Source organism: Mobula birostris, chromosome 11 (genome assembly GCF_030028105.1).
Source record: "Mobula birostris isolate sMobBir1 chromosome 11, sMobBir1.hap1, whole genome shotgun sequence".
Taxonomy (NCBI): Eukaryota; Metazoa; Chordata; class Chondrichthyes; order Myliobatiformes; family Myliobatidae; genus Mobula; species Mobula birostris.
The window spans coordinates 98,137,899-98,602,827 of NC_092380.1; the positions used below are offsets into that span (position 1 = coordinate 98,137,899).

General features: G+C 41.6%; 4 protein-coding genes across 10 annotated transcripts in view; all 4 read right to left on the reverse strand.

Annotated features, from left to right (window-relative positions):
- The window catches only part of LOC140205268 (protein kinase C-binding protein NELL1-like), a 1,028,119-nt gene extending 997,333 nt beyond the window's left edge, over window positions 1-30,786 (reverse strand). For 3 of the 5 annotated variants that reach the window (XM_072272737.1, XM_072272738.1, XM_072272742.1), the window contains exons 1-4: window positions 30,529-30,786; window positions 29,225-29,353; window positions 26,146-26,296; window positions 2,258-2,428 (exon numbers count right to left, since the gene is read on the reverse strand). In XM_072272737.1, the coding sequence (XP_072128838.1) occupies window positions 2,258-2,428; window positions 26,146-26,296; window positions 29,225-29,353; window positions 30,529-30,586 (509 nt within the window). In that variant the 5' untranslated portion in view covers window positions 30,587-30,786. The remainder of the gene's footprint in view (window positions 1-2,257; window positions 2,429-26,145; window positions 26,297-29,224; window positions 29,354-30,528) is intronic. The other 2 variants (XM_072272741.1, XM_072272739.1) reach the window with 2 other exon arrangements.
- A 1,638-nt stretch (window positions 30,787-32,424) lies between these two features.
- On the reverse strand, window positions 32,425-101,333 carry slc6a5 (solute carrier family 6 member 5). Its single transcript, XM_072272743.1, has 17 exons — window positions 101,104-101,333; window positions 98,922-99,116; window positions 97,576-98,067; window positions 97,047-97,179; window positions 79,414-79,545; window positions 79,148-79,321; window positions 69,696-69,837; window positions 66,689-66,821; window positions 66,463-66,597; window positions 54,997-55,100; window positions 54,749-54,873; window positions 53,594-53,706; window positions 50,140-50,271; window positions 44,375-44,474; window positions 37,237-37,337; window positions 33,257-33,424; window positions 32,425-33,151 (listed from the first exon to the last, which is right to left on the reverse strand). The coding sequence occupies exons 2-17, from the start codon at window positions 98,922-98,924 to the stop codon at window positions 32,996-32,998; spliced, it is 2,343 nt and encodes a 780-aa protein (XP_072128844.1). The 5' UTR covers window positions 98,925-99,116; window positions 101,104-101,333; the 3' UTR covers window positions 32,425-32,995.
- Window positions 101,334-121,231: 19,898 nt separating this feature from the next.
- prmt3 (protein arginine methyltransferase 3) lies at window positions 121,232-407,480 on the reverse strand. 3 transcript variants are annotated; one of them, XM_072272744.1, is made up of 16 exons: window positions 407,346-407,472; window positions 402,438-402,561; window positions 389,511-389,593; window positions 389,317-389,366; window positions 385,223-385,325; window positions 381,144-381,315; window positions 378,144-378,288; window positions 363,283-363,348; window positions 337,682-337,803; window positions 332,086-332,185; window positions 252,172-252,250; window positions 238,734-238,921; window positions 229,789-229,875; window positions 160,851-160,901; window positions 158,974-159,061; window positions 121,232-121,518 (listed from the first exon to the last, which is right to left on the reverse strand). In XM_072272744.1, exons 1-16 carry the CDS (start codon window positions 407,359-407,361, stop codon window positions 121,409-121,411), a joined length of 1,584 nt encoding a protein of 527 aa, XP_072128845.1. In that variant the 5' UTR covers window positions 407,362-407,472; the 3' UTR covers window positions 121,232-121,408. The 3 variants fall into 3 exon arrangements, with proteins under 3 accessions (XP_072128845.1, XP_072128846.1, XP_072128847.1); XM_072272746.1 differs by lacking the exon at window positions 121,232-121,518 and adding an exon at window positions 168,759-168,861 and having other exon boundaries at window positions 407,346-407,480; XM_072272745.1 differs by lacking the exon at window positions 363,283-363,348 and having other exon boundaries at window positions 407,346-407,473.
- Window positions 407,481-414,048: 6,568 nt separating this feature from the next.
- Window positions 414,049-447,434, reverse strand: htatip2 (HIV-1 Tat interactive protein 2). Its single transcript, XM_072273180.1, has 6 exons — window positions 447,291-447,434; window positions 443,930-444,119; window positions 439,928-440,035; window positions 433,638-433,775; window positions 420,585-420,646; window positions 414,049-415,442 (listed from the first exon to the last, which is right to left on the reverse strand). The coding sequence occupies exons 1-6, from the start codon at window positions 447,422-447,424 to the stop codon at window positions 415,217-415,219; spliced, it is 858 nt and encodes a 285-aa protein (XP_072129281.1). The 5' UTR covers window positions 447,425-447,434; the 3' UTR covers window positions 414,049-415,216.
- Window positions 447,435-464,929: the final 17,495 nt, after the last annotated feature.

Below are 464,929 nucleotides of genomic sequence, written 5' to 3' on the forward strand. Positions count from 1 at the left end.
AAATAAATCGTCTTTGTCAATTTTTTTTTCTCTGAGAAAGGGGAGTGTGAGGAGATCCTGAAGTACCCCTATTAACTGTGCTTTTGGAGAGAGGGCGAGGGCGAGGGGATGAAGACTAACTGTTGGACTGTCACTTTAAGAACTGGTTAGCTTTTGGATGTCTGCTGAATTGGAGAGAGATGGCACCGAGCAGCTTGAAAGTTGTTATGGTGACCAAAGGCAGGTTGTTGACACTTTCTTCAAGGATTTTAGCCTGCTTGCATTTCTTTCACACAGAGAGGAAGGAGGGATTATTTAAATGACAAGTGGTACTCAGTACGGTGAGATAAAATAGGAGGTCAGATGATACAGACTTCAGACACGTTTGGACACTGAATGAGCATTGTTGTGCCCGCAGAAAAAGTGGGTTTTGGAGGATCCATCAGGCGGATCGATCCATCACTCTTGCAGTGGGAAGAGGAAAAGGGTTGACTGGTGGGGAGTTGTCCATGTGTCTACCCTCGCCTGGGGTATAGCTCCACCACAGAAAACCGGTCCCCTTTGTTAAAGTCACAGTCGGTGACTTTTAAAGGGTTTCGAAGGACAATGAGAAGGTTGACAGCGTCAGCTCAACTGAAGACTCAAAACTCTCCCCCTCTCTCTCTCTATCACTACTCAATACCACAAACTGAACTGAACTTTACTCATCATCGTAAGACTGTATCTTTTTACCCCTAAACTGAAAGCTTGGTTTTTCATACATATGTATTCCACACTTACTTATATATAATCATTGCTAACCTGTTTGATTTATCTACATTTATATTACTGTATTGCGTAGTTACTAATAAATATTATTAGTTTATAGCAACACTGGACTCCAAAGTGTTTTCCATCTCTGCCAGTTCTTTATTCCCGTCACGGGGTTCGTGACAAAGTCATATGACAAGCTTGCCTTTATAAGCCAATGAATGAGTTCAAGAGTTAGCAAGTTCTGTTGCAGCTTTATAAAATTCCAGATAGGCAGCATCTAGAGTATTGTATTCAAATCTGTTTCCCCCATCCAGACACCTTCCACTCTCTGAGGAAAACAAACCTTGCATAGAACATAGAACAATACAACACAGGATCCCCATGATGTTATGTGAAACTAGTTAAGGTAATGACATCTAATTAACCCAATCCCTTCCATCTGCACATTGCCTAGGTTCCTACGTTCTTTGCATAATCATGTGCCTATCTGAGAACTAAACACTGACCCTGAGATTCCTTATTTCATATTTAATAATACAATTCAGTTATCATTATAAGAAGGATGTAGAAGCTTTTGAAAGGCGCAGCTGAGTTTTGCCAGGATGCTGCCTGCACTAGAAGGCATGTGCTATGAGGGGGTTGGACAAACTCGGGTTGATTTCTCTGGAGTGGTGGAGACTGAGAGGAGGCCTGGTAGAGGTTTGCAATATTATAAGGGACAGAGAGTAAATAGCCAGCATCTTTTTCTAGCATATAGGTTCAAAGGAGGTGTGCAGGGCAATTTATTTTCACACAGAGAATAATGGGTGCCTGGAATATATTTCCAGGGTTGATGATAGAGGCTGATAGGACAGGTGTTTAAGAGGCTCTTGGATGGGTGCATGAAATACAGAGAATGGACAATGCGCTTGTGTAGGTAGAAGGGACTAGTTTGGTCAACTTTTAATAGTTTAATAAATCTGGCACAACATTGTGTTCCCTTGCTAGACTCTTCCATATTCCATGTTCTGAATTGCTGCCCATATTAGTTGCTTCAGGAAATTATTGGTTGCCCATAACTACAAATGATGGGTTTGTGTGCAAACCCTTTAAGTGAACATACATGTTGTCTAAAACAAAGCAAACTAAAAAGCACAAGCTTGGAGATTCATTCTTAGTGGGTACCTCTAATGAGTCTGTTGGGTTGTGTGAGAAAGTTCTATCCAGCCTCTGATTTCATTAATTTCTTGGTAACTCTTTTGAGCTCAAGGGCAATTCATTTTCATATTTCTTAATGTTTTCACTTCTCTTCCTTCACCTATTATTAATTTCAATACCTATCATTGATTCAATTAATCAGCCTTCTTGTATCAATGGTGAATTATTTTCTCAAAGTCACATGGTTTGAAACTCAAGATAATTAAAGATTAAACTCAAGTAACATAATTCTGGACAGAATGCAGACCGCAGGTTTGGGTATCAAGAGTTCCTTGCACTGTGCAAATTATGTACCCCCATACTGTAATTGTCATATTCTAAGTCTTACCTATTGCAATCCACGTGGAGTAAGAGATGAGAAGCACTAATTGAGAGTGCAATTCGGTGCCACTGTCCATCAGCCAGTCGATATGGTAATACTTCTGTGCGAGGTTTACCATTGAAACAGTAATGATATCTTATCTCATCCCTTTGACCGCTGCTCTCCAATTCAAAATACCTGCATTTAGTACAAGCAACAAGGAGAAGGTATTTAGCAGCAACATTCAGCATTAGCAGAATTTTAATAAATGCATTATATCTGTGATGCTTTAATATTAATAATGTTTATTTGCTTAGTGATACAGCAACAAGTAGGCCCTTCCAGTCCTTTGAACCATGCCACCCTAGCAACCCCAATTTTACCCTAACCTAATCATAGGATAACTTATCTGCTCAGTACGTCTTTGGACTGAGGGAGGAAACCAGAGCCGTTATATTTCGAGACTCAGAGACTCTTTACAGAATGATGCCAGAATTGAACTCTGAACTCCGGAACACCCTCAGCTTTAATAGCGGAGCACTAACCACTGCGCTATCATTTATACATAATACTAGGTTCACTTTCTTCTACTTGTAAATGCTACTAGTTTCTCACGAAAACAGCACTGGCATTCTTGTTCTGAAACTAACTTCAGGCAACTCCTCTGATCTTTCTTTCCCTACAGCAAATAAAACCACTCAACCAATCTGCAAGTCCTTTCAACCAGACCGAGTGTCATTTTACAGCTCAGCCACCATGTTATCCTTAAGAAGCAGAAAAGATACCTCATTAAAACTTAGTGTCATTTTTTAAAATATACAACAGAAGTACATATTGAATTCCCCAATAAAACTTCAGTTTTATTTTTGTTGGTTTTGAAAGGGACCCAACTTGTGTATTCTCAAGTTTAAAAGAACTCTAACAACGGGAATAAACAGAATCAAGTTATTCGAATCAGGCTGCAAATGAAGACCGGAATCAGAATCAGGTTTATTATCACCGGCAAGTGATGTGAAATTTGTTAACTTAGCAGCAGCAGTTCAATGCAATACATAATCCAGCAGAGAGAAAAAAATATATATATATATATAAAATAAAACATAATAAACAAACAAGTAAATCAATTACATATATTGAATAATTTTTTTAAATGTGTAAAAACAGAAATACTGTATATTTAAAAGGACCATAATTAGGCCAATCAACCTATTGAGTCTGCTTCCCCCATTCAATCATCCCTTTTAACCCCATTCTTTTGCTTTCTCCCCATAACCTTTTCCATCCTTACTAATCAAGCACCTATTAACCTCCACTTTGAATATACCTAATAACTTGTCAGGCAAGATTACCCTTAAGAAAAGCATGCTGACCTTGGCCTAAATCGTCATGTCACAGAAGAACTGAAAATATGATGAACATGTACTTCCAGCATGAAAGTGAAGTCTAGTGTAATTAGTACTATACTTAACTAGTAAACTAGATGCCTTCATCTGCTCTAGCCAAATATGGTAAAGTTAATGAATTCCTATTATTTGATGGGTATTAATCTTTACCATCTCCAATCCACAGCCATTGTCTTCAGCCCTTCTTAAAAAATTCAATCCATCATCACTGACTGCATCAATCTCCGAGACAAAACCAGATTGCCTGCAACCTCTGTGTCATATTTGTCCTCAAGCTGCTAACTACATTTGCATAAGAATACTTATTGCCACCTATGAAACATTGTCCCACTGACACAATCAGTCGTGCCTTTGGTATAGATGGTGAACTATGACTAATCAACTTCCTTGATCATTTCATGAGGTAATTAACCATTACTGTATTGCTGTGGATCTGGTTTTCTTCAAGTTATTTACTATTTATTTAGAGATACAGTACAGAACAGGCCCTTCTGACCCAATGAGCCACACAGCCCAACAATCCACCAATTTAACACTAGCCTAATCACAGGACAATTTACAATAACCAGTTAACCTACTAACCAGCAGAGCACTTTCAGGAAAGGGCATTTGTAAGGGCATGCTTAATAACAATGTTTTTGTTTTATGGTCACCTACTGTATACTGATTCAAGTCTATAATTTCCAAATGTATGCAACTAATAATTAAATATCCGACGATGGGATTTGAACTTGTGTCACTGAATCATTATTTGCCCTGTATTAATGGAGCAAAAAATTAATTATGCATTATATACCTGTCCCTATATTAACTGGAAATGCCTTCCTGTCTTTCTTCACTATCTCCTATTCCAGTCAGAAGATCTCAGGCCCATTTTCTTCATTTTTTGCAATCATTGTGTATTTTGCTTGACATTCTGTCATGCTCTTACTTTATTGCAAACTCATTTCCTCTGGATTATTGTCCAAATGTATTCTTTTGTGTTTGAACTCTGCAGCCTTGCTCCAAGAACAGTGATGATAAGATCAGCTTTGCCAGCAGTGATGCTAACTGGACCAGTATCTCGCCACATGGCAAAGCTCACTGGAGAGAAAATTTAAGTCAGACAGAGAAGAAAAGCTAAACCTAAAAGCTATGCAAGAAAAAGAAACGATTAAACTTTTACACACAGAACGCAGGAAGTAATTTAAAATTTACAGTCAAAAATGAAAGCAAACTCAATAATTTAAAAGGGAAAAGTAGGGCAAAGATAATATGAAGCGCAAACTGAAAATAAAATATATATATCTACTGAGTCATGTGTTCCTGTGAAATGCAGTATTGGGAATTTTACAACTTGGCTCTCACTACAAGTGACTACTGATGCAGCCTATAGTCAAAGCAATAATATAGCAAACACACAAACTGTACAATTTATACAGAGATGCCCATTTAGAACTCAGTATGTTACAGCAAATGTAATGCCAACTGTAACTCACAATTCCACACTAGATATGAATTTGTAAACACACACAATTTGTCTTATTTGTTTATGTAGGCTTTCCCACAGAGACCACTTGAGTAGCTGCAGAACATAGGAACTATCCGGCAGATTTTAGATGATTCGTGAATAATTCTGACTGGAGTTCATTTACATATAAAGAAAAAAAATCTTGCACTTTATCTGCCTCATAACAGCATAACATGATTCATGCTGAAATTTTGTGCCGCACTTTTATCATGTTAATTCAATCACTGTCAATTAACGAACACTGACAAGTCCCAACAATGTTTAAACTATGAGAAATTAGGTTACTATTTAATTGAATGTACAAAAAACAATAAATTGAGAAGGATTGTAAAAGTAACTGATTAACAACTGCTGGTGAGTGAAACCATTCAGAATTAATATGGAAAATAAGTGAGGGTTTTTATTGTGTTAATTTTTCAAAACAAAATTGTTATGTTGTAATAAAATAATAATACATTTATCTACTTAGTGCTGCATTCACGTTTGTGATGACTCCGAAAGTGTTTTCTGTAGGAAGTCTGACACTTGTCTAAAAAGCTGCTCTTAATTAGGTTTTTCATGTTATCTCCAAAGCAGACCTGGCAGTAACCAGCTACAGCATTCACCAGTATGTATCAATTCTACGTGAAGCAATACTCGGATAACCATTTCCCTCTTAGCCTAATGAACAAGGGGTTATTTTACATGAGGAGAAAGGTATTATCAACCTGCAGTCAACATGATTTATTCACTTTCTGGGAATCAATCAATAAATACCTACTTTGCTGTCTCATCAAAACAGAAGAAAATAGAAGTGCAAAACATAGCACCTCAAGCCTCGTATTCAATGTGTTGATAGTGACTCTGCCCCAGACTTCAGCCTCTCTTCTATGCCAGTTCCCTAGAGCCCTCAAATCCACCAGTCGAGGATCAGCTGCTTGGCAATGGCTGGAATTTGATGAGTGATTGAGGTTGAGGTCTTCAAGTTCCACGGAGTGGACATCACCAATAATCTTTCCTGATTTAACCATGAAGATGAGACAGCCGAGAAAACTCACCAACACCTCTACTCCCTCAGGAGGCTAAAGATATTTGACACATCCCCATCGACCCCCATTGGTTTTATTGATGCACCGGCAGAAGGATCCTATCTAGAGGCACCACAGCTCAGTATGACAACTGCTTTACCAATGTTCACAAGAAACTACAGAGTGTTCTGGACACAACTCAGCACATCATGGAAACTAGCCTCCCCTAGTTCTCAATGCATCAGTAAAGCAGCAAGCTTAATCAAAGATCTCATCCCCAGGCTTTCTTTCTTCTCCTCTCCCAATGGGCAGAAGATACAAAAGCCTGAAAGCACATACCACCAGGCTCAAGAACAGCTTCTCCTCTGCTGTTACAAGGCTATTGATTTGCTCGCTAGTACATTAGGAAGGATTCTTGACCTCATAATTGCCTCGTTATGATTTTACACCTTATTGTCTGTCTGCACTGCACTTTCTCTGTAGCTGTTGCACTTTATTCTGCAACATGTTACTGACTTACCTTTTGCTACAATCCATTACTGTTTTACCATACACTATATCAATGCACTCAGTAATAAATTGATCAGTATGAACAGTCTGCAAGACCAGCCTTTCACTGTACCTCAGTGCATATGACAGTAATAAACTAACTCCAATTCCCAAGTCCCAACAGCAGACTCACTAATAAATGGTTTGCATTCTTCCAAGGCCACTGAATTCCAGATTTTTGTGACAACCTTGATTCAGCCATATGCATGATATGAAGTCCAGAGGTGTGAAAATTACTGCCCTTGCCTTTGACACCAAAGTAGCAATTAATAGAGCACAAGGAAAATGCATCAAACTGAAATTAGCGGGAATCAGAGGGGAATCTCCAGGTACTGGGAGTCTTGTGAAGATGGCAGCCGTTGCTGTCTGTTGGAAGTCAATAATCTCTACTTTAGGACATCTCTGCAGGAGCATCCTCAATCCAACTGCTTTACCCTTCCCTCAATCCAAGGTCCAAATGCAGCTGTTCATGATAATTGTCATTGGCAAATCAAAGTTCAAAATAAACTTATTATCATGAAAGGCTACACACAAAGAGAGATAGGTTAATAGGCAGACAGACAATATTGAAAACATGAACTGTCGAGTTCTTTCTTGAAAGGGAGTTCATAGGTTGCCAATTTTAAAAAAACCCTTTTGATACATATTTTCGTTATTGTTTCCCAACTCTTATTATCTATGCCCTGGGACCAATGACTAAACACAAAGAGACAGTTTCTTCTACAGAAGATTTTTACCTATGTAACACACTGTAAGGTTTCACTGTTAATGTAATGGCCCCTCTGCAATGTTTCACTGCTAATGTAATGGTATATCTGTAGCAGCAATGTTTGGGTTACGACTAGAGATAACAGGGCTTTGGCATGTATGTTATCCCATGGAAAAGATGTTGTTCATTCTTGTGAAGAGAGATTTTCGCGGTCTTTTGTCAGCGAGAGAAGGAGGAGGAAGACGCGTGTGGAGAGAGCTGGTAGACCACCAGACAGAGTGGACTGGAAGCGAGGGACCGAAGTTCGGTGACACTCAGACGAGGTCGATGGTTGATGCATAGCCATAGCAGTGAGCTCCAATGTGAATTTTTGACTTTTTCCATAAAATGGGCCCTTTCACTTTTTATTTTCTTTACTAACCCTATATCCAGATTAAGATTTATAAAGTTCAATCATTTATTTGCATATGGTGTACTGTTGGACATTTTGCAATGTGGATTTGTAACCAGACAACACATCACGCAGCATCCACACAAACGAGATTTCTCAGGTTGGCGGGGCCAGAAGTTGTCTTCTCCCAGACGAACACGTGCTGGCCGAGCCTGAGGGTCACACCTATTAAAATTTCAAAGCTTTTATCAGACACATACTGGGATAACAAGATATAATTTATTGACTGGCTTAGAGAAATAGACATGAAAGATCTCAAGCCACCATTGATGGCAAGGCAGCCTGCATGATTGTCATCCCATCGATAGAATAACACCTATTATCTCCATCCCACAATATGGGGATTTCTAGCTGAAGGAACAGTCAAATTGTACAATCTCCATCCACAAGGGAAAAGTAAATCCATGAAAAATACCATCACCTCCAAGTTCTTCCTCAGAGCATATAGTGCTCCCATATGCCATTATTACTTTGCTATCTTTTGATCAAAATCCTCCAGTACCCAACTATCAGAATAATATGAATTGCTGTTCCATTTCAAGGAAGATGTCTATCATTATCTACTCAAGGATAACGAGTCCTGCCAATGATACAAAATAACTTAGAGAATGGTGACACAGAACATAAACATATTTCAGAATTTATTCCAGTTTTGCTGAATGCAGAAGAGTAGAGAAGAATAAACTACAAGATTATAAATTCATCTTTAGATTGGTGACAATAAGCACTCTCTACCGTGAAGGTGATTTAATTGAATTGTAGAAGCAAACAAACAAGGGTTATTTTACCAAACATCATCCACCTGAAGATGAATTTCATTCTACTGTGTAAATTATCTCCTTACCACATGGATTAAAATAATTCAGAAACAGACCAGCACATTCCCGATGTCTACAGTACATTAAAATCCACTCTATGAAGATCTTCCTCTATTATGAACTGGGATGGCTCAAAACTAAGATTTTAAAGTTCAACATTCAAAGTGAAATTTATAATCCTCACATACAACCCTGAGATCCTTTTTCCTGTAGACGTAGTCAGCAAGATTTAACTCAATCTTGATTTTTATTTTATTGAGCTACAACATGGAAGGGGCCCTTCTGGCCCCTCAAGCCACGTTGCCCAGCAACAACCCCACTCCCCTCCCCCCCACCCCCGATTTAATCCTAGCTTAATCACAGGGCAATTTCCAGTTACCAATTTACTTACCACCACCACTCACCTTCTAACCTTTTTTGCTATCTCCACGTTTCCCTCATCCATCCACCAATCGTTTACTTGTTCTTAAGGCCAGAAGACAGAGGGGCAGAATTCGGATATTCAGCCATCAAGTCTGCTCCGCTATTCCAACATTACTAATTTATTATCCATCTTAATCCTATTGCCCTGCCTTCCTCCCATAAGTTTTGGCATCCTGCCTAATCAAAAACCTATCAAACTCCACTTTAAGTACAGTCAATGGCTTGGCCTCCACAGCTGCCTGTGGCAATGAGTTCCGCAGATTCACCACACTCTAGCTAAGGAAATTCTTTCTCATCTCTGTTCTAAAGGGATGTTCTTGTAGTCTAAGGTTCTGCCCTCTGTACTATCCTGTAAACATCAAAATGAATTTAATTGGTTAGGTCACTAAGTTATAGAAAATACAGCATACTAAAGCACGCCATTTGGCCTGCTGTGTCTGTATTGGTCAAAAAAGATCTAGCTCAAATCCCATTTCCAGCTACAAAGCTGTTGCCTGAAAAGCCAAGAGCTTTCAAGAACACACACAGAATGACAGATGAACTCAACAGATCAGACAGCATCCATGGGGTGGAATAAACCCACTGAATCAACTACTGCTGTTTGGTTCATTTTAGCTGCTGGACTCAGTTGGTCAGTTATTCCAGTATTTTGTGTGTGTTACTCAAGATTCTCAGAATCTGCAGAATCTCTCATGCCTTCAAGTACATGGCTCCACCCTCTGGCTAATGAAATTCCTCCTCATCTCTGCTGTAAAGGGACATACATGTATTCTGAGCACTCTTGCCTTCTCGTTCCTCCCCTTCCCCTTGCCTCTTTATACTGGCTATCTCCTCCTCCATCATTCTGTTGAGAACCTGAACAGAAACATCAACAGTCCATTTCCCCCTAAAGATGCTGCATGACACATTGAGTTCCTCCAGCATTTGTATGTTGTTTCAGATACCATTTGCAGCCTTCTGTGTCTTCAATGTTGTTCAGTGACCACTTATAAAACCCAACTGATCTTCATCTCAGCCCCTTCCTACCTCCATTTGTGACACTTCACATGCTCTTGATCTTTTCAATGATTTCAAGTTCCCTGACTCTGAGCATCTTATTTTCACTATGGATGTCCAGTCTCTATACACCTCCTTCCCCCATCAGGAAAGCCTCGAAGCTCTCCATTTCTTTCTGGACACTAATCCAACCAAATCTCCTCCACTGCCACTCTCCTCCATCTAACAGAACTGGTCCTCACTCTCAATAATTTCTCCTTCAGCTCCTCCCACTTCGTTCAAACAAAAGGTGTAGCCATTGTCACTCCCATGGGTCCCAGCTACGCCTATCTGTTTGTCAGCTACGTCTGTCTGTTTGTCAGCTACGTGGAACATTCTGTGTTCCAAGCCTACACTGGTATCTCTCCCAAAGTTTTCCTATGCTACATCAATTACTGCATTGGTGCTGCTTCCTGTACCCAGGCGGAGCTCATTGATGTCATCAGCTTTGCCTCCAACCTCCACCATGCCCTCACATTTACCTGGACCATTTCCAACACCTCTCTCCCCTTTCTCAATCTCTCTTTCTATCTCTGGAGACAGCTTATCTCCTGATATCTTTTATAAACCCACTGATTCTCTCTGCTACCTGGACTGTACCTCTCCCCACTCTATTACTTGTAAAACTGCCAACCCCTTCTCACAAGGCTTTTCAGTCCAGAACTAAGGAGATGTCCTCCTTCTTCAAAGAAAGGGGATTCCCTTCCTCCACCATCAACACTGCCCTCACCCGTATCCCTTCTATTTCTCATATGTCCGCCCTAACCCCATCCTCCCACCACACCACCAGGGATAAGGTTACCCTTGTCCTCACCCAACACCCCAGCAGCCTCTGTGTCCAGCACATAATTCTCTGTAACTTCCACCATCTCCAATGGGATCCCAAACCTAAGCACATCTTCCCCTCTCCTCCTCTGCACTTTTGCAGGGATCACTCATTCCTCCCCATTGATCTCCCTCCTGGTACTTATCCTTGCAAGTGGACTACACCTACCCCTACATCTCCCTCACTACCATTCAGGGCCTCCACCAGTCCTTCCAGGTGAGGCGACACACTTCAGCTGTGAGGCTTTTGGGGTTACCTACTGTATCCGGAGCTTCTGGTGTGGCCTCCTGCTTCGCTGAGCACCTATGCTCCATCAACAAGAAAAAGCAGGATTTCCCGGTGGCCACCTATTTTAAATCTACTCCCATTCCAATACGTCAGTCTATGGCCTACTCACCCGTCGTGATGAGGCCACACTCAGCTTAGAGGAGCAACACCTTATATTCCATCTGATATATGATCCAGCCTCCAACCTGATAGCATGAACATCAATTTCTTGAATTTCTGGGAACTGGCTCCTGCCCTCTCCTTCACCATTCTCATGTCCCCCTCTCACCCTACTTCCTTACCTACCCATCACCTCCCTCTGATGCTCCTCCCACTTCTTCCATGGCCTTCAGTCCTCTCCTATCAGATCCCACCCCCTTCTACAGCCCATTATCTCTTTCACCAATTGACTTCCCAGCTCTCTACTTCACCACTCCCAGTTTCACCTCTCACCTGCTATCTTGTACCTCTTCCTCCTTCTTCCTCTGATTTCTCATCTTTTTTCTCCAGTCCTAATGAAAGTCCTCGGCCCGAAACATTGACTGTTTACTCTTTTCCACAGATGCTGCCAGGCCTGCCAATTTCCTCTACATCTTGTGTGTGTGTGTTGCTTGGATTTGCAGCATCTGCAGATTTTCTCTTGTTTGTGATCTTCATTTTATTTAAGACAGTAGAATATTTATCCCATCAAGTATTCAAGTGGATCCAGAACTCAACATTCATAGTTCACAGACATATTGTTCTAAGAAGCAGCTCAAAACTCCCCTCATCAAGAAATGTACACAAATAGATAGAGAGTAAAGTCAAACTCAAAGCTTAGGAGAGGCCAATGGCGCCTAACGGCAATTCCTTTGCTTGCTTCTTTGGAAACTGCTCTATTCCTATCCTTAATATCTCTATTTTTCCCCTTCAGGGTTCTTTTGAAGACCCTGATCTGGAGTTACACCCTGACTTTGGTTCTTTGCGGGAATGGGACCCGCTCTCGGGGTTTCACGGCTGGCCGTTATTCAATATGCCAAGTAGGCAGCCTAAGAGATCAGCTCGCTTTCAGAGTTCTGGGATCTCGTGGCTCTGGAGACGGGCGGACCGAAGGTCAGTGCCTCTGCAGGAATCTGGGTGTGGCGGGAGACAGAAGATCGAAAGTAGCCAGCTGGCTGCGTGCCAGGAGACCCGAGATCTTTAGGCACAGAGCTCGGAAAAAGCGACACAGCGGACTTTTAACATCCTAAATCAGTGAGTTGTTTGTTATGTCTCCCCTCTCGCTGTGAAACAGAGACACCTCTTTCTCCCTTATTCAGGAGAGAGAGAGCCTGTGGTATGTCGAATACCAGGTGAACGAGTAGCCTTTGTGGTACAAATCTGTGTCTGCGCCGATGCTTTGCTGCACGCTTGAATGCTCGGTGGTGGGTGCCAATGGTTTTTTGCTGGTGGGGGAGGGGGGACTGTTGCTTTGCTGCTGCTTACGCGTGGGGGGGGAGCTGGGGGGACTTTGGGGTTCTTACATTTAACTGTCATTCATTTTTGGGGGCACTCCTCTATTTTCGTGGATGGTTGTGAAGAAAAAATATTTCAGGATGTATATTGTATACATTTCTCTGACATTAAATGTACCTTTGAAACCTGTGAAGTAATGAGTTAGGAATGGATGAAGCAGGTAGATAGAAACTACTTCAGCCAACCGTGGAGCCAAGTACTGCAACCATGTTCTTAAAATTCAAGTCAAGTTTTTCAGGAGTGTAACTATGAAATTTTTCCATCTGTAGAAGATTGTAAAACCTTAAAACTTTTACAGCTCATAGCAACTCATTCAGTATCAATTGTTATTGTGAACTTTTTGTCAACAGATTGTTAACCAAAAAGGTAACAAAATATTAACCAAAAGGAATATTGTATGTGGTGAAAATAGGTTCAAAGTACTTATCAAAGTACTTGTATATTAGCATACGGCGGGAGGAGAGAGAGAGCAGTGCGCCTGTGCGTGCGCAACCCTCCGGTGAAAAGTGATATCATATCTGTTAAATAGGGGCCGTGGACAATTCTGATTTGATGGAGACAGACGTGAAAGCACAAAGGAACATCTGGAAAAATTTCTGAAATGCTCGTTCGCTGCTGTCGTTACAGCACAGTCGGGAATCGGAGGGAAGGCCTCAAAATCCCCGGCCTTGCCTGCTGTTGGTGACCGAGATGGAGGTCGAATCGTTCGGATAGAGATGGCGCTCAGTACTCGGTGTCGGAGAGCTGATCAGAGCTCAAAGTTTTCGGACGACTCAGAGTCGGACCGTGATCAGGTATGGCAGGGAGAGTTTTTCTTCCTTCTTCCGTCTGTGTGAGATGTGGGACATTTGAGAGACTTTGAACTTTTACTGTGCTCATGGACTTCTTCATCAAGTTATGGTATTGTTGCACTGTTGTAACTATATGTTATAATTATGTGGTTTTGCTAGTTTTTTTCAGTCTTGGTCTGTCCTGTGTTTTGTGATATCACACCGGAGGAAATATTGTATCATTTCTTAATGCATGCATTACTAAATGACAATAAAAGAGGACTGCGTGTCTTCATAATCTAATCAAATAAATGATATACTACCCTGAGATTTTATTTTTGCAAACAGTCACAGGAAAATAAAGAAATACAACTGAAATTATCAAAACCATAAACAATGACTGACAAACAATTAATGTGTATAAGACGACAAATTGTGCAAATAAAGAAATAATACAGAGAACGTGAGTTGTAAAGCAAATCTATACTGGAAATCCCAGACCTATTTTTAAAAATTTAGTTCAAGGGCAATAGCCTTGGATATAATGGCCATTAAGACAATCTGGTGGGCAATTACATTATATTGAATGAACTAACCAAATGCAGCCTTTAAGATCTAAGCAATTGATGATCCCTGTAGGCTGAGGATTGCATGCTCCACTAATCAGACAGAGTTTTTGTACATTGACTAAAGAATAGAATTCTCAAGCCACAGAAAATGGCTGATGAGAGAGTGAGGCCATGGGTGCTTAGGACTTCCTCTCCTTTCTTTTCTACCACTTTCCAGTCTTCAAAGTCAGACAGATCTCATTGGAATGGCATAAATCTTTCCTCACAATGTGATGCTCTGTGGTTTTGACTTGGTCTGTTATCTTGATGTAGGTGCTTTAAAGTTCACCTTGATGGCGCTTCTAACAGATGTGCTGAATTGCTTGAATGGATAAGGAACCAAGGGGCTTATTCTGTCTCCTGCTCCAAAGCAGAGATAACCGGCATAACTTGATGCGTGATATTCATCTCATCCTTTTCATTGGGAAAATCAATTCTTTTCTTTCAATCTGACAAATTATTATCTGGAATTTTTACCTCTGATAAAGAGTAAAGGGTTTAGAGGCTTCTTATTTATTCCTGCCTCCTTGGCAGTATGTGCAGACAAGGTACACATAAAGAAGTGTCAAGTTTGGCAAGGCATAATCCTTCCAACATCTGTAACTGTACACGAGTTAGTCATAATTAGAAGATAATTTATTGATGTAATTAAAAATCTAGCATCTGGCACACATCCCATGAGTCAAAAGTTCAAGCATGCTGATGAATTTTGAATATCAAATTTAATAAACATTAATATTCTCCGTGACTTTAAAAGTAAACCTTCCCATGCAAAATTTTCATTCTCAGAACCAGCAAGCAACCATATCAAATGTCTTATATTTCCTCTCAAGCTCGATCAGCAGCAATATTCTTTCACATCAGACCATACCTCACACTCGAAACTTCCCACAGAATGTTAAAATTAAAAATTCTGCAAAAATATGAATTTACACTTTCCACACCATAAATGCAGTTAATTAATCAGTGTGCATTTGCTAGTACACAGAGAGCATTGCTATGAATCATCTATTTAATCTACACAATTCGACAATCATCTAGATATTCCACTCTCTCTATTCTTCTGAACAATGGATCACTGACAGCTCTGGGGAGTTTTCTTGGTAGTTTCCTCTGTGGGAACCAATTGCCAATCAGCATTCTATAAACACTTCCAAGTATTTTCAAAACTTCCAGAACTTTCAGAACTGCCTTAAATGATAGCAAGCGCTGGAGCGTCTATGAAAGCACCTTCAAGGCGCCGAAGGCCTCCAGCATATCATAATGAACAGATGTGCTTGATCCCATCAGAAGCACGCACCAGCTCCAGTTGATAAACAGCAGCTATATGGAGATCTACACAAGTTACATGAATACTTCCTATGGGATGTGGGTATCTCTGGCAAAGAGCAACACTTCATTGACCTTCCCTAATTGCTCCATGAACCAAATTGGCCATTTCAGAAGATAGGTTTGGGGGTATTTATGGGTTTAACAGGACAAGAATGCCATATTTCCCTCCCTGAAGGATATTAGCGAACAAAGCAGCACTTTTCCAATGACCTTATAACTTCACTACCCTTATTCCAAATTTATTAATCTATTTGTATTAAAGACAACATTTATTAGGATTTAAACTTCAAACCAATTAGTCAGGTCTCTGGCAACTATTCTACTATTACATCCAAATGCACAGCCTATTGTCAGCCAGCTAGGATTTCTGACTCTATTGTATTGGCTATCTGTAGTCAAGCCCTGTAACATGCTGATTCTCATTGTTAATATACAGGAAAATGATTCAGTTACTCCTTTCCTCCTCTTTCATCCTGCAGCCCATTTCAGTAGTTATCCATCCCATTCTCTGGACTTGTACTTCATTTTCTATGCATGTCCCCTGCTCTATAGCCACCATGCCTGCTGTTTTACTTTCCCTTTTGTTATTTATCCTTGAATTGTCTATGGACAATGCTTGTACCTTGAAAATTTTACTGCTTATCTGTGTAATGAATATAATGCATACCACATCCAGAGAATCAAATTCATTTCAATTCAGAAATCTAATTAAGTCATCAGATGCCTTCTGTACAAGCAACACTTTCTTTCTTTTCTGCTATAGCCTCTACCTTTCAAGATTTCCAATTAATTTTCTATGGATAAATTTGCAGAACATACTGAGTGATGCTATTAATTGAACCTTTCATTACACTGAGTTATATAGCATGGTAGCAGGCTCCTCGGCCAGTCAAGTCTGCACAGACCATTTAGCACACATTCACACTGTTCCCATTTTTAATTCTTCCCACACTCCCATCAACTGCCCTGCAGATTTTACCACAAATGGACACACAAGGGATAATTTACAGCAGCCAATCTACATGTCTTTGGGATGCTGGAAAAAACCGGAGCGCTGGAGGAAACACACACAGCCACAAGGAGAATGTACAGACAGTATGTACCAGAAAGGATTAAACCCAGGCGGAGGGAGCCGTGAGGCAGCAACACTGCCAGCTCTGCCAGTATGCCATTCTCCATGTCAAATGGAGGTTAAGATTCAGATAAAGCAACAAAATCAAAACTCTTAAAGAACAGAAGGTAGTTCTGAGATTCAAATTAATATTCTCTCCTATGAGAATAGCCCATCCTTTTGTCTTCGTGTGCTCAGCATAAATTAATGCAAGGAACATCACCATGTGGGCAATAACCAGCAATATTCTCAGTTATACTGATGAATGTTTTACAGGGAAAGCTGACAGAAGGACATGAACATTCTCTTCCTTTTACCACAGTCTGAGGAGTTCATACATTCTTCCCATGACTGTGTGCATTTCCACTGAATACTCCGGTTTCCTCTCACAGACCAAAGACATACTGGTTGGTAGGTTAATTGGTCATTGTAAATTTCCCCATGATTAAGCTGACGGGTTGCTGGGCAGTGTGCTGTATTTCAATCAATCGATCAATAAATAAATATAATTCAGTCAGCTTGGCCTCAAGATTAAAACACATGTCCAGAGTTTCATTATGTTTCTCGTCTAACAGAAAATATCTGAAAAAAGTTGGATTAAGGTCAGATTTAATTACATCTATGATTGCTAATTTACTGCTGTCTCAGATAAAGAGAACTGGCTGTCACAATGGTAGGATTTACTGCATGATGTTCCAGAATTTAGAAGTTTCAAAAGGGATAAGGAACAAGGTAAAAGATGGGGGTGTGGGAAGTAAAAGTGTGAGGTGTACCAGTTGCTAATCAGGGATAATATCACAGCTACAGAAAGTGAGAACATTGTTGGTGAGCATTTCAAAGATGGTGACCTCAACTCCTTGACTTTTAGCATCATCACAAACAGGGATAAAAGCAGATGGAATGGGAGAGTATTTAACTGGGAGAGGGCTATTACAATAGTATTAGGCAGGAGCTTGGGAGTGTACATTGGGAACAGATGAGAAGGCTGTTGCAGTTCATAACTTGATATAGACAGGATGCAGAACTGGGTGAAAAAGTGAGATATAGAGTTAAATCCAGAAAAGTGTGAAGTGATTTTTCTTTTGAAGATCAAACTTCAAGGCAGAGTACAGGGCTAATGACACGATTCTTAACAGTGTGGAGGATCACAAGGACATTGGGGTTCACATCCATAGCCTCCTCAAAGTTGCTGCACAAGTTGATAAGGTGGCATGAGAAGGCATATGGTGTATTTGCCTTAACTAGCCAGGGGATTGAGTTCAAGGGGCTCTTATAAAACTCTCGTTAGACCATACTTGGAGTGCTGTTTTTGGTTCTGGTTGCCTTTTTTTAAAAAAAGGATTTCTTAGCTTTAGAAAGGGTGCAGAGGCGATTTATCAGGAGTTGCCTGGCTCAGAGAACATGCCTTATAAGAAAAGGTTGAGCAAGCTACAGCTTTTCTCACATAATGGTTGCAGGATTGTGGATAATGTCGTAGTTTACAAGGGTGTGAGGGGTGACTTGACAAAGGTGTATTAGATTATGAGAGGCATAGATAGGACAGACAACAACTTTTTCCCTGGATGACCATGGCTAATACCAGAGGACATCCAATTAAGGTGAGTGAAGGAAGATTTAGGGGAGAGGTCAGACATGTTCTTTTTAATACAAATACGGAGTCGTTGGTGTCTGGAATGCTCTACTTGGGGTGATGGTCAAGACTGATATATTGGAGGCATTTAAAGGGCTCAAAAAGGCACAGGGATGAAAGAAGTGGAAGGTTATGGGCTGTGTAGGAGGAAATGTTTAGATTTATCCTGAAATGGGTTTATATTGGTCAGCACAACATTATGGACCGAAGAGCCTCTACTATTATGTATCCTATCAATTAATTTTAATAATTTGTGGTTGCTGCACTTAAATATTTTTAATCTACCTACTTATAGGCCGAAAGAGTCTCTCTGGGAAACACAAACAGCAATATCAAATGAATGTAGTATTAGATAACTGCCAAGCAAAATTTTCTAGCTGCTCAGGTTAGTACAGTTGGAAATCAAAGCTCCAAACGCAAAGTGAGTGTGGATATAGTCTGCAAAATTGATGCAGTAGTTATTTAACAAACAGATTATTACTTTTATTGAAGAATGGAGGACACCTTTCAAAAAGATTCAGTTCAAATTGCAAGAGATAGTGATACCAAGTTAATTACATAATTATTTATTGCACGCTACAGACCCAGCACAGAACAGATGATACAAAGAATATTTTCAACATTTACTATCACCAATAAACTCAGGAATAAACAATACAAACTGGAAATTTGTAATAGCTGTCAACAACCTGAAAGAGGTTAGATAGAGAAAGACAAACCGTTTAAATATTCTTGCCCTTCATTTACTGTACTTGCAAGGTTCAATCTCATCTGACGACACTACAAAGAATTCATTTTATTGATACCAACTGTTGTTACTGGTTTTCTACACAAGAGAATCAAGGGAGATGGGAGTTAGTAGAAAGAAACTGGATCTTGAATAAAAGATCAGAATTCATTTAATGAAATGGGAAAATATGAGGGCTGAAGGGCTTTTTCTGTACTACAAGCCCTTACCCCCTAAAGGGCACTGCCTCAGGATACAAGGATGTTCGTTTAGAACAGAGATGAGGATGGATTTATTTATCAAGAGAGTGGTGAATCTGTGGAATTCATTGCCACAGATAGCTGTGAAAGCCAACTTTGAGTATATTTAAGATGTGTTTGATAGGTTCTTGATTAGTAAGGGCATCAAAGGTTATGGGAGAAGGCTGGGGAATGGGATTGAGAGGGATAATATATCAGCCATGATGGGATGGAGGAGCAGACTCAAAGGGCCAAATCATCTCATGCCGCTCCTATGTCTCATGGTCACCTTCTTCAAGTCCAAATGTTTTTGTTACTGAGTCTGATTTTGAGGGGCCAAGGTTCTCCTACATGCTTCCAAAGGAACAAATATGGCTTCTCGACAAAACCCACATCACCTCTTCCTCCTCTGTTTCCTCAGTAAAGCAGCCAGCATTACCAAAGACCTCACCCACCCTAGGCATTCCCTTTTCTCCCCTCTTCCAGCAGGCACAAGATACAAAAGCCTGAAAACTTCCATCAACAGGCTCTAGGATAGATTCTACCCTACTATCATAAGACTATGAATGGTTCCATGGTACAATAAGATGGATTCTTGATCTCACAATCTACCTCATTATGATCTAGCACCTTATTGTTTACCTGCACTGTACTTTCTCTGTAGCTCTTACACTTTATTTTGCATTCTGTTACAACATCGTGTATCTCGGAGTCTCTAAAATGTGTCTAATTAATGTGTCTATCACCACCACCCTGGCAGCATGGTACATGCACCCACCACTCTCTGTGTAAAAAAAAAACTTACTTCCAACATCTTCCCTAATACTTTCCTCCAAACACCATTAAATTATGCCCTTCATATTAGTCATTTCCTTCCTTGGAAAATGTCTCTGGCAGTCCATTTTATTCAGTGAGATACAACGCTTTGAGCCGTGCCACACAGCAATCCCCCATTTAATCTTAGCCTAATCATGGGGCAATTTACAATGACCAATTAACCTACCAACCATTGTCTTTGGACTGTGAGAAGAATCCAGAGCACCCAGAGGAAACTCGCGTGGTCACAGGGAGAACATACAAACTCCTTACAGACCGCAGTGGGAATAGAACCAGGGTTGCTAATACTGTAAAGCAGTGCGCTGACCATTAGGCTACCATGCCACACCCATCTCTGCCTCTTATCAGTTTGTACACCTCTATCAAGACAGCTCTCGTCCTTCGCTGCTCCAAAGAGAAAAGCCCTAGCTCATTCAACCTACCCTCATAAGACACGCTGTCCAATCCAAGCAGCATCCTAGTAAATCCCCTCTGCATCCTCTTGAACGTTTGTATTGTCCTATAGCAACCCTCCATTGTTTTATCTCTTTCTACCTCAATGCACTGTATAATGACTTGAACTGTATGCAAGATTCTTTTCACTGAATCACAGTACGTGACAATAACAAATCAATCTCAATTCCATCTTCCAGAGAGGTTGAAACCCAAGGACTTCACCCATTGTTCATTCTTCACTGACCTTTCTGCCTTACATCAATTTACTAGATTTCTCCTGCACCAACTGTATTGACTTAAGATTTTTATGAATGAAAATCAATGGCTCCACGCTTGTTCTCATTGCAACAAGGGGTGTCAAATAACTGAAAGAGCTAGCTGGATCATTACGAACCTGGGAATACATCAGATTCAACCTGTTATGTTTTGTAACATCAAAACATTAAATTAATGCAAATAAAATGTGGAAAGTCCGAAATACTGATGTAACTTCGTCTTTCACTTTAAGCAAGGTGCACATGTATCATGTGTTGGTGTGATGATATAGTCAATTAATGTATTTTTATATAGAACCCGCAATTATTTAAATGAACAAGATTACTCAAATATTATTGAAATACAAAACACACAACACAACCCCCTGCGAACTCCATGGATCCCATTCATCCCAAGACCTTGAACTCACCTCCCCACCAACAGTCTGAAAAGATCAAAATTCAAAGATGTTTTAAAACAATATACTGGATTTTTTTTTTTTGTTTTGTTTATTGAGATACAGTGCAGAATAAGCCCTTCCGCACTGCCCAGCAAACCCTCAATTTAATCCTAGCCTAAACAAGGGACAATTTACAATGACAATGTAACCTACCAACCAGTATGTCTTTGGATTGTGGGAGGAAACCAGAGAACTCAGAGGAAACCCCTATGGTCACAGAGAGAATTTACAAACTCCTTGCAGGCAACAGTGGGAATTGAACCTGGGTCATTGGTACTGTAAAGCATTGTGCTGACCACTATGTTACCGTGCTGCCCCATTTAAATACAGTATACATTTCTTTAATTATTAAAAATAGAAGCTGAATACTTTATAACTATCTTTATTATCTGTAAATTAAATTGCAATTCAAGGTAGAAGAAAGAATTACAAATAGAAACCCTAGAGCAAAGAACTAACTGTTAATAGGTCAAGCAGCAAAAAAACACCAAACCTGGTCTTTCCTTCTTAATGAAGGTCAGTTGTAGGGGGCTTCACCTGTACACCAGCAAATGCGGATGTAAGGCTAAGAGGCCGGTTAATGCATGCTTCTCAGGCCAACCCAGAGCAGCCTGGCTGGACAGAGATAATTGCAACTCTAAAATGGGAAATCAGATTCAGTAGATCTGACTTCCAGAGTGTTTCCAACTCTCATATGCCTTGCACAGTTGCATCTGAAAAAAGAAAAGCAGATGGGCTGTATGTCCATGCAGTTCGATCTATAATACACAAGGGCAAAATTCAGGAAATGAAAGGAATGGATGATGCAGGTAGCTGGGAAGTACTTTAGCCAACTGAGGAGTCGAGAGCCAGGGGCCATGTTCTTAAAATTCTACTCAGGTTTTTCATGATTATAACGATGCAACACCTCTATCAGCAGAAGGCTGTAAAACCACAGCACTTTTTCTGCAAATAGCAACTGATTTGGAATCAATTGTTAATACAAATTCTTAGTTTAACAGATTATTGTTAACCAAAGGTAACACAATATTAACAAAGGAATACTGTATGTGATGAAAATGGGTTCAAAGTACATGTATTACCAAAGCATGTATATGTTATCATATAATACCTTTAGATTCATTTTGTTGTAGGCATTTACAGAAAAATAAAGGAAAAAAATAAAATTTATGAAACACTTTACATAACAAAAACTGACCAACAACCCATGGGAAAAAGAAGAAAAACAGTGCAAATAATTTAAATTAAAAGAGGGAAATAAATAATACTGAGTTGTAGAGTTTTTGAAAATGCGTCTATAGCTTGTAGAGTCAGTTCAGCATGGAGGTAAGTGAAGTTATCGTCTTCAGTTTAGGAGCCTGATGGATGTAGGGTTATAACTGTTCCTGAACCTGTTGGTGTGGGATCTAAGGTATATGAAGCTCAAACTACTTAGACAAGCTACAAACTACCAACTACCTGCTGCAGGGTTTTGATCGAAACATCAACAATTCCTTTCCCTCACAAATGCTGCTTGAACCACTGACATCCTTAAGCAGACTGATGGCTGCTCCAGATTGCAGCATTTGAAGTCTCTTGTGTCACCAATCAGTAATGTCACTAAATGTGCAAGAAGCCTTCTGCTTTTTCATGTTGTTATAATTTCTGCTTTTCTCCTTTCAGCAAGTATATTCATTGACCATCTTGATTCCACCTGCCCTTTGCATCGTGTCTCTGCACACGTCCAGTCATCCTTCAAATCCAACAATGAAAACTACATCTTCTTGACAAGATTCTCCAAGAATTGGGTCAAGGTCTAAATCTAAACTAATTTCACATTGAATTCTTACAGCCAGGAAATAGTACAATCATGTCTTGCTTGAATCCATTCAGCCACCTCCCTTGGGTTCACTAACTTACATTGCCAACTCCAAACAGCTCAACTGTAAAACTTCCACCCTTATTTTCAAACTCTTCCTTAAATCTGTAACCTCCTCCAGCCCTGCAGTAATCTCTAGACAACTGGAGGGCTTTCTGTGCATCTGTTGTTTAACATTTGTAATTCTTCTATTGGGAAAGTTTAAAGCCTTAGAATTTGTTTCATTAACATTTTCAAATCCCTTTCCTCCACTAAGATGTGTCTTAAAGCCTAAACTTTTGACAACACTTTCGGCCAATTGTCTTAATACATTCTTATATGGCAGAATCAAATTTTCTTTCAGAAGCAGTGCCTTTTCTTGCTTTACTATGATAGGCTAATGTATAAATCAAATTGTGTTATAGTTGTTTTTAAACCTCAGCCCCAAGGATAAAACAGTCCTGAAATAACCTCTGTGTTATACTGTCTCTCCCCAGTAAAATTTACTTCTGCTTCTATTTCTATCTTTCTATTAGCCAATAACTGCAGGCAACAAATTTGAGGAGGGTGTTTCCACAGACCCTGCTCTTTGAGACAGAAGTTGTGAGGTTGAGAAGGGTCACGTACAATGACTGGTGCTACCTCTGCATTTCTCCTCAAATTGTTGCATCAGGAAGATCATGTCCACTTCCTCAAGATGGTTAGAATCCACATTGTAATTCAACCATTGGAAGGAGGCAGTTGAGGAGGACCCTGGCAGTGGCTTTCTCTGTTGTAGAAAATCCTCCAGAATGGTCATAATCAGAGGTTCCTTGTTTGAAGCCAGTAATGATCACAGGGCTACCAAAGTCCTCAGTATGCCCTCCTCTTCCCAGCTATGGCAATTGAACTTGTGAACTTTTGACTAAAAATTTCTTTCTGGCAAGATTTATAAATTTCATCAGGGATACCCTCTGTTATTAGCACTTAGTCAAGAGGCATATGCCTTTGTAGCTTCTTGCTAGTCTGGGTTGGTGGCAAGGATGGATCAGACAGTTTGCTGTTGGGTGGATACATAGAACATTATACAGTACAACAGAGAAACAAGCCTTCAACCCAGATTGTCTATGCCAACCATAATCCCATCCGTAAGCACATGGTCGAAATCCCTCCAACCCCCGCCTGTTCACGTCCCTGTCTAAATACATGACCAAGATAAAGTCACAGTTGAGCACCTTAAAGTGCTCCTGCTAGCAGGGACCACCTCGCTGTCCTTGATTAACACTCTTATCTAGCTTGGGTCTTGGGCCACGGATTATCATCACAGAACCTCTCCATTCTTCAGAGTGCTTCTCTCATTTGAGAATGGGTTTTTCAAACATTTTACACAGTAGTTTATGACAGTGGTTTTGATAATATCTTTGTTTTATATCTAACAATGCCTTCAAAACTAATTTATTTTGTCTCCTTTGTGACTAAAGCAGGTGCTGAGACAAAGTGGGGATGCTACAGTATCCGTGTGTAGATCAGGAGGTTTAACTACATCACTCTTGTTCTTTTGGGAAATTTCAGTCCAAGTAACTCAGCAATATTTTCCATTGAAAGATACAGAAGAGTACAAAATATTCCACGCTCTATCTTAACCTACCCAACAGCAAAATATCAGGATAGAATTGTTCACCATTTTTATGCTCTGTACAATTCTGAACAGGATGTAAAACAGGTAGCTAATCTGAACCCATCAGAATTCAGTTGCAATTGAGGTCAAAATTCCTATCTCAAAATCAATTATCTTTTAGTAACACAATTTTAATCCATGGCATTCAGAACACAGCTATCACTCTCTGGTTGTGTCTAATTTCAACCTCAACAATTGTTAATAATGCATTTTATATGTTTAATTTACTGTGTTGGGTGGGCAATAGCCCCCTAGACCAAGTTTGCATGTTAAGTCCTGCTGAGAGCAAAGAATACCTCATATCCATATTCATAATGATAAGCCCCATAGAAATGCATGGGAAGCCAAAACATGAACAGACCAATGATCAGTCCTGTCAGAGATGATGTGTGGCATTGAACTTTCAAGGCTTGATTCTTTGGGAATACAAAGCAGCTATAACTTATAAATAATACTGAAATGACTTTGCACCTATGTAACGGAGGAACAAGACAGAGGGTCACCAGGCATCTGGGGTTAAAACTGTGCAGGGCTTTTGGTGGAAGAACAACTGAGCTTAGAAATCCTGGTTTATTTTCTGAATATGGATCTAAGTAATAAAATCGTTATTTCCCTCAGGTAAAATTTAGGCATATTTACCCTACACCTATAAAAACACCATTATTTGAACAGTCAAACTTCTACTCTGATGGTAAGAACGTTTTTAATCAATTGTCACCTTACAATTTGTTTGGGACCATATCTTGTAACACTTTAACTTTACTTCATTGCCTATAAGGAACTTCGGAGCAATTACTTTTTTTTAAATAATCTTCTTTTTCTGCATTGACAAGCAATACATTTTTCATCTGAGCTTTTCAGCATGAAGTATCTGGTCATGGATAACAGATTATCCATTGAAACCATACAAACACAAAATGGAACAAAGCCACGCTTTGATGGTTATACATACATAACTATAATTATGGCAAAATTTACAGTTGTCAATGGATAATCACCACAAACTCTTCCACAAGATAATTCTTCCACAAGTGCCCTATTGTTCTATATTTCTATCAGATTCACAGAGAAACAAGTTTTGAATCAATTCAGCAAGGTATGGGATGTTGCAAAAATCTTATTTTTTTAAAATCACTAAAAAATCTTTTGGCAAAGTTTCTAACAGCCTAAAATAAAAATAGAAAATACTGGAAACATTCTGCAGTTAGTATCTACGGAATTAGAAACAGAGTTAATGTGTCAAGTTAATGATTCTTAATCAGGACACCTTCAATCTGAAATATTAACCCTGCTTCACTTTCCACAGGTGCTGACTGATCCATTGAGTGTTTCCAGGACTTTCTGCTTTTATTCCAAATATCTGCAATCAGCCTGCTTCTGGCCAAATTAAAACCACATATGAAACACTTTATTTGACTTTTGAAATTTATGTAAAATGGACTAAGAGTAGACTTGCCTCAAAGATTTACAGTTACTGTACAGTTAAATTTTATGAATTCATCAAATACAGTATACAATACTCTACCTGAGATCAGATTCATGGATAGACAAGATGACCCCAGAGGTTAAAACCTTTTGCTGGATTGTTGCTACAACTGTGAACTCGCTTTTATTTCTAAGCAGTTGAATCATTTTCTCCGTCGTGTGTGGAGGTGCCTCTATATGTCTCTCCACATCTGAGAAAAGCAAGCACAATCAGTCACAACAGAACCCATATGACATAATCTTCCAATACCATTTCCAGTGCTGATTTTCCCAGACACCAATAAGTTCATTTCGTGTTTATTTTACCATCACAGTCTGGGAAGTAGCAACATGTTGATTGTTTACAATACTACATTCACATCTGTGCATTTATGAAAACTCAATGACTTCAAATTCAAATAAAACAGTTCAAAGACTTTTTCAAAAATCCATAAAGCAAGTACATAAATGAAATGAATTGATGAGTTGGCTCTCACAGTTAATCTGGAACATCACAGAACACATACAAAAATGATTATTTATGTCTTTCACTAAATATTCTGTCAGGCAAATAATTCTCCCATGTCGTGTGTGGTTGGCTTGACAGTCTGTTTACTAATAGTTCCACATTGAAAGCTATTTTGGTGAAAGAAACATTTGAATGCAAAAATCTAGAATTCCCTTATTTGTGTTATTTGTGTTTGAACTGTTTGATGCAACTTGCATTCACACACTTAAAAATGGCAAGTCAAGCACCCGTTTGTGACAGGGCGGAGGCAGTGCAAGTGTAACCTAACCCCATTAACTCATTGTGTCATCACTGCAGCCACAAAAAGTCAAACTGTCTTTATAAGAAAAGGTATCTTTTACAGTACATCACCAAGTATGTTTTGCATATCCAGCACCTGACATCAAAGAAAGCAAAAATAGCCTTTCTCTGCTAGTCCCTCATGCTTGCTTGGCTTAGTCTGACATGAAATAATCACAGTGAAAACCAAGGGCATGTGAAAGGTGGCTTGGACATCTATCCGCTCAGTCACATCTGCTAATAATATCTGCAATCTAGATTACTGATAACCCGTTGGGAAAAATTAAATAAGTGATTTATATTTGTCTTCACACTTACTGTGTTAATCTACACCTACTGTTTCAATATAATTAGCTAAGAGGTGATGATTATTGGGTCTCTTTTTATTTTGTTTTTCCTACTCTGGGAGAGATCAGTGAATAAAAGAACATTAAGTTCATGATTTGTGTATTATTTAAATACCTGACTGAAGAAGCTCTCCAATTAGACAATTAGACACCGGAGCAGAATTAGGCCTCTCGGCCAGCTATGTCTACACCACCACTTCATCATGGCTGATTTTTAACCCTCTGGAGCCTATTCTCCTGCCTTCTCCCTGCAACCTTTCACACCCTTACTAAAGCAGAAGCAGCAATGCCTTCTCCGAGGACTGAACCCACGACCTCCAGATTATGGAACTGATGCACTACCCACTGCACTAAAAAGGCACATGGTTAATTATGGGACATTTCTTCCTTCCTCGTCTTGAATTTAAATACTACACAGGTGTACCCCGCAGATTCAAAAAAAATCAGTCCAATTTATTTAATTAAAATTCTACTGGCATAATTAGCAATATAACTGGATTCCAGGACGACAGTTATTGCAAAGAGGTGCAACTTCAAGCATGAAGTAATGCTGAGGTAATGCTGGGGATTTTGGGAGGCATAAGAAAGGAGGTACCGGGATGAGTGAGGATCCAGAGGAGGCCCACAAGAATGGTGTGGGAATAAAAACATTAATGTTTGAGGAGCATTTGATGGTTCTGGGCCTGTACTCACTGGAGTTTAGAATAATGAAGGGGTTTCTCAATTGAAATCTAGGACTATTGAACGGCCTCGATAGGATGCAGGCGGAGAGGGCATTTTCTTTAGTGGACCAGTCGAGAAACAGGGCAGAGTCTCAAAATAGGAGGACATCCTCCAGAACAGAGAAGAGGAGGAATTTCTTTAGCTAGATGGTGGTGAATCTGTGGAATTCATTGCCACAGATGGCTATGGAGGCCAAGTCATTGCGGTGCAGTTAAAACGGAGGCTAATTTTCCTGATAGTACAGTTAGTGTGTGAAGGGTTAGGAGAAGAATGGGGTTGAGAGGGATGATGATTGAATGGCTGAGCAGACTCAACGGGCCGAGTGGCCTCATTCTACTCCTACGCCTGGTGGTCTCAAAAGTGTCCGCGTAAAGGGGGGGGGGGTGGCTCCATCTCACATTTTGGAAGTTCCTCTGCTATTTCACAGCGGCACTGCATTCGGGGCGATCAGAATATCAATGAGATGAGTGACCTGTTGTTCTCTCCGCTCGCAATGTTAACAAGGACTGAGCAGTAAAACGTTAAATCAGCCCGGTGCTGCGGCTGCTATCTACATCTGCACGGATGGGACACCCAAGACAAGCGAGGGGCAGGGTGGGTTCCGAATCTACGTGGCTTCTGTGTAAGGTGCTTTGGTTCAGGGTGTTTAACCCTAGGTGATATGTCACGATACGCGGCTGTCCCGCAGGAAACAACAGGCTATAAATTGGAAAAGACTATATAACAAACACAGAGAGAGGGCTCCCCGCCTACTATTAGCAAAGCAAAATGACTCCCAGTTAATCAGTCCGTGTGTTAAACAAACGCCACACAAAAAAAACGAGACGCCAAGGTTCAACGACCCCGAAAACTTTCTTATTCCCACAGAATGTTTAAATCACACGCACGCTCTTATCCTTTATTCCATCGCACAGCGGTGATTTTTTAAGAAAAAATCTGTCTGCCTTTTGCTCGTTTCAGTGTAACATGACAAAAGTCATGAATAAAATATGACGAATTTGATAGTATTCATTACAGAGGTTTCAACCGTGACCAGTGACGTGCGCTGGGAGCTAATGCTCCCCTACCTCTGCGTTGGTGTCGGGTATACCTGTGTCACATATTAACCTTGTACTGCTATCGCGGTTAGTAAAGGTTTAATTGTACTGAGGGAGGGAAAGGGAGAGGGAGAGATATAAATAGATAGAGAGATCGGTTATATGGATGGTGGTGACAAGGCTAGAAGGTGAAGAAAAAATGATTGGTATCTTTGTCCTATTTACCTTGAAACAAATATGCTTTGCTGTTATTATATAATCCCGGTACCTGAGCAACTCCCGCCGTTGTATTATTAAGATCCATTTCTGTAGTGACATCAATTTGCAAGTCAGGGTCCATTCCAAACCCTAAGACTATAGAGATAAAACAGTCTTAACTAAACGTTTACACCACAGTAAAAGTTGAAAACAGCACTTTAATTTTCCGCTCCCGTTGTTCCCCAAAGTATTAGTTCGTGAGTAAATTCATAGATAAACACCAAGAATGCCCCTCCAGTAAACAAGAGTCAGGTGGAATCGGTCGTTGCTTTTATCAGTGAATTGTTGGTGCCTCTAAGAGGTTGAAGTTTAATCTTTACTCGGTACAAATACACTAATACGTAACATGGTTGTACAATCCCATTAAACCACCCAAAAAAAACCCGGGAACCTCAACCTTTCCAACCGAGCTGAAAAACGGTCTCAAACGGTTCACGGTAACGCTTAATTAGAGCAATAACGCGTCGCCCCTCAGGCATCTAACGCTGGGGCTCGAGTGCCAGCGAGCAAACAGATTTTGCGAAATAGGCTTAATCGCGGAGGCATCTCGGCGAGTTGCCCGCGCACGAATGAATCGTGCCTGTGTAAAACAAGACTGATCCTTTCGGGGGCGGGTTCGGAGACCGAGATACCGCAATAAGTTGATTTTATTTTAGAAAGTTGCTAATTAGACCCAGGTTTCACATTTTTTTTCCGACGAGCGAAACTGACAGACACCTACCACCGGTGAATCTCGACATCATAGACAGTTACTGAACTTTAATTTTACTTATCAGAACCTTTGATGAGCTGACTGAAATTCACATATTAGTGATAACCAGGGAGGTGAAGCGCTGTTACGAGAATAAGCACATGCGCACGGTGCCGCTATCTTTCAAAGCACCCTGCTAAAATTAATAGCTGAGATAACAAGCGTCCCAGGAGGAGAGGGAACCTTGAGAGCCGTTTGTATAAGAAGTCTCCAGCCGGGTTGTTATAAAGGCTTGTTTTCAAACCCACTGAGAGGGGCACCATTAAATCTACAGCCAACTGACCCGTGCGAAGCAATTAACTATGTTAGGGGTGGCAGGGAATGAAATTGCGTTTGGTTTAAAGTCATTGCAACCATGACTGAACGCTTCTGTAGGAATGCATTAAATATCTCCGAAGGCTGCGCGTTAATACGCGTCCCTATCGCCTGTCCCGAAGTCACCTGGAAAGCAGGAACTTGCCCAAGAAGATGTAGTACATGATCCGCCAAATTCTGTGCAGGAAATTAAGTGTCGTCTTACCTGGTTTTGCGGAGAGTATGAAAGCCAAAATCACTGGAATTATATCCATTTGCAGCATGTTGCTTTTTTTTTTGCTTGAACAATAAATTGCTGCTACGACGCGACCCCCTCTACTTTGCTGAAGACCGTGCACAAACTTGCCAATCGGGCTCAGACTGCCGCGAACTGTGCGCTCCGCCAGCCTTGGACGTTTCTCCCAGGACCAGTCCACTCTCGACGGAGAAATGGGGGGTTGCCGAAGTTTGACTCACGCACTGGCATTGTCAAAACAAAAGGCAGATGCCGACCCTCGCGGGCGTCCGTGACACGTTCAGAGTGGGGCCGCACGCGCGGGGGTGGTGTATCGCTGCATACAATGGACTTTGGTCATTTCGCCTTGCAACGTTGCTTCGCCATACGCCAGCCACCCCTTCGATGGATGAAGCGAGAAACTGGCTGCTCGGAGGCAGGATTAGATTTGGGAGGGAAAGGCTGGACAGCCTTCTGCTCGCTCGGGTGGACGGACGTGGCCCGGGACCGCGCTTCCCCGTGTCCCTTCCCACTAAGCATCACCCCAAGTACATTGAATAGGTGTCAAGTCGCGATATAATGATAAACGACCGTGGAAGGTATAGTGATTGACAGCACAGCTCTGGGCAGAGAATAAACAAACACGCTGATTCTCTATTGATTCGACAACATGTGACATTTAAAACATTAACATTTATTTCATTTTTCTTAGAGTTACATTATAGGATCATCTCTATTTTGAATATCATATAGGCAAATATATAATGCATTAAATTGTATTTTTACACATAAATACAAAATTTGAGGTAGGGCCTCAAGATTGGTGATCTTTTAAATGAACCATGCACGTTACAATATGCAAAATAACCATCGAGTATAGGTGATGAAACACTCACATTAACTGAGATGCATGTTTATGCGTGTGGGTATCATATATATATGATTACTATGATTGTGATGAGCCGATTTGAGGCACATATCTATATCCATAGGCAGCAGTACCTCATATAGAACGCAGATAAATATACATGGCATTACGTTAAGTAATTAGGAATTAAACCTACTCAGAGGTACTGTAGGTCCACTTAAAGTGCCTGAAGACACCCCGTATATTACATACAAGTGACTTATATATATGGCAAAAGTACAGGTTAATTTTTATACGTTTCATCAAATACAGCTTGTGTATCTGAGATTGGAACCCATCAATAAGGCCAATGGTCAACCTGATGTATTGAAGGACGACGTGTAAACAATTAAAAAATGTACTTCGGCAGTTTTGACAATCTTTCGCTCAGCCAACACAGAAACAAACTGTCTTTGGTACCCACTGCCTCAAGATGGCTTATAGAAGGACAGTAAAAGTGAGAGGGGAAAATAATATTGCAATTAACTTTAAGGTGCTCATATGACTCTCCCTATATAAAAGGCAAATATCAAGATGCAGTGGCTAGATTGATCGTAAGTAATGTTTCCACAGCAAACACTAGTGAAAATAACTACATTATATATATATATAAATGAGCTTCGATGGGCTTCAAGACAACAATGGAAATTAATGAAATCACTTATATGAGGAAAAAGAGTTATATCTCAAGAGAAACAAAAATGTAACAGAAACACTACCTGAGACCCTTTTAACACGAAAACACACGGACAGACAGGATTATTGACTCAAAAAAAATCCCCGAAAGTCAACTACTGTAAATTTAAGACTAAACTTTTTTTAGAAAGTTTTCTTTAGTTAATCTACGCTATATTCACCATCTCTATATTTTCATAAGATATTTAAAGGGACGTGACATCACTAATACACACTAATGAACACTGCTCATCTGTTAAAAGCATGAATACCTAGTGGTTACATTATAGAATGTACAATCTGGCCAATTATTGATGCCAACCTAGTGCTGGCGTGGCAGAGGCTACAGGGTTTTATTATAACCCCGACATCAGTTGAAAAAAATCAGGACAGCGAGACTGTACAATGCATAAGTTTTGCACTCGTCGAGTATTGGGGTATATAAATAGAATTGTACAATTATTTTTTATTTCATTTTTTAGCTGCAGATCAAGTAAAAGATAACTAGGACTACAGAGAGGCACAAATCACAGGACACATTTTGGAGAGAAAGCGGGTGTCAGTGGGCTGGCGTGAAGGAGAGCGAATGAGGGGTGTGGCCATCCGCGATGAACTCCCGATTAGAACTATATGGCATGAGTAAGAGGAGAGGGGGTGGAAGCATTAAGAAAACTAGCCAACACAGAGGAAAAGACAAAAAAGGTTCAAACGTCGACAAATGGATTGACTATATGAGGGAAGATGGGAACTGGAAAACAGGACAATAACGGACTTTAGGTGTCGTTGAGTTGCGATGGGAAGGGGCGTTCGATTGCATTAAAAGAAACTTCAGCAAATACGCTAAGCTAACATATTTACGCGGAGAGATCGGTAAAACTAGAATTGAGATCCTAATTCCATGTCTTTCGGGGGTAGCTTGAGTCCAAGAGAAGAGGTCCCCAGAGGGTCTATCATATTCTTGTAGCGCTCTCCACGGTGCTGAGTTAAAAAGGGGCCCCAGTCAGGTTGAGGACTGCACACCAGCTTAAGTCTCTGAAAAATACAAAACACGTATTCAGGACGGAAATTGAATATTCACGTAATGACCATTATAAGAAATGTAATTGAATATCCAATCTGCCGGTCCAATCAACGAACCTCTATAAAGCTGCCGGGGGCCAAGTGCATCTTAATCACAAACATGATAGGGATCCATATGACAGAAGAAGCCAACATTAACCATCCCAGCACCATCGACCAGGCCGGGTATTTGTAGTTTTCATACGTCATGGGTTCCCACTGATAAAAGCTAAAGCAGAGGATGAACTGGAAAAGGAAATAAAATATGTAAACGTTTTCTACATCGGCAAAACAAAACACACAGGTTACTGTAGCATTTGGTACTTACCATAAAACAAAGCAGCCATTCTCAGGTGTCTGGGAGACACCTAACTTACTTTCTTTCTTTCTTTCTCTCTCTCTCTCTCTCTCTCTCTCTCTCTCTCCCTCCCTCCCTCCCTCCCCCCAATATCCTCCAACCTCACAAAGAATGGGTTTACTCTGTTCCACCCTGTCTCTCAAAACAATATCAATTATACTACAGAAGAAAAAACAATAAATCGCTGTTCATAGATTTAAGAACATTCCTTAACCTATGCATCCATAAGAGAATAACAAGAGAATATGAAATGCCTATTTATGTTTCTCGAGTGGAACCAATAGCATTATTTCATATACATGTATTCACTCATTGCCTGCTCAGTTGGCATCAATAAAGGATATTTTTCATTGAAGATAATACTGTTTAAAATTTCAGATTTCCCCAATGCTCTTAATGGCCAATGAAACGTGTGAGCTGTGGTTATTTATAAATACTGTACAGCAGTCACTTTTTGCAGAACAAGATCCCACAAAGGGAATTGCTATCAATAGGCCCATTTCTTTTGTAATGCAATCTACTTTATGTCATGCCATGATATTTATTTCTATTTGACGAGGTAGATGTGGTCTCAGCTTTGAATCTTGTTTGATGAAGATTGCGTCTCTGACAGTGAAGCACTATACTGGCATGTCAGAGCACAGCATGCGCTCAAAATTCTGAAGTACAATCTCACTTTATATTGGGTTTTTTTTGTAAGCAATTTCTTTGACGGCTTTGGATAGCTTGTTCTTTGATGAGAATGCACAGTGTAACATCATGAAGATCATTTCAGATTAATGGTCAGTGTAATATGTTCACATTCAGATGTATCATCATTCAATCATACACTTCATTTAGGATGAGAGGGGTCTTTGAAGGATGGGAGCAAAGGGTCTTTCCATTGAAAACAAAAGTTACATGATGTAAATTATATTAAGTAACAGCTGGCTGGACTATGTTTCCTGGATGTGCTATGATCATTGCTTTTGTTATATTTTGGACACATTGGTTTTGCTTCAATAATTCTTGATATCGTTGAGAACCTTTTTTTGATGATATTGTTACCTTAAGATTACATATGTTAAGGTTCATTTATCACAATGTAGCCCTAGAGCTTTTGAATTCTCTTATCTCTATCTCTTTCTCTTCCTTTGGAACATCATTTAAGATGTATCTCATTGGTACATTTTGAGTGGTGGGTTGGAGATAAATCTGTACCAAAGAAGCTGTGAGGTGCTCCTTCCCTCCACCAGCCTGCAGGTCACCCTTGGACAAGGTGTACAACCTGCTTAGACCCCTCCCCCTCAAATCAGGGTCATGTGATGCCATAGGAGCAGGTGGTGGATGATCGTAGGACCAGCAAGTGCGTATCACAAGTCCTGGTTATGTGACCAGTGACACCAGCCAATCTCTGAAGAGTAATGATAATGACTGGGGGTCACCCATCTTGAAAAGACACTGCCCAGAAGCAGGCAATGGCAAACCACTTCCATAGAAAAAATTGCCAAGAATAACCATGGTCATGGATGAGACCATGATCGCTCAAGTCATACAGTACAGTGCATAATGATGATGATGACCTCATTGGTCAGTTATTTAGTCAACTGTCCTAATGTTCCCTTCTTCATCTCTTTGTCAATAATTCTTTGTAAATGCTTAGAGACATTTATCTATGTTTGTAGCAATATACTAATGTAGATTCTCTTGATGGAAAGAAGGGCCAGATTGAGATGACCTGGTCTAGATCTTGCATTTGCCTCTTACAGAAATTATACATCTTTTTTGTAGCCACATAATTCCCAGTGTCCTAGAGGCTCTGCTGTCATGCATGCCCAATCAGGCAGAAAAGCTTGCAAGCAAAATTTGGACTCCAGGCAACAGAACTTGAGATCCTGGCCCCTGACTCTCTTCAATGCTTTAGGCAGCTTTTGCTGCTAAGGGTTTTTCCAACTCTGTCAATATGTCTAATGATCCTAGATATTCTGAGAATTTTGAAATATATTTCTGTCAATTTAAAAATTCAAACTATTTTACTAAAATGTAAAAATTAATATATTAGAGTCATAAAACACTATAACACAGAAACAGGCCCTTCAGCCCACCTAGGCCATGTCAGACTATTATTCTGCTTAGTCCCATTGATGTGCAGCTGGAGCATAGCTCTCTATATCCCTCCAATCCATGGACCTATTCACGTGTCTCTTAAATATTGAAATCGAACTCACATCCATCACTTTCACTGGAAGCTCATTCCACACTCTCATCACCCTCTGAGAAAAGAGGTTCTCCCTCATGGTCCCCTTAAACATTTCACATTTCACCCTTAACTCGTGGCTTGTAGTTTTCGTCTCACCCAAGCTCAGTGGAAAAAGTCTGCTGGCTTTTATCCTGTCTATACCCCTCATAATCTTGTACACCTATTGATCTGTAAATAGATTAATGTTAATTATATTAAAAGAAAAAAGCACAAACCGTTTAGCTTCCAATACCTTTAAATGAAGGTCACTTACCCCATTGAAATGAATGGGATTGAGCTGGATAAACCAACAGGGAATAAGTTGCTACATCCCAGTGCAGTGCACAGGCATGTGATTCCGGACCAGCCGACACAAAGCCAGCAGTTCCCTACAGAAACACTGACTAGCCATCAATATAATTCAGCCTAATATATCCCCTTTTAAGAGAAAATGAAGCATGATGATAGAACAGCTAATGGGAATTGAATCAGAGTATATAAGACGAAAGACCCAAAGGCATAGAAGAAGAATTGGGTCGTTCAGCCCATCAAGTCTTTTCCGCCATTCCATCACGGCTGATTTATTATCCCTTTCAATGCCATTCTCCTGCCTTCTCCCTGTAGCCTTTTGACACCCCTACTAATCAAGAACCTATCAACATCTGCTTAAAATAATATACTGATGGCTTGGCCTCCACAGCTATCTGTGGCAATGCATTCCACAGATTCACCACCCTCTGGCTAAAGAAATTCCTTCTCATCTCTGTTCTGAAGGGATGTTCTTCTACTTGGAGGCTGATCTAGCTTCCACCACTATAGGAAACATCCTCTCCATATCCACTGTATCAAGGCATTTCAATATTCAATAGATATCAATGAGATCCTTCATCATTCTTCTAATCTCCAGTGAGTATAGACACAAAGCCATCAACCACTCCTCATACATTAACCCTTTCATTCCCAGAATCATTTTCATGAACCTCCTCTGGATCTTCTCCAATGCCTGCCCATCCTTCCTTAAATATGGAGCCCAAACCTGCTGACTATACAGGCTCAGAAAGCAGAGGGTCATCTATTGGTGCTATTTGCATTCTGTTATTCCACGACTCTTAAGAATTGAACAATAAAACTAATTTTCCCAGCATCAAACAAGTTGTTGCTAACAGCATTTGCAAGCTTGAGTGGAACTGTGACATTGATACTTAAAGCTCTCCACCATTGGGGTTTCCACTTATTATGTCTGACCCTGCTAATAACTAGTAAGGATTAACTACTGTGATGGATGAAAAAATTATCATACAACTACATGGCTGGTAGAAAGAATAGCGGATGAGCATCAATCATCCTTGTGTAGCAATTAATATGTTTCAATTTATTGGAAACTTCTATAGAGCAAAGAGTTTAATGAAGTATGAATTATCTCTGAATGTACTCATATGGGATAACTAAACTTACTGGACTACTTAAAGTTAAGGTACGTACTGTAAGAATAGTAGGAGTGAAAAATGCCCAGCAAATCCTCCAGAAGTAGCTAGGCTGGAATCCAATCATCATCTCAATGTCTTCACAAAATCGTTTCAATCCTATTAGCACACAAAACACAACATTAACTGATGTCCTTTGCAGGAGAAATGAGATGAGAATAATTTTCAGTCATTACATTTCTCTATACTTCCACCTCTTTTGATTTTCTTGCTGGGCAGGGAACAACATAAAATTACTCAAAAAAACAATAATGCACCGGCAGAGAAATTCCAACATAAATGCATTAACACTGAATAGCTATGCAGATTGCTTAGATTTTCACCTTTCAAATGGGATATACATTTCTGTGTAACTGCATTTAAATCAGAGCCCAGTAAAGAATTTGGTTTTTGGGTGAGGACAGGCTCTAAGAAGCAGTGTCAAGTTGCATATGCTGTGGATAATTTTAACCTGGGTAAAAACAACTCATAAAGCTCTAAAAGCTATACCTTAAACTGTAAGACATAGAAGCAAAATTAGACCATACTGTCCATTGAATCTGCTCCCCATTCCATCAGAGCTGATTTATTTTTCCTCTCAACTCCATTCACCTGCCTGTTCCCCATGCCTTTAGATACCATTTCTAATAAAGAACTTCGCTGTAAATATACACATTGACTTGGCCGAAACAGCCATATATGGCAATGAATTCCTCAGATTCACTATACTCTCCCCATCTCTGTTCAAAGTTCAAAATTTCAAGGTTCAAATTAAACATATTATTGAATTACATGTACGTCATTATATACAACTCTGAGATTCATTTTCTTGCAAGAATACTCAATAACCAAAATAGAATCTATGACAGTCAACACCAATGGGAAGGCAGTTAGTTTGCAAAAGATAACAAACTGTGCAATCATAAAAAGAATGAGAAAAAGAGAAAGAAAGAAATAAATAAACACACACACACACAATAAATATCGAGAAAATAAGATGAAGAGTCCTTGAAAGTGAGTCCACAGATTGTGGGAACGTTCTAGTGACGAGGCAAGTGAAGTTGAGTGAAGTTACCCCTTGTGGTTCAAGAGCCCGATGGTTGAGGGGTAAAAACTGTTCCTGAACCTGGTGGTGTGATCCCTAAGGCTCCTGCACCTTCTTCCTAATGACAACACTGAGAAAAGAGCATGGTGATGGGGTCCCGGATGATGGATGTTGCTTTCCTGTGACAATGCACCATGTAGATCTGCTCGGTGGTGGGGACGCTTTTACCAGTGGTGAACTGGGCTGTATCCCTTACTTTTTGAAGCATTTTCCATTCAAGAGCTTTGGTGTTTCCATACCAAGCTGTAATGCAGCCCGTCAGCATACTCTCCACCACACATCAACATAAGTTTGTCAACATTCTAGACGTCATGCTGAACCTTTTGCAAACTTCTCAGGAGGTAGAAGCACTGCCAGGCTTTCCTCATTATTACACTTCCGTGTTGGGCCCAGCACAAGCCCTTTGAAATGATAACACTGAGCAAATTAAAGTGTCAATCCCTCTCCACCTCTAATCCCCTGATGAGATCTGGCTCATGCACCTCCAGTTTCCTCCTCCTCTTGTAGGCAATTATTAGCTCCTTGGTTTTGCAGACGTTCAGTAAGAGGTTGTTGTTGTGGCACCTCTCAGACAGATTTTCAATCTTCCTCCTACATGCTTATATATTTTAAATGGATGTCCTTGTATTCTGAGGCTGTGCTCTCTGGTCCTTGACTGCCCCACTATTGGAAACATCCTCTCCATATCCACTTTATCTAAATAAAGGAATTTATTCTCTCCGAATGATTATTGATCGCAGTGGACCAATAATGTATATTTTTTATTTATATTAATTAAATATTTCACGGATTGTCAAATTTCTAGAGATTTCTAAAGATGACCTGCTGACTTCCTCCAGCATTTTGTGTATTTTACTCTAGATTTCGAGCATCTACACAATCATTTGTGTTTTCATTCTGAAAATTTACTTTTTATCCCCCCAACAGCAACAAAGCCCATCACTGTGTAACGTTATCAACATGTATTCCCCTTCTTAATGACTCTATCGGCAGGTACGTGCTGTACAAGTAGAACATACGCCTGCTTTGCCTTTATGTAATTGACTGTATTTGATTCAAAACTAGGGAAAAGCCCAAAAGCCCATGAGTGATATCTTACTGGATTTATTTCATGAATCTTGGGGGGAGGGGGCAAATGTCCATAATCTCCACTCAGTGTCCACCTTATTTGGTACAGGGGTGGAAAGTGGTATGTTCTTCTGCTGCTATACACCAACCACTTCCTAGTTCGACATGTTGTGCATTCAGAGATGTTCTTCTACTCACCACCGTTGTAACACTTGGTTATTTGAACTACTGCTACCTTCCTGTCAGCTTGAACCAGTACGGCCATTCTCTTCTGACCTCCCTCTTTATCAAGGTGTTTTTGACCTGTCTCCTTAACAACAACTGAGCCTCTTGACCATGTCCGCATGCTTATATGCATTGAGTTGCTGCCACGTGATTGGCTGATTAGATATTTGCATGAAGATGCAGGTGTACAGCTGTAGCTAATAAAGTGGCCACTAAGTAACTGTGAATTCTTTCTCGGGGGAGATATGAACTGACCAGTGAATTAATCACAATTGATTGAACATCTGTTTAAATGTGTGAAAAGCAAGGGTCCTGCGTTTTCATGCACCTGACTGCTGGCCAGTCTGTACTTTGCAAATGTAACTTCAGCTTCTTGATTCAAGGCTGCAAATACGATTACTTTCCATTTCATCTTTCAGAAGCTTTGTCTGGATTTAAGCCTAAAGCTGTGCAATTTTCATTGCTTTTTTCCTCTAAGTCCAATTTTTTGATGCTCTGAGATGTAAATGCCTTATTCCTGGGACATTGCATTTAGCAAAAATACTCCACATTGTGAGTACAGTATCCTGTACATAAATTAACTTTTACTTTTACTACAGTGAAATACCAGTAACTGGCTCACTAAATATAAATCTTATGCACGTAATATAGATGTGGTTATTGCAGATTGTAAATGCCTACTTAAATATCTAAGGTGTGCTTGTAAAAGTCATCTTATTACAGTTCCACTATATTAGCTCATTTCTGCACGTTTTCTTTCCAGTGTATGGATATTTGCAGAAAGGTCGCCACCATGTGGTAGGCAGAGGAATAACCTGCTGATTTAAAATTTTGAACAGCTATTTTCTGCATAGGTGAGAGTGGTGCAGACTGTTGCTGGGAGACGGAGCCCATAGCCAGGTGGCAGAAAGAACTAGGCTAGGCTCCCGATGCCACAATTTTAATTAGCCCTAGAGGGGTTGGGTCTAATTTAAATGTCAAAGTAAATGGCCTGATAATGTCATGAAGATATGCTCACCACTTTAACGAACACCAATAAATGGCTGCATAGTCAGAAAAAAAGCACAGATGCTTACCACAAGAATTAACGTTCAGGACAGTGACCTTTCATCAATGACCTGAAACTTCAATTCTGTTGCAGCTGCTTGACCCGCTGAGTATTTACAGAGTTTTGTTTATATTTCAGATTCTCAGTTTCTGCAGTTCTGCATGTCAGACCTTATTTTTAATATTTTGAAGTGTTCTGTAAAGCAGCAGGATTGGGGTGTTCTTCCTAACTTGCACAAGAATCCCTTGGAGTATATCTAACTTGTCTACGACAGGTCTTCAAGCTGAAACATTATTTGATTCTCTTTCCTCAGATGCTGCCTGGCCAACTCAGTGTTTCCAGTATTTCCTGTTTTTTTATTTCTGATTTCCAGAATCTGCATTTTTTAAAAAAATTTTAAGAACAGAAAAAAATTGAACAGTAAAGCACATTAGCGTTCTTTCAGCCCACAATGTTGTGTTGACTTTGTAACTTACTCTAACCCTTCTCTCCTACATTGTCCTCCATATTTTCCATTATCCATATGCCCACCTAAGGCTTTATTAAATGTCCCTAATGTATCTGCCACTCTGTGTAAAAAAAATTACCTCTGACATCCCTCCCCACCTATACTTTCCTCCAATCACCTGAAGATTATCCCTCCTTATATTAAGCATTTCCACTTTGGGAAGAAGTCTTTGCTGATAACTCGATTTGTGCCTCTTATCATACTGTACCCCTCTATCTCATCCTCCTTCACTCCAGAAAGAAAAGCCCTACCTCGCTCAGCCTATCCTCATAAGACATGCTCTCTAATCCAAGAAGCATCCTGATAAACCTCCTCTCCTCTCTCGTTTTGAAAGAGGATTTTCTTCGATTTATCAGATATCCCTAAACATCATTCCCTTTCCTTAGCAACATTGCCAGAGACCATTTCTGTGGGCCGGGATTATTATTTCCTCGCTAAATTTAACCTCTCTGCTAGCGAGCTCTGGCTCCTACTGTGACTGCATAATCATTTGGGACAGCTCTGGGAAGAATACAGCTTCATATATACCAGTGAGGGGCCTCACAAGCAAATGGGATGATGCCAGTTCTGTACTAAGGTGAAACTGAATAACATAGTAAAAGAGGAAGTGTCAAGTGATTGACACCTTCGAAAATGGATCAGTTGGCAGGCCTCGTCATGAAAATGTCATTAGACATTAAAAGAAACAAGGAATAAAACGGCAGAGGATTCAATTGCAATTTTTCTGTCTCCGCTGGTAACAGAAGTGGTGGCAGAGGATGGGAGGACAGCTGATGATGTACCATTGTATAACATGGGAGGAAAGGATGAACCAAGAAGCTACAAGATAGATAGTGTGGACAGAGAGGATCTGTTTCCCAGGGTTGAAATGGAGAGGGAGAGAGGGAGAGAGGGAGAGAGGCAGGGAGAGAGAGAGAGAGAGAGAGAGAGAGAGAGAGAGAGAGAGAGAGAGAGAGACAGACAGACGGGGGGGGTAGATTCAAGGGGGAATGTGAGGGTTAAGTTTTTTTACTCAGAGAGTCATGGACATCTGGGATATGCTGCCTGGTATGGTGGCAGAGGTAAATACATTAAAGGTTTTTAAGAGATGTTTAAATAGACACATTGATGTACCGAAGATGGAGGGATATAGACATGGTGTAGGTAGACGGGATAATGTTTGGGTGTTTTTGATTCGCTTTTTAGCCGGTTCAGCACAACATTGTGGGCCGAGTGGCCTGTCCCTGCGCTGTACTGTTCTATGTTCTAAGTTCTAAGACAGTTCGAGGTGGGAAAATTATTAGAACCCACTCTAAAGGAGGGGAGAACTTTTCTATCTGACTGCCACTGTCTATTCAGGGACAAATAAGTGCAAGCTGAGCCTCATACCAGCTTGACTGAATCGGCGGCACAGAAGCGTATTTCAGATAGCCATGACTGATTTATGATCACTCTCAACCCCATTCTCCTGCCTTCTACCCATACCCTTTAACACCCTTCCTAATCAAGAACCTATCAGCCTCCATTTTAAATACACCCAATGACCTGGCCTCCACAGCCATCAAGTTCCACCAATTCGCCACACTCTAGCTAAAGAATGTTCCCCTCATCTCCATTCTAAAGGGATGTCCTACTATTCTGAGGCTGTCTCCTCTGGTCATAAACTCCCCCACAATTGGAAACATCCTCCCCCTGTCCACTCTGTAATATAAGAAATAAGTTTGTGGGTGGTACAAAATTTGACCCTGTGGCTGACAGTGGGGAGGCAGAAGTTAAATATAGGTGGTCTCATCATTTGGGTTAAGAGTGGTAAATGGAATTTAATCCAGGGAAGCGTGTGGAAACACAATCGAGAAGGTGCCATTGTGCAATTGAACACACAGAAAATGGGAGGATATTGAGGAGCACTGAGGAATAAAGGGTTCTCAGACTCTCAGATCTCCTTAAAGAGAGCAGATCAGGCTGGTAAGTTGGCTAAAAAAGCAAATGGGATGATTTTCTTTATTGACAGAAGCTTAGCGTACAAGAACAAAGAGGTAATGCTCGAACTCTCAACACTAGAGCAAGCTTGCAAACTATATACAGTTCTGGAACACAGATCGAAGTTGCTGGTGAACGCAGCAGGCCAGGCAGCATCTCTAGGAAGAGGTACAGCCGACGTTTCGGGCCGAGATGGTGCCTGGCCTGCTGCGTTCACCAGCAACTTTGATGTGCGTTGCTTGAATTTCCAGCACTGCAGAATTCCTCGTGTTACAGTTCTGGACACAGCTTTACAGAAAGGATGTAATTTTCCTGGTGAAGTTGTAGCCATGAGAAAAGAGTGAATAGACTGCAATTGCTTCCCTTGCAACAGAGGAATCAAAGAGGACACACAAACAAGGCGTATAAATTTGTGTTGGGGCTATTGTTCAAGTAACAATCTCACAAATTAATTTCACCATTCTTCACTTACCGCCTCACAACAGGAACTGAAGGACGAGAAAATCTATTTTGCTGATGTTTTAACGGTTGAGTTCGCTTTGCTGTTCTCTACACTCTGCTATTAGATCTTCTGCGTGCACCTTTCATCTTAAATTTTAATGCTTCGTATTACAATGTGATGCTTCAATACTGCACTCAAGTATCAGTCTAGACTAAAAGCTAAATTGAGATGTGTGTCCATGAGTTTCCAATTCGGGATGTGGCAGTCAGTTCCAGTCAACATTCACAAAATCATTTCAACTACTGTGCAGAGGATAAAGAAAACAGTACAATAATTCACCACAAATGTTACATTATGCACATCATGGTTCCTGCAATCAGCTGTCAAATGTCAAAACTGTTTTGTCTAAGTCAGAGGATTATGTGGAAGTGTGTGGGCTCATTTATTTTAATTATCATGTTAAACAGAAAGTCAGATATTATCTGGAGCAATGTGTCGTTATCTGGTTTTTTAACATAGATTTTTTTCTCCACAATATGATCAAAAAAGTTATCAGAGTAACTAATTACCGAGCATGAGGAATGACGCTTATGCTGGGAAAAGGAAAGACTCAGCAAAGTGCTGCACTGACTCATATTGCATCATGTTATAGAATTATGCTCATTCGTTCAGTTCTCCTTGTCTCAACAGATTTATACAAACATTGATATGGATAGCACTAAATATTGATCCCAAATTATTAATAGCTTTTCAGGGACATTAGTAACTGCAGAGAACAACTGATTAAACAGAGTGGTCTTACCATATATATATGAAACTCCAACTAGTTCAAATATTGCAATAATGACAAGCGAGTAGGAAGCTGCGTAGGTGTCCACCAACTGCAACATGTAGATTCCACTCTAGAAACACAAAATAGAACAGAATTATGAGTACTCCCTCAGAAAGGTCCGACTCCCGAATAATATGAGGAAAATTGTTATTTATTTAGAGATACAGCACGGTAACAGGCCCTTCTGTCCAACAAATCCATGCTGCCCAATTACACCCCCGTGACCAATTAACCTACTAACCCGTATGTCTGTGGGATGTGGGGGAAACCAGAGCACCTAGAGGATACCAACAGAGTCACAGGGAGAATGTATGAACCCCTTGTAGACAATGGTGGAATTGAACCCAGGTTGTTGGCACTATAATAACATGGTGCTAACCACCATGCTACATAGCTGTCCCTCATATGTGGTGACTCTGCAAACCAATTTTTTTTCTGTGTGTAAGTCTGACACAAGAAACTGCAGATCCTGGAATCTAGAGCACTACACAAAGTGCTAGAGGACTTCAAGTTGTCAGGCAGCATCTATGGAGGGCAATGGACAGTCAATGTTTCAGCTTGAGACCCTTCATCCGGACCGAAAGAAAGCGGGGAGACGGCCAGTATAAGAAGTTGGAGGAAGGAGTAGAACAAGAGCTGGGAAGTCAGGGCTGAGGGATGAGGAGATGAAGAAATTTAGACTTCTTCCCTCGTGTGATAAAACACCAGCATTTGTGGGGTGGACAGGAAAGCAATATGAAACCAATCTGTTCTTTTCATACTCAACCTTCTTCACAGACCAATAATTCCACTGACACTGACAATTTGTTGTTAGTCCACTAAAGAAAATCTTGTCTATAAATTGGATTTTACTCACTTCTGATGCTCTAAGCATGAGCTGATTATAGTGTTAATGCCTAAGCGCAAAAGGTTTGATGAAATTTGGTAAAATAGAAAACCTTTAAAAGCATCACAGTGGAATTTTCCACAAAGAATTGTGACGGGTGGGACTGTTCAATCGGGAATTGCATATGCAGTACTCTACAAACGTTTTAGGCAAATATATATAGCTAAGATTTTTGCACAGTACTGTAGTAATTTTGTGTATTGTACTGTACTCGTGGCACACACAAAAAAAAAACAAATTTCATGACATATCAAACCTGATGATAAATCTGATTCTGATATGGCTCTCTATTGTGGACTGAGAGTGGGAAGGGGGCAGGGAGAGGGGAATCATGGTTGGGAAAAGTAGAAGGGAGAGGGAAGGGAGCAGAAAGCACCAGAGAGACATTCTGTAATGATCAATAAACCATTTGTTTGGAATCAAATAACTTTACTTGGTGTCTCAGAGCTGGGTGTGCCTGCACCTGCAGCACCTCCAGCCCCTGGCACTCTTTCTCTGCCACCCTTCCCATGATGCACCACTCTCAACATTCCCAACATCCTTTGCTCCCGCCAGATTTACAGACTCACTCTGAGCTCCATGTTAACATTTACAGTACTGTGCAAAAGACTTTGGCACCCTAGCTACATGTATGTGCCTAAGATTTTTGCACAGCACTGTAGCAGAGGTCTAAAAAGAGGAGAAGAGAAGCTGAGGCTTGCTGCTGAAGAAAAGCGCACTTGTCGGAAAAACAGCACCAAGACAACACTGGAGGACAGCGCCTTCAAGTGCAGTCGCTACAGCCGAGACTGTCACTCCCATGTGGGCCTCTACAGCCACAACAGACGCTGCTCTAACACAGACTGAGGCAAGACTTTCCAGGTGCAGATCCATGGTCTCGCAAGACTAACAGATGCCACCACCAACCACCAGTAGAACGTAGAGCTATTGCGTGACTGCTGAACTGAGTGCTGAAGTGATTTGAAGAGCTCTTTCTGTGGCAGCTATGACAGCACAGTGGCAGAAAGGAGTGCCAATGAAGGAAGCAAAAACATGGGTGAAGGGGTTATGGTGCTTTCTTGGTGTTTGCATCTCGAACCCATTTAAGAGTCTGGTCCACTTTACTCACATGCTATGGATGGCCCTAAGTCACTGTGTTGGCATTGACGAAGGTGCAGAGGAGGTTTACGAGGATAATCCCAGGAATAAAAGGGTTAACACATGAGGAGCATTTGATTGCTGTGGACCTGTGCTCAATGGAATTCAGAAGAATGAGGGGTGTTACACTGAGTGAATGTGGAGAGGATGTTTCCAATAGAGGTAGAGTCTAGAAATAGTGAGCACAGATCCAGAATAGAAAGAAATCCTTCTAGAAGAGAGCTGAAGAGGAATTTCTTTAGCCTGAGGATGGTGAAGCTGTGGAATTCATTGCCACAGATGGCTATGGAGGCCAGTCTTGGGGTATATTGATGGAGACAGCCATGAGAAGCACAGAGGTAAATCTGGAGAAACTTCTGAAATGCCTGCTTCACTGCCGCTGCTACTGTGTGATCGAGAATCTCCGGACGGGAAGGCCCCAAATCCTCGGCTTTGCCTGTTGCCTGTTGCCGGGGCCGGGGTCAAAGCGCCCAGCAGAGATGCTGCTTGGTGCTCGGTGTCGGAGAGCTGGTCGGAGGCTCGAAGCTTTCAGACGGACTCGGAGTCGGACTGTGGTCGGATGCTTCCAGGGTGCTGCATCGGCAAGTTTGCAGCGCTGGAAGCTCATGGCAGGGAGGGTTTTCTTCCTTCAACCGTATGCGTGAGATGATGGGACTTTAGAGAGACTTTGAGACTTTTTACCATGCCCATGGTCTGTTCTTCTATCAAATTACGGTATTGCTTTGCACTGTTGTAACTATATGTTATGTGGTTTTTGTCAGTTTTTTTAGCCTTGGTTTGTCTTGTGTTTCTGTGATATCATTCTGGCGGAACAAATTGTATCATTTCTTAATGCATGCATTACTAAGTGACAATAAAAGAGGACTGCGTGTCCTCATAATCTAATCTAATTTAATATTTAAAGCAGAGGTTCAGAGGTTCTTGATTAGTAAGGACATGAAAGGTTACAGGGAGAAGGCAGAAAAAGGGGTTGAGAGGGAAAATAAATCATCCATAATCGAATGGTAGAGCAGACCCATCGGGCTGAATAGCCTGAATGTGCTCCAATGTCTTGTGGTTTTATGGTACAGAATGAACGAGGGATAACAAGCTTTGTCTGCAGCTCACAACTGCGTTGAACAATAAAGCCTGTGATCAATGGAGACGCCAGTGTGATTCATTTTGCACAGTGATGACCATCGGAAAATGAGGTTGGAAGATAATGCAGAACATCAACGTGATAGTGAAGATTGTTTAATACTTCATTTCAGATCCCTGATGAATACACTCTTAGTTTCTCTGTCAGTGAACAGTGAAAATTGCAGCCCAACCCAAAAGGGATTATTTTAATTTGGCTCAAGAGGTTCTGCAAATCCTAAGTAACACACACAAACACTGAAGGAACTCAGCAGGTCAGGCAGCATTCATGGAGAATGTGTAAAGAGTTCGTGTTTCAGTCCGAGATCCTTCAGCAGAGTGTCTCGGCCCAGAACATTGACTCTTTATTCCTCTCCATAGACGCTGCCTGGCCTGCTGAGTTCCTCCAGCGTTTATGTGTGTTACTCTGGTTTAATTTGGCATCATGCTTGGCACAGACATTGTGGGTCACAGCCTATTCCTACGCCATACAGTTCCATGTCCTTCTGTCAATGGAGCAAACGTGTGCTCGGTAATCCTTGACATCGTTCATAGGGACATCATAGAGATGCCAGGCAAACATCAACTGTTCTGAGGTGATTTGCAGATATAAAAAGAATTCAAGTAAATAGTAAAAAGAACATAAAATGAAACGTCTATTTCAAAGTGTTTCTGATGTGTCATATTTTAGTATCATTGCTCAAATGGAATAGTGCTGTGAAACGTGTTGAAGAAAATACATGTTTTACTCTGTACTAAAATTGTGTGATATCAAAGCAAAACATCAAAAAATAATGCTAAACGCAAAGACCGTGCTGAACCAGAATTATGTTTCAAGCCTGATGTGGATTGGGGGACCACTTCGTCGAGCACCTTTGCTCCACCTGCCACAACAGGCAGGATTTCCCAGTGACCACCCAATTAAGTTCGACTTCCCATTCCAACATGTCGGTCCATGGCCTCCCTCCGGTGGGGGGAGCAACACCTCATATTCAGTCCTAGTAACCTCCAACCTGACAGAATGAGCATTGATTTCTCTAGATTCCAGTTACTTCTCCCCATCCCCTTTCTCTCTTTTCCATTCCCTATTCTGGCTCCCTTCTTATCCCTGCTTTTCTCTTCATCTGCTCATCACCTCGCTCTGGTGCCCCTTCACCTTCATTTTCTTCCATGGTCCACTATCCTCTCCTATCAGATTCATTCATCTCCAGCCCTTTACCTTTTCCACCTATCACTTCCCAGCTTCTTACTTCATCCCTCCCCTTCTCCATCTGCCTGGCTTCACCTATCACATTCTAGCTTGTCCTCCTTCTCCGACCTCACCTTCTCATTCTGGCATCTTCCTTTGCAGTCCCGATGAAGGCTCTCAGCCCCTAATATCAACTGTTTATTCATCTCCATAGATGCTGCCCGACGTGCTGAACTTCTCCAATACTTTGTGTGTGTGTTGCTCTGGATTTCCAGCAACTGCAGACTCTCTTGTGTTTACAATTGAACAGAAAGTGTTTGCTCTTTATCTTGGTGCCAAAGCAAGGACATGCCAAAACATGTTTTGGGGACCATGGTAGAGTAGCAGTTAGCACTATGCTATTGCAGTTCAGGGTGTCAGAGTTCAATTCCGACGTCATCTGTAAGGAGCCTGTACGTCCTCCACATGGAAAGCATGGGCCTTTTCTGGCTGCTCTTATTTCCCCCACAGTCCAGAGACATACTGGTTAGTAGGTTAATTGGTCATTGTAAATTAAGCGAGGGTTAAATAGGTGGATTGCTGGGCAATGCGGCTCATCGAGCCAGACGGGCCTGTCTGCACTATATCTCTAAATACGTAAATACTTTCACAAGTAAGATACTGCTCTGTGTAACTATGCCAACCATTGGCTGTCCTAGCTCATCTCCGTCCCTGCAGGCCAAGGGTTATGGTGTACAGGACTCTAATGTGATTGGTTAAGAGCAATGGACCTATCACACTAAAGTTTAGTGGGCTGGACGGTTATGGGGACCATCATGCGAACTGTTCAGAAATAGTTCTCAGCGTACCGTACCTGTTGAAATGAAACAGAGTATCTGAAGCCAGCACCAAGGGTCAAATCGACACTCAAAGTGCTGCAGCAACTCAAGAGGGTCAGGCAAAATCTATGAGAGAAATGGACAGCCAACGTTTCTCTCACAGTTGCTTCCTGACCTGCCGGGCTCCTTCAGCACCTTGTGTTTTACTCCAGATTCCGGCATCTGCAGTCACTTATGACTTATCTAGATTCTCCTTAATGGGCACAGTCATGGAACACATCTCTAAACTGGAAAACAATAAGGGAGGACATGCACATTGTAATGATGGATCAGTGTTACTGTGGTGACACCACAGAACAGATGTGTTTCATGCCCCTGCAACAATTGGTACCTTCCTTTAATACCAGCTTCACTACTGCCTTTATACAGTACAACTGAGGGAGATGATTGACTTTACTTCATCACCCTTTCCTTCCCTCATCTTACAAAATGGTTTTACTTCTGCGCTCAATAGCAACTGATGGAGGAATTGCTAACTGCCAGGCATTAGTGTAAATGTTATTTGTTTAAATTGGGAACGGTATCTTACCTGAGTTACCATAGGGATGCCCATGAAGAAGAAAACCACACAACAGACTAAGGTAAACAACGGTTTCTTGGGCCGGAGATATCCAGGGAATTCATCCACAACTGAAGTCACAATGGTCTCAATTGTTGCAAACTTAGATTTAATCAGAAAACACATGTAAATTATACACATGAAGAAATAATGGCAACAGAGGTCATCACTTTACAACAATGACCTTTTCTGATATTCAGTCTTGGAATTATTCAAATATGTCAGTACTACTACTACTGACTACATATTTTAAACAATGCTCATTAAAATCATTACATTGTAAGTTAAGTCCTTAGAAGTGATCGATTCATCATTAGCACAATGTGATGCTCTCATTACCTTTGTTTCTCCATCTGCAAATTTCAGCTGCATTGATTTCAATTGAAATAAATTTCAAAGGCTGGATGCAACATTGGCACCACTACTTAACAGGGCATGTTTATTGTTTGAAGTAGAAGTGGATAATAATGTGAAGCAGCCAATTTTCATTCATATTTATGTCACAATGAAAACTTATTCTTGGCTTTTTGACATCTGAATTCCTACAGAGCTATTTGCCTACGCTTCTGAACTAATTCAATGGCCACAAAAGGGCTTAGGTCATGTTCTAGAAACCCATAACTTCTCTCTCCTCTTGTCCTTAACATATGCTGTTCAAATTCTACTTTTGTGGGAAGGATAAGGCAGGGAAACGGAACATGAAAGTTCAAGAAGGAAGCATTTGAACAGACCAGGCAGCCAGATCAGACGGATCCTCAAAAGGAAACTCCTCCTGCCTTGAAATTTATTCTTGGTTTGGAAAATAAAAGCAACCAAATTTTGGATTTTTTTTTCTGATGATGATAACTTTAGAACAGCAGCTTGGTATTATGTCTCTTGTGCTCCAAAACAAGATATGTCTCCTATTGTGCCTAGTATCCACACAAGGAGATATTACTGATTAATGGCAGCATGCTGACAAACAAGCTACTGAGCGTTTCTGGGGTAATAACATTTAAGATGCTTTTAGAGAGGTACCTGAATATGCAGGGAATAGAGAGAGATATGAGTCATATGCAGGAAGAATGGATTAGCTTAATTTGCAATTATGCTTAGCAAAGATGTTGTGGGCCAAATAGTTTGCTCCAGTGTTCTACTCTCTTATGTTCTACGAATTGTACATCTGTTGTTATTATTTGGTTCTTCTTTCCAAAGCCTTTACATGACTGTAAAAATTATAGGGGATGGGGGAACGTGGACAATTTTAACCAACACAGCAGTCTAAGGCGGGAGGAGGAAATAGCAGCGCACCACGCGCACGCAGCCCTCCGATAAATATGATATCATATCCGTTAAATAGGGGCCGTGGGCAATTCTGATTTGATGGAGACAGACGTGAAAGCACAGAGGAACATCTGGAGAAATTTCTGAAATGCAGGTTCGCTGCCGCTGTTACTGGGCGATCGAGAATCTTCCGAGGGAAGGCCCCAAAATCCCTGGCTTTCACTGCTGCTGGCGACCGAGACTGAGGTCGAATCGTTCAGATAGAGATGGTGCTCGGTACTCGGTGTCGGAGAGCTGATCAGAGGCTCGACGTTTTCGGATGACTCAGAGTCGGACGGTGGTCGGGCATGGCAGGGAGAGTTTTCTTCCTTCTCCCGTCTGCGTGAGATGTGGGACATTTGAGAGACTTTGAACTTTTTACTGTGCCATGGACTGTTCTTCATCAAGCTATGGTATTGTTGCACTGTTGTAAATATATGTTATAATTATGTGGTTTTGTTAGTTTTTTCAGCCTTGGTTTATCCTGTGTTTTGTGATATCACACCGGAGGAAATATTGTATCATTTCTTAATGCATGCATTACTAAATGACAATAAAAGAGGACTGCCTGTCTTCATAATCTAAGTGGTTTTGAGTTGGAAGCACATTTTACATCCTGTCCATCTAATCACATCATTGACTTTAGTAAGAATTTAAAATTGGATTATCAGCTTGAAATTGCTTCAATTTCTGTTTGTTGTGGGTGTAGGAAGGGCATCAAATTTTCCTTTTCTGTCTCCGACACAATTTTGCCTCTGGCTTTGCAACAAGCCACTGGTCACAGTATTCCTGTGGAACACCATTTCTTTTGATTGGATGTCAGCTTCTGTCTGATTATGCTTCCATGAGGTCATATGCATCATTACATATATTAGCATAATATGAGTTATGGAACTAAAAGTTTCATTTCGTTGAAATGTATTTATAAAATAATTACCCCTTTCCTCTAGCGACTAATAGAACATTGATTTCTCCAACTTTTGGTTATTTCTGGCCCCTCCCCTTATTCTCCTTTTCCATTCCCTATTCTAGTGCCCTCCTCCCTTTTTCTTCATCTCAGCTGCCTATCAACTCCCGTTGGTGCCCCTCCTTCCCTTTCTCCTCTCTTATCAGTTTCCCTCTTCTCCAACCCTTTACCTTTTCTACCCATCACCTCCCAGCTTCTCACTTCATTCCCTCCCCCACCCACCTACCTACCCCCACACCTGCCTTCACCTATCACCTTCCAGCTTGTACCCCTTCCTCTTCCCCCAACCTTTTTACTCAGGCTTCTTCCCACTTCCTTTCCAGTTCTGATGTGATGAAGGGTCTCGGCTCTTCGCTCCTCTCCTGACCCGCTCGGTTCTTCCAGCATTTTGGGTGTGTTGCTCTGGATATCCATCAGCTGCTGATTCTCTTGTGTGACTGTGATCTTTTCTCACTGCGTTATATATAATTTCTGTATTGTGTTAATTACCTACACTGATTACATTATGCTATTTGTTTCAGTTCCACATTATTACAACCTGCAAAGCAATAGATCAGAAGAGTGGACCTTCATCTCTGTGAATGTACTTAGATACAGCTCTGAGGACTGATTTTGAATTGGTAAATTTACTGTTCCTGCACTTGCAGCAGGGTGCTATGTTTGAAAGGAGTTTAGGTCAGAGAATCTCCATTTCATATTCCCTTCAAGCAAGGCTCCTTGCTGAGACTGTGGCACAGGTGAATTTATGTTAAAGTCTATTATGTGCAAACATCCTCAAATCAAAATAGCTTGAACAATCATAGTGACAATGTGCCGAGAACTCCGTGTTCATTGGAAATTTCATTAAAAAGGCTACAAAATTAATGTCACCAAAATAGAAACACAAGAATATGCTACAGGGTTAACGTGCCCTTCATTGTGATTCATGAAAGCATATAAAATAGGGATCACTTCAAAACTTGGAAATTAATCATGAAAGTAGAATAATTATGATAATAACCTGTCTAAGTGGTGCTTAGAGAGGAGGGTGGTGGTGAAATTCGTATGTCTAATGTTGTTTCCACCGAATGTCAGACCCTAATCACAGAAAGCATAAAGCAACAATTCATGCAGTAACTAAGTAAATGGAATTACTGTAAGTGTTTCATGATTTACCATTGTGTCCAGTCCAAGCGTTAGGAGCATCAGAAAGAAAATTATAGCCCAGAATGGAGATAAAGGAAGCCTCGTTAAAGCCTCTGGATACACCACAAATGCAATACCTGGACCTGCAACGCACAAAGAATTGCATGTATAAAACAAAACGAGTGTTTAACTACACTTTCTTGCACTGATCTTACAAGAAAGATCTTGCACTCATGGCAGCCCCACCATCTCCTATTGTGATGCGTCTCTGGGCTTTGTTACATTTCTGTTCTTGAGTCCTTAGATCCTGGAAAGAAGATCTTAAGTTTCCAACCAGTCCACACTTAAAGGAGTTGATTTATTCAACAAAAGCCATTATCTGATCCAGCAAATTAGAATTGAAAGAGGAGTGAATTCTGTTTAAACATTTTCTGAGCAGTCAGTGGGAGCACAGGTCGCTGCAGGCTGCCCCCTTGTGGCATCTTGTCGACAGTGCCAAATCTTGTCCAAAGATTTCTCAAAGATGGTAAATACTTTCATGGTAGAATCTTTCCGTGACTGTCGTGCGCGTGCGCGCGCGCATCACACAAACACACACACACACACACACACACACACACACACACACACACACACACACACAGAGAAAATCTTTCTGTGAAAATTGTTGCTGGTGCATTTCCACTATCAATTCAACCCACTGTTTCCAATTATACCTCTCCCCTCCCTCTATAAACCATAATTTTGGCTTGAGGTTCCCAACAGTGATACTTGAACACTGGTGTCTTCAATGTTTTGACGATGATATGTGTAGATTATGGTGTATAGAGATGAAATAGCAAACTGTGTTAGTGTCTTGCATTGAATGAAGTACTTTGACTTGATATTATTTTGTGGATGTGTGTATATGTGTGTGTGTGCTGTTTGTGTACATGCCTGTGTGCTCATGTGTAGCCAGAGTGGATATTGCGTAAATTGAGATGAGATTCAACTACAATGTCCGTATGTTGCCATAATCATTGGCAAGAACCTCAGACCAACGATGTCATCAGTCTGGAGTTTGACTCCATTCCTGTTGGACTTTTACGTCACCAGTCAAATGAATATCTTGGGGAAATAGCAGATACTAATGCACTAAAAATATGGAGCTTAGCAAGTAATTCCAGTGTTTCTGTTTAACATTACCTTCATCTGCAACTTCGGTGATGGGTACTTTAAGTTCTTTTGCCATGAATCCAATGACGGAGAAGATAACGAAGCCTGCAAAGACACTTGTGGCACTGTTGGCGCATGTCACCAGCAGAGTGTCCCTGGAGGGGGCAGAGGCAAGCAGTGTAAAAGGAAAGGCATCAGTCACAGGCAGAATCACAATCCACACCACCCATATCCCCAGCCCTAAAGCAAGGAAAGATGACCATGGTCCTCTCGCATACCTGTATATGTTGTTATGGAATTTATTATATGAAGAGAGCGTTATCAATCCTCCCCATGCAGCAGAGAGTGAGAAGAAAATCTGAGTAGCAGCATCCTTCCACACCTTTTGAGCAGAAAGAGAAGAAATATGACTTTAAAAAAGGAAGGCAACTTTCATTTTAACAACAACCAGCCACATTCAGATAACCTCTTTCAATTGTCGAAACGTTCCCAGGTGTTTGACTGAGTACCAGAGGAGACAACTTGACAACAAGCTCCATTGGCAGGTTTTAGGTTATTTCAGATCAGCTGCAGACTTCCTTCAACACGATCTTATTTTCTGCCATTTCCCTCAAAAGCACTGTACCTTTCACAGGGGACATTATAACCACCCAGAATGAAGAATTAGCAGCTTGCAGTCTGAACATCAGTCCAAAATGGTGAATTCAACATCAAATCAATCACAGAAAGCAAAATAAATATAGGAAAAGAAATTGAGAGGAATAAATAACAAAATATAAACTATTTTCCTTAATAACTTCAATAGGAAACACTAAGGTTTGGTGCCAGAAAAGGTTGCTTGGCAACAACAAAGAAACTAGAATATCTATAAAGGCTGCTATAGAATAGACAAACACAACCTTCTTCTGGCAAGATCACAAAAATCAGTCAGTACAGAGGCAACAAACACAAAAAGCCAGAGAAACTCAGAAGGTCAGGCAGCAACTATGGAGGGAACAAATAGTCAACTTACTTATCTTAACATTTAATTAGAGTTGCTTATTGTGGAATGAATGGCATGATTACTTCTGTCTACCATGCAGACACTCACAGAAGGTCTGCTTATCACCTGAGGCCAGCATTAGGACACAAGATGCTCTCTGCGTAATCACCCTGGACAGCAAAGAATCATCACTCACACAATGGAAAGGAAGTCTTCTGGGTGGTGAATCTGTGGAATTTGTTGTCATAGGTGGCTGTGAAGGCCAAGTCAGTGGGTATATTTAAGGTGGAGGTTGACAGGTTCTTGATTAGTAAGGTTATAGGGAGAAGGCAGGAGAATAGGACTGAGAGGGGAAATAAATCGGCCATGATCGAATGGCATAGTGGACTCAATTCTGCTCCTAGGTCGTATGTTCTCATGGACATTTCGGGCTGAGATCCTTCATCAGCTATATTCCCCTTCACAAATGCTGCTGAGTTTCTTTAGCTTTTTGTGTGTGTTGCCCAAGATGTTCAGCATCTGCAGTATCTCCTGAGGGTCACTACAGGAATGTTACACTATTAGATATACTTTACTGGCAAAGCACTCAATATCTTGCACTCTTCAGAGTGACAAGCACCTTGGACACCAACTTCCTGATGTCTGCATTTTATTACATGTGTGGTTAGTGTACGCTCTTGATACTGTTGACATCATCGTTATTTTCACCACACATCTGTCCCAATTGGATAGGTTGGACAGTTTAAAAGAGCATCTAGTTAGTCAAGAGATGGAGAGATGGATAAATTTCTGTCACGATTTTGAAACTGAGGAGCCTGGCTGTTAAAAGGACAGCAGGATGAACAAAAATAGGAAATTAAATTACTCTCCATACAGTAGTGTATTTGGATATAAATTATTAATAAGCATTTTATTACAGCATTTACATTCACGGCCAGTTTATTAGATACACCTGTACACCTTCTCATGAATGCAAATATCTAATCAGCCAGTCATATTGCAGCAACTCAATGCATAAAAACATGCAGACATGGTCAAGAGGTTCAGTTGTTGTTCAGACCGAACATCGGAATGGTAGAAGAAATGTGACCTAAGTGACTTTGCCTGTGGTATAATTGTTGGTGCCAGATGGGGTAGTTTGAGTATCTTAGAAACTGCTGATCAGCTAGGACTTTCACACACAGCAGTCTCTAGAGTTTACAAAGGATGACAAATAAAGAAAAAAACATCCACTGAGTGCAGCTCTGTGCATGAACACACCTAGATAATGAGAGAGATCAAAAGAAAATGATTAGACTGGGAGTTGACAGGAAGGCAAGAGCAACTCCAGTCACCACACGTTACAACAGTGGTGTGCAGAAGAGCATTGCTGAATGCACAACATGTCAAACTTTGAAGTGGATGGACTACGGGAGCAGAAGACCACAAATGTACACTCAGTGGCCATTTTATTAGGTACAATAAAATAGCTATTGAGTGTATTTCACCATTGGAAGCAGGAATTGTAGAGTATAAAAGAAATTTTTTGGAAATATTTACATCATTGTCCTTTTAACCAATGAAATGAAAATCAACATGCATCTTAAAATACTAGCTAGTCTGTAACTATCAACAAATTTATTGAGCAGTGGATCAGATTGACTCTGTGACAATTGTGGAACGTCAGGAGGAGGAAGCGATGGTAAGAGATTGCTTAGCTGTAATCGTGAGAGCAATCAATTAATATTTTAGGCTGCTTTACAGGAAGAATAGTTGGTTAACTCTTCGAATCGATCAGAAATTTCTAAAGTGGAGAAGGGTGCTTCACTGGGGGAATATGGAATCATTGACATCTTCTTCAGGATTTCAATTGTTAAGTGTGTTCTTCCTTAATCTGGATATTTCTGCCTACTCCATGGAGCTATGATGACAAATGTCACCATTTCTGGCACTATAACAACCATAATATCCAGCCTTCTATGCTTCATGTACAAACACAACCTGATTCTTTTAAGTAATAAACACAAGGGATTCTGCAGATGCTAGAAATCTTGAATAACACACAGAAAATGGTGCAGGAACTGAGTAGGTCAAATGTCGACTGTTTATTTCAACTCCATAGACGCTAGCTGACCTGTTGAGTTCCTCTAGCACTTTGTGTCTGATTTCTTCAAATTATATTTACTAGTTTCTCACAATGACCTATTTCTCTATTCTTCCTATCAAAACAAATTACCTCCCACATCTCCATATTACACCACCTCCCTCATTCACTTAACTATTTTAACTTTTCTTCTGAGTCAGAAGATCAGAACTGAATCAAGTGTACTATGATGGTCTTATACAATGTGAAATCTGTTTTGCAGCAGCAGTACAGTGCAAAGATATAAAATTATGAAACATTACAAATTAAATAAATAGTGCATAAACAGAAAAGAACGATGCCCCATTCTGGAGGAATCTATACAAAAAATCCAGGCTGATGCTCCAATACAGCACCAGAAGGTCACTGCACAAGTCAGTGATGCTAACTTCTGGACGAGACATGGCACCAATATCCCTTCTGCTCTCACAGATGGACAGAACAATCTCAGCAAAGGGCTACAGGTATCAGGAGTCTTAATGGTAGTGTCTTTCTGACTCAGTCAAATCACTTTAACAGAATATCAGGCCATTGCCACTTTTCTGTTCTGTGGTATCTTGTTGGTTGCTCTGTTTTCTGTATCATCACAGTGAGCATTTTGTTTTAAAAACCATCATTGCCTGTATAATGTTCCAAAGCTGTGAAATGTACTACATAAAGTCTTCATTTATTCCAAATGTTACAACACACACTGTAAACTTGAAATTATTTGTTGCATTGTTTTACATTTCTAATGAACTGTTCTTTCTGGTCAAATGCCCACTAATGCTCAATAGTAGGGAGAAGCACTGATTAGTAGGAGTCCTTTCTAAATGGAAACAGATGTTATAAGACTCAAATATCATTTATTCATGAAACATTCTATGAATGTTCTTTCATTTCCATGGTTCTATTTTCTCAAGGAGGTTCCAATTATTTCAATCATTCATTCTGAAAAAGAAAAAAATTTGATTTATGGAACAGAATCTATTAGAGTGAAAATGAAAGAAGGAAATTGAATTTAATTCATGAATGCAATTTACTGGGCTCAGCAACTGCTAGGCTGCTTTAGGCTGCCCTCATGTGGTAACTTACTCAAAGTTGTACTTTCATTTGAATGTCAGCACTAGCACATTGTAACCACGGTGGGGTAGCAGTTAGCGTAAAGCTATTACAGCTCAGAGAATCGGAATATTAATTTCAGCGACATCTGTAAGCAAGTTGTACATCTTCCCTGTGACTACATGGGTTTCCTCCAGGGTGCTTTGGTTTCTTTCCACAGTTCAAAGACAAACCAGTTGGTCGGTTATTCGGTCATTGTAAATTATCTTGTGATTAGGCTAGTGTTATATAGGTAGGTTGCTAAGTGGTACAGTTCATTAGGCCAGACGGGCCCCTTCCTTATTGTATCTCTAAATAAAATAAATATAATTTTAAAAATTTGGTCCCAAGTTAAAAAGGGAAGAAAAGGAAACCTCATTGTGAAGGGAGCTGCCCATTTAAAATGGTTCCTCCTCAGATTAACCTGTACCATCAATGCTGTTGCATAATCTTGCCGTCAATGTCATTGAGAATCATCCAATCAAAGCATCAATAACACCATAAGATATAGGAGAAGAAATAGGCCATTCGGCCCATCAAGTCTGCTCCACTTTCAATCATGTGCTGATCCAATTCTTCCAGTCATCCCCAGTCCCCTGTTTTCACCCCATACCTTTTAATGCCCTGGCTAATCAAGAATCTATCTATCTCTGCCTTAAATACACCCAATGACTTTGCCTTCGCGGCTGCTCATAGCAACAAATTCCACAGATTTACCAACCTCTGACCAAAGTAACTTCTCTGCATCTCCATTCGAAATGGACATCCTTCAATCCTGAAGTCCTGCCATCTTGTCCTAGACTCCCCTACCATGGGAAATAACTTTGCCATATCTAATCCGTTCAGGCCTTTAAACATTCAGAATGTTTCTATGAGATCCCCAGTCATTCTCCTGAACTCCAGGGAACAGAGCCCAAGAGCTGCTAAACATTCCTCATATGGTAACCCTTTCATTCCTGGAATCATTCTCGTGAATCTTCTCTGCACCCTCTCCAATGTCAGTATATTCCTTCTAAAATAAGGAGCCCAAAACTGCACACAATACTCCAAGTGTGGTCTCACGAGTGCCTTACTGAGCCTCAACATCACATCCCTGCTCTTATATTCTATACTTCTAGAAATGAATGCCAACATTGCATTCATTTTCTTCACCACCGACTCAACCTGGAGGGTAACCTTTAGGCTATCTTGCACAAGGACTCCCAAGTCCCTTTGCATCTCTGCATTTTGAATTCTCTTCCCATCTAAATAATAGTCTGTCCATTTATTTCTTCCACCAAAGTGCATGACCATACACTTTCCAACATTGTATTTCATTTGCCACTTCTTTGCTCATTCCCTTAAACTATCTAAGTCTCCCTGCAGGCTCTCTGTTTCCTCAACACTACCCGTTACTCCACCTATCTTTGTATCATTGGCACATTTAGCCACAAATCCATTAAACCCACAGTCCAAATCATTGACATACATCGTAAAAAGCAGCGGTCCCAACACCGACCCCTGTGGAACTCCACTGGTAACCGGCAGCCAGCCAGAATACGATCCCTTTATTCCCACTCTCTGTTTTCTGCCGAACAGTCATGCTGGTAACTCCCCTGTAATTCCATGGGCTTTTATCTTGCTTAGCAGCCTCAAGTGTGGCACCTTGTCAAAGCTTTTCTGAAAATCCAAGCACACCACATCTACTGCATCTCCTTTGTCTACTTGTAATTTCCTCAAAAAATTGCAGTAGGTTAGTCAGGCAGGATTTTCCTTTCAGGAATCCATGCTGGCTTTGGCTGATCTTGTCATGTGCCTCCAGGTATTCCGTAATCTCATCCCTAACAATCGATTCCAACAACTTCCCAACCACTGATGTCAGGCTAATGGGTCTATAGTTTCCTTTCTGTTGCCTCCCACCCTTCTTAAATAACAGAGTAACATTTGCAATTTTCCAGTCATCCGGTACAATGCCAGAATCTATCGATTCTTGAAAGATCATCGTTAATGCCTCCGCAATCTCTCCAGCTACTTTCATCAGAACCTGAGGGTGCATTCGATCAGGTCCAGGAGATTTATCCACCCTCAGACCATTAAGCTTCCTGAGCACCTTCTCAGTCGTAATTTTCACTGCATATACTTCACTTCTCTGACACTCTTGAATATCCGGTATACTGCAGATGACTTCCACTGTGAAGACTGATGCAAAATTCACATTCAGTTCCTCTGCTATCTCATTGTCTCTCATAATATCTCCAGCGTCTTTTTCTACTGGTCCTATATCTACCCTCAACTCTCTTTTACACTTTATATACTTAAAACAGCTTTTAGTATCTTCTTTGATTTTAGTCACCAGCTTCTTTTCATAATTTATCTTTTCTTTCCTAATGACCTTCTTAGTTTCCTTCTGCAAGTTTTTAAAAGCTTCCCACTAACTTTGGCTTCCTTGTATGCCCTCTCTTTTGCTTTTACTTTGGCTCTGACTTCACTTGTCAGCCCTGGTAGTATCCTTCTTCCATTCAAAAATTTCTTCTTATTTGGAATATATTCCCTCATTTTTTGCAGAAACTCCAGCCATTTCTGCTCTACTGTCCTTCCTACTAGTGCCCCTTTCCAGTCAACCTTGGCCAGTTTTCTTCTCATGCCATTGTAATTCCCTTTATTCCTCTGAAATATTGACACATTGGAATTTATTTTCTCCTTCACAAATTTCAAAGTGAACTCGATCATATTGTGATCACTGTTCTCTAAGGGTTCTTTAACCTTAAGCTCTCTTATCACCTCTGAATCATTGCACAACATCCAATCCAACACAGCCGATCCCCTAGTGGGCTCAACAACAAGCTGTTCTAAAAAGCCATTCCTTAGACATTCTACAAATTCTCTCTCTTAAGGTCCAGTACTGACCTGGTTTTCCCAATCCACTTTCATGTTAAAATTCCCAATGATTATCATGACATTGCCCTTCTGACATGCCTTTTATACCTCCTGCTGTAATTTGTAATCCACATCCCAGCTGCTGTTTGGAGGCCTGTATACAACTGCCATTAGGGTCCTTTTACCCTTGCCATTTCTTAACTCAACCCATAGAGACTCTACACCTTCCAATCCTATGCCATCCCTTTCTAATGATTTAATATTATTTCTTATACACAGGGCCACACCACCCCCTCTGCCTACTAAACTATCTTTCCAATACACTGTATATCCTTGGACGTTCAGCTCCCAATGACAGCCATCCTTTAGCCAAGTTTCAGAGATGGCCACAACGTCATTCTTGCCAATCTGTAGCTGAATTTTAAGATCATCCATTTTATTTCTTATGCTGCGTGCATTCAAATACAACACTTTCTGTCCAGTATTTGTTGATTTTTGTTTTAACTGCACCACAACTCTATTACCCTGTAACTCACCCCACTGGCTGTGATTAAGCCTCATCTCCCGCCTATCTTTTCTACCATCTCTGCTGCACACTAACTTTGATCTATTTCTGTTTTCCCCCTCCTCAGCCCTATCACTCCAGCTCCCATCCCCCTGCCAAATTAGTTTAAACCCTCCCTAACAGCTCTATTAAACCTGCCTGCTAGGATATTGGACCACTTCGGGTTCAGGTATAACCCGTCCTTTTAGTATAGGTCGTACCTCCCCCGGAAGATGCTCCAATGATCCAGGAACCCAAATCCCTGTCCCCTACACCAGTCTCTCAGCCATCAAGATGAAGAAATTTTGGCATAAAGATACATTAGAAACATGGAATAATATGAAAAGTGTAAGAAAATTGAGTGAAATATGGGGAATTGCAACATAGAAACAAATAGTTTAAGTAGGGCGAGAAAGTAGGATGCAGAGGCATTTAGCTATTCTAGTGTATGGCTGCAGTGATGATTGGCTTCATAGCTGTGGATCACTTTTGTGACTTCCATTCTTAATATTATTTGTTTCCTTTTATTGTTTGCACAATTTGTTTTTTTTTCTGTACATTACATTGGGTGTTTGACAGTCATTTATTTATGGGTTCCATTGGGTTTCTTTGTTTTGTGGCTGCCTGTAAGGAGACGAATCTCAAGGTTGTATTGAGTATACATACTTTGAACTTTGATCTCCAAAAGGATAACATGCACCTACAGCAACTAGGAAAGCGGAGAGAATGTTAGAGAAAGTGAATGCAAAATTCAGGAGTTCTGCTTCAGTTATGTAGGATGTTAGTGAGACATCAGCTGGAGGACTGGGTTCAATATCATCCTCTTTATTTAAAGAGGGATATAATTACATTGCAAGCAGTTGAGATCAAGTTTAACAGAAGATTGACTTATGAGGAAAGGTTGAACAGTCTGGGCTTGTATCTGCTGATATAACTGAAACATTCAATGTCCTGGGGTGTCTTGACAGAGTGGACGTAGAAAGGGTGTTTTCTCTTTTGGGAGAATCTAAATCTACTGATTGCCATTTTAAACAGGATGAGATGAGGAAAAGCTGTTTTTCAAAGGCTTTTCAAAGTCATCATAATTCTCTTCCTCAAAGTGAGTCTTAAACTATGTTTGAAGTAAAGGTAGAATGTAATTGATAAGCAAAGAATGCCAGATAAGACCAAAATGTGATGTTGAAGTTACAGCGAAATCAGTCATAATCTTATTAAATCAACTGCTCCAACCAAGACCGTAAAAAGTTGCAAGGAGTTGTGACTGTCGCAAAAAAAAAGTCTCCTCCATTGACTTCATCCACACTTTCCACTGTATCAGGAAAGCAGCCAACATAACCAAGGGTCCCTTCCCTCCTTGGCCATTTGCTCACCTCCGCTCTGCCATAGTGCATAAGACACAAAAGTTCGAGAGTACGTAGCATCAGGTTCAAGGAGGGCTTCTACCCTGTTGTTATAAGGTACTTGAATCGACTTCTTCGACATAAGGATGGACTCTTGATCTCTCAGTCTACCTCATCATGATCGTTAGCTTGATTTGTCCAGCTGCACAGCAGTTTCTCTGTAACACTATATCCTGCATTCTTTTATCTCCTTGGTACCACCTCGATATACAGTACTGTGCAAAGGTTTACACAGCGAGGGAGCCTACGAAGTTTGCATAGTGCTGTAGTAATTTTATGTATTGCACTGCACTGTTGCCACAAAAAAACAAATCCAATGACAAATCAGAATTAGAATCAGGTTTAATATCATCGCCACATGCCGTGAAATGTGTTAATTTAGCGGCAGCAGTACAATGCAATACATGATAAATATAGAAAAAATAAATAAATTACAGTAAGTATATACGTATATTAAATAGATTTAAAAATTGTGGTGCAAAAACAGAAAAAAAAAATGAAAAGTGAGGTGGCGTTCATGGCTTCAAAATCCATTTAGAAATTGGATGGAAGAGAGGAAGAAGATGTTCCCGAATCACTGAGTGTGTGCCTTCAGGCTCCTGTACCTCCGTCCTGATGCTAATAATTAGAAGAGGGCATATCCTGGGTGAAGGGAGTCCTTAATAATGGATGCCACCTTTCTGAGGCATCGCTCCTTGGAGAGGCCTTGGATACTATGAAGGCCAGTACCCATGATGGAGCTGACTAATTTTACAACTTTCTGTAATTTCTTTCGATCCTGTGCAGTACCCTCCCTCCCCTGCATACCAGAGGAGTGATGCAGCCTGTCAGAATGCTCTCCATGGTACATCTGTAGAAGTTTTTAAATGTTCAGGAAACAATCCAAATCTCCTCAAATGCCTTTTGAAATATAGCCCCTGTCTTGCTTTCTTCATAGCTGTATCAATATGTTGGAAGCAGGTTAGATCCTCAGTGACAGTAAGCTAGATTCTGATATGGGCCTCTGCTGTGGACTGAGAGTGGGAAGGGGACAGGGAGAGGGGAATCATGTTTGGATAAAGGGGGAAAGGAGATGGGAGGGAGCTGAAAGCACCAGACAGACAGTCCATAATGCATAAACCAATGAACCATTTGTTGGTGTAACGGGTTTCTTCTTTTATGTTACTGCAAAGGCTAACAAAATGGCTTCTTTGTTATTATAATTAAAGTGGCTTTTCTGTAATAATAACTGCTGAGAAAGTTCTCTTTCTAGCAGCTTGTTTGGATTACAAAGAGAATTGTATTCATTTGTTAACCAATTGGGATAGATGTTATTCTTTCTTGCGTGTCTGTAAGCTATTGTTCGCAGGCTTTGGCACAGAAGGCGCGATGGGGACGGAGAGGGGAGACGCGATGCTGTAAGCTGGCTGACGGGACAGACCCCGAGTGGGAGTCCGAAGCCCAGGGTCTTCGGCAAGGAGAGGAGACGAAGACAGACTCGTGTGGAGCGTCTGGTCGACCACCATGGTTGGTCCCAGGTGGGTCGAGGGGGTCGGAGGGGATCGAATGGTGGAAAGAAGACTCCGTTAATTGAGCTCCAACTGTTGTGCACGAAGTGGTTGAACTTTGATAAGTTTGGCGCCTTTTATTTTCCTTTTATATTTTATCTCTATAAATTACATAGTTCCAGTAAGATCTATAAGGTGTAATCATTTAATCCCATATGGTGTATTGTCTGTTATTTGGCGGTGCGGGGTACAGCATCCACACAAACTTGATTACCCAGTTTGGCGGGGCTGAAGGCTGCTCCCCCTAGACGAAAGCGAGTTGAGTGAGCCTGAAGTTTACCAGGGGGCTACATTGGGAATCAAATTACCTTGCTTGATGTCTCAGGGCTAGATGTATTGTAATGTATGGAATGGTCTGTGTGGATGGTGTGCAAACCAAAGCTTTTTACTGTACCTTGGTACAAGTGACAATAACAACCCAAATAACAATTAAGTGGCAGAGCAGGTTTGAAGAGTCAAGTGTCTTTCGGCTGCCCCAAGTTTTTATGTTCATACATACCATGAGTATGAAGAGACTGTATCATTTGTAGTAAGAGTTCAAGGAGGGAAATACATTAAAGGATTGGGAACTAGAGGAAGTCCTTGCAAAAGTAAAGTTTTAGAAGTAGCCCAATGGAGTTTCTCAAGATGATAAGAAATGAGTGAATTGGTCCCGGACTTGAGATCTGCAAAATCTCTTGCCTCTGATATCTCTGTAGACACTGCCTGACCTGCTGAGTTCCTCCAGCATTTTCTGTGTGTTACACTGGATTTCCAGCATTTACAGAAGCTTTTGTGTCCCTTGTGTCTCCAAATCCTTTTCATTATGTGGAAAGCAGAGCTATGCACAGTAGAGTATGTGCTTCCAACCAGGTTTGATAGGTTTAGTATAACTTCCCTGCTTTTCAAATATATCTGGTGTTTGTGTTCCATACATTAAATAGAATTATTATTGACTGATGTCACTGTTTTAAATCTTAGTGGACAAATTAAGATACTTATTTTCTAAGAGTATGAGCATCTTTATTATTATTTTTATTATTCTGATCAATTTAAAATCATGCACTACTCAAGAGGGTCAATATACACAGAACAAACAAACAAAGATGTTGGTCTGAATTTGTTCCCATAATCACCTCTAAGAATTAAATGTTAGTTAAAGCATGTATTGCTATCTTCCATGTGCTATACAACTCACCAATAGCTATTGAATCGTCTTAATTAACTTGCCTACCTTGGCATCCTTCAGCTTATCCCAGTTAGGTGTAATGAAGTACCAGATCCCATCTCCGGCTCCAGGCAGAGTAATTCCACGGAGCAGGAGGATGACAAGGACAACGTAAGGGAAGGTGGCTGTGAAGTAGACAACCTGTAGATAGAAGGCAGAAAATGCAATAAAGCATTGCCAATCATTTCTTGAAAATCACAAGATCGGTACATGAAAGAATGCCGTAACCCACCTTTCCCGATGATTTTATGCCTTTTGCCAGGGATAAATAAACAATTATCCAGGCCAATAACAGAGTCATTGCTAATTCCCACCGTATCTTCCCAGGATGTTCAATCCCCGCAGAAATTTGTAACACAAAGTACCTGTTGGAAACAGTAGCAATCATGAAAGCATTGCAGAGTTTGGAGAAGAGAATCTACACTCAGTTGCCTATTAAGTACAATAGTGGAACCCAGAGTGGCTTCTGCTGCCTCAGCTCATCCACTTCAAGGTTTGAAGGGTTGTACATTCAGAGATGCTCTGATGCACACCATTGTTGTAACACAATAACATTAGAGTTACTGTCACCTTCCTGTCAACCTGAACCAATCTCCTCTGACCTCTCTCATTTCACCCACAGAACTGCCCTCAGTGGACGTTTTTTTGTTTTTCCTACTATTCTCTGTGAATTCTAGAAGAGACAGTTGTGCGTGAAGACCCCAGGAGATCAGCAGTTTCTGAGGTATGCAAACCACTTCATCTGGTACCAGCCATTATTCCACCGTCAAAGTCACTTGGGTCACATTTCTTCCCTATTCTGATGTTTGGACTAAACAATGACTGAGCCTCTTGACCATGTCTGCATGTTTTTATGTTTTGAGCTCCTGCCACACAATTGGCTGATTAGATTTTTGCATTAACGAGCAGGTGTACAGGCATACCTAGTAAAGTGGCCACTGAGCGTATCTACCTATGCTCACTCTTGGTAAGAGTAGAAAATGGGAGAATACAAACCAGAATCCTATTTTGCTTCACACCCATTTGTTTTTATTTATATTGAATGGAAAATAAAACGATGAAGTTGTCAAATAAGTTGCCAACTATCACCATCTCCATCTCCAAAGGGACCCTACCACTAAACGTACCTTTACCTCCCATTCATTCCTTCCCACTACTCTCCCTCCTGACATTTACCCCTGCCAGCGGCCTAAGTGCTACCCCTGTCCATACGCCTCCTTTCAGGGCCCCAAACAGTCCTTCCAGGTGAGGTAACAGTTCACCTGCGAATCTGCTGGGTTTGTCTATTGTGTCTGGCGCTCCTTAGGTGGCCTTCACTACATTGGTGAAACTCATCATAAATTCCGGGAACGATTCGTCGAGCAACTCCACACCATCTGCCACAATGATTCCCATTCCCAAATCAGCATGTCAATCCTTGGCCTCTTCTTGTACCAAGAAGAGGCTACCCTCAGAGTGGAGGAACAACATCTTATATTCCATCTGGGTACCTCCAACCTGATGGTATGAATATCAATTTTTTCTTTGGGTGCTGCTCCTGCCCCTCCCCCTTTCCCTCTATTTCCCACTCTGACTTCTTACTTCTTCTAACCTATCAATTACTAGCCCCTGGAACCCCTCCTCCTTCCCTTTTTTTTCATATTGCCAATTCTCCTCTCCTGTCAGATTCTTTCTTCTCCAGCCTTTGACCGTTCCCACCCACCTGGTTCACTCATCACTTTCCAGCTCACCTCTTTCCCCTCCCCTACTTTTTAATTCAGGCATCCTTCTCAGTTCTGAAGAAGGGTCTTGGCCCGAAATGTCAACAATTTATTCTTTTCTATAAATGCTGCCCAACCTAATGAGTTCCTCCAGCTTTTTTTGTGTTAGTTGCTTTAGATTTCCAACATCCACAGATTTTCTCGTGTTTGCAACTACCATCCACTATGCAAAATCATGCAAAGTCAGGATCAATTCTCTATAATTTTTACTTTGCCGATGAAGTTAAGATTTGATAGTGTTACTTTACAGTTCTAAATATAACTGCTTAGTTTTCTGAATATCCTGGTCTGCATTGATTTAAAGTAATTACACATATAATTGACTAATTGAGAATCAATTTGCTAGCAGGGTGCTCACAGGTTAAGAGCTCAGAGAGGAAATCAAATCCTTTTAAGATTTTCATTATTGCTTTCATTATTTGTTGTGAGAAGCTCTGTGGTTGCAAACAATAAATTCACCATGCTATCATTATTTTGTGGAGGAATGTTTCATTTCAAACAATTTAGACTTTTTGAGAAGAGAGAAAAAACGTTTCAGATTGATGAAAGCTTATTTGCAGACTCCAGGGAGATGTGGGAGACTTGGAACAATACCTACAAGACGCTGCAGGAACTCAGCAGGTCAGGCAGCACCTCTGGAGGGAAATAAATAGTCAAACAGAGGAACAACGCCTCATTTTCTGTCTTGGGCTCGAAACTGACAGCATACAGAACAGTTTTTCTAACTTCTGGTAAACACTCCCCTCTGTTTCCCCCCCCCCCATACACTTTTGATCTCCTATATTCCTCTGGGCCCTTTTCTTACACCTCCCTGACCTCATGACCTGCACATCACCCATTCCTTCCTCCCTCTTGTACCATAACTTCTTTCCTTTATTCTGTGGTCTACCGTCCTCCCCTATGAGAATCTATTTTGGTCAGCCCTTTGCCTCTTCCACTTTCCCACACTATTCCCGATTCAATTCCCTCTCTCATCTGGATCCACCTATTACCTGCCAGCTTGTGCTCCTCCCTCTCCCACACTCCGCACTCTTTTACTCTGCCTTCTGTCCTCTTTCTTTCCAATCCTGACGAAGGCTCTTAGCCTGAAACGTCGATCATTCATTTTCCTCCGTAGATCCCACTTGCCCTGCTGAGTTCTTCCAACACTATATGTGTGTGTGTGTGTGTGTGTGTGTGTGTGTGTGTGTGTGTGTGTATGTGTGTGTGTCTGTGTGTGTCTTGCCATTTTACTGTTTACTCTTCACCGTTCACTTTTCCCTTTTAAGTTCTTGTGCTACACCTCATTCTTTTAGCAGCATTTTCTTCACCATATGGGTATATTTTCAGATTGCTGCACTATATAGACTTGTGGTAGTGACTTAAATGAAAAGTCCTTCAGTTTTTCTCTCTCATAGTCTTGCCTTCATCTCTTAATCCTGATTATATTTTTGTAATTTCAATGCTAACAACCCTTTCTGTATTAAATTTCCCACTTACTTGAAGTATTCTTCACTCCCACTGACAAAGGTTTTGTTTATGGGTCTGCTGTAGTTCACCATGGTGAGGTTGGGAAAAGCAGAAATGCAAAATGATGTATTTTTAATCTGCACACTGTTGGTATCTTCAATCATACAAGAATCTGTAGGGACAAGAAAATCTTATTAATACATTATTATTTTTACTTCTGCTACTGAATCTCTGAACTATTGACAAACGTTTGGTTTATTCTTTCAAGCCTTCAATGTCATGATAGTGAAGGCACAAAATACTTGTAATAACTTACTATTCAAAGAACTTCCTTTACCTCAGGACACTGAAAAATAATTTATTATACCAGCTCACTACAGGGATCCTCTGTGAACTTCCTCACATCTGCAATTTTGCAAAGGAGAACTGGCTCATTCCCTTTTTTTCATTAAACATATGAGTTTGAAAGATCAAGAATACTGAATGGAATAAAAAAAAAATCCAGTGGATCATGTAAACATCCGGAGGTATCTGCAGGTTAGATGTTCTAACACTGGATATTATTCTGGGTATCTTCTTGAATACCAAGATCCATGGATAGGAAATTCACTGAATGAAATTGTTTATTCTCCTATTTATGCCTTCTGCTGGACATTCATATCAAGGAAGAGCTTAGAGTTATAATGCTTTCTAAACAAAACAACTTTACTATTCCTGATACTGATTGTATTGTGCTGTTAATATTATCCATGCTGTTCACTGTTTTAATTGTCTTGATCATTGAGAGTGTGCCCCTAAATGCTCTCAGTTATATTATCATGCAAACATATTGTTGATAATTGCCCTACATACACTTTTCCAACTTTAACTTCCTATCCAAGGGAAAGTTTTGGAAGTTAGCTGGAGCACCACTTTTTGAAAGCCATACTTAGAAGAAAGAAACATTTCTTCCTTTGTTCACACTTCTCCCACCTAAATCTTGCTACCAATTACGCAATCAGGGTTATATGCCTCATTGCCATACATGTAGCTTTCTTCATATATTACATTCCAAGGAATACTGCAGAAGGCTTCCTCTTACATTGCAATACTCAATGTGGATTGGTGCTAAGAAAGTGTCAATCTGGCAAGCAAGATAAATCTGAAGTAACCACAGATTAGTCACGTTCATGTCATGCATTGTTCCTTTATGGCTCTTTGGATGGGAGGCTAGTGTTCACACTTGATAATGAGCAAACCCAGTCTACAGCAATGTATTGTAACACACTGGTGACAAGAGTAATTGGAAACCCTCTTTCCTAAATTCTTCCAAAACTTACTGTATTTGAAGTTCATTAAATAAGTGATGAGAAAACTCTGAGGCGTGGAATGAGGGCTTCTGGATGCATCACCTCAAGGCCACACGTGTAAATATGTTCCCAGGGTTAAATACCTACCTTTAAGCTGCTCAGAAATCAGCATTTGCTGCTGAGGTTCCAAAGAATGGAGTAATGTTTCTGCTGGCATGCTGTGGGGAGGAAAATGGTGGCGATGCACTCATGCGTTTTACTGTGGACTTTGTTGATGACTGTGCTGTGCCGGAACAGTTCCTGGAATCAGCTTTTCAACCATCGTCTGAAGCCTGAAGTATCAATACATCTTCTTGTGAGGAACAGGGGACGAATTGGAGTAGGTTGAGTTCATCCCTAGTAATGTAAGGTGGAATGCATTTAAATATCTATGGCTGGCCCAGCAAACCAACACTTGGGTCAGGCAGATTATTGCACTATATAGAAAGGTGATTGACTAATTAGTCCAATTCATTGGTGTGCTAAACCTTAATAGTGACTGGACATTCTTTTACATTTAGGAGCATAACCTTGTAAACCAATGTCCTAACAGGGTGTGAGGCAGTAGTAGTTTGTGGTGGTTAAGAGGGTGTAAGTTTAGCCAGCTAAAGTCCAGCACCATCCTGTCAATTCCTGAACTATCCTAAACTTTACAATAGCCAATTTATGCAGGATTTTTTCAGGCTTGGATAAGGCATCTCAAAGGACTTAAAATGTCAAAGCCACAAGAAAGAAATCTGAATTGATTTTTTTTTTCAGTTTGATTTGTAAACTCTCAAATTTGGAGAAGGCTTTCCATTTATGTCAACATGGTTGACTAAAATGCACAATGCTGTCTACATTATGAGATGCTTAGAATATGCAATGTATTACAATGTGTTGTATTTCATCTATACAGTCAAACCATTCTGATGCATTTCATGCACAGCTGTAATCACTCATGACAAAATCCACAGCACTGTGTGCTTTTCCCATATAGCAGACGAGCAAAGGAGGCTAACAGGGAATATGATTAAGAGGAATGAAATTATGAGAGTATAGATAGGGGTAGACTGCAGGTAATTTTTTCATGTATTAGAGGTCGATGAAACGAGAGGACATTGATTTAGGATAAGGGGTAAGAAATATAGAGGGGGTCTGAGGAGGAGTTTTTTCGCCCAGAGAACAGTGAGTAAAGTTCAGGATAGTTTAGGACTTGTGGAAAGAGTAGTGGACGCAATGCCATCGAATGTCTCGGAACAATATGCTGGAAGATGAGATTAATAGGGATGGGTGTCCTCTAGTCAGTGTGGATGTGGGAAGCCAAGTGATCTGTTTCCATGTTGTACGATTCCCTTACACTATGACAATGATATAAAATGATGTACCACTGTGGTCATGTATTATGTCACACGGTGTTGCAGGTGCCTGTAACATTGCAGAATGAAATCTGTTGTAAAACCTGTAAAATTGAATGATGCATACGTACCATATACTGTGCAATGATAATGTAGAATAGACTTTGCTGTTCATTATGTAATTATCATGCAGAAGTATATAACATATTCTGTTAAATACATGTAATAGGATGGAGTATATGATGCAACTTTTTTGTGCACAATATGGAGCAAATACCACATTGCAGATTGTTGTAATTACCACACATCAATATCACACTGCATATTGTTGTCAGTATCACACCTCAACACGCTTATGGATGATTTCTCATAGTGCAAATCCACAATGTGTTATACAGTACCCACCACATAACTATGTGGACTGTACTATATGGAGCAACATCTACATATGATTCAACACCAGGTGATATGTATTATGTCACATAATGTGGTGTACACAGTGTAAAAACATATTTACACTGTATATCACAGTGTGGTATCATGAGGTATATAACGCAACACAATGGGATAAATATCTGGTAAAACAGTATGTTAGGCATTGTGCCACACTGTGCGGCAAATATTGAATTGTTATGTTCTGTGCATAATTCTTTTTTTCCCCCAAACACAAGAAAATATGCAGACACTGCAAATTCAAAGCAATACACGAAAATGCTGGAGGAACTCGGCAGTCCAGTCCTGATGAAGGGTCTTGGCCCAAAATGTCGTCTGTTCGCTCTTTTCCATAAATGCTGCCTGGCCTGCTGAGTTCCTCCAGCGTTTTGTCTGTGCTTCTTTTTCTTCACCAGTTTTCTTTCTTTTGACGTAAGTTCGACTGTGCATAATAAACTCCAGCAATGTATTGCCTGAAAGCTTAATACAGTCATAATGAACTTGCTTCTATATGTTTTGATAGATATATTTGCCCATTTAAGCTTATATTTGGAGAGAGGAAATTGATAATAGCCTGCAATTGGATTGAAAAATAACGCTACTATATTAATTCCTCAGTTTAGAACTAGGAAAAATAATCTCAGGAAGTTTTATAATTTGAAATTTTAAAAATATGATTCCTTTCAAAGTGCAGTATCAGTACATGCATATTGTTTTACAATCTGTAAGAAAAAATTGTAATCTGGATGTCAATTTAACATTCCCAATAGAATGTGAAAATGATTTCCATGCTGTGTAAGTATAAAGATTGTTCACTTGAAGGTAGCCTTGCTTTTCTATAACATCTTCCATGACCACGGGACATCCCAAAAGCATTTCATACATAATGTGCATTAAAATGTCATCATTGTTACAATGCAGGATATCTGGCAGCCATTATGCACACAGCAAGAACCCACAGAAAAGAAACAACAATATAATCTCTATTAGTGACAAAAGTGTTGGTTCAAATGTCAGGGAGAACTCACAAGCTTTTCTTTGGGAGTCCATCTATCTGAGAGGGTAGATGGATCCTGTGGTAGACACAGCAGCATTCTCTCAGCAAAGGGAAATGTCAGGCTTGATTTTGTGCTCGTCTTTGGCATGAGATTTCAATCAACAGTATAACCATGAGCCACAACTATCAAGTCTTGTATTAACAACATTAAATTGTGGTGCAGCCTTTTTCAAATCAGAAGTGCAATCATGAAAAAAGGGATTTTGTGCAGTTGAATGTGTTAGTATGTAAAAAGACAAGGCAGAGCGTGATACATGCATCGAACATATATGTATTATACAAAGCATTGCATTTCTTTATAATCAAATATGCTTTAAAATCAATACCAAAGGCATTATGCATTACCTTTGAACTTCAAGCATGTTTTGGAGATGGGTGAAAAACTTGGAATGCATTACTGTCTGCTGTTATCTCCCAGCTGTTATCTTTAACCCACATTAGATTTATATTACACTGTGATTTTCCAAAGTTAGCAGCCTTCATTTTCCTACGGTTTAAGATTTTGTTTCTGTGAATAAATTAATGAGATGCATCATTAAGATTTCAGTAAGGCTAGGACAAACTACAGGAAGTAAATGAAGTCTTTTATGGAACATGTATGTAATTAATTACAGTGACATCCAGTGCAAGAGTAAATGTTCCCCAATCAATTTGGCATAGGTCAGAAGGAGGGTCAATTTCCCAGGATAGTTCTCAAACGATGCACTTTAATTCAATTTTATAAAGTCACCCCCTGCTGAATCAGTGGGAAAATTCCACCTCTCATTTCTGCTGTTTCCAGCTTTCAGCAAAATTGTATCATATTCGGGTCAGAATTTGTGCTACAGATCCAAAATCAAGAGGAGATAAGCTTGCTTAAAGTAGCTTTACTCCAAATCTCACATCCCTGCAGCAATAGAAGATACTCATCTTGGCAGTCTTGGCTAGATTCAAATTCACATCCCAAAGGTGAAGCAATTTCATTCTAACTTACTTTATCTAGAGAAGCACTTAGAATTAATGCAGTTATTCATTCACTTTCATAAGCAAAATATAACTTTGACAGAGTGTTAAATCTGTGACCCACACTTCCTCCAAGCACTGCCTCCCTGCTGGGAGTATGTGAATTTACCCCAAGAATTGATGACAACTTTGACATGCAAGCTTTGTGGAAATCATTACTGCAAAGACTGATGCAATGTCTATCTTCTACATTGCTGACACTTTGAGAATCAAGTACACTAACCCCAACACAAGCTACAATTCTAAACATGCCAAAAGCACAGATTGTTATAGAATGGAGACAGAGGCAAGGTAGTTCAGTGTCCAAATGTTGCCTTAAACCAGAAAGATAATGTTTATACATTTGTTTTAAAAAAATGTAAAATAAGCTTACATTTCTTATTATGTCCTTTATAATGCAAATTGCAGCTTAGTCTTGTTGGTTTTGATTAGTCAGGGTGTCAAAGGTCACAGGGCGAAGGCAGGAGAATGGGGTTGAGACAGATAATAAATCAGCTATGTTTGAATGGCTGAGCAGAGTCAATGGGCCAAATGGCCAAATTCTGCACCTGTGTCTTATGGTTGTTCTTGATATAACTGGATATATTTTAAATAATTTATACCCTTCAATGGCATCATTACTCTAAGTTTGTTATGAATTAATGTACAGTATAGTTGGTTAAATGTAAGCACCACGCTGAATTCTTGTCTGAAGCTCAAAGCTTTTTTCAATCTAAAATTGCTTGAATCCTAGGCTGCTTGGTTATTCACCAATGTTCAGATGGAAACTAATTTGATTATCTGGAATCTCATTGAATTTATTTGCTTAATTGTTTCTTCAGAGACATTAGATGTTGGTCCAATGATACTAGAACCTTAATGGTACATCTCAGTTATATTGTAAATACCCTGGAGCCATTTCAACAAATGTAGATTTTCAACAAAAGGTCTGATTTTATGCTAAAGATTTCTATTTGCTTATGGCTTTATGGGAGAACACGTATGCATAAACTTACTGGTCTATAGCTAGGAACGATGAGGAAGAATTAATTCAACCCTGCTCCCAATCACTGTGTAGGTCATTGTGAGAAGACCCAACAGAAATGACACGTCTCTCTTTGGTGAAAGACTGTTTCACAGTCATTCGTACTGAACTACCTTTGGGTCATTGTGACTAGAACAAGACTAGTATTGTTTTATGAAAAAAAATATAAGCCACGATCTTAATATCAGGTTGTGATGCAGGGAACCTTAATCCAAGAAGGAAAAAAGATAATTATCCTTATAAAAATGTCTTAAAACGTTAAGTGGAAAATATTCAAAAGTGGACATTACATATCTGAAGTATTAACATTGAGAGGGGTTATTCTTTGGCCCTTTACCCTCAATCTTGTGCAAACACTGCAAGACTGTATCCGTTATTACTTACATTATAATCACAAGACAATAACAATCACTGAGCACTATAGAGAAATATGAAACATTCGACATTCGAAGCATTCTTTAAAGTGATCTGGTGTGACCACAGTTTTTTGACATGTCTGGATTAAGTATCTGTCCATTTATAGCCAATAGTTCCAAAAGTGGAGCAGCCAATTTCTGACTGAAACTGAGACATAAAACATGCACCACATCTCTGTCATATGGGATGGTCTCCTTTATTAACCAAGCCATAGAATATAAGAGCAGGGAGATAATGCTGGCACTGTAAATAACACTAGTTAAACTACAACGGGAATAGTGCTTACATTATCCATCTCAATGTTACAGGAAAGATGTGATTGTACTGGAGGGAGTACAAAAAAGGTCTGTGAAAATATCTGGAATAGAAAATCGGAACAATGAGGAAAGACTGAAAAGGCTAGAGTTGCTTCCTTTGGAATAGATTGGAGACTTAATTAGTTTGTATAAAACCTTGAGGAGTCAGGATAGGAAGGAAGCACCTACTTTCCTTTCCAGGGCGATCAAAACTTGGGGAGTAGAGGTGTTGGGACAGAAGATGGGATAGGGGGAGAAGTGTGGTTGCAGATTTAAAGTACTTTGTAAGTGGATGGAAACTCCAACATGGACGGCCGCAAGCCCGGCGGCGAAAGGAGGAGGGCTAGACATGGAGCCAGCAACCCCATCCCATAAACAAAAACCCAGAGCTACAGAAATCTCTGAAGATCTCATCCCTGGGAGAGGAAAGATCTTCACCTGGAAGATGTATGAAGATGTGTGATGAAAGCCTCATGTCCATGGAAGCTACAAAGCTGATCAACCTTCTAAGAGGGCTGGACAAAGAAGACCTGGTGACACGACCCTGAAGCTGACACCAAGAAGATGGGCAAAACGCAGGAACAGCTTGAAAGACAAGCCCCAGACAGAGGACTCTGGTGAGCTCCCGTTGGCAGCCTATGCCCCAGTAGGGGTGATAGACATAAGTAAAACGTGTAAGTGGATGGAGCAGTACATGAGGACACTTATTTTCATCCAGAGGATGGTAAGGATCTTGAACTCACTGGCTGAAATGATGGAGGAAGCATAAACATTCTCCATGTTTAAATAGTACTTGGATGTGTACTTGAGAACACAAGAGATCCTGCAGATGCTGGGAATCTTGAGTAAACACACACACAAAGTGCTGGAATAACTCAACAGGTCAGGCTGAGTTCAGCAGCTGAACTGAACCAATCAGCAGCAGCTGATTCATTCGATCCTGATGAAGTGTCTCAGCGTGAAACATTGAATATTTATTCTCCTTCAAAGATGCTGACTGACCTGTTAAGTTCCTCCAGCGTTTTGTGTGTGTACTTGAAGACTCTTGGCCTGTTGGGCAACAGCTTGGCAGCTAGAAATGGAATTGGGCTAGTTCGTTTCTGACCAATACAGACACATCAGGCCAAATGGCCTGATTTAGTGTGCTATGCTCTCTACAATTTAATGATCTAACCAAGTGACACAGAATCTGCAGCCTCCCTTGCCTGTCGTCACCAATTAAATTCATTCTAATGTTTTTGAGATGATACAGAGGGCAGAGCATCAGAATAGAAGGATATCCATTTAGAACAGAGATGAAGAGGAAATTTTTTTTGGGCAGAGGGTGGTGAATCTGTGGAATTCATTGCCACAGATGACTGTGGAGGCCAAGTCATTGGGTATACTTAAAGTAGAATTTGATAGGTTCTTGATTAGTAAGGGTGTCAAAGGTTACAGGGAGAAGGCAGAAGAATGGGATTGAGACGTATAACAAATCAGTCATGATGGAATAGTACAGCAGACTCGATGGGCCGAATGTCCTAATTCTGTTCCTAAGTCTTAACATAATTTTGTTGATATAAATTAAAATTTCTGGGAAGTATCAGATTTTGAAGTTAATTTTTGAAGGTGAATATTTTTAATGTCATCTAATACTTTGCTCTCTTCAGCTGGTGTCAGCTTCAATACAAATAGAAGAGTGTCAAGGGGAAGTGGAGAAGATTAGGTTTATTAGGACTAGGAATCGCCTGCCAGAATAATAGCAGAATTACAAACTACAATAGCTTCCAAAAGTGATTTGAATCAATATTTGGAATGAAAACTGCTCAGAAGATTATGGGGAAGGTCAGTTCAGTGGACAACTCTTTCAAGTAACTAGTAAGGAGTAGATGCCAAATAATACCCGGTTCGATTCCCACCACTGCCTACAAGGAGTTCATATGATCTCCCTGTGACAGTGTTAGTTTCCTCTGGGTGCTCCAGTTTCTTCCCACAGTCCAAAGACATAGGGGTGTGTAGGTTAATTGGTCACATGCGTGTAATTGGGCAACGTGCGCTAGAAGGGCCTGTTACTGTACTGCATCTCTAAAAATCTATCTCCATGCTGTAAAATTCTATGATTCTGCAAAGCTACAGTCTAACATCTCATCATTTATATAATTAGTAAATAATTAATGAACACCCAATGATTCACTCATAAATTACATCATCTGATGGTCACTGTAATAATTTGATTAAACTGAACCTCTTATTAGGTTACATGGACCTACTCAAATGAAGGCAACTATGTATTAAAATGACACTCAATTCAAATTACCATAACAGCAGAAGTAAAATGACTAGCAGTAACCTCTTTCCCAATTCCCACTAGCCAACAAAGATGGATGAAGGTTAAAAATGAATAAAAGCAAATAAGGCTCGTGATGTTGGAAGATGCTGTGATCCCTGCTGGAATTTGAGAGGACTGGTTGTCGTTTTAAGGCAAGTTATTTTCACAAGTATCCACGTCGACCCCTGTAAAACTAGTGCGTGTCTTTGTAATATGTTAAAACCTCCTCCAATGGGTCGGAAGATTGGATCTGTCCAAAGAATAGGTTCTGCAGTGGTTACCCAATAGCAGCTTGTTCTTGTCTCTACAATTTTCAGTGTTCCAACTGTTTTCACAAGATGCCCAGGGAAGTACAGGAATACATGATGCAAAAAGGTAGAAAAGGGTGTAACATATTATGATGTTGTAGTACACTGCAATCAGAACCGAGATGATCAACATAGCGATTCCACATCCTGCAGACAGAATGAAAAACAAAACAATGTCATGTTTATTTTTAGACAAAAGAACTTGTTATCAGAAAGTGACTCTGGATGTGAATATTTACCTTGCAAAGCAGGAATAGCCTTCCACACAGATATTGGTCCCTGACTGGCAAATTGGCCAAGTGCTGTTTCAAGGAGGAAAATGGGGACTCCAGCAAATGCCAGCATCATCAGGTAAGGGATCAAAAATGCACCTGAAGGAAAAATCAGTGAACAAAGGCAAGATTCAATATTTATTGATCTAATTGAAGAAATTAAGATGACTTTAAAAAGAGCTTAGATGAGTTAGGGTACAACTTATATTTAGTTTACAGTTATAAAATTCAGAAGTTAATCAGAAATCTCAAGCTGATGCCAGTATAAAATAAAGTGTGCTAGAGAAACAATCTGTGGCAGGCAGAAGATTTTATATACAGTGTGTAATGCTAAGGCCAGACAACAGGGGACGCCAGAGACTCTGAAATCAAAACTGATGGCGCTGAAAATCACAATATCAAGTTTACAACAAAAAGCACATCATTTCAATTATTATGAACAAACTGTCCACTAGAATTTGGTGTAAGTTGATAATCTCAATATTGAATCAATAAAAATTAAATACAGCTCCCAGACTCAGTGTATAATAACATTCTCAAACCCTCCTTAAGATACTGGAAGATAACTGGTAAATGATACTACCAGAGCATTTTACAGTATTACTAAAAATCATGCAGAAGGCAATTAGTCACATACCACAATCCTTAAAGGGTTCCAACAAAATTACATATATTACATGTCATTTCCCTTTGATAATGAAAGAAAACAAATAATTGTCCATTTTGTATGCCTGTGAATTATGGAAAACAGACCCATCAGCCCACTGATTCCCATTTTAACACTAATTGTACCTTAATCCATTTTATTCTACCAAAATTTCTATCACCTCACCCCGCATCACCAGATTCTCCCACTAATTTACATACTAGGGCCAATGAACAGTAATAAATTAACCTACCAACCTGCTCGTTTGCTTGTAAGTGCAAACATGGCAGTGCCTCCACTTCCATACATCTATAGAAGTTTGTGAATACTCAGCTTGACATCTAGAACTTGACAAACTTCAATAGATGTGTGGTGGAGAGTATATTGACTGGCGGCATCACAGCCTGCTATAGATATACCAATGCCTTTGAACTGAAAACCCTACAAAAAGTAGAGGATACGGCCCTGTCCATAATGGGTAAACGACCGAGCACATCTACATGGAGCGCTGTCGCGAGAAAGCAGCAAGGACCCTCACCACCTAGGCCATGCTCTCTTCCCGCTACTGCCATCAGGTAGAAGGTACAGGAGCCTCAGGACACACGCTACCAGGTTCAGGAACAGTTATTACGCCTCAACCATCAGGGTCTTGAACCAGTGGAGTTAACTTCATTCAACTTCAGTTATCCCATCACCGAGCTATTCCCACAACCTATGGACTCACTTTCAAGGGCTCTTCATCTCATTTTCTCAATATTTATTGCTTAATTATTTATCTTTTTTTTGTATTTGCACAGTTTGTTGTCTTTTGCACATTGGTTGTTTATCCATCCTGTTGGGTGCAGTCTTTCATTGATTCTGTTGTGTTTCTTGGATTTACTGTGTATGCCTGCAAAGAAATGAATCTCAAGGTTGTATATGGTGACATATATGTACTTTGATACTAAATTTACTTTAAACTTTTTGCACTTCGAACTTTTGGTGTGGGATATGGGAGGTAACTGGAGTGCCCCGAGGAAGACCACGTGATCACTGAGAGACACAGATTGTACAAACTCCATACAGCCAGTGCCTGAGGTTCAGGATTGAAACCAGTTACTAGAATTGTGAGACAGCAGCTCTACAAGCTGCACATCCTCTGAATCCAATCCCAAGAGGATGCTGTTCTACCAACAACAGTTGCTGGGCTATCATGTACCTCCATTTTTTTTTCCAACCAGTTTCCAAAAGCAAACCTTTTTGGTGTGATTGCTGCTAGCCTCCAGACTGGGATGACTTGCTCTCCCATAACCGTATATGATCTGGGACATACTGTGTGTTGAATTCAAGGCTGACATTGGTCTTTACATAGCTTTCATCTCCACTATGTCTCTAAATATTACTAAGAGGCAGGTCATTGGCATCTTTTTTAAAACAACGTACTAAGATACTGTGGAAAATTATGTCTGGTGATGAAACTACATCTGCTGGAAAAACTCAGCAGGTTAGGCAGCATCGCAGGAGGAAAATAAACTGTTGACCTTTTGGACCGAGATGTTCCTCAAGATTTCCAGCATCTAGAGAATCCCTTGTGTCTCTGGTGATTGTACTGTCTGTCTTTTGAGATCCTCAGAAAGTTGCCAGCTCTGTCTCTATGATCAGGGTCTCAAAAATACTATAAGTCATTTAAATGCATGAATTTGAAAATCAAACTATTTTCTGTCACTAGATTAATTTTCCCACTTTGATGTAGCAGACCAAGGACTGTCTAGGACGATGAGAATGAGTCTTCCTTTGGTTGCTTCCTTTCTAGAGATCAGCACATAGTGTGATCCATGGTCATTAGATAATCTGCAAGAAAATACGTCTACTGGCCAGGGATGAAGTGAAGGTTCAATCTCAGAGCTAAAAGGTGAATGTCTTTAGCTCCAGGATTGAACCTCCACTTCATACAGTTTGGTACATCTATCAAAGGATATTCCTCTGGCTCTCAAGGAGCATTTGGGGTGTCCCGGTCGCTGGAAATATGAAGATAATTATTTCCAAGCCAAGAAGTTACAGCACGATAAACTACAGGAACATCCTTCGATGGATGTATCAAGCTGTTTCCTCTCATAGAGTCACGGAGTCATACAACACACAAACAGGCCCTTTGGCCCAACTCATCCATGCTAACCATGGTGTCTATCCGAGCTAGTCTCAAATACCTGCATTTAACTCATATACCTCAAGGCCTTTTCTATCCATGCATGTATCCAAAAGTCTGTTAAGCATTATAATTTTACCTGCCTCTGCAGCTTTCTCTGGCAATTCTTTCCATATACCCACCATACACTGTGTGAAAAAGTTGCCCCTCAGATCCCTTTTAACTATTTTCCCCTTTCCCCTTAAATATATGCCCCCTGGTTTTATAGTTCTCTAACCTGGGAAAGAGGTCATGACCATCCACCTAGCCTATGCCCCTCATGATCATATAGACCTCTAAAAGGTCACTGTTCAGCCTCCAATGCTTCAAGAAAAAAAAGACCCAGCCTATCTCACCTCTCCCTATAACTGCAGCTGTCCAGGCTGGTAATGTTCTTGTGAATCTTCTCTGCATCTTCCCCAGCTTAATGTAATCAGTTCTACAGCTAGTCAACCAGAACTGCACAAAATATTAGTGTGGTCTCACCATTGATTTTGATGGCTCTAGGGCTGTACTCACTGGTGTTTAAAAGAATGAGGTAGGGTCTCACTGAAAACCCTAGACAGAGTGGATGTGGAGAGAATGTTTTCAATAGAGGGCAGTTCTGGTACAATGGGGCACAGCCTCAGAATACAAGGACATCCCTTTAGAACAGAGATGAGGAGAAATTTCTTCAGCCACGTGGTGGTGAATCTGTGGAATTCATTACCATAAATGGCTGTGGAAGCCAAGTCATTGGATACATTTAAAGTAAAGGTTGATAAGTTCTTGATTAGTAAAGGTGTGAAAGGTTATGGGCATTAGTACGTATGTCAAAGGTTATGGGAAGAAGGTGGGTGAAGGGGATTGAGAGGGAAAATAAATCAGCCATGGTGGAATTGTGAAGTAGACTCAATAGGCCAAATGGCTTAATTTTATTCCTCTGCCCCATGGTTGAATGGTACAGTTACAAAGAGATATCTCAACTCCTGTATTCAATACCCTGATGCAGGCTAGGACTAAATAGTGTTTTGCCTTCTGTTCTGAAAATGACACGTGCGTAATCATCTGCAAGTTATCTGGCTGATGTAATTGTATGTACTGAAGCAATTTTCATGATTGCAGGATCCTCATCAGTCTCATTAGCTGTACTGGACCATTTCCAGATCTCCCTGGGCTTACTATGATGAAATCCACATCATAGCGCGCAATCATTTGGTTCACTACTTTCAGATTTCTATTGTAGGTTTACCACACTAACCCCATGTGTTTTAACCACCTCTCTTTAATTGGCTAACTTCATTCAGGAGGGCATTGCATATTGCTTCTGAATCAAGTCGATACCCTACTGCACATCACATTGGCATTTTTTTCCACAAATTGATCTCATTTGACTTGAGATACATTTTGTTCCCTGGACTTGATGAAATGATACTTGTTGTGAACTCTGTTGAGCTCTTTTCATCCACTCCATGAACACTTAACGTCCTCTTCATTGGGCACTGTTTGTGGTAAATGATTTTCTTGTCTACACCGTGCACATATTTTTCCTTCAAAGAGTATTTCTTTGTCAGCCGCATGTTGTTGTCCATCATAATGCAACACTGCAACCATCTCTTCTGCTGTTTCTGTCAGACTACACAGCATGCTGCTGGTCATCCAATGTTTCTAGCCTAACTTTGGATAGTTCCATAGCTTTGCCTCATTGCATACACTTTATTGGAGAAGATTCTGTTCACCCAATATCCACTCCCTCATATTGGACACTTCTGTTCTGGGGGAAAGTGTTCTATTATCCATCTATAGCCCTCGGTTAGGTCCTCACTCAGCCTTCTCCACACCAAGGGACACAGACACAGCCACAACCAGGAGTTAGCAGAGAGAAGGAAGTTGATCATATACTACACACCTTATAAGGGTACCATCCAGTAACTGAACTATTTTGGCTTCAGTCCATTTGAAGCCATCAATGTAACCCAGGACAATTATGATCAGTGAACCCAATAGACTCACTTAAATTAAAGAGTTCATATAAAATTTTAAAAATATATATTAACTATGAAGTATAGTAACATAAAAAAGTGATAAAGCACCAAACAGAAAAGATTCTTTTAACTTCCATAGAAGGCACAATAATCACTTTGACGTTTAACTTCCTAAAGAAATCAATGCATGAAGTAAAACCCAAAGTTTCCATGTCACTACACATTCTAACTTCCTTTGTACAACATGTCCAACTTCCCACACCATCCCTAGGTATTCCAGAACCTTTAATTATTTTCTGAAAATTTTATCATATTTCCCTCAGTGGAAGTAATTCTGGCTTTGACCATTCATAAAAGTCAAGTTGGATTAATTCAGCTACCACCTACAACTTCTACTTCAGTTGATGCTAAAAATTAACAGAGGTGTACATCAATTAACTGAATCACTATCACCAATTTAATAATTTCACCCAAACTCAAATAATACTACTTTTATCTAAAATGAACAATTTAAAGTCCAAATGTTACATAATAAGCAATTACTGTATAAAAGCAGCAATGACACATCTAAAGCTCCAGACTTATACTTAAAATCATTTGCTTAACACAGTAAAATCACAACGTAGTTAGAGAGGTTAAATTCATACACAACAGTTACACAAATTAACATTAATTAAAAAATGTAGAATGTGTAACATGTTGCCAATTTCAGTTCATTTTAAAATGGCATTGTGGTGAAATGTCAGTCCCAAGTCCAATTAGCATTCTATTCAACAGACATTGTGCCACTATTACAGAAACTATCTGTTCACTCCAAATGTATTTAATTTCTTCTAAATAAATGACCTAGCTGCCATTATGGAATTCAAGCGAAGTCTGGATTACTAGTCCTGTAACATAACCACTCAGCAACCATGTGCAACAGCTTCCAGTAGCTTGATTTCCAAGTAACTTTGATTAAGTGTAGCTATAAAGATATCGACAGTTGTTGCCGTAACTTGAACAGTAAAGCATCTATCTTTTTTCAAATAAAACCAATGCAATTTTTGATCCATGTCACCACTACGCTATATAAAAGCAGGCAGGTGCAGTCAGCTACAGAGTAACAAGCATAATGAAACTATAGTAAAGTGACAGGTAACTTTCTCAGAGTACCATTGCAGAAGTATTATCTGGGAGATATTAATTATATTGCGACAAGTATATTGCACAGAAGTCAGTGACAGGTGCATCTGCTTATCCATACTTCAAAAAAAAATTACAGATAAGTTACTAACATGGTTAGAGCATTAGCTGATTGGTTGGAGGCAGTAAATGGGAATAAAAGGATCCTTTTCTGGTTGGCTGCCAGTGACTAGTGGTGTTCCGTAGGGGTCGGTGTTGGGACCACTTCTTTTTATGCTGTATATAAATGATTTAGATGATGGAATAGATGGCTTTGTTGCCTAGTTTGCAGATGATACAAAGATTGGTCAAAAGGCAGGTAGTGTTGAGGAAACAGGTAGCATGCAGAAGGACTTAGAGAGAGATTGGGAGAATGGGCAAGAAAGTGGCAAATGAAATACAATGTTGGAAAATGCACAGTCATGCACTTTGGTAGTAGAAATAAATGTGCAGACTATTTTCTAAACGGGGAGAAAATCCAAAAATCTGAGATGCAAAGAGACTTAATTTAAGAGGTTAATTTGCAGGTTGAGCCAGTGGTGAGGAAGGCAAATGCCATGTTAGCATTCAAGAGGTCTAGAATACAAGAGCAAAGATGCGATGCTGAGGCTTTATAAGGCTCTGGAGCTCTGGTGAAGCCTCACCTTGAGTATTGTGAACAGTTTTGGGCCCCTCAAGTTAGAAAAAGTTGTGCTGGCATTAGAGAGGGTCCAGGGTAGGTTCACAAGGATGATTCCAGGAATCAAAGGGTTATCATATGAGGAACGTTTGATGGTTCTGGGTCTGGTGCACTGGAATTCAGAAGGATGAATGTGGATCTCATTGAAACCTTTTGAATGTTGAAAGACCTGGATAGAACTGAAGTGGTAAGGATGTTTCCCCATGATGGGAGAGTCTAGTACAAGAGGGCACAGACTCAGGATAGAGGGGCGCCTTTCATAACAGAGATGCGAAGAAATTTCTTTAGCCAGAGGGTGGTGAATTTGTGGAATTTGTTGCCAGATGCAGCTGTGGAGGCCAGGTCATTGGGTGTATTTAAGGCAGAAATTGATAGGTTCTGGATTGGACACGGCATCAAAGGTTACGGGGAGAAGGTCGGGAACTGGGGTTGAGGAGGAGAAGAAAAAAGGATCAGCCATGATTGAATGGCAGAGCAGAGTCGATGGGCCAGAGGGCCTAATTCTGCTCCTACATCTTATGGTCTTTTATCGTCTTAAAATGCACAAAATCTACAGCCCAATCAGCTCATTTATTTTGAGAACAAAATGGGAGAGAATTGTTTTTCCCTGAGCAATACAAGAATACTGCATTTTGTATTATGTCTTGACAGGAATCCTACAGGTTTTCAGGGACTAAGATTCAGGAAAATCCATAACCAGCTTTTCAGGGCAGAGGTAATAAATTGAGTGTTTATAATATTTTTCATGGCTTGTTCAAAGTTCAAAGTAACATTGTTATCAAATTACCCGCTGTTTATGTCACCATATACAACACAGAGATTCATTTTTTTTTGTGCATACTCAGTAAATCCAAGAAGCATTATAGAATCAATGAAAGACCATACCAACAGGGGGACAAGTGATCAATATGCAAAAGACACAACCAGCGCAAATAAATACGAAAGAAGAAATAGTAATAATAAATAAATAAATAAATAAATAAATAAGCAGTAAATATCAAGAATGTGCGATGAAGAGTCCTTGAATGTGAGCCCGCAGGTTATGAGAATAGTTCACTGATGGGGCAAGTGAAGTTGAGTGAAGTTATATAAAAGCAGGCAGATGCAGTCAACTACAGAGTAACAAGCATAATGAAACTGTAGTAAAGTAATAGGTAACCTGGGTTAAGAGCCTGATGGTTGAGCGGAAGTAGCTGTTCCTGAACCTAGTGGTGTGTGTCCTTAAGTAACATACTTTTAAGTTGGTAGATTCCAGACTGGTTGTGGCATCAAGGGATATGGTGAGAAGGCAAGAGTATGGGATTGAATGAGATCTGGGATCAGCCATGATGAAATGGTGGAGTAGACTCAATGGGCTGAATGGCCTAATTCTGCTCCTATGTCTCATGGTCTTATTGGTCTAAGAACTATAGATTTTACGATCTTCTGAAGGACTCAGCAGACTTAACTCTCAAGCAAGCAGATATGGTACCTTTAAGCAAATAAAAGTTCGTAGTCGTGACTGGAAGCAAGGCGGCGGTGGGGGGGGGGGTGGGATTTCAAGACAGACTGAAACACAGAGACCTCCTCTACCCAGCATCTTGTTAGCAAATGTGCAGACGCTGGAGAACAAAATTGAGGACCTGAGGGCAAGATTGCTGTATTGGAAAGAAATTAGAGATTGTTGTTCTATGTGTAATCAAGACATGGCTTACGTCCAGCATGCCAGATACAGTAATCATATCCAAAGCCTTCTCAATTCACAGAATGGACTGAACTACTGATTCAGGAAAGGCAAAAGGAGGAGGTGTGTATTTCATGATAAATTCTCAGTGGTGCTCCAATGTGGTAGTTTTGTTGAACTCGTGTTCCACTGACCTTGAAAACCTAATAGTCAAACATTGTCCATTTTATTTACCAAGGGAGTTCTCCTCCATAATCCTGACTCAGTTTACATACCACTTGCGGCTGACTATTATCAAGCACTTTGAGATACTGCATAATGTCATTTCCAGACAAGAAATAGTCCATCCTGACGCATTTCAAATCACAGTTGGTGACTTTGACCAGGCTTGTTTAAAGGAAACCCTACCCAATTACCATCAGCATCTAACCCATTGGCACCAGAGGTCCCCAACATACAAGACCACTGTATACTAAAACAAGGAATGCTTACTGTTCCATGTCCAGACAGCATTTCAGTAATCTGATCACTTGGCTGTCCTTCTCCCACCTGCATACAGGCAGAGGCTACAGAGCAAAGCTCCAGAGTTTAGTAGAACTAAGAGGTGCTGAGGGCCAGGACAGATGCATTCAAGACTAGTCATCAAGGAAATTACAAGACGTCCTGGTACAATCTCCAGAAAGCCACTTCACAGGTGAACTGGCAATTCTGGACTAATCTTGAACCGCAGAAGGATGCTCAACAGTTGTGGCAGGGCTTGAATGCTGTCACCTCTTATGAGGTAAAATTAAATGACAAAGGTGACAACAGGGCATTGCTTCCAGTTGAGCTTAATGGCTTCTATGCTCACTTTGACTGACAAAGCATGGAGGAACCATCATGAACTCCCACAGCCCCAGATGATCCTGTGATTTCTCTGAGGCTGATATACGAGTAACCTTCAGGAGTCTGAACCCATGAAAAGCATCCAGTCTAGATGGGCTACCTGGCCAAGTACAAAAGTCCTGTGCTGATCAACTGACTGGATTGTTTGCTGAGATCTTTAACCTCTGACTTTGGCAGACTGAGGCACCCACTGCCTCAAGGGGTCTTCACATATACCGGTGCCTAAGAAGAACATGGTAAACTGTCTCAATGACTATCATCCAGTAGCACTTACATCCACAGTAATGAAGGGTTTTGAGAGGTTGTTGACGAAACACATCAATTCCTGCCTGAGAAGTGACTTGGATCTGCTCCAATTTACCTACCGGAGTAAAAGATCCAGAGCAGAAGCCATCTCATAGCCTCTTCACTCAACCCCAGAACATCTGGACAGCAAAGATGTATACTTCAGGATACTCTTAAGCAAATATAGCTGGGCATTCAATACCATCATCCTCTCAAAACTAATCAATAAGCTTCAAAACTTTGGCCTCCATATATCCTTGTGCAATTGGATTCTCAATTTCCTCACTGCAGACCCCAGTCAGTTTGGATTAGCAACAAAATCACCTCCACAATCTCCATCAGCACAGGTCGACCACAAGTCTCTTTGCTTAGTCCCATGCTCGGCTCACTTTAAATTTATGAATGTGTGGTTAAACACAGCACCAATACCATATTCAAGTTTGCTAATGACAGTATCGTTGTAGACCAAATCAAAGGTGGTGACAAGTGGGCAGATAGAAGGGAGATTGAAAATCTGGCTGAGGGGTGCCACAAAACAATGTCAGCAAGACCAAGGAGCTGATTATTGACTTCTGGAGGACAAAACTAGAGGTCCATGAGCTAGTCCTCATCGAAGTATCTGAGGTTGAGAGGGTCAGCAACTTTAAATTCCTTGGTTATATCATTTCACTTTTTCAATCCTGGGCTGAGTGTGCAAGTGCAATTATGAAGAATGCACTGCAGCATCTCCACTTCCTTAGGAATTTGCAAAGATTTGGCATGACATCTAAAAGTTTGCCAAACTTCTATAGATTCCCTTGTACAGAAAATCCTACAAAAATTAGTAGATATGGTCCCCTCCATCACTTGTAAACCCCTCCCACCATTGAGTACATCTACATGAAAGTGTTGTCACAGAATCCATCATCAGGAACCCATCCAGGTTATGCTCTCTTCTTGCTGCTGCCATCAGGAAGAAGGTATAGGAGGCTCAGGATTCATACAATCAAGTTTAGGAATGCTTATTTACCCTTCAACCATGAAGCTCTCGAACCAAAGGAGATGACTTCATTCACCTTCACTTGCCCCAACATTGGAACGTTCCCACAACTTATGAACTCATTTTCCAAGGACTCTTCACTTCATGTGCTCAATATTTATTGTTTTCTTATTATTTCTTTTCTCTTTTGCATTTGGGAGGGAGGCAACATCGACTCAGGCTATGAGAGGCCTGCATCGGTCATTTTCATGCCTTACAAGGTGCAGATTGGAAGTCTGTGTGGGGCGCCACTCCTCGCACAGACACTAAAGCAATGTGTGGCTAAGTGCCTTGCTCAAGGACATAAACACGCTGCCACAGCTGAGGCTTGAACTAGCGACCTTCAGATCACTAGACGAACACCTTAACCACTTGGCCACATGCCCAACACGTCCCCTCCCCCCCCTTTTACATTTGCACAGTTTCTTGTCTTTTGCACATTGGTTGAATGCCCAAATTGGTAGGCTGTTTCATTGATTTATTATGGTCATTATTCTATTATGGTTTTTTTGAGTATGCCCATAAGAAAATAAAGTTCAGGGTTATATATGGTGATATTGATGTACTTTGACAATAAGTTTACTTTGAACTTTAATAAGGGCTCCTGATGCAGTTAACATGGCAAAACTATTTTCACCAGCAAATTTGGAACATTAAAGCACAGATTTAAGATAATTTGGAAGATGATATGAAATTGTTGCTATGAACTAAGACCATAAAACATGGCAGCTAATTAAGCTATTTGCTCAATTGAGTCTGATTCACTATTCAATCGTGGCCAGTTTATTATCCCTCTCAGCCATTCTCATTGGAATGTATTAGTTGAAAGAATGGTGGAAAAAAGTTCAAAGGTTTTTTTTAAATATACTGGTTATCGGATATCTGAAGCGAAAAATGCAGTTTCTTTGGGGAAATAATGCGTATCTGAATTAAACAATAATACTTTTATAATAGCCTCATTTGTTCTTGATGAATCCATTAGAAAAATATCACATATCTTCTTTTAAAATATTAACCTGACTCTTGAGCTATTCTGCCTTTTTTGTGCACAGTGGAAAATGTTTGCACTTACTGCCTACAAAGGAAGTCTTTTTGAGCACAGAATTGTCCTTGGATGCAGTATCAATTAAAATTGTCTTTAAATTAAATAATGCTTCTTTAAACGTGCAAAATTTAAAAGTCTCAGGAAGCCTGAGGTATTGAATTAATTTATTAATAATTTACTTATTATGGGCATCACCTAGCAGTTGCCATTCATTTCCAGGTGCCTTTGAATGGAGGGACTTGCCAAACCATTAGTCAGCACGCAGCTGTGAGTCTGGAGGGTGGTTCCGTCACTCCTGAACTTGTAGAGTAGGACTGGGTCCAGGCAAGCATCCAAAGACGAGCCTGTGCAGAATAATCACGCAGCTGTGATTGTCTACACTTGGCCAAACAATGCATAGAGTTCATCCGTCCAGCTCGACTGTGGATTAGGAAGATCCTACATTAAAGTCTCACTCGCATCCAAATAATCTATTGCCATCATTTCCCCCCATAAACGACCGTATGCAATAAAGTGCAACCCTTGGTGTTCTACACCCCCCCCACCCCAAACGAGCAGCAGTTGCTAGTTCGAGCCTCAGCTGTGGCAGCGTGTTTGTGTCCTTTGAGGTCCCATCAGTTGGACATTTACACCGTAAACTCAAGATATTCGGCAGATGCTGGAAATCTGGACTAAAATGAAACATACGAAATGCGGTCAGGAAACACACATGGAAAGAAATAAACAGTTGACAATTCCAGCCGAGATCTTTCATCGGGATATTTACACCGGTTGTTACTTTTGCTATACAGTAGAGAAACTGGCGGGAAATTTATTCCAGGGATTTCTTTTGGGTTATGTCCCACATGAGATTGCGTTGTACATCCCAAACGATTGCCGCCAAGAGCAAATCGAAGGGAAAGGTACCACTATCTCGTAATTTTCACATGATTTTCCAGGAGTAAAAGCTTTAATTAGAATGACCCTTAGGCATTCCAAATTCTAATTGGATTTGGATTATTTGGAGAAAACCCGCAGCGGGTATAAAAAAGAAATTTAACAGATAGCCAAGAGATCAGGATGACGAAAATTGTTGCAACGCCCATAGAAACCAATAAATAAAAATAGCATCCTAAAATTAAGATTTTAAAGGAACGGGAATCGTTGCCACGTGACAAGATTGTCGATGTCAGAGTCATACACACACAGAAGAAAAATTTGAAGGCTCGTGATTTGACTTAACGAATATCATAGCAATACTGCGAATTAATGGAAATGTTTTAAATAGTCCAGTAAACATATTACTGTCTTACATCATAACATTCTGAAATGGCGTAAGGGATAGAACAGAAAATAATGATAAGATTTTGGTCACAAACAAGAGAAAATCTGCAGATGCTGGAAATCCAAGCAACACACACACAAAATGCTGAAGGAACTCAGCAGGCCAGGCAGCATCTATGGAAAAAAAGTACAGTTGACGTTTCGGACCGAAACCCGAACCCAGTCCAGCCGAAGGATTTCGGCCCGAAACGTCGACTGTAATTTTTTTCCATAGATGCTGCCTTGCCTGCTAAGTTCCTACACCATTTTGTGTGTGTTGTAAAAGATTTTGGTGTTTTTTTTTAGAGAAAAAATTTAGTTCTCTGAGATTCTAGTACTGTTTCGCCTAAAGGCCATCGAGTAAGCATTATGTTTGCTTTAACAATACCTGGCCAACTCACTGAATTTGGTTTAGGTATATAAAAGTTAAACACCATGTAAACACTTCTAGACGGGTGCATTCGAAATATAGAAAAGGCAGCCAGATGCAATTTATTTCCCTTGATTTAAAGCCTAATATCGTTCCACATGACTCAATAAATTTGACTTTTTCCCATTTCATGAAATTTCAATATTTACCAGTTTAGGATCAATATCAAGTGTAATATCACTGACATATATCGTGGAATTTGTTGTTTTGCTGCGCCAGTTCAGTGCAATAATAAAATATACTATAAACTACAGCCGAATGGTTGAAGTGACTGAAGCTCAAATCTCAGTACATTCGCTTTTATTGGGCCCTTGAGACTGGTCCAAAGTCTTTCATTTCCCACAGAATCCTCCCTCCTCTCCCCCCCCCCCCCCACCTTTGCTTGTAGTTCCAAATTAACACGTTTGTGCTAAAGTACACTTCTTTTCATCACAATACCTCTCACATTTTGAGGCTTTTTGAAAACGTGTGTTTATCAGCATTTGGTGCTGATTTGCTGCATAGTTTAATCTTCATTAAACTATTAATGGCGTTCTTATCGTGTTATAGACATATAACGGATCCTTCATTTTACCCATTTCCAGACAATTGCATTTTTCTTGTCCCCCCCCCCGTTTTACAGATGTAAAAGTACTTAAGTTCACTTGATATTTGGATTTGATTAAATGCCCCCAATTGCGTCATAAAGGCACCCAAGTAACATCGGATGTCATCCACCGACGCGCGAAATTCTGCACTGGGAATCTCGAGCAACACTCACACAAAGTACGGGAGGAACTCAGCAGGTCAGGCAGCATCTATGGAGGGAAATAAACAGTCGACGTTTCGGTCCGACACCTTTATCAGGCTGGACGAACTTCATCCAGCATTTTGTATGTGTTGCTCGGCCATCATCGAAGTGTGCTTCTGTACTGACGAAGGATATATTTGCAAACACTTCATCTCGATTTCTGCGCACTTTTAAGGGGGAATATTTCAACGTATCAACAGAACTTCAACTATGACCTTAGCGAGGCAATGTGGGGGAAAGTATAGTATCGCAATGTGATTCAGCTGTTAGCGCCTTGTCCCGGCTAGGTTACACTGCGCAAATGCGTTGTGCATTTTGGGAACCTAGCCCTTCTGAAATGAGGTGACTTCTTTGTGAAAAGGAAAACAAGCATCAATGTTGCCATGATGAAACCATACCACAGATCAAGAAAACATATAAAAGTTGATGGATATGATGGGTAAACACAAGAGATGTTGCAGATGTTGGAAATCCAGGGTAATACACACAAAATTCTGGAAGAAGTCAGCAAGTCAAGCAGCAGCTATGGAAAGGAATAAAACGAGTCGATGTTTCTAGGCCCTGATGACGATTCTTGGCCGAAACGCCATCTCTTTATTCCTTTTTACAGAAGCTGCTTGACGTGCTGAGTTCCTCCAGCATTTCCTGTGCGCTAATCTAGATATATTATGTTGTATTGAACCAAAAAGGGTGAATTCCGCAGTATCTCTAGATTCCAACTCCGATATCTAAAAAAATCCAATGCCAACTATTAGCAGCTATTCAGTTATGACAACGAGTCGTTCTCTTCCCCGGTTCTGTATTTATATTTCTATTATACGAAGGTGATACATTCGCTTATCAAGTTACGGGAATTGAACCATTTCTCTTTGTATTTCCATAGTGGTACGCAAACACAAGAAATAAACTTACAATGAACTGTAGGACTTAAGGCAACGATACCTCTCATGGCACTAGATGGAATGATGACCAAAGCACTAACTTTCTAAATACAGTATGTATCACACAGTAAGTACAGCATCCATCACTCTTTTATTTCCAAATAGAAATGTTACCTACAGTAGTATAATTCACTTCCTCATATGTGCGATAATTTATCATCAATCTTTACTGACAATACAACTTTTTTTCGCAAGAGTCATCTGGCACTAATGCCACGTGGGGTCTGTTGCAAATGTTTCGAATCCAGTGCTGGCCGCTGTTATCTTTAAGAACCGAAGCAGAATATCGCACGAAATGCTGATGCAGATGTGACATTGAGCAGGAATGCTGATAACGCTGTTCGTGAGATGAGGATAACATCATACAACCTTCCCTAGAACATTGATTTACAAGTATGCAGATATGGCCGTCATTAAAATCCACAACAGCAACAATAAGCGATGTCAACCTAAACTGCGCATTTTCTTCGAAACTTGATGATAAAAAAAAGCTTCATAATTTAACGGCATCGCTTAATTACAATGTCTGTTATAAATATTAATAGGCGTCTGTTTATTAATCCATTCGCATTTTCGTTCATGATATCTAGACCGATTATTTGGATAGATGGTTTGGGATAGGTGGTTTGGGACAATGCCTTCAGCAACTCCTATTTAAAGATAGACTGCGCAGATTCCAGAAATTCAAATTATCTTTTTGAAAATGCAAGTGCTTTTTTGTAGCACCGTTGAATTCAACATTCTCAAGTGGGTGGTACTGTATCGGAGTAGATCTGGTGCTGGGCAATTCTTACCCACCTAGTCCATGTGTCAAGTTAACACGTCCTTCCATGCGTATTAGTAAAACAAAAACAAAGTAAGAGAATTGGCCCAATTTAGTTTTATTGATCTCAAATTAAACTAAGGCTTATTTTTATCGGCACCAGAAATGCTTCGCCCGCCCCAGGGAAGCATCAATGCTTCTTGAGACTAATCCTATCAGCAACTAAGCAATTCATTATCAAGTATTGTAAAGGTTTGGTTTCGGTGATAAATGTAATATGATCCGAAACATATTACAGTACTGGTCTGGTCAGAGATAGTGCAGGGAAGATTGGCCATTAACTCATGATTAACTCATGGAATGCTTTTCACACAGGAATGCAAAAGGGGGAATCGAATTTACGATGCACCAGTTCGAAAATTCGACGGTTCGATTTGAACTGCCAGTGGATGCCAAAGAAATGCACGTCTGCGTTATGAATATATTATTTGTCGGCACTACCATGAAACAGTTTAAGCTGTTTCAGCTTCATTCAATTGGTTGCAATTTTTAATAACTGGGATCCAAAATGCTGAATTCAATTGAAACTGCAGCACAACACATTTAAAATAATACACGTGTCAAAAGCAAACCTATTGTAAACATGCTAACACGAATTATTCACTAGTGACATCTGCTGTAGTATGTGCCGCATTCAAGTGCATGAATCCTTCCATGTAGCGTAACTCATTCGTTTGTTAGATGCATCTGCATACTCGTCCATGCACGTACTGTATAAGGGTATGCATTGCACGTATGTACAACATAATGCAGGTTAAAATTTGTTGCAATTAAATTGTAACTGAAGATATATCTTTTTTTTTGTAAATGTACATTTTTTGTGCTTCATGCTTAAAGATCTAATACTGTGCCGGGTTACATGCGAATTAGTGTAAACGGAAACACATTCTTCTATTACTATGGGCCTTACGACTATTCACAGAGTATTTAAGTGTTCTCTAACACTTTCTAAACTTTGGGTGTATATAATTTCAAACATTATTTATATTAGATGAAAACGCTTATATTTACATGTTTTGATACTTCCTATTGACTAGTCACCGATATTTTCCGAACAGATTACTTATTATCCCAAATTAATAAACTATCATAAAAATAAACGACGTTGCCATGATTTTCTAGACTATGGACAACCATGTTGTGAAATTACCTTGGACATTGATAAAGCGTGTACCCTTTGGGCTTTTTTTTTAAACATCTGATTGTACGATCTTCACCTAACGTTTTGTGGAGTCAATGTAATCAGTATTAACATGCAGCGGCCTCTCTCGCAGTGCACACGACCACTTGCTCACCTCAGCACTGAGGAGGACTGCCGCAGAATGCAGAGGCAACATCCTCGAGGTTCGCTGATTCCCAATCTGCTCTCCTCCCCTCCATCTTAAAATGTCCCAAATCCTGGCTTTCCTACACAAAATCGCAGGTTTCCTTTCCTGTTTGAAACCAATTCTATTCGAGTGGTTATTGTCAACAACGAAGAGAGATCGAGGGAAAGAACTACTTTGTTTGCTTTAAAAAAGGCTATTGTTTGCTTTTTTTTCTGACTGATGTGTCTGTCTCAGAATCATAGAACCTCCATTTCGTTTATAGCACTGCAAATCATTCTATTCTGTTTTTCACTTTGCTCATAAAAAGCCAAGGATATTTGTAAACATTTTACTCCAGCTGCTGGTGCAATATCCTGACCATCTCCACCCCCACTCCAAGCTCCCTATTCCGATGCTTGTGAACCTGTGCCTTCTCCTGTCTATGAGGTACGACCGATACATGTCGCAGAGTATCGCCTACACTGGGATCTTACCTCCGCCGTTTTGAAATGCGAGGTAGGGAAACCGCCAGACATTGCCCAGTCCTACAGCATAGCCCACCATAGACAGAATAAAGTCCAGTTTATTCGACCAGTTTCCTCTGGCTTTGTTCTCATCTCCATCTTCCTAAAGAAAACAAAATGTAGCTCATTCTGCAAACCTGCAATAATGGCGACTGGTTACAATACGATTTACCATTATTTATCCCAATGTCAGATTCCTTTTTTTTGATGCAGTCTTGATACAAAAGAAATCACGAGATTTTAGATCTATGAGTGTGAATACGCATTTCAAGTGAACTGCATTGAGACAAATTACTTTAAAAACAATTACCCATGAATGAAGTGGAATTAGAGTAGTCTAACCTTCAAGCAACATTTCCTCCGAGTATTCTGTCTACACATTTACAGCCGTAGAAAAGTTTCCCTTTTCAATAATTATGTGGATCTATTTTTCAAACGGAGTTATTATTGTTTCAGTTTAGTTAATTTCACTGCACAATTAAAATCGAGAAACACTTACATTATTGGCATTGCCAGGAAATACAACTGTATTACCATCTGTTCCCAGGACCACCGTACTAGGGCTTTTCGAAACCCAGCTGCTTTTGGCATCGTTTAGCTCCGTTGTGGTTATCGCAGAGCGATTTACCTCCACCTCGGTGATCTTACAATAAGCAGAGCTTGCGTGATCATTGTTGTCAGTTGAAGTATCCTTGTGGGGTAAAATTTCGATAGAATCCAGACGAACGGCGGAGTTGGGTTGTGTGGAGGCATTCATACATATCCCAGTCTTGACGGTCTCAGATTCGTTAGATTTGGCTTCTTTGAGAGCTAAGCCGGTGGGCTGAGGAGCGAATACAGAGGCCTGCTGTCCATCTAAAGGTAGGTGTGGTTCAGTTTCCGGGCTGTTTCTGGGTACCCCAGCACCCTCGATTCTGCTGGGCAGCTCTGGGGTGAAAGTGTCCCCACCGTTGACAATTTGCTTGGTCATGCCTTCCCGGTCTATGCTGTCCTGTGAAATACGAAATTCTAATTAAACCACCGCGCCTGTCAAATGTTTAAAACAATCTTATTTATTCAATTAATAGCAGAACAGGCAGGCAAAGAGTATGCAAGTTTCATATTGGGAGTGATGTGTGGGTATTTTGTCAATTTTTAAATGGCCCATCCGACGCAGCAGCTGAACGATACCCTGTCAAGCACTTCTCCCCATCTGCGGCTCTTGCACAACGCTTTGGCTTTCTGCTCACGGATTGCAGTGTGTCCGACTCTCTCTTCCACAATTATGATACGAATCTTTAATTTAACGCCCCATTTGTTTCCTGTCACTCAGAACCCGCATTGGGTTATTTTCCTAGGACTGCAGTAGGTAGTGATTACCCGATGCTAGGCAATCGCAGTTTTCTTTGCAGTATTGACTATTTGAAAGCAAACATTTTTTTTTGTTGTCTAGGGCCCGTCGATTAAATATATACCAATTTTAAAAATTAGCCCTGCCTGTTCTGAAGTATAAACTGCCTAAGGGCCAAGTGTTATAGTACAAATTTCAAATTAAAGCAAAAAAAAAAGTTTTTAATTCAGACTTCCTATGTATGCCGAGTGTTGCGGGTAAGCCTACGTTACTTTAGGATGTTACCAGATTTTCAATAGTTACAACAACATTTTCGCGTTGTCGCCTACCATTTGTTACTGTATCAGGTTCAGCACCACAGACAGCTCCACCGTTCTTCGGTCAGAAAACTTAGTTCACCCTGACAATTTCAGAAAACTAATTCGAATCCCAACCAGAACTATCCCCTCTCTAAGTCTACATAAATACAAACCGAATCCAGAAATAGATTTAAAAGGAAAAGCAATGTCACTCACCATATTTGCGAAACGGCAGATTTGAGAAGGGGGAAAGCCGTGGGAAATGCCACTTAGAATGATTTTCTCCCAGCTCCGAGCAAGCGCTTTCTATACGTTACTGTGCAGATTGGGTGTGCGTCAGTAAATACCAAGGTGCCCTTCGTCTGACATTTTCTTGATAATAAGTGTTTGATAAATCATTACCCTTGGATTCTGTTTTTAAACACACAACAAAAGACGCAAATGTTAGCGAGCTGTCACTCACGTACGTATATGTCCCAAAGATTGCGCGTATGGAATGACTCACATTACCGAATTAATAAACTGGAGGGGGGGGGGGGTGGGCGAGGAATACAAATTCATTACTCAAAATTAAGCCGTTAACTATTTCATGATGTTAAATTCTGTGCTAAATCGTACTGGCCATGAACAATGCTTTATAACTTTACCGCAAGTATTCAATGAAACAACTTCTTAAGCTATTAAATTCCATGCTAAGTACTATTGGCCACGGACAACGCTTTATAACTTTATACCATATCTTAAATGAAACAACTTCTGAGATTCCACCCTCAATATTAAAACATTTAATGTTGTTAATTGTTTTCCTGTTACTGGGGGGAGGGATTGTATTTAAATCACATATTTCAAGACCTGAAGAAACACTTCACATCTTGCCATTTTCTTATAATCGTGGAAGATTTAAGTTTGTGGGGGAATAATTGATTCAGGAAAGGAACTTTGGGTGCGTCCGATTTACGTCAGCTTTACCGGCCCGTTGACCAATTGCCAAATGTAAAAATAGATCGCTTTACCGCAGCTCTTTAAGAATAAATATAGCTTTATATAGAACACTGCATCCATCCACGCTCCGGCACGGGGTGGAGTTCATGCAATATATAATCAATTTTCTTTAAAAAGGTCTGATGGGATGGGTTGATTTGCTCGTTTTGTCGAGGGTTAGATTTTTTTATAGCGGCCGTACTTTAAAACATAGTCCATGTAATCTTTGACGCAATGCACCCATCCCACTGCCACGCATAGTACGCGTCGTTTTGTATTGAAGTGAGCCAGTCAAAGCAGTTTAGTCCAAACTCTGCTGGCACAAGTTTAATATCGTGAATAAAATATTTAAGTATTCGTGCTCTTCGCTCCTCACGGTGGGGATGTGAAGATGAATTTCTATTATGCGCAGACCTTAACTGGGGAACGTTTGGCGTGTGTGGACAGTACGGGACATTGCAACGACAGAAGTTTGAGGAAGGCTTCGCGATTCTGATCATTATGCTGCAATGAACACAGGGGAAACCTTAGTTTTTAAACATGGAGTTGTAATCATGAGTTAAGAACCAGCCCAGCGGCGCATATTTCCACATCACTACCCCACCTTTCTCCCAACCGCTCGTGAACCACCCCGCCAACATCGCCCCCATTCCCCTCTAGTCAGTCCTTCGCTTCTAAATGGGGCAGAACCGGCCTCTTATCTCCACTCGGTTAGGTCCGATGAGCTCTAGGTTTTGCTCCCGGCCACAGGTCTATCGTAAACGAAATACCCAGAGTCAGTCATTTAAGCGAGTTTAAAAAGAGAAATCCTTTAAATTTCGATATCCATAACACGCTTTAAAGTATCGACAGCTTAAAACGCGGCAAAAGTCTGATGCTATCTGTAAACTGAACTGTTCTTTCCCAACTTTGAGTGGACACCAGCATCACATTAGAATACGTTAAGAGTTGGAACCTGGGTTCTACTTCAGATGTATCTTACATTCCTGGAGCTTAAATTGAAATGTGCGCTCTGATTCCCCGGACTATGTTCCCACTCGCTGCACCCCGCCCTCTCCTAAAACTGCCGGATTGCTGCATTGCGTTCAATCATTAAACCAGCTGCTCCCTGGCCGTATATAATGCCGACATCCTAAAGCGAACAGTCTGCAAGTCCTCCGTGTGCTGTCTCTGATTAACTATTGAGGGCTAAGGCAACAACTTCACACTATACGTGCCAGTAGAGATACTTCAAATAATCTATTACATTCGCCTGTGTTAGTAACGTGTCTAATCGATATACAATTGGATTAATTGAGATCACTTGGATATTTGTCCCAGGAGAGGTGGCCGTTTTAAAAATTAAACTAATTAATCAAAAAACTAAGGCAACAATTAGATGAATGATTACATTATTATTCAGTAAACTTGCACTCACCTATATTTAACTTCAAACTGCGCATGCTTTGTCTGAACCATATCTACATATTCCCACTTCAACAGATTAGTTATCCATCGCCGATATATTTTAACTCTTCTGTTCACCTTACCACTATGGAGCAGAACAAAGTTCAGAACTGTAGTCGTCACCAGTAACGAACAGAAAATGCTGGAAGAACTCAGCAGGTTAGGTAGCATCTATGGAGACGAACAAAGAGCCGACATTCCGGTCCGAGACCAGGAGTTCTGTTGAAGAGTCTCGACACGACACTTCAGCTCTTTATTCCTCCCCATAGATGCTACCTGACCTGCTGAGTCCCCGCAGCATTTTGTGTGTGTTACTCCGAATTTACAGCACCTCTTGTGTTTACACAAGCGTCACTAACTTAGCCGCCTGAGAGCGTATACCGCTTTTAATTACTTTGTTAAAGATGAACTGACTTTGTGCCGTGCTCTTTCAGCAGGTGACCTCACCGTGTATAGAGACCTCAGCGGGCTTTAGCACCAGAGGCTATTGCGTAGGAATCCGGAACAGGTCGCCGATATCTCTGGAAATCTCTGACTGAAGGAAAATGCGCAATCAATCAAATTCAATATCATCTGAACACATTATCGTTAGATTGAAAGACATTTTTGTCGGACAGAAAACGGCTCGGTCGTCATTACCGAGTTAGCAAAACGTATCTAAAAGTAAGCTATCTGTCGCAACAGCGTCAACCTCATGAAACTTTGTTTAACATATCTTTTTTTTAAGAGTTTAAAGCAACATTTCATGTTCAGTTTTGTGTTTAGAAAACGAGAAGATGCCACCGGTAAAACAAAGACTATTTTTGTGTTTACAACATTCAAAAATTTCCTTACTTTTTCGTCATCGATTGGAGTCTGCAAACACCAAGTCAAAATGTTCTCTCTCTCTCTCGCTCTCTCTCTTCCCTCCCCCCTCTCCCTTTCCCCCCCTCTTCCCCCCCCCCATTTATCTCCTTCTCGCTCTCTCTCTCCCTCCTGCCGTCTCCCTTTATATATGTTTGAGGGTAGGGAAGCGCCGCGTTTTTTTTGAAATATCTCAAATCTATAAATGCATTGAAATCAATAATTCTTTATTTAAAACAAGAGATTCTGCAGATGATGGAAATCTAGGGTGACACATTCAAAGTTCTGGAGGAGCTCATGAGTGGTCTCGGCCCGAAACGTCGACTGTTCATTCCTTTCCATAGATGCTGTCTAACCTGCTGATTCTTTTTAAAAGTCCAGAGTTAAAAGCGACATGTTAATTATTTAGCCAAGGTACATTTATCCTATTCCGACTACTGTCACTAAAAAGTTACACGGACTAGCTGGTAATTTAAATACCATTGAAATATTGAAGTGAAACAATGATTAAAATCATTGAATGATAAATACACAGAGAGGATGGCAGCGAAGTGAATGCTATTTATTTCACATTCTTAACAAATACGAGGTTACTCTGCTGTATGTAGATATACTGGCTGTTTCATATCTACTAAAACATTCCAAAGCAAAATAGTTTGAGATTATAGTTCCCATATTGCAATACGCCTAAATGAAACATTACGCATGCGATTATAGGAATTTTATCCGCGGAAACGCAAATTGTGATTCACCATCCGAACGTATTTTGAGGTTACGCGTGTAATTAGATTGGACAATCGCAAAGCTGTTCGGTTTATAAACCTTATAATTATTAGCGAGGTTTTGGGAAGAAACAACGTGTTCAAACAAATCTTATGCAAATGATTAGCGTTTGCACCAGGTTTAGGATTAGATCCTCTCAGTTATTAACAATGTCTTTGCTTAAAGCACTAGTGGCGCGTCTTCGCCTGAGATTCTTCGTAACATAGATTTTCTTAATGGGCCAGTAACCTGCCGTCTACATCTACACTAATGCTATCTTCCTTGACAACGAGTCTTTTATTTATTTAGCTTTTGTATGTATGAGAACTCATGTTCTCTGCAATATTTGTTTTTACTTGTATTCGCATAGTTTGCCTTCTTTTGCATCGTTTGCCTGTAGCTTTTCAATAATTCTATTGCATTTCTTTGTTCTACTGTGAATGCCTGCGAGAAAATGAATCTCAGGGGAGTACTTCAATAATAAATTTATTTACCACTCTGAATTTTGATATCTTAATTTGAACAAAGCTTGTGAAAGAATCCGGTTTCTTCTTGTCTATTTTATATCAATATATACTGAATAAGATTGAAAATGAAATTGAGATTGCCTAAAGGAATGTACAAGTTTGACATGACGCCCATTCAATATAAGTACGTTTTTTTAAACATTAGAATTGTTGTCCTCAGCGCCAACGCTTCGTCGCTTTTAACAACAGTCTTCTGAAAAAAGTGGGCCATATTTACTGCTAGGCGAGTTTTAATGTGGAGGTTCATATCATATGAAAGAGTAGATAACAATGAAGTAAGTAAACGACACGATCTCGTTGTTTATCTAGTTGGGACATTGTATTGGTAAAACAACTTTCCATCGGGGATAAAGTAAACATATCTCCAGGCGGTAAGACTACTGAACTCCCTGCCATCACTCATGAAGCACCAGTATCATTATACTGTTCACTTTTTAACTTGTGTCTTAAGTGCACCTTATTATTTATTAATTTAAATGTGTTGTGTGTATGGGTTATATGTACTGTGTTGCCCGAAGGAACATTGTTTTCTTTGGCGATATACATGTGTACGGTTGCATGACGATAAACTTGAGGTGGAACTTGAAGTATTGCTTTCGACTATGTTGGAAAAAGTTAAATACTTCTAGACACAAAAGTTATCGTTAGCAATTTTCAATGTACTGTCAAACTATAATCAAGTGAAATCAACCCGGACTTAGTTCTGCTTAAACGTCTTGTAATGTTAGTTATTTGCAGCGGAGTTTTACATTCAACATCTGGGTTTACATGTTTCATCTCTCAATTTCCACTGAATTTGATTTGATTCCAAAGTTCGATAATGTTAGAGGAAGCCGCAATTTCGAATTATGACTCCAGCTTCATTTTATCAAGACAATTTGTTTTAAGTCTTTCAAACTTTGCCACGAGAAAGGCTCAAAAACGTCACAACATGGGCACAAGGATCATGTAATTTCCTTTAATCTTTCCCAGAGGTCCAACATTATTGAGAAGGTGGCAAGAAATAAAATTTCCGTGCAAAGGTATAAGACATTAATAGTGTAAAATCTCAGCAGTCATTAATATATTAACATTATATTACTTTAATCAGAGTCCTGGCGGTGAGTGGATGCGACTCCCCTAAACGTGTATCTTTATAGCAATCACTCGAGTTGAGTATGATGTCCTTCTAAAGGTTTGTCTATTGGTGGGTCCTCAGGTGACCATAAAGGCCGATCCGGGATCCACATATTCTGGTACAATGTTGGCAAGAGCAAATGGTAGCTGTGGGTAGTCGCTGGGTCTTTTGGATGTTCTGTCTCGCCTTTCGTGGCTGCCGCTTGTTCTCTGTGGCACAACAGACATCGTTCTTATGCAACACAACTTCCTCTTGAACAAATTTCCTTCAGTGTGGACGTCTTCTCAGGTTTTATATGTGATGTTGAATTTCTTCTAGCTGATTTTGACGTCATCTTTGAAGCGTTTCACGTACCGGACGGGGGCTCGCTGGCCTTCATCTGGTGGTAAATCATCGGTTTGGAGAGACGTGAGTTGGGCATCCGTATGAGATGACCTTTCCATCGGAGTTGACATTGTTTTATCATGGTGGCGATGCTAGTATCTATAACTGTATTGAATAATACATTTGGAGATGGACAGGTGATGTGGGGGTGGTGGGTGAGGGGGTAGAAAAACACCAGCCAATGCAGTTTTACTTCGAAACGCCTTCCCGTCGTGAGCGTTGCATAAACTCTTCAAAACAGTGCAATGGCTTTCAATACCCCAGCCATGTTTCTCAACGGACGTTGTAGGTGTGAGTTCACTTTGCCCTTCGGTCCAATCTTCTTTGGGAAATGTCTTGATTAACGATTCGCCGCATGAAGTACATGCAAGCAGACAGCGAATAAACAGACCTGGTTGCTCTAGTGTGGCCCGTATAGATAACATGTTCCAATATTGCTTCACGCCTAAGTGCATACTCTACACTGTTTTCGATGCCAGGAACAGATGGCGCAAGATGTTACCGTTTAACATAGTAAATAACAAATTATCTTTTAAGAGTGAAAGTGTGCCACATAGACTGCGAGAAACAAATGTGGGAACATTCTGGTTGATAACGGGAGAGTGGAAGTTCATGGACTCCAGTGGCAGGAGGAAGCTGTTTCCAAATCAACGAACATTGTTCATGTGCATTTTACTGTCGCTTTTACCACATGCGTCCATCTGTTGTCAATGAAGTATTACTTCCTACAGCCTCGGGCTCAGAGCGCCAGCTTTGAATTGTACATGTGTCTCAGCAGGAAACGGCCTGCGGGCTATGGGGGGCAGGTTGTATTCTCTGAATCAAGTGCTCCCCTCTTCATCTGCGGTGTGCATGTCTGTTCACGATCCTTTGGGGAGCAGAAACTCCGCAGTATCCGTCCTAGGTCCAAGTTGCACCTGGGTTCGAGTTCTCCGTGAGGGCAGATGCGACGTCTTGTCCTTATCCTACTGGCTCCGGGGAAACCTGAGAACAAGTTGTCAACTCGCCTTGTCTGCTGAATTGGAAAGACTACTGGAGACACCATCATCACCTTTGATCACACTCACAGTGTCCAGATATTGCATGGTGTTAGTCCTGCAGCTCAGCAAGGAATGTCACAACTTCAGAATCAGAGACAAGTTTGTTATCACCGACTTCGATGGTGTGAAATCTGTTGCTCTGCAGTAGTAGAGCTAATAGGACTTGATGTTTCAATCCCTATGGTAAGTTGGCACTCTCGATGTTGGCAGTGGGTTTGGAGTGGTGACAAGGAGGGAGGGTAGGTACATCATCGGGGTCATCAGGTGGGCACCCTCCTTCTTTGATGTTTTGTTGATAAGCCCACAACGTCTCCAGAGGGCTCAACGGTGCTACCTGGCGTCCCAGATACATCCCCCTCAGTTCCATACCCTCCTATCTTCATCTTGCAGCCCAGTTGTTGTCTTTCCTTTTAATCCAAATCCAATTGCTGCTTTCTTCTGCTGCATTTGACAAGGACTTGATTGCTTGTTGGAGGGAGTGACCCCTCACCCCCATCTTCTTCAATAGACTGGTCGTAGATGTAGCAACGAAACCCCTGCATCAGTATAGATTACTATAGATAACAAAACTATGAAAAAAGGAAGAGGGTGCTACTGAATCTTTGAGTATGGGTCTTCAGGCTCCAAAACCTCCTCCCCTGTGGTAGTAATGAGAAGAAGGCTAGATAGTGAGAGTTCGTGCTGATGGATGCCAGTTTCTTGAGGCTGCACCTCTTGAAGATGTCCTCAGTGATGGGGTGGTCTGTGCGTGTGATCGAGCTGGCTGAGTCTAGAACCATTTGCAGCGGCTGGTAATCCTGTGCTTTGGAGACTCCACGCCAGGCTATGATGCAACCAGTCAGAATGCTCTCCATGATGCATGGATAGAAATGTGCAAGAGTCTTTGGTGACATAACACACCTCTTCAAACTGTTAACAATGTTGAGCTGCTGGTGTACACCCTTTGTGATTGCATCAATGTGTTAGGTCCGCTGTGTTTTCCAAACCTCACTGAGTTTTGACAAAAAGGTGGATACAATGCAGTCCTGTTACATAAACTTACTGATTTAATGCCCAATAAATCTGTCTGACTGTTTACAGCTAAGTCACAGTCCAGTGAAGGTTTTGCTGTCTGATGCTGAGAAAGATGTTCTGAGCAGATAATATAACCAGCAAGTCAACCTGTAACAACTGCAACAAAAGGCATAACATGTGCTGAAAACCTATGGAAATAATGTACAACCTGGAAAATCCTGGGTGAATACGGACAGAAAGTGCACTCCTGAAAAATCAGCTTCTCCTCTCTGTGCAGACAGTGACTGACTGAACTATTAAGTGTCAATATCAAATACAAGACAGCATAGGTTGATGGTGAGAAGGAAGAAGGTTTAAAGAAGATTTCTGAGGAAGAAAACTTTTCTTCTCACATTTCTACCTTGTCCCTGTCAGTCCTAGGAAGTGCCTGGAATACGCTGCAGGGAGAGATGGTACAAACAAAAGCAGTGCTTAACTGATATTCAGGTAGACACATGAACTAGCACGGAATAGAGGGAAAGAGCCCACGTGTAAGCAGATTGGACTAGTTTAATGCAGGGTTTCCCAATCTTTTTTAAAGCCATGGACAATACCCTTAAGCCTGTCGGTGGTGCAGTGGCATCCGCACCGGACTTTGGGGCCAGTGGTCCAGGATTCAAACCCGGCCGGCTCCTTGCGGGGGTTGAGAGCATTGAACTAGCAACTCGGCCTCATAAAACAGACAAAATGCTGCAGAAACGGCAAGTTTGTCGCTCGATGCGCCAAAGAAGACGCGCGGAGGAACTCCCACCGAAAGCAAAAAAGCAGACCAACAGCTTTAAATGGTATTAATGGCTGCGGAGCTCAGGCTGGCAATCCCTGGCGAAGGTTTTGTTCCTACGCTGTACTGTACAATATTCTGTATGTTTTACCTTGTTCTGATTGGACATGGAAATGCTTAGAAGATAGGAATGAGCAAAGGGTATTTAAACTGAGGTTCGAAGAGTTTCCCCTCACAGTCCGATGTATCAGATAGGTTAATTGGTCATGGTAAATTGTCCCAAGGTAAAATTCGGGCTGTGGGGTTGCTGGGGCCGTGGTCTACTCCACTCCGTATCGCTAAATAATAATAAAAAAAAACGATTTCAACATTTTTGAATGCCTTGACATCCTTCCCTTGCGAATATCCTAACCACAGGGATTCTTTCCTTATCAATCTCTACAATTAATTGTAAATTGCCTTCTTTTCATTACACTGACCCAGCCTCTGGAGAACTAGCTCAATGATGATAGAAAAATGGAGGGCTACACGGGAGGGAAGGGTTAGATGGATCTTAAGAGTAAGTTAAAAGCTCAGCACAACATCGTGGGCTGAAAGGCCAGTATTGTGCTCCAATGGTCTATATTCCTCTGTACCTGATATTATTTGACAACACCAAAGTGCAGTTCTTAACCATATTAAAGATCTCTATAAATGCGAGGTATTATAGCTGTCATGTCCATCCCTTTACAAACTCTTTTAGGTATATATGTCTATATACCTACGTTTCACTGATTTGTCCAGGAGCTCATTTAAAAAAAATGATGCATCTGTTAAAGGGTTATGCAAGTATTTATGTATACAGAACTCAGTTAATAGTTTCAAAATCATGGAAAATTTATCAAAATATTATGAATAAGAACATGACAACCTTAGATGAAAAATCATTATATTTTAACAACTAAAATTGCCTGTAATTTTGGTTCTCATATTGAAATCATTTTACAATGATTTGCAAACAGTGCTCGATTGAATACTTCCCATTAAAACAGGTGGCACAGAAATCTTAGGTGAAAGATTCATATCATTATTTAGCAATGAAAAACTTTCTTTCTAAAAGGTAAAATGTAATCACCTGCCTCTCGTTATGCCCTTTATTCTTTGATTTTAACTCAATAAATATTGTAAGTTATTTAGTTTCCTTCCACAGAGGAATGAAATTTGGCTTGCCAACTTTTTTGCTTTCATGAAAAGAAGAATATTATATACACTGCTTGTTAAGAATTTTTCATGTTTATTCATTTTCCTGAATGGATGAATGACAAATCAAACATTTTTTAAGTACAAACATTTATGTCATAATTAAATTGAACCTAGTAAAGTCCAACAGGCAGCAATAGGTAGTGGTCTTGTTTGAGAGATAAATACAGAAAAAACAGGAAGCTACTCAAGTATTATGAATACTCACATGGTCCATAAATGTCCTCAAGAGGATATAAACTTACAGAGATCTATTAATGTTCACACCAGCGTGACTTTCTCTTTACAGTTCTCTGAAGTGGCTCCAAAGGCCACTTAATTTTATTCTTCTGCAACCAAGAACGAAAGACAATAATTTTGACTTCTTGCTATCAAAGATGACTTTGAAAATTAACATATTGCAATGTTGACATTGCTACCCCAATATGCAAACACAGGGAGTGAATGTTTATGGTGACAGATTGGCAAGACTGATTTGTCTTGAATATTCATGAGTTTTATGAATGTTGTTGGAGCTACAGCTGAACTTGATCCAGAGCATTACTAGATGTAGAGGGTAAAAAAAGATAAACTTGGATTACTAATTTAGGAATAAAATATTCTCTGTCTTTAAATATAGACCCAACAATTCCTCTCTCATTGGCTATCTCTACATTATGACTGGTTTGACACTAGCACATAGTACACCCTGAGATATTTCTCCTCCTTTCGGAAAGCTTTCCCAATGGTGCACAGTCTTGTTACGACATCATCTCAAGGAGATGATTATAGTATCTATTACTGTCAACTCACTCATATTCCTTTTGAAATATTTTCCTCTGATCATTGATTTCTGGTGCTGGCCTTATTTTTTAAAATTCCACCCTGTATTCATCCAGTCTTGGACTTCTTGCCTTGTTTGAATCTCCGGGCAACTTTAGAAACACTTTGTTTCTTCTTCTTTGATGTTTGGTCACAATTCCTTGTTTCTTCAATATTCACAGAACACAAAGTATGGTGAACAATGAATAACAAATATATTGACTCGAAGCAGCCATCACATTAGATAGTCAGTATAGTAGTGGTTCAATCACTCAAGTTGAGTATGATGTTCTCCTCAGAGGTTGTCTTTTAGTGGGTCCTCAAGAGGCTGTTAAGGCCGATCTGGGATGTTAATGGAGACTGCCTGTCATGACTTTGTCTAATGTGAGGAGACTGATGCACGGGCAGTCACCACACAGTCCTTGACAGTTAAGGGCCAGGGTTGGAGCAGACTTGATGGGCTGAATGGCCGACTTCTGCTCCTTTGTCTTGTGGTCTTATGGTCCAGTGGCATGGAATGGAAGACAACTGGGAACCCTTCATTGCTGAAGCTTTCCTCTGCCTTCACTGTTGCTGTGATATGTCAACATCTTCCACCAGCTCCACCACTGAGGCCTTCTTGGTTGGATCACATTTTGTCTCGAATCTCCTCTTTGATCTTACTGCCATGTGTGACTCTACCAAGAGCTAAGAACCATATGACAAAACTTCAGACTCTGGATCTCAGGAACTCATAAGCCTCTCCACTATGATGAGGAGTAGTGATGATTCAATAGTTATACAGTAAGCATCTACATTGCTTGCTCATACAGCCACTTGCTCACTGATTAATACCCAAGTTAATTGAGTGCAAAATCTGATGCTACATCTTAGCAGTTTATTCATCCTTATTACTTCAGTGATGACTCAGTTAGAAGCCAAGGAGTCATAAGGCTGTTATTTCACGTCCCACTGTGGTATTGATGGAGTGCTATATGCTGAGACATTAAATGAATGACTTCTGAAGTTGCACTATTTTGAAGAGCCTGACAGGTTTCTTGTGTCTCCTGCTGAATATCCATCTCTTACTCATGAACATGTAACTGCGAGCTGGTTGAATTATACCCTAATGATAAGATCACACCTAATTTGGCTGCAAAATGCTTTGGTATACATTAAGTTTTAGCCACTTAACCTCAGCAGGAAATTGCCCAATTTGCACAGGCAGTAGCAAAATATAGAAATGGAGAGTATGTGGAAGATGTGGCAATTATCAGCAAAATGATAGAAAGTTTTGGCAACATTATTCTGAAGAAACATCCACTGCATAAAAAGCACCTCAATTTGCCTGTTTTCTCCGCTACCAGTACCCATTTTAACATTGGATAAGACATGGCTACAAACTTGAATTTCAGATGTAAGACGAGAGAAGTCGGCTCTTGATACCAAAGAGGCAGTCCATACCTAAATTCAGAAGGGCCTCGTCAACATACAGGCGTTGGCTGGTAAGTGGAAAGTAACGTTCAGCTGGTAAGCTGGCCAGTGGTGTAGTGGCATCAGCACTGGTCTTCAAGGCGAATGGTTCAGACTTTGAATCTGGCCGGCTTCTTGCATGCTTTGTGTCTGTGTCAGGTTGAGTGAAAAATATTGTAAAAAAATAGTCAAATCCTACAGAAACTGCAAAAATGCTGCCTGATGTGCCACAAAGTGTGAAAAGAAACAAGAAACAACAATTCAAATGACCACTGATCATTTCCAACTAGAATGGATATTACTGCCTCCTCTTGACAATCACGTCATTCCTTTTGCTAACTTCACGAGTATAAACTCTTTCAGTATAAAACTTTCAACTAGTTTACTTGCACCAGCAATAACTTACTGTGTGTGTATCCTGCAGTCAGTGATTCACTGGAGCTTTTCCACAAACTGCAAGACACAGGTCAACATTATGTTCACTTGCCTGAGCTCATCTAAAATGCTTGATATCATCAAAGGCGAAACAGCATGCTTGACTGGCATTAGTACAAGCGTTCACTAGTACATCCACCAGTACAAGCACTTACTCACTTCACCATTAACACATAATCAGATACTGTAGTGTATACTTGCTACAAATACACTGGGGTTATTCATCAAGGCTTCTTTGAGAGCACAACCCAAAAAAATCACTTCTATTGGTCGATATTCATATTATCAGGGTATGGGTATTTAAAGCCTTTTGGAGCATTAAGGTGTATAAATCTCCAAGGTCAAACCAAGTGCATCCTCAGTCTTTGCAGGAGTCAAGTGAGGAAATTGCGGAGGTCCTTACAGAGGTATTCGCTTCATCATGAGCCAGGTGAAGTTCCTGAAGACTGGAACATAGCTAATATTATTCTGCTGTTTAAAGTGGGCAGCAAAGACGAGTCACTCGGCCTGGTATTAGCAGAGATGTTCTTGGAAGTGTCTCAGCCCAAAACTTTGACTGTTTATTTTTCTTCTATAGATGCTGCCTGATTTGCTGAGTTCCTCTAGCATTTTGTGTGCATTGCTTATGGGTATGAGCTTTGTTGCAAGTGGCATCACAGTTGGACAAGGAGGTGAAAAAAGGTGTATAGCACTCTGGTCTTCGACATTAAGGGCATTGAATATTTCTTTATTTACTTAGACCCGGAACACCGGCGTGCCTCAAGGCTGTGTGCTGAGGCCTCTTCTGTACTCCCTTTTCACCTATGACTGCGTTCCTGTACACGGTTCTAACTCCATAATCAAGTTCGCAGACGACACCACAGTGGCTGGTCTGATCAGAGGGGATGATGAGACGGCCTACAGGGACGAGGTCCAGCACCTGGCTGCGTGGTGTGCTGACAACAATCTGGCTCTTAACACCCAGAAGACCAAAAAAATCATTGTGGACTTCAGGCATGCCAGTAGTCACACTCACGTCCCCATCTACATCAATGGAACTGTAGTGGAGCGTGTATCAAGCTTCAAATTCCTTGGTGTCCACATTTCCGAGGATCTCACCTGGTCCCTGAACTCCTCCATCCTGATCAAAAATGCGCAACAGTGCCTTTATTTCCTGCGGAGCATGAAGAAAGCTCACCTCTGTCCTAGGATACTGACGGACTTTTACCGCTGTACCATTGAGAGCATACTCACCAACTGCATCTCAGTGTGGTATGGAAATTGTCCCATATCGGACCACAAAGCACTCCAGCATGTGGTGAAAACTGCCCAGCGGATTATCGGCACCCAGTTGCCCGCCATTGAGAACATCTACCACAAACGCTGCCTGGGCAGGGCCAAAAGCATTATCAGGGATGCATCTCACTCTAACCATGGACTTTTTACTCTCCTCCCATCTGGTAGGCGCTACAGGAGCCTCCGCTCCTGCACCAGCAGGCACAGGAAGAGCTTCTTCCCTGAGGCTGTGACACTGCTGAACCTCTCATCACAGCGCTAAGCAGTATTGCATCCGTATTGTACTGTCTCAGTACTTTTATATTTGTGTGCTGTAGCACTTTTTTTATTCACAGTTATTTTGTAAATAACACTAATCTTTGTATTTCTGGTCAGATGCTAAATGCATTTCATTGGCTTTGTATCTGTACTCGGCACAATGACAATGAAGTGAATCTAATCTAATCTATTATAACAAGATTTCAGACCCTCCCTGCCCAATGAGCCTGCGCCACCCAAATACACCCATGTAACCAATTAACCACTAGCCCAACTATATTGGAATGTGGGAGGAAACCAGAGCACACAGAGGAAACCCATGCAGTCATGGGACAACATACAAACTCCTTACGGACAGCAGCAGGAAGGGAAGTTGGGTCACTGATGCTGTAATTGCATTGTGCTAATCATGATGCTAGTATAGAGGAAGGAGCTGGGACAGTATGTTGCAGCTGTATAGCTTATTTGTGAGGCCACACCTGCAGTATTGTCTTCAGTTTTGGTCACTCTGTGATAGGGAAAGTGTGGTTAAACTGGAAAGACTTATAAGGATGTTACCAGGACTAGAGGGCCTGATTTATAGGGAGAGATTGGTGGGCTAGACCTTTACTCCTTAAAGAATGAGGATGACCTCACACAAATGTCTAAAATTATCAAAAGCTTCGATAAAGAGGATGGTAGCAGTCTTTTTCACAGAGTAGAAGAGACAAAAAATAGGAGGCATAGATTTAGGGTGAGAGGGGAACCTGAGGAGAACTTTTCCACACGGTAGGTGGTGAGTACTGTATATGGAAAAAGTTGCCGGAGGAAGTGGTTGAGGTAGGCGCAATAGTATAATTTCAGAAGCTAATAAATGCTTGACTTGTGCATATTTGTAACTTTAAAAAAGGGGTGAGGACAAAAGAATTACGTGTTCAAAAGCCAACCAAGTCTATTGTTCCACATTGGTCAGTTGCGCACCTGTGTATGGAATGACAGAAAGCAGTACTTTCGTTGCATATTGCAGAAAAGAAAATCACTGAACTGCAGCACAAGGAGGTAATCATGCACCTTCTCAGGCAGATATATATAGCTAGGGTCCCTAAGACTTTTGCACAGTACTGTATTTGTCAACATGGAGCGAAGAATGTGTTTGTAAATCTGGTGGGGGCAAAGGATGTTGGAAATGGCGAGGGTGGAGTGCTGTGGGAGGGATGTGGGACAGGTGCTGGAGAAGGAGTGCCAAGGGCAGGGGATGGCATGGGTGCAGACACACCTAGCCCTGCGATACCAGGCAAGGTAATTTGATTCCAAACAAATGGTTTATTGACAGTACAGACCCATATCAGATTCAGGTTTATCATTAGGCACATACGTCATGATATGTTTTTTTTTCTCACAGCAGCACAGTGCAGTACATAAAAAGACTACAGTACTGTGTGAAAGTCTTAGGCACCCTAGTTATATATAGGTGCCAAAACATTTTGCACAGTATTGTATGTCATCTACTGCATGGCGTTGATCAAAGTTCTGTTTTACCTCAATTATGATTTCAAGTAAATTATTCACACAAAATCTATTTTTTTCTAAAAAAAAATACAGGGTTGTGCATCTTGATTTACTCATCACCTTTCTAAATAAAGATTACTTTGTCACTGATAGTGGTTCAATAACTTCTTCACCTGTTGACTTCAGATTGACTAATGGTTTCTTGGTTCATTTCTCTTTACATCTGGAATAGAAAATAGAAATATAGAAAACTAAAGCACATTACAGGCCCTTTGGCCTACAATGTTGTGCTGATCATGTAACCTGCTCTAGAGACTGCCTAGAATTTCCCTACCACATAGCCCTCTATTTTTCTAAGCTCCATGTACCCATCAAAGTCTCTTAAAGGACCCTATTATATCCGCCTCTACCACCTTCTCCAGCAGTGCATTCCATGCACCCACCACACTCTGTGTGAAAAACTTACCTTTGACATTATAAAGACAGTATAATGTTAGTAACTCTGTCATCTTCAGCAGGACTGCTATCAACAATAGGGATGGAACACTTATAACTAGGACCTCTACTCTTTCGGTCTTTGCTTCTTTCCGCAACAGTGTGCACAGTTTGTCTGGGCCAGCCAAATGAATCAGAATACACATTTTTTTGGTACTTCTCTTCTTATTGCAATCTTCTCCATAACCTTGTTCTCAAGTTTGGTAGAAAAAAAACAAAGTATAAACAGTATCCCAATGTGAGCAGGTAATATCAGAAACAACTGGAAAAAAGGAAGAAGTCAAAGCAGAAAATTGAAAGGAGGAAAAACAATTGTAAATATGAATTTGTTGCAAACCCCTTATTATCTCTATTTATGTTGTCACAACGTAGGACAAGTTCTACATCTGTGGGGGTAATGTCCTCGCAAGCTGCGTGATTGTAGGATATCTGAGAACAATGTAAATGGGCTGCAGTGGTTATGCATCAATGCTTCCTCACTGCACATGTGCAGTGTTGCTAACCAACCTGGCAGTAAGGTCTGAGATTTCAAGACTTACACCGTAAAAATTCGAGTTAGTTAACATAATAGAATTGTTAAATTCAGTTTGGGATCAATCCCTTAATGCTTAGCATCTGACACAGTGGATTAACAGGGAAGTAGTGTGACAGGTGAGGTTGCAGCAACCATTTTTTGGAATGAGGGTCTGCATAATTATCACGTGACTACCTATCAGTCAATAAAGGTACATTCCTCAGAGGGTCTGCTGAATCTCTCCTCACAGGCTAACTAACTCTAATTTTTACAGTTTCAGTCTTGAAATCTGAGAGGCTTACAATCACTGTCACAATGGCTACAGGGCTAAATTTACAGTGTCTTCAGATATGCAGTACATTGTTCTCCAATTCAGAATTCAGAAATTGTAAACTGTTCATCTTGCTTGCTACTGGTGCAGTATGTGTAGAATCTGTAATCTGCATCACATACTGGGGCAGCCTTTCATCTCCCTTTATGGAAAAGACTAGTTTTTTACTGAATACCGAGAAATACCACGAGTCCAACGTTGGTTAGCAACACTACACACATGCAGTGAGGAAGCATCGATGCATAACCACTGCAGCCCATTTATATTGTTCTCAGACATCCTAGAATCACGCAGCTCGCGAGGACATTATCCCCACTAATGTACTGCTTATTGTACACTGCGACAACATAAAGATAATCAAGCATTTGCAACAAATTCATGTTTACAATGCTTTTTCCTCCTTTCAATATCCCGCATTGACTTCTCCTTTTATCCAGTTCTTTCAGATATTAACTGCTCACACTGGGATACGCTGCAAGGAACAGAGAGTGATACTTAAGTTCCACGAAAATAACTTCCTCATATGCTGATAGTTCATCAGTAGAAAACCATAACAGAGACCAATACATTTCTAACACAGCATACTTCCAGCGTTATCTTCAAGACAGAATTAGGCTTTGAAAGATGGATAATTGCAGTATTTAAGTAGACAGTACACCTGAATTGTATTAAGTACACACAGATCCGTATTAAACATGACCTGCTTAATATTTATTAAGACAGAGGTGATAATGCTGAATATTCAGCATAAAACCAAAATTACATCAGACTTCTGTTCTTATCTTTTCTAAACACATTACTTTCAGCTGATGGCTTCTACTAAGTGACCAGGCCAAGAACATAATCATGCACATAAATTCTTCCCACCATTATACTTGCTCTTAAGGGGAACATGAGAGGTATTTTCTTCACTTGGAGGTTGGTGAGAGTCCGAAACGAACTGCCAGCACAGTTGGTGGATGGAGGTTCGACTTCAACATTTAAGAGAAGCTCATGTGCTGTAGAGTGTTCTACAAATCTGTTTTCTTTTTTACCAATTTCTATTAATTTCAAAAGAATCATAACAAAAACTCGGAATGGCTACTTTGAGAGACTATTACACAGGTCTATTAGGCATCTTTCATGATCTGACAGGTTCACTGCAGGAATTCCCTATGTGACTTTTAGCACTATGATGGAACTTTATTAAAATGCAATGTCTTTTATAATGAAGACACTTAAAAGACTAAATGCAGCTACCATCACTCAAAAAGCTCTTGTGTAATGAGACTGCAGTGGCATTGAATACACAGACATTACAGAGCGCTCCTGCGGTGTGTTTTTCTATTATCATGAATATTTAGTTATGTTCCCATAGCCATGCTTATATTTCAGCTAATAGCAATCCCCAGATTGTATCCAAATATCCTAACTTGTACTTGTGAAAAAGCACAAAGTGGAAATGGAGATAGACATTGTTTTATAGTAACAACTTCAGTTAATACATAGTTTTACTTCACTGTGAGAAATTTGATCAAAATATTTTCTAAAAGCCACATAAGATCTGTGTTTAATGATCCAATGGTCCTTCCTCAATACTGTGACATGGTAACCCATTCTACTGCAGTACAAATGAATGGCATCCTGGGCCACTTCAGAGGGACAAGTGAATGTGTGCTGTGGGTCTACAGTCACATGTAGACCAAGATGGTTAAGGATGTGAGAGGCATCAGTGAATCAATTTTTTTTTTACATTTCAGGCATTTATGTTTATCATCGCAGATGCTATTCTTTCTTTTAAAATTTACTTAATTCAGTAAAATTAAATCTCTCAACCGCTCGGTATAAGATTGGCTTTATTTGTCACACGCAAAATGCAATGTACAGTGAAATGTGTCGTTCTGCATCAATTTCAACTCAGTGAGGATTGTGGGGGGCAGCACGCAAGTGTCGCCACGCTTCCAACGTGCTGACAACTCGCTAACCGTAACTGTACGTCTTTGGAATGCGGGAGGAAACTGGAGCACAGGGAGGAAACGGGTCACAGGCAGAATGTACAAGCTCCTTGCAGACAGTGGCGGGAAACAAACCCCAATCTCTCTGCCAGTGCTGTGAGGCATTGCGCTAGCCACAACGCGACCATGCCGCCCAGTGGGTGAAACTTGAGTATCTTTCCCGACCTTTGGTCTTGGCCGCTGGATTACTTGTTCACTCACACTTGTCCCATCATTGAGATGTTTCCCACAACCGATGATCTCACTTTAAAGACCTGATATCTCATGTCTCATTATTTATACTTTACTGTCACCAAACAATTGATACTAGAGAACGTACAATCATCACAGCGATATTTGATTCTGTGCTTCCCGCTCCCTGGATTACAAATCAATAGTAAATATTAAAAATTTAAATTATAAATCGTAAATAGAAAATAGAAAAATTGGAAGTAAGGAAGTACAAAAAAACCGAGAGGCAGGTCCAGATATTTGGAGGGTATGGCCCAGATCTGGGTCAGGATCCGTTCAGCAGTCTTATCACAGATGGAAAGAAGCTGTTCCCTAATCTGGCCGTACGAGTCTTCAAGCTCCTGAGCCTTCTCCTAGAGGGAAGAGGGACGAAAAGTGTGTTGGCTGGGTGGGTCGTGTCCTTGATTATCCTGGCAGCACTACTCCAACAGTGTGCGGTGTAAAGTGAGTCCAAGGACGGAAGATTGGTTTGTGTGATATGCTGCGCTGTGTTCACGATCTTCTGCAGCTTCTTCTGGTCTTGGACAGGACAACTTCCATACCAGGTGGTGATGCACCCTAGAAGAATGCTTTCTATGGTGCATCTATAAAAATTAGTGAAGGTTTTAGGGGACAGGCCAAATTTCTTTAGTTTTCTCAGGAAGTAAAGGCGCTGGTGGGCCTTCTTGGCAGTGGACTCTGCTTGGTTGGACAAAGTCAGGTCATTTGTGATATTGACCCTGAGGAACTCAAAGCTTTTGACCTGTTCCACTTGCACACCACCAATGTAAATTGGGTCGTGCGGTCCGCTACTCCTTCTGAAGTCAACAACCAATTCTTTCATCTTGCTGACGTTGAGGGATGGGTTATTGTCTTCGCACCATGCCACCAGGTTCTTAATTTCCTCTTTGTACTCAAACTCATCATTACCCGAGATACGGCCTACAATTGTTGTGTCATCAGCAAACTTATATATTGAGTTTGATGGAAACTTGGCTACACAATGATGGGTTTATTGCTATTTATTTATATTTGCATGACACAATATGTTGATCTTTCATTGATCCTGTTATAGTTACTATTCTATATACTTGCTGAATATGCCCACAGTAAAAGGAATCTCAGGGTTGTATATGGTGACATATATGCACTTTGATAATAGATTTACTTTGAACTTGAACTTTAATACCGTGCTATTATTCCCAACAATATGCACATTCTGACAGTGATTCACATATATTTATGTCTGAAGTGTATTTTTGAGAGGTCTGGCAGAGGTTCTTTATGTGGCGATTTGGTTTGGCAGTGAGAAACCTATTTTTCTTTGACACATCTCGAGCATGCACTTTCTTTTACCTCCTATGGAGGCAAATCAGAATCCACAAATCTCCGTTGGTGACTTTGAAAGCAAATGGCCAGCTTTGCACTAGTCCCTGTTTCTTGAAGTTATTACTCCAAGGATAAACAATTAACAGAATAAAAATCATTTAGCTTTACCAACAGTTCCCCTTCAAGAAAAATAAACTTGCATGTAAACATAGTCTTAAATTAATCCCATTTGCTAACAGATGAATGCTCAGTTTGTTAATGCCTCTGTTTACGTAACTGTTTTAAATGAAGGGGCGACTCAGATGTGATGGAGATAAAACAGTGGAAATCACAGCACTATTCAACTTAAAAATAGACTTCACAAGCAAATTAAAAGGCAATATCGTTGCTAAATTGATTAGATACACACAGAAGCATTATTACACTTAAATGGTGCACACTTCCCCTGAAGTAACCTAGGCTATAAATTAGTCTGCATGTTTGAACCCAAAACTGTAAACACTCAGTGTGGCAGGCAGAATCCATGGAAAATGAGTAAATGACTGCAATATGTCCAGAGGGAAGGAGAGGTGTTGTTCCTCAACTTTACATTGGGCTTCATTGTAAGAGCATATGAAGGCACTGACAGATAGGGCAGGCTGGGAGTGGGGTGGGGTAAGTAAAATTCATTCAAAATATTTTCTAATGAGTAAAATGTATTCTTAAAGCTACCTAAATAATACATATTTTTATCCTCAGACTGGCAAGGTCTGGCAGGCAACTGAAAGCTCAGTATCAGACTGAATGCAGCTGCTCTTCTAAGTGGTCATCCTAACCAATTCTGAAAAATATTTTTGACTCGAACTGCAAACCGAAGTCAGAATGACCTTTGACCTAAAACACGAGTTTTTCCTCTTTCCACCGATGCTGCTTGACTTACCGAGTGTTTACAACTTTTTCTGTTTTTGTTCCACATTTCGAGCATCTACAGATCTTTGCTTTTCATAACTCATTTTGGCACTTATATGTCAGTCGTACACCAGCTGGTGGCGTAGTGGCATCAGCGCCGGACTTCGGAGCGAAGGCTCGCAAGTTCGAATCCAGCCGGCTCCCTTGCACGCTTTCCATCCCTGCTGGGTTGAGCATCGAGCTAGCAACTCGGCCTCGTAAAAATAAGAAAGCCTACTAAAAAAAACGCCACCAAGACGGCGTCCCGACGACTCCACTTGGAGTTAAGGGCTTTCTTCTTCTTTCTTCTGTCAGTCGTACTATGATACAGCTTACAAAGGGTTTGAGGTAGAGTGCCATGGTTGCGTAGCGATTAGCACGATGCTCGGGGTGCTCCAGAGATCAGAGTTCAATTCCGGTGCCATCTGTAAGGAGTTTGTACATTCTCCACGTGATCATATGGGTTTCATCTAAGTGCTCCGGTTTCCTCCCACAGTCCAAAGACGTACCACTTAGTAGGTTAGTTGGTCATTGTAAATTGTCCCGTGATTAGGCTAGGGTTAAATAGGTGGGTTGCTGGGCTTGTTGGGCTGGAAGGGGCCGTTCAATGCTGTAGCTCTAACCAACCAACTAAATAAATAAATAAATAAAATATTTAATAAGAATGCTCACTTTATTCCTAATTTGTACAGTCTTACATAGTGGATAGTCTCCTCCAGAAAAAGGCAACAGAGCCATTCATCCAGTAGCCAGTACAAAAAACATTTTCCAAAATCACTCCATTCTTCATTATTGCAAAATACCTCCACATAACATTGAAGAGTTCTGTTATCATTGATAATGTAATCAACAGGACTTATATTATGTTCATATTTATAAAATGGGCCATGACTGACACACAACATTCAAGTTATTCAATAGCTTTATTTGTGAAAAATAAATCAAAGTCATTGAATTTTTAAATTGTACTTCATTTGGATATGACAAATGGACATTCAATTATCATACATGTGGAGAGCTAAATCCGTTGTAACAAAATGAAGAGGTGGAGACAGACTTTGTGGTGCCAGCGAACAAAACTTCACTGAACACTGTACGTTTGCTTTGTATCATTAATAAAGAGTGTTACAATTAATGATCGAGGATCCTTTCGATTCTTGCAGCAGTTAATCTTCCCATGTAAGACATCACCTAGAACCAAAAGAAACATATTATTCTATAGATACAGAAATAATGAGTAGGGAAAACGTCACTGTACATAAACAGATCTAATTATTGGCCCTCAGAGAAAGAAAGGTTTTGAATGGTAGCTATACATATCACAACAGTGCTGATACATGGGAGGCACGTTAGGTTAGCATAATGCTTGACAGTGCCAGTGATCTGGGTTCAATCCCACCGCTGTATGTAAGTAATTTGTACTTTGCCCCTGTGACCATGTGTGTTTCCTCTGGATGCCTGGTTTCCTCCCACATTCCAAACACATAAGGGTTAGTTGCTTAATTGCTCACATGCGTGTCATTGGGTAATGCTGGGTCATTGGACTAGAAGGGCCTGTTCTAATCTGTATCTTTAAAGAGATATACTGTAAACAAATCTGTTGGATCTCCAAAGAGGAATTTCAGCTGCTGAATTCATGCACATCACTCATGGAAATCTAAAGTTCCCTCTGAGTATTGTTGTACAGTGTTTGCTCAGTTGCAGGCTATGCTTAGGCAATCATACCAAGAAACAAAGGAGCAGCATTAGATCACTCACCCCATCGAGTCTATTCTACCATTCCATCATGGCTGATTTATTATCCCTCACAATTCCTTTCTCCTGCCTTCTCCCCGTAACCTTTGATGCCCTTACTAATTAAGTACCTATCAACCTCTGCTTTAAATATACCCAATGACCTGCCCTCCTCAAATGTCTCTGTCAATAAATCCCAAAGATCTACCACACTCTGGCTAAAGAAATTCCTCCTCAGCTCTGTTCTAAATGGGCCTCCTTCTATTCTGAGGCTTTGGTCTCTGGTCCTAGACTCTCCCACTATTGGAAACACATGTTCACTTTATCTAAGCCATTAATGATGCTTTGTTTTGAGACTATTATTTACCCATTCAGCAGATGTCCTGAAAAGTTTGGCCAACACTAGGGTAATCAATGTCTAACAACAATTTTGTCTTTCGAAGTGCTTTAAACCCACGTCATGCGAGAGATGTGGATTAACATCGCTCCCCATGTACCCACTATTTAGACTTTGGTGTCTATGCTCTTCATCTGCACTGACAGTCTCTGACAGTGACAATGTTGGGGTCTTTGTTTCAAACAGTTTCTATACGTCTCCACAGAGTCAGGTAACAACAACAGATTTTTACTAACAATAGAAAATCTGTAGATGCTGGAAATCCGAGCAACACACACAAAATGCTAGAGGAACTCAGCAAGCCAGGCATCATCTATAGCAAAAAGTACAGTTGACATTTTGGGCTGAATAAAATCTAAAAATACAGCATTGAAATACTAAGAACTAATTAAAGTAAGTAAAATACAAGTCTCTTGGTTGCTTATCAGACTGAGAATCCTCATAGAAATTAATGGGGCTTCTGAATGTACACCAGCTCTGAATGGTTCAGGATCAGAGACGATGAATCTGCAGTGTAATGCAGGAGGACCTTAGTGAGACATGGTCCACGGTTATCTATTATCTAATCCACACTCGATTTACAATGGGCTCTTGTGGATCCAACACTGATGGGAAATGGCTCAACCCTGGCAGTTCCCTTGGTACTGGCAACTATAACCAGTGAGATTCAACCCAATAAATATCCTACGTCCACATGACCATAAGACCATAACACATAGAAGCAGAATTAGGCTTTTTGGCCCATTAAGTCTACTCCACCATTCGATCATGGCCGATTGATTTTTCTCTCTAGACACCATTCTACCACGTTCTCTCTGTAAACTTTGGAACCCTTACTAATCAAGCACCTATCAACTTTTGTTTTAAGCGTTCATGATTTATGGGATTGTTTAGTCTCTGTTCACTGCCATATCAGTAGATCTGGATTCATGTCCTATTAAAACATTGGAAATGGAAATATAATCACAGAATCATACAGTGGGAATGAGATCCTTTGGCCAATTGTGGTCCGGGCCAACCAATGGGCATCCATCTGCATTAATCCTATCTTCAGAATCAAATTTATTCTCACTGACATACTTTATGTTGTCAAATCTGTTATTTTGTAATAGCAGTACAGTGTGAGATGCAAACATCACTATAAATAAATAGCATGAAAGGTGAATTGAGAGGTAGTTTTCTTGGAACTTTCAGAAACCTGATGGCAGAGTGGGAAAAAACTATCCCTTTAACTTTGAGTGTTGCCATCAGGTTCTCCCTGCTGGCAGGAACAAGAAGAGGGAATGTCCTAGATTTTGAGGGACCATAACCATGGATACCACCTTCTTGAGGATGTCCTCGATGGTCGGTAGGGTTGTGCCTGTGATGGAGGTAGCTGAGTCTACAACCCTCTGAAGCCTCTTTTGATCCTGTGCATTGGAGCCAGTCTGTGACGCAACCAGTCAGAATGCTCTCCATTGTACACCTGCAGAGTGTTTGGTGACATACCAGATTTTCTCAAACTCCTACTGAAGTAGAAATGCTGGCACGCCTTCTTCACGATTGCATCAATATGTTGGGCCCAGAATAGATCCTCCGCAACGCTAACACCCAGGAACTTGAAGCTGCTCACCCTTTTCACTGCTGGCCCCTCAGTAAGGACTGGTGTGTGTTCTCCCTCCTTCCCCTTCCTGAAATCCACAAATAATTCCCCGCTTTTGCTGACATTGAGACCAGGACTTACCTCTCCACAAAGGCAATTCAAGCACTCATATGGATATTTCTGTCAATTTTTCTTGAGTCTGCTTTCACTACTTTGTTAGGTACTGCTTTCTAGGTATTTAAAACATACACCTTTGGTCTCCACAGACACTGCCTGACCTACTGAGTTCTTCCAGCATTGTTTATTTTTCCACATACGACTCTGTGGATGAAAAGGTTTCCCTCAGATCTCCTTGAAATCTATTACCCACCTCTCTCAAATCTGTGTCCCCTAGTTTTCTCTTCCACTGTATAGGGAAAATTTTCAGTAGTCCATCCTACCTCAATTTCATATACCTCAATCAGGCCCCCTCTTACCCTCCATAACTGAGTCACTTCATCCCAGGCAACATCATGATGAAAAGTCATAGGAAGGCTGTGCTAATTTTTGTGATACTTTCTCTACCTGCCAGAATTTGTAACATCCCAAGATGCCTCTGTTCCACCATTCTTCTCATTGCTCCATTTATAGGGTGTTTCACCTCAGTTTTCACCCTGCTTATAGGCACATCCTCACCAGAATCAGAATTTATCACTGTCTTATGATGTGATATTCGTTGTTTTGCAGCAGTACAATGGTCCCATAACGTTGTTATAGCCAGGGGTGGTAGTGGGGACAAGTTCCCACTACCTACTAAATGCTCCCAATGGCATGTATCTGAAATAGCCTCTGACAACCAAGACCAGCCCCTGGCCTTCACACGTGGCTTAGCCAGTAAGTCTGGCGGAACCATTTCTATTGACACAAAGGCGTGTTGCAGGCACCTTAAAACCAGTCAAGTCAGGCAGATGGGGTTCATCAGCCATGGTTAGCAGCTCACCCAGGAGAAAGGAAACTCTGATCTCAAACCTCCGCTGCCTTGCGGCTATGCTCACTCACTGGGAAGGCTTCGGGAGTAAAGCCCAAGGAAAAATTGGAGCAGGAGTCCTTACAACAGCCCTATGTTGAGTTCAATGCTGACTGTCAACTCCTGTGATGCCGCTGGTGCCAAACTGCTGTCCCTTTGGATTCATCAGCTGCGTGGAGAGGGGGAGCCTGCTGCATGGGCAACAGCTTATTCTCCATATGATAGTGCCCTGGCTTGCGTATCACGTAGACAGCTGGGATGCAACATCCATGGCTAATCTCGACCAACAGAGTGCCTCTCACAGTGCTCAAGTTTCTATTGCCCCATAGAACAGGAGAAGAAAACTGCATTAGAAACTTTGCACCAATGGTATTGTAGATATTTAAAATGAAATGTTATTTATTAAGAGACACAACATGGTAACAGGCCCTTCTGGTCCAATGAACCCATGCCACTTAATTACACCCATGTGAACAATTAACCTACTGACCCCTACATCTTTGGAACGTGAGGGGAAACCAGAGTATCCAGTTGTGGGGAGAATGTGCAAATTCCTTGCACTGAGCAGCGGAATTGAACCCAGGTGGCAGGTGCTGTAATAGTGTTCTGCTAATAGACAATAGACAATAGGTGCAGGAGTAGGCCATTCGGCCATTCGAGCCAGCATCGCCATTCACTGTGATCATGGCTTATCATCCACAATCAGTACCCCGTTCCTGCCTTCTCCCCATATCCCTTGACTCCGCTATCTTTAAGAGCTCTATCTAACTCTTTCTTGAAAGCATCCGGAGAATTGGCCTCCACTGCCTTCTGAGGCAGAGCATTCCACAGATCCACAACTCTCTGGGTGAAAAAAGTTTTTTAACTATGCCAGTTAGTATTGTCAAATTCCACAGTTCTTTGACCATCAGTTTACCTACCAGCAACCACCATTATCAGTCTTAACTAAATACATTATGTAAAATTCCAAGCATGTTGTACCACCTTTCTGTTTTGTGTGAAATTAAAATTCAAGTGCAACTCCTTCAAGTAAATTATATGCACCATTACTGCTTATAAACAGATGGCCATTGGAATCATATGGGGCCAACAAAATAAATATGAGTCTACGGAAATGATTGTTTAATTATCATTGGATAATGAATTACTTTTCTTCTCCTTTTAGAGAGTTTCATTTGGCAGCTTCACTTCCTTTTAAATCCTTGGTTTTATAACAAACAAGAAGAGCAAATTGTTACCAGTAATCACGTGGAGGCATTGACAATTAATGACAGATAATGCAAGAACAAATGTACTGTTTCTGTAATATTTTTTGATACCTATCAACCACTACATCATAAATTACTTTCGCAGCAATGACATTGGTGTCAGTCTCTGCCTTGTGAAGGCATTTCAGATTATATGAGATAAATAAAGTCTGTTACTAAAAAATATATTTTTACTAACATGTACATGCCTATAATTAGAATTGTGACACAAATCTGTCTATCAGTACATTGGAACACTAAGGCACATAAATTTACTTCGGCCCAGCTAATCCATGCTGAACTATTAATCTGCCCAGTCTCATTGACCATAGCCCTCCCATCTATGTACATATACGCAAATGTCTCTTAAATGTTGAAAGTGAACCCACATCCCACATCCACAGGCAGCTCGCTCCACACTTGCCCCAGCCTCTGAGTGAAGTTCCTCCTCAGGTTCCCCTTAAATATTTCATCTTTCACCCTTAACCCATAACCTCTAGTTCTAGTCTCACCGAACCTCAATGGGAAAAAAAACCTGCTTGTATTTACTCTATCTATACTTCTCACAATTTTGTATGCCTCTATCAAATGTCCCCTCATTCTCCTAGGCTCTACGGAATGAAGACCTAACCTGTTCAACATTTCCCTAATATTCAGGTCCTCAAGTCCTGACAACATCCTTGTGAATTTTCTCTGCACTCTTTTAATCTTATTGACACCTTTCCTGTAAGTAGGTGACCAAAACTGTACAAAATACTCCAAATATGGCCTCACCAAAGTCTTATACAACTTTAACATAACATCCCAACTCCTCTACTCAATATCTTTGTTTTCAAGGTCAATGTGCCAAAAGCTTTCTTTACAACTCTATCTACCTGTGACACCACGTTCAACGAATTACAGATCTACATTCCCACTTAGTAGGCCGAATGGTTTAATTCTGCTCTTATGGTCTTACTTCTGTCTCAAATGATGCTGTTTGACCTGCAGAGTCTTTCCTGCCTTTACTTCAAATTTTCAGCATCTACAGTTTTTGTATGTTAGACTATTATTTTGCCAAGATAGTCTTTTGTTGGACAGTCTGGAATAGCCAAGGTGCAAAATGTGCTCGACATCAACAGAGTACTACTAATAGAAACACAATTATCTTGCAGAGGGTCAGTGACTTCAAATTCCTCAGTGTTATCATTTCAGAGGATCTGTCCTGGACCCAGCACGTATGCGCCATTATGAAAAAACCTTGGCAATACTTCTACTTAGAAGTTTGTGAAGATTCCACAGGACATCTAAAACTTGCCCTCCTCACCACTGAGCACACATACACAGAGCGCTGTTGCAAGAAAGCACCATCCATCATCAAATACGCCCTCCACTCAGGATATGCACTTTCTCTCTGCTGCCTTACGGAAGAACGTATGAGAGCCTCTGACCCACACCACCAGATCCAGGAATAGCTTTTACCCCTCAAACATCAGGCTCTTGAACCAGAGGGGATACTCAACTTGATTCATCCATCTCTGAACTGTTCCCATAACCTATGGACTCATTTTCAAGGACTCTTCATCTCATGTTCTCAATATTTATTGATCTTTTAATATTATATTTTTCCTTTTTGTATGTGCACAGTTTGTTGTCTTTGCACATTCATTGTTTGTCCTGTTTGTTTTAAATATATATTTATATTTATTGTAGTTTTCTTTTTAGTATTGTATTCTTTATCTTACTGTGTTTTATTGGTGCTGCATCGGATAAGGAGTTACAATTATTTTGTTCTCCTTTACACTTGTGCTCTGGAAATGACATTAAACAATCTTGAATCTTGAATTCTTCAAAAGTGAATGGGTGCCTTAGAGCAGCTAGTATGACTTCAGAAACAATCCAAGTAACTTATCCATCTGATTCTGGCAACTAAGGCAGCTCAATTCTAGACAACACTTGTATAGAGTGCAGTACATTTTAAATGATGAGGAAATGAGTGTCACCACCTCATTATTCATGGGAATCATCAATAATGCAAATATGGGTTGAACCAAATAGGGAGCAGAGTGCACAGTCTTTTAGTCTAGCTTTGACATTCAAAGATTCAAAGGTTCATTATCAAAGCGTGTATCCATACACAACTTGAAATTTGTATTCTTTATATTTGAAGCCAATATTCTTGAGACTGCAGTTACTGTACTTTCTTGGAACTTGTTTGTTTAATATCAGGGATTAAAGGGCAATTTCCCACCTTTAAAATGGATCCTCTTCCGCTACATCTCCCGCTTTTAGGAGATTGGTTGGTGGGGTGGGGAATGATAAAGGAGACAATCTCCCGCTCTTAGGAGATTGGTTGGTGGGGTGGGAAATGATAAAGGTATTTTTGCATTACAATTTGCACCACAACACCTTGTGAAAGGATAAATAGGGCAGATGGTCTTTTCCAGTGCTTCATTTGCTGATGTTCATGTGAACATTAAATCCTTTGTGATTAGTCTTCAATAGAACCTATGCCTAAATAATCAGTTTAATTGGGCTTGAGGTCTTTAAATCTTTAAATTGATTTATAAGATTTTTCATCAGAGTGGCAGCCGGAAGCTGTACACCGCAAAAAAAATCTCCATTAGAGTCAACATAAAAATCAAATATCAAAAGGAGAGATTTAATGTCGCCTGTGGTGAGAATGGATTATTCTTAAATGACAAAAATTGCCCAGTCCCATTGTTAATTTCTCACAATGCTAATCCCCTTCTCAAAACTTGCACACTTTTTTATTCTCTCGTAGCCAGCTAAATCTAAATTCTTCTTGAGAAGAATACTGTTCATGAGTGATAGCAAGCTTTAATGTCTCAAAATAGAAAAATTCCATACTCAGTTAAATGAACCTGGGTGTCAATTACTTTTGTCTTTACCTTGTAAATTGGCATAGGGTTTTATAGATTTATCACCAAAAGTTTCAATTATACTCTTGCTGTGCTATCACTGTATGTGTGGGCAATACATTGCTTCACTGAGAGATTGTTTCCCACCAGCAATTAGTGTGCAGGCTCACACAATAAAAATATGCACACTTACACACTGGATCAGAATTAGACCATAACTCTTCTCAAGCCTAAGCTACTATTCATAAAGACCACGACTAATCTGATCACTGGACTCCACTTTCTTGCCTATTCTTAGCCTAAGATATATTTAATAAACGGATAGAATTCTGCTTTTGCACCTAGTTTAAATTTAATGAAACAACACACATAAAAGTTGCTGGTGAACGCAGCAGGCCAGGCAGCATCTCTAGGAAGAGGTGCAGTCAACGTTTCAGGCCGAGACCCTTCTGTCCTGATTCGAAGGGTCTCGGCCTGAAACGTCGACTGCACCTCTTCCTAGAGATGCTGCCTGGCCTGCTGCATTCACCAGCAACTTTTGTGTGTGTTGCTTGAATTTCCAGCATCTGCAGAATTCCTGTTGTTTGCATTTTTAAATTTAATGACATACTTTACAAACAGCTGAAAGGGACATCAATGTGCTCGCCCATCTCCGGGTTCATAGCAGAGGCCGTCATGCAAAAGTTAGAAAAGATGGTGTTGCTAATTACAAACTCTAAAATTTGGGTCCGTTATATTGATGATACCTTTGCATTCTAAAATGCAGAGAAATTAAAAGAACTTATAAAATAATCAACAATGCGCTCAATGATATTAAATTCACAATGGAAACAGAAGCGGAAGGGAAACTAGCATTCTTGGGCGTGCTTGTCAGTAGAAACACAGTCGGCACGTTGGAAACTTCCATTTATCATAAGGGGAACACATACAGATCAGATCCTAAACTATCACAGCTCCCACCCAAATGCTGTAGCATTTTGATACTGCAGCACAGCAGACCTAAAGGATAAAGAATAAAAACATCCCTTTAAAGTATACACAAGAAGCAGACACCCACGTAACTTCTTACAAAGATGCCTACGAGGTTGGCAACACACAAACCAAGTAGCGACCAAACAGGTTGGTCTTCCATACATTTCTAATACAGGTTTCCCCCGCCATCCGAAGGTAGAGCGTTCCTATGAAACGGTTCGTAAGCCAGAATGTCGTAAAGCGAAGAAGCAATTACCATTTATTTATATGGGAAAATTTTGTGAGCGTTCGCAGACCCAAAAATAACCTACCAAATCATGCCAAATAACGCATAAAACTTAAAATAACAGTAACATATAGTAAAAGCAGGAATGATATGATAAGTACACAGCTTATATAAAGTAGAAATACTTTTCCACAATCATTGCCTGAACTGTTCTCCGTAGTGAAAATCTCATGCAAGCGCCGTCCGCAAAAACACGCGCAAGCGCTCTCCAGTAACCGTTAAGCTATGAAGCTGCCAAATCATACCAAATAACACGTAAAAATACACAGCCGATATAAAGTAGAAATAATGTATGTACAGTGTAGTATCACTTACCGGAATTAGGAAAGCGCGGAGCACACTGATGGTGGTGTGTTAGACTGAGTCGTCGGAGATCGGGTGGTGCAGTGGCCCCCACCCTCCGGGCAGCAAACCGATACCGATCCGCGAAGCATGCTGGGGTCCAGCGGTAGCCGGGATGCATCCAGCACATCTTTAAGAAAAAAGCCGAAATAAACAAGCTAATTAATTAGGTACCGCCCGGCATGTAAATGTCGGGCCAGATCAGAGACGATTGCCGATTGCATCGCCTCTGATCTGGGCCGACAATTACATGCCGAGCGGCACCTAATTAATTAGCATGTTTATTTCGGCTTTTTTCTTAAAGATGTGCTGTGTGTCTCCCGGCTACCGCTGCATTCTCCGCGAATTGATATCTGTCCGCGGCCTGGGTGTTGGGGTGGTGGGACATGGGGTGTCATCTCGTTGTCTGTTTCCATTAGAGCAGGCAGCTCATCTTCTCCTATGACTGCCCGCCTCGAAGTCGAAGGTCGAGGTTCGTCGTCTGCTGTGGCTGATGTGGAAAGCTTGCTTGACTGCTGAGCCTTGCACATTTTTCTATCATACAGTTCTTTGTAAGCACACAAACCATCCTGCAAATATCCCCTAAACCAACGTACCCTTTCAAAATTAAAGTCGTACTTTATCATTACTCATTCGGTTTCGATTGTTCTCCTTTCCTCTTCCAATTGCATCAGCTCCTCATCTATCAGTTCTTGGTCATGGGATGCCAAAACCTCTGCAACATCATCTTTGTCAGCATCCACAAACCAAACTCACTTTGTCCTTACTTCGTTCACTACGATCAAAACGCTTAATTATGTCTAGTTATACGCTAAGTGTAACACCCTTATGAGCTCTTTCAGGCTTTTCTGATACCTTAGATCTCATCTTGCAAACGGCTGCTCACAGGCACGTGTTTAAGCAATGCCGGTGAGAATGCAGTTCCGAATCCGGGAGAGAGCGGCTGCTCGGGGCGCGTGCTGCCTTTTATCGCGCACTGCTTTTTTTCGCATGCTGCTTTTTTCGTAACAGTGAAAACACCTTCTGTTAGCGAAAACAGGGTACTAATGTAGGTCTTTCCTAACATTGAAGTTTTGTAAAGCGAACGTTTGAAAAGTGGGGGACACCTGGGTATCTTGGAAAAGATGGCCCAACGGCTCCGGGAACATAGAATTCCGATTGCACATAAGTCAACAGTAACATGCAGACCAAAAGAATGAACCAAACTACTGAACAAGACCAATGTGGTCTACAAAATCCATCGTGGGGACTGCAGCAAATATTACGTCGGCCAAACTGGGAGAAAACTATCCACAAGGATTCATGAACTTCAACTGGACATGAATTAACATGACCAACTCTCCCTAGTCTCCACCCATGACGATCGAGAGGGGCACAACTTCAACTGGGCATCAGTGAAAGTCATGGCGCAAAAATGCAGCATGCAAGAGAATTCCTAGATGCATGGTTTTCCACATACAGTTCTGTAAAATGACTTCAATCCTATTTATGAGACAAAATTCCAGACCGCAATGCATGAAGCTCGCCATGCAACCAATCAGCGATGAGATTTCTTCCCTACATCACAATTGCGTGTCCGTAATGATGACCAATCAGCTGATTGATAAGTACTGTATATAAAGGTCAGGCACTCGGAGGACAGACCACAATTAACAGCACACTGATGCTGCTTCCTTGTATGGTGACAAAACCTTTGCATTAAATTGCCAAGATCGGAGAACTCAAGCCAACCATCAACTACCGGAGCTACATACTTTCCAAATTATTTCCAATATACATAATAATTCAGTATCATACAGCACTACAGCACAGAAACAGGCCCTTCAGCCCATCTATTCCATACTGAACTGCTTTCTGCTTAATACCATCAACCCACACCTGGACAATAGCCCTACATACCTCTCCTGTCCATGTATTTATTCAAACTTCTCTTAAATGTTGCCCTTTAACCCTCATCCAACACTTTTGTTGGCAGCTTGTTCCACACTTTCACCACCCTCTGAGTGGAGCTCCCCCTCAGCTTTCCCTTAAAATATTTCCAAAGTTGCGGGGTACAGAACCCTAAAGACTCACAATCTCCTAGAAAACAAATTCCTCTCCCCCTTATTCTCAAATGGATATTATCTGGCCCTGCTTCTTGTTCTAATATCCATCACTGTGCGCATGTGCTGGTCGTGCATGCAGCCTGGTACAGCCGTTCCGATCTATTCTTTTACTTTCTTCTTCTTACTTTTTAATTTACGTTATTTTTGTATTTTTTTTTCTGACGGTAACACGTCGAAGCTGCACCCTCTCTAACATGCTGGTAGAGAGAGTTTTATTTGGGTTTTCTTTAGCGCTGGGAATGGTTACATCCCGACATGCGGGACAGAAGCAAGGTCGCATTCCATGGACCAGCAAATCCCGGCCGGCTTAGCTAACAGAGCAGCGGACACCCCTGCTGAAATCCGGAGGAAAACACACAGAAGATGCAGAGGGGGTTCACAAAGCCGAGGAAAGAGGACTGGGTCGAGACAACAGGGACTCTTGGAGAAGAAGAGTTCGGTGGGTAATACCGTTCCGGCTGACTGGAAGTGCACCGAGAGCGGTAAGTGTAAAGGAGTTTCGTGCTTACTGATCTGGTTAACAATGGATGGTGCAATCCGGGGTATATTACGATTGAGGAACGTGTTTGCGGACTGGATAATGAACTTTTTACTGTTGGACTTCGGCCACATTCCACCGTGATACAACACTTGGCGGCACGGGAGGTTCTTCCTGCCTGTGGCCATCGAACGTGCAGCTCCTCCCATGGAGGGTCAGACACCCTGAGCCAATAGACTGGTCCTGGACTTATTTTCCATCTGGCACAGTTTGCATTTTGTTGTTTGATTGTTGGGGTTTTTTGTATTGCTATATTTACGCTCTATTCTTGGTTGGTGCGGCTGTAACGAAACCAAATTTCCCTCGGGATTAATAAGGTATACCTATCTATCTAAGATCCTCTCACCATTTATCTTGATGGCCCTCAGTGCTTCAAAGTTCAAAGTAAATTTATTATCAAAATACATATATGTTATCATATACTATCTTGAGATTCATTTTCTTGTAGGCATTTACAGGGAAAATATAAGCGAATTTCCAAAAAAACTATACATAAATAGACAAAGACTGACAACCAATGTGCAAAAGGTGACAATCTGTACATAAAATAAATAATACCGAGAACACAAGTTGTGAAGAGTCCCTGAAAGCGAGCCTGTAGGTTGTAGAATCAGTTCAGAGTAGTGATGATTGAAGCTATCCACGCTGTATTAGGAGCCTAATAGTTGTAGGGTAATAACTGTTCACAAACCTGGTGGAGTGGAATGTAGGTTTCTGTTCCTCCTGCCCAATAGTAGTAGTGGCATGGCTTGGATGGTGGGGTTTTTGATAACATATGCTGCTTTCTTGTGGCAGCACTACATTTAAATGTATTCCCTGGCGGGGAGGGCTTTGCCTGTGATACCCACCCCATTCTCAGATTCTTATAGGTTTCAGTAAATTCATCCCATTATTGTAAACTCCATTAAGAACAGGCCAAACTGTTTCATTGAGAAATTCCACATGATACTTGGCAACAAATGGCACCCAGAATATTATTTAAGAGAAAAGGGACCAGGGAAATAAAAACTAAAGGACAACTCTTAGCCAGCAGAAATTGCGACAAAGAGTCCGTTTCAATTGTAACCATAGAGAATGCTTAAAAAAATCAGATTTCACCAAGAAAATTGACAGCTTAAAAAATTAATTGAGTTCTACTGAGGGGATTTGTTAATTGAGGCTACATCAAGATAAAATAAAGCTTGATGGATGCAGATAACATTAAAAAATTACATTTCAAAGCAAACAACAATTAAAAGAAAATTTAAACTGGAACTACCATATGTTGGTCAGGGAATAATTTACATCAGTTATAGTACAATGGAGATGATATGGCACTATGCCATAAATATTTTAGTTGTCTGCTGTACATAGACCATAATAGCACAGTATGGGCCCTTCGACCCATGATGTTGTACCGACCTGAAGAAGAGGGAATGGGAGGGGGAAAGAATTACTGTAAGTTGGAGAAATCATTCTTCATGCCAACAGGTTGGAGGTGATCAAGACAGAATATGAAGTGTTGCTCCTTCAACCTGAGAGTGGCTTCACTGTGGCAAAAGAGGACGCCATGGACCGACATGGCATGAACATCGATTTCTCCAACTTGCGGTGATTTTGCCTTTTCCCCCAACCCTCCGCTTCAACCACCCCACTCTGGCCTCTTAATTTTTCTCCTCACGGGCTATCACCTTTCACTGGTACACCTCCTCCTTCCCTTTCTCCCATGGTTCACTCTCCTCTCCCATCAGATCTCTTCTTCTCCAGTCCTTTACCTTTTCCACCTATCTCCTTCCAGCCTCTCACTTCATTCCCCACACCCACCTGGTTTCACTTATCACCTTCTAGCTTGTCCTCCTCCCACCATCTTATTCTGGCACCTTCCTCCTTCCTTTGCAGCCCTGATAAAGGGTCTCATCCATCATGTCAACTCTTTATTCACCTCCATAGATGCTGCCGGACCTGCTGGATTTCTCCAGCATTTTGTGTGTGTTGTTCTGGATTTCCAGCATCTGCAGAATCTGTTTGTGCTTATAATTTTCAAGATTATGGCTTAAATTAAACTTATTTATTTGTAAATCTAATTACTTAGAAATGCATATTGTTAGAATTAAGATTGCTTTGATGTTTATTTTCTCATGATTATTATACTGAACCACAGCTAATTAATTTGGCTGTCTGTTGTCTGAGATTGCCTTCCTGTGGTGCAAGTTTGATATGCTCCTTCGGCAGCTGCATCTGCTCCTTCCTGCAATTCACATTCCTCATCAAAAAACCCTGCCAGGGTAAACAGCAATATTCAGGTAGCTTCAGTGCAGAACAAAACAGAGTGTACATGTGAGGTCAATGAACGCTTATCAGAATGGAAGTCTTTCTATTGGAAAGTGAATTAAGTTTCTCCCTCCACAGATGCTACCTGACCTTTTGATTATTCACAATATTTTCTTCAAGTATGGTAAAACTTTATGATCCAAATTTCTTTTGAAGCCCTGCCAAGTTAACAATTTTAATCAATTGCCTAAAACAGAACAGTGGTAGTAATTTTCTGCAAAGCAGCCCGGGTTCAATCCCTGCTGCTGCCTGTAAGGAGTTTGGTTGTTCCGGTTTCCTCCCAAACCGTCTCCAAAGACGTACCGGTTGGTATGCGAATTGGACATTGTAAATTGTCCTGTGATTCAGCTAGGATTAAATTGGGGCATTGCTAGAGAGCATGGCTTGATGGTCTGGATGGGCCTATCCTGCATTGTATCTTAATAAACAAATAAATTTATTTCCAGCGAGGAATTACCAAATAGGATTGTAACAAAGAAGTTCATGATTTGGGACCAATCTTTTTTGAAAAGCATGAATTCAAATCCCAGAATCGGAAATTTCAACCGGGAGACCTAAGGGTCACAGATAGACTGAATAGTGGGAAACTTTTCACTATAATGGACATGTCTGAAACCCAAGCCATAGGTTTAAGATGAGAAGTAAGATGGTTAGAGGGGATCTGAAGAAAAAGAAATTTCATCCAAATGCTGATTGTGATTTGGAGCATGACACCTTCATAATATGGCAAAGCAAGTACTCTAAAAACATTTAAAACTTATCTGAATGAGCTCTTGAAACACCAAAGAATAGGAAGTTCACAGTTCAAGGTAAATTTATTATCAAAGTACATATACATGTCACCACGTACAACCCCAAGATTTGTTTGCTTGTGGGCATATTCAAAAAATGCGGTAACAATAACAGACTCACTTAATAAGGCAGACAATCAGTGTACAAAAGACAACACACTATGCAAATACAAAAGAAAACATAAGAACTAATAACAATAAGTAAATAAGTAATAAATATCGAGAACATTAAGATGAAGAGTGCTTGAAAGTGAGTCCATAGGTTGTAGGAACAACACAGTGATGGGGCAAGTGAAGTTATCCCTTCTGGTTCAAGAGCCTAATGGTTGAGGGCAGTAACTGTTCCTGAACCTGGTGGTGTGAGTCTTGAGGCTCCCAAACCTTCTTCCTGATGGCAGCAGCGAGAAGAGAGAATTACCTGGGTGGTGGGGGTCTCTGATGATGGATGCTACTCTCCTGCAACAAGACTTCATGTAGATGTGCTCAACAGTGGGAAGGGATTTTCCTGTGATGGACTGAGCCGTACGCACTGTTTTTCGTAGGATTTTCCAGTCATGGGGAATTGGTATATCCATACCAGGCTGTAATGCAGCCAGTCAATAAGCTCTCTGCCAAACATCTATAGAATTAGAGGCGCTGTATGCTTTCTTTGTAATTACACTTACCCAGGACAGGTCCTCTGAGATGATAACATTAAGTAATTTAAAGTTGCTGACCCTATCCACCTCTGTGCCCCTGATAAGGACTGGCTCAAGGACCTCTGGTCTCCACTCCCTGAAGTCAATAATCAGCTCTTTGGTCTTGCTAACATTGAGTAAGAGGTTGTCATTGTGGCATCACTCAGCCAGATTTTCAATTTCCCTCATATATGCTGATACACTGAGGCTACAGACCAAGAGCTACTAAGTGTGATTTGTGTAGAACAGGGGTTTCCAAAATTTTTTATGCCATAGACTAATACCATTAAGCAAGGGGTCCGTGGTCCCCAGGTGTAGAGGGATATTTGAAGATTGTCAATCAAAAGTTCCTGCATCTGTGCTGAAATTGACAGTCTCTGCCTATGGCAGAAAGTTTGAATGCAATTTCCACAGCATACAGCACTTATACAAAATATGCATTTTGTGTCCAAGTTCAGGTGCAAATTGGTTATGTCCCAGTTTCCTCAAATCTTTTTGTTCCAGATGTTCGCTCAGCTGCATTGTTATTGAACTTTGGGCACAAACATTGAATGTAGTACGTGGCTACAGGACTGGAGAGTGGCAAAAGAATTTCTTGTGAGTTTAACAAATACTGTATAAGAAGGAGTCAGCCATCTGGTTTCCTCTGTTTGCTTCACCATTCGGCAAGATCTACTGTATCTTTTACCTCGGCATTATTTTCTTACGTCAGATGCACATTCCTCAATTTCCCTAACATCAAAAGGTCTCTTAATCAGCCTTGAATATACTTAGCAACTGAGCCTCCTTACTCTTGGTTGGAGAATTCCAAAGATTCAATATTCCCTGGGTGACGACATGTCTTCTCATCTTTGCATTGAATAGCCATCTCTTTGTGTTGAGAATGTAGCCCTGGTTCCAGACATCTTGGTCAGGGGAAACCAGCAAATTCTACCTCTTCAACCCCTGATTTGTACATTTCAATGAGGTCATCTCACAGTCTTCTAAACTCAGGAGGGTATAGGCCATTCTGTGTTTTGTCAGAGGTCAGTGTGAGTCCGAAGTTTGAAGTCCTGTGATCAGAGAGTCTGAAGGTTGAAAATAGAAGTTGGCAAGTCTGGAAGTCAAGGCCCAATGTCTTCAGACTGCTGAATATTGTGTCATACTATGTTGGCACTGGAATGTGTGATGAACCCTGCTTCTAGCTCATCCTTAGGTTGTGTTGCTTGTTAACACAAATAACACATTTCACTGTATGTTTCAATATACATGTGATAAATAAATGAATCTGAATCTGAACAGAAGACCATAAGACACAGGAGCAGAATTAGGCCATTTGGCCCATCATATCTGCTCTACCATTCAATCATGGCTGATCCCTTTTTCCCCTCCTCAGCCCCACTCCCTGGCTTTCTCCACATAACCTTTGATGCCGTAGCCTATCAAGAGCCTATCAATCTCCGCTTTCCCAATGAGCTGGCCTCCACAGCTACCTGTGATAACAAATTCCACAAATTCATCACCCTCTGGCTACGGAAATTTCTCCGCATCTCTGTTTTAAATGGACACCGGTCTATCCTGAGGCTGTGCCCTCTTGACCCAGACTCCCCCACAATGGGAATCCACATCTACTCTATCAGGGCCTTTCAACATTTGAAAGGTTTCAATAAGGTCCCCCCTCATCCTAAATTTCAACAAATACAGGCCGAAAGCTATCAAACGTTCCTCATATGATAACCCTTTCATTCCCGGAATCATCCTTGTGAACCTCCTCTGAACTCTCTCCAAAGCCAGCACAAATTTTCTTAGATGAGGAGCCCAAAATGGTTCACATCACTCAAGCTGAGGCCTCACCAGTGCCTTATAAAGCTTCAGCATCACATCTCTGTTTTTATATTCTGGACCTCTTGAAATGAATGCTAACACTGCATTTGCCTTCCTCACCACTGACTCAACCTACAAGTTAACCTTTAGGGTGTTCTGCACAAGGACTCCAAGTCCCTTTGCATCTCAGATTTTTGGATCTTCTCCGTTTATAAAATAGTCTGCACATTCATTTATTCTACTAAAGTGCATGACAATGCATTTTCCAACATTGTATTCCAAGGTCTTCTTATACAATTAAAGGGTTAGGAATACAGTCATGTTTTGGACAACAGAAGGCCAAAGTCCAAACAATTTACCTTCCATATATGTTTCTCACTGGGATTCTGGAAAAAAGAGCCATACTGTATATCCTATGTCCTACTAGGAACAGGAACAAGGAATCCATCCAGTCCTTTGTAAAGATAAATCTGTTGCTCCTATTGGTAACTTGTTTCATAACAGTATCGTCTTTTTCTCATAAGTTGCATTAGTTTCCTTTATCAGTAATCATTGCACTTGAGCTCATCATTAGAAACACAAGTGATTCTGCAGATGCTGGAAATCCAGAGTAACAGCAGGTCAGGCAACATTTATGGAAAGGAATAAAGAGTCGACATTTCCTTCTTTCAGTCTTCTTCCATTCCCCACTCTGGCTTCCCTGTTACCTCCTCTCTTCTCACCTGCATATCACCTCCCACCATGACCTACCTCTTTCCCTTTCTCTGAGTCCATTCTCCTCTCCCATCGCAGACCTTTGTCTTCAGCACTTTACTTTTTCCTAGCTTCTCATTTGATTCCCCCTCCCCCAGTCATCTGGCTTCACCTGTCACCTTCTAGCTTCTTCCTCTTTCCTTTCCAGTCCTGATGAGGGGTCTCGGCCCAAAACATTGACTGTTTATTCCTTTCCACAGATGCTGCCTGACCTGCTGAATTCCCCCAACATTTTGCATGCATTGCTTTGGATTTTTAGCTTCGGCAGAATTTCTCATGTTAATAATGATCAAAGCAACACACACAAAATGCTGGAGGAACTCAGCTGGTCAGGCTGCATTCATGGGATGGAATAAAGAGTTGACGTTTCGGGCCGAAACCCTTCATCATGGGGTAGTGAAACTGAACCAAACAGCTCATTTGGAGAAATGCACTGTCAGAGATTCGATGTACTGAATAAAGATAAACCTTTTCTAAAGCTAAAGAAAGATAAACTACTTTTCCAAGATTCATGCTTGACAGGGAATGAAGGAATAAGTGGACACTTTTGTAATATCAGAATTGCCGTGGCTGGTTTCCAAATAGTACTGACTTACAAAATAAACTAAAACAAAACAGAGCAATAATGACAGCAACATGTTTTTGCAGAAATATGAAGTATAAATGCACTGGAGAAAACTGTCCTCTTCATTTCATTGCATCATATTATCTCTCCATTTGGCTTATTGAGTCTATGCTGGCTCTCAGCAATCACATCAATCCTATTCCCACAGAGAGTTCCCAATTACCTTTTTTCTCTTACATGTCCAAGGAAAAACTGAGAACACATGGAGAATGTGCAAACACCACACAGACAGCACAAGCGGTCAGAATTGAACCTGCATCGATGAAGCGGTGAGGCAGCAATACTTTCCGCAGTACCAGCACTTCCTGCTTCACCACTGTGCTGTTTCCGCCTTTCCTTTTTGAATAAGGCCTTTGAATCTAGAGAAATATTACCAGTGCAATCCAGGCTCCCCGTCGCCCTTCCTCTGAAATCAGGTCAGCACTGTTGACCTGGAACACTCCTATAGTACCACGGTACTCACCTTAGCAACTTACTTCTACAATGAATGACATTATTATTGTGCTTTATTCAACAATATTGCTGAATAATGTCTGAGCAAGTTACTGTTCTTTTCTCCAAGCTGAGAAGAGGAAAGACCTCAAGTCTGAAACAACATGATTCGGATCCAGAAACAATGGACCAAGGAGAATCTCAAAGTCCTGTATGCTCATCAGATTGACATTATCAGGTGGCACAGAATCAAGATTTCTCTGTACTATATTCTGCAGCATTTATAGCCTGCTCTATTAAAGTAAAGGCATCCATTAGTCTTGCTAGACCATGGATCTGCGCCTGGAAAGTCTTCACTCTCCAGGGCGCAGGCCTGGGCAAGGTTGTATGGAATACCAGCAGTTGCCCACGCTGCAAGTCTCCCCTCTCCACGACACCAATGTTGTCCAAGGGAAGGGCATTAGGACCCATACAGCTTGGCACCAGTGTCGTCGCAGAGCAATGTGTGATTAAGTGCCTTGCTCAAGGACACAACACGTTGCCTCGGGCTGGGGCTCAAACTCATGACTTTCAGGTCGCTAGTCCAATGCCTTAACCACTTGGCCACGTGCCTGCTCTATTACCCCTCCCACAAATAAATAAACAGCAAACACATCCTGTTAGATCATAAACACTAGTTGTAGTTTGATGGACTCTGGATCAATGGTTCGTTGTTGTTTCTGCTGTTGCCTGCATGGAGGGGGTGGAGTCAGAGCTTCTGCTGGCGTGATGGGGGTGGAGGTGGGGGTCGATGCTCGTGCGAAAGAAGTGGGGAAGGTGGGGTGCCAGGACTTTAATGTTTCTATGGTGTTTCTTTGTTTTGTGGATGCCTGTGAAGAGGACGCATTTCAGGTGTGTACTAGATCCATACTCTTGATATTAAATGTACTTTGAAACTTTGAAACACAGAAATTCTGCAGGTGCTGGAAATCCAGAGCACCACACACAAAATGCTGTTGGAACTCAGCATCTATGGAAATGATTAAACAGTTGATATTTCAGGCCAAGCTCCTTCATTAGGACTGTTACATTTCTGTTAAATATTGGACATGAACTAATTAATATTTCATGCCAAAGTTTGGTCTTGGGTCCCTGGATTTGAGTCAATATTTCAGTCCCTACCTCTTCCAGAAAAGCCTGAGCATCATTGAGGCAGCTCATTCCCCTCTGCCATCACATTTCTGAATCGTCCAAGAACCCATGAACACCACCTCACTATTTTGCCCTTCTTTTGCACAACTTTTTAAATACTTCTTTCGACAACTTCTAATAATCTTTTTTAATGTATTGCACTGTATTGCTGCTGCAAAACAACACATTTCATGACATATGTCAGTGATAGTAAACCTGAATCTGATTCTAACTTAAAAACTGTCAATCCACGAAAAATGACATATGAACATCAGTATTAACTCCAGAATTTATTCCAACAGATGGAATCATTCATATGTAATGTTTATTCCGGCTCAGTGAGCACCAAGTAACAGCTTGAGGCACTCTCAACTTTGTTTGGATTCATTTCCATTTTTGCAATAGATTAGCTAACAGGGGCGATGTTCACTGACCAGATGTTTACTTTGGCCACTATCAATATACCTGGAGGTGATATTTGAAAATAGTTAGGCAGCCTGGCTTCAAACGCTGGATCGGAGCCAACACAACAAAGTAGTCCACAGATCATTTCACTACATTAAACACAATTATTAACATTGACCTCCTTAGTATCCAATTTAGATCACAACAATTGAATTTTACACGTAGAAGCCAGATGTATCCTCGTGAAGATTAAAGGAAAGGCAGTAATTAAAATAGTCTTCAAACGCTTTCTCATGTTTATAATTAAAATAGTCACCTGCTTCTCATAACTGAAAAGTAAAAGAACCCAAGGGCAAAAATAAAGTCTCTGATCCTTTCTGCTGTAGCAATGGTACCTTGGTCACCATTCTCTCCTTTTCCATTCCCCAGTCTTGCTCCTGTATTACCCCTTCTTTTCTCCTCATTTGCCTATCAGCTCCCTCTGGTTTCCCTCCTCCTTCTCTTTCTCCCATGGTCCACTCTCCTCTCCTATCAGATTCCTTCTTCTTCAGCCCTCCATCTTTTTAACCTATCACCTCCCAGCTTCTCACTTCATTCCCCCTCTCCCACCCACCTATCTTCACCTCACCTGGCTTCACCTTTCACCTGCCAGTTTGCACTCCTTCCTTCACCCTCCTATTCTGGCCTTTTGCCCCTTTCTTTCTAGTTCTGATGAAGGGTCTTGTCCCAAAATAGTGATTTTTTATTTGTTTGCACAGACACTGCCTGACCCGTTTGAGTTTCTCCAGAATTTGGTGTGCGCTACAGCAGTGTATGGGGTTGTGTTTCCAGGAAAAATGAATTTTGGAAACAAAGAACAGTTACTACTATGTTGTACTTAGTGCAACAACCCAGGGATGTATCTATATCTGTAAATATTAATAATGATTGTATTGATTACTTTATATTCCAGTATCACTTTAAAAGATAAATATCATTATTTATTACTTGATGTTAAATAGCTTCTTCAATGAAATCAAAGGATGCAATGGACTGATTTTCTGGATTATTATTACAACAAACATGATTGGAGGATATAGCTCATGCTAAGAGAATTTAATAACATGTCACCTATTCTTCCAAGGGCAAACGTGGAAGATGTTCTTACTTCAGAGCTTGTTTTTATTATCAGCTACAACGTTTTAACCATTGCAAATAGAGATTTAAACCTTCAAGACGATTAAATTGTTTAATGATCCCTAACCATCGAATGTTGTTTGCAAAACTCTCCTACCCTATCAGGTCCTCTTAATACCTTGAAAACTTTAATCAAATTATTCCTTAATTTTCCAGATTCTAGAGAATCAGTGTGTACTATCTACAAAATGCACTGCAACAACACACCAAAGTTCCTAAGATAGCACCTTCGAGACCCACGACCACTATCATCTAGAAGGACGAAAACAGCAGATACCTGGGAACACCACTTGGAAACCCCCCTCCGAGTCACTCAACATCCTGACTTGGAAACATATCACAGTACCACAGTTTCTTTGTTGTCGCTGGGTCAAGATCATGGAATTTCCTCCCTAACGGCACTATGTGTGTACCTACACCTCGGGAACTGTAGAGGTTCAAGAAGACAGCTCATCACTGGCTCACAGACTGGCAGGCACTCTGTGAGCCACATGGAGAGGATATTGATGGGCTCACAGAGTGCATCACTGATTACATCAACTTCTGTGTGGACTGCAATGTTCTGACAAGAACTGTCCTTTGTTATTCAAATAACAAGCCATGGGTGACAAAAGATATTAAGGACATCCTGAACGCTAAAAAGAGGGTGTTTAGAGATGGAAATAGGGAGGAGCTGAGGGCAATACGGAGGGACCTGAAAGCCAGGATTAGGGAGGCTAAAGACCGGTACAGGAGCTTGAGTGGAAACTCCAGCAGAACAACATGAGAGAGGTCTGGAGGGGGATGAGGACCATCATTGGGTTCTGGCAAACTAGCAACAGAGGAGCTGAAGGCAGTGTGGACAGGGCCAATGAACTTAACCTGTTCTTTAACAGATTGGACATTGTGGCCCCTGCCCATCCCCCACATGAGCCATCTGTTGTCGGCCCCCAACCAACACATATTCCACTCTCCCCTCCTACCCATCCTCACAGTCCCCCACCCTGCTCTCATGACTCTACCCCTTCCCCACATGAAACCACCACGGTGGGCTTCACAGCTGAACAGGTGAGAAGACAGCTGAAATGTCTCAACCCAAGCAAGGCTGCAGGACCAGATGGTGTCAGTACCAGGGTGCTCAAAGCCTGTGCCCCTTAGCTATGTGGAGTACATCGCCATGTATTCAACCTGAGCCTGAGGCTCCGAAGGACTCCTGTACTGTGGAAGACATCCTGCCTCGTTCCTGTGCCGAAGACGCCGCACCCCAGCGGCCTCAATGACTACAGACCGGAGGCATTGACCTCCCACATCATGAAGACCCTGGAGAGACTTGCTCTGGAGCTGCTCCGGCCTATGGTCAGGCCACACTTAGATCCCCTCCAGTTTGCTTACCAGCCCCGACTAGGAGTTGAGGATGCCATCGTCTTCCTGCTGAACCGTGTCTACGCCCACCTGGACAAGCCAGCGAGCACTGTGAGGGTCATGCTTTTTGACTTCTCCAGTGCGTTCAACACCATCCGCCCTGCTCTGCTGGGGAAGAAGCTGACAGCGATGCAGGTGGATGCTTTCCTGGTGTCATGGATTCTTGATTACCTGACTGGCAGACCACAGTACATGTGCTTGCAACACTGTGTGTCCGACAGAGTGATCAGCAGCACTGGGGCTCCACAGGGGACTGTCTTGTCTCCCTTTCTCTTCACCATTTACACACCGGACTTCAACTACTGCACAGAGTCTTATCATCTTCAGAAGTTTTCGGATGACCCTGCCATAGTTGGATGCATCAGCAAGGGAGATGAGGCTGAGTACAGGGCTACGGTAGCAAACTTTGTCACATGGTGTGAGCAGAATTATCTGCAGCTTAATGTGAAAAAGACTAAGGAGCTGGTGGTAGACCTGAGGAGAGCTAAGGTACCGGTGACCCCTGTTTCCATCCAGGGGGTCAGTGTGGACATGGTGGAGGATTACAAATACCTGGGGATACGAAGTGACAATAAACTGGACTAGTCAAAGAACACAGGCTGTTTACAAGAAGGGTCAGAGCTGTCTCTATTTACTGAGGAGACTGAGGTTCTTTAACATCTGCTGGATGATGCTGAGGATGTTCTATGAGTCTGTGGTGGCCAGTGCTATCATGTTTGCTGTTGTGTGCTGGGGCAGCAGGCTGAGGGTAGCAGACACCAACAGAATCAACAAACTCATTCGTACGGCCAGTAACGTTATGGGGATGGAACTGGACTCTCTCACGGTGGTGTCTGAAAAGAGGATGCTGTCTAAGTTGCATGCCATCTTGGACAATGTCTCCCATCCACTACATAATGTACTGGGTGGGCACAGGAGTACATTCAGCCAGAGACTCATTTCACTGAGATGCAACACAGAGCATCATAGGAAGTCATTCCTGCCCGTGGCCATCAAACTTTACAACTCCTCCCTTGGAGGGTCAGACACCCTGAGCCAATAGGCTGGTCCTGGACTTATTTCCTGGCATAATTTACATATTACTATTTAACTATTTATGGTTTTATTACTATTTATTATTTATGGTGCAACTGCAACGAAAACCAATTTCCCCCGGGATCAATAAAGTATGACTAAGACTATGACTATCACCACCTTCTCAAGGGTAACCAGGGATGGGCAATAAGTGCTGGCTTAGCTGGCGACACCCACATCCCCTAAATTAATTTTAAAAAATCCTAACTCATGCTCTACCCTTGGAGTTCAAGTTTTATTCTTTTGAGTGTTCTCTCCATGGTTTCCAAAACTAATGTATACTTTTCCAAGTTTGCTGCCCAGAATTCCTCACAGTATTTCTGCTGTTACGAAGCTGAGAATATGAAAGGTGTTGCATCACATCTACATCCAGTCTGCTGGATCTGCCGGAGCACTGTGGCACAGAAACAGGCCCTTTGGCCCAAATAGTTCATACTGAACTGTTGTTCTGCCTAGTGCCATCAACCCGCCACCTGGACGACAGACTCCAATATCCCTCCCATCCATGCATTTGTCCAAATTTCTCTTGTCTCCACTTATGCTGGCAGCCCGTTCCACACTTGCGCCATTCTCTGAGCGGAGGAATTCCTCCAAAGTTTCCCTCTAAATATTTCACCTTTCAGTTTTACTCTATGATCTCTAGTTCTAGTTTTGCTGAGTGAAAAATGTTTGCTTGCATTTACCCAATCTACCGCCTACATCTGTTAATTTTCTATACCTCTATCAAATCTCTCCTCATTTTCCTGCACTCCAGGGAATAAGGTCCAAAGCTATTTAACCTTTCCCCATAACTCAGGTCGTTAAAGTCCTGGCAGCATCCTTGTAAATTTTCTCTGCACTCTTTTAATCTTATTGATACCTCTCTGGTAGGTATGTGATCAGAATTGCACACAATACACCAATTTAGGTCTCACTAACATCTTATACAATTTCAGCATAACATCCCAACTCCTGTACTCAGTACCATAGAACCATAGAACATTACAGCACAGAAACAGGCCTTTTGGCCCTTCTTGGCTATGCCGAACCATTTTTCTGCCTAGTCCCACTGACTGGCACCTGACCATATCCTTCCATACACCTCCCATCCATGTACTTGTCCAAGTTTTTCTTAAATGTTAAAAGTGAGCCCGCATTTACCACTTCATCTGGCAGCTCATTCCACACTCCCACCACTCTCTGTGTGAAGAAGCCCCCCCAATGTTCCCTTTAAACTTTTCCCCCTTCACCCTTAACCCATGTCCTCTGGGTTTTTTTTCCTCCCCTAGCCTCAGTGGAAAAAGCCTGCTTGCACTCACTCTATCTATACCCATCATAATTTTATTATACCTCTATCAAATCTCCCCTCATTCTTCTACGCTCCGGGGAATAAAGTCCTAACCTATTCAACCTTTCTCTGTAACTGAGTTTCTCAAGTCCCGGCAGCATCCTTGTAAACCTTCTCTGCACTCTTTCAACCTTATTAATATCCTTGCTGTAATTTGGTGACCAAAACTGTACACAATACTCCAGATTCGGCCTCACCAATGCCTTATACAACCTCACCATAACATTTCAACTCTTATACTCAATACTTTCATTTATGGCCAATGTATCAAAAGTTCTCCTTACGACCCTAACTATCTGTGACACCACTTTGAACGAATTATGGATTTGTATTTTCAGATCACTCTGTCCTACCGCATTCCTCAGTGCCCTACCGTTTACTGCGTAAGGCCTCCCAAAGTGCAACACTTCACACCAGAACTGCACACAACACTCAAATTACTGCTACTCTTGCCTTCAAATTTTGAGGTAAGCTTACAGAATTCTGCAAGTCACTTATGGTGCAGTTAGTGAGACATTATTTTCGTTGATTGGGCACTCTCGGACAGAGTGCACAAGGTTATTATTGTATGCTTACTCTCCCTACCTCCAAGTATGATGAAAAGAAGTGCCTCTCATCTCTTCTGGGAAGACAGCATTGCGTGCAAACACAGCAGCCTCTCGAGGGCCAACCAAAGGTGCTTTTTTTCCTTTGTAAAATTTGTTTTTATGATCCAAGGACAATTCTACCCCAAGAAGATTGGGTACTGCTGGTCTACTCAATCAGTGAACTGCTCGTTGAATACAGCAGCTGGACTGGTGATGGCGGTGGAGCCGACCGAGGTGTCGAAGAGGCTGCTGAGGCTGGGATGGTGGAGAAGGAGCTGGGATATCGAAGGGGCCAGTCGAGGTGCCGAAGGAGCCAGTTGGGATATTGGAGGAGCCCACGATGTGTCGGAGTATCCAGTTTGGGTGTGGGGGAACTGACCTGGCTGCAGACTGTGTTGCTGCCTGCTACTTGGAAGCATCCGAGTTGGTGCAGTACAACCGTGGGAGACTGTCTCGGACATTTCACTTGCAATTGCAAGACTCTGTCGGACAGCGATAATGAGAGTTGCTGCAGGCCTGCTACCTTTGTCTGGTGGAGGGTCAGTCGACATGGAAGTTGTGTAGCCTCAGCTGTAGCAAGATCTAGGCCGCCAGCCTCAGGCTTGCCTGCTGCTGCAGACCAGGTGAGGAATGCGTAAGCTCTACAGTGTGGTTGAGCTCGGCTGGAGTCTGGCCTCTCCCGTCGGTGCTGCCCTGTTGTGTTCGAGTGGTGGAATGACAGGGCGATTGTATATGGCTGCACACTGCTAGGAGACTGTACCATCGATTGCTGGACATTGTCGCTTAGGGTCTTAGGTTAAATATGTTCTTTTTTGAGTGAATATGCTTCTCTACTTGATATTTTGAATTATGTTACTTATTATAGGTTTTCTGTGTTTCTATTATTTTTGAATGCTTTGCACTCGGCTCCAGAGGAACGTCATCTCGTTCAGCTGTCTCTATGTATGGTTTCAATGATAATTGAACTTGATTGATTTGGGTTCTCAAACCGAGCAAGCAAATAGGATTAATGTACATGGACAAAAATGTCGGCTTGGACTTAGAGGACCAAAAGTTTTGTTTCTGTACTATCCTATGGCTTTCCAAGACCAACAGAAGCTAAAATTTCAAACTATCTTGTGCAGTTGTTGGTAGATCTAAAGTTAATTTAATATCTGAATTTGATAGATGGCTGTTTATGAACATTAATCTGAGATTTGGGATAAAGGCGTGTCGACAGCCATGAAATGGCATAACAGCCTGATAAGGCCAAATAGTTCACATTCTGTTCTGAAGTTCCTAAGTGACAGGTGAAAACACAGTGCTCTATAATTGCCTGTGGCCATATCTTCAACCCTCTCCACATTTCTGTTCACTGAGAATAGTTGCCAAAACAACTTGATTTGTGTTAATTCAATGTAATTCCTTCCAAAGGGAGCTGAGTTTCCTCATAAGAGATGGGAACCTAGCAACTGTAAGGGGCAGTGAGTACCCATAATGATTGACATTAACTTGATTTTGCTTGAAACTTAAAGAAGGCTTCTTTCTAAATTAAAGATTAGTTTTATTTGTCACATGTACCATGAAACATACAGTGAAATGCGTTTTTTGCATCATATCAGCAAGGATTGAGCTGAGCAAATGTTGCCATGCTTCCAGTGAAAAATGGCATGCCTAGACTTACCAACTCTTATTGTAACTCTTTAGTATGTAGGAGATTTTATTCTTGAGGGATCATATTACTGAAAGGATAGCAGACACAGCCTCCTTTCTGTTTAGCTCAGATAAGCCAGAAGATTCCAGCAGGACTCTATCTTGGCCATTTTCCAATCTCAGTAATCAAAGTAAAAGACCCAGCTTATCAACCAACCCTGAATGTAAAATAAGCATTTGCAGTTGATGACCATAAGTATGCATGCACTGTTAATGTGAATATATTATAGACCACACGTCACAGCGTCAGTGACTGCAGTTCAAACCTGAACTCTGGTGCTGTCTGTGTGGAGTTTGCATGTTCCCTCTGAGACAGCGGGGGTTCACCTGGGTGCTCCAGTCTCCTCCCATATCTCAATGACTATACTGTATGTATTGAGTATCTTCCCATTAAGTCAAGTTGAAAGCTGGAGTCTGTGGACAATAAATTTACTTACAGTACCTCTCCGGTTCTGGTCCTTTAACTGGGAACTTCCTTTTTAACTGTATGCATTCAATGCTTAACCTCATTTTCTGCTTTGACAGATTACGATACCACATCTCTCCACCCCCGCCCCCACATCTTATTTGTCATTTCTAATTTTTCTTTGTAAATTTTGTGAACGGTCCTTTTAATTCTCTACTTATGCCTGTAATTTATAGTAAATTTATAACTGTGCTCTGTACTGTTGCTGCAAAACAAGAAACTTCACAAAATTTAATTCAGTGATAAAAATATGATCCTGAAAGCTACAGTTGTGTGTTCCTCCCATGCGAGTGGAATTAGTTATTGTAAACTAGCACTAATGAAGGTCTGTGCCAGGAAAAAATGGGGGGAGGACTCAGCATCTATAAATTACTGGAAAATAAATTGGGGATGGCTGTGATTGATGGGAGCATTCTGAGAGCCCACACAGACATGACGGACCAAATGGCCTCTTTGATAACATGAAAATAGAAGTATATAAAAACATGACAATATAAAGAACTGTCCGTGAGAAATTGAAAACAGTTTAAGGTCATCGTCATGCTTCACAAATTCTGCATGGCAAATCAAATTAGGTCGGTCAGTCTTTACAGAAAGCTAGCTGTGCTACAAAAGAGCATCTTGTGAGGAACTGTCAGGTAAACATGATCATACCATCGCACAGTTCTCCTCTTATAAAATGGCTCTGGAAGTCTTCATTTGATTTCTGCAACAAACAGATACAAATTCATCGAGTGCTATACAGCCTTTGAAGTGAAGAAATGTTTAGCAGTCCAGGCTGGAATGAGCACATGTATGGGTAATCAGTAATCCCAGATGCCGCAGCCTTGTTCTAGGAATAATCCTGAGCTGAAAGGATTTGCCGCATCAAGTTTGCTGCAGTGAAAAGTCTGTAAGATACGCTTCACATAGACACAGCGGAATCACTCCATCCATGCAGAACTGATGTTGATGTCAAAAGTATCGATTAATCACAAGTCAGCAATTATCAAAATCTTACTAAAAAAATAAGAAATCAAATGGTGCGGCTCCTTTGAGCTGTAGAGGCAAGAGTTTTGAACATTTGTTCATAATGCCTAACGTGTGAAGGGCACACAAGGGCAACTTCCAGAGTTCAAAGGAACAATTTAGAAATAATAAATAAACTGAGAGGTGGGGAGAGGAATGTGTCAAAGATGAAAATGGGGTTAAGGATTAAAGTGCATGCAATTAAAATAGAAGTTCCCACTTTCAGGATCTGCCAGGGTGGCTGACGGATCACTGGAGCTGGAGAGAGAAGTACATTTATCTTCTGCAGAATGCCAGCCTTCAATATGAATTAATGGGACAGCACTGGATTTAAAAAAATCATGGGTAAAGGCTAGAAAGCAACTTCGTCTGCTGCCTGGAACTAGCTGCCTAGTACATTTCCAGAAGGTATCCCGCTAGCTGGATTTAACAGGACCGGCATAATATTGGAGCTGAGAAGAGCAATTTGTCAATGTCATCTTGATCTAACACGACTGATGCTTTTTTTTCGCAGCTCTGGTGCTCCCGGATGCATGAGTGCAGAGTCTTGCTGGGGCTTAGCTGCATCACCCAGTCTTATCGTACACCTTCGGCGATAAGTACTCTGTACTCTATTGCCGCATGCAGATTAACATGGAATTGAAATTCATTATAAAGACAATGGCAGTGTGTTAAATTTATGTAACAGGGCAGCAAACAGCACCTCTCATTCTCCCTGAATGACAAAGGCTGTTGGAGAGTTTTGCACAAAATAGTCCGCATAAGCATCAATGGATGAAAAATAATATTAAACACTACCCTACACATAAATGCATATATATAGCGAGAGAGAGAGAGATAGAGAGACAGAGGGAGAGAGAGAAAGAGAGAGAGACAGAGAGAGACAGACAGACAGAGACAGAGAGAGAGCGACCGACACACACACACACACACACACACACACACACACACACACACACACAGTTGGAGCCTTGCTGCAACCAGTGATTTAACTGATACACTGACTAGACAGAAATGCAATGAAGGATGTAAAATCTCAATTTAATGCCTAACATCACAAGGGATGATTTCCAGTTCAAAGCTGTGCTTTAGAATGGAAAAAATACATTTCCAAAAATGCAGGGACAATTTTTAAATCAACTCTACAGTGAGATCTTGGACAGACCACTTTCAAAGGTAGTCGGAGTATTCTTTAAAAAGAGATTCAACTTAAGTTTTCACTGTAGAATCAAAGGGGCAAAGGAATTGGGGTATTATTTTTAAGGCACTGTGAAGAGTATAAATTTATTATAAAATTGCAGAAATAAATCAGAATCAGAATCAGGTTTATTATCACCGGCATGTGATATGAAATTTGTTAACTTAGCAGCAGCAGTTCAATGCAATACATAATATAGAAGACAAAATAATAATAATAAGTAAATCAATTACAGTATACGTAAATTGAATAGATGAAAGATGTGCAAAAAACAGAAACACTGTATATTACAAAAAGTGAGGTAGTGCCCAAGGGTCCATTTAGGAATTCGATGGCAGAGGGGAAGAAGCTGTTCCTGAATCGCGGAGTATGTGCCTTCAGGCTTCTGTACCTCCTACTTGATGGTAACAGTGAGAAAAGGACATGCCCTGGGTGCTGGAGGTCCTTAATAATGGGCGCTGCCTTTCTGAGACACCGCTCCCTGAAGGTGTCCTGGGTACTTTGTAGGCTAGTACCCAAGATGGAGCAGACTAGATTTACAACCATCTGCAGCTTCTTTTGGTCCTGTGCAGTAGCCCCTCCATACCAGACAGTGATGCAGCCTGTCAGAATGCTCTCCACGGTACATCTATAGAAGTTTTAGAGTGTATTTGTTGACATGCCAAATCCCTTCAAACTCCTAATAAAGTATAGCCACTGTCTTGCCTTCATTGACATGTTAGAACCAGGTTAGATCCTCAGAGATCTTGACACCCAGGAACTTGAAACTGCTCACTCTCTCCACTTCTGATCTCTCTATGACGATTGGTATGTGTTCCTATGTCTTACCCTTCCTGAAATCCACAATCAGCTCTTTTGTCTTAGTGACGTTGAATGCCAGGTTGTTGCTGCGGCACCACTCCACTAGTTGGCATATCTCACTCCTGTACGTCCTCCTGTCACCACCTGAGAGTCTACCAACAATGGCTGTATCATCAACAAGTTTATAGATGGTATTTGAGCTATGCTGAGCCACACAGTCATGTGGATATAGAGTAGAGCAGTGGGCTAAGCACACACCCCTGAAGTGCGCCAGTGCTGATTGCCAGTGAGGAGGGTATGTAATCACCAATCCGCACAGATTGTCATCTTCCAGTTAGCAAATTGAGGATCCAATTGCAGGGAGCAGCTGTACTTTATTAGGAGTTTGAAGAGATTTGGCATGTCAACAAATATACTCTAAAACTTCTATAGTTTTTGTGAAGTCGTGGAGCGCAGTTTGACAGGCTGCATCACTGTCTGGTATGGAGGGGCTACTGCACAGGACCAAAAGAAGCTGCAGAAGGTTGTAAATCTAGCTAGCTCCAAATTGGGTACTAGCCTACAAAGAACCCAGGACATCTTTAGGGAGCAGTGTCTCAGAAAGGCAGCATCCATTATTAAAGACCTACAGCACCCAGGGTATGCCAATTTCTCACTGTTACCATCAGGTAGGAGGTACAGAAGCCTGAAGGCACACACTCAGTGATTCAGAAACAGCTTCTTCCCCTCCATCATCCAATTCCTAAATGGATATTGAATCTTTGGACACTACCTCACTTTTTAAAAAATATACAGTATATCTGTTTTTGCACGTTTTAAAAAATCTAATCAATATACATAATTGATTTACTTGTTTATTTATTATTACTTTTATTTCATTGATTTTTTTTTCTCTGCTAGATTATGTATTGCATTGAACTGCTGCTGTTAAGTTAACAAATTTCACGTCGCATGCCAGTTATAATAAACCTGATTGATTCTGATGTCTCAAAAATAAGAGATTTTTTTTCAGATACTGGTCCTGTCTAAGTAATCATTTATTAATGCTACATACATGGAATTTGCTTGTCATGTTATGAGTTTACTTAAGCCTGCTTTAATTCTGCTGACTGTATTGTGTAATAATGTAGCCAGTTCCACATATCATGTTTACCAATGTTAGGATGATATCCCCTCAATTTATACTTGTATCTTCCTTCAGAATCAAATGAAAAATTATTTACTGGTGTTAGTGTGGCAAGGGAACAGAAAATTCTATCAGCAGAGAAGAACGGGGCAAAGCATTGGCACATGTGATACCTGCTTTACCCTTTTACATAAATACTATAGTAGTGCTAGATAGTTTGTGAACCCTGTAGAATTTTCTCTATTTCTGCATAATCCTCCCGGGAGGGGGGGGGGGGGAGAAGATGGCGGCGCGACGGCAGCGCGCACGGCCACTTCGGTGAATGATATCTGCAATCTGTCAAGTAGGGGACCGTGCACAATTCTGATTTGATGGAGACAGATGTGAGAGCACAGCAGAACATCTGGAAAACTTCTGAAATACCTGCTTCGCTGCCGCTGTTACTGTGTGGTAACCGGAATCTCTGGAGCTGAAGGCCCCGAAATCCTCGGCTTTGCGTGTTTCAGCGGCCGAGGCGAGGTCGAAAGCGCTCGGCAGAGGATGGCGCTCGGGAGGCTGTATCGGAGGGGCTGGTCGGAAGCTCGAAGTTTTCGGACGGGATGGACTCAGTGTCGGCTGGGGTCGGCTGCTTCCAAGGTATCGACAAGTTGACAGTGCCTGGAGGTTTATGGCAGGGAGTTCCTTCTTTTTGCTGCCTGCTATCGGGGAGTCGTTTGACTCGGGACTTTGAGACTTTTTTTTACTGTGCCCATGGTCTGTTCTTTATCAAATTATGGTATTGTTTTGCACTATATGTTATAATTATGTGGTTCAGTCAGTGTTAGTCTTTGGTCTGTCTTGTTTTCTGTGATATCACTCCGGAGAAACATTGTATCATTTCTTAATGCATGTATGCATTTCTATATGACAATAAAAGAGGACTGAGTGTTCTCATACTCTAAATATGGCCTAAAATGTGATCAGATCTTCACGCTAGTCCTAAAACTAGACAAAGAGAACCCATTAAATAAATAACACCAAAACATTATACTGGTTCATTTATTTATTGAGAAAAATGATCCAATATTACAATGTATTTGTTGGAACAAGTATGTGACCCTTTGCTTTCAGTAACGGGTGTGACCCTCTTGTACCACAATAACGTCAACCAAATGTTTCTAGTAACTGTTGATCAGTCCTGCACATCGACTTGGAGGAACTTTAGGCCATTTCTCCTTACAAAACTGCATTAACTGTGGGATGTTGGTGGGCTTCCTTACATGAAATGCTTGCTTCAGGTCCTACCACAGCATTTCTATAGGACTAAAGTCAGGAATTTGACGTGGCCATTCCAAAACAGGATTTTTTTTTTGTTTTAAACCATTCTGTTGTTGATTTACTCTTGTCTTTTGGATCATTGTCTTGTTGCATTATCCAACTTGTATTAAGCTTCAAGTGACGGCCTGCTGTCCTGAGATTGTCTTGATACAATTTTGAATTTGTATCTCTCACCAATTGCAAACAGCAAAGCAGCCCCAAACCATGATGCTCTTTCCACCACGCTTCACAGTTGGGGTGAGGTCTTGGTGTTGGTGTGCAGTGCCCTTTTTCTTCCAAACACAGCAATGTGCATTTTGACCAAAAAGTTCAACTTTTGTCTCATCTGTCCACGGAACATTGTCCCAGAAGCATTGTGGAACATCCAGGTAGTCTTTTGCAAAGTTGAGATGTGCAGCAATTTTTTTTTTTGGAGAACAGTGGCTTCCTCCATGAACGCCATTTTTGTTCAGTGTTTTTGTTATAGTGGATACATGAACAGAGACTTTAGCAAGTTCTAGAAATTTCCACAGGTCTTTTTCTGTTACCCTTGGGTTCTCTTTCACCTTCTTCAATATTGCACGGTGCGCTCTTCGTGTGATCTCTGCAGGATGCCCACTCCTACGGAGAGCAGCAACAATACTGAGTTTCCTGCACTTGTAGACAATTTCTCTTATTGTGGACTGATGAACCCCCAAGTCTTTGGAAATGCTTTTGTAGCCTTCTCCAGCTTTATGCATCTCTACAATTCTTCTTCTAAGATCTTCTGAAAGTTGTTTTGATCGAGGCATGGTGCACATAAACAGATCTTTCTTGAGAAGAGCAGACTCTGTCAGTAACTTAACTTTGTGTGTCTTTTTTATAGGGCAGGGCACCTCTACAACCCCCACCTCCAATCTCATCTCATTGATTGGAACATCAGACTCTAAACAGATTTTGTAGAAAGCATTACCATAGAGGATCACATACTTTTTCCAACATAAACATGTAATATTGGATCATTTTTCTCAATAAATAAATGAACAAGTATAAAGTTTTTTTGTGTTATTTATTTAATTGGGTTCTCTTTATCTAGTTTTAGGACTTATGTGAAGTTCTGACCACATTTTAGGTCATATTTATGCAGAAACAGAGAAAATTCTACAGGATTCACAAACTTTCTAGCACCATTGTACATGTAATGACTTTATTGATTTCAGAAGAAAGCTGCAGAGGGTTGTAAATCTAGTCAGCTCCAACTTGGGTACTAGCCCTCAAAGTACGCAGGACGTCTTCAGGGAGCGGTGTCTCAGAAAGGCAACATCCATTATTAAGGCCCTCCAGCGCCCAGGGCATGCCCTTTTCTCACTGTTACCATCAGGTAGGAGGTACAGAAGCCTGAAGGCACACACTCAGCGATTCAGGAACAGCTTCTTCCCCTCTGCCATCCGATTCCTAAATGGATATTGAAGGCTTGGACACTACCTCACCTTTTTTTAATATACAGTATTCCTGTTTTTGCACGATTTTTAATCTATTTAATATACGTATACCACAATTTATTTATTTATTTTTCCTTCTATATTATGTGTTGCATTGAACTGCTGCTGCTAAGTTAACAAATTTCACGACACATGCTGGTAATAATAAACTTGATTCTGATTCTGATATCAGCACAGCCTTGGCTCCCCTGAAAGGGCTGTCAGAGCAAACAATGAAATATAAATTGCAGATTTGTTTGTTTCTTTTAATACTGAACACAGCTAAATAATTACCTATTTTAAATTATCAATGGATCGGGATGTATGACTAATACATTCTTATGACTGAATTACTGTAGGCATTATTGTAATTTTTCCGAATACAACCACTGACCCATTGCGACGGCACAGGATCGAAATAAGCTGCAGGGACTTGTAAAGTTAGCCAGCTCCATCATGGGCATTAGCCTCTGTATATCCAGGGTATATTCAAGAAGCAATGCCTCAGAAAAGGAGCATCCATTATTAAGGACCCCCATCAGTGAAGCCATATCTTATTCTCATTGCTACCACCAGGGAGGAGGTACAGAAGCCTGAAGGTACACACTCAACAATTCAGGAACAGCTTCTTCCCCTCTGCCATTCGATTCCTAAATGGACTTTGAACTCATGAACACTACCTCACTACTTTTTTATTTCTATTTTTGCACTATTTATTTAATTTAACTATATAGATATATTTACTGTATTTCACAGTTTTCTATTATTATGTATTGCACTGTACTGCTACTGCAAAGACAACAAATTTCACATTTGCCAGTGATATTAAACCTGACCCATTTCAAATAAATCTTTAACAACGGTTTGAATTTCTGATTGCTATCTATTACAAGGCACAACAGGGATCTATCAGAGAAGTGCTGCCTCATATCTATCAGACGTTGAAGATATATCTTGGCGCAAGTCAAATTTTATTTCAATATAAGTGATGGAGCTTCACAAATCTCTCAATTTCAAAGGATTTCTTTTACTTGGATAGTATATCATCCATCTTGGCGAACACAGAATCCCCGAAATGGATGACATTCTATCCAAGTAAAAGATTAACTCCTCAGCAAGAGAAAGGAAAACAAATAGGGAATTGTCATATCTAAGTAATTTATCAGAGGCGATCGAGTTGTAACTGAAAGATTCCTCTATTACAAGTTAAATCCCACTGTATTAATCTTGGCAATGTAATCAGGAGTGTTTAATTTGTGTGTTGTTGCACTTTCAAACCACCGTGCCTAAAACACCATTGAATAAAAGAGCAAAACGATTTGAATCAGAACACGAAGACAATATAAATACACAGAAATTTGATATATAAAAACACACATGGACTGGCAATTATACTTTGCCAGATAGTGGACCCCAATCATTTTCAATTATTTCTGTTTAGTTGATTCTTTACCTTTATTTAAACAGATGGGTCCTGCCTAATATATGATTTTTTTTCCCTCTCTGCTGCTGGCATTTGATGAGGCTCTAAAGAAAAATGACACTTTCCCTTCAGGTTACATTAGTAACTGGAGGGAACATAACACTTTTAACATCTGCAGGTTTCATTTGATGAAATGCAGAGACTTTTTTTTAAGGACAAAACGCTAAGTGGAGGGCAGCTGCTCAGACCCTTCCACTGGCATAGGTCCACGTTAATCTCTGAACGTACCCTGGACATACGAGGCTAATAATTCATTCTGCACTGTTGCCATTATTTTTGTTCCTGTCATTCGTGCAAGCCATCAAAATCGAGGAAGCAAGCGAACCATTAATTTCACATAATAGTGTTGTCTAAAATGAACCCATAATAATTAGCAAAGCATTAAAAATAGTTAATAAGTACAGCTCTATAGTTAGATTTGTGTCACTGCAGCAGGCGTAATCAGCTATCCAAAGCTATGTGCTTTGTGAAAGCCTCATGCCTGCAGGGAGATGCACACTGGACAAATCAGTTACCTTTTTTTACTGAGATGGAATGTTCGAGAAGAAACACAGTTTGTTTCCAGTGAGTTTTGGTGCTTCTTGGACCAGTGGAGAACATGACCTGGAACCCAAAGTACAAAGGTATCTGATGAAAGGCATTATTTCTGAAGAAGCAGCACACTCACCCTTGCGCATAAACAGCACCCAATACAAATAGACATGAAGAATATAATGACCAGATCTGATAAAGATGAACCTTTGTATAAATTCCGAGGGTGTAAAGAAAAGATTAGCTTTATTTGTCACATAGAAACACACAGTGAAATGCATCAGACATAAAAGTTGCTGGTGAACACAGTGGGCCAGGCAGCATCTCTAGGAAAAGGTACAGTCGACTGTACCTCTTCCTAGAGATGCTGCCTTGTCTGCTGCGTTCACCAGCAACTTTTATGTGTGTTGCTTGAAATTCCAGCATTTGCAGATTTCCTTGTGTTTGCGTGAAGTGCATCACTTGAGCCAAATCACATCGGCAAGGATTGTGCTGGGAAGCTCGCAAGTGTCAGCATGCTTCTGATGATAACACAGTATGCCACAGCTCACTAACGGTAATCTTATGTCTTTGGAACATGGGAGGAAACTGGAACACCCGGAGGAAACCCATGCGGTCTTGGGAGGAGAAATATAAGCTCCTGACAGACGGCGGTGGGAAATGAATCCTGATCTAACAGCCGGCATTGTGAAGCGCTGTACTAACTGCTGTGCTTCTGTGCCATGGGATAAATCTGCAATTCCAACTGTGACAATTGCTTGGTTTTATGTAAAAAAGATATAATCTCCATTCATGCCTCAACATCTTAAAACTAAAAAAAAGGAAGAGAAATAGTCAACACAAGAGATTCTACTGATGCTGAAAATCCAGAGCAACACACACAAAAAAGCTGGAAGATCTCAGCAGGTCAGGCAGCATCTTTCTAACTCATAGATAAGATAGAGGCAGGGAATTTGTTTCCACTGGTAGGTGAGGCTAAAACTAGGGGACATTGCCTCAAGGTTCAGGGGAGTAGATTTAGGACAGAGATGAGGAGGAATTGCTTTTCCCAGAGAGTGGCGAATCTATGGGATTCTCTGCCCAATGTAGCAGTGGAGGCCACCTCAGTAAATATACTTAAGACAAGGTTGGATAGATTTTTGCAAAGTAGGGGAATTAAGGGTTATAGGGAAAAGGCAGGTAGGTGGAGATGAGTCCATGGCCAAATCAGCTATGATCTTATTGAACGGCAGGGCAGACCCGACAGGCCAGAAGGCCGACTCTGCTCCTATTTACACAAAATGCTCTGCAGATGCAGGTCCTGACGAAGGATTCCGGCCCGAAACGTTGACTGACCATTTCCACGGATGCCGCCTGACCTGCTGAGTTCCTCCTGTGTGTTGTGAGTGCTGCCCTGCTCCTATTTCTTATGTTCTTATTTAATGAATAAACAGTCGACGTTTCAAGCCGAGACTTCATCAGGACGGGAGCAACATCAGTGAAATCATATATTTCTTTGAATGTCCTGCTTTGTGTTTTGAAGCTAAAGAAGTAAAGGGAAAGATGTGGCGATTTCTTTTCAAAGAAGTAAATTATTAGGCATGAAAATACGTTGCTTGTAAGGAATGGGGAAGCAGATTCAATAGTGACTTTCAATGGAGGATTGAACATATGTACTTGGAATGTTAACACATTCAGGACTATAGAGAAAGAATACAGAAGTGAGGCTAATTCAAAGAGTTGGCATAGGAAAAGTATGCTGAATGGCTCCCTTCTGTGCTATATTATACGCTTTCTGGCAAAACAGCTTTGCAATTAAGTAAGCGAGCGTCCTATTCTGTATATGCACTGTGCAGAGAGCCCTGCTGTTGCAAGTCCTTACCTTACTGTTGCAATTCTTCTCAAATGAAATATCAAAGTAGCCAGCAATTGCCTGAAATAAAAGCACAACATAAAATCAAAACAAAATATACTGTATATATAAATGTGCACAATTCGCTGACTAACATGTCAGCAGATGTGAGACATTTGCGGTTTGTTGTTGCTGCCTTTCACATCAAGACTGATTTTGTTATATTATTCCACAGTTGTGACAAATGTTGTAGTGCAGCGTCTTAAAACACTTGTATGACATTTTTACCAATAGGGTAATAAAAGTAGTAGCTCTATAACTCTACAAAATAACATCTTCACAGAGAAATTCTTAGGTCCAACAGCAACCTATGTTGAAATGGCAGCCGTAGCATAACAAAACCATTGCTAGACTTATCTCAGTAGCATAAGCAAATTTTGACACCAGATGCAAAAAAAGACATTTTATTAAGGTGACCAAAAACTTGCTTGAGAAGATAGTCTCAGAGGACCAGCTTAAGAGATTGAACTGCAGTGAGGTTTTGTGAGGGAATTCTAAAACACAGGAGTTATGTGGCAGTAGCCAAGTCGACCAAATTCAAGATTCAAAGATTCAAAAAACTTTATTGTCATTTTAACCGTACATCAGCTCTGCAGGGCAGAATGAGACAGCGTTTCCCAGGAGCAGTGCAATCATAACATAACAAACGCAACACTAAATAAATAAACATAACAATAAATAGTAAAACACAACAGCCACATGTCAGTTAAAATCAAGTTATATGTGTCCAGTGCAAGTTAAAAGTGTCCAAAGCAGAGTCAGTCGGAGCAACTATTTAGCAGTCTGACTGCCTGTGGGAGGAAGCTGTTTAGTAGCCTTGTGGTTTTAGTCTTGATGCTCCTGTAACGTTTGCCTGATGGCAGAAGAATAAACAGTTCATGGAGAGGGTGTGAGGGGTCTTTAATGATGTACTGTGTCTTCTGGAGGCACCGACTCTGTAAGGGGTCTTGGACAGAAGGTAGGGAGACCCCAATAACCTTCTCTGCTCCCCTAACCACCCTCTGCAAGGTTTTTTTGTCGACAGCTCTGCAGCTGGAGTACCAGGTTGTGATGCAAAAGGTCAGCACGCTCTCAACCACGCCTCTGTAGAATGTAGTGTTACGTACCCCATAACTGGGTTGCCAAACCAGCAGAAATGGACCACTAGTTGGAGTCTGGATTACTAGAAACTAATAAAGTTTTATTAGAGAAATAAGTAACACAGTACTCTAATCATAAGGATATAAATGCAACAGGTTAGCAATGATAAAACACACATGTACACAGAACTAGGGTAATAGGAATCAACCAAACTCTATCGCAGTCTAGGGGTAAAATGTTCAGTGTTAAGTGACGCAGAGTTCAGTTCAGCTTAGTGCAGTTCGCAGTAATCGCTGTTGTGCCGTTGGGGGGGGGGGAATGGAAATTTGATTCAAGCAGACCTTTGATGTTCTTCGCAGTTGGCTTTCGGGCAGACCCTTTTATGTCTTCTACCCACTTTCCGGCGGACCCTTTTATGTCTTCTATCCCGCTGTGGTCACGACTGTGACCCCTCCGTTCTGGATACGACCGTTCTTCCGCGGTGAACCCGTCACCCAGGCAAGGGTGGACACACACACCAGGTTCCCACCGATTGCACCTTTTCACCTTGTGAGTCTATGGTCAGTTCCTGCAAACCGGACTTCCAAACTCCCACCAACTTGTGGGTGCACACCGCTCTTCCAGGGTCTCATTATCTCATGATCTCGTGGTGTGTGCCGTGCCTTAGCGAACCTGTTCTTTTTATCCTCCTGCTGGGGTATCGCCTGTCCATCAAACTTCAAACAGTTCAGGTTCAAAGCAACTGGTCTGTCAATATTTTGAATTGTGTTTCTTTTCCGTTATCTCTCTCTCCTTTCTCATTAACATTTTGAACGTTTCTCCATTGTCTCCCTTATCTCTCTCATTAGCATCAATCGTCTGATAACCTGGTTTGTCGTCACAGTAGTTAAGATGTTAGTGGGGAGTGATGCTTGTTTAAGCTTCCTCAGAAAGTGCAACCTCTGCTGGACCCGTTTCACAATCCCAGTGGTGTTCCTGGACCAGGTGAGATTGTCCGAGATCTGCACCCCAAGGAACTTGATGTTTTCCACTCTCTCCACTGCAGAGCCGCTGATGCTGAGGGATGTGTGCTCAGGCTGAGACCGTCTGAAATCGACGATCATCTCCTTGGTTTTGGTGACATTAAGCATCAAGTTGTTATCACTGCACCAGCTCTCTGGGTGTTTGACCTCCTCCCTGTACATTGTTTCATCATTTTGCTGATAAGCCCCACCACTGTGGTATCATTCAGCAAATTTAATGATCAGGTTCTCCTTGAATCTGGCTGCACAGTCATGTGTTAGCAGTGTAAACAGCAATGGGCTAAGCACACAGCCTTGTGGGAATCCAGTGCTCAGCGTGACGGAGTCAGAGATGTTCCTGCCAACACGGACTGACTGTGGTCTCTCTGTCAAGAAATCCAGAATCCAGCGGCACATGGCAGTGTTAAGGCCAAGCAGCGACAGTTTCTCCACTAGTCTCTGCGGGATGATGGTATTGAACACTGAACTGAAATCAATGTACAGGATTCTGGCATAAGTGATGGCTGAAAGAAAATAGGGACAAACACAAGAGGTCAGAACTGGAGAAATGGTGCTCCAAAAGAGTGTTTGAGCAAGATCTTTGATCAAAGCCACGTTCAAATTCAGATCAACTTATTTATCACATGTACATCGAAATATATAGTGAAGTACATTGTTAACGTTAACAACCAACACACCCAAGGATATGTGAGAGGGCAGCCCACAAGAGTTGCCACACATTCCGGCATCATGAGAACCCTATTCATTGAGATTTAATTAAAGCAATGGCCGATACCCAACCATAACAGTCTATCACTCGTAGAGTAATACAACATGGAACTAGGCCCTTAGGCTTAACTCATCCATGCCAACCAAGATTTTTACCTAAGCTAGTCCAATTTGCCCATGTTTCCCTGCATCCCTCTAAACCAGGAGTTCCCAAACTTTTTTGATGCCAGGAATCCCTACCGTTAACCAAGAGGTCTATACTCCCAGGCTGGAAACCCCTGCTCTAAACCCTTCCTATTTATCCAAACGCCTTTTTAAAAAGTCATTGTTGTACCGGCCTCAACTATTTTCTCTGGCTGATCATTCGATATAATGTATCATTTATTTTAATATCTGAATGACAGAATCATATTTTCGTTCTAAAACAGCAAACTTTTACTTATATGGTGCTGTTAACAACCTTTTGATGACAAAAACTCCTTCGCAGATTGAAGCCCTCTTCAGCTAAAGCCTCTATTACAACTTCAGCAAGCAGTCACTTTGTGTGCAGCTAGACTTGAATAATTAGTCCAAATTATTACTTTGGACCTTATTTCTGATGCAGCAGTCAAGATATTTTCATCCAGTTTTACTGACTTTGCTCATGCTTTCTGGTTTGAAGTTCAGTGAAAAAAAATAAAATCAACTAATTGCAGATGTTGGTAATCAGACGTTCAGAAAATATAGTATGCGCAGTTTAGATCTTGCAAATCATAAACACAAAATTTTTTGCAGATGCTGGAAATCCAGAGTAACGTACACAAGATGCTGGGGAAAGCGAGCAAGTCAGATAACAGCGATGGAGAGGAAACAGCCTATTACCTTTTCTGCCTATCATCTCCCAGCTTCTCATTTCATCGCCTCTCCCCCTCACTCAGGTTCAAATATCACTTTACTTTACTTTATTGTCGCCAAGCAATTTATACTAGAGCGTACAATCATCACAGCGATATTTGATTCTGCACTTTGCGCTCCCTTGAGTACAAATCGATAGTAAATATTAAAAATTTAAATTATAAATCATTTTTTAGATTCAGATTATGAGGACACGCAGTCCTCTTTTTTTCCTCTTTTATTGTCATTTAGTAACACATGCATTAAGAAATGATACAATTTGTTCCTCCAGAATGATATCACAGAAACACAAGACAAACCAAGACTAAAAAGACTGACAAAAACCACATATCTATAACATATAGTTATAACAGTGCAAAGCAATACTGTAATTTGATAGAAGAACAGACCATGGGCACGGTAAAAAAAAATCTCAAAGTCTCTCGAAAGTCCCATCATCTCACGCAGACGGTTGAAGGAAGAAAACTCTCCCTGCCATGAGCTTCCAGCGCCGCAAACTTGCTGATGCAGCATCCTGGAAGCACCCAACCACAGTCCGACTCCAAGTCTGTCCGAAAACTTCAAGCCTCCGACCAGCTCTCCGACACCGAGCACCATCTCTGCCAAGCGCTTCGACCCCAGCCCCGGTAACAGGCAATAGACAAAGCCGAGGATTTGGGGCCTTCCCCTCCGGAGATTCTCGATCGCACAGTAGCAGCAGCAGCGAAGCAGGCATTTCAGAAGTTTCTCCAGATGTTATCCCGTGCTTCTCACGGCTGTCTTCATCAAATCAGGATTGTGCACGGCATGCTACTTCACAAATACGATATCAATTCGGAGCGGCTGCGCTTCTATCATAAATAGAAAATAGAAAAGGGAAAGTAAGGTAGTGCAAAAAAAAACTGAGAGGCAGGTCTGAATATTTGGAGGGTACGGCCCAGATCCAGGTCAGGATCCATTCAGCAGTCTTATCACAGTTGGAAAGAAGCTGTTCCCAAATCTGGCCGTACGAGTCTTCAAGCTCCTGAGCCTTCTCCCAGAGGGAAGAGGGACGAAAAGTGTGTTGTGTCCTTGATTATCCTGGCAGCACTGCTCCGACAACATGTGGTGTAAAGTGAGTCCAAGGATGGAAGATTGGTTTGTGTGATGTGCTGCACCGTGTTCACGATCTTCTGCAGCTTCTTCCAGTCTTGGACAGGACAACTTCCATAGCAGGTTGTGATGCACCCTAGAAGAATGCTCCCATTTTGTACTCCTTCCACTCCTCCACCATCTTATTCTGACTTCTTCCCCCTTCCATTCCAGTCCTGATGAAGAGTTTTGCACCGAAACATTGACTGTTTATTCCCCTCCATAGACGCTGCCCCACCTGCTGTGTTTCTCCAGCATTTTGTGTGTGTTACTCTGGTGTGCCTACCATTTTTACATTTATTGGAGAAACTAGGAATGAGAGTTATCTTTGGCACTTCATGAAACTGGTTGAGAGAGAAAGCAATGAGTATCTGCAGGAAGACTGCCTCCCCTCCAAAGGGTTGAGTGTAACTTTGGGGATTGATGATGTAATGGCTCGATAATGTACTCAAGATGTATATTGGAGATAACTGTGCCAGTTATACTTATAGAATCATAGACCCATACCATAAGGAAACAAGAACTTTGTCCCACAAAATCAGGCATCTAATTATACTCAAACATTAAAAAATCTGCAAATGCGGGAAATCCAAAGCAACACATACAAAATGCCAAAGGGACTCAGCAGGTCAGGCAGCATTTATGGAAATGAGGAAACACTCTATGTTTCATGTGTGTTGCATCCAATTACGCTCATCCTACATTAACCCTTTGCACATTCCCCTTAATTCTCTCCAAATTCCATATCTCACCTACGTTTTAGGGGCAATTTATGAAGGCCAATGAACCTACTGACAGCATGTTTGTGGTATACGTGAGGAAGTACTCAGGGAAAACACATGAGGTGACAGGGAGACGATGTAAACTCCACACTGAAATGACAGACGGTCAAAATCAAATCCGGGTTGCTGGAGCTGAGGGACGATCGCCCTACTAGCTGTGTCACCATGCCAACTTGGATTATGGGTCCAAGGGTGCTTGAAACACCATTTTATTTTGGAAAACAACAAGAATGACTAAGAAGCTACTTATATCCAAAATAGTGCATTGTGGATTTTCTGAGTTACAGTCAACTCTTTGGAGTCCTCTTCTATGCACTCATCACTTTCATTCTGAGCTAGTCCCTTTAAAATCACACAACGATGGCCTCCAAGGGTCATACCCATTCCTTCTACTCTCTCCAGCATGCATGAAAATGATCTTAAAGCCCGAACCAACAGCGGTACCTACAACATGCAAAGTCAGAAAAAGTGGCAGTAAAGGTTTTTAAAGCTGAGCTTAAGCAGGGATCCAAAATACATTATTCAATTTGCTCAAAAAAAATCATTAGATGATGAAAGTGAACTTTTGTCAGTGTGGAGTATGTAGCTAACCACTGCTGTTGCTAATAAGCAGGAAACTAGGCTGTTTATCTGGTTTCCCCACAAAATCACTAGCACAAGAAGGATTCAAGAAAGGTTGTCATTTTATTTTTGGTCTCCAAATTTTCAATTTCTCTGTCGAAAGAAGTTTCATATACAGGTCTACTAAAATTGCAGGACCTGTAAAGAAGCAGACAGGAAAAATCAGTGTCAACACTACCCACTCACCTGCCTTTTCCAAAAGCTCCCTTCTGGAAAGTACAAAAGGGCTATTGAAACAAAAAAAAAACTTTACACCATTTTAAAAGTTTCTTCTCCCAGACAATTAATCTGAGCCACCATTTTTGTAGCCCTCTCCCCACCGACCTATTAAATTTCCTGTACCTAATAAAGTGGCCACTAAGTGCATGTCTGTGGTCTTCTGCTGCTGTAGCCCATCCACTTCAAGGACAACGTGTTGTATGTTCAGTGATGCTCTTCTGCACACCACTGTTGCAACAGGTGGTTATTTGGGTGACTGTTGCCTTCCTGTCAGCTTCAATCAGTCTGGTCATTCTCTTCTGAACTCTCATTAACAAGGTGTTTTCACCCTCAGAACTGCTACTCACTGTGTTTTTTGCACCATTCTCTGTAAACTTTAGAGATTGTTGTGTGTGTGAAAATCCCAGGAGATCAGCAGTTTCTGAGATACTCAAACCACCCCATCTGGCACCAACAATCATTACACAAAGTTACTTAGATCACCTTCCTTCCCCATTCTGCTGTTTGGTCTGAACAACAACTGAACCTCTTGACCATATCTGCATGCTTTTATGCAATGAGTTGCTGCTACATGAATGGCTGATTAGATATTTGCATTAATGAGCAGATGTACAGGTTTATCTAATAAAGTGACCACTGAGTTTAACTCTTTAATTTTATATAATTTTTTATTGTTTATAAATATTGAATGTTATTTTTTGTTGCGTATTGTCCCCTGGCCAACACATCATGGCAAATTCCTAATACATGTAAAGTTGATCCTTGATGAGGTTGTGTCACAGCAGGCAACCTTTGGTCACTTGTCCAAGTGGTCTTGCTTAAAGCACTAGTCAAGGCAGCGAATCCTCAATTTTAACTGCAGGGCGGGCCATGGCCAAGACATCTCCCAAATTGTCCTAATTGTGATCTGAGAGGTGATAATTTCAAGGCCAGCTCTCAAATATTGGTAAACAGTAGAGGGATGGAAGGAATGAGTTATCTCTGGAAGGCAGGGAGTAGAAGCAATGGTCTTTGCCACAAAAGTACTGGTGCTGGTGGCGAGAGTTCCGACAGAGGATAAGTATCTTTTCTAGCAGGCTAACAGACTTCCCATTCCTCCTATCACTCGTTTGAAAATTTCAAAACGGAAATATTAAGAATGAACAATAAAAGATAGTGGGACAGGTGCATAGATTGGAAAGGTTTAGAAGGTCATAGGCCAAACTCTGGCAAATGGGACCAGCTGAATGGGTATCTTGGTTGGCATGAACCAGATGGGCAGAAGGCCCTGTGTCTGGCTATATGACTCTGTGTAACTTTGAAGCCTCTTTTGCCACAACACTGGGAGAGGCAAAGCCATCCTCAGCTAAGCCCAATTTATACTTCTGCGTCAAATGTACGCCATAAGTACCGCGTACCCTACGCCGTAGGGTGACATGCACCTCCCCAAAAAATTAACTCACACGTCGTGGCGACGCAGACCGCTACAACTGTGATTGGTCCGCTTGGTAGCATCGCATTTCCTCCTACGCATTTCCGGTTGCTTTTCTCCACCATGTCTGTACACTGATGTGAAATAAATGGTTGGAGACAATGAACCAAATCACCAAATCTACCTGCCTACATCTGAAAATATTTGAAATGCATTTCCTTGTCCATGTCTCTCACAAAGAAGCTCAACACAGTGGCATAGAAACCCCACCCCCAACTAGCGTTTTGGCAGTGAATTGCAGAGCGACGCAGACACAACGCATGCTCGCTACGGCATAGGGCTACGTAGTAGTATAAACCAGGCCTAAGGCGTAGCCCGTATGCACAAGTATAAATCAGCCTTTAGCCTGATAACATAATCTGAAAGTGATCTATGTGCTTACATAAGGCCTCAGTAACAACTACTGTCCATGCCTTCAGTGTTTGATGGGTGGGGAGGGAGAGAATAAAGATCATCCATTACTTTTCTGATGATTTGTTTAGGTTTCTAACCCCCCACTGTGTCCACATACTCAACTTGAGAACAAAAACAGAAGAGTGGGCCAATTGTCTCCTCTTGGTGGCTCTGCATTCATTTCCTTCCCTGAACCCCATATCCCTTATTACCCTAGACTGACCTCAGCCTCAAATACACTAGATCAATATGCATCTGCACTGCTGAGGTGGGGAATCCAAAAGATGAAGTTTCGGATGATATTTGTTGTAAATGGTTGACTACTTAGTCGTTATGTTTATTTATTTATTGAGATACAGCATGGAATAGGCCTTTCCAGCCTTTCGAACCACGCAGCCCAGCAATCCTCCGATTTAATCCAAGCCTAATTACAGGATAATTTACAATGACTAATTAACCTACCAGCTGGAACATCTTTGGACTGTGGGAGGAAACTGGAAAATCCAGAGGCAACCCTTGCAAACCCAAACTCCATACAGGCAGCATGGTAATTGAACCCGGGTCATCTGTAACGTAAAGCATTGTGCTAGCAACTACACTATGTATGCCTCATGCTAAACTCCCTACCTAGAGGAGATTTACCAGGATGTTGCCTGGATTCGAGAGTATGTCTTATTAGGACATGGAAAAGCTAGGGCTTTTCTCTTTGGGGTGAACGTGAGGTGTCTTGATAGATGCGTATAAGATGATAAGAGACACAGATCAAGTGGACAACTAGAGAATATTTCTCAGGTCAGAAATGGATAATAGGAGCATAATTTTAAGATGATTGGAGGAAAGTATAGGGGAAAGTCAGAGGTACGGTTTCTTTTACACAGAGAGTGCTGGGTGAATGAAACACCCTGCCAGAGGTGGTGGTAGAGGCAGACACATTAGGGACATTTAAGGGACTCTTAGATAGAACATGGATGGTAGAAAAAAATGGAGGGTTATGTTAGATTGATCTCAGAGAAGGTTAAAAGGTTTGCACAACATCGTGGGTCAAAGGTCTGTTCTGTGCTGTAATGTTCTATGTTTAGAGCAAGGGCTTCCAGCCTTTTTATGCTATGGACCAGTACCATTAAGCAATAGGTCTGTGCATCCCAGGTTGGGTGCCCCATTTCAGACATTCAAATGAGCATCTAACATGCACTAGAATTCACAATCGGAAAATGATGGTTATCCCACTGTAGGAGAGAAAACCTACTGTACAGCCTTCTCGGACGGGCAAATATGTGGATGCCTTACGGTCATAGTCACAGAATCATACAGCACAGAACAAGCTCTTCAGCCCACTGTTCATGCTGCCCCTCATTTACACATTAACCCTACATGAATTTTATTTTACTCTCCCCTTACTCCCATTGATTCCCTCAGATTTTTATCACTCACCTGTGCACTAAAGAACGAAGAAAAACAAAAGAACCGAAGAAAAACTAGACACAAATAAAGACTGACAAATATCTAATGTGCAAAAGACACACTGACAAATATATAAAAAAACATAAATAATAATAAATAATAGACAAACAAATAAATAAATAATACCGAGAACATGAGTTGCAGAGTCCCTTGAAAATGAGTGTAGGTTGTGAATCAGTTCTGTGTTGAGGTGAGCGAAGTTTTCCACACAGGTTGATTTTTAATATTTTGATTTGTCAAGGCTACTCTATCATGATAATCACAAGTGATTCGATTGTAACGTCAGCTCTGTATTCCCACCATGCTACAATAAACTTTCCAGTAGGGAATGCCATTCTTCGTTGGCGCTGAATAAATTCTTGTTGATTTTCAACAGACACACGAGTTGTTCATAAAATAGAGGAATACTCACAATTATCACGTTGGAAACATGACAGGAAATTTCCACAAAATCAATGTCTTTCTTTGGTGATATTCCTGAAGGGATAAGTGTTGGCTCGGACACAGGGGAAAGATACTAACCTCCTCTTTTTCAAACTTATGCTAGGATAAGGATAACTTGCCTCAATGACTATTGCCCAGTAGCACTTACATCCACTGTGATAAAGTGTTTTGAGAGGTTGGTGATGAAACACATTGAACTCCTGCCCCAGAGGTGACTTGGATCCGCTCCAATTTGCCTACCAGCACAACCAGCCGATAGCAGATGCCATTTCATTGGCTCTTCATTCAGTCCTGGAACATCTGGACAGCAAGGATGCATACATCAGGATGCTCTTTATTGACCAGAGGTTGGCATTTAATCCCCTCAAAACTTATCAACAAGCTTCAGGACCTTGGCCTCATTATCTCCTTGTACAGTTGGATCCTCAAGTTTCCTCACTTGCAGATCCCAGTCAGTTCTCTTCAACAATCTCCATCCGCACAGGTGCACCACAAGGCCATGTGCTTAGTCTCTGCTCTACTCGCTTTACACTTACTGCTGTGTGGCTAAGCACAGCTCCAATGCCATATTTAAGTTCTCTGACGACGCCAGAGTCATTGGCCAATTCAATAGTGGTGATAGAGCAGCATGTAGGAGGGAGATTGAAAATTTGGCTGAGTGGTACCACAATAACAACCTCTCACATAATGATAACAAGACCCAGGAGCGGATTATTGATTTCAGGAGAAGGAAACCGGAGGTCCATGAGCGAGTCCTCATTTGGGGGAATCAGAGGTAGAGAGGGTCAGCAACTTTAAGTTATCTCAGTGTTTTCAATTCAGAGGACTTGCCCTGGGCCCAGCACATAGGTACAATTACGAAGAAAGCAGCATCCACTATCAGGGACCCCAGGAGTCAGATCATGCTCTCTTCTCGCTGCTGCTATCAGGAAGAAGATATAGGAGCCTCAGTACTCATACCACCTGGATCAGAAACAGTCATTACCCCTCAACCATCAGGCTCTTGAACCACTGGGGATAACCAGTGGACCAGCTGGAAAAATGGGCTGAAAAGTGGCAAATGAAATTTAATGCAGACAAGTGTGAAGTGTTGCATTTTGGCAGGACCAACCAGGGTAGGTCTTACACAGTGAATGGTAGGGCACCGAGGAGCGTGGATACAGGTCCATAATTGATTGAAAATGGTGTCACAGGTTGATGGTGTCATAAAGAAAGCTTTTGGCACTTTGGTCTTCATAAATCAAAGGATTGTGTACAGGAGATGGAACGTTATGTTCAAGTTGTACAAGATATTGGTGAGGCCTAATTTGGAGTATTATGTGTAGTTTTGCTCGCCTACCAGCAGGAAAGATGTAAATAAGGTTGAAAGAGTGCAGAAAAAAATTACAAGGATGTTGTCTTGTCTGGAGGACCTGAATTATAAGATTGAATAGGTTAGGACCTTAGAACGTAGAAGAATGAGAGGAGATTTGATGGGGGTATGTAAGATTATCGGGGGTATAGAAAAGGTAAATGCAAGTAGGCCTTTTTCAGAGAGGTTGGATGGGACTACAACTAGAGGTTAGGGTGCAAGTTAAAAAGTCTAAGGGGAACATGAGAGGAAACTTCTTTGCTCAGGGGGTTGTGAGAGTGTGGAATGAGCTGCCATTGCAAGAGGTGCATGCAAGCTTGATTTCAACATTTAAGTTAAGTTTGGATAGTTACATGGATGGTAGGGGGCATGGAGGGCTATGGTCCCGATGCATGTCGATGGGAGTAGGCAGTTTAAATGGTTCAGCACAGACTAGATGGGCTGAAGGTCCTGTTACTGTGTTATACTTTTCTATGACTCTATAACTTTAATTTCACTTGCCTATCACTAAACTGTTCCCACAACCTATGGTCTCATTTTCAAGGAGTTTTCATCCCATGTTCTCAATATTTACTGCTTATTTATTTATTATCATTATTTCTTTTACTAGTTTGTATATATTTGCACAGTTTGTGGCTTTTGCACGTTGGTTATTTGACTGCCCTGATGGTGCAGCCTTTCACTGATTCTATTATGGTTCTTGAATTTACTGAGTATGCAGCAAGAAAAAGAATCACAGGGTTGTACACGGTGACATACACATGCTTTGATCATATATTTACTTTGAACTTTGAATAATTACATCCGGTTAAGAGCTTTCCAGTCTATACTATATTTATGGATTCCCCTGTTACATGTTACCAATCTTATCTCATTCTCACAATGCAGAGTAGGAGGAATTTGAAGCACTTGAACCAAGTCAAAAAACAATACAGAAAGGGGAAAAGATGGGATTGCATGATAGTCTGTGACACATTCTATAACTACAGGTTTCCCCAGCCATCCGTAGGTAGAGCATTCCTATGAAACGGTTCGTAAGCCAGAATGTCGTAAAGCAAAGAAGCAATTACCACTAATTTATATGGGAAAAATTTGTGAGCGTTCGCAGACCCAAAAATAACCTACCAAATCATACCAAATAACACATAAAACCTAAAATATCAGTAACCTAAAGTAAAAGCAGGAATGATATGATGAATACACAGCCTATATAAAGTAGAAATACTTCTCCACAATCATTGTTGCACTGTTCTCTGTAGCGCAAATCTCACGCAAACGCTCTCGGCAGAAACACTGCACAAGTGCCGTCGGCAAAAACACAGCGCAAGCGCTCTCCAGTAACCTTTAAGCTATGAAACTGCCAAATCATACCAAATAACACGTAAACATACACAGCCGATATAAAGTAGAAATAATGTACGTACAGTGTAGTATCACTTACAGGAATCCGAAGACACTGATGATGGTGTGTTAGGCTGAGTCATCGGAGGTTGGGGTGGTGCAGTGGCCCCCACCCTCCAGGCAGCGAACCGATACTGATCCGTGAAGCATGCAGCGGTACAGCGGCAACTGGGACGCACCCAGTGCATCTTTAAGAAAGAAGCCGAAATAAACAAGCTAATTAATTAGGTGCCACCTGGTACGTAAATGTCGGCCCAGATCAGAGGCGATGCAATCTGCAATCGCCTTTGATCTGGGCCGACATTTACGTGCTGGGTGGCACCTAATTAATTAGATTGTTTATTTCGGCTTTTTTTCTTAAAGATGTGCTGGGTGCATCCCGGCTACCGCTACACTCTCTGCGAATCGGTATCTGTCCGCAGCCCGGGGGTTGGGGTGATGGGACACTGGGGTGTCGTCTGTTTCCATCAGGGCAGGCAGGTCATCTTCTCCTATGACTGCCTGCCTCGATGTCGAAGGTCGAGGTTCGACGTCTGCTGTGGGGGATGGTGGAAGACTTGCTTGACTGCTTAGCCTCGCGTATTTTTCTATCACACAGTTCTTTGTAAGCACTCAAACCATCTTGCAAATATCCCCTAAACCGACGTACCCTTTCAAAATTAAAGTCGTACTTTATCATTGCAGCGAAAACCTCACGCAGTTGCTTCACCTTCAGTTCCTGGACAACTTCACTTTCGGTCCGTTCGCTACTGCATTTGGTTTCAACTGTTATCCTTTCCTCTTCCAATTGCATCAGCTCTTCATCTATCAGTTCTTGGTCATGGGATGCCAAAACCTCTTCAACATCATCTTCGTCAACTTCCAGAAGCCAAACTCACTTTGCCCTTACTTCTTTCACCACGATCAAAACGCTTAATTATGTCTAGTTTCATGCTAAGTGTAACACCCTTACGAGCTCTTTCAGGCCTTTCCGATACCTCAGAACTCATCTTGCTAACGGCTGCTCACAGGCACGTGTTTAAGCAATGCCGGCGAGAATGCCATTCCGAATCTGGGGAAGGAGCGGCTACTCGGGGTGGGGGGGGGCGCGCTGCTTTTTTCATAACAGTGAAAACGCCTTCTGTTAGTGAAAACAGGTAGCTAATGTAGGTCTTTCGTAACAGTGAGGTTTCGTAAAGCGAACGTTCGAAAAGCGGGGGGCAACTGTATTGCAAACTATGTACAACATTGAGATTGGAGGTGACAGAAGTTCTGTCTGCAGTGAAGGTAGGCATCCTTGGTGCAAAACAAAGTTATAGAGATGGAACTAACAAAGCTGGTGATGCATGGATAACAAGAAGCTCACTCTTATAGTCATAGTCATAGTCATACTTTATTGATCCCAGGGGAAAATGGTTTTCATTACAGTTGCACTATAAATAATTAAATAGTAATAAAACCATAAATAATTAAATAGTAATATGTAAATTATGCCAGGAAATAAGTCCAGGACCAGCCTATTGGCTCAGGGTGTCTGACTCTCCAAGGGAGGAGTTGTAAAGTTTGATGGCCACAGGCAAGAGTGACTTCCTATGACGCTCAACAGCACAGCCTTTTGCACAGTTCACTTCAGATTGACTGAGTGCTGAGAGTGGAACTGGCATCACTGCTAGGCACGGGGAGCTTCACGGCAGAAAAATAAAAGCAATAGCTTTAGTCTTCTCTATGTTCAGTTGGACCTCCAAGAGGACCACAACCTTGTCGTAGGTTTTGGAGGTTTGCATGCCTCAAAGACCTGGATAACTATGCTGGCTGGAGTCAGGGCTGGATGATTTGGCTCTTGGTAGGATCACCCATGCCAAAAGTTCAAAGGGTAGAGGACAGACTAAGGATGGTCCACTGGTCCTCCATATTTGGGGGTTCAGCTAAGGGTTTACAACCCTGATTGGTCAAACGAAACTGTTATGGAAACAGCAATGAAGAATCCTTCTACATCTGAGTGTGACAGTTTTCCTGAGTCTCCACTCAGGATATGCATGACTGACAGCAGACTGAGAGGAAGCAACTGACATGATGAAGGAAGCCATGAATGCCGCCAGAGACAGAGGAGCTTCATTGCAACTCTAATTGCCAATGGCGTAATGTTCAGTTGGAGGAGAGCTTGAGTCATTCAACATCGATGAGAATCAGAGTCAGGTTTATTGTCACTGGCATACAGCAAATAGTGAAATTTGTTGCTTTGCAGCAGCAGTACAGTACAATATATAAAAAAACTATAAATCACAGTAAGAAATGTATTAAAAATTAAATTAAACAAGGATTAAACAAGTGTTCTACAAGTCTGTGGTGGCCAGTGCGATCATGTTTGCTGTTGTGTGCTGGGGCAGCAGGCTGAGGTTAGCAGACACCAACAGAATCAACAAACTCATTCGTAAGGCCAGTGATGTTGTGGGGATGGAACTGGACTCTCTGACGGTGGTGTCTGAAAAGAGGATGCTGTCCAAGTTGCATGCCATCTTGGTCAATGTCTCCCATCCACTACATAATGTACTGGGTGGGCACAGGGGTACATTCAGCCAGAGACTCATTCCACCGAGATGCAACACAGAGCGTCATAGGAAGTCATTCCTGCCTGTGGCCATCAAACTTTACAACTCCTCCCTTGGAGGGTCAGACACCCTGAGCCAATAGGCTGGTCCTGGACTTATTTCCTGGCATAATTTACATATTACTATTTAACTATTTATGGTTTTATTACTATTTATTATTTATGGTGCAACTGTAACGAAAACCAATTTCCCCCGGGATCAATAAAGTATGACTATGACTATGACTATTACAAAAATAACGAGGTAATGTTCATGGGTGGGTTCATGACCATTCAGAAATCTGATGGTGGAGGGTAAGAAGCTGTTCCTAAAACGTTCCAGCTCCTGTACTTTCTCTTTGTTGGTAGCTAAGAGAAAAGACCACGCCCTGGATGATAGGAGTCTTTAACAATGGATGCAACATTCATTATTGGATGAGACTGGCAGTAGAAAGTACAGGGGAGACCAAGAGCAATATAAAGGGTGGCTACATGTTTGACAATGTGGCTATAGAAGTGTATGAAGCAGTTGAGGAAGGGGATGGGATAACAGAGAATCTTTAGGACTCTGAAGGTGGCTGAATGGGGCCTGGATGGAAAGACTTTATTACAGATGCAAATACCACCTGCAATAAATTTTTATGAGTGTTTCTAGATCTTGGATTTTTTTTTCGTAAGGGAACCTTAAAAGCTGAAGTATTGCAATTGAAAAATAATCATCACCCCACTGATAACCTTCAGCTGTGTAACTGACATCAGATGAATGCCAGGCATCCTAGAGGTCACCTCTTGATTAATTGAGGGGCCAGATTCAGTGAGGAGGAATGTCAGGATAACAGAGTCCTTGGCTTTCTTTCCATGAGTCAAAGGAATATTCTGCTCATCTTGACTTGAGTCTAAGTTTAAGAATTGGATCTTCAGACCAAATTTTCCTCAATGTATTTCAACAAGCCCAGTTTGCCCATATTCATAAGACTGATGCTCAAGCCAGGAAGGCACATCGGTTGTTAAATTATCCAGCTAAAACAGCAGACAGAAAGATCAAGGTCACAAATTTAAAAGTCAGTTTTGACTTGGTCCTCTAATTTCACCCGGGGCAAGTTGAAAAATCAACTCGATCATCAATCATTTAAAACGTTGCTGTCTTCCTCATCAAAGCAATTGCTAATATTAATTAAGTTATGCAAACAGACGGTCAATAATATGAAGCTATATTTGTCATTATCAGCATCCGCAGGATATGAATAACCAACTTCTGAATACCCGTAAATACAAACAAGCTCTTATAATGTTATTAAATTTAAAAGTGTGTACATTTGTTCCTACAAACAGCAGAACCAGTTTTCTGCCCTCTGCACTCTCTCTTTTCAGTAATTGTTCTTTTTTTTTTCATTCTAATGCCATTCATTATAGTACTGTGGAAATATGCTTACCATTTTGAATGATTTTTGTGTAATTTTTCCAACTTAGAGACAAAATCGACTTATGGACATCTGCAAAAACGCTCGATACCCAGATGTTCTGCATTCGGAAAGCAAGCCTTCTGTGGCGGTGAAGAGAAGGTTTGGGTGAGTCTGTTTTAGACTGCAGCTTAGATGCTTTTGGTTGAAGTGAGCTGATATGATATTTATCCTTTCAAATGAACGTGCAGTTTTTAAGTCAAATATATATATGAAATATGATACTAAAGTGAGAAGAGCAAAAGAGATGAAAATATATCTGGTCCCTGGACATGCCTTACACATAATCTACACTTCATATAATTGATATAAATTAACAGTTGGCTCCAGGACATTTTTCCTTTTAATCATGGCAGAGCCTGTTAATTCACCTCCAGAACAGATAAATGCTAATCAGTGCATATTGACATGGACAAGTCAGATTGAACAAGGTTTGTGCAACACAATTGAACAAAATTATATGACAAGGACTGATGAATTCTAATCGCTCCTGAAAAGCACCAGCTATTATTCTCAGTTTCAGACCTACGGTGATCAATGCAGACTTCCCAATTTTTATCGATGCATAACAGCCTGGTGTGATAACTGAGCAAGTGAGCACAAGGAAGTGCAGAGTCATGGACACACCTTAGCACATCACAGGGAGCAGCTTCCCTTCGAAGGATTGTCCACAGAAGAGAACATCACATCACCTGGTCCCTTAATATCACCTCCCTGAGCAAGAAGGCATAGCAGCACCTCTTCCTACGTTGCTCCACTTCCTAAGGAGAGTGAGGCAAGCAAAGCTCCTCCCGACCATCTTAACTGAATTTTACAGGAGCACCATTGAGAGCATCCTGACAAGTTGCATCTCTACCTGGAATGGGAGCAGTCGAGCACCAGACCATAAGTCCTCACAAAGGACTGTGGGAACAGCCGAGAGGATCAGAGGGGCCTCCCTACCATCCATCATGACACTTATCAAGAGCACTGTGTACGCAGGGCCCTTAGTATTATTAAGGATTCCACCCACCCATCCAACATCCTCTTTGACTTTCTACCATCAGACAGGAGACTACAATGCATAAAAACATGAACAGTCAGGATGGGAAACAGTTTCTTCCCTCAGGCCATGAGGCTTCTAAACTCTCTGCCACATTGCCTTCAAAGTGTCACTGGTTAATCTGTTCCATACCTTACAGAATTTAATTTATGCACTTTAGTTTGTTATTTATGCGTGATTCATCTGTAGATTTTATTCTTACTTTCATAGTTATTGTGTTATGTATGTGTACTACTCTGCTTTACACCCTGTTTTGAAGAAACATTGTTTCATTTCTATAAATATTATATAATTATATAATTATATATGTTATTTTCACACACACACATATACATGTAGACATTCTCTCTTCTCCCATCTCCGAATGGGCAGAAGATTTAAAAAAGCCTGAAAGCACACACCAGCAGGCTCACGTACAGATTCTGTCTCACTGTTATCAGACTCTTGAATGGGCTTCTTATATGATAAGATGGACGCCTGGCCTGACAATCTACCTTGCTTTGATCTTGCACTTTATCGTTTACCTGCACTGCACTTTTTCAGTAGTTTTTTTGCACTTTATTCTGCATTGTTATTGCTTTAATTTATTCTACCTCAATGTGCTGTGTAACGATTTGATCTGTGTAAACAGCATGCAAGAGAGGATTTTCACTGTAGTATCTTGGTACATGTGACAATAATAAACCGATATCAATAGCCTCCTCCTCGATCTTCACTCAGATCATGTCCTCAGGTCATTTGCTGCCTCTGTAGTCTGTCATGTGTAGCTTGCTCATGCCCCAGCAGTCTCCCGGGGTAAGTGTTAAACGAGGAAAAAGTGAGACAAGTGACTGCACTTTCACTTCCACAGCTCCCTGGAGAGCAAGGCGGATAAACTGGAGTTATCTGACCATAGTTATCATTCGATTCTTGTTTCTGGGTAACATAATCAAGGGAACAGTGACTATTAGGGAACTCTGGAAAAGTAACAGCAGCTGAAGGCTGACAAAAAAAAAAATTGGGACTTGATGGGAAGCGTGGCAATTTTGGGGATAATTTAGTCTTTTGTTCCTAATAAATACCTCGTCAAGGCAAACAGGACGGGTCAAGGACAAATAAATTTAAATCTTTAAAAGCCAACAGCTGCACCAGTTACTAAAGACTCTTGTTAATCTTCCAGAAAAATTAAAATAGATGAATTCCCATCTAAGGGAGAGAAAAAACAGGACACCTGCTACCTTCTGCTAGGAACCAACAGGAAATCCATAAAAACTAACAATTTTTGACAAGTGAAAAAAGTTAAGCATCCATACTTTCTGTTGGGATATCGAGATTTAAATAAAGTCAGGCATTTAGCTCATAAATATTCCATTTTCTTTCAAACTGTGAGTCTCTACATTTTAACAAACTTTAGGGAGCTGCATGGTTTCCTGTATATTTGAAATCACAAGAAGTATAGAGTAAATTCAATACAAGAAATTTCAGTTTTAAATGGCTCATTTATCCTAGAACTCTCTGCTGAGCAAATCAAATATCGCAGTAGGGCAAGCAAGTAACATGCTGTCACCTTTCAGGACCACGGAACACACATAATAAATAAAACAAAAGTGTTGCAACAGTTTTACCACATTCTAGAAACGCTATTATTTAAAAAAAACCATCTTTTATATCAAGTGTACAAAAGAAATTTTACAAATGGAAAAAATGCTCTTTTACTTTCTCTCAACAGATTTGTCTTTTTACACAACCAAGTTCAGGGGAGGAGCATCAATCAAAAATGACCTTCCTGCTTGAGGCTATAGAATTATGTTCAGTCCAAAGAAGTAGTGCTCTCCAATTACAATATCCAAGTGCTTCAAAGAACACAAACAAAAGCAAGTAAATTGCATATTATTCAAAGGCTAGAAACAAAGAAGCATTCAAAACTGTCCTGACTACATTGTCTATCAGGGGGAACACTTTGCTGTTCTATCACAAACGCCCTTTGATATATGTGTCGTGACTAGATGTTATTAGACCGGATTGCTCTGGACGTAGTTTAACAGCTACACAGATGGAGGTCTTTCTGCCCATTAGTGCTCTGCTGCCTCCCAAGAGAGGAGACCCATCTGTCCCATTCCCCCTTCCTCAATTTCCTCATGGCCAGGCAGTTATCATCACCCTCTTGCCTATCAACACCCCATAGATTCTGTCTGCCCTTTAACCTAAATGAAGATATAATTTATTTAGTTATTCAGGCCTCTTGAGCAGCCCCACCCAGCAATCCCCTGATTTTAATGAGACAATTTATAATGACCAGTTAACCTACCAATCGGTCCATCTTTGGAATGCTGGAGGAAGCCGAGCACCTGGAGTAAACCCATGCAGTCACGGGGAGAACGTACAAACTCCTTACAGGCAGTGGCGGGAATTGAACCTGGGACACTGGCACTGTAAAGCGTTAGTGCTACAGTGCTACTCAACCAACTACAGCAACCACTGAACCTACCAGCACATTTTTCAGGATGTGGGATGAACCGGAGATGAGGTTTGAATTTGGATACCCTGAGCTGTCAGGCAACGGTACTAACTGCTGCACCACTGGATGGGGAGAATCAGGAGAGCTGACTCTCGACAGAAAGAGGCAGACTACCGAATGGAATGGCCTCCAGGAAGGAAGCAGAAGTAAATTCAATGATTGTCAGAGTCTTTTGAACTGTTTGAAATGTCTCTGATTGGCATTGAAATGTTTTAAAAAAATAACTAATAAAAAATATCGAAAAGATTTCAGAAATACAGAGAAATATTTGGATTCACTTTAAGATATTAACAAGTGATTAAAACATGAAACCTCTAAGAGGACTACAACCTTATCGTAGGGTTTGGAGGCTTGCTTGCCTCAATGACTTGGAGAGGTATGTTGGCTGGAGTCAGGGCTTTTATGTTTTCACTCTTGGTAGGGTCACCCATGCCAAACAGGTCAAAGAGTAGAGACCAGACTAAGAGGGTCCACCAGTTCTCCATGTTTGGTGGTTCAGCTCAGGACTAACAACTATGACCGATCAAAAAAATTGCTACAGAATCAACAAAGAAGAATCCTTCTACATGTAAGACAATAAGATGTAGGAGCAGCAGAGGCCATTTGGCCCATCATATCTGCACTGCCATTTCATCATGGCTGATCCAATTTTCCTCTCAGTTCTAATCTCCTGCCTTCTCCCATTCAATCCTGGAGTCATTTTCGTGAACCTCTTTTGAACCCTCTCCAGTTTCAGCACATCCTTTCTAAGATAAGTGGCCCAAACCTGTTCACAATACTCTGAGTGAGGCCTCATCAGTGCTTTATAAAGTCTCGTCATTACAAATTGCTTTTATATTATAGTCCTTTTGAAATGAATGCTAACACTGCACTTGCCTTCCTCACCACAGACTCAACCTGCAAATTAACCTTTAGGGAATCCTGCACAAGGACTCCCAAGTCTCCTTGCACCCCAGTTTTTTGCATTTTCTCTCCATTTAGAAAACAGTCAACCGTTTCATCTGTTCTACCAAAGAGTATGACCATACACTTTCAATACTGTATTTCATCTTCCAGTTCTTCGTCCATTCTCCTAATCTGTCTAAGTCCTTCTGTAGCCTCTCTACTTCCTCAAAACTACCTGCCACTCTACCCATCTTCATATCATCTGCAAGCTTTGTAACAAAGCCATCAACTCATTGACATATAACAGAGAAAGAATCGGTCTCAACACAGACCTCTGTGGAACACTATTAGTCACTGGTAGTCAGCCAGTAAAGGCTCCCTTTATTCCCACTCTTTGCCTCCTACCAATCAGCCACTGCCTTATCCATGTTAGAATCTTTCCTGTAATACCATGGGCTGGTAGCTTGTTAAGCAGTCTCACGTCTGGCACCTTGTCAAGGGTCTTCTGAAAATCCAAGAAGACAACATCAACTGATTCTCCTTTGTTTATCCTGCTTGCTATTTCTTCAAAGAATTCCAACAGATTTGTCAGGCAAGATTTTCCATTGAGGAAATCATGCTAACTATGGCCTATTTTATCTGTTACCTCCAAATACCCTGAAATCACATCCTTAACAATCAACTCCAATATCTTCCCAACCATTGAGGTCAGACTAACCTGTCTATAGTTTCCTTTCTTCTGTCTCTTTCCCTTCTTGAAGAGTGGAATGACATTTGCAATTTTCCAGTCTTCCTGAACCATTCCAGAATCTAGTGATTCTTGAAAGATCATTACTAATGTCTCAACAATCTCTTCAGCCACCTCTTTCAGAACTCTGGGGAGTAGACCATCTGGTCCAGGTGCCTTATCTACCTTCGGACCTTTCAGTTTCCCTAGAACCTTCTCTCTAGTTATGGCAATTTCACGCACTTCATGCCCCCTGACACCTGGAACTTCCACATTACTGCTGGCGTCTTTCACAATGAAGACTGATACAAAATACTTATTCAGTTTGTCCGCCATTTCCTTGTCCCTCATTACTACCTCTCCAGCATCGTTTTCCAGCAGTCCGATATCTACTCTTGCCTCTCTTTATGTATTTGAAGAAACTGCTGGTATCCTCTTTAATATTTTTGACTAGCTTACGTTCATATTACACCTTTACCTTCTTAATTACTTCTTGGTTGCCATCTGTTGGTTATTAAAAGCTTCCCAATCCTCTGACTTTCCACTAATTTTTGCTCTATTATATGCCTTCTCTGGCTTTTATGTTGGCTTTGACTTGACTTCTCTTATTAGCTACAGTTGTGTAGAATACTTCAGAATATTTCTTGCTCTTTGGAATGTATATATTCTGTGTCTTCTGAATTACTTCCAGAAATTCCAGCCATTGCTTCTCTACCTTCTTTCCTGCCAGTGTTCTTTTCCAATCAATTATGGCCAACTTTTCTCTCATGCCTCTGTAATTTTCTTTGCTCCACTGTAATACTGATACATCCAACCTTACCTTCTCCTTCTCAAATTTCAGGGTGAACTCAATCATATTATGGTACTTTTCCCGTAGGGTTCTTTTACCTTAAGCTCTCTAATCAATTCTGGTTCATTGCACAACACCCAATCCAGAATAGCTGATCCTCTAGTGAGCTCAACCACAAGCTGCTCTAAAAAGCTATCTCATAAACATTCTAGAAATTCCCCGTCCGTAATCCAGCACCAACCTAGTTTTCCCAATCTAACTGCATATTGAAATCCTCCATTACTATTGCAACATTGCCCTTTTATGCATCTTCTATCTCCCGTTGTAATTTGTAGGCCACATCCTTACTACTGTTTGGGCATTTGTATACAACTCCCTTCATGGTCTTCCTATCCTTGCAGTTCCTTAGCTCTATCCACAATGATTCAACAACTTCTGACCCTATATCACCTTTTTCTAATGACTTGATTTCATTTTTTACCAACAGAACAACACCACCCCCTCTGCCTATCTTTCAATACAATGTGTGTAAATGTGAGGTTATCCACTTTGGTGGCAAAAACAGGAAAACAGATTATTATTTGAATGGTGGCCGATTAGGAAAAGGGGAGGTGCAACGAGACCTGGGTGTCATTGTACACCAGTCATTGAAAGTGGGCATGCAGGTACAGCAGGCGGTAAAAAAGGCGAATGGTATGCTGGCATTCATAGCAAGAGGATTCAAGTACAGGAGCAGGGAGGTACTACTGCAGTTGTACAAGGCCTTGGTGAGACCACACCTGGAGTATTGTGTGCAGTTTTGGTCCCCTAATCTGAGGAAAGACATCCTTGCCATAGAAGGAGTACAAAGAAGGTTCACCAGATTGATTCCTGGGATGGCAGGACTTTCATATGATGAAAGACTGGATCGACTAGGCTTATATTCGTTGGAATTTAGAAGATTGAGGGGGGATCTTATTGAAACATATAAAATCCGAAAGGGATTGGACAGGCTAGATGCAGGAAGATTGTTCCCGATGTTGGGGAAGTCCAGAACGAGGGGTCACAGTTCGAGGATAAAGGGGAAGCCTTTTAGGACTGAGATGAGCAAAAACTTCTTCACACAGAGAGTGGCGAATCTGTGGAATTCTCTGCCACAGGAAACAGTTGAGGCCAGTTCATTGGCTATATTTAAGAGGGAGTTAGATATGGCCCTTGTGGCTAAAGGGATCAGGGGGTATGGAGAGAAGGCAGGTACAGGGTTCTGAGTTGGATGACCAGCCATGATCATACTGAATGGCGGTGCAGGCTCAAAGGGCCAAATGGCCTACTCCTGCGCCTATTTTCTATGTTTCTATGCTTGGACATTAAGTTCCCAGCAATAATCTTTCAGCTAAGATTCAGTGAAGCCTACAACATTATATACCTGCCAATTTGCAAATATGCTGCAAGTTCATCTACCTTATTCCCTATACTGTGCATATTCAGATACAGCACCTTCAGTCCTGTATTCACCCTTTTCAATTTTGTTACACCATGCTCAACCTTTTGATTCCTAACTTTGTCTGAGGACTTACCAACATCTGCCTCCACAACTTCTTCACTAACTGTTCTGGCACTCCGGTTCCTATCTCCCTGCAGCTCTAGTTTAGACTCCACCGTGCAGCATCAACAAACCTTCCCACTAGGATATTAGTCCCCCTCCAGTTCAGGTGCAAACCATCCCTTCTACACAGGTCCCACCTTCCCTGGAAGAGAGTCCAATAATCCAAAAATTGTATGCCTTCCCTCCTACACCAACTCCTTAGCTACGTATTCAACTGTATAATCTTCCTAGTTCTAGCCTCACTAGCACATGTCATGGGTAACAATCCTGAGATCACAACCCTGCAGGTCCTGCCCTGTAACTTAGCACCTAACTCCCTGAGCTCCCTATGCAGAACCTCATCACTTGTCCTACCCATGCCATTGGTACCTACAAGGACTACGACTTGTGGCTGTTCACCTTCCCACTTCAGAATGCCGAGATATCCCGGACTCGGGCTCCTGGGAGGCAATATACTAAGCAGGAATCTTGTTCTTGCCCACAGAACCTCCTGTCCATTCCCCTAACTAATAAATCCCCTATCACCACAGCGTACCTCTTCTTCCCTCTTCCCTTCTAAGTCACAGAAGCAGACTCAGTGCCAGAGACCCGAACATTGTGACTTTCCTCTGTTAGGTCATCCCACCCCCGACAGCATCCAAAATGGTATACATGTTGTTGAGGGATATGGTCCACAGGGGTACTCTGCACTGGCTCCTTAACCCCTTTCCCCTTCCTGACTGTCACCCAGTTTCCTGTGACCTGCACCTTGGGTCTAACTACCTCTCTGTATGTCCTATCTATCACCCATTCAGCTTCCTGAATGATCCAGTGTTCATCCAGTTCCAGCCCCAACTCCTTAACGTGGATTGTTAGAAGCTGCAGCTGGATGCACTTCTCGGAATTGCAGTGGTCAGGGATACTGGAGTTCTCCCTGCCTTCCTACATCACACAAAAGGAGCACATCACTATCCTGCCTGCAATCCTTACTGTTCTAGCTGAGCAGATATAAGGAAGAGAAGGAAAAAATTGGAGCTTTTCTTTCCTTGGCTTTCTCTATGAGTGATATCTCGAAGAGCTAAGGCCTTAAGATCACCACACTGACTAAAGTCTACTCAGACGACGGCCACTAACTTCCTTTAATTTGATCTTACTAATCAATCCCAAATGCCAACTGGCCGCTGGCCAAAGCTCTCACTGCTGCGAACCACTCCTGCCTTTTATCCTCGGGCAGTGGACCTGATTGAAGTTTCCTCCTCTCCAAACTTCAGAAGTCCGGATTGGCCGCAGGTCAAAGCTCTATGTGTGTGATGGTATTGAGGACCCTGAACCACACATGGGGCACTATAGAGAAGATGGCCAAGGACACACAGAAAGAGGGGAACTTCATTGCTGCCCTAAATGTCAACAGCGTTATGGGCAGATAATGATGCCGATTGAAAACATTAAAGAATCTTTTTCCACATTACCATTACCCCTGTTAAAATGGATGGATTTATCTCCCTAGCGTAAAGCTACAGATTGTATCCAAACTCTCACTTCGGGGAATCACGGGTCACCAATGATGAGTCTATTGCATGGGTAGTCAGATGTGCCAGCTTCTAACTGCCACCTTTTCCCAGCCTCATGCCTTTCACTGCACATATGGGTAAATTCCTTTGGGATTTTTGTGAAATTTTTTTTGGAAATTTCGGGGAAATTTTCTTTGGGACTACTGAGTATCAGCCAGCTCATTTCATCTTTCTATCTCAAACCAGGGCGGCACAAAACAATTTATTTTCCCATATCATCACTCAGAGCACATATTCTACGCTTGCTCAGCCAACATTATTGACCACCTCTAACTGCTTTTGTACTGAGGGCTTCAATTCAGACAGGGCATTTCAGGGGGGTAGATAAGAGCATACCACATTGTTGTTGATGAGGGCCCAGAACAAGAAAATGGATCTCTGTCCCTGAAGGACATCAGTAAACCTGAAGGATTTTGACTCCAGTGGTTCAGGAGGGCACTGGTTTCAGTGGCAATTTGATCTCTGATACAACCACAGCCAGTCAAACCTGATGCATTCCCATAAAGTTGTAATTCATTTGAAACCCAACTGCACTGTTCTGGCCCAGGCATTAATGGACCAAATGATATATGTAATAATAATAATAATAATAATAATAATAAGTAGGTTTGTTATTGGTTTATTATTGCCAGTCCCTTAAGGTTGCTATTGCCAGGGATGGTAGTGGGACAAGCTCCCACTACCTATTAAATGCTGCCAACGGTGTGCAACTCAAATAGCCTCTGACAACCAAATCCAGCTCCTGGCTGTCACATGTAGCTTAATCACTAAGCTCAGCGGAACTGGTTCTACTGATCGGAGAAGGAGCAAAGGTGGGTTACTGGTGCCTTAAAACCAGTCACTTTGGGCAGATGAGGCTTGTCAGCCGTGGTTGCCAGCTCATCTGGGAGAAGGAAAACTGACCTCAGACCTCCGCTGTCTTGCAGCTATACCCACCCATGGGGAAGGCCTCAGGAGTAAACTCTGAGGAAATATCTGAAGCTGGAGTCCTAAAGAAAGAACTTTGTGGAGTTCAGTGCTGACTGGCAACTCCTGCGACACTGCTGGCACCAAACTGTACCAGTCTCTGCTGTTCCTTTGGGTTCATCAGATGCGTGGCGAGGAGGAGTTTGCCACATAGGCAACAGCTTGCTCTCCATATTGTACCTCCCAGGCTTGCGTATCTAGACAACCAGGACGCAATATCCATGGCCAGCTCTGACCAACTGATGTCTCAGGTTTACTATTGTCACATATACTAAAATACAGTGAAAAGTTTGTCTTGCATACTGTTTACAGATCAAATCATTATACAGTAACTCAGCATAATAATAATGCAGACTGAAATGTACAAACTCGCAAAAAAACACAGGTGAACAATAAAGTGTAAGATCGTAATGAGGTACATTGTAAGGCAAAGTGCCCATCTTATCATACAAGAGGTCCATTCCAACTGGTTGCATCACTATCTGGCATGGAGCAGCCACTGCACAGAATCGGAAGAAGCTGCAGAAAGTTGTAAACTCAGCCAGTCTTGGGTTTAAAAGGAAACTGAATCTTTGGAAAAATCACGTTACAAAAGGAAATATTGAAAAGTTTCCACTCACTGCTGCTTGGGCATGAGAGTGAGGAAGGATATCAGAAAGTCTCGAGTCTTATTAAAAACCACCTGGAAGAACCTCAGAACAAAACTGAACAGCACTTTTCCTCCCTTTCAACACAAGTGTATGACTGGGCGAGCGATCTTTTCTCTGAATCTTCTTCTCAGCCTGAGAACTTGACTTTGAGAAAGGAAGAGAACTTTGTGAGCTGCAGTCTGATCATGCACTTAAGATGAGATTTACTGACCTGCCCCTGGACAAGTTCTGGATTTCTGTGAAAAAAGAGTAACCTGCCATTCAGAGGAAAGCAACAAACATTTTGCTGCAGTTTTCCACTTCTTACATACATGAAAAAGCCTTTTCTTGTTAAACAAGCAGCAAGAACAAGGATAGAAATCATCTCATTCCATTTGAAGGTGAAATCTGTGTGTGCTTATCTCAAGTTCGACCAAAATTGAGTATTTGTGCAGCAAAAAAAAACAAGCAGAGGTTTCACATGCTAGGCCTAAATTTGAACTTGATCATGGCAAATGAAATGTTTCTTCAAAGACTTGTGTAAAATTGTGCTTTAAGCTATATTTTTATTCATATTGCTTTGCCTTATGGTTTTTAGTAACTTTACTGTTCAACATTGTTCAAGGAGATATGTGAGACAAGTTTTTTTTACACTGCCAGTGGTAGGTGCATGGAATTGGTTATAAGGGTAAAGGTGGAAGCACATCTGGTAGAGGTGTTTAAGAGACTGATAGAAAGACACATGAATATGGCAGGAATGCAATGATATGGAGGAATGGGCAGCAATAATCAATGAGAGGGAGTGTGTATAAAGAGCTAACTATCAATCAGGTACACAATCAAGATTTAAAAGGCAGAGCTTTGCAGAAGCTTTTCTGAGTTGGGCAATGACCTATCAACAGCTCCTGAGAGAATGCACTAAGCAACAGGAGCTGCAGTTTGATGACTTTTGACTCATATGGGAGAATGAAGAGGTGATAGGTAGGAGCTGCTGGGAGGAGCCACATTGCAGGAGACAGGTAACTGGGTGACTGTAAGGAGAATGAGGGGAAATGCACAGCTAGTGCGGAGTACACCTGTGGCCGATCCCCTCAATAAAAAGTATACAACTTTAGATACTATTGTGGGGAACAATCTCCCAGGGGAGAGCCAGAGTGACCGGGTCTCCTGCACTGATTCTGGTGCTGTGGCTCAGAAGATCAGAGAGGTGAGGAGGACTGCAGTGTTGATAGCAGATTCCAAGCCAAAGGAACAGAGACGAGGTTCTTTGGGTGTGATAGAGACACCCGGATGACATGTTGCTTCCCTGGTGCCAGGGTCAGGGAAGTCTCGGATCGAGTCCATGGCATCCTCAAGGGTGAAGGTGAGCAGCCAGAAGTCTTGGTGCATATTGGCACCAATTACATAGGTAGAATAGGTCCCGAAGAAACATTTTAGGGAGCTAGGCAGAAAACTGAAAAACAGGGCCTCCAGGGTAGTAATCTCTGGATTGACTGTGCGCAATATACGGAATAAGGTGGACGAACTTGTAGCACAGTTACAGATTGGCATGTATGATGTTGTACATGTCACTGAAACATGGCTGAAAGATTATAGTTGGGAGCTTAATGTCCAAAGATACGTATTGTGTCAAAAGGACAGGCAGTTAGGCGGGGAGTGGGATGGCTCTGTTGGTAGAAAATGAAATCAAATCATTGAAAAGAGCTGACATAGGATCGGAAGGTGTTGAATCATTCTAGGTAGAACTAAGGTACTGCAAGGATGAAAAAACGATGGAGTTATATACAAACCCCCAAACAGTAGTAATAATGTGGTCTAAAAATTACAACAGGAGTGAGAAAATGTATGCCAAAAGGGAAATGTTACAATAGTCATGGGGGATTTCAATATTCAGGGAGATTGGAAAAATCAGGTTGGTACTGGATCCCAAGAGGGGGAATTTCTAGAATGACTACTAGATGCCTTTTTAGAGTAAGCTTGTGGCTGAGCCCATTAGTAGATCAGCTATTCAGGATTTGGTGTTATGTAACGCAGTGGTCCCCAACTACTGGGCCGCAAAGAATGTGCTATCGGGCCACGAGGAAACGATATGATTTGGCGATATGAGTCAGCTGCACCTTTCCTCATTCCCTGTCACGCCCACTGTTGAGCTTGAACGCACGCGAGGTCATTACGCACACGTCATCCATGACAGCGCGGGAAGGAGATCAACTCCTCCAGCTTGCAAATGACGGCGGGCTGAAAAGTATGTTTGACATAACATCTCTGCCGGCATTCTGATCAAAGTCAAGGCTAAATATCCTGAGATAGCTTACGGAAGCACTGAAAACATTGCTTCCATTTCCATTCTGCAATGAATGCAACAAAAACTAAATTGCGGAATAGACTGGACATAAGGAACCCCCTTCGAGTACCACTGTCTCCCATCACCCCTCGATGGGACCATCTTGTTGCAGGGAAACAAGTATTCAACCCAGGGCTCCCACTGATTCAGCGATATTGGTGTGTTGCAATGATTTTATATATTCATAACGGGGAAAATATGTGCTGTGTGTTTAATATCCAAACATTACTTAAAATGTTATGATGCTACTGACTTATAAGTGACTTATATAACCATATAACAATTACAGCACGGAAACAGGCCACCTCTGCCCTTCTAGTCCGTGCCGAATGCTACTCTCACCTAGTCCCACCGACCTGCATTCAGCCGTAACCCTCCATTCCTTTCCTGTCCATATACCTATCCAATTTTTCTTGAAATGATAATATCGAACCTGCCTCTACCACTTCTACTGGAAGTTCGTTCAACACTTACTTCAAGCTCCCCTGTCCTCCCCTGATAATTGACTTATCACTATATTCATGTGAGGAAAATATGTGCTGTGTGTTTAATATTAAATTTGTTAGATAAACCCTTTTAGAAATGAAATTGAGTGTATTAGCGACTTATCACCTATATTCTGGTCGTGATTAACACCCCCCCACACACATAATCGCAAAAAAACGATTTGTAGAAAAAGATCGGCACGTACACGCATGCACATTGGTGCAAGGCTTCATGGTCATTGTAGTCTTTCTCGGGGTAAACACAACGTATTTGACTGCTACTCTTGTCCGTTGGCAACCCTACACCACCCCCCCCGCCCACCCCCCGGGTCAGCCAGTCCACAAGAATATTGTCAATAATAAACGGGTCCACGTTGCTAAAAAGGTTGGGGACCCCTGGTGTAATGAATTGGAATTAATTAGAGAGCTTAAGGTAAAAGAGCCCTCAGGGAAAGGAGTTCATAATATGATTGAATTCACCCTAAAATTTGAGGAGAAGCTAAAGTTAGATGTATCAGTATTACAGGGGAGTAAAGGGAGTTACAAAAGCATGAGAGGAGATGACCAAAGAGAAGAGAGGATATATAATAGAGCAAAAAGTAGAGGAAGTTAGAGGATTGGGAAGCTTTTTAAAACCAACAGAAGGCAACTAAAAGAGGCATTAAGAAGGTAAGGATAGAATACAAAAGTATGCGAGCCAATAATCTTAAAGAGGATACCTAAAACTTCTCCAGTGACATAAAGTGTAAAAGAGAGGCGAGAGTGGATATTGGCAGGAGGCAAAGAGTGGAAGAAAAGGGAGCCTTTTCTGCTTGGCTGCCAGTGACTAGTGGTATTCCATAGGGGTTTGAGTTGAGACTGCTTCTTTTTACATTGTATTTCAATGACTTGGATGGCAGAATTGATGGCTTTACGGCAAAGTTTGTGGACAATATGAAGACAGGTGGAGGGGCAGGTAGTTTTAAGAAAGTAGAGAGGCTACCGTAGGACTTAGACAGAGTAGGAGAATGGACTAAGAAGTGGCAGATGGAATACAGTGTTGGGAAGAGTATTTTGGGAAATGCACTTCAGTAGAAGGAATGAAAGGGTTGTCCATTTTCTGAATGGAGAGGCATAAAGGGACTTGGGAGCCTTTGTGCAGGAATCTCTATACTTTATTTGCAGGTTGATTCAGTGGTGAGGAAGGCAAATGGGACGTTAGAATTCATTTCAAGAGGACTAGAATATAAAAGCAAAGCTATAATGTTGAGGCTTTATAAAGCACTGGTGAGGACTCACTTGGAATATTGTGAACAGGTTTGGGCTCCTTATCTTAGAAACGATGTACTAACACTGGAGTGGGTTCAAAGGAGATTCACAAAAATGATTCCAGGATTAAATGGCTTGTCATATGAAGAGCATTTGATGGCTCTTGGCCTGTCTTCACTAGAATTCAGAAGAATGATGGGTGACCTAATTGAAACCTATCAAATAGTGAAAGGCCTTGATACAGTAGATGTGCAGAGGATGTTTCCTATGTTGGGGGAGTCTGGGACCAAAGAATACAGACTCAGAATAGAAGGACACTGTTTTCAAATGGAGATGAGGAGGAACTTCTTTAGCCAGAGAATGGTGCATCTGTGGAATTCATTGCCACAGGCAGCTATGGAGGCCAAGTCAAAGGCAGAGGTTGATAGATTCTTGATTAGTCAGGGCAGAAAGGGATACAGGGAAAAGGCGGGCGACTGGGCTGAGAGGGGGAAAAACATCAGACATAATGAAAAGGAGGAGCAGAATCAATGGGCCAAATTGTCTAATTCTGCTCCTATGTCTTATGGTCTTATGATAAGGATCACGTACAGAAAGAAGAGATTTTGTTTAACTTAGCATCATGATGGGTACAAACATCATGGGCTGAAGACCCTGTTTCTGTGTTGTACTGCTTTAAGTTCTACAATACACTTCATTTAGCCTTTTCAATCTAGGAAGATTTGCTTTATGAAAATCCAAGTCAAAGTAAAATTTACTATAAAAGTATGTATATGTTATAATATACTATCTTGAGATTCATTTTCTTGTAGACATTTACCGAAAAAATAAAGAAATGCTATTGAATTCATTAAAAAATTATACATAAACAAAGATTGACAAACAATCAATGTGCAAATGATAAAAAAAAAACCTGAGAACATCAGTTGTAGATTACTTGAAAGTGAGGCTATAGAGCATAGGCCAGCTCAGAGTTGGGGTAAGTGAAGTTATCCACACCAGTTCAGGCGCCTGATACTTATAGGTTAATGACTGTCCCTGAACCTGGTAGTAGCAAGAAGAGAGTATGGCTTAGATGAAATGTATTCCAGGAACATACAGTATCTCTTTTGTCAGTTTAGGAATGGCTGTTTATTTATAAACCTAAACTTTAGTGCCTTTGTCCATATCTGATGCACATAGTCAAGACATGGCAAGCTTGGGTCAGTTAGTTGGGGTCAACTTCTCAGGCCAATTAGGTATGGAGGATGATTCCTTGCAGTGTGATATCATCAACAGCTGGCCAAATGAACAGCAATCTTACCAATCAACCATTATTGTTCTTGCAAATACCTATGCTCCATGCGAACTTTCTGCAGCTATAAGCATCAAAAACAGGAAAATTAGAAAAACAAATGTCTGCTCTAAAGTTGACTAAACAAAATCCAAATATCTGATCTCTGGTGGGTGGATAATGTGAGTCGCACCATATGTTTCTTAGGTCTTCAAATTTGTTAATTAGTATTTTTATTTTAAAAGGGGTTTTTGCAAATTTTTGAACCCAACAGACTAAGAGAACGGCAAATTTGGTCAGTTGTAAACTCATTCAGTGTGCTGTACTCAATACAATCTTCAGTTAATTGAAAGACACAGGTAAGCTAGACCTTTTGAATAATTTTTCAATATCCTCTCAATGTTCTCTGCCCTGCTGTTGTATAGAGGATATACTTTGGTCAGAATGGAACACCTTAGGGAAGTTTCTGTCTATTTTCTTCAGTGCATTTCTAAATCTCCATTCACTAGAAATGTAATAAAACTCAAAGTACACCGGCAAAATTAAGTAAGGCAATACAAACCTTGCACTTATTGCAGCAACCAAACAAGTCACAGTTATTGAATCCTAGAATTATATAGCATGGAAACAGGCCCTTCGGCCCAACTTGCCCATTCTGGTCAAGATGTCTATCAAGCTAATCCCAATCTAGCCTCTTAAATATCTATTAAAAACAATGTATTCGCCTCTACAACTTCCTCTACTCATTTCATAAACCTACCACCTTCTGTGTTGAAATAATTGCCCCTCAGATCCCTTTTAAATCTTTACCCTCTCTCCTTAAATCTATGTCCTCTCATTTAAGACACTCCTACCCTGGGAGAAAGATTGTGACCATCCCCCTTATCTATGCCCCTCCTGATTTTATATCTGATCCCTGAGGCGTACTACTGGTAGCAAGCCTCCAGTGATTTGGATAAAAATGTGGATCTTGTATGATGTCATTGGTGGAGTTGCGGACAGCTAAAGGGCTATTAAAGAATACAGTGAAGTACATATCCGTTACAGATATGGGCAAAGAAGTTAGAGATGGAGTTTAATCTGGTCAAGTGTGAGGTGTTTAATCACAAACATGAGAAAACCTGCAGATGCCGTAAATCCAAAGCAACACATACAAAATGTTGGAGCAACTCAGGTGGCCAGGCAGCATCTATGGAAAAGAGTAAGCAGTTGATGCTTTGGGCTGAGAGTAAGGTGTTGAACTCTTGGAAGTCAACTGAAAAGGAAAAGGACGCAGTTAATGGTAGACTACTTAAAAGTACTGAGGTACAGAGAGACCTTGCCAGCCAGATACACTGTTCACTCAACGTGGCTTCATAAGTGGATGAGTTGTAAAGACAGCGTATGGAATGCTTACCTTTTTTTGTGTGGTGTTGAGTTTAAGAGTAGGGAAATCACACTGCAGCTATACAAAACGTTAGTCAGACTGCACTTGGAATATCACATGCAATTCTGGTTGCCCCATAATAGTAAGGAAGTGGAGATTGTGGAGAGGACGCAGAAGGCATTTACCAGGATGCTGCTCTGAGCTATAAGGAAAAGTTGGATAAACTTGGGCTCTCCCAAAGTGCTGAAGATTGAGAGGAGACGTGATACAGATCTTATAATATGAGAGAACAGAGAGTCGGAATCCTTTCCACGGGGTAGAAGTGTCAAAACACCAGAGGATATGCTTTTAAGGTTGGTGGTGGAAGAGGTTCAAAGGCAAACTGAGGGACAGATTGTTATACGCAGGGAGTGTAGGTGCCTGACATAGATTATCAGGGAATGATAGTGATAGCAAGACTTTGGTGGAGTTTGACACTTTTAGATAGACACATGAACATGACGGGAATAGGGAGAACATGGATGACACACAGGAAGAGGACATTACGTATATATTGGCATTAACATCGGCACAACATCAATGACCAAATGACATATCCTGTGCTGTACTGTTCTATGCTTTATTTTGTAAGGAAGCCTCAGTGTTTCCTGGTCTTTCTAATTGTCAGACATGATAAAGGCAAAAAGACCCTGGGAGAGACTGAACTAACTGGTCTACTAATATTACCAATAATTTTAATCATACCTGCTACTGTGGATTATGTGATCCCGAGGGAGAGAAATGCCTGTCAGAATTCACACATTAAACCTTTAAAACATCACATTCTGTTGCAGAAAGAAGACGTACAAGAAAATTGGAAGGAAAGGACTAACTTGTCAATCAAACTCCATCCAGTCAAAACTCATGTCTGGTGCATTATGAGTGATAAATATTCCAATCTCCCTCATTGAGGGTAGTCCTCTTCTGGGAAAAGCAGAGATAACAATTCCAGGGCTAAATCAGATGGTGTTGATAGGCAGGGGGATAGGACAGAAAATGTCCTCTGACTCTCTTAGGACCAGATGCCTGAATGAGTTTGTTGTTACATTTTAAATTTTCTGCAGTGTTTTTCTCTCATTAAACCATTCTACTTTAAATAACAGGCATCACCTGAACATTGTACAATTATTGATGCTTTTCCTTTTGCACTACCTTGATGCTCTTGATGATCTGTATGGATGACGTGCAAAACAAAGTTTATTCCCTGTATCGCAGTGAATGTGACAAAAATAAATCAATTACCGATCTCAGGGTGCTACATTTGCTTCTTTCTTATGTACTGTCTGCTACCAATACAATCAGGCTTTGATAGGCTCTATCCTTCCATTCCAAATAATCCCTGATCATTATTCCTGAATAAATCTGCAAGGCAAAAACAATATTACCCTAGCACAAAAGAAAATGAGCAATTACCATGCAATCATCAAGACAAATGGAACACTACAGACAGCTATCTTTCTTTAGGAGTTTGATGAGATTTGGTAAGTAAGCCAAAGAAAATAGAACATTACAGGCCCTTTAGCCCACAATGTTGTGCCAACCATTTAACTTACTCTAGAGACTGCCTAGAATTTCCCTACCGCATAGCCCCGTATTTTTCTAAGTTCCATATACCTACCTAAGAGGCTCTTAAAAGACCCTAACGTATCCACTTTTACCACCACTGTCGGCAGAGCATTCCACGCACCTACCACTCTCTGTGTGAAAAACTTACCCCTGACGTTCCCTTGGTACCTATTTCCAAGCACCTTAAAACTGTGCCCCCTCATGTTAGCCATTTCAGCCCTGGGAAAAAGCTTCTGGCTATCCACATAATCAATGCCTCTCATCATCTTATACACCTCTATCAGGTCACCTCTCATCCTCCGTCGCTCCAAGGAGAACAGGCCAAGTTCACTCAACCTATTCTCATAAGGTACTCCCTCCAATCTAGGCAACATCCTTGTAAATCTCCTCTGCACGCTCTCTATTGTATCCACATCCTTCCTGTAGTGAGGTGACTAGAACTGAACACAGTTCTCCAAGTGGGGTCTGACCAAGGTCTTATATATATGTGACATTACCTCACAGCTCTTGAACTCAATCCCATGGTTGATGAATGCCAACACACCATACGGCTTCTTAACAACACTGTCAACCTGTGCAACAGCTTGAGTGTCCTATGGACATGGACCCCAAGATCTCTCAGAACCTCCACGCTGCCAAGAGTCTGAGCATTAGTATTATATTCTGTCTTCTAGTTTGATCTACACGTCACACTTATCTGGGTTGAAGTCCATCTGCCACTTCTCAGCCAGTTCTGCATCCTATCAATGTCCCGCTGTAACCTGACAACCCTCCAGACTATCCACAACACCCCAACCTCTGTGTCATCAGCAAACTTACTAACCCACCTTTCTACTTCTTCATCCAGGTCATTTATAAAAATCACAATGAATAGGGGTCCCAGAACTGATCCCTGCAGAACACCACTGATCATAGACCTCCATGCAGAGTATGAACCATCTACAACCACCCTTTGCCTTCGGTGGGCAAGCCAATTCTGGATCCACAAAGCGAGATCTCCTTGGATCCCATGCCTCCTTACTTTCTGAAGGAGCCTTGTATGAGGAAACATATCAAATGGCTTACTGAAATCCATATACACTATATCCACTGCTCTACCTTCATCAATGTGGTTTGTTACATCCTCAAAGAATTCAATCAGGCTCGGAAGGCATGACCTGCCCTTGACAAAGGCATGATGACTATCCTAATATATGTCTCTCCAAATGCTCATAAATCCTGCCTCTCAGGATCTTCTCCAACAACTTGCCCACCACTGAAGTCAGACTCACTGGTCTATAATTTGCTGGGTTATAGCTATTCTCTTTTTTGAACAAGGGAACAACATTTGCAACCTTCTAATCCTCCGGTACTTCTCCAGTCCCCATTGAGGACGCAAAGATCATCACAAGAGGCTCAGCAATCTCCTCCCTCGCTTCCCACAGTAGCCTGGGGTATACCTCATCCAGTCCCCATGACTTTTCTAACTTAATGCTTTTCAAAAGTTCCAGCACATCCTCTTTCTTAATGTCTATATACTCAAGCATTTCAGGCCGCTGTAAGTAATCCCCACAATTGCCAAGGCCTTTTCCCCTGGTGAATACTGAAGCAAAGTATTCATTAAGTACCTCCTCTAACTCCAAGCACACCTTTCTACTATTGCACATCATTGGTCCTATTCTCACATGGCTCATCCTCTTGCTCTTAACATACTTGTAGAATGCCTTGGGGTTTTTCTTAATCCTGCTCACCAAGGCCTTCTCATGGCCCCTTCTGGCTCTCTTAATCCAACGCTTGAGCTCCTTCCTGGCCACCTTGTAATTTTCTAGAGCTCCAGCATTACCTAGTTTCTTGAACCTTTCGTAAGCTTTTCTTTTCTTCTCAACTAGATTTTCTACATACTGTGTACACCATAGTTCTTTTACCCTACCATCCTTTCCCTGCTTCAATAGAACATAGCTATGCAGAACTCCATGCAAATGTTCTCTGAACATTTGCCACATTTCTGCCATGCATTTCCCTGAGAACACCTGCTCCCAATTTATGCTCCCAAGTCCCTGTCGAACAGCATCATATTTCCCCCACCACAATTAAATGTTTTCCCAAATTGTCTGCTCCTAACCCTCTCCAGTGCTATCGTGAAGGAGATAAGAGTTGTGCTCACTACTTCCAAAATGCTCCCCCACCGAAAGATGACACCTGACCAGGTTCATTTCCCAATACCAGATCAAGTACAGCCTCTCCCCTAGTTGGCTTATCAACATATTGCATCATGAAACCTTCCTGAACACACCTAACAAACTTCACCCGATCTAATTCCCTTGCACTAAGGAGATGCCAATCAATATTAGGAAAGTTAAAATCCAGTAGATTTATTGCCCCTTTCCTGTTTCTGACTTCCACCCACATTGACTCAACAGACCATCCCTCCATGACTTCCTCCTTTTCTGCAGTCGTGACACCATCCCTAATTAGCAATGCCACGCCCCCTCCTCTTTTGCCTTCCTCTTTGTTCTTTTTGAAATATCTAAAGCCTGGCACACTCAGCAGCCATTCCTGCTCCTGGGACATCCAAGACTCTTGCAAATTTCTACAGCTGTACCATGGAGAACATTCTAATTGGTTGCATCACCGTCAGGTATAGAGGGGCCCTGCACAGTATCAGAAAAAGCTGCAGATTGTTGCAAATTCATCCAGTTCCATCATGAGCACTGGCCTCCCCAGTATTAAGAAAATCTTCAAAAGGTGATGCCTCAAAAAGGTGGCTTCCATTATTAAGGACTCCCATTACCCAGCACCTGCCCTCTTCTCATTGCTACCATCAAGGAGGGTGTATAGGAGCCTGAGAACACACACTCAACATCGTAAGAACATTTCAAGGTCATTTGATTCCAAACAATTTGCTTATTGCTCATTACAGAATGTCTCTTTGGTGTGTGACGCAGTCCTGAATTACCCCTATGAACTGTGCTTTTGAAAAGAGAGAGAGTGAGTTATTTAACACTGACATGTTGTTTTGAAGAGAGAGAGAAAGAAAGAGAGAGAGATAAAGACTAACTTTTGGACTGTCACTTTAAGGCACGAGGAACTTTTGGATTTCTGCTAAATTGGAGAGAGAGAGCACCGAGCAGCTCATAAGTCGCTATGGTGACCGAGGGTGGCGTTATTTGATGGACAATCGAGGTTATGGTTTTCTCTGGAGGCTGTTATACTTTTCCAAGGACTTTTGCCTGCTTGTACATTTCTTACACAGACAAAGGAAGGAAGAGTTATTCGAATGACAGTTGGTACCCAGTATGGTGAGATAAATAGGTGGTCAGATGATAGACCTCAGGCACATGTTTTTGGACACTGAATGAGCTTTGTTGTGCCCACAGAAAGAGTGGGGTTTTTTTTGGAGGATCGATCAGTGGCTCTTGCAGTGGGAAAAAGGAGTGGCTGGTGGGGAGCCGTCCATGTGTCCACCCTTGCCTGGGTTGATGATTCCACTACAGAAAAATGGTCTTCTTTGTTGTGGTCACAGCCGGTGACTTTTAAAGGATTTCGGAGGATAACGAGAAGATTGACGGCGTCAGCTCACCTGAAGACTCAAATCTTTCCCTCTCTCTCTCTTCATCATTACTCAACTCAATACCACGAACTGAACTGAACATTACTCATTATCGTAAGACTGTCTATTTACCCCTAGACTTGAAGAAGTTTGGTTTTCGTATATATTCCACACTTACTTATATACAATCATTGCTAACCTGTTTTATATATCTGATTTTATATTGCTGTATTGCATAGTTACTAATAAATATTATTAGTTAATAGCAATACTGGACTCCAAAGTGTTTTCCATCTCTGCTGGTTCTTTAACCCGTCACAGGGTACGTGACAGGTGCTTCCCCCGCTCCCTCCCCTCTCCCTTCCGCTTTGCCAATCATGATTCCCTCTCCCTGCCCCTTTCCCAGTCTCAGTCCACAATACAGAACCCATATGAGAATCAAGTATATTATCACTCACATATTTCATGAAATATGCTTTTTTTATGGCAGCTGTACAATGCAGTACATAAAATTACTATATTACTATATAGGCACCCTAGCGATATATATCTGCTTAAGACTTTTGTGCAGTACTGTATATGTATGTATACACGTGTATATTTATTTATTGTTGTAATTTATATATTTTTTTATGTATTACACTGTTCTACTGCCATAAAACAACAAATTTTCTGACATATGCCAGTGATATTAGACCTGATTCTGATTCTGATGATTGAAAAGGGGAATTTCTTCATTTCTCAATATGAAAAATAATCAAGTTATTTCAATGGATTAATTATTGATGTAACATTTGACAAGGTTTTCTTTAGGGAGGGAGCATATTTAAGACCTCATACTCAAGCTCCCTGAGGCACTTGAATCAGTTGCTTATGTGGACATCATATGATGCCTTTTAACGCCCGCTGGTTATGATAGCAGATCGTCAAAGTAATTAATTCACTTCAATCACCACAATGGGAATGATCTTGCTGGAAAAAAATAATTGCGTTAACCAGGCACGTCCTTATTAATGTGCAAATCGGCCAACAAATTCGGAGGATTAACAGATGTGAATCTCTGGAACTTGGTAGTCAATTTAACCTGCACATCGTCAAATGGATAACCTTTCTTAATCATGACATAGTGCTCTAAAGTCTTGGGACGTCTGACTGAAAACAAATATCAAATGGTCCAGGCTGCTTGGAGCAGAACCAAAGTATCCCTGAAGCAATTGAACTGTGTTCCCTTGCAAAGGAGGTTGTCCAATTGCGGAGGGCTGTTCACTTAATTAGCATTTTTAACCTGCACCCTGTCAGACAAAATGCTGGAAGCTGTCAGCTATTCAGCACACGAGGAGCCAAAGCAATGACTTGCGTAGATCTGGTGAAGTAGATGGGTATGCTCATTAATATCGAGAAGGCAGCAAAGGGAGTGACAGCCAGTGCTCAATGCAGTGAAAGCATTAATAATTATCATCATCACTGCCATCATTACCGCAATGTAATTTATCTCTTTTTCTTCCCCCCTCTTTACTCCTATCATGCTTCAACAGTGTGTGTTCGGACTCGATACAATTAGGCAGCTGGTCACAAGAGTGGGGAGATAATGTGCTTTTGATGGAGTTTATCCAAGCGTGGAGATTAAACACTCACGGCCCATGTGGGGGGGGGGGGGGGTTAGACACAATTTTGTGTACAAAACACACTGTGTTTATTGTTAAAATTTTAGTGAATATTCCGTTCAGCTGCTATAAGTTAGATTGCCGGCTTTCTAAAAAGAGTCACACAACAGCAGCGTGGAAAGAGGAAAATGGCTCACTAAAACACAGGGAAGGCCAATCTGGTTTAAGTCTTGACAATTTTAAGGACCGTACTGAAACAATAGGACACACGACGCAAACTGCTCCACACACCAGCTGTATTCCAGAACAATTTAATAGGCAATCATTCTACCTGAAATATTTCATATCTGAACATAGAACAGTATAGAGCTTCAGCCCCTAATGTTGTATTGAACTAATTATTAATAGTCAAACTAACAACTGGTAGTTAAACTAGCAACTAAATGCCTAACTAAATTAATCCATTCTGCCAAAACAATGTCCATATTCCACATCCCCCCAACTCCATCCTCTGCACATTTATGTATCTATCCAAGAACCTCTTAAACACCTCTGATGCATTTGCCTACATTACCATTCCTGACAGTACATTCCAGACGCTTGTCACGCTGAAAAATAACATATCTCACACGGGAACATATCCCCACTCACCTTAAATGCATGCCCTCTAGCATTAGACATTTTGGCTGGGAAAAAGATGACAGCTGTCTTATGCTTTTATGATTGTATAAGCTTTTATCAGGTCTCTTCTCAGCCTTTGCAGATCCAGATAAACAACCCAGGTTTGTCCAACTTCTCTTCAAACCACATGCCCTCTAATCCAAGCACTATCGTGATAAGCCACTTTTGTCCTCTATCCAAAGCCTCTGCATCCTTCCTATGAAGTGGGCAACCAGAATGGAATGCGGTACTCCAAATGTAGCCTAACCAGAGTTTTATAAAGGTGCAGCACAACTTCTTGTCTGTAGAATGCAACATGTGCGAAAGAGTCAATATCTTAAATTGCCAAGATGAGTCAAATTTGTGCACAACAGATCAAGCCCTCTGGCCCGTCAAGTCTACATCATTGATCAAGCACACATCGACATTAATCCCATTATACTTTCCCCATATTCACATAAACTCCCCTCAGATTCTACCACTTATTCCAAGCATTTGGGACATTTTTACAGTCACCAATTACCCAATGACTAGCACATCTTTATGATGTGGGAGGAAACTTGGGCATTTGGAGGAAATCCAAGCAGTCACTTAAGCTATTTTTAAAGCTTAAGATTAGATTTATTTGTCACATGGACATCAAAACATACAGTGAAGTGTATTATTCATGTCAACGACCAACACAGCGTGAGGATTGTGCTAGTGACAGTCCGCAAGTGTTGCCGCACTTCCAATGCCAACATAACATGTCCATAATTTACTAATCCTAACCCGTACATCTTTGTGGGAGGAAACTGAAGCGCTGTCATGTGCGAAGCCAAGCAGAGCTGCAGAACGGATGATGCTAATGAGAGAGATAACGAAAGACAATGGAGAAACATTCAAAATGCTAATAAGAGAGAAGAGAGCGAGATTAACGAGAAAGAGACACAATTCAGATGTTGGCGTCTGCCACAGACCATTTGCTTTGAACCTGAACTGTTTGAAATTTGATGGACAGGTGATGCCCCATCAGGGGGATAAAAATAGCGGGTTTGCTAAGGCACAACACACACGCCACGAGACTCTGGAAAGAGCAGTGTGCCCCACAAGTTGGTGGGAGTTTGGAGGACTGGTTCACGGGAATCAGTCAGAGGCTCACAGGGTGTAAAGGTATGATCGGTGGGAACCTGGTGTGTGTCCGCCCTTGCCTGGGTGCCAGGTTCACCACGAAAGAACGATCGCATCCGGAACGGAGGGGTCACAGTCGGTGACCACAGCAGGATCAGAAGGCATCGAAAGGTTTGCCTGAAACCAACTGCATCTCTCACTCTCTCTATCCAACGGTACAACAACAGTGATTACTTCGAACTGCACTAGACTGAACTGAACTCTGCTTCACCTTAAGACTGATCATTTTACCCCTAGACTGCAATAGAGCTTGGTTGATTCCTATTACCCTATTTCTGTGTATATGTGTATACTATCGTTGCTAACCTGTTACATTTATATCCTTGCGGTTAGTGTACTGTATTACTTATTTCTTTAATAAAACTTTATTAGTTCCTAGAAATCACAGACTCCAATGAGTGTTCCATTTCTGCTGGTTTGACAACCCAGTTACGGGGTACGTAACAGCGCCCAGAGGCAATCCACAGGACCACCCAGAAAATGTAGAAATGCCTTACTGACCGCGGTGAGAAATGAATGCTGATCAGTGATCGCTGGCACTGTAAAGCGTTATGCTAACCACTACCCTACTGTGGATGTTGTGTGTACTTCACACAGTACCAGACAGCAGGACTGAAGCAGGATCACTGGAGCCGTGAAGCAATAAATCTCTTGGTTGCAGCACTGTGCCACTTATCACCTCTTTAACGAAGGTGCCAATCTTTCGTCTTTCTCCTCAAGTCCCAACTCTGACAGAAAGTGGAAAGCTAATCAGCTCCCAAGCAGTTCAGATAAATTGACCTTGGAGACAGAAGAATGTCCTGACACAATTTATTTTCAATTACTCCTCCCTCTTTTTCTTTGGAAAGGGCACAATTAAGTTGCTCACGTCTTAAACTGAAGATGCCCTTCAGATCAGAAATGTCTTGTGAGAAGAACAATCCTTCACTGCATCGCCAGGGTAAATGGACGGATTCACATCTCTTATTCTTCTGAATCCAACTCCCAAGTGAACACAGGACTGGCATGTGGGGGGAGGCAGAGACCTTTGATGACTATAGGACTGTCTAGTCATCAAATATCTCACCATTAAAGGAGTGGATGTCGTCATCGGATTTCGATGGACAACTGAAGAAGAAGATTCCTCTGAATCCAACTCCCAAGTAAACACAGGACTGGCATTTGGGGGGAGGCAGAAATACACTGTCAAGGAAAGGCACTTAGCTAACTAATAGAAACTGAACACAAGGAAATGTGCAGATGCTGGAATTTCAAGCAAAACACATAAAAGTTGCTGGTGAACGCAGCAGGCCAGGCAGCATCTTTTATGTGTTTTGTTTAACAGAAACTGAGCCTGATTTTGGAGTTAATAATAATAATAATAATAATAATAATTTCCCAGAGCACCTCTCTAGTCCATGATAGTTTTGTTTAGCTTTAAACCCATTCTTTAATTTACTGAATTGGACGAAAATTGGATATCAAATCAGAGACAACTAAATGAATCATACCATGACACACCTTCTATATATGGACAATTTGAAATTATTAGCTTCTTCATCAGTAAAGCTAAAGCAATTGACTCAAATAGTAGAACTATTTTCTAAAGACATTCACATGAACTTTGGACTAGATAAGTGCAGGACATTATACATAAAGAAAGGTGCAATAGAGCCAGTAGAATATAAAACAGAGCAGTAGAATACAATACAACCAATGGATGAATATGAAACATATACTGTAAGTATCTGGGATATCAAAAAGTAAAGACAACAGATCACAGTGCAATAAAGAGAAAACTTTCAACAGAACTTACTTCGAGGCTTAAAAAGATCTGCCAAACAGAGCTCAACAGTAAAATTGTACCAAAGGAAATAAACACTTGCACTATATCCACATTAACATATTCTTTTGGCCTAAAATCTTGATCTGAAACTGAACTGGAAAATTTACAAAAAAAATATAAGAACTGAAATGACATATTTTAGAAAACACTATGTGCACTCAAATGTGCTAGATTAACTCCACCTAGGACAGAAGGAAGAAGACTAAAAAAATTTGCACAGCACAGATAAAACTAAGGATATATCTTCATCAATGAAAACAGGAATCAGCACTCCATGCGAGTATATGCAATTCTGATAAGAAGTATACACCACTAAACACAACCCAGAAAAATGAAGAAATTATCACTACAGAAGAAAAAGTTAACCAATAGAAGAGCATGACCCAGCAGATTTTCAATAGGAGTCGTCGTTTGGAGCACTGTGCAGACGCAACACGAGCGTTCCCGTACAGGTCTGACAAAGGGCTTGAAAAAGCAGCAAGTTTTTTGATGGGAGTCACTGATTGGAGTACTGTGCAGACACAACAGGAGTGTTCCGGTGCAGATCCAACAAAGATTTTTGATGGGTAACCCAGTCTGTATAAAAGAGAAGTACCACCTAGTGGTTTTGGCTTAACCAGACTACGGTGAGAACAGGAGGAGGCAAGGAAAGGAGATAAGTTCATTCCATATTTCTTATTTAAGTCATGAGAGAATAGCGGGTATATCTACACAGTCAGTGTTCTGTTCTGGGTGTCTGATGTGGGATTTCCAGGAGACTCCCAGCCTCCCCGATGGCCACATCTGCACCAGGTGCATCAAGATGCGGCTCATTAGAGACCGCGTTAGGGAACTGGAGCTGCAGCTCGATGACCTTCGGCTTGTTAGGGAAAGTGAAAGAGTGATGAGCAGGAGCTCCAGGGATGTAGTCACCCCAATGCTACAGGAGACAGATAAATGGGTGACCTTCAGGTGAGGGAAGGGGGAATGTCAGTAGGAGAGAGCACTTCTGTGGCCCTCCCCCTCAATATTTTGATGTGGGATTAAGATTGCAAAGGGAGCTGGAAGGGTAACGAAACAATTGTAATGGGGGACTTTGTATGCAAGGGGATTGGGGAAAATCAGGTTGGTATCAGATGGCAAGAAGGAGAATTTGTTGAATGCCTATGAGATGGCTTTTTAGAGCAGCTTGTACTTGAGCCTACTCGGGGAAAGGCTATCTTAAATTGGGTGTTGTGTAGTAAACCACATCTTATTAGGGAGCTTAATGTAAATTAACCCTTAAGAGGCAGTGATCATAATATGATTGAATTCGTACTGCAATTTGAGAGGGAGAAGCACAAGTCACACATATCACGATCACAATGGAATATAGGGAATTACAAAGGCATGAGAGAGGAGCTTGCCCTGGTGGATTGGAGGATGATACTGGTAGGGCAGAGCAGAGATGGCAGAAGTTTCTGGGAGTAGTTCACAAGGTGCAGGATAGATATGTCCCACAGAGGAACAAGTTCTCAAACGGCGATGGTTGGCGACCGTGGCTGACAAAGGAAGTTAAGGACTGCATAAAAGCCAAGGAAAAGGCAAATAAGGTAGCAAAAGTGCGTTGGAAATTCGATGATTTTGGGGCTTTTAAAATCAAACAAAAGGCAACTAAAAAAGCTATAAGAATGGAAAAGATGAAATGTGAGTGCAGACTAGCCAATAATATAAAGCAGGATACCAGAAGCTTTTTCAGTGATATAAAGAATAAAAGGGAGGTGAGCGTTGATACTGGACCACTGGAAAATGATGCTGGCGAGGTAGTAATGGGGGACAAAGAAATGGCAGATGAAATTAATGGGTACTTTGCATCAGTCTTTACTGTGGAAGACACTAGCAGTGTGCCAGAGGTCCATGAGTGCCAGGGAGCAGGAGTGAGTGCCATTGCTATTACAAAGGAAAATGCTAGGTAAACTTAAAGGTTTTCAGATGGATAAATGACCTGGGCTAGATGGACTACATCCCAGAGTCCTGAGAGAGGTCGCTGAAGAGATAATGGATGCATTGGTCATGATCTTTCAAGAATCACTTGATTCTGGAAATGGTTCTAGAGGACTGGAAGACTGCACTCTTTAAGAAGGGAGGAAGGCGAAAGAAAGGAAATTATAGACCAGTTAGCCTAGCCTCAGTGGTTGGGAAAGTGTTGGAGTCTATTATTAATGATGTGTTTTTGAGGTACTTGGAGACTAATGATAATGTCATTCAAAGTCAGCATGGTTTCTGTTAAGGGAAATCTTGCCTGAAAAATCTGTTTTTTGAAGAGTTCTTCAAGGAAGTAACAAGCAAGGTGGACAAAGGAGAGTCAGTGGATGGTATTTACTTGGATTTTCAGAAGGCGCCACACATGGGGCTGCTTAGCAAGATAAAATCCTACAGGTTACGGGAAAGAAACTGGCATGGATAGCGGAATGGCTGCCAGTAACTACTGGTGTTCCTCAGGGGTCAGTATTAGGACCACTACTTTTCACTTGTTTAGTCAATGATTTAGATAATGGAATTGATGGCTTTGCGGCAAAGTTTGTAGATGACAAGAAGACAGGTGGAGGGGTAGGTAGTGCTGAGGAAGCAATGCGATTGCAGCAGGACTTAAGACAAATTGGAAGTTTGGGCAAAAAAAGTGGGAGGTGGAATACAATGTTGGGAAATGTACGATAATGCATTTTGGTAAAGGGAACAATAGTGCAGACTATTATCTAAATGGGGAGAAGGTTCAAATATCACAGGTGCAGAGGGACGCTGGAGTTCTCATGCAAGACTCCCATAAGGTTAATTTACAGGTTGAGTCTCTGGTATAGAAGGCAAATACAATGTTGGCATTTATTTCAAATGGGAAAGAATATAAAAGCAAGGAGATAATGCTGAGCTTTTAAAAGACACTAGTCAGGCCACACTTGGAGTATTGTCAACAGTTTTGGCTCCCATATCTCTGAAAGGATGTGTTGTCATTGGACAGAGTCCAGAGGAGGTTCACGAGGATGATTCCAGGAATGAAGAGGTTAACATATGAGAAATGTTTGGCAGCTTTGGGCCTGTACTCACTGGGATCTCGAAGAATGCGTGGGGATCTCATTCAAACCTACCTAATGTTGAAAGGACTAGATAGGGTGTATGTGGAGAGGATGTTTCATCTGGTGGTGATATCTAGAACCAGAGGATACAGCCTCAAAATTGAGGGTCAACCTTTTAGAACAGAGGTGAGGAGGAATTCTTTCAAGCCAGAGAGTAGTGAACCTGTGAAATGCTCTGCCACAGACTGTGGTGGAGGCCAAGTCCATGGGTATATTTAAGGCAGAAGCTGATAATTTCCTGATTGGTCAGGACATCAAAGGATATGGAGATAAGGCAGGTGTATGGGGTTGAGTGGGATTCGGGATCAGCCATGATGGAATGGTGGAGCAGATTCGATGGACTGTATGGCTATTTCTGCTCCTATGTCTTATGGACCTTCCATGGAAGACATCCTGATGATATGAGCAAATTAGATGTCGACAAGGAAGTGTTGAACACCTTGTTCAGAGTTGGAGACCTCCTCCCTGAAATAGAGGGCATCCTTCTGGCAACACAGGAGCAGGTGGTTAACACAAAAAATATCAAAAATACATAATAAAAGACCAATAAATTCAAGATGATAAATGCAGGAAGTGCCTTGAGAAAGCAGAAACAATCCAACACATTACAGGATCCTACAGCAGTTTAACTCAATCTGATTACTTATACAGGCACAATCAAATGACAAACATCATTCACTAAAAGCTTGCTTTAAAATACAACTCATAAAAGACATCATGCCTTACTATAAATGCAAGCCTGATTCAGTTTTAGAATCAGAGTCCCACAAATTATATTTTGATCAATCCATTATTATAGATAGGACAACCCATAATAACCACCCAGATATAATATTACATGATAAAGAAGCAAGAACAACTTACTTAATAGATATAGCCATTCCAAACACACATAGCATACAGAAATCAATAAGTGAAAAACATTAGAAACATGCTGAATTGAAGAAGAAATTGAAAGACTATGGAACATGAACAAGATATACATTGTCCCAGTAGTAATTGGTATCATCCCAAAGACACTACACAACAGCATTAAACAATTAAGCCTACACCATAAAATTTATGTAAATCTCCAGAAAGCCACAATACTAAACACCACTAGAACAGTCCAAACGTTCTTAACAATTGAGAAATGAGTGTGCTTGGCTCTGCCAGTATCTCAGGCTTTACCAGCTTGAGCTGAGAAAAAAATAAATTAAAAAAATAATAACAACAACATCTTCACACAAAATGATGGAGGAACTTAGCAGAACAGGCAGCATCTCTGGAAAAGAGTAAACAGTAGATGTTTCCGGCTAAGACCCTTCATCAAGACTTCAAGACCTGAACGAAGGTATTTGCCCAAGACCTCGACTGTTTACTCTTTTCCAGAGATGCTGCCTGACCTGCTGATTTCCTCCAGCATCTTGTGTGTATGGCTTTGGATTTCCAGCAGCTGCAGAATTTCTCGTGTAAATAATAACAACTTACTTATAGAGCACCTTTCACACAGATGATGTAGTTCAAAGTGCTTTACATTGATTTAAAGTACAAACGTAAAAATTAAAGACAAGATGAAAGGCAAGAAAGGTTAAACACATAGGGTTTGAGCTGGCATTTAAAAGTGTCAACTGAGTCTGCATCCTTTATAGTTTTAGGTGTTGAGTTCCACAGTTTAAGGGAGTAGTTCAAAAAAGCTGACTTGCCAATTTTCTTTTGAGCAACATTGTTTAAATTTAAGAAACAAGCGGAAGAAGATCTGAGAGCTCGAGCAGGATTAAGTCGTTCTGTGATGTACTCTGGTCCCAGACCATTGGGAGCTTTAAAACCAAGTAAAATAATTTAAAAATCAATTCTGAAAGATACAGAAAGCCAATCAGAGTACTAAGGACAGGAGTGATATACTCCCTCATCCTGGTTTTAGTTAAAAGCCTAGCAGCAGTACTTTGAATGAGTTGAAGTTTGTCAACAGATTGCTTTGGAAGGCCAGTAAAAAGTATAGAGCAGTAATCCAGCTTATTCACTATAAAGGCGTGAATTAGTTTTTCAGCATCATATGACAGAAACAGAAATGGGGGAGAGGGAGTGGTTTTTGTGGTCTGAGAGTTTTGTTTCTTTTTTCTTTTCCTTTTTTTGTACCCGGGGGGGGGGTCAGGGGGAGATTATGTCAATTCTCGTGGTCTTTCTGTAATTCATGGCTATCCGGAGAAGACAACTATCAGAGTTGTATTGTACATGCATACTTTGACAATAAAATAAACCTTTGAAGCATTTTACATTTGCAAATATTTTTTAAGTGTAGAAATGCTGTTTTGGTCACTTTTTTTATGTGGGATTTAAAGCTCAAATCTGAATCAAAGGTAACATCCAGGCATAACAACAGGAATTCTCCAGATGCTGATAATTCAAGCAACACACATCAAAGTTGCTGGTGAACGCAGCAGGCCAGGCAGCATCTCTAGGAAGAGTCTGACGAAGGGTCTCGGCCTGAAACGTCGACTGTACCTCTTCCTAGAGATGCTGCCTGGCCTGCTGCGTTCACCAGCAACATTGATGTGTGTTGCCTAACACCCAGGCATATTACTTTTGATTTTACAAAGGCAGCCAAGTTCCTAAGTTGATAGAAAGTTTATCTCTTTTGGGCTTGGCACCAACTAAAAGTACTTCAGTATTATCTTCCTTTAGCTTTAGTAAATTATTGCTTATCTACTTGTTTATTGCAGCCATACCAGATGTCAGAGAAGATAGGGTGTTATCATCAGGCTCAACTGAGATATACAATTGTGTGTCATCTGTGGAAATCAATTTTATGCTCTCCAATGTATAAGGAGAAGAGTAAGGGACTAAGACACCTTCCCCGAGCAACACCAAAAGGTACACTGTATCTCTTACAAAATTGGTCTCCAAGACAGATAAAAAAACATATAAGGGTGTCACCAGAGAGGCTAACCTAGTTCTTAAGGTGATTGAGGAGATATTGCGGTCAATTGTGTCGAAAGCAGCACTTAGGTTTAGGAGAATTAGAACTAAGTCCCTACCATTAGTGCTCAGCCTAAGGTTACTGACAATTTTGGTGGGGGATATCTCCGTGCTGTTGCTTACAATAAAACAGGGTTGAAACTTCTCTAGAATATTGTTCTCATTCAAAAAGTTGTTGAGGTAGTTGAAAATGATTTTCCCAAGGACCTTGCCAAGGAGGAGAGATCTGACATAGGCCTGTAGTTAGTTAGTGCCTCAGTATCAAGGTTTGGCTTTTTAAGCAGGGGTTTGAGAGCCACATTTTGAAGCTTCTGGAAAAACTCCAGTTTCAAGAGAAGTGTTAATAATTTTTCTAACAGATTTGAAAACACTGTTTAAAAAGGCCTTCAAAAGTATGGTAGATAATTGACAATCAATAACTAGTGGGGTGCCAGGAATCTGTGCTGACCAGGAATCTGTGCTGAGGCCTTAACTACATATAGTCATACTTTATTGATCCCAGGGGAAATTGGTTTTCATTACAGTTGCACCATAAATAATAAATAGTAACAGAACCATAAATAGTTAAGTAGTAGTATGTAAATTATGCCAGTAAATTATGAAATAAGTCCAGGACCAGCCTATTGGCTCAGGGTGTCTGACCCTCCAAGGGAAGAATTGTAAAGTTTGATGGCCACAGGCAGGAATGACTTCCTATGACGCTCTGTGTTGCATCTCGGTGGAATGAGTCTCTGGCTGAATGTACTCCTGTGCCCAACCAGTACATTATGTAGTGGATGGGAAACATTGACCAAGATGGCATGCAACTTAGACAGCATCCTCTTTTCAGACACCACCGTGAGAGAGGGACTGATATATTGGGACTGATGAATCATCAGCAAATTCAACTATAAAAAATGGTGGGTTAGCAAGTCTGAACAGGACACAAGATCCTGCAAAGAGGAATAGAGAAGTAAAGTAAATGGACAAAAGTTGACAAATGCAATAGACTGCAGTTTCCCTTCCTCTATTTGCATTAATGTTAGTTTCATTTGGTTATGTATGTATAATTTATGTTAATTTAAGTTCATGTTAATTTATATCTGTCATGTTCATAATGTACTGTGGTATTGCTACAATAAGCTAATTTTCATGGCATTTATTACCCTGGAAATGCACTGTATGCCCATGACAATAAATTTGAACATTATTTTTGCAAAAAGAGTGGTTAAGCAAATTATTATTTACAGTGTCTTTAAAAATATTCACCCCTCTTGAAAGTTTTCATGTTTATTGTTTTACAACATGATTAACAGTGATTTAATTTGGCTGTATTAACACTGATCAACAGAAAAAGTCTCCTTTGTGTCAAAGTGAAAGCAGATCTCTACAAACTAATCTAATTACAAATATAAAACACAAAATAATTGATTGCATAAGTATATTCACCCCCCCCCTTTAAAATGACACACCAAATCATCACTGGTACAGCCAATTGGTTTTAGAAGTCACATAATTAGTTAAATAGAGATCTGATTTTTGAGACCTGTGTGCAGTCAAGGTGTTTCAATTGATTGTAGTAAAAATACACCTGTATCTGGAAGGTCCAACTGCTGGTGAGTCAGTAGGCTGGCAAAAACTACACCATGAAGACAAAAGAACACTCTAAGCATCTCCACAAAAAGGTTATTGAAAAGCACAAGTCAGGAAATATACAAGAAAATTTCCAAGTCACTGAATATCCCTTCGAGTACAGTTAAGTCAATCATTAAGAAACAGAAAAACATGACACAGCTGTAAATCTGCCTAGAGCAGGCAGTCCTCAAAAACTGAACGACCATGCAAGAAGGGGACGAGTGAGGGAGGCCACCAAGAGACCTATGACAACTCTGGAGGAGTTACAAGCTTCACAGGCTGAGATGGGAGAAACTGCACATACAAGAACTGTTGCCTAGGTGCTTCACTAGTTGCAGCTTTATTGGAGAGTGGCAGAGAGAAGGCCACTGTTGAAAAAAACTCACATTTAATCTCAGCTCGAAGGCATGTGGGAGATTCTGAAGTTAGCTGGAGGAAGGTTCTGTGGGCTGATGAAACCAAAATTGAGCACTTTGGCCATCAGACTAAACACTACACATCATCAGAAACACACCATCCCTACCATGAAGCATGGTGGGTGGCTGCATCATGCTGTGGGGATGCTTCAGTGCAGCAGGCCCTGGAAGGCCTGTGAAGGTAGATGATAAATGAACACAGCAAAATACAGGGAAATCCTGGAGGAGAACTTGATGGAATCTGCAAGAGAACTGCAACTTGGGAGAAGATTTGTTTTCAAGCAAGACAATGACCCCATCGCTTCCCTCTGGTGCTCCTCACCCCTTTTCTTTCTTCCATAGCGTTCTGGCCTCTCCTATCAGACTCCTCTTTCACCAATCAACTTCCCAGCTCTTTACTTTATCCCTCCCCCTTCAGGTTTCACCTATCACCTTGAGTTTGTCTCTCCCCTCCACCACCATTTAAATATACTCCTCAGCTTTTTTTTTCTCCAGTCCTGCTGAAGGGTCTCGGTCTGAAACATCAACCGTACTCTTTTCCATAGATGCTGCCTGGCCTGCTGAGTTCCTCCAGCATTTTGTGTGTATTGTTTGTATGTTCTCCCCTGACCACATGGGTTTTCTCCCCCATTCCAAGCCCATATGAGCAAGTAGGTTAATTGGTCAAGGGGGTATAATTGGGAGGCACAGGCTCGTTGGGCCTTAAGGGCTTGTACAGAGCTGTACCTCTATGTAAACAAAAAAAAACACATGCTAATCATCAAAAGCTGGCCATTTTGAATGAAGAAGTTCCTTATTTAAGATGGGCTTTCCCATGGAAAGTCAGGGCATTTGCCTTGGACAATAATAGTAATAAAATATATCAGGAGCAGGTAAATCATGCCATCTTCTACCTTGTGATGCTTGACAATACGTCACAGAATGGTGATGTCAACATAAGGAGAGAATAATGTACCTATCAGTCTGGTTTACTTCCATCACTATCTTGACACCCAAAACCAGTTGCAGAGGGCACTGCAAACTTGGCAAATGACTGGGTACATTCATGAAGAAATACAATTGAAGCTGCTCTTTTGTAAATGTGCAGTGCACGCTGTTTCTACATTTGCAATGCTTATAATGCGTTTGTCAAAAGAGACAGGAACCATTCCACTTCTTAAGTGCTCTATAAGCTTAGGTTTATGTACATCTTGGAGGTAACTAAGAGGAGGTCCTCGCTATAACCTTTTACTCTGGAAAATAATCTGCCTTGCAAATGAAAGTTCACCATTTTCCATATGATCCAGTCATTCAGTTGTTAACTGTGATAGATGAGTTGCTCCAAACTGGCTCAAAAATCATGGCCTACTGAGCAGCAGGAAACCCTTACCTGCTGCTATGGAGGAGACCTGGACTACTTGTTACAGAAATCTTAGGGCACTGTTAAAATACTAATGTTGTCTCTGTGAAGTTCTTCAAGTTCACTGCAAGGTCAGCGTATTCACCCTGGCCAACATCCCCATCAGGGTCACAGAACACTACAGTGGAGAAACAGGCCCTTTAGCCTTCTAGTCTGCGCTGAAATATTATTCTGCCTAGTCCCATTGACCCAGACCTGAAGCATAGCCTTTAAACCCTTCCCATCCCTATACTTATCCAAACTTCACTTAAATGTTGCAATTGTACCAGCATCCACCACTTCTGTTGGCATCTCGTTCCACAATTCCCCATAAGGTTCCCCTTATATATTTCACCTTTTACCCTTCATCTATAACCTCTAGCTCCAGTTTCACACAACCTCAGTGGAAAAAGCTTGCATTTATCCTATCTATGCCCCTCATAATTTTGTATATCTCTATCAAATCTCCTAACCTTTCCCCACAGCCCAGGTCCTCAACTCTGGGCAACATCTTGTAAATTTATAACAGATATTATCAATCTTCTTGATAGTTTTCCTGTAGGTAGAACTGCACACAATAGTCCAAATTTGACCTCACAAATGTCTTATACAACTTCAACGTAACATCCCAACTCCTGTTCTCAGTGCATTAATTTATGAAGACCAATGTGTCAAAAGCTCCCTACCTGTGACATCACTTTCAAGTGATTATGGGTCTGAATTCACTGAGGTCATTACTACACCCAGTCAGTAATGCTGCGCTAGCCACAAAGTTTGAATGCCCAGCAAAAGATTCCCAGAAGAGAAATACAATTGTAATTACCAGGTGGTCGGAGGAAAAGTGCCCAGTGACAACTGGCAACTTCTGGCTCGTGAGTGATCAAAGTCGAGAACTCAGAATGCTGAGAACCTTCAGGCTAAATCTTGGGAACACTAAGCTCTGAAATTTGTTTCCTAGACTCCTAAGCCTTTTTCTCCTCCTTTTTCTCTTTTAAGATTTTCAGGGCAATGTAGAAACATGGAGGGAAATACACAGTTGACGTTCTGGGCCAGGAACCTTCATCGGGATCTGATGAAATGTCTTAGACTTAAATGTCAACAATTTATTTGCCTCCATAGATACTGTCCAACTTGCTGAGTGCCTCTTGCACTCTGCGTTGTTCAGGATTTCCAGCATCTGCAGAGTCCCTTTGTGTTTCTGAGCAGGGAATGATCACTTAATTCACAAAGGCATATCCTACCATTCAACAAGATCACAGATGATTTACAGTTCAAGCTATAAATCTATTCAACACAGTTCCTTGACCTTTTTTTTTTGCTTGACTTCATACATTACTTTCTGTGAAGCCACAAGGAAATTTGTGTGCTTAAAAGCACAATATAAAGGTAAGATATAGCAATTTATTTCTGACAAGATGCAAGGTACTCAGCTCAAGTATTGTGTTCTACTTTTACTTTAAGCTAAAATGTAAAGGCAGCACAACAAAGTCCTTTACCACCAAATATATCCCTTAACATTTTTTCAGAAAGAAGTGTTATTCCTAAAATACATACCGTATTCATTCAGCTAAAGGCACAGTTGTGCTTATGTATTCTAATGTAGTTACAAAATCCATTCTATTGTTGTCAATAGAATGAATCTTAGAGACAGGGTGTGATGTGTTCACTTTTATGTTTTAGTGAAACCATACGGCAACACTCCCTTCCAGCCCAATAAACCCATGCTGCCTAATTACATTCATGTGACCAATTAACTGACTAACCTGTACACCTTTAGAATGCAGGAGAAACCTGAGCAGCCACAGGAAACCTACACAGTTATGGGGAGATTGTACAAATGTTTACAGACAGCAGTGGGAAATGAACCTGGGTTGCTAGCACTGTAATAGTGTTACATTACTGTGTTACCCCATGAAACTATGCAGCCAGCTTAGTGCTATGGAAAGAGAATGGATTTCTGCGCAGTATTCACAAATACTCTGTTCACATCTTGAGTTTAACTTTTACACCCAGATATGATGTTTGCACTGAGGCTGTTTTTGAATGAAACTCGGTTCCTTGAAAATGCCACACACTTTCTCCATGAATTCAGAGTAAATGGATTTTCTCGAGCTTATAGCACATTCAAATAAGCCCAAGGCACACTTTCTTCTGAAAATTCCAAGCTGTTAAGAGGAATTTGATTAATCCAATAAAACAAGTGGGAGGAATGTGAAATAAGGAAAAAAACACAAAAGTTGAACCTGCCTTATTTTAAACTACTTCAAGCCTCAAGGTCACTGTAGTTGGCAAACAAACTTCCAAAACAGGGGCCTTGCTATTTTAAAGACAAAAGATCTCATAAACATTGGTGATGGATTTTATGGGCTTATTTCATCACATCAGAACCAATTGGGGATGATCAATTCCACACTATAAGACAAATCAGATTGAAAAGAAATGGTCCCACAACTTCATCATAATATTTTAAACTCTAGGCAAATAACTAAGAACAAAAGGAATATTGGTAAAGGTTCTTCATGAAATGCACAAATTACGCAGATTAGAATCTCCTAAATAGAATCAGAGAGCACTACGGCCCCTTTAGTCTATGCCGAAATATTATTCTACCCAGTTCTATCAACTTGCACCTGGACCATAGTTCTCAATACCACATACATCCATGCACTTATCCAAACTTCTATTAAGTGTTGCAGTTGAACCCACATTCACTAAGGAAATTCCCCATAAGGTTCACTTTAAATATTTCAACTTTCACCCTGAACATAACCTCCAGTTCTCGTCTCACAGACCCTCAGTGGAAAAAGCTTGTATTTATTATATCTATATCCCTTATAATTTGATGGATTTAAGATGGCGCCGGTAACTGGCGACTCTGCGCGTGCACTTCCAAGCAAACTGCCCTCTACACTATCCTACACCCAAGAAACCCTTCTAAACCTTCAATCTGCTACATCTAGCAAGATCAACAAAACCCTGGCGAAGCTACTGACCCACCTGGAGATCACCGCGCTAGAATTGCTTCTTAAACTCCGGGCCGCACCTGGACCCGACCAGCGAGGCCTGATCCGAGGCCCACCACGTTCCCAGAGACCCACAGTCTGTTACCGTGTTGGAGCGCTTGGAGACACAGCCCATTCCGACCAGCACCTCTCCGGAGCAGACGACCACACAGAAGTGATGTCGGAGACCTCAAGGTGCCCCAGACACTTCCCCGAAGCGACCACCGTAAAGCCCCGTTGGTGGACATCCACAGCTGCCGGAAGTGAGCCTTCCGCTGCCAAGCTCGGAAATCGAGCCCGAGGCTCAGCTGGAGCGGAGGCCTCTGCAACCCTGACTCAGCTCACTGACTTGTTTCAGCCAGGAGCCCGGCCATCCAGGATTAAGTGTCCCCTTCGGGGCCCGACCCAATCGACAGCCCGGGCCCCCAGCAGCTGGAAGTGGCAGCGGAGCCTCCCTCGTCACTCGGCCCGACCTGGAACACCCGACGACACGACCCGCCGATCGATCCCCGCGGGACGTGTCCACCAACCTCAAAGAGCTGACAACAACACACTACATCGATGGAAACCTGGAAAGATACACTATTTACTGAGGAAGCATAGGAAAAGAGCTGGGCTGCTGGTCAGATTGAAGCTGAGAGGCTTCAGGGTCCCTGTGCCCACCATCCTACTAGCTAATGTGCAAGCCATAGAGACCAAGGTGGATGATCTTAAAGGGAGATTCACCTACTGCAGGGAGATGCAGAACTGCTGTGTATTCTGTTTCACTGAGACCTGGCTCTCCCCTGCCACCCCCGACTGTGCCATCCGACCGGAGGGATTTTCGATCCATCGGATGGACCGCACGGCATCTTTGGGCAAGACAAGGGGAGGTGGTGTCTGCCTACTGATCAACACTGCGTGGTGCTCGGACACAGTGGCACTGACAAGCTCCTGCAGCCCGGACCTGGAACACCTGTCAGTGAAGTGTCGTCCCTACTATCTGCCACGGGAATTCACCTCAGTCATACTGACAGCGGTCGACATTCCCCCCAGGCGGACGTGGAGTGTGCTCTGAACATACTGTATGCCAAGATCAGTGAACTTGAGACCAGGTATCCGGAGGCTTTGCTCATTACAGCCGGGGACTTTAACCAGGCCAACCTCAGAAAGGCGCTGCCAAAGTTATACCAACATGTCTCCTGCCTTACTAGAGGCCCGAATATACCTGACCACTGCTACACAGCAGTCAAGGATGCCTACCGTTCCATCCTACGACCTTACTTCGGAAAATTGGACCTTCAGGCTGTACTCCTCCTCCCGGCTTACAAACAGAAACTGAAGCAGAAGGTCACGGTGTCAAAAGTAGTGTCGCGTTGGACGGAGGAAACGGATGACGTTCTCCGTGACTGCTTTGAATCAGTGGACTGGTTAGTATTCAAGGACTCGGCAGCCAACCTCGATGAGTATGCCTCAGCTGTCACGGACTTTATTTGGAAATGCACAGAGGACTGTGTGTCTCGCAAGACGATCCAGGTATTCCCTAACCGGAAACCTTGGATGAATTATGAGGTCAAGTCCTTTTTGAAGGCTAGAGCTGCGGCTTTTAGGTCAGGGGATACCAGTCGCTACACGGAATCCAGGCGTGAACTCCGGAAAGCCATTAAGGGCACCAAGAGGCAATATCGAGCCAAGGTGGAAGGCCATGCTAACCAGAGGGATGTCAGTAAACTATGGCAGGGTCTAAATGAGATCACTGGGCACAAAGAAAAGGCTGGGAATATCAATAACAGTGGCGCTTCTCTTCCTGATGAACTTAACGTGTTCTACGCAAGATTCGAATAGAAGAGGAGCGTCCCACTCCCTCCGGATGAACCGGACCTGGTGGCATTGAGATTCATCGTCACCGAGGAGGACGTTAGAAGGGCCTTCCTGAAGATAAATCCAAGGAAGGCGACAGGCCCAGATGGCATCTCGGGACAGGTTCTCCAGGCCTGTGCAAGCGAGCTAGCTGGAGTGTTTGCTGACATCTTCAACTGCTCCTTGCTTCAGTCTAAGATCCCCTCGTGTTTTAAGAAGGCAACGATAATCCCAGTGCCGAAGAAGAGCAAGGTGGCATGCCTGAATGACTATCAACCTGTAGCTCTGATATCAATCGCTATGAAGTGCTTCGAGCGATTGGTTTGGCACACATCAACCACAGCCTACCGGTCAACCTCGACCCTTTGCAATTCGCCTACTGGAGCAACAGGTCAACAGCAGAAGCCAGCTCTCTGGCCCCACGTTCCTCCTTAGAACACCTGGAGAATAAAGACACATACGTAAGGCTCCTTTTCATTGACTACAGCTCTGCCTTTAATACCATCATTCCAAATAAACTGATTCCTAAGTTCCAGAACCTGGGCCTTAGCACTCAGATCTGCAGCTGGATCTTCAACTTCCTCACAGACAGGACCCAGGCTGTAAAAACAGGGGACAAGCTCTCCTCTACAGTCACTCTGAGCACCGGTGCCCCACAAGGCTGTGTACTCAGCCCCCTGCTGTACTCACTGTACACCCATGATTGTGTAGCCAAGCTTCCATCGAACTCAATATATACGTTTGCTGATGACACAACAATTGTAGGCCGTATCTCGGGTAATGATGAGCTTGAGTACAGAGAGGAAATCAAGAACCTGGCGGCATGGTGCGAAGACAATAACCTATCCCTCAACGTCAGCAAGACAAAGGAATTGGTTGTTGACTTCAGAAGGAGTAGCAGACCGCACGACCCAATTTACATTGGTGGTGTGCAAGTGGAACAGGTCAAAAGCTTTAAGTTCCTTGGGGTCAATATCACAAATGACCTGACTTGGTCCAACCAAGCAGAGTCCACTGCCAAGAAGGCCCACCAGCGCCTTTACTTCCTGAGAAAACTAAAGAAATTTGGCCTGTCCCCTAAAACCCTCACTAATTTTTATAGATGCACCGTAGAAAGCATTCTTCTAGGGTGCATAACAACCTGGTATGGAAGTTGTCCTGTCCAAGACCGGAAGAAGCTGCAGAAGATCGTGAACATGGTGCAGCACATCACACAAACCAATCTTCCATCCTTGGACTCACTTTACACCGCACGCTGTCAGAGCAGTGCTGCCAGGATAATCAAGCATACGACCCACCCAGCTAACACACTTTTCGTCCCTCTTCCCTCCGGGAGAAGGCTCAGGAGCTTGAAGACTCGTACGGCCAGATTTGGGAACAGCTTCTTTCCAACTGTGATAAGACTGCCGAACGGATCCTGACCCGGATCTGGGCCGTACCCTCCAAATATCCGGACCTGCCTCTCGGTTTTTTTTGCACTACCTTACTTTCCATTTTTCTATTTTCTATTTATGATTTATAATTTAAATTTTTAATATTTACTATCGATTTGTAATCCAGGGAGTGGGAAGCGCAGAATCAAATATCGCTGTGATGATTGTACGTTCTAGTATCAATTATTTGGCGACAATAAAGTATAAAGTATTATTTGTATACCTCTATCAAATCTCACCTCATTCTCCATTGCTCCAGGGTATAAAGTTCTAATGTATTCAACATTTCCCTGTAGATCATAGATCAGACAACATCTTGTAAATTTATCCACTGTAAGTTAAACCTGCACCTACCATTTCCACTGGCAGCTCATTCCATACTCTCACCACCCTTTGAGCAAAGAAGATCCCCCTCATATTCCCCTTAAACTGAATCAAGTAAGTCCCAATCCCTGTTCAGGAGATTTGGACAGGTCAATGTGCAGGGCAAACCATTGCTGGTAGAGCTACTGTTCACAGTTTCAGTGAACAGAGATCAGTCATGACGTCTGTAGTTCTCTGGGTGGAATTTGCACATTCTCCTTGTGAGTGCATTGCTTTCCTATGGGTGCTCCAGTTTCATGCAGATTGGTAACACACCACAGCACATTTCCTCTAGGATTGAGATGAGCTGTCGAATCTGCAGCAAATTGATGGGAATGTGGGAAGATAAGATGCAGGGAAAATTGGTGGGAAATGTGATTGCTCTGAAAGTTTGCTTACTGTTGAATGACCATAAAATGGCCACCTTGTATGCCATAAGCAAATATGGTACATGAAATAGACAAAAATTAAATCCTTTCACTGCCGGATAGACATGAATTGGGGGTGATGAATGTGACTTTGATTTCCCTCAGGCTATAAACACTGACTCAAATGTAATTAAGAATTTGAAATGATAGTTAGTGTTTGAAATTTGCTTCAATAACTTTCCAATTTTTGTCAATCTGTGGATTTACATGACAGATTTCATGCTGGTCTAGAACAGTTCAATGAATCAGTGCAGTTGAGTGAACAAACAGGAGACTATCTTCATTAGCGAGTAGGAAATCAAAGCAGGGATAGACTGTACGGCCTCTGGAGTCAAGGAGAGGTTCTGCAATGAATGAGATCATGGCTTTGCTGATTGTGACCTTCACTTTCCTATCTGCTCCCTAGAAACACTGACTGCCCTATATTCCAAAGAATAAGGAGACTAAAGATCAGGTTTATTTGGCACGTATACTTTGAAACATTGAAACATACAGTGAATTGCATCATTTACATCAGATATGCTGGGTGCAGCCCACAAGTGTTGCCATGCTTCTGGCACCAACTTAGCATGCATTACCAACCCTAACCCATAGGTTTTTGAATGTGGAAGGAAAGCAGAGCACTCAGAGCAAACCCACGAGTGAAAGAGAATAAGGTACAAACTCCTTACAGACAGTGGCAGGAATTGAACCCCAATATCCCAATTGCTGGCGCTGCTAAGCACTATGCTAACCACTTTGCTACTATGCTATGTCTCTCTGAATAATCAATGTATTCGAAGAGCCAACCATCAGAGCTTACAGGGTCATGGAATTCCAAAGGTTATGACCATCAAATAGGAAATTCCTCCTCACCTCAAATAGACACAATCCTATTCAGATGAGGCATACCTAATATTAGATCCTCACATCAAGCATGTACCTTGGCCTTCACCTTTAGAATCTAATGTTTCAATAAGCTTACTCCTCATCCTTCTAAACTCAAATGAATATAAAGCCAGCATACTTCATCTGATAGCTTTCTCCATGGAGCTTCTCCTACCCTGATAATATTTGGAGTTTGACTCAAGTTGCCTTGACAGCTTCAGCATAAAGTCGATGTCAATGAGTGAAGTTACTTTGTTCTTCCTGGTCACTGAACCCTGAGTTGTCCCGACTAACAGTTGATCAAGCTGAGCCCAACAGATGACATTTACTTAAAAGAAAAGGAAACAAAGCTTGAAAATGTTACAACTACTTGAGCACTACATGTCAAGAAACATAGCTGGTAATAGAATCTTGGAATGAACAGCAAAATGTTGTAAACTTGGTTTATGTTCATGCAGTGAACACTGAGAAGCATTGCTGCAACAGATCAATAAAGCCTCAAAGACTAAATGAAAGTGGATTAAATGATAAATTCCATCTTCTCACTTACTCATGGATTTCCGAAACACAAATCAAAGATCTCCAGCAGATACAACAATAAACAGAATATTACACTCAGAATTTTTCAGGCAAAAGTCATTCAAGATATCAAGAAGCAGAAACATAAGTAAAGGGGATCAATAATCCCAAAAACCACTGAAATGTATCTATGCTTACAGGATCATCACTGCCTGGTACGGAGGCTCCAATGCACTGGATTGAAAGAGGGTTGCAGACTCCGCCAGCTCCCTCACAGGCACAACCCTCCTCACCATCGAGGACAACTAAAGGAGGTAGTGCCTCAAGAAGGTGGCATCCATCATTAAGGACCATCAAGTTCAAGTTTATTGTCATTCAACTGTATACAGAAACACTGCCAAATGAAACAATGCTCCTCTGGACCAAGGTGTACAACACACTACATTCTGTATACACGCTACATATAAAGTAATATTACCACAAATAAATTGACAGAAATAAAACATAGCATGAGGTGCATTTATGACACAAGTTAAACAAGTAAACAGTGTAACACTGCTGGTGCTTCATATGTAATGTGACCCGTCCTAACGCTATGGTACCTCCTACCTGGTGGTAGTGGGGTCAAAGAGGTTGTGTGATAGATGGGAGAAATCTATGACAATGCTCAGCGCTCCTGAAATATATCTCGGATGGGTGGAAGAGAGACCCTGATGATCCTCTCAGCAATTCTTGCAATCGATTGTAGGGTCTGGTGGTCAGATGCCTTATAATTCCCATATAATGCAGTGATGAAGCTGGTCAGGACACTCTCAATGGTGCTCGTATTAAAATTGATTAGAATGTTGAGGGTCTGGGAGAGGAGGGGGAGAGGGAGGACCCTCACTCACCTCAAACTCCTCAGAAAGAGGAGAGGCCGCTGTGCTTTCTTGACTAAAGCGACCAGATGAAATAGTTCAATATGTGCCGTCCCAGAAACTTGGTGCCTCTGAGAGGACCACAACCTTGCTGCTGGGTTTGGAGGCTTGCATGCCTCAATGACTTGGACAGCTATGTTAGCTGGAGTCAGGAACTTTAAAGTTTTGGCACTTGGTAGGGTCACCTTTGCCTAACAGGTCAAAGGGTAGAGGCCAGACTAAGAGTGGTCCACCAGTCCTCCAGGTTCGGGGGTTCAGCTCAGGGCCAACAACCCTGACTGGTGAAACAAAACAGCAATGAAGAATCCTTCTACATCTGAGTGTGATGGTATTCCTGTCTCCACCTGGAACTTGCATGGCTGACAGTAGTGAAAACTACAAGAAAGCTACTGACATGATGAAGGAAGCTCTGAACACTGCCAAAACACCAGTGGCGTAATGGGCTGTAAGTAAGTAAGTCAGAAACCTGGTGGTCCTCACTCTTTCCACAGAGCCAGGAGCAGTCAGCTTGCACCATCCTAAAGTCCAAAACGTCTCTTTAATCTTGCCCACATTGGGACTCAAGTTGTTTCCTTGCTCCATTCTGCAAGCTGCTCTACCTCCTCCCAGTACTCTGTCTCGTTGTCATTGATGAGGCCAGCCACTGTTGTGTCAGCAGCGAACTTGATGAGTCAGCTTGAGCTGGATTTAGTAGTACAGTCACGCATAAGCAGTGTGAACAGCAGCAGGGTGAGCACACAGCCCGGGGGAGCGCCGATGCTCTGTGTGATGCAGCTAGAGAGCTGTTCCAACACGGACTGACTGTCAAGAAGTCCAAGATCCAGTTACAGACAGAGGTGTTGAGACCCAACGAGGATGGGCTACCTACCAGTTCCTGAGGGTTGGTCGTATTAAACACTGAGTTGAAGTCGATAAACAGCATCCAGGCTCATGAGGCACCACTTTCTAGGTGGGGCAGGACGGAGTAGAGGGCAGAGGGTATGGCACTGTCAGCGATTAGTGAACTGGAAACTGTCCAAGGTAGCAGGAAGTGGGATTTAATGTGGACCATAACCAGCCAATCAAAGCATTTCATAGCAACATAGAAACATAGAAAATAGGTGCAGGAGTAGTCCATTCGGCCCTTTGAGCCTGCACCGCCATTCAGTATGATCATGGCTGATCATCCAACTCAGAACCCTGTATCTGCTTTCTCTCCATACCCCCGATCCTTAGTCACAAGGGCCATATCTAACTGCCTCTTAAACATAGCCAATGAACTGGCCTCAACTGTTTCCTGTGGCAGAGAATTCCACAGATTCACCACTCTCTGTGTGAAGAAGTTTTTCCTCATCTCGGTCCTAAAAGGCTTCCCCTTTATCCTTAAACTGTGACCCCTCGTTCTGGACTTCCCCAACATCGGGAACAATCTTCCTGCATCTAGCCTGTCCAATCCCTTTAGGATTTTATACGTTTCAATAAGATCCTCCCTCAATCTTCTAAATTCCAGCAAGTATGAGCCTAGTTGATCCAGTCTTTCTTCATATAAAAGTCCTGCCATCCCAGGAATCAATCTGGTGAACCTTCTTTGTACTCCCTCTTTGGCAAGAATGTCTTTCCTCAGATTAGGGGACCAAAACTGCACACAATACTCCAGGATTAATAATAATAATAATATAATAATAATATTTCATTATTATTGAGGTCAGTTCCACAGGACTGTAGTCGTTAAGGCAAGTTACTATCACCCTCACGGGCACTGGGCTGATGGTATCTGCCTTGAAGTGTGCAGGGACCATAGACTGTTCAAGAGAGATATTTGTAAACGACTGTGAGAACCTATCGACTGGGCTGCACGGTCTCTCAGCACCTGACCAGGTATGTTATCAGGCCCTGCAGCTTTACATGGGTTGACCCTAGCCAGGATCTTCCTCACTAGTTGTGACCAGACCGAGTGCCCGCTCCTCACCGGCGGGGGGGGGGGGGGGGGGGGGGGAGGGGGGGCCTTTGTCAATGGTACATCATTCCACACATCAAACCATGTTCACTATCATTCTCATTACTATCACTGGGGAGCAGGTACAAGAGCCTGAAGACTCACACTCGGTGATTCAGAAACCGGTTCTTCCTCTTTGCCATCAGATTTCTGAACAGTCCAGGAACATTACCTGTGTTATTCCTTGCTATTCCTTTTTCACACTATTTGATTTTTATTGTAACATTTATAATAATTTTTTATACCTTGCACTGCTGCCTCAAAACTATAAACTTCATGACATTTGTTGGTAATAATAAAGCTGATTCTGATGTGCAATAATGCTTACCCTTTAACACTGAAGGTAATCTTCCTAATTGGCACCTCAGGATATTCTGTTGTCCGTCTACACCTAGAGGCCACTTTATTAGGTACCTGCTGTACCTGATAAAATAGCCTCTGAGGGGATGTTTGTGGCGTTCTGTTGCTGAAGCCCATCCACTTCAAGGCTTGATATGCTGTGCATTCAGAGATGCTCTTCTGCACACCACTGTTGCAATGTGCGGTTATTTGAGTTACTGTCGCTCTTCTGTCAGCTTGAAACAGTCTGGCCATTTCCCTGTCTTCTCCCAGTATCACAGTGTTCCCCCCCGCAGGACTGCTGCTCACAGGATGCTTTATCTGTTTCTTTGTACCATTCTCTGTAAACTCTAGGCTGCTGTGCATGAAAATCCCAGGAGATCAGCAGTTTCTGAGACACTCAAACCACTCCATCTGGTACCAACAATCATTCCACAGTCAAAGTCACTGATCACATTTCTTCCTCATACTGATGTTTGGTCTGAACACTACTGGTTCTCTTGACCATGTCTGCATGCTTTTATGCATTGAGTTACTGCCACATGATTGGCTGATTAGATATTTGCATTAACAAGCAGGTGTACCATACACCTACTAAGTGTATGTTGATGAGATTTCAAAAGATCTCAGGAATTCAGGAATGTTTATAAGCATGAAAACCTTTAGGCTTCTGCTTGGTTATACTTTCCTCCAAGAGGACCACAACCTTGTTATAGGGTTTGGAGGCTTCCAAGTCTCAATGACCCAGAGACCTATACTGGCTAGAGTCAGGGCTTTGTGCTTTGGCTCTGGATACGATCACCCATGCCAAACAGGTCGAAAGGTAGAGGCCAGACTAAGAGTTGTCAATCCGTCCTCCAGGTTCAAGGGTTCAACTCAAGGCTAACAACCCTAACTGGTAAAACAAAATTGTTACAGAAACAGCAATGAAGAATCTTTCAACATCTGAGCACAACAGTATTCCCGAGTCTCCAGCTTGCATGACTGACAGTAGTGAAAACCGAGAGGAAGCTACTGACACAATGAAGGAAGCCCTGAACACCACCAGAGATGGAGGACCTTCATTGCTGCCCTAAACACCAGCAGCGTAACAGGCAGTAAGTAAGTAAATAAATAAGTTGGTTATACATTAACCCAATCATTGGGATTACTTTCTAAAAGCTGTAAATCAACAAGGTTAGAAACCATTTTTTTTCAAAGTCATTTCCTTGTGAGTTGTTCATCTGCAATGTCTTTCTGGTCAGTGATTCACCTGATCCGATAACTGCATTTTTATTTCCTGAGGTGCTGCCTGACCATTTCCATAGCAACATCATGGCAGCGATGACATGATCTAAATTCTCAAATGGCTCCAACTGAAATGATTCGATTTTAATGTATAATTACAGTATACAACCTGAAATTCTGACCCTTCACAGACATCCACGAAAACGGAAGAAAACCCCAAAAGAATGAACGACAGAAAAATGTTAGAACCCCAAAGCCCCTCTTCCCCCTCTCCCCACACAAGCAGCAGCAAAACATCAACCTCCCCCCTCCCCATTTGAGCAAAAAGCGTCAGTGCCCACCACCCACCAAACAACAGCAAAGCCACCAAAGAGAGACCATGATTTGCAGTCAAGAAAAACTACTGTTCACCCAACAGTTCAACATGCCACAGGCTCTCTCTGTCACTAACAAGGGACAGTGATGGCACCCATTTCACAGTAAAAGAGGAGACTAACCAACTGTCATTGTTACAGTTCTGTCTTCATTCTGGAACTAGCTCTAAAGGTTGGACTGAACTGGCCCAAGTGGAAACAGCGATAGAGAAACAACACCTCACACTCTATCTAGGGAGTCTATAATCTGGGGGCATGCACAGTGAATTTTTCAATTTTGGGTATCCTGGTAGAGATACAAGAGACTGCAGGTGCCGGAATCTGGATGAACAGACAATCTTGCTGGAGGAACTCGGATTATCAGGCAACTTGTTACCTCTGTCCCTTTCTCTCTCCATCTGATCTACCCAGGGCCTCCTACACCTCTCACTCCCAAATCACCCAGCTTCTCTCCCTTCTCTCCCAGCTATCTCATATAGCCACAGCAACACATTTCTTCCACGGGATCCCTCGTTTCACTATTCTCATCTGTCCACCCCACCTCCCTTATTTGGTTCCACACCCTATTTTTCTTTTCTACCAGTTTCCATCATCTACAGTCCTTTGTTGACTGCACCTATCACCTCCTGTAGTTTGGAACCTGCAATAATGTACAGAAGTAGTTGAGTTATCTGCAGAATTTACAATAATATGAAGAATTATTATTAAACTGACTCACAACCAGATTTAGCTTGGGTTTGCACACTGGGATATGTAGGAACTTACATTTGTCAGCTTTTAGAGAGGCATGCATGTACATGTTCATAATATCATGTAACAAATGTGTGTGTACTTTTATAAGGACACGTTTTCCTTCTGGAGCCCCATTTACTCCTGGACATAACTCAGTGTGTACAGTTAAAAAGCAATTAATAACTGACTAGTAAACTCCTTTCGGGCTTCAAGCCGGGTGTAGGTGTCGATTATAACCATTATTTTGATGAAAAACTCTGCCATCTTCTTCAGGGATGATGTCTGGGCATGTCTAGTCCATACCACTGGACTAGTCATGACCAGGCATCATCCCTGAAGAAGATGGCGGAGGTTGTCATCGAAACATCAGTTATAATTGATACCTGTACCCAGCTTGAAGCCCAAGTAGTTTATTCGTCATATACTGTACAGTTAGATCCTTTTTCATTTAATAACCGACTTAACCTGACCTTAATTGGTCAAGAAATTTAACTAGCCAATAAACAGACATAAGACTGGGTCAGCATGGTATAGATGGGCTGTTCTCTAGTGCCTTCTCACTCTACGCCTCTAACAAAGTAAATATCTATTTCAATTTAAAATAAAAATCACTATTATTCATCCATATCTTGATATTTTTGGTCAGATTTGTCTTGGTGAAAGTTTAAAACTCACCACACAATCATGATCCTTGGTTATCTCCAGTGAGAATTCAGAGGTGAAATCCAAATCTGAGATTCTAACAATGTTGCAGTCTATCATCTGAAAAAAAAATGAGAAGTTCCAAGAAAACTATTTGTCAGTGCACCAGGAACAAAAAAACAAACAAACCATGCTGTGCTGCAATAAATTAAGTCCTGCATTTCCTATTTTCATACACTGCATAAACTGCATTCTGAAATAGAAAGTTATCACCCAAAAAACTGCTTAAAAAGCACTTCAGCCTGTATTGAACATCCCAATAAGTAATTTTGTCAATCCAGGTTAGTCTTGTGCAATATAAGTAGTGACAACTTGGGTGAAGAAGTAAGGAATTTACACATAACAAATTTTTTCAAAAGTGTTGATTCCTTAGATTTTTATTTGTTTGTGATAGACGGAAGTTGGACACAAAATATAATTCTTGACTACTTGTATCAGATAGAAATTTGAAGATACAAGAAGATACTTCTATTGAATACAATGTGTTTAATTGCATAATGACGCTGGTGCTTTGTGATAGTTCAACTAAGCTAAAAACGTTTTGTTGATGATTTTTGTTTGTACTCAGTGTCTAAGGCTTCTTGCTTAAGTGTTCAACAATAATCAGCCAACATTGACGGATTCCAGTTGCCCTGATACCGTTTACCGTTTCTCCATGACCACAATGTCCTTTCACCATACTCATCACTGACAGCGCCAAGATTTGCAGGGAAAAGGTCTAAATGGTAATGAATCCTTGGTGACATGCTGCACTTCATGGTTTTGTATGCTTGAAGCATGTTGTCAGCCAGCTGCATGTAGTTAGGTGCTTTGCAGCTGCCAAAAAATTTTCAACAATATCCTTGAATGCCTTCTATGCGATTTTCTCCAGTCCCACTAGAACTTCTTCGAAATGCCTGTCATTGATTACCTGCTTGATTTGTGGGCCAACAAAAATGCCTTCCTTAATCTCAGCATCAGTTATTCTGACTTGAATTATGAATTGAAATAACAAATATAGGCAAATCCAAAAATATGTGTGATAGGGAGATTTCATGGCGATTTCCATGATCAGCAGCCCAAAATCCATGAGATACACTCAAAAGTATTCAGGAAACAAAATTTTTGTTACCCAGTGTAACTATATTAAAAAAAAACTCAGTATACCATTTGTGTTCATTATTTAATTCAACTTGGCTATAATATTTTTGTGCCTGTATGTGCATCTCCAATTGGGAATGCTAAATGCTTCATATGGTGATGGCTCTGACTTCTAAGTTATTCGGTGGTTTCACTGGAACTAAACTTTAGAGGTAGAGGAAGTACTGTACATGCTGCCGTATAGCTTAGTCACAGCAAACAGATGTATCAAATAAATTTATGGGTAATGACATCTTAAGAGTCCGAACATTTAATATATTTAATATTTAGATTCCTAAAATTTAGTATATTCAATCTATGCAGTACTATTTTGCTATTGCATGTGTCACACAGAGATTTGCAAAGTACATTTTCCAGAACAGCTGCAATGATAGATATCAACAAAAGCAAATTTTTAATAGGAATCTTTTAACGTCAATAAAGTAACTTTAATATATATGGCATAATTAAACCAATATTATGAAGCATTTCGGCAAACTAACAGCATTAACAGTTTAGGAATGATGTAAATACTTGCAAGAAAGTGAATCTCAAGGTAGTATATGGTGATACATATGTACTTTGATAATAAATTTACTTTAACTTTAAAAGATCTTGAGAGTATGCAGGGGAGATTTAACAGGAATGAGGACTTCAGTTGTAAAATTATGTAGGAGAAGCTGGGGTTCTTCTCCTTGGAGCAAAGGATGTTGAGGAAAGAGGTATATAGGATTATGAAAGGCTTAGATGAGGTTGATAAAAATAACCATTCCAAACAACAGATGGTAAAAACACATGAAGCATAATTTAAAAGTTTGGAAAAATGATCTGGAGGGGGGGTGAAATAAAAATGAAACCTTTTGCTATGGAACTCATTGCCTCCATGGATGATTGAAGGAGAGATACAGAAAAACAGAATTGTAGAAATAATTGAAGGAATTGACTCTCTGATCTCTGAGGAGACAGAGCTGAAGAATGAGACTGACTGGAGAGCTTTACCAGCTGCCAGCTTGGACACAACGGAGAGTCATGCCTTTTGGACCATAATGACAATGTGATGAAAGCCAATAAACTACGATAGTTTCTGCTGTCGGCAAAATTTACCGATGCTAAAAACTCACAACTCATGGTGGCTGCAAGACAAAGACATCACGCGCACTACCAAATGACCAAGTACAAACTCTTAAAATATTGCCTTTGGAACTGAATGTTCCAGGGATTGGTGCAGAACTCTACTGATATTTCTTGTGAAAAACACAAAAGAGAATGAGGTGTTCCGACATAACTAAATGTACAATTCGATTAAGCTTGGAGGGAGAGTGAAATTGGTGGTTTGGTGACATAAATCTTTGTACTTGGCAGGATCAGTTCCTTGATTTAATAAGTAGAGGCAGGTTCTACAAAAGCAAAGAAGTTTTGCTAAACTTTTGGTGAAGATTTTCTGTTAGCTGACCTTAAGCCATGTTATTTATTCCAGTAAAGTCTAAGTCCCACAGGGATGGCGAACCTATGGCTTGTGTGCCCAAGATGACACTGACTAAAACTTTGCTGGCACACAACATACAGTGCCACCCCTCGATTCTGTAAACCAGGGGCTCCCAACCTTTTTTATGCCATGGACCAATATCATTAAGCAAGGGGTCCACGGACCCCCAGATTGGGAACCCTTGCTTTAAACCTCGCCCATAATAAAAAAAGATGCCTAATGACTACCTTTACTGACAAAAGAAGCAGCAATTTTGTTACAAGCTTTTCCTGATCTATTATGAATATGCACAATATTTATTTAGAAATGATATTATATTTAAATTGTCTTTTTAAATGATTAATGTTAATAATTTTTGAGCAGGTTTTCTACAACGGCTCAATTATTTCAATCTGTCTCTACAATATGATCATCAATAGCAAAATAATGATTACATGTAAATAAACAACAGGACTCATTACTTTCCCTTAAAAAAGGTCCATAACCATTTTTACTAATTCAGTGATAATCTCTGCTCAAAATTACCATGGCACTCTAGAGACTTTGTTTTGAAGATTACTGCCAATTTGGGCACACACTCTCAAAAGGTTTCGTCACCCCTGGTCTAGGATAAAATCTCACACTGAGAGGCTACTTTCTAACTCATAAGCAATGCTCTGCACACTACAGTAGGTGCAAGGAAGGTTACCAATTTTGTATTCCAATAATTAGGGAGAGGCAGTGGATATGGTCTCGAGAAGCAGCAAAAAATTCCAGGTACAGCACAACTGACCAAATATCATGAACACGAATACTGCATGAAATGGTAATGGCTAAGTCAAAAAGAAAAAAAAGAAATTAAGGGTCTACCATTCCCAAAATCTATCATAGAACTCCAAAGGCACCAATCTAAAGCTTTCAGAAAAACACATTTAGGTTGGCTGTAGATGATTTAATCTCAAAGGGAAGACATTTCCCAGTCTCTTACATCAGATAGATGGAGTTATTATCTCCCTGTAAATCCTCAAATACCATTGTCCTTCACAGATTAAACTTTATCTTGGAATGCCTCAAATTCGCACCCCCATGACTGTTGGCTACAAGTGCTACATCTGAGAAAGAAGTTTGGACAAAGATGGAAGGTTTTTTTACACCTCACTTCACCCTTTAATATTCAAATTAGTGCCAGCAATAGACTTGCCCAACCCAGACAGTTTCTGAGGACCCAGCCCCAGAGTGGTCTCTGCTTCCTATATCCAGGACCGAGCTACTCTCTCATGCTGAAGCCAGCATCACAGTGATGCAAGGACCTGAACGTAGTGCTGGATAGATCTTAGGATTAGACAGAGGGAGGGAAAGTAGTGTTCTGATCCATCTTCACGTGCAACCTACACATACTCCTCACACTTGTCAAGTTAAATTGGGTGATGAAGGGATGGACCTTTCCTTTTATATCTTGGGGAATCCCAGCCCTGCCACCAGATCCTCTGATGGGATCTTTTATCCCATCATGATGGGAAAATTAACTGGAACCACAAAAGGTGACAACCTGGAATTCTCTGCCTGAAATAGTGACAGGAGCAGCTTCCGTGTTCTTATAACTGGACATACACTACTGTGCAAAAGTTTTAGGCACATGTAAAAAAAAACTGTAAAGCGAAGATGCTTTCAAAAATAATGAAAGTTTCTAAATATTAAAAAACTATAAAGAGAAGTCAACTGTAAAAAAACTAAATCAAATCAATACTTGGTGCAACAATTCTTTGACTTTAAAACTGAATCAATTCTCTTAGGTACACTGTTGTACAGTTCTGTAAGAAAATCAGCTGGTAGGTTATTCCAAGCATCTCGGAGAACTTGCCACAGATCTTCTGCAGACCTTGACTGTCTCACTTGGTTCTGACTTTCTAGGTAATCCCAGACAGCCTTGATGATGTTGAGATCAGGGCTCTGTGGAGGCCATACCATCTGAAACCAAATAAAAACCTAAGGTGCTAAGACATTTGCACAGTACTGTACTGTACACTTATTGACTATATTATTAGGTATTTTCTGTCCAAATAAAGTGGCCATTTAATGTATATTTGTGATCTTCAAATGCCCATCAACTCCAAGGTTCGGAATGTTGTGTTCAGAGATGCTCTTCTGCACACCATGACACCTCTGAGTTATTTGATCTACTGTCGCCTTCCTGTCAGCTGGAACTGGTCTGGCCATCTTCCTCTGACATCTCTCATTAACAAAGCGTATTCACCAACAGAAATGCCACTCATTTCATGTTGTTGGGTTCATCGCACCATTCTCTGTAAACACTAGAGACTGTTGTGCATGAAAATCCCAGGAGATCAGCAGTTTCTGAGAAACTCAAACAACCCCGTCTGGCACGAACTATCATTCCATGGTCAAAGTCACCTAGATCATACTTCTTCCCCCTTCTGATGTTTGGTCAGAAGAACAGCTGAACCTCTTGACCATGTCTCCATGATTTTATGCATTGAATTGCTGCGACATGTTTAGCTGATAAGATATTTGCATTAACAAGCAGGTGTACAGGTGTACCTAATATAGTGACCACTGAGTGTGTAATGCAAAGTTAATAACAAAACAGATCTGAGGAGAAGCAGCCAGGTAGTGGAGCTCTTTGTTTCTTTCAAAGCGCCAGCACCAGCAAGTTGGGTCAAATGGTCTCTTTCTGCACTATATAATTTTGTGCACTGAATTTAATTGCAGCTACCACATGGTTAAAGTCTAAAGGAACACAATCTTATACACAAAGTCAATCTGTACAGTAATCATATTCACACAGCTCCCATCCAAAATACGACAACTAATCTTAGTTGAGATGTATTTTATTTACATATTAAATGAGAATTATGGGTTTTTCTCTTTAATTGCCTTCATTTGATGTTTAACCTAATGAAATTAGATTTCACAGAACTGTGAAACATTCCCTAAAGGCCCTCTGTGCGGATGACTGCCTTTCACAACAATAAGAAAGAGTTCTACATCAATCTCGGCACTATTCAGCGACTTAAACAGCATATACAGAGGTTCTATGCATTGATAAAAATGATTAAACAGAGCAAATGGAAGATAACAATACACATATTTTTTTTATTTTCAGATGCCTTGAAGAGTGTATACTTGCAAGGAATATAAACAACATGCACCTCTGAGCAAGTAAACATGCAGAAGTGCCTCATCTTAATGTCACTGGCTGATACTTCATCCATTATAAAACCACTGTCCATTAAATGTGTACATGCTCTCGAGTGTGAAATAGCATATGTAATAAACCACCCTGAGTCCAATGCCCATATTTCTCCCCCACTCTATTTCCAGCAGTGATTAGTTAGAATCAATCTGGTTTTTATAACCCAGCCGGTCTTTTCAACATGATTCAGTTCTAATAAATATCTGCTTCCTCCTTCAAAAAACTAGGTGATACTTGCATTTGCGAAAATTAGATCCTAATTCCATTCATGAACCTATGCTTGCATGAAAAGCAGCATGCAACTCTCTGCCTCTTTGACCATAAGAACATAAGATATATAAACAGAATTAGGCCATTTGGCCCATCAAGTCTGCTCCACCATTTCACCATTGCTGATCTAATTTTCCTCTCAGACCTAATCTCCTGCTTTCTCATGTCCCTTCATGCCCTGACCAATCAAGAATCTATCAACCCCTGCCTTAAGTATACATAAAGATTGTCCTCCACAGCTGCCAGTGGTAAAGGATTCCAAAATACTCCCCTACTGATCCCTGTGAACGATCCTCCTTCAATTAACATCATCAAAAGTGAAGAGATTACATGCTAATTTCCTATTTACTTTTTAACAATGATAATCCTTTTGGTTTAAGAACATCTAATTTCCTGGCCAATCTCCAGAACATTTTATTCCCTTAGAGTTCAAAACCTATTGGTCTCCGCATGAATGTATTCAACAGCTGAGCACAACTTAACCCTGTGGGGTAGAGAGCAGAGCAAAGTTCTGCTAAGAATAATCTTTATTTATTCAACTTCCTTCAAAGTTGAGTTCAAAGTCAAAGTAACACTTTTAACCTCACAGGAAAGGATGCTGTCAATCCCTGAGTCACACTGCTTTGTTTACATGAAGTGTCATAGTCTAACGGGGCATCTTGTTGCCATGACCTGCTCAGCTTAATCTCACCGTGACAGAGGCAATGGGGAGAAACCAGAGGCATTTCTTTTTTCATCAGAACCCTGTTACAGGAAAAACATTGAGAGGATAGAAAAGATTTACGAGGATGCTGACTGGATCAGAGAGCCTGAGTTATAGCGAGAGGTTGGCTATGCTGGATCTTGGAATGGCCTCATAGAAGTTTATAAAATCATGAAGGGTGTGGATAAGGTGGACGGACATAGTCTTTTCCCCAGGGTTGCAGAGGGCACAGAAACAAGATAAGAGAGGACAGATTTAAAAGAGACCTGATAGCAACAGATTTTGAACCCTAAGAGAGGTAACTTCGTTACACAGAGGATAGTGAGAACCTGGAATGAACTGCCAGAGGAATGGTCGAGGCAGATACAATTGCAACATGGAAAAGACAGTTAGAGGTATATGGAGGCGAGGGGTTTGAAGGGTTATAGGTTGAATGCAGGTAACTGAGACTAGCAGGGAGGATGCTACACTCACAACACGCTGGAGGAACTCAGCAGGTAGGATGCTGTGGTCTGCATGGACCATTTGGGCTGAATGGCCCGTTTCCAGGCTATACTACTCTATGACTCAAAGCAAATGTTATTTAACAGATTTGCAAAATTACGATTTTGGCTTCTGAGAGACCTGAATGGAGCAAGCTTCTATGGAAAATGAAAGCTGAAGAATTACAAATACTGGAAATCAGTAACTTAAAGAAAAACAAAAATAGTCGTAAATACTAATCAAGTCAGGCAGTTCTGAAGTACTGGTTCTGCTTCCATCTCCATAAATGCTGCCTGGCTTCCTGAGCATTTCTGGTTTTAGTTCTGTATAATTCAAAGAAATAGAGGTGATTTTGAAGATCCATACAAGATTAAAGAGGATCTGAGAACAAAAAGGTTCTTTGGAACTTCGGAAGAAATTTACAAAAATTAGAAACCAGTTGGGACTGACATGTAGAGAAATTTCTTTGCCCAAAAAGGTGCAAATCTTTGGGGATTGTCTGCCTCAGAGGGTTATGAATGTGCCGACATCCAAGCTGATATCAATAAATGTTTTAACACCAAAGGAATCAAAGATCACACAGGAGAGGCAGGAGTGGGTCGTGATCTCAAAATACAGAAGATTAGGCTCGGTGAACCATGTGGTCAATGCTTATTTTTTCATCAAATATTATGTTTACAAAAGGAGGCTATTCATCCCATCAGCTCTAGGCTAGTCTCAGGAGAGCAACTTAATTCCCTTTCTTCATATTTCCATTTCTCTGCAACTTACTCTCACTCAAGCAATCTCTTTGATTCCTTCTTCAATTAATCTGCACTCAAGTGATAATTAACAGTGGCTAATTAACCTACTAGCCTGTTTCTACACCCAGAGGAAACCTACATAGTCATGGAGAGATGGTACAAACTCTGCACAGATAGTACCCGACGTCTGGATCGAAACCAAGTACCAGAACTGCGGGCCATGGAAACTGACAGGAGAATCAACAAGAGGAAACAGAATGAAGGTAAGTGTCTACAGAACCAGGAATGGGGATGAGAGAGAGAGAGACTCCACAGTGAATTCTTAAGTTCTGAAATTCATTACCTCATGTGAAAGGTACCTGATTTAATGGTACCTTTCAAAACGATTCTAAGCACAAATAGTCCATGATCCTTTGATATGGTAATTGTACCTAGCGATTCTTTTTCATAAATGGTTTATCATGGAGCATTTTACAGCAAAAACGGAAAATGAATTAATACTATTAGACCATCATTTACCCAATCTATCGTTTTTTTATATATAAATACAGCACTGCAGCATTTCCCAAATGTCTTTTGCTGTAATCTCACTGAATAATGCTGTGGTAAGCATGAATCAATTTCCATTTTTATGCTTCATAGATGTACATGTAGAAAACTGTTTACCCGACAGTATTTTTGTTATCAGCTGTGCTACAACCCACACTGAAAGGTGGCAGATCACCGCACAATGCACAAAGCATGAACCCCAGGCCATTAATGTGAAAGCACAGAATTTCCGCAGGAGGCTGCTCACTCAGCATTAACAATTTTTTCTTTTATTATGCAAGTGCGGCCCAAACTGCATTCATTCCTAGCTTTTCTTGAAAGGTATGGCTGCACGGAGGGCACTTTCACCTTCTCCTGGTCAGTGATACGTACCTTGATAACGCAGCTCTCGGAAATGATGGTGTCAGGGTTAAGCATTTCCACCATAGCTTCTGGGATGACCACTTTCTTCATGCAGGACATCTTAAAGCCGTACACATCATCCCAGAAAGCAACGTGCTCATCGTGTTTTTTCCTGTCTCCCACTGCTACCAGACTGAGGGTGCAGATATCAGGGTACACTGAAAGAAATCATCCAGTTTAAGCACATGGTACTTTGTGTCGTGCTTCTGCACAATCTGAGAGAATCTTCGCTAAAAATAAGAGTAATACATGCACAGATAATACCCTCCGGAAACTCAATCCAAATCCCATGGGTGTTTACACATGAGCATTCCCACATACAGACACTGTGTTATTATTTAGAGTAAATACACAATTATTTCAATGCAGAAGAGCATGATCTGTGCAACTTAAGCACTGGAGGAGCTCTTAGCTGGCATGAAACATACCAATCTAAGCAGCCAGTGGGACTCCATGTCCTTGCATTTCTTTAATTTGGATTTGGTGTTTATCTTCTCATCTGCAGGAACGGCCCTGCACTTCGGCAATCCTCCCGACCATCCCTGCACCCCCCCCCAACACGAATCTTCTCCTGGTATCCATAATCTTCATTCAGAATCCCTGACTTCCTCCATGACAAGCCTGCAAACTGCTTGGCCCTTTTGTACTTCTCGCTTGCTGATCCTTCTCCCCAAGTTCCCCGTTGATACCACCTTCACAGCTGAGCCCTGAAATGCTCCTCACCCTCGCTCTTCTCTCTGGCCACACTCAAACTCCTCCCTCCTCTCTTCACCCTGGCTCACATCCCCTCCTCTCCATGCCCCACATCCTCTCTCCTCCCCTGCTCTCCTCTCCTCCCCACTCCTCTCCCTGATTCACGGCCCTCCTTACATTCACCCCTCCCTGATCCACGCCATCCACTCCCCACACTGCCTCCCACCCCCTCCTCTCTGTGCTCCACACCCCTTCTCTTCCCCAAATCCACTCCCCTCCCTGCCCCACACACCCGTCCATCCCTGCTCCACATCCACCTCCTTCCCTGCCCAACACCTTCTTCTCCTCTCCTCCCAATCACACCACCACCTGTCCTCCCCACCCCACGCCCGCCCTTGTACCTGCACTGCTCCCTGTCTCATACCCAGCATCTGGCCTCCCGAATTCAGACCCGCTCTATTCTCTGCCCTGTACCTACTCTCCTTGTTCGATTCCTGCATCCCTACCCTCCACTCACCCTTTCTCCTCCCCCAACCACCAGATCATTAAACACAGAGATTGTGACAATAAAATGGGAAAACTCCAAATGCTAAACAAAAAATCTTGCATCTCCATTGTGCCCAGCACAGATTCCTGATGATTGAAAATGGATGAAAAATCCATTGCTGTTGTACTGTAACAAATAAATCAGCCAATTTGCTAAGAGCAAACTCTCAGAAATGACTCGATATTTTTTTTGTGTGATGATAACTGAAGGATAAATGAGGCACAGGCCACAGAATATAGCCGTCCTGCTCTCCCTCAAACTAATGCTGTGAGAATAACCGAGACCTTAGAAAACAGCTCATTCAACAATGTACTCTGCCTTCTGAACTGCATACAAGAGTCAGCCTGCATAATTAGCCTAAAATGTGATTGGGTATGTCTAACAAAATGTATCCATACAATATGCAAAAGAAATCTTGCACAAAACAGGCTTGGGTTTGCAATAGGCTCTCTGAAGGTGTACTGCAGTATTTCTTCTGCCAATCAGAAGCAGTTTTTGTTTAAAAAGAGCGGGATATTCAATGGAAATTTATGCTGCTCTTGTATTCCCATTGCGGATCAGTGTAGCATTTAAACTATGGAACATTTCATTCCAAAAACCTGCTTTTTAAATTTGGCCTACTTAAAGGATTACTGAATGCCTGTTGATGTTGATTACATTTTAAGTAATTTGGTATACTTCATTAGATTTTATCGGATATAATGTTTAACTTTACTTACAATTTTTAATTTTGTCTCATATTTTTATGACTGCAGTGATTTATCTTTACAATGTACGTAAAGCACTTTGAGTCTGCATCTTAATGTATAAAAGGTGATATATAAAGATTATTGTTATTATAATAAAAATAGCTGGAGGTTATAATTGAAAATGGTTACGTCCAGAGTTTGAAAGCAGATGAGGCATTAATCATCACCTTCCTGTTTCTGCATCAATGTCCTTTAAACTTTCCAGCACAACTGTATTTGTCAGTTCATTCTTCTCCTATTAGTTCAGTAATTGAATAATTATTATTGCACACAGGTGAAATTAACAAAGTGCTGATTGGACAGGGAGCAAAAGCTCTCTCAGCTGCTTAGAGGACTCACAGAGATGACATCTGTGTCCTTCTCGATTCGCTGCCCAGGGCTACTTCATTTCTCGCTGCAGTTCACATGGCTGGTTGGTAAAATAGGCTGTACTGTACTAAAGGCTCACACACAGCAGAACGCCAAGAACTAAAGAGGGTTAGATTCCTGGGTTAGACCAATGCATCCCTGTTGCAGGGTTATGATCAGCATGGCTACATAACTTTTTAAATTCTTTTCCTGTTTCCTGCACCCTGAGAGATCCAGCAAGGAGGACTTTTGCTGGAATTGTATTCTATTTTTAGCATTTATATGTTCTGGCTTTGATTTAGGAATTAGCACAGATTACAAGCAGATGAAAGTAAAAACACTTCCTATCCAAAGACCTTGGCAAAGCGCATCCTAGTCAAGTAGTGAAATTTAGCATATCCTACATATGCAACTTGCTGAGGGGGCAGCACCTAACATGAACTGCTCAGGACTCAGCACATTCTCATCACCGTTGCAGTTTCCAACAATCAAAAATTGCCTTAGGAAATAAAAATGAAGTAGTGCCCTGTCACAACACAGCTTTCAGCTAAGCTGGCTCATTAATTAGCCAAGCTTTACTAATGTACTTGACTGGGAAAACTTACACACACTCAACTGATATCCCTTAGTCTCCAAACAAATTGTATTTGAAAAAAAATCTGTGGCCGCAGGCAGCTTAATATTGCTGCCTTAAAAATGGACACTTTTCTAAGCAGTCACATACTTATAGCTGACAACGCAGGAAAATGTTGAGGCTAGCCTTAGATCAGCCTCATGGTTGGAGTGAAAATCACAGTGACATCTTCTTTCAATGACATGATAGGAAAATGAACATCCTTTTGTAAAAAATGGTAAATGAGAATAAAAGTATGGCTGTGGAACATCTCGGTTGCTGCATATTTGATCAGCAATTTTATACTTTAAGAATATGTAAATTTGAAAGATAAGAAAGCTCTTTAATGTATGCACTTCATGTGTGAGGTAGTTAAAGGCTGCATCTGAAATTCAGTTAAATTGATCCCATTTAGCACATACCAAAGAGGACCATTTTTATCCTGAGGAAACCATACATGGAAATGTGCTCTTCCATAAATAGTTGGTTTACTTTAAAATTCAAATATAAATAAATTTATTTTTTGTTATAGGGATTTTCAGTTACAGGAAGAAGAAAGCAGAATGGGTTTGGAAAAAAGAAACGGCCATGACTGAATGATCTAATTCAGTTCCCATATATATTCTAGTCTTCTGATCTTATCCACAGGATGTGGTGTCAATGACATTAGCTTGGCATTGACTTGGCTGTGGAGGTGAAGTTAGTGGATATATTTAAAGCAGTGGTCAAAAGTTACAGGGTAAATGCAGGAGAATGGGGTTGAGAGGGAATTCGGCCATGATGGAATGGCAGGACAGATCCGATGGGCCGAATGACTTAATTCTGCTCCTATGCCATATAGTCTTAGAGGCATAATCTAATTTAATTGATTTGGTGCAACATTGTGGGCCGAAGGGCCTGTTCTTGTGCTGTACTGTTCAACATTCTGTAATTTGTTGCCTGTTTCTAACTGCCCCTGAGAAGACCATGTCCCTGAACCAGTGCAGTCCATGTGTTGAAGCTAACCCCTTGGTGTGCACCAGTCCTGAAACGACCAAGTAGATGACAGACTGCCTCTGGGATCAGAATGGGAGCTTGAGAAGTTCTATTCTTCTGGAGATACATTCTATAACCAAGGGTCAGAACTGGGAGTAGGGATTTGCTAGGAAGATCAGATTGGAATTGGAATCGGAATTGGTTTATTATTGTCACATGTACTGAGATACAATGAAAAGCTTGTCTTGCACACTGCTCATACAGATCATATCACTACACAGTGCACTTAGAATAAGGTAGAACAATAACAATGCAAAATAAAGTGTAACAGCTACAAACAAAGTACAGGGAAAGTAAACAAAATGGTGCAAGAACACAGCGAGGTAGACTGTTATAGCACATACTTCACCAGTAAGCCTTTCTGTTATTGAGAAATATAGATGCACCAATGGAAGTTGACTTTTGTGAACTAATTATCATCCCAGAGAAGCCTAAATTAGAAAACATAGGCTTTTAACGGGTGCAGTCTTGCAAATTCAGCAAATATTCGTCACTTAAGTTTTAAAATTATTTACTTTCCATATCCAGATTAGAAACTGGCAGGCGAGCTTGATCTTAGTTTTATTTCTGTATTTAAAAGTAAGCTCAGAATCACGCAAGATAACTATGGGGAAAATTTGTCCTTATTCACTGAGGTTAAATACTGTTCTCACAACTTCCTGTTTCACTGAAGTCAAAGAATTTGAATATGCAGAGGGCAAAACAACCAGTTCTCCGAGGTGCCCTTTTGGAACTTTTCAGCGGGCTGCAAATATCGTGAGAGGTCATTCGTTAGTGAGGCAGCACAAGGTTTGAAGAAAGGTTGGGACCTTTCAAAACTTTTCGGCAAGCTGCAATCATCGCGACCTTTAAGGCACTCGGCAGGGGCCAGTAAAAAGAAGCGACGAGTAAGCAGACCGGACATTGTTGGATCGGCCATTGTTGGAGTGGTCAGTGTTAAGAGTGGCCAGGCTTTGGCTCACCAATCTCAGCCGAGAACAGACACAAGCTAGAAGTTAAGCTCGAGAAGTTAGAGGTATAATAAGCGTTGACAGGATGGGAGTTAAGAAGTGGATTGCTCATCCTGTGAGATGTCAGATTTCAACGTACCTAACAGTCTCCCTCTTGACTATATTTACAGGTTTGTATCCAATTTCAGGCTCTGAATGACAAGGTCAAGTAACTGGAGCTGGAGTGGGTTGTACTCAGGATCATTCAAGAGGCTGAAAACTTCATAAATGAGACTTTTACTGAGGTGGTACAGGCTTCAGATAGTAGTTGGGCAACAACCAGGAGAAGGTGGTCAGGAAGGAGTCAGTGCAGGGATCCTCTGTGGCCATTCCCCTCAGCAACAAGTATACCCCTTTGGATATTGTTGGGAGGGGGTGACCTATTAGAAGCAGGAGCACCCAAGACAGTGGCACTGTGGCCAGTTCTGAGGCTTAGCAAGGAAGAGTAAAGTCAGGCAGAGCAGTAATGATAGGAGAATTGATCGTCAGTGGGACGGACAGGAAATTCTCTGCCCACAAAAGATATGCCAGGATAGTGTGTTGCTTCCAGGTGCTGGAGTCCAGGATGTCTCAGAGGAGCTGCAGAAGATTCTCAAGAGGAAGGGTGAGCAGCCAGAGATCATGGTGCACATTGGCACCAACTATATAGGCAGAAAGGGTGAAGAGGTTCTTCACAGCGAGTACAAGAAGCAAGGGAAGAGGATGAAGAGCAGGACCTCCAGGGTAATAATCTCTGGATTGTTTCTAATACCACACTCTAACCAAGCAAGAACAGGATGACAGTACAGATGAATGAGTGGCTGTGGAAGTGGTGCAGAGGGCAGGGTTTTATTGGATCATTGGGATTTCTTCTGGGGAAGTTATGACCTGTACAAAAAGGACAGGTTACACCTGAACCCAAGAGGGGCAAATACCCTTACTGGCAGGTTTGCTCGAGCTGTTGCGAAGGGTTTAAACTAATTTGGCAAAGGGATGGGAACTGGAGTGATAGGGCTGAAGATGGAGCAGTTGGTGCATTGTGTAGTGAGACTGTGACAAAGGACAGGTAGATAGACAGATGGAAAATTGTAGTCAGTGGGATGAGTTGAAGAACAACATGGGAGCAAAATCGAAAAGAATGCTGAATACAGGGCAGAAGGCATTATAATTGAATGTATGCAGTGCACAGAATAAAATAGACGATCTTGTAACACAGTTAGAGATAGGCAGATATGACATTGTGGGCATCACTGAGTCATGGCTGAAAGAAGATCATAGTTGGGAGCTTAACATCCAAGGATACACATTGTATCGAAAGGACAGGCTGACAGGCAGAGGGATTGGGATGGCTATGTTGGTAAAAAATGAAATCAAATCCTCAAAAAAAGATGGCATAGAATCAGAAAATGTAGAATTCTTGTGAGTAGAGTTAATAAATTGCAAGGGTAAAGATGCTGCTGGGAGTTATATACAGGCCTCCAAAGAGTAGCCAGGATGTTGGATATAAATTACAATGGAAGATAGGAAAGGCATGTAAAAAGGACAATGTTATGATAGTCATACGGTATTTCAATATGCGGGTAAATTAGAAACATCAGGCTGGGGCTGGATCTCAAGAGAAGGAATTTGTAGAATGCCTATAAAGTGACTTTTTAGGGCAGTTTGTGGTTGAGCCCACTTGGAAAAAGGCAACTCTGGTTTGGGTGCTGTGTAATGAACCAGATTTGATGAGGGAACTTAAGGTAAAGGAACCCTTAGGAGACAGAGATCATAATATGACAGAATTCATCCTGCATTTTGAGGGGGAGAAGATAAAGTCAGACGTATCAGTATTACAGTGGAATAAAGGGAATTACAGAGGCATGAGAGAGGAGCTAGCCAAAGTTGACTGGAAGGCAACACTATCAGGGATGACAGCAGAACAGCAATGGCTAGAATTTCTGGGGACAATCGGACGGCACAAGATAGATACATCCCAAAGATGGAAAACAATTCTAAAGGGAGGATGAGGCAACCGTGGCTGACATGGGAAGTCAAAGGTAGCAAAAAAGCAAAAGATAGGCCATAATATGGCAGAAATTAGTGAGAAGTTAGAGGATTGGGAAGCACATAAAGCCAACAGAAGGCAGTTAAAAAAGCCATAAGGAGAGAAAAAATGAACTATGAAGGTAAGCTAGCCAATAATATAAAAGAAGGTAACAGTTTTTTTTTCAGATGTATAAGGAGTAAAAGAGAGGCAAGAGAGGATATCAAAAGGCTGGAGCATGTTGCCAGAGAGGTAGTAATGGGGGGGGGGAGGTCAAAGAAATGGCAGACAAAGTTAGTAAATCAGTCTTTACTATGGAAGACACATAAGCCAGAATTTCGAGTGTGAAGGGGGCAGAAGTGAGTGTAGTTGCTATTACTAAGCAGAAGATGCATAGGAGGTTGAAAGGTCTGAAGTCAACTGTGGCAGATGGTGTACAGCCCAGGGTTCTGAAGGAAGTGGCTGAAGTGATTGTGGAGGCATTGGAAATGATCCTTCAAGAATCACTAGATTCTGGAAGACTGGAAAATTGCAAAAGTCACTTCATTCTTTAAGAAGGGACAGAGGCAGAATAAAGGAAAGTACACAGCTGCCAACCTGATTTCAGAGGTTGAGAAGATGTTGGGAGTCCATTATTAAGGATGAGGTTTTGGGGTACCTGGAAGCAGATGATAAAGTAGGCCAAAGTCAGCATGTTTTCCTTAAGGAGAAATCTTGCCTGACAAATCTGTTGGCATTCTTTGAGGATATAACAGGCAGGATAGACAAAGGAGAGTCAGTGGATGTTGTTGACATGGATTTTCAGAATACCTTTGACAATGTGCCACTCATAGTATTACAGGAAAGATACTAGCATGAGTAGAAAATTGACTGACTGGCAAGGGGCAAAGAGTAGGAATAAAAGGGCCCTATTCTAGTTGGCAGCTGGCGACTAGTGGTGTTCCACAAGAGTTGGTATTGGGAACATCGCTTTTCATGTGAGATGCCAACGAGGATGATGGAATTGATGGCTTTGTTGCCAAGTTTACAGATGACACAAAGATATTTGGAGGACCAAGTAGTGCTGAGAAGTAGAGAGTCCACAGAAAAACTTGAACAGATTCCCTAAAGGTTAATTTGCAGGCTGAGTCTGTGGTAAGGAGGGCAAATGCAATGTTAGCATTCATTTCAAGAAGATTAGAATAGTCTTATAAGAATATAAGAGCAAGGATGTGATGCTGAGGCTTTATAAGGCATTGTTCCGACCGCACTTGAAGAATTTCGAACAGTTTTGGGCCCTTTATCTTAGACACTGGCATTGGAGAGGGTCAGAGAAGGTTCATGAGAATTATTTAGGGAATGAAAGGGTTAACATATGAGGAACAATTGATAGCTCTGGGTCTATACATGCCCAGTTTAGAACAATGAGGGGTGATCTAAATGAAACCTATCAAATATTGAAAGGCCTGGAAAAAGTGGGCATGGATAGGATGTTTCTTATCGTGAGTGAGCCTCGGACCAGAGGGCAGAGCCTCAGAATAGGGGGACACCCATTTAGAACAGACATGAGGAGGAATTTCTTTAGCCAGAGGGTGGTGAATCTGTGGAGTTCATTGCTACAGACAGCTGTAGAGGCCAAGGCATTGAGAATATCTAAAGCGGAGATTGACAGGTTCTTGATTAGTCAGAGCTTCAAAGGTTACAGGGAGAAAGCATGAGGATGTGCCTGTTCCATTTTGTTTGTTTTTTTTGGGCAGGAGGAGGGATTTCGGGGTTGATATGCCTGTTCCATTTTTGTTTATTTTTTTGTGCAGGGAGGAGGGATTTGGGGTTCATGATCGTGCAGCCTTTTCTTTCTTGGTTCATGGCTACCCAGAGAAGAGTTTCAGAGTTGTATATTTTGATAATAAATGAGCCTTTGAAACTTTGAATAGGGTTGACAGGGATAATAAATCAGCCATGATGGTATGGCAGAGCAGACTAATTCTGCTCCCATATCCTACAGCCTTAAGGTCAATGATAGGGTGCAGTTCCCAGTACCAGATCTAAAACATGAAGCAATGTGTGCAGAAAGGTAAATACCTCACTTTCCTCCTTTCTGCAATTGTCTTACATTTGCAATTCAGCCAAGGAATAAAATTAAGTAGTAAAATATAAATCAACCATTAACGGTCTTCAACCATTTATGCTATTATCTCTGTTTCTCTGTCTGTCTGACTTGCTGCGTATTTCCAGCATTTTCTGAGAACAAATTCATTACAATCAGTGGTCACTTCATTAGGTACACGAGTAGAACATGGTGTGGTCTTCTGCTGCTCTAGCCCATCCACTTCAACGTTTGACATGATGTGCATTCAGAGGTGCTCTTCTGCACACCATTATTGTAAAACATGGGTATCTGAGTTACTGCCAACTTCCTGTCAGCTTGAATAGTCTGGCCTTTCTCCTTTGATCTCTCTCATTAGCAAGCAACACACACAAAAGCTGGAGGAACTCAGCAGGCCAGGCAGCATCTATGGAAAAGAGTAAACAGTCGATACTCCAGGCTGAGACCCTTCATCAGGACTGAAAGAAAAAAATGAGGTCAGAGCAAGAAGGTGGCAGGAGGGGAGGAAGAAGTACAAAGTGTAGGTGATAGGTGGAACTGAGAGAGGGGGAGAGGTGAAGTAAGGAGCTGGGAAGTTGATAAGTGAAAAGATAAAGGGCTGTAGAAGAGGGAATTTGATAGGAGAGGACAGAAGACCATGGAAGGAAAGGGGGAAGAACACAAAGGGAGGTGATGGGGATGGGCAGGTGATGGGACATGGGGGAATGGTGATGGGGGGCAATTACCAGCAGTTCAAGAAATCAATGTTCATGCCATCAGGTTGGAGGCTACTCAGACGGAATATAAGGTGTTGCTCCTCCAACCTCAGTGTGGCCTCATTGCAGCAGTAGAGGAAGCAATGGACTGACATGGCGGAAGGCGAATGGGAATGGGAAGCAGAATTGAAATGGATAGCGTCCGGGAGATCTCACTTTTTCCGGCGGACGGAGCGCAGGTGCTCGGCAAAGCGGTCTACTAATCTACGCTGGGTCTCACAGATATACAGGAGGCCACACTGGGAGGACTGGATACAGTAGATGGCCCCAACAGACTCACAGGTGAAATGTCACCTCACCTGGAAGGACTGATTTCCAGCATCTGCAGATTTTCTTGTGTCTCTTATTATCAAGGCGCTTTTGCCCCAAGAGTATGGCACTTGGCCAAGTGGTTAGGGCGTTGGGCTTACGATCTGGAGGTCATGGGTTCACGTCTGGGCCAAGGCAGCGTGCTGTGTCTTTGAGCAAGGCAGTTAACCACACACTGCTCCAGTCCACCCAGCTGAAAATGGGTACCGGCAAATGCTGGGGGTTAACCTCGCGATGGACTGACATCCTATCCAGCGGGGTGGGGGGGGGGGGGGTCGTCTCGTACTCTCAGTCACTTCACACCACAGAAACTGACATAAGCACCGGCCTGATAGGCCACAAGGCTCGGGACAGACTTTAACTTTAACTTTGCCCCAAGAAGTGCCACTCACTAGATTTTTTTTTTGTTTCTCGCATCATTCTTTGTAAACTCTAGAGACTGCTGTGTGTGAAAATCCCAGCAGTTCAGCAGTTTCTGAGATACTTAAACCACCTCGTCTGACATCAACTATCACTCAACAGTCAAAGACACTTACCCATTCTAATGTCTGGTCTGAACAACAACCAAACCTCCTGCATGTTTTTATGCACTGAGCTGCTGCCACATGATTGGCTGATAAGGTGTTTGCGTTAACAGACAAGTGTATACGTGTAGCCAATAAAGCGGTCACTGAGTGTATATTTGAATTCTAAAAGATTATGATTCATGCTATTTCTCCTGACCTAGCTTTAAGGTTAGAAAACTCTCTTTAAGCAAGTTAACCATACAACACTTCTGTGTAAGGAGCAGTTCTAAACCTGAGCGGTTACACAAGGACAAATACAAGCTTGATCTTGTATTTAATTTAGTCATTGAGAGAAATATTGTATCTAGCCTCATCAATCCCTGCTTTGTGTTAAACCCTTGATGTTTCAGGTGTTGCCATTTCTCTCACAAGATGATGCTTGCTGGTTGTTATTTTTTATTCAACGCATGGTTAGATTGAACAGCTTACTAATGAACCTCCTTCCAGAAAAGCAAAAGGCCCTTGCTACAATAACATTATTCAATGTCATTCATTATGTGAATGGCATCAAGTAATGTTATAAGCAACTATTATCCGTTGTTTACAACACAGTTTTCAGCATTCAATATGTCTATTATCATCAACAAGAAACAGATTGGAAAATCAGTCAACCTCATTGCATACTTTAATGCACTAGGTATCAGACATGGCTCAATGGTTGCCTCTGGATCTTAAGTTGCAGAAATCTAGCTTACCTTTCCAAATCAGCACAGAAGGACTGTTGCAAAATCGGAGAAGCAGCCTTTCAAACGGGATTTTAAACCAAAACCCCATTCACTCACCAGATGGGAGCAAGAGGAACCATCATATTCTTTGGAAGAAGAGAAGGCTTGATCGGATCACTGGGCTTGCCAGTGGCTATCCCTCACTGAAAATTACTGCAACATTCTGCCTGGTCAAGTTCACAATACTCCTCTCTATAGAATGAATGCTGCAGAGCATATTATAATGACTGTTCTTCCTGGGCTTTTCATCACCGAAGCATACCAAATTTTACAACATAGTTTACTCAGATCATCAAGTGAATGCTAGCCTTTCGTACAGCAATCTTATCTGTCAACTTCCTCCATTCTTCCCCCTAAAATCCAGTAAACTATTCTCTCTAAAATGCCCAAACATACCCTACTGAAGGCACCATTCCAATCGGTATCAAACTCTAAGTCACAATTGCTCTCAAAGTGAAGAGATTTTGTTCAGACTCATTGTCACCATCAGGAAGAAGATACAGAAGCCTGAAGACACACACTTAGTGATTCAGGAACAGCTTCTTCTCCTCCACCATCTGATTCCTAAATGGACATTGAACCCATGAACACTAATGCACTACTTTAAAATTTTTGCACTGATCATTTTATCCAACTATTATATAGAGAAAAAGTGTGAATTACTTTAAGTGCGTATATATACATATATATCACAATATATATGTGATATATATGTGAATCACAAAGTGGAGGAAAGAGAACCGGGTCGAGACAACAGAGACTTATGGAGAAGAGGAGTTCGGTGGGTAATAAAATGGACGAGTTCATGGTGCTAGCCAGGCGTCAGAGAACATTTCGGGAGTGCAGTGTGATGTGTTTTACTGGAATGGGGCTGCACGAGGGCATTCCTGATCAAAACTTCTCCATGGACGGCTTCCAGACCGTTCCGGCTGACCGGAAGTGCACTGAGAGCAGTAAGTGTAAAGGAGTTGGGTGCTTACTGTTCTGTTAACAACAGATGGTGCAATCTGGGTCATATTACGATCGAGGAATATGTTTGTAGACCGGATATTGAACTTTTTACTGTGGGACTTCGGCCACACTCCACCGAGGTACAACACTGGGCGGCACGGGAGGTCATTCCTGCCTGAGGCTATCGAACGTGCAGCTCCTCCTGTGGAGGGTCAGACACCCTGAGCCAATAGACTGGTCCTGGACTTATTTTCCACCTGGCATAGCTTGCATTTTGTTGTTTGACTGGTTTTGGTTTTTGTATTGCTATATTTACGCTCTATTCTTGGTTGGTTCGGCTGTAACGAAACCCAATTTCCCTCGGGATTAGTAAAGTATATCTATCTATCTATCTATATACACACATATACATATATACACACAATGTAATTCACAGCTTTCTTTCTCTATTATTATGTATTGCATTGTACTGCTGCTGCAAAGACAACAAATTTCACAACATATACCGGTGATATTAAACCTGATTCTGGTTCTGAAGCACTTTGATGACACCATGATCACAGAAAGTCTGTTTCCATCCCTCAATTTTTCAATAGTAGGTGGGGAGTTTTAAGGCGATAATCAGTTCATGCATCGTTGGTAGGGTTATTGCCTTATAACACGAACATCCTATTATACAATGTGGTAATAATCCTCAATGCAGGCCATTAACTCCATAAAAGATAAATGTCCACACTAAAATCTTTTTCATTCTATGAAACTAGGAATATAATCTTTTTTTTTTGCAAGCTATGCAGGGATTTAGAGTAACAAGTGCACACATTCCAAAAGCGACACTCAATATGGCCTCCTCTTCAAAGCTAATGAAGTAAGTGAATGCCTGCGAGCTGCCTGTAATGCTGGCATATTTCATTCCAAGTGGAAAATTTCTCAGTGGTGCATGTCATGTTACCAGAACAGTGCACATAACAGCTTCAGAGAATCGACTGCAACTGGATTTTCTCATAATTTTTCTTCCTCTCCCCCCGGACACAAACCTGCACCGCCTTCCATCAGGTACTTGTCCCGTGCATATATGACTGAGTCCAGCATGGATTCGAACAGCAAAAAATAACCCTGTGTTAAAAAGGAGTGAAAATAGTTAACAAATATGTATAACTAAAAATCACAGCAGTCTATAGGCATAAAACCTTACATCCAAAATGAAAATCCAAATGACAAGAGCACTGCAAAACAGGAACTCCCAGCTACTCATCATGCTCAGTCTCATCAACTTTGCACAGCCCTTCACAAAAGCCGTCAGATAAAATTTGACCCTCGGTCACAGGGTGCAGAGAGTGTGAAATGAAGTGCCAACGGAAGTAGTGGACGCGGGTTCAATTTCAGCATTTAAGAGAAGTCTAGTTAAGTACGTGGATGGGAGGGGTAGGGAGGGCTATGTACAGGTGCAAGTCAACAGAACTAGGCAGATTAATAGTTCAGCACACACTAGATGGACCAATGTGCTCTATGACTCAATGAGAAGATGTGATGACTAATGGCCTGTGGCTCATTCAGAGGTATCTTTTAAGGAAGACAGCAGATGCTGGAATCTGAAGCACCAATCTCCTGGAGGAATTCAACAGTTCAAGCAGCACTTGAAGTGGGGAAAAGAACTGTTGGCATTTTGGGTCGAAACCCTGCATCAAGTTTCAACCACCATCTTTAACAGGATCAGTCAGCGAAGCCTAAGTTCAAAGTTCAAAGTAAATTTATTATCATAGTACATATATGTCAGCGTATACCTCCCTGAGATCCATTTTCTTGCAGGTACTCATAGTAGAACAAGAAAATACAATAGAATCAATGAAAAACTACACGACTGACAAGTAATCAATGTATAAATACAAAAAAGAAGTAAAACTAATAACTAATAAATAATATTGAGGACGAGTTGTAGAGTCCTTGTAAGTGAGTCTATCAGTTGTGTTTAGTGATCAGTTCCGTTTTGTGGTTAGGGGGAGAATGTCAGTGCTCGGGATTTTGTCAGCTGACAAGAAAACTGTTAATTCTGGAGCAATTAAATTCCAGACGCAAAAGTCGGAGGGGTATTTACAGCTCATACAGTATTATCTCAGAGGCCTGGACTAACAATACAGAGAAGCTTGTTCACATCTAGTCACATTATCTAGATGAACTAAGTTCAGTTAAAAACCTCGCCATTAAATGGCTTGTCATAAAATAGATAATCACGAAGTAGCAGATTATCACATGAGCCCATCTGTTTCACTCCTGCACTTCGGCAGAGTAAATCTGCCAACTATACCCTTTGGACCTCATTGTTATTCAGACCCACACGAGTGGTTGACTCAGTTTTACAATTCTCATTAAAAAGCAATACAGTAAAACCAGACAGAAAATCCAGCGTTGAACTAGGCACCAAACAGGGCAAACTTGCTCCCATACCAACCAGTCTTGCAAAGTCCTCCCCACAAACCTCTGCAGATTGGGAGGGTTGTTCCAAAGACTAAACTTGAAAAAGGCCGACACCATTACAAGCACAGAATCAAAACTTAGAGACGATATGCCAGAGCCTTCCAACACGTTCCCTGGATGCAACCAGTTATACTGACAGTACAGATCTACTAAAGGGGAATGCAGATGAGAGACAATAACTCTGGGAGCTCTGGAGCCTATGGTATCAGATCAAGTATGCATTGAAATACCTACCATAACCTACCATTCTCCCTCAGTGCTCCTCCACGTCAAACAACAACTGGAAGGACAGAAAGTATCTCATGCAGAGAATACACTTGGGATATTGGACCAGACGACATCCTGGTGGTGATTCTGATGACTGTCACTCAAAACCAAGGTAACTTAATGGCACACAACATTTGCATCATAATGGTGATCTTCAGGAAGAGAGGGTCTATCTAACTAACCCTGGTAATCGCTTTACCATTGCTGAATTCCCCACTATTGACATCCTAGGGGTTCAACATTGGCCAGAAGCTCAAATGGACAACCATGTCCAGTATTCTGTAAAAGTCATACGGTTTCAGATGGTATGGCCCCCCCACAGAACCCTGATCTCAACATCATCAAGGTTGCAAGACAGCTAAAGCCTGCAGAAGAACTGTAGCAAATTCTCCAAGATACCAACAACGTACCAGCTGATTTTCTAATAAAACTGTGCAATAGTGTAATCAAAAGAATTGATGCAGTTTTAAAGGCAACAGACAGTCACACCACAGATTGATTTGATTTGTTTTTTACTGCTTACTGCTCTTTATAGTAAATTTTTTGATATTTAGAAACTTTCATTTCATTATTTTTGAAAGCATCTTTACTTTGCAGAATGTTTTTACATGTGCCTAAGTCTTTTGCACAGTACTGTAAATACTATAGTCATATGTCAAAGAATGTGCATTCTAGGCAAAATAACTCAACTCCGTCACACCAGAGCTTTTTCATGATCTACAAGGCACAATCGAGAAACATAGAACAAAGAACTATAAAACTCTGGTTAGAGCACACTTGGAGTATGGTGTTCAGTTCTGGTTGCCTCATTATAGGAAGGATGAAGTATGCAGAAGCTTTAGAGAGAGAGAAGAAGGAACTCTTGTACTCCAGGGAGCGCGAAGCGCAGAATCAAATATCGCTGTGATGATTGTACGTTCTAGTATCAATTGTTTGGCGACAATAAAGTATAAAGTATAATTTACTAGGATGTTGCCTGGATTAAAGAGCATGTCTTATGAGTATAGACTGAGCAAGCTAAGGCTATTCTTTTTGGAGTGAAAGAAGATGAGAGGAGACTTAATAGAAATATACACGGAACAGCTAGAATGGACAAGACTCTTTCTGTACCTTTTATCATTTTTTCCCAGGGTGGAAGTGGCTGTTACAAGGGGACATAATTTTCAGATGAATGTAAGAAAGTATAGGGGGGAATGTCAGAGGTAAGTTATTTTTAATACAGAGTGTGGCACAGGTGCATGGACCACGTGGCCAGGGGTAGTGGTTGAGGCAGATACATTTGGAACATTTAAGAGGTTCTTAGGTAGGCACATGTATAAAAGGAAAATAAAGAACTATGTGTGAGGGCAGGATTAGATTGACCTTAGAGTAGCTAAAAAGGTTGGCACTAAATTGGGCGCCAAAAGGTCTGTGCTTTTCTAGGTTTTATAAACTCAAAACCACAGTGTATGAGGTGGAGAGATGTTTCAGCTTCACTGAGGCTAACAAACATACTCTACAACAACAGTGGGAAACAGTATCTGCCCTGTCCTGGATGGAGATGAGCCTGTTGAGTGTCTTTGGAACTTCAATGACTCTGGCAAATGAAGCATATTCCATCACAACTTTCATGTGGTATATAGATGACACATAATTTAGGGTGACAAGAGGCAAGTCACTTCCAGTAGCATCTATCACCTCTGCACTGACCTTCTCTTTCAAGTTAACCAACTGTGGAGAGAGTAAATCTTAAATTTCAATGTTCTAAGTAAATTTTATCATCAGAGTGCTTATGTCACCATACACAAACCTTGAGATTCATTTTCCTGCAGGCATATTCAGCGAGTCAGTAGAATAGTAACTATAACAGCATCAGTGAAAGATCAACCAGAGTGCAGAAGACAACAAACTCTGCAAATCCAAATATAAATAGATAGCAATAAATAACAAGAACATGAAATAACAAGATAAAGAGTCCTTAAAGTGAGATCATTGGTTGTGGGAACATCTTAATGGATGGGCAAGTGAGTGTCATTATCTCTTTTTTTCAAGAGCCTGATGGTTGAGAGGTAGTAACTATTCTTGAACACGATGGTGCAAGTCCTGAGGCTTTTGTACCTTCTACCTGATGGTAGTAGCGAGAAAAGAACATGGCCTGGGTGGTGAGGATCTCTGTTGATTGATGCTGCTTTCCTACAAGTGCATTTCATGTAGATGTGCTCAATTGTTGGGCGAAATGTACTGCGCTGAATCCACTACCTTGAGTAGGATGTTCCGTTCAAAGGCATTGGTGTTTCCATACCTGGCCATGATGCAGCCAGTTAATACATTCTGCACTACACATCTATAGAAGTTGGCCAAAGCTTTAGATGTCATGCCAGCTCTCCACAGACTTTGAAGGAAGAAGAGGCGCTGCCATGTTTTCTTCATAATTGCACTTACATGATGGGTCCAGGATAGGTGCACTGAAATAGTAACACCCGGGAACTTAAAGTAGCTAACCCTCTCCATCTCTGATCCTCCGATGAAGACTGGCTCATTGACCTCTGTGTTCCCACTCCTGAAGTCCACAATCAGTTCCTTGGTCTTGCTGACCAAGAGTGAGAAGTTGTTGTTACTACACCACTCAGCCAAATTTTCAATCACCCTCCTGTGTGCTAATTCTTCACCACCTTTGATTCAGACCACAACAGTGGTATCATCAACAGACTTGAATATGGTACTGGAGTTGTGCTCATACCACACAGTAATAGGTGTATAGCAAGTGGAGCAGGGGTCTAAGCGCACCACCCTGTGGTGCTCCTGTGCTGATGGAGATTGTGGAACTGATATTGTTGCCAATCCGAACTGACTGGGGTCTACAAGTGAGGAAATCCAGGATCCAATTGCACAATAGGTATTGAAGCCAAGATCTTGGATCTTATTGATTAGTTTTGAGGGGATGATCATATTAAAAGCTGAGCTGTAATCAATAAAAGGACATCCTTATCTACACATTTTTGCTGTCCAGATGTTCTAGGGTTGAGTGAAGAGCTAATGAGATAGCATCTGCTCTGGACCTGCTGTTTCGGTAGGCAAATCGGAGCAGGTCGAAGTCGGCTCTCAGGCAGGATCTAATATGTTTCATCACCAGTCTCTCAAAACATTTTATTACTATGGATGTAAGTGCTACTGGGCGATAGTCATTGAGGCAGGTCACCACGCTCTTCGTGGGCATCAATACTATTGAAGCCTACTTGAAGCAGGTGGGTACCACACCCTACTGAAGCAGGAGGTCAAAGATCTCAGTAAACACACCAATCAGTTGGTCAGTACTGGTCTTTAGTACTCAGCCAGGACCCCATCCAGTCTGGATGCTTTCCTTGGATTCATCCTCCTGAAGGTAACCCACACCTCAGCTTCAGATACTGAGATCAAAGCATCGTTTGGAGATGTGGGGGGTTCACGATGGTTCCTCCATGTTCTGACGGTCAATGCAAGCATAGAAGACATTGAGCTCATCTGACAGCAAAGCCTTGCTCTCTCCCATGTCACTTGATTTAACTTTGTAGGAAGTGATTGCATTCAAATTCTCCACAGCTGTCGAGCATCCCTCGTTGATTCCAGTTTGGTCCAGAATCTCTATTTCACCCATGGCGTGGCTTTCCGGAGATCACCCCTGCACCTCTTATAGCTTTCTTGGTCTCCAGACTTGAATGCCTCCCACCTGGCCCCCAGCAAATTTCAGATCTCATCGTTCACCCTGAGCTTCTGACTGGGGAAGATTCTATATGATTTAGTGGGGACACACTCGTCTACAGCTGTTTTAATACAGTCCATTACGTTCATGGTGTATTCATTCAGAACTCTGATGAGTGTTTGAACACAGCCCAGTCTACTGACTCAAAGCAATCCTGTAATTCCCCTGCTGCCCCCAACCACCTCTTAGTTCTACTCATCTCTGGAGCCTTGCCTTTTAGCCCCTGCCTGTACGCAGATAGAAAGAGGACAGCCAAGTAATCCGATTTACCAAAATGCGGTCAGGGCAAGGAATGGTAGGCATTCCTTATCTTAGTTTTGCAGTGGCCAAGTGTGTTGGGAACTCTGGTGCAACAGGTTATCTGCTGGTTATAAATGGGCAGGGTTTTCTTCAAACAAGCCTGGTTGAAATTTCGGATTATAATTTGAAATGCGTTGGGGTGGGCTGTTTCTTGTCTGCAGATGACATCGTGCAGTGTCGTAAATGCTTGCTTTTAGTGGGCCGCTTCTCTTACAGTATCCTCCTTACCATCACTGTGCCATTCCCCTTTCAAGAAGTCAGAAGATGTTACAACCTAGGTAGATATTAATAAAAGATCAAGATATTGATAAGTGATTCTCTGGTTCACTCTGTAATTTAATTCAGTACTCGCAATGACCAGCTCAGAAACTGGAACTCTGTCTAATTTAGGCTTGGTCTGAAGTAGAATTTGCACAAGACAAACAGCCTTAGTTCATGTGCATTGTGGTAACAAATAATACCGATACCATACTGTGCAAAAGTTGTAGGCACATGTATATAGCTAGGGTGCGTAAGACTTTCGCAAAATACTGTAGTAATTTTATGCATTGCACTGCACTGCTGCTGCGATAAATAAATAAATTTCATGACATAAGTGAGTGATGATAAACCTGATTTGCTACGGGTCTCAGTTGTGGACTGAGAGTGGGAAGGGGGCGAGAGGGGAATCATGGTTGGGAAAAGGGGAAGGGAGAGAGGGAGGGAGCAGGAAGCACAAGAGACATTCTGTACTGATTAATAAACCAATTGTTAGGGATCAAATTACCTTGCCTGGTATCTCAGAGCTGGGTGTGTCTGCAACTCTGCCATCCCTGCCCCGGCACTCCTCTGCCACCCCTCCCGCCTGCGCCACCCTCGCCATTTCCAATATCCTTTGCTCCCGCCGGATTACAACCTCACTCTCCACTCCATGTTGACAAATACAGTACTGTGCAAAAGTCTTAGGCACCCTGGCTATAACTAATATCTTATTGGAATGGATCAGATTGGTAACCTTACAATTTCAATAACTTTTTAAAATCAATTTAATCAAATACATCTGAATGTGTAAGCTTTCCCAATGTATTAAAAATGACATACACCTGAATGATCAAGGATTTAAATCTGTTCCTGCTTTCCCAAGATTAACACCTTATCATGTAAACTCTTTTGTTAGCAATATGAAATAACCACTCAAAGTTTATTTTAAGGTGATTCTGCTCTCCTTTTCTGTAAATAATTGGTAATCTGTAAATAATCACTGAATTATGTAAATTGCCCCATTTCATTGGAAATGTGAGGAAAACTTGTTAGGACAATGACAGATAAATGAAGACATAGTCATAGCCATAATCATAGTCATACTTTATTGATCCCGGGGGAAATTGGTTTTCGTTACAGTTGCACCATAAATAATTAAATAGTAACAAAACCATAAATAGTTAAATAGTAATATGTAAATTATGCCAGAAAATAAGTCCAGGACCAGCCTACTGGGTCAGGATGTCTGACCCTCCAAGGGAGGAGTTGTAAAGTTTGATGGCCACAGGCAGGAATGACTTCCTATGATGCTCTGTGTTGCATCTCGGTGGAATAAGTCTCTGGCTGAATGTACTCCTGTGCCCAACCAGTACATTATGTAGTGGATGGGAGACATTGTCCAAGATGGCATGCAACTTGGACAGCATCCTCTTTTCAGACACCACCGTCAGAGAGTCCAGTTCCATCCCCACAACATCACTGGCCTTACGAATGAGTTTGTTGGTTCTGTTGGTGTCTGCTACCCTCAGCCTGCTGCCCTAGCACACAACAGCAAACATGACAGCACTGGCCACCACAAACTCATAGGACATCCTCAGCATCGTCCGGCAGATGTTGAAGGACCTCAGTCTCCTCAGGAAATAGAGATGGCTCTGACCCTTCTTGTAGACAGCCTCAGTGTTCTTTGACCAGTCCAGTTTATTGTCAATTTGTATCCCCAGGTATTTGTAATCCTCCACCATGTCCACACTGACCCCCTGGATGGAAACAGGGGTCACCGGTACTTAGCTCTCCTCAGGTCTGCCACCAGCTCCTTAGTCTTTTTCACATTAAGCTGCAGATAATTCTGCTCACACCATGTGACAAAGTTTCCTACCGTAGCCCTGTACTCAGCTTCATCTCCCTTGCTGATGCATCCAACTATGGCAGAGTCATCAGAAAACTTCTGAAGATGACAAGGCTCTGTGCAGTAGTTGAAGTCCGAGGTGTAAATGGTGGAGAGGAAGGGAGACAAGACAATCCCCTGTGGAGCCCCAGTGCTGCTGATCACTCTGTCGAACACACACTGTTGCAAGCACACGTACTGTGGTCTGCCAGTCAGGTAATCATGGTGTCTTTAGTTATGAGGGTAGTCACATCTCCAGAATCAAATTTCCCATTGACTTATTCTATGACTTTGGCAAAGTTACACAAGGGCAACCCAAATATAAATGTATGAAATACTACATCTATATCTAGCATTTAAACTGCTTATAATAAACATGAGAGATTCTGCAGATGCTGGAAATCCAAAGAAACACACACAAAATGCTGGGGAAACTCAGCAGGTCAGGCTACACCTATGGAAATGAATAAACAGTTGACCCTTAGGGCCAAGACCTTTCTTCAGGACTGGTTACTGGTCCTGAAGAAACTGCTTACTAGTTTTGCCACACTGAGGTTATTTTCCCAAAAAAAGGCATGGTTGTTGACAATCTCAGTACTGAGAGAGATGGGCTTCTTTAAGATATCAAAGGAAATGGGTCAAAGAGGAGTAAGTGGAGTTCAAATGCAGATCTGCCTTAATTTAACAGTATAAAGGGGATGAATGACCCACCTCTGCCGCTATATTTAGTCTGCACACCGATCTGGGACACTTTCTGTGTGAAGGGCATCATAAATACAACTTGCTTCTGCAGGAATGAGCCTTTTGATATTTCTTTTTTAAAAATTATTTATCGAGATACAGCTTGGAATAGGCCATTGAACCCTTCAAGCCATGCCACCTAGCAATCCCCCAGTTTAATGCTAGCCTGATCGCGGGACAATTTACAATGACAAATTAACCAACCATCTGGTATGTCTTTGGACTGTAGGTGGAAATCAGAGCACCCGTAGGAAACCCATGGAGTCATAGGGAAAACATATAGATTCCTTATAGAATCTGTAAAGATCCATGGTTTTGGTGTTACTCCATGAAGACTAACACTCATGCAGTCATGATCATAAAAGAAGTGCATTTATTTTGTTTAAAAAGTTCCAGAGAAAGACTGTGACAAGAAAATAACTTTAAAAAACATAAATGTGCAAATTAAACTGGTTGTTTTCCAATGTAATTTAATCACTAAAGAGATTAAATACTTGCACATGTTGTTTCTACAGTCCCACTCACACCAGGGTCAAAACAAAAGCGATTAACAAACTGCATAACTCAAATAAATTCTGTTTTTTTCTAAACATTGATACAAACTCTTTCATGGAGGTGGTTAAAATTACAAAATAGATACTCAACATGAAAACCGAATAATTCTGGCTCCCCTCCCGCCCTCTTCCTTTCTCCCTCCCTGCCCATCAGCTTCTTCTCGTGCCCCTCCTCCTTCCCTTTCTCCCACAGTCCACTCTCCTCGCCTATCAGATTCCTTCTTCTTCAACCCTTTATTTACTTTTTCCACTGAAACACCTCCCAGCTTCTTACTTCTTACTCCCTCCCCACCCAACCACTGATCTTCCCCTTTGTCTTGCTTCACCTATGACCTTCCAGCTTGTACTCCTTCCTCTCAAACCATCTTCTTATTCTGGCTTTTGCCCCCTTCCTCTCCAGTCCTGATGAAGGGTCTTGGCCCAAAATGTCTGCTGTTTACTCCCCCCCCCCCCCCGGCCCCCGCAGCTGCTGCCTGACCTTCTAAGTTCCTCCAGTATTTTGTGTGTGTGTTGCTCTGGTTTTCCAGTATCTACTTTGCAGTGTTGGCACATGGCCAAGTGGTTAAGGCATCGGTCTGGTGATCTGTAGGTCGCTAGTTCGAGCCTCAGCTGAGGCAGAGTGTGTTGTGTCCTTGAGCAAGGTGCTTAACCACACAATTCTCTGTGACGACACAGGTGCCAAGCTGTATTGGCCCTACTGCCCTTCCCTTGGACAACATCGGTGACATGCAGAGGGGAGACTTGCAGCATGGGCAACTGCCGGTCTTCCAAACAACCTTGCCCAGGCCTGCGCCCTGGAAACCTTCCAAGGCACAAATCCAAGACTAACGGATGCCTATTTTTTTTATCTACTTTGCAATTATTTTGCTATTTGTTGAAGGGATACAAGGCCAGAAATAACAGTCCACTGAACTAAGTGGCTTCCTAGATTACTTCAAAGAGCGTGAGGGTTACGCGTCAAATGGAAAAATGGTGGATCTGGAATCCAATGGAGGCCAAACCAGGTAAGGACAACAGATACTTCTAACTGAAGAACATTAGTGAATTGGATAAGGTTTTATTCCAAGCGGCCAATTTCATTTTCACCACTAGTAATTGGTTTATGTTCAAGACTTATTTACTTTCTTCATTCATTGGGATTTTTTCCTCAGTCCTAATAAAAACAATGAGCAATCAGTTTTCCTTTCCCAGGAGCTTGGCATAGCTTCATTACTTTCTATTGGCTATTATCCTTTGGCTGACCTTTCTCCGCACTGACATTTCTTGTATTAATCCAACCCAACCCTATCTCTTTTATGTTAGTTATGACTGTGATGAGCGCTGTCCTTGGTGCTGAATCGTGTAATTTATAACGGATATCTGAACAATCAGCTCTCTGCACTCATGTGCTGGGCTCATCTGCAGAGTAATTTAGAATGTAATTTCACAGGCCACTGCCTCACCTGTAGGGGTGCCAGCTGGCTAGTGAATTATACCTATCACGTAGCATGTTCTGGGTCTTGGGTGCATTCTGGCTTGTGAAATCAGATCTTGAGAATTTGTCCACACATATTTTTAAAATATCTATGACTAATGTATTCAACCCTTGTGCTCGGATAAAGGCATTTTTAATTTTAACAGTTAGGTTGATAAAGCTATTAATTTTATGCTTCACATCTAGAATGTTACTCATCAAAGGCACAATGAAGAAATACACACAATTTCCCAAAAATTGATTTTTTTGTACCAGTGATAATAAAATAAAATGTGATCTATCCTCTATAAAACCCACTCTTCAACAGCTCTATAAGCCACAGCAGAACAATACACTCAGTGGCTACTTTATTGGATATCTCCTGCACCTAATAAAGTGGGCACTAAGTGTAAGTTAAGTGGCCTTCTGCAGCTATAGTCCACCCACTTCAAGGTTTAATCTGTTGTGCATCCAGCATGCATTTCTGCACACCAGCATTGTAACTAGTGCTTGTTTGAGTTACTGTCGCCTTCCTGTTAGCTTGAACCAATCTGGCCACTCTCCTCTGCTCGCTCTCTTTAACAAGACATTTTTTGCCCACAGAACTGCTGCTCACTGCATGTTTTTTTTTGTTTCTCGCATCATTCTCTGTAAACTCTACAGACTGTTGTGCATGAAAATCCCAGGAAATCAGCAGTTTCTGAGATACTCAAATCACTTAGATCATGTTTCTGCCCCATTCTGATGTTTGATCTGAACCTCCTGACCATGTCTGCATGCTTTTATGCATTGAGTTGCTGCTATATGATTGGCTAATTAGATATTTGCATTAACAAGCAGGGTACGGGTGTACCCAATATAGTGGCCACGAAGTGTATATCATGTTGCATGTTTACTTCCAGTCCTTTATCTTTTGGACCCCAAATAAATGGGGTAAAACATCTTGTCGGGAGCATAAAAAACAAATGGATATAACATAGCTAATTTCAAAGACAGAGATGGAAAGGATAATTTTTTTTCTACTCTCATGAACAGTTTTATCTCTGTGGCATCCACAGAGTATTTCAACTGGAAATGGATGTCAATGTGTATTTAATGCACCATAATACAACACAATATATTTTATCAAATGTCAAAGCAGAACACAGCAGGCAGGGAAAAAAATGACATTCTAATAACACGAAGCTCCAATGCCACATTGTTCAATTTGCAATTAGAAATTCAGCCCTTGTTGAAAAATCACTGTGATTTTTGAGGTGTGATATATGAGCAAAGCAATGGAAGCTGATGAACTGCAGCAAAGGCGTCAAGGCTAATAAGTATGTTGATTGCTTACTGAACATTTCAGAGGCCATATACTTAATCTGTCAATAAATACTTCAATTATATTGGCTCCAGAGTACAAAAGGTGAGTGTGATGCAACAGGAACTAAAATTGAGCTTGCATGCTCTGGATAAGTTAGGAACTGCTGTATTCATTAAAAAATATGTCAAAGGTACAGAAACATAAAATTTGAATTCAATTCAGGGAATGTTTCACTTATGACTTTCTGAAAGTCCTACAGATAAAATATTATTTCTTCTTCAAAAACCACATGCATAAGAAGTGATAATGGATATGGTATTATAGTAGTTACTGGACCAGAAAACAATACTACTGATTTGGAGACATGAGTTCAAATACCACCTTAGTAAGTGGGTTTTTAAAATGGGATAGCAGAAGCCTGAAAGCATGTAGAACCATGCTGAAGTACAGCTGATATCCAACTCTTATCAGACTCCTGAATGGACCTCTTTTGTATGATAAGATGGACTCTTGGCCTCACAATCTACCTTGTTATAATCTTGCACTTTACCATCTACCTGAATTGCACTTTTTCAGAAGCGGTTACGCTTTATTCTGCATTGTTATTGCTATTTCTTATTCTAGCTCAATGCACTGTGTATTGATCTGATCTGTATACATCTGTGTCTATTTTATTAGGTACACCTGCTCATTATGATAAATATCTAACCAGCAAATCACGTGGCAGCAACTCAATGCATAAAAGCATGCAGACTTGGTCAAGAGGTTCAGCTGTTGTTCGGACCAAACTTCAAAATGGGGAAGAAATGTGATCTAAGTGACTTTGAAACATGGAACGATTGTTGCTGCCAGCGGGATGGTTTGAGTATCTCAGAAATTGCTAATATGGGATTTTTGCACACAACAGTCTCTAGAGCAGGGGTTCCCAACCTGGGATCCACGGACTCCTCGATAAATGCTAGATATTCCTGACATAAAAAGGGTTGGGAATCCCTGCTCTAGAGTTTACAGAGAGTGGTGTGAAAAACAAAAAAAACCATCTAGTGAGTGGGAGTTCTGTGGGCAAAACACCTTGTTAATAAGAGGATAATTGCTAGACTGGTTCAAGTTGACAGGAGGTGAGAGTAACTCATAACTACACATTACAACAGTGGAGTGCAAAAGCACATCTCTGAATGGAAAGCACGTCAAACATTGAATGGCAGAAGAGCACAAGCATACACTCAGATGTCAATTTGTTAGGTGCAGGAGGCACCAAATAAAGTGCCCGTTAAGTGTAAAAAGTATGGAAGACAAGCTTTTCACCATATCTTGGTACAGGTGACCATAATAAACCAGTACCAATAAATTAAAAAAAAGTACCAAATTCAGCGGCAGGTTTGCAGTGAAGATTTTTTTAACAGCATTCACGCCAAAGGATAACAGACCACATCTGAACTCAAACTGCTGAAAACAATCTTTTTCTCTCTGGCTACTAAATATTTCCAGTACTTTCACTTTTGCGCACACAAAAGTGAGCCACGTTCTTTGCAGTTCCTAAGAATGCACTTACATCACAGTGTGTGGATTTATTTTCTTTACATAAATCCATACCGATATCAAATCATAAATGTAGTGTCCTGTAGATTGCTCAATCATTTGAGGATAAAAGAATCAGAATCAGGTTTAATATCACCAGCATATATCGTGAAATTTGTTAACTTTGTGGCAGCGGTGCAATCCAAAGCATGAAAAATAGGGAAAAATTGAATTACAGTAAGTATTTATCTTTACATAAATAGTTAAATAAAAATTAGTAGTGCAAAAACAGATGTTTTTTTTTCAGAAGTACTGAATTAGTGTTCATGGGTTCGGGGCCCATTTAGAAATTGGATGGCAGAGGGGAAGAAGCTGTTCCTGAATCTCTGAGTGTGTGCCTTCAGGCTTCTGTACCTCCTTCAGGATAGTAACAGTGAGAAGAAGGCATGTCCTCGGCTGTGGGGGTCCCTAATGATGGATGCCTCCTTTCTGAGGCACCGTTCCTCGAAGATGCCTTGGATACTACAGAGGCTAGTACCTGCGATGGAGCTGACTACCTGCAGCTTACTTCGATCCTGTGCAGTAGCTCTACCAACCACCGCCCCCCCATACCAGACGGTGATGCAGCCAGTCAGAATGCTCTCCACGGTATATTTGTGGAAGTTTTCAAGTGTATTCAACTAGCTGGTATGTCTTGCTCCTGTACACCCTCTCATTACCATCAGAGTTTCTACTAACAATGGTTGTATCATCAGCAAATTTATAGATGGTATTTGAGTTATGCCTAGCCACACAGTCATGGGTTTAGAGAGTTTAGAGTAGTGGGCTAAGCACACATCCCTGTGGTGTGCCAGTGTTGAGAGTCTTAATGGCTCCTGATCGGTACATTTTGAAAATAACAAAACCAAACAAAGATTTTATATATGTTTTTTTTCACCGCAAAAGATATGACCTCAGTTATTATTAGAATCTTAGATCCATATTACTTCCATCTTCCATATTTTAAGTTCATCCTCTGTATTTCTTTCTTATAATTTTTCTTGTTCATTATGGACATTTTCATCAAATTGATTGTTTTGACCAATATGTGTATTTATACATTTTATATGTTTACATAAATAACTTTAAGTTTGTTTTCAGTGCCTTTTGGACGTTTTAAATAAAAATTAGCCAAGTTAATTTTCATTTGTTGTGGTAGGGGTTTTGGTACTTCTTCCCAAAGAAACATTTTATCTTCAAATTCAGATTGTGAGGATTGCTGGCAATGCTGATATTTATTGTCCTCCCCTAAGTGACTCTCCAAAGATAGTTATTAATGGGTCTAGAGCCCCATTATCCAGATTAGAGAAGGATGGCAGTTTCCTGCCACGAAGTCCAGAAGAGAAGCCGGTGGACTTTATTCAGCAGTTCAGCAATTTCATGCATTTGTTGCTGACATTAGTATTTTGATGGAAATTCCAGGTTTATTTATAGCTCTGGAGCACTGCAGCACAGATATAGTCCCTGTGGCACATCTAGTCCTTATTCTGCCTTGTCCCATCAACCTGCACCTGGAAGATATTTCAACATACTCCTCCCATCCATTTACTTATCCAAACTTCTCTTAAATATTGCCAATGAACCTGGTCCACTACTTCTATTTGAACTTCATCAGTTCACGGGACTTCTTTCCAAAATGCTTCAGGCTTGTTTAGATGTTCCTTTGAACCTTTTCAATAGACCTTTTCGGCCACAATGAGCAAAGGTATGTTTGGAGAAAAAAGGGTGCAGAATTTCATGAAAAGAACCCCTCTCCAACTGTTAAGCACGGGGGTGGATTGATCATGCTTTGGGCTTGTGTTGCAGCCAGTGGCATGGCACGGGGAACATTTACTGGTAGAGGGAAGAATGAATTCAATTAAATACCAGCAAATTCTGGAAGCAAACATCACACCGTCTGCAAAAAAGCTGAAGATGAAAAGAGGATGGCTTCTACAACAGGACAATGAACCTAAACACACCTCAAAATCCACAATGGACTACCTCAAGAGGCACAAGCTGAAGGTTTTGCCATGGTCCTCATAGTCCCCTGGCCTAAACATCATCGAGAATCTGTGGATAGACCTCAAAAGAGCAGTGCATGCAAGACGGCCCACTACATAATGTACTGGGTGGGCACAGGAGTACATTCAGCCAGAGACTCATTCCACCGAGATGCAACACAGAGCGTCATAGGAAGTCATTCCTGCCTGTGGCCATCAAACTTTACAACTCCTCCCCTGGAGGGTCAGACACCCTGAGCCAATAGGCTGGTCCTGGACTTATTTCATAATTTACTGGCACAATTTACATATCACCATTTAACTATATATGGTTTTATTACTATTTATTATTTATGGTACAACTGTAACGAAAACCAATTTCCCCCGGGATCAATAAAGTATGACTATGACTATAATCTCACAGAACTAGAAGCCTTTTCAAGGAAGAATGGGCGAAAATCCCCCAAACAAGAATTGAAGGACTCTTAGCTGGCTACAAAAAGCGCTTACAAGCTGCGGTACTTGCCAAACGGGGTGTTACTAAGTACTGACCATGCAGAGTACCCAAACTTTTGCTTCGGGCCCTTTTTCTTTTTTGTTATTTTGAAACTGTTAAAGATGGAAAAAAAAGTTTTCTTGCTTAAAATATTAAAGAAATGTGTCATCTTTAACTTTATGCCTTTTGGAAATCAGTTTATCTTTTACTCGCTTAGCTATTCACAGTAACTGAAATTTTGACCGGGGTGCCCAAACTTTTGCATGCCACTGTATCTTCTGCCTGATGGGAGAGGGTAGAAGAGAGAATGTTTGGGCTGGGGCCTTTGATTATGCTGGTTGCTTTATCGAGTTTGTGAGAAGCACAGACAGAGTCTATATACAGAGGATGGTTCCTGTATGTGCTGAGCTGTGTCCAAACTCTCTGCAGTTTATTTCAGTCATGTACAGAGTTGCCTCCATACCAAATCATTTTAAATAAATAAGAATGCCTCCATATTTCAAGGGTTGGGAATTTTTATAGCTGCACCATAGAAACCATCCTTTCTGAATGCTTCACTACTTGGTATGGTAACCGCTCTGTCCAAGGTTGCAGGAAACTACAGGGAGTTGTGGACACCCACCAGTACATCGTGTAAACCAGCCTCTCCTCCACGGACTCTGTCTACAGTTTCTGCTACCTTTGAAAAACAGCCAACATAATCGAAGATCCCTCCCACCCCAGACATTCTTCCTTCTTACCTCCTCCCATCCAGCAGAAAATACAAAATCCTGAAAACATGTAGCACCAGGCTCAAGAACAGTTTCTACCCCACTGCTATAAAGCTATTTATTGGATGTCCTAGACAATTAAACAAATACTTGACCTCACAATCTACCTCACTATAGCCTTGCACCTCACTGTCTGCCTGGACTGCACTTTCTCTATAACACCTTATTCTGCATTCTGTTGGTGCTTTTTTTCTTGTACTACCTCAATGTAATGATGTGGTGAAATGATCCATATGGATGGCAAAGTTTTTCACTGTATCTCAGCAATAATGAACCAAGAAAAAATATGTCACAATGACACTACAAAGGAGTTCAAAGTTCAAAGTACTTATTTGTCACCATTTACTGCCCTGAGATTCATTTTCTTTGCAGACATTTACAGTCAATACGAAGAGATACAATACAATCAGTGGAAAACTACACACAGCTAATGAGCAAAAGAAGAACTGTGTAAATACAAAAAAATGTCAAAAAATAAAATTAAGAACATGAGTTGTGCCATCCTTGAAAGCTCATAGTTTCCATATTTCCTTATGATGAAGAAGGAGACCATTTCAGCCATCAAGTCTATGGTGGCTCACAGAGCAATTCTATTCCCTGTAGCCTATTTTTCCTTTGTTCCCATCAACACTGTTGCAGATTCTATCACTCATCTGAACACTAGGAGCAACTTACAGTGGCCAATAAATGTCTTTGGGAAATGTGGAGGAAAACTGAACACCCAGAGGAAATCACGAGGTTACAGGCAGAACATGTGAACATAGACAGCACAGACAGCCATGAGTGAATCTGGGTCTCTGTAGCTAAGAAGCAGCAGTCCTACTGTGCCAAATAACTAACTTTAGTTACACCTGACTTTCAAATGACCATGACAGAGACAGCGATAAATTAGATGGAGTGCATTGAAAAAAAAAACTGCTTTCAAAACGTTATAAACACGAGAGATACTGCAGATTCTGGAAATCTGGAATATCATATATTAACTACGGGCCGTGCACAATCTGAACTTGGTGGAGACAGCCGTGAGAAGCACGGAGGAACACCTGGAGTAACTTCTGAAATGCCTGCTTCGCAGCCACTGCTACTGTGTGATCGAGAATCTCCGGAGACGAAGGCCCCAAATCCTCGGCTTTACCGGGACCGGGGTCGAAGCACTCGGCAGAGATGGTGCTCGGTGCTCGGTGTCAGAGAGCTGGTCGGAGGCTCTAAGTTTTCGGACGGACTCGCAGTCGGACTGTGGTCGGATGCTTCCAGTATGCTGCACTGGCAAGTTAGCGGCGCTGGAGGTTTACCATCTGCATGAGATGATGGGACTTCCAAGAGACTTTGAGACTTTTACCGTGCCATGGTCTGATCTTATCAAATTACAGTATTGCTTTGCACTGTTGTAACTATATGTTATAATTATGTGGTTTTTGTTAATTTTTAAGTCGGTTTGTCATGTGTTTCCGTAATATCATTCTGGAAAAACATTGTATAATTTCTTAATGCATGCATTACTAAATGACAATAAAAGAGGACTGCGTGTCCTCATAATCATAATCATAAAATCCAAGCAACACACACAAACTGCTGTAGGAGCTCCACAAGTCAGAGAGCATCAATGGAGGGGAATAAACAGAGAACGTTCTGGGCCAAGACCCAATGAAGTGTCCCGATGAAGGATCTCGGCCTGAAACCTTGACTATTTATTCTCCTCCATAGATGCTGCCTGACCTGTTGAGTTCCTCCAGTATTTTGTTGTGTTGCTTTCAAAATGTTATTTTGTTAAAATTAAAAGCCAGAGTAAATTGACATCAAATTCTACACTTTTTAAACTATCATAAAATAAATGCAAGATAGATTTCAATGATAGTGTGGTATAGTGTATATTTAAAATTATTGTGTTCTTTATCTTATTGTTTCTTTTGTGCTGCATTCGATCTGGAGTAACAATGTTTTATCTGAAGGACATTTACTTAGCTCTGTGCTGAACTGAGGCTGAGGCTACGGCCTATTCCGGCTGCTCTGACTTCTGTGACTGTGGAGTCACTTCCGTTCTGTTTGCTTAATTTTATTGTTTGCACTATTTGTTTTTTTTTGTCTCTGCATTGTGTGTTTGATAGTCTTTTTTATGGGTTCTTTGTTTTGTGGCCCCTTGGTAGGAGATGAATCTCAAGGTTTTATAATGTATATATACACTTTGATAATAAATGTACTTTGAACTCCATTTCGTTCTCCATTAAATTCATGCACTGGAACTTACATTAAATAGTCTTGAATCTTCCCACATTTGCACGTTGTTTTCATTGGAATGTCTGCTCCATTTGTAACAGTGGAGGCAATGATTATCTATCCCATCATTTTCTTAAGATCTCTCAGGGAAACCCACCTCTGCTTAACCGTAAACAACATTGTGTTTTGCAATTCTAAAGCTTAGGGATGTTTCTGTTGGACTGATTAACTGATTAGCACAAGACACACTGACTGACTTAAGTACCACATTCTCAAGGAAAAAGAAAATCAATCAAAGTACAATGGAACATTTACTAGCCGAGACTTCACCATGCACAATAATAAAACAACTCCCAAATAATCAATCAAATTGCATAAACATTTCTCAGAACTAATCATAATTTTGTAAAAGTCTGTTTTGAGCAGTAATGTTTAATACATTAATCCATTAATCAACTTATCAGAGCACTGCAGACAATAAACTAAAGAAAATGGACACCTTCTTATCTCGCTGTGAAGATTTCATAAGGGTCTAATTAATCTTCAGACTTCCTCTCTGCCATTTCTCTTCATACAAATATATTGCTTCTTTCTGGACATCTTTCTGTCTTTTACTTTTTCAGTTTTAGGTGGGAGATGAAGGGAGATTCAAAGTCAGAATGATAGTAGCTGTAGCTGCCTGTGAAAATGTGGTTGCAGGGAAATTGTGGCCCTTTATTAATTCCTCCTAGATTGCCCTCCCAACAGTCACATTTCCTCATGGTTAATATTAGTTCTGCTGACCTTTGAACTTTTCCAAGATCTATTCCCCTTCCTACCATGCATTTATGTTCTTTATTAGACTACCCTCTTATCTTTTTCTAATTTTTTAATTCAATTTTCAACCTTGATTACATAGAATAATATCTATACACCCCCCTCCCCGCCGTTACATACCCCTACCTATAAAAAAAGAAAAAGAAAAGTGGAGACCTTCCAATATCCAAGCAGTCTTTCTTACTACCCTCTTATCTTGATACTGCCAAATTAACCATTGTATCCTCTCCCCAATCCTTCACCCATTCTCAAATGCCACTAGCTTCCATCAAGGATGGGTGCCAAGAGAGCACAGACTACTTCATTTACAAGACATTTTCCTTCCAAATTCCCTTACATGCTTGAACAAACACAGCAAGGAAAGCCAAATGGGATTATCCTGCTCATCATGTCAGTGCTGGCACCATTCATTTCCTTCTGGTAATTCCACTCTCTCTCATCTTTCCCATGTCCCTGCTGTTGTACCACATTCAATGTTCACCCAACTCAATGATCTCTTCCGAATCTGTATTCCACACCTTATTATCAGTGCAACTCAAACAGTAACTACCCATTTTTCAGCCATCCTGCCATCGCCTTAATCTTGCCCTCTGGTTACTAATTTCTCAGCACTAAGATTGATTTCCTGACTTCATTTGACAAATTAACCCTTGCATCCTGGTCTTTGCACAGCTTCACTAGCATCCTTTTTTTCCCTTACATCCTTCACCCACTCTCAATTGGCACTGAAATGAGCTGCCAGAGGAAATGATCTGCTTCTGTACTGTATTACTATATGACTCCATATTGTTTCTATCAAAGAAAATAAATTATTATGAGAGGAAAACTAACTGTTCTCTCTATCTATCTATCTCTATTGAAATCTATTAAATAGTGAAAGGTCGAGATTGAGTGGACGTGGAGAGGATGTTTCCTACAGTGCGGGAGTCTAGGACCACAGGGCACAGCCTCAGAACGCAAGGATGTCCATTAAGATCAGAGATGAGGAGGAATTACTTTACCCAGAAGGCAGTGAATCTATGGAATTCATTGCCACAGACAGCCGTGGAGGCTAAGGCATTGGGTATATTTAAAGCAGTGGTTGAAAGGCTCTTGATTAGTAAGGGTGTCAAAGGTTACGGGAAGAAGGCAGGAGAATGGGGTTGAGAGGGTAATAAATTAGCCATGGTAGATTGGCAGAGCAGACTCGACAGGCCAAATGATCTCTGTCCTCTCTTAAAAATTAGAATCCTCAATTCATGCTATTGAACAATAAGAATTTATTACTTACACATGACACAATATATTCTCTCTTGTCAATGGTCCCATGCTCAGGCTGACTGAGGCAGTATGAAACTTTATGATAGAATGGCCATGTTTGACCCATTACTAAAATTCCTTTTTATAAAGTCATAGAGAACCACAGCACGGATAAAGGCCCTCCTAGTCAATGGCAATGAAGACGACCATCAAAACTCATTTCGTATGTCTACAATGCCTATCTTTGTCTCTATTCTTATTTCACTGTGATGCACAAACTTCATCACTTTCAGGACACTTCCTTTACCAAAATCCCACCCGGGCAGCCTCACAAGAAGGATGGAAGTGGAGAGTCATGCAGAGTGGAATGCTCTGGGTGCCGGTGTGAATAAGATGCCCAGGCGAGGGTAGAGTCCAGCCTCTGCATTGTGTGGAGAAATGCAGCCCATCCTTAGCAGCATGGAGATGGTCCCAGCTCCATTTCAACACTTGCAGTTTGTACTGCAGACAATGCCGGAACCTAACAGTCAATTTGAGACGCCCCTGGTTGGGCCACCTTAGAAAATCATGGAAATCTTTGTGCTGAAGGTGGTCCAATAATGCTGTTGGGTTGAGTCAGAGTCATAGAAATGTGCAATGTACAAACAGGCTCTTAAGTCCATCTTGTCCATTCCACCCAATTACATTAATCCTACAGTAATTTCATTGAAAGCTTGACCATCACAGGTAAAGCCTTCTCCACCATTGAGCGCATCTATACCCATGGCTAGGTAGAGCTCAAATGCCATCTATAAACTTGTTGATGATACAACCATTGTTGGCAGAACCTCAGATGGTGACGAGAGGGCGTACAGGAGCAAAATATACCAGCTAGTTGAGTGGTGCTGCTGCAACAACCTTGCACTCAACATCAGTAAGATCAAAGAGCTAATTGTGGACTTCTGAAAGGGTAAAATGGGGGAACACAAACCAATCTTCATAGAGGGATCAGAAATGGAAAAAGTGAGCAATTTCATGTTCCTGGGTGTCAAGATCTCCTTGGATCTAATCTAGTCCCAATATATTGTTGCAGCTATAAAGAAGGCAAGACATTGGCTATATCTCATTCGGAGTTTGAGGAGTTTTGGTTTGTCACCTAAAACACTTGAAAACATCTACAGATGTACTGTGGGGAGCATTCTGACTGGCTGCATTACCATCCAGTATGGGGGGGGGGGGCGGTTATTGCACAAGATTGAAGTAAGCTGCACAGAGTTACAAAATTAGTCAGCTCCATCAAGGGAACTAGCCTCCATAGTATCCAAGACATCTTCAAGGAGCAATCACAAACAAGAGAACATCTGCAGATGCTGGAAATCTGAGCAACACACACAAAATGGTGAAGGAACTCAGCAGGCCGGGCAGCATCCATGGAAAAAAGTACAGTCAACGTTTCGGGCTGAAACCCTTCAGCAGGACTGGAGAAAAAAAGCTGAGGAGTAGATTTGAAAGGTGGGGGTAGGGGAGCGAGAAACGCCAGGCGATACGTGAAACTTGGAGGGAGAGGGATGAAACAAAGAGCTAGGAAGTTGATTGGTGAAAGAGACAGAAGGTCATGGAAGAAAGAAAAAAGAGGAGATGGGGGGGAAGAGCACCAGAAGGAGGCAATGGGTGGGTAAGGAGATAACATGACAGAGGGACAAGGGGATAGGAAATGGTGGGGGGGGCGGGGAGGCGGCATTACTGGAAGCTCGAGAAATTGATGTTTGGGCCATCAGTCTGGAGGCTACCCAAACAGAATATAAGGTGTTGTTACTCCAACCTAAGTGTGGCCTTATCCCGACAGTGGAGGAGGCCATGGATGGACATATCAGAGTGGTAATGGGAAATAGAATTAAAATGGGTGGCCACTGGGAAATGCCGCTTGTTCAGGCGGACCAAGTGTAGATGCTTGGCAAAGCGGTCTCCCAATCTACGTTGGGTCTAACCGATATATAAGAGGCCACACCGGGAGAACCAAGCACAGTATATGACCCTAACAGACTCATAGGTGAAGTATCGCCTGACCTGGAAGGACTGTTTGTGGCCCTGAATGTTAGTGTGGGGGGAAGGGGTAGAGGCAGGTGTAGTACTTCTTCCGCTTGCAAGGGTAAGTGCCAGGAAGGAGATCAGTAGGAAGGGACGAATGGACAAGGGAGTCACATAGGGAGCGATCTCTGCGGAAAGCAGAAAGCGGGGGGGGAGGCGGAAGGAGGGAGGGAAAGATTTGTTTAGTGGTGGGATCCAGTTGGAGGTGGCGGAAGTTTTGGAGAATTATGTGCTGGGCACGAAGGCTGGTGGGGGGTTAGGTGAGGACAAGAGGAACCCTATCCCCAGTAGTGTGGCGGGAGGTTGGGGTAAGAGCAGACATGCGGGAGGAGAAGATGGCAGTGCGACGCAGCACACGCAGCTCTCTGGTGAAATGATATCGTATCTGTTAAGCAGGGGCCATAGACAATTCTGCTTTGATGAAGACAGACGTGAGAAGCAGAGGAACATCTGGAGAAATTTCTGAAATGCCCGGTTCGCTGCCGTTGTTACTGTGCGATTGAGAATCTCCGGAGGGAAGGCCCCAAAATCCCCAGCTTTGCCTGCTGCTGGCGACTGAGGCTGAGGTCAAAGCGTTCGGACAGAGATGGTGCTTGGTACTCGGTGTCGGAGGGCTGATCGGAGCTCGAAGTTTTCGACGACTCAGAGTCGGACTGCGGTCGGGCATGGCAGGGAGGGTTTTCTTCCTTCTCCCATCTGCATGAGATGTGGGACTTTCGAGGGACTTCGAACTTTTTTACTGTGCCACAGACTGTTCTTCATCAAGTTACGGTATTGCTTGCACTGTTGTAACTATATGTTATAATTATGTGGTTTTTGTTAGTTTTTCAGTCTTGGTCTGTCCTGTGTTTCTGTGATATCACACTGGAGGAATATTGTATCAGTTCTTAATGCATGCATTACTAAATGACAATAAAAGAGGACCGCGTGTCCTCATAATCTAATCTAATCTAATCTATTTCTTTCTTTTTGTACTTGCACAGTTTGTTGTCTTTTGCAAACTGGTGATCACCCAAATTGGTGCCTCTGTCACTGATTCTATTGTGGTTATTATTCTATTATGAATTTATTGAATATGTCCACAAGAAAATTTATGTCAGTGTTGTATATAATGACAAATCTGTACTTTGATAATAAATTTACTTTGAAATTTGAAGCAACACAGATGAAGGGGGAGCATCACTTTTCTAATTAAGGATTGCTGTGCAGTTTGGGGGAACATACACATGGAGGTGTCTCCACAAGTCTGCTGCCTCTGTCCATCTTGATTATGGGTTTGGGAGGTGCTGTTAGAGCAGTCTAGTTAAGAACCTGGAACAAACTGTAGACTCAGTGGTGGTGGATGTAGAACGTAGAGTGCAAGATAGGTTCCCATGAAGATGGCTGTTTTCACTTAGATCAAGTGCTGTTGGAAAAGAAATCATTCAGCTAAGTAGTGAGTATTCCAACATACTCCTCACTTGTGTCTCACAGATGACAAAAACTTTGAGGAACGAAGAATTGCTTGACTCATCTTGGAAATTAGAGTCTACTCGAGAACAATGCTTATATAAACTCTTTGGTGCAGTAACATGCTACAAATTACGCTGTGGCATTTCTGTCCTTTAGTAACACCTTGGAAAGAGACTAAGGGAAGGAAATTCAGCAGGACTATTATGGTGAATGCCTCTGGTCTGACCCGGTAGTGTATTGCAGAAAATCTATGAAGATCTTCATGAAAAATCTAAACTTCCTCAAATGCAATCCTTCTGTCACGTCAATGGAGGATGGGGCCTCTAACTTCTTTACTTCCTCCTCTTGTAATGTTGTCTTACTTTAAAGTTTTTTGCTAGTCTTCCCTAAAAGCCAAGAGGTGCAAGTCTTAACTATTAATAACAAACAATCTCCCAGGTCTTCAAAACTTCCTGCAGTGTTGAGCAATGAAGATACACCAAATCTGCACTCACATGTCAATCATACACCAACGACTGAGGGTTCCATGATCAAGACAGGGGTGGATTGGGTGGTAATGGGAATTCTTCCTGCTCATAGTCATAGTCATAGTCATAGTCATAGTCATACTTTATTGATCCCGGGAGAAATTGGTTTTCGTTACAGTTGCACCATAAATAATTAAATAGTAATAAAACCATAAATAGTTAAATAGTAATGTGTAAATTATGCCAGGAAATAAGTCCAGGACCAGCCTATTGGCTCAGGGTGTCTGACCCTCCAAGGAAGGAGTTGTAAAATTTGATGGCCACAGACAGGAATGACTTCCTATGATGCTCTGTGTTGCATCTCACTGGAATGTGTCTCTGGCTGAATGTACTCCTGTGCCCAACCAGTACGTTATGTAGTGGATGGGAGACATTGTCCAAGGTGGCATGCGACTTGGACAGCATCCTCTTTTCAGACACCACCGTCAGAGAGTCCAGTTCCATCCCCACAACATCACTGGTCTTACGAATGAGTGTTAACTCTGTTGGTGTCTGCTACCCTCAGCCTGCTGCCCCAGCACACAACAGCAAACATGATCGCACTGGCCACCACAGACTCATAGAACATCGTCAGCATCGTCTGGCAGATGTTAAAGGACTTCAGTCTCCTCAGGAAATAGAGACGGCTCTGACTCTTCTTGTAGACAGCCTCAGTGTTCTGCTGCTCAATAGGTTTCCTGTGCATGATTAATTCTTGGCATTAGCAGGGCCACTGACTGAAATTCAGCATGGACTAGATCGACAAAAGGGCCTGTTTCTGTGTTGAGGTGCGTTATCACTCTAAAATCCTACTGAAGGAGGATCAGACTTCACTGCATGTCAACAATGCACCTTTAGCAATCTGCAATAAGTTTTAAGCCCTACTAGAAATATAGACACTTATGATATGGACAAACTGTGGAGGTTTATTTTGTAGTCCACGTTCCTTGGCATTCGTCAATAAATCTGGGGCTAGAGGGACTGTCTGCATGTCTGGGAGGGTGAGAGGAAGGAAAAGGGCTTGTTTTGCTGTTGTTACGTTCTGTTTTGTTGCGCCTGTGTTGTTCTGCCCAGCACGCTCTGTTGGCAACACTTGCGGCCTGCCCCCAGCAGATCACTGGGATGCGCTGGTTGTTAACACAAATGACACAGTTCACTGTGTGCTTGTAAATCTGAATCTGAAACTGAATCTAAAAATTTAACAATAACTTTTATTTACATCAGATATTGTACACTGACAAGTGGACCAACAGATGTCTAGGCCATAGAGAGAGAAGTCGAGTGCAAAGAGAGTAGAATGAAATGAAGTGGAAGTAGAGAGGATGCACTGGAGGCCCGGCTCAGTGATAAGTATGCTCCCGGGCATGGTTAGATACAGGATGAAGGAAGGTTGTAAAGGCAGGACAAGACCAAGGTGGGCTTGGTAGATAAGAGGAGTACAATAAATCACATCACAATGTAGGTCAGCAGGGATGGCAGTGATGCATAAGCTCGACTCTGAGTCTATTTAGGTTAGTGAAAATTCTTATTTAATAGCCTCACTAGAACACTGTTTCCTGCTATGAGGGTCACTGAACTTTATTTAAATAATGCAAGTATGCTATGCAGAGTGCAAAAATAATTATTTATCTCTGTGCAACGGGTGAGAAAGCATTGAATTTTATCTTATCGGCGGGAACAATTGGAACCCAATTATTTCACTGCATGTTGGAAAATGTCACCCGGAGAAAGTGAGAAGTGCAGTCGTATAATCTCTCACAAATTGGCCCAGGTTTTGTGGGGAATTATTGGCATTTACCTGCAACATTGCTTCCCACAGAGCTAGACTCAATGGTCACTTTATTAGCTACCCTGTGGCCACTGAGCGTATGTTCGTGGTCTACTGCTGCTGCAGCCCATCTGTGTTCAACATGTTGAGTGTTCAGAGATGCTCTTCTGCACACTACTGCTGTAACGCATGATTATTCTGAGTTATTGTTGCGTTCCTGTCAGCTTGAATCAGTCTGGCCATTCTCCTCTGACCTCTCTCATTAACAAGGTGCTTTCACCCACAGAACTGCCGCTCACCAGATGTTTTTTTTTGGACATCATTCTCTGAAAACTCGAGAGACTATTGTGCATGAATATCTCAGGAGATCAGCAGTCCCTGAGATATTCAAATCATCCTGCCTTACACGAATAATCATTCCACTGTCAAAGTCACTTGGATCACATTTCTCTCCTATTCCTTTGCTTGGTCTAAATATCAACTGAACTTCTTGATCACAACTGTATGCTTTTATACATTAAGTTGCTGTCACAGAATTGGCTGATAGATATGTGCATTAACTGGCAGCTGTATAGATGTATTTAATATAGTGGCCACTGAGTGTATGATAATTTCACACAAAAACAGAAGTCCTGAAGTTATAATCGATGTTGCACGGCCATATTCCCAAAGATGATCTGATCCTATCTCAGGAAATTCAGTTAAGGAAGCACAAAGTTACATAGAACATAGAATAATACAACACAGTACAGGCCCTTCAGCCCCCAATTTTGTGCCAACCCTCAAACCCTGTCTCCCATATAAGCCCCCACCTTAAATTCCTCCATATACCTGTCTAGTAGTCTCTTAAACTTCACTAGTGTATCTGCCTCCACCACTGACTCAGGCAGTGCATTCCACACACCAACCACTCTCTGAGTAAAAAACCTTCCTCTAATATCCCCCTTGAACTTCCCACCCCTTACCTTATAGCCATGTCCTCTTGTATTGAGCAGTGGTGCCCTGGGGAAGAGGCGCTGGCTATCCACTCTATCTATTCCTCTTATTATCTTGTACACCTCTATCATGTCTCCTCTCCTCTCATCCTCCTTCTCTCCAAACAGTAAAGCCCTAGTTGCAAGCATTGATCTCCCAATCATTCCAGCTAAAAGGAATGGGCATGGGAGATGATTTAAAGAAAAGTGATTAGCTTTATTTGTCACATGTACATTGAAACATACAGTGAAATGTGTCATTTCACATCGAATCAAATCAGCAAGGATTATGCTAAGCAAGTGTCCCAGTGCTTCCAGTGCCAAAGTAGCATGCCCACAGCTAACTAACCCTAACCCATACACATTTGAAATTTGAAAGGAAACCCACATAGTCACAAAGAATACATACAAATGCCTTACAGACAGTGGCAGGAATTGAACCCCAATCTTACAGCCTGCAGTGTAATAGCATTATGCTGACCACTAAGCTACCATGCCGCCCTTGATTGCAGGGCATTAGATAATATAACAATTATTAGTTTCTGTTTAATGTTCTTAAAAGCTTTTAACTATTCCAATTATTTAGTTTTTAATGTTTAATTATTTAAAAAAATAATAATTTTAAAATGTTTTTGATGGACATGGCCATTTCATTGTTCAACAGTTCTCAAGGTTGGGAACCTTGTTAGGTGACTGCTGGACCTTCTGCATTTTTGTGAAATTGCACTGAATGCAAATGATACATTTTTACTTGGAGATCCATGTTTTTGTAATCCCATTCTTTGGACAACAGACAGGAGCAAAAACAAGTGAACCCTCACTGACACTAAATTCAGGGCCACGGCAGGCCACTGCAGAAGAGATTTGCATCTTAAGACTACTGGAACTTGCCAGAAAAGAAGATTTCCTTGTTTCAAGGACTTGAAAGATTTAGCTAATTATGAATTCATATATTTGTATAAATCTCATTAAAGAAATCCAACTATTTTGAATAAGAAATATCCGGCACTATTTCAAGTTCCAGTTTAATTGTTATTCAACCATACATGAAAACACATGAATACAGCCAAACAAAACAGCGTTACTCCAGGGCCAAGGTGCAAAACAATACCAACAGTCACACACAACACAGGGCACATAAGATAGCAGTAAAATACAGTCACACAAAATAAATATAGTCCAAGTTCCCGAGTCCATGTATGTTGCAGCAGTCTGCAGTCGAAAACAATACAGCTTATCTTCTGTCGAGCCAACACTAAGGGCAGCACCAACTCCAGCATGGGCGTCATGCCACACTGCCTCCAGTACTCTGGTGGCGTGCTTGACTCCAACGCCTCCCCCTGGGCAAACAAGCAACACCTCGGCTTGAGGCCTAATCCTCTCTACAACTGAGGCCACACAGCTTCTCTGCCATTTGCCATAAAACCAATGAAATCAACTTGTAGCATTCCACACCACCAATGTCCACCAGGGTCTTGCAATCACAAGGAAAGTGACCAGGTCGGTCACTCGCTGTTAAGGCTGCACACCTCCTTCAGACACCGATGCCCCTCTATCACAGGCAGCAACATGGTCTGCACCAAGTACAGCTCCTTCAGCTTCTCCGCCAACAAGCAACTCAGAAATGGGGTACACCTGAAGTACTTAATATCCAGCAGTGTCTTGTGATCATAAAAAATACATTTAAAAAAGACAATAACACCATTGGTTGACCCCGCTTTGGTTGAAGCTGCTGCATCTGAGCACGGTGCCATCTTACCAGAATATTTAGTCAAAATTGTCTGCAGGCATCAAAGGTCCTTAAAACTTGAAATGCTTACAGGATACAAAACAAGGCATAAATCAATGTAAGTATCTCAGTACAGTGGGTTTATCTCCATTAATTCGATTACTGTATGAGAATTTACAGTGCTTTGTATCACTTCTTGATAAACTAGATGGAGCACATTAAAAGATTTTCCTTTTGGAATCTTATTATCTTTAGTGAATTTAAAATGAGGGTAATGCAGCCTGAATAGCAAAACATCAAGATATCTTCTACACGTGGAACTGCACAAATGTGCATTATCTGTGGTAAAGCTGTTTTTTTAAAAAATATTCAACATTATGAATAATCGAATAGTTTGAAAATGTCACTTAACTGAAGTTTGAGCCTTGACAAGTCTGTATCATAAATGCACAGGTGGGAAGCTTGAAAATTTTAATTATTCGTACCATTAAGAATGTTTAAAGAACATGATATGATTGGTTCCATCTCAACTCAACTGGACTTATTGATGGTTGTATTTGGGACAGTGGTATACTGTATACTGTAGTGCTGGGTCCCTTATTTGTTATATGCAGTACTGTGCAAAAGTCTTAACCACATAGTCAGGGTGTCTAAGGCTTTTGCACAGTACTGTATTTGATAACACAGAGCAGAGAGCAAGCTTGTAAATCTGGCAGGAAAAGTGTGCCAGGGACTGAGGGGTGCTGCAGGTGCGCGCACGCGCGCACACACGCACACACACGCACACACACACACACACACACACACACACACACACACACACACACACACACACACAGCCCTAAAGCACCAGGCAAGATCATATGATTCCAAACATTCGCTTTATTGGTCATTGCAGAATGCCTCTCATATGATTCCAAACATTCGCTTTATTGGTCATTGCAGAATGCCTCTCTGGAGCACTTCCCGTTTTCCCAACCATGATTCCCCTCTCCTTGCCCCTTTCCCACTCTCAGTCCAGAATAGAGACCCATATTAGAATCAGGTTTATCATCATTCACATATGTCATGAAATTAGTGGAGTTTTTTTGAATCAGCAGTACAGTGCAATATGTATTAATTTTCTACAGTACTGTGCAAAAGTCTTAGGCACCCTAGCTATATATTATGTGCCTATGACTTCTGCACAGAACTGTACATTAGTGAATGTGGGATCTATAAATCAGTAAGTGCACAGATGACACAAGGTTTAACGGTGTTATATACAGTAATGAGTGTCGTCTTTGAATACAGGGCAACATTGTTTAGATAGTAAAATGGTCAAAGAAATGGCGGGTGGAATTTATTCCTATGAAACATGAGATGTAATATTTTGAGAGGACTAATAAAGGTGAGAAGATACACAAGATATAGAGGTCCCAACCATTCAGAGGAACAGAGATATCTTGATGTACATGTCCAATGTTTCCTAAAGAAACCAGCACAGGTACACAAAGTGGTTAAGGTAACTTGTAGGATATTGCCTTCATTAGTCAGGATACAGAATATAAGAGTAAGGAGGTTATGGCACCACTATATGAAACAATAGCTGGAGTACTGTGCAGTTCTGGTCACCACACCACAGGAAGAATATGACTGCACTGGAAGGGAGATTCATCAGGGTGATAATTGATATAGAATATTTCACAAAGGAAAAGACGATAGGCTGGATTTGTTTCCTTTGCCATGGAAAAGGTAGAGGGGAGACCTGATTAAAGACCACAAAATTATGAGAGGCATGGATAGGATAGACTTTGTGAAACCTTTCCCCTGAGCAGAATCCAGATGAGAGGCCATAAGTTTAAGGTAAGAGCTTGGAGAGAACTTGAGAAAGAGCATTTTCTCTAAGAGCATGGTTGGAATCTGGAATACACTACACGAGGGGCTGATGGAAGCAAGCGCTCTCACAAGATTTAACTACTATTTAGATGCCATGATGAAATGCCATGCGATGAGTGATGGGAAATGAGATTTGCCCTGTTCAGTACCTGATAGCCTGTCAGGTTGTACTGCTTCCATGCTGTATACAGTCCAAGTCCCACAACACCAGGTTCAGCAACAGGTATTACCCTATGTCTACCAGACTCCTGAAATAGCATGGATAAGTTCATTTACAACTACTCTGAGCTGATTCTATGACCTACAGACTCACTTTCAATGACTTTTTGGAACTCATAGAGTCATAGAACACTACAGCGCAGAAACAGGCCCTTCGGCCCATCTAGTATGTCTCAAAATATTAGTCTGCCTCGTCCCATCGACTTGCACCTGAACCATAGCTCTCCATACCCCGACCATCCATGTACCTATCCAAAATTTTCTTCAATGTTGAAATCGAACCAGCCTTCACCACTTGTGTTGGCAGCTCTTTCCACACTCTCATTGCCCTCAGTGAAGAAGTCCTCTTTCATTTTCCCCTTAAACATTCCACCTTTCACCCTTAACCCATGACCTCTGGTTGCACTCTCAGCTAACCTCAGTGGAAAAAGCCTGCTTGCATTTACCCTATCTAAACCCCTCAAAATTTTGCATATCTCCTAATAGAGATCTCCCCTCGATCGTCTACTTTAAAAGAATTATGGATCTCCATTTCCATATCCCTCTGTTTTACCACACTCCTCAGTGTCCCACCACTCACTGTGTAAGACCTAGCCTGGTTGGTCCTCCCAAAGAGCAACACCTCACACGTCTGCATGAAACTCCACCCGCCATTTCTCAGCTTATTCTTCCAGCTGCAAGATCCTGCTGCAAGCTTCGATAGTCTTCCTCACTGTCCACTACATCTCCAACCTTGGTATCATCGGCAAATTTGCTGATCCAGTTTACCACATTGTCCAGATCTTTGATATAGATAACAAACAACAACAGACCCAGCACCAATCCCTGCGGCACACCACTAGTCACAGGCCTCCAATCAGAGAGGCTCTCAACTACTACCACTTTGTGGCTTCTCCCACGAAGCTAATATCTAATCCAGTTTACTACATCAACTTAAAAGCCAAGCGACCGAACCTTCTTGACCTTGTAGACAATATCCACTGCTTTGCCTTCATCAACTTTCCTGGTAACTTCCTTGCAAAGCTCAATAAGATTGGTTAGACATGACCTACCACATACAAATACAGATGACTATTCCTAATCAGTCCCTGCCTTTCCAAATACTTATACCAATATTCGGTCCTTAGAATATCATCCAATAACCTTCCCACACTACTGATGTCAGGCTCACTGGCCTTTAATTTCCTGGCTTATTCTTAGAGTCTTTCTTGACAAACAGAATAACATTAGCTATCCTCCAGCATTGCACCCATGCCTAAGGATGTTTTAAATATCTCTGCTAGGATGGCTGCAATTTCTGCACTTACCTCCCACAGGCTCTGAGGGAAGACTTTGTCAGGCCCTGTGGGGGGGGGGGGTTATTTACAGTAATTTACCTCAAGACAACAAATTCCACCTCCTCTGTAAACTCTATAGGGTCTACGACCTTGCTGCTGTGTTGCCTCACGTCTATAGACACTGTATCTGTCTCCCTAGTAAATACAGGTGCAAAAAATCCATTCAAGATCTCCGCCATCTCTTTAGGCTTAGGCTCCATGCATAAATTACTATTCTGATCTTCCACAGGACTAATTTTGCCCCTTGCTACCATTTTCCTCTTAATATATCTGCAGAAGTCCTTAGGATTCTCTTTCACCTCGTCTACAATGCAACCTCATGCCTTGTTTTAGCTATCTTGATTTCCTTCTCAAGTGTTCTCTTCTATTTTTTTATACTCTCTAAGTACCTCACTTTTTTTCTGCCTGCCTATACCTGCTATGCACCTCTTTTTGCTTAACCAGGGTCAATATCTCTCAAAAACCAAGGTTCCATAAGACTGTTATCCTTGCCTTTTATTCTGACAAGAACATACAAGCTCTGTACTCACAAAATTTCACTTTTGAAGACCTTCCACTTACCAAGTATTCCTTTGCCAGAAAACAGCCTATCTCAATTTACACTTGCCAGATCCATTCTGATACCATCAAAATTGACCTTTTACCAATTTAGAATTTCAACCTGAGGACCAGACCTATCTTTTCCCATAACTACTCTGAAACTAATGGAATTATTATCATTAGATGAAAAGTGCTCCCCCACACAAACTTCTGTTACCTCTTTCGCATTTCCTAATACAAGATCTAGTATCACACTTTCTCTGGTTGGGGCCTCTATGTACTGATTAAGGAAACTTTCCTGAACTCACTTGACAAACTCTTTTTTATCCAGCCTTTTTACAGTTATGATGTCGAAAGTAAAAACCACCTACTATCACAACCTTGTGTTTCTTGCAACAGTCTGCAATCTCTCTACAAATTTGCTCCTCTAAATCCTGCAGACTGCTGGGTGGCTTATAATATAATTCCATTCATGTGGCCATACCTTTCTTATTTTTCAGTTCTACCCATAAAGCCTCAATAGACGAACTCTCCAATCTGTCCTGTCTAAGCACTGCCATGACATTTTTCCTTACTAGTAATGCCACCCCTCTCCCTTTAATCCCTCCTGCTCTATCATGTTTAAAACAATGGAACCCTGGAACATTGAGCTGCCAGTCCTGCCCCTCCTGCAACCAAGTCTCACTAACGGCTACAATGTCACCATTCCACGGGCTGATCCATGCTCTAAGCTCATCCGCTTTTCTTACAATATTCCTTGCATTTAAATATACACAGCTCAGAACATTAGTCCCACCATGCTCGACCTTTTGATTCTAGACTTTGTATGTAGGCTTAACATCTTTTTTTACAGCCACTCCACCATCTGTTCTGGTGCTCTGATTTCTACCCTCTGCACCTCTGGTTTAAACTAGTGAACCTTCCTGCTAGTATATTAGTCCTCATCCAGTTCAGGTGCAAACTGTCCCTTTTGTACAGGTCCCATCCTTCTGCACCAACTCCTTAGCCACTGTATGATCTTCCTATTTCTGGCCTCACTAGCATATGGAACAGGTAGCAATCCTGAGATCACAACCCTGGAGGTTTTGTCCTTTAACTTAGCACCTAGCTCCCTGAACTCACTTTGCAGGACCTCATTGCCCCTCCTACCTATGTCATTGGTACTGATGCTCTCCGTATTTTCTTTATTTTCAGTTTGTCTTCTTTGGTACACTGGTTGCTCGTCAGCCTTTACTTATGTATAGTTTTTCATAAAATTATATTGCGTTTCCTTTTTTTCCTCTGTAAATATTTGCAAGAAAATGAATCTCAAGGTAGTGTATGGTAATGGGTATGTACTTTGATAATAAATTTATTTTGAACTTTACTTGAGTCTTTTATTAATAACAGTTAACGTACTGAATCAATTGCTCACTTCATTACCTGCTTCACCTATATGCCAGCTTTAAGTGACTTGCAGTATATATAAGGACAACTCATGAACAATAATAGGGAGATCCTATGGATAGTTGGAAGTTTTATCATGATAATATTTTAGAAACATCTGTATTGTATGTATCTAAAAGCCATACAATACTAAGTGGCATCAGAAGAGACCTCAGCAGTGACTTAAGGTACGTTTCGAAATTAGCATTTCTACAAACAGATGCTATGTCTCATGCCTGTCACTGAAATAAACCATTCTTGTTTGAAGACCTCATCCTCATCAGTCCTCATATTACAGATTTATCTGAACATGAACATTATTAGTGACCACAATACAATCCTGAAGACAAAATCCCAGCTTCACACTGAATTAGATCAGTTGAACAATTTGAAATGTCGACTGTCAATTTCTAAGGTGCTACTTGACCCACTGACTCCCTCTAGAGAACTGGTTCCCAATGATATTCCTTAATGATATTGGTCCATGGCAAAAAAAAAGTGGGGAACCCCTGCTGTAGAGTCATAGAACAGTACCTTTGGCCCATCTAGTCTATGCTAAAATCTTATTCTGCTCTAGTAGTTTGTTTTCTGTCCCTTTTCACACCAAGAACACCCTTCACTATATTAAGTGGAACTACAATCATGGGATAAACTCTTAGTAGACCCAGGGTTTCAAGACTAGTCACCCTCATGTTGGTTTTAACCCTGGTACTTTCCTCCCTCCAATTTTGAATGGTGCTAACCAAGTTATCAATGTTATTTGGAAAATTTTAAGACATAGGAGCAGAATTAGGCTATTCAGCCCATCGAGTCTGCTCTGCCATTCCATCATGGCTGATTTATTATCCCTCTCAACCCCATCCTCCTGCCTTCTCTCCAAAGCCTTTGACACCCTGTCTAATCAGAAGCCTATCAACATCCACTTTAAATACACTAAATAACTTGGCCTCTACAGTTGTCTGTGGCAATTAATTCCACAAATTTACCACCCTCTGGCTAAAGAAATTCCTCCTCATTCAAATCTAGATTTCTATTCTGAGGCTGTAACCTCTGGCCCTAGACCCACCCACTATAGGATACATCCTCTCCACATCCACTTTATCTAAGCCTTTCAAAATGTGATAGATTTCAATGAGATCCACCCCCCTCATTCTTCTAAACTCCAGTGAGTACAAGCCCAGAGCCATCAAATGTTCTTCATATGTTAACCCTTTCGTTCCCAGAATCATTCTTGTGAACCTCCTCCAACCCTCTGCAATGCCACCACATCTTTTCTAAGATAAAGTGCTCACAATACTCCAAGTATGGAATGAGCAATGCCTTATAACACCTGAGCATGACATCCTTGCTCTTATATTCTCATCCTTCTGAAATGAATGTGAACATTGCATTTGCCTTCCTCACCACCAACTCAACCTGCATGTTGCTGCATTGCAACATTTTTTTAATGTTTAAACAAAATCATGGTTAACAAACTAAAGAATATATGATACATTCTTGCATCCTAGCTACTAGTTTTAACAAACTGACTGTTATTCTTCAACAATTAATATTTCTTTCAAGTGCATTAAATAAACATGATTTGTTATAGGAGGCAACAAAATAAATGAAGAAATAATCACAATAGATAATTAAACTGAAGATGTGTCCAGAGGCATCAGTAGATGTATGTACACAACATCTAAAATAATCCACTAACTATGTAATCATTATGCAGTGTCGGTTGTCATTTTTTGGGCCTTGATATATCCACAGAGTAAGGGATAGTAATCTATACTTCTGAAGTATTTACAGTTGTTCTAATAATTGCCAAAACATCATTATAGGAGACCAAAAGGGAGAGAACAATGATTGTGGTTCTATTTGTGAGCAAGGTCAAGTTTATTGTCATCTATAGAAACGAGACAATGTTTATCCAAACCAGAGTGTAAAGCACAGTCATACACTTAACACACATTACACATGATAACTTATGAAGATAAGGATAAAATCTATAGATGAATCACATTAATAACATACTAAAGTGCATAAATTAAATAATGTAAGATACAGAACAGATTAACCAGTGACACTTCAAATACAATGTGACAGGGAGTTCAGGAGCTAATGGCCTGGGGGAAGAAACACTTTCCCATCCTGACTGTTCTGATTTTTATGCATCGGAGTCCCCTGCCTGTTGATAGAGAGCCAAAGAGGATGCTGGATGAATGGATGAGATCCTTAATAATACTAAGGGCCCTGCATACGCAGGGTTCCTGATAACTGCCCCCGATGGATGGCAGGGAGACCACTATGATCCTCCCAGCTGTTCTCACAGTCCTTTCTAGGAACTTCAATAGATGTCATTTTAATAGATGGAAATTTGCCTTTGCTAAAAGCTTTCCACATTCCTGCTATTCAGAAAGATTAACACTTTTTGGTTGAGAGAAATTACATAAGTTAAAATGAATATGAACTGCTTAATGTAGCATTTCACGTGTATTTACTTCATTACCATCCAGAGATGGAACATGGATCAAAAAGAATGTTCCATGAATATCCTAGTGATGGGTTAAATTAATGTAAGGGTTATTCAGAATTAATATGATACAATTTAAAGTATTTCCTTCAGAAATTTAAATTTGAGAGGAACTTATTCATCAATGTAAAATTGAATTAAAACATTTCAGATTTCTCATGAAGGGTCACTAACATGAAACTTTAAATTAAGTTGCTTTTTCCATAGATGCTGATCACCTTGCTGAACATCCTACCATTTTCCATTTTCGTTTTTGAATCAAGCTAGAGTGCACTGCGGATGATATTTTGCTGAATGGTGCAGGCCAATATTGTGTACTGATAGAGACTGGTGGACACTGTTCCCTCTAAGGTGAGCACATGTGTGTGCGCACACATCTTTTGCTACTAGCGTACAAAAGAATTTAAACTGCGCACAAAAGGTTGTCACCCTCTACCTCATTGGAACGTTAAGTATATTTTACAATCAGATTTCCTTTTCTGGTTTCTGATGCGGATGGTGTCGACAACGTAGAGTTTTCAATGATTTCTCTGTAGAATTTAGAACTGGCTTATATATACTGATTTTATTGAAGAAATTATTCAGCACACTCAAATTGTTGTCATTGGGCAAGAAAATCGCACAGCAGAAGATTTTTGCGTACACTGGTCATTACAAATTAGAGGGATCATTGCAGGTGGAGGTGGAAGTGACATAAAAATTGGTGCACAGGAATACCTAGGAAATAATAACTCAACTCATGATAACAAATCATTGCACAGATCACATGTCATCTCCCTAATAATTAAATCATTCCTAATTGCATGCTGTCAGTATTCTACCTAAAAATCTCCTTGCCTAATTTCTCAAGTTTATTACATGAAAACTGGTATTGGTATTGGTCTATGTACCAAGACAGAGTAAAAAGCTTGTCTTGTGTACTGTTCATACAGATCACATCAGTACAGTGCATTGAGCTAGACTAAGGTAAAACATAAACTGATTCCTAAGCGCCAGAACCTGGGCCTTAGTACTCAGATCTGCAGCTGGATCTTCAACTTCCTCACAGACAGGACCCAGGCTGTAAAAATAGGGGACAAGCTCTCCTCTACAATCACTCTGAGCACCGGTGCCCCACAAGGCTGTGTACTCAGCCCCCTGCTGTACTCACTGTACACCCATGATTGTGTAGCCAAGCTTCCATCAAACTCAATATATGTTAGGAACGTGTTTGCAGACTGGATATTGACCTTTTTACTGTTGGACTTCGGCCACATTCCACCGTGATACAACACTTGGCGGCACGGGAGGTCGTTCCTGCCTGTGGCCATCGAACGTGCAGCTCCTCCCGTGGAGGGTCAGACACCCTGAGCCAATAGACTGGTCCTGGACTTATTTTCCATCTGGCATAGTTTGCATTTTGTTGTTTGATTGTTGGGGTTTTTTGTATTGCTATATTTACGCTATTGATTTGCTATATTGCTCTATTCTTGGTTGGTGCGGCTGTAACAAAACCAAATTTCCCTCGGGATTAATAGAGTATAGCTATCTATCTATCTATCTATGTTTGCTGATGACACAACAATTGTAGGCTGTATCTCGGGTAATGATGAGTTTGAGTACACAGAGGAAATCAAGAACCTGGCGGCATGGTGAGAAGACAATAACCTATCCCTCAACGTCAGCAAGACAAAGGAATTGGTTGTTGACTTCAGAAGGAGTAGCAGACCACACGACCCAATTTACATCGGGGGTGTGCAAGTGGAACAGGTCAAAAGCTTTAAGTTCCTTGGGGTCAATATCACAAATGACCTGACTTGGTCCAACCAAGCAGAGTCCACTGCCAAGAAGGCCCACCAGCGCCTTTACTTCCTGAGAAAGCTAAAGAAATTTGGCCTGTCCCCTAAAACCCTCACTAATTTTTATAGATGCACCGTAGAAAACATTCTTCTAGGGTGCATCACAACCTGGTATGGAGGTTGTCCTGTCCAAGACCGGAAGAAGCTGCAGAAGATCGTGAACACGGCCCAGCACATCACACAAACCAATCTTCCATCCTTGGACTCACTTTACACCACACGCTGTTGGAGCAGTGCTGCCAGGATAATCAAGGACACGACCCACCCAGCCAACATACTTTTCGTCCCTCTTCCCTCTGGGAGAAGGCTCAGGAGCTTAAAGACGCATACGGCCAGATTTGCGAACAGCTTCTTTCCAACTGTGATAAGACTGCTGAACGGATCCTGACCCAGATCTGGGCCATACCCTCCAAATGTCTGGACCTGCCTCTCGGTTTTTTTGCACTACCCTACTTTCCATTTTCTATTTTCTATTTATGATTTATAATTTAAATTTTTAATATTTACTATCGATTTGTACTCCAGGGAGCGGGAAGCGCAGAATCAAATATCGCTATGATGATTGTACGTTCTAGTATCAATTGTTTGGCAACAATAAAGTATAAAGTATAAAGTACATTAACAGAGCAGAATCAATTGTAAAGGCTACCGAAAATGCAGGTGAACAATAAAGTGCACGATCATAATGAGATAGATGATGAGGTCAAGAGTTTTCTTATCAAACAAGAGGTCCATTCAGGAGTTCGGTAACAGTGAAATAGAAGCAGTCTTTAAACCTGGTGGCATGTCCTTTCATGCTTTCGTACCTTTTGTTCAATGAGATAGGGGAGAAGAAAGAACATAAAACCATATGACCATAAGATATAGGAGTAGAATGGAGTCATTTGGCCCATCAAGTCTGCTCAGCCACTTCGTCATGGCTGATCCATTTTCCCTCTCAGCCCCAATCTTCTGCCTTCTCCCCATATCCCTTCAACCTATCAACCTCTGCTTAAAATATAGCCAATGACTTGGCCTTCACAGCCGCCTGTGGCAAAGAATTCCACAGATTCACCACTCTCTGGATGAAGGAAGTCCTTCTCATCTCCGTTCTAAAAGGATGTCCATCCACTCTGAGGCTGTGTCCTCTGGTCTTAGACTCCCCCACCATCGGAAACATCCTCTCCACATCCACTCAGTCGAGGTCTTTAAGCATTCTACAGGTTTCATTGAGGTTATCCCTTATTCTTCTGAATTCCAGTAAGTACAGGCCCAAAGCCATCAAAGCCTTTCAATCTCAGAATCATTTTCGTGAACATCCTTGGAACATTTTCCATTGTCAGCACATTCTCTCTTAGATAAGTGGGTCAAAACTGCTCACAATACTCCAAGTGAGGCCTCACCAGTACTTCAGAAAGCCTCAACATTACATCCTTGCTTTTATATTCTAGTCCTCTTGAAATGAATGCGAACATGGCAAATTCCTTAAATAATCAGACTCAACCCGCAAATTAAACCTTAGGGGATCACCATAAGACCATAAGACAAAGGAGCAGAAGTAGGTCATTCGGCCCATAGAGTCTACTCCGCCATTTTATCATGAGCTGATCCATTTTATCCTATTTAGTCCCACTGCCCCGCCTTCTCACCATAACCTTTGATGCCCTAGCTACTCAGATACCTATCAATCTCTGCCTTAAATGCACCCAATGACTTGGCCTCCGCTGCTGCCCATGGCAACAAATTCCATAGATTCACCACCCTCTGACTAAAAAAATTTTTTCGCATTTCTGTTCTGAAAGGGCGCCCTTCAATCCTGAAGTCATGCCCTCTCGTACTAGACTCCCCCATCACGGGAAACAACTTTGCCACATCCACTCTGTCCATGCCTTTTAACATTCGAAATATTTCTATGAGGTCTCTCCTCATTCTTCTAAACTCCAAGGAGTACAGTCCAAGAGCGGACAAACGTTCCTCATATGTTAACCCTCTCATTCCCGGAATCATTCTGGTGAATCTTCTCTGTACCCTCTCCAACGTCAGCACATCCTTTCTTAAATAAGGAGACCAAAACTGCCCACAGTACTCCAAGTGAGGTCTCACCAGCGCCTTATAGAGCCTCAACATCACATCCCTGCTCTTATACTCTATTCCTCTAGAAATGAATGCCAACATTGCATTCGCCTTCTTCACTACTGACTCAACCTGGAGGTTAACTTTAAGGGAATCCTGTACGAGGACTCCCAAGTCCCGTTGCATCTCAGAACTTTGAATTCTTTTCCCATTTAAGTAATAGTCTGCCTGTTTATTTTTTCTGCCAAAATGCATAACCATACACTTTCCAACATTGTACTTCATTTGCCACTTCTCTGCCCATTCTTCCAATCTATCCAAGTCTCTCTGCAGACTCTCTGTTTCCTCAGCACTACCGACCCCTCCACCTATCTTCGTATCGTCAGCAAACTTAGCCACAAAGCCATCTATTCCATAATCCAAATCGTTGATGTATAATGTAAAAAGAAGCAGCCCCAATACTGTTCCCTGTGGAACATCACTGGTAACCGGCAGCCAACCAGAATAGGATCCCTTTATTCCCACTCTCTGTTTCCTGCCAATCAGCCAACGCTCTATCCACGTATGTAACTTTCCTGTAATTCCATGGGCTCTTATCTTGTTAAGCAGCCTCATGTGTGGCACCTTGTCAAAGGTCTTCTGAAAATCCAAATATACAACATCCACCGCATCTCCCTTGTCTAGCCTACTGGTAATTTCCTCAAAAAATTGTAATAGGTTTGTCAGGCAGGATTTTCCTTTAAGGAATCCATGCTGAGTTCTGCCTATCTTGTCATATGCCTCCAGGTACTCTGTAACCTTATCCTTGACAATCGACTCCAACAACTTCCCAACCACCGATGTCAAGCTAACAGGTCTATAATTTCCTTTTGCTTCCTTGCCCCCTTCTTAAATAGCGGAGTGACATTTGCAATCTTCCAGTCTTCCAGAACCATGCCAGAATCTATCGACTTTTGAAAGATCATCGCTAATGCCTCCACAATCTCCACAGCTACTTCCTTCAGAACACGAGGGTGCATTCCATCTGGTCCAGGAGATTTATCAACCTTTAGCCTATTCAGCTTCCTGAGTACTTTCTCTGTCGTAATTGTGACTGCGCACACTTCTCTTCCCTGCCACCCTTGAGTGTCCGGTATCCTGCTGTCTTCCTCAGTGAAGACTGATGCAAAATACTTGTTCAGTTCCTCTGCCATCTCTTCATCTCCCATTACAATTTCTCCAGTATCATTTTCTATCGGTCCTATATCTACTCTCACCTGTCTTTTACTCTATATATACTTGAAAAAGCTTTTAGTATCCTCTTTGATATTATTTGCTAGTTTCCTTTCATAGTTAATCTTTTCTCTCTTAATGACCTTCTTGGTTTCCTTTTGTAAGGTTTTAAAGACTTCCCAATCCTCTGTCTTCCCACTAATTTTTGCTTGCTTGTATGCCCTCTCCTTAGCTTTAACTTTGGCTTTGACTTCTCTTGTCAACCACTGTTGCATTCTTTTTCCACTCGAAAATTTCTTCTTTTTTGGAATATACCTGTCTTGTACATTCCTCATTTCTCGCATAAACTCCAGCCACTGCTGCTCTGCCGTCTTTCCCGCCAGTGTCTCTTTCCAGTCAACTTTGGCCAGTTCCTCTCTCATGCCACTGTAGTTTCCTTTACTCCACTGAAACACCGACACATCAGATTTCGGCTTCTCTTTTTCTAATTTCACAGTGAACTCAATCATGTTATGATCACTGCCTCCTAAGGGTTCCTTCACCTCAATTTCTCCAATCACCTCCGGCTCATTACACAATACCCAATCCAGTACAGCCGATCCCCTAGTGGGCTCAACAACAAGCTGTTCTAAAAAGCCATCTCGCAGACATTCTACAAATTCTCTCTCTTGAGATCCAGTGCTAACCTGATTTTCCCAATCCATTCGCATGTTAAAATCCCCCACAATTATCATAACACTGCCCTTCTGACAAACCTTTTCTATTTCCAGTTGTAATTTGTAGTCCACATCCCTGCAGCTGTTTGGAGGCCTATGAATAACTGCCATCAGGGTCCTTTTTACCCCTGCTATTCCTTAGCTCAACCCATAAAGATTCTGCACCTTCCGATCCTATATCACCTCTTTCTAATGATTTAATATCATTTCTTACCAATAAAGCCACGCCTCCCCCTCTGCCTACCTTCCTATCCTTCCGATACACCATGTATCCTTGGACGTTCAGCTCCCAGAGACATGCATCCTTTAGCCAGATCTCAGTGTCCAGGACTCAGAAGCCAGGACCCAGGATCCTGCATGAGAACTCCCAAGTCCTTTTGCACCTCAGATTTTTGAATTTTCTCCGTTAGAAAATAGTCTACCCTTTTATTTCTTCTACCAATGTATATAGTAGTGCAGTGAGAATGGATCCAGGGGCAGTATTTTTTCACTGTGTGTGAGATGTGGGAACTCTGGGAGACCTCCAGTCTCCTGGATAAACACATCAGCACCCAGTGCACCAAGCTGCAGCTCGATGACCTTCAGCTCATGGGAGATTGAGGAGGTAATAGACAGGAACTACAGGGAGGTAGTCACCCCTAGGCTGCAGGAGTCAGGTAACTGGGTGACCATCAGGAGAAGGAAGGGAAATGTATAGCCAGTGCATAGTACCCCAATAGTCATGGGGGATTTCAATATGTAGGTAGATTTGGAAAATCAGAATGCCCACAAGATGGCTTGTTAGAGCAACTTGTGGTTCAGCCCACTAGGGGATCTGCTACTCTTGATTGGGTGTTGTGCAATGAACCAGAACTGATTAGAAAGCTTAACGTATAAGAACCCTTCAGGGAGAGTGATCATCATAATATGATCAAATTCACTCTGAAATTTGTGAAGGAGAATTTAAAGTCAAATGTATCAGTATTGCACTGGAGTAAAGGGAATTACGGAAGCATGAGAGAGGAGTTTGCCAGAATTGATTGGAAAAGAACACTGGCAGGGATGATGGCAGAGGAGCAATAGCTGGAATTTCTGGAACCAATTCGGAAGGCGCAGGGTACATACATCCCAAAGCGGAAGAAGTATTCTAACGGCAAGATGACACAACCATGGCTAACAAGAGAAGTCAAAACCATCATAAAAGCCAAAGAGAGGGCATACAATAGAGCAACAATTAGTGGAAAGTTAGCGGATTGGGAAGCATTTAAAAACCAACAGAAGGCAACTGAGAAAGTCATTAAGATGGTAAAGGTGGAATATATGAAACTAAGCTAGCCAATAACATTAAAGAGGATACCATAAGTTTTTTCAGATATATGAAGTGTAGAAGAGAGGCAAGAGTAGATATCGGTCAGCTGGAAAATGATGCTAGAGAGGCAGCAATGTCAGACAAGGAAATAGAGGTCAAACTTAAAAGTAGTTTGCATCAGTCTTCACTGTGGAACACACTAGCAAGATGTCGGATGTTCAAGAGTGTCAGAGGGCAAAAGTGTGTGAAGTTGCTATTACTAGGGAGAAGGTTCTTGGAAAACCGAAAGGCCTGGATGTAAGTAACTCACCTGGACCAGATGGTGTACATTGTAAAGTTCTGAAAGAAGTGGCTGAAGAGATTCTGAAGACATTGGTAATGATCTTTCAAGAATCAATTGATTCTGGCATGGCTCTGGAGGAACGAAACATTGCAAACGTCACTCCACTCTTTAAGAAGGGAGAGAGGCAGAAGACAAATCTATTGGAATTCTTTGAAGAAATTGCAAGCAGGATAGACACAGGAGAATCAATTGATGTTGCATACTTGGATTTCCAGAAGGCCTTTGACAAGGTGCCACACATGAGGCTGCTTGACATGTTAAGAGCCCATCTTATTGCAGGAAAGAATAAAGCAGTGGCTGATTGGCAGGAGGCAAAGAATGGGAATAAAGAAATGTCTTCTGGTTGGTTGTCGGTGACTAACAATGTTCCACAGGGGTCTGTGTTGGGACCTCTTCATTTTAAGTTATATGTCGATGACTTGGATGACAGAATTGTGGCAAAGTTTGCTGACGATATGAAGATAGGTGGAGAGGAAAGTAGTTTTGAGGGAATAGAGAGGCTACATGTCTGAGGGGTGCATGTCTGTGTTGGGTGTGTCTTTGATTATGCTGTTGGAGACAGCGTGAAACATAAACAGAGTCCATAGAGGTTCAGCTGTGTCCACAACTCTCCACAGTTTCTTGCAGTCATGTGCAGAGCTGTTACCATTTTAAGCATTATGCATCCAAATGATCTCTATAGTTCATTGATAAAAATTGAAAAGTGTCAACAGGGACATGCCAAATTTTGTTAGCTCCGATGTAGGTAGGCACCACCCCCCATCTGAATCAATGACCAGCTCTTTTGTTGACATGAAGGGAAAGGTTGTTGTCATAACAGCACGTCAATAAACTCTCTATCTTCTCTCTATATCTTGTACTCCAATTGTTATTTTTTGAGATGCAGCCCAGTGCGGTGGCATCATCTACAAACTTGTAGATGGGAGTCAGAGCAAAATCTGGCCATGTAGTCATGACTGTACAGGGAATAGAACAAGGAAGTAAGTTAGGACAATTATTCATTTAAATTTAATCATCAGTTTGGTTCTGCCCTCGAGAAAATTCCACCAGAACATGTTTTGTCGGTGATAGTAATTCATTTTTGGGTACTGAGGGAACCGAGGGATACGTGATTATTGTACAAAGATGGCTGTCAGCTAAAAGCTCAGTCATGACCTTTATGAATGGAAGAGCAGAGTTATGGGGACAGAATGGCTTATTTCCGCTTCAGCATTTTATCCCTCAATTCATTTTCTGCATCGCTGTTTCGATCTGAATGATAACATGCTCAAAATTCAGTTAAGTCACAGGTGATGTAGCAGGGTGATTATCAGAATAATCTTACAGCAGTTTTATTTTGTTCCTAACACCATTATTACCTTAATACAGCTAGATTTATGGCACGATAAAATGCCAGCTAGATTCCTGGCCCATTTTAACCTGAAAATACAATTCTATCTGTTTCCAAGATGGATCGTCATACAATACGACTTTTTGTACAGCTACTTTTAAAACCTGCTCCATTCTGCATCAGCAATGTAACTGCCAAATTGAAAATAGCAAGCATTCATTTATTCTGTTGTTTAGCTAGTTATGATTTCACCTTTTCTCCCCAAAACATTTGAGGTTGTCACACGATCATCTGCCAGAGTACAGAATAGCTTTTACAATTTCCGTCTCCTGTTTCGAAAATATATTCCCTATGGAAATGAACAGACTTAAACGGTAATAATGGCCAATTCAAAACTGCTTATGTGAGGGATTTTTGCTCCTCACTGTTGAGTCATGTATGAAATATCTACAAAGACAACTTTTTCTATTGTAGCCCCCCCCCCCGGTAAGCCTCAGGCTCGCTCAGCTCGCTTCTGTCTAGGGGGAGCAGCCTTCGGCCCCACCAAACTGGGTAATCAAGTTTGTGTGGATGCTGTGTGTTGTGTCCCCTGTGTAACATCAGTACCCTGAAATAACATTCAGTCCACAATGTGCAGTTAAATAATTAAGATTTTATATTTAAGTATGGGGTTAGTAGAGAAACAAAAGAAAAGGAAAACAAATAAAAGGCGCCAATAATCTCATAAACATGTCCAGTGCACAAATGTTGGAGCTCACAGATTCCCTTTCGCTGATCCTCCTTCGCTCGTCGTCGACCCCGGGCACCCGCCCCGAGCCCAGCAGGTCCTGCAACTGTCTCCTCAAGTTACGTCTTCTCTCTTCATCTTCTTCGCGCCTTCTCCCCCAAAGTCCGCACAACTAACAGCTTTCACACAGACAGAGAGAATAACATCTATCCCAATTGGTTAACAAATGAATACAAGTTCCGTTATCACTAATTATAATCCAAACATACTGCTACAGAGAAGCCATTTTATTCACCTTAGCAGTAACATAAAAGAAGAAACCCTTACATATGATTACCCTGTAATGCACAAACGCTCCTCCCTCCTCATCATTCTCAATATGGGTGTGCCCCAGAGCTGTGCGCTGAGCCCACTGCTGGACACTGTTCACACAAGACTGCATGATCAAACACCCGAGCAACCACATTGTCAAGTTTGCCGACGACACAACAGTGGTGGGGCTCATCACCAACAACGATGAGGCAGCCAAAAGAGAGGGGGTGAAAGAGTTAAAGCCTGGTGCCAGGCAAATAAACTCTTCCCCAATGTCAACAAGACAAAAGAGATGGTGATTGACTTCAATTCTCCCCATTTGTTGCCCCTGAGGAGGTGGTAGAGGGTTAGTCTATGCACATCTGTACAACCTTCTAAAATGTGCAGTTGAGAGTGTTCCAACGTACTGTGTGTCATGGAAACCTCAATGCGATGGACAGGAGAGCTCTTCAACAAGTGGTCAAAACTTCCCAATGCATCACCAGCACTAGCCTGCTTGCCATTAAGAACATACATACAGAAAGGTGCCGGACGTGGAGTCAGGTCCACCGCCTGAGTAAAGGAGCCAATAGCGGGTCACTACAGCGACAGAGAGCTTTGGCCAGTGACCAACCCAGACATCAGAAGTTTTGAGAGGATGGGATTTCACTCAGTTTCACTGCCCAAGTAGGAACCAAGAGCAGGTCACTACAGCAAAAAAGAGCTTAGACCAGCGACCAATCGGCATTTGGGATTGATTAGCAAGAGCAAATTAAAGGAAGGCAGGGGCAAGGGCAGCAGCCATCATCTGAGTGGACAGAGTCAGATTGATGACCTTCAGGCTTTAGATTTTTGAAACCTCAGCAAAGAGAGGATTCAGTCAGAGAAATCAACAGAAAAGAAAAGCTCAAGGCTAAGTTTCTTTCCCCTTCTATATCTGGTCAGGTAGGACAGTAGAGAAGCCATGCAGGATAGTGGAATGTTCACCTTGCAGAATGTGGGAAGGCAGGGTGACCTCCAATGTCCCTGACAACTACAACTGCAAGAAGTACATCCAGCTGCAGCAACTAACAAATCGTGTTTAAGGAGTTGGAGCTAGAACTGGATGAACTCCGGAGCATTTGGGAGGCTGAAGAGCTTTTAGATAGGACATATAGCAAGATAGTTACATCCAAGGTGCAGAACACAAGAGACTGGATTTGTTAACGCTGGGCAGTACGGTTTAAACTAGAGTCGCAATGGGGTGGGAAACAGAGTGCCAGCACATATTGTGGAGGGGTTGTGGAGGCAGATGTTGGTAAGGTCTCAGACAAAGTTAGGAATCAGAAGGTTGAGCATGGTGCGACTAGTGTCCTGAGCTGCCTATATTTCAATGTATGAAGTATTGTATGGAGGGCATATGATAGTGCTGAAGATGAGGTAGGCTGGTTTACAATGTGTACTGAGGAGAGGCTGCGGATAGAGCAAAATTGCAGTCAATAGGATGAGTTACAACGTAAAGGATGGCCAAAATCGAAAAAGATGAATACAGGACTGAAGATGTATTACTTGAATGTGCAAAGTATACGGAATAAGGTAGATGAACTTGGAGCAGAGTTGCAGATTGGTGGGTATGATGTTGCAGGCATCACTGAATCACACCTGAAAGAAGATTATAGCTTGGAACTTAATGTCCAAGGATACACATTATATTGAAAGGACAGGCAAAAAGGCAGAGAGGAGGCATTGCTCCATTGGTAAAAAGTGGCATCAAATCAACAGAAAGAGGTGACATAGAATCGAAAGGTGTTGAATCATTGTGGATAGAGCTAAGGGGCTGCAAGGGGAAAAAGACCTTGCTGGGAGTTGTATACAGACCCTCAAACAGTAGTAATGATATAGTCTACAAATTACAATGGGAAATTGAAAATGCATGCCAAAAGGGCAATGTTACAATAGTCATGGGGGATTTCAAAATGCAGATAGATTGGGAAAATCAGGTTGCTGCTGGATCCCAAGAGGGGGGATTTTCTAGAATGCCAACAAGATGGCTTTTTAGAGCAGCTCTTGATTGAGCCCACTAGGAGATCAGATATTCTGGATTGGGTGTTGTGCAATGAACCAGAATTGATTAGGGACCTTAAGGTAAAAGAACTTTCAGGGACAAGTGATCATAATATGATCAAATTCACCCTGAAATTTGGGAAGGAGAAGCTAAAGTCAGCTGTATCATTATTACAGTGGAGTAAAGAGAATTACAGAGGCATGAAAGAGGACTTGGCCAGAATTGACGGGAACACTGACAGAGATAAAGGCACAGCAGCAAAGGCTAGAATTTCTGGAAGCAATTCGAATGGCAACAGGATATATACATCCCAAAGAGGAAGAAGTATTCTAAAGGCAAGATGACACAACCATGGCGAACAAGTCAAACTAAAAGCCAAAGAGAGGGCATACAATACAGCAAAAATTAGCTGGGAATTCGAGGATTGGGTAAATTTTAAATACCAACAGAAGGCAACTAAAAAAGTCATTAAGAAGGTAAAGATGGAATACAGAAGTAAGCTAGCAATAATATTAAAGAGGATACCAAAACTTTCTTCCGATACATAAAGAGTAAAAGAGAAGCAAGAGTGGATATTGGACCACTGAAAAATGATGCTGGAGAGGTAGCAATGAGGAACAAGTAAATGGCGGATGAACTGAATAAGTATTTTTCATCAGTCTCCACTGTGGAAGACACCAGCAGTATGGTGGAAGTTCCAGGTGTCAGGGGTCATGCAGTGTGTGGTTACCGTTACTAGAGCGAAGGTTGCTGGGAAACTGAAAGGTCTGAAAGTAGAAAAGTCATCTGGACTAGATAGCATACATCCCAGGGTTCTAAAAGAGGTGGATGAAGAAATTGTGGAGTCATTAGTAATAATCTTTCAAGAATCACTAGATTCTGGAATGGTTGCAGAAGACTGGAAAATTGAAAACGTCACTCCACTCGTCAAGAAGGAAGAGAGGCAGAAGAAAGGAAATTCTAGGCCAGTTAGTCTGACCTCCATGGTTGAGAAGATGTTGGAATCAATTATTAAGGATAAATTCTCAGGGTACTTGGAAGCACATGATGAAAGAGGCCGCAGTCAGCATGGCTTCCTCAGGTGAAAATCTTGCCCGACAAATCTGTTGGAACTCTTTGAAGAAATAACAAGCAGGATAGACAAAGGAGAATCAGATGATGTTGTATACTTGGATTACCAGAAGGCTTTTGACAAGGTGCCATACATGAGGTTGCTTAACAAGCTATAAGCTCATGGTATTACAGCCAAAGATTCTAGCATGGATAAAGCATGCTAGACCGGCTGACTGGCAGGAGGCAAAGAGTGGGAATAAAGGGAGCCTTTTCTGGTTGGCTGCTGGAGACTAGTGGTGTTCCACAGGGGTCTGTTTTGGGACCAATTCTTTTTATGTTATATGTCAATGATTTGGATGATGGATTTATTGAAAAATTTGCAGACAATATGAAGGTAGGTGGAGGGGAAGGTAGTTTTGAGGAAGTAGAGAGGCTACAGAGGGATTTAGATTAGGACAATGGGCAAAGAAACGGCAGATAGAATACAGTGTCAGGAAATTTAAGGTCATGCACTTTGGTAAAAGAAATTAAAGGGTTTACTATTTTCTAAATGGAGAAAAAATGCAGAAAACTGAGGCGCAAAGGGACTTGGAAGTCCTTGTGCAGGTTCCCTAAGGGTTGATTTAGACTTTATAAAGCACTGGTAAGGCCTCACTTGGAACACTGTAAGCAGTTTTGGACCCCTATTTTAGAAAGGATGTGCTGAAACTGGAGAGGGTTCAAAGGAGGTTCATGAAAATGATTCCAGGATTGAAGGTCTTGTTATATGAAGAGCATTTGATGGCTCTGGGCCTGTATTCACTGGAATTCAGAAGAATGAAGAGTGACCTCATTAAAACCTATTGAATGTTGAAAGGCCTTGAATGAATGGATGTCGAGAGGATGTTTGCTGTGCTGAGGGAGTCTAAGAGCAGAGGGCACAGCCTCAGAATAGAGGGGCATCCTTTTAGAATGGAGTTAAGGAGGAATTACTTACGCCAGGGAGTGATGAATCTGTGGAATTCTTTGCCACGGACAACTGGGGAGGCCAAGTGTTTATATATATTCAAGGCAGACGTCGATTGGTCAGGGTATTAAGGGATACGGGGGGGGGGGGGGAAGGCCAGCAATATCATGCTTAGGGACTGCTTGTCCCACTCCTATCAGAAAAAAGGCTACATAGCACCAGCACCAGGACACGCAGACTCAAAAACAGTTACTTCTCCTCAGCATCAGGCTGATCAACACTCCCACCCATTAACGCATCCTATCTGCACTTCATACACATCACCTATCATCACATCATAGACATACAATGAATCTATGTATATAACAGTTACGTTGTGTTTTATAGGATTGCCTTCATATTTATATTTATTGCACTTAGTTGTTTTCTTTTTGTAGCGTGTCCATAATGCTTATTGTGTTTTTTTTAATGTTGTGTTGGATCCAAAGTAACCATCACTTTGTTCTTTACTGGTGCAGGGGGCAGGGCTTGAGGTTCTTGGATAATTGGGATCTCTTCTGGGGGAAGTATGACCTGTTCAAAAAGGACAGGTTACACCTGAACCCGAAGGGGACCAATATCCTGGCGGGAAAGTTTAATAGAGCTGTTAGGGAGGGGAAAACAGAAATAAATCTAAGATAGTGAGCAGTAAAGGTGTCAGGAAAGACCGGCAGGTGATGGGGCAAATTTGTAGCCATTGGGATGAGTTGCAGTGCAATGAAGTTGCTGTGAAATCAAAGCGAAAAGTACCAAATACTGGTCTTAAGGTGTTATAATTAAATGCACGCAGTATAAGGAATAAGATGGATGATCTTGTCGTACAGCTACAGATTGGCAGGTATGATATTGTGGCCATCATAGAATATAGGATCGGAAGGTGCAGAATCTTTATGGGTTGAGCAAAGAAATTGCAAAGGTAAAAGGACCCTGATGGCAGTTATTTATAGGCCTCCAAACAGCTGCAGGGATGTGGACTACAAGTTACAACAGGAAATAGAAAAGGCTCGTCAGAAGGGCAGTGTTATGATAATTGTGGGGGATCTTAACATGCGAGTGGATTGGGAAAATCAGGTCAGCACTGGATCTCAAGAGAGAGAATTTGTAGAACGTCTGCGAGATGGCTTTTTAGAACAGCTTGTTGTTGAGCCCACTAAGGGATTGGCTGTACTGGATTGGGTACTGTGTAATGAACCGGAGGTGATTAGAGAGATTGAGGTGAAGGAACCCTTAGGAGGCAGTGATCATAACATGATTGAGTTCACTGTGACATTTGAAAAAGAGAAGCCGAAATCTGATGTGTCGGTATTTCAGTGGAGTAAAGGAAATTACAGTGGCATGAGAGAGCAACTGGCCAAAGTTGACTGGAAAGGGACACTGGTGGGAAAGACGGCAGAGCAGCAGTGGCTGGAGTTTATGCAAGAAGTGAGGAAGGTGCAAGGCAGGTATATTCCAGAAAAGAAGAAATTTTCGAATGGAAAAAGGATGCAACTATGGTTGACAAGAGAAGTCAAAGCCAAAGTAAAGCAAAGAAGAGGGCATACAAGGAAGCAAAAATTAGTGGGAAGACAGAGGATTGGGAAGTTTTTAAAACTAAAGGAAACTAAGAAGGTCATTAAGAGAGAAAAGATTAACTATGAAAGGAAGCTAGCAAATAATATCAAAGAGGATACTAAAAGCTTTTTCAAGTATATAAAGAGTAAAAGACAGGTGAGAGTAGATATAGGACCGATAGAAAATGATGCTGGAGCAATTGTAATGGGAGATAAGGAGATGGCAGAGGAACTGAATGAGTATTTTGCATCAGTCTTCACTGAGGAAGACATCAGCAGTATACCGGACACTCAAGAGCGGCAGGGAAGAGAAGTGTGTGCAGTCACAATTACGACAGAGAAAGTATTCAGGAAGCTGAATAGTCTAAAGGTAGATAAATCACCCCCGGACCAGATGGAATGCACCCGTGTGTTCTGAAGGAAGTAGCTGTGGAGATTGTGGAGGCATTAGCGATGATCTTTCAAAAGTCGATAGATTCCGGCATGGTTCCGGAGGACTGGAAGATTGCAAATGGCACTCTGCTATTTAAGAAGAGGGCAAGGAAGCAAAAAGGAAATTATAGACCTGTTAGCTTGACATTGGTGGTTGGGAAGTTGTTGGAGTCGATTGTCAAGGATGAGGTTACAGAGTACCTGGAGGCATATAACAAGATAGGCAGAACTCAGCATGGATTCCTTAAAGGAAAATCCTGCCTGACAAACCTATTACAATTTTTTGAGGAAATTACCAGTAGGCTAGTCAAGGACAAGGGAGATGCAGTGGATGCTGTATATTTGGATTTTCAGAAGGCCTTTGACAAGGTGCCACACATGAGGCTACTTAACAAGATAAGAGCCCATGGAATTACGGAAAAGTTACATACGCGGATAGAGCGTTGGCTGATTGGCAGGAAACTGAGAGTGGGAATAAATGGATCCTACTCTGGTTGGCTGCCGGTTACCAGTGGTGTTCCACAGGGGTCCGTGTTGGGGCTGCTTCTTTTTACATTGTACATCAACGATTTGGATTATGGAATAGATGGCTTTGTGGCTAAGTTTGCTGACGATACGAAGATAGCTGGAGGGGCTGGTGTGCTGAGGAAACGGAGAGTCTGCAGAGAGACTTGGATAGATTGGAAGAATGGGCAAAGAAGTGGCAAATGAAGTACAATGTTGGAAAGTGTACGGTTATGCACTTTGGCAGAAGTAATAAACAGGCAGACTATTACTTAAATGGGGAAAGAATTCAAAGTTCTGAGATGCAACGGGACTTGGGAGTCCTTGTACAGAATACCCTTAAGGTTAACCTCCAGGTTGAGTCGGTAATGGAGAAGGCGAATGCACTGTTGGCATTCATTTCTAGAGGAATAGAGTATAGGAGCAGGGATGTGATGTTGAGGCTCTATAAGGTGCTGGTGAGACCTCACTTGGAGTACTGTGGGCAGTTTTGGTCTCCTTTTTTAAGAAAGGATGTGCTGACGTTGGAGAGGGTACAGAGAAGATTCACTAGAATGATTCCGGGAATGAGAGAGTTAACATATGAGGAACGTTTGTCCACTCTTGGACTGTATTCCTTGGAGTTTCGAAGAATGAGAGGAGACCTTATAGAAACATTTCCTATGTTGAAAGGCATGGACAGAGTGGATGTGGCAAAGTTGTTTCCCATGATGGGGGAGTCTAGTACGAGAGGGCATGACTTAAGGATTGAAGGGCACCCATTCAGAACAGAAATGCGAAGAAATTTTTTTAGCCAGAGGGTGGTGAATCTATGGAATTTGTTGCCACGGGCAGCAGTGGAGGCCAAGTCATTGGGCGTATTTAAGGCAGAGATTGATAGGTACCTGAGTAGCCAGGGCATCAAAGGTTATGGTGAAAAGGCGGGGGAGTGGGTCTAAATGGGAGAATGGATCAGCTCATGATAAAATGGCGGAGCAGATTCGATGGGCTGAATGACCGACTTCTGCTCCTTTGTCTTTGTCGTATGGTCTTATACTCATGTACTGAGGAATGACAACAAACAATCTTGAATCTTCAATCTCCTATCTTTACTTTGAACTTTTAATGTCCAAAGAAAGGAGTGATATGACCATAAGATATAGGAGCAGTATTAGGCCATTTGGCCCATCAAATCTGCTGTGCCATTTCACCATGGTCGATCCATTTCCCTCTCAGCCCCAGTCTCCTGCCTTCTCCCCATATCCCTTCATGCCCTAACTAACCAAGAATCTATCAGCCTATTAAATCAAAAGTTCATTTACATCTGATCTAATACTGTGGGTAGTCAGGCAGTAGTCTGTGAGTGGGACACAAGTCATAGATTGACAGGTACAAATGAAGGTGAAAAAAAATTAATGTACCAATTGGATTTTTATTGTTAGTTTTAATCAGAAGTGACCAGACTTTATGTGCTCAATTCCATGTTTTACCACTATGGGAACTGAATTTACAATGTCTGGGCTGAAAGTCCAGTCACTAACAAGGGTAGTGTGCTGTACTGTTCCATGTTCTATTTTCTTATTCTTAATCTTGTGTTTAAGACTTCTACAGAGATCCAGTTCTGCAATAATGAAGCACAGATCCAATTTTAGCTACTTGTACAATAATAGAAATTGCCTTCATGACGAATTAGAACACATTACCTTCCTGTCATGTTCTATGCAAAAACAATTGAGCACATTGATCTGGCGGGGTAAACAGTGTACTATATATATAATTCCGCATTTACAATTGAGAAAATCCTCGCCATTTCAAGTAAACAAGGTCATAAACAGTTCTCAACACAAAAATTAATGATATTCCTTTGTTCAAAACATAGTACTTTAAATAGAACAGTGGGTATACCTTAAAAGTTTTTCATTATTGTGAAAGTTTAATTAATCTGCTGGAAATTTAAACCAACATCCCTCTTGCAGGTTTAAGGCTGGATAGCTCCCTCCCTAAATGAAGCTCTACTTGCTTTTCAATTTAAGCAGGATATACATTTGTTTTATGACAGGATTGAACTGACTGAATTGGACATTGTGCAATCATCAAAAAAACATCCAGCTTTTGACCTTTTGCTGCTAGGGAGGTCACTAATGAAGCACTTAATAGCCCAGGTGATATCCCAGTCTAGTACGAGAGGGCATGACTTAAGGATTGAAGGGCGCCCATTCAGAACAGAGATGCAAAGAAATTTTTTTAGCCAGAGGGTCGTGAATCTATGGAATTTGTTGCCACGAGCGGCAGTAGAGGCCAAGTCGTTGGGTGTATTTGAGGCAAAGATTGATAGGTATCTGAGTAGCCAGGGCATCAAAGGTTATGGTGAGAAGGCGGGGGAGTGGGACTAAATGGGAGAATGGATCAGCTCATGATAAAATGGCGGGGCAGACTTGATGGACTGAATGGCCGACTTCTGCTCCTTTGTCTTATGGTCTTATGATATCCCAGGGTTCGACCATAAGACATAAGAGCAGAATTAGGCCATTTCGCCCATCAAGTCTGCTCCATCATTTCATCACAGCTGATTTATTATCACCCCCCCATCCCATTCTCCAGTCTTCTTCCTGTAACCTTCACTAATCAAAAAACTATCAATCTCTGCTTTAAAAAATATCCGATGACTTGGCCTCCGCAGCTGCCTATGGCAATGAACTCCACAGATTTGCTATGCTCTGGCTAAAAAAAATTCCTCCTCATCTCTCTTCTAAAAGAATGCATTCTGAGGTTGTGCTCTCTGGTCTTAGACTCCCCCCACTATAGGAAAGTCATCCACTCCATCTACACCCTTCAATAAATCTCATCAGTATGGTTGAATTTTATGGAAATGGTATGCTTTAAAAAATTTAATTCAAAGTCACATTGGATGGATAATCCACGGAAGTGGAAATGCCACAAATCCTTTCCAGTTGAATAGTAACAGATGCATAGCAAATGTACATTTACTCCAAAACGTGGCTTGGATCCAAATGTTAGCTTAGTCAGCAATTCTGCCGTCTGCAGTGTATCAAGATGAAGAATGATGAGTTATCTGTCCCAACAGAAGGAACTCCATTACAGTGCCAGTGACTTCAATGATCAGAGTTAAGGCCAGACTCTTTTTTGCAGAGCAAATGTACTGGAACTTTGAGCTGATAAGTACCAAAGCTTGAACTGCGAATTGACTGGCAAAGACTGATATCTGACAGTCCCTATGAACAAAAGCTGCTCCTTTCCAGATGTGCTTTTAAAGTGGATTCAAACACTTTCTTCAGACGAAGTAACTGACATAAATGCAGAAGTCCAAGATAATTGTTTAAGAAGATCCCCACAGTATTAAAAAACTGTGAGATTATGTATATATGTGCAATAACTGCTAGCCTCTGTTCTGGCTTGTATGTATCCTGTGTCCTTGGCAGAATTCACAATATACTGAAGGCACAGGTCCAATTAAAACCTTGATTATTACCAGCAAATATCAAGATGAATGACAGAATGTCCACTTAATCTCTAGATTTTGAATATCTTACCACTGAACATTAGCTGGTGAATGGAGATAAGTCTCTACCAAAGGAGGTGTAAGGCACTCCTTCCCTCCACTAGCCTGTAGGTCACTTTAGGCAGGGTGTAACACCTGATCAGGGCCCCCCCCCCAACCCCGATCCGGGTCACCTGAAGCCAATGGGAGCAAGTGGTGGGTTGTCATATGAGCAACAGTGCATATCACAAGTCCTGATTATGTAACCACTGATGCTAGGGAGACAATCTCTGAAGAGTATTGTTCAGGCTGGGGTCACCCGTTTTGTAAAGATACTTCCCAGAAGAAGGCAATGGCCAACCACTTCTGTAGAAAAATTTGCTACTTACAGCCATGGTCATGGAAAGACCATGATCGCCCACATCATACGACACAGCATATATCTAACAAACCATTAAACATGTGGTAAAAGAGCAGAGTTCACCATATAGAAACTGAATGAATCACTTGCCAAAGGTGCAGTTTGCTGATGTCAAGTGATTTTACAATTTAAATGAAAAGCTTACATTGAATGTATGTTAGATAGTCCCACACCTCTATTTGCAAACAGACATTGATTACAAATTAGTGAAGGCTGTTGTCTAAAGAGCCTCATTTCCACGAGAGAGATGTTTAGAGAGGAAGTTTCAACATGTCCAAAAGCAAGCTGGAAGAACAACAATTCTTCATTTGTAAGCAGAGAAAATTTACAAGGATGCTGCCAAGACTTTAGGGCCTGAGTTATAGGGAAAGGTTGTTTTACTTTATTTCCTCGAACGTAGAAATTGAGGGGAGATTTGATAGAGGTATACAAAATAATGAGTGGTATAGATTGGGTAATTGCAAGCTGGCTTTTTTTCACTGAGATTGGGTGAGACTACCACGAGAGGTCATGGGTTAAGGATGAAAGGTGAAATGTTTAAGGATATCATGAGCGGGAACTACTTGACTCAGAGAATGGTGAGAGTGCAGAGTGCAGAAGGAGCTGCCAGCACAAGTGGTGGATGTGGGGGTTGATTTCAACATTTAAGAGACAGTAAGATAGGTACATGGATGCAAGGGGTATGGAGGGCTATGGTACAGGTGCTGGTAAATGGGTCTAGGTAGATTAATGGCTCTGCAAAGACTAGATGGGCTGAAGAGCCTGTTTCTGTACTGTAATGTTCTATAAGTCTTCTAACAACACCTCATCTTCCCCCCTGGGCACAATACAACTCTTGGGACTCAAGTGAGAAGAACAAGAGGTGACCTTCTTGAAACTTGATCAGGTTTATATTGTGGAAATCCAGGGGATATCTTCACAATAGAGGAATATCCATTCAAAACAGAGATTGGCCTAAGGGGAGGGATTTTTTTTCAAAGGCTTGTGAATCTCTGGAATTCTATGTGACAGTTAGGTCTGCAACACTGAGTCACTGAACTATTAACTCAGGGAGTGTGGGGGGGGGATCGATGTCTTTCTTTCAACTACTTCTCCAGTTTTCTGAATTTTATGGCTATCTGGAGAAGACAAATCTCAGGGTTGTGTTCAGCGTACATACTTCGGTAATAAAATTTGAACCTTTGAACCTTTAATGGCAGAAATAGATCGATGGATTAAAGGGGTGTCAAAAATTAAGGTGATTGGCAGGTAGGTGGAGCCAGGATGATGGAACTAGCTCAGGTGGCCAAAGGGCATAATTCTATTCCTGTTTCTTTTGATCCTTTAGAGTAGGGGTTCCCAAACTTTTCTATGCCATGGAGCCTTACCATTCACTGAGGGGTCTGTGGACCACAGGTTGGGGACCCCTGCTTTAAAGCCGTTCTTGACCTAATAATCCCAACGTGTATTTTCACAGCCAGCTGCATACTTTGTAATGATGGAAATGGGGCAGCTTATTTGTGCTACATTCCCACAAAGTACAGTTTGACAAGGATGCTGCCTTTCCTTTAAATGGAGGTGACTGAATGCCAGATGTTGGGCAAGACACCAGTGATGACTACCTCAAAACAGCCTGGAAATCCTTTATGTGGGCTGTAGTGTGTGCATTATATATGAGAAAGAATGCTACTTGGATTGGAGATGTGAAGCTTCTGAGAAGCTCACACATGAACTTTAAGTCACAGCAAGCGTGCATCTCTTACCTTTTGGCTCATTTGACATATTAAATTAAATGTTACTCTCTACAATTTTCCTGAGGCCTGAACATGAGGTGACACACAATGGAGTAATACAAGAACTGGTATAAAGTCCTTTGAAGGAGATATTAAAACATGTTTCATTCTCAAGTATGAATAAAATACCCCATGGTATTATTTCACAGAGGTTATAATGCCTTCTACTCAGTGTCATGAATGTCTTATACATTGATACAAACATCACCACAGCAAGACTTTTTTTGTTATCATCACATTCCATGTAATGATGTTTTTTTAACTGTGTTGACTTCAACATTCTTAATTCTGATTGGTACATCTTCAATGCAAAAAGTTTAGATGGGGCAGAAGTTGTTGGGTGTGTTCCTGACACAATATATGTACAGGCTGACTAGAGGAGAGGCTATACTGGATCTAGGAAACAAGCCTGGTCAGGGACAGATTTCTTGGCATTTCAAAGACAGTGAACACAACTCCCTGACCTTTACCATAGCATTGGACAGAGACAGAAGCAGATGGTGTAGGACAGTATTTAACTGAGGAAGGGTAAACTGTGATGCTATTAGGCAGAAATTTGAGATATACATTGGGGAGGGACGTACTGGGGGAAATGCACAATGGAAATGTGGAGATAGTTTAGGGGTTCTGGATAGGTTTGTCCCACTGAGTAAGGGAAAGGATGGTAGGGTGATGGAACCATGGCTGACAAGAGATGCGGAACATCTAGTCAGGAAGAAGAAAGAAGCATAATTAAGGTTTAAGAAGCAAGGGTCAGACAGGGCTCTGGGAAATTATAAGGTAGCCAGGAAAGAAACTTAACAATTGTCTTATGAGAGCTAGAAAGGAACATGAGAAAACTTTGGTGAGAAGGATTAGATAAACCCTACGACAATTTACATGTGCATGAAGTACAGGAGGTTAACTAGCGTGAGGGTGGGACCCATCAGGGATAGAAAAGGAAACTTACCTGTAGTCGGAGGAGGTAGGGGACAATGTTCCCTCTAATTGGTAATGACTGGTGGGTGCAAAAATCTTGTGCCGTGCAATTTTTTGCCCACTGACAACAATGTGCGCACTGAATCTTTAAGTGGAAGTAAACCTGAAGCTATTCTAAGGATAACAAACTACCAGTTTGTTGTTCATTGTTAAAAGAAATAAAATAATACACATCAATGAGTCTTATTTCTCATATACTATACGACAGCATGTAATAATATCAACCTTTCCACACGTTATTAAAGTTGTTTGAAATGGTCATTAAGCATTCTGCTTTAAATGAACTAGCAGTTCTTTTGCGCTTCACGCTCTTTGCTTCTTTGGAATTCAACATAGTGAACAAATAATTTCTTCAATAAAAAGTATAAATAAGCCAATTCTAAAATCTGCAGACAAAACATCACAAACTCCATGTTGTCAATACCGTCCACACGAGAAACTGGAGAAGGAAATGTGATTGTGTACCATCATGAAATATACTTAACATGCCAACAAGGAAGAGGGTGACAGTCTCTTGTGCGCAGTTTAAATTCCCCTGTGCGAATGCTCAAGCGCATATCTCAGAGGGAACATTGGTAGGGGAAGTACTAAATGAAAACTTTGATTCAGTGAGAGGGAGCTTGATAAATAAAAGGACAGGGTAAAACAGGCTGAAATGCTGCAACATGTTAACGTCAAGAAAGAGAACGTGCAGGAATTTTGAAAATCTGTAGGACAGCTGAGTCCCGGGATATATCCCAGATTACTACGGGAAGCAAGGGAAGAGATTGCCGGGGCACTGACAATAGTCTTTGCAAATTCGATGGCCACAGGAGTAGAAGCTGACGACTGGAGAATGACAAATGTTCTTTCTTTGCTCCAGGAAGGTTATAGAGTTAACCTTGGGAATTAGAGGCTTGTGAGTCCGATGTAAATGGTGGACAACTAATGGAGAGAATGTTCAGGGACAGGATTTATGAGCATTTTGAGAAGTGAAGTCTGATTAGCGATAGTCAGCATGTGAGGGGCAGGTCATGGCTCAAGAGCGTGACTGACCTTTTTGAGAAAGTGAATCAACAAACTGATGGAAGTAGAGTGGTGGAAGTGGTATTATATGGATTTAGTAAAGCATTTGACATGCTACCCTTAGTAGGCTCATTCAGAAAGTCAGGAGTCACGGGATCCAGGGAAACTTGGCTGTGTGTACTTAGAATTGGTTTGCCCATGGAAGGCAAACAGGGTAGTAGTTGGGAGTGTATTCTTCCTGCAGGTCAGTAACCAGTGGTGCTCCACGGGAACCTGTTCTGGGACCAATGCTCCTTGTGATCTTTATAAATGACTCGGATGAGGAAGTGGAAGGGTGGGTTAGTAAGTTTGCAGATGACACAAAGGTTGCTGGAGTTTGGATAGTATAGAATGTTGTGTAGATCACAATGGGACATTGATGAGATGCAAGGCTGGGCTGCGAAGTGGTAGATGGAGTTCAATCTGGAAAAGTGTGAAGTGAACAATTTGCAAGGTCGAACTTGAAAGCAGAATGTTAATTGCAGGATTCTTAGCATTATGGAGGAACAGATAGATCTTGTGGTCCATGTCCATAGATTCCTCAACTCTACCACACAAGTTGATAGGGCGGTTAAGAAGGTGTATGCTATGTTGGCGTTCATTAATCAGGGGATTGAGCTCAAGAGCCACGAGGTAATGTTGCAGCTCTATAAAACTCGAGTTAGACCACATTTGAAATATTTATTTATTGAGATACAGCACCGAGTAGGCTGTTCTGGCCCGGCAATCCCCCGATTTAATCCTAGCCAAATCAAAGGATAACTTACAATGACAAATCAGCCTACCAACCAGTACCTCTCTGGATTGTGGGAGGAAACCTGAGCACCCAGAGGAAACCCAAGTAATCACAGGGAGACATACAAACTCCTTACAGGCAGCGACAGGAACTGAACCCAGGCCGCCTGTACTGTAAAGCATTGTGCAAACCACAATGCTGCCATGCCACCCCCTGGTCACCTCTTATAAGAAGAATGTGGAAGCTTCAGAGAGGGTGCAGAGGAGCATTACCAGGATGCTGCCTAAATTAGAGAGAGTGTCGTATGGCAATAGACTGAGTGAGATAGAGCTTTTCTCTTTGGAGTGAAGGAGGATATAAGGCAACTTGATAGAGGTGTATAAAATTATAAGAGACATAGATAGACTAGACAGCCAGCAACTTTTTCCCTGAGCAGAAATAGCTCAAACAAGAAGGCGTAATGTTAAAGTGATTGGAGGAAAGTAGAGTTGGGATGTCAAAGGCTGCTTTTTTTAAACACAGCATGTGGTAGATGCATGGAACACACAGTCAGAGGTGGTGACAGATCCATGAAGCATTTTAAGAGATTTTTAGAGAGGCACATGGATGAAAGGGAAAACAAATGGAGCACTAGATTAGATGGAAGAGCTAGATTGATCTTGCAGTAGGTTATAAGGTCACCACAACATCGTGGCCTGATCAGCCTGCACTGTGCTGTATTGTTCTATTTTCATATAAGCTGCCAGATTGCCAAAAATCCAAACAGAAATTGCTAAAATAGTTAAAAGGCTGCAAAATACCGAGTTCATGAAGTTTGCTAAATAAATGCAATGCACTCTCTTTTCATTTATAGGCAAGTGGCTGTCTCATTGTAAGACCTTGTGGGGAAAATATTGTTTTAAAGTTGAGAAATCTACACCCAAATCCCACAGTGTACGATGATGAAAGGAAGGATTTAGTGACGACGGTTAAATCAAAGCAATCGCCTCTGGTGACAGTGAATAGATTGCTGCTTTTGCTCATTTCTTATGAGGACTGATAATCTGAAGTCATCCGTGCTGTACCAGCAAATCATCCAACATTACAGAAGGCGTGCAGCTGATAAGAGACTGAGCTAATTTCTGGACACTGGGATAGCCTTGGGTTCTATCCCATAAAATACACATCAATGGAACAGCATTAGGGATATTCCATATTTCCTCATGACCTTGAAAAACAGGATTTCAGCCCATCTAGTATTTGCCAACTCAGACAGCAATGCAATTGCGCACTAATCTTCCCTGTAACAACCTTTTATTTCCATCATCCCCAGCTGTGTCATAACAGAGGATACAACTGAACAAAATTCAGGAGGTGCAACAAGACTGTACCGTGATTTACTGCAGTACACGGTACACATACCGTGGTACAAGATGGTGCCAGTGAACCAAGGCGACGTGATGCAGGCTGCTTCCAAAACTTTTAAATATACTTCTGAATTACTCTCACTGAAATCTGTAGCCTGTGATTTCCCTTTGAGCAACATCCTTTTCAACTGTATTAATGAAATACCGATTTCGTGATCTTCTGAAGGACCTGGCAGACTCAATTCTCAAGCCTGCAGGTACAGACAAAGTACATTGTGGACGAAAGTATATTGCCACGGCTGAAAAAGAAGGAGGGAAGGACTCCAATCCAAGCTGAAACGCAAAGGAATGAAAAGTTCCTCTATCCAGCATCTTGATAGCAAATGCACAGTTGCTGGAGAAGATGACTGAGGACCTAAAGGTAAGATAGGTGAATTGGAGGGAAATGAGGAATTGCTGCCTTCTGTGCTTCACAAGAGACGTGGCTCACTCTGAATATGCCGGCTTCGTGGACAAGACCCAAGGGCTTCTGGAACACAGGATGGACTGGACTACTGATTCAGAGAAGAGAAAAAGTGCAGGTTTATGTTTCATGATAAACTCTTTGTGGCGCTCAAGTGCAGCGGTCTTGCCATACTCTTGTCTTAACAACCTGAAACATCTAAGGATTAAGTGCCGACCTTTCTACTTACCAAAAGAGTTCTCTATGATCCTAGCCACAGTTTATGTACTGCCAAAAGCCAACTTCAATCAGGCACTTGAGATAATGAATACTACCATCACCAAACAAGAAACAACCTACCCTGATGCCCTTCAAATCATAGTCAGGTACTTCAGTCAAGCTTGTTTGAAGAAATCTCTGCCCGATTATCATCAATATATAACCTGCAACACCAGGAGTCCCAACACATTCACCCACTGCTATACTATGATTAGGAATGCCTACCATTCCATGCTTAGACTGAACTTCAGGAAAGCTGATCACTTCACTGTCCTTCTCTTAACTACATACAGGCAGAGGCTAAAGAGCGAGGCTCCAGAGATAAATTAAACAAAAATGAGGTCATGGGAGGCAGAGGAACAGCTATGGGTTTGCTTCGAGTTGGTGAAATGAACCATGTTCAAGAACTCAATTGAGGATCTGAATGAAAACATCACAAGTGTCACTGACTTCATAAAAATAGTTGCAGACGAGTGTGTCCCCATGAAATTATTCAGAGCTTTCCCCAACCAGAAGCTCTGAATGAAAAATGAGATCTGCAATCTGTTGAGGGCCAGATCAGTGGCATTCAGGTCTGGTGAGCAAGTAAGGTACAAGAGTTCCAGATACAATCTCTAGAAATCCATCTCCTGTGAAAATGGCAATTCCAGCCAAAACATGAATCACTGAAGGTTGTTCAACAGCTGTGTCAGGGCTTGAATGTTATCAGCACTTACAATCCAAAACCAAGCAACATAGATGACAACAAGGCTTTGCTCCCTAACGTGCTCAATGCCTTCTATGTTCACTCTGACCATCAAGACATGGAGGAGCCTTCAAGCACTCCCACAGCCTCTGATGACTCTGTGATTTCAGTCTCTGATGCTGAAATCAGAGTATCTTTCAGGAAGGTGAACCTAGAGCCAAAGAGGGAGGAGAAGATGGCGGTGCAACACAGCGCACGCGGCCACCCCGAAATGATATTGTATTTGTTAAGTAGGTACCGTGCATAATCCTGATTTGATGGGGACAGACATGAGAAGCAGGGAGGAACATCTGGAGAAACTTCTGAAATGCCTGCTTCGCTGCCGTTGCTACTGTGCGATCGAGAATCTACAGAGGGGAAGGCCCCAAATCCTCGGCTTTGCCTATTGCCGGGGCCGGGGTTGAAGTGCTCGGCAGAGATGGTGCTCGGTGTCGGAGGGCTGGTCAGAGGCTCGAAGTTTTCGGACGGACTCAAGAGTCGGCTGTTTTTGGGTTCTTCCAGGGTGCTGCATCGGCAAGTTTGCGGCGCTGGAGATTCATGGCAGGAAGAGAGTTTCTCTTCCTTCTACCGTCTGCATGAGATGATGGGACTTTCGAGAGACTTTGAGACATTTTTTGTTATCATGCTCATGGTCTGTTCTTTATCAAATTACGTTATTGCTTTGCACTGTTGTAACTATATATTATAATTATGTGGGTTTTGTTAGTTTTTTTAATCTTGATTTGTCTTGTGTTTCTGTGATATCATTCTGGAGGAATATTGTATTATTTCTTAATGCATGCATTACTAAATGACAATAAAAGAGGACTGCGTGTCCTCATAATCTAATCTAATCTAATCTAATCTACAGCAAGCATCTGGCCCAGATGAGGTACCTGGCTGAGTATTAAAGAGCAGTGCTGATCAACTGGCAGAGTGTTCACAGAGATCTTTAACCTCTCACTTCAGCAGTCTGAGGTACCTATCTGCTTCATACAAGCTTCAATAAATACCTACTGAATGACTAAGAACATGGTAACCTTCCTCAATGCCTATCCTCCGGTAGTACTTAAATCCACTGTGATGAGGTGCTTTGAGAGGTTGGTGATGAAACATAGCAACTGCTGCTTGAGAAGCGATGTGGGTCCACTCCATTTTGTCAACCATTACAACAGGTCCACAGCAGATGCCACTTAACTGGCTTTTCAATCAACCCTGGACAGCTAAAAAGCATACATTGGGATGCTCTTTATCAACTATAGCTCAGCATTCAGTACTATCATCCCCTCAAACCTAATCAATAAGCTTCAAGACCTTGGTCTCAGCATCTCCTTGTGCAATTGGATCCTTGATTTCCTCACTTGCAGAACCTAGTTAGTCTGGATTGGCAAGAACATCTCCTCCACAATCTCCATCAGCACAGGTGCACCACATACAGCCTGGTCCATCAGGGGTAAAGCCCTCCCCACCATCAAGCACATCTATATGGAGACTGTCGCAGGAGAGAATCATCAAGCACACCCACCAGCCAGGCCATGCTCTCTTCTCGTTGTTGCCATCAAGTTGTTACAGAACTCTCAGGACCCATACCACCAGGTTCAAGAACCATCAGGCTCTTAAACCAGCAGGGATAACTTCACTTACCCCATCGCTGAACTGTTTCCACAACCTATGGACTTACTTTCAAGGATTCTTCATCTCATGTTCCTGATATTTATTGATTATTTATGTATTATTATTATTATTATTATTATTTCTTCTTTTTGTTTACACAGAGTTTGTTGTCTTCTACACTCTGGTTGAATGCCCTAGTTGGGCGGTCTTTCAGTGATTCTGTTATGGTTCGTGGATTTACTGAATATTCCCACAAGAAAACAAATTTTATGGTTGTACATACTGACATATATGTGCATTGATAATAAATTTACTTTGAATGTGAACTTTGACCTTTGAACCTGGATGAAGAATTACTTTTGTCGTCTGCAGGATATTACGAATCAGGAATGAACTGCCAGGGAGAATAGTTGAGGTAGATTCAATCAAGAAGTTCAAAAGGAAACTAACAGGTACAGGAGGTACCCTGGGCTACAATTGACCTGACTTACAGAAACCTGGCTTCATGCAAATTCACCCATACATTTTTCATAGTTGTAATAATAAGTTTCAAGGTATTCATTAATACTTGTTTACAGTATATATTATGGATAGTGTTATCAAATTATTCAATGTAATGGAATAACTATATCAAGTGTATATAAAGAAAACCATATGGGTTGAATTTTGGTCCGAAACGTCGACAATACTCTTTTGCTTAGATGCTGCCTGGCCTGCTGAGTTCCTCCGGCATTTTGTGTGTTTCGGACTTTTGGAGAAATCAGCTACTGGATGTTTTTAAGGAATGGAATTCTTATGTAACACAGGGATGACTAATACTTGAAAGGAAAACCCAGTAGGCAGTGACTATAGGGCAAGGAGAGGAATGGATCAGTGTCAAAAAATGCCAAACTAAATCCACTGTGATTCAATGTTGTAAAACAATAAAACATATAACTCCGGGGGGGAGGGGGGTGGTGTACACTTTTTATAGGCACTGTATATATCAATGATCAGGATGACAGAATTGATGGCTATGTGGCCAATTTTGTGGACATTACGAAGATAGATGGAAAGACAGGCAATGCTGAGGAAGCAAAGAGGCTACAGAAGGACTTGCAGATTAGGAAAATGGGCAAAGAAGTGGCAGATAGTATACAGGGTTGGGAAGTGTTGAGGCCTCACTTAGAGTTTTGTGAGCAGTTTTGGCCCCCTGATCTAAGAAATGATGTGCTGACAATAGACAGCATGAAAAGAAGGTTCACAAAAATGATTCCGGGATTGAAACACTTATCATATGAAGAGTGTTTGATGGCTCTGGGCCTATATTCAATGGAATCCAGAAGAATGAAGGGGGAGGGGATCTCATTGAAGCCTATTGAAGTTGAAATGCTTCGATAGAGTGGATTTGGAGAGGATGTTTCCTATAGTAGGAGAGTCTAAGACCAGCTTCAGAATAGAGAGAATGTCCACTGAGAACAAAGATAAGGAGGAATTTCTTTAGCCAGAGAGCGGTGAATCTGTGGAATTCATTGCCACAGGCAGCTATGGAGGCCAAGTCAATGGGTATACTTAAGACAGAGGTTGATAGATTCCTGATTAGTCAGAGCATGAAGGAATATGCGGAGAAGGCAGGAGATTGGGGCTGAGAGGGAAATGGCAGAGCAGATTTGATGGGTCAACTGGCCTAATCCTGCTCCTATATCTTTTGGTCTTACACCACATTTACTTTGACAATGGAATACTTAAATGAGCTCAATGGTGACATGAACTTCTCAGCATTTAATAGGAGAGATCTACTGTAGTTATTTTATCATGAGGTTACTAATAAAGGAAAAACCTCCTTGCTTTCTAAATGGCACTGGCAATGCTTTACAACCAATAGGAAGTTTAGAGGTGCAGTCAGTGATACAGTGTAGGAAAATTAGTGGTTTTCCTCAATGCTGGTCAATTTCTAAAGTGAAAAGATGGTGGTGGGGGGGGGAAGGATAGACACATCCTGATCTATGTCCTTGCATTATATTTCTAAACCACAGTCTTTTCAGGTCTTTCCCTCTGACGTTGCTACAGTTTTTACCTCATCCATTCCCAATGGAAGCAGGTCAAATTAATATGTAGTAATTGTGGCATTAAGCATTCAGAATTGCTTTATGCAATTCATATATACTCAGTCAAACTCACCAAAACATTTCTAGCAACACACATCAAAGTTGCTGGTGAACGCAGCAGGACAGGCAGCATCTCTAGGAAGAGGTACAGTGTCAGCAATCATCAATTGGGATTCAATTCTGGCCATTGTCTGTAAGGAATTTGTACATTCTCTCTATCACCACATGGATTCCTCCCACACTCCAAAGATGTATAGTTAGGGTTGAGGTTGTTATGGACATGCTATGTTGGAGCCAAAAGCATGGTAACACTTAAGGCTGCCCCCAGCACAATCCTTGCGGATATGATTTGATGCAAATAATGCATTTCACTGTATGTTTTGATGGATGTGTGACAAATAAAGCTAACCCTCCATCTTTACTTAGAAGATTCCCAGTCAACTACATTGTAAAGTAGACAAGAAGGTGTGGGAAAAAGACAGGTTCAGCCTCGTCTGTAATACACCACAAGTTCTGTGGACTGCCTTCATGTTTCTGACTCCAACCTCATCCACAATCCTGCACCGTGATTAGTTGCCAAATGGAATCGTTAACAAAGGAAGCGTCAGATTTCAGCATCCCAACTGCTGATGCTCCACACATGATAAGTAACAGGAGAGAATTAAACCACGTCCAGGTTTGAGTCCCAGCAGGGCAGCTGGGGAATTAATATTTACATCTCAAGTAAATCAGGAATGAGAAAGCTAGTATCAGCAATCACTATTACAAACGGACTGATGGAAAATAAATTCTAATTCATCAGTCCCAAAGGAAAGAACATCTATCCAAAATATATGTCATTCTAAACCACTATATAGTTGACTTTGCATCATCTCTTCAGTTCAGATAGAGGTGGACTATAAATATTGTCATAACCAACAACATTCACATCCTGCAAATGAATGAATAAAAAAACCCTAAAGCTGCTACGGGTCATAGGACGCAGGTGAACTTGCTGAATCTTTTCAGCCATAGTTTTATCCTATTGGCAGTGGGAGCATCAATGTTATTTTATCAACAATTTCTAAATAATGTTTAAAAAAAAACGCAATGCAAGGGCAGTTCTCTGTGAAAAATAATCTATTTGATATTCTGAGATTTACCTGATTATTGGACTGTACTTTACATTGGTTTCCTTCAGTTTTTTCAGTGTTTTCTTTTTTGCGGACAACTAGTGGGTGATCTGGTAATTGTTCGTGTGGTGGGGCTTAGGGGGTTTTGTTGCCACTATCGCTATACTTTTCTGTGAGTAAGGAGGTTGTGGATTGTTATTGTCACTGTTTTTTTCCGTGGGTGAGGGGTCAGGATTGTTATTGTCGCTGGTTTTTTTCTGTGAGTGAGGAGGTCAGGGACTGTTATTGTCACTGTTTTTCTCTGCAAGGAAGAGGAAGATTTTAGGGTCTGCAAGTTTTGTTTCTTTTCTTTTTCATGCTGGGGGAAGGGAGTTGATGTGTTTTCTTTCATCAACACCCATGGTTTTTCTGTATTTCATGGCTATCTGGAGAAGACAAGTATCAGATTTGCATGTACATGCATACTTTGACAATAAAATTAACCTTTGAGTTCTGGTCACCTACCTACAGGAAAGTTATCAACAAGATTGAATGAATGCAGAGAAAAATTACAAGGATGTTGCCAAGGCTTGAGAACCTGAGTTACAGGTAAAGATAGAATAGGTGAGGATTTCATTCCCTGGAGCATAGGAGAATGAGAGGGGCCCAAATCTCTGGACTGGGATCTTCTGACTCAGATACAAAAGGACAAGTAGTGAAAACATATCACTCAATTAGATTTGCAAGTTACAGCCCGACAAGAAAGATGGAAGTTCATTTTTAGAGATGATGAATAATTCTTCTTAGAAGTAGGGCATTTCACACCATTGTTGCAGAAGTGATTAAAGTGCTAGATTAGTATCCAGGGGTAATGATCCAGAGGTCCAAGGTTTAATCCTGCCATAACAGATGGGAATTCAAATTTAGTTAATTAGATACATTAGGAATGAAAAGTTAGTTTCAGTAATTGTTACTCTGAAAGTGTTGGCGTGTGGCCAAGTGGTTAAGGCGGTCGTCTAGCGATTTGAAGGTCGCTAGTTCGAGCCTTGGCTGAGGCAGCATGTTGTGTCCTTGAGCAAGGCACTTAACCACACACTGCTCTGCGACGACACCAGTGCCAAGCTGTATGGGTCCTAATGCCCTTCCTTGGACAACATCGGTGGCGTGGAGAGGGGAGACTTGCAGCATGGGCAACTGCTGGTCTTCCATACAACCTTGCCCAGGCCTGCACCCTGGAAACTTTCCAAGGTGCAAATCCATGGTCTCATGAGACTAACGGATACCTATATAAAACTCTGAAATGCACAGATAGTTATAGACATTTTTTTGTTCAATAACCTACTTCAGGAAAGGAAATCTGCTGCCTTAATCCGTCCAGGCTACATACAGCTTCCAATATGCAAGAATTTTTAACTCCCTTCTGAAATGGCCTGGCAAGCTATTTAGAAATGGAGTGATTGGGGCAAGCCACATATGTCAGCTTTAATGAACCTACGAATAATTTGAATTATTTTAAAACAGCGAGCAAGATACTCTGACAGGTTCCGCGTACAAGGTCCACATCAATTCTACAACAGGTGATTTTCATTTACAATAATTAAGAATGGTGCTCCACCAAGACCTAAGACCCCATGACAAAAGCAAATAAAGCCAACAAAACACAATATCAACAACAAAACCTTAATTAATCTGCAGTCAAGAATGGTGAAAAATCCATTGCTCAATGACACATGAAAGACAAGTTTTAATTCGTATAGTAAACACAAATAATTGGATATATTACTTTAAACCGTTAAAATAAATGTCATTGAGTTGCTAACAGGTCAACCTCATAAATTCTTGCAAAACTACTGCAACTGATCAAAATAAAGTTCCAAGTACATATGTAATTATGTCTTTCACTGTCAATTCAGTCTCCTGCATTAGGTATTCTTCCAGTAAAATGGCTGCGCTTTCGGACACAGAGGTCCCTCAGAGCCAACCAAACATGCTTTTTTCTTTGTTAAATGTCTTCTTTCCTAGACTCCAAGAACTCTGGATACTGCAGGTTGACCCCATCAGTGAGCCGTTCATTGGTGGAGGTGCTGGACTGACTGCAGACTGAGTTGCTGCCTGCTGTGAAGGCAGCGTGCAGTGTAACCATGAGTAATTGTCTTGGATGTTTCTCTTGCTATTGCAAGACCCTGTTGGACATTGATAATGTAAGAGCCCCAGGCCGGCTTCCCTTGCTTGGTGGCACGATAGCTGGCTATGTGACCTCAGTTGTAGTGACTAGGCCTCAAGCTGCAGGCTTGCCTGCTGCTACAGTTCCGGAGAGGAGATGCCGATGGTGTCCATGCTCGGTTAGGAGCTGGCCTCACTCACTGGTGCTGCCCTCTTGTGTTTGATCAGTGGAATGGCAGGCTGGATTACATGCATATGTTGGTCTATGGACTGCCGGAAACGGAACCATCAATCTGCGGGACATGTCACTCAGAGACCTGGGCTGATATATATGTGTTTTTTTTTGTGTGACTGTGTGTGTGCTTGTTATTTTGCATGAGCTGTGTATATCTTGCAACTTGGCCCTAGGGAAATGCTGTTTCATTCAGCTGTATTCATGTATAGCCGAATGATAATTAAACGTGAATTTGATTTGATTTAAAAGGTTCTGCATTGATTACAAATGAATGACACATAAAGTGCCTAGCATCAGTTTATTGTCACACAATCATTGTATAAAAACCATCTTATGTAAACACGAGAAAGTCTGCAGATGCTGGAAATCCAAAGCAACACACACAAAATGCTGGAGGAACTCAGCAGGTCAGGCAGCATGTATGGAAATGAACAGTCAACATTTCGAGCCGAGGCCCTTCTTCAGGACTGTTCTCTTATGTATTTATACTTATTGTGTTTATTTTACTATAGTGTTCGTTATCTTATGTGTTTTTTTTGGGCTGTATCAGATCTGGAGTAACAATTCTTTTCATTCTCTTATGTACTGAAAATGACTGTAAACAAACTACCTATGAAAGTTAAGCCATTAACTACCAAGGTCCCAACCTCTGCAATTCTTCATCTAAGCTTCTCCCACTCTCTCTCCTTTCCTTTAAGTGTTAAAAGTGCGACATACAGTATTGTGAAAATGCCTTAGGCACACATTAAAAAATCTGTAAAGCAAAGATGCTTTCAAAGATAATGAAATGGAACGTTCCCAAATTTCTAAAAAACATCCTATAAAGAGCAGTAAACAGTAAAAAAACTCAAATCAATATTTCGTGTGTTCATCCATTGCCTCTAAAACAGCATCAATTCTCTTAGATTCACTGTCATGCAGTTTTTAAAGAAAATCGGCTGGTTGGACATCCCAAGCAGCTTGGAAAATTTGACACTGTTCTGCAGACTCTCACCTTCTCACTTGCTTCTGTCTCCCTAGGTAATCCCAGACAGCCTTGATGATGTTGAGATCCGGGCTCTGTGGAGGCCTACTATCCGTGGCAGAACTCCTTGTTCTTCGTTGTACTGAAGATAGTTCTTTGTGACCTTGACCGTGCGTTTGGGGTCGTTGTCCTACTGCAGAATGAAGTTGGGACCGATCAGATGCCTCACTGATCCACTTGTATTTCTCAGCATTGAGGATTTCATTAATTCTAACTAGGTCAGCAATACCATTTACAGAAATGGAGTTTGAAACCTGCAAGAAACCTCTGCAGTGCTTCACTGTTGGCTGCAGACACTCATCAATGTCATGCTCTCCAGCTCTTCTATGGACGAGCTGCCTCCTCTGTGAACCAAAATTTTCAAATTTTGACTCTACTTCAGAGCATTTGCTGCCATTGTTCAGCACCCCAGTCCTCGTGTTTTTGTGTGTAGGTGAGTCTCTTGGCTTTGTTTCCACTTCGGAAGAATGACTTTTTGGCAGCATCTCTTCCATGAAGAACACTTCTGGCAAGACTTCTCCGAACTGTAGAGAGGTGTACTTGGGTTCCAGTGTTTTCTGTGAGTTCAGAGCTGAAAGCAGTGCTGGACTTCTTCCAACTTAGAAGACACGTTGTTTCACATATCTCTCATACGCTGCAAGAGGCTACGTCCACACTATGTCGGATAATTTTGAAAACGAAGCTTTTTCTCTTCGTTTTGACCTTCCGTCCACACTGAAACAGCGTTTTCAGACCCTGAAAACGGAGATTTTCAGAAACGGTCTCCAGAGTGAATAAATCTGAAAATGCCTAATATCCGTTGCAGTGTGTACAGGGTAACCGGAGATTTTTAAAACCGCTGTCATGACGTGCCGAAACAGATGGCGGCAGCACGGCATTTCATTGTTTTATTATTATTATTACTTTATTGTCGCCAAACAGTTGATCACAGCGTACAATCATCACAGCGATATTTGATTCTGCGCTTCACAGAACCTAACAATTTCAGAACGAGACTGAAGCCAGAGGTGTTAGAAATGTACTCACCAAATACTTTGACCCATAGCTTACTGAATAAGTAAGTATACTCACTTTGCCTTGTTTTCTGTCCTTGCTTGTATGAAGGTAAGGACAGAAAACACCCTCCGCCACCTACAGTTTAAATTCCATGCGGAATATTTTGGAGGATCAAGAACCAAGAACCAAGTACCTATTTATGCAAGTACTTCTCTGACAATAGATGTGTAACAGCCTAATGTAACATTGTATGGAAATAAAAGATAACATTGATGCAGACATGTTTTTATACATTTAACAAGGTACTTTATTAATGCAACAGAGTTAGTCAGTTTTTCAGTGTTCATCGTCAGCCGGGTCATACTGTCCATGAACTCCCTGTCGGTTGCCTCCATATGATCCAGTATTTGTTTTTTTTTAGTTTTAAGTCCTCCTGGGCGAGAGCCAAGAGTAATTCCTTTTAACTTTTTCTACTCCATAACTGGACAAACGCGCGCCAAGTATACCGTTTCCTCTTCGCTTGTTTTCTGTGTGTCCTGCGCATGCCCAGTAGGAGGAGATTCGTCCAAATATCCGTCTAATGTGGGCAGAGATATTTTGAAAAAAGCTTAGTGTGGACGCCTGTCGTCTTTACTCGAAACTGGCGTTTTCAAAATTATCCGGTGTAGTGTGGACGTAGCCTCAGTTTCTGTGGTCAGTCACTGCGTTTCTGGTGCTCAACCTTGCCCATTTCCCCGTGCTTCTTCAAAAGAGCTTGGACAGCACATCATGAAACTCCTGTCAATGGGATTTCTGCTTAGCAGACCTTGTGAATGCAGGATGACCACCCTGTTTCTTGTTGCTATGCTCACTTTTACCAAGGTGTAAGAATTGATGATTTGAAGGTTAAATTGTCACATCTGCCCCACCCTCACCTTTTAGTTTGGTTGTTCTTCGCTCAGTTAGATTCCTTCTACACCTGTTTCTGTTTCAGTTAATTAGTTTAGTTCATTCAACTCTATGCCATTAATCATCAGTATCCTGTTTGTTATCTTTGTTTAATTATGAATTGGGCTATATACCTAAAAAGTAATCAAGTTTTTACTTGAAAAGGGGTCTGTCACTGAATATCACAAACAAGAAAAAATCTGCAGTTGCTGCAAGTCCAAGAAGCACACACAAAGGTCTCGGCCAGAGATGCCGACTGTACTTTTTTCCACAGGTGCTGCCTGGCCTGCTGAGTTCCTCCAGTATTTTGTGTCTATGACTGAATATGCTACTTTCTTTAACGAACTACAAAAATATCTCTGTAACATTTAATTTTCTTTGGAAAATGAGTATTTGGAAAACTAAAATTTGCTCTCTTCTACTGAATGCAGAAGACAAACAATAAACATTTAAAACAAAATTTATGTAAAAAATCTACGGTGCCTGAGTCTACAGTTAGAGTACTGTAAATGGAGGCAGTGTTTGTTCTGTTGATCATTAGCACCACATTCCCTGCAGAATCTGTTTAATAACGTAACACTGCAAAACAATTCACCTCTCAAGCAGCAGGACCTCTCAATGTTTCATTTTAATGTGCAAACAGTGGGCTGACACAGTTCAGAAAGTAACCCATTAGCTTAACAAACAATTCTATGTGCCCATTGCTTTTTAAATTGAATGGAGAAAAATAATGAATATTGAACAGTGACTGACGATTTATCAGCATTTCCTCATGCCTGGCCTTATTTCTGCACATATTTCCAAAAATGCATTTTTGTACAGAGACCTTTAAAAGAACTTGACTTTGCGACAGTTCATTGAATTGCAATGACACAAAGAGAAGGACAAACGTAAAATAAATATTTCAAAATATGTTTTTCTACGTAGCAATACTGTTATAAATCAGTAATACCACAGCATTATTATGCAGATGCTGTCTCCATTACATGAGATCATCACAGTCCAACTGTATAACGTACTACTCTATCCAAACATCTCCATTCCCCTTCCCCAAACTGATAGATATCTGCACATTCAGCTCTCCAGCTCAATGCGTTTCCCTTCTCACTACTTCTCCCAAATGATGTAGTTCTATACACCTACCCCCTCAGCCATCAGGCTCTTGAACCAAAGGGAATAAGTTAACTTCACTTTCCCCATCAAACAGAAGATGCAGAGGGGGATCACAAAGTCGAGGAAAGAGGACCGGGTCGAGACAACAGAGACTTATGGAGAAGAGGAGTTCGGTGGGTAATAAAATGGATGAGTTCACGGCGCTAGCCAGGTGTCAGAGAACATTCCGGGAGCGCAGTGTTATGTGTTTTACTGGGGCTGCACGAGGACATACCTGACCAAAACTTTTCCATGGACGGCTTCCAGACCATTCCGGGTTACCGGAAGTGCACTGAGAGCGGTAAGCGTAAAGGAGTTGGGTGCTTACTGTTCTGGTTAACAACAGATGGTGCAATCCGGGTCATATTACGATCGAGGAACGTGCTTGTAGACCAGATATTGAACTTTTTACTGTTGGACTTCGGCCATATTCCACCGAGATACAACACTGGGCAGCACAGGAGGTTGTTCCTGCCTGTGGCCATCGAACTTTGCAGCTCCTCCCGTGGAGGGTCAGACACCCTGAGCCAGTAGGCTGATCCTGGGCTTATTTCCATCTGGCATAGTTTGCATATTGTTGTTTGATTGATTGTGGTTTTTGTATTGCTATATTTATGCTCTATTCTTGGTTGGTGCGGTTGTAACAAAACCCAATTTCCCTCGGGATCAATAAAGTATATCTATCTATCTATCACTGAAATCTTCCTACAACCAATGGACTCCCTTTCAGGGACTCTTCATCTCATGCTTTTGATACTTATTGCTTATTTATATATTGTTGTTGTTTCTTTTTTTTGTATTTGCAGTTTGTTGTCTTCTGCACTCTAGTTGAATGCCTTGGTTGGGCAGTCTTTCATTGACTCTATTGTGGTTATTTTTCTATAGATTTATTGAGTAAGCCCACAAGAACATGGATCTCAGTCTCGTACTTGGTGACATATATGTACTAGCCTATTTCTGCTCCTATGTCTTATGGCCTAGGATAGTGTTTATGGTTCTCCTACAATGTGGTTAGAATGGAAGTAGGTATGGGGAGCTTCTCTCAACTCAATCTCCTCAACATGTGGAGACACTGCTGTGCTTTCTTGACTAAAGAGGTGGTGTTGAAGTACCAGGTGAGATCATCCCTTATGTGCATTCCCAGAGGCTAAGTGCACCCAATCTCTCCATGGAGGAACTGCGTACGTGCAGTCAAGAATGGTCAGCCTACACCTTCATAAAGACCACATCGTCACTTTCGTCTTACCCATGTTGAGACTCAAATTGCTGTCTTCACACTTTGCCGTTGTTGACGAGGCCAACCACTGCTGTGTCATCAAAACTTGATGATTCGGTTTAAAATGGATCTAGCAGTACAGTCATGCATCAGAGGCGTGAACAGTAGCAGGCTGAACCTACAGCCCTGGCGGGCACCAGTGTTCAATGTGGTATTTGCTGCCAACACAGACTTACTGTAGTCCCTCTGTCAGTAAGTCCCAAGATACAGTTAGAAAGAGAGGTGTTGAAGACCCAACGAACACAGTTTATCCACCAGCTTCTGGGGGATGATCATATTAAATGCCAAGGTGAAGTCAATGAACTGCATCCTAAACATGGGCCTAAACATTCACACTCTCTATCACTGGCGCAGTGTGGCTACAATTATCATCTACAAAATCTCTCAAACCTGTGTTCTGAACCAAGCTGACAAGGACAGCTGGCAGATGGAGTGCTATCATCTGCAATTTTCCTCCAAGTCCCACAAATGAGCAGTTGACAGCACACTAACATGCTGCATCACTCCGTGGTATGGAAACTGTACTGTGACAGACTGGAGGGCTCTATAACAATAGACAAAACGGCCCAACACATCACCAACTTCAGCCTATATAGCCTTCAAGGTCATACATACAGAAAGGTGCCAGGAAAACACCAGCAATATCATGAAGGATCTCACCAATCCTGCTCGGGGACTGTTTGTCACACTCCCATCAGGGAAGAAGCTACACAGCATCAAACCAACCCATCAAGCTGATCAACGCCTCCAGCTATTAACCCACCTCCACAACCACTACTTTGTCATTTCCTCTCACGGTCATATTATGTACAAATACTCCTCAATCTAGTATCACTTTATGTACAGACAATCAGTTTACGCATAAGCTAATCCTATGTATTCATATTTATTGTGTTTTTATTGTGTTCTTTCAGCATATTATGGGTTTTTTTTCTGCTGCATCAGATACGGACCAGCAATCATTTTATTCTTCTCTGCACTCGTGTACTGACAAATGACAATAAACCATCTTGAAGTCACTCAGCATCCTGCCTTACATGTTCAGTGTTTTCCCTTAATTGTAGCTGGATGCAAAACCTGGAGCTCGCTACCCGACAGCTCTGTGGAAGTACGTTTTTACTAGAAGGACTGCAGAGTTTTGAAACACAGTTCAACAACCTCATCAAGGTCACTGAGAAGTCTAATTCCAAAAAAAAATGCGAAGTGCTCAAACCTAATCTCGATTGGATTTTGCTTCTCAACCAAATAAAATCACACAATCCACAGCAATTTCCGAGAAAGCGTGAGCTCAACTTGCCTCCAGGGAAGAAGATACCAATCTGTTCAAGTCAAATGTAAAAATCTAGAGAAAAGAATTCAGCTATATAAACCCACATTAGTGAAGCCAATGGTTTTGTAAAAAAATTGTACCAGTGCATCATAACGGTGGCATTACAGAGCTGATTTACTACCACAATACGCAGAGTTTTCAGTATTGAATGGCACCTTTAAAGAGAAAGCAAAGTGCTATTTGCACAGCACCTATTCTCAACATGTTTCAAATCATTCTGGTGCCAACTACTGTAGGTATTAATGAAGTGTTGTAATCATGAATTTGCAAGCAAAATGAGCAAACATTTGTGTAATACAAGTCTCACACACAACAGTGAGTGAACATCTAATTAATCTGTCACAAGCAGTGTTGGTTGAGAACTGCGCATTTAGTACTTACAGGGAGAAAGAAATCAACAGTTAAAAGCAGCAAAGACCGAGGAAAGGAGGGACAATTCATAATTTATAAACAGAGTTTAGGAATAACTAAAAAGAACAAAAACGCAAGAGATTCTGCAGATATTGGAAATCCACAAAATGCTGAAGGAACTCAACAGGTCTGGCAGTATCTATGGAATGGAATAAAGAGTCGATATTTCAGACTGAGACCCTTCATCGGGACTGGAAAGGAAGGGGGAGGGGAAGGAGGCCATGCTGGAAGTTGATTGGTAAATCCAGGTGAGAGTGAGGGTAGTTGGGTGGGGGTGGGGGATTAAGTGAGACACTCGAAAATGATAAGTGGAAAAGGAAAAGGGCTGAAGAAGAAAGAATCTGGAAGGAGAGGAGAGTGACCTATGGGAGAAAGGGAAAGAAGAGGGTACCAGAGGGAGATAATAGGCAAGTAAGGAGGCGAAGGGGTAAGAGGGGAACCAAAATGAGGAATGGAAAAGGAGGAAGGGGATGGGGGAGAAATCACCAGAAGGTAGAAGAATTGATATTTGTGCCGTCAGATTGGAGGCTACCCACATGGAATAATGTTACTCCCACAACCTCATTGTGGCAGTAGAGGAGGCCATGGACCAACATGTTGAAATGGGAATGGGAATTAAAAAAGAGTAACTCACCATCCACTCAGAAATAATAACGTCCACCTTATCAACTGGGAGATCCACGTCCTCAATCCTTCCTCTGATCAGTGTTACAACATCATCCAGCTCATTTTCCCTAGGAGTAGAAATAGCAATATGTTGTATGGAAAAAATAACAAATTTCTTGTTATATCATACCGTATATAATGTTACTCGATATCAGAATCCAGCAATCCAATTACCTGTAACTGACGAATGATTGCACTGTATTGTCACTTGTTCTAAGCCACTTTCTTAAAATTGCTTTCAACTGGGATGGAATTAACAACTTGCATTTAAATGGTGTGCTGAAAGCAACAAGAAGTTCAAAAAGCCCAAGCATCAAAAGTTTGGACAAGCAGCCATCAGATTCCTGAACAGGCAATGAACCCACAAACACTACCTCGTTATTTTTGCTCTCTTTTTTGCATTACTTATTTAATTTTTAGCTATATTTCTTATTATAATTTCTTATATATTTTAAGCATCGCATTGTACTGCTGCCGCAAAACAACAAATTTCACAACATAAACCAGTGATAACAAACCAGATTCTGATTCAGATTCATGGACTTCCTGACAAAGCAAGCCTGATTTAGCTGGAGGGCATTGAGTGCGTAACTTCAAAGTTCAAAGCAAACTTATTATCAAAGTACATACAGTATATGTCACCATATACAACCCTGAGATTTGTTTTCTTGTGGGCACTCAGTAAATCCAAGAACCATAATAGAATCAATGAAAAGACCGCACCCAACAGGATGAACAAGCAACAATGTGCAAAAGACAACAAATAGTGCAAATACAAAAAAGAGAAATAATAATAATAAATAAATAAGCAATAAATATTGAGACGGTGAGATGAAGAGTCCTTGAAAGTGAGTCCACAGGTTATGGGAATAGTTCAGTGATGGGGCAAGTGAAGACCAGACAATTTAGAAAGCCTCACATATGTCTTTGTGTAATCCTGCAGATCACTCATATTTCAACTCTCGCCCACACTGACACGAAACCAGGGGCTAACCAAATGATTGGAGATTACATTTTAATTGGCCATCAGATACTTTGGAAGTTCCCCGTGCTATTTCCCCTCCAAGACCGTCAAATTAAGGATCAGAATTGGTTTAATCACTGGAATATGTCATGAAATTTGTTGTTCATATTATATATATATATAGTTAAATTAAACAAGTAGTGCAAAACCAGAAAAAAAAGACTAGTGAGGCAGTGTCCATCCATTCAATTTTCTTTCAGAAATTGGATGGCAGAGGGAAGAAACTGTTCCTGAATTGTTGAGTATATGTCTTTAGGCTTCTGTACTTGCCTGATGGTAGCAATGAGAAGAGGGCATGTCCTGGGTGATGAAGGTCCTTAATGACGGACGCCACCTTTTTGAGGCATCACTCCTTGAAGATGTCCTGGATGCTGGGGAGGCTAGTGCTCATGAGGGAGCTGCTGAGTCCACAACTTCTATTGACTGGGGATTTCATCCATTTTATTCTGACTAAACTGCTTTACTGATCCAATTGGATTTCCAAGCCCAAGCAATATAATCCTAAACTAACAGTCCATTAATAGATATTCCTCAGAAATCAAGGAACTACAGCTAGAATTCAATGTGCAATTTGCCACATTCCATAAAATAAAGAACGAATTTGTACCCATTGAATCTTATCTAATCAACGCTTCATTTACAAAGCCTCCCTGCTCTGAATCATTGTTTCAGCCTAGAGCACATAGCTCTCACTGAGACAAACTGGTCTGCTTCCAAAATTTACACTTACATTGGCCTCCAAGACCACATTTGGCTCTGATTAGAGGTCAGCTGACAAAAAAATAGAGAAAAAGAAGACTGAATGACTGTGATAGCAGACAGACAAACATGACTTTTAGAAGGTGCAAGGAAGCATAGAAGTCAAAGGAGTAAAAAAGAACAAGTTCAAAATATGCCTGATGATGAGACAGAGCTGTGGAAAAAAAAACAATTTCATTTCACCTGTAAGTATCCACACATAAAATACGAATGTGATTTATTTATTTATTTAGAGATCTAGCATAGTAACACGCCTCTCTGGCCCAGTGAGCTTGCCCCGCCCAATTACACCCATGTGACTAAGTAACGTGCAAACCTGTATGGCTTTGGAAATTGGGAGGAAACCAGAGCACGCAGAGGAAACCCACGCAGTCACAGGGTGAATGTATAAACTCCTCACAGAGAGTAGTGGAATTGAACCTTGGTCACAAGTGCTGTAAAAGCAGCAATAGGTAGATTGAACCAAAGTCTAACTTTATTAGATTACAGTGTCACTGTAGCATTACAAATGCACAGATATACAAATATTAGAAGAGAAATAAGAAAGAATAAAAAATAAGTAACCTCAAACAGTCTAACAGGAGGGGACCATCACTTTCCCAGTTATACGTTAACTCATTATAGAGTCTAATGGCCTAGGGTAAGAATACCTCATATAGCGCTCTTTGGAGCAGCACATTAGTATTCGTCTATTACTAAAAGTGTTCCTCTGTTCAGCCAAAGTGACATTTAGAGGGAGAGAAACATTGTCCAGAAATGCCAGGATTTTCCATTGGGTCCTTTGTTCCACCACAGCCTCCAGTGTGTCCAGTTTGACTCCTATAACAGAACCAGCCTTTCTTTTCAGTTTATTCAGCCTGTTGGAATTACTCATGTTGATGCCATTGCCCCAGCACACCACCACATAGATTTATCAATGATCTAGATGATAATGTGATGAACCGGATGCGCAAATTTGTGAATGACACCAAGATCGGGGGTGTAGTGGACAGTGAGGAAGACTACAATGTCTTGCAGTAGGATCTGGACCAGCTGGAAAAACGGGCTGAAAAATGGCAGATAGAACTTAATGCAGACAAGTGTGAGTTCCTGCACTTTGATCTTACATATTGAGCGGTCAGACACTGAGGAGTGTGGTAGAACAAAGGGATCTGGGAATACAGGTCCATAATTCATTGAAAGTGGTGTCACAGGTAGATCGGGTTGTCAAGAAAGCTTTTGGTAGATTGGCCTTTATGGATCAAAGTACTGTGTATAGGGGATGAGATATTATGTTGAAGTTCCATTACACGTTGGTGAGGTCTAATTTGGAATACTGTGTGCAGTTTTGGCCACCTACTTACAGGAAAGATTGAAAGAGTACAGAGAAAATCTACAAGGATGTTGCCAGGACTGGAGCACCTGAGTTATAAGGAAAGGTTGAATAGGTTAGAACTTTATCCGCTCGAATGTTAAAGATTGAGGGGAGATCGGATAGAGGTATACAAGATTATGAGGGGTATAGATAGGGAAAGTGCAAGCATGCTTTTTCCACTGAGGTTGGGTGAGACCATAACGAGATCATGGAATAAGGGAACAAGGTGAAACGTTGAAGGGGAACATGATGGAAAACTTCACTCAGAAAGTGGTGAAAATGTGGAACGAACTTCCAGCATTTTCATTCGTAAGGCCAGTGATGTTGTGGGGATGGAACTGGACTCTCTGATGGTGGTGTCTGAAAAGAGGATGCTGTCTAAGTTGTATGCCATCTGGGTCAATGTCTCCCATCCACTACATAATGTACTGGGTGGGCACAGGAGTATATTCAGCCAGAGACTCATTCCACCGAGATGCAGCACTAAGTCATTCCTGCCTGTGGCTATCAAACGTTACGACTCCTCCCTTGGAGGGTCAGACATCCTGAGCCAATAAGGCTGGTCCTGGACTTATTTCATAATTTACTGGCATAATTTACATATTACTATTTAACTATTTATGGTTCTATTACTATCTATTATTTATGGAGCAACTGTAACGAAAACCAATTTCCCCCGGGATTAATAAAGTATGACTATGACATAAGTGATGCTTGCAAGCTCAATTTCAACATTTAAGATAAGTTTGGATCGGAAAATGCTAGATGGGAGGAGTATGGAGCACTTTCGCCTGGGTGCAGGCCAAGGGGACTAGGCAGTTTAAGTGGTTCAGCATAGACTTGACAGGCCAAAGGGCCTGTTTCTGTTCTGTAGCCCTATCACATGGATTTCCTCCGAGCACTTCCATTTCCTCTCACGTTCTAAAGACATTCAGGTTTATAAGGGTTAGTAAGTTATGGGCATGCTATACTGGCACCAGAAACACGGCATCACTTGTGGGCATCCCACAGCACAATCCTTAGAATGTGTTAGATGTTGGTACAAACAACGCATTTTACTGTATGTTTCAATGCTTTAATGTGATAAATAAAGCTAATCTTTATAATCTTTCTGCCATATCCCAGCTTGTGTGCTGTGGTGTCTGAATTAAAACTCCTTGTTGTATATTTTTATCAGAATCACTTCTAGTTCTTCTCATCCCCATTCTCTACTTGCATGGACAACGGAACTGAAATAAATCAAAAGCTATTATCATCCCTCCACCACAGTGTGTTAAACCTTATAATTTTATTGAAATCCGAGAGAAATAGGAGAAAATACGTCATTGCGTGATTCAAACCACATGCAACTGCTGGTGTTTAATATCACAGCAGAATTTCCGAGGCCTGGGTGGTGTGCGTGCTATGAATCAATGTTGTAAAGATCAGGCAAGAGTCCAACACAAAGAAGAAATGACTAAGCTACTGCAGGTAGGGAGCACCAATGCAAATGTCTGACAGACAGCTGTCTGCACTGAAATATAGAATAGGAGAAACAGACAGTGCCAGAATTATTGCACAAAATGATGAATCCCTTGTAATTAATGAGCAAATGCCTAATGATGTCCAAAACATAGCAGTCCAAGGCCTGAGATATATGACTTCATTTACAACACAGCCCTAAATGCTTCTAACAGTGTGTAACACCACAACATTCACAAATATAACAGCACAGGAGGAGGCCATTTGATGCATTAAGTCAAAAGCTACACTCCTGCTGCTTTAGATGCCACGACACACCCTATTATCATGCCAGAGGCATCTGAAACCAGAAATCAAATACCGCAGTGTATCGCACATCAGTCTCACAAAAACCAACGCCAAATCTGGATTCGTACTTGACTGCTGTACACCGCTCATCTTAACCCAGAATTGTTTTAAACTGAAAGTCTTTATTCTTAGTCAATGAAACGAAATTAGTCAGCGGGCTTATTAATTAAGCAGCCAATCCTTTTGGCAAAAATAATGAGGAATAAGCCCACACACCAGCACGGGGTTCTGTGTTGCACCTCGTTCCCAGTCCTGTTTAATGTGGAGCTTTAGCTCCAAACACTGAAAGTTAATCAGCAAAGCATCTTCTTAAATTTAATGATTCTCTGCCCCAACATGCAGCTTATCCATCATACTGAATATGCTATTATCAAGACAGCTAAAGTTAGGCGGGAAACAATAATTACTCAAGCTGGTAAAATTTATTTCCTGTGAATGATCCTTATCTCAGTTCTTTTCTGTTATCTCTTTCACCCAGCATCCCCAATCTGTCTTCTGCCGGACTTCCAAAGCAAAAAAGGAATCATCTCATTAAAACGGCAATTTTTAAGAACAATGGCTGAAGCGAAAGCAGCCTGTCGAAGCTCAAAAGAAGCCAGAGTGTTACATTAATTTTACCTCACAATATCCATGGCCTGGTAAACGATCTCAGACTGGTCAACTCCAATCACATGCTTGGCCCCAGCTCTGGCTGCAAACATGGTGAGAATTCCAGTCCCACATCCAACATCCAAGATTACCTGGAATTTACATTAAAAAAATCATGGTGCAAATGAAAAACAAGGAATTAATAGCCATAATTAAAGAAACAGTATCTACAGCCTAAAATAGGATGCTTAGAAAATAACTGGATTGCATAGCACTTTATCTTTCAATGCTATATTTTCAAAAATTGAACAGATATGCCGGTAAATCACATTACAACTTCTTACATGAGAACTTTATAACAATTATTAAGTTGCACCCAGTGCCTTCAGTTGCATTCCACATTGGTGCATCTGATTTTTTTAAATTTATTACAATACAGAGCGGAATTGGCCCTCTGCCCCTCCGAGCCCAGCAATCCCCGACTTAATCCCAGTTTAATCACGGGACAATTTACAATGACCAATTAACCTACCAACTGGTACGTCTTTGGACTGTGGGAGGAAACCAGAGCACCCGGAGGAAACCCACATGTTCACAGGGAAAACGTACAAACTCCTTACAGGCAGCAGCGGAAATCTCAGCATAAGATGTGTACTTAATGAAATAAGCCCTTGCTTGCCTTGTGCCGATTACATTGGCATAAATTATGTTAATGCAGTTAAAACTGCCCCACATGTCAACCCCAGTGGAAAAAGTTCAAGAGTCCCAGAACAGCAAGTTACATTCTAGCTTCATTCACAATTTAACCGGACATTCAGCAGATTTTGTCAAGTCCACACGACATGCTAAAATTACAAGGGACAGCTTACTGCAACACTTAGCTACTGGGTTATTCAATCAAAGGTTGCCTCACTTGTAACTCTGTAGACAACACTCCATTACTGGAGGTCGTAGGAAAGGCATGCAGACTCCTTAAGAGGTTTAGGACATATTAGGACAAAAGACATATGCCCATCTGCAGATGGCTTGCTCCTTATGAATCTCAACAGAAACCACTCTCTGAATTTGATGATAAGCAACGGATCATATTCATGCTTCCAAAGTCTCTAAAGAGTTTAGGGTGGCACGGCAGCCTAACACTATTACAGCGCCAACGACCCGGGCTCAATTCCCCCATTCGCTGTAAGGAGTTTGCACGTTCTCCTCATGACCATGTGGGTTTCATTCAGGTGCTCTGGTTTCCTCCCACAGTCCAAAGATGTACAGGTTAGCAGATTAATAGGGCACATGGGTGCAATAGGTGGTGCAGGCAAAATATTTTGACATCTAAATTTAAAAAAACAGTGATTACACTGCATATCTCGCCACTCTGTTGCTGAGACAGCTCTTCCTCTCTGGAGGTCAAGGTTACAATGATTCTCAATGCCCTGGCTACTGGACCATTCCTGGCAGCTGGCATAGACTTCCGTCCTGTTTCTCAATGTGCTGCTCATCACAGGCTTGTTCTACACAAGCCGATGGCTCCACTCAGTGAGAGGAATCATTGTGACACCCGTCCCATGAAGCAGAGCAGTCCATGGGCAACCACTGCTCCTCAGGTATGCAATCTGGAATTCCAATCTCCAGAGTTAGATTAGATTAGATTATGAGGGCACGCAGTCCTCGTTTATTGTCATTTAGTAATGCATGTTTTAAGAAATGATACAATGTTCCTCCAGTACGATATCACAGAAACACAAGACAGACCAAGACTAAAAAACTGACAAAAACCACATAATTATAACATATCAAAGTTGCTGGTGAACGCAGCAGGCCAGGCAGCATCTGTAGGAAGAGGTGCAGTCGACGTTTCAGGCCGAGACCCTTCGTCAGGACTAACTGAAGGAAGAGTGAGTAAGGGATTTGAAAGTGGGAGGGGGAGGGGGAGATCCAAAATGATAGGAGAAGACAGGAGGGGGAGGGATAGAGCCAAGAGCTGGACAGGTGATAGGCAAAAGGGGATACGAGAGGATCATGGGACAGGAGGTCTGGGAAGAAAGACAAGGGGGGGGGAACCCAGAGGATGGGCAAGGGGTATAGTGAGAGGGACAGAGGGAGAAAAAGGAGAGTGAGAGAAAGAATGTGTGCATAAAAATAAGTAACAGATGGGGTACGAGGGGGAGGTGGGGCCTTAGCGGAAGTTAGAGAAGTCGATGTTCATGCCATCAGGTTGGAGGCTACCCAGACGGAATATAAGGTGTTGTTCCTCCAACCTGAGTGTGGCTTCATCTTTACAGTAGAGGAGGCCGTGGATAGACATGTCAGAATGGGAATGGGATGTGGAATTAAAATGTGTGGCCACTGGGAGATCCTGCTTTCTCTGGCGGACAGAGCGTAGATGTTCAGCAAAGCGGTCTCCCAGTCTGCGTCGGGTCTCGCCAATATATAAAAGGCCACATCGGGAGCACCGGACGCAGTATATCACCCCAGTCGACTCACAGGTGAAGTGTTGCCTCACCTGGAAGGACTGTTTGGGGCCCTGAATGGTGGTAAGGGAGGAAGTGTAAGGGCATGTGTAGCACTTGTTCCGCTTACACGGATAAGCTTACACTCTTCCTTCAGTTAGTCCTGACGAAGGGTCTCGGCCTGAAACGTCGACTGCACCTCTTCCTACAGATGCTGCCTGGCCTGCTGCGTGCACCAGCAACTTTGATGTGTGTTGCTTGAATTTCCAGCATCTGCAGAATTCCTGTTGTTTGTAATTATAACATAGTTACAACAGTGCAAAGCAATACCGTAATCTGATAAAGAACAGACCATGGGCACGGTAAAAAAAAGTCTCAAACTCTCGAAAGTCCCATCATCTCATGCAGACGGTAGAAGGAAGAAAACTCTCCCTGCCACGAATCTCCAGCGCCGCAAACTTGCCGTTGCAGCACCCTGGAAGCACCCGACCACAGTCCGACTCTGAGTCCATCCGAAAACTTCGAGCCTCCAACAGCCCTCCGACACCAAGCACTGAGCACCATCTCTGCCGGGCGCTTCGACCCTGGCCCCGGCCGCCAATCAACAGGCAAAGCCAAGGATTTGGGGCCTTCCCCTCTGGAGATTCTCGACCGCACAGTAGCAGCGGCAGCAAAGCAGGCATTTCAGAAGTTTGGCATCCTATTTCAACTCTACACTTGTCAAGCTCAGCAGCAGAACAAGAGGTCAGATGCTATCCTAGAAACAGGCAAACTGCTCACAAGTCTACTGAGGACGAGAACTCAAGAGAATAAGGACAGAGGTTAGCCACTTGGCCACTCAAGCCTGCCACACCACTCATTATTATGGCTGATTTTCAAACTTCTTTCACCTTCCCAGTTGCAGCAGACTCTCTAGGTCCAAACAAAGGTGTAATTGTTCATCTCTAACATCTTTCTTTTACAACCACAAGATACTGCTGGATATTAAGAATATCAGAGACTGCAGTTCTACCCCATCACGGGTGGTGCGCAAAGCCAGTCCGCAATCCGACAAATGGTGCAAATCGTTGTCTTTTTGGTATGATTGCAAGACCATGCTGCAAGGTCGCGCGTTACAGCCATCCAGAGGAGGAGATGCCAGAGGCGACGTGGAACAGCTGGGTTGGGGTCTGGCTGCTAACATCGGTGATGCTCTCCAGTGTTCGCTCGGTGCAGATGGTGCGTCCATCTGCATCTGCACCAGTGCGTGATGAAGAACTCCTGCATGCTTGTTCTTGCAGAAACATGCTTCCAGGAATACATCCTATGCACCATCAATCTACAGGCACTTGGGTTATATTATTTTTTTTTTGTAACTGTAGGTTGCTATCATAATTGTACGTGCTTTATGCTGTGTATTTTCCACCTTGGCTCTAGAGGAATGCTGCTTCGTTTGGCTGTATTCATATGTCTGGTTGAATGACAATTAAACTTGAACTCTCTTGCACCAGTTCATCACAACTCCCCCCAACTTCTTGATCTTTCAAATATTTTTTCTAACCTCATCTTAAATACAGTGGATGCTGGTTAACTGGTCCATCGGCCTATTGGGGCAGCCGCTTATTTGGGACAATTCTAAACAACAAAAACTAATCAAGAAAATAGCCGGGATTTTCTTTGTTTAAATGGGACATTATACTAATTAATTGGCAGGAGACTGTTTCTAACTAGCCATCAGTTACATGAATATAAGACACTACCCTCTGTGCAAACAGTTTTTAAATAGTGCCAGCCATGTGTGTTTGTGTTCAAAAAACAGTGATTTTTGTCACTGATAGTTGACAAGAAATAAGCAGTAAGACAATTTAGAATTGTTTTTCTCGCTGTGGTCTCAAGCATTCAGGCTTGGAGATGCCAGAAATGGTCAGGAGTGAAAATTAAATTATTTCACTACTTCAACAAGTTGGGAATTGTGAAGAATTCGAAGGTATCGAAAATAGTCTTGATTATAACAAAGATAATGAAGATTTGGAGAATGCAATCGTAGAAAGCATTAGATGAAGACAGTCCATTATCTGCACTAGGTGTCTGCACTAATTTTGTTCGAACACAGCAGCATGTTGGTTGTTCATGGTTTCTGACAACGGCAATGAAACTTGTGCAGGAGAATTTTTTAAAAGTGGAAAAGCCGTCGCACTGGGACAGTTGCACTCTCTCGACCTCGGAAGTCCAAGTCCAGAGGTAGGAGTTGTTTTTCATTTAAATACATAATATATTACCCGGTTAATGGTAGTTTGTCTTTCTTATACTTTTTTACTTATTTCCATGAAATTTCAGCAAATTGAAGCAGCTGCTTCATTGGGCCAAAATGTACTGGTCCCGATGCGTCCCAATTAACCAGAATCCACTGTATATCTAATGATCTATTAGCTTGCATCAGGAGGAGAGAAGTCCAGAGATTCATGACCCTCCAGGAGACATTCTATGCAACTCAGTTTTAAATGTTTGGCCTATTATTTTGCTGCTATGCCTTTTTTTTTTGTGACTCAAATGACTAGCTTTATCTGTACATAGAAACATATAGTGAAATGCATCGTCTGTGTCAAATCAAATCAGCAAGAACTGTGCTGAGCGGCCCAAAAGTGTCACCATGCTTCTGGTGGCAGTACAGCATGCCCACAAATTACTAATCCTAACCTGTACATCTTTGTAAGGTGGGAAGTAAGCTGGAGCACCCAGAGGAAACCCACACAATCACAGGGAAACGTACAAATTCCTTACAGACAGCAACCGGATTCGAACCCCAATCTTACAGCTCATGTTGTAAAGCATTGCACTAACTGCTACACTACCATGCCGCCCTACTGCTGGAAACATCTCGACACATATCCTGTCAAGCTCCCTGAGGGTCTTCTATATTTGAATAAGATAACTCCTTCTAAATTCCAAGCAATACAAACCCAAACTGATAGCCTCTTTATACGGCAGCCATCTCATTGCAGAGAATAGCCTGGTGAAAATCCCTTGAACTGTCTCCAATGCTACTCCATCTTCTTTACTTAAGGGGACCAAAACTGTGCACAGTAATCTAAGTGTGGCCTCACCAACACCCTGTACAGCCATAACAAAAGTCTATGTTGTTAAACTCCAGCTTATTTTGACTTCTTAAACTCCTTACCATTGAGCACATCAACAAGGAGCCCTGCCAGAAGAAAGCAGCACTCATCATCAATGATCCCCACCATCCAGGACATGTTCTCTTCTCACTGCTGCCAACAGAAGGAGGTAAAGGAACCTTCAGTCCAATGCCACCAGGTTAAGGAAAAGTTGTTACCCTTCAACTATCAGGCCCCAGAACCAGCATGAATCTCTTCACTCACCTCAACTCTTAACTAATCTCACAAAGTACAGGCTCATTCTCAAGGACTCTACAACTCATGCTCTCTGTATTAATTAATTCAATCACTCATTAGTTTTTTTTTTATCTTTTGTTTATTTACACCGTTCGTCATCTTTGGCAGATCGGTAGTTAGTCAGCCTTTGTGTTTACTTTTCATTGATCCTATGGTATTTCTTTGCTCTACTGTGAATTCACGCAAGAAGGTGAACCTCAAGATTGTCTATGGTGACATTCACACATTCTGAAAATCTACTTTGAACTTGAATTTTAGCAACAAAGGCTGGCATGCTGGTTCACATTCTTAATTACTTGTGGACATGCCTGTCAACATTTAGTGATTCTTGCAACAGATCAGCTAGATCCCACTGAAATTCACTCCGTTGCAGTCTCGCTGCATTTCGATAATAATCTACCTTTGACTTCTCTAACGGAAGTACATGACCTCACACTTCCCCACAATAAACCGCACTTGCCAGGCGTTTCCTCCATTCACTCTTCCACCTATCTCACATCACCAACAACTTGGAAACCTTAAATTTCACTCCTTCCCCAAGCTCATTAATCTAAACTCTACACATCTGAAGGCCAAAAAAACTGATTCCTGGGAATGGGAATGCTTACAAGAGATTCTGCAGATGGTGGAAATCTTGAACAACACACACTAAACGCTGGAGGAACTCAGCAAGTCAGGCAGCATCTACTGAGGGGAATAAACACAATGCTTTGGGCCAAGACCCTCCATCAAGTTCACCTCTCTCCTAACTTTCCTCAATGGTCCACTGTCGTCTCCTATTAGATTCCCTCTTCTTCAGCCCTTTCCCTCTTCCACCTATCCCCTTCCAGCTATTTATTTCAACATTCTACCCACCCACCTCACACCTCACCTGCTCTCACCTATCACCTGCCAACTTGTACTCCCTTTCCTCCCCCTACCTTCTTATTCTGGTTTCCACCCCTTCTCTTTCCAGTCCCGATGAAGGGTCTCAGTCTAAAAATCAACTGTTTATTTGCCTCCGTAGCTGCTGCCTGACTTGCCGAGCTCCTCCAGAATTTTGTATGTGTTCTCCTTGGATATTTCACTGCCTACATCCTTGCAGCTTGATTAGGGTCCATTAATTTCAACTCTCTGTCATCAAAATTTGAAGTAAATTTATTAGCAAACTACATATATGTCACCACATGTCACCCTGAGATTCATTTCCTTGTGGGCATTCACAGTAAATACAAAGAAACACAATACAATCAATGAAAAACTGCAGACAACAAAAACGGACAAAGAACCTATGTGCAAAAGACAACAAATGGTGCAACTACAAAAAAAAAGAAAAACAAAGCAAAATAATAATAAATAAAATAAGTAATAAATATCAAGAACATGAGTTGAAAGTGAGTCCGTAGGTTGTGGAATCAATCCAGCGTTGGGGTGAGTGAGGTTATGAAGTGTAATAACTATCCCTGACCCTAGTGCTGTTTTCTCTGTGACAGACAATCTTCGATCCAGAGTTCCGATCTACTTCTAAGTGGCATCATTCTGCTAAATGAGAACATCAAGCTGTTCCTTGGTGACATACTGCTGCTTCATGCTGCTCTTGTTTGGCAGAGACCAGATTTCTCGTTGGATAGGCTCCAGACAAGTTTATGAGACAGACATCATGATACTGCCAAACAATCCCCATTCCCAGCACCGTAAAGCATGCAGGAAATCTCCTACTGAGAATCATCAGCATTCTTGTGAAAAGGCATCCTGTGACATGACATACGCGCACAACACACCCCTACCTCTGTGCTCTCATCGTAATAAGCACATTTTAAGGTTATCTTCTTTTACATGACGCAGCCATTATTGGCAGGTCAGCATTTACTGCCATCCTGAACTGCCCTCAAGGTGGTGAGATGAGCTGCTACAGCGCATGATTTCTGCATCTGGATATTTTTGACCCTCTGGTGAAAAACCCTCAGCAGAGCAAATCTGTTCTCCTTACTGAATTTACTGTCGGTCTTAAGTCGCAAATGGACCCATGTAGATTTGTGCCCACCTGCCGACACAGCCTAACTTCAAAAAGATTGCTGCTGGCAATACCCAATCTCATGAATGAATAAAAAAAAAGATAAAAACATATTATAATATGCATATTTTTTTCTCTTTGACATCAAATCAGGAGATTAAAACGTCAGCTGAGTTTTCTTGTGAAAATTATCTTAAATCTTTCTGGAACCAGAGGGCACAGCCTCAAAATTGAAGGGTATCGATTTAGAACAGAAATGAGGAGGAATTTCTTTAGCCAGAGGGTGGTAAATCTGTGGAATTAATTGCCACAGATGGCTATTGAGGCCAAGTCACTGGGTATATTTAAAGAGAAGTTTGATAGGTTCTTGATTAGTAAGGGTGTCAAAGGTTAGAGAGAGGGCAGGAGAATGGGGTTGGGAGGGAAAATGGTATCAGCCACAGTGGGATGGTGGAGCAGATTCAATCTGCTCCTATGTCTTAGAGTCTAAATTATGTTATTTCATTTTCTATCAGAATTTTTCCTTAGGAACTCATAATAAATTTTATTTCACTACCCAAAATTGGCTAACCTCTGCAAATTTCTTTCCATGGAGGCCAGAAATCAAAACCTTATGGTGCAGTCTGCGACATACATAGCAAAAGAAAATTTAAATTGGTTTTATTCATCAAAGCAATTGCATATTTTAGAGAACAAATGTATTTTTTTCTTCATGACCTTCAAAATAAAATTTGAAATTATGTCTTCACTAGAAGTAATTTAACAATTCAGTATTTGATCATTAAACACTGTTCACTAATGGACTGCAGTTGCAATAAATTAACAGGAGCCGTGATATCTTTTCCTATTCAAACAATAAAGCTACTTCGTACGGTAGTCAGCAATTCTATTGTAAAACCCTCCCCCACACCACAATGCTCAACCTTGTGTAAAACAAGGCCTTAAAAGGATTGAATATGTAGAGCACAAAATCATTTCTATCACAGCGAGATGCAAAGTCAGTACATCTATAGTTTATATTTGTATATTTTCATATATAATTGGTACAATGGGACAGAGGTGCTGAATTTAAATTGTTAGATATTCAAGAACTGAATCACTCAAATGATGTCAACTTGGAGGATTTGATTAGTATTAACAGAGCAATATTATGAATTACTATAAATTTCTGATCTTGCAGTTAGTTTCTTTGCGATTTCTGATGATACTGAACAGGGGACCATCGATAAAGCTAATAATGTGCAATCACGCTTTCGATGACTGCATTGAACAGTAAGAAACAGACTTTTATCAGAAGCTTCATTCATCCGCGGCTTCTTCATGGGAAATGCTGTCAATGCAAAATTGATTCAGCTCATTCCAATGCAGCAGATAAGGATGCATTTTTCAAGTATGCTTTGGAAGAACAAAGTCTAAAAATAACACAAGTTCACAATTGAACTGGAAATGCTTTGAACCTTGGGTTCAATTTGCCAATCTTTTTCAATACATAATTGCATTTAAATAATTATCTCAATATCAATGAAATACAAAGCAAATATATATCAGAGCAATCTTCAAAGTCACTATAATGAACATCCTTGAAATAGTGCATGGCGCATCAGAACTATGCAGTTTAATGTTCAATTCAGGATCAAATATGATGGAAGGTCTAAGGAAAATCTGGTCTATGGAAAGATTGGTCGGAAAGAGGTTAGGAGAATTCAGGGTGATGTGCTTTCTGTCATTCTGTGCTACAGCTGAAAATCAACCAAGACTTGAATTCAACAGGCAACTTAAAACCACAAAAATAATCCTGATGGGAGGGTCTCAACCCAAAATGTCAACAGTCCATTTCCCTCCACAGCTGTTGAGTTCCTCCAGCATTTTGTGTGTTGCGCCAGGTTTCCAGTATCTGAAGTCTCTCTTGTGTCATTACAAAAGCAATCAATGCAAGAGTGGATATGGGGAGGATGGTTCCAGTGGTGGGAGGGCCTAGGACCAGACGGCACAACTTAGAATAGAAAGGCATCCCTTTAAAACAGATACAATCATGTACTTCTTTAGCCGAAGGCTGGTGAATCTGTGGAATTCAATTGCCACATATGGTTGTGGAGGCCAAGTCATTGGGCATACTGAAAGCGGACTTATACAGGTTCTGATTAGTAAGGGTGTCAAAGGTTATGGGGAGAAAGGTGTTGAGAGTGATAATAAATTAGCCATGATCGAATAGCAAAGCAAGCTCGACGGGCTAAATGTCTAGTTCTGCTCCTATGTCTCATGGTCTTATTAAGACCACACTCACTCAGGTGTGAAGAGAAAGAAGGATGGATACTTTGGAGGGTTTGAAGCTAACATTGTCACAAAGCAGGGAAAAAAAAATTTGTTGGAGTCTTATACATTAACTTAGTGAGGACACGTGGGAGGAGGAGGACAGAATATTGTCAGGCAACAGAAGGTGTTAAAGCTGGTGGGAGGCTGGATGGTCAGAACATAGTATAAACAACTATAGAAAATCAGCAATTATACTAAACCTAACAGCAACAGGAGTGGCTTTGCAATTACATAATATCATATCAAAGTAAATTTATTATCAAGGTATGTATATGTCACCAAATACTACCTGATATTTATTTTCTTGCAGGCATGCATTCACAGCAGAACAAAGAAATAGAATAGAATCAATGAAAATCTGCACGCGAAGACTGACAACCACCCAACTGCGCAAATATAAAAAAACAAAAATTAACAATGAGTAAATAAGTAAATAAATAATTCTGAGAACATGATTTGTAAAGTCCTTGACAATGAGTCCATAGGTTTTGGAATCAGTTTAGTGTTGAGGTGAATGGATCAGAATCAAGTTCAATATATGAGGGGTGATTGATAAGTTAGTGGCCTAAAACCTAGCACATTTATTTTCTGACATTTACACACTTAGTCCAGTGGTTGTGGAGCATATGGATCCCTTCTTTGTAGAAGTCAGCGTCTTGGACCTCCAGAAGTGGTCCACAGCATGGGGTGATTGATAAGTTCATGGCCTAAGGTAAAAGGCGATGAGTTATTAACTTCAAACTTTCTGCACTTTCACTCAGAGTTGAACTGCACGTGCACGTAACAAGAGCTGTATAACTCATCTCCTTAGGCCACAAACTTATCAATCACCCCTGCTGTGGACCACTTCTACAAAGAAGGGATCTGTATGCTCCACGACTGCTGGACTAAGTGTGTACATGTAGGAGGGGACTATGTTGAAAAATAAATGCGCTAGGTTTTCTAAAATTAACTGCTTCTACATTAGGCCACAAACTTATCAATCACCCCTCGTAATTTGCACATGTCATGAAATCAGTTGTTTTGCTGCAGCAGTACACAGTTACCACACAGTTGAGTTATCCACTCTGGTTCAGGAACCTAATGATAGAAGTGTAATAACTGTTCCCTAACCTGGTGCTGTGGGACCTAAATTTCCTGTCCCTCAAGTGTTTATCTATCCCAGAGAATATTATAGCTAACAGATTATCAAGTCAACTTGCTCTAGTACTGTTACATTCATTTAGTTGTGCAAGTTATGCATAATTTAAGTCAATTTAAGTTTATATTAACTTAAATTTGTCATTTTTATAAAATAATGTGTCACTGGTGCAAAAGCTAATTTTTACATAGCATTTGTACACTGTGTGCACATGCTTATGTCAATAAACTTGAACTAAGCACAAAATTAATTTCCTCAAAGTTCACACAGTGCGAATGAGGGAGAAATTAGCTGTAACCAGAGTATAGCCAGCGATAAATCTACAGATAATAATGAGTCAAACAAGAGGAAGTACACTGCAAAAAAAAGAGTAAAACTGATAGAAAAGGAACTGAACAAGGAGTGGAGAGAGTGCTGATTAACTGAACAATAATAATACGGTTGTGTGCAAAAGTCCTAGGCAGCCTGGATTTTTTATATGGCTTCAGATGGTATGTACCACAGCTGAAAATAAACTAATTTGTAGATCACAGAGCCATAATCTCAAAATCATCAAAGTTGTCTGGGTTTACCTGCAGCGACAGAGTAAGCAAGACAATCAGAGTCTACAGAACAACTGTGGCAAGTTCTCCAGGATGCTTGGAACAGCCTACCAGCCAATTTCCTGACAAAACTGCACTACAGTGTACCACGCTGTTCCTTTCTGAGGAGTGGGGTACCACCCCGCTAACTGACTGAAAGGAACCATCATCATCCTATGGGATGGATAGCCAGAGAGAGAGACAGACAGACACACAATGTACCTAAGAGGATTACTGCAGTTTTAAAGGCAAAGGATAGTCACATCAAATATTAATTTGATTTAGTTTTTGCTTTTACAGCTACTGCTCGTTATAATTTTTTTGATAGCTAGTAACTTTTCATTTCATTATTTTTGAAAGTACCTTCATTTTACAGAACTTTAGGATTTATTTAAATCTTACATCCATCCTTCAACCAGAGGGAGTAAGAATCTTTGCGTTATGACTCCGTCGCAATGTACCAACATGTGAATTTAAAAGTCTAATGGCTTGTAGAAAGAAGCTGTCTCATAGCCTGTTTGTCCTGGCTTTAATGCTGCGGTACCATTTGCCAGATGGAAGCAGCTGAAAGAGTTTATGGTTGAGGTGCCTGGTGTCCCCAATGATCTTCCAGGCCTTTTTTCTGCACCTGCTTCTATAAATGTCCTCAGTGGAGGGAAGTTCACGTCCACAGATGCACTGGGCTGTCCGTACCACTCTCTGCAGTGCCTAGCGATCAATGATGGTGCAGTTCCTGTACCAGGCAGTGACACAGTCAGTCAGTATACTCTCAGTAGTACCCCTGTAGAAGGTCTTGAGGATGCCAAACTTCTTCAGTCACCTGAGGTGGAAGAGACACCCTCGTGTTTTTTTTTGCCACAAAGCTGGTGTGTACAGTCCAGGTGAGATCTTCAGTGATGTGTATACCAAGGAACTTGAAATTACTCACCCTCTCAACTGCAGTCCCATTGATGTTGATCGGGGTGAGCCTGTCTCCATTCCTCCTGTAATCAATGATCAGCTCTTTTGTTTTTTTGGACATTGAGGGAGAGGTTGTTATCCTGGCACCACTGCGTCAGGGTGTCAACCTCTCCTCTGTAGGCTGTCTCATTACCACTAGAAATAAGGCAGATCAAGGTCACGTCACCTGCAAATTTGATCAGCAGATTGGAGCTGTGTGTGCAGTACAGTCGTGGGTATAAAGGGAATAGAGGAGGGGACTCAGAACACAACCCTGGGGAACACCTGAGTTGAGGGTCAGAGGGGCAGAGGTGAGGGAGCCCATCCCTACCACCTGCCTGTCGGCAATCCGATAGGAAGTCTAGGAACCAGATGCACAAGGTGGGGTGCAGGCCGAGGTGTCTGAGCTTCCTGTTAAGTCTGAAGAGAATTATGGCGTCGAATGCTGAACTGTAGTCCAGGAACAGCATTCTAACATATGCATCCCCCTTCTCCAGGCGAGTGAGGACGGTGTGTAGTGCTGTGCTATGGGCATAATCGGTAGACCAGTTCCGTCAGTCTAAGACTTTTGCACAGTACTGTATATGCAAAAAAGGAAAAGGATGCCTTCATTTTGGATGGCAGGTCCAATGGATGGAGTCAAATAGAGACATTATTAAACACGGAAATGAGGAGAGCAACAGGAAATAGGCAAAGACTGTGTGAGGAGCACTGTCAGCAGTAGATCAAGAGAACAAGCATTGGGCCTCATTCAAACAACTGTCCGGGACATTCATTACTGTTGGTTTTGGGCTGAAGTGTAGGGTAGTAGGAGGAGAGGAAACCAACAGAGGCATATTTGATACAACAGCCTATTTTCACCTTAAGTGCAAACAGAGAGAGAAGGAAATGGAAGCTCAAGGAGACAAATTAAAGTCTAGAAGCTTCATCCTCCCTGTTCAACATGACAATGGAACTGCGAAAGAGGGAAAAAAAATTCTATTCAATAAAGAATGATGACACACATCTGATGATGTAACTATCCTCGCTACTGGCATTAGTTCTCAGGCGTGTTTAAGCTAGTATAATATGGCAAAAAGGTGTTTGCTCGTCCTACCACTAAACATATCTTTACCTCCACCTCCTCTGCTTTCCTGGGGATTCCAAGATTCCCTTGACTATTCATCCATCCACACTAATCTCCCTCAGGCACTTATACCTGCAGGTGGCCAAAGTGCTACACCTGCCCATACACCTCCTCCCTCGCCTCCATTCAGGGCCCCAAACAGACCTTCCAGGTGAGGCAGCATTTGACTACAAATCTGCTGGGGTCACCTATTGTGTCTGATGCTCCCGATGCAGCCTCCTCTATATTGGTGAGTCCCGTCATAAATTGGGGGACCGCTTCATCGCGCACCTCCGCACCATCCGCCACAAGCCGGACTTCCCAGTGGCCAAGCATTTTATTTCCAAGTTCTATTCCCATTCAGGCATGTCGATCCATGGTCTCCTCTTGTACCAAGATGAAGACACTCAGGGAAGAGGAGCAGTTCCTTATATTTCGTCTGCGTACCCTCCAACCTGATGGTATAAATATCGATTTCTCCTTCCAGTGAACAAATCCCCCCATTTCCCACTCTGATCTTTGACTTCTTCTCATTTGCCTATTACTTACCCGTGAATCCCTTCCTCCCCCCCACCCCCCTCTGCTCATCCACTCTCCTTTCCTATCAGATTCTTTCTTCAACAGCCCTTGACCTTTCCCACCGACCTGACTTCACCTATCACCTTCCAGCTAGCCTCTTTCCCTTCACCCTACTTTTTTATTCAGGCATCTCCCCCCTCCTTTCTCAGTCCTGAAGAAAAACCTCAGCCCAAAATGTCGACTGTTTGTTCATTTCCATAGATACTGCCTGATCTTTGGAGTTCCTCCAGCATTTTGTGTGTGTTGCTTTCGATTTCCACATCTGCAGATTTTTACATGTTTGCTCTTCCAGTTTGACTGACTTTTACATAGTACTTTTTCTAACATCAATTAGATCTTCAAGAATTTTAATCTATACAAGTAGAAAACATGCCATGCTATAGAAAAGACACAAGTAAGCTGGAGAGTGCAGAAAAGAAAAATGAGGATGCTGTCAGAAGAGACTGCAAATGCTGGAATCTGGAGCAACAAATGATTTGCTGGAGGAACTAAAATTTTTGACAGTTTGGATCAAAAACCTGCATCAAGACTCCCTCTTACTCAAATTCAATAAAACCAAGGAGCTAATTATTGACTACAGGAGGAAGAAACAAGAGGTCCATTAGCCAGTCCTCATTAGGAGATTAGAGGTGGAGAGGGTCAGTAACTTTAAATTACCCGACGTTACCATTTTAGAGGATCTTTCATGGCACCAGCACATAGTGCCATCACAAGAAGGCACAAAAGCACCTCTACTTCTTTAGAAGTTTGTGTAGGTTCAGCATTCCATCTAAAACTTTGAGAAACAACTAGACTTACACAGTGCAGAGTATCCTGACTGGTGGCATTAATATGGAATTAGAATGGAACGGTCTACAGAGAGTGGTGGATACAACCCAGTCCATCACAGGCAAAGCCCTCCCTATCACTGAGCACATTTACAAGAAGCACTGCCAAAAGAATTCTCATGTTCTCTACACACTACTACCATTGGGCATGAGCTACAGGAGCCCTCAGATCCCACACCACCAGTTTCAAAGACAGTTATTCTCTTTCAGACATTAGATTCCTGAACCAATGTGGGTAACTTCACTCACCTCAACGCTGAACTGACTCCACAACCTGACGCAGACAATCTGACCCGACGCAGACTGGGAGACCGTTTCGCTGAACACCAACGCTCTGTCCGCCAGAGAAAGCAGGATCTCCCAGTGGCCACACATTTTAATTCCACGTCCCATTCCCATTCTGATATGCCTATCCACGGCCTCCTCTACTGTCAGGATGAAGCCACACTCAGGTTGGAGGAACAACGTCTGGGTAGCCTCCAACCTGACGGCATGAACATTGACTTCTCAAACTTCCGCTAATGCCCCACCTCCCCCTCGTACCCCATCCGTTATTTATTTATATACACACATTCTTTTTCTCTCTCTCCTTTTTCTCCCTCTGTTCCTCTCACTATACCCCTTGCCCATCCTCTGGGTTTCCCGCCTCCCCCCTTTTCTTTCTCCCTAGGCCTCCTGTTCCATGATCCTCTCGTATCCCCTTTGCCAATCACCTGTCCAGCTCTTGGCTCCATCCCTTCCCCTCCTGTCTTCTCCTATCATTTCGGATCTCCCCCTCCCCCTCCCACTTTCAAATCTCTTACTAGCTGTTCTTTCAGTTAGTCGACGAAGGGTCTCGGCCCAAAACGTCGACTGTACCTCTTCCTATAGATGCTGCCTGGCCTGCTGCATTCACCAGCAATTTTTATGTGTGTTGCCACAACCTATAGACTCACTTTCAAGGACTCTACAACTCATGTTCTCAGTAATTTTTTTCACCTCAAGCTGTTAAAACCTGATGTACCGGAACAGCCAAGCACACTAATTTCTCAATTGTGAGGAACTTTCGGACTTTAGTGGTGTTTAGTATTGTGGCTTTTATAAGTAGCCCTAATTGTTTAATGCTATTGGGTAGCGCCTTAGGATGACACCAGTTGTAAATATTACTATCAGGACAATGTTTACCTTGTTCATGTTCTATAGTCTTTCAATTTCTTCTTTCAATTTAGCATATTTCTGATGTTTTTCACTTATTAATTTCTGTGAGTTATGTGTGTTTGGAATGGCTATATCAATTAAATAAGTTGTTCTTGCTTGTTTATCCTGTATTATTATATCCGGATGATTTATTTTTTCACAGCTCAAGCTGGTAAAACTTGAGGTATGGGCATAGCCAAGCATGCTCATTTGTAAAATGCTAGGACCTTTCTGACTACTGTAGTGGTGTTCAGTATTGTGGCTTTCTGAAAATTATTATTATTGTTGTTATTATTTGCATAACGTGTCTTCTTTTGCACATTGGTTCTTTGACAGACTCTGGTATGTATAGTTTCTCATAATTTTTACTGTATTTCTTTGTTTTCCTGTAAATGTCTGTAAGAAAATAATTCTCATGGTGACATATATGTATTGGGAATAATAAATTAACTTTAAACTTTGAACTTAGAGGCACTCGTGGTCTTGATACAGGATTTTGTCTCAAAACATCAACAATTCCTTTCCTGCCACAGATGCTGCTTGACCTACTGAGTCCTTCCAGCAGACCATTGGGTGCTTCATGAGGATTCTGCCAGGACTCAAGTCACTGAGTTATAGGGAGAGGTTGGGGAGGCTAGGACTTTATTTATTGGCGCGTTGCAGAAATTTAGATATGTATGAAATCATGAGGGGTTTAGGTAGGATAAATGTACCTGGTCTTTTCTCCCCACGGTCAAGGAATCAAGAACAAGAGAGCATAGGTTTAAGACGAAAGGGGAGAGATTTAATAAGAACTTGAGAGGCAATATTTTTCACTCAATGGATAGTTATATATGGAATGAGGAAGTGGCTGAGGCAGGTACATTAACAATATCTCAAAGGCACCTGGATAGTTACATTGACAGCAAGGGTTTAGAGTAGGAGGTCCCAACGCGGGTCCATGGACCTCTCGGTTAATGGTAGGGGTCCATGGCATAAAAAAGATTGGGAAACCCTACTTTAGAGGGATATTGGCCAAATGCAGGCAAATAGAACTAGCTTAGATGGGCATTGGGGTTGGTATGGAGTTGGGCTGCAGGGTCTACTGCTGTGCTGTATGACTCTAAGTATGCATCTTCCCAAGCAAAGTTACCGAATACTTGTGCTGATAAAAAAAAATTCCTCATGCTCCTTATCATCTGACCTCCCTTAACTAATTTTCAAATCGTCTTTTATCTACACCTTACTCTCTTCCCCAGCTCTGCTTTGAAAACTGTGAAACCTCAACCTCTCCCCCCAGTGTGGGCAAGGGACACTAACATTAAACATCAAGTAGTCTCTCTTTCCACCAACGCTATTTGCTTGGCCAAGTTCTTCCATTTATGTTTCCAATCATAGCGTGCACAGTTTTGTTTTCCATTCAGAATCTACACCGTTCATTCCATACAGAAGGCTATTTCGATAACAAGAATTTTTCCGAACAAATAATAAATCAGTGTGGCAGCTTATTCAATAGAGACGATAAACTGTGCTTCACATTAAACAGTAAAACCTGCAATGGCCAATAAATGGAGACCTTCCAATATCCCAAGAACAAATCATTTTTTGCTACTGACACAGCCAAGACATACTTACTACCCTCCATCCCTCAAATTTCTTGAAAAATAGGAAAACTATTGAAAATCTATTCCAGCTTTAAAGGACATTTTGCCTGTGAGACAAAACATAGTGAATTCTGGTTAACTGGGACACATTAGGATCAGTACATTTTGGCCCAATTAAGCAGTTGTCCCAATTTGCCAAAGTTTCCTGGAAATGATTAAAAAGGTATGAAAAAGGCAAACTATCATTAAACAGAGTAACAAACTACATATTTAAGTGAAATACAGAACAAATCAGAACAGTACCATTGCTACCACAGTACTATAAAACTGTGTGTTTGTTCCTAATAAAAAACAAAGGCGGTGATAAATCAGCATGTAGGAGGGAGACTGAAAATCTGGCTAAGTGGTGCCAAAACAACAATGTTTCATACAATGTCAGCAAGACTAAGAAGCTGATTATTGACTTCAGAAGGAGGAAACCAGAGGTCCATGAGCCAGTCCTCATCAGAAGATCAGAGGTGGAGAGGGTCAGCAATTTTAAATTCCTCAGTGGAACTGTCTAGGGCCAAGCACGTAAGTGCAATTACAAAGAAGGCACAGCAGCACCTCTGCTTCCTTAGGAGTTTGCGAAGATCCGGCCTGACAGCTGAAACTCTGACAAACTTCTATAGGTGTGTGGTGCACAGTATGTTGACTGGCTGCATCACAACCTAGCATGGAAACACCAGTGCACTGGAATGGGAAATCTTACAGTCACAGTCCATCATGGGCAAAGCCCCCCCCCCCCCCACTATTGAGCACATAAACAGAAAGCGTTGTCACAGAAAAGCAGCATCCATCATCAGGGACCCCCTCAACCCAGGTCATTCTCTCTTCTCACTGCTGCGATGAGAAAGAAGATACAGAAACCTCACTAGTCACACCACCAGGTTCAGGACCAGTTATTACTCTTCAAACATCAGGGTCTGAGGTTGCACTATCACTATTCCCACAAACTACAGACTCACTTTCAAGGATTCTTTATCCCATGTTCTTGACATTTATTGCTTATATTCTTTTTCTTTCTTTTTGTATTTGCTCAGTCTGTTATCTTTTGCACACTGGTTGAATACTCAAGTCTTTCACTGATTCTGTTATGGTTATTATTCTTTTATGGATTTATTTAGTATGCCCACAAGATAATGTATCTCAGTGTTGTACATTGTGTGTATTTTTATAATAAATTTACTTTGAACTTAATAGTTATCAACAGAGAAATTCATCCAGTGTACGCTGCCATGTATGGGGGTATCTAGGGAGGCACTGCATCTCTGGTGAAGGGGCTTGACATGTCCATTCTGGGGCATATCATTCACCTTTGGGCCCCATCGGACACCCAGCTCTTACCTGTGGCTCCAAATACTCATTTGCATGTGACAGCAGCCACACCCTGGTACACTGCTTTGAAGGGAGGCCAAACCAGGTGAGGGTAGCCGGTGGGCCTCACACCCTGATGAAATCGGCACGTGCCCGTCCTAGCATGTGAAGTCAGCTCCGGCACACCAGTGAGATCCAATAACCAAGAAGGTGATTCTGCAACACCTCATAGAGAGCGAAGGGCATGATAAGGCACAGAAGATGTTATGGTTATCCACTGCAAAAAAAGACCCAGGTTTGTGACAACTGACCCGGGCTTCCAAGGTCAAGAGACTAGAATTGTTCCAGTGCAACAGCTTTTCCACATTAAAAATTCTTCCGCACAGATTTCACTGTCATCAAACGACATCCAACAGGTTGCCATTTCTTTTGATTGACTGTAAATGAACAAAATTAGCGCAGACAATCTAGTACAGATAATGGACTGGCTTCATACAATGCTTTCAATGATGGCATCCTTCAAATCTTCATTTCATTATAACATTCAAGATGATTGTTGACACCTTCAAATTCTTCATGGTTACTAACTTGTTAAAGTAGTGAAATTGTTTCATTTTCACTCCCGGCCGTTTCTGGCATCTTCAAGCCTGAATGCTTGAAACTGCAGCGAGTGTGAGCAATTTCAACTTCCTGGGTGTCGACATCTCTGAGGATTTGACCTGGTCTCAACATATTAATGCAGCTATAAAGAAGGCAAGATAGTGCTACATTTTATTAGAAGTTTGAGGAGATTTGGTTTGTCACCTAAAACACATGAAAACTGCTACAGATCTACCATGGAGAGCATTCTGAGAGGCTGCATCACCGTCTGGTATAGGACGACTACTGCACAGGATCATAAGAAACTACAGAAGGTTGAAAAGTTAGTCAGCTCTATCACGGGTACCAGCCTCTACAGTATCCAAGACATCTTCACGAACTGGTGCCTTAAAAAGGTAGCATTCATTATTAGGGACTCTCATCTCACTGTTACTGCCAGGAAGGAGGTACAAAAACCTGAAGGCACACACTCAGCAACTCAGGAACAGTTTCTTCCCCTCTGCCATTTGGTTTCTAAATGGATATTAAACCCATGACCACCACCTCCCTTTTTTCTGTTATTGCACTATTTTAATTTAACTATTTCATATACATACAGTATATATACTTACTGCAATTTTTTTTTCTATATTTGTCATGTATTGCAATGCACCACTGCCGCTGCTAAGTTATCAAATTTCATGACATATGCTGGAGATACTAAACCTGATTCTGTTTCTGATTCTGAATTCTAAAATGTCTTACTGCTTATTTCTCACCAACTATCAGTGACAAAAATTGGCTTTTGAAGACCAACACACTCAGTTGACACTACTTAAAAACTGTTCTAAGCACAGTGTAGCATCTAACAACCACACAATTTCACGCAACTCACACCTCTAAGAAAAAGTTTGGCAACAGTCTGCTGGCAAACAGTCCTAAATAAATGAAGGGAATCCCCTCTATTTTCTCAATTAGTTTTTGTTCTTATTTGTCTCCAAAAAGCAGCTGCCCTGATTAATTGATGGACCAATTAACCGGAATTTACTGTGATTTATAATGACTCAATCAGTTTTTAATAAGTTGGCTTGTTATCCAAGATCTCCATCAATCCTCTGATCATAGGTGAAGTGTTCACAATTAGGACTAATGACCCACAATAAATTATGGAAAGTCATCTTTTATGCTGCGCTGTTCCAGATCATTTCCACAGTGCTTACTCCCAATGTGACCTTGTGTTCTGATCAATTCAGCAGATAATGAGTCCTGTATACATTCTGGGAGAAGAAGTTGCAGTGGTAGAAGTGTACAAGTACTTGGGCGTTCACCTCGACAACAGACTTGACTGGAAAACCAACACCAAGCCTGTTTACAAGAAGGGGATGAGCAGACTATTTTCTAAGGAAGCTGAGATCCTTTAATGTGTGCAACAGGATGTTGGAGATCTTTTACCGGTCTGTTGTAGCGAGTGCGAACTTCTTTGCAGCTTTATGTTGGGGGAGCAGCATCGGTGCTGGTGATGCTAAAGACTAAATAAACTCATCAAAAAGGCTGGATCTGTACTTGGCTACAAAACAGACTCTTTTGAGTTAGTGGTGCAGAGAGGTCACTAAACAAACTGTTATCCATTGTGGACAATCAACACATCCTCTCCGTGACCTACTGAATAAGCAGCGGAGCATCCTTTCAGACTCATTCTACTCTGACATCACAAGAACCGTTACAGAAAATCGTTCCTACCATATGTAATCAGCATATACAACAGTTCATCTCTGTGTGAGGAGAGAACACACATCATAGTACAATAGTCTCTGCTTTTTTATTTTGTACATTTTTTGTGTATATTATTTTTCTGTATTTATTATTAGTTAAGCACACTGCTAAGTGTTTTTAAACGTTGCTGCTTTAACGAAAGAATTTCCCACTCAGGACAATAAAGTATTATTACTATTGTCATTATTATTATTATTAGCAATTCCTAAGGTAGCAACGCAAAATGACAAAGATGGATTCTGCCCTGTCAGTGGAGTCACCTCTCAGTTACCATCTCCATTTTAGGTCAAACAATCAGCTTGATGCTTAAATGGCACCTGAAAATAATCCAATCAGATGTATTGAACGAAAATGAATAAATCTGGACCAATCACCTCCCACCAACTAAGAGGATCATCAACCTGTTATGGTGGAGGCTGAGGTCCCAAGGGTAATTGCCATCTGGAGTTCAGCCAACTAGGGCTTCGCTCCCTAGTAATGGTAAAGTCAAGGGGGTGGTTCCAGACAAACAGTAATTCAATCAAGACCTTAGCGGTGGAGCTGGCGGAAGATGATGACACATCACACGACAGTGAAGGCGGAGGAAGGCTGCAGCAATGAAGGAACCCCAGTCTTATTACATTCCATGCTACTCTGGCCAAGACCTGTCAAGGATTACGTGGTGGCTGCCTGAGCATCAGCCTCCCTATGTTAAGCCAAGTCATTCACAGGCCTTCTCAATAAGGGAATCTACCCTAACATCCTGAATTAGGTCCTATGGCAATCAGCAAATGATGAAGGAGCAAGATTGTGTGGATCTCAGATCAGTCTCCAAAACTACTTGAAGACCCTTCAATAGACAACCCCTTAGGAGAACATCATACTCAACTTGAGTGATCACACTACTACTACTAACACAACAGATTCAAACATGGCAAAGTCTCTACCCAGTCTAGGTCACCATGAAAGGTCCTTGTCAACAACATCTGGGAACTGGTGACTTAAATGGGCAAGCTCTCCCACAAATAAATCTAGCAATGAACTGATATAGACAGATTCACATAATTAGTGCCGACATTGTGAGCTAAATGGCCATTTCCTGTGCTGTACTGTTCAATGGAACTCTACTGGAGACTTAAATTTCATCACTAAGAGCGGTTCAGTAGGACCACAACTGATTGAACAAACCAAAACCTAAGGGACAGAGCGCACAGCTGCCAGGTGCAAACTGTGGCAAGATATAAGATGGCGGCGGAGTGAATTTACACCGAGAAGCCTGCTACAACAGCTTCTCACCAATATACCAACTGCCGGTGCATCTGTGTGAAACCACGGACCCCTCACAATCCATAAAGGGAGAAAGTGGATACAGCCTCAGAATACAAGGACATCTCTTTAGAACAGATGAGGAAGAATTTCATTAGCCAGAGGGTGGTGAATCTGTGGAATGCATTACCACAGACAGCTGTGGAAGCCAAGACACAGGGATAAAATGCAGAGATTGATAGGCCCTTGATTAGTAAGGGTTTCAGAGGTTACGGGGAGAAGGCAGGAAAAAAGGGTTGAGAGGGATCACAAATTAACCATGATGGGATGGTGCAGCAGGCTCGATGGGCTGAATGGCCTATTTCTGTTCCTATTTCTTATTGTCTTGTGGTCTAAAAAGGCCTAGACACCTACTCAAACAATACTCTAAAAGAGAAAACTGTTATGTGTTGTTGAAAATAAGCACAGCCAGCGAAAATAATTTTTTTTTGCACATTTCCAGGATTTTTTCTTTTCCAGCTGTATGTAAATTTGTTTCCAATTAACTTACCAGTCAGTTCTTGAGATGTGTGTGGATACTTGAGCAACCGGAGGAAACCCCACAGTGTTGGAACCAAACGTTAGACTCAAATCCAGGTTTAAAGTACTGTGGGTCAACACTTATCACTGCACCACTGTGCTGCACATACTAGATACAAACCTACTGAAACTAATTGTTAAATTGGCTTATTATTGTCACATGTCCAAGGTACAGTGAAAAAGTTGTCTGGCACACCGTTCATACAGATTGATTCATTAGAACCTTGCACAGAGGTAGTACGAGGTAAACAATATTAAGAGTGACACACACAAAATGCTGGAGGAACTCAGCAGGTCAGGTAGCATCCATGGAGAGGAATACAGTCGATGTTTCGAGCTAAGACCCATCGTCAGGACTGGAAAGGAAGGGGGAAGAAGCCAAGATAAGAAGATAGGGGAGGGGAAGGAATGTAAGCTGGAAAGTAATAGGTGAAGCTGAGGGGAAAGACAGGTGGGGGGGATGAAGTGAGAAGGTGGGAGGTGATGGGTGGAAGGCAAAGAGCTGAAGGAGGAATCTGATAGGAGAGCAGAATGGACCATGGGAGAAAGGGAAAGAGGAGGGGCACAAGAGGGAGGTGATAGGCAGGTGGGGAGAGGAGAAGGTAAAAGAATGGAGCCAGAATAGGGAATAGAAAAGCAGAGAAAGGGGTGTAATTACCTGAAGGTGGATAAAATAGATTTTCATGCTGTCGGGTTGGAGGCAACCCAGATGGATTATGAGGCGTTGCTCCTCCGATCTGAGAGAAGCCTCATTGTGGCAGTAGAGGAGGCCATGAATCGACATGTTGGAATGGGAATGGGGAGTGGAACTAAAAGGGCTGGCCACAGGGAAATCCTCTCTATTGTGGATGGAGCAAAGATACTCAGCAAAGCCATCCACAATCTAAATTAGGTCTCACTGGGGGCTGCACTGGGAACAAATTGCACAATAAAGTCCAACGGCTACAATGAAAGTATAGTTCAGGTAGACAAAAAGGTGTAATATCATAATGAGGTAATTAAACATGAATAACTTAAAACTATATGTGTAACCACTCAGTAAATGTGTTGGTAATGTGTCTAACGACCACCCAGAAACTTACGGACTGCACCAAGCACAATTATCGGGCTGTTGGTTATTGACGCAAACAATGGATTGATTTCACTGTACGTTTTGATGTGCAAAAGTCTTGTGTCCAAATGCGAATGATGAAAAACCCGATTCTGATACGGGTCTCTGTTGTGGACTGAGAGTGGGAAGGCGGCAGGGAGAGGGGAATCATGTTTGGAAAAGGGGGGAAGGAGATGGGAGGGAGCAGGAAGCACCAGAGAGGCATTCTGTAATGATTAATAAACCAATTGTTTGGAATCAAATGACTTTGCCTGGTGTCACAGGGCTGGGTGTATCTGCACCCGCAACACCCCCCACCCTGGCACTCCTTCTCTGCCAGCTGTCCCACACCCATTCCCACGATGCTCCACCCTCACCATTCCCAACATCCTTCCCTCCCGCCAGATTTACCAACTCGCTCTTGGCTCTGCGTTGACAAATACAGTACTGTGCAAAGGTTTTAGGCAGCCTATATGTGCCCAAGACTTTTGCACTACTGTGCATGTGCCAAATAAAGCTAAACTTATCTTTATGGAGGCAGCACAGGCATACTGTTCATGAATTCAAGAGGGGAGAAAAAAGATCATAGATTACAAACGATGGTACAATTTTTAAACTCAGATTACCCAGTGGAACCACATCCCTACGTATTCTTGCATTTCTATGTATCTCCTAGGTTTAACAAGCAACATGCAAATAAACAGCTCAAAATTGCTTCCCCAGCTGTCCCATTATACGTGGCTGATAACACTTTGGGATACCACACAACGTAATGACAGCAATGATCTGTACTTTTGTTATCAGCACCCTCCAGTTTCTATGCACCGAAAAAAAATATTAATGCATTATAAACTCCAAGACTATTAAATCAAACCCTTTCAAGATCATCTGCAACAAGAGGGCAGTAACTGAGCCAGCAGCTGCTAGGTAACATACCTTGTCCTTGAAAATATGTGGGTTGAAGTACATGAAATCCCTGTAGCTTTCTGTCCGCACTTTGTCCTGCAAATTTATGGTCAAGGATAGAATAAGTTCAAACAAACAGCATGTCTTAAATGGCAGCCTTTAACAGGATTGGCAAAATATTTGTAAACTCCCTTTCATCTTTCCTACAGCAAATTATCAATTCATTTTTACAAAGATATGTATTTAATGAGTCAAACAACTAATCCCAACCTTAGGCATAGCATTTTATCATTTTCAATTCATAGTATACATTCAATCTCTGACAAAAGCTCCCTCTACCCAGGGTACCAGAGAAGCACTGGAAATACACCAGTGTTGAAAAGAAACATCTCATAATGAACTTCACACCCATAACACTAAGGCACAAATGGAAAATTATTGCAAATAATTTTTTTCTTAGAAATTGCAGTAAGACATTTCTACATTGTTTAAGTAAATTACGAGGGGTGATTGATAAGTTTGTGGCCTATGGTAGAAGGCGTCAATTTTAGAAAACCTAGCACAATTATTTTTCAACATAGTCCCCTCTTACATTTACAGACTTAGCCCAGCGGTCATAGGACATATGGGCCTTGGACCTCCAGAAAGTGTCCACAGCAGGGGTGATTGATAAGCTTGTGGCCTAAGGTAGAAGGAGATGAGTTAATACGGCTCTCGTTACATGCACATGCATTCAGCTCCTTGAGTGATTACGCAGAAAGTTTGAAGTTAATAATTCATCAGGGGTGATCAATAAGTTTGTGGCCTAAGGTGAAAAGAGATGAGTTATTAACTTCAAACTTTCTGCATAATCACTCAAAGAGTTGAACTGCATGTGCATGTAACAAGAGCTGTATAACTCATCTCCTTCTACCTTAGGCCACGAACTTATCAATCATCCCTGCTGTGGACACTTTCTGGAGGTCTAAGATCTGTATGCTCCACGACCACTGGACTAAGTGTGTAAATGTAGGAGGGACTTATGTTAAAAAATAAATGTGCTAGGTTTTCTAAAATTGACTCCTTCTACCTAAGGCCACGAACCTATCAATCACCCCTCGTATGATTAGTGCCTTAATGTTTCACAACATTAGCACTGCTGTGCTAAAATGCTCAAGAGGGCTCGCCTGCAGTTAGGACTATGAAGAGAAAATCCAGAGCATCCAGGCCTAATTCGGAGCTGCTCTCCCCCACCCCCCCCCCCCCCAAGTATTCACTCAGATGCTGGGATCTCAAGTGTTGTGTTTTATGTTGTTCTACCGAGCATTATCAACATGTTATGTTGGCACCAGGTTTGTCGACACTTGTGGGCTGCCCCCAGCACACCCTCAGGATGTTTTGGCTATTAACGCAACAGAAGTATTTCACTGTAGTTTTAGATGTACACATAACAAACTTGAATCTTGAAACAAAGGGACAGGGGCTGGCTGGTGGCACAATGACATCAGCGCTGGATTCTGGAACGAAGGTTCCCGGGTTCGAAACTAGTCGGGGCCGCTCCCGAGTACGCTTTCCATCCGTGCCGGGTTGAGTATCAAGATTGCAACTCGACCTCGTAAAATAAAGAGAAAAACACTGCGAAATATCTGCGTGAGGAGTGGCGCGCCACACAGTCTCTCTCTCTCACTCCGTGCCTTTTAAAAGCATGAAAAAGATATCGTCCCGCCAACATCACACACGCACGCACGTCCACGCACACACACAAACCAACACACATACAAAAAAATTTTTTTTAAAATAAACAAAGGGATAGGAGTGGTAAGGCAGACCAGATTAACAGTGTTTATGCCGTGATTGAATACCTGTATTGAATGTGACAATGTATGGTCCTCATTATTTAAAAGCAAGCAGACTGATCTGAGGAGTCACATTTCAAATAGATGGCAGAGAATGCAGCTGGAATTTACACACAGCATTTATTTTGTTTAATGAAAGAAGAACAATTCAACAATACTGTGATTTGACATTTGGTGTCAGTCAGATCTGCAGAAGCTTGCAAAGGCTGACCAACTGGTTCGGTGAAGGTGAACAATCTTTACACAGTCCACTGTCCTTAACGCTCAGTTCTACCCGAGCTGAAATAGCTGGATTCCTTGATGTGATTGCAAGCTGCAGCCATTTGTTTTTCAATCTTAAAACAAAAAACATCAAGGGAAAACATGTCCCATTTCCTCTGAAGTCCTTGGGATAAGAAACCTCATAAGCATTTGGCCATTTAACTTTGATACATGTATCTTGAAGACGTTCAAGCCTTTATTTATTTATTTAGAGGATCCAGCACAGAATAGGTCCTTCAGGCCCTTTGAGCCACAGCAGGCCCAGCAACCCCCGAAGGATGAGGGGAGATTTGATAGAGGTTTACAAAATAATGAGGGGTATACACAGAGTAAATGCGAGTAGGCTCTTTCCATTTAGATTAGGAGAGATAAACACGAGAGGATGTGGCTTTAGGGTGAAAGGGGAGAGATTTAGGGGGAACATTAGGGGGAACCTTCACTCAGAGAGTGGTGGGAGTGTGGAACGAGCTGCCATCTGACGTGGTAAATGCGGGCTCACTCTTAAGTTTTAAGAATAAATTGGATAGACACATGGATGGGAGAGGTCTGGAGGGATATGGACTGGGTGTGGGTCAATGGGACTAGCGGAATAAAGTTTCAGCACAGACTAGAGGGGCCGAATGGCCTGTTTCCTGTGTTGTAGCATTCTGTGGTTCTATGGTCAGGCATGATCTATGGAAATGAATAAACAGTGGACGTTTCAGGCAGAGACCCTTCTTCAAGATGGAGAAGGAAGGGAAAGATACCAGAATAAAAAGGTGGGGGAGAAGGGAAGGAGGTTAGCTAGAAGGTGACAGGTGAAGCCAGGTGGGTAGGAAAGGTAAAAGGCTGGAGAGGAAGGAATCTGATAGGAGAGGAGAGTGAACCAAAGGAGAAAAGGAAGGAGGGGGGCACCGGGGAGGCAGTAGACAGGTGAGAAGAGGTCAGAATGGGAGGAAGAGGAAGGGAGGGGAAATATTCTCACTGAAAGGAGAAATCGACATTCATGCCATCAGGTTGGAAGCTACCTAGGGGGAATAAAAGGTGTTGCTCCTCCGCCCTGCGGGTGGCCCCATGTTGACACACGAGGACGCCATGGACATGACTGAATGGAGATGGGAATCGGAATTAAAATGTTTGGCCACCAGGAAGTTCTGCTTGTGCTGGATGGAGTGGAGGTGCCCGTCGATGTGGTCGCCCAATTTACGATGGGTATCACCAATGTAGAGAAGGCTGCATCGGGAGGACCGGACATATTAGATGACCCCAGCAGATTCACAAGTGAAGTATTGTCTCACTTGGAAGGACTACTTAGGGCCCTGGACAGGTGAGGGAGGAGGTGTATGGGCAGGTGTAACACTTGGTCTACATGTCAGTGGGGGGAGATTAGTTAAGGGATGAAAGAATAAGGGAATTGCAGACGGAGCGATCCCTGTGAATAGGTGTGGGGGGGAGGGGGAGGTAAAGATATGTTTAGTGGTGAGATCCCTTTGGAGGTGACAGAAGTTGCAGAGGATGATGCGATGGATGCAGAGGTTGATGGGTTGGTAGATAAGGAAATGAAGAACTCCTATCACTGTTGACGCAAGTTGGCGAATGAACAGGTTAGAACTTTATAGACAATAGACAATAGGTGCAGGAGTAGGCCATTCAGCCCTTCGAGCCAGCACCACCATTCACTGTGATCATGGCTGATCATCCACAATCAGTACCCTTTTCCTGCCTTCTCCCCATATTATGAGGGGTATAAACAGGGTAAATGCAAGCAGGCTTTTTCCACTGCGGCTGGGTGCGACAACAACTAGATGTCATGCGTTAAGAACGAAACGTGAAATATTTAAGGGGAACATGAGGGGAAAATTCTTCACTCAGAAGGTGGCGAAAGTGTGGAAGGAGCTGCCAGTGCAAGTGGTGAATGCGAGATTATTTTCAATGCTTAAGGGAAATCTGGATAGGTACATGGATGGGAGGGGTATGGAGGGCTAAAGTCAGGGTGCTGGTTGATGGCACTAGGCAGTTTAAATGGTTCAGCACAGACTAGATGGGCTGAAGGGACAGTTTCTGTGCTGTAGTTTTCTATCACTGTGGAAATTGGTGCTAATTCAGATGATGCAAAGGACTGCAAAGGAGCGAACCAAGAGCAGATCCTCTTAGACACCCCCAGGGCATAACAAAGGAAACAGCAGGAGGAGGCCAAAAGGCCCTTCAAGCCTATTCCATCATTCATTGAGATCACGACTGACATCCTACCTCAAGTATCTCACTCCTGACTTATTCTAACAGTACAGGCATGGGGACGGAGCCATTGTGGTGATTCTCCCTGTGAGCAAGGCAGCAAAGTCAGATGAGAGGGGTGCTGGCGGGGGTGGGGGGCAGGGAAGGACTCAAGGACATTCAAGGCAGCAGAGAATTCGAGAACAAGGAGGGACAGGTTGCCTTCGTCATTGTGATAGGGGAAGGGTAAAGTGATTTTAACTGTGATTAAAGGTCCTTAGTGAAGATGTATATCCTTAATGTTACTTGTCTGCTCCTGTCATCCACAAATTCCTATACCATGGGCACAGACTACCTTAGTTACTGAAATGTAATAAATGGAACCAAATACTACATATTATCCAGCAAACAATCATAAGTTCGACTTTAAGCTAGTGGAAGGTCACTGATAAAGCAGCTGAATATCACGAACACTGCCGCTGCCTTGAGGAACTCCTATGCTAGTGCTGAGATGAAGGATAACTTAAAAAAACACAACTATTTCATTTTACTTTATTTATGTTATTTAGAGATGCAGCATGGAACCGGTCCTTCAGGCTCAATGAGCTACACTGTCCAGCAACCCATCTATTTAGCACTTAGCTTTATCATAGGACAATTAACGTGCTAACAGGTACGTCTTTGGACTGTAGGAGGAAACCAGAGCACCAGGAGGAAACCCATGGAGTTCACGGGTAGAGCAAACAAACTTCTTACACAGTGCTGCGATTGAACTCTGAACTCTGAAACGCCCTGAGCCGTAATAACATCGTGCTAACCGCTGTGCCACCATAGCATTAGCATTTCCTTCGTGTTAGGTTTGATTCCAGCCATTGCTGAGCTTTCTTCCTGATTCACACTGAATTCCACTTTACCAGGCCTTGTTGCTGCCATGACGAAAAGGGCCCTCATTCTCACTTCACTTCTGAATTCAACACTTTAGCTCAGGTTTGGGCCGGGATATAACAAGACTGTGGGCTCTGGATAAAACAGTGAACAGCTAATGCCGTTGTTAGTAAAAGGATTGGGACAAGTACAGTATATTCCTTGGGGATCCCAGGACCTGGAAGGGCTGAAAAACACCCTGCCCAGCCTACATGAGGGTGCAGGGAAGTGGATTAGGGCCTTTGAGGAAGAAACCACGGGACGAATGTTGGCTATGGGAGATTTAAAGGCGCTGCTGATAAGGCTGAAGGGAACCTCCAAACTATAAGAGTTGATGGAAGCGGCTGGCATACAGAATGCGGACAGCACACTGATTGACGGGGCCAGATTTGACACAGTGAGGCAGAGGGTATGGGGGTCCCTCAGGGAGCTCTATCCACCCAGAATGGACCCCAAAGCCATGAAAGGGGATCCACTGGGAAACACTGAAAATCCAGTAGCCTACATAGAAAATCAGTTGGAAAAATGGAGACTGGAAATTGAACAAGAGGTGGAAGGCAACCCGTTTATGACCTGGATGTTCCGAAGTGCTGTTTTGGATGCGATGCCTTCCCAAGTTAAGTTTAAACTTGGGGAAGTGGCCGGACTGATGTCAATGACCCCACAGGAATTCAGGGACCACGTAGCCCATACGGTCGAAAAATATCGAAAAGACAAACGAAAGTTGACTGAGGAGCAAGAAGCAAAGAAAGCTGCTACAAATGCAGCTTGAAGAACTTAAAAAGAAGGAAAAAGAAAAAGGCAAGAAGATGCAGCCAGCAATGACCGATTTAAGCACAGCCGTTGAAATGAATGAAATGCCATTATATGGAGGGACCGGTCGTGCCGTAAGACAGAGTCCGGAAAACCCCATGCCAATAATAAACATCTTTGGGGAAGCTTTTCCCGCAAATGCCCTATCAGGGACAGAATAAATTTAAACAGCAGCCCTGACAGGACTGGAAATCCCAAGGAAGGGGGCAGAGAGATAACAGGCTAGATAGGTTACCATCTATTCTGTGGTCACAACATGACATGGATGTAGGGAAAATAAGAACAGTTAGTCCGGTAGAAATAAAGCTGAAAAAGGGAGCAGTTCCACCCAGGAGACCACAATATCCCCTGAAACCAGAGGCAGAAGAGGGAATAGCGTCAACGATACAGGGGCTACTGGAGGCAGGAGTACTAAGGACAGACAGCCCATGTAATACCCCACTGTTACCTGTCCTTAAAGCGGATAAATCTAAATGGAGACTGGTGCATGACTTGCGAGCGGTGAATGAGGTAATGGAGGACTGGCCAGCGGTAGTTCCCAACCCACACACGGTCTTGACTAATGTTCCACCAGAGGCAGACTATTTTTCAGTGATTGATTTGTGTTCGGCTTTTTTCAGCGTTCCCCTGGCAGATCAGTGTCAGTACCTATTTGCATTTACATACAGAACAACCAGTATACCTACACTAGAATGCCTTAAGGATTTAAACATTCACCACACGTATTTAATCACGTGTTAAAGGTGGACCTAGAGGGCATATCGTTGGAAAGTACATTGATACAGTATGTGGATGATTTGTTGATTTGCTCCGAGAGTGAGGGACAGTGTGAACAGGATACCATAACCCTTTTAGAGAGACTGGCGCATGGAGGGCATAAGGTATCTAGAAAGAAGCTGTAATTTTGCAAGCAACAGGTGGAATACCTAGGTAGAGTGATATCCAAGGGAGTGAAGGCGATAGCACCGGATCAAATTGAGGCTATAACTAAAGCTCCCAAGCCCCAGACAGTGAGACAGATGATGACGTTTCTGGGACTGACAGGATATAGTTCAGATTGGATTGGGGAATGTGCTGAAATTGTAACGCCACTAAGGAAAATAATGAAGGAAGCAGGACATACAAGCTTGGGGAGTAATCTACAGTGTGGAAACAGAGAGGTTTTAAAAAGAGCTATGGAGATCCCATACAGCACTGTCAGCAGATTTTAGATCTAATAAAAGCGCTGATGAAACCTAAAGCACTGGCTATAGTAAAATGCCAGGCACATAAAAAAGGAAATGATACAGTAACAAAGGGAAATCAAGCTGCAGATGAAGCAGCCAGGAAAGCGTCAGGGTGTACATCCGTTGTCAGCGCACCCCAGGTAAGTCTAGAGCCGGAACCTATGGTAGAGGACCTAACTGAAATACAGGGAAAGGCAACTTTGGCAGAACAAACACTGTGGAGACAAAGGGGGCGCCAAGCAAATCCCAGAAGGCCTATGGACCACGGAAGATGGCCTACTGGTAGCTCCCACCCCTTTACTGACTATCCTGATCTCAGAAGCACATGGGATGGATCATTGTGCAAGGGGGGAAGTAATAAGGAAAATAAAAAAGGATGGATTTTGGTCACCTTATTTACAGGCTTCAGTAGACCATGTGTTGTCACAGTGCGAGGTATGTGTGCAGAATAATGTTCGGAAAGGAATTACAACCCCAATAGGTCATATACCCTTACCTGAAGGGCCACTTAAACACCTAGTGATTGACTATGTAGACATGATAAAAACAGTAAGAGGGAAAAGATACATATTGGTGGTAATTGACAGATTCAGCAGATGGGTAGAGGCAGTACCCTCGAAAGATCAAGGGGCAGGAACAGTGGTGAAATTCCTGACAAAAGAAGTGATCCCAAGGTTTGGGATACCGACAGAAATTAGCTCAGACAATGGTTCAGCTTTCATTCAAAAAGTGGTCAAGTTAGTCCTGCGAGCACTGAGAATAAAGCAGAGATTTGGATGTGTGTATCACCCTCAATCGCAGGGTATGGTGGAAAGAATTAACGGGACCTTAAAAGCCAAGCTAAACAAAATCTGTGCAGATACTAAACTCAACTGGGTCGATGCACTACCGTTAGCATTAATGAGTTACCGCATGCAGACTAATCGGATGACATGTCTAACACCGCATGAAATGCTAATCGGAAGGCCCATGCCAGTGCCCTGGTGGAGAGGACCATATAAAGGGCCTAGTTTGGAACAATTGAAATTGGAATTAAAACAATGCATGCGGCAATTAACTATGATGCATAAGTCTATTTACATACAGGAAAAACAGAAAGAGCCAGAGATTGATCAAGGGGAAGGACCAATCAAGCCAGGCGATCAGGTCTACGTGCAAGCGTTTCGAAGAAAGTGGAACGAACCCAGAAGGGAAGGGCCCTTTACAGTGACCAAAGCATCACCCACCGCAGTTCAAGTGGAAGGACGCTCCACCTGGTATCATCTCAATCACTGCACTAGAGCAATCCCGCAGGTACAGTCAGGTGGGCCACCCGAGGTAAGTGGTGAAGAGGAACAAACAGTAGGGGACAGGCAAGAGCAACAAGAAGCTGACACTGAACCGCAGGAACTTGACCAAGTAATAAGGGAAATTTTTGGTCCTGAGGACAGGCCCGAAGATCCTAAGGATGGGGTTATGGATGGTAGTACTCTTTCAGATAATGGGGACGACTTGGGGGCGACCAGTCCTGCCCCCCGGGATGATACACTCAGATACTCTTGTGCAGATTTGGAGACCATTAATTTGGCAGATGTGGCATGGGACTGTTAGGATCCCACCAAATCTGAGAGAAAGGAGCAAGAGGAGCACAATGGTTACCTCCGTACCATGGTACTAGAACATGTGGTACCAATGGGCAAATTATACAGCAAGAATGATGAAGAGACAGAATTGTTATCTATGCTCAAGGGCAAGTCCAGTGCAATATGTAATCCCCATGCCTTATAACTCCTCCACCTGCACGCAATGGCGAAAGGAGCGGAGGGGGCAGTGTGCGCAGCAGTGTCCAAGTATAGTCAAGACCTGCAGTATGGGAATTTGTAGCGGGATAGATCCTTGTTATCGGAAATGTATTGATAACACACCAATGTGCCCTTATTGGTGTATGTTATACCAGGCTTCCTCGCAGTATGATCAAAACAAGCTTGCCTCTAACTGTAATTACAGCAGACCGTGGGCTATGAATAAAAGAAGCCAGACACCCACATTGGGAAAGCTCAAAGTGCAGGAGCATTTGAGTTATGAATGTTTCACACGGACGGGTGATCTCTTGGTTGGACATTTCAGTGGTAACTGTGCTAAGACTTGGGATGTAACCCCAGACCAGAGATACAAGACAGGTACCCCTCCGCCCGATGGTGCACTGGATGCCCAGACCATCCCGTTAGCAGATACCTGGTGGCTCTGTGGGAAGGAGGGAGGTCTGAGATCCACGCTCCCCCTCGGTTGGACAAGTACATGTACACGAGTTATGCTGATTCAAGAAGTTGTGGTATCCCCTGAAGTACAATTTGGCGCCCTGAAGCAGCAGATACTGCGACGAAGGAAGAGAAAATATGAACCTGATCCAACAATCCAAATCGACAGTATAGGACAGCCGAGAGGTATCCCTAATGAATTTAAGGCAAGAAATGAGATTGCTGCGGGCTGGGAAGCACTTACACCTATAATAGGGGTTAGTAAAAATGTTGAATGGATAAATTATATACATTATAATCAACAGAGATTCATTAACTACACTGATGATGCACTAGAGGCCTTGGGGCAGCAGCTCGATGCAACCAGTAGAGTGGCGTGGCAGAATAGACAGGTACTAGACTGGCTATTGTCAGAGAAAGGAGGAGTTTGTGTAATGTTTGGGGAACAGTGCTGTACTTTTATACCGAATAACACTAGTCTGGAGGGATCGTTTACCAGAGCAATGAATAAACTGAAAAATCTAAGAAAGGAAGTTAAACAAAATGCAGGGTTTGGACACCAGTTCTTTGGTTAAATAGTAAACTAGGAGGATGGGGAGCATGGCTGACCAAGATTGCAGTAACCATTGGTATTGTATTGCTAAGCTGTGCAGTCATTCTGTGCTGTTTTCTTCCATGCCTCAAGTTGCTTATAGTGCGTGCTGCAACGAAACGGTTTCCGATGCTCCTGGAAATTGTTGGGTCGAGCCCTATGGAGAAGGAGACACCGATGACGTATTCGTACAGTCTACGAGACATGTAAGACGAACAGGAGAGAGATGAGATATGTGGGGATTAGGCTGTGAAGGCTCCTGAGTCTTTTTTCCTGTCTCAGTTACGAAGGGATGGGTTTTTGGCTCAGCGGTGTAGGGAGTTAGGGAGAGAACACTTTGAGTCTTAAGCGCAGGAAACTATAGTTTAATCCAAATTTGGGAGTAAATGCGTGGCTTTATTTGAGCTTTTGTGCATAGACTCTCAGTCCTCTCTCTCTCTGTATGAGACCCTGTGGGTCTCAAAGGGAGGATTATATTGGAAAATGTAAACGCATACATTGTATTTTCTATGTATTACAGTATTTACAATATTTACTCAACAGTATTTCAGTATTCACTCAAATGCACACATTATATTTTCTATATTTACTATGTAACCACTGCTAGCTGAATAGAGGGTATTCACTATGTAGCCATGACTTTTGACCTAATCACTATTAATTCATGAAGAGAACTAGAATGAAACCAAGTAGGAAGATAACAGTGGCGAGTAAGGTAATGAAATATGTGGCAGTATGTCAAAACAAGACCAATTAAGAAATAACTGTGGTTAGGGATGAGGGGACACCTGGTCTAAAAAGTAAACTAGGACATAATTAAATTGGGGCGTAAAACAATAGTGGAAGGTCGAGAGCGGATGTATTGATGATATGTGATCACAGGCCGTCTGGATATGATAATGTAGCTAAGATAGGAGATTGCTATAAAAAATGCTGTGTACAAGCCTCGATGGGCAGTCAGCTACTAGCTTTCTGATTGTCTCAGCTCTGATTTGCAAATTAAAGTTTAAAACATCTTGAAGGATTTTCTGCGTCTCCTTGTTGTTTGTAAGAAACGAGAAACCACGACACTAACTGGTAAACGAAGGACAATCAAAGTCACTAATTTATGGAATGTGGTAGAATACAGTTCTGCTGCTGAAGGCACTTAGCACTTGAAATGGATGCCAACTTCAGAGCTGCACACTTAGCACACCGGCAGTGCCCCACAAAAAAGCATGTTGCCAGTGTGTGTATATGGTTTTGTCACAGCAAGATCCATGTGTTTGCTACTCCTGACAGCAAGCTCCGCCAAGGTGGGTATCATGTCGAGGACAGCCTTTCTCCTCATGCTGGTTCTTTCTCCATTCGCTGTGGGTCCAGTCTGTACCAGAACACTATCAGCTCGTCAGTGGTGGGATGACCGTTCCACCTTTAGCCACAAACACTGAAGTCTGTCACCCATGGTACGGGTTCTTGCTACCTCTTCTGCCGATACTCAACACCATTTATATGCTCAAAGTTCAAAAGTAAATTTTATTATCGAAGTACATATATGTCGCTATATACAACCCTGAGATTCATTTTCCTAATTAAATAGGATCAGTGAAAGATCAACCAGCGTGCAAAAGATAACAAACTGTGCAAATGCCAATTCAACGAAATAGCAATAAATAATGAGAACATGAGATATGAGATAAAGAGTGTAGATCATAGGTTGTAGCAACATGTCAATGATGGGGCAAGTGAGTGTAGTTATCCCCTTTGATTCAAGAGCTTAATGGTTAAGGGGTAGTAACTGTACTTGAACTTGGTGATTTGAGCCCTGAGGCTCTTGTACCTTCAACCTGATGACAGCAGCAAGAAGACAGCACGTCCTGGGTAATGTATGTCCCTGATGATGGATACTGCTTTCCTGACACAGCAATCCGTGTAGATGTGCTCAATGGAAGGGAGAGCTTTACCCATGATGTTCTGGGCCGAATACACTACCTTTTGTGGGATTTTCCATTCAAAGACAAGTAGTCACCTTTGGTCATGTTTGACCCTACGCCAGAGCCATCAAGGCGCACTGCATCAAGATTGAAGGCTCTAAGACCTATACTCATCCTGACTATATTGTCCAGTGAACTTTTATGGTAACTCTTCAAAAGCCAATACAATCCCTGGGTTACATAAGGGCTCCATTCCTGAGAAATGTTCTTGAGCGAGCTTCTCTCTTGATCAGAAATGTCCATTTCTAGAACTACAATTGATCTACAAATACTCGCTATAATTGAGAAAGGATCTCAGCCCAAAGCTTTTGAGTGTTTCTTCCTCCCTTACCCCCACCTTGCTCTGACTACCCCAGTCCGAATGAAGGGTCTTGGCCCAAAACAATCGACTGTAATCTTTTCCATAGATGCTGCCTGGCCTGTTGAGTTCCTCCAGCATTGTGTGTGTGTTGCCAAAACCTCCAAATGTTTATTCCATTCCAGGTTTACTCTTCCCAAAGCTAAAACTCAAAGTTGAATGCACAATTCTGTGGTCTGAACAAATGGGACTGCACTTCATCAGTTTCATACTCTAAACCTTTGACATAAAACACGGTATTTCATTAGTCACACACATAAAATGCTGGTCAGCAGGACAGACAGCATCCACAGAATGAACAAACACTCGACATTTTGGGCCGAGACCCTTCTTCACGATTCTAGTATTTGCAGAATTTCCTGTGTTTATTATTATATTAGTCTTTAATAATAATTAAGTTTTTTACACGTGCAATAGTTTTTTTTTGATGGTGATACATGGAAACCAGCTCCTTTGATTCTCATAGCTCTCACAGGTCAGAAGGATCTGGACTGCTTAAGTGGCTGAAGGAAGCAGGTATTCTCACAACACTGAAGTACTCGGAGTTCAATCCGGAAAAGTGCGAAGTGATTCACTTTGGAAGGTCAAATTTGAAGCCACCAGACAGGGTTGACGGCAGGACTCCTAGCAATGCAGGGGAACAGAGGGATCTTGCAGTCCAGGTCCATAGATCCCTCAAAGTTTCGGGCCATGTCCCTTCTTCACTATTGAAGGAAGGAGGTGACACCAGAATAAAAAAGGGAGGGGGAGGGGAAGGAGGAAAACTAGAAGGTGATGGGTGAAGCCAGGTGGGTGGGAAAGATAAAGGGCTGGAGAGTAAGGAATCTGATAGGAGAGGAGAGTGGACCATAGGAGAAAGGGAAGGAGATGTTGACCCAGGGGGAGGTGATAGGCAAGGGAGAAGCAGTAAGAGGCCAGAGCGGGGAACAGAAGAAGGGGAAAGGGGGAGAGAAAATCAATATCAAAGCCATCAGGTTAGAGGCTACACAGACAGAATATAAGGTGCTGCTCCTCCACCCTGAGGGTGGCCTCATCTTGCCACGAGGGGAGACCATGGGCCAACATGTCAGAATGGGAATGGGAATCGGAATTAAAGCGTTTGGCCAGCCAGAATTTCCGCTGTTGGCGTATCTTTAAATTTCCTCTTCCAGGGAGGGGTGCACCTGATGGACGACCTTCAGTGCCAGTGGCGTAACAGGCAGTAACTAGCACACAAACCGCTGGAGGAACTCAGCAGGTCAGGCAGCATCCATGGAGAGGAATAAAGAGCCGACGTTTTGGACCTAGACCCTTCATTAGGACTGGAAGGGAAGGGGGAAGAAGCCAAAATAAGAAGATGGGGGTGGAGAAAGGAGTATAAGCTAGAAGGTCAAACACGAGTAATTCTGCATATGCTGGAAATACAAGCAACACACATCAAAGTTGCTGGTGAACGCAGCAGGTGAGGCAGCATCTCTAGGAAGAGGTACAGCCGACGTTTCAGGCCGGGACCCTTCATCAGGACTAACGACTAACTAACCCAGTTCTGACGAAGGGTCCCGGCCTGAAACGTCGACTGTACTTCTTCCTAGAGACGCTGCCTGACCTGCTGCGTTCACCAGCAACTTTGATGTGTGTTGCAAGCTAGAAGGTGATATGTGAAACCAGGTCAGGGAATGGTAGGCGGCTGGGGGAAGGGGGGAGATAAAGTAAGAAGCCGGCAATCATATATTTTCTGTACTTAATGCTTCCTCCTGTCCCCTTCCGGCCAGAAGTTGGACAATGCATTAATATAAGAAATGCAACTCTTCACCAAATCTTTCTGCAAATACTCTGCTCCATTTCATGATATAATTAGGCTGGAAAATGGGAATATCAAAATTTATTTAGGATAATTGGCACCTGAGGTGCAGTGACGCTTGTAAATTCTCCCCATAGCCATGTGGGTTTCCTAAAGATGCTCTAACTTCCTCCCACATCCCAAAGACATACAGGTTGGTAGTTTAAATGGTCCCATGGGTGTAACTGGGTGGCACGGGTTCACTGGGCCGGAGGGCTTGTTACCATGCTCTATCTCTAAACAAAAATAAGTAATTATGATTTCCACTTTAATAAACAATAAGACCTATTCCTGATAAGAACCAAAAAAAATAGAGTATTTGTAAGTGAATCTGACCACTGATCCAAACTAATAACCAGTTTCTATCTCTGTGGATGCTGCCTGACCTGCCAAGTATTTTTGGCATTTCCTGCAATCATTTCAGATTTCCAGTAGCTTCCACTTAATGCTTCAATTACTCTCTACAAGCCCTTGATAGTGATCATTCATTCTCACCAAACATCCGGAGCTAAATCTGAAACATTAAGGTTCAAAGACACTTTGGAAAAGGAATACAAAGGAATAACAAAGACAGATTCTTGGAAGGGATAATGAAAGCAAAAGCAGGACAAAAAAATCACTTCACCATGAAGTTGTAACCTTATAGGCTCGTAACCTCACCTTCAGCATCTCTTCGTGTATGCCATAATGCCCGTAAGAACTGAAGTAGACACTTTCCTCTTCTTCCTGCAGGTCTGCTATTGCATTTGCATTTGATGTACCAGTTCTGGCATCCACATTTATCACGAAATCCTGCACATATTGTCTGTAATCAATTTAAAACACAGCCTTGAGGCACACTCACTGAGAACCACAACAATTCTACAACAATGGAATTTTCCAATAGACTTCAAAGCCTTTTAATGCTCTGACTCCCTCTGCTGCCTTACAAACTAAATTACAGATTTCGGAAGCAATTATTATTTGGCCCACAGGATTGTAGCACAAAGGATTTGCAAATCTTTATCTGCAAGAAAAGCAGCTGTTCAAAGATTTCTCATTACATTGCAACAGCTGCTTTTTAACACAGTTGCAACATAAAGTCTCATACAAGTTTTCTTGCCATAAATATTTAATTTGAGGGAAAGAATGAAAAAACATCTTCATCTACAAGCGGGCAAGGGTGTTATGCAAATGTAATGATAGATTCCATTTTAACCTTGCAAGCAGGGCTTACAAGAGACAACAGTCACAAGAGAGACACAATTTAGCAGTTCCCTTGCAAAATTACAACTGTATGGGTTTTGGAGAGAAAAGGCTAGCAGTGATAGTGGTTGATCTTCAGCCAAGACGCCTTGATTTTGGGAATTCCAAAATTTGGGAATGAACAGTGTACATGGTATGCACTTACAAACAAGCAACCAAGGTGCGGGAGGAACCTGCTTGAGCCCCCACCACGACCCCCGCCCCGCCAATCAGGGTCATGTGAAGCCATGGAAGCAGGTTGTGGATGGTCCTATGAGCAGCTGGTGCATATCACAAGTACTGGTTATGCAACCACTGACGCCAGGCAGACAATCTCTGAAGAGTATTGATAATGGCTGGGGTCACCTGTCTTGTAAAGACACTGCTCAGAAGGCAATGACAAATCACTTCTGTAGAAAAAATTGCCAAGAACAATCATGGTCATGGATCTCCCACGGCATCTAATGATAACAATGATGTACTATTCAGATGTTATTTGTACAACCTACGTGCAAATACATACTATAATAAAAGGTTTCTCATGAAAACTGAGTGACCTTTCCAGAAACACAGGATCCATTTCATTAAGAATCTTAAATGCACGACCGTTCAGACTTTCAGCATTATTTCAACCCGAAAAGCTGATTAATTCCCTTCCTCCACAGATACTCATCAACCTGCTGAGTTCTTCCAGCAGGCTGCTGTTCTGGATAGTAGCATCTGCAGTCACTTGCATCTGTATTCGGAGCATATTCACTCCATAGAGAGTTGGACAGGACATCTGAGAACATTAAGGGACTTTCATTATTCACACATTTTATTGCCAACAAAGGAACTTCTGGAAGTTTGTTCTCTGTTGAAATGCAGGAAACATGACTGCCAACTTGCACACTGTTGTCTTCCACATACTACATTGTGATAAAGACCAAATATTTGTTTACAGTTGTTTCTTTTTAAGAGATACCTATTGCTTGAGCCACTGGAGACAAACCCCCTGCTCTGGTGATACAGCCAGATACATTAGGGACAATTAAGAGACTCTTAGATAGGCACATGGATGAAAGAAAAATGGAGGACTATGTGTGAGGGAAGGGTTAGATTGATCCTGGAGTCAGTTAAAGGGTCAGCACACCATAGATCAAAGGGCCTATAACAGTGCTGTGTTCTACATTCTAGTGTTGTTCTGTAAACGGTGTGCCATGGAACCTCAGAAGTTAACTAGTTAAATATCTTGATGTGACATTCCTTGATCCCAAAAAGACAAGAACCACACTGTTTCACATTGCATTCGAGCATCTATACATGTTCTGATCAAAGGTCAATTATCTGGAATATCAACCAATCTGCACAAGCCCCCTGGCCTGCTAAGTATTTCCAACCATGACTGCTTTTATTTACATTTCCAATATCCACAATACTTTTCTATTCTATCTCCCTTGTATCATAAAATTTTATTTGAATCACTTTTGACATCTTTATGTCTTAAGAGATACAGTATTCTTTGATAAGTTTTTAAACACCTTATATTACTTGAATCAAGTTTTCTAAATGAAGACAAGATGAAAGTCCTCCCATCGGTTTTCAACTATCTGTCTCTATTGGTTCTCACACGCAGCAGAGTGTCATCTACACTATTGCTTTCTGATTCTTCAGCTAAAAGGACCAATTTACATTCAGAAGCCTTGAGTGAGTGTGGGCACAGGCACTCCTCACAGCCAAATCCAACACCGTCCTTATTCCAGCAATTTGCTCACATGCCTCTGGAACATACGTGCATTTCACTGGATGTTTTGATGTACATGTAATAAATAAATCAGAATCTGAATCTACCTTCCAACAGGAATAACTGGTTGGCAACAAAGCTTATGGCCAACATATCACTTTTACTGCATCTGACAGGTTTAAGAGAGGAGAACTGAATGCTTTTTACAGGCTTTTGTTCGACTGACATTGAAAAAGCTACAGCCACCAAGTGAACTCTTGAATCATTAAAAGCTTCTCAACCATGTCAATACCACAATTGAATGATGAAGCTCTAAACTGCACAGAATAGTTTGAACTAAATCAAAGATCTATATGAAGAAAAAGGTAGGAGAAATTCAGCCTACTAGTTTCATTATTTATAAAGCATCAACTAATAATATTTGGTGTCGATAAATGTTTGGAATATCTTATGCAACAATTATTCTTCCGAGAGAACAGATTAACATGAAAATAAAGCTGTCTGTAGATTAAATGTAAATACAGATTTGACTTTGTCTACTCAGTGCAGTTACCCTATAAACAAAGACAAAATTAATTAACATGAATATTTCATTAAATATACCAGCAGCTCAACTGAACCACAAGTCTAGACTCTTGATCATCTGTCTGTTGCAGCTCTCTGCATTCACTGCCTGTATATTTTTCAGAAGGGTTCTAGAAAATCTCCTGTACCTTAATTTTTGGAAGTCTTCCATAATCCTTTCAGCAGCTGCTTCAGCTTTCTCGGCCCTCCTCTCTGCCTCCGCCAAGCTTTGGAGGTGGAAGGCTTGAACCTGGCCTGGATCATTAGTGTGCTCAGATGGACATGGCTTCACCACCATGTGCTCCCAGATCTCATCGACATCTGTGAAGACAATACCTAATGAGATAAGATGCTCAACAGCCACCATTACAAAGGAAGCTAAATGATTGGGTCCACCTCCCGTCCCCCAGAAGTCTGGATTACAACCTCAAGGGACTACAGTACTGACAACTGAACAGATTCAAATTAAAACTTTTGATCCTGTCAAATTTATAGGAAAGAGAAACCATACAATCCTTTGAGCTATTCCACCATCCAACATGATCAGTCAGATCTGATGTTGGCACCTACTCCACTTCACCAACTCATAACTTCGATTCCCTGTAAATGGAAATTCCACTGGAATACAAGAGCCGGTGTAGGCTATTCAGTCCATCAAGCTTGTTCCACCATTCAGGACAATCATGATTGATTATCCATTTTAACCACATATTCTTTCCCTCATATTTCTTGATGCATTTTGCATTAAATTTCACTACCATTTTGCATGAAACTTGGTTTGTTTCCATCATCAGTGGGACATGTCCATAGGATCATAAGGCATACAAGCAGAATCAGGTCATCTGTCCCATTGATCATGGACGATTTAATTTCACTCTAACCCCATTCTCCTGCCTTCTCCTTGTAACTTTCGATGCCCTTACTAATCAAGAACCTATCAACCTCCACCTTAAATATACCCCAAGACTTGGTCTCCACAGCTGTCTGTAGAAATGAATTCCACAAATTCACCATCTTTTACCTAAGGAAACTCCTCCTCATAGCTGTTGTAAAGTTATGTTCTTATATTTTGAGGCTGTGCCCTCTGGTCCTAGACACCCCACTATAGGAAACATCCTCTCCATATCCACCCTATCAAGGCCTTTCAGTATTTTATAAGTTTCAATGAGAACCCCTCCCCCACCAATTTTTCTAAACTCTATGAAGAGCCAACACTCTTTATACATTAACCCTTTCAATCTTGGGATTATTCTCGTGAACATCCTCTGGACCCTTTCCAATGCTAGCACATCCTTTCCGAGATTAAAGGGCCCAAAACTGCTCACAATACTACAAGTGTGGTCTGACCAATGCCTTATTAAACCTCAGCATTACATCCTTGTTTTTATATTCCAGTCCTCTCGAAACAAATGTTAACACTGCGTTTGCCTTCTTCACCACCGACTCAACCTGAAGGTCAACCCATAGGGAATGCTGCACAAGGACTCCAAAGTCCCTTTGCATCTCTGATTTCTGAATTTGCTCCCCATTTAGAAAATAGTCCACACCTTTCTCCCAAAGTGCATGACTATACACTTCCCTCCACTGTATCTGAAAGGAGAGAATGTGCATGTTATGGGGAGAGACATCAGGAGAAGAACACCAGCTGGACTGCACCATGTAGTAGATGATTCTAATTTGATGGAACAATTGGTCCCCTCTTATAATTCTGTAACATGGGGCAGAAATCCAAATTAGATAATTAACAATTTCACAAATGAGATTTACCCACCACAGTTAGTGGATGATGCAGTTATATTCAGTGTGGTAACTGGATGTTCCAGACTGCTTGTCTAGTCCATGTGTACACATGAAAAGTTATTACATTCTGACATAATGTTCGATCTACTCAAAAGTGTGCTCACAAATACACTAAATCAAAGAGGAGTTTGGAGGTGTTAGTGGAAAAGGAGTCAAATTCTCATTTCTTTGTCTGGCTCAGCTCAAGGCAAGTGCTAGCACAACAATATTTTATGTTAAGCCACAATAAATAACACCAAGAGCTCAAACGCATGAAATTAAGCCCAAGACACTGAAAGTGATCTCAAAATCATCCATCAGATTCCAAGCGTTAAAAGGGCACAGCTGCAGTTTGTTTACATTCCCTGGCATGAAGTCTGAGCCCCTTCATGTTAAAAGTGTGCCCAGCTGCCCGGCAACTTAAATCAGCAACAAGCAGCTCAAGCAGCATCTCTGTGTGCTGTGGGTCACAGATACTCCTTCACCTCCAACAGACTGTCGCTCCTAGGAATGGGAGCGGGAGGGGGAGATCCCTTACATGACTCTCGAAAACATAATGCTGGGGGGACTCAGTAGGTTAAGCATCATCTGTGGAGCAAAACAGCACATCAAGAGCCTCCCAGCACAAGCCTACACACGGGATCATGCTGGAATGCACAGCATGGCTCTAGGGCAGATGCACGTTGACTTGAGGCCAACAGGCCATTAGCCCGCATCTGTGAAAACTGGTGATGCGTATTTTGTCCGTAGCCTTATGTCGGCATCACTCAGTGTCTGGGCTGATGAGCACTTTAGTGAGAGATGGGTTGCAGCAAATCATGAAATTATTTTAGCTCAGAAACTGAAGGTGAGCATGGCAAGCAACCTTTGTAACTATATCATTTTTTGTTAAATTGAAGTTCTCAACTTTCTACAAAACTCACAGCTTTTTGGGAGAGACATTTTATGGTGCCTGCTCTCCACTGTGCAAGCAAGTGTTTTTGCCATCACAACCAATTCTCCCAGCTCTAACATTGTAGTTATTATTCCTTATACTCCTCTGGCCACTGAAATAGTTTCTCTCCAACTCAATCATCAGCTCACTAAAATCTTTTATGCTCTCTTTGCCCCATAATATTCTGTACTTACATAAACTTAAATCTATTCTCATGTCAGTCCATGGCCTCTAGTGTTGAGGCCACTCTCCCGTTGGAGGGGCAACACTCATATTCTGTTAATTTAAAACTAATTAAATAAGTAGTGCGAAAGAGTGAAAAAATAGTGCGGGAGTACACATGGTTTTAAGGTCCATTCAGAAATCTGATGGCTGAGGGGAACAAGCTATTCCTAAAACACTGAGTGTGTGTCTTCAGGCTCCTGTACCTCCTCCTTGTAGGAGCAATAAGAGGGTATGTCCTGGGTGAAGGGGGTTCTTAACGATGGATGCCACCTTTCTGAGGCATCACCCTTTGAAGATGTCCTCGATCCTGGGGAGGTTAGTCTCCACGATGGAACTGGCTAAGTTTGCAACTATTCAGCTTGTTCAGATCCTGTGCAGTGGCCACTCCATACTGGAAGGTAACGTAACCAGTTAGAATGTCCTCCATGGTACAGATGCAGAAATTTGCTAGAGTATTTGGTGGATACCAAATATCCTCAAACTTTTAATTAAATATAGCTGCTGCCTTGCCTTCTCTATAATTGCAACAATACGTTGGGCTCAGGGTAGATCTTCAGAGATGTTGACAACCAAGAACCTGAAACATTGATTTCTCTAACCTCCAGTAATTCCTCCTCTTTCTCCTCTCTCTTCTTCCATTCCCCATCTGACTCCCCTCTTATTTCTTCTCATCTCCTCACCTGCCTATCACGTCCCTCTGGTGCTCCTGCTCCTTCCCTTCCTCATATGCTCCACTCTCCTTTCCTGTCAGATTCATTCTTCTTCAGGCCTTTATCTATTCCACCTATCACCTCCTGGCTTCTTACTTCATTCCCCATCCCCCCCCCCCCCCCGCTTCCTCACACCTGATTTCACCTCTCACCCTCCCCCTCTTCTACCTTCTTATCCTGACCTATTCCCCCTTCCATTCCAGTCCCGAAGAAGGGTCTCAGACCAAAACGTCGACAGTTTATTCTTATCCACAGACAGTGCCCGACCTGTTGAGCTCCTCCAGCATTTTGTGTGCGTTACTCTATACTAAGCAACCGGGATTTGTCTTTCAAGCGCCGGTAAAATGGGTGCTTACTTTGTCCACCAAAGCACAGATCAGCCATCAACAGGGATCTATTAAGTTTTACAAAACATCTTTCACAAAGAATTGCTTACTAACCACGGGTTTATATGTCGATCTATTCCGACTGATTTTTTAATTCAGCCACTCATAACAAAATCTAAAGCTTCTGCAATTGAGAGGCATTACGTATCAAAGACAATTTCACTGTAATTCAAAATAAGAAAAATATAACAAACCAAACTGGAGTAATGGGTCCTCAGTGCAAGATGGTTTCATATATTCTTCTTTATCCCAGGGGGCTTCACCATGAATTGACTGAAAAAATTCTGCCGAAGGTTTCTGTGTAAAACCAAAGTATTATTTTCTTTGTGCTTTATTGCATCAAGTGCATTGTAAAATTCTCAAAAGGTATTTCTCAGTTTAAATTAAACTTCACACTTGACATCCTAACTCAATTCTGCGCAGTGATTTCCCCTTATAAAGTTATTTTTCAATTTTCTTCTCACCACAGGGCAACAATAAAAACGTACAGTTTGAAACAGAAAGGCAGTATTAAAGACAATTTATTATCAAAACCATCCAGATACTTACATAATAATGTTTAATTTTTAATCAATTAAAGCTATTTTTTTATGCAAGGCATTTAGAAAAACATCTAAAAAGGCTACACGAGTGAGAGCTAGCAAACAGAAGGCACCACGCACTTTCACTAGTATCAGCTCATGAAGATGAATAAGGACACCTATTCAACTGGACGACAGCCAGAGTCTTGGCTTAAGCAAGAACAAGAAAAGAATGAGAATTTCTCCAAGCGTGGCTCTCTATAGAAGGATCCATCAACGAAAGTATTGACATAGATCCGTATATGAACCCTTACAGAGAAAAGAGAAACAACCTCATCAATCTTAGGACCTCAGTAATCTTAGGATCTGGACAGCAAAGCAAGCACTTTCAATGGACTTCCCTTGAAGCTAGACAATCAGAATCTTCTACTGCTAAACTGTTTATGGTGTTTTGAACAAGCCAACCAAATCGCGACATCTAATCAATATCCGTTGGACCCCGGAAGAGCCAGGATTCTGAGGGGACAACACCCTCAGCTGCGCACTGATGATGGCTTCTTGACTGGAGCTGAAACATCTACAAACATTTTGCCAAGCTCGGCGATCAACCAAACTTCCAAATAGCCAACCCAATCTACCAATATTCTGCAATATTTCGAATTCAATAAAGGCTTTTGTCACATGGGCTTTGAAATGACTATAAAGGCATTCTGGAGGTGAGGCTTCAAGGTGTGCCATCTAAGGTCCAGGCAATGCTTAGGGGGTCACTCTGCTTCTTGGGAAGGCTGTGAATGAGCAGTGCATTTGGCCAGCAGGCTGCAAAAGGTTAGAGAGCTGTTGGAATGTGAAAGGGACGAAGGCAAGGTCACATTAAGCTCTGTCTGGCCCACTGTACAGTTTAAATTGTAGGATTAGGTTCAAAATGAACTGGTGAGTGATTTGTACCAAGAGATCATTAAAATTAAGATGGAGTACAATGTGCAGTTCTAGTCACCTTGCTATAGGAAGGATGTCATTAAACTGGAAAGAGTGCAAAACAGATTTATGAAGATGTTTCCAGGACAAAAGGGCTTGGGTTATAAAGAACAGCTGGATAGGCTAGGACTTTTTTTTTCCCTACAAGGGCAGAGGAAGCCGAGATGTGACCTTAAAGCAGTTTATAATGAGGGGCATAAATAAGGTGAAAATCCAAAGGGGCATAAAGTGAGAAGGGAAAGATGAAAAAGGAACCCGAAAAGGGCAACCTTTCCCACACAGAGAAACATGGAAGGAGTTACCAGAGGAAGTGGTTGAGAGATGTACTGTACAATTACAAGATTTAAAACACATTTGGATGGTTACATGAACAGGAAAGGAAAGGTTTAGTGGGATATGTGCCAAACACAGACAAATAACACTAGCTCAGTTAGACAATTTGGTCAGTGTAGATGAGGTGCGTCAAAGGGCCTGTTTCCATGTTGTACAGTTCGATTACTCTACCTAGTTCTATATACATTCAGTGGTGACTTTATCAGGTACCTCCTGCCCCTAATAAAGTGGCCACTGAGTGTATGTTTGTGGTCTTCTGCTCACATAGCCCATCTACTTCAAGGTTCAACGTGTTGTGCGCTCAGAGACGCTCTTCTGCACACCACTGTTGTATCGTGTGGTTACCTGAGTTACTGTCACTTTCCATCAGCTTGAATTAATCTGCCCCCATTCTCCTCTGACCTCCCTCATTAATAACACATTTTCAACCATAGAACTGGCACTCACTGGATGTTTCTTGTTTTTCACACCATTCTCTGTTAACTCTTCACATTATTGTCCATTTAAATCCTAGATCAGTAGTTTCTGTGATACACAAACCACCCCATCTGGCACCAACAATCAATCTACGGTCAAAGTCAATTAGATCACATTTCTTAACCATTCTGATGTTTGGTCTGAACAACAACTGAACCTCCTGACCATGTCTGCAAGTTTTTATGCATTGAGTTGCTGTCATGTCCCCAAGTATCCAAACAGTCATTGACCATTTTTGGAAATGTGTTCAAATTTTGGAATTGTGTTCAACTAAAGTCAAGTTTTATGTGATTCTCCATGAACTGTATCACAGTGAACTTGGACAAAAGCACTTCCCAGGGTGCTTAAGGAAGTAGCCCAAGAAATAGTGGATGCATTAGTGATAATTTTTCAAAACTCGTTAGATTCTGGACTAGTTCCTGAGGATTGGAGGGTGGCTAATGTAACTCCACTTTTTAAAAAAGGAGGGAGAGAGAAACTGGGGAATTATAGACCGGTTAGCCTAACGTCGGTGGTGGGGAAACTGCTGGAGTCAGTTATCAAGGATGTGATAACAGCACATTTGGAAAGCGGTGAAATGATCGGACAAAGTCAGCATGGATTTGTGAAAGGAAAATCATGTCTGACGAATCTCATAGAATTTTTTGAGGATGTAACTAGTAGAGTGGATAGGGGAGAACCAGTGGATGTGGTATATTTGGATTTTCAGAAGGCTTTTGACAAGGTCCCACACAGGAGATTAGTGTGCAAACTTAAAGCACACAGTACTGGGGGTAAGGTATTAGTGTGGGTGGAGAGTTGGTTAGCAGACAGGAAGCAAAGAGTGGGAATAAACGGGACCTTTTCAGAATGGCAGGCGGTGACTAGTGGGGTACCGCAAGGCTCAGTGCTGGGACCCCAGTTGTTTACAATATATATTAATGACTTGGATGAGGGGATTAAATGCAGCATCTCCAAGTTTGCGGATGACACGAAGCTGGGTGGCAGTGTTAGCTGTGAGGAGGATGCTAAGAGGATGCAGGGTGACTTGGATAGGTTGGGTGAGTGGGCAAATTCATGGCAGATGCAATTTAATGTGGATAAATGTGAAGTTATCCACTTTGATGGCAAAAATAGGAAAACAGATTATTATCTGAATGGTGGCCGATTAGGAAAAGGGGAGGTGGAACGAGACCTGGGTGTCATTATACACCAGTCATTGAAAGTGGGCATGCAGGTACAGCAGGCGGTGAAAAAGGCGAATGGTATGCTGGCATTTATAGCAAGAGGATTTGAGTACAGGAGCAGGGAGGTACTACTGCAGTTGTACAAGGCCTTGGTGAGACCACACCTGGAGTATTGTGTGCAGTTTTGGTCCCCTAATCTGAGGAAAGACATCCTTGCCATAGAGGGAGTACAGAGAAGGTTCACCAGATTGATTCCTGGGATGGCAGGACTTTCATATGAAGAAAGACTGGATGAACTGGGCTTGTACTCGTTGGAATTTAGAAGATTGAGGGGGGATCTGATTGAAACGTATAAGATCCTAAAGGGATTGGACAGGCTCGATGCAGGAAGATTGTTCCCGATGTTGGGGAAGTCCAGAACGAGGGGTCACAGTTTGAGGATAGAGGGGAAGCCTTTTAGGACCGAGATTAGGAAAAACTTCTTCACACAGAGAGTGGTGAATCTGTGGAATTCTCTGCCACAGGAAACAGTTGAGGCCAGTTCATTGGCTATATTTAAGAGGGAGTTAGATATGGCCCTTGTGGCTACGGGGGTCAGGGGGTATGGAGGGAAGGCTGGGGCGGTGTTCTGAGTTGGATGATCAGCCATGATCATAATAAATGGCGGTGCAGGCTCGAAGGGCCGAATGGCCTACTCCTGCACCTATTTTCTATGTTTCTATGTTTCTAAAAGACTACAAGGACTGACCCAGAAAATTAAATTCTGAGATTAACAAGAAAGAGAAATTGGCAGAAATTTAATTTCATTAAACTTACTGTGATTCTAATAAAATTGACAAGCTTGATATACTGATAACAATCAAGACCTACAAAAACAAAGGAAAAACAAGTTAACTTTTTGTTAATAACAATAAACGAAAATATTGGAAGTAAAAAATTTTGTGTTGCAAATCACGTGAGTAAACTGGCTGTCATGAGGGCTTGAGTAGCAAGAATGAATATTGACTTACCATGTTTGTGGACCATTTGGTTAATGTCAAATTGATGCTCTGATGTACAGTGAGAAAATGTATCTTGAGTGGAGCGGAACAATCTGTACATGGAAGAAATTAAAACCAATGCAATTAAGAGAAGTTTGGATAAGTCCGTGGAGAGCTATGGTCCAGATGTGGGTTCATTGGACCAGGCAGAATAACAGTTCAGCACGGAGTGGATGGGCCAAAGGACCAAGTTCTGTGCTGCAGTGCTCTATGACTCAGTCACCGAGTTTTTATATTAAACTCTCAAAACAGAGGTTAACAGCTCCATTAAATGTCAATATCACCCAAACTCACTGCCAACATTCTGATTTAAAGGTTGACCAGGCTGGCCTGTATCAGTGTTCCTCTAAGATCTTGTAAACAGTTCAAATAGACTTAAATTAAAATAATAAATAATGCTATAGCACTGTGGTGTCTTAGAAATGAATTCAAAATATTAAGATAAAAATATAAAATACAAATACGTTTTTCATTGGGTTCAATTACCCCATTCAAAAAATGGGGTTGTGCTATTTGCATTTTCCATGGCTAAGGAGCTAGATACGATGTGCATTTGGCAACTTGATTCCACTTCATGTTATGTTGTCACTGGGCTCAGTGGGGAGCCCAGAATGACCTCCAGCCCATCTCTGATTTCAACATACAGATATGAACTCAAAGATGAGCTAACCCACAAAGAGTTCCTTGCTGGCAATTGTCCATGAAACTTTTGTCTCTTTCTCAAGGATAGATGGAGGACGACCTGCATCCACTCCAGTTGTGTGGGGCCTGAGGTGATTGATGAGGCCAGTGCAAGACCTACTGAAGAGACAAAGGGTATTCGGTAAGGCAGCTGGGTGAATAGTTTGGAAGCTGTTTTTTTTCTGCTAGGCTTCCTTGTGCTCTTAACACATAGATTATGATGAAATTCCATCCAAAACCTCCTTCTCCATTTTGAGTGGTCATGGCCTGAGGATTCCCAGCAATTTGTGGGGGGAGGGGGGTAGGGATAGAGAAGGTGTCACAGGGAGGTTCCGAGGACATATTGAATCTTTTCCTCTGTTTCAGATCAATGCCTTTTCAAAGCTGTAGAAAAAGATTGGCAGAGGCAAAAAGAAAAGGGCTGGTCTCTTCTGCTTTACAAAGCTTTTGTTTTGAGCCTGGAAGTGTGAGCATGAGCTGAATTCTCCATCCCATTCCCACTCTGTTGTTGGTTCCTACACAGTTATAGCATAGCCCAGAAGAAGCTCAAGGAACAATATTTATTTTTAAACAAGGCACATTACAACTTCTTCAATCAACAATTAGTTCAGCTACTTCTAACAATATTTATATCTCACATTTCCACCAAATACATTTTTCCCTTCTTTTCTGGTAATTTCAGATTTCTCTTGTCTTCTATTTAGATCTCCCCCCAAACATATCCCACAATGCCTTTCCTAAGCACCCAGCAAACACTGTGATTGATTCGTTCTTGACCACTGCCTCTGGCAACTAATTCCACTGCACTGTACTGTATAAAAAAAAGTCATCAAATTTCCTTTAAATGTATCCCCTTTCATCTTAAAGCAGTGCCCTCTGGTTTGAGAATACCCTGCTGTGGGAAAAAGATTTTGACTATGCTATCTATGCCCTTAATAATTTTATAAACTTCTACAGTTGGCTCCTCGTTCTCCAGAACATGAAAATAAAGCCAGCCAATATAATCTCTCCTCATAATTACAACCATTCATTTCAGGCAACATCCTGGTGAATTTCCTCTGCACTCTCTACATTGCAACCTCTTCATTCCTATATTGTGGCAACCAGAACTATACAAAATATTACAAACATAGTTGAACCAATGTTTTGTACAAATATACATCCCCTGCCTACTAACCTGTAAAATATTTTTTCTCAAGTTCTCTGCCCTCTTCTCCACAACTTTTCCTGCACTTTGAACCGTTCTTCATCTGTAATTGCTTGCTGTTCTGAAAGATCATCAGCCTGAAGCAATTCTCTCTTCATTAATATTGCCTGGCCTGCTGAACATTCCTCACAGCCTCTGTTTCTATTTTAGATTTCCAGCATCTGCAGAAATTTGCTTTTGTAAACTAACGTGATGCTGGTCTTTATCACAAGTGGGTTAAAGATCAAATGGAGGGAAAAAGGATGAGCTGAATAGCTCGGTAGAGCATTGTGGAGTTCTAACATGAGAACTCACTAGCATCAAAGTAAAGAGGGAATAGATTTACTAAAATAAAGTGGGAAAAGAGAGAGTAGATTATAAAGACAGATTATATGAAATTTTATTATGGAAAAAAAAGTATAGAAGTTTAAGGTACTTAAAACATTGAAGTTATTTGAGCAGACATAGCAGAGAAACATTGTCCTCCAATAAGGGAAATCAGCATCTCAGGGGATCTAACCTGAGGCCAACACATTGATACAATCACCAAGGAGGCACGCCAAAGGCTATTCTTCATTCGGAACTTGAGAACATTTGGTTTGTCACCACAGACTAGCAAATTCCTGCTCTGTACTGTGGAGGTCATTCTCACTGGTTGCATCAACACCTGGTATAACGCCTCCAATGTGCAGCATTAAAAGACACTGCAGAGGGTTGTAGATTTAGGCAAACCTATCATGGGCACAACCCTCCCCGCCCCGAAGAACATCTTCAAACGCCAACATCTATCATAAAAGATCCTCACCATCCTGGACATCAGAATCAGAATCAGAACCAAAATTAGGCATGCCCTTTTCTTATTACTACCATCAGGGAGAGGGTAAAACAGCCTGAAAACCCACAGTCAATATTTTAAAAACAGCGTCTTCCCTTCCAACATCAGATTTCTGAATGGTCCATGAACACTAACTCACACTTTGCACCATTCAGTTATTTATTAAAACTTACAATAATTTTCACATCATGCACTGCTGCCGCAAAACAACAAATTTCATGACATATGCCACTGATAAAAGCTTGACTGAGACTCTGATCCAAGAACTTGAGACACAAAGGGGAGTAAAATCACTTGCTCACAGAAAAGGGCACCAGAAACTTGCAGTGTAATGCTCCAGAGTGCTGAAGATGCTGGTATAATTAAAATGCTCATGATAGCTAGCTTGCACGAAAAACTGGAAAAAAAAATGACCAATGGTCAAAGATAGCAACTACTCTGTAACTGGAATCTCCAGTGCTTACGAAGTGTGAACTAACACTGCAAGTATAGATGATGAACAGGAGAGGATTTATTTAAGTGGAGGATCCATCATCTAAACATGTGGGCAGAATTTCAAAGTGATTCACAGTCACAATAGGGAATTGTAATACCTGACCGCTTCGAGGGATAGTCATGTTTCACTTCTGCCACTACATGAAGGAAGCCAGAGGAGACAGTGATCACCTTGCTCTAGGATGTGTTAATGACCCAGAAAATGTACAACAGATGGAAGTTACAGAACGCCAGGGGAACAAAATAATTATCTTTAACAATACAGGAGAGAGAAGTAATTAAGACAAGAGCAAAATATGTAATTTCAAAAGGGCTAAATTCAACAAAATGAAGGACAGATCAAGGGAAGTAGAAAGTTAATTTTCAACAGCGGCTCAGATTCTGAGAAGTAACGATGGCAAATCTATTAACTATGGAAGAGGAAAAGAGGGTCCCACTGCAAGGAAATCAGGATTGTAGAAGACAAACAAGGCGCAGGAAAACTGATAGAATTGGCTAAGATTAGATAGAAAAGTTGGCATGGTGGCATAGTGGTTAGCACAACGCTTTACAATATAGGCGACCTGAGGTTCAGTTCCCGATGCTGCCTGTAAGGAGTTTGTACGTTCTCCCTGTGACCATGCGGATTTCCTCTGGGTGCTCTAGTTTCCTCCGACAGTCCAAAGACGTACCAGTTGGTAGTTTAATTGGTCATTGTAAATTGTAAAGGGTTAAATTGGAGGGTTGTTGTGCAGTGTGGCTCGGAAGGCCAGAAGGGCCTACTCCACACTGTATCTTAATCAATTAAGGCATCCGTTAGTCTTGCGAGACCATGGATCTGCGCCTGGAAAGTCTTCACTCTCCAGTGCGCAGGCCTGGGCAAGGTTGTATGGAAGACCAGCAGTTGCCCATGCTGCAAGTCTCCCCTCTCCATGTCGCCAATGTTGTCCAAGGAAAGGGAAAGGGCCGATACAGCTTGGCACCCATGTCGTCACAGAACAATGGGTGGTTAAGTGCCTTGCTCAAGGACACAACACATTGCCTCGGCTGGGGCTCGAACTCAGATCTTCAGATCATTAGTCCAATGCCTTAACCACTTGTCCACGTGCCCACACTTAATCAATAAATAAGTAAATAAATAAATAATTGAAACACGTTCCCATCACGAAGGGACACTGCATACAAACAAAAATAACATACTAATAAATAGAATCTGGCCAAGAAAAACAAGGCAATACAACAAACAGGTCTGTTGTACTGAATTAAAAAATTAACATGTTGAGAATAAGTTAGAAATTTTAAAATCTTCAAAATGGAATACCAATAAAGGTACAGTATCTAATGCATGAAACTTGCACAGAAAGTGGATGACATAGCATCACTAACAGGTGTAAACAGAAGCCGCATTATCATGGACTCATGGCTGCTGGATGACCAAGGCCAAAAAATTAAAATCCAAGGATATATGACACAGAGGAAGGATGAACAAAAATGGTTTGCTATTTTAGTGAAACATTAAGGCAGTGCCATAGGAGGAGAGGATATCAAGTCAGAACAGGAATTAATCTGGGAGCAAGCCAGAAGTCACTGACAGACGTAAAATCTGGAGTTCTACAAATAATATCAGGAATGTAAAGGATGGCATCAGTCAGAAAATAAAAATACATACAGTAAGAGCATTATGGATGAGTTTGACCCACATACAGACTGGTGAAACCAAATTAGTAACTCCTGGAGTATATTATGATTGAATGCTGAACAACCAATAGAGACGTGTTTGAACTTGGACTGGACGTCATGCAACATAAAAAGGGTTCTATAATGATCTTGGCATGTGAGGTACATTGCAGAAGAGTGACCATAACAAGACACAACTCTTTATTAAGATGAAAAGTACTCAAACCCAAAACTAAGCTCCTACATCAAAACAAAGGTGTGAGGTATGAGGAGTGAGTTGGCTCTGATAGACGAGACAATTTTCTTAAAAGCAAAGGCGGAAGATAGGTAATGGATTTTTTAAGAAAAAAAATCCAGAAACTATAATAATAGTAACCTTTTTGCATAATTCCAAAAGGAAAAGGAACACAATCATAGCAAACAGAAGAAGGGGAGTATTAGATCCAAAGAGTCAGTAAGTAGTATCACTTAAGATGTTTAAAAAAATCTAGCAATACTGAAAATTGATGAACCCCGGACAGTAGACACAGGTCATCAGTGCAATTCCCCTTTAAGAAAATGGAAGTGGTGAAGCTGCAGCAGTTGACAAGTTTTGAATTGACTTACATCCTTCATATACATGAGAAGTAAAAGTCTTTATGTTACATCTCTGTCTATATGTACAACGTGCAATTATAGTTATTTATAATAAATATTATTTACAACAAGATAGTCAATATAACATAGAAATACAGTTCCGTCAGCATGAATTCAGCAGTCTGATGGCCTGGTGGAAGAAGCTGTCCCGGAGCTTGTTGGTCCTGGCTTTATGCTGCGATACCGTTTCCCAGATGGTAGCAGCTGGAACAGTTTGTGGTTGGGGTGACTCAGGTCACCAGTGATCGCTCAGGCCCTTTTTACATACCTATCTTTGTAAATGCCCTGAATAGTGGGAAGTTCACATCTACAGATGCGCTGGGCTGTCCGCACCACTCTCTGCAGAGTCCTGCGATTGAGGGAAGTACAGTTCCCATACCAGGCAGTGATACAACCAGTCAGGATGCTCTCAATTGTGCCCCTATAGTAAGTTCTTAGAATTTGGTGGCCCACACCAAACTTCTTCAACCGTCTGAGGTGAAAGAGGCGCTGTTGTGCCTTTTCACCACACAGCCGGTATGTACAGACCACAAGATCCTCGGTGATGTTTATACCAAGGAAGTTAAAGCTACTCACCCTCTCAACCCCAGATCTATTGATGTCAATAGGGGTTAGCCTGTCTCCATTCCTTCTGTAGTCCACAGCCAGTACCCTTCCTTAGTGACACTGAAGGAGGGTTTGTTTTCTTGACATCACTGTGTCAGGGTGATGACTTCTTCTCTATAAACTGTCTCATTATTATTTGAGATTAGGCCAATCAGTGTAGTGTCGTCAGCAAATTTAATTAGCAGATTGGAGCTGTGGGTGGCAACATAGTCATGGGTATACAGAAAGTAAAGGAGGGGGCTTAGAACACAGCCCTGAGGGGCACCTGTGTTGAGGGTGAGAGGAGCAGAGGTGAGGGAGCCCACTCATACCACCTGATGGCAATCTGACAGAAAGTCCAGGATCCAGCTACACAAGACAGGGTGAAGGCTGAGGTCTCTGAGCTTCTTGTCAAGCCTGGAGGGAATTATGGTGTTGAATGGTGAACTGTAGTCCAAGAACAGCATTCTCACATAAGCATCCCTCTTCTCCAGATGCGTAAGGACGGTGTGTAGAGCTGTGGCTATTGCATTATCCGTTAATCGGTTGTGTCAATAGCGGGTCCAGCGTGGGTGGAAGCATGCTGCAGAGGTAGTCCTTGACCAGCTTCTCAAAGCATTTGCTTATTATTGAGGTGAGTGCAGCAGGACACCAGTCGTTCAGACATGTCTTTTTAGGTACAGGGACACTGAGAGAGGAAGAGAGTAAAAATGTCTGTAAACACACCTGCCAGTTGCGCCGCGCACATCCTGAGCACTTGCCCTGTGATGCCGTCTGGTCCCGTGGCTTTGCGACTGTCCACTTGTTGGAAACACCTGTGTACTTCGGCCTCAGCGATGACCAAGCTGCCAGTCGCATCATCTGCAGTTCTCCTCAGGGACTCAGTACTGGTGATATCGAATCGAGTGTAAAAAGGATTTAGGTCATCTGGGAGAGGGGCAGCGATGTTGGAAACTCGTTTAGCTTTGAAGTCTGTGATGGTGTGCAGACCTTGTCATAAGCTGTGCGTGTTGTTGGTGGAAAATTGAGTCTGAATCTTGTCTCTGTATTGTTGTTTCACTGCCAATTGAAATGCAGAGGCTTTAGACTTCCACTCCCAACTATTCTGCTGTCGAATCTACTGTCTCTAGAAAATAAAATTGAAGACCTCAGAACAAGATTGCTATACCAGAGGGACATCAGGGACTGCTCTGTACTTTGCTCCATGGAAACATGGCTCATCCCAGCCATATTGGATGCAATGCTGCAACTCAATGGCTTCACCATTCACCACAAAGACAGGACAGCTCTGTCTTTTAATTTCAGAGGAGGTAGAGTATATTTTATTACTAACTCATCGTGGTGCACAAACGTGGCAATTCTATCTCAGTCCTGCTCACCTGATCTGGAACATCTAGCAGTCAAATGCTGCCCATTTTATCTGCCAAGGGAGTTTTTGGCCATCATCCTGGTAGCGTACATTCCACCTCAGGCCACCGTCAGGCAGGTTCTGAAGGAGCTGAGCAACATAACCAGCGGGCTTGAAACTGTGCACCTTGATGCCTTCCTTATCATTGTGGGGGATTTCAACCAGGCCATCTTGAGAAAGTCTCTTAACAACTACCACCAACATATCATCTGTGGAACCAATGGAGCCAACAAAATTGACCACTGTTATACCACCATCCCACGCCCACACTTTGGAAAGTCCAATCACCTGGCTGTACTTCTACTACCAGCGTAAAGGCGGAGACTAAAGATTGCAGCACCAGTGGTAAGGATCAAGAAGATTTCGACAAGAGAGGCGAAGGAGTGCTTACAACAGCGGTCCCCAACCACCGGGCCGTGGACCGGTATCAGGCCACAAAGCCTGTGCTACCAGGCCGCGAGGAAACGATATGAGTCAGCTGCACCTTTCCTCATTCCCTGTCGCACACTGTTGAACTTGAACATAATGTTCCCAACTGTCCCGTATTTGCCGGAACATCCAGTATATTGGGCAAAATTGGTTTGTCCCATACAGGACTGCCCTTGTCCCGTATTTCCCCTGCTACAGTACAGCTTTCCTATGAAACCTTCCGTGCCGAAATGGCATAAAGTGAAGAAGCAATTACCATTAATTTATATGGGAAAAATTTTTGAGCATTCCCAGACCCAAAAAATAACCTACCAAATCATACCAAATAACACATAAAACCTAAAATAACTCTAACATATAGTAAAAGCATTAATATGATAAATACACAGCTTATATAAAGTAGAAATAATGTATGTACAGTGTAGTCGGGAAGATTAAGCCAAAACCGATTTGTGGAGAAAAAAATTGGCACGTACACATATGCGCACGTCACGCATGCACGCACAGGTGCCCGCACAAGGCTTCATGGTCACAGTAGTCTTTCTCGGGGTAAACACAAGTGTCCCGACAACACACACAAAAAATGCTGGTGAACACAAAAACCAGGCAGCATCTATAGGAGGAGTAGAAGAGGTACAGTCGATGTTTCGGGCCGGGACCCTTCATCAGAATTTGACTGCTACTTTTGTCCCTTATTTGGGAGTGAGAAAGTTGGCGACCCTATCTGTAAAAGACATGTTGAGGTGAGTTTAACCCTACTTGAACACCCCCAGTCAGCCGGTCCGCAAGAATAGTGTCAATATTAAACCGGTCCGCAGTGCGAGAAAGGGTGGGGACACCTGGCTTACAGGATTGCTTTGAGTCAGTGGACGGAACAATATTCAGGGATTCATCTTAAAGTCTGAATGTCACCAACTTCATCAAAACCTGTCTGGATGTGTGTGTGCCTTCAAGAACATCAGACATACCCAAATCAAGAGCCATGGATGAAACCAGAGATTTGTAGTCTGCCGAGGGCTAGATCTGTGGCATTCAAGACTAATGAACTAGAACGCGACAGGAAATCCAGTAACGACCCAGAGAAGGCTATCTTAAGAGCGAAAAAACAATTGCAATTGAAGATACAGATGGAATTGGATATACATCAGCTCTGGCAGGGTTAGCAGGCCATTACTTCCTACAATGCGAAACCTAACATCATGAGTGGCAAAGATGCTTCAAACCCAGACTGGCTCAACCCCTTTCATGCATGCTTTGAAAGGGAGAATAAAACTACATCTACACATATCCCTGAGGCATCTGGTGACCATGTGACCTCTGTCTTGGAGGCCGAGGTCAGAGCATCTTTCAAGAGGGTGAACACTTGCAAGACATCAGACTCTGATGGACTGCCCGGTAGGGCTCTGAAAACCTGTGCCAACCAACTGGCAGAAGAGTTCAAGGACATCTTCAATCTCTCACTGCTGCAGTCGGAGATCCCCACCTGCTTCAAAAGGGCGACAATCATACCAATGCCCAAGAAGTTCAGGATGAGCTGCCTCAGCAACTCTCACCACACAGTGGCACTCACATCTACCGTGAAGTGGCTTGAGAGGTTGGTTATAGCTAGAATCAACCCCTGCCTAATTAAGGACCTGGATCCACTGCAATTTACCTATCACCACAATAGATCTACAGCAGATGCAATCTCACTGGCTCTCCCATCAGCCTTGGGCCACCTGGACAATAGTAATACCTACATCAAGCTGTTGTTTATAACTACAGCTCAGCATTCAACGCAATTATGCCCTCAGTTATAGTCAAACAGCTCCAGAACCTGGGCTTCTGTACCTCCCTCTGAAACTGGATTGATGACTTCCTCATCAGGAGACCACAGTCTGTGCAGATCAGAAACAACTCCTTCTGGCTGACAATCAACACTGGCACACCTCAGCGTGCTTAGCTCACTGCTCTACTCTTACTACACCCTTGACTGTGTGGTTAGACACAGCTCAAATGCCATCTCTAAATTTGCCGATGACACAACTTTTGTTGGCAGTATTTCCGATGGTGACAAGGAAGCGTACAAAAGCAAGACAAAACAGCTGGTTGAGTAGAATTGCAGAAACAGCATTGCACTCATTGTCAGGAAGACCAGAGATTTGATTGTGGACTTCAGAATTTGTAAGGAGAGGAAACACACACCAGTCCTCATCGAGGAATCAGAAGTGAAAAGAGTGAGCAGTTTCAAGTTCCTGGGTGTCAACACCTCTGATGATCTACCCTGGATCCAACAGATCAATGCAATCACAAAGAAGGTACGGCAGCAGCTATATTTCATTAGGAGTTTGAGGAGAATTGGTATGTCACCAAATATACTCCCAAATTTCTACAGATATACCATGGAGAGCATTCTAACGGACTACACCTCTGCCTGATATGGAGGGGCCACTGCAACAGATTGGAAAAAACTGCAGAGAGCTGTAAACTTAGTCAGCTCCATCATGGGCCCTCGTCTCCCCAGCATCCAAGACAGTTTCAAAAGGCGATGCCTCGAAGACAGCACCACCCAGCATTAACGACCCCATCTCCTAGGACATGCTCTTTTCTCATTGCTACCATCAAGGAGGAGGTACAGGAGCCTGATGACACGCACTCAACATTTCAGGAACAGCTTCTTCCCCTCCACCATCAGACTTCCGAATGGAGATTGAACCAATGAACACTTCCTCACTATTTTTCCACCTCTCTTTTTGCACTACTCATTTAATTTATTTTTGTATATATACTTCTTGTATTAATTTAAATTTTATAATTATGTATTGCAATCTACTGCTGCTGCGAAACAACAAATTTCACAACATATGCTGGTGATATTAAACCTGATTCTGATTCTGTACAGGCACGAACATGGCAGATGCAGCATAACATTAACAAATGTAAAACTATCCACTTCAGAAGGAAAAGTAAAAAAGTAACATATCTAAATTGTGTTTCATTGAGAAGTGCTGGTGTGCACTGTGACTTAGATGTCTTTGTACAATAATCACCAAAAACAGTTAGAAAGGTGAATGGCATTTACACCAAGAAGAATAAACGAGGAGGAAAAATGTCCTGCTGCAAACATGTTACATTAAATTATCCTACAAGCAACCATGTGACAATACAGTACTGCTTGTATTTAATGTTAATTTATTTGTTGCTTTGGTCTTGATTAACTCCAAAATTATCTAAAGGTGCATGAGACAACTGCCCCTGCATGCCAGAGGTTATTCAGTAATTCTGAGTTAAGACACTATTAAAATCTCAGTTACATCATATTTCATAAAGATAGGATTTTGAAGTGCAATGTTTCAACAAGGGGAAGTTCAGGAGAGCATACACCAGTCCTCACTGAGGAATCAGTGGAGATTAGGGTGAGCAGCTTCAAGTTCCTGGGCATCAGCATCTCAAGAAGGTCTACCCTGGGCCCAACATATTAATGCAACCATGAAGAAGGCACTCCAGGAGCTAACATTTCATTAGGAGTTTGAGGATGTCACTAAAGACTAGCAAATTTCTATAGATGTACAGTGGAGAGCATCACCATCTAGTAGTGAGGGAACCTGCACAGGACCTACAGAGAGCTGTAAGCTCAGCCAGCTCCATCACGGGCACAAGCCTCACAGAGGACATCCTCAAAAGGCAGTGCTTGAAGAAAGCAGAATCCATCCTTAAGGACTCTCACAACTCAAGACATGACCTCTTCTCACCACTATCATCAGGGAGGAGGGTATAGGAGCCTGAACACCCACACTCAATGTTTTAGGAACAGCTTTTTCCCCTCTACCATCAGGTTTCTGAACAGCCCATGAACACTACCTCATTATTCCTCTTTCGCACTATTTATTTATCCTTGTGACTTAGTGATTTTTATGTCTTGCACTGTACTGCTGCCACAAAACAACATACTTCATGGTATAGGCCAGTGACATTAAACCTGATTCTGGTTCAAGAACATTTCCAGGAATTGTTCACAGCTCAAATAAAGTGTAAATATCAGAAGTTTCTTGTCACGTAGTGAGTTCTGCATAAAGGGTTGGAACCTTGTGCCTTGTGGAGGAGCAGAGAATTACAAATACTGACTTTTCAAATACTCACGTTGGCAAGATGGCACTGGTGATATACAGCAATGTTTAATGGGCAGGTAACAAAACAAAACTAACTATTCTACTAAATATGCTTATCTTGGACTATAATTAATGCAATCCACACCCTGCAATTTCCCTTTGGGATTTTGAAACAAGAGCAGAATTAAGCTATTAAGCCCATTAAGTCTGCTCTGCCACTCTATCATAGCTGATTTATTTACCCTCTCGACCATACTCTCCTGCCCTCTGCCCATAACCTTTAATGCCTTTACTAATCAAGGACGGATCAACCTCCACTTTAAATATGCCCAATGACTTGGCCTTCACAGGCATCTATGGCACAGTTCCATAGATACATCAGTCTCTGGGTCAAGAAATTCCTTCTTATCTCTGTTCCAAAGGGATGTTCTTCTATTCTGAGGCTGTGCGCACTGGTCTTAGACTCTCCTACTATTGAAACCATACTCTCCATGTCCACTCCATCCATGCCCTTCAATATTCAGTAGGTTTCACTGAAATCCACCCCCCCCATTCTTCTAAACTCATACAAGTACAAGCCTAATGCTCCTCATATCATATCCCTTTCATTCCAACGATCATTCTCATAAACCTCCTCTGGACCTTCTCCAATGCCAGCACATCCTTCTTTAGATATGGACCTCAAACCTGCTCGCTAAATTCCAAATGTGGTCTGACCAACACCTCATAAACACTCAGCATTTCTCCCAGTGTAACAGTAATGGTCTGATTGCTATTTCCTTTGCAATGTCTTCGACAGCTGGGATGTCATCTTTTATGCCAACGCAATTTAAATGAGTAACAAATATGTAGATTCATTCAATGTTGTAAAGCATTCAAATGACAGAAAGCTACTCGCCTTTCACAAAATAGACAGCGCACTTGCAATTCGCATTTGCTGTGATCTCCTTCATCCCAGTCACACCACATGTCATCATCAACTTCCAAGAGTTCAGGCATATCGTCCAGTTCATCCTCTTTGTCTGTCAGGAAGGAAATAAAAGGGCTGTAACGAAGATCAAATTAAAGGGAGGAGCACAAGAAAGTCTATCCACGAAGGAAAGAGCATCCTAAATCAAAAGGACATCTATTTGTGATATACAGAATGCTTAGGACATTGGGAAGTAGAGGCTTTGAATGAACTTAAATATTTAAACACACTTCTGACCTTAGTTTAAGACTGAAAATAATAAAAGCAGGAATGGGTTTCAAGCACAGGTGGCTTAACTACCGCTTCTTAAAATCAAAGGAAACTGGAATATAAAGTGACGCAAATTATAATCCAGTTTATATAAATCTATTTCCTGTACTCAGGAAACATCCATCAGATAGGATTTGGTGATCATTTGGCAAAGCAGGGACTGATTAGAAAGAGTCAACATGGAGAGTGCATGGGAAATTCTGGCTCATAAATCGGGTCAAGTTTGCTGAGGAGGTTACTCGGAGAACTGACGAAGGAAAGGTGGCAGGCATAGACTTTTGCAGGCCTTTTGACAAGGGCCTGCATAGCAGGGTGATCCAAATAATAAGATTTTTAAAGATAGTTTTATTTGTCATATATACATCAAAACATGCTGTGAAAGGTGTCAGGCATGACTGCAGCTATATTCCATTAGGAGTTTGAGGAGATTTGGTACATCACTATAGACACTCGCAAACTTCTACAGATATATCATAGAGAGCATTCTAACTGGCTTCATCACCGTCTGGTTTGGAGGGAAGTGGGTTATTGCACAGGATCGAAGTAAGCTGCAGAGATTTGAAAACTTAGTCAGCTCCATCATGAGTACTAGCCTCCACAGTATCCAGGACATCTTCAAGGAGCGATGCTGTGTCCATCATTGAAGACCCCATCACCCAGGTCAAGCCTATTCTCATTGTTACCATCAGGAAGGAGGTACAGAAGCCTAAAGGCACACACTCAGTGGTTCAGGAACAGCTTCTTCCCCTTTGCAATTTCTGAATGGACACTGAACTGAATCCATGAACACTACCTCACCAGTTTTTTAATTTTTATTTTTGCACTACTTATTTAACTATTATATATATTGTGTACAGTTTTGGTCTCCAAAACTGAGGAAGGAAATTCTTGCTATTGAGGGAGTGCAGCGTAGATTCACGAGGTTAATTCCCGGGATGGCGGGACTGTCATATGTTGAAAGATTGGAGCAACTGGGCTTGTATACACTGGAATTTAGAAGGATGAGAGGGGATCTGATTGAAACATATAAAGATTATTAAGGGATTGGACACACTAGAGGCAGGAAACATGTTCCCGATGTTGGGGGAGTCCACAGTTTGAGAATAAGGGGTAGGCCATTTAGAACGGAGTTGAGGAAAAACTTTTTCACCCAGAGAGTTGTGGATCTGTGGAATGCTCTGCCTCAGAAGGCAGTGGAGGCCAATTCTCTGGATGCTTTCAAGAAAGAGTTAGATAGAGCTCTTAATGATAGTGGAGTCAAGGGATATGGGGAGAGGCAGGAACGGGATACTGATTGTGGATGATCAGCCATGATCACAGCGAATGGCGGTGCTGGCTTGAAGGGCCAAATGGCCTACTCCTGCACCTATTGTCTATTGTCTATATAAATTTACTGTAACTCACAGTTTTTTCTTTATTATATTTATTGCACTGTACTGCTGCCACAAAGACAACAAATTTCACAACTTATACCAGTGATATTAAACCTGATTCTGATGATCAACACAGTTAAAGATTCTGCTGGAGCAGCCCACAAGTTTCGCCAAACTTCCCTTGCTGACATAGCATGACCATAACTTACTAACCCTAATCCATACATCTATGGAACTCGGGATGACACCACAGCACCCAAAGGAAAACCACACCTTCACTAGGAGAACATACAAATTCCTTACAGACAGGAATTGAACCCCAATTGGTGATCATTGGCGTTGTACAGCAAAGTGCTAACTGCTATGCTGCCGTGCAGAAAGTGGTGGCACATCGGATCTCAGGTGCTTGGGCAAACTAGATCCAATATTGGATTGGTGAAAGGAAGCAGAGGATAGTGATGGAGGTTTCTTTTTCTGATTACAAGTCTGGAGCCAGTAGTGTACAACAAGGATCAGTGCTCAAACTTTTGTTGTTTACCTTAGCTCCCTGAAAATGATGGCACAGGTGGATAGGGTACTGAAGAAGGAAAATTGACATGCTTGCCTTCATGGGCATGTGCTTGTGTATAGGATTTCAAAGTTCAAAGTACATATATATCATCATTTTCATTCACAGTAGAGCAAAGAAATACTATAGAATCAAAGAAAAACTACACACAAAGACTGACAAATAATCACTGTGCAAATACAAAAAGAAGAAATAATAAGTAAATAAATATAAGTAAATAAATAGTACTGAAAACATCAGTTATAGATTCCTTGAAAGTGAGTCTACAGATCACGTTCCGTGATCAGTTCAGTGTATATGCGCTCAATGGTGTGGAAGGCTTTTCCTGTGATGGACTGAGCTGTATCCACTATTTTTTTTGTAGGCTTTTCCAACTTTGAGCATTGGTGTTTCTATTCTTTACTGTGATGCAACAGTCATCATACTCTTAACAGTTCATCTATAGAGGGTTGTCAAAGTTTTAAATAACATGCCAAGTCTGTGCAAACATCTCAGAAAGTATAGGCGCCGCCATGCCTTCTTTGTAATGGCACTTACGGGATTGGTCCCAGGTTAGATCTTCTGAAATGATAATGCCAAGGAATTTAAAGTTACTGATCTTTGACTTGCAGACCCCATCAGTTCAAAGTTCAAGGTAAATTTATTATCAAAGTACATATATGTCCCGGGTGGCAGGGTGGAAATATGTCTCTACCAAAAGAGATGCAAGGCACTCCTTCCCTCCACTAGCCTGCGGATCACCTTTGGGCAAGATGCAGCATTTGCTTAGCCCCCCGATCAGGGACATGTGAAGCCATGGGAGCAGCTGGTGGATAGTCATATGAGCAGCTGGTGCATATCACAAGTACTGGTTATGCGACCATAGATGCCAGGCAGACAACCTCTGAAAGTATTGATAATGGCTGGGGTCACCTTGTGACGACACTGTTCAGAAGGCGGCAATGGCAAACTAGTTCCGTTGAAAAATTTGCCAAGAACAATCATGGTCATGGAACGGCCATGATCACCCACGTCACACAGCCTGGCACATAACAAATGAATGTATCTCAGAAAGTTCACAAGAATGGTCCCATGAATGAAAGGGTTAATATGAGGTGCATTTGATGGCTCTGGGCCTGTACTCGCTGAAGTTTAGGAGAATGGGGGTGGTGCAGTTCTCATTGAAACCTATTGAATATTGAAAAGCCCAGATAGAGTGGACATGGAAAGGATGTTTCATATAATTGAGGAACCTAGGACCAGAGGGCACAGCCTCAGAATAGAGGGGTGTCTATTTAGAACTGAGATGAAGAGGAATTTCTTTAACCAGAGGGTGGTGAATCTGTGAAATTCATTGCCACAGAAAGCTGTGGAGGCTAAGTCATTGGGTATATTTAAAGTAGAGGTTGATAGGTTCTTGATTAGTAACAGTGTCAAAGAAGGCAGGAGAATGAGGTGGAAAGGGAGAATAAATCAGCCAATAAGGAATGGTGGAGCAGACTTGATGGGCCAAATGGCCTAAGTTTTTCCTATATCTTATGTTCTTATGGATTTTACTGTACTCTTCCCTGCAATGACCTGGCTGGTGGCATAGTGGCATCAGTGCCAGACTTCGGGACGAAAAGTCCTGAGTTCAAATCCAGCCGGCTCCCCTGCACACTTTCCATCCGTGCTGGGTTACGAGCTGGTGATCTCTTTGGAAACTCACCCAGCAGAAGGCAATGGCAAACCACTTCTGTAACTTGCCTCGTATGTGGTTCCCCACTACATCAGAGAGGCATGGAGGGATATCGTCTGCTAACCGGAGAAACTCCAAGTGCAATGTACCTTTCCTTTTCTTGCCTGCAATAATCCACCTGATTGCTAACAGTATTACAGATAAGAGAATGAACACGAACTTCACAATCACTTTCATCTTAATTTGGAGCTACTCATACACTAATCACTGATACCTGTTCACATTTAACTTCACCAGCCCCTGCATAGACCAATCACATTCAACTCAACTCAAACTTCAACTGCAAATAAGGTGCAAGCAATAACTTCAAACTGTTTGCAATGATAGCCAGCGCCACTGAAACCTCCAACCCGGCAAAACTCACCCCCACACTCTTCAATCTCCACATTTAACCTTTACTCCACACACCCTCCCTTCAGCACCTTCCTCGCAACATCACCAAATTCTACCCTGTTTGGCATAAAGTGATCCCTGCCCAGCGTTCTTAAGGTTTTAGCATTTGTATAACTCGATCAGTTATAACAAGGATCACACACTGTTTGTGCCCACAAAATATACTCCATCATTGTCCTGAATACTGTAAGGACCCTTCAAAGTTAGCATGCTCCATTCCTAACTCTACTGTCTGCAAGCTGAACAATTATCTGTTTTTGCAGAGATTTTAGCCAGCTATAAGTTTAACGTTTGCAAAAGGAGTTTTGGCAGCTGGGAATACTATTATCTGCAGAGATACCAATAGGTCTATGACGGTGCACAGCTCAGTCACACCGGTTCACCGGAGGAGCGGGCGCCGGGACCACGCGACTCCGGGGCCTGCAACATTATAGACCAGAGCGTTGCTACCCACTGATACCCCTACTTCTCCTTCACATCCCTCCATTCACCCTCTCACCCACGTGTGTGTTTACCTCGCTGTACAGCCATGCTCAGTCATCAACCTCTGTCAGACACACCCTCGCTCGGCATCCACTTCCAGGTCATTGGGATGGTTCAACTGGAGGAATAGGAAATGTAGTGTAGATTTTTTTCGCGAGTTCCTTTCAAGCTCTCGCCATTCATGTAGTTTTTATTCCCCAGTCCGGCGGAACGACCTATAAATTCTTGTTTATTACAGGCACAAGATATCATGCAGATTGCTGAAAATCTTGAGCAACGCACGCAAAATGCTGGAGGAACTCAGCAGGCCAGGGAGCATCTATTGAGGGAAATAAACAATCGACCTTTCGGACCAAGACCCTTATTTCCATAGATACTGCCTGTCATGCTGAGTTCCTCCAGCATTTTGTGTATGTTGCTTTTCATTATAAGATTGATCCTTACAATTGTATGAACTCTATGTTTAGCTCCATCTGGCGCCAACACTAAGAGTTTGCAGTGATTTAAAAAAAACTGGGAGGTTTTAATTTCCGAAAGAACTTTTACAACTTCAAGACTTGCAACGCGATCTGCAATTATTGCAGAAGGTTGACCGTCTGCCGCCCACGGTCACAGACGAAACGAAATGTTTTGACGAAACGACAACTGTTCTTTTCCCTCCATAGATGCTGCCTGACCCGTTGAGTTCCTCCAGAGATTTATCTGTTTCTGATGGTATTTAACCTTTGTTTGGGGTCGGAAGGTGCTGGACCAGCAGCAATGGAGGATATACGGAATGTATATAGCGTATATGTCAAGGAACATGGTGCTGGACCAGTGGTGTTGCTCGCTGTCCTTCACACAACCCGCTCTTCTAGATTTTCCTTACCTCTGCAGCAGTGGCGGTCTTGTCTGCCCAGTGTGAAATATCCTCCTGACTGGCTTCTGACACAGTAATCACAGCGTTGCTGGATGCTGCAAGGCAAGGCCCTTTCAAAATTGTGCATGAATGTCATTGGGCTCATCAGAGAGTGAAGCATCTCTGCCATTTGAGACGAGCTCAATGCCTACTATGCTCACTTTGACCACCAGAACAGGGAGGAACCATCGTGCACCCCAGGCCTCCCAATGATTCTTTGCTCTCAGTATCTGAAGGTGACGTGCAGGTTGCCTTCAAGAGAGTGAATCCAAGGAAAGCATCCGGTCCGGATGGAGTACCTGGCCGAATACTGAAGACTTGTGCTGACCAGCTGGCTGGTGTGTTCATGAATATCCTCAACCTCTCACTCCAGCAGTGTGTGGTACCCACCTGCTTCAAGCAGGCTTCAGTCATACCAGTGCCCAAGAAGAGCGTGGTAACCTGTCAAAATGACTCTCACCCAGTGGTTCTCACATCCACAGTGATGAAGTGTTTTGAGAGGCTGGTGTTAAAGTATATCAGCTCCTGTCTGAATGGGGACTTGGATCTGCTCCAATTCACCTACTGAATGACGAGATGCTGTCTCGTTGGCTCTTCACACAACCCTGGAACATCTGATCAGCAAAGCTGCATACATCAGGATGCTCAACATTTAACATCATCATCCCCTCAAAGCTGATCAGTAAACTCCAAGACCTGGACCTCAGTACCCCTTTGTGCAATTGGATCCTGGATTTCCTCACTTGTAGACTGCAGCCAGTTCGGATTGGCAAAAACATCTCTTCCACACTCTCTATTAGCACAGGAGCACTATAGCGATGTGTACTTAGAACCCTGCTCTACTCGCTTTACACCTATGACTGTGTGGCTAAGTACAGCTCCAACACCATATACAAGTTTACTGACTACACCACTATTGTGGACACAAAATAATCTGCAGATGCTGGGGTCAAAGCAACACTCACAACACGCTGGAGGAACTCAGCAGGTCGAGCAGCATCAGTGGAAAAGATTGGTCGACGTTTCGGGCCGGAACCCTTCGTCAGGACTGTAGTGGGAAGGGGCAGAGGCCCTATAAAGAAGGTGGGGGGAGGGTGGGAAGGAGAAGGCTGGTAGGTTCCAGGTGAAAAACCAGTAAGGGGAAAGATAAAAGGGGTGGGGGAGGGGAAGCAGGGAGGTGATAGGCAGGAAAGGTGAAGAAGGAATAGGGGAAAACACAATGGGTAGTAGAAGGTGGCGGAACCAAGAGGGAGGAGGTAGACAGCTGGGGGAGGAGGCAGAGTGACATAGGGAGAGGGAGGGTGCTTAGTGATGGGGTCCTGTTGAAGGTGGCGGAAGTTGCGGAGGATAATGTGTTGGATCCGGAGGCTAGTGGGGTGGTAGGTGAATCCGGAGGCTAGTGGAGTGGTAGGTGAAAGGGGGTGATGAATCAGCATACAGCAGGAAGCTTGAAAACTTGGCTGAGTGGTGTAATAACAACAACCTCTCACTCAATGTCGTTAAATCTAAGGAACTGATTGTAGATTTCAGGAGAGGGAAACTAAAGTTCCATGAGCCAGTAATCATCAGAGGTGGAGAGGGTCAGTAACTTTAAATTCCTGGGTGTCACTATCTCAGAGGACTTGTCCTGGACCCATCATATAGATATTATTGCGAAGAAAGCACAACAGTGCCTCTAGTTCCTCAGGAGTCTGCAGAGGTTCGGCAGGTCATTGAAAATCTTGGAAAAACTTCTATCAATGCGTACAACACATATCAAAGTTGCTGGTGAACGCAGCAGGCCAGGCAGCATCTCTAGGAAGAGGTACAGTCAACGTTTTGTCAGGACAAAGGGTCTCGGCCTGAAACATCGACTGTACCTCTTCCTAGAGATGCTGCCTGGCCTGCTGCGTTCACCAGCAACTTTGATGTGTGTTGCTTGAATTTCCAGCATCTGCAGAATTCCTATCATTTAGATGTGTGGTGGAAAGAGTGCTGACTGGCTGCGTTACGGCCTAGATTGAGAACATTAAAATGACTTTGAGTGTAAAATTCTACAAAAGGTGGTAGATTCGGCCCACTGCGTCACGGGTAGAAACCTCCCAACCATTGAGCACATCTACATGAAACGTTGCCCGTAGAAAAGCAACATCCTTTATCAAAGATCCTTAGCACCCAGGCCATGCTCTTTTCTCACTGTTGCCATCAGGTAGAGGATACAGGTGCCTCAGGACTTGCACCACCAAGTTCAAGAACAGTTACTACCCCTCAATCAAAAGGCTCTTGAACAAAAGGGGATAGCTACAGTCATTTAAGAACTATTATATTGTTATTTCATGTTCGTTATTTATTGCTATTTATTTATATCTGCATTTGTACCGTTTGTTTACAGTGAGCAGTTCCTGAGTTTGCTAAGTATGCCCACAGAAAAGAATCTCAGGATTGTATGTAGTGACATGTAATAACAGATTTTACTTTGAACTGGGGATGTGTGTGTGAGTGTGAGTGTGAGTGTGAGTGTGAGTGAGAGAGAGAGAGAGAGAGAGAGAGAGAATGAATGATTGGGTGAACGAGTAATTTTTGGGGTACTGCAAGTCTGTGTCTTTGTTGATGCTTTGCTGCGTGCTAGATATCTCTGTGGAGGGTGCTGATGCTTTTTTGCTGGTGTGGGGGCGCTGCCTTGCTGCTGCTTGTGTGTGGGAGGGGGAAGCTGGGGAGGGGGCGCTTTGGGGTTCTAATGTTTTAACTGTCATTTATTCTTTGGAACGCTCCTCTATTTTCATAGATGTTTGTGAAGAAGAAGAATTTCAGGATGTATATTGTATACATTTTTCTGACATTAACTGTACCTACCTACTGAACATTTATGCTGTTAGGTTTCATTAATTGGAAGTAATGGCATACAAACCCTGCTACAACTGTCATTCATCCAGCTGTGTCTAATTTCACATGGAATTGTTTCTGACTTTCATGATGGCTTTCTGCGGGTCATTCTTGGACTTCTTGTAGGATTCTGGATCACTGGTCTTAAATGTCACAGATCTGACAGTGGTGTCTGAAAAGAGGATACTGTCCAAGTTGCATGCCATCTTGGACAATGTCTCCCATCCACTACATAATGTACTGGTTGGGCACAGGAGTACATTCAGCCAGAGACTCATTCCACCAAGATGCAACACAGAGCGTCATAGGAAGTCATTCCCACTTGTGGCCATCAAACTTTACAACTCCTCCCTTGGAGAGTCAGACACCCTGAGCCAATAGGCTGGTCCTGGACTTATTTCCTGGCATAATTTACATATTAATATTTAATTACTTATGGTTTTATTACTATTTAATTACTTATGGTGCAACTGTAACAAAAACCAATTTCCCCCGGGATCAATAAAGAATGACTATGACTATGACTATCTAGCCTTCAGCAGTCTGTGAATCTCCTTGTTCATCCAGGGCTTCTGATTTGGGAAAACTCAGTATGTTCTCAAAGGCTTATGTTCAACCATGCAGATCTTGATTAAGTCTGTGACGATGGTGGCACATTTATTCAGATATTAAGATAAATCCTTTAATATGATCCACTCTATTCAAACTGTAAATGCTCCAACTCCTCCCTTGTCCATAATTTTGCAGTCCTCACTACTGGTGTGACAAGTCTTCAGTCCTGATGAGTGGTCTCAGCCCGAAATGTTGATACTTTATTCCTCACTAAAGATGCTGCCTGAACTGCTGAGTTCCTCCAAGACCTTGTGTGTGTTACTCTGGATTTCCTGCATCTGCGGAATTTCGTGCTTAGTGTTCACTCTCTGCCTACATATCAGGGAGTGGACGTACCAAAGGCACTTAATAATGAACCCAGAAAATAGCCACATTTCTCGAACAACATCTGTGCACATTCTGGCTACACCTTAGGTTACTATTCAGGCAGCCTTAATACATTTGAGTTAACAATCAGAAGTCATCTCAGAGTTAGGGTTCATTGGTCATTGTTATGAAGTTCCAAGTCAGAATTTGAAACTGAAATGAACTTGAAATAACATTCTTCCAATGCAGTGAGGAACAATACAGGAGAAGAGGGAGGCTACTGGAATATTGCTGGAATTTGCTCTAGTATTCAAAAATAAAGCTAAATCTTGATTCGAATCCACTTCCCTGCTTTATCAAATCCCTCAACTCTCTGTGTCTAAAAGTACACAAATGCGATATTACAGGTCTTATTGCTGAGAGATATTTTTCAGGGCATGTATCAACCAAAATGTAATCAGGAAACTTTCAAATATTTTTTAGTCCTGTGGTGTCTTCATGTGTAAAGTCACTGAGATCACACATTCCTATCTCTGTCGCAGCATCAGCTCTGCCTATGCTTCACTTCATCTGCTGCTGAAACCTTCATGTCACACTTCCTTCCTTCTACTCTGCTTGCTGCTGCTTGTGTCCCACTAATGACAAATCTGATTCAGCCATCGCTCCTGTGTTCAATATCCTTCACGAGCCCCTAGTTAAAACTGTCACTAATGGATTTTTCCTTCGTGACCACGCCTTCCCGATCTTTAATCTTATTAAAAGCAGATTTATTTATTTTTTTTTTAAATCGCTTAAGTTATTTTGATTCACAAAGTGATCTCACTGTGCTGGTTCATGAGACTAGGAGGGTACAGATAACATTTAAAATACAAAGAGTTAAGTTGGTCTTTATTGAAAGAAGATTGGAGTACAAAGGAAGTCTTGTGGAAGCTTTGCTGAGATTACACAGGGATCTGGCAAGACCCCATTCAGAAAGAGTCATTTTAGTTTCCCTACCTAAAGGAATAATGCCTTAAAGTATATGAATCAATCAGAATTAGAATCAGGTTTACTATCACTGACATATGATATGAAATTTGTTGTTATGCAGCAGCAGTATATTGCAGCATGTAATAAAAACTGAATCAAAGCGTGTATTAATATATAAAAACATTAAGAAGTTAAATGAAATAAGTAGTACAAAAAGAAAGTAGTGAGTGTTCATGGGTTCAATGTCCATTCAGGAATCTGGTTCCCCTTGATTAGTTCTTGGGATGCAAACATTACACAATGAAGAGAGGATAATTGCCCCATACTTACTGCAATTTACTGAGAGATACACAAGGGGACAGTCAATGCAACCTCACATCTGCTTGCCACATACCTTCCAAATGCAGAAATGAATGCAACATCCAGAGATGTGCAACATTGAGGAGTCCACAACACTCAACCATCATTAGCAGATGGGGAAAGACCACGGAACTGGCTTTTGCATGCGCTGACAAAGGCAGCTTCTTTCTCAACATCTAACATTGGGTCCCATCCTATGTCCATATCTTCAGGAAAAATGAAGGGTCTCGGCCCGAAACGTTGACTGTACCTCTTCCTAGAGATGCTGCGTTCAGCAGCAACTTCTATGTGTGTTGCTTGAAATTCCAGCATCTGCAGGTTTCCTCGTGTTTGCATTTTTAAAGGTAATGGCTGCTCAAAACTGTTCCTTAAATACAAATGTCTTGTGTGCTTTTACATGCTGGGGAGGACACTTTTAATGAATTCTACATTATAATAGCAGCCCTTGTTACTAAATGCTTCCATTTAGACCAAATGGTCTGCTAAAGTGGCTGTCACCCCTCCTAGATCTACCACAAGTGAAACAAAACCATCTCTGCTGATATAGTATTTCATTTGATACCATATTGTCTAAAGTGGAGTGTAACTTTCAAAGAGCTGCAAAGTACAGTGATGCCAGTTGTGCCATCTCAGCAATAAATCAGGTTTCCCTACCCGCAAAATCACCAATAACAAGAAATAAATGAACAAGCATCTTCTTTTACAAAAAAAATTATTTTTTCAGTTCATTATGATCAAGCAATGAGTTTATTTAATAATTATTATTTCTAAAATTCAGAGGCGTCCAGAAATGTGACAGTCCTGAGAAGTCACATTAGGCAACATGTATTAAAGTACAATACATAAATACACATTTTTGATAATAAAGTATTTAGCTTTAAGATTTATGCCTTGTGCGTTTTCTCCTTTTATGTAAAATCATTCCAAATGTGGTGCAAAAAAGGGGGATGGGGGAAACTACTAAAAACAAATATTCTGAACAGTGTTTTCAGAGATTTGATGTATTTAAGTAAAGACCAAGTAAAAATGTGCAAGAGGATAAACATACAAACACAAAGAACATTTAGCTGTAATATTTTGCTCAGTTTCTGATTAGGTAATAATAAACCTGATGGAATAAATCCCCTCATATGTTTAAGATCAGGGGTTCCTAACCTGGAGTCCACAGACCCCTCCCCGCCATTGGCTGTGAACCCCTGCTTCAGACAGAAGTATTTCCGGTGACACATTGTTCACAACCATCATAAAGTGTTGGGCCAACACATTCAAGAACTAGTATCTTGCATCTTATTCCACCAGAGAGTATCGTGGTGTAGCTGTCACGGTTCTAGAGACCCAATCTTGACCTCTTCTTCTGTGGTCTTTCCCTCCTATTTTCCCTCTTGGATGCCTCCGACATTATAAAGACATTGTGTTGGCAGGTGAGTTGGTCACTGTAAATTGGCCTTAGTTTGTGGGTAAGTGGTACAATCTGGAGGGAAGTTGACAGCAATGTGAGGAGAATTGGCAGCAATGTGGGGAGAATTGACAGCAATGTGGGGAGAATTGGCAGCTTAAATGGGTGATTGATGACTAATACAGACTCAGTGGGCTCAGGGGTTTGATATTGTGTTGTATGACTGATTATAAAATCTCAGGTTTTGGCAGCGTGGGGAAATTGAATGTACAACTGAAATACCTTCTGAAAGGTATACTTTTCTCATACTTCACACCTCTTTAGCAGTTCTTCCACAGCCCTGTTAAAAGAAAGTTGCAAGGAACTTTGCTATGCATCCTCTCCACCAACTGCTATAGAACCCTGAGGATGTCCAAGTGAGGACACAAATAATTCAGAAGGTCAGAGGGATTAATCATATGAAAACAGAACACATCTTCCAAAATGAAACCCAAAAATTGCTACTTCTCTTTAGTTTCTCCAAGTTGACCCAGCTCATGAACACCCTTGTTAGAAAAGAGTTCCACTTTCTTCTCAGATGGGAGCACAACATTGTTAAGCATGGCTTTTGCAACCACCGAAATGGGGATCGTTACTGCAGTTGGAAACATGTATGCCACAGGCACGAGTACTTTTCTTACTATCCATTCCATTGGTCGTGATTCTTGTCTGTCACACATCAAAACTCTGTTTTGAAAAGCAGTTGAAAACAAAAGAGGAATAGATTAGAAACATTTTTCTGAGAAAGAAAGTTGTGGGTTAAAGTCCCCTCACAGATACTTAGGCACAAATATCTAGCCCGCTACTCCAGTGTAGTACTGAGAGAGAGCTGTGTTGAATTTTCAGACAAGACAATAAACCACCACCTCACAATTAAATCATTCCATGAAATTATTTTCACATCATCCCAAATCAGTGAAGGGATATTGTGCCCAATGTCCTCTGACATCCAGTCACTCCCTGTTTCTTGCACTACAGTAGAGTAGTGGTTAGCATGACGTTTACATCTCGGGGCGTTCTGGAGTATGGAGTTCAATCCCAACACCGTTTTATAAGGAGTGGGTTGCATAGGTTTTCTCCCGATGCTCTGGTTTCCTCCCACAGTCCACAAGACATACCAGGTGGGTTAATCGGTTACTGTAAATTGTCCTGTGATTAGGTTAGGGTTAATTGGGTATGTCAGGGGTTGCTGGGGCAGTGTGGCTCGAAGGGCCATAAGAGCCTACTCTGTGCTGAATCGCTAAATAAAGTATTACTTTCCTTCTAACACCCATCTACTTCTCTTTGACAAACCCCAAATGGCATTTGCTACAAACCCTTACCTGCAGCACCAACTTCTAGACAGGAAAAGAAATAAGGTTGTCATTGCACCCCTTAGACCATAACATCATAAGGCATAGGAGCAAAATTAGGCCACTTAACCCATCGAGTCTGCTCCGCCAGTTCACCATGGCTGATCTAATTTTCCTCTCAGTCCCAATCTCCTGCCCGCTCCTGTATCCCTTCATGCCCTGACCAATCAAAAATCTATCAACTATTGCCTTAAATATACATAAAGGCTGGGCCTCCACAGCTGCCAGTGGCAACAAATTCCACAGATTCATCATTCTCTGGCTAAAGAAATTCCTCATTTCAGTGGCACCTTGTCAAAGGCCTTCTGAAAATCCAAATACAAAACATCTTATTCTCTTTTGTCTATCCTGGTTGTTGTTTCGTCAAAGATTTCCAACAAATTTCTCAGACAAGATTTTCCTTTGAGGAAATCATGCTAACTGTGCCTCCAAGTACCCTGAGACTTCATCCTTGATAATTGACTCCAACATCTTCCCAACTACTGAAGTCAGACTAACTGCCCTATAGTTTTCCTCCTTTTGCCTCTCTCCCTTCTTGAAGAGTGGAGTGACACTTGCAATTTTCAAGTCTTCTGGAACTATTCCAGAATCTAGTAATTCTTGAAAGATCATTACTAATGCATCCACAATCTCTTCAGCAACCTCTTTCAGATCCCTGGGGTGTACACTATCAGTTCCAGGTGACTTATCTACTTTCAGACCTTTCAGTTCCCAAGAACCTTCTCTCTAGTTATGGTAACTTCACACACTTCATGCCCCCTGACACAATGATTCAACACCTTCTGACCCTATGTCACCTCTTTCTAATGACTTGATTTCATTTTTTTTTTTTAAAACTGACAGAGCAATGTCATCCCCTCTGCCTTCCGGCCTGTCCTTTCAATACAATGTGTATCCTTGGACATTAAGATCCCAACTATAGTCTTCCTTCAGCCATGATTCAGTGATGCCTACAACATCATACATGCCAATCTGCAACTGTGCTCCAAGTCACTTCTACCTTATACTGTTTACTGTACACATTCAAATGTAACTCCTTCAGTCCTGTATTCACCCTTTTCAGTATTGTCTACCTTTTATGTTGCAACTCATTCTGATGACTATAATTTTGCCGTATCAACAGCCTCTCTTCACTACACATTGCCACTATTTGTAAATCAGCTACCTTATCTTCAGCACTATCAGCCTTTCCTACAATACTCCTTGCACTGAAATATACGCAGCTCAGGACACTAGTCACACCATTCTCGACCTTTTGATTCCCAACTTTGTCTGAGGTCTTACCAATATCCGCCTCCAAAACTTCCCTACTATCTGTGCTGGCACTCTGGTTTCCATCCCCCTGCAGCTCTAGCTTAAACTCCACCATGCAACATTAACAAGTCTTCCCACTAGGATACTAGTCCCCTTCCAGTTCAGGTGCAAACTGTTCCTTCCGTACAGGTCCCAATTTTCCTGGAAGACAGCCCATACAGCCCACTGATCAAAAATCTTATGCCCTCCTTCCTACACCAAATCCTAAGCCACATATTGAACTATGTAATTTTCCTAGTTCTGGCCTCACTAGCATGTGGTATGGGCAACAATCCTGAGAACATGACCCTGGAGGTCCTGCCCTTAACTTAACACCTGCATCCCTGAACTCTCTATGCAAAACCTCATCACTTGTCCTACCCAAGTCATTGTTCCTGACATGGACCATAACTTCTGGCTATTCACCCTCCCACTTAAGAGTGCTGAGGACTCAATCCGAGATCTCACGGACTCTGGCACCCGGGAGGCAACATACCATCTGGGAATCTCGTTCCCACCCACAAAACTTCCTGTCCATTCCTTTAGCTAACAAATGCATCTTCCCCTAAAACTCAAATCATCTGCTAATAGGAACAACTTGGCCCAAAAAGTCAACTGTGTTTTTTTTTCCATAGATACTGCCTGGCCTGCTGAGTTCCTCCAGCATTTTGTGTGTGTTGCCTGGTTCTCCAGTCTGCTTTCACTGTAAAGATAGTTCACCCAGAATCATTTCAAAATAATTCACTCTCTGATTTTCACCTACAAGTGCTCTGTCAAGCGTTTTGCTTGCCCCCAAAAAATCACAAGCAGTAACAATTGACAACTGCAGTAGTAACTGATTATAGTAAACCACCCTACGATTGTTCAGATTTTTCACCCTTGGTGGTTCAGCATTTGACTCATTGTTTGCTGATTTCCACACACTCTCTAAAACATTGGAGCCCTAATTTCCATGATCCCTTTAGTACATTCAAGTCTCTGTTCTCTTGCTACCTTTAAACTCACTGGGTTCACTGTAAGATTTATTGTACTGTGTAACATTTAAAATGGATTAAAAGTCTATTGGCATACTAATTGGAATAACATCCATAAGTCATGAAAAGCTGCTAGCTTTACAATATGAAGGTCCTGAAAATGCAAAATTAAAAGAGTTTTACTGCATGTACACCTTTTCTAATCCTTTATTAATAATAAGCAGAACTAGACCCAACACTAGTTGTGGCCTGATTAACATTTTATGAAAGGTCAACGAAACTTTCCAGCTTTTCTATTTTGTGACAGTATTTAAGAATCTTAAGATCCCTTTGACCTGGGTATGCATTACCATTCTCTGCTCATGCATTTCCTATATTATAGCAGTAGCTTCACATCACAAGTACATTGTTTGTAAAAGACTTCCGGACATACTGAAAGGAATGTGTAAGGTGCATTATAAGTAGAAGTTGTTCTTTGTTTTTTGAAGCGATGCCCTTCTTTTCTCCTCAAAGGTGGGACGGGAATAAAGAAACAATTCAGTGTACACTTCATGGGGGCTCCGTATTTTAGATTCTACTTGGTCTTATAATGTTGATACAGAAATTGGAACATTACCTTTGGTCTTTTATTTACTTATTGAGATTCAGCATGGAATAGGCTCTTCTGACCCTTATAAAGCCACACTGCCCAGCAATACCCCAGTTTAACCCTAACCTAGTCACGGGACAACTTAAAACAACCAATTAACCTACCAACTGGTACGTCTTTGGACTGTAGGAGGAAACTGGAGCACCCAGAGGAAATCCATGCCACCGCGGGGAAAACGCACGAACTCCATACAGGCAGCAAAGGGAAATAAACTCGGGTCGCTGGTACTGTAAAGCGTTTTGCTAACCACTGCGCTATGGTCAAAGAAAGTTATGCTTTCTCTTCCACACCTGTCAAGATAGGTAGGAACGGAAGGGTGGCAAGAAATGAAATGAAACTTCATAGTTCAGAATTGTATCACTTTTTGCACTTGTCCAGTGACCAATCCAAGGATGTAGAGGGGATTATGGAATTATGAAATAGAACAGAAAATGGAAAATTATGAAGGTTTGCAAAATTAAGAAAAGCAGTTAGAATTTGAAAACAAGTCATTTGACCAGTGCAGCACAGTCGGTGCAGCTAGTAAAACCAGTGCCTCATGGTGTTAGTGAGCTCAGTTCTATCCTGAACCTGGATGCTGTCTGTGTGAAGTTAGCACATTCTCCCTGTAGCAGCACAAATTTCCTCCAGGTGCCCCTGCTTCCTCCCACATCCCAAAGATGTTTGAGTTGACAGGTTAATTGGCCACTGCAAATTGTCCTTAGTTTATAAGCACGTAATAGAATCTTTAGGAAAGTTGATGAGAATGTGGGAGAATTAAGAAATAATGGGATTAATTTAAATGGGTGCTTGATGGTCATCATGGACTTAGTGAGCCAAATGGCCCATTTCTACGACAAGAATTCAAATAATTGCCTGTTGATTATGAATTTCAGGAATATTGGTTTGTCAATAGTAACTGCATAATTTCAAATGTTATTAAATTACTTTACAAAAAGATGTCAAGTTTATGAAAGCAACATTTTGACTATGCCAATAGGAAGCTGAGGATGTGATACACTGAAAGGGTAAGCTCAGGACTTATGAACTTTGAATGATTGGGGCTCGGAACCATGACCCAAGAATAGGCAGCCTATGGTGAGTAAGAAAGTGAGGAGTTGGTACAAGGCAGATGTATTGAAAATTTTGCAGAGAAGATGAGGCTGCAGGGTAAAAGTAGTAATTCTGAACAACAGGGAAACAAATCAATTTTGAAGACAATAAGAAAAAAGTGGAAGAAAAAATGTAATTAAAACCACTGATACACAATTTTTTTTTGAAGTGGTGTGAGTTGGCAAGGGGATGCCATAACGAAACAGAAATAGGGCTGAAAATACATAGTTTTACACAAAACAAAAAAAACTGAGAATATTACAAGAAGTGGAAGGTGCAAAAAGAAGCACTGAGTGTTATTTTTAAAATGGTACAAAATAGTCAGATAAGGGCACTCATCTGTTGGGGTTTACCAGTTATTTGATAAACTGCTGAGATGATTTGATGAACATTGCCAAGGTGACACTTAATTATTTGAATTCATAGGAATTAAACAAATTTGCAGATGATTTCACAAAAATGTCCTTACCCTGGTCGAAAGATGCTGTATCTGTCAAAATCCAGTTCTTCAACAGCAGCTTCCACTTGACCCTATTGAGAAGTTAACAGTATTAATACACAACATAAAAACTTGGTTTTAGTTGAACTAAGTGAGCAAGATTTCTTTCTCAATCTAGCCAGAGGGGGAAGGGGGTTCCCGAACTGGGGTCCACAGACCCCTCAGTTAACGTTAAGGCTCCATGGCATTAAAGAAAAAAAGCTGGGAACTCTTACACTTACAACCCAAGCTTTTGACTGTGCTACCTGAAGGTGAATCACGCTTTGCATGAAGGAAAATGTCCTGACATTGTGCTGCATTTGCATTTTACCCATTTACTCATTCTTCTGTTCTGTCCTAAAGATTAATGATCTGGACTATTTCAGCATCACTACAGACTTCAGCACATAATCTAATGTGACATTTGGCTGATTGCAGTACATAGCACTGTCAGAGGTGTGCCTTTCAACAAGATGTTAAAAAGAAACCCTTTCTGCCCGACAGATACATCAGATTGGTGCAAAAGACCCCATGAGTTTTGCTGCAGAAAAGCCCTCAATATTACTTCAACCAAAGCCCTAATACAACAAACATAATTTTTGGCATAGATATGACAAGGACGTTAGAGATAATTATCCAGTTCTTTGGAACAGTACTACTGCCCATGAAAGAGCAGTGTTGAACCAATTCAAAAATCAACACGGGAGTTAATTCATTGTAAGCAAGGCGGTTTATTCAGAGTTCAACCTAACTGATGCATGTGGAGGACAATCTAGAATGTTTCCTGGCTCATTCTGCCTGACTTTCAGAGTTGTGACAATATATTCTTTTTCAGAGCTAAGCATACACAACTACTGTGGCGCACCATGGTAGCATATTGATTTGCACAAAGCTATTATAGCTCAGGGCATTCTAGAGTTTGGAGTTCGATTGCTGCTAATGTCTGTAAAGAGTTTGTACATTCTCCCCATGACGCGTCGATTTCCTCAAGGTGCTACAGTTTCTTTCTACAATCCAAAAACAATAGACAATAGCTGCAGGAGTAGGCCATTCAGCCATTCGAGCCAGCACCACCATTCACTGTGATCATGGCTGATCATCCACAATCAGTACCCCGTTCCTGCCTTCTCCCCATATCCCTTGACTCTGCTATCTTTAAGAGCTCTATCTAACTCTTTCTTGAAAGCATCCGGAGAATTGGCCTCCACTGCCTTCTGAGGCACAGCATTCCACAGATCCACAACTCTCTGGGTGAAAAAGTTTTTCCTCAACTCTGTTCTAAATGGCCTACCCCTTATTCTTAATCTGTGGCCTCTGGTTCTGGACTCACCCAACATCAGGAACATGTTTCCTGCCTCTAGCGTGTCCAATCCCTTAATAATCTTATATGTTTCAATCAGATCCCCTCTCATCTTTCTAAATTCCTGTGCTTACAAGCCCAGTTGCTCCAATCTTTCAACATATAACAGTCCCGGCATCCCGGAAATTAACCTCGCGAACCTACGCTGCACTCCCTCAATAGCAAGAATGTCCTTCCTCAAATTTGGAGACCAAAACTGCACACAATACTCCAGGTGTGGTCTCGCCAGGGCCCTGTACAACTGCAGAAGGACCTCTTTGCTCCTATACTCAATTCCCCCTGTTATGAAGGCCGACATGCCATTAAATTACTGGTTAATAGTTTATTTGCTCATTGTAAACTGTCTTTGTGTTAAATAGGTGGGTTGCTGGGCAATGCAGCTCGTTGGGCTGGAAGGACCCATCCCATGCTGCATCTCCAAATAAAATAATGTTCCTCAAACGCAGTGCTATCAGCATACCTACAGTCTTTGTGCACATCTTTTTTTTTAAACTGCAGGAGCCTAAAATTGAGCTGCTGTATCCCATTTGTTCAGTAGTTGCTGTCTACAAGTCCACAACAGTTTATTGCACAAGATCAGAATGATTCTGATTCAGATTTATTTATTATCACATGAACATTGAAACATACAGTGAAATGTGCTGTTTGCATTAACAACCAACATTGCCACACATTCCGGTGTGAACATGGCATGCCAGCAGTATTCAGCAGAACAAAACTGAGGCCTCCATTTGTCAGAGTTGACCATGGATATTGTGTCCTAGCTGTCTCGATATGCAAGCCTGGGCAGAACGATATGGAGAGCAAGCTGCCGACCATGTAGCAAGCTCCCACTCTCCACACGACTGATGAGTCGAAAGGAATGGCAGAAACAGTTTGGTACCAGCAGTGTCTTAGGAGTTGCCAATCAGCATTGAACTCGATGCAGGACTGCCTTAGGGACTCCAGCTCCAGATTTTTCCCTTGGGGTTTATTCCCAAAGCCTTTCCCATGAATGGGTATCGCCACAAGGCAGTGGAGGTTTGAGATCAGAGTTTTCCTTCTCCTAGCTAAGCTGACAACTACGGCTGGCAAGCCCTATCTGCCTGAAGTGACTGGTTTTAAGGCGCCAGTAACCCGCCTTTGCCCCTTTTCCTGTCACTAAAAATGGTTCTGCCAGGCTTAGTAGCTAAGCCACATGTGAAAGCCAGGAGCTGGATTTTGTTGTCAGACGATATTAGAGGCACACACCATTGGGAGCATTTAATAGGTAGTGGGAGCTTGCCCCCATCACCACCCTGGCTATAACAAACTTAAGGAACAGCAACAAAACAACAACAAAATAAGCCCCTTTGCTCCCTCCCACCCACAGGCCGCTTCCAGTGACCTGCAGACATCAAGTCTCCAACTTCTGCAGTGGATCTACAGACTTGTAGACACAGGCCTTTGGCCATCGGGCCTTGACTTCCAGACTCACCAACTTTGGACTTTGACCTGCAGGCTTCAGACCTTTACTTGTGCAACAACACCATTGCTAAGCCTGCCTAACAGCCACTCCTAACAATCTCAACTACAAGTAGTCCAGATTTCTGTTTATGCCTCACCATAAGGATGGCACACTCCAACAAGTGTTAACCTAAATGGTGCTCAGGACTCAAATGTGATGTGGATGCAGCATCTTCTGACTCAGGAGAGAATTCAACTTACAGCCATGACTCAATCAACAAGTCAGGTACAAGAGATTTTGAAGCATTGCACTGAAATAGTTCTATCATATAAAATAAAAACAATTTTCTAAAAGATCACTTAAGGCCTCAAAAATAAAAGTTACGTACATTAAGTAAATTATTTAATCTATTACCTTCATTACACTTGAGGCTTTTCCGCACTTCAAATGGAATAAAACATCCATGTAAATGCACCTTAGATGTGTATTTGGAACTTACTTTAGCTCACTCCTATATTCCAGTCCAAACTTCACCAAACTATACTGTCATATTATATTATAGTCACATTATAATGTGGGGAGAAACAGAAAATGTTGGAAACACTCAGCAGGTTAAGCAGTATTTGTTTTAAAATAATGCAATAGACTTATTACAAATAAGATAAAGTCTGCAGATACTGGAAATCCTGCTGAAGGGTCTTGGCCCGAAACGTCAACTGTACTCTTTTCCATAGATACTGCTTGGCCTGCTGAGTTCCTCCAGCATTTTGGGTGTTACAATAGACTTATTGTTCTGAGTCAAAGACACTTCATCAGGACAGAGAGAAACAAAACAAATTACAGGAAAGGGTAAAGGAATGCAAAAACTGGAAAACGCAAAGAATGAGAGTGTAAAACCAAACTAATATTACATTTGATTGAACTATACAGTAGATGAAATGACCACTCCATATACAGAGAAAGCTTTTAGCTGAAGTTATAGAATTTAATCATTAATCCAGAAGGCTGTAACTTACTCAGCTAGATAATGTGCTGTATTACTGGGAAGAAAAGACAGGGAAATTATCCTTGCTCAGTTCAGGAGATGGTGTGAGAGCACAGGTATGGAAAGTAAATGGGTTCAAGGACACAGTCCACCACAGTAGATATGAAGCCATGGTTCAGAAGGAAGGAAGAAAGATATTTCAGCAGCAAATGGGACAGAGGGCCTGGGGAAATATAGTCCTGACAGGAGGAACTATAGCTAATAGCCATGTAATCTATGGATTTGTAATGGATGTTTGTGATGAGTCAACCCCACGGGATAGAGATATCCAGAAAAAAGGAAGATGAGCATGAATGTGATGGTGACCGCACGGTGGAACGTGGCAGCAAAAGTGAAAAGTTGAGAACTGTACAAGTTGACGAAGCAGCACGAACAGGAACTGATTGTAGACTTCAGCAGAGGGAAACCAGAGGTACATGAGTCCTGAAGTCCATGAAACCAGAGTCATCACTGGAGGCTCAGAGGTGCAGAGGGTCAGTAACCTTAAATTCCTGGGTGTCAATATCTCAGAGGATCTGTCCTGGATTTATCATATAAATGTAATTGGTAAGAAAGCATGACAGCACCTCTACTTCCTTAGAAGGCTGCAGAGATTTGGCATAACATCAGAAACCTCGAAAAACCTCTATAGATGTATAATGGAAGGTGTATTGACTGGCTGCATTATGGCCTGGTACAGGAATACCAATGCCTTTGAACGGAAAATCCCTCAAAAGGTAGTGGATTCGGCCCAGTACATAACAGGACAAGCTCTCCCAACAACTGGGTATATCTACATGAAACATTGTCCTAGGAAAGCAGCATCCATCAAAGATACTCATCACCCAGGCTATGCTCCTTTCTCACTACTGCCATCATATAAAAGTGCTTCAAGCTCGGACCACCAGGTTCAAAAACAGTTACTATTCCTCGACCATCAGGCTCTTGAACAAGAGAGGGTAATTACACTCATCTATTGAGATGTTCCAACAACCAATGACTCACTTTGAGGACTCTATCTTGTTATTTCATGCTCCTGTTATTTATTTCAACAGTTTGCTGTCTTCTATGTTCTTGCCCTTTCATTCATCTTATTTACAGTTACGATTCAATGGATTTGCTAAGTATGCCTGCAGGAAAAAAAATTCTCAGGGTTGTATGTGGTGACATGTACTCTGACAATAAATTTTACTTTGAACATCAAACGCCTTGTTACTATAACATAACACAATCTGAAACGTACCTCTACCTAGTCGATAACCCTTTTAGTCTCATCCTTTCATTTTGTTCTACTCATTCTTTCCCCAGCAGCTCTTTTCCCTTACTTGGTTGTGAAGGAATGGGGGAGGGGGTTGGTTTGTTGGAACAGAAAATCTTTAAGCCTGCTACCTGTTCCACAGAACGTTGCCAGTATTTTGTCTTTTTCTTCAGGTTTCAAGCTTTGCAGTTTTCTGACTTGCATCACGATATCACAGATTAACATCCCCATGTGCCCTACAGGTCTCTGCACCATTCCCAACCCCCACCAAAATAAAGTCCATAATTTGCCCTCAGCCTAGGAAGCTTACACTTTAGCTAACCTTCTCTTTTCATGGACGTTATAAAATGCCTGGCACATCCATCCTGTTTTCTGCTTCTGCAATTATACTGAACACTTTAATTGGACTTGTCGAGCATATCCCATCTACCACAAATCCATTATAGATCTCTAATCAGCTGAAATTTTTCAATTCTTAATCAAGGACTACGAGATTTTCCTGTTAAACTAATTCACTCCATAATTGTCTTCATCTCAGAGATATTGTTTGATCTTGGTACTGCATTGCTCTATTATTACCACATGTACCAAGATACACGAAACACTTGTCTTGCATTCTGTCCGTACATATCAAATTATTATACTGTCCATTGTGGTAAATCAATAGCAATGCAGAATAAAGTGTAAAAGCCATGGAGAAAGTGCAGTGCAGACAGTTATTCTCCCCTTTTCACAACTTAAACATGCACATTTTCTGAATTTTCCTAGTTCTGATGACGGTTCATTAACCCGAGACGTTAACTTTGCCTCACTCTGCACAGACGCTGACCGACATGCTGAGTATCAATTGCATTTTCTGTTTTAATTTCAGTCTATAATTCTTTGGTTTCCGTTTCATATTTGAGACTGGAGTGTCAGTGGGTTGAGCAGCATCCAATATTCTAATGGTTTTTAAAATAGTAATGGAAAATAATATCAGTGGTCCACAATTCAAACTCCTACAGTCTAATTCTGATTGTATTGCAGAGGAACTTCCAAAAGATGATTGGGGAGGCTGTCAAAGGATATGTGGAAAGTAGGAAGTTTTAAAAAATGAAATAGCAAGAGGTCAGAGCTAGTTCACGTTACAGTGATGAACAAGACTGGGAGGAATAGAAAACCCTAGCTGACAAGAGATATTGACGCTTTGGTCAAGAGAAAGGAGGTATATGTCAGGTACAGGCAGATGGGATCAAACAAATCCTTTACTATGGGTACACAAAAGGGAATCCAGAGGTTAAAAAATGAGATAGCTTTGACAGATACAGTGAAGGATAACCCTAAAAGACTCTCCAAATATATTAAGAGCAAAAGAGTAACTAGGGAGAAAATAGGACCCTTATAGATGAATAAGGTCGTCTCAGTGTGGAGGCACAGAGATGGGCCAGGTCATAAACAAGCCTGGAAAAAGACATGGATGATTGGGAACTCCCTTCAGATTAATAGTCATATCTTAAAATTGAGCCTACAATACAGGAGAGGTAGTGTTGGGAATCTTCAAACACAAAAGTAGAACAATTTCCTTTGTTCCTAGGATATTGGGGGAAGCTTGGAAAGAAATTGCAAAGCCCCTCCTGGACATATTTGTATCATCAAAAGCCACAGGTAAGATGCCAAAAGATAAAGGGAAGTTAATGTTGTGCCTTAATGCAAGAAGAGCTGCATTGACAAGCCAGGGAACTTCAGGCCTGTAAGCCTAATGTTAGTGGTGGGCAAGTTTTTGAAGGAGCTCTGAGAGACAGGATTTACATGCTTTTAGAAAGGCAAAATCTGATTAGGGATAGTCAAAATGGCTTTGTACAGAGGAAAACATGCTTCACGAATTTGAGCTTTTTTTTGAAGAAGTGATTAAGACAAATGTGGGCAGCTTAGTAAACATCATTTACATAGACTTTAATAAGGTCTTTGACAAGATAGTGCATGGTAGGCTGGTCCAAGTTATATCACATAGGATTCAGGATGAGGTAGCTTGCTGGATACAAAATTGGTTTGATGACAGAAGACAGAAGGTGGTGGTAGAGAGCTGTCTTTCCAAACTGGACGCCTGCAAACAGCAGTGTGCCACAGGGAATGGTGCTGGTTCCACCAATTGTTCTTCATCATTTATATTAATGATTTGGATGAGAATGCAGTCGCTTGGTTAGTAAGTTTGCAGATGACACTAAAATTGGTGGAAAAGTGGCCCATGAAAGAGGTTATCTAAGATTTCAATGGGATCTTTAACAACTGGGCCAGTGTGGGGAAGGAACAGCAGATGAAGCTTAATCCAGAATAAAGTAGTATTGCATTTTTGTAAGATAAACTAGGGCAGGATTTCCACAGTAATTGGTAGGGCCCTAAGGAGTGTTGCAGAACAGAGAGACTTAGGGTCGCAGGCATATAGTTCCTTGAAGTAGGCAATACAGGTACAGGGATTTGACACATTGGCCTTTATTGGTCACAATATTAAGTACAAGAGCTGGGGTGTCATATTACAATTATACTAGACATTGGCAAAGCCATTTCTGGAGTACTGTGTACAGTTCCAGTTGCTATGCTTATAGGAATGATGTCATTGAACTGGAAAGGATGTGAAAAAAGTTACATGGGTGTGACTGGGACTGCTGAATTTGGGTTAAAAGGAGAGACTGGATAAGCTTGGAATATTTCCCTGGAGCAAAGGAAGATGAGGGCTGTCTCTATAGGAGGTTTATTAACTGATAAGAGGCACAATATAACATTAACAGCCACAGTTTATTCCCAATAGATTTAAATGGAGAGGGGAAAGATATAAAAAGAGACCAGAGGAACAAATGTTCCAAATAGAAAGTGATGTGTATATGAAACAAGCTGCCTGAAGAAGGCGGGGGGTGTTCAATTACAACATTTAAAAGACATTTGAACAGGTATGCAGATAAGGAAGATTTAGAGGTATAGATCAAACGGAGGAAAATGGGACTAGCTTGGCTGTCATGGATGAGTTGGGTGGAAGGGCAAGTTTCCACGAAGTGTAGCTTATAATTTTACTTTTCTACACTATGCCTTGTTGTAGTTACTGAAGAAAATTAACTTTTAAAGATCATTGTCAGGTGACCTGCAATATTCCATCATTATATCCTTGGGATGAAGTTATTTGGTTTTGAGTTTTTGCCACTTTACAATACTAATTTCTTCATTGGTATTAACTTACATCAGTGTTACTAAGCCAGTATCAAAGATGATAACAATAAAAATATGTATTCAGTGCAAAGTAATAAGCACAGATTAGTATTACAGGTGTCATGCCTAATCAAGTGAAATGGTGCAAAATTAAATTACCTAGATGAATTATATCCATGCAATGTCCTGATTAGGCACAAGAGTTTCAAGTACCACAACTTGGAGAGGATACATTAGTCTTGGATGGAGAAATGCTCGATCCAGGGGAGGCATTAGCAATGATCTTTCCAAAGTCATTAGATTCTGGAATGGTTCCAGAGGACAGGAAAACTGCAAATGTCACTCCACTCTGAGGAGGAAGGGAGGCAGAAAAAAGCAAAATATAGCCCAGTTAGCCTGACCTCAGTAGCTGTAAAATTTTGGAGTCAATTGTTAAGGAGGCACATAATAAAATATGCCATAGTCAGCATGGTTTACTTAAGGGGAAATCTTGCATGAGAAATCCGTTGGATTTCTTTGAGGAAACAACAAGCAGGATAGACAACGGAGAATCGGTGGATGTTGTGTACTTGGATTTTCAGAAGGCCTTTGACGAGGTACAACCCGTAAGGCTCTTTAAAAAGTTAAGAGCTCGTGGTATCATGGTAAAGATACCAACATGGAGAGAAGATTGGCTGACTGGCAGGAGGCAAAGACTGGGAATGAAGGGAGCCAGTGACTAGTGGTGTTCCGCAGGGATCGGTGTAGGGACCACTTCTCTTTAGATTATATGTCAATGATTTTGTCAATGGGCAAAGAAGTGGCTGATGGAATACAGTGTCTGGAAGTGTATAGTCATGCACGTTAGTAGAAGGAATAAAAGTGTAGACTATTTTCTCAACGGGGAGAAAAATAAAAAAATCCAACATGCCAAGGGACTTGGGAGCTCTCATGCAGGATTCCCTAAAGGTTAATTTGCAGGTTGAGTCTGTGGTGGGTAAGGAAGGCAAGTGCAATGTTAGCATTCATTTTGAGAGGATTAGAATATAAAAGCAAGGATATAATGCTGAGGATTTATAAGGCACTAGTGAGTCTTCATGTGGAGCACTGAGAGCAGTTTTAGGCTCATTATTTTAGAAAAGATGTGCTGACATTGGAGACGGTCCAGAGGAGGTTCACGAGAATGATTCTGGGAATGAAAGGGTTATTGTAATGAGGAGCCTGTCACGGCTATAGGCCTGTACTTGCTGGAATTTAGAAGAACGAGGGGGATCTCACTGAAACCCATTGAATGCTGAAAGACCAAGACAGTGGATTTGGAGTGGATGTTTTCTATAATGGGAGAGTCTAGGACCAGATGGCACAGCCTCAGAATAGAGGGACAATCATTTAGAACAGAGATGATGAGGAGGAATTTCTTTAGCAGCTGGTGGTGAATCTGTGGAATTCACTGCCACAGGCAGCTGGGGAGTCCAGGTCATTGACTATATTTAAGGCAATGGTTGATAGGTTGTTGATTAGTCAGGGCATGAACAGTTACAAGGCAAAAGCAGGAGAATGAGGTTGAGAGAGAAAATGGATCAGCCATGATGAAATGGCAGAGCAAACACTATAGGCTGAATAGCCTAATTCTTCTCGTATGTCTTACTGTCTTATGCAAAGATTTACAAGGGTTATGCCTGAAATCAAAGGGTTACTTTGCAAGGCAAGATTTCCTCAAAATACAGAATGCTTAAGGGAAGAATCAATGATGAAAGTTTCAGGATATTGAGAGGAACTGATAGGTTGGGGAGTCAAGGACAAAGACTAAAAATTAATAATTAGCCAAGTATTTTTGTAAGTCAAATCAGATCGGGTCTCCATTCATGACTAAATATTAGGTTACTTGAAGGTTCTGACATACCATCATTTTTCTGTGGCATGTACCAATGCAATTTATATCATTGTAAGCTTTAAAAGGAGTTACATTGTTCCTATTCAGCAGCTTACCCAGGAAGCACTCTTTCACACTAAAGTTAGTGAAATTTTACAGCTTTTCCTTCAAAAAGGCTATGCATTTTAAGGTAATTGATACTTCAAAGAATTTTTTTTGTTAGGTAGGACTATTATGGTTGTGGAACAATACTGGGAAACTGTATCTGGATTCTATAACGGTTACAATCCACCTGAAGAACCATTAGTATCATTTCTCTTTAATTAAGAATGGGATTTACTGAAAAGCTAAAAATCCAGCTCAAATATGCACAATTGTGTGCACAGCGGCTAGCATGCTGCCTTACAGTACCAAATGACCTGGGTTCAATTCCTGCCACCGTCTTTAAGGAGTTTGTACGTTCTCCCCATAACCGCATGGGTTCCCTCCAGGTGCTCTGGTTTCCTCCCACAGTCCAAAGACACACCAGTTGGTAGGGTAATTGGTCATTGTAAATTGTCCAGTGATTAGGCTAGCACTAAATCAGGGGGTGCTAGGTGACAAGGCTTGAAAGGCCAGAAGGGCCTATTCCATGCCGCATCTCAATAATTAACCAAATAAAAACATTAGAATGATCTCCTTAGTCAGGGAGCTGCACAGAATGGAAACAGACCATTCAGCACACCACATCCAATTTGACTAGTAGACAGTCATCCACACTACTCCCATCTCCCGACACTTGTCCTATACCCTTCTGTGCAAAAGTGATTCAAGTACTCATTTAGAGATTTCTTCAAAGCTGCCAATGACCCTGATTGGATCTCCCTCTCCAGCAGTGCATTCCAGGTACTCACCACTGTCTGGGTGAAAAAGGACTCATCGGAATCTCTTCCCCATCTTAAATCTACATCCTCACATTTTACCTCCCCCAATATGGGAACACTTTCTTGCAGCCTAACCTATCTATAATCACTCAATTTTATATACATCAGTCATGTCCCTCTTAACCTCCTCCCTTCCAGGGAAAACAGACGTCGCTTCTCCCGTCTCTTCTTGAAACCAAATGCTTTATCCCAGGCAACATCCTTGTGTATCTCATCTACACCAATACATTCTTCCCGTAGTGTTGTGCTCAGAAATGCGCACAGTACTCCAATTGCGTATTCAAAAGGCATTGTATGAAGTTGGATCATCACCTCCGTTTTTGTATTCATTGCCCTGACTAATGAAGACCAGTATCCCATTTGCCTAACCATGTCATCTACTTAGACTGCCAGGATCTCTGGACATTCATAAATCAATCAATAAAGTGCAGAAGTTGGGATGAAATGCTGAAATTGTATAAAAAGTTGGTGAGGCCTTATTTGGAGTATTGTTTCCAGTTTATGGCACCTATCTACAAGAAAGATGTAAATAAAATTGAAAGAGTACGGAGAAAATTTACAAAGACGTTGCCGAGACTGGAGGACCTGAGTTATAGGAAAAGGCTGAGTAGGTGGGGGCTTCATTCCCTAGAACTTTTAAGATTGAGGGGAGGCTTGATAGAGGTATACAAAATTATGAGGGGTAAAGATAAGGTAAACGTAAGCAGGTTTTTTTCCCCCCCACTGAGGTTGGGTGAGACTACAGCTAGAGGTCATGGATTATGGGTGAAAGGTAAAACGTTCAAGGGGAACATGAAGGGGAGCTTCAGAGGGTGCTGAGAGTATGGAACGAGCTGCCAGTGCAGTTGGAGGATGCAGGATCAATTTCGACATTTAAGAGAAATCGGGGTAGGTACATGGATGAGAGGTATATGGAGGGCTATGGTCCCAGAACAGGTCGATGGGTTTAGGCAGATTAATGGTTCTGCACAGACTAGATGGGCCAAAGGACTTGTTTCTGTGCTATGGTGTTCTACGACTTGCACTCTTAAGACCCTATCATTCATCATACATGTCCAAAATCATTTATTAAGATTCATCTGCCATATATCAGCCAATTTCACCAACATACATACATTTAGTGGACACTTTAATGCAAATTTCTAATCAGCCAATCATGTGACAGCAACTCAATGCATAAGAGCATGCAGACATGGTCAAGGGATTCAGTTGTTCAGAACAGACATCCGAACAGGGTAGAAATGTGATCTAACTTTGACCATGGAGTGATTGTTGGCACCAGTCAGGGTGGTTTGAGTATCTCAGAAACTACTGATCTACTGGGATTATTTTTTTTTTTATATACACACAATAGTCTCTAGAGTTTACAGACGATGGTATGAAAATCAAAAAACATTCAATGACTGGCAGTTCTGTGAGTGAAAACACCTCGTTATTGAGAGGTCAGAAGAGAATTGTCATACTGGTCAAGCTGACAGGAAGGTGACAGTATTTCATAACTACATATCACAATACCGGTGTGCAGAAGAGCAATCGACATTAAGCAAAACACGTCAAACCTTGAAGTGGGTGGGCTACAGCAGCAGGCGGCCACAAACACAAACACTCGGTGACCACTTATTAGGTACAGAAGGTACTTAATAAAATTGCTACTGAGTGTATCACTCAAGCTTAAGATGCACTTTCGATGACTCTGCCAAAGTTCATGTCATCTGCAGCTTTACTGATCCACGTATATAACAGAGGCCTCAATATATTTCAGGTAAATGCTGGAAATGCACAGCCCATCACAATAATTTTGATCCTGGCTTTCAACTTCAATACTGCATGTTAGTGCCTTAGTATCCTGGACAAACTGTGTCAATTAAGACTCTTAACAAGTTGAGACGTAGTGAAGAGCTACATGTCATCAGTCAGGATCTTCAGTAGAAGTATCAGTACCCCAGAGTAAAGTTAACAAATCACAGATAACATTGGCCTCAATGTCAATTGTAAAAGTAATAGCAGACTCGAGATTTTCTAACCTTTATTTTTGGATACAGCATTGTACTGTCCTTATCTGCTCCTTTTGAAGATTGCAGGTTAAAATGAGTGCATCCTCCAGCTTTGGCAAGTTGGGCTGACTTTAATACATAATCATAATCCACACGAATGAAACCATCCTGCAAAAGAAGGAAAATAATGTCTCATTACTGAGAGTCTGAAACCACAACAAGGATTCTTATTGTAAAATAAAAGCACTGTTTTGTATTGAACTTTATAGCTTTTCCAAAATGCAACAATTTGCATTTAGGCATAGGACAGCACTCCAAAGTTATCAGAGACCAAGTTGTAAATATGCATTAATTAAAAGAAGCAATAAACTATGGCTGAAATAGGTCAATTTTAATGACTGAAGCAAAGGATGATGGAGGAAAAGAGAAGAATTCAAGAGCATTGCTCTAAACCTATTCTTTTATATCCAATACTACATTCATGTACCCATGTGATATTCTTTGTAAAGTACAGAATGGAATGAAATTCATTTATACAAAGATAGCTGCAGGAAACAATCTTGGAAAAATGAGCAGACTATCAATGAATGGTTCCATTCTGATAACATAATAGCAATTTACATTGAAATGATATATATCATTTGATCTTAAACTCAGAACAGCTTCAAAAAATTATTACAGATTTGATGGACCAAATAATCACATTCTGTTTTCTACTGGTGAGGCGAGGGCCTCCGGTCAGTGTTGACCATAGATATTATGTCCTAGCTGTCTGGGAAGAAAGCCTGGGGAGTACAATATGGAAAGTGAACTGTTGCCCATGTAGCAATCTCACCCTGTCCACGCAAATGATGAACCCAAAGGAATGGCAAAGACCAATATAGTTTGGTACCAGTTTTCTACTGCACTATGACTTAAAGATCCCATGAAGTCATCCAGGCTTATGACTAAGCCCCTTAAGATTTAGAAAACTTGTAAATCTCTCTGTCAGTAGAGATAAACCTATTAGAATAGCTTACTGAATTTTATTTAACACTTAAACTCGGACACAGTCACCAATGCCCAGTTGAACCTGAAGGGGTATGCACAAGAAAATGTATTGAGAGGAACAACATCCTGGCCAGAGAGGTGTACATGAAGTAGTAGCATTCAAAGGTTCACTTATTTATTATCAAAGCATGTATCCCTATACGACTCTGAAATTTGTATTCTCCAGGAAGCCACAGAACAAAGAACATGAAAGTCATTGAGAGAAACATCAAACCCACCGCCCGTACAGAAAAAGAACAGCATCCCGATCATCAACCCCCCTCCCCTACACAAAATGAAACAGGAACATCGCACAAAGAACTAACAGATCATCAACCCCTAAACACCTTTCACTCACACAACAAATCGGAAAAGGAATGGGCGACAGAAAACACAGAATATAAAGACCATGTTTGAAAAAAAGTCCACAGTCCATAAACACAATAGTCCAATTCGTAAACGCAGAACTATGGTACCATTTTATGTATCATCGACATTCATCGAAAGAGCGGGTCACCACACAAGACAAAGGGGCGTACCCGCCTGCCACAGCAAACCACACACTCATAAGCCACTCAGACACCTTCTCCGGCAGCAATCAAAATGTAAGTAGCCCATGCTGAAACTCCCATCTCAATGAGACATTGAAACATTTGCCTCAATGTCTCAATCTTCCACAACGCTTTAATCAGCGATTAATGGACGCTGTAAATGGTGAAATGCAGTCGATCACACAGTCTCGTAGTTTCTTTGCGTCAAGGCTGTCTGAGTATGCACTCACTTCCTGGAATCTCCTCAAAAACAGCACAGCACTGGCTAACTCAAACAATCTTCAAACTGTAAACTGCAAACTCTAGCAGCCCCAGAAACACATTCAAGGTAAAGAAAAATAGATGTGAAAGTAGTAAAAAGAGATATTTTTGTTTGCCATCTGAAAGATGTTGACCGAGAGAGCGTTGCACACTGGCGCCATCTTGACAGGAAGGGCTAATTGAAAACACAGCAAATGGGAAAGGGAAGGTCATGATCACTTACAGTAAGTTTGGAGGACTGAAACATTATAATTAAGGGGTTGAAGCCTGAATAGAAAGTATATGGAAGATGGAGGATGAAAAACCAGAAAAATAAGCACAGGATAGTCACGCTTGGAGAAGACAATGGCATAGATTACATTTACAGTGATAGGTCAGCTGAAGTAGGTTAGGCTAAAAAAAAAGGGTAATCTATGATGGGTGAATGAAACCACCGTTAAATAGTTGCCTGTTTGAGAACCAATTCAATTAAAAAATTTTTGGCTATCTGGGATCCATTTCTTGCCTACCCGGACGAGGCCGGGGGCGAATGAGCAATTTCCCCCTAGCTGATTTCTCACGGCCCTCATTTGAGATTTAATGTTTAGTATTTTTGAGCACTTTGTATAATAGGCATCCCTCTAATGTTATGTGATTTTTTGCTTATTTCTTGTTTATATATCTCTGAGCTGGTATGTTTTTGTTGATTTTGTTTTTTTTTGAAAATTTTGAAAATAAGGTATTAAAAAAAATAGTTGCCTGTGATTTGGTTCTAATTGCAAAACATCGAGTGACATACGTCTGCACATTTTACAAAATGTAGGAAGAATGTGATTATTTCTCTCCTCTACTTTGAACTTACTTGGTGTCAATATGAAAACAAAATGTTCACCAAAGGACAATCTTATTAACTATGAAAAGCAAAACAGGTCAATTTTAGGACAGAGTTGTACAAGATGATCAAAGAGGCATAGAGATAGCTAGAGATTTTTTCCAGGATGGAAATGGCAAATATGAGGGGGCATAATTTAAAGGTGGTTGGAGGGAAGTGTAGGGGAGTGTCAGAGGTAGTTTTTTTGTCTACACGCACACAGTAGTTAGTGCATGGATCACACCACCAGGAGTGCTGGTAGAAGTAGATACATAGGGACATTTTTGAAACTCCTGGGCAGGCATGTAGATGACAGACAAATGGAGGGCAATGGAGCAGGGAAGGGCTTGATTGATCTTGGAGTAGGTTTAAAGGATGACAGAACATTGTGAGCCAAAGGATCTGTACTGTGCTGAAATGTTCTACTCTCTATGGAATGATTCAGAACAGCAGGATAACTCCTCCTGTTCACTGAATTCAAGTTGTACACCATCTACATAAATGCAGATTTAACGTGACTGAACAACTTAAACATCTCCCTCCCCATCTCATTTGCATAACTTTCTTCACAGTTATGACTATTGACATTTATCAAACATTGCCGTAGATATTGCAACCACTTATGGTCATTAAAAGTCGTTGAAAAATGGAATTAAAGTAGTGTAAGTGCAGCCACATTTCCATAAGCTACTAGTCATCAGGTCACAAAGAATCTGTGAATATCTTCTAACAATTGGGATGCTTTTTAATAAAAATATAGGTGCAGCAAGCTACCTCCCACATTGATTTTAGCTGCTATTCTGAAACCATTGAATGACACTTGGTGCCACACTGATTTCAGTTGAATTTATCTCAGTTCAGTGTTATCCATTCCCTCCGCCCCACCCTCTACTCTCCAAGACACCTACAGCTTATTTGAAGAGCTAGAAACAAACAGATCCACGTACAACAGAACAACTTTAAGCCTCAAAAGTGTTGAAAATACAAGTCAATTATTCGATACCCCGATGCCTGAATTAAATGATGCTTGATTTTGCTGCCCTTAGTTCTTGGTCAATGTTCTAAAACAGACTGGAGTTGACAGAGGTTCACAATGGTCACCTGATGAAATCTGAACTGACACAAATACTATGAGCTCACTTTAAATCCAATTACGCAGCTACACCACATCAATACCAGCCCAGCCAATAGACGCTGGCGTCCCTTATTCAGAAAGACTGCAAACACGCAGCAGCCCCTTGCCCGTGAAACAAGAAACCACGCCACTATTTCTAACACCCACGCTCAACCATCATCCCTTCTCAATAGCGTCGAGTTGACAAGTTGCCTTGCTGCTTTTTTTTAATGAATCCACTCCAAACAAAGTAAAATATTGTCTTATTACCAGCCAATAGAATTAATCGCAGAATTTTAAAACACAGAAAAGCTTGCAATAGGTTCCCTTGGTGACTGAAAAACCTAATTCACAGTGGAGAATTTCAAAGAGGAAAAATCAGTAAAGTAAAATTGAGATGTGCACAATCATAGCCTCACAATCAAAAGGACATTTGAAACTAGGTAAGTAACTTATAGTTTTATTTTTCAGATCTTGACTATATGAAAAGAACATTAAAATAACTTAAATTGAAGTGGAAGAACTTTCAGCACTTAAGTGACGAGTAATATTGTGGGTGGATAAATACTGTTCCGAAATAGGTGAACTAATAAATAATATTTGCCCACAAATCACCAAATGCTAATACTAAACATCATGCCACTCCCTTTAAGGAGTTTGAACGGTCTCCCTGTGACCTTCTTCTGGGTGCTCTAGTTTCCTCCCACAGTCCAAAGACGTACCAGTTGGTAAGTTAATTAGTCATTGTAAGTTGTCTGGTGATTAGGCGAGGGTTAAATTGAGGAATTGCTAGACGGAGTGATTCGAAGGGCCTGTATCTTTAAAAAAACGATATAGAGGCATTCGCATGCTTTCTTCGATCTCTATAACCTCAGTTTCTTTGAAGCCAATGAATCAAATTTCAGAGGCAGAATACAAAATATCATCCTGTCTGATTAATGTTGCCCACAAGGGATTGCTTTCTGGGAACAGAATCTTTAAGTCATTGTGTAGCAAAAAAAAAACAGAATGAGGTTATTTGGTCCATCTAGTCTGTACTAGTTCTCCTGAAGCTGTTCTCAGTCTAAATGGCAAATAGAATGCACTAAGCTATTCTACTGTTAGGCACATACCAGCGAGATTGAGCATGTAGCTTTCTGAATCTTAAGCACGCTCAGTCAGAAGCATGAATGACTTCAAGGGAAAGCTAGCCAAATATGACAAAGGAGAAGTGGAAAGATATATGGATGGAAATGAACAGGGCGAAGGACAGCTCACAGGTTGAGTCAAATAGTCGTTACTGGCTCTGAAAGCAAAACTGAAATGCCACATAGCACAGAGCTATAAAGACTAGGGAGATTATAAATTAAATCTATGGTTAATTACTCAGAGGACAATCTTCATCAATCTACATATTTATCCCTTAAGAACTCAAATGCAGATAGCACCCTCAGACACTGACAGTTAACTAAAATACCCTGCAGCAATCCCCGTCTTAAAGTCTTCTAGTCAAACAACTAATTCCTTAAGGAGCATTTTGGAGATTTATATTTCCTTTCTAAATCTGTATCCTATTAAATAAATTGTAATCTTACTACAGAAAATCCTCTTAACTTGAGCATTACTCTATCTCAGAATTAACACAAGCCTATGAGCAATTTGGAACGCGGCAGTTATTCCTGTTCATTATAAAAAAGTACAGAATCTCCACGAGTTAAACAGTTACCAAAGTAAATTAAAGGTATGTTATCCAATGATTAAAGAATATACTGTATTTGAAAACAGCCAACAGGTTCTAAATTCGATGAAGCTAATTTAGTAGATGTCCTCCTCACCTGCAGTTAATAACACAAGTATAGCATAATTATTGCCTGTTACTTCACTGGCATTTAGGGCAGCAGTGAGCGCTGTCCGTCTCTGGCAGTGTTCAGGGCTTCCTTCATCACGTCAGTAACTTCCTTGCCTGTCAGCCATGCAAGTCCCAGATGGAGACACAGGGATACCATCACACTCAGTTGTAGGAGGATTCTTCACTGCTGTTTCCATAACAGTTTTGTTTTACCAGTCAGGGTTGTTAGCCCTGAGCTGATCCCACGAATCTGGGGGACCGGTGGACCACTCTTAGTCTGTCCTCTACACTTTGACCTATTTGGCATGGGTGATGCTACCAAGAGCCGAAGCATAAGGCCCTGATTCCAGCTGACATAGCTCTCCAGGTCATTGAGGCACACAAGCCTCCAAACCACGACAAGGTTGTGGTCCTCTTGGAGACAATTATAGCATTCAACAAGAAGAAAGAATGTCATTTATTTATTAATTTAAATAAACACAGACCCCTGTGATAGCCACAATGAACTAACACTAGGGTTTCCCAATCCCCATCATCTGTGATTTGAATAGAGGCATTTACCTACTCAACATACAAAATAAGACTTTAATTGCCCTAATCTGTTCACATTGACTCAGCAAGCTTATAAAGTTGCGTCAGCGGTGGCTAATATTAAGAACTTCCAAATAAGAAAATACTTCTCTTTACCACACCAGCCTTGCCCTTGGTTGTACCCAAGCAGCAGAATCCGACATCGTGACCTTGGAAAGCTGATGCATAATCCTCCAGTTTGTCAAAATCTACAATTTCTTGAACCTGTTCGAACAAAATTAAAATAAAATAAAAATTCATTCTGAGAGCATAAACAACAAATTAAAAACATGAAACTTAAGGTTTAATTTTTTCCACCACAGCTGAGGGGTTAAAAACAAAAAGAGCTTCAGTTTTCTGGTAAAGGGCAAGCTTATATAATATAATCAGGACATCTCTTTAAAATTGCCTTATTGAAGAAATGAAGATTCTTTCATTCAAGGAACGATTTACCCAGTTTTCTCCTCGATCAGCAGACTTTAACTAGCATTTGGAGTGCAAGCAGTAAAGTGATAGCAGATTGTTATTGACTTGTTTAATTTTACCATGCAAATCAAAAATTAAGACTTTGAAAGATGCCATCTGATTTTTACTTTCCTGATTTGGACCGGGCTATAAAGGGAAACAGTGCCTCAGGGGTTCAGTGCCTACTTACTGCTAAGTAACAGCCTGCTATTGACAATATAGGAATGACCCAACTGATTGCAACTTTGTGGTGCACTACATTGCAGCACCAGATTATAAAACAGTAGTAAATAACTTATTATTTTTAAAAGATGAAATCAATATCTTGTTCCTCAGTGTCAGAGTAAAATAAAAAAAAACTTTCAGAATCAGAATTAGGTTTAATATCACCAGCATATGTCATAGAGTTAACGAATTTCACAGCAGCAGTACAATGAAATACATGATAGAGAAAAGATACTGAATTATAGTAAGTATATACATGTCTATTAAATAGCTAAGTTAAAAATTAGCGCAAATAAAGCTTCCAGTTAAGATGGCACTACCAAATGTGTGAAACAGCTCTCTGATAGTTAAAAAGATAAGAAATCAGACTAAAAACATCACTAAAAATACCTTTTCTGACATAAATTTGTTTATTCTTTCTACTTTTCTAATATTTATATATCTGTGCACTTGTAATGCTACTATGACACTGTAATTTCCCTTGGGATCAATAAGGTGTCTAACCAATTTGTGTTAAATTTTCTCAGCACTGAGGGGCGGGCGATGGCAAGGCAAGTTCAGGGGATGAGCCAAGATGGCGTGTTGCAGGATCATTACAGATGGAGTTCTGACATGCGTACGACTGGCCCAGATGCGAAGTGGGATCACTCTGGGTGTCGAGAGGAGAAGTCAGGGCTTGGGGAGGAGATTTGGTGTCCATACAACCGGCCCGGGTGTGAGATTGGATCGCTCTGGGTGCTGAACTGATTTGAAGAGCTTGAGAGCTGCTTCGGGCAGAATGGCGAAATCTGGGCCTAAGAGCAAGTCACTGGGTGGCGGGGTCTAGGCCCGGAGCCTTTCACTGCTTCCGGATCCTAGAGCAAGGTAAAATTCGCTGTTTAGATAATTTAAACGCCAGACCAGATCAGAAGTAAGAGCAGATTTCACTCGCTCTTCACGATGTTCACTCTTCCCTCCAAGGTGCCAGAGCCTTTTGCTGTTCTATTGTTTGATCAGTTTAAACACCAGCCCAGATAGACTGAAGACGGTGTTGGGATCCAGGGCAAGAGCCAATTTTGTTTGTTCTCCGTGATGGTCGCTCCTCCCTCCACGGCACTGTGCTCCGTGCCCGCTAATATGATGTACTGATAAGTGAGGCTTTGGGCCTACTCCGGGCTGTTCCAGGGTTCAGATCTGAGGACTCAATTTTGGTTTAGAATTGCGTTATTTGCTTTAATTGTTTGCATGATTTGTATTTTTTTTTCTTTCTCTTGCACTTTGAGTATTTGTCTTTTTTTTTATTTTTATTCCTTTTTCTTTAATTGGCTTCTTTCAGGTTTCTTGCTTTGTGGCAACCTGTGAGCAAACAAATCTCAAGGGTGTATAATTTATACATTCTTTGATAATAAATGTACTTCAACCTTGAAATCAAATGGCAATGGAGAAAATGCTGTTCCTGGATCACTGAGTGTGTGCCTTCAAGCTTCTATACCTCTTACCCAATGGTACCAATGAGAAGAGAGCATGTCCTTAATGATAGACCCTGCCTTAAGGCACCACTCTTTGAAAATGTCTTGGATATTACAGAGGCTAGTACCCATGATGGAGCTGAATAATTTTACAAGTTTCTGCAACTTACTTCGATCCTGTGCAGTAGCCCCTTCATACTAGAGGGTGATGCAGACAGAGTGCTCTCCACAGTACATTTGTAGAAGTTTGATAAGTTGATAGACCAAATCCCCTCAAATTTTCAGACTTACATAGCATATACCTTGCTCTTCCTCCTCCTCCTCACCCGTTTGAAGCCAGGTAATTTAACCCAACCTGTTCCACTTACGACTGTGCTTTCAACCATAAGTCGGCCTTTTAAAGACCATTAAGACATCAGATCAGAATTAAGCCATTCAGACAATCAAGTTTGCCCTGATTTGTATTCAAACATTGCTGATTTATCTTCCCTCTCAACCGTATTCGCTTGCCTTCTAAACTTCTATTTCCACCTCCCTTTTCTGATTGCAATCTTTTCTCCCAGTCAGTGGTACGTAGATTTTCTGATCATTATCATCTTCCTGTTTGTCAGTGCTTGCTATTCAGAAAATATGTTATCTTCCCCGTTTTACAAGGACTACATATCAACAGTACATCACTGGCAATAAAAAATATTCATATTAAAGCCAGTAAATATTCAGGACAGTTCTTTCTTAAATGAAAGGACACCATCCATCTACTTGTCCCAATGTCTCCCCACACCATTTTCAATACTCTTCTCAAAACTTGACAAATCTTTGGTAAGCTTCCAAATTCCTTTCTTTATATGCCTTGGAACATGTGTAGCAATATTCTTCTAATTTAACTTTTTAATGAATGAAAGGTTCTAAATCTATCATTTTATCCCAGGGGTTCCCAGCCTTTTTTATGCCATGGACCCCTACCATTAATGTTATTAACCTCTGTTTTAGACCGAAGTGGAACAAAGTTGACTGAATGCAATTTGCAAAAATAAAATTATAACTGCTGAAACAGTAGAAAGATTTGGTGACAAAAGTGAGGAAATAACATTGCAAGCAATAAGTCTGGCAATGCCCAAGTAATGTTTATAATCAATCCAACTTCATTTCGACATTTTGGGTTAGCTATTTTTGCAATGCATGCAAAATGCTGGAGGAACTCAGCCAGAAAGACTGATGAAGAGTCTTGGCCTGAAATGTTGACTGTTCATTCCCCTCTGCAGTTGCTGCCTGACCTGCTGCGTTCCTCCAGCATTTTGTGTGTGTTGCTCTGGATTTCCAGCATCTGCAGAATCTCATGTGTTTATGATTTGCTGCTTCTGCAGAGCCTGTGTCAGGGTAGTACTAAGGCACAAAGATGGAAGAAATAATCTGTATGCGACTATAAATGAGAGCTTGACTGCAATTTCACAACTAATTACATTCCAGTGTAAGAATTAACATTCAGGTGCTCCTACGTTATACAATTATGTGGCTGTACGGCTAGATTACTACATTTACTTTTTCCATAGGAAGTTAAATTCAAAATGATATAATATAGACACACAGAAACGTGATTGCTACTGATGCGCCCTCCAAAATGGTACCCACATCTCTTGACTGAATAAATAAAATTCTGAGAAGCTTAGTTCTCACGAGAACCATTTCAGCCAATCTAACAGAGCCCTTGTCAAACTAATCCAACCTGGTTCCTAGACTTGAATGTTACTTCAAGCAATACTTTTAAATGTTTCTGCCTCTACTACCCTTCAGAGTTCCAAACCCTCAGCATACTTTGGGTGAAGATAAATTCAACTTCCTCCCAACAATTACCTCAAAACTTTACAAGCTTAATTACTGAGTTTCAACCATTGATTAATTTCTCATTTGTACCAGTCCTGCTTATTTGCTCTTCAAAGTAAATTGAAACCTTCCGTACCATTATAACATCATTGAAACCTACCACATTTTCATACATTGCATCCTCAAAAGTTAGCTTCCTACGTCCGATCAGTGTGACCTTGGAGAAGAGCTGACTTGTCAAAATCTCCTTCAGCAGCACTTTTCCTGTCTCCCCTGAAGCTCCGAGAATGAAGCAAGATTTATTTAACATTTTATAGGTTTCTTGGAGCTTGTTAATATCCTGAGACATTCTGGAATAAAACAAGAGCAGTGAATGGAAAGCATCTGTTCCCTGTAATTATTAAAAGCATATAGTTTTAAAATTAATGGTAAGCTAGCTTTCACTGCAAACAATCATCTGGAACAGGTTATCATGTAACCTGATTTTTCAGTAATACTGAATTAAGTATTTAGATTAGATTAGATTATGAGGATTTATGAAGTACTTATTAAGATACCTGCAGTTTCACTGCTTTTCTTCATCAAGTACCACATAATTGTTGATTTGTCTTTGTCAAGTCTTTAGTGTCTCATTTGAAAGACATCAAGTCTAACAGTGCAGAGCAACAATATACTGGAAAATCAACCTGGAGACTTGTGCTTAAGCCTTCAAACCAACAGCCCTGTCCCAAAGGTTAGACGTTAAAGTTGGCACTAACACGATAAAAGGACAAGCTGGGCTTTGAGACATTCTAGATAGGTGCACCTGGGTACAATATTAAAAGCACAAAACTGAACTGCTGCCTTTGGTATTTTCTGTTCTTCCTCTTCCGAACACAAATAGAGTAAAACCCTGAAATACGATCGTTAGAAAACTTCTGATAGTTTGGTCTTTTGCCTCATAGGGGTCTTGTTTCCCATGCTCCCTCAAAGCTCATGCAGGTCCCATTTCCCCCACTCCCTTGAAAACCAACAGGTGTACTGGAAAAATTTATTATACTACTGTCTAAAATCTTTAAAACACAAACAAAATTGTGTTGGGATATTAATAGGATATCAATTTAGTCCACAAATATCAACCAGATCAGCAAAGTGCCAAGTCTAGTACATTAACAAAGTTTTACACCAATTTACCCATCAATGAAACAAAAATGGAGGACTGGTTAGGACTAGTTAGAGGGAACACCGTGCCCCAGCGGCCTCAATGACTACAGATCGGTGGCATTGACCTCCAACATCATGAAGACCCTGGAGAGACTTGTTCTGGAGCTGCTCCGGCCTATGGTCAGGCCACACTTAGATCCCCTCCAGTTCACCTACCAGCCCCGACTAGGAGTTGAAGATGCCATCGTCTACCTGCTGAACCGTGTCTACGCCCACCTGGACAAGCCAGCGAGCACTGTGAGGGTCATGTTTTTTGACTTCTCCAGTGCGTTCAACACCATCCGCCCTGCTCTGCTGGGGGAGAAGCCGACAGCAATGCAGGTGGATGCTTTCCTGGTGTCATGGATTCTCGATTACCTGACTGGCAGACCACAGTACGTGGGCTTGTAACACTGCGTGTCCGACAGATTAATCAGCAGCACTGAGGCTCCACAGGGGACTGTCTTGTCTCCCTTTCTCTTCACCATTTACACTTCGGACTTCAACTACTGCACAGAGTCTTGTCATCTTCAGAAGTTTTCTGATAACTCTGCTATAGTTGGATGCATCAGCAAGGGAGATGAGGCTGAATACAGGGCTACGATAGGAAACTTCGTCACATGGTGTGAGCAGAATTATCTTCAGCTTAATGTGAAAAAGACTAAGGAGCTGGTGGTAGACCTGAGGAGAGCTAAGGCACTGGTGACCCCTGCTTCCATCCAGGGGGTCAGTGTGGACATGGTGGAGGATTACAAATACCTGGGGATACGAATTGACAATAAACTGAACTGGTCAAAGAACACTGAGGCTGTCTACAAGAAGGGTCAGAGCCATCTCTATTTCCTGAGGAGACTGAGGTCCTTTAACATCTGTCGGACGATGCTGAGGATGTTCTATGAGTCTGTGGTGGCCAGTGCCATCATGTTTGCTGTTGTGTGCTGGGGCAGCAGGCTGAGGGTAGCAGACACCAACAGAATCAACAAACTCATTCATAAGGCCAGTGATGTTGTGGGGATGGAACTGGACTCTCTGACAGTGGTGTCTGAAAAGAGGATGCTGTCCAAGTTGCATGCCATCTTGGACAATGTCTCCCATCCACTACATAATGTACTGGTTAGGCACAGGAGTACATTCAGACAGAGACTCATTCCATCGAGATGCAACACAGAGCGTCATAGGAAGTCATTCCTGCCTGTGGCCATCAAACTTTACAACTCCTCCCTTGGAGGGTCAGACACCCTAAGCCAATAGGCTGGTCCTGGACTTATTTCCTGGCATAATTTACATATTACTATTTAATTATTTATGGTGCAACTGTAACGAAAACCAATTTCCCCCAGGATCAATAAAGTATGACTATGACTAGTTAGATTAATCTTGAGGTAGGTCAAAGGTCCTGTACTGCTGTGTTCTGATAGATAATTTCCTGCTCACTGAGACCTGCACCATTTTAAACTATCACATACACCCAGTTTTGACTCATGCTCATATGTCCCATTATCCCTTAAACAGCTCTCTCCATTTTTTTTAAAGATTTTCAGTTTTCACTGTACTTTTTATTAAAGCCTCTGCTATAACATAAAGGTTGAAGACTCATTTCCAATTTAGTCAGCTCAGTTATAATCTGCAAGAATGCAAGAAGCTACAGGAAAAAACAAACACGTAGCACTTAAAAACAGCCAAATAAACTAATTGGTTCAAATTAACATGTTTCTTTAAACCACCACAGAGAAGCAAATTAAAAGCCCTCGTTTGCTTTTTGGGAGGAAAATTATTGGTGCTAATTAAAAATATAAATGTTGTGCATTTCGAAAACTCCTACGCGCAGGCTGGAAGAGTTTTCTTCGTCAGCCTCTTGGTTTGGAGGGTAACTTGCTTCCACTCCAATTTCACAATCTTTGAGTTAGCTGATGAAACCAGTGTAGGACCCAGAGTTTCTGCCACCGACGAGTTGGAAACATCGAGTAAGTACAGTCCTTCGATCACTCATCTCGTGTTTCCACATATTCCTGATGAAGTGACATTCTGAAGGCTCATATTTCATCTTCAGCCGTCTTTGCTAGGTGTTCCCACAGCTAGGTGAAGTTGTTCGGCTTTATCAGGATATTGCAATTTTGCCAAGGAAGCTTCGGGAACATTTTAGAATCATAGATATTAAACATACCAACACCATTTACATTGCATTTCTAAACGTTCAGCTTTAAAAGAAAAGGAGATGTACACAACACGATAATATTTTCTAGAACATTTATTTGAAGTGGGGCAGAGCCCCAGAGAATGACTAAGCCTCCCGTACAACCTCCCACTCCTCACGCCCTGCTGCAATACTGTAAGCTTACCTTTCATTCAGCGAGGCTCCTGGATCGGAATTCTCTAAGTGGTACAGTAAATAAGCCAAAGAAGCCACTAAAATACTGAGTAAGAGCAGTGCTGTATCACACCTGGTCAGTGCACGAACCTTAACGACCGGCATTTCCTCTTCAGCGCCTGGCGAAGGTGCTGCCGCCTGTGCTGGAGGACCGCCGGTGGGAACTGCAGCCTTGCCGCGAAAGTCCCATTCCTGCAGTAAGAAGCTTCAGGTGGTGGGAGCCTCAGAAGAGAAGTCCAGTGGCTTATATAAAACAAATTCATGATTCCCGAAGCTTTTTATTGCTCATATGCAGTTAACACTGCAACTGTTCTTAAGGATAAATCATTGTTACCTAAATTTTAAATCCCCATATTTTGTGGATCCTCAATCTGTTTTAAAAATCGACAAGAAAGTTCCATTGCAGAGGGATATCTCAAACATTAATTATAATAATCCAAAACAGATGAAATACAGATACTGAAAATATAAAATAAAGCAGGAAATGTAGAACATAGAACATTCAGATTAACGGATCTATGGATCTGGAATCAAGAGGTAACAAAATTTCGATAGGAACAAATACAGAAACAGTGTGGAAGTCTTTAGGACAAACAGGGGCAAATGGGACTAGCGTGGATGGGCATCTTCGTTAGTGTGAACGAGTTGAAGAGCATGCTTCCGAGCTGTATTGCTGTTTGAAAGGGGGCGGGAAAATGTTGTTGAGCGCTAAGATCCACCATCATCTTGTTCAACGACAAAGTCTTCTCAGCGGGTCAAAGGGCTTCTTCATACTTCTATTATTAATATTCTTATGATACTTTCTATTCCTGATTATAATACTGGTTCTGTACTCCTGATCCAAAATGCTTGGGGCCAGAAGTGTTTCTGGTTTTGGATTTTTTTTTCAGATTTTGGAATATATAATGAGATAGCTTGGGATCACTTTCATTTCCGAGTGCTACCGGTAAGCATTCTTCGTCTTGTTCATCATACATACAGTATATGTTTAACAGTGAGAAGTATTACATAGCCATTAATATAATGAAGCTATAATGTGTGCTGGGTAACAAAAGCAGCAGAGTAACATCGGGAGAATACCCGAATCAGCTGAACAACAAAACACAGCAGGCTTTCAGTCTCCGCCTACAACACCGTGCCTTGATTAAAGGGTTATAGTGCACTGTATTTGTATTTTCTTTTATTTTTGCTTTCATGTAATCTATAAAAATAATCAGTACTGTAGACTTGCTTTGGTGTTAGATTTTCATCAGCGATGATCTTCGCAAATTCAGTTAATTTCTTGCTGCTTTAATTTTTTTAATCTTTAAAATTTTAATTTTCTTAAATTAAATGCCTTTTCTTAAATTTCTGCACCAGCCTGCTGAATATTCACAATTACCTTCAATTTTCAGTTCGTCATGATAGATCTTTGATTGTTTCATATTCAGTATATCGTCAAGCGGCGTATGCTTATTCCGACACTGACGAATCCACTTTTTCAAAAACATATTCAAGAACTTCATTTTTCGCTTTATGCAGTTGATTTCTCTTTTTCATTAATTTCTGTTCATTATCCTTGTGATGTCACTTCTCAGAACTGTCTATGGTGTGCAGAGATCTGCTGGAACCTTCACGTTGCGTTATGCATGTCAGGTCCGCGTTCAAAAACGAAATTTGGATTTCGAAGGTTTGCAGATTTTGGAATTTCAGATAAGGGGTACTCATTTGAAACAAGTAAACTTTTCTATAGAAACAAATTCAATAAAATGTTCCCTCATGAGAAAAAAAATGCTGAATTATCAGACATTCAATTTTTGATTTGCCTGCTCATGAGAGGGAAGCTCTCCATCAAATATCACCTCCTTAAAACATGAGTATAGGCAGGTAAATTACAAGCAGATGTGTCAGGGAGCTTCCTGCCAGTAAAACTGATTTGATCACTATTATGGACTGAGAGTGGGAATGGGGGATGGACAATAGGTGCAGGAGTAGGCCATTCGGCCCTTCGAGCCAGCACTACCATTCACTGTGATCATGGCTGATCATCCACAGTCAGTGTCCAGTTCCTGCCTTATTTCCATAACCTTTGGTTCTGATATCTTTAAGAGCTCTATCCATCTCTTTCTTGAAAGCATCCAGAGACTTGGCTTCCACTGCCTTCTGGGGCAGAGCATTCCACATATTCACCACTCTCTGGGTGAAAAAGTTTTTCCTCAGCTCCGTTCTAAATGACCTACCCCTTATTCTTAAACTGCGGCCTCTGGTTCTGGACACACCCATCAGCAGGAACATGCTTCCTGCCTCCAGTGTGTCCAATTGCAGTATCATGAGGGAGAGGGGAAACATGGTTGGGAAAAAGGGAAGGGAGCAGGAAGTACCAGAGAGACATTCTGTAATGATCAATAAACGGATTGATTAGGTTTGGAATCGAATGACCTTACCTGGTGTCTCAGGGCTGGGTGTCCCACCTGTCCCACAATCCTCCTGCAGTGCTTCACCCTCGCCATTCCCAACATCCTTTGCTCCCACCAGATTTGCAAACTTGGTCCCCACTCCACGTTGACAAATACAGTCCTGTGCAAAAGTCTTGAGCACCCTAGCTATATATATATATATGTGCCTATGACTTCTGCACAGTGGTGTATTATCTCAAATTTTCTAGTCATTGTTTATTCATTAAGTGAAAAAATTCTGGAATTTCTCGAAAAATTACAACTAGTTACAAAAAGTTGGTCTCATGAAAGATACTGAAGGTTCCCAAGCCATCGTTTGTTGGCCACAGTCTTGCACAAACTCAAATAAGCAACAAAGCATCATAAAATCTTATACCTGGATGGTGATGTAGAAGGCATGGTTGCCAAATATACTTATGACCCAAAATAAGTTGTGAAGAAATCATAAGGAGGCTACAAAGGGAGATAGATATGTTGAGTAAGTGAGCAAAAGATTGGAAATATATTTAATTATTCATTTTCACAGGGAAAGTAATGAAATATCTTGTCTAAAAGGTAAGAGTTTGAAAAGCTGTGAGAGGCAGAGAGATTTGGCCTTGGAAATAGATTTTTAACGCAAACAACAGGAATTCTGCAGATGCTGGAAATTTAAGCAACACACATCAAAGTTGCTGGTGAACGCAGCAGGCCAGGCAGCATCTGTAGAAAGAGGTACAGTCGACGTTTCAAGGGTCTCGGCCTGAAACGTCGACTGTACCTCTTCCTACAGATGCTGCCTGGCCTGCTGCGTTCACCAGCAACTTTGATGTGTGTTGCTTGGAAATAGATAACTGGTTTTTGTCTTCCAAAATTTTACAGATACTGGAACACTTCTCATTGATTTGAAAGCTGTAAATGTTATCCCACTACTTTAGGAAAAAGAAGGAACTGCAGACCAGCAGGACAATTATCGGCATGAAGGTAAATGCTAGAATCTATTATTAAAGAAATGGTGGCTAGCACTTAGAAAATAACAATAGCAATGAGCCGAGTCAAGGCAGATTTATAAAAGAAATGTCATGCTTGACATATCTGCTGACGAGCTTGAGGTTATATACAGTGGAACAAAGAAGTGGTACACTGAATATGGTGTATTAGGATTTCTAGACATCAGTGTAAGTAAGCTGGTAAGGGTCACCACAGACTATTGGTAAAGACATGCTGACACAATCAGTATGAGTGGGTTAAATCTGCAATGTTCAGGATACTCCCCTAATAGCAAAAGATTCAATTCACTTTCACTTCAGGTTTTAGAATTCTTTATGCTGCTACACAAGTAATTATTAATTAAAACTAGAACACATGGGATTTAGAGGTTATCCTGCCATGGATTGTGGATTAATTATAAGAGAGAAAGCACAGTGTTGGAATAACTGAGGTAATTTCTGGATTTTAAGCTGCAGCTAGAGTTAGGTCAGTGCAATTGCCCTCAGGGTCCATGCTCTCACAGTCTATTATTACTTAGAGGAGCAGTTTGAAAATTAGGTGGCATGTTAGGAAGATGTGGAGAGGCTTTGGGTATATAGATAGGCTACATAAAGGGTGAAGACATGCAGATGAAATATCATGTGAAAAATGTCACAGTCGTCAAATTTGATAGATAAAAGAGAAAAAGCAAAATACTTTTCAATTGGCAAGGGATTGAAAGTGCTGTTATTCAGTGGGACTTGAGTGTCAATCTGCACAGAATTAGCCATAGTGTTAGATTACAGGGTAGACTTAAAGTATAAATAATATACTCCTCCTGATATGAATGGTACTTGTTTAATTATGCTTACGTGTCTCTATATAATCTCTTTGGTAAGCTCATGGGCACTGATCCAAGTACTTAACAGATAAGCCTCATGTCATATGAGCTAAACATCCAATTTACCTTCAGCCTGGAATAAATGTTCCATGGTACCTCACGAGCTTCATTCTGCAAAACAAGGAAGACTATTGGGCGTTGTTTGCTGATTAAAATGTTTTGCTAATTAATGCCTTGGGATGTGAAACATCCATCTCCTGGAGCTCAACACTGCAAGCTGCCCCCTGGGAATTTCAGAAAGCATACCAACAGGCATTTATTTTGTATCTTCACCAATAAATCGCACAAACATAAAGGCATGTGAAATAGGAGGAGTGGGCCATTTGGCCTGTAAAGCCCGCAACACCATTCAATAAGATCGTGGCTTATTTGGCTGTAGACTTGGCACCGCCAGCCTACCTTGTCCCCATAACCCTTAATATCCTGCTAGGCAAAAATTTATCCAACTGTGTTTTAAATATATTTAATAAGGTAGTCTCTACAGCTTCCCTGGGCAGAGAATTCTATGGATTCATTACTCTCCGGGAAAAGATTTTCACCTCATCTCTGTCCTAAATCTATTCCCCTGAATCTTGAGACTATGTCCCCTAGTTCTTGTCTCACCTGCCAGATGAAACAACATTCCTGCCTCTACCTTATCTATCCCTTCCATAATTTTATGATTCTATAAGATCCCCTCTCATTCATCTGAATTCCAGCAACTATAGTCCCAAGCGACTCAAATCTCTCCTCATAGGGTAACACCCTCGTCTCTGGAATCAACTTGGTGAACCTCCTTTGCACTGCCTCCAAAGTTGGAATATCTTTCCTTAAGTCTGGAGACTGGTACTGCACATAGTACTGCAACTGTGGCCTCATCAGTACCCTGTACAGATGCAGTGCAACCACCCTGCACAAAATGCAACCCCTCTAGCAATGAAGGCCAACACCCCATTTGCCTTCTTGATAACCCGTTGCAGGAGCAAAACCATGTTTTACGATTCAGGCACAAGCACTCCCTCTGCACAAGAGCTTGTAGCAGACTTTCACCATTTAAATAAAACGATAAGACAAAGGAGCAGAATTAAGCTATTCTAGTTATCTGCATCATGGCTGGTTTATTTTCCCTCTCAACCCCATTCTCCTGAATTCTTCCTGTAACCTTTCAAGTCCTTACTAATCCAGGACTTATTACCCTCCGCTATAAATATACCTAATGGTTTGGCCTCCATAGTTGTCTGTGGCAATGAATTCCACAGATTCACCACTCTCTGGCTAAAGAAATTCCTCCTCATCTCTGTTCTAAAGGGACGTCCTTCAATTCTGAGACTGTGCCCTTTGGTCCTGGACTCTTCCACTACTGACACATCCCCTCCATGTCCACTCGAAACAGGCCTTTCAATATTGGGTAGGTTTCAATGAGATCCCCTCTCAGTCTTCCAGTAATAATCTAATCTTTTATTTTTCAAAGGGTCAGAAGGGCCTACTCCGTGCTGTGTCTCAATAACTTTTTTTAAAAATGGTGTTTTATTCCAACTTGGCATAACCTCAGAGTGCGTTTAAATTCCATAAACACCAGAGATTCTATAGATGCTAGACAGGCACAAAATGTTGGAGCAACTCAGCGGCTCAGGCAATATCTATGGAAGGGAATAAGCAGTCAATGTTTCAAACTGAGTATCTTGATCAGGACTGGATAGGAAGGAGGAAGAAGTTGTTCCAAGTTTTATTAACCTCCATGTTTTAGCCAATGAAGGAGGATGGTCCACATGTCTTCTCAAATATCTCATCTACCTGCTTTTCAACCTTCAGTGAACACTTGTACCATGACCTCCTCATTCTCCTTGACTTCAGTTATATGTTCTGATTGTAAACAAGTTTTCCTGCAATTGCATGATTCACACTCCAGAGGGCAGGCAAGGCTACACACTACACAAGCAGAATCAGCCTGTTTTGAGCATTTGCTAATCTCCAAAATAGTCTTGAAGATACATAAGATGGGCACTTCATTGGAAATGAATTCACTAGGCAGATCTTAGAATGTGCTTGGGAAATCCTGGCAAGTAGATGGTAGAGATGCTGCTGCTATAAAGATTGTATTGATTATTCTTTAACAAGTGCTCTTCAGAATTAGCATACCTGCCAGCTTTTGTCCCGCTCCATACGTCGTAAGTACTTCCTTCAGCAAATAATCTAAACTGATTTAATTTTGCATAAACAGTCTTCAGCTGTATACCATTATATTAATTGGAAGATTGCCTTACAGTAACATCCATCGCTTCATCCCAGTTTTGGCAGATTTATTATGTACGAAAGTGATGATTTTCTTTGAAAATGTGGGGATCAATTTAACAGATAGATAGATAGATAGATATACTTTATTAAGCCTGAGGGAAATTTGGTATCTGAATAATGATCTTATAAGAGATGTGCCAACATTAGTTAAATTAATATAGCATTTAAGAAATGTTTACATTCTTGAATGTTGTTAGTCTGTTTCCTTGGCATAAATAATAACCCTTTCTATTAGTGGGGCTTTAGCTTATTGAGCCTTTATGACTAACTGCAAGAATTCAAGATTCACTACTGTTCTTTTTTCATTCTTCAGTACACGAGTGTAAAGGAGAATGAAATAATTGTTACTCCAGATCCGATGCAAGATAAAAAACACAAGAAGCATAAAGAATACAATTAAAACAATAAATATAAAAGCAATCCTATAAAACACAATGATAAGTCACTGTCATAAACATAGACTGATTGAATGTACATAAGGTGAGGCTAAGTGATATGATTCTGGGGCAGAATGTGGGGTGGGTTAAGGGATGGAAGTATGATCAACTTAATGACTTGGGGAAAACTACAGATTTGGTTTCTAATGGTCCTGGTGTGGATGCTGCATAGTTTCTTCTCTGATGGGAGTGTGACAAAGAGTCCATAAGCAGGGTGGGTGGGATCCTTCATGATTTTGCTTGCCTTTTTCCAGCACCTTTCTGTATATACAGTGGTATGCAAAGGTTTGGGCACACCTGGTCAAAATTTCTGTTACTGTGAATAGCCAAGTGAGTAAAAGATGAACTGATTTCCAAAAGGCATAAAGTTAAAGATGACACATTTCTTTAATATTTTAAGCAGATTATTTTTTTATTTCCATCTTTTACAGTTTCAAAATAATAAAAAAGGAAAAGGGCCTGGAACAAAAGCTTGGACACCCTGCATGGTCAGTACTTAGTAACACCCCCTTTGGCAAGTATCACAGCTTGTAAATGCTTTCTGTAGCCAGCTAAGGGTCTTTCAATTCTTGTTTGGGGGAATTTCACCCATTCTTCCTTGCAAAAGGCTTCTAGTTCTGTGAGATTCTTCGGCCGTCTTGCATGCACTGCTGTTCTGAGGTCTATCCACAGATTTTCGATGATGTTTAGGTCGGGGGACTGTGAGAGCCATGGCAAAACCTTCAGCTTGCGCCTCTTGAGGTAGTCCATTGTGGATTTTGAGGTGTGTTTAAGATCATTATCCTGTTATAGGAGCCATCATCTTTTCATCTTCATACAGACGATGTGATGTTTGCTTCCAGAACTTGCTGGTATTTAATTGAATTCATTCTTCCCTCTACCAGTGAAATGTTCCCCGTGCCGCTGGGTGCAACACAAAGCATGATCAATCCACCCCTGTGCTTAACAGTTAGAGAGTGTTCTTTCAATGAAATTCTGCACCCTTTTTTCTCCAAACATACCTTTGCTCATTGCGGCTAAAAAGTTCTATTTTAACTTCATCAGTCCACAGGACTTGTTTCCAAAATGCATCAGGCTTGTTTAGATGTTCCTTTGCAAACTTCTGACGCTGAATTTTGTGGTGAGAACGCAGGAAAGGTTTTCTTCTGATGACTGTTCCATGAAGGTCATATTTGTGCAGGTGTCACTGCACAGTAGAAGAGTGCACCACCATCCCAGAGTCTGCTAAATCTTCCTGAAGGTCTTTTGCAGTCAAACGGGGGTTTTGATTTGCCTTTCTAGCAATCCTAAGTTCTCTTGGAAAGTTTTCTTGGTCTTCCAGACCTCAACTTGACCTCCACTATTCCTGTTAACTGCCATTTCTTAATTACATTACGAACTGAGGAAACCTCTACCTGAAAACACTTTGCCATCTTCTTCTAGCCTTCTCCTGCTTTGTGGGCACCATTTATTTGAATTTTCAGAGTGCTAGGCAGCTGCTTAGAGGAGCCCATGGCTGCTGATTGTTGGGACAAGGTTTGAGGAGTCAGTGAATTTATAATGCTTTGAAATTTGCATCACCTGACCTTTCCTAACGATGACTGTGAACAAGCCGTAGCCCTAAGAAGCTAATTAAGGTCTGAGACCTTGGTAAAAGTTATCTGAGAGCTCAGATCTCTTGGGGTGCCCGAACTTTTGCATGGTGCTCCTTTCCTTTTTTTTCACTCTAAAATTGTACAAAACAAAAATAATACACTAATCTTGCTTAAAATGTTGAAAAGAATGTTTCATCTTTAACTTCATGACTTTTGGAGATCAGTTCATCTTCTACTCACTTAACTGTTCACAGTAATAGAAATTTTGATCGAGGTGCCCAAACTTTTGCATGGCACTGAACACTCAGTGCCACTTAGGTGCATCTGTACGCCTATGTGTTAATGCAAATATCTAGTCAGCCAATCATCTGACAATTCAATAAATAAAAACAAGCAGTCATTGTCAAGGAGTTCAATTGTTGTTCAAACGAAATAAACAATAGGGGAAGAAATATGATCTAAGTGACTTTGACATGCAATGATTGTTTTTGCCAGATCCAACAGCTGATCTCCTGGGATTTTCATGCACAACAGTTCTAGAGTTTACCGAGAATGGTGCAAAAAACAAAAAGAACATCCAGTGAGCTGCAGTTCTGTGGGTGAAAGTACCTTGTTAATGAGAGAGGTCAGAGGAGAATGACCAGACTGGTTCAAGCTGACAAAAAGGTGACAGTAACTCAAATAGCCAGGCATTGTAACAGGGGTGTGCAGAAGAGCATCTCTAAATGCACATCATGTCAAATCTTGAAATGGCTGGGCTACTGCAGCAAAAGACCACAAACATACTCAGTGGCCACTTTATTAGGTACAGGAGATACCCAATAAAGTGAGCACCAGGAGTATGTTCATGATGGCAAGAAGTATTCATTCTTGACTTACTTCCTCAAATTACTGGTGTTTCTGTTTATTTAAGGAGTATTTATTGGCTACCGTGATTAAGTATCAAAATTATTTCATTGGTGGTGGAATACTCAAAGGGTTCAAACTGAGCACATAAATGCAGGTGTCAGCTTCAACACAGTGGTGGTGTTCTCTCCTCTGAGCTGCTTGATCGTGGCTCATTGTCTATTGTTGATTCCTCACCTGCCCTTTCAAAGAAGACGTTAGTCAAAGAAAGCCTGCAGAGTTCTCAGGGGTGACCGATTTTATTACCCAATCAAAATCACTTGCCAGAGGCTTTGCTGCGCCAGAGAGCTCTTTCCGTCAAAAGCTCCCTCTAAACATCTCTAAACAGTTTCTAAACATCAGTGTGGTGCCTGGTGCTTCTCTCACTAGAGACTTGGGCTTAATTATATTGTAAAAAGCTTGCATTTAGGAGATAACCAATGAAGTGCAGTCTCTATTATAATGGAAGCATGCTGGCCAAATGGCATACAAATGGCTCTCAAAAAAAATCAATATAATACTAACTTCTTCTCCGAAGGCAGTCCATTTGATTCGAGGATGGCTTGCTTTGTTTCTGCTCCAGTCTTGTGAATTCTGTGGTGGCCAGTAGAGAATGACAGGCTTCAACAAGGCCTGGGGGGCCCTCAGTACATGGCTACAAGTTTCTCAATACCACCCCAAACGGTCTTTTTTTTTTGCTTTGATTGCTAGGTCAGAGATTGCTAGGTGCCAATGTGAGTGATACTCTGCCTCAAGTGGAGGTCCTCCCCAGGTAATAAATAACTGATTTATGTACAGCACGTACATGTGAACAAACGCTTAGAAGACAGTTTGATTGGATTTGCCATCTGTTGCAGGGCAGCAGCCATCTTGTGCCATGTGGAAATTCAGTTTGGACCATATCTAAGTGGTTGAGTGAAACACCCCTGTTTAACTGCATGCTACTATTGGTTAGCCTATGTTTATATTTAAATATTTTGCTAGCCAGACACATTTCCAACTTGTGACCTGTTCAGGATGTGAACAGCTCTGAGTGAACAGTGAGGTGACGGAGGATTGAGAGATAGCTGATGTTGTTCCGTTGTTAGAGAAAGGCTCTAAGAATAAGCTAGGAAATTATAGGCCGGTAAGCCTGACATCAGTAGTTGCTAAGTTATTGGAAGGTGATATAAGTATTTGGATAGATAGGGAATGATTAGGACAACTGCAGCATTGTGCATGGTAGGTCATGTCTAATCAACCAAGGAAATTACCAGGAAAGTCTTTGAAGGCAGTAGATGTTGATAACATGGACTTCAGCAAGGTATTTGACAAAGTCTCACATTGGAGGTTGTTCAAAAAGGTTTGGTCACTTGGCCTTCAAGATTGGATCATGGGAGTAGCCAGAGAGGGGTAGTAAATGGTTGCTTTTCTGACCAGCAGCCTGTGACTAGTCGTGTGCCATTTAGGTCTTTTGCTGTTTGTCATTCACATTAAAGATCTGGATGACTGTGATAAACTGGGATGATACCAAGACTGAGTACAGCAAGGAAGGGTATCTAATCTTGCAGTGGGATCTGGTCCAGATGGGAAAATGGGCTGAAAAGTGGCAGGTGGAACTTAATGCAGACAAGTGCGAGGTTTTGCACTTTGGGAGGACAAACCAGGGTAGGACTTACGTGATGACCAGTAGGAACTGAGGATTGTTATAAAACAGAGGGATCTGGGAATACAGATCCATAATTCCTTGAAAGTGGCATCACATGTAGATAGGATCATAAAGAAAGCTATTGACACTGGCCTTCATAACTCTAAGTATGGTGTACAGGAGTTGGGATGTTATGTTGAAGTTGTATAAGACTTTGGTGAGGCCTGATTTGGAGTATTGTGTGCTGTTTTGGTCACCTAACTACAGGAAAGATATCAATAAGATTGAAAGAGTGCAGAGAAAAGTTACAAGGATTCTGCCAGGACTTGAGGACCCAAGTTATAGGGAAAGGTTGAACAGGTTAAGACTTTATTCCCTAGAGTGTAGAAGAATAAGAGAGGTATACAAAATTATGAGGGACATAGATAGGGTAAATGCAAGCAGGCTTTTACCCCTGAGGTTAGGTGAGACTAGAACAAGATGAGAGGAATGTTTAAGGGGAACATAAGGGGCAACTTCTTCACTCAGAGGGTCGTGAGAGTGTGGAACAGGCTGCCAACGGAAGTGGTGGATGCAGGTTTGATTTGAACGTTTAAGAGAATGTTGGATAGGTATATGGATGGGAGGGCTATGGAAGGTTATGGTCCGGGTGCAGGTCAAAGGGACTGGGCAGATTAATATTTTGACACAAAATAGATGGGTCGATGGAACCTATTTCTGTTCTGCAGTGTTCTATGGTTCTATGTCTCTCAAAACCTGTAGGCTTTAATCACATCTGACTTGTCCATGTCTGCTGGTAACCTCCTTCTACAACAGAGCTCTAAATAACTTCCTATATTCATCTGAGATCTGCATTTCAAGGCCCAACAACCAATAATGTCTCCTGAAGTGAACTAGCTTCAAGCCATCAAGCTCAGTATTGAGGCTCTGCTTAAATTCTGACGGCTATGCTGGCTAGGCCATGTCATTCAAAGTTCAAAGTAAATTTATTACCACAATACGTGTATATCATCCTCTCATAATTTATTAAAACTCTACGTAAATAAAGACTGACAAACAACCGATGTGCCAAAAAAGACAAACTATGCAAATGCTAAATAAATAGGTAAATGAAAATGAGAACATGAGTTGTAGAGTCCTTGAAAGTGAGTCCATAGGTTGTGGAGTCAGTTCAGTGTTGAGGTGAGTGGAGTTATCCACGCTGGTTCAGGAGCCTAATGGTTGAAGAGTAATAACTGTTCCTGAACCTGGTGGTGCTTGAACCCAAAACTTTCTGACAAAGGCATGCCTGCTGCCAACTGAGCCACAGCTGAGAGTTGAGTGAACTTTACATTGACAAATGTAAATGAAGCATCTGGAACGCAATTTCTTTTTGCTCATAATTCAGTAGGATGGTAGACTGAGTTGGTTTCATGTAAGAGCGCTCTTATTCACTATTGGTTTCACCAGATTATCCAAAGTACCAAGAAAAATGCATTGTACGCACAAAAGTCGCACTGTAATCAAAATAAATCAATTAAAGCCCAGTGATTTCCATATAATCTGCAATGTACTGGAAAAGGATTTGAAAAGATTACAGTGATAATTTCAACGTTTGAAGCTTCTCACCATCTGTTGGTTTTGTTCATTCCAATTGCATTCTTATTTCCTCGTTTATCATTTACTGAAGCTAATTTCACATCTGTTTAATGTAAGTGTTTGAAACACCCAATGCTGCAGGATACCTCGGGCAGCTGTTCCCTGTTACTTGCAACCTTTTCCATTCTCATCAACTGTACAACAATATACACTCAGTAGCCACTTTATTAGGTACCTCCTGTATCTAATAAAGTGGACATGAAGTGTACGTTCATGTTCTTCTGCTGGTGTAGCCCGTCCACTTCAGGGTTCGACGTATTGTACATTCAGAGATGCTGTCCTGCACACCACTGTTGTAACACGTGGTTATTTCTGTTACTGTCACCTTCCTGTCAGCTTGAGCTAGTCTGGCTATTCAACTCTAACTTCTCGCATTAACAAGGTGTTTTTGCCCATAGAACTGCCACTGAATGGAAATCTTTGGTTTTTCACACCATTTTCTGTATGCTCTAGAGATTATTGCGCATGGAAATCACTGGAGAGCAGCAGCCTGTCAGGAGATCAAACCACCCCATCTGGCACCAACAATCATTCCATGGTAAAAGTCATTTCTTCCCCATGCTGATGTCTGGCCTGAACAACAACTGAACCTCCTGACCCTACCTCCAAGTTTTTATACAATACATTCAGTTGCTGCCACATGATTGGCTGATTAGATATTTGCATTAATGAGCAGGTGTACAGGTGTACCTAATAAAGTGGCCACTGAGTGTTCTTGGAAGAAGCAAACAATTCTTGTGAACTCCTGGACTGCATACTAACTTTCCTAATCATGGTAGTATTATTTGTTATGATCACTCGCTTTATTATTTACCTGCGCTGCATGTTCTCTGGAGCTGTTCCACTTTATCGTACATAGTTATTGTTTTCCCTTGGACTGCCTCATTGCACTGTGTAATGAATTGAACTGGATGAATGGTATGCAATAAATTTATTTTGAAAGTACATATACGTTGCCATGTACTACCTTGAGATTCATTTTCTTGCAGGCATGCATTCACGGTAGAACAGAGAAATACAATAGAATCAATGAAAAACTGCACACAAAGACTGACCAACAACCACTGTGCAAAAGAAGACAGACTGTGCAAATTAAAAATAAATAAATAAAGTCAGGAAACATGAGTTGTAGAGTCCTTGAAAGTGAGTCCATATGTTGTGGAATCAGTTCAGTGTTGAGGTGAGTGAAATTATTTACCCAGGTTCAAGAGCCTGGTGATTGAAGTGCAATACTATACTGATGTACACCAACGCCAATGTACTAATATTTTGTCAGTACATAGAAACATAGAAAACCTTCAGCACAGTACAGGCCCTTTGGCCCACAAAGCTGTGTGGAGCATGTACTTACTTTAGAAATTAGCTCCGGTTACCCAAAGCCCTCTATTTTTCTAAGCTCCATGTACCTATCCAGGAGTCTCTTAAAAGACCCTATCGTTTCCACCTCCACCACTGCCACTGGCAGCCCATTCCATGTACTCATCACTCTCTGCGTAAAAAACTTAACCCCTGACATCTCCTCTGTACCTACTTCCAAGCACCTTAAAACTATGCCCCCTTATGCTAGCCACTTCAGCCCTGGGAAAAAGCCTCTGACTATCCACACGATCAATGCCTCTCATTATCTCGTACATGTGACGATAATATACCAATACCAAGAGGACCACAACCTTGTCATTGGGTTTGGAGGCTTGTATGCCTCAATGACCCAAGTGTTTTGTTGGCTGGAGTCAGGACTTTATGCTTTGGCCTTTGGTAGGCTCGCCCATTTGAAACAGGTCAAAAGGTAATGGCCAGACTAAGAATGGTTCACCAGTCCTCCGAATTCAGATTTTCAGCTCAAGGCTAGCAAACCCTGACAGGTTGAACAAAATTGTTAAGGAAACAACAATGAAGAATCCTTCTACATCTGATTACGACAGTATTCCTGAATCTCCACCCAGAACTTGCATGACTGACAGTAGTGAAAACCAACTGACTTGATGAAAGAAGCCCAGAGATGGAGGACGTTCATTGCTTCACCAAAGGCCGGTGGCATAACGGGAAGAAAGCAAGTTATAAACTAATACCAACTTAATCACTGCACCATAAGCACATTCTATTCCGGTTCTTCAATCTATTCTAAAGAAATGCCATTCTGCAATCAGGCACATGTCTTTATCACCCAACCCGCCCCTTCAAATATGGGATGCTGAGGACAACAAGACTGGTAAGAAATTTACGTTATATTACCTCCCCACCATCAGGATTTACATTAATGTTTCTACATGTTACTTTTTAGTACAATAGCTCTAAAATTCATGTAACACATAGGTCTAAAAATCACATAACACATATTCTTTGCAAAATACATACGCTGTAAAATATGATGTATAAAAGGATAAACAGCATATCACAAATTTATTTGAGGATAGACAAAACTGTCTATCTTTCAATCTGTTTATAGTTTATAGTGCTGAGCAGATACTTGTACAATGAGACATTTACTGTATGCAAATTGAAATGATTTAAAAGCGTATTTTATTCTGTATTAAATATTTATCTCAGACTTCAGTGTCTTCCAGTGAAATGCCATATTCAAATCAAAAGATTTCATTTGCAGCACCATTCATAACCTTTTTTATCCTTTGTTTTTATTTGATGTGCATGATCACAAGCCATCACTTCACAGTGAATGTTCTCATTAACAGTTTCCTGCTTGAAGAGTCTTTAAAAACAGTTTTGTAAACTGACTGCTTCACTGTCTGGTATAGAGAGACAACTGCATAGGATATAGAAAAAAACAGCTGCAAAGGCTTATCAACACAGCCCGCTTCATCATGGGCACCAGCCTCTCCACCGTTGACAACATCTTCAAAATGTGATGCCTCAGAAAGGCAACATCCATCATTAAGGACCCCCATCATCCAGGACATGCTCTCTTTTTATTACTACCATCAGAGAGGAGTTTCAGAGGCCTGAAGGCAAACATTCAATGTTTTAGGAACAACTTCTTTCCCTCCACCATCAAATTTCTGAATGGACAATGAACCAACCCACGAACACGACCTCACTGTTTTTCTCTTTTTTCACTACACACACACACACACACACACACACACATATATATATATATATATACACACACAGTACATGTATATATATGCGTGTGTGTGATTATGTTCATTTGTACTATGTATATATAGTGCATTACACTATACTGCTGCCACAAAACAACAAACTTCATGACACATGCCAGAGATAATAAACCTGATTCTGATTCTGACACAGTTCAGCTACAATTGCAGTTTTGTGCCCAGTTCTGGGCACCAGACTTGTAGCAAAATATGCAGGATTTGTATAGGGTGCAGAAGAGATTTATCAGAAAGACACCAGGAATGAAGAGCACCAGCTATGTGGATATTTGAGAAACTATCGGTGCTTTTATTGGAATGGGGGAGGGTGCAGAAGTAGAGCAGTATTTAAGCAGAGGGAGAAATTTTTGACGTGGATGGTCAAGAAGTAGATTCGAAAAAGAACAAAGGTAACAGCCTCAGAAGAGAAAATCTGCAGATGCTGGAAATCAAAGTAATACACACAAAATGCTGGAGCAATTCAGCAAGCCAGATAATATCTATGGAAAAGAGTAAAACAGTTAACGTATCAGGATGAAACCCTTTATCAGGACTGGAAAAAAGAGATGAGAAGTCAGAGTAAGAAGGTGGGGGGAGGGGAGGAAGAAGTACAAGGTAGTACTGTATGTGATAGGTGAAACTGGGAGGGGGAAGGAGTGAAGAAAAGAGCTGGGGTCGATTGGTGAAAGAGATAAAGGACTGGAGAAAGGGAAATCTGATAGAAGAGGACAGAAGTCCATGGAAGAGAGTGAAGAGGGAGGAGTACCAGGGGGAGGTGATAGGCAGGTAAGGAGATAAGGTGAGGGGGGAAATAGGAATGGGGAATGGTAAAGGTGAGGGTGGGGGGCCATTACTGGAAGTTTGAGAAATCGATATTCATACATTCGGGTTGGAGGCTACCCAGATGGAATATGAGGTGTTGCTCCTCCAGCCTGAGTGTGGCCTCATCATGGCAGTAGCGGAGGCCATGGACTGACATGTCAGAATGGGAAGTAGAATTAAAATGGGTAGCCACTGGGAGTTCCCACTTTTTCTGGTGGTCAGAGCGTAGGTGCTCGGTAAAACAGTCTCCCAAGCTACGTCGGGTCTCATCGGTATACAGAAGGCCACTCCGGGAGCAATAGATGACCCAACAGACTCAGAGGTGAAGTGTCGCCTCACCTGGAAGAACTGTTTGGAGCTCTGAATGGTAGTAAGGGAAGAGGTGTAGTGGCAGACGTGGCACTTGTTCCACTTGCAAGGATAAGTACCAGAAGGGAGATCAGTGGGGAGGGATGAACAGGCAAGGGAGTCGTGTAGGGAGCGATCCCTTGGGAAAGCAGAAAGCTGGGGGGGGGGAGGAGGGAAAGACGTACTTGGCAGTGGGATCCCATTGGAGATGGCAGAGGTTTATGGGGAATTATGTGCTGGACATGGAGGCTGCTGGGATGGTAGGTGAGGACAAGAGGAACCCTATCCCTGGTAGGGCGGCGGGTTGATGGCTTGAGGGCAGATGCACGTGAAGTGGAAGAAATACGGGTGAGAAAAGCATTCGTAGTGGAGCAAGGAAAGTCCCTTTCTTTGAAGAAAGATGACATCTCATTAGTTCTGGAATGAAAAACCTCAACCTGAGAGCAGATGCGGTGGTGATGGAGGAATTGGGGGGGGAGGGGGTGGCATGTTTGCAAGTGGCAAGGTAGGAAGAGGTATTTTCCAGTTAACTGTGAGAATCAGTGAGTTTATAAAAGATATCAGTAGATAAACTGTCTCCAGAGATAGAGACAGAGAGATTGAGAAAGGGG

What these genes read in the sequence shown, in the direction of transcription:
- htatip2 (XM_072273180.1), bottom strand. Translation starts at nt 447,424, where the DNA reads ATGCCGGTCGTTAAGGTTCGTGCACTGACCAGGTGTGATACAGCACTG. An exon ending in GGAGCCTCGCTGAATGAAAG is followed by an intron (nt 444,120 to 447,290) that starts GTAAGCTTACAG and finishes GTTTTATTCCAG; the next exon opens with AATGTCTCAGGATATTAACA. An exon ending in TACAGCATCTTTCGACCAGG is followed by an intron (nt 415,443 to 420,584) that starts GTAAGGACATTT and finishes TTTTCAAAACAG; the next exon opens with AGTTTTGATGTGTGACAGAC.
- prmt3 (XM_072272744.1), bottom strand. An exon ending in CGCTGTCTATTTTGTGAAAG is followed by an intron (nt 389,594 to 402,437) that starts GCGAGTAGCTTT and finishes TTCCATGTACAG; the next exon opens with ATTGTTCCGCTCCACTCAAG. An exon ending in CCGAGAGCTGCGTTATCAAG is followed by an intron (nt 229,876 to 238,733) that starts GTACGTATCACT and finishes TTTTTTTTTCAG; the next exon opens with ATGATAGACTGCAACATTGT.
- slc6a5 (XM_072272743.1), bottom strand. An exon ending in CAAGAACAAGCTGCTATTGG is followed by an intron (nt 69,838 to 79,147) that starts GTAACCACTGCA and finishes TTGTCCCTACAG; the next exon opens with ATTCTTGTATGATTGAAGAT. An exon ending in CACCGAAGTTGCAGATGAAG is followed by an intron (nt 53,707 to 54,748) that starts GTAATGTTAAAC and finishes TGTGCGTTGCAG; the next exon opens with GTCCAGGTATTGCATTTGTG.